The 576716-nt window shown below is 39.4% G+C and overlaps 3 protein-coding genes, 3 non-coding genes and 3 pseudogenes across 7 annotated transcripts; 4 read left to right on the top strand and 5 right to left on the bottom strand.

The window, feature by feature from the left end:
* Window positions 1–5149: 5149 nt before the first annotated feature.
* On the bottom strand, window positions 5150–39785 carry Tm2d1 (TM2 domain containing 1). Of its 2 annotated transcripts, XM_077791331.1 has the most exons (7): window positions 39600–39785; window positions 37572–37641; window positions 32624–32732; window positions 28276–28367; window positions 17130–17203; window positions 7283–7410; window positions 5150–5458 (listed from the first exon to the last, which is right to left on the bottom strand). In XM_077791331.1, the coding sequence occupies exons 1-6, from the start codon at window positions 39768–39770 to the stop codon at window positions 7300–7302; spliced, it is 627 nt and encodes a 208-aa protein (XP_077647457.1). In that variant the 5' UTR covers window positions 39771–39785; the 3' UTR covers window positions 5150–5458; window positions 7283–7299. The 2 variants fall into 2 exon arrangements, with proteins under 2 accessions (XP_077647457.1, XP_077647458.1); XM_077791332.1 differs by lacking the exons at window positions 5150–5458; window positions 7283–7410 and adding an exon at window positions 15431–15810.
* A 23317-nt stretch (window positions 39786–63102) lies between these two features.
* On the top strand, window positions 63103–394517 carry Patj (PATJ crumbs cell polarity complex component). The gene is made up of 45 exons (XM_026407227.2): window positions 63103–63177; window positions 76841–76897; window positions 77000–77166; window positions 78686–78880; window positions 80283–80422; window positions 89718–89913; window positions 92573–92701; window positions 103592–103813; window positions 106027–106129; window positions 108499–108590; window positions 109858–109999; window positions 114469–114615; window positions 117776–117852; window positions 120147–120203; window positions 130859–130993; window positions 136047–136208; window positions 140008–140139; window positions 159763–159972; window positions 163378–163494; window positions 165272–165679; window positions 175074–175197; window positions 181306–181480; window positions 192962–193033; window positions 194321–194498; window positions 196307–196417; window positions 200811–200888; window positions 210847–210946; window positions 253621–253817; window positions 271350–271441; window positions 288755–288827; window positions 306861–306953; window positions 323680–323754; window positions 327976–328093; window positions 332587–332720; window positions 351780–351863; window positions 357452–357645; window positions 360720–360867; window positions 361205–361291; window positions 364903–365017; window positions 366020–366057; window positions 369388–369510; window positions 370263–370367; window positions 384365–384471; window positions 388465–388588; window positions 392247–394517. The coding sequence occupies exons 2-45, from the start codon at window positions 76876–76878 to the stop codon at window positions 392391–392393; spliced, it is 5745 nt and encodes a 1914-aa protein (XP_026263012.2). The 5' UTR covers window positions 63103–63177; window positions 76841–76875; the 3' UTR covers window positions 392394–394517.
* Window positions 75471–75576, top strand: LOC113195628 (U6 spliceosomal RNA). The gene has a single exon (XR_003302429.1). It is a non-coding gene; the product is annotated as a U6 spliceosomal RNA (small nuclear RNA).
* Window positions 152804–152876, bottom strand: Trnav-cac (transfer RNA valine (anticodon CAC)). Its single transcript has one exon. It is a non-coding gene; the product is annotated as a tRNA-Val (tRNA).
* Window positions 167329–167601, bottom strand: LOC113195623 (protein AF1q-like). The gene has a single exon (XM_026407228.2). The coding sequence runs from the start codon at window positions 167599–167601 to the stop codon at window positions 167329–167331; it is 273 nt and encodes a 90-aa protein (XP_026263013.2).
* LOC113195622 (nucleophosmin pseudogene) lies at window positions 290723–291788 on the top strand (annotated as a pseudogene).
* Trnaa-agc (transfer RNA alanine (anticodon AGC)) lies at window positions 392015–392087 on the bottom strand. Its single transcript has one exon. It is a non-coding gene; the product is annotated as a tRNA-Ala (tRNA).
* Window positions 394518–441408: 46891 nt separating the features above from the next.
* Window positions 441409–443389, bottom strand: LOC144249257 (tumor suppressor candidate 2 pseudogene; annotated as a pseudogene).
* A 57117-nt stretch (window positions 443390–500506) lies between these two features.
* On the top strand, window positions 500507–502486 carry LOC144249258 (tumor suppressor candidate 2 pseudogene; annotated as a pseudogene).
* The last annotated feature ends 74230 nt before the right edge of the window (window positions 502487–576716 follow it).

A 576716-nucleotide genomic window follows, 5' to 3' on the forward strand; every position in this document is an offset into this window, starting at 1 on the left:
GGTCTGTTTTATCTCAAGGCTTGGGCTATTCCCATTCTGCTTAGATGCCAAATTTTTATCTCATCTACAGGATCAAGGCAAAAATCAGGGCGAGGAGGAAATGAGAGACTGTTTAGTATTCCTTGTTCTAGTTTATTCATTATTATTTATTGTATCAAATAAATGCATGTAAATGAGGAGTCTTTAACATTAGAAAATTAAAGATAAACTAAAATGAGCAATCTGCAATCCCATCACCTGCAGATAGCTCTAGCTTTGATCTACCTTGGCAAGACTAAGCAGAGCCTAACAATATGGTCCTTCACACTTCTAATCCTCTTGTCATGCAAACATAATCCCCAAAGCTAATTTGGCCAGTTTTGGTCCAGAAAGTGTTGCAAATGTCAGGTGAAGCAGCAGAAAAATCTTTGGGTTTTTGGCAAAAATTACTGCTCTTAGTTTCATTTCGATATTCATAAAATATTTTAGCATATGATATGATAAAGTTGAGAAATTTGAATAAGATTTTTAAAAAACAGCAAAATTATCTGTTAAGCAAAAAGGCTCAGTTTAGGCATATAATTCCATTTTTACCAAAAATATTAAACAATGTATTTTTTAGAATCTTGGGCTGCAGGTACTTAAGGACCTAAGTTCAATTTGGGGCGAGGGGGACTTAACTGAAACTATTCTTCATTTTTAATTGGTAATTTCCCCCATTTTCCAAATTTACCCAACCTCCCTTTCCCTCTCTGCTGAAGGGAATAATGAATAAGCTTCTTATTCCTCAAAATTCTCCTACTCCCTTGACTCAAAGCTTTCTGGAGGACAATTTGATAAGTCAACATTGCCAAACAGATTCGCTCCTGTCCTCCAATATTCATAACACCATTTCTTCAGCCCTATTCTGGTATCAAAGTCTTGCTTTTTTCCTGCGGTCCCTAGAATGTAAAGAACAGCAATCAGCACTAATAAGTAGTGGCATCATTACAGAGCAAGGGATTGACTCAGGAACTTGAGTTTGGGCTATTTAACTTCATTCCTTTTCTGTTACCCTAGCTAACTGAGAATGCACATATGTATTTAAAAAAAAAAAACTACTATATGATTACTCTTTGACTATGATTGACAAATCTAGAGGGGAAAAAAATCAGAAAAGTTGATTGATTGCTGGAATAACAAATTCCAAACAATAAGGGATTGCATAAATAAATTGGCATAGACATGGAAAACATTGTAGTCATTAAAAGAATTTTGCAGAGTTATTTATTGAAATAGAAAAATCTTTACAATGTGAAGAAACAGGCTACAAAATAGTACACATAATATATAATTTTTATGAAGAAAATATACTTAATATGCATGAAAAATTGCCTTTAGGACATACATAAAAATACTTTTATCTGTGAACTGTGGAAGATGCTTTATTTTCTTTGCACTTTTTGGTGTTTTCCCAACATTCTGAATCAAGCTTGTATCAATTTTGTAAAGAGGAAAAAACGCACAAGAGATGCTGATTTAAGGAGAGAAAGGAAAAGGAAAGCAGCCAGAACCCTGGGGAAAACCTACATGTTTGAAAGAGAAGAAGAGCCAACATCTTAGACTTGTTCTTTTTCAAAACCAATTTTGTTCCTTGCCAGCTTCTTGCTCTTAGATCTATTTTAGCTTCTTAGATACCTATCAATATTATACTATTTAACTTAGCCTTATGTATCAAGGTTAAAGTAAGTGAAAACAACATAAAACTGTTTTGTGAAATAAAACATACCCCGAATTAGCATTTCTTATAGTTTTAATGGCCCCATGAACAAAACCTGGCTATACTCGCGAAAAGACTTTTTGATATCTGTATTGGAAATGTAATCCTCAAATACCTATAGTGATAGTATTTAAACGAGGGGCCTCTGGGGTTCAAGTAGGGTTACATGAGATCATGAGGGTGGGGTTCCAATGACAGGATTATCAATAAATGGGATGGATTCAAACTACAAAGCTTCTTCTTAGCAAAAGAAAACAAACATGTGAAGAGAGAGCCTACAGACTGGGAGAAAATCTTTACATATATATCTCAGATAAAGCATTAATCTCAAGGATATATAAAGAACTCAAAAAACATAACACCAAAAATAATAATAATAATAACCCAATCAATAAATGGGCTAAGAAACTGAACAGATACTTCACAGAATACAATCAATCAACAAAAATATGAAAAAATGTTCAACATCTCTAGCAATTAGAGAAATGCAAATCAAAACTACTCTTTAAGATTTCATCTTACTGCAGTCATAATGGCAATTATCAAGAATCCAAGCAACAATAATGTTTGTGAAGGGGAAAACATATACTCATACATTGCTGGTGGGAATGCAAATTGATGCAAACATTATAGAAAGCAGTATGGAGGTTCCTCAGAAAACTTGGAATGGAACCACCATTTGACTCAGCTATCCCACACCTCATTTTATACCCAAAGGACTTAAAATCAACATATAACAGTGACATGACCACATCAATGTTTACAGTAGCTCAATTCAAAATAGCTAAACTATGGAACCAACCTAGGTGCCCTTCAACAAATTAATGGATAAAGAAATTGTGGTATGTATATATACACACTCATATATATGGAATATTACTCAACTTTACAAAAGAATGAAATTATGGCATTTGCCATTAAATGAATGGAACTGGAGAATACCATGCTAAGCAAAATAAGCCAATCCCCCCAAACCCAAGGCTGAATGTTTTCTGATATGTGGATACCAATTCACCATGGGGGGGGGGTCGTGGGGAATAGTTACTGGCATGCACCACTGTGCCCATCCTGAGCTCACATTCTTATTCTCCTTGCCATGTCATCATGCAGCAAGAAGGCCCTCCTCACCAGCTAGGCATGGTGGCACACACCTGTAATCCCAGCAACTCAGGAGGATGAGGCAGGAGATGTGGGCAACAAGCTATTGAATTTCCTACTGTTAACTATTAAAGAAAAAAAAATCTACCTCTGTTCTTTACAAATTACCCAGTCTCAAGTAACTCTGTTACAGAAGCAGAAAATGGATTAAGCATAGATAAGAAATCTACCTGGGTAAAGAGGTACTTCTGGAAATTCTATCAGTCCTTTCAGGTTGAAGTAGTACCATTTATAAATTACTGCTACTGGGCATTAAATGTTCCTGTAAGACTGAAAGAATCAACTCCATTCATCCTACACAGTTTGGGAGCAGCATATTTAATGACTGAGCTAATCCATCTCATAATTCTCAAAAAGCAGGGTTATCAAAAAACATCTGATAGAAAGGCCTTAACATAGAATTCAGATTCGGTTGCACTAATGAAACAGTACTCATGAAAGGGGAAAAAAATGAAAAACTTATATGGAATTTAAATGCAGTACCAGGCCCAGTGGTGCATGTCTGTAACACCAAAACACATAAGGCTGAGGCAGGAGGATTGCAAGACCAAGGCCAGTCTCAACAACTCAGTGAGACTCTGACTCAAAATTTTTTAAAAGGGCTGGGCATGAAGTACAGTTATAAAGTACCCCTGGGGGATGACGGGGGAGCACTCCAGATCAAAAAAAAATGTATACACACACATGCATTCATGGGGACTTATATGTTTATTATATCATTACCTATATCAAGCATCAGAGAATTAGACAAACTGGAAGTGATCTTGTCATGTAAACTTAGGAAACTCTGGTGAAAGTCTAAAGGTATAATGTTTTGTTGTTTTTGTTTTCTGGGTTTTTTTTTGGGGGGGGGTACCAGGGATTGAACTCAGGGGCACTCGACCACTGGGCCACATCCCTAGCCCTATTTTGTATTTAACTTAGATATATGGTCTCACTGAGTTGCTTAGCAAGCACCTCACAGTTGCTGAGGCTGGCTCTGAACTCACAATCCTCCCGTCTCGGCCATACAATGTATTTTGAAGGAACTTTTTTTCTAGATTTTGTCAACAACTCATCTGGAGTACAGCTTATATGAATAGACACTTTGAGAAGGATATGCTAAGTTAACAACTTTAACAACAATGGAGAATCAGAGATTTCTTATTTAATTGAACATATGTGACTAAAGAGATGAAGCTTTTAAAATCTGGGCTTTTATACTCCTGAAGGAAACTTCAAAGAATTAAGTGCAATCTAAAATAACCAGGGAGGACTAGAACATGGGCTTAACTCTGTGCAAAAACACTGTCACTGTGAAAAGTGGATCACAAGAGACCATGGACTCCCAAAGCTAGGGATTTTTGTGTCTAGTTCACTGCCTTTTAAAGTGCCCCTTTACAAAATAAAATACAAATAGGGAGTTTTGTGTCTAGTTCATCCCCACTTAGAACAGTCCCTTCCACCTTGCAGACATTTAGTATTTAATGAATGAATCAAAGAAGTGCTCCTGGTGCATGGTAGAAGTCAACTGAAATTCACTTCATATAACAATATTTAATAATCTCCCACCAACTGGAGAAGCCATTACTGAATGACTAATATGTTACAAAGCTAACTATACCATACTGTACACTTTTTAAGGGAAATTATGGTTTTAACTTTTAAGAAGCTGGACCTAGTAATTTTGAAATTGATATTATCTGCTACTAAGGAAAGAGTGGAGTAGTATTATGGGCACACAGCATTCCATGCATTTTCATCTTCTTAAAGCCCTCTGCACACAGAAAGAGAACATACAGGTGCTGCTTCCTTCAGACCCTGGCACATCACTTGAGGCTCCTATGCTAGCATCTGCCTAGCAGTGCTCACAGATGGAAGCCATCAGTCACCTGTTTAGTGTTCCCACCTTGTCCATCCACCTTCAAATGTAACTACAGTGAGCTGGAGGAGTCAACATCTAGTCTTCCACAGCTAGTGCATCACTCCTCAAGCAAAAAAGGGAAAAGTTTACACTTCAGAGGATGGAAGTATCCAGGCTGCTTCAAGGTTTCACAGACTTCTTAATGATCATTAGCTCCAACGATACCAAGACAAAGACAGCAAAAAGCTGCAGAATCACAGGTGGGCTGTCACACAGGAGACTACAGCCCTGGGCACTATAAATTATATTTGTTCACACCAGATTAATTGCTTAGAAGGATCAAAATGCAGTTGACAGCTACATATTGATTTTCTTAATAATAAAGCACAAAAAAATGTGAATAAATTATACTTTTATTTTTCACAAGCAAAAAAAGATAAATGGCAACTTGCCTTTGTAAAAGACATTAAAGAATATCAGAGTAATAAGCTACCCATCTCATAGAGACAGTAGCCTCAGAAAGCCTATTATACAGCTTTTAAAGAAAGTCTTATTAAATAAATCTAAGAATAATATACTTTTAACTAAATGAACAAATCAAAAATGACCACACACACATACCACACAAACAAAATCATATAGAACCCACAAAGTGGTAATGTTTAGAAGGAAAAAGGAAAAACGGGAAGTTCTTTATTAAATTCAAGGAGGCTCAAATCCTAAAACAGAAAAAAAGAAATATATTAAAACACAATATTTTAAAGAGTATATTATAGTTTGTTTCTTTCTCTCTCCTTCGTGGTCTCCAGTCTCGGATATACATTTTAATGCTTCATTTACTCAAGATATTTTTTCTTACTCTTGGAGCAATTTTATATACCATAAAGAGATCACAAGACTGACAATGTAGGTATCTGCCTTCTTAATGGGCTCTTCAAGTTTTATATTTCAAATCTGATTCTCGAATCCCAATTAAATGTTTATATAATAGGCTTCTGAAAATGGAATTACATTTTAAATTGCATTTGCTTAATTTTTACACATTATAGTTTAAACACCATCTATATACTTTTGAAAGAGATACAATTTATGGTATGAATAAGGCACATGAAAATACATAACCCTTCCCATAAAGTATGAAGATGCCCAATACAAAATGATATGGTTGGGGGGGAGTGGGTAGAGTGGGAGGTAAAAAACCACCATGTTACAGTATATTAAAGAAGGCCTAGAGTCTAGATTCTGTTCTTCACTAGCTATGTCTCAACTTCCTTAGGTTTTCTTTCTGATAAGAAGCAGCAGATGCATCTCTCAGAATTGGAAAACCTTTTTTGGGCAGTTGAGTAAATGTCTCAAATTTTGCAAAGCCCATCACTATTCAATCAGATGGCAATAAAAAAATATTCTATAATCTCACTACAAGAAAAAAATCTACCTAACATTCAAAATTATACTTCATATCTGATTTATACATTATGACATAAAATACAAATGTCTGTTTCCTTCCTGGCCTCCAGAGCATTCTCTGAGATAAGAGACCACTGAGAACTCTAGTGCTATGATGATGGATAAGACATCTAACCTGCTTTTCTTTTGGTTTACCTGTCTCTCTAAAAGCACCTATTAGAGAGTCAACTATTACATAACAAATTCCCTGTACCCTATCTGTTATATAAAACTTCTTCATTATAGAGAATGATTCTACCAGGAAATTTTTCCTGACATTCTACCAAAATCTTGCTGAAAAAAATCTTGCATTGTTGGAAAACTATTTATTAGAATAAACTGATGCAAGGCAACTGAAATAAAAACTTTGTAGTAGAAGAGTCCTAAAGAACAAAAAAGAGTTGAATCCCTAGGACTAACAGTATCTCTCACTTATAAAGGTCTAATAGCTACTTAAACCTTAAGTTAATAAATAATTCTCACGGGCAAGTTCAAACATTGAGTTAGAATAAGTGCTTTCAGGTAGTTGAGGGTTTGGATTATATCAACTTTCAAGTTTAGGAAAGAGAAAGACAAAAATAGGTTAAAGATCCTATTGAGGGCTGGGATTATGGCTCAGTGGTAGAGTGTTTGCCTCGTACGTGTGAGGTACTGGGTTTTCAGCACTGCATATAAATAAATGAAAAAAATAAAGGTTCAGCAACATCTAAAATTTTTTTTTTTTTTAAAAAAAGATCATATTGACCCTCAGATGGACAGCAGAAAACATCTGCCACATTGAACTAGCCAAAGCACATATTTTCATTATAACATCATATAATAAGTATTTCCTTGGTTTAATTTTATTTCCTCATGAATTTTTCCCTTTTGCCACATTCACTACAAAGAATTTGAACTAGAAACTGTAAGAGCAATGAACATATATAAAAATACTTTTCAAAGGATTAGAGACATTCAGACATATGTAGTTTTCTAAGAAGCAAAATGAGAGGTTTACAACACTAGATCATCTCTTGAAATTTCCTATGGCTCTACAATTCTCACAAATTTATATTAATAATATACTATAATGAAGATTAGATATGCATATCACTTACTGTTTCTCTTTAAATATTTATGGATATAACTGTGTTTTTCTAAATGTTTCATTAGTAATACTAAGTCTTGTAAGTCTGGTTCCATAATAATCTATAATGTAACTACTTCCATCTGAAGGTCCAACAATCTAGAAGAGATAAATTTTCAAAAATTACTCATTTTGAAAAATACATTTCATAATGCTTTAAATTTATTCAGTAATTAATAAAATTGTTTCAGTAGCCATAAAATTTCAACTCTAAGCAAAACAAAGGTTAACCGAGTGGCTCATGTAGCTCACAGATTCAAAAGAAGAGCTACAAAGTCTTCAAGGACTGAATTCGGTGTCCCACAAAGCCCCTGGGTTTAGCCTCCCTGCCTGTTTCCTTTGCTCTGCTTGTCTTCATTCTGCAGGCAGGCATTCTCAACTGATAGTTACAAGCTAGAGATTCACATATTCCCACATTAGCTCCTCAAAAAAAGTAAAATATTCTTCCCCAGTGTTTATATACCAAATCCAGAGAAAGACTTTCATTGATCTGCATGTTTTTTATTATCGATTACTAGACAAATTGCTATATCCAAGGAAATAGAATTAATAAGATTAATGTTAATCAGATTCCCTGTAGGAGATGATGCAATGTGATTCAAAGTCCTGCCAGAACCACCTGGAATGGAAAATGAAGAGAGAGAAAAAAAACAACACATGTTCACTACAATCATCTTGTCCATTTAACCATATTTGTGACAATTCAATTAACATAATAACTATAAATTATCCATTAAGGTAGCAATCTTCAAAGTGAGCCTTAAGGTAGATAAAGAGTTACCACAGTGTATGTAGACCCAGTGAGTTCTATTGGTATCCATTTTGAGATACTTGATTACGAACAGATCTGCCTGACATTATGTTACAGTGGAATATTTAGCTAGTTTTCTTTCCCACTTCTCCTCTCTCTATGATCCTCTTTCCATCTTGGTCAGAGTAAAGCATCTCTGATGAGAGCTCACCTGAGTCTCATGATAGCACACTGCTCTGATGTGCAAAACCTCTAAAGGGCCAAATCAAGGGATAATTCAAAATACCAGGCTTAGGAAAATTTCCTCTAATTAGAGATCCAAACATATGTTCTGCTACATCTTGTTCCAAAATTGCATTCCCAATAACATTTAGCTCTTTCTTCTTAAAAATAATCTGTTGAATTTGTAACACATTAATGCTGTTTTCAACCATAACAATTATAATAACTCAATCCAGATAGCTCAGAAAAATTTTTAATTTAATTTTAATAAAAGATTAACAGAAAGTTTTTAAGCATAAAAATACATTAGGTTAAATTTTGTGCAAGAAGGAAAATAGAAATCAAATTCAAAGAGAAAAAGAAGCAATGTGAAATTATAATGATTTCTGAAGGGTTCATTCATGTCTTTTTTAAGAGGATGATATTTTAAATCCTATGGCATTTATAGTCTGTTGGATACATTTAAAAATTGATGTAACAGTTTTATTTAAATATGTCAATATTTGAAATGACATTCTTTGCAACTATTTAAATTTATGATAAACTTAAATGTCAATTTAAAAATATGTAGAGGGCACAGACTTAAAAAAAATTCTTCTAGGGGTTATTCAACTAGAGTTTAAAGAAAACGACTATAAAGCACTTCCCAGCCGGGCATGGAGGCTGAGACAGGAGGATCCTGGGTTCAAAGCCAGCCTCAGCAACTTAGCAAGACCCTGTCTCAAAATAAAACATAAAAAGGGTTGGGAATGTGGCTCAGTGGTTAAGCACTCCTGGTTTCAACCCACAGTAACAAAAAAAAAAAAAAAAGAAGAAGTGTATGTGTTGAGGGAGGACTTTTTCTGTCTTTGAAAGTGACAACATAAGGAAATGATGCTAACCAAAAAATATGATGATAGCAAAGAAGATAGGAAAGAGGGAGGGAAGAAGATGAAATAGAAGGGGGAAAATTGAATGAAATCCATACTATATCATTTTGCTCTGAATTAAGAAATCTCAGAATTGTCTAACCTCCAGATTGTTGTATGATACAATAAACTCTAATGTTACTTGTACAGTCAACAATCCTAATAATGCATTTGTCTTCAATGTCTCCTACAGATAACTGCCAGATACCCAAAGCACAACACTAGTGGTATTTATGCTAAAACAGTTTAAAGAACTGCTCAAAGACAACCAAATTAAGTCAGTGTGTAAAGCACTGGTCCAAAAGAAAAATTTTGACAAAGCTTATAGCTAACTAGCTCTAGGATCAGATAATTTAATCCTCTCTGGTTCTCAGTTTTTCTTATCCATATACAGGAAAACTTGAAGAACAGATCAAGCTGATCTGTACAGCACTCTTTAAGTTCTAATGTCTTCCAAGACTACAACATTAAAGTACAAAAATCTCAGTTCAGGCATCTAAAAGCTATCATTAATATGGTTTTCTATGAACTAGCCCATTTAAGAAGAAATCACCAGGCGCAGTGGTGTTCACCAGTAATCCCAGAGACTGAGGCAGCAAAAGATAGCAAGTTCAAGGCCAGCCTCAGCAATTTGGCAAGATCCTGTCTCAAAATAAATAAATAAATAAATAAAAAGGTCTGGGGATGTAGCTAAGTGGTAGAACACCCCTGGGTTCAATCCCCAGCACTAAAAGGGGGAAAAATATGATTCTTCTCTCCTTACTTAATTGTAAAGAAAACTATCTGCTGTAAAGGTTCCAACTATTCAAATCCATATTCCCTTACCAAAATTTTAAAAAATACTTAAATATAATAAATGTTTCAATTATAAAATCTCTTATTATGAAGTTGGTATTACATTGTTAATAATAAAACTACAAATCTTTAAAAATATTCCATACTGGGAAATTTTTCACTTAGTAAATATAACCTATTAGTACATTGATAAGAGAATATGAAAACTAAAATTATTAATTTAGATTTTAATTATACCCCCAGCCACAGGAAACTGGAGCTGGGGGTATAATTCACTAGTACAGTGCTTAGCATAATCAAGGTCCTGGGTTCAATCTCCATTACCAAACAACCCAGCCCGAAGCCAAGTTCCATAGTATGCAGCATTTCCAATCAATATTCCTCTCTTCCAGCAGAGACAGACTTTTGAAATCTATAGGGTGAATAAATACCACCTCCATGCTTCATTGCAGTTAATGAGCCAAGAAGTTGCTACAGAGGTTTTCGTCTTAATAAAAGAGGGAAAGAAGAGGGCCACTACACTACGAGGGGCAATTTTCCAAAATATGTATCAATGTCTCTCCGTAAGAAGCCTTAATACCACAAGTAAGCAACTGCACATCCTTCTTTACGTTTCCTTAAAAATTACCACAATGTTGTGAACTAACACAGTAGACATGAACAGTTCTGGAGGTCAGAAGATCTAAATCAACATAACTGTTATGTCCTACAGAGACTCTAGGGAAGAATCTTTTACAGTTCTAAGCTTCCACTGATAACTGGCATTCTTTGGAATACTTTGTTTGTAGCCAATTATCAGTTTAATCACATTTGAAATTGGACTTAGGATCTACCAAAATAATCCAAGATTATCTCTTCATCTCAAGATCCTTAACTTTTTCTTTCTTTGTTTTTTGGGGGGTGGGGGGTGACACTGGAGCTTTCCCCAGGGCCTTGCACATGCTAGGCAAGTAATCTACAACTAAGTCTGTGATCCTTAAATTAATCACATCAGCAAATACCTTTTTTTCCTAAATAAAATAACATTTGCAGGTTCCAAGGTTTGATATGAACATGTTTTAGCTTATCATATCCTCCTTCTATGAGATGTTGTGGTAGTTTGGAGAGGTTAAGTAAAACTCCCTCTTTTGTGTTATTTCTGATTTTCAACAAGAAATTTTACTGGCATAGTAAATGTTAAAAAAAAAAACCCTCATTGTTTATATAAAAGGATAGGCTTTTCTATAGATGCAATGTCTATGGCAAGAAAAGTAAATTTAAAAAAAATTAAAGAACATATTAAAATCGAGACTATTGTGAAGCGGTCACCAAATTTCCTATTTTTCTGTTCTTTATCCTTTGTGTGTGTGTGTATGTGGTGCTAGAGATTAAACCCAGGGCCTTGTGCGTGCAAGGCAAGCACTCTACCAACTGAGCTATATCCCCAGCCCTGTTCTTTATCCTTGATGCCCAATGTCATTCTCAATAATCTCCTCCGAACTACTCATAGGCAGCTACATAAACAATGGGAATTTCATTAATTTGGCATTTGACTTGGATATACTCTTATGCTTAAAAATGTGATGTCCTTTGAAAAGTACACTTAACTTATCTGAATAGTTTAAAACTATGCTCTGATTTTAAGACATTTCCATGTAACTGTCAGGTACATCTAGGTAAGTACTTCTATGATGAGTCTAATGTTACAGAGGATGCGTCCATTCTCCTATTGGTGAATCCATCTAGATTGATTCCAACTTCTTGCTACTACAAAGAATGCTACAGTAGACATCATTATACATGTCCAAATGTGAACAGGAAGAAACTTTTTTGGATAAATACTAAGAAGTAACTCTTGATTTACTTATTAATTATGTGGGTATCCTTTGCTATGAATTGCCTAATTGTTTATTATGTTCATTTAACTATTAGGCTCCCTATCATTTTATTGATTTGCAGAAATTACTTGAATATTAAGGACAACAATTCTTCTTGCTAGTATGTTTTTTACTTAATCTGTGAACTTAACTTGGTCTAAGGACTGGAGATGAAGCTCAATGGTAGAGTGCACAAAAGGCCCTGGGTTCAATCCCCAGTCCCACAGGAAAAAGAAAAAAAAAAAACTTAACCTGGCCTATTGCCTTTAAAAACAGAATTGCTTAATTCAAATTTGATTTTGAGTAGTCAAATTAATTGATTCCTGCCCCCCCCTTCATGTTTTATTTTTTTGGGATCTTGTTCCAGACTCAATCCATTCAAGGCCATGAAGGTATTCTCTTCACTTAGTTTAATATAAAATTTAACTACAAAGCTCAGTGTCTACACCAAACCCAAATCTGCTGGCATTTTGACCTTAGGCTTCCTGGGCTCTAGATTTCTAAGTAATGAATTTCTGTTGCTTATAAATTTACCTATCTAAGGTATTTTGTCATAGCAGTCCAATGCTCTAAGACGGTCCTAAAGGAAAGCATTCACTTTTTTTTAAAAGTACCATTTTTAGCTTTTCATAATGCTAGTACTTGGCACAAAACCCATACTTTTTCACAGATATATTGTATTCATTTAAATCAGCAAAAAAAAAAATTTTTTTTCAGGGCATATTCTATGTTTAGCATACTACTAAAGAAATTTTCCTCGAGAAATTAATGTGTGAAAAGTCAAACCTGGTGTTTAAAAGCTCAGAAGAGTAATAATACAAAGCAGTATATAAGCCAGTGCTAAAATGAGTGGCATATAGTAAATGCCAAAACAATAAGACACATTTTTCAAACCTGATAAATTTATTTACAAAATTCATAAATGTTTTGGAAAGTATGTGAATTACTACTACTTCTTATCCAGTTGAGCCCTTTAAAAAAATACAATGAGTAACATTAATAGGAATAAAAATGAAAGTAATTTCTTCCACAATACACAAAATTTTTAAAAACTGAAACAAACAAAAAAACAACATACTTTCTTCTAACTACTTTCTACATCCCAACACATATTTTCATTTTCCCCCTTATGCATACTTATCTTCCTGATTTGTGGTTATCTTCCCTCTACTTAACAAAACTTTGATAGAGTAGACATCAGTGATTATATAATTTAAAATGTTAGACTATGTGAGTGAAAAAGGAGGTTTAAGCATAAATAAAATATTCCATTTTTTATAATAAGAAAGCTTATACCATCTAATCTATTCTTTATGGTGTGTATATATATGCATCATTTAATAATGACATGTTCCCAGAAAAGCATAAGTAGGCCATTTTATCATTTTGCAAACTTCAGAGTGTAGTTACACAAATCTAGGTATATACCAGTCACCTGACCTTGCCTATTGATGCAGTAAACACAAGATGAGGCAGCTGCTAAAATAATACAGCATGCTATTTCACAGTAAACTTTTTTAAATAAGTGGAAGTATACTAAATAATGATAATAGTATAATAAACACTTAAATGACCAGTAATGAAGTCATTTATTATCACACATTATATATTGTACATAACTGTTTGTGCTATATTTTTATATAACTGCCACTAAAAACAGTGATAGAACTAAAAGGTTCGTTTCCATGAGCATCAGCAAACATGTCAATAATGCATCACACTACAATGTCAGGGATAATTATGATGTCACTAGGTGATAGGAATTTTTCAGCTCTACTACAATCTTATGGGACCACCATGATATATGTGGTTTATTTCAGTTGGCCAAAATGTCTTTATACAGGACATAATTATATGCAAAAATCCATAGATACAACAGAATGACTGTTTTTAAATCTACAAACCTACCTTAAGAATAACTATATATAATATATATATGATTACTTACAGCTGAAAAATTGTATACTCTAGATATCACTGATTTACATTTTTGTTGACTGCATTCTATTTACTATTTCATCTTATTCATGATTTATATTGTTTCCTTATAATACAAATATAAAAATATAAAAACTTCCAAATTTTATTAACAGATAAAGGCTAGGTGAGCTAGACCTGCTGGTACAGGCCTATAATCCCAGAGACTCAGGAGGCTGAGGCAGAAGGATTGAAAGTTTGAGGCCAGCCTCAGCAACCTAGCAAGATGCTATTTCAAACGAAAACTAAAAAAGGCTGGGGATGTGACCCAGCCATCAAGCACTCCTGGATTTAATCCTTGGTACCAAGAAGAAGGAAAAAAAAAAAAAAACTAAGTATTTTCAGTGAACACAGCAACATATAAACCTTCTTTACTGTAGCAATATTTTATTTTCTTATTTTATTGGTACTAGGGATTGAACCCAGGAGCACTTTACCACTGAGTCACATCCCTAGCCCTTTTTATTTTTTTATTTAAGACAGGGTCTTATTAAGTTGCTGAAGGCCTTGATAAGTTGCTGAGGCTGGCCTCAAACTTGGAATCCTCCTGCTTCAGCCTCCCAAGTCACTGGGATTACATGTGTGTAACACTGCAACCAGCTGTGCATTATACTTTATGTTGTTTTGGTTCTAACATGAAATAACTGTATTCCTATATTTTTGTAATAAAGATTGTGAAACAATGTTTTTATAGGTCCAAATCCACGTATATATTTCTGAAATCACAGTCCAATAGAAAAACACTCCTATTCACTGGGAAATAATATTTAATGGCAAAAGAAAAAGAAGTTAAAAAAAAAACAGGCATGGAGAAAGAAAAATAAACAAAATGATAATAAACAAAAGGTCTATTAAGAAATTTAAAAATACAATCAGGACATAAATATTATAGTTGATGATATTTAAAGTAAAAATTATTTGATTTGCTGAAAAAAACTCTAATAAAACTGATGTAGTCATCATTGCTTTGAGTATATTAAATGACAGATAAATAGGCTACACATCTTACTTGGTTACGTTTGAAAATTGATTTTATTACCCCAATCTGAAACAGTCTAAAGTGGCCAAATGTATTAAAATATTTTATTCAGAGAAATTAACTGCAGAAATTCAAACACTAATTCTATTTCAATAATTTCTTAGCTCAGCATGGTGGCCCATGCATGTAATCCCAGTGACTCAGGAGGCTGAAGCAAGAGGATCTCAAGTTCAAGGCCAGCCTCAGCACGTGAGACCCTGCCTCAAAATGAAAAATAAAGGGCTAGGGATGTATGGTAGAGGACCAGTAGGTTCAATCCTCAGCAAACCTTTCCACCATCTGCCAAAAAAGGAAGCTCAATACTGTAGAGTCCTAGACCCAGAAGTTCTTTAAAAAAAATAACGTACCTATTTCAGGTATACATATGTAAATCAGAAAACAGTAGCTGATCAAATCAACTGTAGAATTTGATATAACTAAAGCTGCAAAGCAAAGATAATATCACCAAAGAAAGAATCTAGCCTGGTTGGGATACAAAGACACTTTGAATTCTGGATATCTTAACTTGAAGAATCCCAATAATTGGGCTGGGGATACTGCTCAGTTAGTAGAGTGCTTGCCTCGCATGCACAATGCCCTGAATTCAGTCCCCAGAACCACCAAAAAAAAAAAAAAAAAAAAAGAATACCAATAATCATTCAATTCCTTGGATCCTCATTTAAAATGAGAAACCCATTTCTAGGCATATGTGTACAAGTACTTTAGCCTCTTCATGCCTGCTTGCCTGTCCCACAGTTAAAGAAGGCAGGATATTTGGTTAGGCATATGTTTACGAGCAAAGGCAGGAAAATTCCAACTTTAAAACCAAATATTTTCCTTGTTTAATTCTGGTATCTTATTGGTCCATATGCTGCCTCCTCCTCACAGTATGGTACCAAAATCTCTTAGATCTTGACTTTCTTTTAGCATGTAATGGTAACATCAAGCAGACAGAATTGAAGAATAGAAATACTGGAAGAGAAAGCAGAGCAAAACAGATGATGAACTAAATGTATACTGATACCCTTGCTAAAGACATTAGGTATTCCATAAATGCTTGTTGAAGATAAATTCATCTTTTTCTCTTAATTTAAGAATTCTTGAGTTAATTATAACTCCTTTTTTGTGTATGTGTACAAAGGATTGGACCCAGGACTTTGTATGCTGAGCTGTATCCCCCGAAGCTGACAGATCCAGTCATCTTGTCAATTAATATAACAGGACACTGATGAGACTCTGATATATACAAACATTATGAAAGCAGAAATAAAATTGTCTTTTGCACTAGACAAGGATTCTATACTAATATTCTGCTCATTGTGTGTTACAAAAGTTGCAGCTAACTGGCTTATGCCTCCCCGCCGCCCCCCCCCACCCCCGCAAAAGGATTGTATGAATGCTCCATAAAATGTCTAGGAGGGGGACCTGGGGTTGTGGCTCAGCAGTAGAGCGCTCACCTAGCATGAGCGAGGCCCTGGGTTCAATCCCCAGCACCACATAAAAATAAATAAATATATTGTGCTAAACTACAACTAAAAAATAAATAAATAAATATTTTGAAAATGTCTAGGAGGGGGGCTACCTTCAAGGAAGACCAAATCCATGCAAAAAAATGATATATTTCAAACTCTCCTGATATTCATCTCTGTTTCTCTGTATTGGCCTCACTTTCTCCTGCTTCAATTAGGGAAGGAAGCAGGCAGTTTGTGAGATGTTATTCTTTAAGCACTTAAAAGATGTTTTTTATGCCCAAATGTCCAGAAATAGTGACACCTGCTTGTAATCCCAGCTACTCTGGAAGTTGAGGCAGGAGAATTGTAAGCTTGAGGCCAGCCTCAACAACTCAGTGAGACCCTAATTCAAAATAAAAAAGAAAAAGGGTTGGGAATGTAGCTCAGAGTATCCCTGGCTCCATCCCCATCACTGAAAATGAAAATAAAAATAAAAAGTAAGTTTGAGAAATAACTACAATACCCTCCCTCTTAAAGACTCAATTTGTATTATAAACATTCTGAAAAGTTATTCAATAAAGAAACCTATTTAACCGTTGAACTCACATCTACAAATCACATTTAAATATGGAATCCTTTTTTAAGAATATCTTATATCTTTAGAACCACAGTTGGGAAAATAATAAGTTGAAAAATGATGACAATCCAGTATTTGATGAAAAATTGAAACAAATATTCTATCTGCTTACTAATGTATTTTAAATTTAAAATATACCAGAAGACCACCAAATTCAATTTTGAATATAAGAAAGTTTACATTCCAGATTAAAATGAACTTACCTGCATTGAAATAAGAATGAAATCAATTAGGCTCCCAATTCCACAAAATCCTACAGTGCAAAATTTTAACAGACCTAGAAAAGAAGATAGTCATTTACAATCTAAAAAGTCTTACAAATATTAGTGAACTTTTCCATTTTTCTAATAAGCCCTGACATAGACTGTAAACTCTTTGTAGTATTATAATAAAATCAATATTTTTTAAAAATCACATCATCTAAAAATATTTAATGGATTCTCATATACAGAAAAGTCATAAAATAATTTATTTTTGCTTTATTAACAAATAAACATTAGTACCTGAAAGAAAAACTCAATGTAATCTTGCAAAACTTCTCAAGGGAAAATACCTAAGGAAATAAATTTTTAAATCTTTTAGTCCTAAAATCCTCACTAACTTACTTAAACTTAACACATCAGTGATCCAAATTTTGCTATACATTTAGAATAGAAAGTTCAAATATATAGGGATTGGGGACTTATCTCAATGGCAGAGTACTTGCAAAGCATGCACAAGACCATAGGTTCTATCCTCAATACAAAAAAAAAAAAAAAAGTGAGCAAAGAAAGTTCAAATATATAATTGTCATATATCTCTCTCATAAACACACACACAAAAAAAATCAGAAAGCAACACTAATTATTTAAAATTGCACAATTTTATTAGTACCCAATTACCTCTAATTTATCTACACTTTTTTCCCTAAGCATCTTCTGTTTACTAGCACTAGTCAAAATCAATAATCCCACACTAAGTATTTTATATATACCATTGGTCCTTGGTCCTAACCCAAGAATTAGGATACTAAAATAGGTGATAAAAGAGCATTGACTGACTGTAGGATATATATGGGGATATAACCCCAAAACATGATGATTACTAGGAGATAAGTGATCCTTCCTCAGTATTTGAATTTCTTACAAGTCATCACAGTTGAGATTTTAAAATGGCATGAAAAAATGACTCTTTGTGAAAAGGAAGTTGCAAATATCAACTAAAAATAGGTAACAGCTAAAACTAAGTGTAAAAAAAGATCAATCCTCGCATACAACCTGGAAACACACACACACAAAAAGATTGAAATGCATAGGTACATGAGTTGATTTTCCCGTCTTCTTAGTGTAAGACACACTATAGCATAATGTCGTAAGTACTGGCTAACAAGTTATAAATAATTTAACAAGTATTAAAAGTATTATAGAAGCTGGGCTCAGTGGTGCACACCTGTAATCCCAGCAGCTGGGAAGGCTGAGGCAGGAAGATCACAAATTCAAAGCCAGCCTCAGCAAAAAGTGAGGCACTAAGCAACTCAGTGAGACCCTGTCTTTAAATACAATACAAAATAGGGCTGGGAATGAGGCTTGGTGTCAAGTGCCCCTGAGTTCAATCCCCCGTACCAATAAATAAACAAACAAACAAATAAATAAATATTGGGCTGGGGATGTGGCTCAAACAGTAACGTGCTTGCCTGGCATGCATGCGGCCCGGGTTCGATCCTCAGCACCACATACAAACAAAGATGTTGTGTCGGCCGAAAACTAAAAAATAAATATTAAAATTCTCTCTCTCTCTCTTTTTAAAAGAAAAAATAAATAAATAAATAAATATTATAGAAAATTTCACTGTTTTCTTCAAAACATTTATTATCTACACAACATTTGAGTCATCTTTTTGAGATATGGTCTTACCAGATTGCCAGACTGGCCTCTATACTGCGATCTTCCTGCCTTAGCTTTCCAAGCCAGACTATAGTTATGTGCTGCTGCTATATCAGGCTACAAGTATACTTAGTTTATATCTAACTACGCTTTTAGTTATACATAAAATAGTTTTATTTATAACTCAAGTTATGTATTTTAAAAACACAAATTTGGACATATCCCTTATTACTCCATTCATTTTATTTATTTATTTTGAGGCAGGTTCTCACTAAATTGCCTTGGCTGGCCCTGAATCTGCAATTCTCCTGCCTCAGCCTCCTGAGCTGCTGGGATTAAAGGTGTGTGCAGCACACATATACTGTATTCAGCAGTATACGTTGCTCCATTAATATGTACAGTTATTTTTTAATGTACCAGAGAAGAAATAAATTTTTTTAAAATGTTATTTTGAAACATTCGACAAGTAATTACTACATTATCATTAATACATTTAAGGATTATAAAGTTAATTTTTATAACATTAAATTAAATAAATAAAAATTTAAAATTAAAATAAAAATGGAAATTTAGTAATAAGATTTATTTAGGTATAAAGTAAAAAGATAGCTGGGGATACAGCTCAGTAGTATAGCATTTGCTTAATGATATAAGGCCCTGGGTTCAATCCCCAGAACTTCCAGAAATTAACTTGATATTCACAAAAAATCTGTGGTAATTTTTTGCTTTAGAAGTTGGGTCTTGCAAATACTATTCTGTTTGCAACAGTTTTGTTTTTCTTTTATTATTATTATTTCTTTTTTTTTCTTCTTTTTTTAATGTTTGCAGTACTAGGGATAACACCCAAGGGCACTTTACCACTGAGCTACACTTCCAGTCTTTCAGGCTTGAAAAAAGGTCTTGCTAAATTGCCAAGACTGGCCTCCAAATCACAATCCTGCTTCAGCCTCCTGAGTAGCTGGGATTAGAGGCTTGAGTCATCATGCCTGGCTGGCTCGCGCGCGCTCTCTCTCTCTCTCTCTCTCTCTCTCTCTCTCTCTCTCTCTCTCTCTGTGACTGTTTTAAAAATGCAGATTATTTCACATTGAGGTTGCTGTCAAATCACAAGTGTTTTACAATGATTTGATAATTAGGTATTCTTATCCTTTTTGTGTATACATCTATAAAAGAGAGCTTTCAAATCTTAGAATAAAAGTTTAACCCATGAATCATTTTATTTGTCCTAGTATCAGTGGTTTTACATACCAGTTCGAACTTATAGTTTCAAAATTAACCCATTAAGTCCCAAGTTTTTAATTCTGTAAATATTTCTGTAAAACTGACACAGGAGGGGCTGGGGTTGTAGCTGAGTGGTAGAGCATTTGCCTTGTGAGGCACTGGGTTCAATCCTCAGCAAAAGAAAGAAAGGAAAGAAAGAAAGAAAAAATTGTGTCCATCTACAACTAAAAAATATATACTTTTTAAAAAAAAAATGAAGCAGGAATAATAGCCAAAGATGTTTAAGATTTGAGTTTTAAAACACACCTTGTTATTTTCATAATAAAAAAAACTTACATTTTAAATTCAATATCACTATGAAGAGTCTTTTCTGTTATTGCTTCCAAAACACCTATTAAGAATCCATAATCTTTTAATGTTGCAGATGGGCAAAATATGCCAGTTACTGCATATTTTTTTAAAGTCACAGATGTTAACATAGAGTTAAAAACACAAATAATACTATTAGAAAAATAAGGCTTCATGGTGAAAAAAGGCCTCCAGCTAAAGCAAATACTGAGGAATAAATCAATTAAAGGAAATAAAGCTTTACATAAAGTCACAGAAAAGAACCAAACTACAGCCCTAAATATTTTTTTAATTTTCTTAAATAAATTTTTATATCTTGCAAGAAAGTTCATCTTCCACAACAAGTTCCCCATTTAATTCTGATACATCACACTTAAAACTAAATTACTTAGAAAATTTCACACTATCATGATTATAGTTATTTATTCTAATAAAATTCTAGTCATTCATTAATGGACATTATTATGAATAATGATAAAAAACACAGGAATGCAAATATCTTATCAAGACACTGATTTCATTTCCTTTGAACACAAACCCAGAAATGGGATTGCTGGATCATATGGTGGTTCTATTTTTTTTTTTTTTTAAATATTATTTATTTTTTAGCGGACACAACATCTTTGTTTGTATGTGGTGCTGAGGATCGAACTTGGGCCGCACGCATGCCAGGCGAGCACGCTGCCACTTGAGCCACATCCCCAGCCCTGGTGGTTCTATTTTTAATTTTGGAAGGTTTTTTCATATTGTCTTAAATAATGGCTATATCAATTTACATTCCCCAACACTATACAAGGATTCCCTTTTCTCCACATCCTTACTAACATTTGTTATTATTTCTTTTTAACAGATGATCTAAGAAGTGTAAGGATGATGATTAGTGATGCTCAACACCTTATCATATACCTATGGGACATCTGTTTGTCTTCTTTGGCAAGATATCAATTCAAGTCGGTGGCCTGTTTTTAAATCAGGTTATTTGTTTTTCTGCTATTGAGTTGTAGAAGTTCTTTATATGGTCCCTTCTCAGATATATGGTTTATAAATATTTCAGAATACATATACAGTGGACTCAACCTTTCAAAAGAAGGAAATCTTTCCATCTGTAATTATGAAGATGAACTTGGAGGACTTTATGAATAGAGAGATGCTGGCCAGGAAGAATCAACTTTCAAAACAAGATGTATCGCCTGCGTCCCGCAGTGATAGAGTCAGGGTCACTCAGCATGAATTGGGCTGGCAACAAAAAGACTACACAAACACAGAAATACCTTTTGTGGGGATCAGGGACAGCTCTGAGACCTTAGTTCCCACATTGGAGGGCAAGAGGAACAAGGGAAGCGAGAGAGAAAGAAAGTACCCCAAACCCCTGTATGTATCAGAGGAAAGAATATTCCACCAAATAAGACAAGGGATTGTGTTACAACAAAAGGGGGTGTAGCCCAGTCCCATGGATGATGCCCAATCCCAGAGCTGCACTTCCTTGCCGAGCGAAGGTAAGATCTACTTGCTTTGCACTGCATGCAATGCCAGTTCAATATCCCCATTACTCAAGGCTGAGGAGGTGTGCTCAGCTCCAGCTCAGGTGCCACCCCCCAACAAAGATGGATAAACTTCTAAGTATCTATAATACCATATGCTAAATACAGTAAATAATATTGTAATATATACCTAAAATTTGCTATGGGAGATTAAATTTTTTGATACAAAGAAAGTATATATATTTATGCATTACCATGTGACATTTCATTATCTATATATATCATGTAAGGGGAAAGATTTTGTATACTCAGTACACAAACTGAAAAAAGAGCGGGGTGGGGTAGGGGGAGGTTGGAGTTGTAGCTCAGTGGTAGAGTACTTGCCTAGCACACTTGAGGCCCTGGGTTCAATCCCCAACACCACAAAAAAGAACAACATAAGGCATATTTATACAAATATATTGTTGGGGCTGGGAGTATAGCTCAGTTGAACATTACTTGTCTAGCATGTACAAGGCCCTGTGTTTGATCACTAGCACTGCTAAAACAAATCCTTGCCAGTGCAGTGGCACATGCCTGTAACCCCATCAATTCAAGAGGTCGAGGCAGGATGATTACAATTTCGAGGCCAGATTTAGCAGCTTAGCAAGTCCCTGTTCCAAATAAATAATAAAAAGGTCAAGGGACATAGCTCAGTGGTAAAGAACCCCTGGTTTCAATTCCCCATAGCACAAAAAGTTTTTTAAAAAAAGAAAACAAATCCTTATTGTCACCTTAAATATACACAATTTTTAATTGTTAATCATACCTCAAGGGCTGGGATTGTGGCTCAGCAGTAGAGCGCTCACTCGCCTAGTTCCTAGTTCCTAGGCCCTGGGTTCAATCCTCAGCACCACATAAAAATAAATAAATAAAATTGTGTCCAACTAAAAAATAAATGCTTTTTAAAAGTCATTCCTCAAAAAAAAATCTAAAAAAAAAAATTTCAATGACCATAAACAGTATTAAGAAAGTATTTTTAAAAGCTTTATATAAAGAAAGTCAATGCTTGGGGTATAGTTCAGGGTAGAGTATGTGCATATCATGTGCAAGGTCCTGAGTTTGATCCCCAGGATTGCAAAAACAAAATAGCCAACACTGTATTACCCAGTTAAGAATGTTTTCTATCCTGGTATAGTGCTAAGAGCCACAGCCAAGTAATATGATGCATGGCATTTTTGGTTGAAAGGTGACACCAGCTAGCCATTGAGTTGATATGATTATGTTAAGATTTACATTCATATGGATATTGGACTCCTGCTGTCCACCTCGGCCTGCTACGGGACTCTTGGAGAGTTCCCATTGGTTGGGGAAGTGCGGTAGGAGGGATTTCCGGAGGAGGAACTTCCTCTTGGGATGGGGAGAACGCCGCATGCGTCTTTCCTGGAGCGAATGGGGCATTGGCGGCAGTTTCAAAAATAAAGTTTGTTCCTGCTTGAGTGGCTCGTGATTTTGTGCCTAGCCAGACTGCGGCAGTATAGAAGGCATACCTGGAGTCCTAGCACTCAATAGACTGAGGAGGGAGAATCACTTAAGCCTAAGAGTTTGAGATCAGACTGGGGAACACAGAGAGACCACAACTCAAATAGGAGGGGAGAGGGGGAGAATGTTTTTAATAACAACAATCATTTTAACTCAAATTAGTGTTGCTTAGTAGTAGAGTGCTTGTTTAGCATGTATGAGGTTCCTGTTTCAATCCCCAGTACCACACACACACACACAAAAACACTAAAATTCCTTCACTTTGGATTTGTAATAAAAATTAAAATTTCAGCCAGGAGTAGAGGTACAGGTCTGCAATCTGAATTAGTTGGGAAGCTGAGGCAGGAGGATTGAAAGTTGGAGGCCAGCTCATCACCTCAGCAAAACCCTGACTCAACATAAAAGAATAAAAAGGGCTGGGGTGTAGCTGAGTGGTAGAATGCTTGCCTTGCATGAGCTCAATTCAAGCATTAAAAATAAAATAAACTTTAAAACATTTAAAATTTTTATATTAACACTAATTTTTACATATTAGATTTGATCAGCTGATAAAACATACCAAGAACCTTAGTATTAATATACCTCTTAAATCCAGGTTAATTCAGTAGCATGTGCCTGTAATCCCAACTACTTGGGAGGGAGACTTAGGGGATTCTGTCCACTAAAGGTTGGTCTCAAACTCTTAGGCTTAAGTGGTTCTCCCTCCTCAGCCTACTGAGTGCTAGGACTACAGGTATGCCTTCTATACCAGATGAGCGATGTAGTTCAGTGATAGAGCATTCCTGGGTTCAATCCCCAATACAGCTAGTACAGCAAAGAAAAAAAGAAGCTTAAATGCAAGTTAAGTTAGGGATACGCGCGCACGCGCGCGCGCGTGTGTGTGTGTGTGTGTGTGTGTGTGTGTGTGTGAATTTGAATGCTGAAAGAGATAAGAAGATTTTCAGTTAAAGATAACAAATTTGACATACTCACTTACTCTTCTCATTCCAAGATCCTAAGAATGGAAAGATTTAAAAAAACACAAAGCCAATGGAAAATAGGACAATAGCAACAAGCTATGAAGCAGATGAGAGATTGTTTCCTTTCTCAAGTTAGCACTAAAAATATTTGTTGAATTAAACAACATCCAAATGTTATTGATATAGTTATGTTAATCAGAGTTTTAAAAAACATTCACACTGAAGTTTAAAGTTAATATAAAAAAAGTAAATCTGTGCTAGGCGTGGTTACACACGCCTGTAATCCCAGTGACTGGGAAAGGTGAGGCAGGAGGATTGCATAAGGTCAGCCTCAGCAACTTAGCGAGATTCTGCCTCAAAAAAAAAGGACTGGGGACTTAGCTCAGTGGTAAAGCGCCTCTGGGTTCAATCCTCAGTACCAAAAATAAATAAATAAATAAATTTGCAAATTTGTGAAACATCAGCCTCAAAATCAAAGGTTCTCTTTGGCTTATATTGATAATAGACTAGAAGTGACAATTGCCACAGAAAAACAGCTCCTGCTTAAAAAAAAACTAGTAACCACTAACCAGAGCCACTATATGTATACAGATTTCTACTACCTAGAGTTTTACTTTGCAAGAAAAAAAAAATATGCACTGCACTGTCTAAAACATTAACTTACACTATATGTCCGACAGCCCATCTGACGTAACAAAAAGCTAAAACAAGTCACTCATTGAGCCAAATATTTTAAATATATTTATTATTTTGTATCATCATTTCAGAGTAGGTTGGGAGTATAGCTCCATAGTAAGAGTACTTGGTTAGCACACACGAGGCCTTGGGTTTGATTCCCAGCACCATGAAAGGAAAAAGAAATAGAAAAGTATAACCTTCACCACAGAATAAACTGTTCTAAAGAATATTGTTTCTTTTTCCCTCACAACCTTTCATGAACATTTTAAAAGTTAGAAATCCTTCCAAAAACTATATATGGTCTAGTCTTCTTAAAGAGGACAGAGGAAAATGCAAGAACTATTAGAAGTCAGGAGCAGTAGTGCACAGCTGTAATCTCAGCTACTAGTGAGACCTAAGGCCACAGGATCATGGATTCAAGCCCAGCTTGGCCAACAAAGCAAGACCTCATTTCAAAACAAAACAGAAAATACTTGGACACACTGCAACTACCAGATCATATCACTTTCTCTTTATGAACTTAGTTTCTCCATCCCTCTCATCTAAAAATAGTTAGACTAAATGATTTTATTTGGCAAATCAGAGGCTTTCCTGTATACTATATGGTTTCAGCTGTGTTACTAAAAGGTATTGTTGCTCTAAGGAATGGACAAAGTATAATTATACTATCATTCAAGCCAAGACTATTCCATCAACCTTTTTTTAGCTTGTTCTGCTATATAAGCCTTTCCCCAATCAAGCCATACCCCACAATTCCTCCAATATTAATCTTTCTGAAAGGTAACTATGACCATGACACTTTTATGTAAAAACCTTTATTATTTTTGATGTCTAAAAGGTAAAATCCAAGTTCCAAAGGAAGACACTCAAAGCCTTTTTACGATCTGACTACAAGCTACCTCTACAGTCAATTTCATATTCTGTGAGCATTTTTCCTACATCCCAGGCTAAATTATCCCCCTTTTTCTCAAGGCACATTCACATACTTCAATACCCTGTGAGTTTGCAAATGCCATTCTCTACAACGCCTAAATCTCTTTAATCTCTTCATCCTTAAAACCTAGATCAAATGCCATCTCCTCTAACAGATTTTTATTTATGCCCATGGCCTCCTGAACCAATCCCTTTTCTGTGCTCTCACAGCACCTTGCTATGGCTCTATCACAGTCTAACATCATAAACTGACCTACCAACATATTAACTTTATTTCACATTTATATTCTTTAACCAATATACTCTGGGATCTTTATCATTACTTATATAATATGTATGTACATAATTACTTTTTTAAATGTTGAAGAAATGGTAACTGAATAAATTACTGTACACAGTACTTTAAGTTATGACTTTTCTTTATGAACATAAAACACTAAGTTTTAGATATAGCTATATGAAACATACCTCTGTTGTTGGGTAGCAACATGGAAGGAATAAAGTGAGTTTTGCGAGCTGGAAAGCAGAGCATTCAAAAATTTTTGTGCCCACAAGGTGAACACCTGCAATCCCAGCTATCTGGGAGATTGAGGCACAAGAATAGAAAGTTTAAAGCCAAGCCAGATATGGTGGCACACACCTATTATCCTAGGAACTCAAGATACTAACAAGAGGATCACAAGTTGGAGGCCAGCCCCAGCAACTAATAAGACTGCCTCAAAACTTAAAAAAAAAAAAAAAAAAAAAAGTGGGTCAGGGAGCTGGGGATGTAGCTCAGTAGTAGAGCGGCCCTGGGTTCAATCTCAAATATTGCAGGGGAAAAAAGAAAAAGAAACCTACAAAAAAAAAAAAAAAACCTTTATATTTGCTCAGTGATGGGCTAATACAGAAGTAGCGTACTACAGTAAATAAAGCATGATCATTGGAACAAGAAAATTTGGTTTCAAATTAAGGTCACTAGTTGAGTGTCCTTGGTAAATCTCTTAATCTCATGACAATTTCTCTACCTATAAAGATGATAATAAAAGTCACCAACTAAAGTAAGGTCTCAAATTCAGTAATCCCTTAACTCTCTGGTGAGTTTCCCTACATGTTAAAGAGGATTTAAAGAAGAGGATAAACTCAGAGCTGTATGGTTTAAATAAGGATAAAACATGAAAGAATTGTTTACTAAAAGCTGTGGTCAAAGGTAAACAATTTTCTTTTTGGAGGGGGAGGTAGTAGAGACTGAACCCAGGGGTGTTCTACTTGTTCTACCATGAAGCTACATCATTAGGCTTTTCTATTTTTTTATTTTGAGACAGGGCCTCATTTACTTGCCAACACTGGCCTCAAACTTACAATCCTTCTGCCTTAGCTTCTTCAATCACTGGGATTTACAGGTGTGATTTATACTACCATGTCCAGATACAAACTGTTTTCATAAGCATTAGTAATTAAGGAAAATGTGAATACCGCAGGCAGGAGGAAGGTATGGAGAGGGATGCTAACAGGTAATAAGTCAGCCTCCCTCTAGGCACAGTAGCACACATGATGAGCTACTGGGAAGGCTGAGGCAGAAGGACTACAACTTGCCAGTCTAGGCAACTTAGCAAAACTCATCTCAAATTTTTTTTAAACTTTTTTTTGGGGGGGAAATAGACACAATATCCTTATTTTTATTTTTATTTTTTTTTTATGTAGTGCTGAGGATAGAACCCAGAACCTCCTCATATGTGCTAGGCAAGTGCTCTACCACTGAGCTACAAGCCCAGCCACCATCTCAAAATTTTTTTAAAAGGGCTGGGACATAACTCAGTGGAAGGTACTTGCTTAGCATGTGCAAGACCCAGGTTCATTCCCTAGTACAAAGAATTTTAAAAAATCAGGTTCTCACCAGCTCATGCTGATCATCAAAATTCCAACATCAACTTATTCTGAAAAAAGTAGTTTCTATTCCCAGGATAACAGTGAAAAAATTTCAAGCAGAAAAAAAAATTTTTGAGAGGCAGAGAATATCCATGTATTCATAAAACACTGAAATCTACTGTGTGCCCAGCACTGGCACTCAGCGTTCCAAGTATTACTGTCGTAAGTAAATCCCTACACTAACTAGAGTACGTGTTTTCCTAAGGTAAATACACAGGAAAAGTCAGCATTTCTTACTTAAACGGAATTGTAGAGATAGCTCTACACTCACAGGAGAATGTTAACTATTCAACTCCAATTACATGGAACTTGTAATATTAACAGTATGCAGAGATTTAATCTAAGAATATACTTACCAATTAAAAAAAAAAAAAACATACTCTTGACTAGAATACAAAATCACGAGAATTTTTTTTTTTTCTTTTAATGAAACATACTTACCCAAGGCAGGGTATCCAAGGTAAAATCGATCTGCTCCCAACCATCCAAGAAAAAGAGATAATGCAACTGCCACTTTGTATGAATAGCCATTTCTGTACAGAATTAAAACCTGAGTGTCATATTCATGTTTCCAACATATGAAAATTTTTAAAAACCAAGCTGTAAATTACTAATTATTTTTAAATGGCTCATTCATTCATTCCATTAATGCTTTTTGAGGTGCCTTCGGTATGCTAAGCACTACTTTAAGCTACTAAGATGCATTAATGAATAAAAGCAACAAAGATCCCTGTTTCTGAGGAGCTTCCATTTTAGTTGCAGAAAGCAAAAGGCAAATATATTTTAAAAGAAATCATAGAGTTCATTAGAAAGTCATAAATATTATGGAAAAAAAAAGTAGTAGTAATAGTAGTAGAACAGCATGGTTAGGGAATCCAGAATGCCAGAGGCCACTTAAATGGGGTAAATAGGGTCATAAGGTAAGCCTCATTGAGAAGGTAATGTCTTTGTAAAGACCTGAGGGAAGTAAATGAATTAAGCCATGCTAGGCCTCTGAGAAAAGAGTGTCTGAAGCAAAAGAAACAGCTGGTACAAAGACAGCACACCTTGTAAGTTTGAGGCCAGTATAACAGGAGCAGAATGAGAAAAGCACAGACTATTACAAGATGAGGTCAGAGCGGTAATGGGGAGTAAAGGAAACCCATCATGCCCTGTACACCACTTACAAATACTCTTTTGAGTTTTACTCTGGTGGAAATAGGAAGCTACTACAGGATTTCAAGTAAAGGTGTAACATGATCTGATTTAAATTTTTATTAAAATAATCACTCTGGCTGCTATGTTGAAAACAGACTGGATGAGAATATTCATCAACTAATACCATGGTAATGTCATATACCAAAGCACTCCAAAGCTCAGTGGCTTATAACAAGCTTTTATTCTCATAGATTGAAGACTGGCTGAAGTTCAAGAGACCTAGGGTAGCTAAACTAGGATATTCTGCTTCAGGCTGCAGTTTGGTTGAGCTTGGATCCAAAGAGTAGATTCAGTTGAAATCAGTTTCACTTAACAAGGACCCAACCTGATCCTGTAGCAGCTACTTCAGGCAAGTTCTTCTCATGACATATCAAAGAACTAAAGGAAAGCTAATGCCCACAAGCACATAAACTTTTGTTTGTTTCACACCTGCTAACATTATATAGACCAAATTAAGTAACATGGCAAATTCAAAAGAGTTTGAAGGATATTTTAATAATTCAAGTGAGAATTAATAATGGCTGGATCCAAAGTAATAGCAAAAGCAGCAGTGAAAAGTAATCAGATTCTGAATATATTCTGAAATACCACCAATTAGATTTCCTGATGTATTAAATTAGGGTATGAAAAAAGAAAAAATTAAGAATAGCACTGACGATTTTATCCTAAACAACTCAGATAAAGCTAGCATTAATGAGTTGGGAAGGCTGAGGATGGATAAATATTGGAAAGAAAATTAGAATTTCAGTTTCAGATGTGAGTTTGAGGTATGTATCAGACATTCAAATGGAGTTGCCAAAAGATAACTGGATTTACAAATCTGGAGTTATGGAATGACATCTAGGCTAGAGATAAAAATTTAAAAGTTACAAACATATAAGAAGCATTTAGAGCCATAAGATTGCTGAATATAGACAGACAAAAGAGATCTGAAAATTGAGCCTGAGGGATTCCAAGAAGAAGGAATCAGAAAAGAGACTAAGGAGGTAAAGAAAAAATAGAACTGGATGAGAATGGTATCCTGGAAGTCAAGTAAAAAATGTGGCTAGTATACCATGTGAGATAATAACTGAGAATTTACTACTTAAACTTAACTAAAAGGAAATTATCAGTGATCTCACAAGAGCAATTTTGGTGATATGAAGAAGGCAAAAGACTGAATAGAAGGAGACTGAGAAAAAGTGGAAAGAGAAAAACTGAAGTATTAAGACGACTCTTCTAAGGAATTTTACTGCAAAGGGGAATAAAGAGAGAGGTATCCAGAACCAAAGTCAAATCTGATCAAGTCAGAACCTTGTAAATAATCCTGTGGGGTTTTGTTTTTTCTTTTTGCACTGCACTCACAATTACAACATTTTCTTGGAAAGTTGGGAGGAGATGGTAAATGGCCCAAAGATCCTCCTGCTCATGTGTTTCATACTACAATAATATCCATTTTTATGCACAAGGCAGTGGTGCCCCATCCACATTGTAATGAGGTACCACACTAGAAGTAGAAAAATAAGTTAGGATGCTTTCCAAAACCTCAGGTAGTAGCAGCAGCACAAAGAAGTGAACAAAACTGTTAAATACTGGGCCAGGGATGTAGTTCAGTGGGAGAATGTTTGTCTAGCAAGCATAAGTCCCTGGTATGTCCCCAGAATGACAAAAAAGAAAAAGGAAAAGGAAAAGAAACCCCCCTCCTGCCCCCCCCCCACAGGTAAATATTAAAAAAGCAGAAGTAACAGACTAAATATGAGGAATAAGGGGGGGGAAAGAGATGAAAAGAGCTGGGCCCCTGCATGGCTTCATGCAAAATGAAAACCGTCGACCTGCTCATACCCTCTTCCTCAGATTTCTAAGCCAACCTAAATTGGATCATGGTAAGAATGAGAAATAACTTTTATTGTACTAAACTACTGAAATGTTAAAGACATTTATTACAGCAGTTAGCCTGTTCCAACTAATACAAGTGGCCACTATAAAGAGGTGAATTGCTTGCTAATCAATCAGACATGGTTACCAGACTTCATTTTCTGGGGAATACTATAATACGGTTGTATCTGCAATACTAAGATGGAATTTTAATCAAGTATTCATGTAATATATACTTTGAAAAATAATATGCTAATAGGATCGAAAAATATGTAAACCAGAAGAGGGACTCCCAGTAAATAGGAATTTGTTAGTAAGTCTATTCATAGCTGAATAGCAGCTGCCCTTTGGTTATGCATGTATTAAATATCCTGAAAAAGAAAAATGATACATCAGGCCATCTTAGTTTTATAACTCTTACCACTAACTTCCATCGTTCAGATTCAATACTCATCAAATTCTATTTTAGATTTGTAGATTTTACTATGGGAGGGGAATAAATTGGTAGTAGACTTGGAGTATCTGGTTTTCTTGATGGTGATATGCCTTATCATAACAGACATCAATGTCTTGTGAACATTATTAGTGCAGCTCAGCTGCATTGAGCCTACTCTACTTTGAAGACACTGAAAGAAAAATCAGCACTCATTTCAAAACTACATAACACATCTTATAGTGTTACTATTACATGTAATGAATTTGTAAGGTTCAAATTGAGTAGGTAGCTATACTCAACAGATGATTTTCTTAGTTGTATTTTAACCTAGATATCTTGGATTAACACTTAATACACTGTTATTTGTAGTGTTTTAGGCAGAAATATTTATTTGTAGTTTAGACACTGACTACACCATACTTAAATACATTGAAAGTAATTCCTTTAAACAATTTTAACTTTGCTAATGAGAAATTCTGAAACCCAAGAAGATTAAGTGATTGGCTTAGGATTACACAGCAGGACAGAATCAAAACCTCACTAACTCAATGAACTAGGGTCGAAAGAGAAAAGAAAAAAGGATTCTAAGCTCAAAGGATTATGAAAGAAGTTGTAGAAAGAGCAAAACAGTGGTTACTTCTTGATACAATATAAACAGGTGCCATCAAATAAAATGCAACCATATACAGTTATAAGGTAAAAATAAATTCTGATTTTAGTACAAAGCAAGAATAAAAGAATAGGATGTAAGTTTTACTGTAATCAATATAAAACTCAAGCATAAAAGTCCTTTAAACAGAGAACATTAAATCCATTTGTCTTATTATTCCAAAATGAAAACTTTGAATTCTGTTTAACATTATTATTCAATATCCATATCCATTACAAAGAATTAGTCAAGTTCAAACTGCTCTTAATGTGAAAATGAATAATAACCATTTTTGTGTTTCTGATATAATAGGCATACAATACCTATCTGTATTCTAGAAATCTCCCAAATTTTGAAAACAGTATTTTTTATAATTCATTTCATAGTTCATTTGATAAACTTATTGCCCCTACTCAACAAGGCATGAGACAATTTATTGTCTTATTCTACACAGTGAATTTAGCTCTTTCTTCATTGGTGAATTACATTTATAAAAACATATGTATACTTAAAAAAACAGAGACTCTGAGACAAGTAAAAACATAAACATTACATCTGCAGGATTTCCCCATAAATTAACTCTTCATTCTGTGATATCAATATATTACATAGACAAATAATCTAAAATATTAGGTATCAGTAATGGTACTTACACATTTCGGCAAGATATAGGCTTGTGAAAACCAACTTCATTTCCAGTAAAATGTGTTTCATTGCCACTGAAATCCTTACAAGTTATATTGGGTGCTGGAAAACATGAAACTAAAGGCAGAAAAAAAAAATCCAAAAAAAAATTACTTCTTTTTATGTAGTAAAGGTATGTAATATTTCCCCCTAATATTTGCAAAGCACACAAGAAAATTCAACAAACTACCTTCCAATGTAACATCTGACAGGAGAGTTTAATTTAGATAGGAAAAACTACCAAAAAAAAAAAAAAGAAAGAAAGAAAATATATATATATGTATATATAAAATAAATAAAATGATAGAGTGGTCTCAACACAAATATGAAAACTGTCACTATGTTATACAAGGTCCATCTAGTCCAATCTCTTGCCTCTGACAAACATGACAAAGGAAGAATTGCACAGTATTATTTGCGTTTTACTTCATCTCTAGGATAAAGAATATTTCTTGGGGCTGGGGATGTGGCTCAAGCGGTAGCACACTCGCCTGGCATGCGTGCAACCAGGGTTCGATCCTCAGCACCACATACAAAACAAAGATGTTGTGTCCGCCGAAAACTAAACAATAAATATTAAAGTTTAAAAAAAAAAGAATATTTCTTAAAGTTTTGTTGGTAATTCATTTTAACATAATCTGGGTTTGAATATTCAGTTTATTTTAACTATTATAGGCATTGGCTGCCATAAATTAAAACTCTTTATTCTATGTATTGTACTGTTTCAGCATTTAGCAATTTAATCTATATACATAACCTACATGACATGAGAATTAACACAGTGTCTGCCAGGCACAACTTGATACTATCAATTGTTCAAGTTGCCATATTTTGAAATTTTAGATTTTAAAGTTATTTAATCATTCCTATTGGCTACTTTACATTGATATGAGAAAAAAATGAAAGAAAAATGGCTAACAATCCAAGCTTAGAATCTCAGAAATGGTGGTAAGAAGTATAAGAATGAAGAGAAAACCATATTGCTACAATGATTCTACAGCAGTTTTTCTCAGAAGTATTTCAAGGGATGAAAACTTTACACACTGGGCATGTTAACTGTTGAGCATTCAGATTTTTCTAATGTACAGTTAATGTTTTTGTGGGCAGACTCATTGAGATCATGCAGCTGCTATAATCCTAGTTACTTGGGAGGTTGAGGTAGGAGGACTACAAGTTGGAAGGCAGCCTGGACTTAGTGATACCCCATCTAAAACTAAAAAGGACTGGGGATGTAGCTCATTGGTAGAGCTTTTACCTAGCATGCACGAGAACCTGGATTCAATCCCTAGTACTGGGGAAAAAACTTGCAAACAGCCTATTCTTCATCAAAAATTTTCCCTACAGACTGGGCATAGTGGCGCATGCTTGTAATCCCAGAGACTTGGGAGGCTGAGACAGAAGGATCATGAGTTCAAAGCCAGCCTCAGCAATGGGGAAGTTCGAAGCAACTCAGTGAGACTCTGTCTCTAAATAAAATACAAAATAGGGCTGGGGAGGGCTGGGGTTGTGGCTCAAGTGGTAGACGCTTGCCTAGCACGTGTGAGGCACTGGGTTTGATCCTCAGCACCATACAAAAATAAAATAAAGATATTGTATCCACCTGAAACTAAAAAATAAATATTTTTTAAAAAATGGGATGTTCACTCAATCATTGAGTGCCCCTGAGTTCAATGTCCAGATTAAAAAAAAAAATTTCCCCTACATTCACCATCTATTGATGATTCTAATCCCAACTGTTCTTTACTATGATAATAGCAAAATAGTGGCTTTTCCAACTTAAGCATTCCTCAAGGAGAACTGTGTTTCAATGCTGGAAATATGGAGATGTTTTGGCTCTTGTCACCTTTATCTCTAGCTTTTGTTTTGACATGTATTTTAGATTGGCACATTTCATTATAACTGGTCATTATACAATATAACTTGTTACAGAAATCACATCCAGTAGCTGGGTGTAGTGGTGCAAATCTGTAATTCCAGTGGCTTGGAAGGCTGAGACGGGAGGATCACAAGTTCAAAGCCAGCCTCAGCAATTCAGCAAGGCCCTAGCAACTAAGTGAGATCCCATTTCAAAATCAAACATAAAAAGGGCTGGGAATGTGGGTGGTATTTAAGCATTTCTGGGTTCAATCCTCAGTACCAAAAAAGAAAAAGAAAGAAAGAAATCATATCCAGTCTGACTTTTTTAAAGATACTATTGGACTGGGGTGCACAATATGTTGAAAATTCACTCACATGTTAAAATGCCAATAAAAATCCAGCTTCAAAATAAACCCTGCATTGCAACTAAATTACAACACTGAGTTATTAAACTCCAGAAGACCAATGGAAAATCACAATGTAAATGCTGTGACCCATCAGTGCCCAGCACCACTTCTGTTCCTACAATAGCTGTGGGCACTACGGCACCTCAGAGCAGAAGTCAGAGGATGCAAAGGCAGCACTGCTTGGCCTAAAGTCTGAGGACCAGAAACATGCCTTTTTCCAAGCCATGATGCAGGAAAGGGACTCACATTCTACCACAGGGAAACAGGCTTCCAGGGTGATTTGACATCCTCTCTGATCAGGATTTAGATCAGATTTACCATGGCTACCCCACTAGCTTTTACGTTTGAAAAAGGACAATTAGGGAAAAGGGAAAAAAAAAAAAAAACCTCTTGTGGATTGGCACAGACTCAAGCATCAGACTGGGTTGGAAGAACCTACCCCAGCTCTTGGTTCAACACCTTTATACCACGCATAAATTACCCATTAATATGAAGAAGCCTCATGGTTCACATTTGTCTCAAAACTTTTGTTTTCTTTTTAAAATCATGGTAATGATTTAAAGTTCTTTTATTAATGGGGTGGGGAGATTACTGGGGATTGACCTAGGGGTAGTTAACCACTGAGCCCCATCCCCAGCCCTTTTTATTTTGAGACAGGGTCTGACTCAGTTGCTGAGGTTGGCCTCTAATTTGCAATCCTCCTGCCTTAGCCTCCTGAATCACTGGGATTACATGTGCACCTTCCACTGCACATGGCTAAAGTCTTTTATTAATCTTTAAGGTCATTTATTTTTAAATCTAGAACATTTTATATGTTTCCAGATTTAGTTGGGCAAACAGACTTTTACACGTTTTATTCCCTTCAAATTTTATTTGAAAAGCATTTCTTTTATTTTCCTGCACCTCTCCACTTTCATCCTATAAGCACTTCCTGATACCATGACTAATTCCATAATACCTCTAAATTTTTCTAGCAACTTCATTTGCATGTGGTTATAACTTTACTTATCAATAATCCTTGAGAGAATTCAAACTTACTTAATCCAAAATAGACACTTAACTGGAGAGCAGAGCTCTTTTGGGGCAGAAACTATTCTTTATAGTTGTGTATTTTCCTTTAAAATCTCCATACAAAAAATCCCAAATGCTAGAAGAAACTTTTCTGAGAGTGTCTGCCAGTTACATATTTGTCACAATAGTATGCACAGATTTCCAACATCTTTCATATGAATGATTATAAATAACTATATTTGAGAGCTTTCTCTTCTTTATGCATGTTAACTCTATACTACATTCTAAAACCGATAACATTAAAGACTTCTAACTGTAAACAGGCAAATCACAGCATACTTACAAGCTAACCAAAGAGGGATAATTTACAATATTCTTTTAAATTAATGTATACATAATAAGCAATATCTACTATGAAAATCATATATTTATACGTATACATACATCTATTATCCTATGACTGTTTATATAATAAAATTTCACTATTTCAGCATAGTAGCAAAAAGTCAATAATAAAGGTTTACACAACTTACCTTATATTTTTTTTGGTACTGGATTGAACCCAGGGTACTTAATCTACGTCCTGGAACTTTTTTATTTTTTGAGACAGGTTCTCACTAAGTTGCTTAGTGCCTCGCTAAGTTGCTGAAGCTGGTCTCAAACTTGTAATTCTCCTGCCTCAGCCTCCCAAGTTGCTGAGATTACAGGCATGCTCCACAGCTACCACTTACTTTCAAGTATCTCTTCTAACTAGAATTGGGCTAATAATGTGACAAAATATAAAGACATAAAAATCTTTAGAAGGAAAGACTTAACAGGGAGTAAACTATTATATTTTATCAGGCATTGTACATAATTTAGAATAGAAGCTACCCACAATCATTAGACCGAAAGTCTAATAATTTCTTTTGACCCATTATCAAAACACCTCTCTGAGAAAATATTAATGCATACTGTTAGGATATATCTAAGTGCTTGTAGAAACATATATAATGTAGGTGACATAGTTTGTCACTATATTTTACTAAGCCAACAGTCTCATTTCACTTTTTTTGAGTAATTAAAAACTCTAACTAAGGAAGTATCTTTGCACACATCTCTTAAGAAATAAAAGGCTATAATTGCTTAAGGAAATACATGTTTACCCTGATTTAAACACTACACAATGTATACATATATTAAAACATAACATGATACCCCATAGATATACACAATTTTTATGTTTTTACATATAAATTAAAATTAAACTTAAATAAGAAGAAAATGAGGGAGCTATATAAACTGATGCAAAAATTTTAAATATATAATGAAAATACAAAACTTACAATTTATATAATTAAGGAAATAAGATTCTTTTTTAATTTAAATATTGGGGCTGGGAGTATAGCTTAGTGGTACAACACATGCTTAGCATATGTGCGGTCCTGGGTTCAATCTCCAGCATCAAAATAAATAATTAATCAATTAATTAAATGTTGACAACACCTAGCCAGTTCTTCAAATTTAAATTCTTCTGAAAACTGAATAAAATGTATAGCTTAAGAAAAAAATATATTTATTAATTAAATTTAGTAGTCACATACTGGTCTATGAAATAGTGTTTTAAAAATTATTTTTAAAGACATAATTCTTGAAGTCTTACCATGAGCTGTGTAGTTTGTACAGTTAACTGGTTCTTGTGTAGCATCGTTTATTTTGGGATCTTTACAAATATATGTTAAAAAAAAAAGTTAAGGAAATAAGAACTATCTAACATAACACCACATGTAAAAAAGAAGCTGCTGGTTTATCTAAGTCAACAAGCACAGATATAAACATTCTTCTAGTATAATACCTAAATAATACCTGAATGTTAACTTATTATAAGCAAAGTATATAAATTAAATGTATGTATTTAAAGCTCTAGAGAGGGCTGGGGGTTGTGGCTCAGTGGCAGAGTACCTGCCTAGCACATGTGAGGCACTGGGTTCGATTCTCAGCACCACATATAAATAAATAAATAAATAAATGAAAATTCACCCACAATTTAAAAAAAAAAAAAAAAAAAGCTCTAGCAGAGAATTTCATCATTAAAGAACATCAGTCAGGATATAAACACAAAGCAAAAATCAAAATAAACATTGTACTAAGTTATTATTAAGTAGGCTTCAGGTTAACAAATCAGTTTCCAAAGATTTGTACTGAACTAATTTGCAGAGCCCTAGAATTACCATACACTGAATTTCATTTAACACAAACCTGTGAGGTAGATGCTATTAGCCCCACATCACAGAAGCAAAAACTGAAGCTCAAAGTTTGAATGGCTAATGCAGCCATATAAATGATAGGTGATAAATCAGGTTTCCTTATTTAAAGTCCATCAGATTGCAGAAAGATGGGTGTATTCTATATGGACACTCTAGCAGGATTTTAAGTTTTTGAAAAGAGTATAAGAACCAAAAATGTCCAAAAGAGAAACTTGAAGTTTTATCTCCTAAATGTTTTATTACTGACACTATAATAGGGATGAGTATGGTATTCACAAAATGTCTCTAGAGTCCATTTAAGATTTTTGAATCTCTATTGGAAACTTCATACTAGGAATAAAAGTGATTATCCAGTTGTCATCACCTCACAGTTCTACAGGCTCATTCTCTCCAGGGTTCAACTTTGATACTGCCCAATTATTTTCTTAGAATCACTCCCATATTTCTTCCAAGAATAAAATTCAACTTATTAGGTCCATGATTCTCAAAGTCAAAACATAATGATATTCAACAAATTAGAGCTATTCCGTGAAAATCTTTAATAGTAATAGTGTCGCTCTTCAAAGCACACAAAATCACTAGAATTTTCTTCATATCAAGAGTTCCTCTTACAGAATCTTTCTTATACAGGCTGAGGATCCCTTGCTTGAAGTGTCACATCGGTGCTCAAAAAATTTTGGATTTTGAAGCACTTAGTAATTTTGGTTTTTTGGTTTAGAGATAGTCAACCTATATCTCTAGCTTCCATTATTAGTTTTCCTGTTCCAAAGTAGCTATTTTAAGCACAACTCATCCCCTTAACCCTGATTTGGCCTGTTTCCTCGCCTGTAAATAAATAGCTAATACATACATTGCCTACTATACCAGGCACTGTTCATACCTGTACTAATTAAATATCACAACAGCCCCTTAAATTGGCACACTTGTCATTCACATTTTTACATGAGAAAATGTAATGTTCAAATAATTTGCCCAAGGATACAAAGTGGAGCAGGAATTCATCTGGCAGTTTAGCATCTCAGGATAACATGAAGTATTATATGTAAAATTAATTGTAAAAGAATAATACACTTTGATTGGAGGGAGCACTAGTAATTACTTGTCTCCCTCGACGTTGGCAAACTTTTCCAGGGTAGAGTCTGTCAATATTTATATTTCTAAGTGCCTAGAACAGGGCCTGGTATACCTCAGGATCTATGTTTAACAAGCACACCGGTTACAAAAAGAAATGGATGAGGTTAAGAAGCACCAACCATTAGTTAAGTCCTACGGAAAGCACACGGGCTGGCCTCTGCCACTCCGATCCCCAAATCCCCCCTCGTCCCCAGGGGGCCCTCGTCCTTAGAGGTCACGGGTCATCGTTCCTTCAGTAGAGCCTAGCCAGTACAGAGAACCGCGACCCGGAATCTACCTCACCATAGAGGATATTGCCCCACTTTGAGATCCTCGCACTTAAGCGTCTCGTCGCCCCCGGCGGCAGCGGTAGCGACAGCCCCCCAAGGTCCCGTGGTGGCTGCCACGAGCCACAAGACTCCAAGAAGGTGGGTGGCCACGGCCTCCGGAGAAACAGGACCGGAGGGCCAGGCGGCCGCCATGTTGGGGACCGGCTCTTCCCCCACACTTCCGGTTCCGCCCGCGTCAGGCGCGGGCGGCAGAGGGCGGAGTCAGGGCCAGAGGCTCTTAAAGGGACCGCGCAGAGGTTGGAGCAGGTTGTCACCTAGGGATTCTCTTATTCTAGGATTCCGCAGGATCACCCGAGAGAGTGTTTTTTAAAGTGAGACCCAGAGTTCTTCATTCAGAGTCCATCTTCTCCCTCTCCGACCCGAACCCTGGGATGAAGGGAGAGGTTCACGAGGGCGGAGGAGGGGGTGGGAGTTGGGGGGGGGGTGTCTTAGGCCAGCTCCTCCTTCGAATTCACCCTGCTCTGGCACTTCAGTGCCCCCAAACTGCGAGTCCCATACATCGTCTTCAGGAGTCATAATAAGATTTAGATTTACCAACTAAAGAGCTAAGTTCGAAGACGCTGAAAGCTCGTTTACCTTAGTTACTTAATTACCGAGTTGGACTGGGGTGAGAGGGGCGTTGATGTTTGCAGGATTTCAGAGTCTACGCTCTTACTTATAAGATATCATGGGCTCCCTGCTACCTTAGAGAAAGATTTGTGGAAGCCTGCCAAGGACTCTGTGTCACAAGAGAGGTATTACAGGTTTGTTTCTGTTTTCTTTCTTTTCTTTTTTCTTTTTTTTTTTTTTTTGTGTATGGGGGGGTACCCGGGATTGAACTCAGGGGCACTTCACCACTGAGCCACATCCCCAGCCCTGGGTTTTTTTTTTTTTTTTTTTTTTTTTTTTTTTTAATTTAGAGATAGGGCCTCCCTGAGTTGTCTAATGCCTCCATAAATTGCTGAGGCTGGCTTTGAACTTGCGATCCTTCTGTCTCAGCCTCCCAAGCCACTGGGATTATAGGCTTGTGCCACCCCAACAGCTAGGCTTTTTTAATAGTGGGAAATAAAGGGAAATTTTAAGAGGGTAGGGACCCATAACAAAAGGAGAACAAGACATTTAAGACTAAATCAAGTAGAAAATGGAATGGTTTTTCCCTTCATCTCTTCTAAGTTTCTTTTTCTAAAATTCTGTATTGGGGAAATTTCATAATAAAAAATTTATTTTAATGAAAATTTAATCCTTCTTGTCTAAACATCTAAGAATATTTGCTTTTGAGTGGTGCTTCTTCATCCACATCAGCAAGTTTGGAAGAAAAACTGTGCACTGGTTCTCCAACTTTAGCCTCAGAAGATGAACCCTGCCTGCAGTTTCTGATCCAAAAGTTCTAGGGCGGGGTTTTGCATTTCTAAGGAGTTCCCAAGGGATGCTGATATAGCTGTCCCAGGGACTAAACTTTGAAAACACTGGTAGAATGTATTTATTTATGAGAAGTATCATTTTGGATTATGGGCTGGAAGACATGAAACAATTTCAAGTAATAGTGTTGTAAATACATTTTTCTCGGTAAACAAGTTTGTTAGCTTTAATGGCCTGCTTTTAATTTAAAACATTCATGCATAATTAACTTATGAATAATTAACTTATGCTTTTTTAAGCCCAGTGCAGTGGAGCAAGCCTGTAATCCCAGCAACTATGGAGGCTGAAACAAGAGGATTGCAAGCTTGAGGCCAGCCCCCAATTTAAGGAGTCCCTAAGCAACCTAGCGAGACCCTGTCTCAAAATAAAAAATATAAAGGGCTGTGGATGTGGCTCAGTGTAAAGCATCAATAGGTTCAATCCCATGTTTAAAAAAAAATCAGGTTTAAATGATAAGAAATTTGAAATTTACTATTCTAGTTCAATTTTAAGCTTCCTATTTTAAGTGAACTTTTTCTCCCTTTTCTTCACTTTTTCTCTCTTTCCTTCACTTTTTCTTTCCCCTTTCTTTCTTTCTATTTCTACCCCAAAAATAAAATGTTTACTAATCATTTCCTATATACCCAGCCCTATGCTAAGCTATCCCCTATCAACTCTAAAAAGCACTTATGTGTAGTAGGAAAACGATAACCAAAATACTGTTTAAGGGTTGGGATTGGGGCCCAGTGGTAGAGCATTTGTCTAAGATATGTAAGGCACTGGGTTCAATTCTCAGCATTACATATAAATAAGTAAAATATAGGTCCATTGACAACTAAAAAAAATTTTCAACCTCAGCAAAAAAGCAAGGTGCTAAACAACTCAGTGAGATCCTGTCTCTAAATAAAATACAAAATTGGGCTAAGTGTCTCTAAATTCAATCCCTGATACCAAAAATTTTAAATACTGTCTGTAAATGTTACAGTAGAAACACCTGAATGGGCACAGTGGCACATGCCTATAATCCCTGTAATCCCAGGTAGTCAAAAGTTTTAGGTAGGAGGATCACCAATTCAAACCCAGTTAGGACAAAAGAGCAAGACCCCATGTCAAAATAAAATGAAAAGGAATAGGGATATAGCTCAGTGGGATAGTGCTTGTCAACATGCAGGAGGCCTTGGGTTTAATCCTTAGTACTGTAAGGAGACAAACAGATGAGGATGATAGGAACACGAGGGATTATCACCCAGAGTACTAATGGGCTTGCCCCCTACTTCAGATTGAGAAGCTTGATATGAAATCCTGGTCCTGTGAGTATGAGGACCCAAAAGGACAAAGAGAACATGTAAGACAGATTTTAAAGGCAAATGTCCTCCCTTAAATTAAATAGTTATCAAAAAGTTAGTATCCTTTATTCTGAGTGAGACCCAGTTCTCTCTATCCTGAAAGTTTATTAAGTGATGGTAGACTCAGCACAGACAGAGCAGGATTTATTATAGAAGTCATTTAAGGGCTTCATAGTCTCCCAGAGTAACAAGTCACCCAGTAAGAGTAGATAGTCCAGAGGCTTGCACCCTTTTCATGACCACCCATGAAGAAAGAGAGAAGTTATGACTATGCTGGTAAGGTTAAGTCCAGGGGTCATGGAAGGAGAGGTGGGAACTGCTGGCCTCTAGAAGGTACAGAATGGGGAGATGTCCCCTAGCCAAAGAAACAGTTTCCTCAGGGCAGATGCTCATGTTCTGGTCTCATTAATTCATACTTTCAGAGGGAAACTTCAGCCTCAAAAGTAATACCAGGGGATGACCTAATCACAGTAGAAAACAGGAGATGCCTGAGAACTTTCCACATCCAAACCTGGACTGATTACCAATTGAGGGAACAGAAAAATGGTCTCCAGAGGGAAACATTTTAACACCAGACCTTAAGAGACTGGTGTTACAAAAAAGGAAGAATTTTTTTTTAAATGGTCAAAAAAGTGCTTTATGGAGCTGGGGTTGTGGCTCGGTGGTGGAGTGCTTGCCTAGCACGCGTGAGGCTCTGGGTTTGATCCTCAAAACACATAAAAATAAATAAATAAAATAAAGGTATTGTGTCCATCTACAATTAAAATAATTATTTAAAAAATTGCTCTGTCAAGATAATTCAAATGGAAGAAGTGATTTACAGTAGAAGGGGTAGAGAGAGAAAAGGGGAGGGGAGGGGAGGGGAGGGGGGATAGTAGAGAATAATACAGACAGCAGAATACATCAGACACTAGAAAGGCAATATGTCAATCAATGGAAGGGTAACTGATGTGATACAGCAATCTGTATACGGGATAAAATTGGGAGTTCATAACTCATTTGAATCAAACTGTGAAATATGATGTGTGAGGAACTATGTAATGTTTTGAATGACCAACAATAAAAAAAAAAAAAAAAAAAAAAAAAAAAAAAAATTGCTCTGTGTATGAGTTTTTACCTCCTATGCTCTAAATGACAGCTTTCTCTACTCTTTACCTGCCTGATACCCATCTAAAATGTAAGCTATGTGAGCAGGTACCCAAATCAGTTTGAGGGTAGGGTGTCACTTTTAAATCCAAGCTGCTGTGGAGATAAATGGTTGTTTTGTCTGTTCTTTATTCTGGGATTCTGTAAAGTTCCTCCCTAATGCTAAAAAACAGGAGAGACAGGGGATCTGGAAAGTCAGGCTAGACCAGGTCCTGGACCCTTTAGGCACCCTTAAGAGGTATGCATTCTGCCTTAGACAATACATTGCCCCAGGATGCAGGGATCACCTCCACAATAAGGGGATGCACTAAGGGAGTTTGATGGACCAAGGAAGTAGGGAGATACCCTGCTTCCTGGGGTATTTTTAATTCTCTACATTTGGGCACAAGGAAGGAAAATGGAGAGATCCCATAATACAAGTCTTCTTTAACTTAAGATCCTTTGCCTGAGGAATGTGACATAGCCTATCCATTTAGGCCAGGCAAGGCTGCCTGTGAATTTCCTCTTGGAAAAGAAAGCATGTGGGGGTCAGCACAGTGGGCCCAGTGTATGGAATTATTCTCTTAACCTTGTATTCCCACCATCCTCATCTGTCTGCCCCAACAGTACCACATATATACAAAATAAATAAAAATAAAAAATACCTCCTAATTATGGTAACATGGAGGGGTTTTTTGTTGTTGTTTTGAGACAGAGTCTCACTTGTTTCCCAGGCTGGCCTTGAACTCCTGAGCTCATGAAATCTTGCCTCAACCTCCCTGTAGCTGGGACTATAGGCATAGTGCAAGTGCTTACTCTATCACCAAGCTACACCCTCAGCCTTAGGACATGGGGCTTGATTAAGATATTTAAAAACAAAAAAAACAGTATTTGAAAGCTGAGGTTGTAGCTCAGTGGTAGAGTGCTTGTCTAGCATGCTTGAGGTCCTGGGTCTGAACCCCCAGCACCAAGGAAAATCCAGAAAAACTTCAAATACCATATTTTGTCATTAGAAATATTCCAATTTTAGTGTATATGCTGCCAAAGGAATATACGTGATGCCAAAGGAAGCACAGTCATTCACCTCAGAAGTCCAGACCAAACTGAATTATCAGAGATGTATCTTTTTTTTTTTTTTTTAAGTACTGGCTATTGAATCCAAGGGTGCTTAACCACTGAGCTACACCCTAATCCCTTTATTTTTTTTATTTTGAGACAGGATCTCGGTAAGTTGCTTTGGATCTTCTACATTGCTGAGGCTGGTCTCAAACTTGTGATCCTCCCACCCCAGATTCCCTAGTCCCTGAGATTACAGGTGTGCATCATAGAACTCAGACAGAGATATGTCTTCACACAATTAATGACCACCTGAAAATGTACAGCCTAGAAAACTAATCATTAACTGTGAGTTAAAAAAAAAAAAAAAAAAAAAAAAAAGCTAGGCACAGTGGCGCATGCCTATAATCCCAGCAGCTCAGGAGGCTAAAGCAGGAAGATTGCAAGTTGAAAGCCAGCCTCAGCAAAAGCAAGGCACTAAGCAACTCAGTGAGACCTTGTCTCTAAATAAAATACAAAATAGGGCTGGGGATGATGGCTCAGTGGTTGAGTGCCCCTGAGTTCAATCCCCAGTACCTCCCCCTAAAAAATACACGCACACACACAAAAGCCCCCAGTAATATGTGCATTATACAGCTTAATACCATCCTACAACCTCATCCTGAGATAAAAGTTAGGGAAGGAATAGTGGTTGAGGATTAAATCAAACTCAAGAATAAAGATCAGAATAGGTTACTGTATATCATAAGTCATGTAATATCTATTATAGCAACTTTGCATTTTGATTACTATTTTGACTCTTTTGGCATAGTCTGGTTTGATTTTTAAAATACCTTAAGAAAATCAAGAGTTTAAAGAAAGCAAGTATATGCTTTCAGTTTATTGAAATTATGATAAAATTAGATGTTTCCCTACTGACTACAAGAATATTGCTGATCTTTGTATTTGTGTCAATTTTTTCATAGATTTTGAACAATTAACTTTGAAAATGCTTATGCTTTGCTGATTAATCCCATTACAAAATCTATTTTTATGGTCTTAGTGATTATTTTCTTCTACAAGATATAAATTAAATACAATGAGAAGATTTCCCGTGAAAATAAAGAAATGCAAATTTTTTGACTCTTGAACTGATGATGTATTAAAAAATTATTTCATATTGCCCCTTAATCCATTTTCTCATGACTCAGTAAAATATACTTACTCTGTTTCTTTACAAGCAGTTTCAGGTCCCAAAATTACTAACATTGTTTAAATTTAATAAGAACTTAATGGTAAGTTTTATTTTCACACAAAGCACTACAGAAAGTCTATAGAATTCTGTAAAAAGTGAAGACTATGAATAAAGCAACTCACAGTGGAAACTGTAGAGAAACATGAGGAAAGAGGATTACCAGTGAAGGCGGAAGCAAGGCTTCCTCTGGACTCAGAGGCTCTGCTGGTTGGACTTTTCATTTCATGCACAACTAATTACATTAGCAGATGGTTCTGCCCATAGCAAAGCGTTCTGAGGAAACTAATCTAACTCCTGTAGCCATGGGTAAGACAGAAACGTAAGAGATAAAAGATTGTCACTCTGAAACTTCCTTTTTATTTGACTACCATGGGCATCCCACCCCAGCCCCTGTGATAAATTCATAACATCAGGCCTCTGCCAGATCTTCGTTACACACCTCTACACCACATTTAGAATTCTATAACCATACTGTTGGCCCCCAACTATTTCTGATCATCTTCTCTTTGGTGCACTGATATAACTAGCAGCATGCTCTCTGACTAAATTAACTTTGATTCACCACTTAATAAGGTCCACTCTTATATGCCAAATATATTTTATCTTGAATGTCAAATAGAAGATCTAAAATGGATTTTATCAGAATTCTGCCTGTCATGAAATAAATAAATAAATAAATCGAATTTTCTCAAATTTATGACCAATACCTCTTTTTTTTTTTTTGTACCAAGGGCACTTAACCACTGAGCCACATCCCCAGCCGCACATCTATCTATCTATCTATCTATCCTCCATCCACATATACAAAATATGTATATATATATATATATTTATATATATATACATATATATTTATATATATATTTTTTTTAGTTTAGAGACAAGGTCTTGCTAAGTTTCTGAGGCTGGCCTTCAACTTGTGATCCTTCTGCCTCAACCTCTCAAGCTTCTGAGATTATAGGCATGCACCACCACACCCAGCTCCTCAATCCATTTTTTGTACATTGCTTCCAAACAAATCTCTCATATAAAATAAGAAGTCTATTTATTCAAAATCCTATTCAAAACAATTTTAACGCTAGAAAGAGAGATGCTATAAAATACCGGGAAACAGAAGAATTAGGAAAATTAATAAATGGAGAAACATTAAACAAAATTTCAGAGCTGGGCATGGTGGTGCATGTCTAATCTCAACAATTTGGAAGCCTGAAGCAAAAGGACCGTAAGTATGAGGCCAGCCTGTGCAACTTAGCAAGACTCTGTCTCAAAATAAAAAAATAAGAAGGGATGTAGATGTGGTCAGTGGTAGAGCACCCCTGGGTTCAGAGTCCAGTATTAAAAAAAAGAAAGAGAGAAAAGAAAACACACAAAAAAATTCAGTAGTTCTTTTATTTCTTAGAAGTGAAAGGAAATTTTTATAACCTAAAGTTCTCTGTATTAGTCTCAGGTCCTCCATCACCTGCTGTGACGTCAGTTTATTTACTGCTACTCGAGGCTTTCCCCTTGCCTTTACCAGTTTCTTCCATGGCACTCCCATCTATGTGCTGCTTCATTTATTGAATACGTTCTATGTGCCAGGTATATGCAATATACATATGCATTCATTTAGCCCTCAAAACCACCATATGGAGTGAGCACTGTTACCAGTTTCACTAATGATAATTAGAAGGGCTGACTTGCAGAGAGCACATGTTTTAGGAAATGGTAAAGTCAGGATTCAAGCTTATATCTAACTTTAGAGCTCATGCTCTTAAAAATTAAATTCATCTTCATCATTCTGTGAATAAGACACTCTTGAGGATTCTCAGAAGTAAACATCTTCTAACACAGTGTAAGCTCCTTTAAAAATATATTGAGTAAATTAAAAAAAAACTTTAATTCCAAGTAAAAGTCAAAGGAAACCCTCCATTAAATGAACAACACAAAAATATGGAGAGAATTAGGTTAAATCTGATGGAGATGGACACTTGCTGGGGTGGTCAGAGGGGGAATTTCCCTTAAGACTTGAGCCTAAGCCCTGAAGGAAGGGTAGGACTACAGGACTTTCCAGGCAGGGGAACAAGGATGAGTAATCAATGGGAAAGCCACCGAGTGGTGATTCCATTGGCATAGAGTAGAACATTTGGCCAGGGTACAATAAAGGAGCAGTGAAATACAAGATTAGGTTGAAGAGTGAGTAAGGAGAAGAGAGTTTGGAGGGACTTGAATATTGAGAAAGAAAATTTGAACTTGATTTTATGGTCAATTCAAAGATGCATTTTTTTTTATTTGAGAAAGGAGGAATAATGTTCCTAACATCAAAATCTGAAGTGGAAAGACACCCATGAGCTGGAACGTAGATCAGTGGTAGAGAACCTTACTAGACTGTGCCAGATGTTGGGTTCAATCTCCAGCACATCAAGAAAAGAAACAAAAAACAACCCAACATTTGTTAAGATGATGCTTAGAAATAATTGGTCCCCGTCTTTCTTTATGATACCCCTTGATTTGGGAAGTATTGTCTTCTTCATTTATTTAAGTAAATCCTGCTTTAGTCAGCTTTTTCATCTCTGTTCAAACTACTCAATGAGAACAACATAAAGGAGGAAAAGTTTATTTGGGGATCATGGTTTCATAGGTCTCAGTCTCCATTGCTCTGGGCCCAAGGTAAGGCAGCACATCATGAGGGAAGGGCCCAGCAGAGGAAAGCTGCTCAGCACATGGCGGAATCAGGAAGCAGTGTGAGGAAGGGGTTTTATGGAAAATGCACCCTTCCAGGGCACACCACCAGTGGCCCATACACTCCAACCATGCCCTACCTATTTACAGTTACCACCCAGCCATTCAAATCAGGGTGCATTGATTATGTTACACTTCTCACAATCCAGTAATTTCAACTCTGAACGTTCCTGTATGAACACAGGAGCTTTGGGGAGAACACCTCTTATTCAAACCATAACATTCTACCCCTGGCCCCCAAAAGCTCATGTTTGTCTCATAATGCAAAATTAATTTAGCCCATCTACAGGAGACCCATAATCTTAACAGTTTCAGCATTACCCAAAAGTCCAAGTTCAAATTTTCCTCTGAGAATAAAAGCAAACTCTTGATGTTGAGCCCCTGTACAAATCAAAAGCAAATTACATATATTCAATATACAATGGCACAGAGTAAACATTCCCATTTTAAAAGAGAGGAATAGGGCATAGAAAGAAGGAATGGAGTCAAAGCAAAACTGAAAAATGGCAGGGCAAACAGGTTCAATAATTCTGTGTACAGCATCTAGGACATATGGTGGTAAGAAGACACCTCCAAAGAGCTTGGGAAGCCCTGCCCTTTGCTGTTTGCAATGAACATGAGCTCTTTTTTAGCCTGGTTCTCTCTATAGCCAGCAGCTTTTCTCAACACAATCCACATTACTGGCACCCCTTAATTCCTAGGGTCTCCATTCCAGTTTTGAATTCACCTGTACAATGTCATACATTGCCCTCTTGGGAGCAACCAGCAGGGATACGAACCCTGCTCCAATTTGCCGGCCTCCCAGGCCTTCCTTTAAAATCTCAGTACAAACTTTCAAAATCTCTTAACTTTAGCATCCTGAATTTCTGTAGAACCAGTACCATGTGAATGATGCCAAGATCCGCTGCCAGTTCATGTAATACTTGGGCCCCCTAGGATCATAGTTGCAGTGTTGACCAAATGCCTGCATGGCTGGATAAGATGAAGCAACTTCTTAGCCCCTGCTGTTGAAATGGGGCACCCCAGGATCTCTTCTCAAAGGAATTTTTCCCTTCTACATCCTTGAGTTTGCAATGGGAATGATCTTGCAAATTCCTGAGATGCCCTCCACGCAACTTTCCCATTGTCTTTGTGCAAAGTACTTGTATCTCTTTCAGAGCTGTAATCTCTTCAACAACCACACCTTCTTTCACCCCAGCTTTACATGCATTTTTCTGGTCAAGCTGTAAGTTTTTAAAATCTTTAACTCTGTTTTCTGCCCCAAATTCTCACAGTCAACCTGGCAAAGATGCCAGCAATATCTATGCCACTGACTGAATGAAGTGCTACCTTGAAAATTTCTCTACCATACAAATTAGTCCATAACTTTTAAAATTCAACTTCATAAAAGTCTGAGGACATAGGACATTCTTTATTAGAATATGACACCAGAAGCTTCTATTTTGATTACCAATAGATTCTTCATTTCCTTCTGAAACTTCAAGAGCACAGTTCACATCACTATTGATATTCTCATCTTCTGACTTTCCACCAGAATCACACATTAAGCTCTGCTTAAAATATTCTAAAGCTTTCCAGCTTACATTTCTAAACTTTTCAAAATCCCTCCTGAAAAGCAGCTCCAAAGTCTTCTGAATCCAATGGTCAGGTTAATCACAGCAACATCAATTTCACATCTCAGTACCAATTTCTGTTTTATTTAGCTTTTTCACCACTGTGACAAAAATACTGAACAAGAGGAAAAGTTTAATTGCTCATGAGTTCAGAGGTCTCAGCCCATAGATGACCAACTCCATTGATCTGGGTCCAAGGTGAGGCAGTACATCATGAGGGAGGGGTCTAGTGTAGAAAAATTGCTCTGTTTATACCAAAAATTGCTCTGTTTATATCAGGAAGTGGGGGAAGGGGTGGTGGTGGTGGGAAGAAGCCATGAGGAAAATTCACCCTTCAAGTGCATGCCCCAGTTACCTACCTACTCCAGTCTTGTCCCTCCTGTCTATGCTTGGCACACAGTCATTCAAACTAGGATGTACTGACTAGATCTTCCACTATCCAGATTTAATGCAATTCCAATCAAAATTCCAATGATGTCCTCATAGAAATAGAAAAAAGCAGTCATGAAATTCATCTGGAAAAATAAGAGACCCAGAATAGCCAAAGCAATCCTTAGGAAGAAGAGTGTAGCAGGTGGCATCACTATACCAGACCTTAAACTATACTATAGAGCAATAGTAACAAAAACAGAATGGTATTGGCACCAAAATAGACATGTAGACCAATGGTACAGAATAGAGTACACAGAGACAAACCCATACAAATACAGTTTTCTCATATTAGACAAAGACACCAAAAACATATATTGGAGAAAGGATAGTCTTTTTAACAAATAGTGCTGGAAAAATTGGAAATCCATATGCAATGAAATGAAATTAAGTCCCTATGTCTCACCACAAAACTCAAAGTGGATCAAGGACATGGGGATTAAACCAGAGATCCTGCACCTAATAGAAGAAAAAGTAGGCCCAAATCTTCATCATGTTGGATTAGGCCCTGATTTCCTTAATAAGACTCCTGTAGTGCAAGAAATAAAAACAAGAATCAATATATGGGATGGATTCAAACTAAAAAGCTTTTTCTCAGCAAAAGAAACAATCAGTGAGGTGAAAATAGAGCCTACAGAATGGGAGCAAATTTTTAACACAGGCACATCAGACAGAGCAATTATCTCAGGGATATATAAAGAACTCAAAAATCTTAACACCAAAACCAAATAACCCAATTAATAAATGGGCCAAGGAACTGAACAGACACTTCTCAGAAGATGATATACAATCAGTCAACAAATACATGAAAAAATGTTCAATATATCTAGCAATTAGAGAAATGTAAATGTATTTTAGTACCTGTTATTCACCCCCCTTCTGTCCTATGAAGTCAACTTTCATAGCTTCAACATGAATGAGACATAGCATTTGTCTTTATGTGTCTGGCTTATTTCTTTTAACATAAGGTCTTCCAGTTTTATCCATGTTACTGCAAATGAAGGATTTCATTCTTCTTAAAGGTTGAATAATATTTCATCATGTGTATATACACCACATTTTCTTTATACATTCATCTCTTGGTAGACATCTTAGCTGATTCCATAGCTTCATTATCATCAAAAGTGCTGCAATAAACACATGAGTGCTGGGGTTCTCTTTGTTTTATTTTTGTGTGCTGTGAATTTGAACCCAAGGGTGGTCTGTTACTGAGTTACATCCCCAATCATTTTCCTTTTTTGAAAGAGGGTCTTGTTACATTGCTTAAGCTGGTCTCAAACTTGAGATTTTCCTGTCTCAACCTCCTGAGTGGCTTGGATTCCAATCATGAACCACCACACCTAGTGCAGCTCCCTTTTGGTGAGTTGGTTTCATTTCCTTTGGATATACATCCAGTAGATAGCTAGATCATATGGAAGTTCTCTATTTATAGTTTTTGAGGAACCTCTGTACTGTTTTCCATAGTCCTAAACTAATTTATATTCTCAGCAACAGTGTATAGGAGTTCCATTTTCTCCACATGTCCTCCAGCATTTGACATTTTTTGTCTTTTTGATTATAATTATTCTAACTAGCATTAAATGATTGAATGATGATATTTCCTGGTGGTGGTGTGTGTGTGTGTGTGTGTGTGTGTGTGTGTGTGTGTATGCATGACAGAAATTTAGCAGGGCCTAGTGATACATGCCTATAAATCTCAGAGACCTCAGGGGCTGAGGCAGGAGGATCAGAAATTCAATTCAAGGCCAACATTGATAACTTTGAGGGACCCTCCCAACAATTTAATGAAACCTTGTCTCGAAAAAAAAAAAAAAAAGAACTATAGACATAGCTCAGTGGTCAAGAAGATACAACTTACACCTCCTGGGTCCAACACCCAGTGTGAGTTTGGTCAGCCAGCCATTGATATGGGAAAGAGAGTAAAGAGTGATGGAGTGATAATTTATAGAGAGGAAAGCAGACATATTCATCAAAGAGAACCCATAGGTCATAGAACATAGAACTGGGGATAATAGAGAACTTCATCAGGGCAGCTGTAATACTGTCCTGGGAAGAAGGAAGCTAAACCATAACACTCTGCTCCAGAGATATTCAAATTGGTGAGAAAGTAGATTTTATTCAAAGCCATTTTGGGAGAATATGGGGAAAAATTGATTGTTTCAAAAGTTCCATCTCCAAAAGCTCTGGGTGGAAGAAGACTTTTAAAAGGAGTAAGGGATGTGTTGGACAAGAGATGAAATTTTATAGGTTTCAAAGAGGTTTTCACTTGGGTTTTAACTCCTGACTTATCATGTCAAAAGGAACAAGATTTTGGCATCTATACTTTTTAGTTTCAGAGAGGAAGGTTTTCTAATCTTGACTCTTGGGCTGGGGTTGTGGCTCAGAGGTAGAGTGCTCACCTAGCATGAACAAGACCCTGGTTTTGATCATCAGCAACAATAAAAATAAATAAATGAATAAATAAATAAAATTAAGGTATGTGTCCAAGTACAACTAAAAATTTTTAAAAAATCTTCATTCCGTACAATCCATGTGGACCTCTCTGAAGTAATCGATTTAATTCTTCCTGAATGTCCATATTTTCCATCTTTCTAATAAACTCCTCCCTGTTCCTATGTGTGATTAACTTGAAACTCTTCCTGTGAGAATGCAAGAACTAGTGGCTGAGAATCCCCTCTTGGCAACTTTGGCTCCAAGGGTGGGGCCACCATGCAGCACCCAATACCAATATGAACAAATTTATTTCCTTGAAGTTCCAGAGGTTGTCACTGGGATTTTTTTATTGACACATCTTGCCATTTATTGCTCTTTCCACTTTAGAGAAGCAGTTCTTTTTAAATTTTTTTTTATTTGTTCTGATTAGTTATACATGACAGTAGAATGCACTTTGACACATCATACATAAATGGAATATAACTTCTCATTCTTCTGGTTGTACATGATGCAGAATCACACAATTCTTGTAGTCATATATGTACATAGGGTAATAATATCCAATTCATTCTACTATTCTTACTATCCCCAAACCCCCTCCCCTCCCTTCACTTCCCTCTGGCTAATCCAAAGTACCTCTAGTGTTTCTCAGCCACCCCCCTTACTGTGAATTAGCATTTACATATCAGAGAAAACATTCAGGCTTTGGTTTTTTGAGTTTGTCTTATTTCATGTAGCTTGATATTCTCCACCTCCATCCATTTACCTGCAAATGCCATCATTTCATTCTTCTTTAAGGCTGAGTAATATTCCATATATGTATCACATTTTCTTTATCCATTCATCTGTTGAAGGGCATCTAGGTTGGTTCCATAGTTTAGCTATTGTGAATACAGCTGCTATAAATATTGATGTGGCTGCATCACTATAGTATGGTGATTTTTAAGTCCTTTGATTATAAACTGAGGAGTGGAATAACTGGGTCAAATGATGGTTCCATTCCAAATTTTCTAAGGAAACTCCATACTCCTTTCCAGAGTGGTTACCCCAATTGCAAATTCGTCCCACCAGCAATGTATGAGTGTAACTTTCCCCCCACATCCTCACCGACACTTATTATTGTTTGTATTTCTGATGATTGCCATTATGGCTAGAATGAGATGAAATCTTATTCTAGAGATTATGAACATTTTTTTCATATGTTTGTTGATCAGTTGTCTGTCTTTTTCTGTGAAGTGTCTGTTCGGTTCCTTAGCCCATTTATTGATTGGGTTATTTGTTCTTTTGGTGTTGAGTTATTTGAGAGCTTTATATATCCTGGAGGTTAATGCTGTATCTAAGGTGCATGTTGTAAAGATTTTCTCCCATTCTGTAGGCTCTCTCTCTTCATGTTATTGTTTCCTTTGCTGAGAAGAAGCTTTTTAGTTTGAATCCATCCCATTTATTGATTCTTGATTTTAATTTTTGCACTTTAGGAGTCTTGTAAGGAAGTCAGTTCCTAAGGTGACATGGTGAAGACTTGGGCCTATTTTTCTTCTATTAGGCACAGGGTCTATATTCTAGTGCCTGAGTCTTTGATCCCCTTTGAGTTGAGTTTTATGCAGGGTGAGAGATCATGGTTTAATTTCATTTGGTTACATATGGATTTCCAGTGTTCCCAGCACCATTTGTTGAAGAGGCTATCTTTCCTTTAATGAATGTTTTTGGTGACTTTGTTTAGTATGAGACGTTTAGTTTTTGTTTGGAAGATCTATCCAGTAGTGAGAGAGGTGTGTTAAAGTCACCCAGTATTATTGTGTTGTGGTCTGTTGATTCTTGAAGTTGAGGAGAATTTATTTGATGTATATAGATGCTCCATTGTTTGGGGCATAAATATTTATTATTGTATGTCCTGTTGGTATATAATTTCCTTAAGCAGTATGAAATGTCCTTCTTTGTCCTTTCTAACTAACTTTGGATGGAAACTTCTGTGTGTTTACACAGTCCATGTGAGTTATGCGTTTTTTCCCATCCTTTCAGTGTCAGTCTGTGGATGTCTTTGCCTGTGAGGTAAGTCTCTTGAAGAGAGCATATTGTTGGGTCTTGTTTTTTAATCCAACCTGCCAGTCTATGTCAGTTTTTTAAATCTTTATCACATGCACCAATACTTTTTTATAACTTTATTTTATTTAGTTAGTTTTTATGTGGTGCTAAGGATTGAACCCTGTTCCTCACATGTGTGAGGCAAGCGCTCTACCACTGTGCTACAACCACAACCCCAGTCTCTGTCTTTTGATTGATGAGTTTAGGTCATTAACACTCCAGTGTTATTATTGAGATATAAATTGTATTCCTGTTCATTTTGATTTTTCTCTGGTTTTTAATTTGACTTCGTTTCCTCTTTGATTGCCTTTTCCTTTAGTGTAGTTCCTCCCTTTGCTGGTTTTCATTTTCTTTTTCTACTCATGGAATATTTTTCTTTTTTTTTTTTTAATATTTATTTATTTTTTAGTTATTGGCGGACACAACATCTTTGTTGGTATGTGGTGCTGAGGATTGAACCCGGGCCGCACGCATGCCAGGCGAGCGCGCTACCGCTTGAGCCACATCCCCAGCCCCCATGGAATATTTTTCTGAGAATGTTCTGTAGTGCAGGATTTCTAGTTGTGAATTCCTTTAACTTTGTTTATCATGGAAGGCTTTTATTTCATTTTCAAATATGAAGCTTAAGTTTTCTGGATATAAGATTCTTGGTTGGCATCCATTTTCTTTCAGAGCTTGGTATAGGTTTTTCCAGGACCTCCTAGCATTGAGGGTCTGGGTTGAGAAATAAGCTGAGATCCAAATTGGTTTTCCCCTCTATGTAATCTGATACTTTTCTTTTGTGACCTTTAAAATTCTATCCTTATTCTGTATGTTAGGCATTTTTATTATAATGTGGCTTGGTGTGGGTCTGTTGTAATTTTGGTTTTTTTTTTTTTTTTTTTAAATATTTACTTATTTATTAGCTATTGGCGGACACAACATCTTTGTTGGTATGTGGTGCTGAGGATCGAACCCGGGCCGCACGCATGCCAGGCGAGCGCGCTACCGCTTGAGCCACATCCCCAGCCCTCTGTTGTAATTTTGTATACTTGGGGTTCTGTAAACCTTGTGTATTGGATTTTCAATTTCATTCTTCAGGTTTGGGAAATTTTAGAATATTATTTCATTGAAAAGATTGTGCATTTCTTTGATTTGTATCTCTACACCTTCCTCTATCCTGATAAATCTTAAATTTGGTCGTTCCATGTTATTCTGTAGTTTTTGGAAGTTCTGTTCATTGTTTATTTTTATAAAATTCTTTATTTTGTGGGGAGGGTACCGGGGATGGAACTTAGGGGCATTTTGCCACTGAGGCACATCTCCAGCCCTATTTTGTATTTTATTTAGAGACAGGATCTCACTAAGTTGCTTAGTGCCTTGCTTTTGCTGAGGCTGGCTTTGAACTTTTGATCTTCCTGTCTCAGCCTCTCCAGCTGCTGGGATTATAGGCGTGAGCCACCACACCCAGTTTTGTTCATTGTTTCTTAACATCTTTCTGTGGTCAAATTTATTTTCAAGATTATATATTTTGTCTTCATTGCCTGAAATTCTGTCTTCCAAGTGGTCTTCACTGTTGGTGATACATTCCATTGAATTTTTAATTTGGTTTATTGATTCCTTCATTTCAAGGATTTCTGCTTGATTTCTTTTCATAATCCCCGTCTTAATGGAAATGATCTTTTACCTCCTGAAATTTATCTCTGATTTCACTCCTTACATCATCCTTTAAGTTGTGAATCAGTTTAACTTATGTACATTCTGAACACTTGCTCTGACATTTCTTGTACTGCGTTGTCAATGGATTCTGTTATAGAGCATCTTGTTTTGTTTAGGGTGCTTTGATCCATAGTTTTTTCATGTTATTCTTGTGTTTTCCCATCTAGCAGTGTAGATCTAAGGTAGTACAGTTTCTACCCTGTAGGCTTATAATGTTCCTGAAGGTTTTCAATTCCTTGACTTTATAGGGGAGTCCATATTAACAGCACCCAATGCAAACAATATACAGCTTTAAACCAAATAGCTCCCTGGGGCTGTAGCTCAGTGGCAGAGTGCTTGCTTTGCACATGTGAAGCACTGGGTTTGATCCTCAGCTCCACATAAAAATAAGTAAACAAAATCAAGATATTTTTGTCCATGTAAAACTAAAAAAAAAGAAAGAAAGAAAGAAAGATGTCAGGCACTTCTCTCCCAGGTGGTCCTGAAGGCTGAGTGCTTGACCTGTGCACCTGTCATGAGAGCGGTTCTCCATTGGGTGGATCAGGACTAGGCTTTGAGAGGTCCAGGCCTACCACGAAGCTGTGAGTACTGGAGTGGGCTGGTGGCTAGGGAAGGATTGGCAGATTGGGAATTGGGGACAGTCCTGTCGGGTGCTGGACTGATGAAGGACCTGGTGAGAACAGGGTATCAGTGAATACTCAACTGGGGAGGGAGTTGGAGACCAGGCTTGTACCAGGGTCCAGCAAGTGCCAGCCCAAATGGGCTCTGGGGAACCAGTGCATGCCAGACTGGCTGGCTTGGTGAACTGACAGCAAGATAACCTCACACCCTCTTCCAACCTTCCCACCTACTATAGCCATACCCAACTGTCCCTGAGCACTTCAAGACTCAAGGAGCTGGGGAGAGACTGCCTCCCTCCTGTCTCTGCTCCAAGTTGGTGGCCAACAGCACATCAGCAAGAAGACTTCAGGTGCCACCAAACCCACAGGCACCTGGACAATGGACCTCTAGGCCCTGGCTGGTGTTCCCAAATGGTGGCTTCCTTGTCCTGAGATGGTGGCGGCTGTGGCAAACCTGCAGGCACCTTGATATTGGGCTTCCAGGTCCTGGCTGGTGTCCCAAGATCAAGACTGCCAAGTCTTAAGATGGTGATGGCAGTGGCAGTGTTCAAAGATGGAGGTGGCTGTGTTCAGAGATGAGGCAGTGGTGGCAGGCCGTGCGGAGGTGGAGGGCCTTGTGGTGGCCTGTCATTGGGATTTTGATTTGCATTTCCCTGATGATTATGAATATTGAGCATTTACAAATATATATATTTTGGCTATTAGTGTATGCTCTTGTGAGAAATGTCTTTCAAATCCTTTGTGCATTTTTATTTTGCTTTGTTTTTCTGTTGAGTTTTGAGTTCCTTGAATATTCTGTATTTTTTCCTCCAATACTAGGGATTTAACCCAAGGGGGTGCTTTACTACTAAACTACATTTCTAACCCTTTTAAAATTTAAGTTTTTTTTTTATGGATCTATAACTTTTTTTTTTTTTAATTTTGAGACAGGGGTCCACTAAGTTGCTGAAGCTGGCTGGAATTTTGATCCTACTGCCCCAGTTTCCCAAGTAGCTGGGATTGCAAATTTGTTCCAACATGCCCAGCTATATTCTGACTATTAATTATTTGGTGGATGAATAGTTTATGAGTATTTTCTCCCATACTGAAGTTTGTCTCTACATCTTATTAATTATTTAACTTGCTATGCAAAAGTTTCTTGGTTTGATATGATCCCATTTGTCTATTTTTGGTTTTATTGCCTGTGCTTTTGGGGTTTTATCCAAAGAAATTATTGCCTATGCCAATATTCTGAAATGTTTCTCCTATGCTTTCTTCTGGTAGTTTTAGGTCCTACATTTAGTTATTTGATCCATTTTAAGTCAATTTTTGTCTATGGTGAGAGATAGGGATCTAGTTTCATTCTTTTGCATATGAATATACAGTTTTCATAGTACCATGAATTGAAGAGACAATATGTTTTTCCAATTCATTTTTGGCATCTTTATTGAAGACCAGTTGACTATAAGTATGTAGATTTATTCCTGGGTTCTCTCTGTGTTCCATTGGTTCATGTCTTGATTTTTATGCCTGTACCATGCTGTTTTGGTTACTTTGGTTTTGTAGAATGTTTTGAAATCAGGTTTTGTGATACCTCTGGCTTTATTGTTTTTTTTTTTTTTTATGAGTGCACTGTTATACATAATAGTTGGGTTTGTGTTGACAAAATCATACATGAATGGAATTTGATTTACTCTATTTCAGTACCTCAACCTCTACCCACTACCCTTCCCTCCTCTGCTCCCGCTCCCTATTCTTCTGTCTCTACTGGTCCTCCTTTTACTCATTCATTTATTTATTTTTGATTGATGCTTTATAGATATACATAAAGGTGGAATTCACACATGCACATAGCATCATTTTGTCAAATTCATTTCCCATTTTGTCCTCTTTCCCATCCTTCCTTCCTCTCTCTTGATCTCCTTCTTTTATTCCACTGATCTTCCCTATACCTTTATGATATTAGACCTCTCCCCCTTTTCCCTAATTTTGTTCTAGCTTTTGCATATGAGAGAAAACTTTTTGAGCCTTGATTCTCTGAGCCTAGCTTATTTCACTTAGCATCATGTTCTCTACTTCCATCCATTTGCCTGGAAATTCCATGATTTCATTATTCTTTATGCTGAGTAAAACTTTATTGTGTATATATACTTTATTTTCTTTATCAATTCATCTATTGACATGCATTTGGACTGGTTCATAATTTGGCTATCGTGACATGCCCTGCTATAAACATTGATATGGCTGTTATCACTATAGTATGCTGATTTTAGTTCTTTTGGGCAAATACTGGGGAATGGGATAGGTGCATCATATGTGTCTTAGTATTTTGAGGAGTCTTCAGACTGCTTTCCAGAGTAGGTATACTGATTTGCACTTTCACCAACAGTGGATGTGCAATATCACCCATATCCTTGTCACCATTTATTACTATTTATATTATCAATAATTGCCATTCTGACTGAAGATAAAATGTTAGTGTAGTTTTAATTTGCATTTCCCTGTTGGGTCCTGGACTGATGAGGGACATGGTGAGACCAGGGTATCAGTAGATGCTAGAAGTATTGAACATTTTTTTTCATATATTTTTTTGGTCATTTTGAGAAATGTCTGTCTAGTTTTTCTTTCCATTTATTGATTGACTTGTTTGTGGCTTTGTGTGTATAAGTTTTTTGAATTCTTTATGTATTCTGGATTTTAATCTCCTGTCTGAGGAGTAGCTGGCAAAGATTTTCTCCCATTCTGTAAATTCTCTCTTCATTCTCTTAATCATTTTCTTTGTGGTACAGAAGCTTTTTCATTTGATAGCATCCCACTTATTGATTTTTGGTTTTATTTCTTGAGCAATAGGGGTCTTGTAAGGAAGTCTGCCTATACCGATATGTTGTTATTGAGTCTATGTTTTCTTCTGACAGATGCAAAGTTTCTGGTTTAATTTAAGTTGCTGAACCACTTGATTTGACTTTTGTGCAGGGTGAGAGATAGGGATCTAGTTTCATTCTTCCACATATGGATATCTAGTTTTGCCAGCTATCTTTTTAAAAAAGGCTATCTTTTTTTCAACATCATTATCAGATGACCATAAGTATATATGATGGTCTGTGTGTCTTCTATTCCATTGGTCTTCATGTCTATTTTGATGCCAATACTATGCTTTTTTTAAAATTATATAGCTCTATAGCATAATTTGAGGGCAAGTATCATGATGCCTCCTGCATTGGTCTTCTTGCTCAGAATTGCCTTGGCAATTCTGCCTCCATCTTTAATTTTCTTTTTTGCTTTAGATTGCTTTGAGTTCTCTTGTTTTTTTTTTTGTTTCATATGAATATGAGGATTTTTTTTCCTATTTCTGTAAAGATGACCATTGACATTTTGATAAAAATTTCGTTTAACTTATATACTACCTTTAGGTAGCGTGAACATTTTAACAACATTAGTTCTTCAAATTCATGTACATGGGTTGTCTTTCCTTTTGCCTATTAAGTGTGTGTTCTTTTCAATTTCTTTCATCAGTATTTAATTTTTTTTTTTTTGCAGAGATAATTCACTTTGATGCTTAGAATTATCCCTAGGTGTTTTAAAGTGTTTTAAACTACTGTGAATGGGATACATTTCTTAATTTTTTTCTTGCTGAGTTCATTATTTGGTATAAAATACTACTGATGGGGCTGGGGATGTGGCTCAAGCGGTAGCGCATGCGTGCGGCCCGGGTTCGATCCTCAGCACCACATACCAACAAAGATGTTGTGTCCGCCGAAAACTAAAAAATAAATATTAAAAATTCTCTCTCTCACTCTCTCTCCTCTCTCACTCTCTCTTTAAAAAAAAAATATTACTGATTATTATTATTGGTGGCATGACTCAGATGCAAACTGAGGTTGCTAGTGGCAAAACACATAGTACTAGCCACTATATGATGATAGTTGCTACTGATTTCTGTATTCAGCAACTTTACTACTTTTTTTAAGACTAAAAGTTGTTTTATGTGAAGTCTTCATGTTTTCCTATATATAAAGTCAAATATCTGCAAACAGGGATGATTTGACATCTCCTTTCCTTGTTGGCTGCCCTTTATTTTTTTCTCTTGTCTTATTACTCTGGCTAAAGCTTCCAATAATATATGGAATAAGATTAATGATGTAGGGCATAGGCCTGCTATGAAGCTGAGGCATCCACAGAGGCCCCCTGCTAGAACCCAATTTTTGAAATCATGCCCCCCAAATTTGAGACATTTTGCTCAGAGTTGCAGGCTTAAAGGGCTTATTGAAGGACTAGGAAAAGGGAAAAGGGATCATTCTTTAAGCAGAGTGGGTACTCTCAGAGCAAAGAAGGACAGCATGACCCTCTACCTCCAGTTCAATGGGGGGGCCCCAGGGAAGTTTCCAAAGAGTCCTGCTCAGGTCTATCTCTTGACTTTTGACTGACAGCAAGATAACATCAGACTTTCAAGCTACCACTGTGCATGAGAGCTTTAGATTACTTTGGCCCAATCTGACTGGTTTTAACTGGAACCTGTTTTTAGGGATTTTATGGTGAGGGGGAATAATCTGGGAGATAGGTCTGTGTAAGGGTCAAGGAAGTAGCCTCCAACCCCTTTAAGAGTAATTTGTGCTTTTATAGCATGTGGGCCTGTAGGCCTCCAGTAGATAATAGGTTGTTTGCTGAGGAGTGTAACATATCCTGTTGATTCAAGCCAGGCAAGGCTGCAGGTAAATTGCTTTTTTTTTTTTTTTTTTAAGGAAAGTATATGGAGGTCAGCACAGTGGGTCCTTTTTTGTGGTGAGGGGGGATTGTACCTAGGGACTTATGCAAGGCACGCACTCTACCAACTTGAGCTATATCCCCAGCTCACAGTGGGTCCCTTTTATAGATATTCTTTTAGCCTCTGTGTTCCTACTGCTCAGGGCTGTGTGTTCCCTATCACTGAAAGTGAACATCCTTATCTTGTTCCAGATCTTGGAAGAAAAAAACGGTCTATCTTCCTATCAGACCTAGAGAGACTCTTGTCTCAAAAACAAAGAAAAACAAAAACCCACAAAAGCAAAACAAAACAAGGGAAATGTTAAAATGTATTGTAAAATCAATACTGTATTTAGAGTCGAAAGACTTTGGCTGGTGCTAAATTTGAGGTACTAAATCTACCAGGTGCCTAGTTTTTTCAATAAATGTGATGATGTTTAAGTTAGCATCTTGCATAGATAGCTAGCCAATACTGCTCGATTAATTTTTTAAAAAAACTAAATAATAATAAAAAAACTCCTACAATTGTATTCTTCTCTGCCTGAAGAAGGTTGCGGATTGACACTTAGTAAATTTTATGTTGTGTCATCAGATATAGAAAACACAAGGTGGATAAGAAAATGTGGGAAAGAAAGGGGTCAAAGGACAACGTGCTAGGTGGATTTGACTCCGTGGTTTCAGCAATATCCACCTTCGATTTTCTTGGTTTGGGGTCTCGCTGTCAGCCCCCCCCCCCCCCACCACACCTGTCTGGCATCTTCCTACTCGGTCAGCGCCAGGTGCCCCCACCACGAGGAGTTTCATCTGACCTCTTGGTCCCCACATTCCACCCCTCAGGCTCTTTAACATCTTTTGCCAGTGGAACCACACCTGGACAAAACAGTGAAGCCAGCTGGCCTCCCCGCGGGGAAGCGGCCTCCCCACTCCCAGACTCTCTCTCCCGCCGCCCCGCCCCGGTCGGGGAGGGTCCGGCTGGGGGAGGGACTGCAGGTGAGGCGCCCTCACCCTGGGCCTCTCACTTCCGCCCAGGTGAGAGAAAGCGGCCGCCGAGCCCGCCAAGGGCTCCCACCCGCGCATCCGGAGGAACAGGTAAAGCGTGGGGTCCCAGCACTGTGGGCGCGCTCTGCTCCCCGGGGATCCCGGTTCCCCGAGGCCGGCGGGGACGGCGCCTCGCCCGCTTCCCGAACCTGCCTTCCCGGCTCCCAGCGCGCCTGCCCGGAGGTGGGTGGGCCCGAGGCTGCAGACACCGCGGGGCGCTCGGAGGGGCCGCGGCGCGTGCGGGAACCCGCTGGGGTCCCGCAGTCCTCTTGCGTTGGTCCGGCGTCACCCCACCGCGGACCCCGCCCCGCCGCGCAGGCTCGCGGCAGGGCCGGGGCAAGGGAGCCGCCCCGTCTCCGCAGGCCTCCCCGGCCTCAATTCCGGCCGGCTGCGCTCCGGGACGCAGGGGTTGGATTGTGCACCCAGATCGGTGCCTTCCGCTGCGCCCCCAGAGCTGGGCGGAGTCTTTTCCTCCACGAGTGACTGTGGAGGGGGTGCACAAGTGGTGCCCCGACTCGGGAGCCCGAGAAGAAGCCGGGCCCAGCTGCGGGCCGACTGGGCGACTTGGCTCCGGCCAGGTCTCGGCCAGGATCTGCCAGCCCCACTGCGCAGATCCGCAGGACTCGGCGGAAAGGGCTCTGGCCTTTGGGAAAATTACAGGATTCCTGCTTCAAGTCAAGCTCAGGAAAACATTCCCAACAGATCCTTCCCACCCTTCAAAGCACCAGCCCTCGGGGTACACGCGGCGGGTCAAATTAACCTCCCCCTGGTGTGTTCAATTGGCACTTTTATCCCTCCCTAGAAGGCCCTTATCACTTCGGATTCGCATTTCTAGTTCACTGGTTTGTCTCTGTGATTGAGGTGCGCTTTACACGGCCTGATTTCTCTAGGTTGCTTCTCACCTGCGTTTGGGGTCTGCTCATTGGTAGGTGCGCAACCCCTCAGTCTTTTCCTGAATGAAGAAGCCTTCTGGAGACCTAGAAGGGAAATCTCAGTAGACCACATTGAAGGCGGACGAACCCCCTATTGGCTGCCGGTTCTTTTGCATGCGTCTGGTTTAAAGGGAAGCTCTAATAGAGGAGGGAGTTAAAAACAAGTGTAGTTATTTTGCAGAATCAGAAAATGTCAGGTGAGGTGGTGACCTGTAGTTAAAATGAGATTTATGTTTCCAGGACCCTAATGGCCTTTATAAGGATCATAAAAAATTTAAAGTAATTAGAAAGTTAATAAATGTGGACACGAAAGGTAATTAATGGGTAGAATTTATAAAATGAGTTTCAAAGAGATTTACCCTGTCTAGATGCTTTTAGCGGTCACAGAAAATGGGGCTTATCACCAGAAAAATAGTTTTGTTTAAAATTGAGAAGCCATAGTATTGAGCTCTTGTCTGTGTTTAACAATGCCTTAATGAGGCATTGTTATGTATTTAAAATCATGTCATGTTTTTATCATTAGTCTTTTTATGATGGTTGTGCTAGGAATTAAACCCAGGGCCTCCTGGATGCTGAGCAAGTGGTCTACACTGAACTGCAACCCCAGACCCTTAATATTTTTGTAACTATGAAGTTAGCATATTCATCGCAGGAAAATTGTAGAGAATTGTCAGAAGAGCAACTACAGGCACCCAGAAGCCCACTCTCTATTGAAAGAAAATCACTAATAACATTTTTTTTCCATTTGCATTTTGAAGTTAGAAATATCTGTGTATTGTCTTGTAGTCAGTTCACTTTTAAATACACTTGAGACTTTGAGTGGCTCAGAATTTCCTAGTCCTTAAAATTGTGTTTAAGCATTTAATAATAATTTTTTTTTTACACAAAGGAGTTCAGTTTGTTTACTTAATACTTGCTCACTTTGATAGTAGAGGAAGTTCTTTTGAGAAAACAGGACTATTCTGCTCTCATATTGAGATTGTAAGACTAGGGCTACATCTTTCTGTCTGTCTTCTTCTTTTTTACTTAGAGGTTTTTGTGTAGATTTAGATGACTTTTTAAAAGCTCCCATTTTAGGTTCTGGTGAAAATGGAGAGAAATTTAGTGCCTCTCAGTTCCCTTTCTTTTATTTTCATCTATTTTTGTGGTGCTGGGGATCAAACCCAGTGCCATGGGCATGCTAGGTATACACTCTACCACTGAGCTATAACCCCAACCAATATCATTTCTTTTTGTAGGTGGGATGTATCAATGCTGAAGAGATAGAGCTCACTTTTTGTTGTTGTTGTTTATACAGCTGTGAAGCCTGCATAGTTTGAAGACATGGAATTAGGTCCTCTTACCCTATGATTTTTGGCAAGTTGTTTGATTCTGGTCCTCTATTTTCCCATTTGTAGTTGATCTTCTGAGATTTGGGGTAGGTAGAAATAAAATAATGTGCCTTGTAATTGGTAAGCTATTATTCTCCCACTTTTTGCTCCTCTATTCTGAGGTTTAATTCTGATAGAATTATGGAGATGCAATCTTTTTATGCATAAAGCTCAATTCTGTTCTCCCAGTTGCTTTGACCATATGACCTGACAAACAAAAGTCTTTTCTGAAAACACTGTGCAGGGATTTTTGTGAAAAGGTCTAGGTTAATACTCCTGTCAACACAGTAAACCACTCGCACATGTGACTACTGGGCTCTTGAATGGGACTATTTGGTTTTTGACAGAGTGTAAATGTAAAATACACATTAGATGTTGAAGAGATTTAGTATAGAAACAATTTAAAATACCTTCACAAATTTTTATATTATTTAATATTGAGATGATTATCTGTACTGGGTTAAATGAAGTGTATTTGAAGTTAATTTTACCTGTTTCTTTTTACCTTTTTCATGAGTCTACTAGAAAATTTAAATGTGTGTCACATTACATTTTTGTTGAGTAACACTGGGTGAGAATTCAGTATGTTTTTATCCTTAAAAGTCCTTAAGATGGTTTAGTTTACTGAAGCACTTACCCTCTTACCCTTTGTTAATTTAACAAAGCTCATAGATTACATATAAACTGATTTTTTAACTCTAACTTATAGGATGTCTCTGTATAATCTCCTCTCTTGTATTCATTGCAACGGTGAAGAATTTTATTGTTCAGTCTTCTCAGAAATGACTGTTATTAAGTACACAGCAAAACCTCAGCTACAATTTATTAGCTTCCTTGAGGCCCCCAAAATATCTTATATCATTTTGATTGAAAAGAGCTGTTCATTTGTTGAATGTGTACCAGTTGAATATTCTGCTGTATCTCATTTAGCCCTTTTTACTACAAATGTATTAATTTCTATTAACTTTTTAAAAACTATCTAATTTTTATTGAGTCTGTGTTATGAGAGGAAGTTGAAATAAGTGAATATTGAGGGTCAGGTTGACAACCCTCCCCCCATGTTAATTCCCTCCAGTTGCAAATTTTTTACTATTTATTTTTGAAATGGTATCTTCTGTGTTGCCCAGGCTGACCTCAAAATCCTGGGCTTAGTTGATCCTCCTGCCTCAACCTCTTTTGAATGATGGGGTTATAGATGTGAATGATCATGCCTGGTTGTACTTTTTTTTTTTTTTTTTAATTTAACAAAGCTCATAGATTACAGAAACTCCTTAGTTCAAGAATTAGTTATCAAAACAGATATTTAGTTCTTTCTTTCTTTCTTTTTTTTTTTTTTTTTTGTGCCAGGGATTGAATTCTGGGGCACTTAACCACTGAGCCATATTCCCAGCCCATTTTTAAAAATATATATTTTATTTAGAGAGAGGGTCTCACTGTGTTGCTTAGGGCCTCCCTAAGTTGCTGAGACTCAGCCTCCTGAGTCACCGGGTTTTATAGCGGCTGGATAGTTAGTTCTAATCCTGTTTTTGTGTTAGTGACCAATAGGAAACAATCTAAAATGCTTGTTAATAGATTGGGTGTGTATTCCTATGGTGGAATGTTATTTAGTTGTTACAATGACTAAGAAAGAACTACATTTATCATCATGAATACATTTTAAAGACTGGAAATTGAGGAAATTGTCAAAGAATAAATACATAGCAAGCCATTTATAAAGTTTTAAAAACCTGACAATATTATTGCAAATAGAGATACTATTTTAAGAATTTCAGATTTAAAACCTGTGAATATTAAGTGCATGTATTTGGGAAACTCTCTTAAGGTTTTTTTTTTATTTTTAAATTTTTTTCTCTTAAGGTTAAAAGAAATTAGTAAGTTCTCTGTGAGATGAGCACTCTTTAACGTAGGTCTTGCCCTTAAAAGTCTTGCCATTCGCTTTGATGCTTCTTGCCTGGTTTTCTAGATAGCTTTTGGTCCGTAGCCTTTCAGGGATAGGTCAGGTTTTTTTTTTTTTTTTTTTTTTTTTTTATTGCTTGTTCAAAACATTACAAAGCTCTTGACATATCATATTTCATACATTTGATTCAAGTGGGTTATGAACTCCCATTTTTACCCCGTATACAGATTGCAGAATCACATCGGTTACACATCCACGTTTTTACATAATGCCATACTAGTGACTGTTGTATTCTGCTACCTTTCCTATCCTCTGCTTTCCCCCCTCCTCCCCTCCCCTCCCCTCCCCTCCCCTCCCCTCCCATCTTCTCTCCCTACCCCATCTGCTGTAATTCAATTCTCTCCCTTGTTTTTTTCCCTCCCCCCTCACATCCTCTTATATGTAATTTTGTATAACAATGAGGGTTTCCTTCCATTTCCATGCAATTTCCCTTCTCTCTCCCTTTCCCTCCCACCTCTTGTCCCTGTTTAATGTTAATCTTTTCTTCATGCTCTTCCTCCCTGCTCTGTTCTTAGTTGCTCTCCTTATATCAAAGAAGACATTTGGCATTTGTATTTTAGGGATTGGCTAGCTTCACTTAGCATAATCTGCTCTAATGCCATCCATTTCCCTGCAAATGCCATGATTTTGTCATTTTTTAGTGCTGTGTAATACTCCATTGTGTATAAATGCCACATTTTTTTATCCATTTATCTATTGAAGGGCATCTAGGTTGGTTCCACAGTCTAGCTATTGTGAATTGTGCTGCTATGAACATCGATGTGGCAGTATCCCTATAGTAGGCTCTTTTTTTTCTTTTCTTTCTTTTTTTTTTTAATACTTATTTATTTATTTTTTAGTTTTCGGTGGACACAACATCTTTGTTTGTATGTGGTGCTGAGGCTCGAACCCGGGCCGCACGCATGCCAGGCGAGCGTGCTACCGCTTGAGCCACATCCCCAGCCCAATATAGTATGCTCTTTTAAGGTCTTCAGGGAATAGTCTGAGAAGGGCAATGGCTGGGTCAAATGGTGGTTCCATTCCCAGCTTTCCCAGGAATCTCCATACTACTTTCCAAATTGGCTGCACCAATTTGCAGTCCCACCAGCAATGTACAAGTGTACCCTTTTCCCCACATCCTCGCCAGCACTTGTTATTTGACTTCATAATGGCTGCCAATCTTACTGGAGTGAGATGGTATCTTAGGGTGGTTTTGATTTGCATTTCTCTGACTGCTAGAGATGGTGAGCATTTTTTCATGTACTTGTTGATTGATTCTATGTCCTCCTCTGAGAAGTGTCTGTTCAGGTCCTTGGCCCATTTGTTGATTGTGTAATTTGTTATCTTATTGTCTAATTTTTTGAGTTCTTTATATACTCTGGATATTAGGGCTCTATCTGAAGTGCGAGGAGTGAAAATTTGTTCCCAGGATGTAGGCTCCCTATTTACGTCTCTTATTGTTTCTCTCGATGAGAAAAAACTTTTTAGTTTAAGTAAGTCCCATTTGTTGATTCTTGTTATTAACTCTTGTGCTATGGGTGTCCTATTAAGGAATTTGGAGCCCGACCCCACAGTATGTAGATCGGAGCCAACTTTTTCTTCTATCAGATGCAGAGTCTCTGATTTGATATCAAGCTCTTTGATCCATTTTGAGTTAACTTTTGTGCATGGCGAGAGAAAGGGATTCAGTTTCATTTTATTGCATATGGATTTCCAGTTTTTATTTCCCTTAATGCACACGGCTTTGATGATAGGAACTGTGAAGGACTTCTGGCCCATGCTACTTTGGAGTAATTTTCTGAAACTTCTTATGAAGATCCAAGACAGAGTGTGTTAGGAGAAGGAGGTGAGATAAGTGAATGTTGAGGGACAATGTTGTTGACAAATGTTCCTGCTGTTTATAATTCGAATAGTCTCTCCCCGCCCCTTTTGGTACTAGGGGTGCTTTACCATTGAGCTGTATCTCCAGCCTTTTTTTTGTAGTTGTAGATGGACAGTATTTGGAGATGGGGTCTTGCCTCATTTAGTTGTTGAGGCTGGCTGTGAATTCATGATCTTCCTTCCTCAGCCACTAGAGCTGCTGGGGTTACAAGGCATTCACCACTACTTCTCATGCTGCCTCTTCTCACATTTAATGTAGCTGTTTGTTGAAAAGGTCATTAACATTGGCTACTGAACCCCACCCCCCAACTTAACACCCCCCATTGTCCTCTGTTTCCTCTATTTTAACTTTTTTTTCATAGCATTTCCCTCTTTTTTTTTTAATTGTAAGGAGTTTCTGTATTTACAAATGGAAATGATAATACATTGTTAAGAATATAAATGGGAAAATTTTATACAGAGTGACATTGTATTGTATTAGACATAGTAGGTATTAAAAAAATTAATGCAGGAGAATGATTTTGGGGGAAAGGCAGGAGAAAAACGGGGGGTGAAGGCTGGTGGATAGGACATCTAAAACCTAGAGTGGCCTATTCCATAGTTTGCTAGGATTATTTTGAATAGTAGAAACATTCCAAAAACTGTATGACCAGAATTTCTGGAGAAAAGTTAGGGCACACATTTGTAGTGTGCTGGAAACGGAACAGAATTTTTGGAAACTAATCATTAATCACTGACCATTAGTGAAGAGTCTGAATGCCCAAGGTCCTTTTGTGGGGGACTGGCTGCATCATCAGAGAACCATAAGTGTGAAATTTGCCCAGTTTTTTTTTTTTAAATTGTTGCTTGTGGGAGAAAACTGTCACCAAGAGGAATGTGGAAGTATACCATAGAGCAGTTTAACTTTATTCAAAATTGGCCAAGTTACAGGGAGTGTATGGATTGAAGAGATTCATAAAATTAGTATCTGGCTAATTGAAATATTCCGAAGAACTGACTCAATTTTTAGTTCTGAGTTTGAATTAACATGATGTCTTTCAATTTTGATTCCAACATTTCCTGAATGTTCAGTGTTAAATGAACTTCAGCATTGCATATGGCTTAAGCATTTAGCCCCAAATGTCAGTATTATTCTGGAATTTATGTCTGTTTCCAAAATTCTAGGGATATAGTGTTTTGACAGTGTTTAAAAAAAAAAACACATTATTTTTGTATCTAAAGGGTTTAGAAAGACCTTGATCATTTGGTAGGAAGCCAAGGCAAGGACACCTGAATCTGTGTGTGTATGGCAGCAGATGTATGTATGTGGAGTCTTGGTGGGCAAACACATTGCTGTTTGACTAGGAGTTCTTTTTCCATTTAATCAGTACTTCATAAATGCTGAACTTTGAGGACAGGGAATGACAATTAGACGCATCCTGAGCTTCACTCTCCAAGGGAAGTGATAGGAACTTAAAGCTGTTCATGGACTTCCATTTTTGAGTGACTTCTGAAATCATGACTTTATACTTAATGGCTCATCGATTCTTTGAACTGCCTAATTCATTGAGCTCTGGGAAATTTCCATTTAGGAGTCATGTGTAGTCTAATTGTGATCTGTCCAATTCACACATGCATTAGAGACTGAATACCTGTACTTTCCCCAAGGAAGTAGCCAGGATCTTTTTTCTCCTAAAATTTCAAGATAGCAAATCGGATGTCTTGTTAAATCAGTGGGGAGTTACATTCTTGTGAGTAACTGGGGGTCAGAAAAGTGTGTTTCTTGGGGTCCTTAATTTGCCTAAATTCTTGATCTAAGGAGATTAATAAATCTTTCCAAAGAGTTTTCAAGCAGAAATTTAAATTAAATTTCTATCTGTCAGCTTTCCCCCCCGGCAAATGATTCCATTAATTGGTATTGGCTAAAAACATGGATTTTTCATAAAGCCACAATATTATAAGAATTTCCTTCAATCAAATCCTTCGGTGAATCAGATATGAAAAATTCATGGCCTGAACTCTCTTGATCAATGATGGAGTGGAAACTGCTGAGCATGATAAACTTCTCATTCTTTTAAGGCTGTTATGACTATGGGGACAGTGGTACGCTGTGGCGTTTTAATGTCTAACTCCTGCCAATTGTAGGTAACTGATGACCTGCTGGACTCTCCTTTACAATGTTTAAACAAACTTTAAATTCCCTTCCATAAGCCCTGCTAGTTTCTTATTAAGAATATTAAATTTGGCCAAAGATTTTCTATGATAATACCATGATTTTCTATGATAATACCATTTAACCCAAGTGCTACCTTCTGGGTGTTTAGCTGTGGAGATTACTTGCATTTCTTTCATATATTCTTAGAGCTTTAGTCCTCTCCCCTAGTTGTTACCTAAAACCATGGAATTATAGTAGTTTTCCAGGCGCGCGCGCTCGCGTGTATGTGTGTGTGTGTGTGTGTGTGTGTGTGTGTGTGTGTGTGTGTGTATAATAATATACCCCCCCACTTTCTGGAGATGAAACCAGCACTTTGTGCATGCTAGGCAAGCACTTTGTCACTGAGCTATATACACTTTTAGCCCAGCATGTTTTCAATGTTCTGGAAATGTGTGTTTAAAAAAGTTAGAAGACTACACTGATCAATACTATTATCAGAATTACTTTTTAAAAATAGAAATCTGAACTGAATACTTCCTTACTTAAAAGCCTTTAATTACTTCCTGTTGCCTCCAGGATAAAGACCAGTCGGCTTAGCATTATTTAGAAGGACTCTCTCAAAGCTGTCCATCTAAATCAGTGCATCTCAAACTATCAGTGGTGAAAGGTCATGATCTCTTCTCCTCAATCTTTCAAAGACTGATTTTTAAGAAATCATTTTAAAAATGAAATATAAAAAGATACACAAAATACAATGCCATTTAAAAAATTACTAAATATAATGGACATCTTTTACTGTGCCATTTTGCAGGAAGGTTTCTAAATGCTTATTTACAATTTTGGTACTTATTTGTGGGCCAAGCATCAATTTGCAGTTTGTATTTGGAACGCTGGTCTAAATTACTTTTTCCAGGCTTTCTGCTACATCTAGAGACTTTACACTGGATTATTTATAGCCATGTATGTGAATGTGTGTATATACATACACACACCACTGAAATTGTAAAGTAATATATTTTGGTATAGTTGTCATCACCTGCTGACCAAACATGACCTATTATCACATGACTATGGCTTTTTAAAGAAATCTGATGGATTAGTTGGGGGGGATTTGTCTCCTTCCAACCAATTTTTTTTTTAAAAATTTTGGATCACCCAGAGACATCTTTTTTGTGGGGTGGGATTAACAGACAAATTCTGAGCGATCTGTACAGAAATATTTTTTTCCTAAGAAGCCTTTTCTGTCTTGGGACTCTAATTCTATACTCCTTTAGTTACACAAATAGAAAATGTTTGAGTATCCCATTTCCCAGCCAGCCATGCCCCATAAATTCTCAGATTATTTACAAAAAGCAGATATAGCCTGACATTTTAGAATAAGGGACTTTGTTATCTATCAGCAACCTTAAGTGTGTTTGTTGGGAGGTCTGTTTTGAGGGGAATCTCTCAAGTTGAAAGAGTGGGCCACAGGCAGGCTATAAATGTTTCCTCTTCACTCCCTTTTGGTATACTCGGACCTACTTTATTATTGTAATGACTGATAGTTTAAATTTTTCAAAAGTTTTGCTGTTAACAGTGCAGGGGCTGGGGTTGTAGCTCAGTGGTAGAGTGCTCGCCTCTCATGTGGAGGACACTGGGTTTGATCCTCAGCACCACACACACACACACACACACACACACACACACACACACAGAGAGAGAAAATAAAGGTAGTGTGTCCATCTACAACTAAAAAAAAATATTAAAAACAAAAAGCAAGCAAACAAAAAAAATCCTTAAACCAAAAAAAAAAAAAAAAACAAAAAACAAAAAACAAAAAACCCAGTGCAGTAGCTGGTGCCACATGCCTGTCATCACAGCAACTCTGGAGGCTAAGGGAGGAGAACACCAAGTTCAAGGCCTGCCTGGGCAATTTAGACCCTGTCTCAAAAAAAGGACTGGGAATGTAGCTCAGGGATAAAGCTCCCGGGTTCCATCCATAGTACCAAAAAAATAAAAGCAATAAATATGCTTGCCATACAGAGTGTCTGTTTGCAATTATTTCTTTAGGAGAGACACTCAGAAGTAGACATTCTGGGTAAAAGAAATGAAAATCAAATATATGTTAATACATTTATTGACATTGCTAAATCTTTTTCCTAAAAAATTATGCTGATTTATACTCCAGTCTCTTTTTTCCATGATATCTGGAGCATAGGGTATTGTTGATCTTTAATAAATTAATAAATGTCAAGCTTATGGCATCTTAACTGTTTTATGTTTTAGTTTTTTTTCTTTGCTTTAGAGAGGTTGATATGTTAATTACCACCAAGCTGCTCTTGTCACTGTTTTTGGGCTGTATACTGTTATAGAAAAGTATAGTGCCATCCTGGCTGCCTCTGTTATTCAGTCACCTATCAAGGGGTCGTTGTAAGGGTTGCTGGAGTGAGTCAGCACATCAGAAGCAACTTGAGATGCCCTGTTTAGCATTTCTTTTGGAGGTTCCCATTGAATCCAGTGAGCATTTGGATGGACTGCTTGGACCTTTTATCAATGCTGATGACATCCCTTCTGTTTTTTTTTTTTTTTTTTTTTTAATATTTTTTTTAGTTGTAGATGGACACAATACTTTTTATTTATTTAGTTTGTTTATTTTTACGTTGTGCCAGGGATCAAACCCAGTGCTTCATGCGTGCTAGGCAAGCACTCTACCATTGATCCATAACCCCGGGCCCCCTTATGGTTTTTAGTATGATTTCTTGCTTAATGAGTTTAATTTAGAAGATAAGATCTCATTCAACCATTGTATCCAGGTTGATGTAAGAAAATTTTGATTGTATAATACTCATTCTTTGGTTCATTTCAGCAGTGTATCGCTAATAAAAAGGATTTGCGACAAAATGTCATTTTGGTTATAGCAAAGGGAATTGTTAGCCTTTTGAGCCTTGATTACATTACATTTTAGGCTAATTTGAGCAAATGACTGGAATTAAAAATCATCATCCATAAAGTGCTGTTTTGGGTGGCTTCCTTCTGGAAATTCTGATGACTAGTAAGAGTCTAGGATACTTTTTTTAATCTCTAAAATTTTACACTTTATTATTATTGTACTGGGATTTATTTATTGTTGTTGTTATTATTATGTATTAGGGATTGAACCTAGTGGTGCTTAATCACTAAGCCACATCCCACATCCTTTTTATTTTTTATTTTGAGACATGGTCTTACTAAGTTGCTCAGGGCTTCACTAACTTGTAGAGCTGGCCTCAAACTTGTGATCCTCCCACCTCAGCCTCCCAAGTCACTGGGATTACAGGTGTGTACCACCATACCCAGCTGATACTGGGAATTGAACCCAGGACCTTGCACATGCTACTTTTTTTTTTTTTTTTTCGTACTGGGAATTGAATCCAAGGGCACTTAATCACTGAGCCACATCCCCAGCCCTATTTTGTATTTTATGTAGTGACAGGGTCTCACTGAGTTGCTTAGTGTTTCGCTGTTGCTGAGGCTGGCTTTGAATTTGAAATCTTCCTGCCTCAGCCTCCTGAGCCTCTGGGTTTACAAGCATGTGCCACTGTGCCTGGCAAGTGGTCTACTATTTAGCTACATCCTCAACGTTTTTTTTTTTTTTTAATTTTTAAAATTTTGGGACAACATGTTGCCAAATTACTTAGGATGGCTTTGAACTTGTGATCATCCTGACTTAGCCTCCTGTGTAGCTGGATTGCAGATGTGTGCCACTGTGCCTTATTTCAAATGTTCTTTTCCAACTCAGCTTCCTTTAAAAAAAAAAGTAAAATTTACATACAATAATGTATACCCTTTAATGAATTTTTATAAATGTATACATCTGTATAAAAAGTATCCCAATCAAACCATAGAGCATTTCCTTTTTACCTAAAACCTTCCTTGAATCCCATCCCAATGTAGGGGAGGAAACATATCTTTCCTTCTACCCTTCTATGTTCTCAGGTCGGGCCGCTGTAAAAATGAATTAGAAATAAACCAGGTGTGGTGCACAGCTGTGGTCCCAGCTACTTGGGAGTCTGAGGCAGATCCCTTAAGCCCAGGATCAACCTGGGCAATAGAGACCTTGTCCCCCAACCCCAGTACCTCTTTTCAGCAGCACATATACTGGAGTCAGAACAATACAGAGAGGATTGGCATGGCCCCTGTGCAAAGATGACACAAATTTGTGAAGTGTTCCATGTTAAAAAAAAAAAAATAAAAAAATCACATTTGTTTAATATAAGTTTTATGTGAAACAGGAGTCTTCATGAGGAAATGAAACCCAAAGAAGCAGTTAAACCTCAACATTTTAATACTAGTTTTGATGAAGAGTAGAGTTGTAGAAAAATATATAATAAGTTTGAATCCCAAAAATAGTATGCTGGGGAATTAGGATTATAGCTGTGTGGCCAGCACATGCTTGGCATGCACAAGGGCCTGGGTCCTATTCCCAGCCCTGTAGGGGGAGGGAAGAAAACTGACAAAAACCAGACAAACTGTGATGACTCCATTCATGAGAAGCTGGATAACTCACAGACTAACCATAACTATAAATTTGTTTACTGGAGCAGTGTGGAAGAGTGTTGACTAGTAATGGGGTTCAGAACATGCTACCCCTAAATACCATGCTTTGGTGTGTTGATGATCATCAGCTGAAGCAATATGAGAAATAACAGATGCAGGAAAGACTTCCTCGGAAGCAGGTCGAAAGCTCCTCACCTGAAAGGTGGTGGTGTCCTTCCTCTGCCCAGAGGACAAAAGCATCTTTATCTCCAAAGATGGGCACATCGAGAAAGCTCAGTACACAGGCCTAAGTCTTCCCTAGTTTCCTCTGAGCTCAGACTCCTGTTGCCCTATCACATTTTTCTGAAATTCTCTTTATCAAAACTAGTATTAAAATGCTCAGGGTTAACTGCTTCTTTGGGTTTTTATTTCCTTATGAAGACTCCTGTTTTCTATTTTTCCTTTTTGTTTCTGAATTATTTATATACTCTTATTTATTTATCCATTTGTTATTAGAAATTTGGGTATTCTAGTTTGGGGCCTTTATAAAGAAAACTGCTATGAACTTTGTACAAATCTTTTTGTGGACATATATTTTATTTGGGTAGATATTTATGAATGGGAGTACCAGTGTATTTTTAACTTTATAAGAAATTATTTTTCTGTACATTTAAAGAAAAAACTACCAAATAATTTTCCAAAGTGATTGTGCCATTTTACATCCCTTAATTAGCAAAATATAATTTTAGTTGCTTTGCAGTTTTGTCAACACTTGGTATTGTGTCTTTTTTTGGTTTTTAAAATTAAGCCATTTGAGTGGATAGGTAGTGGTACCTCACTATGGTTTTAATTTAAATTTCACAGGGACTTTTGGTGAATGTTTTTAAAGTTTTCTTTAATTTTTCTGCAGGACTATAGACATATTTACTAATGGAATTCATCTTTGTATTTAATTTTTTTTTTTTAGGTTTCTTTAAAGGTGATTGAAACAATTAATCCAAAATGCCTGAAAATCCTGCCACAGGTATACTAGATATATAGTTTTGTTATGAAATTAATGACTGATTCATAAATGGAATATGAGATAGTATTTAACCTGTCTTCTGTTTATTCTTCTTCAACCAAGATAAACTGCAGGTCCTGCAGGTCCTTGATCGCCTGAAAATGAAATTGCAGGATAAGGGTGACACTTCACAGAATGAGAAACTGAGTATGTTTTATGAGACACTAAGGAGTCCTCTCTTCAACCAGATACTCACACTGCAGCAGTCCATCAAGCAACTGAAGGGGCAAGTAAGTTAGCATGGAAGAGCTCTGTTGATGTGTAAAACCAGTGAGAAAAGACAGGAGGAGACGATCAAGGACAAGCTGTCTGTGACAATCTTGTCTCAGCAAAGACCAGATATGGGCCTGCAGCCTGTGGGTAGCATTAGCATAGTTAGTTTTAAAATGTTGATAATCAAGCGGGTGTGGTGGCTCATGGCCTGTAATCCCAGCATCCTGGGAGGCTGAGGCAGGAAAATCGCAAGTTCAAAGCCAGTCTCAGCAACTTAGCAAGACCCATCTCAAAAATATAAAAAGGGCTGGGAATGTGCTTAGTTATCAAGTGCCCCTGGGTTTAATCCTCAGTACCAATCAATCAATCAATCAATAAATAAGATAAAAACTAAAAACGGTATTGATAATAAATTTTATGTTGAGCTTTGGAATATGGGTTTTGTAAACATATAAAGGTTAGATTTGAGAATTCTGAACATTTTCTTCAAAATTATAAAATGGTGGTTAACTTAATTTTTTTTCTTTTGGAGTTGGTGATTGAACCCAGGACCTTGCAAATGCTAAGCATGTGCTCTACCACTGAGCTATATATCCCAAGCCTCTTGACATTTCTTCTTCTTTTTTTTTTTTCCTATTTAGTAGTGGGGATGAACCCAGGGGCAATTTACCAATGAGCTATATCCCCAGTCCTTTGAATTCTTTATTTTAAGGCAGAGTCTCATGAGTTGCTAAGACTGGTCTTGAACTTGGCACCTTCTTGCCTCAGCTTCTTGAGTAGCTGGGATTATAGGGGTGCACCACTGCTCTGGGCTTGATACAGCTGTCAACATAATGGAATAAAGGTTCTTTATTCCATTATGTTGACAGCTGTATCAGCCAGTGATATTTTTAAAATCCTGTTTTTTTTGTCATTATAGGATTCTTTTCTATTAATGTTTAAGTGGCTCTGTGACTCACTCGCTATTAATCTTGTGTCAGTTTCTTAACCCCTGAGTGCCTCATTTTTCATGTTCATGAAAATGAGATAATGATATTTCATAGAACTATTTTCAGGATTAAATGAGGTTATAACATGCCAGAGTCTCAGTACAATACTTAGCCCTTAGTAAGTATTCAGAAAGTACTGTTGTTGTTATTGATGTATACTATCTATGGATTTTTTTTTTGTGGCATTGCATGTGGAAATGTACAGATAAATGCCATAGGGCTTAGTGTCTTGCACTTATACTACGGGTTGCATCTGTGTGTGTGAAGGGTAATGAGATGTTAGTGTACATTCTATGAACTTGGGGTAGTCATAGAAGGCAGGAAACAAGAACAGATTTTAATGTATTTGACATTTTTGTGTAATATTAAATTTAGAAATTTTAGCCTTATGAGCACACAGATTCGTTTGATGCACCTTATTTCTTTCATACGTGTTTTTTAACATACAAATTATACCCATAATGAGCAAAAGAGAATATGTAATAAATAGAAATGATTTATTTTTTGAAGGTTTCTTTGATGGTTCTCTTGTTTTTCTCTCCACCAGCTCAGCCATATACCCTCAGATTGTTCAGCCAACTTTGATTTTTCTAGAAAAGGTTTGTTAGTGTTCACGGATAGTTCTATTACAAGTGGGAATGCCCACAGGCCCTGTAATAATTTAACTGCATCTGGGTTGTTTCCGTGGACCGCAAAGTTGGGAAATGAAGACTTTAACTCAATCATTCAACAGATGGCTCAGGTAAAGTTATACCTTGTCATGGGAATATTTAGCTTTATCTTTTCTGTTTCAGGTTTAAAAAGAAACCCACTCTTTTTGTCTTAACATGTGTTATGTATTTGCTTTTGTTTTTATGTTGAAAGGAGGAATTGGCACCCTTTTCTAACCTGTGTGTTGGAATTTTATTATCTTAAAATCACACAAGAAAATGTCCATGTGTGAGGGAGGAGAACTTTTAGGAAAAGACTTCAATTGAACACATCTCTATTCTTGTAAGGAAGGAGACGTATTTATTTTTTGATACTGGGGATTGAACCCAGGGGTACTTTTACTACTGAGCTCCATCCCCAGCCTTTTTTACTTTTATATTGTCTTGCAAAGTGGCCCAGGTTGGCCTTGAGCTTGTGATCCTCCTGTCTCTGCCTTCTGAGTCTCTGGTATTATAGGCGTGTGCCACTGTATCCAGCAGGAAGAAGATTCTTACTGGTTTTGATCACAAGATGAAACATTGAAACAGTTTTAAGTTTTATATCAAAACAGAATTAGTGGGAGTTGGAACAAATACAATTTAGAAAATTGGGGGGAAAATTGACAGTTGTAGCTTCTGCTACCTTAAAAATTAAATAATAGTCGAACTTTTGAATATGTTTTGTGTTTGTTCAGCAGTCTTTAAAAATGAAACTTGTGTTTGAAAATTAAAAAGAATCTGTTTAAGATGTGATATTTAACTAGTGTACTGGACTACTTTTTTTTGCTTAATACTTCTGGTCCCTTCATGCGATGATCTTGTTAGTTGATTACATTTATAAATTCACATAAAAGCGATTATTAACTAAAGTAATAAAATACCTACATGTCACAGGTAGAACCAATTTGAATGGTGGCCTTTCCATAGTCTTTTGAATTGATTGAATAAATGGAATAGTAATTCATCACTATAGAATTAAAACCAGAACCCTAAAGAGTTGCTGGTTCTGTGTAGGCTTAATACTAGTGTATTTTTGATATATCCAATACACTTTTCCTCATTAAAAAATTGTATTTTGCATCAAGAGAATTTAGGGAAATTCAATATAAAAAAGTAATTGAGAATTTACTGTGGGAAAGAGCATTTTTCTTAGGCATTCTCATCCAGCTTGGGATTCATCCCGAAATGTGAATGAAGTGTGAAAATACCTCTTCAATTCCCAAAGGTTACAGTGCTGCACACTCTCTTTTGTGTTCTACTGAAAATAATCAAGTTAGAGAGTTCCTGGAATAATGTATTACTGAAATGCTGAGTTATTTTGAGTTTATTTGGTTTTGTAGAGATGTCTTAGAGAAGCTATTTTTCTGCTAAGCAATTTCAGTTCTGTGGAAAGGGTGCATTGGTTAAATATAGATTCATTGACATTTATATTTTTCTTTTATCCCCCTTCATTAGGGCCGGGAAATTGAATATATCGATATAGAATGGCCTTCAACTGGAGGCCTTGGATTCAGCGTGGTGGCCCTTAAAAGTCAAAATCAGGGAGAAGTTGATATCTTTGTGAAGGAAGTACACCCAGGGAGTGTAGCAGACAGGTAAGGGTGGTGTTTATTTTATACTCTGCTAGTTTTTTTCTGATGATTCTAAAATCATTATTATACAAGAGTATAAGAAACTAGTGCTAAAAGCAGTAACATAGCAGCTAACAATTCCTTTAGCACTTCCTGTGCGTTCGTCAGGCCTTTTGTAGATGCTCTTTCATTCACTTGTGGCTGCGGTCCAGCAGTGTAGGTGTTACTACTCTATTTTATAGATGAGACAGGTGAGGTTCAGAGAGGGTCAGTGGTTTTCCTGTAGTCACAGAGCTGTTAATGCTGGGACCATGATATGATTCTAACAGTAACTGCAAAGCAGTTAGTGCTCTTTCCACTGTATCACTCTCACCCAATTGGTGATCACTAGGATGGTAATCTTTTTCTTTTTTTGTATTGGGGATTGAACTGAGGGGTGCTTAAGCACCCCAGCCCTTTTAAATGTTTTTATTTAGAGACAGGGTCTCACTTAAGTTGCTTAGGGCCTCGCTAAGTTGCTGAGACTGGCTTTGAACTTGTGATCCTCCTGCCTCAGCCTCCTGAGCTGCTGGGATTATGGGTGTGCATCACTCAATGTATGGGAATCATCATTCTCATTCTGCATACTACATTGTTTATTAAATTGATAGTTATAACACATTATTGATTATTATGCTTATTGTTAAGAGGCCCCTCAATCTATGTTATCCTTCATGGATTGCACTTCTTTAGGTTTTTAAGAGTGATATGCAGGCCTTATATTTTATCTCTATTTGATTTCCAGTCTTTGGTTTATTATTCATTTAATAAATAATACTATTCACATGTGCCTGTTAAATAAAAGCAATGTCACAGTGTATGATTATAAAAATTCTCAGCCAATAATATAATTTCGAACTCACATTCTCTGTTTATGGTGATTACTTCTAGTTTCCCCAATTAAAATTGGATATAATGGATTTTCATGATTTTCCATCTTTATTCTGCCATCTAATGTTGCATTTCAAATGTTTTGTGGGTCCATAGCTGTGGTCAGATATATTTTAGAAACTCTATCCTGTCTGTTCTTCAATACTGGGTGTACATAGTTAGGGTGATCTTATGATTTATTGTTCAAGTTAGGATGGTTTTGGGTTGAAGTGGCATGCTGTTAATAATGAAACAGATAGTAGGTATAAACTTGAACTCTTCTTAGGCAATACAGAATATATCTAGACTTATAATTGCTTAACATTAAGCTCATTTAATATTGGTTAGCCAACTTTTTTTTTAATTCAAATTTTTTTCCTTTTAAATATTAGGATATAATTAATATAAACTTAATTTTAAAGTGTACAAGGTCATGGGTATTGTTATATTCACAATGTTCTTCAGCCATTCCCACTCTTTAATTCCGGTACGTTTCAACCACCCAAAAAAAGGACCTTTTAATATACCTAGTTCCTTCTTCCTCCATCCCCTGGCAAGCACCAATCTACTTTCTTTCTTTTTTTATCTTTATTTTTTATTTGCTTTTTATGTGGTGCTGAGGATCGACGTGCTAGGCAAGCGCTCTACTAGTGAGCTACAGCCACAGCCCCACCAATCTACTTTCTTTAAACAACATGTATTAAGTTCTTTGTAACACCTTGGAAAGTACTGATCTAATGTATTATTGTCCTTCCTGACTGTGTTATTATATACTTGGTGTTTAGATGCATGAATGCTCTTGATGAAACGTTGAGCAGCATTCCATGGCATGGGGGTTGAGTCTTCACTACAAATTAACCTTCTAGTCCCATAATCTTCAGGCATGTCTGCCAGTGATCCATACAGTTGTCCTGTTTTTCAGCATCAGCATCTCCATTCCTTTATAAGATAATTGTAAGAAGCTGTCTTAGTATGTTTTGTGCAGTGATAACAGAATACCTAGGACTATACACATTTATAAATAACACATTTATTGGCTCATAGTTCTGGTGGCTGAGAAGTGCATTGTCAAGGTGTTCACATCTGGTGAAGGTCTTTTTGCTGTATAATTATGTGGTGGAAGCCAGAGGGGGAGAGGAGACAGAAGGAAGGGACAAGCTGGCTTGTCCTTTTGTAAAGAATCAGTCCCACCATGAGGGTGAATCCTTAATGGCCTGATTGCCTCTTAAAGGTCCCACCTGTTAATCCTGTTACCATGATAGCTAAATTTCAACATAAGTTTTGGAGGGGACAGACATTCAAACAGCAGCAAGCTTGTCAAATACCTTATCGACATGTTACTATTCAATATCCCTATCATATTTCCCTGATCTACCACATAGGAAATTGAATACATGTAGCCTTTGACCCCGAGGGCACAGAAATAGAGCCAGTAGCTATGAGGCAAGGTTATTTATGGTAGAGAATCTTTCATTAGAAAAGGATGACTTAGCCAATGTGCACATTGGTGCATGCCTCTCATCCTAGCAACTTGGGAGACTGAGGTAGGAGATTTGTAAGTTCAAGTCCAGTCTGGGCAACTTAGGGAAATCCTGACTCAAAATGAAAAATAAAAAGAACTGGACATGTAGCTCAGTGTTAAAGTACCTCTGAGTTCAGTACTGGCTTTCAGTATTGTTAAAAAAAAAAAAAAAGGAACTTATAGTTTCATTAGGCAAAGAAGTCTTGTAGTATTAATCTGAATGTTGGTTTTCTATCTAGCTGTGTGACCTTGGTCAAGTTACTTATTTTGCTAAAAATTTTAGTAGTTGTGTGTTTTTTTTTTTTTTGGGTGGGGGAGGAGGGGTAACTGCAGATTGAATCCAAGGGTGCTTCACCACTGAGCCATATCCCCAGGCCTTTTTATTATTTTATCTTGAGACAGTCTTGTTAAATTGCTGGGGCTGGCCTCAGACTTGAGATCCTCCTGCTTCTGCCTCCTAAGGCTTTTGGATCACAGGCGTTGACACTATGCCTAGCTTAAAATTTTGTTTCTTTGATATGTAAAATGGCAATGTTATGGTAAGATACAGATGAAATAACATTAATAAAGCTGGTTGAGTAGTGCTCAACACATAGTAAAGGCTTCTGTATTCACATGTTCCTTATTCATGGATCTAATCAACCATGATTGAAAATATTTGAAAATCATGTTTGTATTGTCATTTTCCCGTAAACAATACATCATAACAATTTTTCATATACCATTCATACTGTATTAGGTATTATAAACAATTTAGTGATGACTTAAAGTATACGGGAGAGTATGCATAGGTTATTTGCAAATACTGTGTCATTTATATAAAAGATTTAAGGATCATGGGCTTTTTGGTATGAAGTAGTCCTAGAACCCATCACCCCCATGGATTTTGAGGGATGAATAATAGTATTTGCTCCTCTTCTGGCAACATACAAAGTAGCATGATTTACTTAATACAGTTTTTTTTCTTTCCTCATATTGGGATTGAATGCAGGAGTGTTGTACTGCTGTGCCACATTATGAAATTTTATTATGAGACAGGGTCTCACCACGTTCCTGAGACTGGCCTTGAACTTGCAGTCCTTCTGCCTTGGCCTCCTGAGCACCACTGCCTGGCTTAATAAGTTTTTAAGACACTATATACATCTTCCTATTTTCCTCCCATTAATAGGGTACTGATTCGTTGTGGGATGCCTGATGATTTATATACATCATTATTTCTGTGGCTCCCAACATACTAAATAGCATATAGTAGTGGCTTAGTATCTATTTGTTTAATGAATGATAAGTAAGTGAGCTCTCATTTATTTCTGTTATTGGGATTTTGAATAATCAAAGAACAAAGTTTGTGTGCCTGTATGTTTGAACTTTTGCTTTCACTACATTAATAGAGGGAAAAAAACAAAACAAAACAAAAAGTAATGCAGTAGGCTAATAACCTGAGAAAATACTGTAGATGGTGACTTTAATATTCTTTGCCAAAATACATTAAAAAATATATAACAAATTGAATAACAAATGATATGGCTAATGTTCCCACAGATGATAGGGAAGATATGGAAACGTGTAATATATAGGAATACAGAAAACATTTACAAAGAACTTCTCAAATTTTTACCAACTCATCTTGCTGACTAGAAGATAATGAGGAAAGAACTGATGTTTAATGCTTTCAAATGAAAGCCTAGCAGGCATGGTGGTACATACCTCTAATCCCAGCAACTTGAGAGGTTGAGGCAAGAGAATTTAAGTTTGAGGCCAGCCTCAGCAACTTATTAAGACCCTATCTCAAAACAAAACAAAACAAAAAAGAGGGCTGGGGATGTGGCTCTGTGGTTATATACCCCTGGGTTCAATCCAAATAAATAAATAAATAAATAAATTTTTCTAAATAAACATAGAAAATTTTCCAAGTAGAAACAAATTTTTGCCATATTTTTGTTCAGTGGACAAAGAAAAATCCCCAGATATATATTTATTTTTTCCATGATAAATTAAAGTAACTTATAAAGATGGTTTACCAAATTTAAGAAAAACAAATATTTTAAGTATGTTATTTTGCTGCTGCTTTAGTAACTACTTTTTGTTTTACACTCCATAGTACTCTCCCTGCAAGCTGTTTTTTTTTTTTTTTGTTGCTTAATTTTGAACCCAAGGCCTTGCATGTGCTGGGTATGCTCTCTATCATTGAGTCACACTTCTAGGCTTCCCTTAAGCTTTATTTTCATTTTCTTTTTTATTTTGGTACCAGGGATTGAATTCAGGGGCACTCAACCACTGAGCCACATCCCCAGCTGAAAATCATGTTTGTACTGAATGGGTACAGACATTTTTTGTGTGTGTCTTTTTTTTTTTTTTTTTTTTTGGTCATTTTGCATTTTATTTAGATACAGGGTCTCACTGAGTTGCTTAGCATTTTGCTGTTGCTAAGGCTAGCTTTGAACTTATGATCCTCCTACCTCAGCCTCCCAGGCCACTGGGATTATAGGTGTGCACCGCTGCACCTGGCTCCTCTAAGTTTTCTTGAAGAAACAAAATGGAAGCTTTTCTGTGAGGAGCAGCTTGTATTTTTAATAGACATTGTTCCATATGGCACTGTTACACACCTGCTGGAAAAAGTTGGGAATTAGAAGTAGTAATAAAAGGTCGCAGTGAATGTATGCATAGGAGGAAGAAGCCTTGAGCAAAATAGTTAGAGAGGTGCCGGGAAGCTTTCCCTGCACAGGGGCAGTATATCTTCAACCGCCTATTCATTATTTAACTTTTTAAAATTTTTGCCCAGGATGGTCTTGAACTTGTGGGCTCTTGTGATCCTTTTCCTTCAGCCTGCAGAGTATCCTGAATTGTAGATGCCATCATGCCTGGCTTTTAACAGATATTGAATTTTGATTGTATGCTATGTTTTGGGTATAAAATGTTAAACAAAAGAGACATTATTCCAGCCTGCTTGTAGTCAATTATTATGTCTCAGTACTTTGTAGTAATAGGTCTGTGATTACAAATTGAATGTTTCCAAAAAGAGGAGCTTGATGATTTGAGTGGATAAGAACCTTGACCAATGGCAAGGAGTAAGGTGGCTTCTCAGAGGCAATGGGAGACTTAGACAGCAGGGTCTGCAGAGAGCAGAATGTGTTGGGGAATGGAATAGCGAGACTATGGGCCATTACCCCCATGAAGAGATGGAACACAGGTCCTGTGCTTGGAGCATGACTGGTTATTTATTTGGAGGAGAATAATACAAGATGATGCAGAAGGGGCAGAGGGAGAGGTAGGTACCAGCCATATAGTGTCGCGACCCCTTGCCCGCAAGGAGGACGCGACTCAGGAATCTTCTTTCAGCAGTTTATTCAGGTCCTTGATACTTTTTCTTCTAACTCTCGGATGCCCCTCCCAGCCTTAATAAAGCACCTCAAGCCCCAATGCGAAGCTGCCACGATGCAACTTTCTCATAGGGTGCTGAAAAACCATGTGCCAACTCTCCCAAATTAGGAGTTGTTTGTCACAAACCACAGCGGAGCCAGCGCCATCTTGTAATGGCAACCATAGTCTGCAAAAGCGGCAGAAGCGGCTCACCACAATATAGGACCTTCTAGATATGCTAAAGGGTCTTCATGATCTTGATCAGCACTTCCTTTCTTCTGAGGACTTTCCACACAGAAACTTGACTAACCTGCTGGCTGTCAAAGTCATGGAAATCCACTATTTCTGAATGTTGTGTGATGGAGACACAGAACTTGTTTCCTCTTGAATGGAAAGTGTGAATTAAATATGTGTGTGTGTATAAAAATTAGTATGAGGGAGCTAAATTGCATATATGTTTATATGGTATAATTATGTATAATTATATAAAATACAAATTAGTGTGGGGAATTTAATTGTATATGTAGTATAATTATGTATTAATATATATGTATAGGTAATTGCATGGAGGAATTAAGTGGAATGTGTCAAAAAAAATCCAAATTTTCCTCTGTAGCTTATTTATCCTGGATTGAGTTTATGTTCCCAGAGCAGATTTTATCTTGGAAAGGATGGATTCTAACTTGGAGAGAAAGGAAGTGTCCTTGAAGATTATTGGGTAGGGGAAAAGGTAGATTAAAATAGATTGATTTCTAGAAAATAGAAAATCCATGGGTGAATTAAGGACTTATGAAAAATTAGTTAGATCAGGGCTAAACAGATTTAAATGTATCTCACTCATTTAGAATTAATTAAGAGATTCCCTAGATGAACATGCTGTGAATAGAAATTTAGTTGAAGAAGTTAGAGAAAGGGGGACATGGAGATGGAAGAATGGAAATGATTCCTGGGTATTGTCCTGTAGTATTTACATTTAAGAAGAAGTTTCTTTAGTACTGGGGAGATGCTTCACAAGCAGCATTCTCAAAAAATATTCTAAAATTATAAAAATCTAAAATTATAAAAATCTAAAATTAAAAATAATAAAAAACTATAAAGTATGGAAATATAGTTAGTAAAAATAGTAAGTAAAAATAAAAGTCTCAAGGTACTTGAAACTTTCTTTGGAGATGTGCTGAGATTGAACCCAGGGCCTTGTGCATGCTAAATATGTGCTGTACGATTGAGCTTATACCCTAGTGCTGAAACATTTGAATTTTGAGCATCCCGATACAACTGAGAAATATCTTAGAATGCTTTCTTTTCTTTTTTCCCAATACTGGGGATCAAACCCAGATTCTCACACTGTATGCTCTCTACTACTGCACTATACCCCCAGTCCATAATGTTTTCTTTTTTGTAAAGACAAGGTCATAGAATATATACACTTTTACATCTTATTCTCACCTTAATATGTCATTCCTAATATTAATGAAAAGATTTTTAAACAACATTTTTAATGTTACATGATTTATTGTGAAAGACTATTTTAGTATCAAAAATTGGAATATTAACTGGGCATAGTGGTACCCACCTGTAATTCCAGATACTTGGGAGGGCTGAGACAGGCTTGAAAGTTCAAGTCCAACCTTGGCAACTTGATTCTATCTCAAAATTTAACAAAAGGACTAGGGATGTAGCTCAGTTGTAGAGTGCCAGTATGTTCAATCCCCACTACTGCCTCAAAATAAATAAATAAATAAATAAATAAATAGATAGGTAGGTAGGTAGGTAGGTAGATAGATAGATAGATAGATATATTGAACTTGCTCTTTCCAAGGAAGACTCTAAAACATGAGTACCTGTCTCCAGGAAACTTAAAATCCAACAGGGAAGGACTTAGCTAACTCTGTAGGCAGCATGCTTAACATACCTGAGTATTTAGTGGTGAACGAGTGGTTCAGAACATTGTGGACTGAGATATGAGACTCAACTGAATGGTGACGGATGGAATTGAATTTGGCTGAGTAGAGTAGAAAGGTATTAGATGTGGGGGGAACAGTTTATACCAGAGCAGGAAATGCCAGACATATTTGAGAGAGAAGTCATAAGTCAGAGTAGTTGAAGAAATAGTTTGTGTGGACAGAATCCAAGTAGGAAGAGTACTTAGGGGCAGAACATTGAGGCCTTCAAGACCAGCCAAGTTTACCCTCTGTCCTAGAGGTCAGTATTCTTGATATTCTGGTCCATGACAAGGTTTTCCTGACCTGCTATGAAATGAGAGAAAAAAGGAGGCAGGGGGCAATATAATGGACCCTTCATAATTCAAAATTGTATTTGTGAAAAGGATTACTTTATTCTGAAATAAATCCCTTGCTGTATTTTAAGAGGTAAAAATGTTCCTTTTATGAAACAGGCATGACAGGAGTTTGTTTTCATTTCTTTTATTGGTTAGAAATAGCTGATCATTACACATTTTTGAACTGGAAAAGATACCAGCATGAAGAGAGCCTAGAAATGTAAATCTGATGGAATTTTGCAAATTAGATTTTAGATGTAGGAATGGAAAGGAGGAGATGGGTGGATCCAAAAGAGACAAAGAAGGACAAGGAAGTGTTAGGGTACTGTTGCTCCGCCAGCAGGAATACTATTTCAATGGTACTTGGAAGATAACAGTCAAATGCAGTAAACCAGGACAGTAAATTGTAGACTATCCTTAGAATGCATGTTATCATAGCAGGTGATGACTATGCTTCAGAGTCAGACTCTTCAGATAAGGTGTTAAGGTAGTCTGAGCTTTAAGTTTTTGTATGTAAAACTTAACTATTTTAAAAGGTGATTGTGAGGATTATACGAGATAATAATTCATGTAAAGCACTTAACACAGTACCTGACTCCTAAGGGCTCAGTCAATTTTAATTATAGTAGTGCTTTTTTTTTCTTTAGAGATTGTTACTTTTTTTTTTTTTTTTTTTTTTTAGTTGTCCTTTTAACCTTTGTTAGTAGTTGGGAGATTGGTTTGGGAGAGAGAAAAGGGATTAGATATAGGTTTGGAAGTAATCGCCATGGATTTTCAAGGAGTATTTGGCCTCTACTGACAAATGATAAAGAAGTAAAGAAAATGGAGAAGGGGTGAATCTGCTAGCGAGGAGGCTCTTGGTGAAGTTCAGAAAATGGTTATCCTAGTATAGTATGGATAGAAATCAGATTGGAAAGCTTCCGACAGTGCAGGGTTCATGCAGTATTCACACTTGCTAACCCTTGGCAGTAGGGCTTTCTAAAGTGTTTTCGTTTATTTTTCTAGCCAACTGACTTTTAAAATGTGTGTGTGTAAGTGTGTATAGAGGGATGCACTAGCTAATTAGTACATTAGTTATTAAGTGTTATGAAAAGGCACTCTGAGCTCTGTTATGTATCTACATAATTATTCAGGTAAATGTATTGAGTGAAATAGTAACATAAGCAATAAATTGCTGAACTTAAATAACAGATATTTAAAAGTCAAATTATTAGATCACTTTAAACATAACCTTCTTTTCTTATATGATTAAGGGATCAAAGATTAAAGGAAAATGACCAGATTTTGGCCATTAATCACACACCACTGGATCACAATATTTCTCACCAGCAAGCAATTGCATTATTACAACAAACAGGTGGATCTTTGCATCTGGTTGTAGCCAGGGAACCAGTCCACACAAAAAGCAGGACTTCTACCAGCTCAGCTGATACAACTCTGCCTGAAACAGTGAGTTGCAAACTTGGGAAAATAATTTTGAGTTATGCTATTGGTGATAAGAAGTATATATTCAGGTGTCATTTACTTGTCACGGGTCAAGAGGGATGATCATATCTCCAAGTGCATCATATTTAAACAAGATGTTTCATGAAGGGCTATTTAGTCTTTTCAATGTCCTGTGGGACTTTTAATTTAAGATTATTATTTAATATAGGGGTCAAATTGAGTGTTAGGTGTAGTTTATTTGGTGGTGGTGTCTTGTGTTCCTTTAAAGAAAGTTAACTTTATAGAAAGTTAACATTTCAAAAACATTACTTTTATGAATTATAATGGGAGTTTATGGGTAGGTTATTGATGCTACAAAATTATAGTAGGTTTTTTTTTTTTTTTCATGTAAGGATATATACTTCACAATTTAGAAGAAAAAAAGTATGTCTGTTTTAGGAATTCTTAAAGCTGCTTTGTAACATTTACCAGATTTTGGCCAGCATCTTCAGAATGCCTGCTAATAAATCTTATTTTCTTATAACACTAAGTGCTAGCTGATTTATATAATTTTCATTCCTCGGGACAAAAGAAAAAAACTGTCTGGTACATTACAAGGTCACAACACAAATTAAAGTATAGGCATTTTTCCTGTTACACTCTGTAATATTTATACAGCACAATTTACATAATAACTACAACGGGCAAAGTGGGACATTGTCTAACATATAAAGAATAAGGGTGTTGGAGTCATGCATTGGTGGGTTCAAGTCCATTTCTTCCTCTCCTAGTTGTGTGATACCAGCAGGTCCTTGACTTCTCCACACCTCAGTCTCTCTGTTACTTAAAACTAGTAATGGTCGTAAAGATTGAAAGAGGTGTGTGAAGAGCCAAGCGTAGGGCTGGTGCCAGTTAACACTCTGTGAGCAGTAGCTGCTGTCATTGATTCAGGCTTCTTTTTTGGGGGGTGGGGGAGCACCAGGGATTGAACAGGGGTGCTTAACCACTGAACCACAAACCCAGCCCTTTTTGTATTTTATTTAGAGACAGGGTCTCACTGAGTTGCTTAGGGCCTCACTAAATTGCTAAGGCTGGCTTTGAACTCATGATCCTCCTGCCTCAGCTTCCAGAGCTGCTGAGATTACAGGTGGGTGCCACTGTGCCCAGCAAGGTTTCTTCTACTTGTTTTTTTTTTTTTTTTTAATTCTTTTAGTTGTTGATGAACCTTTATTTTATCCATTTATTTATAGGTGGTGCTAAGAATTGAACCCAGTGCCTCAAACATGTGAGGCAAGCACTCTACCACAGAACCAGAACCCTAGCCCCCAGCCAGGGTTCTTATTTTAACAAACATGCTTCCTAGTTACTAGGTATTGTTCCAGACATGAGCTTATTAAATATTCCCTATATTCCTGTTTATTTTTACATTGCATAGTAGTTTTCCAATTTTATGTAATAGAAGAACTAAATAGGGCTGGGGATGTGGCTCAAGTGGTAGCGTGGTCGCCTGGTGTGCGTGCGGCCTGGGTTCGATCCTCAGCACCATGTACAAACAAAGATGTTGTGTCCGCCAATAACTGAAAAATAAAATGTTAAAGTTCTCTCTCTCCCTCTCAAAAAAAAAAAAAAAAAAGAACTAAATAATGATTATGCCCTCATGATCTTGAGAGGGAGACATTGTTCTGCTGTTGGATTATATGAATTTAATGCACATTTCTCATGGAAACCTGCTAATTGGAGGAAAAGTGCTTATTTCTTCTTGTCTGATTTGTATGATTATATTAACAATATCTTCAGTTGGGTCTGCCTTTCTTTTCCCTCATTAATGCCTCCTAAATTTGTCTCTTTACCTCATCATGTTCTTGTCATTCCATCTTCTAAAACCTTGAATTCCCATTTGTCTTCCCAGTTAACTCAATCTATTGACTGTATCTTTGACCCATTCTACTATCTGGTCCAACTTTGTTCTTGATTGTCTTCCTTCTTTGTAGTGCAGTTTATGTTTTTTTTTTTTAAATATTTATTTTTCAGTTGTAGGTGGACACAATACCTTTATTTTATTTTATGTGGTGCTGAGGATCGAACCCAGTGCCTTACACATGCTAGAACGCTCTACCACTGAGCCATACCCCAGCCCCTATAGTACGACTTAAATGCTCCCTCCTCTCATTGGATTTTATTTCTTATGGCTTTTCTCTCCCGCAAACCTCTGAAGTCTTCCTAACATTTTGTGACTTCCAGTTCAAGTTAAGGGTTTTTTTTCTTCCCTGATGCTCTTTGTGCCTGCTAGGTGAACACACTACTACTAATACACTACTATGGAGCCACATTCCCAGCCCTGTGACTTTCAACTGAAGCAATCACATATTTATTGGTTCCTATACAAGTCAGGCCTTCTGCTAGATATTGGTCATAGACTGGGGAATGTTTCTTGTCCTCTTAGAGCTACAATGTTTTGTCTGATATTCTGCCTTGCATTTTAATTGTGTTTTAGCTTTTTTTCTCCTGGATATAAGATCCTTAGGTCAGGGCCTATCAATTTTAGCTTCTGGATTGCTGCCTTAATTAAGTGTATGAATATTCATTTTCTTGTAAATCTGCCACTTTAGTAGTGACTGTATTGGAAAGTTAAGATCTGTGTGTTGTACCACTATTGTGGTTCTTACTTGCCTTTAATCCATAGGTTTGTTGGGGCCATATTGAGGATGTTGAACTCATTAACGATGGCTCTGGATTAGGATTTGGAATAGTTGGAGGAAAGTCAAGTGGCGTAGTTGTGAGGACCATAGTTCCTGGAGGATTAGCTGATCGAGTAAGTTGATCTCCTTTTATCATTTTGGTTTTATAAAATTTAAATTGTATGACTTGAGTTGTAATTTTATAACATGAGTTACTAAGACATGACTCAATAAGTAGAATTTAATTATAGCTTAAAAATGGCTTATTCCATAAATACTAATGTGTATTCTGCTTTATTTTACATGGGCAACGTTTTTTTTGGTGGGTGTGGGGAACCTGTAGTTGACAACCTTCTTAAATTTATCAAAGGATAATATCTCTTGTTGAAAATAGTTGTTAGTACATTTTGAACATCTGTATTATTCTCCTCCAGAGTATAATTCAAAGGCATAATGATAAAATCAGAAGGTCTAATGATTATAATAAACATTTCTCCTAATATTGTACATGTAAGATGTCGCTTGAATTAAAATTTTCTGCTATTATAAATCAAATTTCTGTCCTTTATTATTTAGCAGTGCTGAAACTGAAAGTGGACCATTTAAAAATTTAGCCACTGTTTTTACTTAGTTTTAGAGGAAAGAAAATGTTAAATACCACATTTTTTTTTTTTTTTTTTTTTTTTTTGCTTGCTTGTTTTATGGGGTGCTCTACTTCTAAGCTACACATCCAGCCCTTTTAAGTTTTTATCTGGGACAAGGTCTCACTAAGTTGCTGAGGTGGGCCTCCAACTTGCAATCTTCCTGTCTCAGCTTCCCAAGGTGCTGGTTTTATAGGCATGGGTTACTACACCCAGCCATATTCAGTTTTTCGAAATTTGATTGTAAACACACTGAATAAAGAGCTCCTATTATATAGAACATCCATGATAAATCATAAATAACTTTAATTATTTCCATAATCCAAATAATACATAAAATTTCACTGATTATTGTCCAGGTAGATATAAACTTATCTCTTCTAAGAGACATATAAGTAAAAATAAACTTGACAGGGCTCTGGGTATAGCTCGGTGGTAAATTGCTTGCCTAGCATGCAAGAGGCTCTGGGTTTCAAAAGCTGCAACACCACATAAAATGAAAAACAACAAAACTCAGAAACTTTTTTTAAAAAATTTTTTTGGATTTCTTTTTTTTTAGTTGTCAATAGACCTTTATTTAATTTATTTATATATGCAGTGCTGAGATTTGAATCCAGGTCCCCACACATGCCAGGCAAGTGCTCTACCACTGAGTCACAACCTCAGCCTCTAAAACTCAGAAACTTGCTGTGCAAATGTAGCTTTGAGATAAGTTCCTTAGCCCTTTGTTTCTGATCAAAATTATTTTACTATATACAAACTGTGGAATTGTTGATATTTCCATTGTGAGGTTCTTTATGATGCAGTAGAAACAATAAAATTTAGTAAGAAATTTGACTTTTTGGTACATGTCTATTTATAATCGAAGGACAAAATGGGAGGTATGCATACACTCCTGTGTACCAAAGCGTGATGGTCATCTTGAGAAAAAGCATCTTGTGAAGTGAAGAAGTCATTTTTAAAAAACATCCAAATGGGATTTATTTTGAAATCTTTATAAAAGGTTAATATACATAATAAAAATTTCTTATAAAGATGATAAAAAATGGGCACATGTAGACTCTCTACAGATAAGTAACAGTATCAGTATGCATAGAAACATTCACTTTGTAATAATGATATTTTTCTTTTTAAGAAGCCAATTTTCATATGTAACAGCATTTTTTATTTTTGAACTAATAACTGACAGAAAAATTGTGGTTATTCAGACTTAGGTATTTGATGGATATTTCCTTGACAATTAATGAAGTGAACCTATTTTAGGAGAAACTCTTGGCAGTGTTGGCAATGACAAAATTTTTTTTTGTACTGGGGATTGAACTCAAGGTCGCTGAGCCACACCCCCAGCCATTTAAAAAATATTTTTATTTAGAAACAGGTTCTTGCTGAGTTGCTTAGCGCATTGCTAAGTTGCTGAGGCTGGCTTTGAAGTCGTGATCCTCTTGCCTCAGCCTCCCAAGTCGCTGGGATTACAGGCGTGTGCCACTGTACTGAAGGCAATGACAAAGTTTCAGCTTTTGAGAAAAATTAAAATTTTGAAAAATTTTGTTCATAAGCTTAAATTTGCCATTATTTAAAGAGTGTTGTTGAGTAGGTTATTAATGATAGTCACCAATGTGATTTTTTATATGTATAATGAAATATGTCAGTATTTGGAAGATCTGTATACTCTGTGAATCAATATTTTTTGAAGATCAATATGTGATATGACAAAGTAATTTATGTGTAAAAGATCAAAGGGTTTAATGAAACAGTGTCTAAAAGTTTTTTGATGTGGCTTTAGATTCCACATTACAGCTGATCTTAAGAAACTGCAACTTGTCAGGTTTGGGTGTGTTATCAAAGAAGAATTGGCTGAAAGGACTATTAAAATACAACTCCCTTTTCCAAGTGTATATCTGATTGAGGCCAGATTCTCTTCATATATTTCAACCCAAACATCTCACAACATATTGAATACTGAATGAGATAAGAGAATCTAGCTGTCTTCTTTTAAGCCAGATATTAAAGAGTTTTGCACAAATGTGAAAAGTAACACTCTTCTCGCTATTTTTTTTTGGGAAATAGAACTCTTTTTAAAATTAAAAATATATACACTAATTATTTTAATTCATGTTACTATATTATTTATTATATATTTACATATTATATATATATTATATATATTATATATATATTATATATATATTATATATATTATATATATTATATATATTATATATATTTAATAATTTCTTGGAGCTAATTTCTAATTCAGTAGCTATTGACAGATAATTCATAAATGAAAACTCTGAAATTTTCAGTGTTAGTTTTTAGAGCTTTGCTAATGTAAAACTGACATACAATAAATTACACATATATAAAGCCTGCAATTTAATAACTTTTGACATAGGTATATACTTGTGAATTCATTTTTGTCAGAGTTTTTCAGAGAAATAGAACCAATAGGATATATGTATGTATTAAGAGATTATCTTAAGGATTAGCTCATAGCATTGTAAGACTTGAAATTTATAGGGCAGGCCAGCAGGTTAGAAACTCAGACAGGAATTAATGTAGTTCTGAGTTTGAAATCTCTAAGGTAAACTGGCAAGATATTTAGGAGACCAGGGCAGGATGCTATCCAGCTGTGAGATGTTACCAGGCATGAGGCAGTTTCGTTTCTTCTTTAGGAAACCTCAGTTTTTGTTCTTAAAGTTGTAAACTGATTGGATGAGGTTCATTCACATTATCAGTGGTTATTACCCTGAAATCATCTGAGCTATCAGGCTCAGACCCTAGGGTTTATTGGTTGTTCATCACATAGCACACACTAGGCACAAACAAGTCACATCTAGTTTGTAGATGGGACTCACATTTACAAAATACCTTTGTAGCAATATCTAGGCTAGCATTTTGCCAAGCAGCTCTATGCTGCACTCTAACCAAGTGACATGTAAAATTTTAACTGTCATGATGTTCATCACCACTAAGATGATGAACACATCTGTCACTCCAGTATTTTCTTGTGCCATTTCATAATCCCCATCTTTGTGGCCTCAATAATTTTAAACAATGTAAAAGTGTCTGATAACAAAATATTCATTTTATGGGTCTTTAAAACACATCTGTGGCACAAAACATAATATTCTTAAAGGTGTGTGTGTATATGTATGTATGTATGTGCTGGGAATTGAACCCAGGCTTCTTGCATGTTAACCATGTACTCTACCACTGAGCTACAACTCAGCCCTGAGGGTTTTTTTTTTAAAGGATTTTTTTTTGTAACTAGCAAAGGGATGAAACATTTTGGAGTATTTCGATTCCCATCCACCCCATCAGAAATTTTAATAGGCTTGTTTGCTGGAGTAGTGTTTTTCAAAGTGCAAAGTAGAGTAGTTATTTTGAAAAACAAAGGGTCAAATAAATTTAAATGAAATCAAATATTTTTTTAATATAAGAATTTTCTGGCTTTTTAATATACTAATGTGCATTATGAATTTCACAAGAACAATATGATGTGCAGAGTTTCCCAGATTAATTCCATTGACACACTATTGGGAAAAGCCCAAGTCTGATTTTTGCCCTTTACTGGAAGGGATCTTCACTATTTCAGATCATCAAGGAGGGGGTAGGGTTATGCCCATCACAGAGTTGTAATGGAGAAGCAAATGCTTATGGCAGATGTTGTCATCTGCCTAATATACATTATTCTAATGTAATCCTCAGAGCAGTCTTATGAGTTTTATTTCCAAGTTATTGACATGGGGGAACTGTTAAGAAATTGCCCAAGGTTGCATGGCTGGGAAGTGACAAAGTCAGGATAGAGCCCATATCTGTTCAACTATGCTTTGCTGTTTAAGTCTATTTATCAAAAGTTGATCCTAATGCTTTCCTTTTCTTGATGAACACTGTGCAGTCTTGGTCAAATCTATCAACAGAGAATAGCCAGCTCTAAGAAGAGCAGAACTTTTGACTTTTTCTAGATGGAATAAGGTGAGGTATACACATGAGGACAGTTTTGTGTTTGCTTCTTTATCTCATCTCAGCTGATGGCAGGTAAAATTCCTTCAACGTTATGGCTATAACCCATTTATTTCATGCCTGGCCTCAATTTTTTTTTTTTTTTTCTGTTAGGCTTGTTATAAGTCATGAACTCATTTTGGCTGTAGTCCTTCAATACACCAGTCTATGGCACAAGATGTGGTTTATACACTTTCTGTTAGCTTTCTCTGGGCAGATTCTTCTCAACTGATCTACATCTTGAGTAAGCATCTCTGAAAGGAAAGAGCATAGCATCATAGCATGGGAGCATTAGACTCAGATAAAGGCTTGAGTCGTGGGTTCACCACTAACTCTGGTCAAATTACTTCTTAGTGTAATTTCATGATTCTGAAATAGTCTCCCAGACTACCTCCTGGGATTTGCTAGGAGGACACATAGGACTCAACATAGAGTTGGATTCATGGCTGTGATCTGTTATAATGACAGAATACAAAGCCAAAACAATAGCAGAAAAGGGGCATGAGCTGGGCATGGTGGCACACGTCTGTAATCCCAGTGTCTTGGGAGACTGAGACAAGAAGATCGTGAGTTCAAAGCCAGCCTCATCAATGGTGAGGTGCTAAGCAACTCGGACACCTGTCCCTAAATAAAATACAAATAGGGGTGGGGATGTAGCTCAGTGTTTGAGTGCCCTTGAGTTCAATCCCTGGTATGGGGGTGTGGTGGTACATGAAGTGAAGTATCAGAAATGTCTGCGTGGAAGCCATCGAAGACTCCGAGCCCCAGGTGCTGGTCACGTAGGCACACACTGTCCAGGACATACCAAAGTCCCAGACTTGCAGACAAAAGCAGGTATTCAGGAGAAAGCATGTTGAACAAATCATTCAAGCACAGTGAGCCATTCTTAACAATGTAGTGGGAATGTCCATAGAATCTGAGCTCCCGGATGTCAGCCAGTGCCATCCTTATAAGATAGCCTTTCCAAGGTTAGCAGTTTTAGGCCTGTGGTGATTTCCCTAGTAGGGGAATATGGCTGTCTTAGGTCATTAATGTGAAGGCATGATCGAGGTTACTTGTGATCATAGAGTGATCCTTTTAAAGGCGTTAACTAATACTGCTTTTTTCAAAGAATATTGTTGTATTATGAAATTAGAAAAGAAATTCAGTATTTCTTCTTTAAAGGGGTTTAATAAAATAGCTCTTTGAGTTGAGAAGGTGTGACAACATTGAGATCACTGCAGCTTAAAATATCATCAGAAATGGGTGCATCTGGTGACTTGATATAAACAAGGCACTAGGCTAGACATTTTACATGTACTGTTGAATTTAATGACCACAGTCTTATGAGAAAGGAATTTATTCATATATTGCTTAAGGTTTAGATTAGGATAAGTAACTGACCTTTGACTATACAGCTTGGCCAAAGTAGCTAGCTTTTGAATTTGGGTGTGTCTGACTCCAAAGCTCTTCCTGTCTTTCCCTGTGTATTACCTTGAATGTTAGGAAGTTAGGTAGAAAATAGGCTTCATTGTTGTTTTTTTTGTTTGTTTTTATTGTTTTTTTGGTACCAGGGATTGAACTTGGGGTGCTTAACCACTGAGCCACATCCCCCCCCCCTTTAATGTTATGTTTAGAGATAGGGTCCTGCCGTATTGCTCAGTGCCTCACTAAATTGCTGAAGATGGCTTTGAACTCACAATCCTTCTGCCTCAGCCTCATGAGCTGCTGAAATTACAGGCATATGCCACCTTGCCTGGCATGCAGTCATTGTTTTTAAAAAGTTGATGTATACGAAGCTTTTTGAAAGCATTTGTTGAGATCTAGTTAGTTATAATGACTGGTCAGTTAATATAATTAGGGCCAATTTAGTGGGTAGGAAAATACATGATATTGTGCAATGGGAACTGAAAGGCCTTTCTATTAGTAATCCTCAGATACTCTCAGATACTGGAGAGTATTTGAGTATCCATAGTGCCTGAGAGACATGTCTTAGAGCACTCCATTATGGCAAAAGTATAAAAATTTTTCAGAAACTAGTTTTCAATTTTGTTTTGAAATTGATAACAGGTGGTGTAAAACTTCTTTGTTTTGTAGAAACCTCTTTCACATGGTCTGGAGGAATTCTGGGGAAGTAAGATCCATTGGTCATCCCATTGTGTTCAGAAGGTGACTGTGATAACACAGCCTATTTAAAAGTTGTCATAAATCATTGACATCTTGGCATGAGACGTTTGTAGTATGAGTCATAGCAATTATCTAGTAACCTTTACTATTAAGAAGGAATGGAACCAAGGAAGGGTTGGACAGGGGTGTGGACTATGGAGGACTTTTAGTCAAGAGTAAGCAAGGTTTAGCCACTAAACTGGTGGTTTTCCCGAAGCAGTTTTATTTTGAGTGATTCTGAAGACAGATATTTTCCTTATCCTTAAAAACCAGTTGATGCGTGCTCTGGGGATTTCAGTAGGATAGGAAACGAAGACTTGGGTTTAGTACTTTAATCTGTTGATAGAAAGCGTGTGTATTTTATAAAGTCACTGTTTTCTGTTAATGACATGTTGCCTTTTGACCCATAATAGAACCGGCCTGTAAGCAAAGATAATAATGATTTCATTTTCTGAGTTATGGAAATATTTGGTCCCTTTTTAAGTTTTTGGAGTAATAAATTTGATCTCTTGACTGTTTTTGTAGCTCAGCTCTGAATTCCTATAGTCTTCCAAATAATTTTTATTTTTAATTTGAATTTTTTTGATACCAGGGATGGAACCCAGAGGTGTGAAACAGTAAGCCACATCTCTAGCTCATATTCTTTTTTAAATTTTGAGGTCTCCCTGAGTTGCTTACAGCCTCTCAAAGTTGCTGAGGTTGGCTTTGAACTTGAGATTCTCCTGCCGCAGCCTCTTGAGCTGCTGGAATTACAGGCATGAACTGTTGTGCCTGTTTTAAATATTTTTTTTTTTTTTAAAGAGAGAGTGAGAGAGAGGGAGAGAGAGAATTTTTAATATTTATTTATTTTTAGTATTTGGCTGACACAACATCTTTGTATGTGGTGGTGAGGATCGAACCCGGGCCGCACGCATGAGCGCGCTACTGCTTGAGCCACATCCCCAGCCCTGTTTTAAATAATTTTTAATTGAAATTATCTGCAGCAATGTATCAGAGAACTTAACATAGAATTTTTTTTTTTAAGCAAAAAGATGTTAACTTGGACTAAAGAATTTTTTCTTTTTAGGTTATAAGTGATATTATTAGTATTTTTACTATGATTGTGTGATATACTGTTGCATCAAACATTTTAATTTTTTGCCTTTCACGTTATCTTTGGCAATATGCATCATTTTTCCTTTTAGAAGAATCTTTGGGTTAAAATGAACTTTTATAATTGAATATTTGATTAGCATCCTATGCTTGAATGTTGGCATAGCTGTTTATTAGCTTTAATTAATTCATGATTTCTGTTAAAGAACAAGATATAATTATGCATCTTGGTTCCCTCACTCAGTCGACAGGTTATGGAAGGAGAATGTTGATCAGAATATATCAATAAAGTGCAGTGCTTGGGGCTGCTGGACTTAGACGAGGTAGCTGTCATTTTGGTGTCTTTCCTATCAATCTAATGACTATTTTTGCACTTATGAATTCCTCCAGAACACCTGTTTTTCTGTAAGAAGAAAATGTTTGACTTTTAGTGACAGATGCAAATGATCTACATCGTTTTAAAGTAAGAGATGAGGTAAAATAGGAAAAAAGAGTGCCTATGAAGTGACTAAATATATACTTTATTGTGAAATGCCCCTCTTTTACCAAATCAAGTATAAAAACATTTATTAGCTATTCTTTACTCTTTTAGTCAGCTCATAATTCTGTTCAAGAGTAGTTTGATTCACAGGACACTGACTCTCTTGAGCAGTTGTTTATTTTACTTCAACTTTGTTGAATGGGTGAGAACAGAATATCAAATTATCATTATTAAAGTATGATTTTTTACTAGGGAAAATGGAATAAGGCAATTCTTAGTTCCTTTTTCTCTAATAATTTCTCCTTGCATCTGTTTCCTTTCTCAGATCTTTCCAAATGTGTCTGAATTCAACTGTATATGTGCAATCTTGCTTATCTTCACTTGCAGTTACTTCTAGCACCTTCTGCAGTATTTATACTAAAGCCCGGAGTTTTGTACTCATTATTTTGATCTGAAGACCTCCTTCATTCAGGATCCTGCAAAATTGGAGAAAAGGAAGGATGGTGAATGGACTTCAGTTTAAGGCTTTTAAAAACTTCCTTCAGAATTTCATCTGTAGCCTATAGAAGGTGCCACCTGGAAGCAGGATTATGAAGCTTAAAATCAAATTAACCCAACGGTTATGCTCTATTCTAAGCTGTCTTGCTCTCCCAGTTGCAAAATAACTTTTTCATCTTCATTCCATTTGAACTTTTTGGCAATTACAATTTCTTGAGAAACAGTAAATATTCTGTCTAATAATAGCCTTCATGTATGAGAGATCACTTTGCTACAACAATGTTACTCTGGAGATATCAAAATACAGGGCAAATATAACTAAAAGAGGAGAAACATCAGTGGTCTATTGGATTGAATTTTGGTTCTTCCACTTAGTTGCTTCGTGAGCTTGGTCAAGTCAGTCACCCTTTTTGAATCTCAATTTCTGATTGTTCTCTGAAGGAGATAATATGAGAAAGTGATTTTTAACCCTGCATAATTTTTTTTTGAAAACAACTATGTTGACATTTTATTATCTTTCATATACTGTAAAAATGGTAATTAAAGAGAAGTCAAAATTTCAGATGAAACAAATTGGTAAAACTGCAGATGAATCAGCTATTTCACAAACTCCACAAACAAATTATAAATACTTTGAACTGACATACATTTTCATAAGCTGTATCAAATTTTTCTATGATATACATACACATAAAAGAATATATACAATGTCTGTGCATATTAATGTCATAATCACAATAATAACCACCAATATACTTATCATCCAGCTTAAGAAAGAGATCACGTTGCTGGGCCTGGTGGCTCACACCTCTAGTCCTAGTGATTCAGGAGCCTGAAGCAGGTGGATTGCAAATTTGAGGCCAGCCTCAACAATTTAGTAAGGCCCTAAGCAACTTAGCAAGGCCCTGTCTCAAAAATATAAAGAGTCTGAGTGATGTAACTCAGTGGTTAAATGCCCCTGGGTTCAATCCCCACTACCAAAAAAACCCCAAAAAACAAAAAAACAAAACAAAAAACAACCAAAACCCAGAAAAGTCTGTGATCAGGACTCTAAATGTCTCCTATGTGCTTTGACTCCCAAAGTCAAATGTGCAGTTTAGATTTATCCCCTGAACTGCAGCCCTGTAAATCCAGCTGTATAACTTGTAATTCCACCTGGATGTCTGACGGGCATTCAGGCTGTGTAACTCTGGCTTGGAACTCCAGACTTGTTCCCATTCATCTGTTCCTCTGTAGTTTTATCTCATTTCATGGCAACTCTATCTTTTCTAGGCTTACATCTTGGGATTCTGATTCCTTTTTCTCTTTTCATACCCCATGTAGAAACTATCAGCAGATTTGGTTGACAGTTCATTAAAAATAAATCTAGAATCTGCCATTTCAACATTTCAACTACTAACCAAGTCCAAGCTGTGACCTCTTCCCAGAGTTTTGCTAAAGCTTCCCAATTGGTATCTCTGCTTTGATTGTTTCTCCTATAATCTATTTTAAGCACAGAATCTTGGTGGATCTTGTAAAAAGTCAATCAGATAATGTCATTCCTTCATTTAAAACACTCCAATGACTACCGGTCCCAGTCACACTGACAATATGCCCATCATGAGAGAAATACCTGCTGTTAAGTAGTTCATGTCTTCATCTACTCTCCTCTTTCCTCATTCTCTTCTGCTCACTCTGGCAACTTCCTGTTGCAGATGTGGGCTGAGCTAGTTTTTCTTTCCTGTTCCTTAGCTTTGTGTTAGAGGCTTCTGTTCTGACCCTCCTCCCTTGAGGTCAAGGCTTTTTGATCTCTTCCTTGAATACATTGACATTAACACCATGACTCTAGTTTTGCCAAGTCAGCCATTCATTAAAAAATACTGTGTTTTGGGGCTGGGGATGTGGCTCAAGCGGTAGCGCGCTCGCCTAGTGTGCGTGCGGCCCGGGTTCCATCCTCAGCACCACATACAAACGAAGATGTTGTGTCCGCCGAGAACTAAGAAAAAATAAATATTAAAATTCTCTCTCTGTCTCCCTCTCTCTCTCACTCTCTCTTTAGAAAAAAAAAATACTGTGTTTTGCTCAACATTTTAGATGCTTCTTTTTGTCAGAATTGAAAGTCTGGTGAATTGTTATCAATTAGTGAATTAGATTGATTTCTCTAAATAATTTTGTTTTTCTTAAAGGATGGAAGACTTCAGACAGGGGACCACATCTTGAAGATTGGTGGCACGAATGTGCAGGGAATGACGAGTGAGCAAGTTGCCCAAGTGCTGAGGAACTGTGGGAATTCAGTCAGGATGCTTGTGGCTAGAGACCCAACTGGCGAAATTTCAGAAACGCCTCCTACTCCTGCAGCCTTGCCGGTTGCCCTGCCTGCTGCTGTTGCCAACACTAGCCCTTCCTCTGTGAGTGCTCTAATCCTTCTTAAATCAGGCATGAGGTATGAGACAATGAAAGATAAGAAATCCTTTCTACTCACAGTGCCACATGGGCAGAGTAGCAGCATCTCATTGTTCAGAGTGAAGCAGAGGAGACCCCAATTTGGAGACAACCATATATACCTGATTTTCTTTTTTGCTGTTTTTAGGGCCAAGTCATTTAGTCTCCTTGAGCCTCAGCTACTGATTTGTAAATTGGAAAATTTTAAATTTTCCAAATTTCGATTTTATTAGATCGGTGGGTAGACATCTAGATGATGGAAGGGAAGCTATAAATACTGATCATTGTATGTGTGAGAAGTATCACTAATAGAAACACACTGGCCACAGGGAATTAGATACTAATAAGAATGCTTATTATATTTGTTAACAAGTAGTTTTTATAGTTATAAAATAATAATGATAATTATTAGTCAATGTCTAGGTGCTTCATGATGAAATCTTCACAGTACTTCTACAAGTTAGGTCTTATTCATTAATAGATGAGAAAACTAAAGAACTTATTGAAGGCATTATAGAGAGTAAATCTGCAAAAGCTGGAATTATTTGAATACAGATCCTTTTATTCCATTCCAAGGTTTTCCTTACTCTCTATCTCACGGACTCTGAATGAATAAGGCAAAAGCAAAGAAATAACTTTAAAAAGGAGGTGCGAAGAGGAGGAGGAGAGAAAAGAGAAGTGACCCTGAGGATGGAAGGCCACTGTGAGGTGTCACTCAGGGTCTTCTGGGAAGTTGTTTGTCTTTTCCTACTTGGAACCATAGGAATGAAACTTTTAAAATCTATAATATTAGAGCTTTAATTTTTAAAAAATTTCTCCAAATTGTGGTTATAACCATGTCTTTTCTCCCTATTACTCTAGCTACCTAGTCTTTTTCTTTAGTGAAGGACCAGTGAAGTTGTGTGATAAATGAGAACTCGAGCCAATCAATTATTTACTCCCCCTCCTTTTCTGGTGCTGGGACTTGAACCCAGGACCTCACATGTGCTAGGTAGGCAGTCTACCACTAAGTTATATCTTCAGCCCTCAGCACTTTACTTTTTAATATTCTTATTTTGAATTGAAAGCAAAGTGTTATATGTTTAGATACCTTACTTCTTTACAGAAATGTTTTTATTAATGAGAAGTATTAAAAACAAATTTGCTGGTGACACATGCCTGTAATCCCAGTCACACAGGAAGCTGAAGCAGGAGAATCAAAAGTTCAAAGCCAGCCTCAGCAACTTAGTGAGGCCTTAATCAAGTTGGTGAGACACTGTCTCAGAATTTAAAAAATAAAGTAAAAAGTCCTGGATATGTGGCTCAGTGGTTAAGTGCCCCTGGGTTAAATTCCTGCTTCCCCTACCTCCCCACAAGAATGTTTAGGGTCAGTATTTTCAGTATTACTGAGGTTTTTCTAAGTGAATGTTAGTTTTCTAGTGTATAACAGATTACTACACATTTAGCAGCTTAAAACAATACCCTTTGTTTGTTCACATTTCTGTAGATCAGAATTCAGGGTGGGCTTGGCTAGGCTGTCTGCTTAGATTCTTTTCTTACAAGGCCAAGACCAAGGTGTTGACCTGGCTGGGCTCTTTCCTGGACATCCTTGGAACAATCCACTTTTAAGTGCATTCAGATTGTTGGCAGAATACAGCTCCTTGCAGCTGGGGGACTGAGGTCTCCTTTTCTTAGGTAGCTATCAGCCAGAACATCTTTCAGCTCCTTAAGCTCCCCACCCCCAGTTCCTTCTTATATGACCCCTTCCATCTTCAAACCACAAGTTGAGTTCTTATGTTTCAAATCTTTTTTTTTAATATTTATTTTTTAGTTTTTGGTGGACACAGCATTTTATTTTATTTTTACGTGGTGCTGAGGATCTAACCCAGTGCCCCGCGCATGCCAGGCGAGCACACTACCGCTTGAGCCACATCCCCAAACCTCAAATCTTTTTCTCTTTCTGCTACCAGTGGAAGAAAGTACTTCTTTTAAAGGGCTTTTGTGATTAGATTAGGCCCATTTGGTAATCTCCCTTTTGCCATGTAATGTAACATAAACATGGGGGTACCTCCAGGGACTGAATGTCACAGGAACCATCTTACAAAGCAGCTTGTCACAGAAGAAACTTGGCAAATCTTGCACAAATTGAGTGTGTCCACACAGTCATATAACTAAACATATATAATTTATTTCCTCTTAGGACAATTCTTCTCTTTTTGAAACTTACAATGTTGAACTCATTAAAAAAGATGGACAGAGTCTTGGTATTAGAATTGTTGGCTATGTTGGAACATCTCATACAGGTAAATGAATCATTTCTATTTTATATTTGGAAATAATTGTGAAGGAAGTAAAGGTTTCCAGACACTAAAATTAAGTGCCTGCACATTTTAATTTAAACCTTGAACAATAAAACCATGAATCTGTAATAGCAGGCAGTTACTTTTCAGTGATCAGAGAATCACATTTTTATCTCAGTAGTTTAATAACTGGTTTGATAGTCATCAACAAAAAATTTAATTGTCCAATTCAGTGTATAACAGTTGAAGTGAACCTCCTGTGTTCTAAAATAGATATATTTTAAATATTGTAATATTTAACAATATCTTAAGATATTATGTCTGATAAATACTGCATATATTGCATATTGTGAAAAATATTACTTATGTTTAATTGCTAAAGAAACACAAAAGAAGTATTTCGTTAGAATTATTTTCCTTTACATAAAGGAAATACATTTATGCATTGTGAGGATAAATACATGGCTCAAGTATCTCTGAATAACGACGTTCTCTCAACTTTGACCTATAAAGTTAACTTTGGTAACTTTCACTGTAAGAGTTTTTCTTTTATTACAAGAGAATTATTAAAGTAAAAAAAAAAGTAAATATTTCAACAATATCTATGGGTTACATGAGAATTTAGTTCAAATTTTTTTGTTTTTCTGAAAAAATAGCAAGATTAGAGTGTTAATTTCTTTTTAAAAAAATTGTTATTTTGCATACTTACAGCAGGTGAGAAAGATTAAGTGTGCTAATGTATTCAAAGTCCTGAATGAAATTCATGTCAGACCACCTTGTGCTATTTCAGCCTAATGAAATGCCTTTTTTTTCAAACCTTTAGGTTTTTCTAAATGCCACCTTTTTAGATTCAGAATTTAAATAAGTTCTAAAAGAGCCAAGTCTGGGTTTTATAATAATGTTGCAAAAATACCATATTGAGTAGTTGTCAATATGATAAGCCTGGTTAAGAAATCATAGTTTAGTTTCTAAACTTATGGCTTAGATTGTAAATAAAAGTGAGTGAGTGATAGAAATTGAGGAAATCTGATGTTTATGTTATTGAATAAGGAAAATAATCATTTCACTACTTTACCATCAAAAGAAGTTTTTGAAATTGTATGGTTTGGGGAAGGTGGACAGGTGAATCAAAAGAACTAGACCATTTAAAACTCATCATGCTTTTTATGCAGGTAATCTTAAAAAATAAGTTTTCCTGTATTCTATTTATTGGACTTTTTAGGCAACCCTTGTTTAGTTCTATAGGGTAGTCCTGAAGTCCCAGCCACTTCAGAGGTGGAAGCAGTAAGATCACTTGAACCAGGAGTTTGAGAACAACCTAGGCAAGGTAGTGAGACTCTGTCTCAAATAAAAAAATAAAATAAAACTTTAAATGTTTGAGGATAACTGAAATGTATGTTTTAGTAGAGATATGAGCAAATTGTCATGGTATAGCAGATGAAAGATTCAGTTTGATGAAGGGAAATAGAGAATTCACAAAGAAAGAGGTATTTGAGCTAGGAGTTAAAAAGGAAGATTTTGATGAAAGGGATGAGGTTAACAGGATGGAAAAATTAAATGAGAGAAAATATAAAATCATGACAGTACTTAGTTTTTGATGGAATGTCAGAATCTGGTGTGTGTAGACATTTTTTTTTAAAGGGATATAGTAGAAGATGACATCGAAAAATAAGTTTATCAGGAGGGCCTTGAATGTAATTCTGTGAAATTCATATATTAGTAGGCAGTGGGAATCCACAGATGTGTATTTTTCTTCAATAAGCAATGTTTTGAGTTCATTTGAAAATTAATAAATAAATACAAAATTAGTCCAAGCCATGTTTTTTTCCCCTAGTTTCCCTTCTTTTTATCTAGCCTTTGTTTTATTTTATGGTATAAGGATTATTTCATGTTCTGAGCTCATTCTGGTTTGGTTTTGTAAAGAGCATGAGTACTTTTCTTTCTTCTGTGTTTGGATAGCTTACATGAGCAATGAACCAACTAAGCATAGGCAGGAAGACCTGTTAGGAGACCATTGTCACAGTGTTGGTGAAAAATGATGATGCCTCATGCCAAGTCAGCAGTGAGAATGGAGATGGACCAAGACTACCCTGGGCTCTCCTGTATTCCAGCTTAGACTCGAGCGCATTTCATCAAGGTTCCATTACTGATTATTTTTCCAGAAGAGTAGTCATCAGTCAAATCATTTTGAATTCGGGTCACTTGTGATGGTGACAGTTTGAAATAATCCATCAATTTCTCTGCTTGTGTTCAAAATAGTATTTATCAAACCTCCAGTCAGCCTCTTCAGCTAATTAACCTCTTGATGTGAATTTTGCAATCAAGGCCTAATTAGAGCTTTCTTCTTTTTCCATATGGCTGTGTACCTTCAGGGGAAGCTTCAGGGATTTATGTGAAAAGTATAATACCTGGCAGTGCTGCATACTACAATGGCCAAATCCAAGAGAATGACAAAATAGTTGCTGTAAGTAACTGACCTCTTATTTAGATTCGAATCAAGTTGAAAAAAATGTTGATCTTTATATCTTTGAGAGAATGACTTAATCTAGTTTGCTAAGGTTTTGAAAAAATGAAGTTTACTAGTACAGTGAAGTCTTATTAACTTGACCTCTTATGGCCTTAAAGTTAACTTTTTTTCCCACAGCCAGTAAAAACACAATTCACTAACCATATAGAGAAGGGGGAATCACACAAATGTTTGGATGTATGCTTGTGAGTAGTCAGAATATGTTTTAGCATTATCCTAGAAAATGCTTTTGAAGTATTTCTGTTTTTTAAAATTACTCATTTTATATACAATTAATAGGCCACTAGCCAGCTCTTTTCATCTTTTTGTGAAAATAGTTTTGCTACTAACAGTAATTTTGAGTACACCCAAAATTGAAATTTTTATATATTTGAGAATATAACCTTTTACTAAAATTTCTTTCTCCATTTAATAGGAAATAAATTGTCAATATATATTTTTCGTATTTGTACACATACACACACCCGCGCGCACACACACAGTGATTTACATGGAAACAAATGCTGGAAGGTATGATTTGAATTTTTGTCTTCAGTCCATCTAAGGAAGCACCTTTTCTGGCTCTTGGCTTTTACATTAATGGGCTTTGGAAGTGTCTTGGTGATTTCCAGAGTCTGGAGGCCCGCAGTAGCAGATGCTTTGAGAAAATAAGTAAAGGTTTGGCCAAGGTGCAGAACATTGAAAGAGAAGGCCTCATGGTCCTGATGAACTTCAGAATTGTGGAGTTGGGCTTGACTTTGATGAAGAATACCTTTTTTGCATATACTTTTTCAGAACATTAGAAGACCTAATGGAGGGACATCAGTGTGTTTCTTTGGGAAATATTACAGTGCTAACATAGAAAGATGAAGTATTAGATAATGTCTTTGATTTTGATAATAATGACTTTTATTAACACATCTTGAGCCTTGTGTAACAACTGACCATCCTTTATGGAATTTTGAATTTTGAATAGTGTCAGAGAATAAAACCCTCTACCTCTCAGGCTATTAGTTAAAATGTGTAATTTAGGAGTACAAATTTGAATTTGCTTTTTAGTGTGTGTAAAAGTTTGTCAGCCTGTTTTACTTCTTTATTCAAAAGTACTTTTAAGGTTTAGTATAAATTAGGATAACATGAATTGCTTTGTATTATTCAACTTTGCCAGGATTAAAAATAGCAGCTAATTTGAAACCTCTGTTTAATCAGTCTATTAATATTTTAGGTTGATGGTGTAAATATTCAGGGTTTTGCAAATCACGACGTTGTTGAAGTGTTACGAAATGCAGGGCAGTTGGTCCACCTAACCCTAGTTCGCAGGAAAGCGCCATCATCTGCTTCTCTCCTGGAACAGCCTACAGACAGAGGTAAATAATGTTGGCATCCCTCATTCCTCATGGAGTCTAGGTTTGAAGAATAGCAAAGTTATGGAAATTTTTCTGTGAGTTTGAGTAGGAAAAATTGTCCACTTTGAGTAATGCAGTGATGGAGAAATGAATCAGCTTGTTTGTACCTTGAAGAAGTGTTTTATGTGCTTATTATAATGTGTCAATCCAAATATTAGGACACAAATCTTGATATGCACTAAGCTTTTTGAGCTTCTTTAAAATAGAGATGGGAATCCAAAGAGCTTCTAAATTTCGTTAACTGTTTGTATTTGAAAAATAAAGCTTTGACACTCTTTATCAAAATTAAACAGGGAGCCACTCAACTTGTCTAATACTTTGACATTTTACAAACTTCAGGTTTTTTTATTATTTTTATTTTTCCTTTCTCCTCCTCCTCCTCCTCCTGCTTTTCCTCCCTCCCTCTCTTCCTTCCTTCCTTCCTTCCTTTCCTTTTTCCTTTCCTCTTTTTTCCCTTCCTCCCCACCTCCATTACTGGGAATTGAACCCAAGGGGACTTTAACCACTGAATCACATCTCCAGCCCTTTTTATTTTTTATTTTGACTCCAGGTTTTGCTGAATTACTCAGGCTGCCCTAGAATTCCTGATCCTCCTGACAGCCTCTGAGTCCCTGGGATTATAAGCATGTATTACTGTGCCTGGTCACCACCGTTTTCCTCTAAATTGCTATGCTTCATATACTTTCAATATGCATTCCTGTACCTATTTGTGTACTCCTGGAGGCATACAGTCATACTACTTTGTATTGTAAAATTGGGTGGTGTATAACACTTTTCCCCAGCTATACTAGCAGCTCTGATTAGCATTTTTTAAGAAAAATTGTGGTAACAAACACTTAACATTAAATTCACCCTCCGAACAAATTTTTAAGTATACAGGACAGTATTGTTAACTCTATTGCACATTGTGTGCAGGAGATCTTCAGAACTTTTCTGTCACATAATCAAAACTGCATACCCATTAAATAAATCCCTGTTTCTCCCTCTTCAGTCCTTGGCAACCACCATTCTGTTTTCCATTTCTATGACTTTGCTTAGCTACCTCACATAAGCAAGAAGAATCCTGTGGCATTTGTTCTTCTACCATGGGCTCATTTCACCATTTCACTTTGTGTAATGTCATCAAGTTTCACCATGCTATATATAGCATGTGACAGAATTGCTTTTAATTTTTAAAAAAAAAATTTTTTTTTTTTTGTAGTTGTAGATGGACAGAATGCCTTTATTTTATTTGTGGTGCTGAGGATCGAATCCAGTGCCTCACACATGCTAGGCGAGCACTCTGCCACTGAGCTACAGCCCCAGCCCAATTACTTTTTTAAGACCAATAATGTTCCACTGTTTGTACTACATTTTTAAATGTATTTATTCTTTTTTTAAATAGTCATTTAAAATTTTTTTTTTAATTTGTTATATATGACAGCAGAATGCATTACAATTCATATTACACATATAGAGCACAATTTTTCATACCTATGTATTTATTTTTAATGTACACTTATGTTATTTATACCTGGTGGTTACTGTGAATAATGTTGCAATGAATGGTTGGCATTTTTTTTTTTTTTTTGTACCAGGAATTGAACCCAGGTGCACTCAACAACTGAGTCACATCCCCAACCCTTTTTTGTATTTAATTGAGAGACAGGGTCTCCCTGAGTTGCTTAGGGCCTTGCTAAATTGCTAGGCAGGCTTTGAACTCCTTCCCGGCCTCCAGAGCCACTGGGATTACGGGCGTGTGCCACCGTACCCGGCTGGCATTTCTTATTCTAGTAGTTGGCTGTGCATTTGTGGATATGAATGGATTCATTATCTAAAAAATATAATATAGTGCTTAAAGTTTCATGTTAAGATCATAGAAACTTTTTTTTAAGAGGAGAGAGAGAGATTTTTAATATTTATTTTTCAGTTTTCAGTGGACACATCATTATTTTATTTTTATGTGGTGCTGAGGATCGAACCCAGCGCCTTGGCTCATGCCAGGTGAGCGTGCTACCGATTGAGCCACATCCCCAGCCCCTCATAGGAACTTTTAACTGGCTATATTTTTTAACTTTTTATTGTTAAAAAAATTTTAAACAAACAGAAAAATAATAATATAATGAGTTTCAAAAAACACACTGTTTAGATCCAATGGTTACTGTTTTGTCGTATTTCTTTAGCTAGTTACCTTTTTTACGCTGAACCATATCAGAGTGAGTTGTAGACATGATGACACTTTATAAACTTTAGTCTGTCTTATAAAAATAAGGACATTTTCTTATACAATTATATTTTTATCACACCAAAGGAAATTAATAGTAATTCCTAATGTTAAATACTCAATATGTGCTTGAAATTCCAAATTTCCTGAAACTGTCTTTTACACTTTCATTTTCTACTCCTTCCCAACTCCAGTGCCCCCCAAAACTGCCACAAACCATGGCCCAGTCATGCATTGTATTCATTGCATTTGTCATTTTTTTTGGGGGGGAGTAATTAATCTAGAAGAATTCACCTCCACCCCCATAGCCTAACCTTTTATTAAAATTTAAAAAAATAGTGCATTAGTTATGCATAATAGTGGGGTTTGTTTTGACATTTAGAAATGCATATAATAGTTTTCTCCATTTCAGTCTCCAGTACTATTTCCTTCCCTCCCTTCTTCTCTGGCATAGACCTGTTGAAGGGATTAGTCCATATGTCACTAGAATGCCACATTCTGAATTTGTTTCCTTGTGGTGTTATTTAATTTGTTCTTCCTATGTTTCCTTTGAGTTAGGAGTTACATAGTTAAGGAACTACGACTCCAGTTAGAATGGCAAGCCATCAAGATTACAAACAACAATAAGGGCTGGAAAGGATGTGGGAGGGAAAAAACACTTTCTTTAAACTCTTGTGGGGATTTATAAATTACTGTAACCACTATGGAAAATCAGCATGGTGGCTTCTCAAAAGATTAAGCATGGAACCACACATGACCTAGCTATACCACTCCTTTGTATTTATCCTGAAGAAGTGTAGAGATACATGCATACCCAAGCTAATAGCACAATTCACAATAGCCAAAGCATGAAACCAGTCTTGGTGTCCATCAGTGGGTGAATGGATGAAGAAAATGTGATATATAAACACATGGAATTTTATTAGCCACAAAGAAGAATAAATTTATGTCATTTGAAGGAAAATGGAACTTGAGACTGTTATGTTAAATGAAATAAGCTAAGCTCAGAAAGTCAAGGGTTGTATTTTCTCTCATGGAAGTTAGAGAAAATGAAAAAAAAATGGAGCAGGGGTGATTCTCATGAAAATAGAAGGGAGACCACCAGGAGAGTAGAGGAGAGAGACCAGGGGAAGGAAAAGGGGAGATATTAGGGACTATATTGACCAAATTATATTTTGTATTGTATTATTTATAAATATGTAATAATGAATCTGTTACATATAATTTTATTACACCAGTAAAATACTTGGAAGAAAAGAAGAGCTAGCTTTGTGCAGTAGCAGTATCATAGCCAATGAGGTTTACCCTCAGCAAGATTATTGCAAACTGAAATCAAAACTACTCTGAGATTGCCTCTCACTCCAGTTAGAATGGCAAGCCATCAAGATTACAAACAATACTAAGTGCTAGAGAAGATGTGGGAGAAAAAAAACCACTTTTTTACTCTTGGTGGGATTTGTAAATTAGTACAACCACTATGGAAAAAAAATATATTTTTCCCAATATCCCACCATGACAATTTGAAATATAGTCAGCATTGGCAATTTTTGACAGCTCTATGGAACAAATGAAGAAGAAGTTAGGTCAGAATGATATTCAGGCTAAACATTTTAATGAGAATACTTTATAAATTATGTACAGTTATTTTCAAAATAAACTATTATGAAACTTGTTCAACTTTTCTTATATTTGAGAGACATAGTGACTTTCTGATGACTTTGGATTGCTCTAGTACTTTACTTATCTCAGCTGAGTGAAGAGAGAGGAATGGTCTGCACCCAGGGGAATTCCCTCCCAGTCCCTTGCAGTTAATAAATCTGTTATACATATGGTGGTTACATGCTAGAACCTAGAGAAGCCCAGAGTAATTGGTTTAGCTTATTATGCATATCTTTTTTCCTACCCACCACAACAGCAAGAGCATCAAGCCTTGACATTTCTCCTATTCTAAAGCTGTGTTGAAGGTCATCTGCCCTTGCTTTGTCATGGACTTCCCCCTTTTTTTTCTTTTACGTTGCTTCATTCCTTTTTCTTTTAATACTATCAACAAGTTTACTTTTGGAATCTCTTGATTCTTACACATGGCATTTTAGGTTAAAGAAATTAAAGGTATAAGTTACCTGAGATGGCCTTAATGAAGTTTTGAAAAGGGAGAATAGGAGTGACCTATGTTTACTTAAATACGCATCTTGGCTACTGGCGATTCAAGTCTCTGTTCTTGTTTTAGGAACTGTTGTAGAACCACCCAAATCACCAGCTCTCTTTATAACTGGAGCAGTGGAAACAGAAACTAATTTGGATGCAGAAGATGAGGATATTGAAGAAAGAATGGATAATCAAAAAAAGGACAGTATACAAGCCTTAGAAAAATTGGGTAGGCCCAAAGCATTTATTTCAGAGCACTTTGACTTTTTCATTTGTTAACCACTTCCTCTCTTTATAGTTCATCTGAGTAATCATAGACATTTTGAAGATTTAAAATGGAGTATTCATAATATCAAAATCTTAATGTTTGTGGCAGTTGGGGACCAAGCATGTTCTTGTTTAATCTGTTAATTCCATTAATTTTGAGTGCGTATTTGTTAGTATGTAATGACTGTGTTTTATCTTGTTCTTAGCATTTTTAATTATTGCATACTTTAGCTTGTATATTAGCATTGATGAATATTCCTAGATTATAGCTACCTATACATGTAGCAGTGTTTCCCTTTCACCATAAAAATTAATAATGTGTAAATGTATATATATTTTAATATTTTTTTAGTTGTCAGCGGAACTGTATTTTATTTATTTATATGCAGTGCTGAGAATCGAACCCAGTGCTTCACATGTGCTAGGCAAGTCCTCTACCATTGAGCCACAATCCCAGTCAATAATGTATATATTTTTATATTGCATCAAAGTTCCAGGATGCTATATATTTACTTGTTGATTTTCCTTTTAATTGCTCTGCACTTCTTCCTTTGACTTTGTACTTTGATATGTCAGCTATGACAGTCGACAATATTCTGCATAGATATGGAGTCACAGCTTCATCCAGTTCCCACACACAGATGCTCAGGAAAGGCCTTGTCAACTGAGTGAAGCACCTTGGAACACTTATCACTATTTATTTTCCAGAGACATTTTAGCTTTGTCTTGCCTCATGAAAGAATGGCCTCAAGGAAGTAGTTAGCCCCTCACTTAAGTTAAAAAAAAAATTCCTGATTTGAAAACCTACCTTTCTTATTTTTGACCTAGGTAAATAGTAGTTAATCCTTGCTATTTTAATTCAGTTGAGTTCAGATTAATTTTAGTGAGATGTCTGGTGAAAGTAAAATACATTCTGAAGTTAGAAATAAATAGACAAATAAACAAACAGATTTACATATTTTGGTATTGGGTCTGAACCCAGGGATGCTTTACCATTAAGTTATACTCATAGTTCATTTTATTTTCTATTTTAAGACAGGGTCTCATTAAGTTGCTGAGGTTGGCCTTGAACTTGTGATCATTCTACCTCAGGCTCCTGAGTCTCTTGAATTTCCAGCATAGGCCATCACACTGGCTAGATGTATTTTATACGTGCTTTTTGTTTTGTTTTTGTTTGGTTTGGTACTAGGGATTGAACTCAGGGTGTGGGTGCTTAACCACTGAACCACATCACCAACCCTATTTAGTTTTTTTTTTGTTTTTTTTTTTTTTTGAGACAGTCTTGCTAAGTTGCTTAAGGCCTCTCTAAGTTGCTGAGGCTGGCTTTGAATTTGCGATTTTCCTACTTTGACCTTTTAAGTTGCTAGAATTACAGGTGTGAGCCACTGTTCCAGGCTATTCATGCTTTTTGGATCAACTTCACTACATTTTTTTCTTCATGCATATGAACAATTTTAACTCAGTAGTAAAACTCAGATCTTCTAACTATTATAAAGTTAATTTTCTTTTTTGCTTTTGGAATAATTGTTTAAGATAGTCATGTTAATCATTTGTTTGATCATTTTGTGTAGAATTTATTCAGCTCTGAAAGTAAATTAATCTCTTTCCTCTGACATGTAGTCCTTCGTGCTGTGCCTTATAAAGCATAACTGTGTTTTTATTATATAATTGAAAGGTGGAAAGTCAAAAGAATTATTGGTAAAATATCAACATTATTTTATATATGTGTATGAACTGTCATCTAACTATCATGTTTTTAGGCTTAGAATTCAGACAGTACATTGCAGATTTTTATTCAGATTCATTTACACATAAGAAATTAATGCCTAGAGGTAACTTATCAGGCAAGATGCTAGAACTCCCTTAAAAATTTCTAAAGAACTCCTAGAATTTCTTAAGGAAATGTTAACAGGCACACACAGACACAAATGTGCAAAGCCCAAGTGAATTTGATATCTTGTTTTTAATAGGATCTTTGGTTATTGCCTAAATGTAATCTAGCAAATCAGTCAGTTAATATAGTTATTTCATGGATGTTCTTTTGTATGTCTGTTAATCAAGTTCTCTAGTGTTCATTAGTCTTAGACCCTGGTTTCTGAGGTTAGCCTGTTTTACTTAATGATTTGTGTTATGTGATCAAGCATCACATGCACCTGAGATGAGCTGTCTGTGCTGAAGACTGAAAGAGCTGATGCTGCATATGACGTCTGATTTTAGGCAGATGGTCATGTCAGTTGTGATAAGTGTTCTGTAACTGGTCCAAGCTTATGACCAAATTGAGAGTTTAACTTAAAGAAAGAAGGTGGAAGTTTTTTCGTTATGTGAATATAAGTTAAAATTGTAGTTTTTCCACTTGGGCTTTTTTCTGGTCAACGTTATTCAGACTACAAACTGTGCTCTGAGCATCTGGCTAAGACCACATGGAGGACAGGCAAGGCACTTAAAATCTGTCTTAGCACTTTCAAATGATCTTCCCGAGGCAAGAAAGGCAATATTACATCAAGCAAATCATAAAGATACACAGATCCTAATAACAGGGACAGAAGACTGGTGTCAGACCAAAGGTTGTGTTCTGTTAAAACTCATACAGCTTGGAGTCAGACCAGACAAGCCTGTGTATCCATCTGCAGAGGTGGAAGCCTGCTCGTATCGTGTCGGTACACTGGATTGTAAAGATGTCTCAATGAGCTTTTATTTTTCCAGTGGGTAGGAGGAATGGCACTATTTTGGAACGATAAACCTTTAAATTAAATCCTTGTATGCCATAAACAAATAAAACAAAGCCAGATGCATTTTACTATTAAACTATAGAATGTTTACATAAAAACTCTGTATAATTCAAATTTCACTTATAACTCATCATTTCCTCTTTCCTTCAAGATATTCCTTAACAACAAAAGCCCCATCACAATTTTGTCACAGCTGGTCTTTATATTAACATTAGTCTTATAAGTTATCTCTGATTTACTTTTCCTAGAGGACCTAAGTTAATGCATTTTCCTTTTTATTCATTTCCCCTTTACTTACTGAAACTGTGCTGTTGTTGAAGAATTTAGTAGTTAAGTGTGTTTGGCTCACAGTAGCTTTAACGTTCTTTTTTTTTTTTTTTTTTAAATGTCCAGAAAGAATCCCAAACACTCCAGAAAATGAGCTGAAATCCAAATGGGAAAACCTACTGGGCCCTGATTATGAAGTAATGGTATGTTAAAATCCTCTAATAAAAAACATTCAATGTCTCATTTCATGTCAAGCTCCTAACAATACAATTGAAAGAAATGGGAGAGCCAAATAATAACTAGCCTGCCTTAATTGTTTTTTTATCCTGCCTTGTTCTCTATTGGATCAATTGATTTTTTTTCCCTTTTCCTTCGTTTTTAATTTTATCGTTTTAAGCTATATGAAATAGTTAAGGATTGTATATAAGCTTCAGTTATAATTAGTAAACACTTAGTTCATGTTGAAATCATTTAAGTTGACAATAGGCAGAAAAATATTAGGGGAGAGAGGGCTCGCCTTTAAATTTATAACCTGTATCAGCTGCTTAAAATTGTTGGCATTTTTATGATTGCTTTTATGATCTGTTTGTTTTACTGTACACCGAAAGGACTGTGGATATTAGTCCTATGTTTCACAAAGAATCTTAGAGTTTTATGAGAAAAATGAAAGAATAATTATCAAATGTATTTAGAAGAACAGGAAGTAATTTAGGTGAGGTATAAGTTTATAGTGCCAGTGGTCCATTAGGCTTCCTTTCACCTGTTATTAGGTTCATCCAGTAAGGGATTGGTTACATTTCCCCATGTGAATCCACATGAAAGCAGAAAGTGGTGTTAGAAAAGCCCAGGCAAGGTTCACAAATGCAGTAGTAATCAAATATTCTTTTAAATTTCTATTGTCATTCACATTTTCTTACATATGTTTATCATTAATACTTCCTGGAGACTCTTTTTCTCTTGGTTTTGAATATCCGCTCTCTATTTTCAGGAAATTTCCAGTGTCCTTAAGATGAGTCCAAATGGTTCACACTTAAACTGCCTTTGCTAATTTTGTGCTTGTGTGTCAGTTCTCACAACTGTTGCTTCTCTACTCCACAGACTGAGAATCCTGTCATTAGCCTACCATCTAGCAAATGGCCTTTCCCCCCCTATCCTTAGTAGTTTGTTATTCAAAAGAATGTGGTTTACCAGTATTCACCAATGGCCAGTATTGTGATAGGCTTTTGTTTGTTAAAATTTTATCCTCCTCATAACTACCTTTCCAGATTTTATTGATTCTATGGTGAAGTCATAACCGAGGGATTAAAAAGAGGAGATGGAAATTAAAGTTGGAACTTTAAAGTGACAGCTTATTCATTGAAACTTGTTGGCTTCTTGTTCTGAGAAATGAGGGGCAAAAAGAGGAAGCCAGGCAAGACGGATGAATGAATGCACATATTCTACTACTTCTTATTTTCTTCAAGGGTCTACTTATCTGAAATGTACTTTTAGAAGCTTTAGTTGGATCATTGTTTAACTTATCCCCTCCCTCCAGATGCAGCATATTTTATTAACAACTTACAGATGCAAATCGTCTATGAAGTACTTTTGCTTGCAAGGAATTTGCTTCTCTGGATGTCCACCACTGAAGCTCAGAACAATAGTTTTAGGCCAGGGTTTAAAGCTTTAAGTATTCCCCACATTTCCCACAAGGGACCTGATCTTTCTGTTTGTGCCTTTGCCAGCTATTTCTCCTGGGGAAGTGAGCTTGTTATAAAAAGTCAGATGCTCTATTTTACCAAATTTGCCAGACTTTACTGACCTTGCAAATTTTAAGAACCAACTTTGAAAGTAAAAATGGCCATGCTCTTGCTTTTGTCAAAAGAGTATAATTTTTATGGATTCAATATAATGAAGGATTATATTAACATTTTAGGGATCGAGGATTTTTAAAAATGGTAGAGTCGGCTCTCTGTATCTGTTGATTACATGTTTGTAGATTCCACATTCTTTTCAACCAACTGTGGATCAAAAATATTGAAAACAATTTGCATCTGTACTTTGTTTTCTTGTCATTTCCTAAACACATAAGAACCATTTATACAACAGTTACATTATATTATGTATTATGATTAATCTAGAGATGACTTAAAGGGTGTATATGAGTATATTCCTAGATTATATGCAAATACTATACCATTTTATGTAAGGGACTTTGGATTTTGGTATTCTTGGAAGTCCTGGAACTAATCCCCAGCAGATAAGTGAGAGACAATTATATTTATTTGCCTCTACCCTTCCTTTAACTTTTGGATAATTTAGGAAAAAAGATTAATATTGAGCAAAAATATAACAATTTTATATTAAGTTCTATACATATGTGATTCGGAAATACAGGACAGAGGTTTTCAGATGGAGTGGTCAACATATTATAGGTTTTGCAGATGTTTTCAGAAAACCTAGGAAGAAATAAAATTGTGCTTTGACAAATATGAAAATATTTTTCTTTGAAATTTAGGTTGCTACTTTGGACACACAGATTGCCGATGATGCTGAGTTACAGAAGTATTCAAAGGTAAGCACTATATTTTGAACGTTACCAGTCTCTTATAGTCGTGAAGAACCTTCTCTAAATTCTTGCTGAATCAAGTGGGTTATGAACTCCCATTTTAACCCACTTGAATCCAATGTATGAAATATGATATGTTAAGAACTATGTAATGTTTTGAACAACCAATAATAAAAATTAAAAAAAAAAATTCTTGCTGAAGAAACTGTGTGACCTGCAGTTTCCAAAACTTAGTCATAGATGTTTTCTGGAATTGTCATGGGTTCTCATTGCTATGAAAGGTGATGGTTGGATATGCCTGGGAGAGTGAGATCCCTCAGCCACTTTTAGAAGCCACACACCCAGGTGTGACTCACTGGCCCACCTGAGAGGTAGTACAAGTAACAGAGAATGTTAGCTTTTCAAGTATCATAAGAAGTGTTTTGAATAATGTTTCATGAGAATCAAGTCCAGGAACATAGACTTTAAAAAAGCCTCAGGTCCAGATGTTCATCTTCTGAGTACAGGCAGTGGTTGTTCTTGAACTCAAAAACATTTTTTGTTATCTTTATTTTTAATGGCAAAATGTGGGAAGGTAACTTTGACAGATTTTTTTGACATTGTTTTTTTTAGTATTCTCTCACTATAAATTAATTTTATAGTTTTCAGATGTAGATAGTCAAGGGCCAGGGCAATTAAACCTGGAGAAAACTTCCTGGTGGCTTTCTCAGCAAATGATATGCAAGGCAAGATTTTCCTGCCAGAATAGTTTCAAAAAACATTTTGTAATTCCACATGAGAGATAAAAGCTGAGTCCACCTTAAACTCTGCAGTCAGATGCAGTACTCAGCATGGATTTTTCAGGGCCCCATCTGGGTTTTGTAAGAAGTGGAGTATCTCTTTAGATAGTTCTACTTTTTCTGCCTTTGTGTATTTGTGATGAATATTTTTCTTTCATAATTTTGTTACATGTGCTCTTATCTCTTTGGTTTGTATTCTCAAGGCTGACACTGGAGGTTATTTCTTTCCTTCTAAGCTTTCCTATATTTTGAGCCACTTGTTATGACTGTTTTGACCAACTGACCAAGCTTTCCTTAGATGCACAATGTAAAAGCAACATGGCTCACGTTGTAGTTAGTTTTAAATTATTTGCCAAGTCAGCTTTATATTAGATAAGTCATTGATTAAATAATTCCATCTAAAGATGTTTAGGGAGATTTAATTCAAAATAACAGGAAGAAATTGAATACCTCTTCAAACTTCAATTGCTCTTAATTACTATAATATGGTTGAACATTTACTTGAGTCCTAAAACCAAACTGCCTGAGTTCAAATCCTACCTTACCCAGAATTTGATAGCTGGGTGATTTTGGAAAATTATTTAAATTATGTATCTCAGTTGTGCATGTAAAATAGGACTATCAATAGGTTATTAATGTTATTAGTTGCTTTATGATTTGCATAAGAATGCATCTAGAATATTTGTAAGCACATAGTAGGCTGTTATTTATTTTTATGACTCTGGGGATCAAACCCAGGGCCATGTGCACACTGCAATGTTTTACCACTTGCCCCTTGTTGGTTTTATTTTTATTCTTGTCTTTACCATACAGATCAATTGATGTTTAGCCCTAAAATTAGTTTTTAATTTATACTAAACTCAGATATTAGAAAGTTTCTATATAACTGTCTTCTGATTTATGGGGTTTCCTGTGCCTATTCTACTTGTAACACCCATCTACAGAATGCTTAATTTTAGTTATTTTTCTATTTTGGATTTTCCATTTTAGAGTAAAATTTTGAAGTGAAATTCTCAATGCAAAAACAACAACAGCAACTATATTTGCCATTTTCTAGTTCTTGAACATATTAATCATAGATTATAAGGACTTTAATTCAAATATCCAGGTGAATTTTTTATCTGTTTTCTACTGTTTGGTGTTTTCTCTTATTATTGGTTTTTGGTTGTCTTTCCATAATGCCATAATTTGAATGTCCAACATTATGAATGACAACTACAGAGGGGTTCAGGGCTTCCGCTGATGTTAGCTTTCTCTGTCCAGAGCTGTCTCACTCTATCTGTTGATAAATGGGGGGTTATTTATGCTGGTGGGCCACCCCCTCAGTGAGGAGGCAGGGGAAGTTCTGGGAGGGTTCAGACTCTTTCTGGTTTTCTCTCGTTTTTACGATATTGCCTTCCAGGAATTCCAGGTCAGTGCACGGAGTGTTACTGTCCCCTCAACCCAGTAGGACCATCTCTTCAGCACTGTGGGGCTGCTGGAAACTTTATATTGCTTTTCAGAGGTTTCCAGATTTGCCTTTCAACGTCCTGTGCCATATGGCTGTAGACTTTGGGGAGTTGTCCTTGGCCAGAAAACGTGTCCTGGATTAGGCTCAGTTCATCATATGGTACAGGTTTTGTTATCTGTCCTTTTATGCATGTTCAATGCCATGGTGACCAGTATCATCATATTTCATGATATGTGAGAAAGGACAGTAAGCACACTGACTTGGTGTTCACTTCTCAAGAACGTGATTCTCTCTCTGTCCCGGCAGAAGGTATTCTTCTGTCTTGTCCTCCCTGATTGCCTACTGCTAGCCTTACTCACTGTGTCTTCTCTCCTGAGCAGCCTCTATGCAGTATACATATTTGTATTCAGTAGTGCTGGTGTACAGGGTGGGGAGGAGTGAACAGAGCTTCAGAACTCCCTTGTGAAGTGTTCCAGTACATTCAGCTGTTCATTCATTCATTAATTCACCCACTCATCAAATAGTCTACTTGGTGTCCAAGTCTTCTGCGCATTTGGGATTCCAGAAGAGAACAAAGCAACGTGTGTGTGTGTGTGTGTGTGTGTGTGTGTGTGTGTGTGTAAATCCCTGCTTTGTGGAATCTATTTCATTGGGGGAGACCAAAAATAAATAAGTTGCTTAGTGTTGGTGATATGTGTCGTGGAGACAGGGAATTCAGGAGAGGGGTAAATTTGCAAGGCCTCATTAAGATGACATTTGAGGAAACACTAGGTGAAATACTTGCCTAATTTTTCTTCTGAATAGTATGAACAATAATACCTGTGTTGCAGAAGATTAAATATAAATACATGTAATAATCCAAAGTACACGTATGAAGACACAAATTGGTGTGAATATACTTTGTATACAACCAGAGATATGAAAAATTGTGCTCTATATGTGTAGTAAGAATTGTAATGCATTCTGCTGTCATATATAAATTTAAAAAATTAAATAAAAAAATAAATAAACACATGTGATATGTGCCTTAGTTAATATAGGGCAGGGACAGCACATCAGAAATGGCCAATAAATGCAGATTTTGTTTCCTAGAGGTATACCTCTAGTCCTTTTTAGACTTTTCAAAGCCCCTTTTCTTTCTTTGTTTCTTTCTTTATAAATATTTATTTACTTGTAGTTGAACACACAGTATCTTTATTTCTTTTTATGTGGTGCTGAGGATTGAACCCAGTGCCTCACACATGCAAGGCAAGCACTTTACCACTGAGCTATAGCCTCAGCCCCCCAACCCCCCACTTCTTTTAATGTGCTATTTTAAAACATCTGATTATTGAATTGAAATTTTGTTTTGTAAAAAGCTTCCCCCCCACACCCTGGAAGAGAATCACCCATAATTTTATTTTCTTCCTTTCATATTTCATTATTACTTGTATATATGTTTGTAGCCAATATACTCTTACTTTGTTTAACAGGCATATGAGAGAGAAGGGGTGTATAATGTTTTCATACATTTTCCTACATTGATTTCTGAATTGAAAATGTCCATAGAATAATTCTTCATTTTGATAAGCCATACACACACACACACACACACACCTACACACATTTAATTTGGTGGTGCTAGGGCTTGCACTCAGGGTCTTCCACATGCTAGGCAGTTGCTCTACCACTAAGCTACATCCTCAACCCTATAATTTTTCAAATCCCCTTGTAATTGGAAGTTTAGGTCATAAGTCAGTAACTTCTTATTTTCTCCCCAAGTGTAGCCAATCACAACCATTTCACAGAAGAGAATGCTAAAAGTTGCACAGTTTGAATGACTAGCCCAAAATTATACAACTGTATAGCAGCAGAGAGTGGACTATTAGTGTTTTCATTTACTCTTGAAATAGTTACGGAGCTCCTACTATTTGCCAAACATTGTGCTGCTATCTCTGAGGAGCGAAATGTAGTAAGACCTTGCTTGGATTCTGGGTTTGGGTAGAGACATAGTAATAGACAACTGAAAGATAACTGCATAATAAACTTATTAATGCCTTGTAGATTGGGAGATGTTCTATAAATGAATTAATAGGGTGAACAGAACATAACTGGAGAAGACCACTTTATTATTATTATTTAATTTTTCAAAAATTTATTCTAATTTTAATTCAATTTTCTCCATGAACAGGGGGCATGAGGAACATTGAAAATAGCTCTTAAAATTCTCTGTAATTTTTCTGTTTTACTTAAGGGAGCAATTCTCTTCTTTTTGCATGTATGATGTTTATTCATTTTTATTAGTGAATAGTATTTTTATATTTAATTTTTAATTGACATTTGTGCTTATTTATGATGCACAGTATTAAAACTTGATAAGTGTACATAATATGAAATGATCAAATCAGAATACTCAGTATTTCCATCTGAAATATTATCATTTCTAGAATTGAGACCATTTAAACTCTTCTCTGTTTATTTGAAATGTATAATAAACTGTAGGTACCCTATTGTGTAATAGTACATTGGACCTACTTCTGTCCCTCTAACTGTACCCATTATCCACCCTGTCACTGTCCTCTCCCCTTCCATGCCTCTAGTGACCTCTATCCTACCTTCTCCTGTGTAGCTATCTTTTTTAGGGGAGGATACTTTGGAGACGAGTCAGGGAAAGCTGCTTGGAAAATAAGAAAACCTTGTCTATGAAGGCAAGCCCATCACAAGTGAAGATGCTCCTTGAATCTTTAAGAGTCGAGGCTGCAGGGTAGCAATGATCTAAAGATAATCACCCTGAGCAGCACCAGCTACAGCCATGAAACATGAACCTCCTCACAGGGGAGTGGCAGCCTCTTGGAACATAGGCTTGAAAGGTCAGAATGTGAAAAGCTGGGGACAGGTGAGCATCAGGTGCAGCCACCCTGTTGTGGGGAAGGGCTGGCATGTGGGAGGAATGAAAGTTGTTAGCTTCAGAGTGTCTGGGCCCGACTCAGGACACTCTGTTGTTAAATGAGGCTGGTGGGGAAGACCAGGTGCCACAGGGCCCTGAGAGCCCTGGTGATCTGTACCAGGTAACAGCAGTGGCTGTTTTGATGTGGTGTCATGGCATGATCTGATGCCAAGGATCTGCCTCTGCCACTCCTTTGTGAAGGAGGTTCATGTTTCATGGTGCTGCTGAGGGTCTGGTTGTCTTTAGATCATTGCCACCCTGTAGCCTCCACTCTTAAAGATTCAAGGAGCATCTTCATGTGCGATGGGCTTGCCTTCATAGATAAGGTTTTCTTGTGGGTGGAGTTGTGGGAAAAAAGGGAGGCAAAAGCCATTTGCAGTGGCTTGAGCATTAGCTGCACGATTTCTAGGAAGCTGTTAATCATGACACAAGAACAGTTTTCCCGCATCTGGGGAGACTTGCACTTTTAGGGATGCTTTCTTGGCAAGTGTTTACTATTAAGATAATCACAGTGCTGTGAGAGAAGAGCATTAAGCTCATTCTGTGACCTTTCTGCTGGCCATCAATTGTAATACAAATGAGCATTAGTAATATGCACAGTATGGGAAGCAGAAATAGCAGGCAAGTCTGTCCTCTGGTTTTGACAGAACAAATTGACAGATTTCACTTCATTTCTCCCCTGAATTATGTTGCCTGAGCCAGGGAACTTTAAAATGTGATTTCCTCTTTCCTTCTGTAATGAGAAAATGAAATTTTAAGGTTGTGGGATGTGCAGGGCTCTCCAGGGGCTGCAGTAGTGTTGCCATTACACCATCACCAGGGTTTGGTCTTTGCTTTAAATATATGTTCTTCGTTTTTCATGATGATTCTGTTAGTCTGCAGCATTTCCTCCTTCGTATTTTTCATATGAGAAAAATTAAGCATCAGGCAGGTAAAAAAAAACTTGCCCCAAATAAGATGCAACTTGTAAGTGGAAGAATTGGATAAGAAATCAAGGATTATACAACTTCTAGACCTGCACTCTTTTTCCCTCCCCCCTCTTGTTAATTTTTAATCGATAATGTGTGGACAAGAAACAAAATCATAAGATACAGGTGCAGAAAATTAAGTTTCTCTCCCATCCCAGTTGCTGCTTTCTCTTCCCTAGAGGCAACCACTGTGAACCAGTTCTCTAGCACTTAATTTTATACTCTGCTGCTCTCTTTTAAGTAGAGAACAACACACAGAGTCAAAAGTGGCAGTAGCAGCAGTTTCCCACTTGGGCAGGGTCTCTATCAGGAGCATCAAAGGCGCTTTTTCAAAGTGCACATTCATTTTGCTCTTGTGGTTTTGGGTAAGACCCCCTAAGGGAATTTCGGTCTCTTCCTTGCCCCATTTCATTGAGAGTACTGTGCCTGTATTGCTAAAATGCATAATGCACTTTCACCGACATAGACGCTACTTCTTTAAGACAGATGAAGGAGGCATATTGGGAGGATGGCATTTGAACTATATTCAAGAACAGATTTGGAGAAACAAGTACAGTGATATTCCAGGTGGAAGAAATACCATGAGCAGAGGTGGGAGAGTGTCAAGTACAGTGTTAGATCAGGTGTAAAAAACTCCCATATCCTGTGGGCCAAGAAGATAACATAAACAATATCTAAAATGATAACTGCCAACTGACCTGTGACCTTGGGTTTAGGATTCTGAGAGAACTCTCATTATCCTGTACCACAGAGTACATACTACATATTTTTTGAACATTCAGAATTAACATTTTAGAAGGAGTGAGAAAAACAAATACTGTATAAATGAAGCTCTAATGGCTTAGTTGATTGTCTTGCATAACCTCTGAGTGAGCACAATTAGCTTTGTGGCCATTATGCTTGTGGCTCATCATTACTTTAAACATTTAGCTTCATTCTTGGGAAGTTGCTTTTTGTTTATGGTAAATTTAGTAACCGCCTAGTCTTTAAACATTAGTTACTCCCTAATCATTAAACACAAATGGCTATTTAATATTTTTACTCTGGGAGTATGTGTGTGGCAAGAACCCGCCATGGGGTGTGTTCTTATTTTGAGTTCAACTTTTTTGGAAGTCCTCCCCCATCCAACTGACACATCTTTGGAGCATTTCTTTCCAGAAGTTTTTCCTCCCCCTGAAGCCATAGCACTTATATTCCCACATGAGCATTTTGATATCTTATTTTAGGATCCTAAAAGCAGAGCTTTTAGAGAAATGAATGGGATGCCATTTGTTTCATGACAGGTCTCTCTACTCCTGGGTTGAAGGCCTGTAGCTTTCTTGATCTTGGTTGACCTTCCTCATCTCAACAGTGACAGTAAATCACACAATGGTCACACTTTTTGGATGCATTTCCTTCCATCCTTTACCTGTCATATCAGGATCATGAAAATCCTGCTGCTCATTAGCTTTGTCAGTTTCCATAGGACCCCTCACGAAGCACATTGAATAAACATCAAGAAGCATGACATGGGTGTGTGTGAAGGTATCAATCATCTGTTGCACCCACTCCTGTCATTTCAGCACTTTCCCCTCTCAAAGAACTCAGAATACCAAAGGGGTGGACAACTGAAAGAGACAGATGAAATGGTTGATTTGTTTAGTTGCTAAGTGCAGCTGGGACAGGTAATTAAACAGTCCTGCTCCCGCGGAGAAGCCTGCAGCAATGTAACATGATGTCTCAGAAACCCAGCTGCACTCAAATTTAGATTCAGAACTAATATTAGGTAGGCCTCCTTCAGATTGACAGATCTCATAAACATCATTTCTGGTTTATTTGTTCAGCATGGTTGAAGATGAAGCCTTTGTGTTTTGTTTGTGGTTTAAGTTTTCTAGGGAGCATGTGGTATTCACAGATATCTGCAGGAGCGGCCTAGAAGGGCACAGCCCCATATCCAGAGGGTAAGGGATGCCAGGAGTGAGCCTCTGCCAGTCCTCAGTGCCCCAGCTCGTTCCTGACTTCATGTGTTCTATTGGAGGTGTAGATGGGGTTAGCCATATGACTAGATGAGGATGAGTTGGAGGGGTAGGTTGGGTGGGGAATACTGGAAGGGGAGACTGGAACCACTTCCCTCCTTATCTTTTTAAATTTCGATGTAGCATATTGTTCTGTAGTAGCCAAGGTGTCTCTATAACTACAGCATGTCTTTGTCGTAATTTGGGCACTTATTTCCATGGAGAGATTGTCACCACCATCTGTTCATTTATTCACATAAAAAATTTAGTAATTATCTTTTTCACTCACCTCCTATAAGCAGTCCCCCAGATGGCTTTTTGTAGGGCAGACTCATTTTATCCTTTTGAGTCTCACCTCAAATGTCTCTTTCTTTTTAGAGCCTATACTGGCCACCTTTCCAGACTAACCTTCACTGTTGTGTTCTTATGCCATGACCCTCAGTGGTTATGTCAATGAGGTGCTGGTAAATGTCTAGCTCTCAAGAAAAGAAGGGCAGCCCCAGTTGTAGCACTTACCAATATCTGTGGTGTGAGTGCCCTGACATGGCCATTTCCAGCTATCAGGTGACATCATTTATTGCTGAGTTGGGAAGCCATGCAGAGTAGCACTTCATTGTTAGGCTCCTCTGCAGAAGCAGGACTGTTTAATTACCTGCATTTAGCAACTACACAAATCAACTATTTCTAATCTGTTTTTCAGTTGTACACAGCTTTGGTATCTCTGATGTCTTAGAGAATATGTCTACCATATGGATATAAATCACTTTGAGAAAATAGTGGGAAAACATAGAAAGAAATAATGAATTGATGGATTTTGAGTTCTTATTTTATTCATTTTAGTATTAATTATAATTTTATAAACTTAATTTTAAATAATGGCCAGGTTTAATAACCTGACTCACAACTTTGCTAGAAATTGAATGATCTGCTTTCACATGCCAGTGTGAGCCAGCTCCAGCAGCCCACTGGAGGTGATCTCTGGGTGAACACTGACAACTAACTCTCTGCCCTGTAGTGTTTGGCTTATAAACAAAGGAAGGAAGACAGTCGGCAGAGATGGGTGGATTTCTCTGAGAGTTCTTACTTCCATTAAATATACTATCAAAGAAAATGGCCTGAGTGTCTCCTATCTTGATATATGTGACTTGGTTCAGTGACTGGACAAGAGAATGAGGTGGCAGCAGTGAGAAATAACGAAATCACAGAGAGGGAAGAACAGTGGAAATAACTTTAACCTTCCACTTAGGGTAGTGGAACATCTTATTGCCAGAGTTGGTTTTACATCCCAGAGTGCTTGGTGGTCAAGGGCACTTCATTTTCAGAAAATTAGCCCAGGGCCAGAAGTCCCTCATGCCTATTTTAAGTCACTCAGGTCGTAGTCAGCTAGACCACTTGCCACTTCACATTTGTCTGCATGTCTGTTGTGGGATGTAAATGAGCCCCCAGATGGTGTCTGAACCAAGCCCATGGAACTCTGGGGACTCAGAGCAGATGACTGAGGGGAGGTGACAACTCAGGGGTGAGGAATCTGATTGTAGGGAGAATGAGGGAAGAAGCCACACTGGAGATGGGTAGATAGAGGCATCCCTGCTAGTTTAGATAAATAGGTGATTGATATAGAAAATATATTATTATTAGTACTTACCATTTTTTAGTTTATATAGCCACAATGAGAAATCATGAGCTCCATCTTTCAAATTTTGGGGATATGGTGAATGTCTTGTCCTTTGCAACCAACAAAGATGAGAGCAACAAAGTAAGTCAGCTCTTTTCTCTAACATTGGCTAGAGTTTCTAGATCCTTCACTCATATCATACCCCATACAAATCCTTATAAATCAACAGAATCAATCCTAGAATGGTTAATGTTGTCCACAAATCAGAAATGGTGTCACTTAAATTAGCAAGATGGAAAAGGACATCTTTTACAGATTAGGTCAAATAACCTTCACTGTGCCCACATTCAGTGCCTGAAACTGTTCTAGGCCCCAGGCTATAGGGATTAAAGGTACAGACTTGACATTCAGGTGGGTAGGGGAGAAACAAAGAAAATAGAATTCTAAGCAGTACTTGTGAGTCATGATAGAGTGGTCTCGAACTCCCGATGGAAGCAGGTTAACTAAGAGCTTCCTGAAAATGACATTGCTTTTATATTGAAGTGTGAATGGAAGTTATTTATGAAACAGGGGAGTTAAAGATATTCTGGGGCTGGTGAGCCCTGTAAAAAAAGAGAAACACAGTGTACATACTAGGAACTGTAGAAATCGTGGGGTACCTGGAGCTTAAAATTGAAGACAGAACTTTGTAAGTCTGTCTCTTCATTTCCAGGGAATCTGTAAGGAAAATAGGAGTAAAGACAAGAACTTCAAGAACAAGAACTTCTTAATTTTACTTGAGGCTGCTTTTCCCATTGTCTTCTTTTGGGAGTTTGGTGATCTAATTCAGGTGGTGGTGTTTTCATGTCAACATTGATACTTGTTAGAGGATTGACACTCATCTGTGACCTCTCATGTGTAATAATATGTCACTCTGTGTCTTGCTATAGCTGCTGCCTATCCATACTCTGAGGCTTGGTGTGGAAGTGGATTCCTTTGATGGGCACCATTACATTTCTTCAATTGTTCCTGGTGGTCCTGTTGATATGCTGAACCTTCTACAGCTAGAGGATGAGCTTCTTGAGGTAAAGTTTATGTGAGGAAGAAAGATACCAAGCACGAAATTTTTAAATTCTAGGCAAATGTGTCCACTGAGTTATAGTGTCACCAATGCAAATGTAATGTGAACCCCTTAGATTGGAAAACAGAGTAAATTGGATGACAAAAGGAAACCAATTTCACTCCATCAGTTCATTTTTGCCATATGCTAAGGCTCCTAAGAGGTCCTTTTTTAAAAAAATTAATTTTTAAAAATTCTTTTTAGTTATACATGATAGTAGAATGTATTTTGATATTATACATTATATATGGAGTACAGCTTCCCATTCTTGTGGTTATACATGATGTAGAGTTACACTGGTCATGTATTTATAAATGAATGCAGGAAAGTTATGTCCATTTTATTCTACTGTCTCTCCCATCCCCCTTAGCTTCCCCTCATTTCCCTCTGTTCCAATCTGGTGAACCTCCACTTATCTCTCCCCTCCACCTATTTTTGAGTCAGCATCCACATTTCAGAACATTCGTCCCTTTTTTGGGGGGATTGGTTTATTTCACTTAGCCTGATAGCCTTCAGTTCCATCCATTTACTGGTAAATGCCATAATTTCATTCTTTATGGGAGTGTAGTCCATTGTGTATATGTACTACATTTTCTGTATCCATTCACTGAGATATCCTTTTTAATGTGTATCAAAATGATGTACTAAGAAAGGAGTTTGACAGCTTAATTTGTCTTTTTCTAAGCAAAATGTTAAGAATCCAATCCCTGACCCTAGGTGTTTGCAACATGTAGTCACATTTATACATTGATAATTTCTAATAAGGATTAGAGCTGAACAACTTCAGGCACATGTACAGTTGACTTACATGTAGATGCTTTTGGGATAGTCTGCTTAAAACTCCCTGTCCACAGGGTTGGCCTCCAGTGGGCTTGCTCAGGCTCCTGAGCCTCTCCTCAAAGAAGTTCTATAGTAGCTTTGAAATTATTTTCCCTAGAGATTTAAATAATTGGAAAATTCAGTGTTAACAAACAAAATAATCACGAAACCCCATCTTTTACAGATAAGAAAACAAGATGCTAACTCCTCAACTTTATACACAAAATTAGTGGTAGAATGTTAACTTTAGCTCATGTTTCCTCATTGTTGTTGTTTTTTTTTTTCAAATACAACATACTATCTCCTGAGCTCCTGAAAGAGATATAGGAACAGCCAAGCAAGAAGACTACAGAGAAGAGGGTTATTTCAAGAGTTAGGATTTACAACAGCCAGGCACGGTGGTACACTCCTATAATCCTAGCAGCTTAGGAAGCTGAGGCAGGAGGTTCGCGAGTTCAAAGACCAGCTTCAGCAACTTAGTGAAACCCTGTCTCAAAACAAAACATAAAAAGGGGTTGGGATATGGCTCAGTGGTTAAGCGCCCCAGGTTCAATCCCTTATTTAAAAACAACAACAAAAAAAAAACCCAAAAAACAAAATCAACCTAATAGCCTTAGCCAAGATCAGACTCTCATGGACCCTGACTTCTATTAAAAATTTATGTTTGCTCAAAGCAAAATGACAAGGATGGTACATAGTTTTCATGTTGGGTGCAATTACAGTTTGTTTATAGTGTCTTCCCACCTAAGGGAGTATATTGAGAATTCTGGGTTGAATTTCAAGGTCAAAGGGAAGAGTGCTTTGACTGGTTATCAACTTCTGACATAGTGTTGGAGGACAGGGTGTTGGAGTCCTTTTTTTGAGATGTGGAAAGTTGCTTATTTTTTGAATTTAAATTTTTTACTGTTTCAAAACATTAACATGTTTTGAAACAGTAAAAAATTAATATAAAAGCATGTGGGCATGGTGGTACACATCTGTAATCTCAGTGGTTTGGGAGGCTGAATCAGGAGGATCTCATGTTCAAAGCCAGCCTCAGCAATTTAGCAAGACCTTGTGTCAAAAAAAAAAAAAAAAAAGTTAATGGGGCAATAAGTGATGTTTTGATAGATGTATATTATACAATGTATAATGTTTGTCAGGTTCAACATATTTATCTCCTCAAGAGTTGGTCATCTTAGAGGTGTTGACAAGTGATCTTGGGCTACTTATTATAGATTCATGCCCTCAATTTTACTAGATGATTTAGCTTTCTTTCTGATGCTGGGATTGGGTCTTCCTCTGCTAGTTGGCAGGATATAGGCAATGAGGATTCCGCAATCTGTGGATTGAAGGCTATTGCTATCATATGTAGTTGTTAGGTGGTGAGAAATGAGATATGTTTGGGAGGTGTGAGGCATGAGTTAAACCAACTTAGTTCATTTTATTATTTTAGGTAATAAAGTTTATGTTACAGAAAATTTACCATTTTAACTTTTAACTTTTTAAATGTAAAATTTAGTGACACAAAGTATTAATCACTACTAGTAAGTGATCTGGGCTAAAGAAACCTTGGCTGGATTGGGATCGAGCAGGTATAGGTGATCCCAGCCATCAACTGAAGGTTCCATGCTTCAGCTGAGATTAGAATGCATGGGCCTTCCACCCCAAAATGTTGTGTTTTGAATTCTGAAATACAGATTTCCGATGAAGGAACTTAGGGTAGGGAAGGAAACCCAGGTTTGAAAGTCAGAATAGCTCCTTTGGGTTCTGAATTTGCCACAACTTGCCCTGTGTCTCTTGGTATGTAAGTTAACTTTTTAAAAAAATGTATTTTTTAGCTGTTGATGGACCTTTATTTAATTTATTATTTATATGCAGTACTGATAATAGGACCCAGTGCCTCCCACATGCTAGGCAAGTGCTCTACCCCTGAGCCATGACCCCAGCCCATCACTTAACATTTTGAGGAGTCCATTTCTTCATTAAATGTCATTTCACTGTGTGTTTGTAATGATCTAACAAAATGCCATCTGTGTACCTTACTGTGAAGAGCTGGCCTCGGTATCCCCATGACGAAGTCATGTTAACAAGCTTGGGGGCTGAGATGAGGATTGAAGGTGGTAGTATAGTGTGACAGCACTTGGGCAGAATTCTGTGTTCTGGAAGTGTGTATACACATGTGCATTTTTCTGATGAAAAGAGTTGGATAATTGAGACTTTACAGCTTTTAAGAAGGTCTCAAGTTGAGGGACCTTGAGAAATATTGTGAATTTTAAAATAATAATTGGCTGCTTCTGAGTAACTGAATATAGACATAAAAGGCCTCTGTAAAATTAGCCAAATAAAGTCCTTGACTTGTGTGTGTGTGTGTGTGTGTGTGTGTGTGTGTGTAACGTACTCCTTAGAGCTTAAAACCAGAAACACAAATATGCTTTGGGGTTAGAACACTGTGCCAAGTCTCAGCCCAGAGCAGCCGTTTACAACAGCCATAAATCCCCTTAGATAGGAGTTGGTAATGGGAAATGTGACCAATCCCTTTAGCAAGAGAAAGTAGTGAGGAGGACTACCAGGCACTGCTGTAATAATTGGAGACAATTCAAATTAATAAATAATGAGCTAAATAAATATTTAAAGGTACTCCAAGATAAAAACCCAAGAAGTGACTTTCTAATTTGTTGAAGTGAAACACAAAATAATACTTGTGTATGGGTAGAATTCCTGCTTTGATCATATCTACTTGCTATTTTTAATATGGGTTGCTATCCATTTAAGTGCCTTAAGCCTTTCTGTGCTTATATCATCAATTGGTACTATGGATATGGTGGGTACCTCCGAGCCCTTTCTTGCATAAAGGTTGACTTACAGTTCTTCCAAGGAAAAACCTTTTGTCTTCTGACAAACCTGCTGTCCCCTGGACCCCTTCATTGTCATAAAAACTGGGGAGGTGATATTTACTTTTCCAGTAGAGACAGCTCCCTAAAGTGCATGTGGGTCCCTCTACCATGTGGTGCTTTCTTTGTAAATAATTAAGTGGCAGGGAGATGTCTGGCCTGATGGCTAAGTGCTGGGTAAGTTACAGGCTTGAGAGTGGTTCCCAGGGATGATGTCTCCAGACTCCTCCCGCTGCTGATGAGATGCTTCCAGCAACCCAATGTACTTAAATTCTCTGGTGCAATGACAGGTCTGTGGAAAGGCTGTTCCCAGTAAAGTTGGCCCAGTCAGTTATCTGAACATTAGCACTATACCTGTCAGAAATTAAATTTCATTAAAACTAATAATGTGGCTAACCCCTCCCAGGAAGGTAGAAGTCAGATATGAAAAGATTATTGTGCCTGAATTTTGTCCATGCCTCAGCTTTTGGGGAGGAACAGACAGGTTAGCTTTTAGTGACCAATAGTCAGAAGTGAGAGAACTCTTTAAAGTAATAAATGTAATCTTTCCAAAATCATCTTTGGTGCAAAGTATTATTATCATTATATACCAAAATGATATAAAATGTGGATAATTTTTCATGAGGAAGATTAATCATTAGTAGGGAATAGTTCTCTTTTTTAAACATGAAACACTTGAATGAAATAACTTGAAATTGACACTTCCTACATAACTTGATGGCTGCATCAGCAAAACTAACAAGAATGGAGCAAGTTATGCATATTGCTTTTCTATAGAAGCGATTTTTCTAGGATGGTATTAAGAGTGAAAGGATGTTGAACCGATGTTAAATTTTGATAGCCATGCATCTAAGATTTTATCACCTACACATTGTAAGGTGAGCAGTTTTTAACAATCTTAAGTTTAGTGTTAACATCTATAGTGATATTATTATTCTTGTGAAAGGAAATGGTCTTGATAAGGCTGTAAGTGATATTTAGTGCATTTTAGGAGAGGTAGGTAGAAGTAGATGAGAGAACACAATACTGGTGCATCCGTAGGAGAAGCCGTGGAGCTGTGAAGAATCAGATCACTCATCTAGTAACTGTTGTACTCTGCACACATTTTACAATTCATTCATTCAAGTTCAGTAAAGATTCAGTCTTAATTTTGATAAATAGGATTTCTAACATTTTTAGGGACTGTTGAGATAATATGACTAGGTCCTTTGTTTAAAGAGAGCATAAATGATATCCCATTCAAATTCTGGTAGATTGATAACAAGAGATTGTTTTGTCTCTTCATTTGGGGCTTCCTCAGTGATCACTTACCCCTTGTCCTTCTAGGTCAATGGTGTGCAGCTTTATGGAAAATCTCGTCGAGAAGCAGTTTCCTTTCTTAAAGAAGTGCCACCCCCTTTTACCTTGGTTTGCTGTCGGCGGCTATTTGACGATGAAGCCTCTGTAGATGAACCAATGACTACTGAAACCCCTCTTCCTGAGATGGAGGTACTGAATGCATATATTACACTTCCCATAGGCATGCACAGTCAATAAGGATACCCCAAAGAAGGTACTACAGGGTTAAGAGAGGAGGACCAACCCTGCTCTACTCCTTTATATTTAACTGAGGCAAACAGTGCATCACTTTTTCAGGTTGTTATTTTCACTTACCATCCTAAAACTCTTTTCCTCAAAGTGTTGGTGACATTGATGTGCATGCATTTTGATTTTAGTAATTGCCTGCACTCATTGCTTTTGCTCCTGGTTCAATTCAATTCATCTTAATAAGGTTAAGATTTTGGTGGATGTTGAATATCTAATGATCTTTTCTTTCTCAGAGCCTTAAAAATAAGAAGATGTGTGATCAGTTTTGAAGTGAGTCTAAAAGTTGCCATAAAAACTTTTAGAAGACCAGAGAATGAAATAACTTTATCTGCTGTTGGAACTCTTTCTAAGAGCATTGTAATTTCAAAAAGAGTTTTGAGCACATATTTTGCCATCATGAGCCCTTGGTAATTGCATGTTTGTGCCACTTCTCCTCTTTCCAGACGCTTAGGTTATAATTCCATTCATACCAGCTTAGGTGCACGGGCTTCCTTTCTACCTGCCTTTGGTCAGGATTTCAAATTACATGGACTCTAATCCTGCCTTTAGCACTTAATATTCATGAATCTTGGGAAAATAACCTTGTTTTCTCTTCATATTCTTCTGAAAAATGGTGCCCTGATTAGAACTTACACATCTCATGCGTTTATGTAAGAAGCAATAAATGTGCAAAATAAATAATATGTGCAAAGACCTTCCTGTGATGGCTTGAGTGTGGAAAGTACGCCACAAAAGTTAGTGATCACTTTTCTTGACTGCTGCAGTCCACCAATCTTTGTTTTCTGATTTTCTAAAGTACATTGGAATCTAGTACTAACTTACAGTCACAGATCCGTCAGTATGTATCCATCTTGTTTTTCCAAGAAGACTGTCAGGTCAGAGGCCAACTCTTAAAATTATTATTATTTTTTATTATCTCAATGCTTTTATTCTGTACTGGGCAAATAAAAAGGAAAATTTTTGATAATTGATTGACAATCTTTTTTTTTTTAAATGTTTATCTTTTGCAAAAAGAAAAAAAAATCAAGTATGGAACTCAAATGCCAAACTTTTGTGACTTGCTATCCTTAATGAAATGAAATATGGGTGGTGGCTTCCCTTTGAGGGCTGATAAAAATGCCTTTAATCTAATCCTATAAGGTGTGTAAATCACCAACCCAGCTTGCTGACTCTGTGCTCCCATCTGTCATGCTTTACCACAATGGGTGAACAACAGCTTGAATTATGCCAAACGTCAACCTGGCTGCCCATTAGTTGATTGCTTTCCATTTTGTAAATATAAGAATTATGCAAAATTGATTATATCAAAGTGATATATTTCCGGTTGTTGCATGATATCTTATGCACCTGGGATGCCTTGAAATTTCTACAAACTTGTGTTAATTGTATGTGGTTTCCTAAAGTCCTGACTTTCTTTTCCATCTATCTCTTTTTTCACTTATACTGATACCATCTTATTTTATTAAACTATCTGGTTAGGTGGCTCAGCCAAAATTCAAACACTCATTAATCAGTGAGGGTATTAAGTTCCCAGTAAGACATTAATCATATTGTATTAGCCATTGGAACTGTGCATTTTATTGGAAGATATGAGTGTTTTCTTTTTAACTATATCACTTCATCATATCAGGCTGAAATATGCAGAGGTTATTGATCTAGAACATTTCTACTTATTTCAGGTTATATAATCTAAGAACAAGGAAATTGTTCCTACGTTCAGATTCCATCTTCCATGGACTGGGTGTTGATCTTCCATGTCCTACCAGCAACTTGCATCTGGACCAGACCTAATTTTGGGGGGTTGGAAACTGGGGATTAATTCAGGGGTTCTTTACCACTGAGTCACATCTCCAGTCCTTTTTATTTTTAGTTTGAGACAGGGTCTTACTAAGTTGCTGAGGCTGGCCTTGAACTTGTAATTCTCCTGCCCTTCTGCCTCAACCTCCTTAGTCACTGGTATTATAGGCATGGGCGGCCAGGCCCTGCATAAGAATGTTTTTGTACTAACTGTGGTGACTTCCTCTTCAAATTATAGACTCTGCCTCCCTTCCTTTAATTCAATTAAATGAGTTTTCTTATATGGGTCACTCAAAATTATGTTAGTAGAAATGATACATTTTCATTTTATATTCTGAGAACAAACCCAAAATTTCAAGAAATCTGCTTTTAAAACTTGTTATTTAGTATATAACTTTACTAAGAAGGAATTTTAAGAGAAACACACTCAAAAGTAGATGATTAAATAATGCATTGGGCAGATATTTATCCAGTGCAGGCAGGCAGTAGGAGTCAAGTGGCAGTCTGCAGGAGCCCTCGCAGAGCCTCCATTCTAGTCCAGGAGCCAGCCTTTTTGTTATGTGAGGGCCATAAAGCAAAAGAAGGTATTTCTTGAGTGTTATGCACAAGGTTATGTTGGGGAAGATAAACTGGATGACAACAATATAATGCTATAAATAAAAACACAAGGGTTATGAAGTAGGCATTGTCCTCCTGCATAGTGGACTCATTGATCTTTTTGTTTAGCTTCCTGGAATTCCACATAGCTGTGGCTATTCTTCCTGAAAGGACAGGAAGTCTGGAATAAAAGACTTTGGGTTGTCAAGTCAAGAAAAGTATGCTAGACACTTGGGCTGGCCTTTCCTCTAAGATCAGATTTTCATTATTTCAACTCGGTGATTGTAATAGCTTTCAGTCACTGTGTCAAAATACCTAAGCAGAAGAGTTTAAAGGAGGAGCTGGTCTGCCAGCTCCAAGAAGGGCATTGGAGAAAAGCTGCTCAGTTTATGATGGCCAGAAAGTGAGATAGCAAGCAAGGGGCCAGGGGCAAGATACACCCCTGAAGGGCATGTCCCCAGTGGTCTACTGCCTCTAACTTGGCCCTACCTCTTACATTCTCCACCACCTCTAATAATGCCATTAAATTATGAAGCTAGTGGTGGATCAATTCACTGATGAGGTCAGAGCCCTTGGAATTCAGTCACTTCCCCTAAGCCCCACATCTGACCATTGCTGCATTGGGGACCAAGCCTTCAACATGTGAATCTTTGGGACATTGCAGATCCAAATGATAATGTTGATTTTTACATATTTTTAGAATCACACAATGCTTAAGGACTTGGATTTCTTTTTTCTAACTTTATTTTTCTAGTGAAATCCCCCCTGTGAATTGTAAAACTGTGACATTTATTAGCTAGCAAAGTTTTTATTGAAAGGACTCAACAGAAGTGATTTCTCTGTGTCCTGCTCTGGCTTCTCTCTGTGTTGACATTGTTTTCTGTCTTTCATTATAATTATGAATCTAGGTATTGCTTTTTAAATATCTTGTATGTTTCTTAGTTTATGTGATGTTTTTGTTTTTACTTAAATTGCATATTTTTCCTTTTATGCTTCTAATGGGATGACAGAACTCATTGAAGTATAAGAGGTTAGTGTTAATACTTTCAATGAAAAATATATTTTACATTAAAAAAACACTTTATGGACAATCTGCATTTTTAAATGCTTGAAATTTTAAGAACATCTATCTCATCCTAAATTGTGTATGCCTGGTGCATGCCCCTTTTTAAAAGAACAAGAAGGAAAACTACTCATGTCAAAGAGAATTCCCAATTTGAAAATAAGCTGTGAGATTTCTAATATTTTCATTCTTTTCAGGAAAGAAAGGACTGTTTGAAAGCAATTATCTTCTTTGGTTTTTCAGGTTGAAAACAGGATAGATGTCAGTCCTGAAGATGAGGATGATGGGGAATTAGCTTTGTGGGCTTCTGAAGTCAAGATTGTTGAGCTAGTGAAAGACCATAAAGGCTTGGGGTTCAGCATTCTGGATTACCAGGTAAAAGAGCCTGTATAGAGGTTGAATTGATTTGCTGGTGGTTGTTTCTGTTTCTGTTTTGGTTTGGTTTATATTAAAGTTATATGAAGTAGCAATTGTTTAAGGTACCTATTTTGACTTAAGCAAAACTGAATCCCAAAGAAGGGATATGATACTTCCAATTGTTACTTTTAAAATCAGTTGCTCTCATAGAGCTCACCTATTAATCTCAATAAGTAGAAATATTCTTGGTGAGATCACATGTTTTTATTAATATATATATAACATCTATGCATTTACATACTTACAATCTCTCTGGTTCTAACTAAAGTTACTGCTCCCTTTTGGAAGGGAGGTGAAAGATCATGATTGAACATCTATCTATATGTTATACAGTTTACCAGTTACTGCTGTGTTTTTCGACTTCTGATTGTTTGGGAGAATTAAAACTGTTAGCAAAAAGTCTTTTACCTCTTTAGATGCATATTTTAATACTTTAGTGCTTCCTAAACACAGTGTGGTTTGATAAAGCAAAATGTCCTCTGTTGAGACACATAGAATGCCAGTGTTATAAAAATCATTTTTTAAAAAATACAATAAGGCAATTGGGAACAAATTAAAAGAAAGATACTTTGAGCATTATGTCAGAACATTAATTTTTTTTTTTGTAAGTGTGAGTTAAAGGTACTGAAATAGATTATATGTATTTCATTTTTGCTGGCATATTTCTGTGCCAGATAACCCTCTATGTTGTTAGAATTACTTTTTGGAATATTATTGGAGTATTATTGAATTGTGAGTTGGTGATTCCAAATGAATATTTTGGAAATATTTTTATCAAGAAATATCAATATGGTAGAATTCTGGAAGTTTACGTATTGGTTAATATTAGGGCACATAAAGCAAGTAGCAGGGGCTATCTCTTTTCTCCCCTTCCCATTGTAGCCCTATTATCTAGCATCTAGTAAGTGGGTTATAAATATTTGTACAATAATAAAGTTTAGATTAGCCAAAATTAATTGAATTTGGATGCACAAATTTAATGGGCATTTGTTAACCATTCTGATAACTAGGATTTAACTTAGAAAGCATCTTTCAGATATGGTCTCAGATGTTCAGCTACTTTTCCATTATCATAGGATTCTATGTATTTGCCTTCTTTTATACAGTAAGTATTTACATCCTAATGGTTGCTTTTACTTTCTCATGGACATTTTCTGCAAGTTTTATAGTTTGAATATCATAGATATTAAAACAAATGTTTCAAAATTTAAAAAATAAAATTTCAATGAAGGATGAAAAAACAAAAATCCCTTGATAGTGCTTATTACTTTGATCCCTAGTCGACAGGAACATCCCTTTATCAGCTCTGTGCTTTATACTTTAAAAAAAAAGTGTAGTCTTTTTTAACTGGAATTTTTTTTCTTCACTGCATCTGTATAGGTATGCATTCTAACTTCTATTGCTTTATTTATAAAAGTTTAGGTTTGTTTTTTCTCCTCAGATTCCTCATAATCATTGGCACACATACATTTATTTCTACACAAATTATATAAAATAACTTCTATGCAAAATAATATTAAATATTCTGCTTGCCTTTGTGTTTCTTGGAAAACTGATAGAAAAAAATACATAATCTCTTAAATCCGTGTGTGTGTATGTGTGTGTGTGTGTGTTGCTGAGGACTGGAACCGGGTTTCTTGGATACTAGCTGAGTATTCTACCAGTGAGCTGAGCTACAACTCCATATCCCCTGAATGTTATTTTGATTCAAGTGAAAGGGTTCACCTTATTTATTTCTGAAGCTAAACCTTGTAAGAAAGAACAGTCAGTTTTAAATTTTAAATTGAATGTTTTTCTTAAATTTAATCTTAAGTATACTCACAGATGGGCTTAGCACCTTTTTACCATTTGTCAATGGTATGTAAAACTGTTATCCGTTATGACATTCAGATGACAGGTAAACACAATTTAAAATTTGGTTTTGTGCAAGTTAATTAATCGATTATGCCATCTCTTGTTGTAATTAGGTAATAAATTCCAAAGTTCAAGAATATTTTTTGCAAGGCCAGACAGAGGTTTGGCAGAAGCCATGAAAGGCCGCGTTCCCTGCTATTACCGTATTCAATGTGTCCTGAATGAATTTATTAGGTTGCAGATTCCTGCCCTGCCAGGCTTAGCATATTTAGTGTAAGAAGTAAGGTAGGAAACTTTTAGTCACAAGGAGAAAGTATTAGCGTGGTAAAGCATCCAGGTTGTTCATTCTCAGCAGTAAAGAAATTGTGCTTTTATCTTGGAATATTAATTTCAGTTAACCACTTTCCTCACTATGGGTTTTTCTCAAGAATAACAACTTACTGAAGAGCCTGGCAATATTATGTTCATCTGTTCCATTGATGCTTATGTAGTTTCTCATCTATAAAATGGGGATTATAACATCTAGCTAGAAGAATTGTGTAGATTAAGTGAATTAATGTGTAAGAAGTAGGAAATATTATATTATTGTGGAAATGTATTATTTACCATCATCTGATTTAGAAAATGAACACAAAGTTTTAAAAACTATCCTCAAAGATTATGCCATAAAACAATGTCTGAACTCTATCTGTTTTTAACTACCTAGTTATTTTAAGAAAAAAGGCTTTGTTTAGTGGAGTCTAAATTTAATTGTAAAATTGCATTCTAAAATGCAGCCAACTCTTGATGAGCCATATGTCAATTACCCAGTTGTGGATTATTGGGCAGAAGTTTGCTTTTTACATAAATGAGAGGAACTTTAGGAAAATATGAGTGAGCAAGATAAAGGATCTTGAATCTGTCCATGGAATGATGGGGTGGCTGACTGCACAGGTCAGTGATTCAGAATATTGATAGAAGTTGCGTAGCTGATCAAAGAAAAAAAGCATGCCTTTGTTTTAGTAGCTTTTTCCATTGCTGCAACGAAAGACCTGACAAGAACAATTAGAAGACAAAAAATTTATTTTGGTGCTCTTGGTTTCAGAGGTTTTAGGCATTAGGTGGCTGACTCCATTTCTTGGGGCCTGAGGTGAGGCAGAACATCTTGGTGGAACGGTGTGGTGAAGGAAAGAGGCTCAGGACATAACACCAGGAAGTAGATAAAGAGTTCTCTTCACACCAAGGGTAAAATATAAACTCCAAAGGCAGGATCCAAAGACCCACCTCCTCCATTTGCACCCTACTTGCCTCCAGTTACCACCCCATTAATCCCTATCAGGTGATTAATTCACTGGTTAATTTAAGGCTCTCATAACCCAGTCATTTCACCTCTAACCTTTTTTTTTCATTGTCTCACTCATGAACTTTTGGGGGACAATTCACATTCCAAACCACAGCAGTTTTTCTACCTGAAATGAAGAAGCTGAGTTCTACAAGTCAGTGCTATGGCCAAAGAGCAAAGTGGAAATTCTTCTCCATGAAAGGCATTTTAAATTAGATTGGGGCAAAGGGAAAAGAGAAAATAGCAGGGAAGACAATAAATATGCACATTGTAAGTTTTTCCTTAGATTTTAGTGTAGTAGCCTTTGTGGCTTTGATTTGAATAGAGGTAGAGTATTCATTTGTCTCAAATATACCTAGGCATTACTCTGTGTAGTAATTCATTAAAATCCTGCCTGGTATGTGTACCATACTGGAAAATTCACTGGTTCCTGTGTAACTAACTTCATGCCTTATAGGATTAGGTCATGGAAAACAATGAAGCATGTAATCTGTCAAGAGCATTAATATTATGGCGTGACTACTCTGTTTTTGCACAACTTAACTCATCAGAACTTGGTTTTAAGTTTTTATAGCTTAATTCTCACCAGGTTTAAGATGAGATTTCTACATCATGCCTTCGTTATATTTTGGTTTTCAGTTTCCTAGTGTGATATTATGTGTGATGTTTTTATTCCTCAGAATATTGTCTTCATGGAATATTATTAATATATTAATACTAACATTAATATAAATATAATAATAGGTAACATTTATTGAGTGTTATGTGCTAGTAAACCCTAATAGGCCCTGTTCTAATTGCTTTATATTTATTAGCTCCTGCATTCCTCATAAGAACAATATGAAGTAGGTAGAATTATGACCCTCATTTTAGAAGTGAGGAAACAGGCACAGAGAGGTCAAGTAACTAGTCCAAGTTCACACTACTAGTATATGGTAAAATGGAATTTGAATTTTTTTTTGAGAGGGGGGAGGGGGAGAATTTTTTTAAATATTTATTTTTTTAGTTTTCGGTGGACACAACATCTTTATTTTTTACGTGGTGCTGAGGATCGAACCCAGCGCCCCGCGCATGCCAGGTGAGCGTGCTACCGCTTGAGCCACATCCCCAGCCCAAGCCCCAGATCTTAATGCTTTTAATCATAATGCCCTGTTATTCCTTTGTGAATAGTATTTTCATATGCCTTTTATTATAGGGCATCACTACAGTCAACTTACTACAGCAGATCTTCCTGTTTTTCCAGCTTGTAAAATTTTCATATTTTAAAGACTAAGCTGCTAAATCGTATTCTCATTTTTAGTGTTTATATGAAAGTTTAGTAAGTATTAAAAATTAATTAATGTAGTGTGCTCATATGCATTGTGTAAGAGCTAGTATTTATTGTTTCAGAAAAAAAATAATTGCAAATTTAAGAATCCTAAATTAGTGCAAGTAATTTGTTGTGGGTTAATGTTCAATAATGAAGCAATTATTAGGTAGTCTGAGAGTGTAATTTTTAATTTCTACCAAAAAGCTTGAAAAAAATGTTAAGCTATATGGATTTTACCTTCAGTTGACCTTATAAATTAAACATGGCAAGTGGATATTTTCTAGTGTTTTGATTTATGCTGAACTTTGAATAACCCCTTATGATTATAATTCACTGGAAATGTTTGACATTAGCCAATTTTTGAACATTAGCCATGATATTGCCATCCTTGGTACTTTTGAATTTCAGTGATTTAGAAGGTAAAATTTATTAACTAATAATTCTCCTTCCTCCCACATCCTGTTCTTCTTATCTCTCCTCTCCTGACTGACTCAGTTTTTACCCAAGCAGATATTTTTGAAAGACTTTGGGTTTGTCTCAGACATTGGAAGAGATAAAAATAAAAAGCATCATACATAGTACAGCAATTTAGAGGAGATTCATATTTAAATACTGTTAGTAATGCTTTAAAGATTTGTTTGAAAGTCCAAAGACAAATGATGACTCATTAAGAATAATAGTGAAAGTCTCCCTTTCTATAAAAATTAAGTTATCAATTTTTCTTAACAGAAGAAGTGGGTTAGAAAACCAAAATAGTATGAAGGTAAAATATTGGAGTATTGCTAAGTCTTTTTTTTTTTTTTTAAACCAGGCTTGAACCCACTGGCCACATCCCCAGCCCTTTTTATTTTCATTTTGAGACAGGGTCTCACTAAGTTGCTTAGGGCCTCACTAAGTTTCTGAGGTTAGCTTTGATCCTCCTGCCTTGGCCTCCTGAGCCTGTAGGATTACAGGCTTGTGCCATCAGGCCCGATTCCCTAGAAATTTCTTTACAAAAGATTTTTGAAAGTCGTATGCAGGGATCATGTAAATTCCACAAATGTGTCTTAAAGATGGCTTTATTTGTGTAACACACTGACTTTCTGAGCACACTAAATGTTCTGTCCAACATGAGTATGGCTAAATTAAAATATGTATTCATGTGGGAAGGAAAATGTAAAATATGAAAACACTCATGTTATTGTGATGTGATTAATGAATCTTTACTTTTTTCAATAAAGTAATTTCCCTTTTGTCTTTTCTAAGCACTTAAAAAATAAATTCAAATTTACAGAAAAAAAAAAAAACAGGTAATACATGCACAAAGATTCAAAGGTACATAAAGAGATTCTGCGACAAATAAATCTTCCTTTGACTATAAACCTTCACTTCTGTTCCAGGTAAAAATGACTGTTTTTTACGTCTGTCCTTGCACAAATATATTATATGTATATGGTTATAGAAGTAATAGTTTTGTTATTGTTTTGTAATGGTTTTTATTTTTTGACACATAAATGGACCCTTTTTTTTTTCTCAGTTATATCTTCTTTCATTTTGGTGTTTTTGGAGCTACCTAATTACTTTAAATGACTGCGTAGTATTTTAGTGTTGATTTACAATAATTTATTTAACCAGTCTTGATATACAATAATTTATTTAACCAGTCTTCTATGCCCAATTGGTGTTTTGTTTTGTTGTGGTACTGGAGATTGAACCTGAACACTTTAATCACTTAACTACATCCCCAGTCCTCTTTTATATTTGTTTGAGACAGGGTTTCACCCTGAGTTGCTGAGGCTGGCCTGGACTTGTGATTCTCCGGGCTCAGCCTCCAGATTTGCTGGGATTACAGGCCTGTGGCACCTTGTCCAGCTAGCTTAGTTTGTATTTTAAAAGAGGCTGAGGTAGATATCTTTGTCATGCTCTTTTGTTAAAAAAGTGACAGTGTCTTATGGTAAAGTCCCCAAAGTAGAATTACTCATCAAAGGAACATATATCTTTTAAAATTTGGTACAAATTATTTGAACATAACTATGAGACATATATCTTCAGATCACTTAAAGTTGATACTTCTTATGTAGAATCATTTCTTTCTTTAAATAACTCTCTTGGAAAATAGTGTGAGCAGGTGTGTAATTCATGAATTTGCTAATGGTTTTCTATAATATAGACAGATTAAGTGATAGCAATATATAGCTATCAATTTTGTTTCAGCTTTATATATAGTGGTAATTAATTTATTTGCCTTTGTAGCTAGGAAGCTATAAAGTATTTATATTCACACCATGATATTAGTGCCTCAAAGTCTATTCCTATTTCCTCCAACTTTAACCTTGTTTATCAGAAATTTGAGTTTTAAAATGTTGTGGGGGGAATTAGGACTTGAATTTTTGCCAAGAGACTTGAGGTTTTGAAGGAGTCCTGGTGTTGGCTGGTAGCATTCGGTAGCTTGTGGAAGCCCAATGTCTTTATGATCATCTTAGATGATTAGCATACAGAATCCAGGGTATGGAATTAGAGATACTGACATAATTTTAACATACAGCAGAACACAAAGTAGTGCCATTGAGAAGTCTGATAAGAAGCAATACTTTCTCCAGAATCTAAATATAGAGGATAGTCATGTGCTGCAAGTCAGACAGTTTCACTTCAGTGCTCAAGTGGTCTTGTAATGTGGTCATTGGCGTCTGGTTTGTGGGTTTTGTTTGTTTTTGTCTCACCCACCCCTAGATTTCTCTGGCTTCATTTCACTCATGTAAGAGATTGGTATAAGCAAAAGGCGGTCAATCTGCTACCAATGGCAGCATTCATATTCTTACACATGTATTATATAGCATGGTGTTGAAAAATCACACAGCTGCGTTTAAAGGTCACTTTTTGCTTAACAGAACTTAGGGGAACTGATAAAGGCTACTTCTTGCCCATCCCTGATTCCTGTCCACATTTATTTTTATTAACATCAAAGTACTGTAAGCTCCAGTGCCAACTGGGCTGAAGATTTCTTTTCACAGAGGATTTGCTTCCTTTCCCTCTATGGGAAAGTTCTGTATCCTTTAAATCATTTTAAGCTGCTTCATTTGAAAAATAATTCTTCGTAGTGTGTTCATGGAGTGGATTGATTGTGGCTACTGGGGAAATTCTCTCATGGCTTAAATATTGCTTTTCAAGCCTGCGAAGTGGGTGAATGAAGGGAGTCCACTCCTGGTGTGTGGAGTTTGTAGTGTGCTCAGGATGACGACTGACTTCCAAAACCCTCAGTGCAGCAAGACTAAAGGCATCAGGAGACCAGAAGCCACTTAATAAGAGATCAAAGAGGCTGTGTGTATATCAGCTTGAAATCCAGATAGTACAGATCAAAAGCTTGCCTTAGTGAGGCAGCTGCAGGGGGATGAAGTTAGCAGGAGGCCTCAAAGATCTTAAGTCAGGCCTGATGTTGAACTTTGCGGGAATTTCATGGCTCTGGAATACAAATTTGGGAAAAAATCTCATTGTGTGTAATGGGAGTGAAAGAGAATAGCAGGCAAGCAGCAAAATGCCTGTCAGCTGGACGGTGCGTGCTCATAGGGTAGCTTTCCATTTAATGTGTCTCCACAATCGTTTCTGCTTCACCCTAGAAGGCATTGCTGAGGAGAGAAGCCTGAACGTGATATATTGGCTGTATTACCTTTAGTGAGTATTTCAGAAGTGGACAACTATAAATATTAGTGTTGATGAAATGACCGTGGAGAGCCAAAACATGGGCATAAAGATGCTCAGATTTACTGTAATACCTGGTAATCACAACTCTCCTATGTAGTGCTCAAGATATTCCAGGAAGTTAGTGGATATGTCTTCTTGCAATGCATCTGTGTCTCCCATGTAATAAAACAAAAACAAAAACAGAACAACTATTAAAAAAAAAAAAAGACTGGATCTAAAGGAGAAACTTGGTCTCCAGAGGTGTCTCATCGCCATCCTTCTCCTGCCTCCAGGCATGGCTTTATTTTGGAATTCCCACTTGATTTTTATGTCAGTGTTGAGGCCCACAGTAGATGAAAGCCAGCCTTTCCAAGACTGTGGCTGAATGATTGAAGCAAATCAACAAGCAGGTACTGGGAATCTCTTTTTTCCAAGGCAGGATGGTCAGTACTGCTCTTTTTGCTTGTGGATGTCATTTGGACCCAGGTGGTGATCTAGGAAGGCTAAGCTTTCCAAGTGAAACCAGGAAGTGGTGCTACCTCCTCCTAGTACCAGAGGTTCACTCTGTTAATGATTCATGAGAGGGGATTGGCTGCTTGATTCCTACATGCCATTTCTAGGGCTCAAGTTCACCTTTCAGCCCTAATCAGGTACTACACTTAGCACTATACCATGGTGAACATGTAGTATATTAAGAGCACTGGCTTCCCAGTTAGGAATGACCCAGAGGACATAGGACTTTGGACGAGTCTTTTCTTATTCTCAGTGTACTAAAACAATACTCTCCAAAATAAAACAATATTTTCTTTACAAAAGTTATAAGAACTAAATAAAGGAGCACTTATAAATACCCATATTTTTCTCTGCGCAAAATGACAACACTTTGGTAAATGTTATCATTTACTAAAAAACAATGGTGATGATGGTGGTGGTGGTGATGAAAATTTTTAAAATATAAACTCAGCACAGAACTGCTTTGCCTGTCATTCATTCTTAGCTTTCAAAGAAATTGTTGTTTTCATAATGCAAGCTGGTATGGAGGATATATAGATGGAAAAAGTATGCTCCCTTTAAATATCTTATGTACAAATGTTTATTGAGCATCTCCAGTGCATCGGGGAGCTAGCAGTGAAAAAAACAAAGTTCTGTCTTCATGGAGTTGGAATTCAGTTAGGAGAAGGAGGTAGACAAATAGCCACATGTTGCACTGTAATAAAGGAAATAGTCTTAGGTGCCATTCTGTAGGATACACTATGGTTTTAGCAATGATGGAAGTAAGATCTGATTCTGAGGATTATTTCTTAGCAGCCAAAGTGGCTTCACAAGGCATTGAGGCTGGCTGTGTAGACAAGTGGGTAGTGGATATTCCAGGCACAGAGAATGACTGGAATTGCTGTTAGTCCTGATTTCATGTCTTTGTTTTCTTTGGTATCTGTGAAGTGCTTAAGTCTTTCAAATTTTATTCTGTTTAATGAAAAATCCTCTTAGAAACTTTATGTCCTAATTTTTTACTTGGAAAACATGACCATATGATGATAATGGCAATAATTATGTACTGCTCTCTCTGTCCAATGATGTTTACAGCACTTTATATATATTAGCTAATTTAACCTTTTCTACAGCCCCAGGAGGTAGGCCCTGTAATTATCCTCGTGTGATGGATGAGGAAACACACTGAGAAGTCAAGGAATTTGCTCAGGACCACCTGAGTAGGAAGTGATGGAGCTGAGCTCCTGAGTCTGTGGTATGGAACCATGAAAGTATAGTCCTCAGGCCAGAAACCACACCGATTCTTCCTAATGATGGCTAAACTGAAAAATGGTAGAGATTTCCATTTTATTTTCCTGGAGAGACAAAACAGTTCTGAAAGCTTTGTTTCACATTATCCTTGAAGTTTATGATACCGTTCTTTTACTCCTCCCACCTGGGGCAAAGCTCTGCAGAGATTTGATGATTTTTGCTGCCAGAGTATAAACTGTGTGTGCTTTGAGTTTCCCTGTAGGACTCCTTGGCCTTTTTCCTATATAGTTTCAAAGTTAGCAAAGTATTCTATGCATTGTGTGCCATATATCACAGAGTATTGGTTGACCTTTCAATGATTAAAAAAAAAAAAAAACACTATAGAATCTTTCTAAGAATGAAGGGCATCCTATGACCTTGATGTGGCAGCTGTGGTTGTCAGCCTCCCAGCCTGAAGATGGCTCCTGTCCTTCACTTCTGCTAAAGGAGAATGAGGACTGAGGGTGCCTTGCTGTTGTGAGCCACTTTTTTCGTACAATCTGGAGGTTAGAGGTCACAAATCTGGAGAATATAGGTTCAGCTCTGTATTAACATATATTATATATAGGTTATATATTATATATATTATATCATATATTAACATTTAAGTGTGACATCACAAATGATAGTACTGTTGGTCTCAGTCACGCATGGTCAGTTGAATTTAGCATGCAATAAATGAGATGGAAACTGATAACTCCTCAAACCCATATATCCTGCTAACTTTTTTTTTTTTTCCCTCCCTGCATTCTGTTCCTCCTGCCTCAGCCTCCTGAGTTGGTGTGCACCATCCTGCCTGGCTTACTAGCTTCTTTTCTATCCTTCACAGTGATAATAATAGCAGTGTTTATGAATTGATTACTGTGGACTTACTAGAAACTTTGCATGCTTTATCTAATTTAATACCTTTATCAACTCAAAAATCTACGCTATTGTTATTTCCATTTACAGATGAGAAAGTCAAGTCTCATCTAATCAACAACTTGACCAATATCACTCAACGAGTATTTGTTTGGGTGAAGTTGAGTGATTTGTGTAGAAAATTAAAATAAATTCCAAAATTAATATTTGAAAAATTTTAAGTCTCACATGTCTATAATTTCCCTGAATCTTAATAACTTTCTTTTTTCTACATTTTGTTGGTGCATTATAGTTGGGATGGGATTTTTTGTTACGTATTCATACATGAACACAAATAGCCATATAATTTGGTCAGTACCGTGCCCCAGCACTCTCCCCCCCCCCCCCGTTTCATAGCAACTTTCAATCGATTTTTTTCCCTCTGAATATGCAAAGCTATTTTTAATATATCAGTTCATTTTCTACATTTAAAAATATTGTGGTTAAATGTATATAACTTAAAACCTACCATTTTAATCACTTTTAAATACAGACCAGTAATGTTAAGTATATTCACATTTCAACTGATGTCATTTGATTATACTGCTGTTAACTGTCTGCTTGGTGGTGCCTCGGGCATTTCAGCCAGATGATAGGGCTTTCAAATGAAAGGTACTTCTGACTTGTTTTGTTTCATTTTGTTTTCCATAGAACCAAGCAAAAGTCCTGTACCAGGAGTAACTGATAAACAGACAAACTATTACAGTATAGTGTAAAATTTTCAAGAAATGAAACACTCAAAGAACATATCTAATGACCAAGGAAAATATCTAATGGGAGTATAGAAGGGGATAAGAGCAATAACCCCTTCAAGAAGTGATTTCTTTGGGACATCTGCTGAAACCAATTTAATTATTATGTTGAAAATAGATTTTTAAAGTCCCAAGTTATACAGAATAAAATGAGGTACAAGCTTATGTGATTTTTATTTTCTCCTTAGGATATATTTTGATCTGCAAGTTTCTCTGCCCACTTGTCTTCCATTGTACTTTAATTGCCTTATATGCTGTGCTTACTGTGCTGCTCAGGGACCATTTAGTTCTATGTATGATGCGTGGAAAAAATCTATCCTTAATGTCTAATAGTGTTTAGGAAGCAATAATACACAAGAAGCCAGAAACCATATCTGTTTAATCTATCTTGAGTGGACTGAATGTATTTTGTGGGCACACACTTTGAACATGATGGTGTTGTGGTAATTGGTATGATTAGTTTAATACTTTGCTATATTGTAGAATAGTTAAGAATACAGTTGGAGTCTAGATTAAGAGAGCTTGCCCATTATTTAGTACAATCATTTAGTTATTACCTTACTTCACTATAAATACAGAAGAAGCTTTTTGAAATAATTAATTACATCCCACTCTCTTAAACCAGAACTATTCTAGTAATTTTCATTTCAACTAATGGTCCCTGACATGTTTTTTGTTGCTATCTTAAAATAGCAAGCAGGGAAAAATGTGTTTTACGTTTTGTCTAATAGAAAAGGAGGGTACTTGTTTTCATAGATATTTTGTTGTTTGCTTGTTTTGTTTTGATTGACAATACCCAGGAAGTTAGTCTTATAGTTATGGTCTTTTTATGAATTCCTAAGCATTGGCATTAACTAAAATTATACCATATTTGTTACCATATTGTTAATGCATTGTCAATGCAGTGTTTTGAATTAACATCTTTATCTACTTTTTTCTTCTTCTTTTCTTTGAGCCAGGACTTCTCTATGCTGCTCAGGCTGGCTTTGAACTCTTGGGCCCAAATGATCCTCCTCCAAGTGATCCTTCAGCCTCTTTTTATTTTATTTTTGGTGGTAATGGGGATTGAACCCAGGGCCTTGTGCATGTGAGGCAAGCACTCTACCAACTGAGCTATATCCCCAGCCCCTCTACTTCAGCCTCTTGAGTAGGTAGAAATATGTGTACACAACACAGTACCTGCCCATTATCCCTAGTTTTATTTTGTTTTTCCAGTAGTTTTGTGACTGTTTGGTAGAAATTAAGGACAAAATTGACTCAAGATATTCTGTTAAATTTAGTTAATAGGATCATAGAGCTGGGGGGGGGATCATAACACTTGTATCCACTTTCCTCATTTTACACTCGGAGCAACAGACTTAGAGAAATGAAGACACTTATGAAACTGTATACAACCTGTTGGGGACAATCCTGCAGCTTAAAACTTGCTCCCCACCACCTTCCTTCTTTTTTCTTTTGTGGTGCTGGGGATTAAACCCAGGGCCTTGTGTATGCTAGGCAAATGCTCTACCACTGAGCCACATTCCCCAGTCCTTAGAACTTGTCTCTTGAATTCAGTCCACCTTCATCCTGTAATTCGTAGGTTGAATATCTGTGTTCTTTGTCTCTTTCTCTCATTTTTCTCCTTTTTAAAAATCTCTTAGTTCCTGTTTTCTGACTGGCGTTGTTGCTCACAGTGGAAATTTTAATTCATGTCAGCTGTGCACCAGAGCCTTTCCAGAAGACTCTTACTTCTTAAGATGTACGCCTCTGTGTGTGTGTGAAAAAACGTTGCCTTCGCTGCTGCTCTTACTCCATTCCTTCTTTTGCCTCCCTCCAGAATGAGTTAGCTCCTTCCTTTTAATCTGTAATCTCCATTTTAGCAACTTCCATGAGATATTATTTTGAAAATTTATTTAGCTATTAATTGTTTTGTATCATAACTTAATACTACTTAGCTCAGGTGATCACGGCCACACTTGCCTCCTAAAGAAACTCATACCTGGTTGCTGGCTGTTCCATAGCTTCTTCTCGGTTGACTATTGCTTATTTGGAATACTCTTTCAATTTAATATTACATAGCCAAATATTCAGAAACTATGTAGATCCTTTAGAATTATTTCTGAAACATAACTTCCTCACAAACACATACTTGTGACAGGAAGCTTGAAGCCTACTTCTGCAATAGTGTGTACCCATCCCGACTTCCCTGGTTGGGAGGTTTCTTTTGTGGAGCTAGCTGATGTTTCAGAGCTAGCTGATGTTTTTCTGGTCCTTCCCTGGAATTGTTTCATTCTTGGTGAGGGACTCTGAAATACAGCTGCAGAGCAGGTGTTTGGTACAATGAGCTGCTCTACAACACAGTACAGAACTTTGATGACATACAAGTAAGGCCTTGGGAATGAACCATATTACCCCTCTTGAGTTTATATTTTAATACACTTCAGTTGACAGTGTCAAAATTATCAAAGGCAAACAAATTTGCAGCCAAATTTTTGTCTGAAATAATCTGGGGTCCATCTCTTAGCTATCTTGCTGTATCATCTCTGAATCCCTGTCCTTTCTTAATATCTTAAGTTTGGGTGTTAAATGCGGAGTAGATTTAAAATTAAAAAAACAAAACTGAAAATTATTATTTATTTTGATTGTGGTTAAATCATTATTACACCTTGATTTTTTAAAAAAATTTCTTCATTGGGGCAGTACTGCAAAGCATAGAGATGTTAAATGTTAGAATAGGCCTCTGTGTGTATGTCACATTTCTCTTATTTAAGAAAATCCGTCTTAATTATACTTTTGCCAGTTTGTTAAAAATGGAAAAAGTGTAACTACTTTTCTTGTTCGTTCCTCTGTGCCCTCTTTATATGGAGTCCCCTACTTCATGCTTTTCCAGGGAGTATGTCTGAGCTGCTTGCTTATATTTGTAGTTAGGTTGTGGAGAACTAGTTAGGTTGTGGAGAACTTCGCAGGTATAGCCCTCCACATCTTCCAGGCGCTGTCTTGACAGCCCACATTTCAGTGGAACCACTCCCCACCCCAGGTGACGCCCCTGCACTCTGCTTTAGTTTATGTGAGATCTGGTCCCTTTGATCTCTGGGAGTGTACACAAATATTCACATAATACATTTTATAGACACTTCAGAAACTTCGACTCCCATCCGTTTGGGCATAATGATTGTCACATGTTTGCCTTCACCCGGGAAAAGGTGTTCTTATGCTCCCCAAATGAGTAGCTTCTCAAGAAAGTAAACAAATTGAACTTAAGGAAGTGGGTGACTTACCTGGATGTGTAGCATGTTGTGCATTCTTTGCTTTCCTCTGCTACGTAATGAAATATAAACCTCTAGTGGCCAAGTGTGATATTTGAAGGACTCAGTTTTACACACTTGGAAAGGGTGATAAATGTTCTTTCCTAACATGTTTGTCTTCTTTCAGTCTTCATTTAGCAGAAACTAACTTTCAGGTAGAGAAGCTGCATTGTTTAGTGGCTAAAAGCATAAAGACTGGGATTTAATCAGCTGGTTTGAATTCTTACTATCATGTGCTTTGGTTAAATCATTTAATTTCTCTCTTACTTTGTTTCCTTGAGTGGCAGTGGTTGAAGGAGAGCATTCCTAGCAGAAGTGATGGCTTGCACCATGTCAGAGCGGAAACCAAAGCGTGTCACAGTTCCCAAGTTTCAGTAGTACTGTATTGTTGGGACAGGGGGTGGGGTGCATGGGAGCAGGCAGTGGTACATGAGGGGAGAGTGAGCAGAGATGGGACAGAATGTAGATCTGAAGGAACTCTTTCCATAAAGGATAAATAAGTTAGGACATAGTGGGTGTCACTAAAGTATTTTAAGTATTTTAATTCCTACCTTAAGGAGAAGTTATGTTCATTTGTTTTAAAAAAGAGGATTCCATTATCTCTGAGGAAAGTGGACTGATGGTCAGATTAATGATGGTAGACCAATCAGCAAACCGTAACATTTGCCCAGGCAAGGAATAATGAGAAGCTGAACCAAGGTAGCGATGCTGGAAATAGAGAGTAAAGATCAGATAGAAAAGGGAGAAGATCCAATGGATCCGGCTCAGCGAGCATCTCAGCGGAAGAGGAGGGAAAGTGAGTGCTTGGGTACGCTGATGCCACTTGGGAATGATGCAGATGAGGAGTCTGTCAATTTCCTGAACACTGAAGCACCCTATGTTTATAATAAATATCAAATGTTAGCATCCCTTCGAGACACTGAGAAAAAGCCCTGTTGTGCAGGTTTATTGAGGTAGGTGTGGTGGTTTCATTCACATGTGAGACAAGTAAGTGGTCCTCAAATTTCCTTGTGGAGTGGAAAGGTGTGGAATGCAGGTCTGTTCTCTTCTCCTGTCCCCTGGTGCTATATTCTGATGAAACTTTGTTATTCTTAACTGGGTAAAGGAGTTTGGTAACATTTTTAAGAGCTATCAGGAGCAACTTTCATAAATGGTTGAGTTGAAGCAAACATATGGGACACTGTTAGGAGCATGTGTAATAATATAAAGCTTTTGAATAAAGAGGAAAAATCTCCTCTGGAAGAAAATAGCTTGCACAGATAGTCCTTACATACTATGATTGGTCTTTAGTGCCCTCTATTGGCTATTTAGTCTAAAGCAACATCTTGATTCTTGAACACAAAAGTGTTTCTTGCCAAAAAAGAAAAATTAGAGATTTAAAAATTATGACAAAATATGCTGAACTCTGATGGTGGCTTTAAAATATGTTTGAGGGGCCTTGGGATTGAGTAGGGGTCTTGAGAAATGTCTTTATGACACTTTCTTTGCTATAGCATGCCTGTGACAGCCTGGGCTGTATTTTCAGGAAATGGACGTTTCCGAAGAGCAGCAGCCTGAGTCAGGCTGGTGTTCCAGCACTTTTCACGCAGCAAAGCCTCAAGAATAGCATCCGCCCCGTACTCAGTGACAGCTGCTGTTTTTCCAGAGGGTGGCTGCCATGTGATGGCCATGAAAGGAGATGACTGTTCCTCATTAAAGGACTCTATTCAGCTCTGTGGTTACATGGTCAGAAAAGTCATCCCAGAAAATGCAGCAGTGATTGCACAAAGTGGGGCATCTTCAGAGGTGGTAGTTCCTCTTTTTTTTTTGTTTTTCACTCCCTTCCCTCCCAGGGACAAAGAAGCTGTCTTTGGGTTCAATGGGAGTGGGGGTAGTTTAGACCCAGTGTTTAGACTGACTAGCCGTCTAACCTGAATCAACTTTAGTAAGCAAGTCCACCTGGCTCTGGTTTAGGGTTTGAAGAAGACTGCTGTGTAAATGGGTGATCGGCTGCCCTTGCTACATTAAATGAAGTTGATTACTCTTTCTAGAGTACTGTTTCCAGCATGTCCTGGTGAATCTTCCTAATTATACAATTAGAATCTTTCTAATTCTTTCAGCCTGTAGTATTTTGAAAATGTATTCATTCACCTATTCAGGTTAAAAATAGTCCTTTTTGATTCAATGCTATATGTAACTACGGAGGTTGCTTGCAGCCAACTTAGGGAAATCATTTATTTGCTTTTGGTCTATGTTACTGTTGCAATTTTCTCTAAGAAAGTTTAGTCATTGTATGAAGTATTGCTAGCTGCTTTCTGTGTTTCATGAGAGGAATAAGCTATTATGTAGTTTCCCTTCCCCCCCAATAAAAAAGCCTTTCATCAAAAACTGACATCCTAAATGAAGGACATAATTGTACAGCTTATTTATTAGTGTGTCAAACTTAAAATGTAATGGTTTCATATTTCAGAATGAAAAGTGTGTTGTGATTCATGGTTGCTGGTGACAAAATAGACAGTTCTTTTTATATTACTGTACTGATTGCTTGCTGATATGCCACCACACTCTTTTTTCCTTCTGTTCTCTTCCTGTGCAATAGCTCCCTCTGCTTGAAAATATTGGTGTAATTATAGTTTAACACTGTGTACTTTATTAGTGCATTCCCTTGACTATTTTTTTACTTTTAATTCTGTTCATAAATTGTGGCACTAAATATTAGAGCATGTAGAGAATTACCAAGGGTCTCTTAGCTGGGGATGGAAAGGCAAGGTTAGTTGAGAAAAGCAAAATAAACTGAAGACATTATTTTTTCCCCAAGGAGTTAGCTCTGTAGTCTTTGTTGATTTAAATATGGTAGATTTGTTTAAAATTAAGTGCAGTGCATTAGAAATGAACCTTATATGTCTAAAACATAGAGGTATAGAAAACTAGATCAGAAAAGTTCAAAAAAGCCACCAGCCCCTTCAAAAAGAGCCGGGAATGTGACAGATCTTCACTTTGTTAATTCCAAAATCTTATAATTCTACATAAAACCTGTCAGTTTTCCTCTAGTCACTCAGGAAGTATTTAACAAAAGCTGGCAGAAGTAGAGTCTCTTCCCTATATGGGACAATACGTGCATGCAGAGACAATAGAGACAGACCAAAGCAAACCAGAGCAAATGCTTTGTATCTATTTGTTGGATAAAGTAAACATTAAAGGAGTTATGAATTGTTTTTTTAAAATTAACCAAATGTATTGATAACATCAGTGGTTTTTTTCAGTGCTTAATGAAAAGAAATATGGGATTCTCTCACTGGATAAAAAAGATCCATACATTTGTTTTGTTCATGAGTTCATTTCTGTGTATTAGAAAAGTTCTGATGCAGGGCCAGATAACCATGTCATAACTTTGCATGTTATTTTTCAGTATACTTTGTGTTTGTATGTTGCTGGAGATTTAATGCAGGGCTTTGTTCATGCTAGGAAAGTACTCTATAATTGACCTACAACCCTAACCCTAAACAAATATTTTTATTTTTTATTTTTTTATTTTATTTTATTTTTTTTGTATATATATATATATATATATATATATATATATATATATATATTTTTTTTTTTTTGGTACTGGGGAATAATCCAGGGATATTTACCACTGAGCCACATCCCTAGCCCTATTTTGTATTTTATTTAGAGACAGGGTCTCACTGACTTGCTTAGCACCTCATTTTTGCTGAGGCTGGCTTTGAACTCATGATCTTCCTGCCCAAGCCTTCCGAGCCCACTGGGATTGCAGGCATTCACCACCATGCCTGACATATATATTAAGACAGTGAAATATGCTATTGTTTCCATGCCTTTTCTGAATTTAAGTGGTTTCATGGGAGGATGCTCTACTGATAAGTATTTAAGAATGGAGTGCCATTTCCCATAATGCTTCTCTTAGAGCCTACTTATGGCCTAAGAGGAGTCATAGTTGGAAGTCATAGATGGGTTTGTCTTTGATCCACAGTGTGACAGTGCTTGAGAATATCAGATAGTCTTGCCCAACTCTTTGCTGATCTCTCATGGTCCAACAAAATGTCAGTCACCAAAAGTTTTAAAAAGACTTTGATATGTGACTGAGCATGCAGAAATTAAATTGAAACTGTTTAGGTACATCTTTACTTTGATATAAGCTAATATTTTTGTGGATGTATAGAGAGATTAAGAAAAATGTTACCAGAATAAATATATGGAATAAATATATGAGATTCACTAAAATACACTGTCCTAAGTCCTGTTTTAGACAGCTCTTTCACTGCTATGACCAAAAGATTTGACAAAAACAATTTTAGAGGAGGAAAAGTTTATTTTGGGGCTCATGGTTTCAGAGGTCTTAGTCGAAAGACAGGCAGCTCCATTCCTCAGGGCCTGAGATGAGGCAGAATATCATGGCGAAAGGGTGTGGCAGAGAAAAGCAATTGGGAACATGGCACTAGGAAGCAGAGAGACTCCACTCATCAAATACAAAGGCATGCCTCCAATGACCCACCTCCTCCAGTCATACACCACCTGCCTATAGTTACCACTCAGTTAATTCCTATTAGGGGGTTAATTCACTGATCGGGTTAAGACTGTCATAACCCAGTTATTTTGCCTCTAAGCTTTCTTGCATTGTCTCACACATGAACTTTTGAGTGACACCTTACATCTAAACCATAGCAAACCTGCATATTTGTTTACAGGGAATCAGCTCATTGTTCTTTGCTTGACTCACAGGACCCTTTAGATCCCACAAGATCAGTGATTGTGATCCGATCCCTGGTAGCAGATGGTGTAGCAGAAAGAAGTGGAGAACTTTTACCTGGAGACCGCCTGGTCTCAGTCAATGAATACTGTTTGGACAATACCACACTTGCTGAAGCTGTGGAGGTACTGAAGGCTGTGCCTCCAGGCACTGTACACCTTGGCATCTGTAAGCCTTTGGTGGTAAGTGTTGAATTTTGTTAATATAAGAAGAAATGATAATGTAGTAGTTCTGGATTTTGGAGATAAATATGTCTGGCCTCTAAGTGTTGAAATTTGTTAACATAGGAAATAATATTGCAGCAGTTAAGAACATGAACTTTGGGGGCAAATACACCTGACCTTGAATTCCTGTTCCACTGCTTAATGCATCTTTGATCATAGTCAAGTTTCTTAATGTCCTTGACTTATAGCATCAGAAAAAATAATGTCTATCTCATAAGGTTTGAGGGTTTAAAGAATATTATATTCAGTAGGTGCTTACTGAGCACATTACTATATATCTGCTAGCTGTTAGCATTTCTAGTCTTACTAGTACCACTTTTACTATTTTCATCTTCATGTTTTGCACACAGAATCTGTTTCCATCATATTCCTTAATGCAAATTAAAGTATGTTTACATGTTAACTTTTATTAAGGAATTATGTTAAGATAGTACAATAAGTTGAAGTCCAGTCAACCACATCATTTTAACATTATGACAATGAGACATTAATGCTTTTCCAACTATCATCAGAGTACCCAATGACTCCTAGCACCCAGAACCTCTATATGATCAAGCCGTCTTATTGCTTAATGTACTATGTCTGGTCAGTCTTCCTGACAGAAGGGTACCTCAGTTATGGTGCTGTTAAGGTCCCCTGTACAAAAAACAAAACAAAACAAAACAAAACAAAAAAAAACCCACAACAAAAAAACAAAAAACAACTTGATAATTTCAGTCGATGTTAAAATATTAAAGAGTGCTTACTAATGACAATATTTAAAGTCTACTACATGTAGAAGCCACATGTAGTAGTACCTGAAGCAACTTTAAAGGTCACTCTTTTGTACTCACATTACAAATGAGTCAGTGGAGGCACAGAGAGTCAAGTAGCTGACCCAAGGTCATATGCTAGCAGGAAGCAGAGCTGGAATATGAACTCGGCCAGGCTGCTTCAGACCTTGTGTTCCTGGCTACAGGAACACGTGCTGCTGTTTGATTGTATTGTTCCTTTTTTAATTTGTAGGTAGCATGTCTGAAACAGCTTGGTTGTGATAGGTTGTTGGACTGGATTTTAGGAAACAAGAACTCTGTTTCTAGCTTTGCTCAGAGTTATAATGCCCAGTGGGTTTCAAACTCAAAGATATGTAATTTTACATAAAAATTACCTGGGAGATGTTTAAAATGCAATTTTCTGAGTCCTGCCCTCAAGAGATTCTGAGAAATTCTGATGTACTATTCACAAATCTCCCTCTTCAGTGGGTCACCTCTGTAATTTGATCAACTTCTTTTCTTCTAGTAACCTAAGTTTTTCATTTCTTAGAAGAATGAATAAGACTAGAGAACTTCTAAGGTCTTTCTGAACTCTAAATTTTTTAATCTATGAAATACTTTAATATACTGCCCAAATAACATAAGTACTCTGCTAACTAATTATATTTATATATAGATAAAGGTTGATGTATTACACCTATTTTTGCTCCGAGAAACCTCAGTATATTACTTTTTAAAATTTTTGCTGCTGAGGATTGAATTCAAGGCCTTACTCATGCTAAGTACATGTTCTACCACTGAGCTGCTCCCGTAGCCCCAGTAAGTTTTTTTATTTTTCATGTAATACACATAAAAAGGCCTGTATATTACACTTAACAGAAACTTTAAATGTTTCAAAATATAATCTAACACCTAACTAAATCAGGTTCTTGACTTTTTGTGTATTTGGTGTGTTATCCTAACCCATAAGTAACACACCATGAAGTGCTTGGTTTGATTTTTGGACAAATTAAGGAAGGGAAAACCAAGAATATGTTCATGGGACCTCATCTCATTGTTATTTTCGGTGGTAGCAGGAACTTTGTCTAGATTACCCGGGTGATTATTTGCTAGAATTTTGTCACCACATGGGAAAAAAATTCCAAGATAGTTAGTCCTATAGGACTTAAGCAGCCCAGCCTATATCATTAAGCCGTTTTAGGAATTCTGAAGCAGTGTCAATAATGGGACTTAGTACCAAAAGGGTGTGGATTCTTGGGTGATTTCTGGCAGTCAGAGCTGCAGAAACCTCAGACTCCAGGGCCTTGCTCTAAGAGTGTTTTGGAACATAATAATTGTGGAGTGGAACTTTGCCCAGGACTCCCTTAGTGGATCCAAGGCTGCCAGCAGACTTAGGAGTGGGAGGCCAGTAAAGGGATGGAGAGAAAGGTCAATTTCAAGACTTTTTTCGTTTTTAAACCATTAAGTAATTCCTTCTTTAGCATCTGGGTTCTTTTAGCAAAACTACTCAGGAGCTGTAGATTCAAGAAACCAGAAACGGATCTCCTCTGAGGTCTGTGTCCCTGTCCCTTTCTTATTGTACCTGGTGGCTGCGTAGCTAATGTTAACTGAGGATTTACTCAATCCATAGAAGAAACAGAGATAGAGAATGTAAATAAGAAGATAAACATATAATAGTTATGAGAACAAAATTATTTTTATTAAGGTATATGACATATAATACTTAGACCTGTATAGTTTCAGTTATACATTTTCATCTTAACCACAAATGTGATTTGTCTCCTCTTTTCTGCAAACTTACCTTGAATATACCAGATCAAAAAAAAAAAAAAAAAAAGGAAAAAAAGTGAATAAGCTGACTTTAAAAATTGCATCATTCTCAGAATGAAGAGGACAGAACAGGCAATGGAACTCTGAGCTAGACAGCTGTGGGCTTTGCTCAGTTCTTTGTGGTTTGCAAGGCCCTGTGTTCTTGGGCCAATCATTTTGTCTCACTAGCACCCACCTTGCTCATCTGTAAGTTGGAGACTGCATGGTGACTGGGAGCACAAAGCTCAGTGACAGGCAGCTTGAGTTCACATTCTGGATATGTAACTGACCAGCTGTGGGATATGGGGCAAATGGCTGTGCTCCCTTTTCCACATCAGTAAAATAGAGTTAGTATGAGTTACCACTTTTTAGAGCATATATCAATACATTAATTAGTGTCTTAAGTATGTTTAAAGTACTTAAACATATACCTGGTGTATAGCTATATATATAAATTACCAAGTAATTTTTCTTTAAGGGATACTTAAAGTTGAGAAGCCCTGACCTAAATATTTCTTTCCTTTTTTTATTTTTTAAATTAATTTTTTATTTGTAGTTTGACACAATACCTTTATTTTATTTATTTTTATGTGGTGCTGGGGATTGAACCCAGGGCCTTGCACATGCCAGGCAAGCGCTGTGCCACTGAGCCACAACTCCAGCCCATCTTTCTTTTTAATTACGAAAGTAAATTTGTTCTAATGAAACAATTTGCATAAATTTTGTTGTGTACTTGTACAATATGAGCATTAATCTGAAGAATGTTTGAAGCTAAATTCATGAAAGTGGTTTATATTTTCAGGAAGATGAGAAAGAAGAAAGTTGTTACATTTTACATTCAAATAGTAATGAAGACAAGACTGAACCTCCAGGAACAATTCTTGATATGAATTCATCTTTAATACTTGAAGCACCCAAGGTATGTAGTGAATTTCCCATCTGAATGATTTGCTGTGAGCTAAGGTTTTTCTAAAGAAGACAAAGCTTGTCCCACTCCCTTGGTTAAGTAGATACAAATTAAAGAATCCCCATTCACTTGTTACTATTATTATTTTTAAAGTGAAATCTTTTTCTTCCTGTATTACTTTGACTCTTTAAAATGATATAAGGAATATGTAAGGCATTTCCAAAGAATGAACATTTTATTTTGTATCACTAATATAATCCTCAAATTTGGGGAGGAGAACATATTGTTGAAAATAGACGTGTATTTTAAATGCGGTAGAAAATGGAACTATACAAAAAAATTTCATTTTGAATACTTTCTTTAGTCAAACCCCACTTTAGGCTATAATTGTAGAAAGTGATTTTGGAAGTTTTCCTCTTGATTTTTAAAATAAATTGTGTTTTATTCTTTGCAATTAAAGTATGGCTTGCTTTGCTTGATAACTCATGTCTGGTGACATTCTTGGCAACCATGTTGACAGTGTCTCACACTGATGGGTGTTCCTGTAATGTCCATTACATTTTTTTTTTTTTAAAGACTAGACTTTTCTGGTTAAAATTTCATATCTATGTGATATGTTCAAATATACCCTCTAATTAAAGTTTATTTTTTCACATAACCAGGTTGCATTATTTGATATTAAATTTATATTAATTTAAAAGCTTCACCATGATGATGTTGAGGTGTGTGAAGAAAGCAATGGGAAAGAGTAGAATTATCCCAGGCATTTATATCTCGTAATACTTAGGATAGGAATTATCATTGATGTCTTAGAAGGAATTGGGCCTCACTGGACTCAGCACTGACAGGTTCCCCAGGGTTAAGTTAGGGGCTCTGCAAATCCATATATACATTAGGCATTAGCCAGAAACTCAATAAAATTTCTGCACATGTAGAACTATTTACTTTCAGTGGTATGTATTGGCTTCTAATTAGTGAAATTATAAGTTAATTGAAAAGCATATTGTACTCATTTGTTTTTCTTATGCATTTGCAGCATAGATGAAAAATATATTTATATGATATAAATGAATCATACTTAAAAGTAGTGGAAATATATACTGCAGTATATACTGCCCATTTATTTTATTATTTTTGTTTTGTTTTACGTAGTTACACATGACAGTACAATGATCTTGACATATCATACATTTGAATCAGATGGGATATAATTTCTCATTTTTCTGAGTATACAGGTTGCAGAATCACATTGGTCATGCATTCACATACATATACATAGTAATAATAATGTCTGTTTCATTCTACTATCCTTCCTATTTTTTGAACATTGAATAGCTGTGATTTCTTTTAAGTTACTTAAGCTTGATGATCCTGATTTTTTTAGTCTTTGCTTTCTTAAGTATTAGTTTTTGTATTTATGTACTACTTTTTATATTGAGTACATGGATCAAATGTTTACTGTGGCAGTTGACAAAGTTCCCAGTTCCAGTGGAGAATTTTCAGGTGGTTAATGTATAATGAACCTTTTAGAGTAGTCATTCACCTTGCCAAGGGCAGATTTCTACCTCTTATTTTACTGTTTGTCCTTTTTCTGGGTTGCGGGTTGTTTGGAAGTGAGCTTCTGTTTCTTCTTTTTGATGGAGAAATATAGCTCCTGATCATGTCCGCCATGCAGTGCTTATGAGGTGATGTACTGAAGCTATGGCACCATTTTAATGTTCCAGTTAAGGTACATGCTGCAGCTCTAAGACGGGTGGAGTTTAACATTTTTTGCAACCTTTCCTTACAGGGATTTAGAGATGAACCCTATTTTAAAGAAGAACTTGTGGACGAGCCATTTCTAGATTTGGGAAATTCTTACCAATCTCAACAAAAAGAAGTAGACAGTAGCCAAGAAGCCTGGGAAATGCACGAATTTCTGACTCCTCAATTGCAGGAAATGGGTGGAGAAAGAGAAATGCTTGTTGATGAAGAATATGAACTATATCAAGATCAATTTCAGTCTATGGAGTTATATACCTCTTCTAATGTTCAAGAGGCCACTCCTGTGCCCTCCAGGCAGGAACTCCACTTTGGTACACAGTGGTTACATGATAGCCACTCAGCTGGTGAACCACCGGAGGCTCAGAATGCAGGACCCATGATGAGCATGTACTCCCAGGGGACACAGCAGTACAGCTACAGCCCTGACCACACGGTGAGGCATTGTGACTTTGCTCCCACATCCTCCCCTCTGCACCCCCCGCCTATCCCTAACTCTCATAGCTGTTAAAAAAAAAAAATCAACTGATCTTTTTATGATGGATGATTGCTGTAAGATGTACCACATTGTGTGTGGCCATGAGCATAAGTGTCTCTTGGGAATCTGTGAGCTTTACTTGCTTTGGTGTCACAGTGGGTTTCTTTCTGCTTTGCTTTTTAGTGATGTTTTTCTCTTGGTTTCTTGTTTCAAAGAAGAATTCTTTTAACATTTGTGATTTTCTTTTAAATTCCAATTATGGGAGAAAGTGGCTGTGTGTTTCTTACATGGTATATTTGTCAGGGAAAAATCAAGGCAAAATTAATGAAAAACACATTGTATCTTTTTTTAGGGGGGATTGAATGTCTTTATTAAATAAATGAGTAAACAGCAGCACAAATCAGCAGCAGTAATTTTGGAAGGAGTGGGAACAAGGTGTAGGGGCAGAATGTCATTATTTATTTCATGGTCTTAACGTAGCTTTAGAATTGTGCCTGAGGCCCACTGATTAGTGGTATCCTATATTGCAAATGAGGAGGAGGCAAGACTAAATACTCAGGACCAAACCTTATGCCTTTTAGAAGGCTAAATCAGAACCTTACAAATTATTTTAATAGCAAGGTTTCTTCTTAAGATTTGAAATCTGATTTTCCTAAGCTAGAATTATCATCCCACAATTAGAGGCAAATTTGTAAGTGAATAAGCTGAAGAACATCCTTTTGGACTATGGAGGCTGAAAAAAGGATCACAAGTTCAAGTCCAGTATGGACAACTTAGACCCTATCTCAAAATTAAAAAAAAATAAAATAAAATGGGCCAGGATATAGTTCAGTTGTGGAACACCCCTGAGTTGAATCCTCAATACTGTAGAAAACAAAGAACACTTTTTGGAAGGAAAAAGTTTCAACTATTTTGAAATGATTTAGTGCTTTCCCATATTTGCATTTTTTATAATGTATTATTTCCTCTTGTTTTATACCTTTGCCCCCAATTTCTCTGGGGAAAATAATGTATTATAAGAAGGAACAGAATTTAAAAAGAAGATAATCACCTTAGCATTTTGGAAACCATTCTGTTGTGGCAAATCATCTTAAAAATTAGAAGGTTTTCATTAACTCTGGGAAAAATACTTAATTTACTGGTAACCATAGGAAACTACAAAGGTTTGAGCAATCTTTTTCTTTTGTGTGGTGCTAGGAATCAAACCCAAGTTCTCACATGTGCCAAGCTAGTGCTTTACCCTCTGATTTGAGCAATCTTTGAAGCTGATTAAAACTGGAATCAAAACTGTCTTCCATTTTGTACTTCTCTACTACTCCCTGATGCCTCCACAAAGCCTGTTTTCTGGGGTTAATAATCCAGGGAGTGGGTATGGGATTTCTATGATCCAATACTCAATTGCTTGAACCCTTTACTTTAGTTTAAGGGCTTTTGAAAGAAATGGAATAGATAGATAAATAAATAAATAAAAATCAACTGGCAGATTCATCAGCATCACCACATAATAGAGGCTAGAGAATAAGATTAATTTGGGAAAGGAATGAGAAGGAAGAGGTTTGAAAGAGAAGACAATAAGGGCAAGGTGGTGGGAGAGATAAGTATTGGCCTTAGAGCAAATTCAATTCCAAGAAGTGGATGCTGGCAACGGGAGCTCTCCAGAAGTTGAAGGTTCTATACTCTAGGAGGGTACCACCTCCTGGGTTTTTCTCTTGCTCTGCTTCTGTTGCTTGCCCAGTCATTTTGCCAGTGCTGCTGTCCTTGATCTTGTAGGTGCATATATTTGACAGCCCCAGGCCTTCCAGCTCCAACAGATCCAGTTCTGATATAGGCATCCTCCAGAAAAGAGAGGAGCTGTACTGGCTACTCACAAGATCCCTCATACTTTCCTGTTATCAATGAATTACTAGCGTGTTCCAAAGGTGGAGGGAGGGCCTCAGAGGCTCCTGGGTCAAGGTGTCCACATCCTCCTGTATACCTGGAAGGAGTAGCAGCCTTTAGGGGCTGCTGAGGCCCCTCCCATGTTTCTCTAAATTGCAGTGCCTCAGCAGTCCTTGGGGAACCTGTGTGCTCAGCTTGGAGCCGGCCAGGTTTCATCTACATTTTCTGTATCTTGGCCATTCAGTGTCCTCTGTGTTCTATGTGACTCAAAAGCAGTGTACACTAGAAAATCATCTTTGCGTTTGAGATACTGTCTATGTATAACCTGTCAGGAGAGTGTTATATTTTAATAGGTTTGTCCTTGCTATTAAGTCACCAGTGAACTTTACTTTTTATAAAATTATAGTTAACCAGACTCAAGTTGAAATCTTTTATTAGGGACTTTTATTAATGTGTTATTTTTATTTCCCACCCTGAATTAATTTTTAGGAAAATGAAAAGAAAGTTATGAACAGGGATGCGTTTAGAAAACCAGCTTAGCAGTGCACTCAGATGCAGTGGGCTGCGCTGCCTGCAGAGGCTGGCATCTTTCCCAGGGCCATGTGCAGAAGGGCTTTTCTTTTCTCTCCCACAGGGCCAATGGAGGTGGTTTCTTCCCCTCCTGCCCTCAGATAAAAAAGATTTCCTCCTTTTCTCCTCCTGCTAATCTTCTGGGCAAGATTGTTTGCTAGCTGCATCAATGGGACTCCTGAAGTAGAGGGCCCTGGGCACTCTACCAGGGAACAGATGTTTTTGGAATTTGTGTTGGTCCTGGAGAGGGAAGAGGTGATGCACAATGGACCAGTGTGTGCCGTTGACCCTGCTTGCCGCCTTCTGTCTTCGCCAGCTCCTCTCCTACATCCTAAGTGCTCAGCTCCAGATGAATTATGCAGTTATATTAGCAAGTCAGAATTAGAGATCACTGAAAATTCATAAATATCTACTTGTTATGGTTGTTTTTTCCCTCTGTAAAAGAAAATGTTCTTTTCATTTAAATAAAAGGCAACTTGAAATATCATTGCTTTTTAACATATAAACTTTTAAGGTTATAGATGAAATAGTTGAATATATATTCATAATATTTACTTAATAAATTTAGTTAAACATTTGTATTTTAAAACATGTTAATTTTTTTCTTATTCTCACATTTAATATTATTTTATTCAAATTCTTTCAAAGTCATACATTTACTACAATCACCTTTTTGATAATTTAACACAGTTTTACAAATATATCATCTTTCTAGGTATTTGAGACAGCATTTTTGAATACATACTGTCACTCAAAATTTTATCCTTATCTAAAGTACTCATTTGCATAACATTACTGTTTTAAAAAAATCCTTATCAGGTAATATAAATGCTTTTCCCAATGTAACCACTTACTGCATTGTTTGTGTTCTTTAAAACCTTATTCAACAGTTAGCACTTGCAATTGAAGGACTTGCATCCTAATTACTAAATCTGTGTTAAACTTCCTTTGCCCCCTTTACCAGTTCAGCCATATTTGTTTGTTACAGCTGTTTTCTTCTACAAAAAGGAAATTTTCTATTTCCCCAAATAAGAGGCAATCTGAAACATCAGTCCCACTTAATATATAAACTTTTATAGATAAATTGTGTAGTGATAATTTTTTTATGTTTAAATGTATAGCCATATTTTTTATGTTTAAACATTCATATTTTTAAATCTGTAAAATGTTCATTTCTTGGCCTATTTTAAATTAATGATATTATTTAAGGTTATAGAACATTGATTATTTCAGCCCTAATGTGTCCTGAGCAGTTTTATTTTCTTTAAATAATTCTGGATTCTTGCTTGGGGTACTGATTCTTTTCCTCCCTTCCACAGTGATGACAGTTTATACCCACATTATCAGGGTGGGCTTGGGTTTTCATTTGTCCACCTTTCATTATTGATGAACCCTGTAATATAATTTAATCTAATTTATCATTGGGTACAGTTTGAACATCCAAAATGCTTGACACTAGTAGTGTTTTGGATTTCGGAATATTTGGATATAGATATGGATATGTTGGGGATGAAACACAAGTCAAAATCAAATCCATTTACATTTTGGGTACTAGGGATTGAACCCAGGAGTGCTTGTTTACCACTGAGCTACCTCCCCACTTCTTTTTATTTATTTTAAAAATTTTAATACAGAGTCTTGCTAAGTTGCCGAAGGCCAAAAGGTAATTTTGCCTATTATTTTTAGTATACCTGCATTTTGATTGAGACTGTCATATGAGGTCAGATGTGGGTTTTTCCACTTGTTGTACCATATTCATGCTCAAAAATTTTCAAATTTTGGAGCATTTCGGATTTTGGATTCTCAGATTAGGGATACACCACCATGTCATGGCAGGTGTCAGAACTACTTTCTTGGGGCTGAATCATGTTCCCTTTATGTATATGTCAAGGAGAAAGAAAATTTTCCTCTATGCTAGTGATTAAGACTTACGAGCATTAACAAGAGAAAAAGAAAGAGTTTCTATGGGGGTAACAAAGGGGTTTGCTTAGGAAGGGCAAATGTGGTGTTAGAACAAAAAAGAAATAAGGAGGTTAGTGAGCATGTTGATTTCTGCGGGTATGAGTCCTGGAGTAGGCCCAGTCCAAGGGAGTTGATGACAGCCTCCTATTCCAGAAGTTGCTACTTTAAATCCTGTTAGGGAAGCTGTAAGAAGCCTTGTTTTGCTTTTTTGCTGCATCTGCCAAATTACAAATGTCTTTAGCTTAAAATAATCTTTTTAAAAAATATTTTTAGTTGTAGATGGACACAATACCTTTATTTTATGTATTTAGTTTTTTTATGTGGTGCTGGGGACTGAACCCAGTGCCTCACGTGTGCTAGGCAAGTGCTCTACCACTGAGCCACAACCTCAAGCCCAGCTTAAAATAATCTTTATATCCAAGAAGTTCCTCATGTATACACCACGTTTTGTTCTTTCTTTGATCTGTTGATGGATGTTGGGTTGTTTCCATCTTTGTTCCTTGTGAATAATGCTGCTTTGGACATTGGGGAATAAATATCTGTTCAAGTTTCTGCTGCTCTTCTGGGTTGTCAAACTAAATGATCAGAGTGCCTCTCCAAAGAACAGTGTTATTTATTTGGGAATGACAGAGCATTGCAATGGGAATACATTTGTCCTAGTAAACTGTTAGTGAGTGCAAGGAGTTTGAGGCAAGGGGAAGCTTTAAAAAGGGAGAAATTGTTTGGCACATACCTGCAATCCCAGCGGCTTGGGAGGCTGAAGCAGGAGGATCACAAGTTCAAAGCCAGCCTCAGCAACAGGGAGGCACTAAGCAACTCGGTGAAACCCTGTCTCTAAATAAAATACAAAATAGGACTGGGGATATGGCTCAGTGGTCAAGTTTCCCCTTAGTTCAATCCCTAATACTTCCCCCTGCCCCTTTACCCCCACCAAAAGGGGGGACAAATTGACACAGTCTACTTGAATGCAAAGTTCAGTGACTGGTCTTGGAGACCCAAAGCAGGAGTTGGTCAGCTCAGTAGTGGAGATGCCCATTGATAGAGGCAAACATTCTGTTAACAGCATGTTATTTATCTAAATTGTTGCCGTCTTAAAGAATGTTCAAGATAAACTCTGTAACTGAAATTCGTGTCTCCTTGTAAGGTATGTAAAGCATGGGGTGCACTTAGAATGAAGGGGAAATATCTTTGGGGTTTTTAGAAAGTCTTTGAAAAAGCCCTTCTCTCAGACTGGGAAGAGCCCTCCTCCTTCTTAACTTCTCAGCTCCACATTGTCTGAGTCTTGACAAGAAGGCTTTGGTCTAGGTGTTGGACGTTCACCAGTATACAGGAGAGGTGGAATTGTGCAGTCGAATGATGATCCCATATTTGTTTTGAAGAAACACCATTCTGTCTTTCATATTCCCACCAGCAGTGCAGATTTCTGATTTCCCACATCTTGGCCAATACTTGTCTGCTAGGTGTGTGTGTGTGTGTGTGTATGTGTGTATGTGTGTGTGTTTATGAGTGTGAAATACCATCTCATTGTGGTTTGGGTTTGTATTTCTCTAACTATTAATGATGTTGAAAATCTTTCATGTATTTAGAGGCCATTTTTATTTAATCTTTGGAAAAATATTTATTATAGTCCTTTGCCAATTTTAAAATATCTGGTTCTCATTTTCTGTGTATCTGAGTAATAACTCATAATGTAATTTTCATCTAAAAATATCTTTTTAGCCTCAGGATTATTTACTTGAAAGAATAATTGTTATTTTTGTCGTGATTTAGAAGGAAAATACTGAATTTGTTTACTTAAAGATTGAGCCTCTCAAATGTACCATATTGAAACCTAGGTTTGGGTATCAATCCTTTATTTATCAGTTACATTGCTATTAACTTTTTATTTTATTTCTTTTGTACTAGGGATTGAATTCAGGGATGTTTTACCCCTGAGCTACACATCTAGTTCTTTTCATTTTTAATTTTGAGACAGGATCTCATCAATTTGGCTGAGGCTGGCCTTGAATTTGAGGTCCGCCTTTCTCAGCCTCCTAAGTTCCTGGGCATGCACCACTATGCCTGGACTGCCATTAATTTTTCAAAAAAAAAAAAAGCCAGTTTTGATAAAATCCCTGATTATTTACTTAGGTCTGCAGGTGCCCAGTGAGTAGCTGAAAGCAGGATGAAGCTTGGCATCTCTGCCTCCATCTTGAATCTGTTTCCTCCTTTACTTTAAAATTTGGATCAGGTCCCTGTTCAGCTCTGCACATAGGCTTGTTAATCATTTAATGGGTATTCACCTAAACAGCAGGCTACAGAGTTTATTAGCTCTAACTTTACCTAACCTATCTCATTCCCTTTCAATGTCGAGGCAGGATTTGCTGCATCCTGTTTTAGACCCCTGGAGTGGCACATGGAAGACTTCATTCCTTGTCCTACCCCTTCCAGAAAATCACCCCATCACCCTATGATGATATGCAGCCCCCCGAAACAGGAGTGATCAAATCATGGGAACCAAATCGCCCCTCCCCCACCCAGGGTCCTAGGTCCCAAGGATCAGCATCCCAAGCTTCAGGGCTTCTCTGGAGCCACCTCTCAGAACCAAAACCAAAACCTCCGTTTGACCAAGACTGCTTGACCCTTGTCCCCTGCCCCAATTCTTCTCTGTTTAAACCTGAAACTCCTGTCAGCACCCCAAGACAGGGCCAAGATGTTGGCTCTTTCTTTGCCTTCCCAGCATGGCCATGTTGACTGAAGTTTTTTACTGCTTTTCACCATTACCTTTTCTGTTTTTTTTTTTTTTTTGGGGGGGGGGCAAGTGGGTCCCCCAGAGTCAGGCCTTTGGCCTAGGTCTCTGCTAATAGCTTATTCTTATTTATTTTATTCAAGACAACTAAGTAGTTAATCTCCTTTCTTACCCCTACATAATATTTGGGTTGAATTCTATGTTCTTTAGGCTCCTTTGGGTATCTGAAGTGATTATGTCCATATTTATATTCAAAATTTATTTGGAAAAAGCCTGTAGTATTTAGTATACCATTTCACAAGAAAACCTTCTCTTACCATTAAAGGGAAAGAAGGTTCAGTGAAGTCTGGTTATGATTTTGTAAAAAAAAATTTTAGAAAGGACCATTGAAAAAAATATAATTCATATTTTTGTTTTGCATAAGCAAGATTTCTAACAATGAAGAAGTATTATTTGGCCAGGAGTAGTGGTGCATGCCCTATAATCCTAGTAGTTCAGGAGGCTAAGGCAGGAGGATCATAAGTTCAAAGTCAGCCTCAGCAACTTAGTAAAGCCTTAAATTCCTTAGCAAGACCCTGTCTCTAAAGATCCAAAAAAGGACTGGAGATGTGGCTCAGTGGTTAAGCGCCCCTGGGTTCAATTCCTGGTAATCCTCCCCACCCCCCAAATAAATAAATAAATAATAATAGTGTTATTCATCTTAAGTGAATTAAGATAGATCTCTATGGTGACCATAGAATTTAAATTCATGCTTACAAATTTTTAAAAATATATAATAAAGTATGTATGAAAATTTTATGTTCTGTATCTTAGTCGGTGTGTACTGCTATAACAAAATACCGTTAATTACCTGTGTAACTTACAAATAACAGAAATTTGTTTTTTCACACACTTCTGGAGACTGTAAAGTACCACATCAAGGGGCTGGAAGATTCTGTATTTGGGAGGGCCTGATTTCTGGTTCATAAATGCCATTTTCTAACTGCTTCATAACATGATAGAAGGGGCGAGGGCCCTCCCTCTGAAGTCTCTTTTATGAGGGTACTGATCTCCTTCATGAAACTTCCACCTTCATGACCTAGTCACCTCACCAAAGGCCCCGCCCTGTGACACCTTCACCTGGAGGCTACAGGGGCAGAAAACCTCCATTATCATCCTAGCAGGGTCATAGAATTAAATCAACATAGGCTAGGTTAACAGAAGGAATGAAAGCCAATTTATTTCACAAATTTCATGTGGCACAGGAGCCCTCATAAAGAAATGAAGACTCATAGAAGCAGTTAGAATCTATTATTTGTGTCCTGGATTGGTAAAAGGTAATAAATTGTGAAAATGTGACCAGATCATGGGAGGAGGCTTAAAACATAAGTTCTTCTAATGAGGTCTGTAAGGGATTCTGTCTCAATGTCTCATCTTTGAAGATACAGATGTTGACTTTCCTTCTGATTTAGGGAGAATGGCATCTTTCACACTGAAATATCTGTTTTTGTCTTCTGCTGCCACGAAACAGCATGAAGGACACGGTGATCTTCTGTGTCTCAAGTCCTTTTGATTTAAATAGTCAATGTATGAGAAGAGCATATTTTAATCCCTTCCTAAGTTAGGACTTCAATGTATGAGTTTTAGGGGGTCACAAACAGTTTTAGCTTTCTGGCAGATTGTAACTTCAGAGAACCAAGAAAGCGTTCGTATATAAAAGGAAAGTGCTGTGAGTTAGGTTTATATCCAGGTTTTAGGTTTTGGTAACTAGATGTTCACTAGGCAGATAAGAATGCTAGGAGAGGCAGAGCAAAGGCTTAGAAATATGAAAATTTGCAGTTGTCTTTTGGGATCAACAGTGAAGCTATTTAAGTTGTGGGCATCTGAGCAGCATGATCAGGAGATTGTGTGCTTCCATACGATTGATAGTGCTTGTGATGGTAGATGGATTTTTTATTCCTCCATCTTGGTATATGTTTATTTAAACCTACTTATTAATGTTTACAAAACAAAATTTTTGTTGGAAATCTAGTGTTTGGAAAGAATAAGTTTTACTAGCCTTACAGACACTAAGTAACCAGGATTTGTCACTGCTTAGCACAGCATACAGTATCCTATGAGCAAAACTGTTTTTAGGTCCAGTTCTCCACTCTTATTATTTGGTTTGAATAGCATTATGATGTTCCGCATTTATTCATAAAGTACTAATGCATTTCTACTTTTCTTCCTCTCAAGATGAAAGAACATTTTGGCATTGATTCCCTCCCATCCATACCCTCAACTGATGGAGATTGTCAACATAGCAGATTTGATGACATGGAAAATCTTAATTCATTAGCAAAAAGCAGTCTGGATTTAGGTATGTGAGTTTTGCTTCTTATAAACACAAATTACATTATTTGCAATCTTTATTTTGTATACAAAATGGATTTCACTGACATACTTTGATTCATTTTGATGTTTTAAATTTAAATCTGTTTATTAATCTGCTTCAGAATATGCAAAAGAATAACCATGACTCAGATTTCGACTTAGAATTTTCAGATTCAGTTTTCTGGGAGGGCTACATTTTCTGAACCTCATTTTTCTTTTTATTAGAAGTATGGATTAAAACTAAAACTAGTTCCTTACACTGAAATAAGTTTCTACTAATATATTTTAAAATCTCTAATGCTATTAAGTGGTATTGTTAGATCACTGAATGGGGTGGTTAAATATTAATAAAGAGAGGCATATTTTAAACATTTATGATACATTTTATAGCCATATATTACAGTCAATTTTAGTACATTAATAACTTAGTTTCCATTAAAGATTTCTAAAAGTATTGTGCCTCTCCTTGCCTCTCTTTAATATCAGCTCTCAGCTACTTTTGAAAACTTGATTTTAAAACATAATTGTTCTTCATTCAACACTGAAATATTGAATGTCATTATAATATTAACATCCCTAGGTGAACTGTATAGTTCCTCCATGCACTGGGATTTACAGAACTACTGTTCAGGATTTATGCTATCTTTTACCTGTTACAGCTCTATGTAAGGAAAATTCTTCCTCTACGGGCATTTCTCCTATTAAGAGATGGAGGGGGGAGAGCTGTAGAAAGTGATGTAACTGTTTTATATGAGATCAGAATTCTGTTATGTAATATCTGCAGAGTGGAGTTCTCATGAGCTGGTAATACCTGTCAGTTCCCTGTGGGTCAAGACAGTGCATGGGTGGTTACTCTTGAGTGTCTGTGACTAGATGTGTCTATCCAATTTTTCAAGATCATATATACTTGGATGAAAAAAGTGCCTTTTGTTTTTTGGCTCTCAAACTCTCCAGGCATACTACATTGTGAATTCACATTTCTATGATTCTCTGACTACTGAATCCTTGGACATGAGACATAAAATAACATCAATGAATAGGCTATCTGTTTGACTTCCATTGGTTCTCTGTGGCAGTCTTGTCACTTTTAGGACCGGATCTTCTTGTGTGGGGGTGGGCGGGGGCTCCCCTGTGCATTGCAGCATGAGTAGTCACTTCCCTGGCCTCCACCACGGAGGGCAGTGACAGTTCCTCTCCCAGTCTTGATCAAAATAAAAATGTCTCCAGACATTGCCAGATGTCTCCTGGAGGGAAAACTGCCTCTGTGGTTGTAACCACTGCTTTATACCCTCAGGACTGAGAGGAGGAGACTGGATATATGGGTGGGTGTCTGGGGAGTGATGCAAGGGGTAGTTGGGAAGAAGATAGGGGATGATCCAGTTAATTGGATAATCCAGTCTCATTGATCTGAGTCCTGCTTTGTATATCTTCTGAGTGAGTCCAGAGTTCCTTTATGTGCCTTCTGCTGCCTGTGTTAGTCTCTTATCATGCTGTAACAATCTACTACAAACCTGATGGCTTTAAACAGTAGGCCTACTTTCTCACTGTACTGGAGGCTAGAAGTCCTGCTTCAAGGTGCCATCAATACCTGTGAGTGCTCTGGAGAAGAACCTGTTCTTGGCCTCTTTCAGATGCTGGTGGCTTCTGTGTTCTTTGGCTCACAGCTGCATCAGTGCAGTTGCTGCCCCTGTCTTCATGTAGCCTTTTTAGCCTCATCTGGCTCTTCTCTTCTGTCTCAAAAGGATGTCAGTCATTGGATTTAGGGCCCATTTGTGTAATCGAGATGATCTCACCTCAAGATCTAACATCATCTGCTAAGACCCTGTTTGCAAATCAGGGTTGTTAACCTGCCATGTCACCAGGCAAGCCCCTGGCCTCTCCACACCTTTCCATTTCCTCAGTTGTGAACTGAAGGATTTGGTCTAAGTGTTCTCTGAGGCCCCTTTCAAATCCATAGCTTGTTATCTATTCTCTTAGTAACAGGCAATCTTAGATTTATCTATAGGACAATCTAAAAACCATTTTTGAGAACCTGTGTGTTAAGGGCTATTCTTGACCCTGAGATTAATCCAAAATGATGTATAACTATGGGCTGGTTATGTAGCTCAGTGGCAAAATGCATGCTGGGTTTAAGCCTTAGTACCACTAAAACAACAATAAAAAAACCCAAACCAATATTGTGTTATCTTTAAGGTTCTTATACTCTTCATGAGCTATGAAACTACACCTACAAAATCACATGGCTAATAATATAAGGCATACAAGCTAAATTCCAAAGAGTAATACACTTGGTGTAGCAGGATTTCAAACAGAAAGTAATTCCATTTTCCTGTCTCCTACTGCCCTGTCCTGGATTGTACCTACAGTGGCCTTGGACGAATTTCCATCATTGGCCCCAAGAGCCTGTGCATGTACTCATCTGCAGGCCTGTCTTATGCTGTATACTAAGCTTCTGAAGGACAGGATGTATCTGATTCTGTTACCATAGTATGCACTCAAGAAACGTTTGTTCAATGAGAAAGTGATATACTGCTCTTGGAGTTATTCCACAGCATGCCAGCCCTCTAATTTTTTTTCTTTCATTTGCTCAGTTAGGCAGTCACCCAAACCCCCCTCTACTTGGATTCTTCTTGCCTTTTTTTGGTACCATTCTGACCAAGTAATAAACCTTTTGAAAATTACCCCCTTCCTCTCCTGTAAGCATTAACTTGCATTTATCCAGAAGTTTTTTTTTTTTTTTTTAAGCTTCCCTGTTTTTCTAACCTCTGTGCCCCTGTTTTGGCCATTACCTAACAACTGGAGAGGCCCTCCAGGACGTGATTTGTTTTATGGGCTCCTGGGTCCTGTGGTGCACTTGGAGAACAGCTCTGTAAAGTGTGTGTCAAGCACTGTGAGAGGTGAGAAATGTGTGCCTGAGCACCCACAAGGGTCCATCGAGGAGGCAGTAGAGCAAAGGGCACGGGCAGCCTTTGCATGCAGTGGGTAATGAAAAGTTTAAACAAACTGCAGAACCTGTGCAGCCCAACTGTGTAATTTAACAGACTGCTTTTTACCAACAAAGCTACATGGGAAATAACTCTGCAAATAGAACTAGATCCCTGGTCTTAGGCCTGGTCTCTGATTTTAGGCCATCCTGCCTGAGTCTTGCCCCCACTTCCAGGCCCTCTTCAGTGTTTGTGCTTTCTCAAAATAAAATAAAGTATAGAAGCTACATTAGACCTTTTATCTTTATCACATTTTCTAGCTTAAGTTCTGTAAGAAATTTTTAAAAACCCACAAGAAGCATCAAATCAAATAATAGATGTCTATAATCTTAATAAGGATTACAATTTACTTATTATCATTTCGATCCAAGCCATGCTATTTACTATTATCCAAGGGTTATGGTTTGAACCTGGAATATCCCAGAAAAGCTCATGTGTTGAAGACTTGGTCCCCAGACTGTGATAGAGACAGCTCAGAGGTGGAGCTCTTAGGAAGTAATTGGATCATGAGAACTCTGACCTCACTGATGGATTAATCTACTGATGGATTCATTGCTGAATGGACTATTGGTAGGAGATGTGACCAAGTTGAAAGGCATGGGTCCTTGGCGGGTGTGCCTTTGGACTTGTCCCCAGACTCATTCTGTCTCTGTTTCCTAGATACCATGAGGTGAGCAACTTCACCAGCCAGGATTCTCTGCCTCATGACAGGCCCACAGCACTGGACCCTGTCAACCATGGATTGAAACCATGAGCCCAAATAAATCTTTCCTCCTTTAATTGATTTTCTCAGGTATTTTGTCGCAGTGACAAAAAGCTGACTAACATATCAATCCTGTAAAAAAGTATTTCATCATCTTCCTTATATTTGAGCTTTCATTCTACACTTTAATCACATAATTGGTGATGTTTTAAAATTTCTTCAGAGAACAAAAATTTCAAAGAAATATTTTGCAGGGAAAACTGTTTTTACCTATGCATCCTGTGAAGCTGTGCCATAAACTCCATGGTAAGACTCCTGAGGGTCCTCCCTAGGCACCAAGGCTGCCTGCCGCTGGGCCCTCCCGGGTTCTCCATTGCTCATCTTGTACTTCACTCTGCCCTGAGTTGTGCACACTCACCTTTTCAACAGCACTGCTTTTCTATCTGTAATTATCGTATTTTCTAGAAGAAAATGGAGAACAACAAATAATTCCTTAGGTTTCTGTAAGATTTGCCAATACCTTACAAAGCACTTTGTATGTAGATTTTAGTCTCTCTCTGCATTGTTTGACTAAACAGAGCTATTTTAGGCTCCCTATTAATGTTGTTTGAATAAATACCATTCCCAGATCACAGAAGGTGTTTAATCAGAAGTCTTAAACCACTTTTCAAGGTTATAAAAGATATACATGTTCTTTAAATGGGCAGAGTGATGCAAATAACTGTTATCTGTGCTAATAATAACATTAGCTGTGAACTTTTTTGATTTGCTTTCTACTTACGAAAACAATATATTCATCTTTTTTTTTAACTTAAAAACTCAGTTTTCGTTCATTAAACCAGTGTCATATTTACTCATATACAAGATGCTTGCTGGGTGGTTTCTGTATAGGAATCCTGAGGGTAGAATTGTGAACAAAGTCAAGTCTGTTCCTAGAGCTTACGCTCTGGTGCGGGCAGAACATAACACATCTGTGTGTGCCATGGTATGGGTGGTGAGGGAAATCAAGCGATGTAAGTGGATACAGAGTGGAGAGGGGTGCAGAGTGACATTTGATGGGGAAGTGAATAAATAAGTGAGGCTTCTGTGAAGATATTTGGGTAAGACGAGAAAAACAATAAAACTGCAGATCAGCACAAAGTAGATACAAAAATTATCTGCAAAGGCATTTGTGATTTGGTTTATATCCCTCCATTTTTTTCTAGTCCACATGAAAAAATTTTGGTGTACCTCTTCTTTGGCTTCTGTCAGCTTCCTCCCTCCAAATCCCAGATCTGTGGTTTTTTTTTTTTTTTTTTTTTTTTTTGTAAATACAATAAAACCATTAAATTGCAGCCTGATTTCCTATTCATGGAAAATTGTTGTGTGGAATCCCATGTATGTTTTGTACCTTGTGCATTATGTTATGTTCATATAGTTGCATGTGAGGATGTTTGTAGACAATCTATGCAGACTTACATATACACTTGTGCTTCACAGTATGCTGACCTTAACCTGCTACATCAGCACATGTTCTGTTTTGTTGTGGTGAGACAAAAGGAGCTCCCTCTAGTTTATTACAGCAAATGTAAAGAGAAAAGCATGACTTATAAAAAATTTCTTTATTAATATGGAAATTCTACAATATAATGCCTAGACCTAGGGAAGAATGTAAGAACTAAGCTGCAAAGCTGTTCCCCTTTTCCCAGCAGCACATCCCAAGCTTATTATGCCAACCATCCTAAGAAGAAAACAAAATTAATAAGAATTTTGCAAAAATGTTTTGTGGTAAACGTTTAAATAAATTATGGTCACCTACATACCATACAATTTTAATCACCAGGCAAAAATTTCCAAACCTGAGTTTCTTCCTATAAGACAGTTGATGGTGACTTTTCTTCCTTTTAGTTCAATGTGAGAACTAAGTAAGGTAACTTTTAAAAAATGTAATGTTTAAAAATATAAATGTTTTAATTTGGTTATTTGTTATTCCATTGACTGATTTTTTTTTTTTTAAGTGTCAGAGTACCTATAATTGGGACAGCCTACATTGATAAAGGGAAAATTTGCAGTAAGATTAGAAAACAATCATAGGAAATTATTTTGATAAAATAATACTATTACATATATATCATATATGTATATATATCATATATGTATATTTGTATATATACATAAAATATATGTATATATAATATATTTAGGTATACATGTTTTTGAGTGAAACCACATTTAAATTGTAACCTTTTTCTACTCTACAGTCCTTTCACTTTTCACCTTAGTCCTTACCTCCACCTGACTTTGCATCTTTGTTTAATATTTCCTAGCTGAAATCGTGCCTACCCATAGTGGCTGCCCTAACTTATTGAACGCCCAAAGGATAAGTGACTATGTCTTATGTTTCCTATTGTCTGGATTTGCTCTTCAGATATGATGATTCCAAATGATGTCCAAGGTCCTAGTATGCTCACTGATCTTCCTGCTGTGGCTCCCAGAAGGGAACAAGAAGATTTACCTTTATACCAACTGCCCAGGACCCGAGATGTTTCAAAGGCCTCTGTCTATCCAGGAATGCTGTCTTCTAGATATGCCACCGATGCATGGTACAGTATAATTTCTCCTTGTTTTTATGTTACAAAATAGGGTTTCTCCGGATTTTTATTTTTGGATTTTTTTGTTTGTGAGCGTGTGATTTCTAGAAAATGCATGATTTTGGTGTATGGAAAATAAAACACTTGGAAAATAAAATGAAAATTATGACTAAGTCTATTATATTAGACAATTACTAGGAGATTTCACATAGTAACCAAAATTGGACCATGCACATAATTTTATGTTTTTGTGCACACAATGGATTATAAAGAATATTTTCTTATAGAATGAAGATTAATTCATAGTTCATGTTAATAGCATAGGCAAATACATTGAGGACAAATTGAGAGGGTGGACTTAAAGAATCTCTAGGAGGTGGCAACTTGGTAAGCATAGAACAGTTTTAGTAGGGTTTACATCAGTGAGTAAGTGAGTAACTACTACTTCCTACTCATACACGTTATGAGTAGAAGGAAGTAGTGAGTATGGCTTTTGTTTCTAGAGTAAGAAACTGGATGGACAGTGGGACATTAATTCTGTGATCAAGATCATAGGAGCTCATGGTTGGAAGGAAAAATGATGACTTCCCTGTGGGACATGTCACATGTAGAAATATCCATAGGAGTACAAAGTGAAATGAAGTCCATTAGACACATTAGTCTGGGGACTATTATTGACAACTGTCCTGATACATATAATTGGCAGCAAGGTCAAATGTATGTGAAACTCCAGCATTTGAATGGTCATCAAGGGGAAGCTCAGACAGTAAGAACATAGGGCCCAGATCAAAGTCCAACAAAACAGTAGGATTTAAGACATGATTGGAGGAAGGAAAGAATAAGGGAGAGTGAATAAAAGGTAGAAGAAATTGGTGAACTTTTGGTGGAATTTGAAACCAGGAGCACTTTAACAAAAGGATCACCACAGAATATGGTCACAAAGTACAGACAGGTCAAGGTAGATAGAGAAGTTTTCAGGGTCACATGGATGCCCTTGGTAAGCATAGAACAGTTTCAGTAGAGTTTACATCAGTGAGTAATGGGTTGAGATTGGAACAGAATATTAGAAATTGGAAATTGTAAGGGTAGACTATTTTAAGAATCCTTGTCATGAGAAAATACTGATAGAATGCTGTTACCTAGGTAACTTTAGGGCAAGTGGTAGGTTTTACATATCTATAACTACATTCATATGTAAGTACATGTTCATTAAGTATTACTAATTCATATATAAATGAATAGATAAATGAAACTTGAGAGCATTTTATTTGTGGGAAGGTCTAGCAAATGAATATCTAGATGCTAGAAAGGGGTGATTAAACAGTCTTTGAAGATGGTGCTAGGAGGGGATGATATTACATACCTATAGAAATTCACCTGTTAGAATTTGATGAAGGGAAGCTTACCTTCTCCACTGAGAAAGGGGCCAGGCTTGAAATGAAGGTACACATATGGGTACTTAAAATAACTTGGGACAGGAATCTAAGATTCTTTTCCAATGAGTTTTTTTTTTTTTTTCTGTCATTTGAGAGGCTATTTACTAAGAATGGTGGGGTGCTACTAAAGTGGGTGTTAAAAGGAGAGATATGGGGCTGGGGATATAGCTCAGTTGGGAGAGTGCTTGCCTTCCATTCACAAGTCCCTGGGTTCAATCCCCAGCATCACAGGGGGGTGGGGGGAAGAGAGAGACAGTTATGGTGATGGAGACAAGCTTTTGAAACAAAGATAGAAGTTAGAAAAATATTGACCCTCTTTTCTGGCTCCCAGGGAGTGGGAGAATGAGCATCAGCCACTTGAGTGTAGAATCTCTGACAAGAACCAGCACTGTTGAAGAGGGCTACAAATTACACGCAGCAAGATGGCAGGGGATAGGAGTTTTGTTTACAGACTGAAGAGACGCCATGGTTTGATGGCCCAGTGGGGCAGGCCTTGGGATGTCATATGGCAAGGGAGAGCATCTGAGGACAAGCCTCAGGAGTTGTTTTGGTATTGGCATAGGAGGAGGCATCCTAGACTTCAATGATGTGCATTTCACTGTTCTGCAACAGAGTTTTAGATAGAAGATTCATAACAAATTGTTTTCTATGCATAACTCATCTCTGAAGGGAATGAAGGTTGTAGAAAGGCCCAGCTACTTAGAGGGATCTGTTGGCTTTTTCACTCAGTAGAAACAGGCCAGAGTCACAGGAAAAGAACTGTCAGGTCCAGTGTCCTAAAGTGAAAAGTCCTGACAGTCCTCAGAGGAATACATGGTGACAAATAATGGATTTCATTCCTTAAGAGACATGCCTGAAGAAAAGTTAGGAGCATAGTTCATAAATTTCTGTGTAGCCCAATTACTCTTCAAATGTCATACACTTGATTCTTTGATTTCTCTTGTACTTAGTGTAAATAGTTGAATCTCAAAGAAGAACTCAAGAAATGAAACTACTTCTCTAAACTGTAGAAATTGGAAAATATCTAAACACACGTCCAAGCCCACCCACCTTCCTTGCACAGAGAAAAAAATTGAGGCTGTCAATTCTCCCAGCCTCAGGAAGGAAGCTGTGCTTTTTCTCCTGTCCCGTTGCTTTTTCTCCTCAAATGAATACTTTGACAAACTGATTTCATATGCAGGCACAGAGGCACAGGCATTTAAGGACTTCAGAGTGACCTTTGTCTTAGGAAATCAGTCTTGCATTTGAAAGTGTTTTTTTTTTTTTTTTTTTGGCTTGCTGTCAGAGATGTAGGATATATTTAAATCTCAGCACGTTCTAGAAGAGTTCCCGTAAATCATACTCCCCCTTCTTAATATTTCAGGGTATGCCTCATGGAGTTAGGTTCACAGGTGAATATTTATTGCCACTCAGAATCCCATAGATTCTTTAGGAGGATGGTCTTTAAGATAATCAAGGTATTATGTAGCACTGAATGGCATTTTTAGAGTTTCTTCTTTGCCTTAATATTATGTAGGACTCTGCAGAGGTGTGTGTGTGTGTGTGTGTGTACACCTGTGCTTGTGTGTTTGCTAAAAGTAAGGATTCAGTGACTGATATTTAGTGTGTACTGTGCTTTTGATCAAGCCAACTTCTTACCTTTAGAGGCAGAAATAGGATTAAGAGTCCCAAAGTACCTCGAAGCTTAGTGACTTCTACAGTGGGCACTGTGGGAGGGAATCTAGATGAACTTGCTCCAAGTATTCTTTTCCTTAGGCTATTTGAGAACATGTCTTCAGAACTCCTAAGTTTCAGTTTCTCTTCCTCATCTCTGCCATCACCTGCTGCCTAAAGGCATATGGGTGCCCATAGTGGGGGACAAGGGTGTTTCTCAGACTAATAGGTCTATAGTATGAATATATCATAGATACCATTCAAACCTTTCTTCTGTTATTTGCGTGACTCTGAGAGATTTTCCTGTGTGCCTGTATTTCCTTACCTGTAAAGTAAGCCATTCTATAGGTTAAATAAGAATATAAATACATGACTTACATTATTTACTTGCTAACTGTATGTCAGTAAAGCTGGGAAAAATGTATATAACAGGTTAATGCAATGCCTTGCCCATAGTAAACTTTCAATAAAAGGCTGGCGGTAATAGTGGTGGCAATAACAATGATTGGTTCATGGGCCTTGATGTGTTCTCTGGGTAGTGTCGATTGCTGCTGAATGTATTAAAGGGAGATTGAAGATTTCTTTTTTAAATTGAAGATCAAACCATAGTAAAGGAAAGTGTCAAAGACATGGGGAAGGATAATGAACTTAAGATGAAAAACTTGTATTTAAAATTGAAAATTATTGGGCTGGGGATTAAGACTTTATTATGCATAGAAGGTGGAGCAGGAGGCAGGATGTCATAGTTGGGGAAAGAATTAAATAAATTAATGTTATATTTTACGTCCCCAATACAGTACCTGGCATTTAGTGCCTTTTAAATGAGTGGTGGCTATCTAATAGGTTTATCTTTGAATTCAACTTCCCAAAATTATGTGTAAATCCAGAACATTGGTAAGAAATCTAAGGATAAATATGTATATTTGAGAGAGGGCTACCCTTAAATGTCAAAGTTGGAAGGAAAAGGGAAAGTGAAGCACAGGAGTGTAGCACAGTGGTAGAGTGAGTGCTTAGCATGCATGAGGCCCTGGGTTTAATTCTCAGTACTCCCAAAAAAGGGGGTTACCAGGCAGTTTATAGCCTCATGTATGTGATACTTGCAGTTCTTTCTTGCTGATTTTTTTTTTTTGGTACCATTGTTGAACCTACAAGCACTCAACCACTGAGCCCCTTCCCCAATCTTTTTTATATTTTATTTTGAGACAGGGTCTTGCTAAGATGCTTAGGGTTAAGATGCTGAGTTTCTGGGACAGGCTATGAACTTGTAAACCTCCTGTCTCAGCCTCCTGAGCTGCTGGGATTTAGGCACGATCTGCTGTGTCACGTGACACATTGTAGTTCTTAAAATGCTACTGCAGGCCAAGATGAGAGTGAAAATTTAAGATGAAGATTTATATAGAAATAATACACTAATGCCATTGACAATAGAAATTAGATGTCTGATTACAAATCCAGGTTCTACAGAACATTGGAAGAAAAGTAAGGTTGACCCGAGGAAGCAGTTTGCCATGTATGACTTCAACTTTGTTTCTTAACACTCAAGCACAGTTTTGCATATTAATAAAAATATACATATTTTAGGATATAGTTTGAGAGAGCTGTATAATCATGTTACCCACACCCCAGGGAAGCCACAGAACATTTCCATCACCCTGAAAGTTCCCTCCTCCTCCTTTGTCCTACACCAGACAAACACTAATCTGATTTCAAACACTGTAATTTAGTTTTTCCTGTTCTAGAACAAATGTAAATTGGTCATACAGTAGATATTTTTTTGTGTCTGACTTCTTTCACACAGTATAATGTCAGTGTCATTCTAAATATGAGTGTAAGGGAATACCTAATTCCTTATGTACTGGTCTCAGGTAATAATTTGCTTTGCAACTTGAAAAGCATAGTGCAGCATCAGTAAAAATAAACCTATATAAGTTTGGAAAACACCAGTGCTCATTCTCCCAGCTTCCAAACATTCATATTCCCTGTGATATATCACAGAAAGCTGCCATATAGAATCTAGATTTAAAGAGAAAAAAATAAATCTTTAGATTGCTTAGTCACAACCAGAGCTCTATCTGCTTCTGCCGTTTTGGAATGCTGAGTTTTTTGGACCCTCATAAGGCTTAGTATGTAGACTATGAAGTACTTAACTATCTTGAATCTTGTATGATGATGAAAATTTTATCATGATCAAATCTTGCCATTAATGTCTGCTTGTTCACTAAGTGAGTACTCCATCTTTCCTCCCCAATCTGTAAAGAATAATAACCGTGGGCGTATGTTATATATGGAATGAAAGCCTAGAATGAAAGGCTAATTGGATGTCTGACTCCTTTAGGGGGAAAATTCTGGTTGAATGTGAGAGGCAAAAGTTTAGTGTTTTTTTTTTTTAAGACTTTAATTTCTAGAGCAGTTTTAGGTTCACAACAAAATTGAGAGGCAGGCGCAGAGATTTCCCATATACCCCTGACCTACACGTGTGTCACTTTCCCCATTATCAGTATTGCCTGCTAGGGCGGTACATTTGTTGTGACTGATGAACTTATTATCACCCAGAGTACATAGGGTTCACTCTTGCTGTTTTATGTTATATGAGTTTGAAAAGTTCCATTATTTTTTTAATATTTATTTTTTAGCTTTAGGTGGACGCAATATCTTTATTTTTATGTGGTGCTGAGGGATCAAACCCGGGCCCCGCCCAGGCTAGGCGAGTGCTCTACCACTGAGCCACAATCCCAGCCCAGTTCCATTATTTTAGGATGTGAGATTTTTAACTGATAGGACTATTTATCATCTTTAATTACAGTACAGTTTATAAAAATTGAGGTTAGAAATCTCTTGTTAATGTTTCAAATGTTTGTGTAGATTTGCATCTGAATGGGTACAGTGTAAGTATTTTCCCTTCTCAGTTAAATGTTAATTCAGGTTGAAAGGTAGTTGAGTTCACTAATGTAAACTAACTCCTTTAGTGTGTATAGTTGCTCATCTGTTATGACTGCACTTGTAGAATAAATTGTACTGTATGGATAAATTTTCACAAGCTTCATCCTTCCTTAGGTATGAAATAATCTGAATAAAATATGTGTAGACACACTCCCTGAAGAAGGGCAGTAAACTGTGGAAAAAAATTAGTGAGTCTCTTTGAGCAGAATAATCCTTTTGTTACATACTTTATCAAAACTCAATTTTTCATGTTTGAGACAGAGTGGTTCCTGTACTCCCTTATGTTGTGTATGAGAGCCAGATGTTCAGAAACTTTTTGGTTTTCACTATTGAAATTAGAAAAACAAATAACCTGTAATATTTATTAAAGCTTAGTTTCCCTTTTATTTTATATTTTTTAATTGATGAAATTAATTTTTATGATAGTATAAATGTGCCATAGTAAAAATGTTTACTTTATTTTCCTTTCCCCGTGTAAAAGAAAAGTGGAAAATGGAGAAGATTTTTAAGATTGTTTTAGTTTTCATTCCCACTTCAATTAACATTTATTTAAAGGAGACTTCAATTCTAGAATACAGCAGAACATGAAGATATTCTTTACAGTAATGTCCATATTCCAAAAAACAGGACATAATCTAAGTGTATTATATATTGAAATGACATATACATTAAATTATACCAATACCTTGAACTAAGATGGTACTAAATTAAAAAAAAATCATGTATTTATGGTAAGGTGGAAATATTTTATATGAATTCAAGTGAAAAAAATTATAATGAGAATGAATATTGGTTGAGAGTCGGTTAAATGTTAATCATACCTCATTTATTCTTTGTTACTGTTAGAGAAGATCATCAAAATATGAAAGTTTATGCCAGGATTAAGACTGTCCAATGAATATATACACGTACACGTGTAAAGAACAATCGTGATAGGACAAGTTACAATTCACATACGTTTGTGGAATTGTGAGTGTGTTGTTTAGGAATTGCAGACAGCTGCTCATAAAGAGAAACCCACATAGTGTGGCTTGAGCAAACAGGACCTTCTTTTTTTTTTTTTTTTTTCCATGTAAAAAGGGCCACAGAAGGTGTTCTTAGGTGATATGGTGCTACTGCCATCAGGGTCTTCAACTCTTTTTTTTTTCCCCTCTTCCCCGTTGCTCCACATGAAATCAGTCCTCTTTGTTTCAGGATCTGAAGATGGTCACTTCCCCACTAGGACCTCTACATTCTACACAAGAGGAAGAGGAGGCTCTGAGCTGAAGGCTCTTGCGGGCCAATCCTCTCTCTAGTGAGCTTCTCCTGGAAACCTCGTCCAGAGACTTCCATTTTCACATGCTTAACCAGGACATGGCACACTGTTCCCTTAGCTGAAGGGATTCAGAAATTGTATTCTTTTCCCAAGGTGGGCATGGTGTCCCCTGAAATAAAGGAGAGGTTATGTTGGTAATGAAAAAGGGAGAAAAAGATACTAGATAAGTAACTGGCAAATGTCTCTCAAGGTGTTTCCCCATCCTAATATTATGATCCTTTAATTCATGAAAATTAGACTGGCTAAGGTAAGAAATAACCAGGAGTGTCTGCGGCATGATGATCCCACAACTGATGTTTGAATGATCTATATCACCCAGCTTCTTTCCATGTGGGCTTATGGCTATTATTTCCTAAAAAGTCTGTGTAGCAGCAGGTAGATAGTGTGTTGCCATTTTTTAATCGGACTTGAAAGTTCAGAGAAAATTGGAGCATTGACAGTATGTGCTGAAACAAAGATTTGGATACTTGTCCAAAGATTGTGAGATTATGTGGTGTTCCTGAACGTTTTCTGAGTCTCAGTTCCTCATGTGTAAAATAACACAATCCACCCAGCTGTGCTTCCTTCAGGGTTTTTTATGAAAACAAAATAAAAGAGGTAGTGCCTATATTTTTTTGTGTAGGCTAACACTATTTATGGTATCTGGCATTATTTTATTTTATAGTGTAAAGTCCACACCCATTTCATGAAACAGGTTAGACTCCCAACTCTTCTTCAGATAATATTTATAGCCTGTTAGATCGCATTTCTGTTATAACCAATTACTCTGTAATTCAGCATTTTTTGTTACCCAGTTCAGCGGTTCAGTACTGACCTAACTTGACAGATGAAAATATAAGAGTGGTAGCTGGGAGTATGTGCGTATCAAATAGATAAATTTAACTATGTGATTTTTAATTACAAAATTTCTCTGTAAACTACACAATATTCATGGAATACAAAAATGGGAATTATTTAAGGTTAGAATGATTTACAAAGGGACGTGATTATGAAAGAGGTATGTTTACCTGTTTACGTCCATTTATATTGATTGGACTATCCACTTGGCTTTTCATCGTAAAGGTATATAGGGTAATAATGTCTGTCTCAATCTTCTGTCTTTCCCATCCCCACCGTCCCACCCCTCTCCTCAACTCAAAGTTCTTCCAACTGAGCTATATCCCCAGCCCTCAAAGTTCTTTCATTCTTCCCTACCTCCCCACAACCCTCCCATGGATCAACATCTGTTTATCAGAGAAAACATTCAGCCTTTGGGTTTTTGGGATTGGCTTTTTTCACTGAGCATTGTATTCTCTAGTTCCATCCATTTACCTGCAAATAACATAATTTCTTTTTTTAAAATTTTTTTATTTTTTATTTTTTTATTCATTTTTTATATATATATTTTTTCATTGGTTGTTGACAACATTACAAAGCTCTTGACATATCATATTTCATACATTAGATTGAAGTGGGTTATGAATTTTACCCCAAATGCAGATTGCAGAATCACGTCGGTTATACATCCACAATTTTACATAATGCCCTATTAGTAATTGTTGTATTCTGCTACCTTTCCTATCCCCTACTATCCCCCCTCCCCTTCCCTTACATCTTCTCTCTCTACCCCATCTACTGTAATTCATTTCTCTCCTTGTTTATTTTCCCATTCCCCTCACAACCTCTTATATGTAATTTTGTATAGCAATGAGGGTCTCCCTTCATTTCCATGCAATTTCCCTTTTCTCTCCCTTTCCCTCCCATCTCATGTCTCTGTTTAATGTTAATCTTTTCTTCCTGCTCTTGCTCCCTGCTCTGTTCATAGTTGCTCTCATTATATCTAAGAAGACATTTGGTATTTGTTTTTTAGGGATTGGCTAGCTTCACTAAGCATAATCTGCTCTAGTGCCATCCATTTCCCTGCAAATTCCATGATTTTGTCATTATTTAGTGCTGTGTAATATTCCATGGTGTATAAATGCCACAGTTTTTTTATCCATTCATCTGTTGAAGGGCATAACATAATTTCATTCTTCTTTAAAACTGAGTAATATTCCATGTGTATATGTACCACATTTTCTTTATCCATTCATCTGTTGAAGGGCATCTAGGTTGGTTCCATAGTTCAGCTATTGTGAATGGAGCTGCTCTAAACTCTGATGTGGCTGTGTCACTGTAGTATGCTGATTTTAAGTCCTTTGGGTATAAACCGAGGAGTGAGGTAGCTGGGTCAAATGGTGGTTCTTTTCCAAGTTTTCTGAGGAATCTCCACACCACTTTTCATAACGGTTGCACCAATTTGCAGTCCCACCAGCAATGTATGAGAATACCTTTCCCCCTACATTCTTGCCAACACTTATTATTGCTTATATTCTTAATAATTGCCATTCTGACTAGAATGAGGCGAAATCTTTGTATGCTTTTTAGTTGTAGATAGACGCATACTTTTATTTTATCCATTCATTTTTATGTGGTGCTGAGGATCAAACCCCAGTGCCTCACACATGTGAGATAAGCACTCCGCCACTGAGCCACAACCACAGTCCCTCTTAGAGTAGTTTTGATTTGCATTTCTCTAGTTGTTGGAGATGATGAACATTTTTTCATATATTTGTTGATCGATTGTATTTCTTCTGTGAAGTGTCTATTCAGTTCCTTAGCCCATTTATTGATTGGGTTTTTTTTTTTTTAAATTTTAGATGGACACAATATCTTTATTTTACATTTAAGTGGTTCTGAGGTTCGAATCCAGTGCCTTGTGTGTGCTAGGCGAGCACTCTACCACTAAGCCACAACCCCAGCCCTGATTGGGTTATTTTTCTAAATATTTATTTTTTAGTTGGTTGGAAACAGTACCTTTATTTATTTATTTTTATGTGGTGCTGAGGATTGAACCCAGGTCCTCACATGTGCTAGTTGAGCGTTCTGCTGCTGACCCATACCCCAGCCCCAGGTTATTTATTTTTTTGATGGTAAGTTTTTTTAGTTCTTTATATATCCTGGAGATTAGTGCTCTATCTTAAATATGTGTTTTAAAGTATGAAATGCATACTGAAAAAATGTATAAATAATAAATATTTTAGTTAAGTGAACATCTGTATCACCAGCTTCCAGATTAAGAAATAGGACTTTACCAGCACCCTAGTAGCCCCCTATATACCGCTTTTCCATTAATAACCCATAGCCCTTGCAAAGTAATACTAAGTTTTAAGAAACATTTTACCTATTGATAAACAAATGTGAGATTGTACAAATCGAACAGCTTTTTTTTTTTAAAGAAAAATCACATGTAGAGTGTCACCAATAATCATTCTATGGTTTTCTTATATGTGAGGATTTGTTGTGTTGAATGTTAAAACAATATGTTTCTTTTGTATATTTATTGATGGAAATATTCTGAAAGCATAAAAATGACTGAGCATTGTGGTACATGCCTGTAATCCTGCCTACATGGGAGGCTGAGGCAGGAGGATCACAAGTTTGAGGTCAGCCTGGGCAACTTAGCAAGACCCTATCTCAATAAAACTGGAGGTGGTGGTAGAGAACTTCCCTACCATGTGTGAGGGCTTGTGTTCAATCCCCCGTAGCACACATACACATACAGCTTCAAATTAAGAACCATTTAGCAGTAATTATGGTTTAGATGTGAGGTATCCCCCAAAAGTTCATGTGTAAGACAATGCAAGGAGGTTCAGAGGAGATATGTTTGGGTTGTGAGAGTCTTAACCCAATCAGTGAATTAATCCCCGATAGGGATTAACTGAATGGTAACTGAAAGTGGATAGTATATGGCTGGAGGAGGTAGACATTGGGAGCGTGCCTCTGGGGTATATATTTTGTATCTCGTGAGTGGGGTCTGTCTCTGCCTTCTGATCATCATGTGAGCTGCTTCCCTCTGCCACACTTCTCTGGCACGATGTTCTCCCTCACCTAGAGCCTTAAGGAATGGAGCCAGTCTCCTATGGACAGAGACCTCTGAAACTGTGAGCCCCCAGATGAGCTTTTCCTGCTCTACAATTGATTTGGTCAGGTGTTTTAGTCACAGCAGTGAAAAAGCAGACTAAAACAGCACTGTATAGATTGTGCAATTTCAAAACTTTCCACAAACCTTTCAGAATAAGAATACGTCTTAAAAGTTGTGTTTTTTTTTTCCCTTTCTCTCCCCCTCAGTGAGTTACCTGAGAGAGAAGAAGGTGAAGGAGAAGAAACACCAACCTTCAGCCACTGGGGTCCACCAAGAATGTACGTGGGTGATATTATTGGCGTTCTATGTAGAAGCACATTCTCTGCATGCTCCTCTGTCTTAATGGAGCATTATTTAGTCACACTCTAATGATTGCACAATTGTGGTAATTTACATGTAAGATGGCCTAAATTTTAGTTTCATTTTGTCTTATTTAGTGATTTTTAGCCAGAGTAAAAGACCAATATTAGGAAAATCTTTGATATTTTTTCAGAGGAAATAGTTTAATATCCATTTATGGTAGAAACTAATGGACTAAATGTACTTTATTCTGCCTCTGTCAGTGGGTTGGGTGGCACTGTTTAGACATGGTGACGCTGCCCTCGTGTAAACAGCAGTGCCCATGGCTGTAGGTTTCTCTTCCTTCCTCCCCTGGTGGGGACTTCAAGTCTGTGCCTTGTTTGAACTAACAATGTGTAAACTGATCTTCCCTTGATTATGGTTATTGTTTTAAGTACTCACCAGGGCCGAGTTTTAAGAAAGTAAAAGTCTTCCTTTAGCTGCTTTCTCCATTCTTTATGCATTATTAATTCTTCCAGTACCACCCAGCCCGTCTGTTCTTTTCTTGCAATTGAATTCTGAGTTTTGTCTTAAAAACTCTTAGGAGCTGTTTTCTGAGTTCCGTTTTTATATGAGTTAATTACTGGTCATATCTCTATGGCTTAAGCAAAATCCATAATATTTACAAAGGCAAATTTTATTCCATATGTTCTTTTTAAAATGACATGGTGGTGGAAAGAAAAGAAAACTTTCTGGCCTTAGGAGCAGATAACATCTGTGCTATGTTTGAAGAACCACAAGGTTAACCTTCTGATTTGGGGTAGCACCTTGTGCTGTGGACCTCTCAGTGATAAGTTTATTTTATTCTAGAAGTCTGAGCTTTTTACTAAAATGGCATATGTGACTTTCTTGATGTTTTAACCCATCTCATTTTCTCAGTCCATTCTCTGCTAATGTAATGGATATAAAGGAGATGGACTAATCACAGAAAACATATTGTAATAGGAGATGGAAGCTTTGAGTCCTAGCTAAACCTTCTCTAAACTTCAAGAGCTGTTTTTATGTTTTAGCGATCTATCTGTTTTAGAACATAAACTTTCACTTGTCATAAATTGATAGCATCTTGTAATTTTGGAACTAGGTACAATTCCTATAACATTTGTAAAAATATATTTAGAAAATTTATTTTTATAAAACAAGTCACAAGAATATGGCATACATTGGATGTTTTCAGTGCAAAAAATTAACTCGTTCACGAGTGGATTTTATTTTTCTCTTTGTTGTAGTGTTGAGATTTTTAGAGAACCCAACGTGTCTCTTGGTATCAGTATTGTTGGTGGACAAACGGTTATAAAACGCCTGAAGAATGGAGAGGAAATTAAAGGTATATTCATCAAACAAGTGCTAGAAGATAGTCCAGCAGGAAAAACAAATGCACTTAAAACTGGAGATAAAATCCTTGAGGTAAATGATGCTAAAATATTGTTTTTGTTTGAAACATATTTGAGACAGTAAAAGAATCGTAGCCAGAAGCCCTTTCCTCACGTGTCGGTGCATGTATATATAATTGGTCTGTTCTATTTATGTGCCTTAGTTCAGATGTTGTATTACAATTTGTGAGTTTCTCAAGTGTAGAGAAGAACAAATAAAATGATAAAACAAAAACCCTCAGCTGATTGAAAATGACAATTTAAAAAGGGCCTCTATATAGAATTGGGCAGATGGTGAGCATTATGCTTCTCCCAAGTCTTTAATGAGCTCTAAAGTTTATAATTGTGTTTCAGCGGAATATGTGTGCTTGCCTGGAGAAAGGAGTCCACCCTTCAAAGTTGAAGCCTCCATCAAGGGAAGGGGGGATCCATGGTCTACGTGTGGTGGGCTTTGGAGGGGCCAAATTTTAAAGGCATATCAAAGCAAAGAGAATGTCATAGGATTGGAATGTGATTTTCCTTGTGCTAGATTTATTAGATGACATTATAGTTGGTATCTCTCATCCAAGAATCTGCTTGTCCTTGATTTATGGTTTCTGGTAGAATGCAAAGGGCCCTGGAGGTCATGGGTCAAAGTCCAATAAATTATTAGTCCCGCCTTATTCTTATTCTTAGTTTCCAAATAAATTGGAATTGAGAATTCAAACCTACTGACATCATCATGAAGATTAAATCAAAGAACTACATCGACTTGCTCTGTGTGGACAAATCTGGGGTTATGGAGATTGAGTGTTCCTTATCTGAAATGCTTGAGACCAGAAGTATTTTGGAGTTTGGATTTTTTCAGGTTTTGGAGTAGTTGCATATACATACTATCTTGGGGATGGGACTCTAGCCTAAACACAAAAATCATTTGTTTCATTTATACCTTACACACAAAACCTGAAGGTAATTTTATGTAATATTTTTAGTGCACTTCTAATTGTAACCTGCTGCATGAGCTTAGTTAGGTATGGAGTTTTCTAATTGCGGTAACCCATCGGTGCTTTACAGAGTTTCAGATTTTGAATTTTTTGAACGAGGAGTGTTCGACTTGTATTTGTGCTTGTGAAATACATTTCTTAAACACAATAATAATGTGGTAGTGAAGAAAATGACCAAAACTTCCTCCCCTTACAGCATTAACATTGATGGTGTTAACTATGTTTGCTTAATATAGTGTTCTTGGAGGTACGTAGACCGTGTTAACAAGTTAAGTTTCCCCACTTTCTATATTAAGGAACCCTTTAGAGTTACCCAAATTTATTGAACACAGGCTCTTTTACTAAAAGTCTTCTATGTTGTTAGGGTACTTCTATTTTAACACAATTTGAAAAATATTCAACTTCTCAATTGTGATAATAGGCAGTTGGTTTAAAATATTCCTGTCAGTTTAATGGAGAGAGAGCAAAAGTCCAGAAAGAGATTCCCCATCATCGCCACACCCCCAGAATTGTGTGCTATGCTAATGACAGAGTGAGAACTTAAAGTTCTATCATACACAATAACTTATTTCACAATTGCCATACAAAGGGAATTAATTATGTACCATGATCTACCAATTTTGGATCCTTATATTTAACGAGGGCCGTTGTTAATAATGTATTTGTCATATTAATTTTCCTGAAGTTGAAGTGTTATTTTTCTAAAAAAGGCAAAGCATTTTATGGGCCAATCTTATTTTTTTTCGTGGCTGTGGTGTAATCAATAGACTCTGGCTGTTCTCAACTTACACGAACTTTGAATTAACCTACCAACAATATCTAATGCCTTTCCAGTCAGACTAAATCACTTGTGTTTCAGGTGTCTGGAGTAGATTTGCAGAACGCCTCGCACAATGAAGCAGTTGAGGCCATTAAGAACTCTGGGAACCCTGTGGTGTTCGTGGTTCAGAGCTTGTCACCTACTCCGAGAGTAAGTTTTAGTTTCTGTTTCCAAAAGGTTAATAATATTCTTTCTTTCTCTAATCAAGCTTTACCTCCAAATATTTTATAAGTGTTTTCTTTGTTACTTAGCTACATTATTTTTGAGAAAAAGGTATTTGCTTTATACAAATTTAGTCATTAATTTCAATTTTCATTTTTCATCCCAATTTTGATCTCTTGGTCAAATTTGATTTTTTTACAGTGTGCATTGAGCTTAGTCACAGGCTTTGGTGGCAAACAGACCTGTTTTTAGTTTCTCAATTCCTTATTTACCAGCTTTGCTAACTTGAAGGCAAGTTATTTCACTTTTCTAAGTCTGTCACTCTGTTTATGAAATGCTTTGAACATTGAGAAGGTCAGGTGTAAACACATTCTAAAGATACCACCAAATATATATATTTGGTTCTATATATTTATTAAAGCATATAAAAATGCAGACATGTTGACAATGTTGCATGTTCTAGTATTGGAAATTTGAATTAGAAAATGACAGTACTGCTGGACACAGTGGCACATGTGACTCGGGAGGCTGAGATATGAAGATCACAAGTTCAAGGCCAGTCTGGGCAACTTAGTTTGACCTTGTCTCAAAATAAATATTAAAAAAGGACAGAGATGTAGTTTGGTGGTAGAACATGGGTGAGACCCCTGGGTTCAATCCCCAGTACCACTACCGCCCCCCCACCCCCCAAAAAAGAAAGAAAGACAGTATTTGATTCTAAAAATTTTCTTCTGTAATTAGTTATCTGGTATGGAATTGGAACTCTGACATGAAAGTGTCAATGGCAGGTTGTATCATATTATATTGCAATGTGCCGCAGATGTGTTATCCTTAAATCCTATAACTGAAGAACAGTTGTTCAAAATTTGGCACTTCTGAACAGTAGAAAATTTTGCATATTTAACAAAAATTATTTGCTTTTCAATATAGTCTCATGCTTTTGACCCTTTTGAACTGGCAGGTAGATGGTTGGTTGCCCCAGCAGAGGCTTTGATGGGGTAGGTCAGCATTCTTGTAACCTGTTGGTATGAAGGGGCCTCGGCCTTCTCCCATCAGCGGCTCTGTGCTGCGCCACAGTACACAGCCTTCCATTCTTAGTGCTGTTCTTACACCATCCAAACTGAGAGGGTGAACTGAATAAAGTCCTCTCATTTTCATAAAATCTGAAATTTAATTAGGTTTTTTGGAATTCAGTTTTTAACTCTTATACTATTGAGAATGTAGTTGAGGCCATCACTTTTATTTCTGGAAACTGAATTCAATAGGAAAATTGGCCAGATTATTCTTTGCCAAATGTCATTTCCCAAGAAATAAATTCTGAGTAAAAAACGAGTCAATCAAATTGTACATTTATGTGGCCAACTGTGTGAATACTCTGCTGAAAAATATTCAAAGCATTTAAACAGGTTATAGAGTCAGCCAAAAAGGCCGTGTTTTCAATCCAGCCTTTGCTAGTGAGCTGAAGTGGAAATTTTTTGCTTGGAGGACATGAACAGTGCTATTTCTTTCAATTGTTAAAAAAAAGAAAGAAAAGAAAAGAAAAAAAAAACCTCTTAATCATCATGCCACACTCACATCACTCCCCCCTCCCCCCTTGCGCTGTAATAGGCTGCCACACTGTGCACTCCCATCCTCAAGCATTGAACCGTAGTCTGTGGTCCCAGCCAAGGGAGTACATCCTGTGGATGGTGTTAAAACTATGTCTATGACTTGTTCTATTTTTAACTCGGTTTTAGCACAAAAGGATTCCTGTTGAATGAGGCAAGGAAACAAGTCAAGTTTAATACTTCGCAAAATGATTCTTTTGGCTTAATTATTGGTGCAAGTCATATAGATCATCCAGGAATAAAAAATATAGGCAACGCCTTAGTTTTTTTTTTGTGTGTGTGTGTGTTTAATTTTTGGGATTGGTTCTCACAATGTTGTTGCCCAGGCCGTCCCTAATCTCCTTGGCCCAAGTGATGCTTGTGCCTCAGCCTTCTGAGTAGTTGGCTCTGCAGGCATATTCCACTGTGCCTGGCTACCTTAATCATTTTGACCCGTTTGCATTAAATTTTGAACAATTCCCTCAAAACCTAAAAATTCATTTCCTAATGTTATGCCCATCAAAGGCCCAATATCTAAAAGTGCCATAGTAACATAAAAATTCTCACGATACTATGAATTGAGTGGTGATCATCTTATGTGTACATTCTCAGGTGCTTTTCAGGAGCATCGCCAACACATTCCCTTTTAATTCTCAACTGTATTTTCAGTATGCTGGAAAAATTTCTGTACGTGTTTAGAATTTACTTGGCAAATGCTTATTTGAGAGCAGAACCCATGACTTATATTGTACTCCTCTATAGGAAGTTTATATGCCAAGACATTATTTTTTTACTTAATAACATAACTGCATCACATTTTTTATTTCCAAAACAAATTTTTTGAATTGGGTTTAACTTCAGCTCATTAAGTTTATCATCACATATTTTATTCTTTCTTCTTATAGTCTAGTTGTACTTCCTTAATACAATAATGGCACTTGTTTTTTTTGGCACATGCATGTTTTGCATTATCAATCTCATACAAATATATATATTTTTTTACTTTTACAAGAAATATGCTGTCTTCTATTTTCTCAAAAGTTGTAGTCTTTTTGTGAGCATTTTGTCAATTTAATTGTAATAATAAGCATACAGAATATTTCTCTTCTATTCAAAAAACAAAACTAGACTAGCATGTTTTATTTTAAGATTTTTCGGGATAAGAAATGAATTTCTATAGACCTGCCAATCTCTGATTTAGGTTGTTGTGTACATTGAATAGAGAAATAAATACTAAGCACTTTTATAGTGTCTGTTCAGATAGGAAACACTGACTTATATGCTAATAAGTCATTACTATTATATTCTTCTTAAATATTCCTGAGACTTTCTCATTCTCATTCTGAATTGATTTATTTCTTTAGCATAGTAAAAGTGAAGAAAATTTGATCTTAAATTGCATTTAGAGGGCTGGGGTTGTGACTCATGGTAGAGTGTTTGCCTGGCACATGTGAAGCACTGGGTTCTATCTTCAGCACCATATAAAAATAAATAATAATAATAAGGTATTGTATCTATCTACAAATATATATATTAAAATTGCAATTAGAAGTGGATTATTTTGTTTTAAATTTTGTCTAGATTGGCATTTAGGCAGTTCTTAATTTTCCAAGAAAGCAGAGTGATTTTTTTTTTTTTAATTTTCATGTCTGTCATCAGGGTGACTATTGGTATTAACCATTTGAAGAGCTTTAAAAGAATAACCAAAAATAATATATTTTTCTAAGATTTTTCATAGTTTTACAAAAAGAAATGAGTCAAAAAGTAGTCTGTGTTGGCATCATTAAGAATTAAAATCTTTTTATAAAATTGAACTTCATTTATTTGTAAACATTTAATGAATGCAACTGTATATTAGGTCCTTTTAGAACACCTAGGTCAGCACTCAGATTTTACTTTGGAAAATGAAATGAAGTCTTCTTTATTTTCATCTTCTGGATCCATGCACACAAACCTTATTTCTATTTCTGATCTCTATCTATCTACATTTTACAGTATTTTGAGGTCATTTATCTTGACAATTTCCAAACTTTTATTGTTTGCTTAGAATTGCACTTCTCATATCTTTACATTTTAGATGAAGTCATGAAGTTAATTAAGTATTTGTTGTTTTAAGAAGTAGAGTAAGAAGGACTGGGGTTGTGGCTCTGTGATAGTGCACTTGCCTTCCTTGCATAAGACCCTGAGTTATATCCTCAACACCACAAAACAACAGCAACAGCTGGTAAATGGATGGAACTGGAGACTATAATGCTAAGTGAAATAAGCCAGACTCAGAAAGTGAAGGGACATATATTTTTACTGATATGTGGAAGGTAGTCTAAAATTAGGGGGAAAAAATAAAGAGAAGATAAAGAAGATGGAGTTAGGAAATTCCATCAAAATAAAAGAAAGATCAGGGGAGTAGAAGGAGATTTGAGGGAGAGGTAGAAAGGACAGAACAAGGTACAAATAGTGGAATGAATCTGATTAACTTTCCAATGTACATATATGAATATACCACAGTGAATCTCATCATTATGTATATGCACAAGACACTAATTAAAAAAAAATACATGGATCAGTAGAGTAGAGGAAAGGGAACAGAGGCAAGGAGGAGGGGAGGGTAAGGGTAAGTACTAGAGACTAATTAATGCAAATTATATTTCATGCATTTATAATTATGTCAAAATGAATCCTAATGTTATAGAATCAATAAAATTGAAAAACAGTAACAGCACAGTAAGAACTGTAATGATGCTGGCATTTGAACTTATTCTTTTTCCTCCCTCTTTTTTTTTTTTTTGTGATCATAGGTCATTCCTAACATACATAATAAGGGCAACAAAATCGCCAAAAACCAGAGCCAAGACACTCCAGAAAAAAAGGAAAAGGTAACTTGAACCTTTCAAGCTTCTAAAAATATTTATGGTTTCTTCTTGCATATTTGAGCTGTTTGTTTTTTGATAAGTGTCAGTGTAGACGTATTGTGTAAGTATTTGTTCCCTGTGCACATAGCTGGTTCTCACCAGGACGAAGGCCAGAAACCTGGGGAAACATAGGTAGAAAAATACTGTAAGTGACCAGTCAGCCATCCTTGTCTGTATCTCTCTTTCCCATTCAGCTGGACCAGTGTTTGGTCCATTCCTAGAACATGCTGCTCACACTTGGGAGTTTCTATGACTTGGTTCTCTCAGCCTGGAAACTTATTCTCACATTAATTTTCCTAAAGAATCCTTTTTATACTTTAAGGAACAGACCAAAGGTCATCTCTGTTATGAAACACTTGACTCTTGATCAGAGTTAATCACCCATTCCTGTTTTCCAACCTGTAGTCAAATAGAATTTGTTAACCTAAAAATTATTTTAGGATATGGTATCAGGTAGGGTAAATTTTCACTTTTTCCCCATAAAGATAACTAGTTGTCCCACTGTTTAAAATAGGACCTCCATTACCCACTGATTTACATTGCAACTCTGTCAATACTTGGGTTACAAGGGGAGACTCTTTTTGAGTTTCATCTTTGTTTCATTTGGTCACTTTTCTATCCCTGCACATATGCTGTCCTACCTAAATTATAAATATAATAAATATACAATAAAAGATGTACCACTTAACATTTATATTAACATTAAAGTATATTATATAAAAATATATATGCTTTTTCAATTTGTAATAAAATTTTGTCCAAAATGGTATTACAAATCTTTTGATTTATTCCTTTCATTTCATGTTGCTATTAAATTGTGTCTTCAAAATCTTTTAAACATTTTATGTATGGCCCTCTAGTATCTTTGTTTATGTACTCCATATAATATTTTTAATAAGAAATCTCAAATTCTACCACTGTTTCTGAAGATTTTTTTTTTTTTTTTGGATTTACTATACAGATGATATGTTCTTTGGAAAAAAGACAGTGTTTAAAAGATTTTTTTTCATTGTTTTTCTTTTTGAATCTGCTAAAATTTTTGGTGTGTTGATAGAAGTAATGTTAGTATTGTCACTTTCCTCTTAATATTTAAGTAGATGTTTTTAATATTTCACTATTGAATATCATGTGCAGTAGGTATTTGTAGATAATCTTTCATGTTAAGGAAGAATTTCTTTACTGTTTTGCTAAGAGTTTTCTTCATGAATGATATTGACATTGAATTTTATCAAACGTATTATCTGCATTCACTGAAATAATTATGTGTGTGTATAAGTTTTTCTTCTTGAATCCTGTAATGTGGTAAATTCCATTTATAAATTTTGGATTGTTGAACTACCCTTGAATTCTTGAATTATATTTAATTTGATCATGATCTTTTTTTTGACCATTGCTAGTATTAATTCTTTCAAGATTTTTGCATCTATGGTCATGAATGAGATTGGCCTTGAAATTTTCATTTTTATGGCTTTGGTATGCTAAACTACTAAAAGGAATAGTTGAAATATTTGCCTCTTTCACTTTTCTGAGAATTTGTATAACATCTTAAGTACCGGTTCCTTTATTGTTTGGTCAAACTAAACTATGAAGCCATTGTGGGCCTGTGTCTTCTATATGAGAAAAATTTAAAGTAGTAATTCAGTTCTTGAATAGTTGTTGAACCATTCCAGATTTTCTATTTTTTTCAGAGTCAGCTTTGGTTATTAACTTTTTCCTAGGAATTTTGATATCCTCCGCATTTTGAAATATTTGTTGGCATAAAGTTATTCATATGTATTCATAAGTTTCATCATCTTTGCTCCAGCTATCGTTCTTTTTTACTCTGAATATAATGATTTGCCTTATCTTTTTCTCAATCTCAGACATAATATTTCATGTAATTCTTCTTTTTTAAGAAGTACCTTTGAACTGTGTTGATTTTCTCTGTTTTGTCAATTTTCCACTTAATCAATTTTGCTCTCATTTTTATATTGCCCTTTTTGTTTGGGCTCCATCCATTTACCCAACCCCCACCAAATTGCAGAGTTTAATTAATTTTTACCCTTTCTCTTTTCTGAAATACTAATTTAAGATCATAATTTTTTTCTAAGTCCCACATTTTCTACATTTTGAGATTTTAAGAATTTCTGTTGTTCAGTAGTTTTTTGTAATAGTATTTACTTTTTTAATAGTTATTTTATTTATTTATATGTGGTGCTGAGAATCAAACCTAGTGCCTTACACATGCTAGCAAGCACTCTGCCACTGAGCCACAACCCCAGCCCCAGTACTAAATCTTTTTTAGGCTTCCAGCATGATTTCTCTTTACTATAGGTTTATTTACAAATGTATTTTACCTGTCTATATGAATATTTTAAAGGACTTTATTTCTAACATTTCAGTTATAATCAGAGATTGTTGTTCATGAAATATTAGTCCTTTGACATTGGTTGAGACCTTTTTGTGGCCTAGTACGTAGTTGGTTATTGTAAATGTCCTTCTATTTTTGATTAAGAAGAATGGCTATAATATGTTATTTAGATTCAGATTTTTATCAAAAGTTGTTGGGTCAAACTGAGTTATTCAGATATATACTTTAACTAAGTTTTTGTTGTTGGTAGCATAACTTAATGCTCATTCATCTTGATGTTAAAATTAGCCTATTTTTATGTAGCCTTTAAAATTTTTATTTTACACATTTTCAAATAAGTTTATTAGGTCCCTATAAGTTTAAAATTGTTATACATTCCTAAGGAATAGATGTGTGTATTAATATGTAGATATGGTATATAGTGATGTCCCAGCAGCTATTTCATCTAATATTAGTAAAAGCATGATGGCTTTCTTTTTTGTGTCTACCTGATATTTTGGCTTGGAATTTTTTGAGCTGAACATACAAAATGAATTCAAGTCTCCCAACCTGGGTGAATCTGGACTTGAATGAAATTGATAAGGAACATCTTTCTTCTCCTTTTCTCTTCTACCTTGAGCAAGGCCAAAGCCAGTAAATATCCCTACAATCTTGTGTGATCAGATGTTTTGATTTGTTAGATCTGTTTTTATCTTTATCCATGGGAGATTTTTTTAAAGCCATAATTAAATTGTACACATAGGAAAACTTTATAGATGTGTACATGGGGGCAGTGAAGATGCTAACTTTGAGGACTTTCGGAAAGGGTTCTTGAAAAGAATAACAGACAGCTGACTCTTGTCTTGAGTTCAGATTGTAATCACAAAGATTATATTTGGGTTGGCAGTAGCACATATTGTGTGATCAAGATTCTGTGGTTTTCCACAAATAATATGTAGATTCTAAAAGACTGTTGTTATTGTTTGTGAAAGTATTTGGTACAGATTGCAGGTAATCATTGGCAGAATATTTCCTCAACCTTTTAGAAGTTACAGGCTTTATTTTCAGGGATAGGGTTGGGGAAGATATTTTTAGTCCAACTTTCCATCTTTCTTGACCTCACAGGGACATTTGGAACTCAATAAATTCTTAGCTCTCATTAGATAAAAATGAGTAGATATATATAATTGTGTTTCTCTGATGGTCTAGAAAATATAATCTATAATAACAAAACAGATCAGTGGTTCCTAGGAATGGGGTGCCAGATGAAGGTCTGGAAAGGACTTAAAAAGAGACATAAATAAACTTTTGGGGGTGACATTTATGTTCATTATTTTGATTGTACTGAGGTTTAAAATTGTGCTCTTTAAAATGTGTACAGTTTTTCATATGTCAGTCATGCCTCAGTATAGTATAGTAAAGCTGTTGAAGATAAACAAAAATCATCCGCCTTCCTAGAGCTTACGTTCCAGCAAGGCAAGACAGACAAGATAGAATTCAGTGACTGTTACTTGACAGGCCCATGTAAGGCAAGGCAGACAAGATAGAATTCAGTGACTGCTACTTAACAGGCCCATGTATGAGAGGGTTTGGGTTTGGAATGTGAGCTGTATGAGGGCAAGGACATCATGGTCTCATTCAATTGCCTGGCATCTAATAGGCATGAAGTACAAGTTTACTGAATGAATACAGAATCCGAAATACAAAAATCTCTGGTCTTAGGTCACCAGGGACAGACACATATCCTCCAGGCAGGTGTCATCTTCCTGTACTCCACTAAATCTCCCCATTTAAGATTTATGGTTGTTTTGGGCCTGGAAAAGTTACCAAATCACTTTTTAGAAATTTTATCCATTATTATGTGATAAGAAGAGTTTCTCAGAATATTTAGTCTACCTTATTCCTGGAATCTTAGTGATTAATAATGTTGTCTTGAAGGTCTGACTATTCATCAAATATTTGTTGAAACCTCAGCCAGTTACTGTGTAGCAGTCCAGGGATATAGCTAAAATGAAACCGACATGGTGTCTCTGGGCACCACAGAGTTAAATAAATTGGCTACTAATTTAATTACTTCTGGCAGGTAATTTAGTTAATTCAGGAAGCTCCCACATAAGATCCCAGGAAGAAAAAGGTTAAGTGTTTGATGTCAACTTTGGCCAGCTCCATTAAGCCAAATACATAGTAAGGCTGTCTGTGTTCAGTGAGAATCCAGTAGGAGTCCAGAACTACTAGCAGTCAGTCTTCAGCTAAGTTGCTCATTACAAAGAAAAACAACTGACCACTAAGCTGAGGCTGTATGAAATCGTATCCCAGTCTACATCTCCATTACAGAATGGTGTTTACTGGCTGCAGAATGCTCTTTGCTATTTTCCTTTTCTCTGAAATCACATCTCATGTGCCAAGCCACTTATTTCATTCTGGAATGATGAAGCACCTGCATTCCAAGAGGCACACGGATGAGGGCAGAGTGCAGAAAAAATGAACAGAAATAAAATTAGTAATTAATAAAAGTATGCCCAGGGCACCATGGGAGCACACCCGTTACCAAAGTCAGTATGCTCAAGTAGTGACTGATCCATCTCTTCAAAAGTTATCACCATCAGAAGAAATTCTTTTATGCATCATTCTCTCCTTAAGATGAAAGCAATATATATTCTCTAGAATTATGGACAAACCAAAGAAGGCAATAAAGAAATCACCCAGAACTCATTCCTAATAGCTGTAGGTTAGAAATAGAAATTTTAGCTTGAGATTATTTCCATTAATTTTTTTTTAAATAAGAAAGTTACTAAAAAACTAAAAAAGAATCAATTAGCAGGTCTCAAATTCCTTGTCTTTCATTTATGCCTCATTTCAGTATTTTCTGACCTGTTTTGCATTATGTAGAGCCTGGAAGAAGAGGCAATCAAGATTATAGATCTTGGCTATAATTCCAGCTACTCTAGAGGCTGAGGCACAAATTTGAAGCCAGCCTCAGCAACTTAGTGAGACCCTGTTGCAAAGTAAATAAAAAGGACTGGGGATGTGACTCAGTGGTAAAGCACCCTTGGGTTCAATCTTGCTACCAAAAAAAAAAAAAGTAAAATTACTAAAAGTTTATAACAACCGTTTTATATTTTCTTCCCATTTTTTTTTCAGTTTTATTTTGTGTATTCTGTGAATGGATTTCACAGCTGGGAGATTTGTTACCGGAGAAGTAGTCCTTGACAATTAGTTAACTTCATTTTTTCCCCCTGAATATTATCAAATGATAATATTCAGTCTCTGGCAGTCTCTCTAAAAATGAAGATTTTTAAACTTATAAAAATGTTAGACTTATAAAAGAGATGCATTGTAAATTGCTGCTCAGTTTACAATTGGGTCATGTCGCAGTAAGCCCATAATAAATTGAAAATATTGGAAGTTGAAAGTGCATTTAACACACCTAAGCAAACATGATAGCCCAGCCACACCACGTACTGTATAGTTGCGGCTTCTTGTGGTCCCATGGTTGAGAGCTGTGCTCACTGCAGCTTCTGCTGCCTGGCTTCTGAAGAGAGTGCTGTACCATGTCACTTACCCCATGAAAACATCAAAATTCAAAGTACTGCTTCTCCTGTTGGTATATTGCTTTTGTACGACTGTAAAGTCAAACCATCATATTTTGTACTGAAAATGAGAACATTTTCTTTTATGTGTTATAACTCAGTAAGATTGATGTTATAATATTCATCTAGTCCCAGTAAAGATCTAGACTCCAGGTCTAAGGGGGACCTTGTGAAAGTACTTTACAAAGAACAAAATGATTTCTTGTGAACCTCCTGATGATACCTAGAATATTCAGTATATACATATGCTCTGATTATTCTTAACAGCAACAAATAATCCAGTGTTCAGTCAGTGATATTTCACTTTGTGCTAGGCCATCAAATTGGCTGGTTGTATTAGCTTTGTGTCACTGTGATCAAAATACCTGACAAGGATATCTAAAAGAGGGAAAAGTTTCTTTGGGTTCACAGTTTTAGATGTTCAGTACATGGTTGTCTGACTCCATCACTCAGAATCCAAGATGAGGTAGAACATAATGTTGAAAGGACACAGAGGAAGAAAGCTGCTTACCTCATGGCAGCCAGGAAGCAGAAGATTGAGGGGCCAGGGACAAAACATAAACCCCAAGGCATGCTCCCAGTGACCTATTTTCTTCCAGCCATGCCCCACCTGCCAACAGTTACCTCCTAGTTCAGTACTCCTTTCAAATTAGTAATCCATCAATAGATCAATCCACTAATTAGTTGACAGTTCACACTCTAATCATTTCACCTTTGAACACTGCTTCATTGCCTAACATGAGCTTTTGGTGGTGGTGGTAGGAGACATCTCATATTCAATTCATAACACTGAAAATATTCAGGTTGATATGTAAATATTTGTGAATTCGGATATATATTCGAACATATACATGTGAGTACAGACCTAGCACATGGTCATGTAACATTATAACCTATATATAAGGTTGTTTTATAATCTGCACTGAGATCAAGGAGATCAGGAAGAAGTATAGCTGTTTCTAAATTCTCAAATCACTTTGACCATGTGAATCTGGATTGTTACATAGAAATGCTTTTGAGTTGGTTTCTGTGAAGATAGGATTTTTTTTTAAGGCTGGCACATCTAAAGTCATATAGTTTATTTTTATTATTTTCTGGAAACTGTGGGAATATGAGATTCCATAATGTTTATTGCTCTCTATAAGCCAATCAGATTTTTTTTTTGTTTTAAGAGATGTACATGTACTCTATTAATATACTGAAGGTAGGAAAATATTATATATTGAACATGAGAAGCGAGGACATTTGTTACCTACAGGCACTCAGACAGCTTTCAATGTCTGTCCTACAATGCAGACCCAGAAATGCAAAAACATAGCTGGGTGTGGTGGCACATGCCTGCAATTTCAGAAACTTGGGAGGCAGAGGCAGGAGAACTGCAGGTTTAAGGTCAGACCCAGCATCTTAGAGAGGCCCTATACAATGTTGTGAGTCCCTGTCTCGAAAATAAGAAGGGGTAGGGATATGGCTCAGTGATTAAGCTCCCCTGGGTTTAATCCCCAGCATCCTCCTCTCTAAAAAAATGCAAAAACCCACCATCTGTCTGCCAAAGCACTGTTGTTTCCAGTAGACACAAGACAATTTTTTAGTTCAAAACCACAACAAGCAAAGAAAAGAGAATAACAAGCATGCTCTCTGTTACTTCCTAGCTCATGGAGAGTAGATTCTTACAGAAACAATCTCCTCCTTCCAACAAATGCCACTAAGTGGGCAGACCATAAAACCAAATCCATTTATTGCTGCTACTAATGGGAAATAAGTTATAGCCCAAATACAAAGAATCAGCTTTTATCTACTATCAGAAATTAAAACATAAATGGAAATATTTTTTTTTAGTAAAAAAGGAAAAATTCTTTTATTACTTTGAATTTACTATGGGAGCCTAGAAATCATGTAAGTGGATTTAAACAGCTCATGAATTGCATATATGAGGCATCATAGTTTAAATTGGTTCTGGAAGGTGAGTCTATTTGAGCATCTCAGTGGGACTTCCAAAATTGTCAAAGTATAATTTAAGAAAAAAATGTGCAGGTGTCAGGTATTTATTTAACTCAATCAATGAGAGAAAGAGATCGTAAGCCTGGTGCAGAGAAAATTGAAGAGTGAAATACTTATAACTACTGAAAGAACAAATGCTTCAGACTCCCATTTAGGTATAAAATTGGTTAATGTTATATATGGCGAGAAAACTGCAATCTTCAGAGTTATCTTTTCTATTGGACTAAAATCATTTGTATCTCTATCAGATAAAATTAATATGCAGTACTAAGAATCATTTGTATTTCTAAAAGTTTATCAGGGAGCCTGGGCAGCATCAATGACAAGCAGTTATTTAGTCATTCAGAAAATACTTAAGGGAGGCCTACTATGTGCCTTGAAAGATGCCACTGAGTCTGTCTTGTTCTCTGCCCTCGTGGGGATGGTCATCACCTGGCCAAGCTGGATAGACCTTGCTCCAGCCTTCATTACTGCAGGGAGAGCTGGGTGCTATCCACACCTTTCTCCCATGTGCAGCAGAAGGATGCCCAGGTATTTGGCAACCCACATTTAGACTGTAGGCAGATCTCGATATGCTTATTCTATATTATTTTATTCTATATTCTTTTATTCTTATTCTATATTCTATATTCTTTTCAAGTTGGTAGAAGCCAATCAAATAATGTATAATTTCCCCTTAAATATATTTTAAATGTTATTAATAAAAATTCATACTCCTTAACATTATTTTCAAATCCAACTATCCTTGTTCTAGATGTTGTCTTTGACAAAGAATAACCTTATTCTGAGAAAAAGGTTTCTTGAAAAGAATTCATTTGCCCTTACTCTCCATTTCACTCACATGCATTTTTGCACTCAAAAAAATTAAAGACACAACCATCACCCTTCTGGATTCTCTTGTTATTTAATAAGCATTTTGTACTTGGCATCTTTTCTTCCTTTATTGCTCTTGTATTTTATTCATTTCTGAATTTTCTACAAATGTGGATAATGGCTGCTGTGGTTAGACATTGTTTTAAATAAAAATGGGTTTGTGTTTTCTTTCATGAGTCTCAAATAAGTGTTTTCTATTTTGGAGGAATTTATCGTGTGCCTGCTCTCTGTAATGGAGCAGGCATTGTCCACTTACTGAAGTATATCCTGCCATTAGTGCTTTTGTCCTATAAAGGATAATTGAATGTACTTTATTGAGGTCCTGTAGCAAAGCAAATCTTAATCCAGTTATTTTGGTATTCGTGGAGGGCTCGGGTATGTTGGCTCCTATTCTTCTGAACAGCTTGGTTCTCTATAAAGTTTGGCATGTTTTATTTTTCTCCACGTTTAAGAAAATGTCTCCGTCCTGTGAAGGTAATCTGATCATAGAGTTTTATTCTACTTCAGTTATCTATATAAGTCAAACGGTGATGTGCTCTATCATTGGAATATAAACTGAAAGCATACTTATACAGAAATACTTATGCATCACAGAGATTTCTTTTTTAAAATATTAAAATGTGTCTTGGCCATCTACATACAGATGAATACCTTTTAAGTTGATGTTTCATTATTTTTTTAAAGAATGAAATCTGTAGATTCTATAATGAAAAAAAATCAAATAATTATAGAATTAACACATTGGGCAGTTTTTATTTTAGGTTTATTTTAGAAATGTTTTTCATTTGAATTATTTTGTTTATAACAAAGAAGATTCAGCTCCCCACAATGTAAAGAAAATGTACATACTTGCCTTTTCACTGGGAAAGAATGCTTTCTTTTAGGTGGGTCAGCAGCCTTCATAGGTGTGCTTCTGAATTTCTGTTCTGCCTTCCTATGTTTACATCCCAAGAGGCACCTTTATAAAATAACATAAGCATAAGAGAATAAATTATTTGTTTTTGAATCCTTGAATTATAACTGAAGTTGGCTACAGTCAAATATTTCCAGACTCTCTTTTTATGGTTTGTGTCAGCAAAGAAAAGGATTGTACAAAAGCAATTAACCCTTCTCTCAAATTTTGCATCTTCAGAGGCAAGGAACAGCTCCACCTCCTATGAAGCTGCCTCCTCCTTACAAAGCACCGTCTGTAGACAGTGATGAAAATGAAGAAGAAAATGCATTTACTGACAGTGAGTTCCTTTTTGTTTAATAAATGCAGGATTTATTAAATTATGCTTTAATGACTTCTGTACATTTTTCAATAAAGGGCAGGAGGAAACTTCAAAAATGTGTGCATGAATATATGCCAAAAAAGAAAATTTATATTTGAAAGTTTTGTGGCTAATTTCCTAGGCTTTTCTCTTTGACATTGACAGAGGGAATATTGAAGAAAGCTTTGTTATATGCTATTTTACCTGTATTCCCTTCCAGTTTTGCTGTTTGGTTGTGAATACAAAACTGTTAAAAAGTCCTTTTAACTCAAGTTTGACCAGTAATCTGAATTGGGCATTGATGCCAGCTCTTGATTATTTACCTTACTCAAAGTAATGTTGATATTGCTAATGCAAAATTATTGGTGGCCCACCAAGTCTTATTTAATCCTTTAGAACTCATAATTTTTTATACTAATTGCATCAAATACACATTCATACATTATTTAGCTGAGACTTTATTTGAAAGAATTTGCATTTCTTTTATGAATGTATAGTATCTGGAGTTAGACCCGATTGCTAATGTATACAGAACTTCTTTGGGAAGTGAAGAAAATGTTTTAAAATTAGACAGTGATGATAGTTGTACAATTTATAGATATATTAAAAATCACTGACTTGATTATTTTAAATGGGTGAATTTTATGGTATGTGAAACACCATAAAATATATGAAAACATTTTTCTAAAATATATGAAAGATTTTTATATAGAAATTAAAAGTTAAAAATTCTGGCTGCAGCATTTAAGATTGACCTGTTTTATAAAAAGGATATAATAATGGTTCCTAGTTCATAGGGTTGTGAGGAGGATTGAAATAAAGCAATACAGTCTTTAGCTTGCCACTTAATATTCAAAGAATACTATATTACATATTTTATTATTGTTAGTAATAATTATTATTAAGTTAACTTTATATTTTTCTAAATATAATAGTAAATATATAAATAAATAGAAATAAAATATGAAAAGTAATGAAACTGCTAGGCTCAGTGGCACGCGCCTGTAATTCCAGTAGCTTGGAGGCTGAGGCAGGAAGCTGGCAGGTTCAAAGCCAGCCTCAGCAGTTTAGCAAGGCTCTCAGCAACTTAGCAAAACCCTTCTCAAAATAAAGAATAAAAAGGGCTGGGGATGTGGCTCTGTGGCTATGTATCCCTAAGTTCAATCCCTGACACAAAAGTAAATAAATAAATATATAGATAGATAAATCTATAACTGAGTTAACTTTATAAAAATTTGATCTTTCAGTTTTACAGAACCTGTTTTCATGCATTATTTTCTTCATTTAGTCACATCTTAATTGAATACCATTTTGTCTTTTAGTGATAGTGTTAAGTGAGTCTGCTGTTAAATGGGTAAAATACAGCTAGCTCCCTTTATGTAGTAGAAGCACCAGCCATAAAGGGAAGGCACAAAGGCATGAGGATAAAGTTAGATGTGGACTCTGGTGATGTGATTCTCAACCTGTTTGAGGAGTATATCTGAGCTTGTCCTGACGTCCTCCCTTATTCTGATAGAGAGGAGAAGGCAGCTGCACAGAGCGGCAATAGATTATTAACTCTCCATAATTCCTGACTGCTAGAAGTCAGTAATACCTAATTACTGGGAAACCTGACATAAGTGTGCAACTAAGACTGTTCCCATATTGGTTCTACCACGCAGTAGCTGTGTGTTCTTGGATAAGTCATTTAAACTTCTTCAAGGCACACACTAGTTATCAATGAGGGAACAAGGGTCTGTCATAGAATAACCTGTCTCATAGGATTGTTGTGAACAGTGAGAAAACTCAGCATAAGAACTGGGTTACTTGGTAAGTGCTCTGGGTGACTAGGTGTGGCCTTTACATATATTATTAACACAGTTGACATTTTGTGAGGACTCTAATTAGAAAACATGTTTAGAAAAATTAAGAAATGGGTCACAAACAGCTAATAAATAGTGGGAATTGGGGTTCAAACCCAGGCACTGTGACTCCAGAGCCAATATTATTATCTACACTTGCTGTTGCTTAAAACACATTACTATAGCAGAGATAGGTACAAAGTGATGTGGGGTTCTTCTGTGAATGGCACTCTCGGGCCGGGAGAAAGGTCAAGCATCCTCTCCTCCTCCTTACTATGGCACCCTCAGGTATGTGTAACATGCACAGGCACAAATGCATGGCATCCTGAGGCTCAGAAAAGATAGTTCTTTACACTAAATGCATAAAAAGACTCCTGATACCTTCTGACTTTAAACTTGTGACATCTCACATATTCTCCAACAAACCTATTTGGGTTGTATAGGTGACTCTTCTCTTCATTTATTTTGGTCTCTGATGTTTTCCTTCTCAATGTATATTCCCTTCCTGTTTAAATCCCTTTGATTTCACTGTTAACCTCTAAAAATGTTTGAATTTTATTGAGTATTTCTTGGATGGTTCATATTTATAATACAGGCAAGCCTAATGTCTCTGGCCACTGTATATTTCCTTTGGGATGATCTCGTGGGTTTTTCTTAGTTTCTTAACTCTTGCTAAATTAATACTCTGCTCCTCTATCCAAAACTGAAAGTAAACCAGGTCACTGTTTTATCAGATTTTTACTGTCCAGTCTAAATATTTCTTTTAATAGTGGTGAAATATGATTATATAACTTTCCTGAGGTCCACAACTCTGAAGTGAACAGCTTGACTTCAAGGGTTAGGCCCATGACCCTAACCTTTCTTAGCAAGATCACCAACATGAAGCACACCTCACTTTAAAGGTATTAAAAGGTCGTTAATTAAAAAGTTCGTCCAGTCAAGAAGTGTTTGTCAAGTAGATGTCACAAGTGGGCAGACACTGCTCTAGGAGTTTGGAATGTCGCAGGGAACATGGGCATTCTTTCATTAGCTGATATTCCAGTAGAGGAAGAAGATTATAAATAAGATAGTTTAAATAGTGATAAACATTGTGAATAAAATAACTAGATTTAAATAAATAAAATTTAAGATAAAATACAAAAAAGTTGTATGAGAAAATAAATGCCTTGGATGTGGCAATGTTAAGTAGAATGGTTAAGAAAGGCCAAGATAAGATCTAACTGACCAAGGTCTGGCTCTTACAGTCATCATATAAATCAAGTTTTTTTTTTTTTTTCTTTTGGACTGTACTCATGGTAACTTAAAATTTTACGTAACAAATCAGATGTTCTCAAATATTCTGTCACATGATGGAAATCTAACAACTGTGTGAGTTAGATTTCCATCATGTGACAGAATATTTGAGAACATCTGCTTAATTGAAAAATTTTATTTTGGCTTACAGTTTTAGTCCTCAGTTACTTGTTTGGGGCCTTTGATGACTCAGTGCATCATGGCCAAGGAGCTGCTCACCTCTTGGGGGCAGAGAGAGAAGGAGAATTAGGGGGAGGTCGTCATCCCCATATCCTTTCAGTGGCATGGCCTCGATGACCTTAACTTCCTTTCACTAGGCCCTGGCTCCTAATGGTTCTACCGGTTCCAATAGGACCTTTGAAGGACACAAAACCCAAACTATAACAACTAATGTAGATGCATATATGTAGGAATATGCGTATATATTGATACAAAAGTTTCACAAACTATTGCTTATTTTTATAATGTGAATTTTATTTTTTAAAATGCTGGTAGCAATTCATTTTATTTCATAACAGATAACTGCAAACTATATTATAAAAAACACTAATCTAGATCCTTGGTTTTGAATCTTAGTGCATAAGAAACACCATTAAAGCTTGTTAAAATAGTAATCGCTAAGTCCTATCCCCAATTTCTGATTCCTTAGATCTGTGAGGACCCAATAATTTGCATTCCTAATTTGTTTCCGGTTGGTGCCATTGCTTCTGCTACCCAAGAATCACACTCTGAAAACAATCAGGATGCTAAAGTCATGCTGATGAATTTATTTAGGATTACTGTGTAGACAGCAAGGATACCTGAACACAGCACCTACCCTGCGAGTCAGTAGAGGAGCATTCTAGCATAAGAACACTTCTAGATTATGAGATTACATAGTTTGAGAAGGAGGTGTTTCAGGAAAGCTTCCATCACTTAATCTCGAGGATCAACCATGGAGTGTTACTGAGAAATTGAGAAGACTGGAGACATAAATGTAATCATTGGATTTAGCACTAAGGAATTTATAAGGAAGGAGGGAAAGGTAATACTTGAAAAAGTAACCATAGTAATTACCTTTTAAATTGTTGTGGAAATTAAATGTTCCAGCCAGCATACAAAGCGTGGTATGCAGTAGGTGTTTATATTTTAAATCTTTTATTTTGTCTTGTTTAACATGTTTCATGACACAACAGTTTCTATATCATAAGAAATCTTATAATTGTTAGTTGAGCCAAAATTTCATGAATTTGAATTAAGAATTGTGGAACAATTGGGCTAAGGATGTAGCTCGGTGGTAGAGCACTTTACCTAGCAGGCACAAGGTCTTGTGTTCAATCCCCAGCACTGAATTTGGGGGAGAACAATTATGAAACGATTAAGAATTAAGCATGTACCATGACAATGCTTAGCAATTGACAAAATTACCATTATCAAAGGTTGCAGGGTTTGCCAAAGGTATGTATTGATGTTGCAGAATCTTTTTGCTAACTTCATGGGAATAGCCTTAAATCCAAAGTTAAAAATGATTGCCTTGGCAAGGATTCAGGATCACTAAGGACATGAAGAGATCCTTAACCCTCTCTGGTTTCCTACCCACATTTTCAGTTGGCTCTTGGAAACATTTAAAGTGTTTTTTCCACTAGCCCTTTACATCCTTTCACCAGGATAAGAAATTGTTTTCCCCAAGGCTGGCCTTTTACTTTCTATCTTCAGTTTTAGGTAAAGTCATTACTGAGGTTCTCATCTCCCACCCCAGGATGAATCTTTTTTTTTTTTTTTTTTTTTTAAAGAGAGAGTGAGAAAGGAGAGAGAGAGAGAGAGAGAGAGAGAGAGAGAGAGAGAGAGAGAATTTTTTTTTTAATATTTATTTTCTAGTTCTCGGCGGACACAACATCTTTGTTGGTATGTGGTGCTGAGGATCGAACCCAGGCCGCACGCATGCCAGGCGAGCGCGCTACCGCTTGAGCCACATCCCCAGCCCCCCAGAATGAATCTTAATAAACTCCATCACTATTTATTTCCTGTCTCTCTCACATTTGTACTTTCCTTTACATGTTTATTGCCAAAATTTTAGTAACTATATGATAAGAGTCAGAATTTTCTGAGTACCTACCATATGCCATATATTCTAAGTCTTCAAATGCATTCTCAATACTTAGAAGACTCTTTGAAGGAGATATTAAACCTTCTGCCAGTTTCAGCTCAATGACTCCTCTAGAAAGCTTTGCCTGACTCCTTAATCCTGTACAAATTTCTTTATTTTTCTTTATACCACTTAAAAAAAATGTTGCTTTTCATGTGATTATTCGATTTATGTCTGTCTTCCCCACTAAACCCTCTAAGTTCCATGAGGCTACTGACCCTCTCTGTGTTTTGGCCTGACACATTACAAAAGTTCAGATTTGGGGACAGATGGGCGGCAGGGGTATGTGGCTTGCATGGTCAACAGTGGGGATGAAAGTGAGAATGAGGTTTGGTGGCGGTGCTTCAGAGAGACCTTTTCTGCTGCTGTCCAGCGCCACCCTTCAGAGTTTTGTGTGCAGAACAGCTTGGCTTTTTCTTTCTCAGCAGGCAGTCCTCCAGTTTATCTAAGCATTTCAATCCCATGGGAACAAAGTCTAGAGAAGACTTTCTCCATAAAGCCCAACTTTGATCTCAGAGGTTAAGTTAATACTTTTACACCAGCCACGTGTTTCTGACTTCTGGGCATTCATTCTTTCAACTACATTTTCAAACCACAGGGAGCAGCAGGTTTTGGAATGACTTTTGGTAAGATATAAGAGGGAGATCAAAAGAAGCAATGAGAATGACATGGTAGGCTTGTTTCTCGACTCAGATGAAGCCCTAGAAACTCTGAATGCAGTTGGCCTATTTGTTGTCCCTGGGCTTTTAAGTGGAGAGCACAGGTATGAATGGAACCCTATACCAAAAGAATCCTGAAGCCCCTTTTTTCTACCTTAATTCCTGAATGGAAGCCTCTCCTAAGTGTTTTGCTTTTCTACCTTATTTTTTTTTTCTCTGAAAGAACCTGGCTTAATTGGTGACTGAAATACATCTTTATGGGTTTTGTCACAGACTCTCCTCCTCCATTATGTTATAAAGGAATATTTATATTAAGGGTATATTTGAGTTATGAAACAATGATAAAATTAGCCTGCCATTTGGCCCATGCAAATAAAAATTAAATTGCCAATACCTTGCATAATCTTGATTTACTTTAATTCTTTTTGTTTTATTTCAGTTATTTTAAAAGATAAAATACTAGCTAAGGCCTTCTGCAATATGGTTTATTCCCAAATCTGTTACTTGGAGTCATAATATCTGTAAGTTAGGTAAGATGACTTTTTAAAGAAAACTTTATTGAGATATAGTTTATATGCTATACAATTTACCCACTTAAAGTATGCAGTTCAGTAGTTCTTAGTATATTCACAGAGTTGTTCAGCCATTACTGCTATTAATTTTAGAACATTCAGCACATTTTTTTTTTTTTAAAGAGAGAGTGAGAGAGAATTTTTTTAATATTTATTTTTTAGTTCTCGGCGGACACAACATCTTTGTTGGTATGTGGTGCTGAGGATCGAACCCGGGCCGCACGCATGCCAGGCGAGCGCGCTACCGCTGAGCCACATCTTCAGCCCCATTCAGCACATTTTTATCATAATCTTCTCTATAGGCCTACGTATTCGCAGTCACTTCACATCATTGTATTTATTTAAAATTCTTTATATGCATATATAAAATATATATCTAAATTTAAAAGAAATAGTCTTTCTAGATAATTCTCACGTGTTCCCATGGAATGGAGTGAATTGGGAAACCTGTGTTAAACCTCCTCCTAAAAACAAAACAACAAAGAACTATATTCAGGTATGGAATAAGAGGATAGTTGCTAGCCCAATAGTCTTTAGGAATTCTGCAATTAGAAAGGTAAAACTCAAGCTGGGGACATAGCTCAGTGGTAGAGGCCCTGGATTCCATCCCCAGCACCAGAAAAAAGAAATGTAAAATTTGTAGAAGTGGGCCATAACACCTTGAATCACTTATTAATAGACACTGTCATGAAAGCTACAAAACCACTCTCCAGAAAAATGTGTGCTGATACAAAAACATCATCACCCATGTGTACACACACACAATTTTGAGCATCATTTTGACTGTTTAGTGGAAATCTTGAACCTCATTTAAGACTTCCTAGATCACAGGTTGTTAACCCCTATAGTTTCTTTTTTTAAAACAAAACGTTGGAACTTAATAAAAGAATAGTTGGGGAAAAGATGAACATACTATTTTCACAACTGGAAAACTAAGACTGTGGATTTTAATGGCAGTCTATAAGTTTAATGTAATTTGAATTAAAATCTTTATTGTAATTTTTTTAAAAAAATATAACTTGATTGACAATTTACTTGGAAATTAAATGCTAGACAAATTTGGAAAACAAAAATAATGAACAGGGAACTTAGCTTCTCCTAGTATCTGAATTTGTTCTAAACTGATGGCTTTCAAAATCAGTCTAGAGCTTGTAAGTGTGAATGGCAGTGTTTTCTCAACCCTGACACTGTCGCCAGCTTGGTTCATTTTTTTTTGTGGTGGGAATGGCTGTCCTTTGCATTGTAGAATGTTAAGCAACATCCCTGGTCTCTGCCCACTAGATTCCTGTTCTGGTTCTGACAGGTCAAAACATCTCTACTTATTACCATCTTCCCTGGTTTAAATGGAAATGGAGATTCTACTTTCATTTACTGTTTGGAGTATTAAGGGATAATCCCGTACAATGAAGGATTATCCTGTCCAGGAGCCAGTAGCACACCTGATTAAAAACATCCAAACTGTGGTAATTAAATCATTACATTGTTTACGTTAAAAGTAATCAACAAATAGACCCAAGTATCTATATAGAATTAAGAAAATAGAAAATGCTTTTTTGAGGGCTGGGATGTAGTTCAGTGGCAAAGTGTCTATCTTGCATTCACAAAGCTCTGGATTTGACCCCTAGTTCCAAAAGAGATGAAAAAAAGAAACCCACCAAATAATAATAATAATAATTATTTAAAATGCTTTTTTGAAATAGTGAAAATAAATTATTAATAAGGGATGAAGTATGTAATCATTTGGAGAGAAAATGTAGAGATGTCATTTCTCAACAAAATTACAAATTAATTCCAAAAGAATTACTCTATCTAAAAACTGAAACCATAAACATACTATTAAAAAAATCTATATAATATTTTTTAAAATATGGGGCTGGGGTTGTGGCTCAGTGGCAGAGCACTTGCCTAGGCACTGGGTTTGATTCTCAGTACTGCATATAAATAAATAAAATAAAGGACCATTGAGAGCTAAAAAAAAAAAAAAAAAAAAAAAGATTTAAAAATTACCTGTAATCTCAGCGGCTCAAAAGGCTGAGACAGGAGGATCACAGCCAGCTTCAGCCATTGCGAGGCACTAGGCAACTTGGTAAGACCCTGTCTCTAAATAAAATACAAAATAGAACTGGGGATGTGGCTCAGTGGTTGAGTGCCCTGAGTTTAAAATACGTGTGTGTGTGTGTGTGTGTGTGTGTGTGTGTGTACTATCTATCTATCTATCTATCTATCTATCTATCTATCTATCTATCTATCTATCTAGAGAGGTAGAAAACAGCCCAGGCTGGGACTACAATCAGGCTTGATGGAATTTTGGTAGGTCTCACAACTCTGAAAGTTCACTCAAAACAATTTCACACCTTAAAAAGCTATTCAAAGTATTTCACAGTTAAAGAATCATTGGTAAGGTATTTTTAAAACTTATGAAAAGTCTACATTAAGAGAAGGGGAGTTGTCAAGTGGTAAATTACCTTAGGAAAGGAGTTATGGTGTATAGATCAATATCTTCCTCATTTATATTGGGACTTGAAAGCCTTCAAGCTCAGTCTGTCTCATTTTATAGTTGAGAATAAGGCCAAGAGTCTAGAACTACAAAATTAGGTATTGATGAGGCCTGGCCTAAAAGCCAGGTCACTGGGTGTGCAGGGACACAAGTAGGTTCCTCTGTGTGCCAGGCCAGTTTTTAGCATGACATAAACTCATGAGAAATAAAGATTTATTGAGCAACTAGTAGCTTTTTCTTGACAATTTTTGTCTATTTTTTTTTTTTTTAATCCATGTGTCTCTGTGGTTGATCTCTGCCTTGCCAATAGATGTCACTACAATCAACGGCAATTTACCAAGCATTTAAAGAATGTGCACTTTAAATTGACAATCAGCATTAATGACTTCTAGCAGCATTTACCTGTTCATTTTTATGAAATAAGTTATGTGCTCTTTATTATTATTTTTGGACAGTGCAAAACAGAGGGGAAATTATAAGAAATAAAGGTTAAAATATAATTTTTTAGTTTTATGTAAATTCTTTTCCTCATTTCCTGCACAGTTAATCATCTTTTTATGGACTCTTCATATTTATAAGTTAAATAAGTAGAATTTTTACACTAGCCCTATAATGCGAGATCCCTGGTGAAGTTGGGCTATTTTTAACATTTTTTTTCATTCTGAAAACTTTCTAAGCTACAAACCTTGATATAATTTGAATGCATTTATTGTAAATAAATAAAATGTTCAGTTCCGTTGAGTAGCATTTAAATTATGTTCTGGTGTTCTTGACTTTTTAAATATTACTCCTCATACAGTAATCACCTCATACAGTGATCACAGATATTTTTATTCTACATTTTACAGAGAAAGGTTAGAAGATCCTGCAGTAATTGATAGGTAATTCTGAAGTAATTGCTGTTGGTGATAAGCTTATTCAGGTGTGCTGAAGTAGGTCTGGGTATGGGATGCAAGGAAGCATTTTGAAATTTAAGATTATTTTTGTAGTGATTTCTCCAAAGTTATACATTTTTTTTTCATATTCTTACCTCCCAAAAGCTAACTTGAAGACTTGACTGCCTAAATGGAATCTTTACTGCGCATTTAAAATGTTACTGAGACATAAATGCATCTCACTCCAGGAGATGGCATGCACCAGTTTCTTTGTTACAGACAGGATTCAATGCTGGGATCTGTAAGGAAGAGAGAAGTTGATGACTGTTCCCCCTCACTTCGGACAGGCTGAAATCAACTGCTGGCTCCTTTTAATTTTCATTAGAAAGATGCCACTAATGTAATGCACTGTTTCTCAGCAGGAAACTAGGTCATTAAAATGATATTAATTGAAGCTGGCCACAAAATAAATGGTCGCGTTTATATTGCCTCCTGTTCTGGAATGGAGCTATCATCCTGATGTGAGCAGGGTAACTGAGTGTCACAGTCGGCAGCGGGAGGCATCCAGGGTCAGATGTTGGAAACCAGGAATTTTGCTTCTCCGGGCAGACTTTTCCAGGCAGCTTTCACCTGCTGACAGATGTGGCTTTAGCTTGAGGGCTAGCTTGAAATTAGCTTAATTGATTGCTTCTCCGGATGGAAAGACTGACAGGTTGCCCTTAAAGAGAATAATATCTGAGGGGGAAAAAAATAGGCCCAAGGTCGTCAGAAGAGAGAGGACAGAGTCTGTGTTGAGGATCTGAGCTGCTTCCAGCACTGAATGTTTCTCAGGAATGCAGATACCCTGAAGGGAGCACAGGTTCAGCAATGGTCCAGGGGGGTTTCCCAGGTAAGATTCTGTTGTCTGCATGATCTGTGGGGCTTTCTGAATGCAACCCTGGGCTGTTTTCCTGCTGGTGCAGAGTATTGTTTAAACAATAGTAAGCTAAGGCATTTATCTTAAGTAAGAAAGGGAGGGTACATATGCATGTGCAAGGTGAATGTATGTTAGAAGCAAACCTCTCATGTTTCCTTTCATATGTATAGTGGCTTGTATCATCCTTTTGATGTTTTTGAAAAGTGGAGCAGTTTGTCACACTGTCAAGAATATACTGATAGTTTCGGTGCCAGAATTCTTAACACTCTGTTCATGCAGTATCCTCTCCTTTCAGAATTGTAATTGAGAAGTAGTTCTCCTGGACATTTATTATCATCTTTCTTGCTGTTTGTGTCTTCATCATTAAAAAAAATGATTTGCATTGGAACAAAGTTATTCTGATTAATTTAAAAAACTGACTATTCAGCATTCTGTTGTAAATGAAAGCAGAATATTATTAAGAAGTCATTACAGTAAGCACAAATTTTTACAATTTTTCTAAATTGTAAAATAACACCCTAACTATTATTTGCTGATTGTGGTTGAAGTTCCATTAATCTAAGCCTACAAATTAAAATTCATTAAGGATGGGGACTCTGCATTGGGAAATTTTACCATTGACTTCCTTTTTAACATATGTTCTTGAAATTATTTCTAGATTGACAATGTAATTTTATGTAATAGGGCACACTCTTTAGTGTATGCTTCTGCTATGAAAAATTATTAGAACCAGAGCTGCTTTTTATCACAGTAAGATATAGAATATTTATACATAATAGAGGTCTTCTTGTTTAAGTATTTTTGCCCAGGGGAGTCAATTGTAAGCTCACTGAGTTAGACATCACATTATAGCCTTTCTTTTTATTTTCAGCAGTGCACATGCAAATTAGGTTATTTCTACTGCAACACAGAATATATGCTGCATTCCTGATTTAAGGTAGTAAACCTTATTTTTGGCTATGCTGTCAAAAAAAATCAAGCAAGAACTTTTTTGTTTGCCTAACATATAATTTCTGAAGATCTTAAGTTGAGGGTCCTAAGCAGTATCTAGTATCCAGTGCTATGAATTTGGTTTAGAGAAAAGATTATAGCTCTTAAGTGGAATGCGTCACAGATTCCCTGTAGTGACAACTGTCCGTATTGTGTCTGCTGCTGTTCTATAGTTGGAGTTGCTTGAAGTTGTCATCTTTTCAGTACTACTTCTCAAACTCACATTGACAAAGCAACCATGGAAATGATCCTGAGTATTCACGGACCTTACCTGATCCTCAGACCCCTGGAGCAATGGGTTCATTTTCCTTTTATTTTTGGCAGTTTCTTGATTTTTTTTTTTTTAAAGATCTGTTTCTCCAGATTTTAAGTACATGTGTGCTCGAGTTTTCTCAGGATAACTTGCCATCCATGACCACTTCCATGATCTCTACCTCACCATTTTGAAGTTGCCATTGTCCCTGTTTTAGAAACCACAGTAGAACCCTCAGGAACCCCCACAGCAATTTCCCAGAAATTATATTAATTATGTGTGGTCTTTAGGAATTACTGTGTCCTCTGCATTTTGTCAAAATCATATATGAACTCAGTTTTGAAACCGTTATTAGCTAGGCACAGTGGTGTGCCCCTGTAATCCCAGCAGCTCAGGAGGCTGAGACAGGATGATTGTTGAGTTCCAAGCCCGCCACAGCTATGGCTAGACACTAAGAAACTCAGTGAGCCCTGTCTTTAAATAAAATACAAAATAGGGCTGGGAATGTGGCTCAGTGGTCAGGTGCCCCTAAGTTCAATCCCTGGTACCCCCCCAAAACAACAGCAAAAACCTATTATTAACCCTATATACATGTCCCACAGTTGACACACTTTATGTATTGTATATGTCACTTTTTCAGTGCTTCTGCTCAGGATTAAAGTTTATAATTTCATATAATTATCTTCACTTGTTAAATCTTCTGTTTTTAATTCCAAATAGTTCATACATGATTATATTTTTATGTCTTAATCTAATATTATGTTTACTGCTTCTTCATTCAGTTAATTTTAAAAGCATCTTCCTATTTTGTATCTTTTTGACACATCTTGCAAATATTAGTTAACATGTAGTAGACTCAAGGATGAGGTCTTATCTGCAGAGGATTTACTTTTTTTTGTTTTTTTTGTACTTACATGGAAACATGCTATTTGAATGGGCTTATATTGCTTTTGATTTTAGAAGTTTTATGCCACTTTAGAATATTTCAATTTTATCTTTATGAGTTTAGGTTAAGTAGTCATCATTTTAATTGATATAATTCAGAACAAAGGACATTATAATTTGAATTAATCAGATAATGTAACAAAAGCTAAGTAGCATTGAAAGTTACTTCCTTGTAGAAACATTTGGTATAAAGTAAGAAATACTACTCCTAGTATGTTTTCTTATTTAGATAATTATGAAGTTTAAAAAATATTCTCTCATTTTTCTTTATGTTTATGATATGCCTAGATTCTGAGATAATTGCAGAGGGTGAAGAATTCATGTTGTATATTTTGAATGTATCTCCCAAGTCAGTCAATAGTGTTATTCCCATTGTGTAGCTACTAAGTCTTCTAAGGAAAGCTTCCAGTGGTTTACCCAGAGGTTGGTGAAAATTTGACATAGCTTCAGTTCCAATGGTGATATATCATCAAGGAGTTCCTAAAAAAGTTCATCTTGAAGATCCCAAAGCCTAAGGAGGAGAAATACACCATGTAACTGGTTTTTGCCCTCAAGAAGTTTATAGTCTTTTCTAGAATGAGGAAACATGTAGGCACAGGAACAAATGCACCTGTGGGCCTTTTGGAGGAGGCTAAGTGAGCAGAGTTGATAGGGTTGGTGTCAAAATGGTAACTCTGCCCATGGCGTCCACAGAGAGCCCAGCGCTACAAGCAAGGGCTGGAGGGAGAGGAAAGAAATTCAACCAAGAGGAGATGCGGTGAGATGGAGTTTCAAAACTTTTTAAGTTTAATAATGTATTTTCTGAAATTCAAATCATAGTGGTGGCTAGGTTAAGGAGACAACATTTTAGGCCAACGAAATAAAATTTATAATTTCATTTCTTTACTTTTTTGAATATTTATCTTTCAGGCACTGTGCTAAATGCTTTACACACATTATTTTCTTCAATGAATATAATTTTATAAGGTTTTTTTTTCTGTCTTAATTTTTTAGGTAAAATCTAGATAACTTTTACCAAGTTTTAACTTTGCATGTTTTCAAGTATCTGCTCACATAATCTAATTCCATTTGCAAAAAGCCAGATTGATTATTATTCTGTTTTTATCTTTTATTTTTTATCTCCACTCTTTGGACAGATAGATATATAATTAAGAAACCCACCCCTAAAAAAAGCATTTTGAAGTTCAAAATTCTAAAAAATGTTTATTGTATTTTTTGGCAAAGCACATTTTAATACTGAAAATTTCCATTTAAAAGGGGGGGAAAGTCAGAAGCTAAATGAGGCTAAATTGAGGAAAAATACAGTCATGTAGGTGTGCCACGGGGCTTACCGGCTTAAGGAGACACTTCACCAGGGCAGCACCCAGCACAGTGTGAACTCGGCTTCTTGGCATAAACAAATTTCTTCTCCATCATTGAAAAATTTCTACATTCAGAGAAGAAATAGCAAGTCTCTTGATGCTTACCAGATGGGGATAGGTGAGTTTCGAAGGTATAAGAGACAGGTGAAATTTTGCAAAATTGTATTTTAAGTCACTCAGTGTTTTTAGGCTTGTCCTAGGTGAGATGGAAATGTATTCAAATTTTGTGAAATGTTTTGAATCACATTTGGGTTTTGGCTCAGCATTGCCTGTACCTGCTTCAAGGTAGTCAATATCTGCTGTCTTAAATCTTTAAAAAAAAGCCAATGCAGACATAAGAACATGCTGGGGGGTGAGAAGGCAGCACGAGGCAAAAGATCATGGGGTGTACACGGTTTAAAAGAGAGAGACGTTTATATCTAATGGGTGGCTTGCTAGCTGCCCAGCCCAGTGTTCTGGTGAATATACCCCATACTTCCTGGAAATGTTTTGCTTGTATCTGCAGGGATAAAACATGCCTCCACAGTGATGGTCTAAAAACAAAATTATGTTTGTTATGGCTGCTTATCTATGCTGGTGAAGCCTCTGAAAACATCTCTCTCTTTTGTGTAAAATTAAATATTTTGGTTCTTTAACTGGGAGACATTGGGTTTGATTTATTGCTAAGTCACTTTCATAATAATTTGCAAGTTGTTTAGTTGCCCATTTTGCTTGCTCTTTAAGAAGAACCAGTATGGCAGATAGATAACCTGGGTTTTCACAGATTACAGACCTACAAAATCAAACTTTCCCGTCTTCATTCCCCAGGAAACTGAGACTTCCACCTTGTCTGTGCTGTTCTTTCCTTTTGTGTTTATTAATCACTTCCCCTTGTGAATATGGCTATTAATGTCCTTACAGTGCTATGTTGAGATTAGGAGTATAAGTTTTGGTGTCTTCTATATAGCAAGAGTTTTAGATCATTTTAGATGTTCAGTAAATGGTTTGTTTTGTTTTGGGTACTATGATTGAACTTGGGGCCTTGCACACGCTAGGCAAGTGCTCTACCCAAAATTATATTCCCAGCTTCCAATAAATATTTTGAATTGATAAGAAAAAGCCATTCTTGCATGTAACCTAGTAAATATTCATGAAGGCATGGCCAAATCTATTCAGTTTATAAATGGGCATTATCTTGGAACTGTAGCTCAATAAGAACAATGAAATCATTCTAGCATCTACATGTATTGCTAAGAAGGTTGTTTTGGGGAAAGAGAGTTAAAAAAGGGTATTGGGGAAAGTAGATAAGATCAAAGTATTATATATATACATGAAAATATCATACAGAAACCCATTGTTTAATATGTGCTAATAATTATAATTTTAAAAACATGAATTGGAAAAAAAATTATCTTTTTATGGGCCACAGAGTACAAATATAGTATATAAGAAAAGGACATCTCTTCCCAGCGGACCAGTTGTTTTCCTTGGAAAAAAGATTTTTCCCCCATAATCATAAAGGATTATGCATTTGGGGAAAGTGAGTAGTAGAATGAGAAGCAGATGAGGTTATTTTCCTGCTCTCAATCTCTAATATGATTTATGTATTGCAACATGCTTGGCAAGAAACAGGAGAGTTTCTTAACCAGTTAGGAAAGAGTGAATATTTGGTGCAGGGTATGGCCCATAATGTGTTTTTGTTTTTTCTTTTTTGATACCAGGGATTGAACCTAGGAGCACTTAACCACTGAGCCACTGTTTGTTCCTCAGACTTTTTTTGAGACAGGGTCTTGTTAAGCTGCTTAGAGCCTCACTAAGTTTCTGAGGATGGCTTTGAACCTATGATTCTCCTGCCTCAGCCTCCCAAGCCACTGGGATTATAGGTGTATGCCACCATGCCTGGTGTGTTTTTGTATAATTATATGTTATTATAATTATATGTTATTATAATTATATTATAACACTGCCACAGCCATTCTTTCAGGCTACAAAACAAAAAAGTTAAATAGTTGTGACAGAGACTATATAACCTACAAAGCCCAAACTATCTACTGTCTTCTTATTATAAAATTCTCTGAATGGTGATTTCCATTTCTTTAAACCACCTATTTAATAAAGTTTTCCTGGTGATTAAATGACATAAAATATATAAAGTATTTAATATATTGCTTTTTACCTTCTGAAAAGATGAGTTTGATAACATGTGCATGCACACACTTACATGGATATATCAATTGAGAAATTTGTTTTCCTTTGTGCAAGATGGGAAGTTGTTACCTTTGTTATGGTATGTTCTTAACTATGAAATAATTTGTTTACATGGTTATTGTGACAATTGGTGACATACTCATTATTTCTAATTCTGTATTTGGATGCCATACATTTTGTCAACCTGGTTAATTATTTAGGTTTCTCTATGTCAGCTGTACCAGCCCTAAGTTAATTTGTAGTTAAAACATGGCACTCCTCTGGCAAGCAATAGTACCGAATACTAAGTTATCAGACCAGAATATTTTAATGTAAAATACATGTCATTATGTCCTTCTCTACATGATTATTTAATATTTAGGAAACACCCAAGACCTAAAGTCTCTCTGGTTAAAGTCCCTATGATTTGAGAGCCAGAAAGATTCACCTTGAACAGTTTTTCAAGATTTAAGCAGTGCCTTCTGGTTCATTTGCCAGATTATTCTGCCCTTGGGAATACCCATTGGGAATAAGGCCCAGAGTGTCACCAAGTAGAGGGAGGGTGGGGTGAGGCCCAGAGCTCAACACTTGGGGTTAGTTTGTGACCAAGTGTTCAAGCCACTGACCTTCTCTAGACCTGTGCTTTCTTATTCTCTGAAACAAGTATTAGACTAAGTCATTAAGATTCCTTCTAGACCAGTGATTTTTAGAGGTAGGGAATGTTTTCTTTGGTTAGGGCAGACAAAACTTTGAAGATAACTATTTTCAGTTAATAAGCACCAAGAGCCTAAATTGGGATTTATAGCTTGGAGGCCATCAGTTCAGGAACATTTCTAGTATCTGGACTTCTGTGTACACTTGGAATACATGGGTTTTCTTGGGGGAGGGGACATTCTTGTCTTTATTATATTATCCATGAAACCCATATCTCAAGGCAGGTAAAATACCATTGTTCTATAAAATCAGTGAGGGAAGGATAAATAGACGACACTTCAAACCAGCATAGGCCAGCTAGACCGCTACATTGCAATGTGGCATTTTTGAAAGGAATGAATGGGGCCAGGAATTACATAGCAAATAATAAGTACATACAATATTTTATCTCCTCAAATTAGTCAAAACTGCAATAAAACTTAAAAAAAACTAAGTGAATGAATTTTCAAACTTTAGGAAAGTGACAATTTCCACTTCTCTAAAGAACTTGGCCACTGCTTACAAAATGTATTTGTCACATGGGTTTCCACATAGTCCTTTGTACTATGTTGCTTGACAATAATTGGTTAAGGTTGGATGAAAGACTAAATAATGTGTATTTATTGTAGTTGTTTGTTCAATAGCTATATTAGTTGGATTTTTGCTCTAATGAAAGTCTAATCATCCTTGACTATGTAAGTTCATATCATCCATAACTTAGTGGTTCAGGGATTGTGATCTGGAGCCATTTAATTTTAGTCCCAGATCATCTCTTCATTCAGTTTCTCTGAACCTCCTTCCTGAACTGAGAAGCTGAGGAAAGCATCTCCCTCACTGAAGTGTGGTCGGGACCATATGTCTTGTCCATATAGTGGGGACCAAGTGTCTTGTTTATATATAACGCAGGACCTCCTGCCCCCGTGACCATCCTTTCCCTGTACCTTCCATTGCACAGATCTGAACTCAGCACAACATTTTTAACCTTTTCATAAAGTACGATTTTTATAGAGAAGCTTTTGAATTCCTCTTAATCTTTTAGAAATTTCCGAAAATCTTGATGCCAATTAGAAAGAGATCATTTTAGTGAGCTCTCTCTTTTTTTTTTTTTTTTTAAGCATTCTTAGTTTCATTCAGTTTCAGATAAGGAGGGGAACACTGATTTCTGATATTTTAATTTTAGCATGTTGCATCTTCATCAAAAGAGTTAAAAACTGATACCATGTAACAGTACCTAAACATTGAGATGAGAAAGAAAGGGCTGCCTGTTTTAAAGATGGAGAGACAGAGACTGTCCAAGGTTATGAGCAAGCTGTCAAACGAGTCTGAAGTCTCTTGAGTCATCTCTTTACTACCATTAATTCTATGAACTATCCAGATCTGTTTCTTTGTATGAACTAGAGAAAGCCCATCCCCTCAGAAAGACACTGAATAAGGACACAGGTAAGGTAAAAGGTATTTGCTCAAAGGAAAAAGGACCCAGTATATCCTTTGGATGGATGTAGTACATCACAAACCAGAGGTCCATGAGTGGCACATGGAATAGATACTAACCACCACTCGCTGTGCAGTGCACTTGCTGCAAAACCAAACATGGTTGGCTATATTACCAGACCCTCTGAATCTTGGTCCTCTGATGTCTTCTCTATTCCTAGCTGTTTTAGTCAGTTTTTTTGCTGCTGTGGCTGGAAGGTCTGACTGGAACAATTTTAGGAGGAAAAGTTTATTTGAGGGCTCACAGTTTCAGAGGTCTTAGTCCACAGAAGGCTGGCTCCATTCCTCAGGACTCCAGGTGAGGAAGGATATCATGGTGGAACATTGTGGCAGAGGGAAGCAGCTCACATGATGATCAGAAAACAGAGATGAGAGTGAGTCTTGTGAATGCATTTTGAATGCCCTTTCTAGAGTTGATTTTCAAGTTACTTGTATAAAGCTTTTCATGGCTGACAAAGCAAACATAAGGCAAACTAACCTAGAGATGTGGATTAATCAGAGTTTGTGGGGTGAGGCGGCAGTGTTCTGAATGAAGTAAGGCTTGTTCTTATGGTTAGTAGCAGACTAACCTGTGATCTGAAAGGAGACTTAACTTCCTGACAAGTTGCAACAGATACATGAAGATACATTCAGTCCATAAGTGAAGAAACCTGGAAATAAGTTATTTTAGAGATCAGGCTTGTGTTTTTATGTCTGGGAGTGGTCACTGCACGGTACCCAGACCTGGGCTCTTCTCTGACTCTTGCTGTCCTGAGCACTGCCTGCTTTCCCTACCTCACCTCAGTGCCAGGAGCACACTAACTCCCCTCCCAGCCTGCCTTCCATCCACCAGGGAGGGAGCCAGAAAAGGGCAAGGGCAGCCTTCCTTCGTTTTAGGATGCTCCTGGAAAGTTGCACATAACTTATATATAAAGTTTATATGCCATTGTCAAGAGTTTGATTCTATAATTAGCTACAAAGTCTATAACTAGGCTGAAAAATGTCATTTTCTTTGGTGCAGACACATGCTTACTTTAACTTATATAGTTCTATTACTCCAGAAAAAAAGCTAAAATGGATATCAGAGAACAAATTAGCAAACTTTCCACTGATGGTTTTTTAATATTCCAGGAAAGATAGAAAGAGGGCCATAAGCTAATGTAAGTAGAATGTTTCTTAGAAAGCAAGGTGTGCAGGCTTTCATTAACAGGCACTTATTTAGAGCTGTCATAGAGCCAGTGTAGTGTAAATGTAGAACCAGGAATAAAAGTGAGAGCAGAAGTGATTGACAGGGAGAGTGGAGAAGGCTTAGCACCCAGCCCCAAGGAATATCTGCGGAACCTCCAGCACAGCTAAGCCAGTGTGGGAGGGGTGATGCGTTGACCTTCCTAAGATGGAGGGCTTCATTTTCCCAAGGGGGACCAGAGACCTTGGGCCTGGTGCTCATCAGAGTGAGCCTACCACCCTCGCCCTTCTGCCCTATCACCTTATCATTTAGTAACTTCTTTTCTTTTTGATGCTGGCCCTAATCATTACTTCATATTCACTTTATAGGTTTGAAATTTTGCAAATAAGAGTTGGGAGAAACCTATGATGTGTAAGCTGCACTTTTTAAATTTATGGAATGAGACCAAAATATACTTTTTCATATAGTACTTCAAGCATTTTATTTTTGAAGTATAGAATAAAAAGTAACATGCATCATCCCTTTTAAAACTTCATTTACTTGTTTGCTTGTAGTTAACTATTTAAAGCAGGAAAGAGTGAAAATTTTGGCCTACATAATCTTTTGATTCTCTTGGTGCTATTTTTAAAGGTTTATGATTTTGAATATTATTTGTTCTAATGTAATGATTTCTAGAAGGTAGTGCATATCTTATTATTGTTTATTATGGCTCACACTTAGGCATGTTAAAAAGCAATATAGTATCTTATGTGTTCTTGGCTATTCTTAAAATAACTAATTAACTGAAAACATGGTAGGTGGGCAGATTAAAGCAGAAGAGATTTCTTTAACATATGGAAAAGGTATTAATATTTAGCCCAAATTCTAATTTGAAAAGAAAGGAAGACAGTTTGTTCTCTTAATGGAATTTGTAAGCTAGAGGTAAAAGTCAATAATTTATAAGTATCATGTACTCTACTACCTGATTTTTTGTATGTGCTTGGAGTAGTATAAAATTGCCATAGGATATTAGAAGTTAATTTACAAAAAAAAAAACTGAACACTCATGTTTCCATGTTTGAATAGGACTTTATATCTGTGCCTGAAATATTAAAATATTCTTTGCTTTTTATTATTTCAACTACTATAAAATCTTAACTTTTTTGGAAATTATTAATGTAGTAGTTTTAATTAAATTTTATATATAATGATCAAGCTAAGAAAACATTTGGATACCTTTGTAGGTAAGTCATTTATCCTTTTTTGCTGACAGTTTCAGGGGCTTCCTGTTACGCTAAGTGTCTTCGTGGTCTGGCCTCAGGATCTCTGCCAGACCCTCCAGAGCCTGCCATGCCCTCTTTGTTCCATGCACAGTGGCAGGTCCTCCAACATGCCTCCTTCCTCCTGGGCTCACAGTCCTGGTATACAATTTTCTGCTGCCTAATACTGTTCATCTTCCATCTGTCTTAACTCAAACCCTGCTTCCTTTGTGTCCAGTTCAGACACTTGATTCTTGTCCTGTACACTCTCCATGCTCATGCTGCTCTCTCTTTATACCTTTAACCTGAGTTCCTTGTCTGATCACTGCATCCTGTCTCTTTCACTAAGTAGTAGGCATGGGGCCAGGTCTCCATTGCCCATCAGCACCTAGCACCATGCCTGCTACATGATGAGTGGCACTGAAAACTTGTTTTGAGTGAATGAATGTGTGAGCCTTTTTATTTTTATTTATTTATTTATTTACTTATTTACTTATTTATTTATATATATTTTTTGAGACCTGTGGCTTCCTACTGGAGAGCTAAGCAAAGCTCACTTTCACCTTACTGCTCCTGGTCAAGAAAAGTACATGATTTTTACTCGCCTTTTGTCTTTGGAGTTAAAAATCCCATGTAGTATAGTCAAAAGAGCCTTTGTGAGTCGGGCCAGAAGAACTGGATTCCAGTTTCTGCACACCCAGTTTATATCTGTACTCTGCCAGTCAACCCTCTTGAGTTTCTGGGCTTCAGTTCATTCATATTTATTAAACGTGGCAAATGCCTGCCTCGCATGTTGGAGTGAGGAGTAAATAAGGAAGGGACATGGAAGAGGACAGTGCCTAATACAAAACTTGTTCTTAAGAGAGATTATGTGTAGTCAAATACAGTAACGATTTTCTTTACTTCTGCATCCATCTTGCAACTGTTTTCAATATCTGGAAGCCAACAGTTGCATAATCATTTAGTTGTTCTGGCTTTTTGTTTTTAGTATTGGGGATCGAACCCAGGGTGCCTCATACATGCTAGATAAGGACTCTACCACTAAGCTACATCCCCAGCCCTACATAATTATTTAGTGAACAAAATGGTTCTCAAAGTTTAGTCCCTTCTCCCCCCTGTGGAGGGAGATGGGGATCAGGAAGTGATCAGTTAAGTTGGCCAGAGTCAGAATAACCTAGTGACAGGAAGAGAAGGCAAGAAGTAGAGAGGGCATAGTGGCCTGTGGGTTGTAATTATCACACTGAAAGCTCCCAGATGTGGGGAGTTCAGGGATTCTGCAAAGTCAAGAGGAAAGAGTAGGAAGTATTAGGACCAGGTGTTTGTTAAACTTCAGGTGCATTTCCGCATATATTTGTCCAACAAACCAAACACATAGTCATTTTGATTATTTTTATCCTTTACATGATGTGAACGAGGAAGGATCACCCCAGGCAGCCCAGGGTTTCCCAGCTGCAAAAGGCAGAAGGATTTGAACCCACATTAGCACTCCAGAGCCCACTGTTAGTCACTAGGTTTTACTGCCTGATCTAATTGAGGAGGCCATGCTTTGGCTGATGTGTATACCAGGAGCATGGCAGGAGAGTTTAAGAAGGTGAGATAGGATGATCCAGGCTTCCCAGAAGCATCCACCTGGAAATTCATCCTGAAAATTGCTGTACAGGCTGGTAGACTTTGGGTGTCCTTTGTACTGGGTTGCTTAGACTTTAATCTGCTGTTCCTCCATGTCCTTGTTTTTGAATGGTAGTCTGCTAGGTCCATGGAAAATTCTGTCAAAATTTAAGCAAAAAGCATTAAAAATATTCAGTTTCTCATCCTTAACTTCTTGAGGCTACAAAACACATATTAATTGGTTAATTAATTGGCTCACTGTGGCAAACACCCTTACTGGCCTTAGGGATACAAAGTGAATAGAGCCCAGTTCTGGTTCTTTGTGAGCCCTGTCCTCCTGGGAAGGCTAAGTCAGGGAGGAGGAGCCATGAGAGAGGAAGGCTCAGAGCACCCTGTGAATAAGAGGACTCCTGGTCCTTCTGAGGGATGCTTCAAGGTTTCTGTGGGCCATTGAGATGGGGAGCAGCACATCACACACTGTCACTAAGGCATGGAAAATAGAAGCTTTGACACGATAGTGTGGCCACAGTGCATTGTGTAGGGGAGTGGCAGAAACTAGAGCTACAGAAGAAATATTTACTGAACATTTTTATGCATCTGTATGGAGCTAGGAGTGTTATGGGCTCATAAGTCTATTGAAAATATGTCTATTTTATTTTAATTTGTCTATGCTAAATTAATGATCTTTTATTCCTAAAATAATAATTTTAAAAAACTTGCTTTTGATAGTTATAATGTAGTTTTACCAATTTAACCTTATATCTTCTCTAAGAAGTATATTTGTGTGTGTGTGTATGTGTGTGCGTGCACGCACACATGTGCTCAGGCTCATGTGTGCTTCTCAGGATTGAAACCAGGGCCTCACATATGCTGGGCAAGCACTCTACCACTGAGCTACACCCCAAGCCCCTTAAATTGTCCTCTTAAAAGAGACGAACTTTTTATTCACAGAAAGAAAGATACCTTTAACAAATATTCACACCTGCTCTTCATAAGATTGACTTGACAGGCGTTAGAAAAAAGATAAGAAGAGTGCTATGTACAGTTTTGTATTACCTCTCTAAAAAAAAGAATGTTATTTATAATTTGTAAAAAGAGAAATGTATTGATGTTAAAATATTGATTCTGACTTTTCCTGCCTAATGTTCTTGGGCAGTTCACTTGACCCATCCCAGCCTCAGTGTTGCTTATTTCTAGATGAGACTGTTGAGGCATTAAGTGAGATAATTTATTTGAAGGTAACTGTCACTCAAAAGGCAGTATCTGCTACCATTGTAAGTGTGCGTTCAGAATGGCCCCTCAGAGACTTGGGCTTAGCCTCAAATGCATGTTTCCTTGCCTACTTACCTCCTGTACCGATCCTCTTATCTATTTTGCTTGCTTTTTCCTGTCAGGCCCATCCCCTCTCATTTATCTTTCCCTTTATCTTGTGAGAAAAGCAGATATTCATTGAAGTGCAAGATCCTGTCCAGGTTCCAGCTGTCAGCTGGTTTCAGAGCTGTGGTCAATTTAAAGACAAGGTACAAATGAGAGCCGGCTGCCCTGATGCCTGAAATAATTTCTTTTCCTTGTTATCATCTCAACTGTGCCTGAAAAAGAGCCAAAAAGATACGAAAGCCCAAGGGGTAAAGTTCTGAACGATGCAGAAGCACCACCCCACAGAGGAAACCAGTCTGCACTCCTCTGTGGGAACATGCGAATGATGTCACTGTCGGGTAGTTTTGACAGCCTTTGGCATCTTCTTTATCTCTTTATTAAAAGCATCCTCACTGTCAGCCTTTCAGAATCCTTTTTGCCTTCTCTTGTTAGGTTCTTCACTTGGGTACATGCTTCCTCTCATCCAGCAGCTTTTTCAAAGAACACAAACAGGACCTCTCTTGACTCAGTTGTCCTGTTGGCAAATGCAGATGTAGGTCACAGCATAACCTGAAGTGAATTTTCAGGGGCTAACTTTTTTTTTTTTTAATAGATGCTGTCTTGTTTTATTTACTGTATTGTGGTAAAAAATTATAAAATTTGGCATTAAAATGGTTAAAACCATTTTTAAGTGTATAGTAGTGGTAAATCTGTTATTGCCTGTACTTTTGGTGTCATATTCATATTTGTATCTGTTTGATATAAAACAGATCTCCAGAACTTTTTCATCTTCACCAACTGAAATTCTGTACCCATCAACTCCTTGACTTTTACAAGTTTTATAACAACTCTTTTTTCCCATCCCTTCCTTGCCCATTGGCCTCTGGTAACCACCATTGTATTTCCTATTTCTATGACTTTGACTACTTAAGATACCTCATATAAGGGGAAGGACATAGTATTTGGCTTTCTGTGACTGGCTTATTTCAGCATAACATCCTCAAGGTTCATTTATAGTGTAATATGTGACAGGATTTTCTTATTTTAAAGGCTGTACAGTATTCCATTATCTGTATATACCATGTTGTATTTGTCCATTCATTCATTGGTGGGCACTTGGGTTGTGTTCACCTCTTGACTGCTGTGAATATGGATCCTGATTTGGATATATATTCAATATGAGATTGCTAGATCATATGGTAGTTTGCTTTTTAATTTTTTTGAGGAAGTGCTGTACTGTTTCCCACAGCAGTTGCCTCATTTTGCAATCCAGCCAACCATGCACAAGGATTCTCACCAATGCTTGTTTACTTTTTTTTCTTAAATAGCCATCCTAATGGGTATGCAATGATAATTCATTGTGTTTTGGTATGTATTTCTCTAATCATAGTAATACTGAGCACCCTTTCATGCGCTTTTTTGTTTGTTTGTTTTTTGGTACCAGGGATCTATCCCAGAGGCGCTTAACCACTGAGCCACATACCCAGCCCTTTTTACCTTTCATTTTGAGAAAGGGTCCTACTAAGTTGCTTAGGATCTAAGTTGCTGAGGCTAACTTTGATGGTATTCTTTTTTTTTGGTGGTGGGGACGGGCAGGTACTGGGGATTGAACTCAGGGGCACTGGACCACTGAGCACATCCCCAGCCCTTGAGGCTGGCTTTGAATTTTCCATCCTCCTACCTCAGCCTCCCAAGCTGCTAGGATTACAGGTGTTTGCTACCACACCTGGCTCTATACCCTCCATAACAATGTATATTATTCATTTTGATCTGTGCCAGTTTGTTAGTTGAAAGTGATATCCTATTGATATTTTAATTTGTATTTTTTGATTAATATTAAGGTCAAACATTTTCCTGTTTCTAAACATTACCATCATTAACTAGAGACTGTACCACCTGTACCACCCCTTACTTTCAGGTTTTTCAAGGGCATCTAAAGCTGGTTTTAAACCAGTGATTCTCCAACTTCATCATTCATCAGCATCATTTTTAAAAAATATATTTTTTAATGTAGTTGGACACAATACCTTTATTTTATTTTTATGTGGTGCTGAGGATTGAACCCAGTGCCCTGCACATGCTAGATGAGCGCTCTACCGCTGAGCCACAACCCTAGCCCCGCTTTCATGTGCTTGCTAGACATTTATATATATCATCTTGGAACAATGTCTATTCAGGTCCTTTGCACGTTTTGAAATTAGAGTATTTGATTTTTTGTTGTTGAATGGCAAAATTACTCTGTTGATTGTATTCTTTGATAAATGAAAGTGTTCTATTCTGATAGTGTCAGTCTCATTTGTCTATTTTTGCTTTTATTGCCTGTACTTTAGGTGTCATATTAAAAAAAAATCATTGCCAAATCCAATGTCACCAAGCCTTCCTCCAGTGTTTTCTTCTTGAAATGTCATAAAAATGTATAATACACTGTTTACTTATTTGACTCTGTTTTAGAATAGTTTTAGGGTCGTAGCAAAATTGAGCAAAAAAAAAAAAAATACATAGAATTCCCATTGTCCTTTTTCTACATTTTCTCCCCCACTATCAACATCCTGTGTCAGAGTATGTTCATTCCAGTCAGTGAACCTGCATTGATATATGATTATTACCCAAAGTCTATGTCGTTTATGTTAGAACCACTGTTAGTGTTGTACATTCTATAGGTTTTGACAAATATGTAATGACCTGTAAAAACCATTATGGTATCATGCAGAATACTTTCATCACTCTAAAAATCATCAATGTTCTGCCTATTTTTCTCTCCCGTGCTCCCTGTGAAGGGATTTTTTTTTTTTTTTTGATGGGGGTTGGTACTGGCAATCATTCCAGGGTCTTGGAAACACTAGGCAAGCTCTCCCCATTCCTTCTGAAACAGGCTTTCACCAAGTTGCCCAAATTTGTGATCCTCCTGCCTCAGCGTCTATAGTATTTAGGATTACAGGCATGTGCCACCATCCCTGGCTATTTTTTTTCTTTTAATGTGTTTACTTTTGGTGGTTCGAGGACTTGAACTCATGGCCTGTAAGCAGTTAATTTTTAATTAAGAAAATTTATACTGTGCAGATAATACCACTATCAAATCACTTGATACCCAAATTGCAGAACTGTAAGTTACCTCTAAGGTTTTGGGTCACCTGGTTTAATAGTTATTGAAGTAGAAATTTAATCATGATTATGTTCCCTTTCTTACAATCAATCTTTGTGAACAAAAGCTTCAAAACCACAAAACATTGTAAGAAATTGCCAGCTTCTTTGCATCCTTTTTGAGCCTGACAGGTAAGATTCTTTTACATGTGTTCTTTGCTTTTATTTTTTATAAATTTTGTCAAATAGTTAAAAAGTTGGATTCAAGTGAGTGATTTGCCCAGGATTTCTTGTCTAGAAAGTAGAGTCTAGAATCTTAATCCCAGATCTGCTGTCTTTCTAGTGCACCACGTTGCCTCTTCTTTTGGCCAAAGAAATATGTGAAAATGGAAATAGTCTTTGCTATGGTGAATGAGATCTTGCTAGTGACTGGTTTCTTGCCTAAGCTTTGTCTGTCTATTTATTTCTGCAGTACTACAGTTGAACCCAGGGCCTAGTACATGCTAAGCAAGCATTTTACCACTGAGCTACACCCCTAGCCCTCTGTTCATCATTGAATCTGACATGATGTGGGGTGAAATTGTTCAACAGAAGTACTTGTTGCTGTTTAAAATTATTTGAGGGCTGGAGATGTGGCTCAAGCGGTAGCACGCTCACCTGGCATGCGTGCAGCCTGGGTTCGATCCTCAGCACCACATACAAACAAAGATGTTGTGTGCGCCGAAAACTAAAAAATAAATATTAAAATTCTCTCTCTCTCTCTTTAAAAAAAATTATTTGAACATGTGAATTACGTTTAAGTCTTCTAACAAATGATTTTTTTTTGGCCATAAAACTGTTTTCAAAAGTCTCATAGGATATTTTCTTGCCATTGTTTAAAAATTAAATATTGAAATAATATTGTGTGCTGTGCAACTGTGGGCTTATGACTTAAACCCTCATAGCCCATTTCCTCATGTGTAAGATAAAGACAATAATAGTTATAATTTAACACATCCTGTGTAATCAAAGCTGATTTACATGGTACTTTGGGGAATAAAGTATCAGAGATAAAGAAGGAGAGTTGTGGCCTGTGAGGGAACAACCCTCATGCCACACAACTGTGGGTGCTGGACTTTAAGCAAAACACTTCACCTTCTTTAATTCTATGTGCTCAAGCTCCATAGGCTGGAAAAATGATTGTTCTAGATTTTAAAGGTGGGAATGTGAAGTTAAATAATTTTCAGGTCAACAGGTACAATAATATGGAACCAATGAAATTTGGGAACCATTCTTTTTTGACGTCGACATGCCTTTTGGTGAAGATCTTTGACTCTAAAGCTTCTGTACCTTTTTCCCATTTGACTCTGGTTCAATATATCTAAAACATAGTATTTCTAATAATAAGGAAACATCCACATTACCCAGAAAAGACATGTTGTCAGGTTAATCTCAGAGTCTTTTTTTTAAAATAATTTCATTATTAGGGAAAATAAAAATATTAATTGAACAAACAAATTTTTACTCAGTGTGATTTCGTTGTTGTAGTTTTGCCATACTGGGGATCAAACTCAGGGCCTCACATATGATGGGCCAGTGTTCTACCTGCCCATCCCCAATTAGAAATTTTGATTCAAACTAGAAAACCTGTTTCTTGATAGTGAAGAAAACCTGTTTTTTGATAGTGAAGAATTTTGAAGTTTGTGATTGTTTAGCTTATTTATATATTTTGTTGTACCTGCTTGGAGCCAGGAACTCTTCCTACATTAGCAAACGTAGTTTGTTCTCTCATAAAGCTAAAAGATACTGAGGAACATGAGCAATAAACATCTAAACACAGCTCAACAAATTGTTGCCCAATCTCAACTGGAGTTCTACTTCCTTTTTCTCTGAACCTTATTCTGATGGTTATTAGAAGTAATGCCTATGTTCAGAGCCCTGGCCAATCAGCCTGAGAGCTTTCCAAACTGGTATATGGTTGGCTCTCATAATATCTGTCACTATGGGTTCAGGTCACCCTTCAGTTACAATCCCTTTTCTACATTTTCTATAATCCCTTTTCTATATTCTTCTGTAGTTTCCTTTAACTATTTGAAATCATTTTTTCCCTTCTACAAAATATAATTAACACCTAAAGCTGTCGGTGCCATTGATGATTACTATGATGTGTTGCCAGTTTGAAGCTTTGGTTGAACATTTTTGCATGGCTGGGTAGTGATCAGCGAGCAAAATCTGCCCACACCTTCATTTCTACCATGCTGCAACCACAGTCAGCTTGCCGCTCAATACAGGAGTCATGATTAAAGGACCACATTCTGTGTTCTCCTGCTACTTAAAAATACATTTGGCTTTTCTGAACGCTTTTTCAAAATTAAAATATTTTTACTGGTTTTTCTCAAGACTTGTTAAAAATTCTGAGATAATAGCCAGACCTTTTTCACTCCTTGTTTTCAGGCATCTCCAAGGGTCATAAAGGCATCCTGAGCTGCCATAGGGACTTGCCTTCAGTTTTTTGACAAGTCTTTGTTCCTATTTTGGTTTTTATTTATTTGTTTGTTTGTTTGTGGTGCTGGGTACAAACCCAGAGTTTCAAGCATGCTAGGGAAAATTTTCTACCCCTGATCTACACCCTTATCCTGACAGTATTCTTTAGTATGCGTATGAAGTACACAGAGGTCTGTTTTAGAAAAGGTGTTTTAGTCAGCTTTTTCGCTGCTGCAACTGAAGGGCCTAACTGGCACAATTGTGGAGGAGAAAGGTTTATTTAAGGGCTCACAGTTTCAGATGTCATAGTCGATAGAAGACCGGCTTCATTCCCTGGGCCTCAAGGGAGGCAGAACATCATGGCAGAACATCCAACCTGGAAATTGCAAAATGAATGAGGCAAAGTTCGGACTTCGTTTTGTTCCCCTAGCAGGTGCAAATACAACATGCATCTTTATCTTTCTTTTGCTGAGGGGTGATAGGGTGTGGATCTGAACCCCAATTATGAACTTAAAGTTGAGGCTCAACTTCCCTGGCCTGTTTTCATCACTGTAAGAAAGGATGGTTGTATCTCACAGGATTGTTGAGGACTTTTGTTTTGTTTTCTTTAGTTAAGAAAAATTTCTAACATTTGCAAACATAAAAAGTTAATGAATTTACACGTATTATTATTCCTCCAGGTTAAATAATTGCCAAGATTTTACTATGTTTGTTTCATCCATGTCTTATTTTTCTTCTTTTTCTCTTCTAGACATTTTGTCATTCTATCCACACATATGCATCACTTAAAAACACAACTATAATACCATTAATATGCTCAGCACAATAATACTTTTTTTCCTAATATATAATTCATAACAAAATTTCTTTATTACTTCAAAATACAGTAGAGGTTCAAATCTGAACTCAGACCAGGTTTTTATATTACATTATTTTCTAGCTATTTTTTTAAAAATAAAGTCATTGAAATATATATGAGCAGAACTGTGTACTACATTTGCTGAATTTTCACAAAGAACATTTAACCACCATCCAGGTCATTAAATGGAATACTGTTAGCACCTAAAAGTCACTTTGTGTCTCATCTGATTCGTTATTTCTTCCCTGTTTCCCAAAGGTCATCACTATCTGGACTTCTAAAACCATAGTTTAGTTTTGCCTGGTTTTGAGCTCCACAAAAATCATGTGACAGTGCACACTCTTCTGTATTGGTTTCTTTAGGTCAATAGTGTATTTCTAACATTTACCCAAGTCGTTAACTGTGGAAGTAGTTTATTTTCATTGTTATATGATGCCCATTGTATGAATATGCAGTAGTTTGTTTCTCCTTTCTACTCTAAATGGATATCTTGAAGATTATATTTTATAATTAGGATTATTACTAAGAGGTCAAAATAATGTCTAACAGAGGAAGTTCACTTTATTACCATTAAGATTGTGCCTCGTGTTAAAGATTGCTCATTCGTTTGAATGTTGGTTCATTTAATGAGAAAAGTTTAAATTTGTTATTGATTTTTCTTTTTAATTTTTATATCTAATATGGATTGAAATTTTTATTTTTTATTTGGTTTAGTTAGTATACATGACAGTAGAATGCATTTTTGCACTTTGATATATCATACATACATGGGATATAATTTCTCTGGATCGAATTTTTATGAGAGAGAAAGGAAGGAAATGATTTAACATCTTTGTGATTGTCTGAGATTCTCATATGATATTTTTTGTTTAATTCCAACCCTGATTCTCATGTAAGGTAGTGGGTTCCAGAGCCAAACTTTCTGGGGTGAGCCCAGCTTCCCCACTCATCCCCACCACTGCACTACTTGTGTTACTGTGTGCCATGCCAGACCTCTCTGTGCTGGGTTTCTTCATCTTTAAAATTGGGGATAATAATACTACCTACTAGTTTTCATGAAGATTAAGTGAGTTAAGCTATGAAAGCATTTAGAAAAATGTCTAGCAGGTAAGAATTATATAAATGTTAGACATTATTATACTTTATTTTAGTTCCATGATTTTATTTTAATTGTTAATCTCTCTGTCAGTTCATGATATTATCAAGTTTGTATACTGACAAAAATAACTACTAGAGGGAAAAGTTTGCTGTGTTGTAATATCAAATGTAGCTTCATTATTTTTTCTATTTGATCTGAATATTCACTTAAGATTTGCTCCTTCTTGTTTGAGTTCATATGTTCTTTCCTCTGATTTGCTATGGTTTTGCTTCACATATTTTTACTTCTCAAATTTGCATGTACTATCAGAGAATTAAAAGTTGGTTAATGCATAAGAAAAATTAGTTTGAGATGTTTGTCATACCTGATTTTTTATGTGGCATTATTGTACCCACTGTATGGGAAAAATGGTTCAAAATATTTTCTCTGTACCAAATTTTTCTTGTTATTTGGAAATAGACTGAGTAACTAAATGCTTCTGAAATTGTACTGAGTCATTATTCCAGTGTGTTGAGCATTTGCTATTATAATACTGGGCAATGACTTGAATTAAGCTTCTTTCATGGGAGAAAGGCTCTGTTACTTAGCAACACATAATATCCTATGATGAGAGGAAACACTCTGAGACCTACTGGAGAAATCTTATTGGCTTTCTCCAACAAGGAAAAGGCACTGATGCTTTGATTGAGAATTATGAGCAACTTGGGATTCCTTTCTTCAGATAACATTGTCACGAGACTAGAAAATCCATGTTTAAAACAAGCATATTTTCAAAGGATTCAAAAGAGAAGAATGGTCAAAAGTCTCTATTTATTCTAGTCCACTGTTCATTCTCTTTTCTGTCCATTTATTCTAGTCCACTGTTCATTCAGGGATACCTGATGTAGAAAGAAGTAGGTTGCTTATCTGCTTCTCTCAGATTTTCAAGTTTTTTTTTTTAAAAGAAATGGGAAACTGATGGGGTTATTTGAAATATTAACTACTGCCATTTGACTTGCACACTGTAGAAGTGTAGGGGAAATTAAATGTCTTTGCTTTCCATCTTAGGTTCATGTCTGAGGCCCTATAATAGAAGACACGTTAAAAAGAGAAAAACACAGTTTAATACATGTTTGATGTGACATGGGAGTCTTCATAAGGAAATAAAGTCCCAAAGGAAGAAGTAAACTTGTGTATTGTTTATGATAGGTTAGATGTAGAAATGCCCAAGTGTGATGGACAGAAGGGTCATGATCTAATGATAATAACCGAGGGGTTATTTGGCAGGCCTGTTTGTTCGGATCCTTTTCTGTGTCTCTTGAAAGAAAGGTGTTCTGCCCACTATGTGAGAATCTTATAACATGCTATAGGGGAAGATCAGAAAAATCTTTTCTAGTTTTTAAGGCCTGTTTCAGGGAAGAAGAGAAGGAGGTAAGAGTGACCTCCTGCTTCTGCTCTTTCTCAGTTGCTAAGGTGCCATCTTTGGATGTGGAGTGTTGTGAAGCCCATGGAAAGTCAACAGAAGTCAGTGTAAAGATTGGCTATTAGAAACGTTTCCCAGGAAAACAAAAACAGCTGTGGTAAAACTCTGAATCATTATAACACTTATAATATTTTGTTGCTAAAAGCTAGTATTTATATATTTATAGATGGACATGTGTGGTGTTTGCATGTGTTTTTGTGTATGGAAAACAAAATATAGGTCCTTTGGATTTGTTTGTTTGTTTGTATCTTAATTCTAGGGGAAAATCCTATTGGCTTTAAGTAAAAGAATACTCTTTACCCCTTGTGTAGGTCAACTTTTGTCATGTGACCAAAATACCCAACAGGAACAATTTAAAGGAGGAAAAGTTTAATTTGGGGCTCACAAGTTTCAGAGATGTCATCCATAGTGGGCTGATTCCATTGCTCTGGGCCTGAACTGAGCAAGAGCATCATGGTGGAAGGCATGCAGAGGAAAGCTACTCAGTTCACAGCTGTTGTGACCCAGAGCACAAGGAGCTGGGGATAAGATATATAATTAATTCCCAACGGCATGCCCCCAGTGACCTGTTTCCTCCAGCCACACCCTACCTGCCTACAGTTACAACCTGGTATGGTAGTCCTTTCAAACCAGTAATTCATCAAATGAATGATCCACTGATTAGGTTCCAGCTTTCATCATCAAATCATTTCACCTCCTTATGTTCCTTCATTGTCTGTCTCATGAGCTGGCAGGGGCGGGGAGGCACCTCATATCCAAACCAGAACACCCCACCTCTTTAAAATAGTTTTAATTAATTTTAAGAAAACTCTTCTTCATACATTTTCTTCCCTCCCCATCCCATTGGTTGCCATGGAAACGATGGCCTGCAGCCCCTAGAGCAAAGGCCCTGCAGTGTGGGACTCCCTATGGTGGAGCCCCGCCCTGATGCTGCAGAGCAGTCTGTGCTGACTCAGCCGAGCACAGGTGCAGTGCTGCTGCTTTTCTCTCTTCCGTTTTGAATCAGAAAATAAACTGATGGTGTTCTCTTAATTTTTCAATGATGAGGATTGGAGTTTGTTTTTCATACACATACTAACTTTATTTTTCTTTTGCCCTTTGAAATTCTAGTTAGCCTTTTGTTATACCTACCAAAGAGAAGCAACTGTGATGAAAATAACAGGAAACCCTTTAGATTTGGGAAGCTGTGGAGGAGGAGAGAGAATGACAGGTTCTACAATACTCTGCTGTACAGGCAAAACAAACCTCTTGTTAATCCCGAGTCATGATTATGGAGACTCAGAGAACCTCCAGATGAGATTAGTCTTGTGGAAAGCACATTTATAGGCTCTCTTAAATTTGAACTTTATGGTTGACTGTCATGGTCTCTGTAGAAAAAAAAAATTAGTTCCTTGAATGAGAATTATTCTATAGTTACAAAGATGGTGACCCACAAGAATCACCTGAACACTTTGTCACAAAGAAACTCACTGGCTCAGAATCTCAGTTGCCTGGAACAGCCATGATTTCTATCTTACAAGCTCCAGGGGTGATAAATAATGGGTGTGTGTGGTGTCATAAGGTTCATGACTGAGACCCCTATAACTGAAGACATAAGAGAAAAGTGTAACAAATTTACTTAAGCAACATTTTATGTGACACAAGAGCCTACAGAAACGAAGACCCAGAGGTTGAAGGTGTAGTTCGTCGGAAAGCATGTGCTTATTTAGCACACCTGAAGCCCTGGGTTCAACCTCTAGCACCAAAAAAAAAAAAAAAAAAATTAAAAAAAGAAATGAAATGAATGCCTAAAAACCCAAGGAAAACTGTATTTTTATGTACTATAATGCAGAAGTATGGTAGACCAAAGCATATGATCTGATGGTATTTCACTGAGGGAAACTTGGCACAAGCTGTTGGTTCAGATTTTTAAGGGCTTCCTGTTCACTTGTTCCCTGATGGTATAGGTCGAGATACCTGCCACAGGAAGGTATTCAGGGAGGAGAGGAGGGAAACGGAGTTTCCTTCACTTTATGGCCTGCTTTAGTGAAGAAATGAGAGGAATTCTAGTTTCTGTGGCCCACAACCCACATCCGGAGAGAGTGGATGATAGAAGGTCAGAAGAGACCTTTCTGCTTCTGAGATTTCAGTCTCCTTCAGCATAATTATCAGTAGGTCAAAGGGCCATATTTGGAGTCTTCTGAGACTTCAGGGTAGCCATTCTTGCAATAAATCTAGGCCTGACAAATAATCAATGGGAATTAGACCCTGGAACCATGGTTTCAGCTCCCTTAAGAGAATCTCTTACCATTCAAGATTTACTGGTCTAAGAGAAAGCTGTGGGGTGCTGAGCAGGTCACAGCCCTGGAATTCAGCACACTTGACTTGACCTTGGCTGGATGGCTCAACTTCCTGAGCATCAGTTATCTCATCTGCAAAGTGGAGGCATTTGCAGAGGTGTGAGAATATTTGACAACATAGTGGGCTGAGACTATCTAGCTGTGTAAGGAGGTATTATGGTCCAACAAGGGCCATTGAACATAGCTTCTTAAACTGAAGAAAAAATTTGAAGTCTTTTTTTTTTCCTTTAAAATGTTATAGGAGCCAGTTATGGTGGCATACACCTATAATCCTAGTGGCTTGGGAGGCTGAGGCAGGAAGTTCACAAGTTCAAAGCCACCCTCAACAAAAGCAACTCAGTGAGACCCTGTCTCTAAATAAAATATAGAATAGGGCTGGGGATATGGCTCATTGGTGTAATGCCCCTAAATTCAATCCCAGGTACCAAAAAATAGATGTTATTGGATTATGTGTGTTGTATCAAAATGCATTCTATTGTCATGTATGACTAATTAGAACAAATAAAAAATCCTTTAAAAAATGTTATTGTAGGGGCTGGGCATGGTGGTGCACGCCTGTAATCCCAGCAGCTCAGGAAGCTGAGGAAGGAGGATCACAAGTTCAAAGCCAGCCTCAGCAATTTAGCAAGGCCCTAAGAAATTTAGTGAGACCCTATTTCAAAATAAAAAGGGCTGGGCTGGGGATGTGGCTCAAGCGGTAGCGCGCTCGCCTGGCATGCGTGCGGCCCGGGTTCGATCCTCAGCACCACATACCAACAAAGATGTTGTGTCTGCCGAGAACTAGAAAATAAATATTAAAAATTCTCTCTCTCTCTCTCTCTCTCTCTCTCTCTCTCTCTCTCCCTCTCTCTCTCTCTCCCCTCTCTCCCTCTCTCCCCTCTCTCACTCTCTCTTTAAAAAAAAAAATAAAAAGGGCTGAGGATATGGTTCAGTGGTTAAGCCCCTCTGGCTTCAATCCCTGGTTACCCCCCTATCCCCTCCAAAAAAAAAAAAAAAATGTTATTGGAGGCGATGAGGATGTAGTTCAGATAGGCCCAGTAGGCCTGAGGTCTTTAGGATCCATCCCCAGCACCACACACACACACACACGTATACACACAACAAACAAACAAAAACACATAAAAATGTGACATGATTTGATGGAAAAATCATTGAGGTACATACTAGGAGACTTAATTTCTGGCTATAAATTGCCTATATAACCTTATAAGAGATCTTCATTGTTCAGTCATTTCTTTATCTATAAAGTAGAATGCATAAGTAGGTGTGGGACTGTAAGAGATTGTAACATTACATGATGTCTTAGTTCATTTTGCCTGAATTAAAAGTCTCTGATTTCATGAGATCAGGAAAATATAGCAATCAATTTGAGGAGTGGAACTTATTTTAAACCTCTTCCAGCTATGAGTCTAAATAAAATAATAGGATAGCCCAAATTCTGAGGCCTGAAAGCATTAATAATACAAATTCAACTGAAGCATGTGTTACAGAGCATGTGGTATTTGTACTGTCTTGTTGTTCTTTGTGTTTTATGTTTCACTGAAAAATGAGAAATTGTAAGCCTTATTTGCGTTTTGAGTCTCTTCAGTTCAAGAGTCTATTTTAGTGTATTTATTTCTTTATTTTCAGAGGTTGCTGGGGATTGAAAACCTAGGGCTTTGCACATGCTAAGCATGTCTTTACCACTGAGCTGTATGCTCCAGCCCCAATAGAGTGGATTTTTAAAGAAAATGTACACATAGTAATTTGTTTTCTAATAGCACTAATGGGCTTTATTAACTGTGAAATCTAGAGAAGAAATTTCTTCTACCTTTAATTGAAGGAATGCATTGTCTTTGGAAAAAATGTATGTATTTTGTGATTCTAGGTCTCAAACAGGTTTTCTGAATTACTGGAAGGAGTTGGAACAGCATGGCCTAGCAATGAATGGACATCATTTATTTATGCTTTCAACAGTTTTAGACTGAACTTGATGTGTGCCAGGCACTGTTGTAGATGCTCAAGACAGCTGTGAGGTAGACCCTCATGGGGTTTATATTCAAGGAGAGAAAAGTAGAAGGAAGTAAAAAATCTAGAAAGATACTTTCAGATAATACTGTGAAAACAAATGCAAAGAACTGGGTTTGCATCATTATTGTATCAATGACTATGTAGGGACTTTTGGCAAGTGATTCAACATCAGCCTTATGTCCCACATCTGGAATGCAGATTGGATTGATCTTACCTGGTAAGATGGTTTTTAAAGGAAAGAAAATTAATTGAAAGATATTGGCATAGTTTCTGCAACTTAGCAAGTCTTCCATATATTGTTAGTAAAATTTCATAACTATGCAAATATGCTCATCTTTAATGTTCCAGGGTTTGCTTTTTTTTTTTTTCCTGAGTTTCTATTCATTTAGCTTACCTCATTTCCTGCAGAAGATGAGGGGAAAAAAACAATAAAATGAAGTTAAGGAAAGCCAAACAACTCATTTGTTAGCATTTAGGAAAATGACACTGGAACAAGCCAGATGCAGAATTGTGGAAATGTTAATGAGGCTTTGACGTTGTGCAGCACAAGATATAGCTGACCAACAGATTGCAATTTGGCCACAGTATCTAATATTCAGGCAGTTTGCAGACATCAGTTGGTTTTCCTGATGATTCACTGAAATGGATGGGTGTCTTCAACTATTGGCATTTTTCTCATTGCTCTCATCTCTACAAATTAGAGTTAGTCCTATGTACACTTGTCCCTGCTGATAGATTTTGAGGTCCTAGAAAACAAATTTAGTTATTAGTCCCTGTGTTTCACAAGCCTGCCATGAATTTGAATTCAGCAAATAACCGTTCATTGAATAAATAGGATCATAATAATGTCATTAAAAACATTGACCAGAAAAATAAAGCTGGTGGTTTCAAAGTGAGGATAAATCTCTAATTCTATCCATTGAAGAGATATAAATAAAGGTACCAAGTTTTTGAGGGTATTTTAATGACAGGCTTCCCCCAACCCCTGTTATGGTAAAATACACATTTAAAAATTTTCATTTTAACTGTATCTTTCAGTGCCGTTGAGTTCATTCACATGGTGCAACCACCCCTGCCATCCAGCCCCAGAACTTTTTCATCTTCCCTAACTGAGCTACTGAAAGAATTTTGATTTCACACTTGACTATCACATGGTTTTAAAGCTGCCTCTCTGGCTTACTTCCCTTGGGACAGCACTCAATCCGGTGGTGTTTCTTTGCACTTTTTGCAGAAGTGTGGGGGACTCCTCAGCATGCGTCACTTAGAGAAGAGAACCTATGGGAGAATGGTCCTCCTGCTTCCCAAGGGGCTGTGTAGCTTTTTTCAAATCAACATGGAGGAAGCTTTACTCACTTTCCTAAGTCTCAATTTTCCACAAGATAGACAAATTTAAGAAGAAGAGGGAGCTTTGTCATCGACTTAGGATGTTTAAAACCTCGACATAACTGAAGCATAGACACTAAATCATCACTCCCAGCCACCGTGCATATCTTTCTGCCTCCTCTAAGTCTTAATAATCCAGTTTTCATATTTGCCAGTCTGACATGTCTCATTTTAATATCTCATTTACTTACTGTCTCACTTAATATTTTGATATTTCATTTTAATCTGCACTTCTGAACTTACTAATCTGAGCATTTCTTCACATATCTATGAAACTTTTGAGTATGAATGCTTTGGCCAGATTTCTGTTGAGTTTGCATCTTTTTAAGCTTTATCTGTAGAACTTCCCTGCATATTAATTTTGTTGGTTTAAATTACTGAAAGTATCTTGCTGTGTTTTATTTCCTATCTGTAAATTTAAATGCAAAAAGTACCTTTCTGTACTGTTTTATGAAAAGTTTCATTTTGAATCTTAAATAGGAGTAGTAATCCAATGGTTTTCTGCATTTGTTGGTATAATCTTTGAACTTTCTCCTTTAGTTTACTAATATGGTAATTTTTCTTGAAAAAGTGTCCCGATTTTTTAACTCTTTGAATTCCTGGGATACCATTCTTCACGTTATGTTCCAAAGTTAGATTACAAAAAAATTGATAATTGCTATTATGATTAATAGATTCTCTTTGCTGTTTTCTTCTTTTTTCTTTGTAATTCCTCTATTGTTCTTTTTCCAACTTCTTGGGTATAATGCTGAACTTATCATTTCTTACATTTTTCTTGTTTTGTGATGAATAATTCAAAATTGTGAATAGCCTTCTGTGTTGTGTATTGTCTCTCTCAAAGGTTTGATATCTACAATTATTTTTTTTTCAATTGTAAATACTGTATTTCTCAATTTCCTTCTTATATCTTGGACTTTTTACTAATATTAATTTATTTCTAAACTTATCTTTTTTATTACTAACTTGTAGTGTTTGGGTTTTATTGTCCCATATTCCAAGAACAGAAATCTGTCTGATACTGATTCTTTGAGAGTTACTGAAATTTCTTTTATGGCCAAATAACACAGTCCATTTCTTTTTTTTTTTTTTTTTTTTTAGAGAGAGAGGGGATAGAGAGAGAGGTAGAGAGAGAATTTTTAATATTTATTTCTTAGTTCTCGGCGGACACAACATCTTTGTTGGTATGTGGTGCTGAGGATCGAACCCGGGCCGCACGCATGCCAGGCGAGCGCGCTACCGCTTGAGCCACATCCCCAGCCCCAGAAACACAGTCCATTTCTATAATTGTTCTTTGTGTGATTTTCCAAAATGCATTTTGTGTGTCTAAATTGTAGAATTCTTTTATCTGTTACCTTGAGCTTATTGTCTTATTAAAGTCTTCAGTATCTTTCTTAGAAACATTTTCTACCTTATTATTTTCCGAAAGAGGTGTGTTAAAATGCTTGTCTCATGGTCTTTTCTTAGCTTTGATATTATTCCTTAACCAGTTTGCCCTTTAAGTCCAATAAACAAAGCAGCCAAGTGTAAGTGCTCTGGGGAAATGGTCTTTAATCAAATCTCTCTCAAGGCCCCATCTCTACCCCAAAGCACCTGTGCACAACCCCTAAACTGCAGTATTATTGCTGGACACAATCTATCGATTAACCTTTTTACCTTTCAGTCTTATTTCTTATCACCCACCACTAACCCAAAGAGATTCCAATTTGTAGCCCACCAGAGCCGCCTCATTCCCTCCTCACCCCACCTGCTCATGTGCTTTTTCTCTTCCCTTCTCACCCACCAGGAGTCTTCTCGTGATCAAATTCTGAGTCTTCCAAGAAATCTTTTAAAGCCATATTAGTCTTTGAATTCTAAAAGCAATTATCACTACCACAATTGATGTAGTACTTATTCACTAACTTCATTCACTAATAAATTAATTTTTCTCGGTGCCCAGGAATTGTGGTAGTCAGACCTTTCATTTAAGTAATTGAAGTTGTTTAATATCTGTTGTGTTATTGGCGCTGTGCAAAGATCTTGAGGATAATGTAGATCTTTGTTTACTAAAGTTCCCAGCTAGCATCTTGTTCTTGGTAGCTGAAAAACAAAAATGTGTTGGGGTAATTTACCTCACTGTGAATACAACTTAATGTTTTTCCTATGTAGAGGACAGTTTTATGACATTACAAGTCCTTTGTTTTACTGTATTTTGCTACATGTTTCTTATTAACAAGCTGTCCTTGCAAGTTCTTTCTCTTCAAAATCCTTCTAAAGCAGACGGATATAATCTCTATCTTAAATAAGCAGCCTCTTATGCTAGTTCTTGTAATATAAATCTATGCATGGAATTGTTTTTACAGATTTAAGTTTATCTACTTGCTCATAAAACCATGTTTGTTAAGGTTGATAAAGTGATACAATGGAGGAGGCTGTCTTCCTTTCTCCTCTACCTTAAGACTAATTATTTGATTTAAGCTTTTAATTAGCAAGGTCCCCTCTTTAGAGGGTCACCATAATATAAGTGAAGTATTAGACTGAACATGGAAAGTTCCAGGAAGGTTGGAATCTAGCAATTTGTTATGCAGCAGATGAGACCATGGCTGCAAACCTCAGTATTCACGTAGTCTCGAGGCTCGGGGACACACCCAGCCTGAGCCTCATGGGCCGAAAGACCTGCCTTAAGCAGGTCCTGTAGTGTGGCTTGTTGCACTGAACCAGCACAGGGGAGATGTAGCAGGCCAAATCCTAAAATGTAGGTTAGACCATAAAGGAGAGAGAGGTAGGAGGGTAAGACACGAGATGAGAAAAAGGAACACTTGCCAACTGTGGACAGTTAAGTCCTTCAGTGTGTACTTTATTTAATTTTCCCCAACATCCCGGAAACGAATAGTATCATGCCCATTTTAGAGTCAGAGAAGTAAAGATAAAACATTGTATAGACTTGTGGATACTGAGTAAGTGTGAGATTTGTGGATTGCGTTTAGATCCAACAGCAAAACCAACATCCCTAATTTCCTTGTTTTTGTTCACCTAACCCAATGTTATTTTGTACCCTTTGTATAAAGAATGTATGTATTTTTTATTTTTATTGTTTTGTCATGATATATAATAGTGGGATTCATTATGCCAAGAATATATTTTAGGGTAAATATGTTTTCAGTGTATTTTAGAATAAATTGTTGACTTTCTTTCCTGCTGGACCATGAATGCATGAAGTAGAAGCCATGACTGAGGAAGCATTGTGTCTTCAAGATCCAACATTTTATTTGCTTGCTCAGGAAATAGCCTTTGTTTCCCCCTATCTGGAGGCAATGAGGAGGCTAGAATTCCCAGTGTATTGACCATCTTAAATAAGAAATCCATCCATGGAAAGTCTAGGCCAGTACGAACCAGAACAACATGAGGATTTTATGGTTGAGCTGAACTTCTTAGGCCATGCTGACTATATATACCCAAGGTAATCAACTTATAAGGAGGAAATTTTTATTTTGGCTCAAAGCTTCAGAGGTTTCAGTCCATGGTCACTTGGCCCCTTACTTTAAGGCCTGTAGCAGCACAATGTATCATGATGGGAACACATAGTGGAGGTTTTGCTCACCTAATGGTGACCAGGAAATAAAAGAGAGAGAGGCAGGGACTTGGGTCCCAATTTCCCCTTCCAGGGGCTGTCCCCGATGACCTAACTTCCACAAACAAGGCCCTGCCTCTCAAAGATTCCACCACCTATAGGTAGTGCTACTAGTGGGGAACCGAGCCTTTAACCTATGGGCCTCTGAGGGTCATTTCAGATCCAAACTAAGCACTACCCTGAATTACTTCATTCTGAAAGAGTAACCCTTGGAGAGGAGAACGCCAGGGAAATGCTGGTGTCTCCATAATACAGATTCAACTGCTCTATTTAATTTTTTAACTTACTTTTTCTCTCCCCTCACAGAAAAAATCAGGCAAAGGTATGCAGACCTACCTGGAGAACTGCACATTATTGAACTTGAAAAGGATAAGAATGGGCTGGGACTCAGCCTTGCCGGCAATAAAGACAGGACACGGATGAGTATATTTGTAGTAGGAATTAACCCAGAAGGACCCGCTGCAATGGACGGACGAATGCGAATTGGAGATGAACTGTTAGAGGTGAGAGGCTTATGTGTTGAATTCTCTTTTGGTTATGTGGAGAGGTTCGGAAAATGAAGTAAAGGGGAAGTATGTTGACAAATTATATTTTCTTCAAATATTTAAAACAATTTTTCAAAACAAGAATAGAAAATACTGTTTCGAATACTATTTGCTGCTTGAAGAGAGACTAATCTCAGAAACTATTTTAAGACTCCTTAAGTAAAAATTTCATGGAAACATGAAAAGCACAGGACTGGGGCTGAGAGAATAGCTCAAGGGTAAAATCTTACTTAGCATGTGCAAGACCCAGTTATCTTTGGGGTTGGAATAAACCATAAGCATAACTGTTTGTTACTTAGGGGGAAGTTTTTAGAGCCAACAGAAGCCTGTGAATTTGTCAGAAGTAGTTAATGCCTGTCAGGTTGGTGATGTGGGTTAAGACCGTGAAGGTTCATTATATAGGAATAGAATAGAACTCAAAGAAGCTAAGGAGAAGACTAATCTTCTGATATTACTCTTTAGATGATTTCATCAATAACCTGAAAAGATTATTCTTATTTTCTTAAATTTAAAGTCAGGTCTTCTGAGTTTCTCTTAGTTTGATATTCATTTGCTTGCTGGGTCACTCATTCTTTTGGCTACCAGTTTTTGATTGTCAGGACCAGACATAAAAAAGAAATGAATAGGGTTGGAGATGTAGCTCAGCCTACTATGGGTTAAGTCCTCGGGTCATTCCCCAGCGCTGCCAAATAGAAAAAGACAAATACATCAAGTTCCTTCATTCAGATAGTTGAAGAGGTCTTTGCACTCCAGAATTTAAAATATAATAATAATAAAAGTTAACAGCCAATATATACTTACTGCCAGACACAGGAATCTCTTTCACCACTGAAGTCACAAAGTATTAAATAATTGTGCTGGGATTCAATATCTGGCAGTTAGACTTTTTAGCTCTTTTTTAGTCACTCTGCTTTAAGGTTTCTTAGAAAAAATGCCCCCATATTTGGACATTTAGGAGAGGCTAGTCACAGGGACACTGAGTTTCAGACTGCTTACTTGAAATAAAGGATTTCCTCCCCAGATTCCAACTCAGAATTTACAGTACAACTCAGAGTAGAATTTACAGTAAATCCATAATTTGCCTAATCATATCTGGAGGGAAAGCTGGTCAGATGCAACTGTGAGACAATCGGCCTCACCTGTCAAATGTCAGCAGCTTCTCCCCACTTAAAATCTGTTTCTACAAAGACGTCACTTGTGGGATGGCTTTGCTGTTCCTGTTCTTTTGTAACATAGCATCATGAAGGAGACCCACACTGGTAGACACACTAACTAGAAGAATTATTTAATAAATAAGTCAAAGGTGACTTGTTCATTAGTGAATATAATTAGTATAATTATAGTTAATACAATTCATTGCTTTAAGTTTTTCCTTTGGCAACTTTTTAGAGAATTTCTTAGAGATGAGGCTAAACTGATAATCATGATAAAAGTGAGAGCTAATTTACTGAGTTATTGTTAACACTGTACCTATATATCCTACACATTTGTATTCAATGTTCTTTAGAGCCCTCTATGGTCAGTACTATTACTATTCCCATTTTATGAGTAAGTAATATGCCTAATATTATAGAACCAAGTGTCTTAAGTTTGAATAATAACCCAGAATTAACAGACCCCAAGACTCATACTATAACCATTGACATGTACTGTGTTCCCTATGGTGTTCCGTTGACAAACATGTCATGTTTTAGTCTGTTTTCTGTTGCAAATAACACAATACCACAGACTGAGTTATAAAGAAATGAGATTTATTTGGACTCATGGTTCTGGTCCAAGGTTGAAGGGCCACATCTAGTGATAGCCTTGCTGGCAGAGTCCTGAGATGGCACAGCATTCTAGAAATGAAGCCAAGCTAGCTTTCATAACAGACTCACTTTTTTTTTTTTTTCTTTTGGCACTGGAGATTAAACTTGGGGGCACTCGATCACTGAACCACATCCCAACCCTATTTTATATTTTATTTAGAGACAGGGTCTCGCTGATTTGCTTAGAACCTCACTTCTGCTGAGATTGGCTTTGAACTCAAGATCCCCCTGCCTCAGCCTCCCAAGCTACTGGGATTACAGGCATGCGCCACCAGTCCCAGCCAGACACACTGTTAAGATAACCTATTCATCTACCAGTAGCATGAATGGATTAACCAGTGCATGAGGGCAGAGCCCTAATCACCCTTAAAGGTCTTATCTAATCCTATCTCCTAATATTGAGATTAAGTATCAGCATGAGTTTTGGATAGGACGAACCACAGTCAAACCATTGTGCTCCATTTGTTTAGATCCACGAAATTCCCAATGCATGATGTTCTAGTCTTTAGGGAATCATGTCTATTAAGCCTCTCTACTTGTTATTCATATCTAGACACAGACTTCCTGGCATCATACATGGAAACACTCCAGAGGTGATAATTTGGAACATGAAGATTCTACCTTATTAAGACTCAAGATGGAATTTCCTGTAGAATCTAGACTAACAGGAGCACTGATGTTTTATCTCTCCATCTGGCATTTGATTAGATGATAACAAACAATACCTGCAGAGTAATGAGTATCTTACAGGCCAAGCGTAAAGATCAACACGATACAAGGGGATGAGCACTAGACCTGAAAAACCCAGTTCTTTGGGTGGTAATTGTGTTTTAGAAGAGGTATAGCACAATGCTTCTCTTAACACCGTCACCACAACACCAACAGATGCCAGATGTATTGAAAGAAGAAAAACACAAACAGTTCCCCAGTGAACACAAATGCACATCCTAGAATTAATTTCAGTTCTGACACTGTCTACCTGGAGACAGTGGAAATTCCACAGGTCACACTCCCACAAGACTGGGTCCTGCCACTGCAGATGTTATTCACAAGTCCCAGGTTATGCCCTATACTCCTCATTCACCAGCCATAAATTAGGGGCTCCCATGCTCTCCTTTTCTTTGATTTGATTAATTTGCCAGAGCATCTCACAGAAATCAGAGATACACTTAATGCCTACCCATTTATTATAAATGATATTACAAAGGACACTAATGAATAGCCCCATAGAAAAGATGCATAGAGCAGAGTGTGGCAAGTGGGGCAGAGCTTCCATGCCCTTTCTGGGCACAGTATCCTCCAGGTACCTCCCTGTGTTCAACAACCCCAAAGCTTTCCAAACCCTGTAGTCCAGGGATTTTGTTTTTGTTTCTGTTTTTGAGAAAATATCTTACTATGTTGTCCAGGCTGGTCTCAAACTTTGGGCTCAAGTGATCTTTCCTCTTTAGCCTCCCAAGTGCGAGGACTGTAGGCACACATCACCAGGCCTGTCTTAGTTCAAGAATGTTTGAATTGGTTTTTACCACATAGGCATGATCCATCATTAACTCCATCTCTAGCTTTCTACCCATCAGAAAGGCTGAAAATTTAAAGCTTTTAATCGTGGCTTGGTCTTTCTGTTGACCAGCCTCCCTCTATCTAGGAACCTACCAAGCATTGCCTGGGGCTGGGAGTGTAGCTCTTTAGTAGAATACTTGCCTAGCACTCAAGACCCTGTGTTCAATCCCCTGAACCAAAAACCAAGAAAAATATGCCGCCTTAGAACAAAACATGTTCCCAGGAAATCCCAAGATAGCTGCTCCGTGTCAGGGACAGGGTCAGAGACTAAACATTAGAACAATAGATGGATGTAGGGAATTGGGAATTGCAAGTATGTTAGCTCTGTTTTAAGAATTGATGATAGAGACCAAATTTATCTTTTTAATGATATCACAATGATGCAGCATGGCAAATAGTTAACTGTTAATTCAATCACATTTCCTACCTTGTGGACAGAAACTTCAGGTATCTTTCTATCAGGTTGGGGGCTGGAGGAGCTCTCCTAAATAATAAACAAAGACGCAAATAAATAAATAAATAAATAAATAAATAAATAAATAAATAAATATTAGCCTGTCTTTTTGGATCCTTCCTATTCCTTCCTTTAATGCCCTGAATTTGGTCCTTTCATTGCAACTCAGCAATTTTATCTTCATTCAGAGAGGAAAAAGCAAGAAGATTAAATTTGTCAATTAACTTAATTCCCCTTCACCATCTCCCCAAAGATTCTCTAGTTTCTAAAAGGTGAAAACAAATAAAAATATGTTGGAACACAGATTTTAGCATTCTGTCTCATCATCCCTAAGCCTCAGCCGTCTGCTTTTTCAAATTCATTCAGAAAATATCTTATTGTGCACCTGCCATGTAGCAGGCACTGTGTTAACAGGGTTGATTGATTCTGTGGTGCTGATACTGGTTCTTACAGAGCTCACAACCCAGTGATTGGATAGCATCAACCTCAGGAGCTGTCTTGGGGAGGAATGAGAGAAAATATATCACAATCTCGGGCACACAGTAATACCTGAATTCATTTTAGCTAATAGTATTCATAAAATATTTTTGTGTGAATTTGTGTACATCAGTTTTAGTTTGTTATACTAATACTTTTATCTCTGAAAGTATGTCCTAGAAGAAAGTTATCTTCTTATTCTTTAATAGCTTCATGCACTATTCTGAAGATTGAAAAAATAAATATACCAGATTCTTAAGCAGTTATAACCCATCTTTTTTGACCTTAGGTCAAGGATGACAGGGGAATAAATGTGGAAAAACAGTTCCTTGGTTTCTTGTCATTTCTCTTTGATAAGTAAGAAACTGGTTTATAGTACAATATCAAATCCAATGTGCTTGTTAGCTGAGAATAGGAAATTGATTTAATGATGAGAGCCCGGAAAGTTAAAAGCCAGTATTACTGTAGCTGTTTTTTTTTTTTTTTTTGATATTGCAGTATAGTAGATTGTTGAAGAACACTGCATTCTGTAGGAAGCATTTGCAAATGGGCTTTTAGATCATACTTACTGGATTTCTAGGATAGGGCAAATCTTGTATTTCCTGACCCACCCCAAATGCATTTATTTTTGTGGTCTCTCCCTCAAATTCAAGTTTTCAAGTAAAATTCTACCAACCACTTGTATTATTTCTCATTATTACTTTTTTTTGACATTTTTATATTATTGCTTTGTTCACTGCCTGCTTTTACTTTATAGTTGATCCTATTTGCTTAAGACCCTAAATGAGGTTAAGATGTAGAAGGGGAAAAAATGTTCAGACACTCCGTGGCTTCTTTTAAGTCAGACACTGCCTCTCTGCCAGTCCCTGCGTGTGACTGATTCTTGTCAGGACACTTGCCAGCAGTTTTGTCGCAGTGGGATTGCATTGTTACAATGGAAGAGCATCGCTGAGTTTCGTCGATCAATGGCCCAGTTTATGTATAAAAGAAATTTTACATTAAGCCTCCAGAAGACGCTGTGATTAAATCTCAGCTTCTTTACCCTTTACTTCCATGCTAGTGTGGGGTTAGTGAATTAATTTCAAAAGGCATTAGCATATAATTACCGTGTAGACGGGAATGAGACCTACCCTAGAGTATTGGCTTTCCCTGAGCAATTAGTCCCCTAAAAGACACAGGCCTGGGCATGGAGCTGTCACGTGAATATCAGATTTATTTATAGTCTGCCCTACAGTGCAAGTGTGGGAAGAGAGAGCTGATAGTGCTGTGCAGGGAATTGGAGTGATTTGTCAGGTTACAGCAGCAGCCCGGAGGAACAGAGTGGGTGGCCCGAGAAGTGTGCAGTTGATGAGGCTGGCGTGTGGAGCTGGGCCCCTCTGGCTCCTGAGACCTCCAAGACAAGAGGAAGCACAAGGATTGCTCCCTTTGTAACTGTACCTGCAGTAGAGCCTAAACTGAGTCTCATCATTCTGTATGTGTATAATATGGTATTAAGAACCTTGGAAGGGCTGGGGTTGTGGCTCAGTGGTAGAGCGCTTGCCTCGCTTGTGTAAGGCACTGGGTTCAATTCTTAGCATCTCATAAAAATAAATAAATGAAGATATTGTGTCCATCTAAACAAAAGAACCTTGGAAAAGCATGGATGCTTGCTATGCTTACCAGGGGATAAAGACAGAACCACAGGTAAATTCAGATCGTAATTGTCTCAGGATATTAATTTGATAAGAGAAAAAGCTAAAATCATAAAAGTTAAAGGACTGACCCAGGTATTTGCCACTGTTTCAAGGCGGAACTCCTACCTCAGTGCCAACAGCTTGTCCTTCATTCTCTAATGCCAGTGAGTTAATTCTGAAATATCTTGAAAGACTTAGATGTGATTTGGAAGTATGGTACAATAGTAAATAAGTCACTAGATTTTGTGCATCCATGGATACAGTTACTTGGAATTTACAATCAAAAGCTTGTCATTTAGATTGACTCTTTTAGGGCAGGGGATGTAGCTCAGAGGTAGAGCACTTGTCTAACATGCATATGGCCATAGGGTTCCATTCCCAGCAAGCGGGTGAATTAGGTTTTATTAGTATACCTGGATGTAAGTTTATAAAGTATGATTTTTTTTTTTTTTGCATGTGTATGTGTGTGTGCAGTACCAGGGATTGAACCTACGGTGTTCTACAACTGAACCACATTCCTTAGTCCTTTTTATTTTTTCATATAGGTGTCCTGTAAGTTGCCCAGGCTATCCTTGAACTTGTGATCCTCCTGCCTCAGCCTCCTAAGTCACTGGGATTACTGGCTCATCTTAAAATTTAATGCCACTTTAATTTTATTAAAAGAATAGTGCAGCTGGTGAAATTATACCTATTTCTTAAGAACCAAAGGGAAAAATGATCATTTTTTTTAACTTGCCCTTGTACAGTACAAGAAATTCTGTGAACTTAATGATCAAAGCACTTTCCCCTTCATTTCCATGCTGGAGTTGGGCAGGACTTTGTTTTCAGGCTACAGAAGCTGTTATGTAAAACCTAATTCATATTGGGCAGCCTCCATCTCTTCTGTTTCCTGCTGTGAAGTTTTTTAGCTCTATTTTTGCTTTTTTTGTTTCTGGCCCTGGCTTGTTAGGGCAAGACGTAGTTAAACTTCATGTGTTTATGTCACTGAAATACTTAAGCCAAAAATCTGTATTCTTACTGTTCTTTTGAAGGAATGACAATCATTTAATTTTTATTTCTGCCATCTTTATTATTGCTCTCACAAAAGCTTTATTTGGGGGCTGGGGATGTGGCTCAGTGGTAGAGCACTTGCTAGCATGTGTGAGTCCTGAGTTCAAGACCCTATACAAAAAAAAAAAAAAGCTTTATGTGGGATCTCTCCAGTGAGCCAAGTTATTTTTAAATCCCAGAAAGAAAGTGAAAATGAAGGTTATTGAAGAAAATGAGATTACAGGGGGAAACGGAAAGGTAGGGGTGAGGTGAGCTGGGAAGAAATGTGCCATTGGAAGGACTGGTTTTAGCAATGTGTCTCTGAAGAACTGGTGCCTGCAGTTCTTCCTCACCTCTTGCATGGTAGCTTAGGACGGTTCTCCAGGCAACTATCCCCATTCTGTCCAGCATCTTTCCTTCTGTCTCCCAGTCCTTCTCATTGCTATTGTAATGACTGTATGGAAATGTAGGCTGGAAAACTATGCATTATTTCAAAGAGTGTTCTTAATGTCAGCTGCAACATGTAATTTATTTCTGTATTTTGCTTTATTTGCACAAAAGAAATTTCCACTTCACTAACAGTGCTGTGGTCCACCCTTGTCCAAATGAGATATATTCCAAGACCCCCAATGCCTGAAACTGTAGATAGTGTTGAACCTCATATAGACTGTTTTTCCCCTGTATGTGCATACATATGGTAATTTGGAACACTGAGAGATTAACAACAACAATAATAAAATATAACAATTATAACAATATACTATAATACTCTATTCTATATTTTCTTAAGAAAAATTCTTCATATCTTCTGTTGTGCATGTCTTATGCTTTGGGGTCACTATTAAGTAAGATAAGGTTGCTTGAACACAAGAACAGTTGATCTGGCAACTGAGACAGCTACCAGTTGAGCAACAGGCAGGAGGATAGACACACTGCATTTGATTCCCCTTCTGGGAGAGATGGAGTGAGATGGTGTGATACTACTCATCATGCTACTCAGAATGGTGCACAATTTAAAACTTATGAACTGTTTATTTCTGGAATTTTTCAACACATGTTTTCAAACTGCACTTGGCCACAGGCAACTTGAAACCCATGAATATGAAACTGTGGCTATGAGGAGCTGCTGTATATGAGAGTCTGTTTTCCCCACCAGATCTAGCAAACCCTGGATAACATTAGACCCCATCCAACCTGATAGGTGCTGTTTTTTTTTTTTAATTGAAGAAAGTTATTCATACATATGCCATACATATTCACTTGAGAAAGTATGAAAATAGTATTATTCTCTGGTCAGACAGTTTTTAGTATTGGTACTTGTATTGAGGTTTTCTCTGCTAACAGTTACAACACATGAAATGAGAATTGCTGTGTGCTAGTGAACATGGGAAGTCCACATGAGTGTCCTTGGCTGTTCCAGGAGGCAGGTCAGGTGTGCCCCTGATCAGTTATTCTGATCTGAAGATTTGGGTATTTAAGGTGTTAAGATAATTGCCTAGGTTGTTCATGGAGTTTTTCATCAGTATATCTGAAACCATTAAATATAATGATAATGATCATAAAGCACTGTTTCTGAAAACACCAAATGAATAATGCCTGGAAGGAGAATTTTGTGATATTGCTATTGTGGTTGAAGATGTGAAATTCAGAGCACACAGATGTGTTCTCACTGCCTGCTGTGCCTCCTTTAAAAAGCTCAAGATGTTTGAAGTACATAACTCTTCAGTAATACAAATTTTCTTTGCTCTGATAAATTTGAAGAGGTCCTGAGCTACATGCACACAGCAGAGATTTCTGTGAAAAAGGAAGATGTTAATGATGTTATTGGATCAGATTCTTGCTATCCAATTTTTGGCTAAATCCTGTTCTAAGAAGCAAGTTGTGTCTAGTCCCAATTAAAATAATGGCCAAAGAGTATTACCTCAAAATAAACCTCCCCATTGGAGCTACTGCTGACACCCATTATCTCCAATGATGCTATGGAAGAAATTGGGGATTAGGATGACAGTTTTTCCAATGATACAGTAGAAGGCACCCCCTCCCCACCCCAGGTCAGGAGGACAGGTCATCTACAACTATGCTTAGGGTTCAGGAAGTGGTTTTGAAAGAGCTGGGAAGTGAGGATGTTCAAAAAGTAAATTGCTGCCGGGCATGGTGGTGCTTGACCAAGGACATTGGGCAAATATGAAACCCAGTTCTGAAAATGCAGAATGATGTCAGATTTGTATTTGGTTTGTTAATTTTTTATGGCACTGTTTTTCACTGTATTGTGATAGTTGCTTTGCTGAGGTGCCTTTTCATCCGTTCTCTTTACCCTGTATCTATCCCAAAGTCTGCAATCACATGTACCAAAGCTGAGTGAACCCACCAGGATACTGGTGGTCCTGGTACTGAGTTTATAGGTCCCTCTTTGGGGGACATTAGTCACTTTGCACCAATAGGGATTTGTAAAGTAGACCTGTGGTAGGAGGAATAAAACCACTCCCAAAGATAAGATTTTTACGTGTGCACTGATGCTAAGATTTGCTAGATCAAAATAATTCTTAATTGGTTTTGAAGTTGGATTTGTATTTAGCATTCTTCCTTACTCCCTCCTTTCTTTTCTTCCTTCTGTTTCTAAGGATTGAACCCAGGGACTCACCCATGCTAAGCACTTGCTCTACCACTGAACTACATACCATAACCCCAAGGCAATAGGAAATTAACAGTAGGCAACTACATTATTTGTTCAAGTGAACCAACCTGTAGTAATTCAGGCAAATTCTACAGAAACACTAAAAATCAAAGCAATATATAAACCTATTTCTCCATTCACTTTTTTAAAGTTAATATTTTTCTACTAATGGCAGTGGTCTAGGATTCAAAAGAGTATCTTACTATTTTCCCAGTGCACCAAATACATCTTTAGAAAGAAATGAGTTACATATTACTATTAATCTGCCATTAGAAAATATTTCAATTTAGAGCCAAGCATGATGGTACATGCCTGTAATCCCAGTGGCTCAGGAGGCTGAGGCAGAAAGATCACAAACTCAAAGCCAGCCTCAGCAACTTAGCAAGGCCCTAAGCAACTTAGTGAGACCCTGTCTCAAAGTAAAACATTAAAAAGGGCTAGGGATGTAACTCAGTGGTAAAGTGCCCTGGGTTCAACTCCTAGTACAAAAAAAAAAAAAAAAAAGAAGAAGAAGAAGAGAAAATAGAAAATATTTCAATTTAATTGTATTTGAATGTTTGAGAAAAAAGAAATCTCTCATGCTTAAGCCTTTTAAATGAATATGATCCTTTGGGAACGTTGTCCTGAACAAGTAATAGATTAAATCAAAGTTGTGGCAAATCTCATTTTAGCACTATATCTGTTATATTTAGTCCTTAAAGCCTGCTATTTTGTCCAAAGTACTAAGAACTTTCTCCTTGATGTATATTAATTTTTTCTTTTTTGAGAAAAAAAATGTGATAAATTCTCCAAAATTCTTTGCTCATTATTGTGGAACTATGTTTTTCTGTGAGTGTTGGTCACCTTCCCTGTTCCACCCCTTGCCTTAGTAACCCTTTCCTCCTCCCAAAACTGAAGCAGTGGTTTGGAAAGAGAGTCTTCATCATGGGACTCCTAGCCCAGCTTTTGGGGAAGAAAAAATATTCTGAAAGTCTGCGAAGTCTTTATTTATACATTAGTCTACTTCTCTGTGCCTGCCCAAAAAGCTGCACTGAGGTATCTGTGTTTCCTGGAAAGAGACAAGTTTCACACCTGCATTCGTCTCACCTGCTTATCCCCAACCTAGTGGCACTCACCTCCTTCCACGCCTGCTAACCCACTGTCCTGCTGTCTGCTCTGAGAAGAGATGGGTGCTGCTTGCTTTATGCCCACATCCACCATATGGCAATGCAATTATTTGTTTCCAGGGCGATGCAATTATTTGTTTCCAGGATTTGTGTCACTTGTTAAAGTACCAGGTGCTTGAGGGCTGGGACCATATCTGACTCAATAAAGTCATTATTACAAAGTAGCTTTCAGAAAATCTGTTATCTGTTCAGTATATGGCAGCTATCATGATGACAGCAACAGAAATTCCTGTGTTTTTATCAAGTGTGCAGTGACTGTTGAATAAGGGAGCAAATACAAGGTACACAACATGACTATTACACTTTTTTGGAATATTTCTTGATCTGGGGTTTCTATTTTGTGAGCCTTCTAAGTTGGGATTAATATTTCATAGGATTATAAATGAGTTACTTAACCTATGGCTTCTTTTTTTCACCCCAGATAAATACCCTCAAGGAATGTTTTCTATTATTAACAAGCTAGGCTTCTAGACTCAAAGAGAACTGGCTATAAATTCTGGCTCAATATGTGTTACATTGGTCAAATTCCTTGAAATTACTAAGCCCCAACTTCTCCATGTATAAAGATGTAATAAAGCACTCCTCTGCTGATTAGTGAGATAAATGAAGTAGTATATTTAAGGTGTACATGTACATGTGCAGGTGTGTAGTATGTGTGCCTTGTATATTGCTTATTAAATGGTGTAATTATAATTGTAAGAAATTGGTATTGAACTGTGGAAATTCCACCGTCAGAGATACTGGCTTTGACCTAGTAAAGGCAGTCACAAGCTTCCTTTACATCCACACAGGAACTTTTATGACAATCATGTGACTAATAAGTAGGTCACATGATATTCATTACTTTTTTCACCCAAAAGTCTTGTTTTTGCAGCAACCCATCCAGAGATATAGCACCCCCCCTCACTTCCTTTTAATGGAATGATGTTCCATTTGTTGACATTTGACCATGAATACAACAAGCTTTTTGTTGAAGAAATGTAAGTTTTTTCCCCTATTAAAAGTATAGCTATGATAGACATTTTGATGTCTTGAATTTTTAATATTTTAGGATAATTCTTTAGAAGTAGAATTAATTAGATTAAAAGTTAATATGTGAGATTATTCTTCATCTTAAGCACTTAGGATTTGTTTGGGTTTTCCTGCATGTGTGTTTTATTTAATAAAAGAGACAAAGACAAAATTAAACTATATATTTTAATGTCTTAAATTGTGAAATTTAGGATATTTGAAAGTAGGGAAAAGGACTCAACATCATTATCAGCAATTTAAGTAATGTGAATTTCAACTCAGCTTCTAATAATTATCACTTTTCATAGTAAAGCCTTTTGCTTTGAAAAAAAGCATCAGGGTTATTATTGAGTGTAATAAATTATGACATGATGTTCAAACCTCAGGCAGATCTGTTACTTGAACTAAATTTTAATTTTTGTATAATTAATATTTTCAACCCCAGCTCAATTAACTTTTACTTCCAACTTGATATGTCTTTTGAATAGATTTAATTGAGCTGCTTTTCAGCATAAATTTATATTCATGTTCAGTTGAACTATGGAAAATTAAGAGTATTTTAAAACTATCTCTTCGTAATATTTTTTGAATAATTAATTTTATTGAAACAAATCTCATTAAAGACCTTTAAAGTGAAAATTTATGTAGTATTAGAAAAGGATTTTCAGCATTTACTTTGCTGAATCTTTGCTGGATTAGCCCTCATTCTACTTCCAACACAAACTGTGAAATATTTCAGTTAAGTCTCCCATATTTGATATATAGGGACTTACCTTATAACAGGCCTTTGCTGTCTTTCCCTCCACAGTAGCAGAAACCAAGCCACAAGGGCAAAAATTAAGTGCAATGAAAACCTGTTTTATACAAGTTTTGCAAATATAGGTGTATCTCGTTTTGGGTTGTGGACCTCATTATCCAAAGCTGTTATAATTTACTCACTGAATTGAAAATTTAGAACCTGGAAAAAAGTGAACTAACTTACCCATAAGATGAAAGCTTATCACCTTTCTGGGACCAGGGATCATGGAGCTGAGACAGAAGTTACTATACATCTGGAAGTCTCAGAAAGCCCTCTTTGACAGTAATCAGGAGAGAAAGTCCAAGAGAAAAGAAATCCAGTATCTAGGTGAAAAGCACAGAAAGCCCCTTTGGACAGAGAGCCTTTTTCCTTTTTCTTCTTCTTTCATCTTAAGGATGCTAAGGATAATTTCTGAATATCTGAGAGATAAGTTATGTCACTTAGATGTATAAATTAATTTTCAGAATTAGAAAGGGCCTCAAGAGCTGTATCAGTGGGGACTTTTCAATTGCAAGGAACAGAAATTAGTTCAAATGGCTGTGTAAGTCAACTTGGGCTTCTGTAACAAATGTCAGGCACTGGACAGCTTAAACAACAGATATTTATTTCTTACAGTTTTGGAGGCTAGAAGCCCAAGAACAAGGTGCTGGTCAGTTTGTTTCCTGGTGAAGCCCCTTCCTAGTTTGCAAATGGGCTCCTTGCTGTATTCTTGTGTCTCCTCTTATAAGGATCCTATTCCAATTCATTAAGGTTCCAATTTGATTAGAGAATAATATTAAAGATAAGGACACCTCTCAACAATGCTTTTATTCTTCCCTTATATCATTGACTCACCTTTAAAAGGAAAATACTTTGGGAAAGGCACTTAGCTTCTCTTTCTCTGTTTACTTGAAATAAATGGAACTTAGTGATGTTTGCTCATTGTCTAGATAATCTGAATTGTCACTAAGATTATGAAGGGACAGGGGCAGTATTTGCCCCCAAATGAAATATTTTAATTGTTTTCCTTTGGCTTGGGTCAGAAAAAGCCATAAGGATGCTCAATCTGTATATATACATGTAGTGGGAAAAAAATGTCAAGAGGTTTAATAATTGTTCAGGGGGTAGTCTGTTCATCATAAGAGAAAAACACAGCCCGAAAGACTCCATGCTACATTTGGGCCTTTAGAAAGCCTCCTAGTCAGCCACTGGACATTTCCTCGACTGGTATTGACCTCTTCATCTCAGAAGCCCAGGGCCTAAAATGGGACCTGTCTGGCACCTTCTGTTACTGATCAAAGTTTATAGGCATGTTATGAAGATGGCCTCAAAAAATCATCTGATTTTTTTTTCTTTTGAAGTGTGCTTTACAGCCATGTGACCTTGGTGTGCCCTAGGATTACAATCTTTTAAGCTCATCACTAAATTACCTTGGCAAATTGCTCAGCTTTTCTGTTTCAATTTCATAATTTAGTTAAAGTAAATAATACCCTGGCTGGTCTGAGATTTAAAATGAGATACTACACATTGAAGAGTCTGGCAGTGTTGTGCCCCAGTAAGCCCTCAGTAAGGGGTAGTCATTGATTATCTTTAACCTGAAAGACTATGGGGGGAGGTGTAGAGGATTTTGTTTTTTGCCTATGCTGTGCTTAGAAGATCACCGACATCTGTTGTTTAAATAGTGCCCTCAGAAAACAGCAGTTTCTTAGTGATCAGAGGCAGTCTAAAGTTAATTGTGCACAAAATGAATCATTCTTTCTAATTGCTTACTGAATTTTCTCTGGAGTACTTTCATTTAGGAAGGAGGAAATATAAAAACTGCTTATGTAGTTGGAAGCCATCTACCTTTAATTTCAATACAAAAACAAAAAGGAAAGCTGCCTCTCCTAAAACTCAGAGTTGCTCATGTGTCATTTTTAAGGCCAGAATGAGGCTTTGTCTTGGATGTTCTTTACCCAGAGATTTAATCCATAAGGGCACGTTTCTCTCTGTCTTGAGTTTCTTGCTCTGTTCCCAGTTTCCCACTGCACAGCAGCTTCCCAGAGCCTCTGAGCACTGGCAGGGAGCAGCCCCCTTCACAGTAGCTGGCACCGGAAGAAACAGCAGCAGCGAAGGCCTTCCTCCTGCCAGAGCCTCTGAGCATTTGCAAATAACACCATGAAAGGCAGAACTGTGCGTTCACTCTTAAGTAAATTAAAATTAACGAACTGCTTTCTTCACTTGGGATATTATTTTTCCCTCTTAAGATTATAGTACCATATAGTCTATTCTGTCAAAATGGAGGTTCATGGCTAAAAAGTAGGAATGGCTGTGAACCTGAAACAGTGTGAGATATATATAAAATGCTCAAGCTTTTTGCTGATCAAAACCAATTTTTTTAAACTTCAATCATTTTGAAGGCTGGAGCCCATGTCAAAGGAAGCATACTGGCAGTTGATTAAGCGCCACTTTCACGCAGGGCTCTGCAGTTCGTCATATCCTCACTGAGCACCACTGTGTACAAGCTGTGCACGCCAATCTAGGAAATACCAAGAGGTACATGCCAGTTTCTGCCCTCAGGAGCTTAGCTCAACTCAATAAATGTTGTGTACCTGCACTGATGCTTTTCCATGTTCTGCCGGCATTTAAGCACAATAAGAAATTGTCTAAAGCCTAGTGTCATGGAGTTCAAAAGCAGGCTTAAATAGGTTTGGTTTAGAAAAGGCTCACTGGATGCAGAGGCCAGGCACAAGGGAGAAAACATTCGCAAACAGTTATCTGAGTGCAGGCTTTGAATCAGGTTTGTTCGACATATCATCTCATTTACAAATATGATTTAACGACTCTTGTTTGTAGTTCTTTGTAAGTTAATGACGTTGGAAAATATGATTAGCAAAAAACATGATCAGACTAGACATACTATCCTGGAACCTGGTTTTGCTGCTTAATACATTTTGGACGTTTCTTATGTCGTTAAGTATGCTTTTTCACATTACTTTTAATGACTACATTATTTCTCCAGCCATTTCCCTTAGTTAAATAACTAAGTTAGGTAAGAAGATATATATAAATTGGGTGTGTAGCACAATGGTAGAGTACATGCTTAGCATGTGCAAGGCCCAGGGCTCAATCTCCAGCATCCCTTATAAAAAGATATAGATTGATATAAAGATATCTGTCTGCATATATATATATATGTGTGTGTGTGTATGTGTGTGTGTGTGTGTATAATGCATATACATATAATTTATATAAAATTAGGTTTTACATATAACATGCTATTTTGGGACCTGGTTTGCACACCACACACATGCACACACACAAACTAATTATATAAAAATTACACCATGAAAATGGAAAATATTTGTAGAAAATATGTAATCTGGAGAGTGGACACATTTCTAAATGCATGATATTATAACTAAAAACAGATGAATGGTTTTGAACACAAAAAAGAATTATTGGGTATTAAGAGCACTATAAATAAAATGCAAAAGCATTGCCCCTTCTAATTCTCAAAACAGTTCTGTGAAGTAGGTACTTAAATTCCTTTTAGAGGGGAGAAAACTGAGTCCCAAAGAAATGACATTGTGAAAAAACAGATTCCTGTGAGATCGAGAGCTTGGTGAAGCAGGAGGCCTGATAGATAGCATGTAGAATGAAGAGGTAACTCAAGCTGGTTACCACAACAGCCCTGGGTGTGAAGCCTGGCTCAGCCTCTTTGGGCAAGGTGATGGAAAATCTTCTTTCAAGACAGTTACAAACATTATACTTTCATTCCAGCTTTTGAAGTGCTCACTTATATCTGCTCTCTCATTTTAACTGTTGTGACAAAAAAGATACTTTTGTGTCTTCAAAGGTTTGTCAGGTGTATTTTCAAATGCAAAATTTCAGAGACATCAAGGGCAGACAAAGTAGGTTCTGATTACTAAAGTCTTCGATACCTTTTTATTAGCCCTTGTAGAGTATATTTTACTATGTTTTAAAAACTAGAAATTATCAAGGTCACAGTTAATAAGGTTACTATAATAGTATACTATTATTAATTGCTCATTAGAGAGAGATAAAGCCAAAATGTAAGAGCAGTTATTAATTCAATGAAATAAAATAAGAGAATGATTATAGCTATCCTCACAGTCTATCAGTGGGAGCATCTAGAATGGAAAACTTTATATCTCATGATTTTAGATCATATGTAGGTGAAAGCAATCAAGTTTAAAAATTCCTCATCTTGGACATGAACAGATGGCTCATTGATTGTCTACTGTAAAATATTTCTATGTATTTGATCTACAATTTGACTTAAAACAGGAATACATATTTATCTCCTTGGGGGTAACAACATTTATTCTGTGTAATAACCTTGACACATTTACAGAATCACGTTTAATGGGTCCTCCAGAGCTCTGGTGAATACTACAGTTTAGTCTGTTTTCTGCATTTTTTAGGAATCTGGAAAAGCTGTAGGAAATGAAATATCTATCATAAAGTTTTTGCATTTTGCATGAGTGAAACAATCAAGAACTTATGTTCTTTTTAACTTTAGTCAAAATTGAACTTATGAGACTCTTATGGCTGCTTAGAATTAGTGTTTGTACTACAAAGAATAAAGATTTTTAGCCTTATTCAGACCTACATATAATCCTTGAAAACTAATAGTCTTGGGATGGGAGTGTGGCTTAGTGGTAAAGCACTTGCAAAGCATGCATAAGGCCCTGGGTTTAATCCCTAGCACTGAAGGAAATAATAAAGAAAAAAAAAAAGGAAAACTTTATTACTTAGTTCCAAATACATACATATAGACTTGTATATGTATATAAACATATTTTACATAAAATATACAGGTGGTGTTTGTACAAGTACATTTTTTTTTCTCTCAAACAGATAAATAATCAGATCCTCTATGGAAGAAGTCACCAAAATGCATCTGCCATTATTAAGACTGCCCCATCCAAGGTCAAACTTGTTTTCATCAGGTAAGATATAGATAGGTCTGGTTTTCTAAAATGTATAGTCTCTTCTAAAGATATTTTTATTGGTGTAATATTATTTTAATTTTTGGTTTGTATAAGAAAATTGCTGTCTTTTCTAAAAATATCTTTTCCTTTTCTGTCACATTATGAAAAGTACAGTTGTTTTTAACTATGGGGTTTTTCTTGTTTGTTTTGTTTTGTTTTGTTTTATTTTGTTTTACCTGATAGAATTGGGAGTTGAGGTTAGTATTTATGTTTCCATTATTAAAAATTCTTACCTTGCTGGATTTGGTTACTGTGTATATAAATATAATGGAGCCCTCTAATTTCTCCTGGCACCATCTATAGACTCACTAACGTCTTCATCAGAGAATCAGCAGGAAACAACCCAGGAAAGTTTGGGGAGCTTATTAAGAGTGCTGGTGAGAGATCCAGAGTGAGGAGATGTCAACTCTGCCGTTGAGAATGGTGTGTGTTTGGGGGTTCACAATTATCCAATCTGACCTCCTACCTGACTGAGCCCTTGTGGTGTAAATGAATCAGAGTAGCCATTATTGCCACATCAGCAGTAGAATGAGGTTCTTTAATTCTCTGTTATTTGGATGAAATGATAAGTAAATCTGAATTGTTTTTAGGTGATGTAACTAGCCCTATTCATTAATGTCGCCCTCTAGACCTTGGTTATCATCTGTAAAGTGGGGAATAGCAAAGCCCTACCTCTTTCAAAAAGTTTAAATGTCAACACAATGTTGAACATATAGTAATATTAGCTGCTATTTTACAATTTGTCTTGTTCTTCCCTTTCTCATTAGTTGCCAGTGATAAGATCTGTCCAATCATAGGGAACCCTGGGATTAGAGGGTACTTTCGTTCCCAGGATTGAAATATTCCTTCCCATGTCGATTTTCAGCCTTACCTGGACTTGCTACTTTTCTCCTGAAGCAGTCCTGCTCTGGAGCCCTTGTCTCCTACCTGGTGGTCCTTCCTAATTTTCTACCTACTAACGAGGGAGGAAACATTGCCAAGCATGGTGGTACACGCCTGTAATCCCAGCAGCTTGAGAAGCTGAGGCAGGAAGATCAAGAGTTCAAAGCCAGCCTCAGCATCTTAGTGAGGCCTTAAGAAACTCAGCAAAACCCTGTTTCTAAATAATTTTTTTTTTTAAAGGAGGGGTGGGGGCCGGGGAAGTTGCTCAGTGGTTAAGTGCCCTTGGGTTTAAATCCCTGTTTAAAAAAAAAAAAAAAAAGCGGGAGAGCTTTCTTCCTTCTCATGTGCCCTTGTATGTTCAGGCTACCCCTTCAGGCTTGCTCACCTTGATGTGCTCTATTGGCACCTTCTCCATTTTTGGTTCCCTTGTTTCTCTTGTCAGGGGTTGAATGAGAATTAGATGATGAAAGCCTAAACAGTTTTGAAGAAAATTCAGCCATACTAGATGTCGTCTGCAAGAGAGGTCCCCACAAGTAATGGGTCTAGGTGTGAGGACGTCATCTAAAGCTGTGTGAGGACTGCTTGAGAAGGTGTGTGAGGCACTGCTGTGGTCTGGATGTGGTTTGAGTGTGTCCCTCAGGGATCGTGGTTGGAAGCTTGGACCCCAGTGTGGATATGTTAAAAGGAAGGGGGACCTGGAAAAGGTGAGGCCTAGTGGAAATTGATAGGTCACTGGGGACCCCACCCTCAGGAGGAATTAAGGTGGTTCTCAAGGGACTCTGTGGTAATTCTCTTGAGAGCAAATCATAGAATAAGCCTGGGCTGGGGGTGTAGCTCAGTGGTACATTACGTGCCAGGCATACATAAGGTCTGGTTTCAACCCTGAGAGCACTGCAAAAGGAAAAAGGAAAAATGAAAAAAATGAAGGAAGAAGGTGCATCCTGCCTCCCCATGTGATCTCTCCCTCTCTTACACACTCCCACTGTGATACAATCTGTCAGGAGGCTTTTGTCAGAGCTGCCAGTACAATGCTGTTTGGACTTTCAGCCTCCAAAACTGAGAGCTAAACAAGCCTCTTTTCTTTATGAGTTTCCCATTCTTAGATATTTTATTGTAGCAATGGAAAATGGACTAAGATACGTTTCTAACAATGTCACTCTATAGGGTTTAATATTGAGTGGTGGCTGCTGCTGCAAGTGTTGCTGTTGACATTACTTCTACCTCTTCAGCATCTGTGAGGTCTTTATTCCCAGTTCTGGGCTATCCTATTTTAATAGAGAGAGAAAAAAAATTGAATCAGATCCAGAGGAAATAATGTAATAAAATGCAGTATTTAGGAAAGAGAACCCTTTTCCTTCCATGAAGAAAGCTTAAATGATTTGAAATTATATAGAATACAGAAGAGAAAGCTGAGTAGAATTTTAATCAACACAATAAAGCCCCATTGATTTAGTGTCAGATTTCAATTTCAGTTGTTCAGAACAGAGCAGAATCAGTCAAGAAAATAATTTGCTGAGTAAATTGACTGACGGTGCCTGTAAGATTGAGGGTGCTGCTAAATACTTATTTATTGAAGTGATTTTCAGCGATTTAGAAATATCCATGTTCATTCAAAATACTTAATTATGAAATATATTAGTCCATTCTGGCTGCAATGACAAATGCCATAAACTGTGTCTTTTAAACAACAGAAATTTATTTCTCAAAGTTAGGAATGCTGGGAAGTCTGAGATCAAGGTGCTGGCAGACCTGGTTTCTGCTGAGGGCCCCGCTTCCTGTCTTATTGAAGGTGTCTTCTGCTGGGTCTTCTTCATGTGGCAGGTGGGGTTCCCTGAGGCCCCTTTTACAAGGGAACTAATCCCTTTCCTGAGGGCTGCACCTCTTTCCTCATATTTTCATGTTGGGGATTAGGTGTCAACATATGAACTTTGAGGAAAACACAAGCATTCAGACCATAGCATGTACATTTCTTACAAAGTCATTCAATTATAATGCCTAACAAATAATGAGCATTCAGAAAACTATTGAAAAAATTTCCTTTTTAGCTCCAACAAAACAATTGTAGATTGTCTATTTCCAAAAGCAACAATCATAGTTTAGTTACTGTTATTATAATTGTACAGATTTAAATATATACATTTATTTACTTATTTATTGAATTCAGTATTCAACAAAATTCTTCAGGACTCAGTCCCTCTTCCTATTATTGTACCAAATTCACTAAGTTTGGAAGATCTTTATGTATTCTTTTATAGAAAGAAAAAAGACATAGGAGTGATTCTGAGTAATCAATTGTCATATCCACTTTGTGACCATGAGTTTAAATTGAACCAGGAGAGACGTACACACAATTGATAGCTTTTTGTTGAATAGATGTGTATCTGATAATTTGTGTGCCAAAATTTAATTAAGGCTTAAGTTGCCATAAAGGAGGAACTGTTCTTCTGACAACTCTTTTTTCCTTAAAGACACAGCTTTCTTTCCTAAAGCCTGGCTGAATTAAAAGACTTCGTGATTGAAAGAAGAAACCCTGGATTCATTCTGTCTGGACTTGAATCCCAGCTCTATAGAACCCCAGCTAAGGAAGCGTGGTCAATTTCCTGACTCCTTAGTATGGGTCTGATATAGCCATCTCATAAACTCTCTAATGTATTAGTTCATATAAATTACTAGTCCACATGGACTCACAATGTTTGCCACTATGATGATGATTATGATTATGGCAACAAAAGGTGAGAAAAGAAAGAGGAAGGAAGGAAGAGAAACCAGAAAAAAAGGAAGGAGGATAAGGGAAAAAAAAAAAAGAATCATTTTCTCTTATATACTTTTCCCCTCTGTTTACTTTTGTAACTCCATAGTGTTGAATATTTTTTAAGTGAATCACATTCATAAAGAAAAACCTAATTAACACAAAGGAATCCCCATATCTATTATAAAATATAATCTATTATAAAATATAATAGATTTTACCTGGGTGAGTAATATCAAATAGTGTCAGAATTTGAGGCACTTAATGCAAAGAATAAAATATTTTATTGCTCCTCAAGTCTGCATATAACTAATGGAGTAATAATAGTAGATTTGCATCATCTTTATATGTAGTGACCTTTATGGATACTCTGGGGACACATGGTAGATTTCTGTCCTATTTATACATTGGGACCTGTATTAACCAATAGGGTTAAAATGGTGAATTTGCATCCTGTTATACTTGGTGGCCTGCATATTCAGATTGTTTGTCTAGCTCATTATGTACCTAGATACATACCTTTTCACCTCTGCCTTATATGTTACCACTTTCCAACTATTGTTATAAAAAAACCAATTTTGCCTATTTTGAAATCAAATCCAGAAACAAGTAAAAATTGGTTTTTTAACAAGTTTCAGGAGCTAGACACTTGAATCATCTCAGCACCACAAATGGGATTATAATTATGAACTCTGTGTCACTTGTACTGTGTTACAAGGTTACTTTGAAAACTAGTCTCTAAAGCTGTTAGTGTTTCTACTGGCAAAATTTCCTTCCTTAGTTGAAATTATTATTCACTGTGCCTTTCCATTATACAGAAAATCTTGCCTTTTATATCGTGGCAGCTCTTTTTCAAGTTTTTTGACAACTGAAATAAAAACAGACACTGGCCACAGGTTTTGAAGTGAGATTAGCAGTAATCTCAAAAAGCTGTTAAACTCTGCTGTGGACAACACTTTAATTAACTAAAGGCCGTCTATAGTGATGTACACTTGTGTGATCATGTCCTTGTCATATTCTCTTAACACATGTATTTATTCATACACTAATTGATTTGTCATTTGCAAGGGATCTATGGGTCATTAGTGAAAATTAACAAGTTATATATACATAGCTTACATCGTCATTTTTCCCCTTTCTTTTTACATCATTAGATTTCCACAGTCCTGTAGATTGTATCCTAAACATGTCAATTCTCATATACTAAAGTGTTTAACTTTGCATCATCCAGATGTGTATCACAGTCTGTGTTCTTACAGTGTACCACACATTCAATTCTATGGGTTTTCCTGTTTGGCATTATCCCTCTACATGAGCAAACCAATTTAAGTACAGAAGGAGACCTCTATCAGTACGATGAAGAAGGAATTGCTGCATCTGGCAGTGCAGGGATCCAAGGAGATTAATGATCTTGCCTGCAGCTCTTTTCATACCTTCCCCCACTATCGAAAATTAAATGTCATGTATAACAACTCACTCTCCATTACTTAATTACATGTGGAAAATGTGTACTGTGTAAAAACTCCTGGGGCTAAAGGAGGCCAAATGAAACTGAAACCCTCGGAAAGATTTAGTGCTGGCTGTCAAGCCCTCCTGAGTAAAAGTGAACTCACCAGGGGGTCCACCTTACTGTATCGATTGAACATATGTCTTGTTTGTAATTAAAAACACAGTGTGGCCCGTTGTCCTCTGGCCATATCCCTGAAAGAGGATATTGAGTTGAAATTAATGTGACTGTCAGAGTCATCACTAGGATGATGACCCTCTGAAGATGGAACTTGAATGCTGGATTTTAAAACCTGTATTATACTCTTGATTCATGAAATCTAGCTTTGATAAATAGGGGGAAAAGACTGTTTGCACAGCACGAGTTTCACTTTCATGAAGAAAGTCGTTCATTTATTCAGCAGGTATCCCCCGAGTGCCTGCTTGTGCTGATTGTGTGAAGTCAGTGAGGCGGAGAACATAGTCTCTGCTAAAAATGGAGACCGAAGGGCTGGGGTTGTGGCTCAGCAGCAGAGCGCTTGTCTAGCCATGTGAGGCACTGGGTTCGATCCTCAGCACCACATAAAAATAAATAAATGTCCAACTACAACTAAAAATATATATATTTTTAAAAAATGGAGACAGAGAACAAGCCACAATCTAGTGCCTTATCCAGTGAGGTAGGTCCTGCTGTGCTGTAGGAATGCACAGAAGACGCAGCTAACCTTGTCTTTGGGGCCTATGGGAAGAAGTCACAGAGACAGATGCTTAACACATTAAGTCCCAAGTGTTTGATTCTGTGAACATGTCAGTGAAATTAACACAGGAGGCTTAAAATAGGGTGGAAATCATAATCTTACATATCCTTTATATATCTTTTCATATAATATGCCTACCTTATATGTAATTCAAACAGTGTAATCATTCACCTATTTCTTTTCTCAAAAGAACAGAACTCTAAATGCATAATATTCACTTCAAAAGTTATGCTATCAGTGATGTATTTATTCAGTTTAAGTTTTTATTCATGTCCCACATCTGTGGTGATAGAACTCAACAGGTTAACTAAGACCTGAAGGATAAAAGCAAAGTCACAGCACGTATAGAAACCCAAAGTTTCCAGAACTAGGTGTTATGTCCAGTGCATCTGAACATGTACTTGTAGGAGAAAAGCAGTCCTTCCTTAGGAGAGAACCATTAAATGGTCCAGCTGTGTAAGTTCATTATTTGGAATCTGGGAAGGAAACATCTTCTTGACTTTCGTGCACCATTAAAGAATGCAGTGCCATTTTTCAAATGCACAATAAAGTAACACTCGTGGTATGTTTGACCAGAAGCATTGAGGAGGTGGCCTGTCATTAGCCCTGCACCCTTCCAGGAGTTGCAAGGGGGAAGGAAGCAGAGACACTCTGGCAGCTTCAAGGATCTTCTGTTTCTGGTTAGTGACATCATGTGGGAGACCCCCAGAGTCTCTCGGAGTGCTCTGAAATGCCCATTCTCACCTCAGTTCTTGCAGTACTTGTTTCCTGTATAGCACTATCCATGTTAAATAATAACAAACTATCAACTGTTGTAACTAGAAGTTATAGGCATGTCATCAAGGATAAGGTAGAGTTAGAATGTTTTGTATTTCCATATTTTGTCAGACATTGAAATGTATACATCCAAGTGAGAAGCATTGTTCCCTTTGAATACTATAACCTGGGAAACTTGTACATTTAATATAGTTACGATTCCACTGGTCATACTTTTCTGGAATCATCTTAAGCCTATGGCATATTCTTTCTAATATCCATAATAGCTATTTTCTTTTTTCTTTTGAGGGTGATTTAAGCCAATCTGGACTGAACAAATATTTTATAGGGCCATTTATGAGTTAGGTGAATTCAGTGAATTAGATAAAGTACTAAAACCAAAAAGAAGTCTCAGTCTCTCTCTCTCTCTCTCTCTCTCTCTCTCTCTCTCTCTCTCTCTCTCTCTTGATGTTCTCTTATACAGTGCTGGTGATTGAACCCAGGACCTTATACCTCTAGGCAATCACTCTATCTCTTATCTTTCTTAGATAACTCATAAAGTATTTTTGAAAATCAGTTTTGTTATTTCATAAAGAGAATTTTTATTTGATATGCCCATTCCTTAACAGTACCAGCATATAGCTTATGGGAATTATGACTATTTGTTTCATTCCTTTTGGCACTCAGAAACACCTATGGTCATCAGGGATGATATGGGCATTTTTTCTTGTTTGCTGGTCAATGTTTATGCCTATGAGGATGGAGTTACAGTTAAGTGGCAGAGCACTTGCCTAGCATGTGCAAGGCCCTGGGATCAGTTCCCAGCACCACACACTATCTCTCTGTCCATCCACATAGACATACACACACATGCATACATATGCAAATATACATATCTCTGAGTGTATATCTGTATATGTTCTTTGTCCTGGAAATTGCCTGTTTCCTTTAGTGCACCTTCCACATGCAGACATGTGTATACACACGTGTTCACAGCATAAGCACACATGTGCGTGCACGTACACATGGTGGGACAGTAAAAATAGCAAATCCAGATGCCTATCTCCCAGTGGAAGCTGAAAGAGCCCGCTCCTTCTTTCACTGCTGAGTTGCAGCCAGTAAGTGTTCATGTGACCTCAGCTTGGACAATGGGAGACCTTAGGCTTAGAATTGGAAGCTAATAATGTGAATGATTTGTATATGAATGGTGTTTATTCCCATTGACCACAGTGTCCTGATCAAATGTTCCTGCAATGACGTCACTTTGCTTCCTGCTTCCTTGTCCTCTGGAGGTCTCTTAGTTCAAAACTATTCCCAGCCTGGTCCTATAGCCCTTCTTTATTTTGAGATCCCAGTATTGGGATCTTACATTGGCCCAAATTCATTTCTCTTGCTTGCTGACAAAGAATCCTATTGAATAGGAAGGATTGTAAAAGTAGAGCTTTCTGAACAGGACATGAGTAACCAGAGTGAGAAATTTAGTTTCCTCTGTGCATTTCTTGTCACAGGCAGGCGTTTAGCCTCCATTCTCAGAAGTTTTTGTCTTTGAAACACCTTTAGCAGAGCATAGGACCTCTGAATAAGTCTCCACAGCATGCCTCCTGTTGCCAAACCGTTTATTGGCTCTGGAAACGGGATCACCATGGTTATGGCAGAGGAATCAAAACTTATCCTGAGCTCATCTCTGTGGGGAGGGTCACCTTCCCAGCACATGGCCTGTATCAAGGGTTGGATATCTGAACATTTGGGCTTTTCCAGCCAGGCATAAGAGGGGAATGGCTAAGGGCATCTACTATACTATCTTTTAGAAAGAATGTCTCTGAGAAGCTTATTTGGCTAACTCCTCCACCCCATCCAGTCCTAGACTCCCTACCTGAACCTTCCTGCCAATTTGTACTGCCAAACATTTTTTAAGCCACCTTTTCCTCTGTGCAACTGTAACAATTAATTTAGAACTTGCCTGAGGGCACCTTTTAAAATGTGGGTCTGGATGCTGAGTTACTCTCAGCAGCTCTTGTTAGTGATTGACATTGGCATGCCAAGAAAATAGAATTCATAATTCCACTGTCATTGAACTTTGTCTCTGATCAGCACATCCAGCTTTTTGATTGCTTCTTCCATTTGTGAGTTGGAAGCTACTCATTCTGTTCATATAGTTAGGGATAGCTCCTGGCATCTTTTCAGAAAGGAATTTAGTTCCCATTGAGCTGTAATGATTTGCTTTGTCTTATATGTTACTTTCAGGTCATTTGTATGAGGTTTTTCTGGCTGAATGTTAATTCAATGTCATGTTCCAGTTGTAAAGTTGTTTTTGCTTTTTTTTTGTTTTCCCAAGTGTCTCGAATCACTCAAGTTAGTAGTCAGAAAATAATATTTGTGCCTGTTGGGTTCCTCTGTCCTTGTTTATTCAACATTTTTGTAGTGTGTGCATCTAGATTTAGATTGTAGTTGGAATTGTTTTAGAAGAGGTTGGAGGGAAAAAAAAAGTCACCTAAACCAACCTAATTAGCATTTCATGATAAATGCAGGCCCCAAACTTCTGCTTTTGGTGTAATAGTATTTTTAGCACAGAATAAAATCCTCTAGGTTTGGTGAGAGTACATTTTGAAGAGGTAGGACCAGAATAGTCCTAAAGAAAATAGTGATTTTAAATAGTAATCTCAATAAGTCCAACATTATTCCCATCACCATTTACTTTCTTTTTCTTTTTGTTAATTTTTTTGTAGTTGTAAATGGACACGATACCTTTATTTTTATTTATTTATTTTTTATGTGTTGCTGAGGACCGAACCCAGTGCCTCACAAATACTGGTTGAGTGCTTTACCACTGAGCCACAACCCCAACCCCTACTTTCTTTTTCTTTATTAGTTCATTTTAAAAAATTATGAAATTTATCATCTTGGCCATTTAAAGTTTATAGTTGAGGGGAATTAAATACATACACATTGTTATTCAACCTTCAGTACCATCCATCTGCAGAACATTTTCATCTTCCAAAACTGTAATTCCTTATCCATGACAAAACCTCCCATTCCTCTCTTCACCCTTGGCAATCACTGTTCCACTGTGTGTCTCTGAATGTGTCTGTACTAGGTACCTCCACACAGCAGAATCATGCCATATGTGTTTTTTGCCTAACCAAAACTTATTTCATTAGTGTGTTTATAAGATTCATTCATGTTGTAGAATCTATCAGAATTTCCCTCCTTTTTAAGTCTCAATAATATTCCATTGTATGTATATTCCATCCTGTGTATATGCCACTTTTTTTAAAAATCCTTTCATCCGTTAATGAATACTTGAGTTGATTTCACCTTTTGGCTGTTGGAAATGATGCTGCTGTGAACATTCATTTGTAATATTTCCTTTGAAATGCTGCTTTGAATTCCTCTGGCTATAGACCCACAAGTAAAATTGCTAGGTTGTATGAGTATTCATTTTTTAATATTCTGAGAAGCCTCCATCCTGTTTTTCCTGGGAGCTGCACCATTTTTATTTTTCCCACCAACAATGTACAAGGTTCCCGTTTCCTCACATCCTTGCAAGTACTTGTTTTCTGCCTTTTTTTGCCATCCTAATGAGTGAACAGGGGTTTCTCATCATGATCTGGATTTGCATTTCCCTGATGATTAGAGATATTGAACATCTTTTCATGTGCTTATTGGTTGTTTGTATATTTTCTTTGAAGAAATGTCTGTTCATATCCTTTCCCTGTTTTTTTAATCAAATTGCTAATTTTGCTATGATTGTTATTGAGTTGTAGAAGTATTTTTATATTCTGATACATGATTTGCAAATATTTTCTCTTATTCCATAGGTTGCCTTTTCACTCTGTTGGTTGTGTTTGATGAAGGAAAGTTTCAAATTTTGATGTAATTCTATTTGTCTATTTTTTGCTTTTGTTGCCTATGCTTTTGGTGTCATTTAGAATAAATCATTATTAAAATCCAATGTCAAAGGCTTTTTTCTCCATGTGTTTCTTCTAAGAATTTTCTGTTTTTTTAGGTCTTTGATCCCCCTTTTTTGTATACCAGGAATTGAACCCAGGAGTACTTAACCTTTGAGCCACATCCCCAGCCTTTTATGTGTGTGTATGTATTTTTTTTTTTTTAAATCTAGAGACAGGGTCTCACTGAGTTGCTGAGGCTGACTTTGAATTCACTATCCTCCTACCTCAGTCTCCTGAACTGCTGGGATTACAGGCATGTGCTACTACACCTAGCATTTTGATCCATTTTAACTAATTTTTATATATAGTATAAAGGAAGGATCTACCTTATTTTTTTGCATGTGATTATCCAGTTTTTCCAGCACTAATTGTTGAAAAGATCTTCATTTCCCTTGTTGAATGTCTTGCTATTCTCCTTGAGAATCATTTAATCATATAAATGTTAATTTCTGGGCTGTCTGTTCTATGGCATCCATATATCTTTATGCCAGTACCACGTGGCTCTGATTACTGTAGCTTTGTATCAAGTTTTGAAGCCAGGAAGTGTGAGACCTCCTCCAAATTAGTTCTTTTTCAAAATTGTTTTGGCTGTTTGGCTCTACGAATTTTTGAATGGGATACACTTTCCCTTTTAAAAGTAGAAATACCCATTGGAGAAATCTCAGACCTTGATAAATGAAAAGTATGGCATTCTATAAACACACAAACACGCCTCATTTACTTTGGTAGCATCTTTTATTTTTCTTCATTCAGAAATTGCTCACTGAGCTTCCAGAAACATAAATTTGTTGTGTTTATAGCCCATTAATTCTTCTTTTGACCACAATTTGTCATGTTCCTCTAGAGTTTATCTTAGAGCATCTTTTGTATTTCTCTTTGGGAATTAGTCAAGGGTTGTTGAAGTAATGCTTTAAAGACATGTTAATAAACCCCTTTTGTTACAGTTTGAATTGTGGTTATAATTTTAATGGATAAAAAATTTACAATTGAGTCAACAAATCTCTGTATATGACATGTATGCGCCTCTAAAAATGTAAAGTATCCTTAAAAAACAGCAGTTGCTGAGAAACCATATAAGTAGTTTAGAAATTCAGTAGGTAGTGGCTGCTGTTAGAGAAGTAGGTGCAGCAAGAAGCTGCTGATGCTACCCAGGCAGAGTAACTTGGGCAGGAACTGAGTCCAAACTTCCTGAACAAATGCAAATATTTACTGAGGACCTACTGTATGGTAGATGCTATGCAGAGCCACAAGTTACGAAGTTCTCCAAGAACTGTAAGATGTGCAAATAAGTAATTACAAAAAAAGAACCAATAAAGGGAGCTCTTGGACATGGGTTCTTCAGGTTCCATCTTCAGGCTTGTTTCTAGGGGATAGTTTTCACAGTTGAGAAGGGAATGATTTCAATTGATTTAGATGCAAAAAAAAAAAAAAAAAAGCAGAACAAGGAAACCAGTAGGGATGCTCTTTTTATGATCCAGGCAACTCAAAAGGTACAAGAATTAGGCTGGGGACTAAGGAACTAGGAGAAAGAATAAAGCCTTTAGAATGAAACCATTAGTTTTGGTGCCTTTAGTTGATGGCTGAATGAATTCACTGTGACTGAAGACATGGAGCCTGGAAGTTTAAGCATTTAAGGCTCCATATCATGAACCATAAAACATAAAATTTTAACTGTTATTGCACTTTACCCTTTGCATTAGCTCACAACAACTCAACTAGTAGATATTATCCCAATTTTATAGGTTAAGAAACCAAGATTGTTAAAGCTGTTCTGTATCTTATCTACAAGTTATCAGTGATGTAATCTGTATTTTTTCTCAATCTCTCTGTACTTTTGCCTAGGTTTCTTTCTGGGATAGCCTAGTTGTTTTCCTTTACTACATATATTCACAGGTCTATTTTTCAGTTGTAGCATAATTTATACTCAGCACAACAGATTTTAAGTGTTTAGTTTGTTGAGTTTTGATAATTGCATAACCTGTGTAATCTTCACCCAAAGCAAATATACAGAGTATTTAGTCACACCCAAAGTCTGTGGGTGCCACCGTCTAATCACTCCCTCCTTCCCCCAGAATAAAGAGCTTCCTGATTTCTGTCACTCTGGGTTTGTTGTGACAGTTTTTGAACTTAATACAAATAGAATCAAATAGTATTTATTCTTTCGTGTCTGATTTCTTTCAATCAACATGGTGGTTTTGAGATTTATCCATGTTGTATTTAGTAAAAGTTTGTTCCTAAAATTACTTCTTAAAGTAATTTTGTATTTTACTGTAATATACAAAATGTGTAGATCTGTTCTTCTGTGGATCCTGTGTAGAGCCATTCTCATATGTAGGTCCATGGGCATTTTGGGTTGTTTCTAGGTTTTAGCTATTATGAATAAGGTATAAATATAGCTTTTTAAAAATTATTGTAAACTTGTGTAGCTTGACTCAGAATAGACTCAGTTATGCTTCAGTAACAAACAGCCCTAATTCTCAGTGACTTAAAACAAAAAAAGATTTATTTCTTTCTCATGTTACATACACATTGAGATTTGGCAAAAGGTCCACTCTGCTATGTTCCTCACTAACTGCTAATACCATCAGTGGCAGGAAATGTGTTTTAATCGTTTTTGTATCCACCGTACAAATATTTGTTAAATAACTGTATGTGTTCAAAATAAAATGAGAGCTATATTGTTGAGTTTCAAGCAATTAAAGTAAGCTGTAGCCAGCCTAACTCAAAAGGAGAATGTGTCATAAGAATACAAGGATGTCGCACAGACTCTTATGAAAGGAGTCATACAACTAAGACTGAAGGGAAGGCACCCAGGCATCCCCAGAGCTGCCAGCAGAAGGGAGTTCTGAACCACTTAGCCTTGAGCTTTTCCTTTGGTAGTGTCTTGACACCACAGTACTGAGCTCTGTGTGTCTCCTCTAGAGTTAAGAGTCCTGGAGAGAGAGAATTTGGCCCCAAACTAAAACTGTTTCTGCCCCCTCCATCCACTCAGATTGAGGCAGGGTTATTTGAGTTAGCTGGTGTAGACATGATGACCCATCCAGGGACTGACTGTGAGCTGAGCAGAAACTCCAAAGAATGGCCTTCACATGTGGTACTTCTGAGAGCTGCTCTACCACTAGCAGCACATTGTTATTAACTTATTGAAGCAGCATGGAAAGCACAGGGCGTAGTTTGATGGCTCTGCTCTCCTTTTCCTGCCTTGTTCAGGCCCCTCTGACTCAATGGACATGTGCAGCATGCCTTGTCTCTGGCTCAGTACCCTGCTACAAGCTGGGATTCAAAGAAATAAGATCCCACCCTTGTTCTTGGAGAAGGAGAAAGAATAGCATGGCAAGTATAGAGAGAAAGTCACACAGCAGTCACCTACTCCTGTGGTCTCAGTTACCCTTCTGAAAATATCTGTGTTTGTCTTGACTCTCAAGATAGACCATTGTCATGTAACTTCACTACATTATATTGTTATAATTATTCTATTAGTTTTAGTCTCCCACTGTGCTTAGTTTATAAAATTAAACTTTATCTTAGCTATGTGTATGTAGAGAAAAGTAGAATAAATGTCAAGTTTAATACTATCCGTGGTTTCCAACATCCCCTGGGGGCCTTGGAATGTTTTCCTCAAGGACTGGGAGGACTTCATACACACACAGAGTTCTGCACCCTGGAAAACAGTTCTCTTATCTGCTGTCCAATTCCATTGTCTCTCCAGCATCTGTGAAAGATAATTATAAGAACACTACCAAACAATGGTGATCAAGGATTGCATTCTGTATGGGCACCACTGTCTAAGAAACTTTATGGAAAGAACGATTATTTATAAAGCAAACAGATTTCATTCCTTATATGACTCTTAGGGGGTCAAAGATTCCCTACAAGTCATTCAGGCTAACTGCTCAGTTACAATATAAGTGCCTTCTGTCCTTTGGCTTCCCTTTTCTTTATTTTCTCTTGAAATTGCTAGTATGTCAGCTTTCCACAGCTTGATGCTGAGGTGTGTGAAAATTCACTATTAAACAGATTATAAAGAATTATGAACTGTAACTTCTTATAGCAGCTTTCCTGTCTCCATTGGGACTAAGTGTAGGTTTCCTATTACTTGAGATTTTTAAAAATTTAAATGGACTTTAAAGGGCACTGAAGTCATACTAATTTGAGGAAAATCATTAAATTATGAAGGGATAACTTGGCTGATTTGAGCTAACTTGGTCTCATTAATCAGGATTTCTTAATAAGAATTTATGTGTAGTCATTTTCACTGCTGGTAACCTTTGAAAGAGATATAAAAGCATCTACTTAATTACTGCCAAATGCACTCTGCTGTGTGAGTTCCAAATCTGGAGCAGATATGTCCCATTGGTATTAGGCTCTTAGCTGAGCTGAGCTCTATTGTGTTATTCTATGGAAGAAACTGGGAGGAGTATTACCACTGGGGAAATGGAATTATTCACCCCAGGGTAACTGACTACTTTTTCTATGTATGAGCAAACTGCTGAGGAAAGGATTATAACCCCTGAAAACCAGTAGCCATCTTTTACATGATAGTGCATGCTCAAGGCATCTGTAATGCTGTCAGGAAAGAATAGATACATTTTTCATCCTCTCTGGCACTTCATAGTTTTAGTTTTTCTTCCAATTGCTTTGGTTTGGCTCACTAACTAGATAATCCATGAATCCAAGAAGCGATACCTAGACTTCATTTCTTTATATGCTTCCTCATTCCACAAGGAATTTACGCCAGAATTCTTATAGTTGAACCTACCTACATCAACACTCTGGAAACGGAGGCTATAAGAAGCGATTTTCCCAAAGCTCAACTCTAATGAGTGAGTTTCTCTCATAAAATAACACAATACACTTGATCCTAAGTGCAATGGGAGGATGTTAAGCAAGGGATAGAAATATAATCAGATTTGTATGCTAGGACCACAACAGCTCTGCTGGGTGAGGGATGGATTGGGGAGGATTGCTGAAAGGATGGAAGTGTGGAGATGAGTAGAAAGCTCTCCATTAATTCGGATGAGAAATGATAATGACTTACAATAGGGTAGGATGGAAAGAAGTGGAAAGATGAAAGATAACATTTTAAAGACAGAATAAACATTTCTAGTTGATGGCTTGAAGGTACAGTTGAGGAATGAGGTCTTAATGCTTAATTCCTGGTTGAATGACAGGTACAGATATTGTTGATGGGTACTCAGGTGAGGAGACTTGGCCTTGGAACCATCTGGGAACTGAGAGGAATAAAAAGCTCTATGTTATTTGTGATGCTCGTAAGACATCTAGTGGAAAAGACATAAAGGAGGAGTTGAATATATTGCTCTTCAGCTCTGAAATTGATGTAGAGTAAATATGTGAATGTGGAGGATGTCAATATATAAATAGTCTCTGATTTTGAGGGAATGATTCACCTATTTGTGGTTTATTGAACTGACACTAAAGGAGAAAGATGGGTTTGAGGTATAAATTGAATAAATACTGGCAGTTCATGTATGGCAATATGATTAAAGCACCAAAACAGGAATGACATGGACCAATGGACTTGTTATCCCATCAGAGAGAAATCAGAAGTAAAATGGGGTTGGTCACTGAGTGTTCTACTGAGTCAGGCCATGGCTTCCCTTACGTACATTGGTTATATGAGCAGAGATCTATATGAACTCTTAGACCTTTACATATCAACAAGACTCATTTTTGAAAGCTTTATTGATTTATATTATGAAAGATAAATCAAAGCCCAGCACAGTGGTGTATACCTTTAACCCCAGCAACTCAAGAGTCTAAGGCAGGAGGATCACAAGTTTGAGGCCAATCTCAACAACTTATTGAGACCCTGTCTCAAAATTTAAAAGAAAAAAAAAAAAGAAAAAAGCTGGGGTTGTAGCTCAGTGGTAGAGTGCCCATGAGTTCAATCCCCCATACAGAAAAAAGAAAAAGAAAAAATGATAAAGCTGGCATAATTTGAGATAATTATGTTGGTCCTACATCATGAATGGTGAAGGACAGCCATCTCCCACATAACCACTTACTTCTACATTTGCTAGTAATATGTTAGAAATAGGCCCAGATAATCAGTACTGCTGCTCTAGGAGTTGTGTGCCTATTGCCCTGGTGACAAGGTTGTAGTTCCCACTTCCTCTGCTCCATTAGGATAATGAGGAGAATTCACAAGTCATTGTCTGCAGGAAGCTCCACACTCCCATCCATCACTCTTCACAGTCCGCTATGCAGGGCCTCTTGTAGACATCCACCATCCTTCTTTTGGCAGAAGGAAGTTAGAAACTGAGAGAGGAGGCTGGGAACCTTTCCAGCTCAAAGAACAAAATGCTCTAGACGTTAATGGGGCCTAGAGGTCATATACGCCCATTTGAAAAATTTCTATTCCACCTCGCTAAGCAAGTTGACGCCTTTCCAAAATTATCTTCCACAGCACCTGACTTTCCAAGCAAGATTTGGCGAACTCCTAGCATCATCATTCTTTGTCACTAATAATTGTATCTGAGAATCCCTTGAGTAATACATCTCTTTTTGTGTCTAATTGCTCCATGTGCTTGGAAGCTATATATTTAAATATGTATTTAATTCTGTGCGATGCATGTGCATTTTCAATTGAGAAGTGAGGAAGCACTTGTAATTTGAGCCAGGAGCTCAGGATTTACTCTGTACTGATTCTGCCTATTTTAACATTTTGCAGAAATGAAGACGCAGTCAATCAGATGGCTGTTCCTCCCTTCCCATTACCATCAAGCTCCCCATCTTCTGTTGAGGTAAGGCTGCTCCTGATGAGCTCTGAGTGCATTATGTGGTTTTGCCATGAGCACTTTCCCAAATCTGACATTTGGGATTTTCAGCATTTAGTATTACAAACACATCATATGTGTATTAACTTAGCAAATTTCCCTAATATAGAAAACATTTGAGGTATTATTAAAAAGTAATGTAATGGCCAGGTGCAATGGCACATGCCTGTAATCCCAGCGGTTCTGGAGGCTGAGACAGGAGGATCATGAGTTCAAAGCCACTCTCAGTAAAAACGAGACACTAAGCAACTCAGTGAGACCCTGTCTCTAAATAAAATACAAAATAGGGCTGGGGATGTGGCTCAGTGGTCAAGTGCAATCCCCAGAACTCTCCCCTCCCCACAATAGGAAAAAAAAGAGTAATGTATCAATATATAGTCTACTGTCATGTGTAACTAATTGAACAAAAAAGTAATATAAACTATGTTAAACAAGCATATCAGAACTTAACCATATGAATATTATCATCTTCAAAGTTGCTTAAGATTTCCTCAAGTTCTATAATTTTATTCTGATTAGATATTTCAGAATTTATTAGAAGATCATTTTATGGCTGAACTGTTCCCTTTCTTTATGGTTTCAAAGCACTTCAACACCTGCAATAACAAATGTCTTCAAACAGTTACTTCATCTATTAATGGAGAAATTATTAGAACAAGATTGTTATAATACTGGCATGCTTCTAGAGTTGGAGAGAAAGAGATAACTATTGTTATAAAGGTTGAGTATCCCTTATCTGAAATGCTTGGGACCAGAAGTGTTTCAGATTTTGAATATTTGTATATACATAATGAAATGGCTTAAGAATGGGACCCAAACCTAAACACAAAATTCATTTGCGAGGGGCTGGATTGTAGCTCGGTGGTAGCATGCTTGCCTAGCATGCGTGAGGCACTGGGTTTGATTCTCAGCACCACATACAAGTAAATAAAATAAAGGTCCATCAACCACTAAAAAATATTTTTTTAAAAAATTCATTTATGTTTCATATATATCTTGTACACATAGCCTAAATATAATTTTAGGCAGTATTTTTAGCATGCCAATATTTTGATTATGACCTTTCACATGAGATCAGATGTGAAATTGTCCACTTATGGCCTTATGTACATGCTCAAACAAACACAAAAAGATTTAGGGGCATTGTAGATTTGGGGATATTTGAATTAGGGATGCTCAACCTGCATAATCAATTCGTCTCTTGAGATGAGAGAATATTCATTACTTTCACATTTTTTAAAATTTTTTACTTATTAAATTACTTTTTTTCATTCCAAGAAGAAATACATACTTATTTGTAATTATAGATGTGAAATTATTAGGAAAAAAAGGTTAATTTTCCTTTCACTACCAATTAATGTTTATTATTAAGTATCTTTCCATACTTTTTTCTTTGCTTCTACAACAAAAATATGTAACTATATATAAGTAATGTTCTTTTTAATAAAAATTTAATAATACAATAACACATTCTTCTCATTCATTCAATAAGTATCTCATAAGTTCATACTATGGTATTAGGCACCATTTTGGATATTAGAGATATTTGTGTGAATAAAATAAGGCTCACTGCCATGGATCAGCTTACATTCTAATGAGGAAAGAAATATAAATTAACTAACAAATAAATACACCAAAACAATTACCAGATAGTGGTCAGTGCTTGGCAGACAACTAAAATAGAGAACATGGCCCAGTAACCACTTTTATTGATCATAGAGAAGACCTCTTGGATAGGTGAAATTCAAACAAGATTGGAATGATAAGGAGCCAGGCTGGCATGATTGTGTCCTGCAGGTCTCTTCTCTGCAGCAGTCATTTATCTCTGCCTTCTCTTCCTACTAAGTGCGTGCCACCACCCCATGGAAGATTTAATGCACATAGATGTGAACCCTCCTAAACTGCTCTTTGGTTGTGAATTAAAGGTTGATAAGTATTTTAGGGTGGATGGTGTAAAAAGCACCTGTTATCATTAAGAACAGTTTAGAGCCAACCACAATGTCATGTGCTTGTAATCCAAGCAACCAGGGAGGCTCAAGCAGGAGCATAGCACGTTTTTGGCCAGGCTGGGCAACTTAGTGAATTAGTGAGATCCTGTCTTAAAATAAAAAAGAAAAAAGGATGGGGCTGTAGCTCAGAGGTAGAGTACCCCTGGGTTCCATACCCAGTACCACCACCACCAAAAAAAAAAAAAAAAGAGTCTGCTTAGGAGCTGTTGTACAAAGGATAAACTGCACATTTTTGAAAAAGAGGCAATAAATTGTGAAGTCAGTCCAATTTAAAAAATACTGGCAACTGTGACAATGTCTGTACAATCAACAGTTTCACTTGGGGACTTTGAAATTACACCACCTGTAGTCTTAAGGGTGAAATGTGATTTAGGGACTGATCATTACTGGACAGCACTTAGTAGTTCTGGAGGAAGATGCAGAGTCTGAAGATGAAGAGGAGGAGAATGGAAAACTCTTGAGTCTCTGGAAAGCCAGCTGCCCCTGGAAGTGGTAATACAGTTCCACAGAGGAAAGTACAACGGTTCTGACATTGAGGAGGAGGAGGGCAGTGATGAAGATGAAGACCACAAGATGATGGTTTTGATGATGAGGAAACTGAAGAAAAAGCTCCAGTGAAGAAATCTATACAAGATACTCCAGCCAAAATTGCACAAAAAACCAAACCAGAAGGGAAAAGATGCAAAGCCATCAATACTAAAATGAAGGTCAAGAATCCAAAATGCAGGATAAATTCCCCAACACACCCAAAGGATGCAGTGCAGTAGAAGATATTAAAGTGAAAATGCAACCAAGTGGAGGAAAAGGCAGTTTTCCTTCCAAAGTGGAAGCCAAGTTTAATGATTTTGTGAAGAATTGCTTCCAGACGACTGCCCAGGAGGCTATTTGAGCTCTCCAGCCGTGGAGGAAGTCTCTCTAAGAAAATGAACACTTCTTCAAAACGTTCTGTCTTGTTCCATGTCTGCAACCGTTGATATCTGGCTTTTTTTTTTTAATGCAAAGTGAAAACTTCCTCCACCGTGTTTGATAAATTATGTCCACGTTCCATTGCCAAGAACATGTTGTTCAAAATCCCTGTTTAGTTTTAAAAGATGCAACTCCACCATTTGCTGGGCTCAAGTATGTAGGGAATGTTATGATAAGACATAGTAACAGTGGTGGTCGGCTGCGGTAATGGTAGGGAGACAAAAATATACCTGTGAAGTCAACTCAGCATTGAAAAAGAAGGAGCCAGACACAGAAAAGCTAGGAGGAAGAGCGTGCCCTGGAGAGGGGACCGAAATAGCTCTCAAGTGAGAATGAGCCTGAGGGAGAAGGAGGAAGGAGGCGGAGAGGCCTCAAGTCAGAGCAAGAAGCTGGGGTTGTATTTTGTGTGGCGTGGAAGCCAGCGAAAAGTTATAAACAGAAGAGTGAAGTGGCCTGATACACAGTTTTTAGAGATCCATCTGGTCATTTGAGGGATGGAAAATAATTTTTTTTCTTTGGCCCCCTTAGGTTTCTAGTTAGAACAGACTGCTATAACAAAAGACAGATTACCAAGACAAAAACAGAATTTTATGAGTATATTATTTCACATATAATGAGAGACACCCAGGAATGAGTAGTTTTCAAAGAGATGCTTTTGAATTCCAGTTTTTATAGCATCTTCACCAAAAAAGAGTAATTTTTGTTTGTACTGGGATTGAATCCAGAGTTGATATACTCTGAGCAACATCCCTAATCCCATTTATTTATTTGTTTGTTTAATTTTCTTGAGACAGGGTCTCAGTCAGTTGCTGAGGCTGGCCTCAAATGTCCTGCCTTGGCCTTCCAAGTTACCAAGAAAAAATTAGTGAATTTTCAGAGAAGTGACAAGACAATGGCAAAAGACTTTGACTCTAGGGTTGGTAACTTAGAAGAAGGCAAATATCTAGTAAATAAAGGCTAATTAGTAAGGCTTGTTGCTGCAAGATTCCTCTGGTGCCATCTCCAGACCAGTAAGGATCCAAAATTGTCTTCAGTGGCTAACTTTTGTTCTCCCTGGTGATTGGGGGGGATGACATTTTGCTGTTTATCTTTGTAAATCTAAGTCCTGCTTTTAGACCCATATAGGAAAGGCAGGGAGTTCTCCTGCATCTGCTTTTTAATTGCCTTCAGCTCAAAAGCCCTTCTTATTTTCTGTGGGGATATGGGGGTATATATTACAGTCTCCTACAACTTCTAGGTAAGGAATGGATGGTAGGAAAGTAAACATAATATGCTGGAAGGCAAAAGCCCAGGCGAGACCTGAATATGGCTTGGATGAGGTACAGGTTATTAGAAGCAAAGTGAGCAGAATCCATCTGTTTCAGTTTTGAGTCAGACCTGATGGGTTAAAAGTGAGAGCTGAGGGGAAATAGAGAATCACAGATTCCATTTTCTGGGTGGATTATGGTGCCATTTACTATAGTCTGTAGAAAAATTGCTTTTCCTCAATAAGGAGATAGAAATTAAGACGTTTATTTTAGGAGATTAAATTTGATATATGTCGTACACATCATTCTGAATAGAGTCTATGCATTAAAAAAATATATTACTCTCTTTGCCCAAGTATATTCTCACTTTAAAAATGTTTCAATATGCTCTATCAGCGTTTTTTTCCTGGCTTATAGATATTCAGATGGTCTTCAAAATCTTGGCATTAAAAGAGCACCAAAATGTACGTGCATGTGTATGAGAGAAGGGCATTAAGAACCAGTGCTTTTATTTTTATAGCACATATATCTCTAATGTACCATTTCTGTAAATTTGTAAAGGGTATACAAATTCAAATTTTTAATCTATATTGACCACCAAGAGCCATTTTGCCACAGTTTTGCCAGCACTGAAGATTTTTTATTTCAATGAAGACCCAAGAGAGATAGGCAGGTAGCATGGCAGTGGGTAGCACCCACATTTCCCTTCTCTAAAGGAACATTGCAATAATTTCAGCCTCATGAGGTTATTAAGATTAAAATATACAGTAGTCCCCTTATCTGCAAATACATTCTGAGACCCCCAATGGATGCCTAAAGCCACAAATGTTGCTAAACTCTATATACAGGCATTATGATAGTGTGAGTTCACTCTGATAACTCAGATAGCTGCTGTGCGATTCACAGGCTGGTAGTGTGCACAGCTCAGGTATGCTGCACAAAAAGATGGCTCACATCCAAGGCAGAACGACAGCACAAGAGTTCATCATGCTACTCAAAACAGTGCACAATTTAAAACTTATGAATTGTTTAGTTCTAGAATTTTCCATCTAGTGTGTTTAGACCACCATTGACTGTGGATAACCAAAGCCACAGAAAGCAAAACCACAGATAAGGAGGGACTACTGCCTGTGTTTATATAGATCTTGTGTCTGGTACATGATTGCTGCTCAATAAATATTAAGCTAGGCTTGGTGGCACACACCTGTAGGAACAGCTACTGCAGTGGGGCTGAGGCAGGTCCAGGCATTCAGGGCCAGCCTGGGCGACATAGGTAGACCCCATCTTGGAAAATAGAAGTGACTGCTTGTTAATTCTTCTCTCATATTTACAGAAAGTCACATCAATCTTTTTAGGGCGGGAAGTATTTTAGAAAAATTGTTGACCATATATGTTTCCACTAAAATATCCTATAGAAAGTAAATTTGTCTTTTACTATAAATATTGTTTTCTGCATGCAAAATGAAAGTACTTTTATAAAGCCAAGAGAAGTTGGCTGTATTTAAATCATGGAGTTTCTGAGATATCTAGTCTTTGAGCAGAGAAATGTATACTGTTGGTGTCAGTGTTGAAACTAAAGAGGACCATTTTTGGGGTTTCTGTTTAGTTCTGTTGGTTTTCTCTGTCAGGAATGACTTTGGATACCAGCTGCATGTCTTCTTAGGCTGTTCCCAGCCAGCTGGTTTCTGCGGCCTTCCTGCTCATAGACCAGCACTTAAAGAGAATGGTTCAGCGTGTGCTGTGTCGAGCACAGTCTTAGATGCTTTCCATTCCTAGTTTCATGTCTCACTTGTATGCAGACTGGGAGACATGATGATTTTCATTCCACAGAAGAGACTGGGGCTAAAAGAGGTAAATAACCTTCCCGTGTGTCCACGTGCAGGTACACAGTACAGCATCAGTTCCTCGTCTGTACCTGGGCGTGTTACCACCAAACTTTTAGAGACTTGTTATAAAGACCCAAGGGGAGGCTGAGGCAGGAGGATTACATGTTCCAGGCTAGTCTCAGCAACTTAGCAAGACCCTGTCTCAAAATAAAAAGTAGTAGTAGAACACCCCTGAGTTAGATCTCCAATACCACAAAAAATGTAAAATATAAAATAATGAGTAAAGGGAGCACTGCATATAAAGCCTTTGGTATAGTTTATGGCACAAAAAAATTACTAAGTGTAAACTATTTATCAAAATATTGAAGTGTACTTAACTTTCATTATGTTGTATAACATTAGCTATTGTTTTCACTTTTAAATGTACTAACCACAGAAATGGTTCTAATCATTCTGTCACCTATAAAAAATTTTACTTATACCTTAACCTAGCAGCATCAGTGATCATCCAGAAGAATAACTTGTTCTCATTCAAAATAACATCATTGTAATCTGAAAAATTAAAACTGATTTTATCTTTAAATAAAGCATGATGGTAATATATGAAAAGTATAAATAATGCCAGTCTTAAGCATTAGGAACCTTATAATAACTGAATCAAGCCAAGTGGGTTGGTGTACCCCTGTAATTCCAGCTACTCAGGGGGCTGAGGCATGAGGATTATAAGTTCAAGGCCAGCCTCAGCAATTTATCCAGACCCTACGCAACTTAGCAAGACCCTGTCTCAAAATAAAAGGGGGGGGGGGCTGGGGATGTGACTCCATGGTAAAGAACCCCTGGGTTCAACCCCCGTACTGAAAAACAAAAATTAAAAAAATCAAGAGTTAATAAATGGGATGGTATCAAATTAAAAAGCTTCTGCACAGCAGAAAAACAATTAGGAATGTGAAGAGAGAACCTACAGAATGGGAGAAAATCTTTGCTCACTATTCTTCTGACAAAGGATTAATATCTAGAATATATAAAGAACTCAAAAAATTTTACACCAAAAACTCAAATAACACCATTAAATCAATCGGCAAATAAATTAAACAGACACATCAAAAGAAGAAATACAAATGGCCAACAAATACATGACAATTTTCAACATCATTAGCAATCAGGGAAATGCAAATCAAATTGAGATTTCATCTCATACTAATCAGAATGGCAGTCATCAAGAATCCAAATAATAAATGCTGGAGAAGATGTGGAGAAAAAGGAACACATTTACAATGTTGGTGGGATTGCAAATTAGCACAGCAACTATGGAAATCAGCAAGGAGGCTCCTCAAAAGATAGGCATGGGGGCGCTGGGGTTATGGCTCAGTGGCAGAGCACTTGCCTCGCATGTGTGAGGCACTGAGTTTGATCCTCAGCACCACATATAAATAAATAAAAAATAAGGGACCATCAAAAACTAGAAAACATTTTTTAATTGTTTAAAAAAATGGAACCATCCTATGATCCAGCTATACCACTCCTCAGTATTTATCCTGAAGAATTAAAGTCAGCATACGACAGTGATGCATGCATACCCATGTAAGTAGCAGCCCAATTCACAGTAGCCAAACTATGGAACTAACCTAGGTGTCCATCAACAGATGAATGGATAAAGAAATATATATATAATGGAGTTTTATTCAACCATAAAGAAAAATGAAATTATGTCATTTGCAGGAAAATGGATGGAACTAAAGACCATTATGTTAAGCAAAATTAATCAAACTCAGGAGGTTAAGGGTAAGGATCATAAGTTTTCTCTCATATGTGGAAGCTACAGAGGAAAAAGGAAAGGTAGGAGGGGCAGGGATCTCATGAAATTCAAAGGGAGATCAGTAGAGGAAAGGAACCAAAAAGTAAGAGATGGGGGAGAAGGGAAAAAGTGCTGGGGAGTAATAGTGGCCACATTATATTGTTATGTGTTATGTGCTGTGTGAATATATAACAACAAGTCTCACCATTATGTACAACTATAATGCATCAATTTAAAAATGTGGAAAAAATAAAAGGAGGTATAGTAGGGTATAGTAGGGTCAGATCTCAGTACTGCCAAGAAAAAAGTAAAATAGCTGAATCTTACTGTAGGGTGCCATCCTTTACATTTCATTTTCAAAAATTATTAACCACAGTTGGGCATTTATATAAGTATAATAAATCCTTTTTTCTAAAAGGTTATGCTCTGTTTCTGTTGCACCACTACAATTTGAATTACATTCTCAAGAGGACTCTTGAGTTCCCCTCTGGATTTTTGGCTCCTGTAGAAGCCACCAAATATCAAAGCCACCCCTCCTAGGGTGTGTGTCTGAAGTGTATAGATGTGACCTGGTCCCCCCCCCACAGCCTCCTCCCTTCCACTCTGCCTGTGTGGCCCTTCTCATTCTGCCCCATGCCCCTCAACTGTTTCTCATAAGTGTTTAAGCATAACTCACATCTGGCATAAGACTGAAAGCACCCATTTTAATCATAACCAAACAATAAAATGTTGCCATATCATTATTAAGTTGTACCTAATAATAATAACTCACTATGATTGAATAGCACTTTTATTGTGTACTAATCATACCTCATATTTACCCTATTATATAGCGGATGTTTATTGAATTTTTAGTATGAGTCAGGCAGTGTTCTAGACACCAAGGGTTTAGCAGAGAACAAAATTGCTTCATGCGGTTGTGTGCTGGTAGAGTGAAAAAGAAAGCTATCAACTAAACAAGAAGCTTGCCAGTGTGTTCTCATTCTGTCTCTGCCACTTAGTTATGGGGCATATGACCTTGGGAAGGGCAGTTAACCTTCCAAAGTTTGTATTTCTATGAAGCCGGGTAGTAGCCTCCCGGATGGGTGTCCAATGAGACTTATGAGGATCAGTACTAAATATAGGTAAAAGTGTTTGATAATCCACACATTAAATGTATTTATAAGGGATTATTAGCATTTCTACTGTGCTACTGTTGGTAATTTTTAATACCATCAGAAGTCAGACAGGTCCAAGTCCTAATCTTTATCCCATCATTTACTAGCAGAGTGAGCTTTAGCCAGTTAAGCTCTGTATCAGTTTCTTCACATTTAAAGTGGGTTCGGTAAAAATAATTAATTCTGTGGATTTGTTGGAAGAATTAAATAATGTTTATAAATCCCTAACACTTTTTCCTGACACACAGTAAGAATTTATTTTGATTGTGATTATATTTTTAACAACCTTCTAGCAGAATTGCCAGGCTCCGGAACCTGGATTTAGATACAACATTTAGATACAAACAGAGTCTCTTTCCTTTTTAAATTAGTCAATTTTTAAAATTGATATATAGAAATTATAAGTATTTACCAGGTACAACATAATGTTTTGAAATATGTATGCATTCTGGGATGGCTAAATCAAAGCTTTAACATGCATTACCTCACACACTGATCTTTTGTGTATGTGTGTGTGAGGAGAACACTTAAAATCTATTAGAGGAAAAAAGTCTCAAATTGTTTTCAAGAATACAATATAATGCTTTTTCCTCTTTTTTGGAAGTTCTGTGCCTTACACATGCTTCACAAGTACTCATCCTGTGAGATACAGCCCCAGCCCACAATACATCCCATACCATTGTTACTATAACTATAGTTATCGTGCTGTACAGTAGTCTCTTGAACTATTCCTCATCTCTAACTGAAATATTGCATCATCTGACCAACATCACCTCAGTGCCCACCAGCAGCCCTTAGTAACCACCATTCTGTTATCTCTTCTGTGAATTCAACTTTTTTATATGCCACATATAAGTGAGTTCACTTGATTTTGACTTTCTGTGACTGACATGTTCATTCATGTTATAAATAATAGGATTTCCTTCTTTATAAGGCTGAACAGTATCCCATCATGTATATGTACACCACATTTTCTTTATCCATTCATTCATTGATAGACATGTATTTTGATTCCATACTTGGCTATTGTGATTAATGCTCAATGAACCTAGGAGTATAGATAGGTCTTCAACATACTGATTTCAATTCCTTTGAAGGTATACCAAGTGGTACAGTTGATGGGTCTTGTGATAGTTCTATTTTATTCTTTGAGGTTCCTCCATACCATTTTCCATCATAACTGTACTAAATTTCATTACTGCCAAAAATGTGCATGCGTTCCCTTTTCTCTTCATTCTTACCAACACATATATTTTGTCTTTTTAATGATACCTGAACAAACAGGTATGAGGTAATATCTCATGGTGGCTTTAATTTGCATTTCCCTGATGATTAGTGACATTAAGCAGTTTTTTCATAGTCACTTGTGAAAAATGTCCATCCAGGTCCTTGCCTGTTTTGTAATCATATTATTCATTTCCTTGCTATTGAGTTGTTTGGCTTCCTTATATATTTTTAATATTAACCCTTAACTGTTGTGTAGTTTGCAAATATTTTTTCACATTCTCTAGATTGTCAGGATTTCTTTCTTACACCATTTGAGCACTTATCCTCGTGCTCAAAACTCTTTTAATACCTCCTTCTTGCCTATAAGAGCAAACCGTTACTTCAAGGTTAAAGTTATACTTACCTTCACAATTTGCCAACTTTATTTTCCTACTAATGTATAATAAAGCACTAGCTACTTCACATGCATCTCTATATCTCCCCACCCCACCCCCTCCACACACACACACCTTGGTCTCTGTAACCCATATATCTTTGCTTCTTTTGTTTCTTCCCCTTGGGTCACCTTCCCACTTCCTCTTTATTAATTCACATCCTGGTTCTTTGAAGGATTGTCTTTTGGAAGATTATCCTTCACATTTTCAGTGACTCAACTTGATAAAAAATAATGTGCAGAAAGTAATGTCCTTGGTGTCTAGAATATAAGAGGTGCTCAAGTGTGTTATCCTATTATGGTGACTGGCTTTATTCCATACGATTCCCTTCAGTAATCTTCACACCCTTTGTGGTTGTGTGATACTCATGACTTATTTAGCAAGTTAAAATTATCCCTTGTCCATGGTGTGATGTCACATGGGCCTCATGGAAAAAGTGGAACCCATTTCCAAATGGTTTTCTCAGCTAGGGCTCTGCTCCTAATATTTACCTCATTATCGCAGTGTTTTAAGGATGTGTACTAGAAGCACCACACTAAATTGTATTCTTCTATAGGTCTGGGCTTCTTGTCTTCATCACCACAGAATCACCAATGCCTAGCACATAGTACTGATTTCATAAATATTTGTTGAAAGGGTGAATGACAGGAACAGTATTGTTGCTTTTCTATACCTTTACTGTGCAGGCTTTTCTGTTTCCTTAATGCTTTATTTCATTATTGAATGATTAATTCTTATTGATTCAGTTCATTCTGCTGCCGTTTACCAAATGTCTACTTTGTGTAGAACATAGATTAATCACACAGTCTCCACTCTCAAAGAACTTTGGAGTCTTATTGGGAGAATAAGACACACATGTACATTACTAAAATGCAGCATGCCCTAAGAGGTAAAATAAAGCTTTAGGAGCAGCTCAGAGAAGATTAATATTCTTTCCTGATGGGGGAATCAGCTATTTATGGTGGATAGACTGGACATTGAAATATGTGTGTGCTTAGGTGGAGTCCCACAAACAGAATCACCAAAGCAAAAGAAAAAGCGTGGAATAGGGAGAACATGAGGGGTGTGAAAGGTATAATAGTAATAGAAGATGAAATTCAAAAAGATAATCTAAGTGAAACAGAGAGACTTGATTTTAAATGTCAGAGGTTTGAATTTCACAGATTAGGTGCTTGGAGCTCTGGAGGCATTTTCAACCCTCAAATGGTCTCCTTAAGTTCCACTTCAGGCAGTTGAGTGCACAATGACTGGTAAAGATGTCCTGAGGGAGAAACTATGTTGAGAAGCCACTGCAGAGGTCTCCTAAGAGATGCTAAGGGCTCAAGTAGAACTGGGGTTTAGTAAGGTGTATATACTCCATTCCTCCACCAGAAGATATTCTTTTAGAATATTTTCATATAAGCAAGAACTTTCATTTCCCTTTTGCTCAGAACTTGTGCTCTTTTGAATCCTAAGTGAGATAGAACTGGCCTCATGAAGAATGAGGAGGTGGATTACACAGGGAATGCTGTCAGCATGAGTTCCATTTTATTTTCAATTGTGCACTGCCTTTCTAAAATTTTGAGTAGCCTAATAAATATGCTCATGATTGGGGGTAGAAGAAAGAATTTCAGTTTGTTACATATTTTAAACATGGTTTTTCAGAAAGAAATATTTGTGGATTTAGGCTGGCAATGAGAGTAATAAATCATGTTATAGTGTTTTTGAAAACAGAATTGGACTTAGGAAATATGGGGATGAAGAAATTTAAACCAAAATAAGATTTATTTTTAAGGTAAAGAACTTTGTAAAAAAAAAACTTTTAATTGTATCAAGAGGTATGGTTGCATTTTTTTTTTTAATTTACTTTGCTTAGTAACATCTCAAATCAAAGGGAAAAACAGTTGTGTATACTGATATACTGTTTGTCGTGTTAAATGAGGGGACAAGGTAGCAACAAACACTGAACACCTGTCTAATCAGAAATGCTTTTCCAATCCACAATACCATCTTTAATGAATTTAACTTGTATTGAGGGTTGACTCTAAAACATCATTCCTGCTAAGGTTCTCATTTCCCAGTTGTAGGAAACTGTTGGTGAATAGTAGGCATGAAGACTATACAGTAGCATAAAATAAAATAATAACCATCATTGCTTTATTTGGGAGATTTTGGAAGGAGAGTAGAACATCCTGAAGGTTTCAGCAACACTGGCCTCAATGGGGACTGGCCCTGTGGCTTACCAGTCTGTCTTTGGGTGAAGGCCCTTAAAAGTCCAACCATGAGCCCTGCCTCTTGCATGGGTTCATCTGTGGAAGGCAATTCCCCATGCAGTCTGCTGACTGTGGTCTTCCTGGGGAAGGTCGTTCTCCTTGAGCAGGCTTGGCTGAGCCAGCAGCTTTAGACAGGTGGCTTTGACGATGAGCAAGCAGGAGGGGGACGCCAGCCATCCGGATTAGCTGAGTCATCTTGGGTGTCAGTGGCCACCATCCATCAGCCAGATGGTCCTCAGGCCCCTGAGATCCATCGTGCCTTAGGATCCATGATGCTGACCTATTTCTTCTTCCTGTCTCTGACTGCTTGCTGTTTTCTGAGCTCCTGGTGAGTGGGGTGTGTCGATGGCATCTCACCCCATGAACCATTGTGTTAACAGAACAGAATGCACAGTGCAGTCACTCTAGCACAAACACGCTTACCGACTTTAGCCCCCCAAAAGTAATGCTTCAATGCTGTCCTCTCTCAACTCCACCTTCCTATTTGCTGAGTCTCCTCTCCTTCTGGATTTGGACTTCGCAACCTCCTCAGTGGAATCATATCAAGCTAAAATCAGAAGAGAACATTTAATTGTAAAGTAGGAAAGAGCATGGACGTGGAGGTGAGACAGACCTAGGAAGAATGTCAGAATGGCCTAGACAAAGGAAACCGATAAAGCACAGCTGTTAGATTCAGAGGGCTTTGATTCTCATCGGAGAGATGAGAATTAATATACTAGTTAGGATGTAAAAGAGATGATGACAAGTGACACAAGAGGACCAGGTAAGATATTAGGTGACCTTAGAGAAAAGAGAATTTTTCCTAGCTGAGGGGAAGGAATGGGTTTATGGAATAAGTAGAATTTGAGACCTGGCTGGTATGACAGACTGCTTCATTTGAGCCTCTAGTTCCAAAGTGTAGCTTTGGATGTAGGTGTAGTGGGTGTTGTTTTTGTTTCTATTTACGTCTTAAAGGATGCCTTGACCTTTTGGAATTTATGTTGCTTTGCCCATGTTCTCCTAAGTCTTCCAAGATGAAGCATCAACTAAATAGCTGTTTCTTTTCCACTTTAGTATTCTTTTTATGAAGTTCAAGAAAATCTCATCTTCTATACTCACATTGCTGATAAATGTAAAAGTAAAGATTCCTGTAGTTTAAGGAACACTTTCCTCTCCCCAAGGAAGAGAAAAGAGAGATTAGATGAACAGCATCAATTGGTGACCATCCTATTGAAAATCTGTTTCTCATCTCCGACCAGAACAGAGGCCATTTTGCAGGGCTTCTAGAAGAGCTGCCTGTGGGTCTGTTGTATCTTTCTAATGTGCTGTGTTTGGATACCACAGCCTCCTCAGGGGCACACAGTCCACAGAACCAGACTCACTAAGAAATTTGGACATTAAATGTTTTCCATAGATTAAGTCCTGAGTTTTTGAAATGGTAATCTATTTGTTCGGAAATTTTTTTGTCTTTAAAACTTAACCTACTGTCTAACATGTTGAAAATCTAAACATTTTTAAGATTTCTTAACTTGGGCAAGCTTTACACAAAATTTACTGAAAGAAGAATGTTGTAGCTAATGAAATTTTCTAGTTAACATACTAAAATGCTTTAAAAAAATCCACAGTCTCGTGGTCTAATGACAATCATTTTATTATTATTTTGGTGTGTTGTGTGCCAAGAATGGAAAAGGACTTCACACATACTAGCACTTTACAACTAAGCTACATCTCTGGTCTGACAGTAATTGTTTAAAAGACTGGATCTTGTCTTCTGTAAGATTGTTAACAATACTGATGGAGGAACAAGGGAGCTTATTTAGGTCTAGCACTGGTGCCAAGAGCCTTGCCCTTAGTGGCAGTATTTTTGAGCTTTGAATCCTGGGTCTATCTCTTGCTAGCTGGGTCTATCTCTTGCTAGCTCGAGTCCTTTAGTATCATTGTCCTGATCCATGGTTGGGGATCACAGTGGTGTAAGTCTGTATAGGGTTGTTAGGAAGGCCACATCAGACATGGATAAAGAAGCTGCCTCAATAAAAAGCCAGAAACAGAAGTTAACTGTAGCTGGTGCTGTGCCCACTGATGTTTCATGTCAGCTCCATAACCTGATAGGGTAGGAGTTTTTTTTTTTTTGGTGTGGGGTATGGGGGCAGAGTTGTGTGGTATCAGATATCCAACCCAGGGCCTCATGAATGCTAGGCAAGCAATCTACCATGAACTACATCCCCAACCCTTTTTAAATTTTTTATTATGAGACAAGGCCTTGCTGAATTGCCCAGGCTACCCTTGGACTTGAGAACCTTCTGCCTCAGCTTCCTGTGAAGCTGGGATTATAGATGTGTGCCATCTGCCCAGCAAAGTCAGTATTTTTAATCTGACATTTTTATGGGCGCCTTGTGTGTGTGTGTGTGTGTGTGTGTGTTAGGAATTGAACCTAAAGGTGTTTTACCACTGAGTCACATCCCTAGCACTTTTCATTTTTTTAATTTTGGACAGGATCTTACTAAGTTGCCTAGGGTCTTGCCAAATTACTGAGCCTGGTCTCTAACTTTCAGTCCTCCTGCTTCATTCAGCCTCCTGAGTCACTGGGATTACAGGCTTATCTGTACTTAAATACAAGTACAGCCATGTGTCATTTAACAACAGAAATGCATTATTGGGTGATTTTATCATTGTGCAAAAGTCTTGGAATATAAACCTAAACCTAGATGGCATAATTTACTACATACCTGGGCTATATGGTGTGTATATGTATTTAGTATAGCCTTTTGTTCCTAAGGCCGTGATGAGCAAAATAACATGAAATTAAATCTATCATAAGATGATGTAGTCATAATCAGGAGACACAGTAAACATGAGATGTATAAGGAAATTGCTAGCATAACAGCATATTGTTTAACAGTAAACTTTTTTATAATGTTTTATAATGTCAGAAATTACAGTATAATTAACACAAATGATAGACATAGCAATAGAAAGCGTAGTACAGTAAATATGTAAGTCAATAACAGTTGTTTACTACCATTATCAAATATCACATGCTGTGCATATACTTTCCTGCAGCTGGCAGTGCAGCAGGTTTGCCCACACCAGCATCGTCATAGACATTAACGCCCTGTGCTGCATCATGACAGCTGTGACATCAGGAGGCAACAGGAATTTTTCAGCTCCATTATTGTTATATGAGACCACATCATATACGTGGCCTGTCATTGACTGAAACAATGTCATGCAGCCCACGACTATACTCAGATTTAGAAAGCTCCTCGCCCCAAGACATATAATTCTAAGTGGCAGAGTTGAGATGTGTACCACAATGTGACCAATTCCAAAGTCCATACTACTTTTTTTTTTCCCCCTTAGATGACCTTTTCTTTTAGGTACTCAAAGCCCTCTTTTCATTCTTTTTCCTTTATTTTTACACATGCTAATTTATTTTTATACATGGTAATTCTTCTCTAATCCAATAGTACAGAAATAACTAACATAAAAATTCCCCATTCTGGGAGATCCTTAGAGTAGAGGAAAGAAATCAGGGGAAGGGAGAAGGAGAAGGAAAGGGGAAAAACTGGGGGATGATATTGGCCAAATTATATTGTTATATTGTGTGCATGTGTAAACACGTGACACCGATTTCCCACCATTATGTACAACGATAATGCACCGATTAAAAAATGAAAAATAACCCATTTCTTAATCCCGTTCCTTATAAGTGATTTTAAAAATGTGTTCTCTATGCTTATAGATAATTTCATTGTCATTTCATACTTTCTATGAAAATTTTGTCATAATTTACATTCTCTCAATGCTGTAAAAGTTCCCGTTTCCCTGCAATATTATCAAGGCTGAATGTTCTTTTTCTGTTATGTTGTCCATTCTGTATCTGAAAGAATACTGTATCTTTGCTTTAATTTGCATTTATTAAATTACAAATGAGATTGAATGTCCCAAAACCCAAACTACTTTCTCTACAAACTATCGCACCCGAATTTGTAGTAGTCCCAGGATGGTGCAGTAGTTAATTAACTATAACAATTAGTATGTCATAATTCAATTGAATATGCCTAATGTGTTTTAGAATTTTAATGGGGCTTATTATTACCTGATGTTTTATTTATGCTAAATACATATTTTTAGAATTTTGCAGGAAAAAAATCATCAAGGAGATAAGCAATGTATTTATTGGTCTAACGAGTGCTTGCTAAGCACAGTGCTAAGTATTTGATTCAGAAAAATAAACAAGATAGTGCTGGTTGTGTAGCTCAGAGGTAGAGTGCTTGCATAACATGTGTAGACCATGAGTTCAATCCCCAGCTCTGCGAAAATAAAATAAGCAAAATAAACACATTTTCAAGAGTTTTAGTCTTGTATATAAGATAAACAACTGCCTCACCGAGAAAGCTTTGGTTGGAGGTAACAGAATAGCTAACCCAAACTGGCTAAAGCAATGAGGAAATTTATTAGTTATCATTCTAGAAGGTGGCTAAGGATAGGGCTGGCCTCTAAGTTTGCCCTCCCTTAGAGGACCAGTTCCTTCCATCTCTGTCTTTACTCTGTCACCCACTATTTCAGCTTCTTCCTAAGGCTGGTTCCTGCATCCTCATATGATGGCTGCCTGTGGCAATTTGGGCTCCCTGTGTTCTTTCTGAGAGATAGGTGGGCATCTTACAGCTCTATTAAGATTAAGGAAGAACTTTCCACAAGTTTCTACAAACAAACCTCTCTTTTTGTCTCATTGGCCTGGGAAGTGGGGCAGGGGGTGGGGGGAGGTGAGACCCATGCCTGAGGTCCCCATTCCTGACAAAATTGTTGGAAAAAGGAATGAGATTGACCTTAGGCAATCAGGACTTTGCCTGGAACAGAAAGGAGGGCCCAGCTTTCCCTAAGGCATGTTTGTACGCAGCAGGATAGATACCTACCAAAAAGTAAACAAATAAAAGTAAGCAACCAAACACCAAATGGCCTTCTGCTAGAAATACAACAGGAATGACTTCTGCAGAAGCCAAATGATAATAAACGCAGCAACTGTGCACAGTTGGGGGCAAGGTGAGTGTACTCACACCACAATGTGAGTGAAGAATGACTTCCGTTTTCTTCTGAATGTCCCACAGGATCAGAGTGGCACAGAACCTGTTAGTAGTGAGGAAGATGGCAACCTGGAAGTTGGTGTTAAACAATTGCCTGGAAGTGATAGCTCCAACCTGGTGAGAATCCTGGGTGTCTTTCATTCGATGTTCTTTTGGGGGATTGTATTATTTGAATTTTGTACCACCTCGGAAAGGACCATCTGTTGTGTTTGCTTTCCTTGGAATTTTAATCTCTGAGACAGAAGAAGCTTTCCACATAGCAGATCACCCTTTCACACTGAATAGCACCATATCCTGCCATCTTCACACTTGAGTTGTGCTGTCTGGCACTGGAGAAGCAATTGCCCCCTTTAAATCTAGCTTAGTGTTGTTTTTTACAGGGCTAGGCCTGTGCTGAGTAAATCCTGGAGACACAGAAAGAGACATTAAATGTTTTCCATTGATTCATGGTAAAAGATACCTATTCACCAGAGGCTCAAGCCTTCCAGGCAAGTTTAGAGAACTCTCCCTCCTTACATAGTTTAATGCTTGATATTATATTTGATCGTTGTTGAATGCTTGCTGTGTATCTGGTACTGTTTTGCAGCCAAGAACTTCCAGGGTTGGACTATAAGTTCTAGAAAGAAATATTGAGGCTTTTTTCTTTGTGATTCAAAATTCTCCAATATCAAGAGGTGTCATATGCCCACAATCCCTGCAACTCAAGAGGCTGAAGCAGGAGAATTGCAGGTTCACTGTCTCAAAATTAAAAATAAAAATAAAAAGGTGTGGGGTATGGCTCAATGGTAAAGCACCCCTGGGTTCAATTCCCAATACAAAAAAAAAAAAAAAACAACAACACAAAAACCCTCAAAGAATTCATCACTTAGAAGTCACTCTGATTTTAAGACAGCTTAAAGTTTTATTTTGCTTCAGGGAATTTGAGAAATCACCCATTTGTCTTCTTTCACCATTTAGAAAATATATTTTGAAGCTGGGCATGGTAGCATGTGCCACAGTCCCAGTTACATAGGAGCTGAGGCAAGAAGGTCATTTAAGACTAGCCCATGAGATAAACAAAAGAAAGAAAAATAGAAAGATCGATAGGTTGATTACTGGCTTAAATTCCATATCCTAGAACTGATTCTTTCAGGTCAAAAGGAAAAGACACATCAGCAAGAGTAGAAATTGTAATGGGCCACTCCTGAACAAAGCTACCTGGGACCTAAGACCCCCCCAGCATTGAGAATAGGACCATTGTTCATGGAAAAGGCATCCACAGGCTAAACCGTTCCTTTTCCCACATAGACCACACATTGGCCCCAAAGAGGGCTGTGTGACATCAGCAAATTTCACACTGAAAGCCCTTCACTTAAAAATATTGCAGCCTGTTCTTTTGGGTACCATATCTCCAGATAGGTTAAGGAAAAGTCTTTTAAAGCAGCATGTTTCTGTAAGTAGGGGTCCCCCTGTTTCATCTCATAGGAAATGTAGAAGGTGGAGCACTCTCTTGCTTCCTGGAAGACTCTGGTAGTCCCAGTGACATTCCCAGGTAGCCTGCAGGCCAAAGCCTCCTCCATTCACTCCCTTCCCAAGCAGGCAACAACAGTGATGAGCTCAAGTGTCATACAGTTGAAGAGCCCGAAGGACTGAGGCTCAGCTCTAGGTATCGCTTCATATTGCTTTTCACCAAGGGTAACAGGCTCCCCCAAGCCATTTGCTATTTCTCTTTATCCCCATTGTTTCTTTCCTTTTCCCCTCCTTAACTTTTGGAAGCCTCAAATTTCTTTGTCACTATTTCCAAAGGAATCGTGCACGATCTAGTTGAGGAGAAGAAAGATAGCTTGACTTTGACAGCTTTTATAGTGTAAACATAAATGGCTAGCAAAAAGCATTAGTTAAGAATATGACATGGGGCAAGTTACTTGACCTCACTAAGCCTCAGTTTCCCCCTCTGACAAATGGCAGTTATCAGGATGTTGTGAAGGAAACAAATGGACTGACACTTCAGAATAAATCCATAGAAAAATATAAGGCAGAGTGTCAGAACTTAGTTTATTCATTCAACAAATATTTTCCAAATGTCACTACACTCCAAAGACTGGAAAGTGTACAAAAAAAATGTCTCCCTCATAAACTAATTCCAGGGTGATGATTAGAAGAGAGATGGGTAACACATAAACTGGCAAAATATTAGATTTAATCATGAAATTGCCCTTTTATGGGGAAAATAATTTTGTATATTATAAATATAAACCTAATATACACATTTCTTATAATAGGATATTGATAACTGTTAATCATCTGCTACGATATTCTTAAGGGGGAAGTAACTTGTTTGTGAATAACTAGTTGTTATTTGACTATTTCTCGTATAATATTGCTGCACCATCCTAAGATTGTTACTGAATATTCCTTGTCCAAGGACAACATCTGATCTGTACAGGCCTTGACTATTCTCACCCTTAGTTGGAAACAGTAAGCTTTAACTCCTCAAAGTTTCTCCCTTGTTTTCCGACAGGCAAATGTCTCCTCGGGCACAGTACAGGATGCCACAGTTGTCTCTAAGAGTAGAACTTAGGCCTTGATCTTATTCTTTACATCATCAGTCAGAATAATAGAATTTGTATCTGAAAAATTATACCAGGCTGAAATGCATGGAGTAGGGGATATGTTATGGGAATTTAAAGGAGGAAGGAAAACCATTTCATTCAGGAATTAGGGACAGTTTCTTAGAATAAGGGCCTTTAAAGTGAACCTTTGAAGATTAGGCAGTGGAATGATGAGGCTAGCATGAAGTCGAGAAGGGTTACCAGATAAATCAAATAGTCTGGGTGGGCTGGGGTGCAGCTCCGTGGTAGTAGAGCACATGCTTAGCATGCTCGAGGCCCTGAATTTGATCCCTACCACCAAACCAGAAAACCAATCTGGATTATGGAATAGCTGGTAAGGAGTAGGCTTTTGTAGAACAGCAACGGACAATAGCTTTGAACAGTGGAATCACAGAATTGAAGAGACCATATGCTGCAAATTATAGAATAATTCATTTAATTTATTAAATTAAAAGATTATTTATCTCTTTATATTCAGTGCTTGTTAAATGTGTGAGGATAGCTGGGATGATTATGTGTGTACACAAGCTGCTACCTGAGAGAAACTGCACTCCAGAGAGCTATCGCCCACCTCTGCAGGGCTACTCACTGTTTTCAGAGCTAAGAGGATTCCCTGGGCCTGTGCGTTCTCCAGTGCTATTCCACCATTCAGTGGAGGCTGGCTGTGGTCCATCTCAGTGATTCCTTAGCATACAGCCAAGGCGTTTGTCATATCTGCAGAAGGTATTCCATCTCTCTACGATATTCTTAAGGGGGATGTAACTTCTTGGTGAATCACGAGATGGTTGTGAAGCATGGATTCCAATTGTGAGAGACGGGAGGCAGGCAGGGAAGCATCTGGAATCCATTTCAGAATTCTAGGTGAGAGCCTGTTAAGATTTTTTTTAAGCCTTTGGAAAGAACATTTTAAAAAAAAAGGTTTACACAGAACTTTGCAATTTATGAAACAAAATTTCATCTATCTTATTAGCTTGATTTTTAAATATCTCAATTTTTTCTAAAATGGTATTAAGTGGGTTCATGAGCTATTCAATATTATTCCCAAAATAACTGCATATAAAAGTAGGGCAGAAATTATTTATCCAAAATTTATAGATGAGACCTTGTCTGCTCAGTGAAGTATAATAAAACTAGGAACTGAGGAAGCCAAGGCTCACTCTGAAGGGCCCTATGCTCCTTGAAGCTTGCTGGCATAGAAGCTAATAGATTCCTAAAATAATTATTTTAATCTATGGTTAAACTCAGTGTTTTTCAAATGTATAGGATATGCGTATTCATATGATTCTTTTTTAGTAGTACAAACACTAGAGCCAGACTTCTTGAATTCATACCCTGGTTCCATTATTCCTAGGGAAATGACTCAACCTCTCTATGCCTCCACTTCTGAATTTATAAAACGAGGGAAAGAAACACGGGATGTTGTAAGAGTTAAAGGAGTTAATGTTAAGTATACTTAGAACATGCCAGTGTACAATGTAATCACTGTTTAAGAGTGAGTTGTTGTTAACGATGATTTTGTAATTCTGATTAAAGGAATAAGGTTTAGCCATAAAAGGATTAGCTATTCTAAGTGAAGCATTAAGGTATAATATGAAAATTGAAGTAAACTTTTTAACCCCCAACATGTATTTTTAATGTATTAGTTAGGGTTCTCCAGAAAGACAAAACCAACAGGATATATAGAAACATGAGAGGAGACTTATTAGGGGAACAGATCATGGGGACCTGTGGGCAAAGGCGAGAGCTAGGGAAACCAGTTTCGTGTCTCAGTCCAGGTTTAGAGGCTGGAGAACCTAGAGTTCTGATGTCCAAGGAGAGAAGATGGTGTCCCGACACCAGAGGAGACAGACTTTGCCTTTCCTCTGCCGTTTTGTTCTATCCAGGGCCTCAACCAGTTGGATGGTGCCTCACTGAGGGCAGATGTTACTTACTCCCTTGATTCAAAGGCCAGTCTTTTCTTGACCCATGGTCACAGACATACCCAGAAACAATGCTGTACCAGGGTTTCCCTTCATGCAGCCACATTGATACCTAAAATTAACAGTTCCTGCTAATAATAGTAGACAGCATCAGTTGAATGCCTGTGTGCCAGGTTGTTCTGATCTTTTCATACATTCACATAACAGCCCTATGAAGTTATCAGTAGTATTATCACCGTGTAAGAGATGAAGAAACCGAGGCACTGAAACATTAAATTAGTGCCTGAAATCACTCTCGCTCTGGACTAGGGGCTGAGCTCTGAACCACCTGGTAGTGCCACCTGTCAGCCAGACACACAAAGAATAGCAACACAGTTACACTGGCACTCAACTTTGTGATTTTCATTTCCCTTTGTCTTCATCTTGATCTCTTAATGTAGGAGACTGGCATATAAACTGGTAAAGAGTCTGAAGTTTGCCTGTCAGACCTTTTACACTGAGAATTAAAGCTATGTATAGATCTCAAACAGATGTTTCATAAAAGGAAGGAAACTGTTTCAAGAAGCAAACCTGTGCCAGATGTTCTCCTAACAGCTATCCCCACTGCACACGTTATTAGCCCTACTTGACTATAAGAACTGACTCTTGAACATAGCACGTCCATTGTGGAGATCCCACAGCTGCTGGGTGGCATGGTTAGGACTAACCCCAGTTCTCTTTGCCTCTCCAGCCCATCTGCTCTCCCCTACATAGTTCATGTAGGCAGCCTTTCGTAAAATAGAAGAAATACCATTGTGTGATCCATTTGTTTAAACAATACATACTAACCAGTTAACTCTTGTGTGTCAGACATGGTGTGTGTGCTGGGGACTCAGCAATGAGCAGCCCTGTCAGAGCTTCTGACAGGGCTTGAAGTGGAGGAGGACTGGAGCTCAACATCAGCCTGATGTCCTTAGAAACTTAGTAGTTACTTCAGAATACAGGAGAGGGAAGGGAAGGAAGAGACAGTACTGCTTTCTTACCTCTGCCTTTGTATCACTGACCCTGTGTGAGTCCATAATTTTCTGCTTTGATGTAAAGCCAATTTGCCTCTTCTTTTATTCTTGGCCATTCTTCTCCATGCTGTGATAATTACTAATAGTCAGCAAAGTAATTGAAAAGCAACCAGTTTACAACAAAATAATAAAAACAAAAATAACCCAAGTGAAAAGTGGGTACAGGTCTGAATATGCATTTCTCCGAAGATATGCAAGCAGCCAGTGAACAGATGAAAAAATGCTCAACAGCTTCACCATTAGAGAAATGCCAATTGGAACTACAATAAGATGCTACTTACACCCAGTAGGATGGCTGTAATCAAAAAGACAGATAATAACAGTTGCTGACAGGATGAGGAGAAATTGGAGCTCTCATACATTGCTGATAGGAATGGAAAGTGGTATCTGTGGTTGGGAAAACTGTGGTTCTTCAAAATATTAAACATAGTTACCATATGACTCACTTTCACTCCTAGCTTTATACTCAAGAGAAATGAAACATACAAAACTTATACATGAATTTCAGAGCAGTATTTTTCATGGCAGCTCCTTAAATAGAAGGAACTCAAATATCCATTAACTGAATAGATAAAATGTGGCGTATGCATACAATGTAATATTTAACAATGAAAAAGAAAAAGGTACATGATGTTACAGCCACATAATTGTATAACTCTATTTATATGCAGTGTCTAGAAGAGGCTTATCTATAGGAACAGAGATTGGATTAGTTGCTGTGTATGACAGGGGACAGAGGAATAGAATGGGGTTTCTTTTCAAGGTTATTAAAATATTCTAAACTTAGATTGTGATGATGTTTGCACAACCTTGTGAATATACTGTAGCTAGTCGTATTGGATTGCATATTATAGAGCGGTGAATTATGTAATGTTAATTATGTCTTGATAAAGATTTAAAAAAAAGAAGCTACAACCAGAAGGAAGAGGAAAGGGGAATAAAAAAAGTAATCCACAAACTGAATCAGAAATGCTGAAACAACCTTAAAAAAAAGTCTCCACCTTCCGGAATATTTTGCAAGTGTTCAATAATCTATATCTTAGTAGAAAAGGTTCAGTGTCTTCGTCCACCAGAATTAAAGGCTATAAGTTCTTTCATTCTGCTGTTGTTATACCTGTGTTAGATCCTGGGAAGATGCTACTGAAGGTAAACAAACATAGTCTCTTACATTGCTTACAGTCTTCACAGAGAGAGATGTTACTCAGATGGTGTCACAAATAGATTGACACTTCAACTTGCATCAAACCTGAGAACTAGAGATACTTACTGCAGAGGGTATATGATAGGATTTGATCTTGTCATGGGAGATTCACCCAAGGATAATTGACTTGAGATTTGAAGGAGAGGTTGACAATACAGTCATTCCTCAGTACCTTCAGAGAATTGGTTTGAGGACCCCTTTGAAATACCAAAATCCTTGGATGCTCAAGTCCCTTATATTACAATGGCATACTGTTTGCATATAGCCTATGTGCATCATCTCATTCTCTCTAAATCATCTGTGGATAATAATACCTAATATAATGTAAGTGCTATGTAAATAGTTGTAATATTGTTTAGGTAATAACAACAAGGAAAAATCTGTACATATTTAATATGGATGTAATTTTATTTTTAATATTTTCATCCATGGTTGGTTGGATCCCTGGGGGCAGAACCTATACACAACAAGGACCCACTGTAATTGAGAATGTGGCCAAAAATAATCAAAGGAAATTTCTAGGTGCTCTTAGAGACTCAGGGAGTCCATGAACTGTAAGTCCATGGGTGACAGAACTAGTGAGATGGAAGCCAAATTAGAGGGGTCTGCAGGAGCCAGGTCACATCAAGGAGGAGGCTTCAAGGCTGACAGCAAGGGGAAGCCATGTAGGACTGTAGGAGGTGGGGCTTCAGTGAGGTGATCAGACTGCACAGGCCAGAGTGGAAGCCAACAGACTAGATGGGAGTTTATGGCAGAAATGGTAGTCAGACGGTGATGGCAGCTGTATTATTCTCAGATTTTATTTTTGCAAAGACCACATACAATGAATATGCTTTCCTCTCCAGCAAGGAAATGTTTGTGTTTACCAGTTAAGTACCAGAAAAGTTGCCTGTAAAAGGATTTGCTTTTCTTGCTCCCAGTGTACAAACCCACTTCTGCATGTGTTCGGTAAACCTGCCTGTGACTGCAGGTTTAGAGCTATTTAAATGGCAATAGTTTCACTCTCTGGGTCTTCAGAATAAGCAGTATCCCAGGGCTTGGCAGGCAGCCCACTATTACCCTGCCCCAACAGATGTGCCCTGCATTCTTTCACCATTTTGTGTAACTGCTCAGTAGTAGTACAGTCTGTGGGTCAAGGACAGTTGTCATTACACACCTGGTTCGTATATAGCAGCCTCAATAACATTTCAATTTTCTACAATTTTTCAAAGCTGTTTGAATTTTCAAACTGTTGATGGTGTCTGCCTTTACTGTTATCTTTTCATTGAAAAATATAATTCTGACCCTTTGTGCAGGACTAGAAAAATGAACATATTCATGTCAACTCAAGATAGCATCCAATCTGCAGTCTCTGTGGATATTTTAGAATTTACAGGGTAGCAAGATACTTGGGGAAGCATGAAGTGTTTCTGGAATTAACTTAAGTGGGCTGTGACATGGAAACTCACACCACAGCTGACAGCACATTTCACCATGTCAGAGTCCCCACCAGCTAGAATACCAACATCATAAGAGCATTCTTGACCTTCTCTCTACCTGATATACTTGATCCACGTACAGTTTTCAAATATACTAATGAAAGATCAGGGTTGTACATTATAAGTAATACTTGGATCTCTAAATGAACTGGCAGTACTTGCCTTCCCAGGTGAAAAAGGCATCAGAAACAACCGATGCCACTCCTAAGCTCCTACCTGGGAAAGTGGCCTGTGCTGTCTGTCTACATTTCTTTATCCTAAAGTGGAAAAGGATGATGCCCACCTTTATGTTGTGAAGAGCAAGAATGATTTTTAAACGTGAAACTCTTAGCACAACACTTTGCATGCAGCAAGACTCCATAAATGACAACTAGCATTATACCAAATGTTGACTATAGAAAATCTAGGTGTGCCAGGGCTCTTGTTATTCAGTACACACCTCTAGGGAGAGGCTGTGATGGGACAAGCTCTACAAATATAAAGATAAATAAGATACTTTCATGTATAGGAATACACTGTATCCCGTCTAATGCAGAGGTGGTAAACCAGCTGTGAGGACTCAGAATCAGCCCACAGACATGTTTCCCTAAGCCTATGCAATATTCTTAAGATGTTTGAGCTAAATTTATAGAGAGGAGCTTCTACATAAAAATCCTTGTTTCCATTTTCTACTAAAAATGGACCAGCCTTCTAAGCCTACCCTTCAATTATGTGCCACCAGTTTATTTCAGTCCCACTTTTCTGCCATGCTCTTACTGCCCACCCCCAGCCTGCCTTCCCTAACCCCATCTCTGGTAGGTAACCAAGTCTGCATCCCTGGGCTAGTACTCAAGACCACCTTGGACACTCAGGAGCTGGATGGTGGAGGGCCTTGTGGGCCAGGAGAAAGGTCTTTATACCCAGGGGAACCTTTCAGTGGAATCTGATAGGATTTTAATGAGATTAGCTTTCTGAAGGGCTTCTGAGTGCCCTGTGAAGAATCATTTAGAAGATATTAAATCTGAAGTCAAGGAGAAAGTTAAAAAGCTATTAGAACAATCAAAATGAAAGTTGATAGTGACCCAAACCAGGGATCTAGTAGTGAGGCCAGAGAAATATGGACAGTATTTTCAGTATATACAAGTGTTAGAATTAATAGGAGTTAACAATCATGTGGGTATCAAAGTTAAAACAGGAGAAGTCAGGAATGATTCTCAGGTACATCAAGGGCAGCTAACTGGCAGTTTAGTTGATACTGTTTACTAAGAAAAGAAACAGGAGGAAGAAGAGATTTGTGTGGACAGATGATAAATTCACTCCTGACTGTTGGTAGATGTCTCTGTAATACAGGGAACAATAACTGAATGCCTTCTTAGTAGTTACCTGTCACTCACCATTCTTTATCTCTTCTGTTTCTGAAAAATACTTTACATATTATCTCATTTATCCTGCAGAAATAGTACAGTCCACCATAAGCACTTGTTTTGTTCTTTTTTTAAGGAACTGAACAGAGTGTTATCTCCATCTCCGTCTTATTATCCACCTGCATTTTGCAGATGAGAGACCTAAGCATGCTAGAAGTGAATTTACTTGCCCAAAGGCTAAGAGCCTGTAAATGCCATGATAAAGGACTCAAAGCCTTCAGTGTTGGACTCACTGACTTTCAAAGACTGAAAGGCAGCATAGCCACAATGCTTTACAAAGAGATAGTTGCTATTAACCCATAAAGAAGCTGAAGTCCGCTGGGGGCCATGGTGCATGCCAATAGTCCCAGTGACGGGAGACTGAGGCAGGAGGATCATAAGTTTGAGGCCAGCCTTAGTGAGACCCTGTCTCAAAATTAAAACAAAATAGAAGGTCTGGGGGTTGTAGCTCAGTGGTAGATAAAGCTTAAAGAAGTCAATTTTTCAGAGAGTACATAACCTAACATAGGAAAACCAGGATATGAACCACCCTCAGACTCCAACACCTAACCTCTTTCTTCTGTCCAAATACTACTAAAGTTATTAGACCCATGTGTGGCTTAGAATGAAAAGTAATAACCATATAGCATTCTTCATAAAGCTTTATCTATTCAATTTGAAGGACTTTTTTTTTAATTTGTGTCCTACCTAAATTTTCAGTGTTAAAATGACTCTTCCTATATGACATTTTTCTAATAATGTGTGGTGATAGCTTGCACAATTATAGTTAATGTGTTGAATCCTTTGACATTGCTGATATTTAACCATTTCCTGACTTGCAAAGTAGCAAATTATGAATTATGCTGGAACAATAGTAGTTTGCTCCAACTTAATATTTCTTTGGTCTTAGTTACTTGTTCCCCTTAAGAGGTAATTCTGCATCCCCAAAGTTTACTCCAAAGGTTTCTGACCTATGAAATTGCAGTCAGAGAAGAAACTACTTTGCTTCATGTTGTGTCCCTAGAATTAAGAGTACTTGGAAATGATTCAATGAAAGCAGGCATGAGAGAAGTCAGCAAGATCAGGCTGTGATTTTAAACCTGGAGGGGCAAGAGGTTGATATTGTCACAATTAAAAAAAAAAAAAAAAGGTAAAACCAGATTTGTGGGAGACCATAATGAGTTCAGTTTTGAATTTTAACTTTTAAGGGAATAATATAGCATGTGATTTTTGATAAAGGCTTAATTTATCAATTTTGATTCCCATGTTTAATTTAAAATATTCCTTTTTTGAAAATGCTGGCATTCAAGTTTAAAATGTGTTTCTAATGCTTATAGCTCCTTGTTAGGTTTTACTTCAAGGCTGGAATTCCCAAATGTAATATCCTGTTCATTTTTAAAACAAGGTCCTGAACTGTATATTTAAAATCCATTTTGACCCCCAATTTGCAGTCCATCAAGAACTGCTGGATTTCTGCTTTGGCTATTGGGAGCAGATGTCACTGGGAATCTTATTTTCTGTTTCAACCTACTATGAAAATGGAATCTATAGCAAGGGTCTGAGAGTTAGTTCCCTGTGAGGGCAGGAGAATGTGCCTGAGTCAGCAGGAGCCTCTCTTTTGTGACAGTATGCAAATTGGCAATGGCAGAGTTCAAGTGCATTCAAATATGTGACATTTTTCACAGCTCATCATTCTTTATCTTTTCTGTTTCTGAAAAACACTTTGAGATTTGCGTGTAGGATAAGTTCTGTTTTCCTGGTCAGAAAAAATTCGGTAGATTCACGGTCAAATTTACTTCCTTCATGAAAATCACAAGAGAAAAGCTTTGGCAGGGGTGTAGCTCAGTGGCAGAGCACAACTTGCATGTGAGGCCCTGAGTCCAATCCCCCGCACTGAATAAAAAAAGGAAAGAAAAGCTTTTGTTTTTTTTCTTCCATTCTGTTCCCTTCTTTGTGACAAATGAAGATAATTTGGAGACATGAGGATGACAACAAGGAAAGTAACCTCATGAACTCAAAGACAGTAGAAATACAGGTGCCCATCTGTAACAGAGTCACACCTCTGACATCTGCTCACCTTTACTCCCATTCCCTTTAACTGGGGCTGTGGAGACTTGTTATTCAACTTGAAATTTAGCTTGCCTGGATGGAATTACTTACTATCAGATTTTTTTTCTAAATTGGGAAAGTAATCTTATAATCGTAATTCTTAGCACTAAGACGCCAAAGAAGTGAAATGATGTGACACTCAGTGCAGAGCTCATCGTTTCTCCCCCCTAGCTGAGGGCCCATCTTCTGAGTCCCAGACCCCATGGAAGCCAGCACTGCTCAGGCATGATCTTATGGCACTCTGTTTTCTGGAGAATTTGTATGGAGGGCCCGTTATGTCCTGGGCATGGTGCTAGCTAGCCACAGTGCCTGTGGAGTGGACAATACCCGGGTGCTGCCTTCAGAACTACTGAGAATAAAGTAGCCGACTTTCTTGGCATGTACCGTGCACTGCAGTGGGCACCATTCTAATTCATATGTTATAGGAGATTGATCTGCTCCTATCCCTATAGTGTAGATAAGGAAACTGAGGGGCAGAGATATTCAACTATTGAATGTTGCAGCTAGGATTTGCATCCAACTTTAAATAAGTTTTACATACACATACACATATATATTTCGGGGTGGATGTGGTACTGAGGATGGGACTTTAAACCATTGAGCTATGTCCCTGCTTTTTTGTTTTTTTTTATTTTGAAATGGGATTTTGCTAAATTTATGAGGCTGGTCTATAACTTGAAATCCTCCTGCCTCAGCCTCCTAAGGCACTGGGATTACCACCCCACCCAGCTGCTAAATAAGTAATTCTTACCTGGACACAACAGCCTACACCTGTAGTCCTAGGTACCAGGAAACTGGGACAGGAGGGTTACTTGATCCCAGGAATTCCAGGCTAGCCTGGGCAACATAGCAAGACCCCATCTCAAAATAAATAAGTAAATAAATATGTAAGTAAGTAATTCTTGTTGTTAACAAGTATTTTTGAAAGGCAAAGAAAGGTGTTGTGCTAAGGCAATTTCACCTAATCTAGGTGGTTGGATGAATCAGAATTAGGCTGAGACTGATCCAGGCAAAGGTTATTTTTTTCTAGTCTATTCAAGGGCTACAAAGTGGAAGCCCAAAACTCAACAGCAGACATTTGTGTTTGTTGTTTGTCTAATGGGCGTGTTTAAAACTTGTTGAATATGAATTGTTTGGTCTGATCACTCCCTCACTAGTGTGCTGCTTATACTCATTTCACCTCATTCATTGCCATTTGAATGCATCTGAGTTTGTTGTCCCAAGTCCCTTCTGGGAGAGATGGTCTTCACCCCAATTTAATCAGGAATCTCTTGGCTACAAATGACAGAACTTCAATTTGACCTTATTTAAGCAAAAGGGGAAATTTTTCACATTTTTTATTGGTGCATTATAGTTATACATAATGATTGGATTTGTTGTTACATATTCATATGTGCACACAATATAATAATATAATTTGGTTGATATCATTCCCTAGTATTTCCTCCTTCCCTTCCCTTTTCCCTGGTCCCATTCCTCTGGTCTACTGATATCCCTTCGATTTTCATAAAATCACCCACTTTTCTTTTCCTGCAAAAAGGGAAATTTGCTGAAAAGCTACAGGTTGCCCTCCTTACACCCCCACACAGGAAGGGCAGGATTGTCCCACTGAGCCTCAGGGACAGTTGGAACCAGGGATCTGCAAGGGGGATTCTCTGCTTTTTTGTCGATTCCTTTCTGCTGCAGACATGTTTCTTCAGCATGGTGTGACTGTGGCTACCAGAAGCCTGTCCAATGCAAAGGAGCTGACTCTTCCCTTGGGTCCACTTTGGAAAATCTGTAGGATGTTCTTGTTTGGTTCAGATGTCTACCCTTAGACCAATTAGATGAGGTGTTTTGATCACCCAGATTTGGGACTGAAGTCAACCAGCTGTAGGCATTGCTGCAAGACACTTCTGTCATTACCATCTATCACATATATTCCCTGTTGCCTTTTATGTCTATCCCTCAGAAATTCAGAAGTGTCTTCCTTTTTTTTTTTTTTTTTTTTTTGATGATACTAGGAATTGAACCATTGAACTATGTCCTCAGCCCTTTTTATTTTTTATCTTGAGACAGGACCACACTATGTTGCTCAGATGGGCCTTGAACTTGCAATCCTCCTGCCTCAGCCTCCTGAGTTGCTGGGATTGTAGGCATGCCCAGCTCAGATGTGCCTTCTATTGATCAAAATAATTTCCCTGACCCACAAAGCATCATCTTTTAAGAGCTACAGTACTGTCCTGAGGGTTATAACATAATACCAAAGAATGTGTCATATCAGTCTGTTTCATGAAACAACATGATCTTTCCATATGCTTCCTCAGTCTTCTTATTTAGGGGCTCTCTGTGCAAAGTTAACATCTTGGATTGTCCCCAGACTCAGCTTTTAGGGCACTAGGAGTCCACTGGTGCATAATATTGAGTACTGACTCAGTAATCTCCTATAGTTGGGAGATTGACATATAGGAGATTAGCAAATTCTAAATAGATATTTAAACACAAAAGAAAGTGACCCAAGGTCACTGTAGTGGCCATGGTTTTTCTCTTTCTTTCTTTTCTTTTTTATGGTTCCTTATCTTTTTTTTATTTTTTTTACTTATATATGACAGAGGAATGCATTATAAATCATATTGCACATCTAGAGCAACATTTTTCATATCTCTAGTTGTATACAAAGTATATTCACACCAATTCATGTCTTCATACATGTACTTTGGATAATAATGTCCATCATATTCCACCATCATTTCTAACCCAGTGCCTCCTCCTTTCCCCTCCCACCCCTCTGCCCTATCTAGAGGTCATCTATTCCTCCCATGCTCCCTCTCCCTGCCCCACTCTGATGGTTTTTATTTTTCTTCCCCCATCCCAAGTTCAAAACAGGCAGGCATGACTTGTTCTGACCCAGCATTGAACCTAATAATGGAATCGCTGACTAAGAGCCTCCTGTGTTGTTGGAGGTCAGCAGTGCTTTCCCTTCTCCTTGCCATTTGCTCTTGGTTGGGAGCAAGTTGTGTCTGGGTTAACTTCTGGCTTAGCAAATAATTAGCTTCTCTGTGCCTCAGTTGCTGCTACTCTAAAAAGAAATTATAATAGTACATTATCGTGTACATCAGTAAATGTGTAATGAGCCTAGCTCAGAAGCAGGGACAGAGTCAGTGCTCAGTAGAAACCAGCTGTCGTTATTATCATCCTCAGTACTACCAACCCCTTCCCTGGGTTCAGAGGGCTGAGGGTAGCCAGCCTGAGAAATGAGATTGGCCCAGACATTGTGATAAATAGAAAGATAGTCCATTTTCAGAATATAACATTTAGCCTTAGTTGTATTCAATTTTAGCCATTTTAATTATAGCCCTTTGTCCACCCCAGGTTTAAAATGAGCTAATCATGTTGACGGTACCCTTAAGCTCCTCTAGTTGGGGTGAAGGGCAGTGCTGCATTAGGGATGTAGCCTGCTTGCTAACCAGGTCCCTGTAGCACATCCTTCTGGCAGGAGTAAATGCCTTGCCCACCGGCTTTCAAGTACAGTCAGACCTAGGTTTGATTTCCTGCAGCACCTGAGCACCTTGGTTATTTCTAACACCTTTTCAGAAGTTCAGTTCCTCACTCACTCCTTCTACATTTTTGTAGGAGACTCTTACTTTTGCTCCCTCTGTTTGATTCACACGAGAAGGAAAAATATCAGTGGTTTCTATTTATAGGACAATTTGGAGTTTTTACTCTAAAAAAAGCACCTGTTAGTCTTGTCAACCTTTCCATGTTTTTTTTCTCTGTTCTTAACTATGATCCTTTATAAAATAGAGGACAGAGAGTTACATTCACTGTTAATCCTTTCTTTCCTGTCTGGCTCAGAGTCTACCTGAGGGAGCAAAGATGTTCATTTTGTGCGTGGGAGATGTACCTAAAAGGAAACAGTACAATATTGCATAAATAATGATAAATGATCATGAAGGGCTACCTCCCAAGGGCTCAGGGAAGAATTATGGGATGTGATGTTCATTTTATGTCATTTTATGTCTTATGATCTATTCAGGAACAAAGTTTAAGGGAGGGAAACATGGATTCTAAGATTTTTGCCCCATAAGAAAGAAATTAAAAGAATTTAGATGAGTGAGAAGAGTCCAGCCCTATAAAATAAGTCAGCTAAGGTAGTCACAACCATCGAGGGGACCTAGGTTTCAGTCTCAGGATTGTGTGCTGGGGTTAAATTTCTCAGGGTGTAAACCAATAGAGAACCAGTGAGGCAGGATGCCTTGTTACCTAATCTCATAAGGAGCAGCTGGGCATAACCCAATTGTTATCTGTGTGTTGTTACAAATCTGGCGGGAGCCTATTGAGAAATGGGTATGTGAATAAGCCCAGAAAAGGAAGTCACAGAAGGGAACATCAGATAGTTATTCCAACGTTCCCCAAAGGAGAAAGTGTCCTGTCCAGGTCATTGTTTTGTTCTGACCAATTCACCCTGCATTCAGGAACATAGCTCAATTCCATTTACTGTCATAACAAGCATCGTCATCAAATGCTGATATTTGCCAGATGTTATGCCAAGTGCTTTCATATATTGCTTCATTTAATCCTCTTAGTAGCCCTAAAGTCTGACTACTGTTTTTCTTTTTTTTCCCCCCAATTTTGTAAATGAGGAAATTGAGGCTTAAAGAGGTCAAGTAATCTGCTTAGGTGTGCAGAGTCAAGGAACTTCTTTTTATTTCCAGATCAGTTTCCCTTCCCACATTCTGAGTGCTAGACCCCAGCCAGTGGTCTCTCAGATTTTCCAAGCACCAGAGCAGACTAATGCTTTCTCTTGTCCAAATCAGTGTCTCTCCATGTTTCCTGTCTTGCCCCCACCCAAATGCAAAAATTCATGCCTTAAACTAAGTAATCAGATGATACTTTCCCCTACAAATTTGCCTATAATAAAAGGGTAAGATGTGGTGGGAGGCAGACTTTAACATTCTGGCCAATTTATAAAGTATCACTTCAGTTAATAAGCTGTCCTTTGGCTATGCATTGGATTCTGACATGTCTTGGTAATTTTCTTCTCTGTTAAATGGTAACTAACTGCCAAAGTTGGAAAATGCCACTGAGCCCTACTATGTCACTAACTGATCTCATCTTTCATGATTCAGGAAGACCTGTCCCAGATGATTGGTCAAGGTGTGGTGGCAGACTATCAGAAGACACTGGAGTACCCAACTGATGATGTATGTAACTTGTACTTAGGTTTTGTTCTACTGGTGTGGTGTGCAATATAAACTATATTCTAGAAGAAGTGGAGGTGATTACCATAAGATAAAATCCTTTCTCACTTAATAAATAAATAAATAAAAATAAAATTTCCATTATTCACTATTTGTATGTTTCAGAAACTGTAGGTAACTAGAGCTCACCAGGAGTGTATGATATTTCAAACACTGCCAAAGAAAATCCCTTTGAAAATTCTCTGAAATTCTATGCTAAAAGCCTAAATTTAAAAAAAAAAAAAAAAAGATGTAGGTAGGCTCAGGAGTGACATAGCTCCATGGTTATATACTTGCCTAGCATGTATAAGGCCCTGGGTTTGATCCCTAGCACCTTAAAAACCCAACCAATCAACAAACATAAAAAGAACCTTGCAAAATAATCAAATTAAGTTCAATGGAAACTCATAAGCAATTTTTTTTTCATTTAAAACCAGATTTTTGTGTTACGTGATGTGTTTACAAATCCTGTTAATGTGTTAGCATTTTATATATTATTGTTCATCTCAAGTCATGTATAAAGCATCTCTAAAATTTCATAACCATTGAATTTTTGAGCTGAGGTAAATCCTAACATGATCTGGCTTTTCTTCTCCCTTCTTAAAAATGTGCGCTGAGATGTCTAAAGCATTTTCCTCTGGGAAAATGATAAGCCTTTTCTGTGGCTGCAGAAGAGAAATGATCAGAGATCAGTGGGACAGCATCTGCAGCAAGGCCAGGTTAGCTCATTATAGAGATCTTCCCAACTGTTCAAGCTGCTCCAAATGGCATGAGCTTCTTCATGGAAATGGAATTTTCCATCCCTGAAGATTATCAGTGAGAAGCTCCTGACAGCTTATTAGCATGTCAAAAGAGGACCAAAAAAAAAAAGAAAGAAAGAAAGAAAGCATTAATAGGGTTGAGTTATAGCATGTATGTAGCCCTGGGTTCCATCTCCACCCAGCTCAGGTCAGGAAGACCTGTCCCTTCAGAAAAAAATAAAAATTAAAATTAATAGTTATTCTTAATTGGGTTCCTAGGTTATTCCTGGCATAGTACTATATTTATTTATTTATCCCTGACCTTCATGATAACCTTGCAAAATACAGATGCATCACTCTCAATTTACAGATGAGGAGGTTAAGTTAGTGGTAGCAAATTTAGCAATTCATGTCTTCTTTTAAGTAGTGATTTTTTTTTCTTATCATGGGGACCTGAAAAAGTGGAACACTTTTCTTCAAAAAATTCTAATAAGTATAATTTTGATATAACCACAGAGGTTTTACAACTCCCAGAATTCTGTCTATGAACCTCTCAGAAGCTCTGAGTTAATCCATGATTCTTAGCGACAGTGGCACACACCTATAATCCCAGCTACTCAGGAGGCTGAAGCAGGAGAATCACACATTCCAGGCCAGCCTTGGAAACTTAGCAAGACCCTGTCCCCAAATCAAAAATAAAAAGAGTTGGTGATATAGCTCAGTGTTAAGAGTGCCCCTGGGTTCAATCTGTAGTGCCAAAAAGGAAAACAACAACAACAACAGCAAAACATCATTTTTAACTTTAAACAATAAGTCTCAATTTTTAAAAAGAAAGAAAGGAAGAGGGAGGAACACTTTCCCTGGATTCCATACCCTTTGCTATTTATTTGGTCTGGAATGGAGGGAAGGGTCCAGATCCATATATTTTTTTTTTTAACTTCCTAGGTATTCCTGTTGTGAGACAGGGTTGAGAATCACTGGTTTAATTGGGTTGGATGACGTGCAAAATCCACTCCAGCTTTATAATCTATTATAGTGATACACGATAGCAAATCCATTCTCTTCTCCTCCATACTTAGTAGTTTGATTTTGTGCTAATGGATGAGCCACAGGAGACCAAGTTTACCTGTCACCACACCTACCAGCAGTTGTTCTGCCTATGCATCTATGGTTAGATGTTCCATTTGATCTCCATAGACTGTATCCTTATTTTTATTGTTTTTTGGTTTGGTTTTTTGCAGTGCAGGGGATTAAACCCAGGGCCTTATACAAGCTAGACAAGTGCTTTACCACTGAGCTACATCCTTAGCCCCTATTTTCTTATTTTTAAATTGAATTCAATTCTACCTGTATGTATTTTTTAAAATATTTTTTAGTTGTAGATGGACATAAAACCTTTATTTTATTTATATATTTTATGTGGTACTGAATATCAAACCCAGTGCCTCACACGTACCAGACAGGCACTCTACCACCGAGCCACAACCCCAACCCTTATTGGTCATTTATTAAGCACCAGAGGCTACATGGAACTGGGTTACAGAGAAGAGCTACAACCATTCTCTGCTTTTATAAAAGTTCTAATCTAGTAACTGTTTACTCTGTACTTTTCTGTTATAAAATTCATATGTTTTTTTAGAAAACAACAACAAAACTTGTAGCTTGCCTTTAGGTTTGTTGGGAATGCGTGTTCTTTCTTGAGAGGATACAAAGTGAAAGCTGGATGTAAAGTACTATATGAATTAAAATACAGACTCAATTGCTGCAAGAAGCTTCTATTTCACAAGGCAATCTGGGTGTAATCAATTTCAGCATGATGTTGTGTCTCCACAGTGTCATGGAACCTCTTATCTGATAACCATTCTTACTGGATTACATCCATCCAATCATGACATCTATTTTCTGGTCTAAGATGGCTGCTGTATTTATTAACAGTACAGCTGCATTTCAGCCAGGCTGGAGGGAAAGGCAGAATCTTTCTCTTTAAGAGAATGACCTGGAAACTACACACCCACTGACCAGGACTTCTGGGCACACCTGCCTTAAGGAGGCTGGTAGATGTGATCCTCTATGCAGCTGGCTATCTCAGTTATTTCAGTGCTCAGTTTTCTGGTACTAACCCCTTTGTTGTCTTTTTTCCACTTTTCTCTCTTTAAAATCACTGTTCAGTATACAACTGAGTCTTTTAAAATATATGTATAGTCACTATTAAATGATCATGATAGAAAAACTGCAAGGAAAAAACTAAACCCCCATAGAATTATGGCCTAGCAGCTCTTTGGTAAATGCTTGAAACTTGTAGTGTTCTTCACCTACTGACTTTCAGTCTACCTCTTACTGAAATTAGCTATGTGATTTGAGGGTTGTCACTTGACATTTGTGTCTTGATTTATCAAAACAAAATATTATCGACTAATTCTCAGGGCTGTACATTGATTGATGGGTTCACAGATATACAAGTGTTTTGAAAACTAGAAGCATGATGCCCTGTGCTGAGAAACAGCCCTTCCATGGCAGAATCTCGAAATGTTCTGGAGCAGTTCTTGGTCCTATTTCTAGACTCCAGGATCAGCCTGGTGCTTCACTACGTCCACCAGAATCCTCCAGCTGGGGATGGGTTCCCTGACTAACTACAAATCCAGAAGGCAGGTCAGGTCACTGCCTCTTTCTTAACTGCCTGTTAAGCAAGCAGTTAAGAAAGTCCTTTTGTCTTCTCTCAGTGTTTTAATATTCATTGGGGGTATCATCAGCAAAATCCAGAGTTACAAGTTAATTTTCCAAAGCTCACACAGAAGTCCCCATAGGTCACTCAATTGCACGTTAACTTCCAACCCTGAGTTTCCCATGTCTTTAGTTTTGATCTTCTGTACCTGTTCATTCATTCACTCACTCACTCATTCATTTATCAAACATTTATTGAGTACCTGCTATTTTCCAGGCACTGGTATCAAAGGAGAATAAGGGACAGTTCCTTTTAGATGAATTAAATGTAATTGATGTACCTGACATTTAGTAGGCGTTCTCTGGATATTTCTTTCCCCTTCCTTCCCCTGGTGTTGCTTATTAACCTACCTAATGTATCTTTGACTATTGTTTGTGTATCCTGCAGAGACAGACAGTGTTCAGAAAATCTGCAGCATAGATTGTTTTTCACTGAGCTCAGACAGACATGTGGACTTGATATTGGTTTTCTCCAGCCCAGCTTCATATACAGACCACAATGATAGAGTACCTTCAGCTTTCTTCCTTCCTTTCTTCCTTCACTAAAGCATCTTACCTACAAAGTTTAACAGGGAAGCATGGGGCAAAAATCAACCTAATTACTCTTTCCACTTTCCCCATCCTTAAGTCTCAAAAGACAGTATTGGAATGTACCTTTATCTCGGTATCTTGTTACCACTCCTGTCAGTCTTTGATGTTCATCTAATTTTCCTTCCTTTCGTAGGCTGCCAGCCAGATGAAAGAGCAAAAATATTCAACAAAAGCCTCCTTCAGTTCACAAGAGATACCATTAGCACCAACTCCATCATATCATTCATCGGATACCGACTTCACCAGCTGTGGTATGATTCTTTTCCCTGAGCTGCATTGACTCATGAAATATTAGAGAAGGAAGGGATCATGGTATCCTAAAAAGAGAACTGGACCAGAGACAGGGAGCTCTGCACCCCTACTCCATTCTTCAGCTTTGGAACTTAGATAGATCACTGTACTTCCTAAACCATTTCTCCATCTGTGACGTTGGTGTTACCTACTGCTGGTGGAATATAAAAGGACTGGAACAGACAAGACCCGTAGTAAATGCTGTTTGTTTTTCTGTTTGTTGGTTTGTTTTGGCTTTGGTGGTGGTGATCACCCAGAGCCTTGTGCATGCAAGGCACATACTGTACCACTGAGTCACATCCCCAGCCCAGTAATTGCTATTTGAGTCTGGCCTGATAGATTAGTCTCTAGTCACTGCAAAAGATTATATTTAGGTCATGATTAATATCTTAAAAAATCATATTGAACCCAAATTTTAGCACTACATGTTGATGTAAGCCATTTGAAGATTTATTTTCAGTGCTTAAAGAAATTGATATGTACTTTCTTTCTTTAACTTCCTGGCTTGAATTATTCTGACTAAGGGTTGAACACAGAACTTTGAAATGAACAGCAGATATTTCCACTTTGGTTTTATGCAATACTAATCAGTGAAAAATGGACGCTTTGAAACACTACTCTCACCATTGGCAAAACATAACCCTGTGTTAATTCAGCAGGCCTGATACCTTTTGGTATTATTTGTCTTTAATGTTTATGTGTATGTAGAGCTGGAAATTGAACCAAAGGCCCTTGTATATGCTAGAAAGCATTCTATCACTAAAGTACATAATCAATCCTTTTCTTAAAAAAATTTATTTTGAGAGAGGGCTTTGCTAAGTTGCCCAGTGCTGCCTCAAACTTGCCATCCTCCTGCCTTAGCCACCTAAGTAGTTGGGATTACAGGTGTGCATCACATGTCCAGCTTGTCTTTAGTATATTTTTTTCATAAATATTAACTTTTTTATAAAAAGTTTAACAATTAGGTTTTATTTTAAAGCACTGTGTTTATAGTAAAATAATTAATGAACATGATCAAGAAACTATGGCCTGTGAGTCAAATGTAGCGTGCTATCTCTTCCTGTTTAGTTTATGAACTTAAAATGGTTTTTACTTTTTTAAAATAGGCATAATACATTTATTTATTTATTTTTCCATATAATTTTTTAGTTGGTGATGGACCCTTATTTTATTTATTTATATGTGGTGCTGAGAATCGAAACCAGTGCCTCACACATGCTAGGCAAGTGCTCTACCACTGAGCTACAACCCCAGCCAGGTTTTCACATTATTATTTTTTAGTTTTCACATTTTTAAAGGTTGGGGAAAAAGCCTATTTTATGAAAATATGAAATTCATATTTCCATGTTCACTAATAGTTTTATTGAGACTCTCATGTATTTACACAAATGAGTAAGCAGCATGCTGCTTTCATACTATAAAGATGGAGTTAAGTAGTTGCAGCTGAGCCTGTATGGCCAGCAATCCGCAAAATATGTATACCTGGACTTTGACCAAGAAAAATTGCTGACTCGATGTGTAGACAGTTGAATTTTGGTAATATATATCAGTATCTATACCAAATAAGAGAAATTTATGACTCTACATTTTAATTTATGGGAATTTTATTCATTTCTCACCCACTTTCCAAACATTTATTGAAGAATTGATATGATCCTGATTTGGACTGAATTCTATTAAGAGAAATAAATTCAAAGACTGACTCAGGACTCTCTAGGGTGAGGAAGGAGCAGAGGAGGAAAGAAATGCCATCTCCCATATCTCTTACTGTATTCTCTCCTCATTCGGGAGAGTAAGCTGGTCATTTACAAAAGCAACATAAACTTTTAAAAGCATCTGTGAAATTGTGCCAGTATTGTCCATCATTTTTATTGTAAATTAACAGGAGTGGCAATGTGAACTATATATGCTGCACAAAGATCTAGAAACAGATTAGGTTTACAATTTAATATTCTTCTAATAGGGCACTTTTTATTGTTACTGAGGTTGTATCACTAAATTTCTTGCTTTTAACTGGGAGACCATTAGATTAATAAATTCCATGTGGACAGGACAGCCAATTTAAAGAACCAAGTAGTTAATATTTTAGCCTCACAGGCCAGATGTTCTCTGTTACAGCTACTCAACTGCCCTCGTAGTATGACAGCAGTCATAGACTATACATATGTGGGCTAGTAGACTGTATCCAATACAGGTTTATTTATGGAAACCAAAACTTGGGTTCCATATACCTTTTACATGAATGGAAATATTATTTTTTTAACTTTTTTTGCATTTTGAAAATGTAAAAACCAGTTTTGGCCAAAGGGCTTTGTATGCAGTTCCCTGCTTATTATATAATCTAATGAAGCATTGTGGATTTCATCTTGGTTTCTGTGCACTACTACAGCTCACCAGCAGATGGGGCCCTCTTTTCTCGGCCTTTTAAATTATATCACAATGTAGGAATCAGTCCTCAAGATGATCAGTCCTAGTTATTAACAGAAAAGTTGGCATTGTCTAGAAATTTCTGTCTACTAAGAGTCTCTTGAAACTAATGTTTTGAATGTTTTGACTTTCTCTGTGTGTGTGTGTGTGTGTGTGTGTGTGTGAGTGAGTGAGAGAGAGAATGTGTGTATGTACTGGGGATTTAACCCAGGGATGCTCTACTACTGAGCTACATCTTTGTTCTTTTTATTTTTTATTTGAGTCAGTGTCTGGTTAAGTTGTCCAGGCTAGCCTTGAACCCACAATCCTCCTGTCTCAGTCTGAGTCACTGGGATTACAGGTTTGTGCTACCATGTCTGGAAAAGTGTTTTTTGTTTGTTTGTTTGTTTGTTTAATAGACTAGGTTTATTTGTCTGGTAAATGCACATATATATAGAAGTGGATCAAGGGGTATTATTAAACCTCTTCTCTTGCATATAATATATATTTTTTTAGTTTTTAGAAAAATCCATTCTTAAACAATGATTTTTTTCCTTTATTTCTTTTTGTTTTGTTTTGTTTTGTTTTTGGTATTGTGTATTTAACTTGAGGATGCTTAACTACTGAGCCACATGCCCAGCCCTTTTTTTTTTTCATTTTGAGATAGGGTCTCACTAAGTTGCTTAAGCCTTGCTATTTGCTGAGGGTGGCTTCAAACTTGGAAATTTTCCAGCCTCAACCTCCTGAATTGCTGGGATTACAAGTGTGCATACTATACCTGGCACTAACACAATGATTTTTTTTTTAAAGTGAAACTTATAGATCAGCAGTAACTCCTTAAAAGACTCTCACTAGGGGCTGGAGTTGTGGCTCAGCAGTAGAGTTCTCACCTACTGGAGGTCCTGGGTTCAATCCTTAGCACCACATAAAAGTAAATTAATAAAAAATAGGTATTGTGTCCAACTACAACAAAAAAAACTAAATATTTTTTAAAATTCTCACTAATGGACCCAGCAAGTATTCTTGAGTGTATTTTTATAATAGTTTTTTAAAAATTATTTTTACTATTATATTTACAGGTTGAGTATCCCTTGCCTAAAATGCTTAGGACTAGAAGTATTTCAGATTTTGGATTTTAGAATATTTGCATATACTTAATCTGATAGCTTGGGATGAGACCCAAGTCTAAACATAAAATTCATTTACATTTCATATCTACCTTATATATGCAGCTGGAGAATAGCTTTATACAGTGTTTTTAGTGTACCTGCATTTTAACTGGACTACTACCCATCCTATGAAGAGAGGTATGGAATTTTCTTTTTTCTTTTAATTTATTGACAAGACTGGGGGTCAACCCATGACCCCATGCATTCGAGATGGAACTTTCCACTTGTGCCAGCATCCTGTCAATGTTCAGAAATTTTTGGATTTCAGATTTTTGGGTTAATGATGCTCAACCTGTAATATATTTGAAGATAAATTTTAAATAATTATTGGATTCAGTTAAAACATACTTTATTGATTAAATATTTTATATATTATAATCCATATATTGTGTCTAACTGAAAGTACTTAAGCACTTTTAGTGTTTTATAACTCAGGATCTTCTGGCATACCAAACTTTTTTTTACTCATTATAACATATGACTTTATGTACCCAATGGCTTAATTATGTTAAATTTTCCCCTGATGGTTCTCATGATGTGTTTTGAGGTTTAAACAGCTTTAAGCAGATCTAAGATCCATCTGGGGTCTCTGGTTTGCTTCAAGAGGGCTGGGGATGTAACTCAGTGGTGAAGCGCTGGCCTGGCATGTGTGAGGCCCTGGTGCAAGCCCAGCATCACTAAAAAAAAAAAAAAAAAAAAAAAAAAAGTCATAGGAATGTCGCATTTCATCCCTCAGTGAATGACCAAGGTTTTTCCTTCATGATTCTTGGCAGGAGGAGAGTGAAATGATAAACACATACAAACTCTGTGCTCTGCCAGTAATGAAGCATGCAGGCCAGACTGCCTCTCATTATTCTGTCTTTCTTTCCTTCCCCCAGGTAGCTTCCAGGCTCCTCTGTCAGTGGATCCTGCAACGTGTCCCATTGTCCCTGGCCAGGAAATGATTATAGAAATATCCAAGGGACGCTCAGGCCTTGGTCTCAGCATTGTGGGAGGAAGAGATACACCCTTGGTAAGTTTCTATGTAAAATATATCGATTATCCCAGAATTAACTGTTGGGGCTCTTTATGGCCCTGGAACACATCTATGGAAGACTCAGCATTTTAATATTATGGGAAATATCATGTGCTTCCATATAATTGCCAGTTTTCAAGTGTTTCTTTTCTTTTTCTTTTTTTTTTTAAGTTGTAGATGGACACAATATTTTTATTTATTTATTTGTATGTGGTGCTGAGGATTAAACCCAAGGCCTCACACATGCTAGGCAAGTGCTCTACCACTGAGCCACAACTCCAGCCCCTCAAGTTTTTCTGAACATGTAATTTTCACCAGGAGTTTCTCCATCTAGGATGTTGAGGGTTTTTGTAAAGACTAATTAGACCTATAGGAGCACAGCATTTAGAAGTACTAAAACAATATTTAGAGCAGTGCTTGGCACATGGTAAGTGTTCAGTAAATAGGAACTATTATTATCGTCCTCCATCACCATTATTATTTAATGGGATGATAGATAAAAAGTAAACAAGCCAGGTACAGTGGCACATGCTTTAATCCCAGGAACTCAAGAGACTGAGGCAGGAGGATTGTAAGTTCAAGGCCAGACTCAGCAACTTAGCAAAATGCTAAGTAACTGAGTAAAATGTAGTGGTGAAGCACTTTGGGGTTCAAAAAAATAAAAACCATAAATATCAGAGGCTACAGGTGTAGGCATTGCAGAGCATTTTCCTAGCATGCACAGGGTCCTAGATTTCATCCCCAGTACCAATTAAAAATATATATATAAGTTATTCGAGCCAAAAAAATAGAGTTCGTATGAACTGATAATTTTTTTTTTGAAAAACTAGTCTAGATTCTTAGCTTTTCCTAGGATGATTTTTTTAATTGTTCAGTACCTTTTATATGTCACTATTCAATAATGCATTGAAATATAAAACTTTCTGTGTGTGTGCTTTTTTTTAAAACTTTGCTCAAACTGTGATTAATCAGTGCATACGTATTAGAATCAGGTAATACATGCACATTGAACCAAGTTAGATTGGCATGAAAGGCTGTAAAATGAAAAACAAATCTCCCTCCCACTCTTCAGCCTGCTTTTTACCACCCACCCAACCCCCAAAAAATAGGGAATCGCTTTTATCATGAATGTATATTTAAGTGAATATTTATTTTTAATGTTTATTCTTAAATTTTAGGTGGACACAATATCTTTATTTTACATTTATGTGGTGCTGAGGATCGAAAACAGTGCCTCGTGCATGCTAGGCGAGCACTCTACCACTGAGCCACAACCCCTACCCCTTAAATGAATATTTTGATATTTCCTTTGCCCATTTATCCAGTAAGGCATGAAGTATATGGGCCTGGTTTACAGATAAAACAAATGCATGATCCACGAACTATTTGTTTTCCATTTTGGGCAGGAGTATAATGTTTCTGTGCTGTGCTTTTGGGAGGGGGAGATTCTGTTGTTCTTCTGTAATAAATACTAATCCCCTAAAGCAACAGAAGAGTCCAAGAACTGCAGGTATTGCAGAAACCCACTCTTACTGTCTCTTCCCTGTTCACTGGCATGATCTAGAGAATCCTGGCATGTGGCCACATACCAGTCATTTAGTCATCTATGCACATAGGATAATAATGTCAGATTCATCCTACTATTCTTCTTTCCCCCATACTCCCTTCCCTCCCCTCTAGCTATTTATGTAGGTTTGTCTTTGTGTCTTCTATTCTGTACCATTGGTCTTCATGTCACTTTTGGTGCCAATGCCATGCCATTTTTATTACTATAGCTCTGTAATATAACTTAAGGTCTGGTATTGTGATGCCTCCTGCTTCACTTTTCTAACTGAGGATTGCTTTGGCTATTCTGGGTCTCTTATTTTTCCAAATGAATTTCATGACTTGTTTTCTATTTCTATAAAGAATATCATCAGAACCTTAATAATTGCATTAAATCTGCATAATGCTTGTTAGTATGGCCATTTTTGACAGTATTCTGCCTATACAAGATATTTCCATCTTCTATGGTCTTCTTCAATTTTTTTTCTTTAGAATTCTGTAGTTTTCACTGTAGAGGTCTTTTACCTCTTTTGTTATATTGTTTCCAAATATTCTCTTTTTTTAAGGCTATTGTGAATAGAATAGTTTTTCTACTTTCTCTTTCAGTTGATTCATCACTGGTGTATAGGAATGCAAATGATTTATGGGTAGTTTATCTCTTTTTACTTTGCTGAGTTTATTTATGAGTTCTAAAAGTTTTCTAGTGGAGTTTTTTTTTTGGGGGGGTCTTCTAAATATAGAATCATGTCATTGGCAAATAGAGATAGTTCTTTTCCTATTTGTAGCCCTTTAATTTCTTTCTTCTAATTGCTCTGACTAGAATTTCAAGGACTATGTTAACTAAAAGTGGTGAAAGAGGTCAACCCTGTCTTGTTCCAGTTTTTAGAGGGAATGCCTTCAATTTTTCTTCATTTAGAATGATGTAGCTTAGGTATGGTTCTACTATCCATAGTTGTTCTAGTGTTTGAATGTGAAGGGGTTCTATATTTTGTCAAGTGCTTTTTCTGCATCTATTGAGATAATCATGTGATTCTTGTTTTTAAGTCTATTGATATGATGAATTACATTTATTGATTTCCATGTTGAACCAACCTTGCATTCCTGGGAGGAACCCCAGTTGATCATGGTACACTAGCTTTTTAATGTATTTTTGTAGGTGTTTTGCCAGTATTTTATTAATAATTTTTACATCTATTTTCATCAGGGATATTGGTCTGAAATTTTCTTTCCTTGATATGTCTTTGTCTCTGATTTAATTTTTGTAAATATGACTTCTTATATTGTTTAATGTAGGCACAACTAGATTTGCCATAGGAATCAGAGTTCATTCAGCATGGCTGGCCTGGCTGAATAAGTTGTGGCTTTTGTTTCGGTCTTTGTTGGTACAGTTTTGCTCTTGTGGATTACTCAGATTTGTGGACAAGATGTGCCCATGCTGTTCTTGGGTCTGTAATATCTAATCTGCTTGGACTCCAGGTATCAACCTGTGGACATTCGCTGAGCCATGTCACCTCCTGCAACTTGGGTGTGAAGCCTTTGTTGAATGCTTCTTTTATCACCATGAGGCAGCCAAAAAGAAAATTCTTTAAAGCATCATGAGGTTCATAATATATAGTTCTGCCTTTTGAGACCATAAATCCCATTGTCCTTAGAAGGATAAGCACCACTTAAAAATGAGGGATGGGACATAGTTTTTATTTCCTAACCTCATGTACCTCATCAAAACCTATAAGTTAGACTCACAAGAAGATAGATTGGCCTGTCATTTTAAAGATAGAAAAGCAGGGGGATGGAAGGTACTTTAACAAATAAATCCACTGTTCCCACAATGAAGATCTTTGTTTTTTTCTTTTTCTATTCCCCCTTAAATTTCAGTATGGAACATGCAACCCAATTGACTCTCTGGGTCACATTTTTCAGTCAGGTCTTGGGTTTGCATCCAGCCAGCAAGAAGTTCACAAACAAAAATGAAAGCTTATGAAAGGGACTTGTACAAAGTGTTGAGGCCCAGCATCAAAAGTACTTTGCACATGAGTTTATGGGATACACACTCCCTGCAGCTCTGTAGCAGGGAAAAGTACATTCTGAATTTTACCCCTCCCTCCCGGTTAGGGTTTCCATGTCCTCTTTGTTGTGTGGCCAGCAGATATCTGGGGCATCTTTAGAGGAATTAAGTCTCTGGGACCTAGTCTTGATACCACATCAGTCGTCTCTTCTATAAATAGTTTCTCTCGGGCCAAGACAGATGGCTCCAGAGATCACAGGGGAGATCGCACTCACTGTCCCATTGTATCTGCAGCTGGGTGTCCAGGCCAGCCTTTTAAGTACCAAGATAATGATGAGGGTGAGCATTTCAGGGTCGTTTATAAGCACACCTGGACCCAGTCCTCAGTGACAGCCTTCCAGCTCAGATGCTTTCATCTAAGATGCCGCTCCCAGGTCTGCCTCTGGGGAGCATGGCTCTTCTGCGATAGTGCAATAGGTTGCATATGATTGTTCAAAGTCTGTCCTTTGCTTAGTGCTGAGGATGCAAAATTGAGTGAGATAACTGTTCTCAAAGAGTGCACACATTCATTCATGTTTAATTCTACTGCCTTTAATGTTTATGCTCTCTCTCTCTCTCCACGCCCCCCCACCCCCCGCCTTATGTGATGCTGAAGATTGAACCCAGGGGCACTTTACCACTGAGCTACATTCCTAGCTCTTTTCATTTCAAGGTCTTGCTAAGGTGCTGAGGTTGGCCTCGAACTTGTGATCTTCCTGTCTCAGCCCCCTGAGTCACTGGGATTACGGGTGTGCAACACTTTGCCCCGTTGTTTATGATCTAATATTGGAAATCAACCAGTGAAAAATCATAATAGGGACTATTAAAATCTCTGGAAAGCATAAAAAAAAGTAGTAAGAACATTCCGGATTTAATCAATATAGGCTGTTTGTTATGTTTTATGTCAACTCAGGAGCCAGAATAAGTCATGCTGTAGAGCAGAGGTAATATTTTTTGTTTCCTTCCATCCATCTGTGCAGCAGTCCATCCTTTCATTCTGTCTTTCCTCACCCTTACCATTTCACTCTCCCCTTGGCCTTGTTTGGGTATTAATTTACATGAAATCCTACATCTCAGAGGACTCAATCTGCCAGATGAAAGACCAAGAGCTCTTATCTCTTCTGACTTTTGTGCCATATTCTTAAGCCTCTCCTGGTCCCCCCTGTGTCCCCTTCTCAGAAAGATTTCCTGATGAGGATTTATTACCAATGTCCTCAGAAGAATTAAGATATAGCCCCCTTGATTCATTGAGGCTATTATGTTACGGACCTTGGGAATTCTAGAGAAGAAAAAGAAAAATGTAGGAAGTAAATCTTTTATCTTGGAATACCCACAGACTTGAACAGTTCTTAGGATTGAACAAAGGAAGTGGATAAAGAATGAAGATAATATCTCAAGGACCCTCTCCCTATGTATTTTCCTCTTTCTGCTGAGCATTGCCAGACGTTCCAGGCTTTGGGCAGTGTGTTCTGTGAAATGCAGCAGGCAGCACTGCAATTTTTTGGCATCAGAAATCTCAGATCGTTAACTGTGTGGCTCTGGACAGGCAATGTCTTTTTCAATTTAAATCTGCTGTGTTTACCACTTAAGGTTGTTATGTGGATTGATTAAGATAATGAATATAATGGACTTTGCTTAGTATGCATCATAGTAAGCCCAGCTGTTGCTGATCACCAGTGAGCATTGCATTAAAGCAGATCCTCGCTCTCCTCATCTGAGCTTCTCAGTGTGTTATCTGCACATTGCAACATGACTGTTCCTAGACAGTTAGGTATTTGTTTTTCCGCATCATGTTCTTTTTTTGAGAGATAGAGGTACTAGGGAGTGAACCCAGGGTGTTCTTTTTTTTTTTTTTTTTTTTAAAGAGAGAGAGAGAGAGAGGAAGAGAGAGAGAGAATTTTTTTTTAAATATTTATTTTTTTAGTTCTCGGCGGACACAACATCTTTGTTGGTATGTGGTGCTGAGGATCGAACCCGGGCCGCACGCATGCCAGGCGAGCGCGCTACCGCTTGAGCCACATCCCCAGCCCCCCAGGGTGTTCTTACAATGAGCTACATCTCCAGTCCTTTTATATTTTATTCTAAGATAGGTTGCTGTGGCTGGCTTTGAACTTGCAATCCTCCTGCCTCAGCCTCCTGACCAGCTGGGATAGTGCACCACTATGTCCGGCAGCATCAAACTTTTTGACATCTGATTTGAGTTCTGTTCTGGATATGTAATTGACATGTATGTGTCCTCTCAGGTAATCCTCAATCCACCCTAGAGGACAAGTAGTAGTCTTTTCCCCACTTACAAATGAGGAAACAGATGCAGGATAAGTTGGACTCAAGAGACGCCAGCTGTTGGCCTGTTGGGGTTCAGACAGTCCACCTGATGTGAAAGCCACCCTACTTGCCCCTTTTCCCAGGGGTACCACCATGTGTCCCCTGTGCTCTGTGTCCTGCCCACCAAGCCTGTGTATCTGCAGTACCCCGAGCAATGCCTTGCACACTTAGAAACACAGCTGCTCCGGCCTCATTGCGCCTCTGAATTCCTGTCTGCTGGCCACCTTGACCTCCAGCCAGTCCTGCTCCCACCTGCTGCTAGGCTTTAGCCTGCTTGAGCTCAGTCAGGGGGTCCTCCAGTCACTGTTGCTGGAGTGTCCTGTCCATTTCTAAAAAAAACAGCACTGAAGCCACGTCCTTTGAAGAAGAATTGACTAGACTGAAAAGGGGAAGACCAGAAAGTGAAAGTTTATAAATCCCTATTTTCTAGACTTGTGTTACCTTGAAATCTCTTTGCAAGAGGAAAAATGAGACAAGGGCCTTGTCTTCATGTTTTTGTCCTATTCCGTGGTGAATGAAGTCCATGGATTCCCAGGTTCAATTGTAAAACTTGGATATTCTCAATTTTAAAAAGGCCTAGGAATGTCAAATTTAGAATCTGATCATTTCTCTCGAAGTTTCAGGTCTGCATTGTTTTCACCACTGGACTTAATGCCAGTTTGTTCATTTTGGTGCTGGGAATTGAACCCAAGGCTTCATGAATGCTAAGATTGTGCTCCACCACTAAGCTGTACCCCTGCCCTGGGACCCGTTTAATTTGTTCTTATTACACGGAAGTTCTACAGAGCAATACCAATGTATTTCATTCTTGTGAAACAAAAGTTCTAGGGACAGATACATTAGTAAGTCCCCTCGAGGTAGAAGGACTCTCCCATTTGGATGTCACATGACAGAGTTCATCTGTCTAGAAATTGAGGTGAAGAATGCCTGTCCTTCCACTGCAACCATCTGTCATGTTCTGAAGTGACCTCACTTAACCCCTCATCACATTGCATGCTATCGTGTCCTTATTACTGCTTTTGACGATTTAAAAGTGGACTGCGGCAATTTAAACCACTACATATTTTTAAAGTAAGCAGAGTGGAAAGCTATTATACATTTGATTAAGTGTTTTATTTTGCTATTCCCCTTCATGTGAACTTTGTACAGTCTACTTCATGAGGAGTGTGGTTTGCTTTGGCATGTAATCCCCAAAGCCAAGCTCCTTTTATCGTTATTGCTTAAGTCATATATTTTTATAGAAAACATCTTATTACCTTAGTTTTACTTTCAAATCAAAGCAGAGTTTGCAAAGTCTATGAATCACACTGAAAGAATGTTAACGAATAGTACCTCTGAATTTCCAGATTTGGACATTTCTGGTCCTAAAGAATATGACTGTAAGCAAAAATATTATGCAAGCTGAGTAAAATTTAAATAAATAAGGACCAGATGGAACTATAGGGACTTATAAAATACAATGCAAATATTATCCCATTTCCTTAAATAAATCTATATTTCAGTATGAAAAATTATATTCATATTGATGAGTATCAACTTTTTGTTAAATCACACTTGGCCAGGGAACTCCACCTTAAGTAAATATGAAAGGGTTTCATTTTTTGAGCTTGGGAAAGTTACTCACAATCTTGAAGTGCAAAACATTTTATGTATTCATAGCAATTCTTATATTAGCTCTTTTATTGCTATGATTTTCATTTTAAATTTTAGTTACCTGTAAATGTATGCAAGAGTTTGCAATTCCTGAGTTTACATTTTAGAATTGCTTACATAGTCAATTGCATTAAAACACATGCACCTGCACACATGGGTGTGTTATTTCTTCCAGAGTAACTGAGTATTTAATTCTTTTATGTCAAAAGAGCCACTCTACCTATTGCTGGCTTACTGCTTTTTTGTTATCTATAGCTTCTTGCCTAAGAATGTTACAGTATTCCAAATTAATAGGGAACATTTTGATCCATTTTCTTCCTCTTCTGTAGTGCGTATTAGAATACAGACTCTATTTGTTCCTTTTATGTCAGTTTTGTATGGGTTAATTGAAGCCTATGTTCCAAGGTTCTCAAAATCTGTGTAAGTGGGGCTGGGGATGTGGCTCAAGTGGTAGCGCGCTCGCCTGGCATGCGTGCGGCCCGGGTTCGATCCTCAGCACCACATACCAACAAAGATGTTGTGTCCGCCGAAAACTAAAAAAAAAAAAATAAATATTAAAAAATTCTCTCTCTCTCTCTCTCTCTCTCCTCTCTCACTCTCTCTTTAAAAAAAAAAAAAAATCTGTGTAAGTGAACTCAAATTATTAGCAGAAAAGAGTATCCTGACTTTTTTTTTTTTAATCAGGGATTGAACCCAGGGCACTTAACGCTGACCTGTATCCCCAGCCCTAAACACACACACACACACACACACACACACACACACGTTGTTATCTATATTATATAATATTATATATTACAATATATAATATTATATATACTATATATACTATATTTTATATATTTTAATACATATTTCGCATCTCATGAACCAATAAGATGCTATCAAATACTCTGCATCCACAAATATATATTATATTATAATATAAAAACATTATATATTATAATATAAAATTATATATATATATATATATATATATATATATATATATTTTAGTTGTAGATGGACCCAATACCTTTATTTTATTTGTTCATATGTGGTGCTAAGGATTGAACCCAGGGCCTCACACATGCGAGGCAAGCACTCTACTACTGAGCCACAACCACAGTCCCCCCAGCCCTTTTTATTTTTATTTTGAGACAGGGTATTGCTAAGTTGCTTAGGATCTCACTTAATTGCTGAGGCTGGCCTCAAACTTGCTATCCTCCTGCCTTAGCCTCCAAGTCATTGGGATTATAGGCATGTGCCACCATGTCCATTGAGTATCCTGATTATTAAAACTTATCATTTCAAGTGTGATAGATAAGTTCCTTTCCCTCTTTCTGGCTTCCTTTGTATAATTTATCTGGTTTTTGTGAATAGAAACAATATATATTCAACCTATGAGGTTAGCAAGTAAAAAATGACAACAATTTGACAAATACCATATTTCTTCTGAAGTAATAGTCTTTTATTGTGATGATAGGAAAGCAGTACATTAAATAAACACTTGACCGTGAGATTCGTCATGTTATCTTAGAGTAAGGAAAGCATGGTGCTTCCTCAAGTCCTGTGTGCTTTTAAAATTAAGTAGCCTCTTAATCTTTCACATCTCGTGAATCAATAAGATGCTGTCAAATTCTCTGCATCCACAAAGGAAAAAACCCTTGTTCTACGGGTAGGGAAGATCAGCAGCTTGCCACTCCTTGAATCATTTCTGAACTTTACCTTTGTACCCAGCTTTCTTTTCCTTCCTTATTTGCAGTGCTGGAGATCAAACCCAGGGCCTTGAACATTCTAGGCAATGTTCTACCACTGAGCTCTACCACTGAGCTCTGCCTCCAGCTCCTGAATCTTACTTTTGTAATTGGTTCAAAGAATGGAAAGCCATTGGGAGGCTGAGGCAGTAGGTTCACAAGTACAAGGCCAGCCTTGGCAACTTAGCAAAACCCTGTCTCAACATAAAAATTAGAAAAGATCTGGGAATGTAGCTCAGTGGCAAAGTACTCCTGGGTTGGATCCCCAGTATCACCCACAAAAAATTTTTTTTCATTAAATTCATGTAGGTATCAGTGTAACAACACAAACACAACATGTTTTTAAATTTCCCATCCCTGCCCTATGGTGGCAAGTACAATGGAGAACTGCCTTTGTCAAGGGGACCTGTCATCTCTATCACAGATAGTATGTGTCTGCTTTCTACCTTAACCAGCTCTCACCTGAGGCTTCCCAGTTTCTTGTCGTGAAGGATCACCAGGAAACAGCAGTGGTGGGCAGGAGAGGCAGTTCTCATGATTTGTTCTATCAAGTCCAGGCAAACACTCAGTTACGGAAGACTGAACCAGGGCTTCTAGGGAAGCACAGAGAGAGGTTCCTCCAAGCCTCTGATCACAGCATTTTCAACAGTCAATCAATACACAACCTTGTTTTTTGTGTACTTCTATTTAAAGAGATCTTATTTACTGTTTATTGTTGACTCATTTATGTTGAGCCAGCAACACTAACTGGTGCCCGGACAAAGCCTAGCCCACACACAGGCTTTCTCTTTAAGGAATATCACAGCCTCTCTCACTTAGGAGCACTAAATGGCATTTCAGCCCTATGCCTGGGGAGCTTTTTTTCTTTTTTACTTTTTAATTTTTTTTTCCTAGTACTAGCGTTTAAGCCCGGGGCCTCGCACATGCCAGGCTAGTGTTCACCACTCAGCTACACCCCCAGCCCTTTCTCTTCTTTTGAGACAGGGTCTCGCTAAATTGCCTAGGCTGTCTTCAAACTTGCAATCTTCTTCCTCAACCTACCAGGACTGCTTTAAACAGCAATATCACAACTAAAACCCACAAAAATGCAAGAAAAAGCACTAAGTAGACCACAAAATGGTTACTTGTTTACAAGATAAGAACTAGGGATCAAGGAATTAGAAAACTCAATATTTTCAACACTGCATGTGTCTGTAAATGACAGTGAAAGTACTAAGCACTGATTTAGGGTTACAAATGCATTTTAGCAAATAGGAAAATTAATAAATATGGACTTGATGAACAATAAAGATTATACTTAATAAAAAAAATCAAAATGTCTGGGATCAGGATTCCTATAGACTAACTTAGAGCTGGTTGGCATTCAAAGGATGCTTTGAGCTTAGTTCTGACTTGAGAAAGGATAAACTAAAATATTCCTATAACACAATCTTTCTTAAAAAGGAAAAATCAGTTATATTTTGGAATCTTCGTGATAACAGGAAAATTAGAAATGAAAATATGGACCAAAATTGTTGTTATTCCTCAAAATCATCAATTTTGACCACTCAAGTGTATATATATATATATTCTCCTCCCTTTATTTGCTAGATATGCCCCTTAAAACCTAGATATCTTCATCATCTTGGGGACCCTTGTTAGCAATTGTTCGGCACTTACTATGGTTCACAATTTACACGTGACATTTCAAATGTATAAAACCTTATTTTATACCCAAACTCTGAAATGTAGGATTTATTAGTTCTTTTTACAGAGGCAGAAATACTAACTCAGAGATTTTTAATAACTCAATGAGAGCATTGATCATAATGTTCTAATGAACTAGACACAATGGTGTACACCTATAATCCCAGCTACTCGTGAGGCTGACCCAGGAGGATTGCAAGTTGGAGGTCAGCCTCAGCAACATAGCAAGACCCTGGTCTCAAAATGAAATAAAAAGGGCTAGGGATATAGATGAGTGCTTGCTCAGCATGTGTAAAGCCTTAGGTTCAATCACTGTACCACAAACAAAAAAATAAATAAAGTTGTGATAAGTGGCAGATTTCAAATCTGAATGCAGGTTTCCCTGGCCAAACCAGGGCTCATCCCATCTGGCATTGTGGCTTTTCACTATTTACAGAGTGGAAAATTCCCCCTGGCAACTTGACAGAGGCTGTGAAAAGTTAAAATTGACCTCAATTTTTATGCAATTTCTTCTAACATTCTGTGAGTCTGACCTGGTCCATTGACTTGCACTGACCAATAGTGTGAAACGGCATTGAGTGACTTCTAATCCTTGGCTCCAGTAGGCCTGTGGCTGTAGCCCTGACCCTCCTAAAGCTCCACCATTCTGTGAACAGGCTTAGACTGCACCCCTTGAGGGTGGGATGCCTCAGGGAGGGACCACACGGAGGGAGAGAGGCCAGCCTCAGCAACTTAGCAAGACCACTTTGCACACTGCTTAGCCTCGCACAGGCCTAGAATTTTAGAGCTGGAATGATGTTCAATGTCATATAGGTCTGCTCAGCGCTTCGCAGATAATTTTAGGTGTCTTGAACAACGTGAACCAGTTGGTTACCTCCAGAACTGTCAGAAAATTTAACTCCTCTGACCCCCATTTCTCCACACACTACTGTACGAATTTCATCCTAACTGAAAGTTGAGTTTGGGGGTTTTGTTTTTCTCCTGCGGTGCTGGGATTGCACCCAGGGCCTTGTGCATGTACTAAGCATTCTACTTCTGAGCTATGTAGCTTCATCTTCAGCCCTTTCCTTAAAAAAATAAAATAAAATAAAAAGATACAGGATCACACTAAGTTGCCCAGACTGCCCTCAAACTTGCAATCCTCCCACTTCTACCTCCCAAGTAGCTGGGATTACAGGGATATACCATCATGCCCAGAGAAAGTACTTTTAGTACTTAAAGAATTTAGTCACAAGGTTGAGGGTGTAGCTTAATGATATAGTACTTGCCTAGCATGCTTGAGTTTTATATCTACCATTAAAAAAAAATCCCTAAAAATTTAGTCACAAAGGATTTGGGATGGATAAGAATCATGTTACGAGAATCATGATCTTTTCATTTATATAAATACAGTTTACTCTTACAACATTGCTCAGAATGAGGTATACCTTAAGTGTTAGCCCAACATTTTTTTAAACTCTGTAACTGCAGTAGACATCACAAATCGGATACTTAGTCCATAACCATGTGCTTTTCAATATAGATTTGAGCATAGCTTTGGTCTGGGTTTCACTCTCCGTTCTGTGTTATTGCCCCTTATTGGTGTGGCCTTCCAGCTGAAAAGGCATCCAAAGCATAGAGGGCACATCTGTCTCATCTCTCTGACCTTCCAGTGACAGCCACAGAGAACTCCATTAATTGGTGCTTGAAAGTAGCATCCCTCCACTAAAGCACAAATCTGAACTGTGGTTTCTTTCAGAAGAAAAGAAAAATGCCCATTTTACAATACAACATCTTCAATATTCTTTTGGTCTTTGAAGGTCTTTTTTATTAGGAGGGGTTTTTCCCTAAAAGCAAGGTAATAAGACAGAACACTTTTTTGGGATCATCGATAAATAGGTTTTCCATCTTAAACATGAAATTTAATGCGAAACTTTTCTGTAGTTAAAAAAATAATGTCCGTTGGGATTTTTTTTATGAGGAGTGTGGATGGGGGCTTTTATGAGTGTGGCAAAGATTGGGCTTAATCCCAGAGCGATCCAAATTAAGTCAACGTGCCTAGAAGCAGTAAAATTAAGCCATGTGTACATAGTCTTCTGTAATTATCTACCATATAATTCTTGGTCAAAGTTTTCTCTTACATTGCTTGATAAAGCAATCTACTGAATATCTAAAATTGTGAAAAGCATAAACTCATTCTAAAATAGTTCAGTGACTAAAGGGTCTTTATGGATATCTTCAACCCACAGTTGAATTTTTAGTTAATTTTTCTAACACATGGGTTCTTTAAGTGTTATGGGCCTTTTGCCGAATGATTGGTGTGGTGATGAGTTACTTTATCTACTTGTTGGCAGCTTGAACAATAAAGAAAATGTTGATTGATGGGCTGAAATGCCTGATGACTCTGCCTCTGTCTAAGCATACACTACTACATGCTAAGAAATTCTTTTCCTGCAGTTCAGAGTTTAAATCCCCTTGGAAGAGTTTGGGATTTCTGTGGGGCTCAATGATAATTAAGTCTCTTGTACTTGGCTCCTTTAAATTGCTCTCTGAGTGAAAGTAAATTCTCTGGGAGTTCAGAAGGATTTAAGATCCATTTGTGATGAGCATTTTGATTGTGTATCACTAATCCTTTACCATCAGAAGATTGCTTGGGTTGGGACAAATGATGGCATACAAACCCCTCCTACCTCCCCCTTTATTTTTTATTTTTATTTTTTGGGGGGGACAGGTACCGGGGATTGAACTCAGGGGCTCTTGACCCTTGAGCCCCATCCCCAGCCCTATTTTGTATTTAGAGACAGAGTCTCACTGAGTTGCTTAGCACCTCACTTTTATGGAGGCTAGCTTTGAACTTAAGATCCTCCTGAGCCGCTGGGATTACAGGCATGCACTACCACACCCAGCATCCTTTCTTCCCCTTTCTGAGTCATTTTGATCCCTATTTCTGTCTCCAACCAATTCTTCATAATCACCTAGTGAAAATTTATTTAGTGCCTATGCTTGGCTTAGTACCAGGATATAGGGATGAGTCAGAAGCAGCCCTGGTCCTGAAGAGTTTCCCTGAGGTGGGTGGTATAGGAGGACACATATCCATAAACAGGCAATTGTACTGTTAGGGATAAGTTCAATACTGGGCAAGGCATTGGTGACCCACAAGAAGGATGGATCAATTTGGCCAGGGCAGGGAGTCAGAGAAGATTTCATAGAAGAGGTAGCGCTTGGTTGACTCAGATAGAATTCCATGAAACAGGAGGCAACAGATAAAAGAGGACATGACCTTCAAGCACTTGGGGCCCTCAGACTTTCCAAATATAGAGGGTGTAGAATATCTCTGTCAAAGTGTCTGAGCAGCTTGATGCTGTGTGTTTCTAGACCAGAAGGTTAAGTGGGGGAGGAGCAGGACTGAAGAGAAGCTTTTCCATGCATGAGTTTTAGTTTACTTCCCTGTGCCTGTGTTATCTTTATTTTAAAATAAATAAATACTTACTCTTTTAGGAGTAGAAACATTAAGACACTAATCCCTTAAACAATGTGATGAATTTGTTAGCCAGCCACTGCTTCCTGGGTATCTATTTTTAAGTCGTCTCTAACTGTGAAATAAAGGAGTGTTCCTCAGTTAAAGGTGTTTCAGAAATATGTTTGTAAGCAGAAGACTCTTCCCACATCTCTGAAATCTGACCTGACCCTAAGAGACTCCAACTCCAAGATCAATTTCTTCTCTGACTGGAGTTATTAAGTCAAAAAACAAGTTAAGGTGTCCAGGGGAGGCTGTCCATCTTGTGTCAATCAGTGGGCAAACAGGTGGTCTTACCTGTCATCCCAATGACTATTACAACTACCAGGCGGAAGTTAGGTCTGGGCCCTGCCTCTCTTGGTTTTCTAGAAACAAACCTCAGGTCTGTGCCACTAAGAAACAGAAATTAATCTACTTTCTTGGGCTGAATAGCTCTTTATTTTGAACATAAGCTTGTCACTTATATCTATGCTAAAGTTGGTTTATATCTTCTCCTATAGGGATCAAAAAACACACCATCTGATGATTGATATAAGTGCATAGAAACAGAACTCAAAGATGACGATACTGTTTTGAGGTGGGGAGGGGGCCTACCAGTCGTGCCCATGCACTGCAGGCCATGGCTCATGTGCCAGCGTAGCTCGGGAGACCCATCGATCTTCACCACCTCATTAGGCCAAGGGCTTCGATTTCCACTTCCGTGCATTGTTCCTTTGCTGGCTCTATAAAATGATCAACTCATGGCCTCAAGGTTTTTGCTGTAGAGTTGAGGTGACACTATTTCAACAGAATTGATGCCATATGGAAAATCTCGAGTTAGCTTTTGTACAAGTACACAGTAAACTATTCAAACCAGATGTGACACTTGCTGTCCTGGTGAAACCATTGTGAGTTGGAATGTAACTTCTTCCTGCTCAGAAGCTACAAAGACTTGTTGAAGTCTGGATCTTTATAGCCTCTATTTACTCACCTGAGAATGGGACTAATTGTGCTGAACTTGCTTGGTTGTTACGAGTTGTAAGTGTATAGCATCCTTGGCACATAGATATTAAATAAATAAGTACTAATAAAATTAGTACCATGTACTGGCATTGTACACAAACCCTTATCTATAGACACTATTTTTAAAACCATTAAAAACAAAAACAAAAATGGTATCCCAGAGAGGTCACCAGTCTTCCCAAGGCCCATGGCCAGCAGTAGCAGGGCAGGATTTGGACCGAGGAAGTCTGACGCCCAGGAGCTGGCTCATCATTACTACCTCTAGGGCCTCTGCCCAGAACAAGCCAGCAGCCACCCATGGGGTGATTCACAGTTGAAGACAGATTCTGGAATAAAGAATTTTAGAAACCTTGGGACTGGTAGACGGAGAGTCACTGCAGTATTTTGGGTAGAGCAATGTTATACGCATGGAGCAGAGATAGGAAGTATGCAGGAGAAACACCCAGAGCCGCAGTTTTGCTCAGAGAGCTTAGGAGCATTCCAGTTTAGGAGGATGGGCTGGGGATTTAGCTCAGTTGGTAGAGTGCTTGCCTCGCATGCACAAGACCCTGGGTTTGATCCCCAGCACCAGAAAAAAAAAGGGGGGGTGGGATTTAGGAGGATATCCAGTGGAGATAAGCATATGCATGATCAACTCCACATTTTTAATTTAAATTAATGTCATTCTTTCATTAATGACCCATGAGTTCATCTGATCAGATTTTTTTCAGAGCCAGAGAGAAGTAAAATTTTAATATTGCTTTATTAAATTGATGCCTAAAATATCCCAACTTAGTATCCTTTTTTCTAAGCTGACCTACCCTGTTAAGTACATAAGTTTTAAAAAATAATCAAATCCATGTTTCTTTTCAACTCATCAGCTTACATTTCTAATTAGCTCTTGGGCCCCCAACGCCTCACCTCTGCCACTCCTGTTCAACGCAACTGTCCACAGTGATGGCTTCATAGAACGCTTTTGCAACACAAGGGCACAGAATAAGAAAGGAAGCCTTTTCAATCAACAGGTCACAGTGTCTCGTGTTTTATTGCATTTTTACTGATTCCGACAAATTATAGCAGTAGTCAAGCAAAAGGAAAGAAATGAATGGGGAGTTTTTCATGGAGCAAGATTTATGGACTGAAAAGGGATCCTTAGCAATGAACTCAGCATGTATTTGAGACTATTAACAGTGTCTTTCCTTTATGTATGGTAGTTCATGAGCACCAGAAAGTATGGAAGGGTTTTAGATTTGGACCACTTTATGGAATAAAAACTCCATGGGATCCCTTTCTTCCTTTTGACTATGAATGAACAGAAATTTCCCATTTGACTTTTATAATTTTACAATATCAAAGGGTTTTATACTGAAAAGCAAGCTCTGAAAAACCCACTTGTGGTCTGGGTTCATTGTGTGATTCTTCCAGCCCAGGAAAGATGGGGCATTTGGGCACAAACCTTGCAGGCCTGCCTTGCAACACAGGTGCTCCTAGGAGCCCTCTTTAACTTCTTCCTGCCCTGCCTCAAACTAGACCCCGGGGTGGGATCTTGGTAGAGTTGGGATCATCTCAAACCACTGACCCAGCAAGATTCTGAGTCTCCCTGGAGAAGGTGCAAAAAAAACAAACTCTTGGTAGTTAAATGCTCCCTAGATCTGCAAAATTCATGTCAGAATTAAAACAAAGAATAATCTAAAACAATCTGTTGCTGGTACAGAATCTGAAAGATATATTACCTGGATCAAGGTAACTTTTCCTGGCTCTTGAGAGCTGACTACCTCGATAATTGTTATAATGCAAAATGTCTTCTGAATTGTGTAGTGATAAATGAAAGTATTGTAAAGATATTTGGAATCCAGATGAGTTATTTGGTTATAAACTTTTTATTTTATTTTGTTGCTTCTCTACTCCAGAATGTGTATAAGAACCGTTTGTGTATGTGTTTGTTTTTAAGAATATAGTTTAGTGTGTTTTTGTTTTTTCTGTCTTGTTATATTTTTACAAGAAATATTTTAATTTTTTTCTTCATTTCATGTGAGCTTAAATGAAAACACTCCATACTTCTCAGCTAATGTAAAATCCAGCCTCAGCCATTTGGCTGGCTCATTAGCTCTCAGGGTTGTTAACAAAGCACCCTAACATTGGTCAGACCTTTGGGATCATTACTGTCAGTCCACCCTGGTAACCAACAAGCCCTTACTAACCCAAGCCTATAAGATCTCTGTACATCCAGAAGTCCTATTGCTTGCAGGGCTGTGCTTGAGACACTTTATGCCTGGAGTCTGCCATAAAGGCTTCAACCTTGATCATTGCCTGTAGGATCTTTAGCCTATGTGTGCTGCAGGAAGGGAATGGGAAACCCTTGGCAGGGCAGGTCCCAGATCATTATTGTGGGACCCCTCTGTTTCCATCTCCACACAAAAGCTCTTTCCCTCTTCCAGAGCCCTCCAGACACCCAGCATAATCCATTCAACATAATCCTTTCGGTGCCTTTGACTCTCTCAAACCCAGAAAGAGTCCAGGACTTCAGTTGCTTCAGTTTTCAGCACCACAAGATCCCACAGGCAGAGAATTTCAAACCTTGACTACTTGTTAAACAGGAGGGAGAAGAGGCAAAGATAATGTGAACAACTCAATATTTTTAGAATCGTCCCACCTGAATACATAACTCTTCGTTGTGTACATATGTAAATTGTCTGCAGAGGTCCTTAGGAAACTTCCAGTGGTGATGGCCTCTGGAGAGTGGGACTGGGAGGTCAGGATGAGAGGCACCGTGTGATGATATTTGTATCCAGATTCATGTCATTTTGGTGGTGTTTAAAAAATATAAGGTTATTAATTTGAAGAGTTGCACATTATTTTTAATTCATTAACCACGAAATATGTTCTTTAACCAGAGCTTCTACTGTAGATAATTTTGTCCTAATGTGGATAAAGTTCAGAGGAGTAAATTTGCCCAAGATCACATAGTGGCAGGATTCAAACTCACAGCTGTGTTACACTTCAGTCCATGAATGCTCTTTCTTCTCCTCTAGGCTTTATCCTCCAGCAAGGGAGGACATTGGTTCATTCCACTAAGGCCTTTTCTTTCATTGCCAAGTCACACGACCTGGCAAACCCCCTTCATCAGGCCACACATTTATGCCAAATCCTTGAATACCAATAAATACCTGAAACTGTGTTTCAAAATACACCATAAAATATAAATAAGAATGACACATAGTTCACCCTAAGTTCCTACATGGCAGCAGTGTTTAAAGTTAACAGTGAAACACAAGCAGGAAGTTTAACATGAAATACCAGGCAAAGGCAGTGCTTAAGAACTAAAATAATCGAAAGAAAGCTTAATTATTCGTCCAAATATATGTTAACTATGTATCTTATTTATCCTTATGTCAAATAGATAGAATGTGGCATTATGAACAAATCATGAGTTGCTGCCTGTGGTTTGGTTGCTTACTTAAGGAAGCATTTATGCTTATTGAAAATTAATTAGAAGGTGAAAGTGAAGATTTGTGTCCACCGAAAACTAAAAAATAAATAAATATTTTTTAATAAAAGAAAGAAAATTAATAAGAGTTTGCTTTTTGCAGGATGCTATAGTCATACATGAAGTCTATGAAGAAGGAGCAGCAGCCAGAGATGGAAGACTTTGGGCTGGTGACCAGATATTAGAGGTATATAATTTTGAGTTTCATTTTATACCAGTAAATATGGTTCCTTGCTGGGTGGGGTGGCACACACCTGTAATTCCAGCAGCTTAAGAGGCTGAGGCAGGAAGATCACAATTTCTAAACCAGCCTCAGCACTTAGGAGGTCCTATGCAACTTAGCAAGACCCTGGCTCAAAATAAAATACAAAAAAGGACTGGGGATGTGGCCAATGATTAGGCACCCTGGATTCGATCCTGGTACCCAAAAAAAAAAAAAAAAAAAACCAACAAATTTAGTTCCTTTCCTGACTTTGATCTACAAAGTCAGTTTATCCATATTCTACTCAACTCTACCCTTTCTGATTTCTCACACATTTAACAAAATATATATCATGTTCTCTTTTTTTAATGTACATTGAACAACTCACAGGTTTAGAATCATGACAGATTACCAACCTAATTAAAAGGGAAGTACATCTTATTGTTCTATCATTTTAATATCCATGGCCCTATATAATATGGCAACCAGATTTTTTTGTTTCTCCATTGTACCTTAACTAAATTCCCTCCTGAAAACACATATAGACGCACGTACACATAAGCATATATGCTTGAAATGTTGAAAACTTTAATTGCAGCTTAAATATTATTTTCTTAATCTTAATAAACCTTTATGCCTAACAGAAGCCCAGGCCTTGCCATCAGCATTTTCAAGTTGATGAAAAAGTAGAATCTTCTCCTGTATATAGTCCTTATTAAAAATTGAAATTCTAGGGCTGGGGATGTGTGTAGCAGCAGAACACTTGCCTAGCATATGCCAGGCTGTTGGTTTCATCCCCAGCACCACCAAAAAAAAAAAAAAAAAAAAGAAGAAGTGCTGAACTTGACTCTTTCAAATTGCCTTTCATTTAGCAAAGTTGTTAAAGCCTTAAAACTGCCAACATAGGCAGTGTCTGCACTGGGGATTGAATAGGAAGCCAATGCCAGGTGTTCTGGTAGGTGGAACTAAAGAGCTTTTCCAGGGATGTGAAACCTTAAGGTATCATTTATTTCTTTCATTGGATGGATTTAATGAAATAGTTAGCATTTTATGGTGGGCATGTGCATTTTTGCTTTGCAACTTTAATATAGCACATTACAAATGACATCATAGAGTTTTATTTTCCCCCTTGGTGGTTTATTCCTGCCTCCCAAGATGAAAACAGACATATAATTAAGGGCAGAAAATGTAGACAAGAAGGGGTTAAAGGAAAGGCCAACCTAACTACAAATTAAACTGAAGCCAAGTTATTGGGTTTCTCTGCAGACTTTGTTGTGCTTCAGAGTTGGATCAAGACATAGTCCCAGTACATTCATTAAGGCACAAGTGTGTGGGGTTACAAAAATAAGCAAGGCCTCTTTGGGAAATGGCCTGACAACTTTAGCATAAAATACAGTTTTGTTTTGTTTCGTTTTTTGGCTTTGGTACTGGGGATCAAACCCAGGGGCACTTAACCACTGAGCCACATCCCCAGCCCTTTCTTGTATTTTATTTAGAGACAGGGTCTCACTGAGTTTCTTAGGGCCTCACTAAGTTGCTGAGGCTGACTTTGAACTCGTGACCCTCTTGCCTCAGGCTCCCAAATTGCTGGGATTACAGGCATGTGCCATCACACCCAGCTATAACACAATATTTTTGTGAACAGAGGTTGTGGGGTTTTGGGGGTTTTATTTTTTCCTCCCTAGTTTTTCTGATCATTTGGTATTTTTATAATTGGCTTTTGAGAATGAGGAGGTTAACTGTTTAAAAATAAGCAGATGTAAATATGCCTTTATATTTATATGGATTGTACATTCATCAATGTCCTATAATGGTCACTTGAAACAAAGTCTGATATGCTCATTTTCTTTGAGTATGGCAATAGCTGCACAGCATAAATACACATGTCAAAATTCATCAAGCTAGCCATAGTGGCACATGCCTTTAATCCCAGCAATTTGGGAGACTAAGATGGGAGGATCACAAATCCAGAGCCAACCTCAACAATTTGGTGAGACCTTTGTCTCAAAATGAAAGTTAAAAGGACTGAGACTAGAGCTCAGTGTTAGAGTACTGGCAAGCTTGCAGACCAGGGTTCAGTACTGCATAAAATAAAACTATTAACTGTACACATTACAGCCATGTGCAAGGATACCCACATAGAATCCCAGCACTCAGGAGGCTGAAGTGGAAAGATCAATTAGTCCAGGAGTTTGAGACCAACATGGACAACATAGCAACATCCTCTATCTCCCTCCCTTCCTCTCCCTCCCCCCCCAACACACACACACACACACACACACAAACACAATTGACCATTAAGTACCTGTAATCCCAGCTATTCACGAAGTTGATACAGGTTTATCCCAAATTTAAGGCCAGACTGGGTGATTTAGCAAGACCCTATCTCAAAACAAACAAACAAACAACAACAAAAAGTTGGGAATGAATAATTAGAACAAATTAAAAAAAAAATTAAAGTTGGAGATGTAGCTCTTAGATAGAATGTTCCTGGTTTCAGTTCTCAGAACCAAAAAATAAATTGTATTTTAAATTTGTATAGAGTTTTCAGCAATTATACCTCAACAGAAAAGAAAATATTAACCATCTCTATTTGTATTGGATAGACCTTCGGCTAGAGGTGCTCTCTTCCATATAGTATATTCACATACAGGTGAACATTCAGTAACGATTAACATGCAGCCATGTGCGGTGGCGCCTATAATCCCAGCTACTCAGGAGGCTGAGGCAGAAGGATCACAAATTCAAGGCTAGTATAGTTCAGGGATAGAATGCTCCTGGGTTCAATTCCCAGTACCAGGGGAAAAAAAAAAAACAGCATGAAGAAGGCAAATTTGTTTTAGATAGAAGAAGAATTTGAAGGTGAAGTTACCATTTCTGGCATTTTACAGAATTATATTGTCTGATCTGGATGGATTCTGTACTTCTCATTAAAGATGGGAAGTGTAGGATCTAATTCATCATAGTATATCATAGGTATAGTTGGGAAATTGAGTTTGCATGTTCCTTTCCAAGCAGCCTTAGCCCCCACACTTGGATGGGTTCCAGTTGGCCGTATGCACACATGCAGAATACACAGCTACTGGCCAGCTTGGGTGGGACATTTTAAGACCAGGAAATAAGTTCCCCTCATCAAGCACTGATGTGAGGACCTTCCCGTGGCCTTCTGCTCATGGGATTCCATTCTGCAGGCTGGTTTTATGGTTTTAGTACTATCCTCAGGTTAAAGTTAGGACAAGGCAGATTTCGCCTCCAAGGATATTGTCAAATAATGTTTTAGCATGGTGAGATTAATGAATTGATGAGGGTGCACTGTCTTCTTTCTGATTCTCCTTTTGGGTCCATCTTTCCTCTTATCCCACCCCTACTACCATTATCTCTTCTATGCTGGTGTAAGTGGGAAAAGAAAGAGAGTTGATGCCTAATTTTCCCTGTGGAATAAAATAATGGGGAACTACATTCCTGCTTTGGCTATCTTTTTCTTCTCAAGTAGTGGCTCACCCACTTTTCCCATCCTGCTCAGGACGTGATGTCCTCTTCTTGACATCCGGGACTTTTGAGGATCCTTCTCAAATAGGGAGCCGCCTATTACCTCCGCTCCTCTTCTGTGATCAGTGTTCTAAACAGTGCAGTACTTGTGTGAGGCACTCAGGGGCGTTCATCACGCCACAGCACTCTGGCTGCACTGCGGCATTTCTGTTGTGATTATTACATTTAGTGGCCTCCTGATAAGCAGAGGAGCAAATGAAAACTGTGAACCGAGATCCCTTTGATCTGAGCAGACACCTTATGAGGAAATTTAGTAATTGCTTTTGTAATATTAGAAAGTAATGGTAATGCTTTTAATTAAAAGTATATTTGTTAGAGCCTTTCAAAAGGAATTTAGAGGCTTAGAAAGTTCACCTTCCATCCGTGAGGATCCCCTCCTCCCCCTCTTTTTTTAATTGAGTAACAGGAGTGATCTTGTGTGCCATCTATTGGAATACAGGAAAATAACCAGCTCAGAGCCCATTTTCTAGTGACATTGTTTCCCCTTTGTTCCCTGCGTGTATCTTGCAAACAATGAGAATGCATTCATTGGTCTAAAATAAAATGGAATTATCATGCAGAGAATAGCTCTGGCTGAGCTTTCTTCAATACCTTGCAAACATCAACTTCTAACTTACATTAAACATAACTATGTGCCAAACCCTGTGCCAAATGCTTCATAGGACTTTTTTTTTTTTTTTTTTTAAACCAGGGATTGAGGGCTGGGGTTGTAGCTCAGTGGTAGAGTGCTTACCTTGCATGTGTGACCCTATCTCAAAACAAACAAACAAACAAACAAAAAAATTCCATCCTCAGCACCACATAAAAATAAATAAATGAAATAAAGATGTATTTTACTTAGAGACAGGGTCTCACTGAGTTGCTTAAGGCTAAATTGCTGAGATCTAGCTTTGAGCTGTCGATCCTCCTGCCTCAGCCTCCTGAGCTGCTGGGATTACATGCATGTGCCACCGTGCCCAGCCATTATAGGGCTTATGTAATTTAGTCATCACAACACTAAATAGGTATTACTATGGTGTCCAAATCCATCTATATTCAATACCCAGGTCCTTAGCCACTGTTATCCTGGTTGTATTTAGTCTAAGTGAGTAGAGAGGCCACTGAGATACACCAGAGAAGAAAAGACAGCTTGAAAATTGTGCTTTTTAAGCCAGGAACAGTGTCACGTGCCCATAAACCCAGCTACTCAGAAGGCTGAGGCAAGAGAATTGCAAGTTCAGCAACTTAGCAAGGCCCTGCATCAAAATAAAAAGGGCTAAGGTTGTAGCCCATTGGTAGCGCACTTGCCAACCTGACAGGAGGCCTGTGCTCCTTCCTCAGTACTGTGAAAACAAAGTCAGCTTTAAAACAATTTCTTGGCTCATAGAATCAGCTTTAAACAACAGCCCAATATCACCTTCTTTAGGAACAGTCTATTCTCTTTTCTCCCTTCAGGGTTGTTTTTTTTTTTTTTTTTTTTTTTTTTGATGTTGGGTCTTTGATACTATTGGAGATACCAGTCCCTCATTTCTTCCAGGACTATTCTAAAGTAGTTGTGATGACAGCAATTAAGAGTAACGGGGGTGGAGGGGGGGGGCTGGGATTATGGCTCAGTGGTAGAGCACTCACCCAGCATGGATAAGGCACTGGGTTCGATTCTCAGCACCACATAAAGATAAATAAATAAAGATATTGTGTCCATCTACAACTAAAACATTTTTATAAAAATAGTAATGATGTCAATCAGGAGTGAACTGAGTCTAAAACTGCTGACACTGTTTATTTCCCTTTAACCGAATTCAAATGATTCAGTCCTCTCCCCCTCTCCCCAGTCAAGTTCACAGCTATGTGAATTGCGTGATCATGTGCACTCACCCACCACCCCTCCTTCATATTTCAAGCAGCTCGTGCTGCTAATGGTCACACCTGTGTGTTTTGGGAAAGACTGGAAATTCCTAGAGGTTTTTCACTGGTTGGATCAGGGAGCTTCCGCAGGCAGAGGGGGCTCTGTGTCAGCAGCCACCACAGGATGCCCATTGTTGCAGGTTAATGGGGTTGACCTGAGGACCTCCAGCCACGAGGAAGCCATCACAGCCCTGAGGCAGACCCCGCAGAAGGTGCGACTGGTGGTGTACCGCGATGAGGCACACTACAGGGATGAGGAGAACTTGGAGATCTTCCCTGTGGATCTGCAGAAGAAGGCTGGCCGAGGACTGGGCCTGAGCATTGTTGGGAAACGGTAAGGACTACTGTGCAGGTCAGCACTGACCTTTCCCTTCACACCTCTAGAACTAATGCCTGTGGACACTGAAGGGTAAAGCCCGACGTAAAGTAATTATGGGATTTCTTTTTTTTTTTTTTTTTTAAGAGAGAGGAGAGAGAGAGAGAGAGAGAGAGAGAGAGAGAGAGAGAGAGAATTTTCAATATTTATTTTTTAGTTCTCGGTGGACACAACATCTTTGTTGGTATGTGGTGCTGAGGATCGAACCCGGGCCGCACGCATGCCAGGCGAGCGCGCTACCGCTTGAGCCACATCCCCAGCCCTAATTATGGGATTTCTAAACTAAGATGCTTGTAGCCAGGCACGATGGCTCATGCCTGTAATCCCAGTGACTCAGGAGGCTGAGGCAGGAGGATCACAAGTTCTAGGCCGGAGTGAACAATGTAACAAGACCTTGTATCAAAATAAAAAATGAAAAAGGAGTGGGGATATAGCTCAATAGTAGAGCTTCCCTGGTTCAATCCCCAATACCAAAAAATCAAAATAAAACTAAAATAATTATGAATATGTAAACTTCATAGGTCATACCTCCAAACATCTTACCAAAAAAGAAAAACTTACCATATCATGATAGAACTCCAAACCCAAACAACCCAATCTATTTTATTTCCTTCTAGAGTAAAAACAGCTAGCAAGGTCTTTTCTACTTGGAATACCTAGGGAGGAGGCTTGTAGAGAGTAGTTAATACAACTATATCCAGGAAACAGATCATGTTAAGAGGTTGATTCATACAATGTTAGATTAAGAAAATTGATCTGGCATGGAGCATCATGATAATTTCATACTGTGTTAAACTAGTTGGTAGAGATAGTTGAGTGGCAAACATGATAGTAGTTTTCTTTTCAGAAAGAAGTCCCCAAATGTGATGGCTTACACATATAACCCTAGCTACTTGTGAGGCTGTGGGAAAAAAATTCCAAATTGGAGGCCAACCTCAGCAAATTGACCATGTCTCAAAATAAAAAGGGCTAGGGATATAGCTGGATGGTAGAGAGCAATCCCTAATGCCATTAGAAAAGATAAGACGGCAGGGAGGGAGGAAGGGAAAAGAAAGGAAAGATGTCCCCAAAATAATAGTTTGCACCAAAAATACAGATGGATCCTGGTGGCTAGGTTGCTCCAAGTCTGTACTGCTTAACAATGTGATAGGAATTAAAGTAATTGTTCCAGGATGAAATTAGGAAGTTTCTCTTACACTGAATTGGAAAGGAAAGTAATATCACAAAACTGTCGTCCTAGCTTCCATGGTTTACTGGTTTGGGTATCTAGCCTGCAAAACTTCTAGGTAATATGCCTGTATGGCCTTAGATTGCCTTGAACATCGTCCTGGGGAGAATTTAAGTCCATGTTATAGATGTCATGGAATGTGCCCTCAAAGACCTCCGGTGACTCTCATGCCTTTATGCAGCAGTCCAATACACAGCAATATTAGCTGTCCCCACAACCTTTTTTTTTTTTTTTTGGTACTGGGATTGAACCCAGGGGCAGAGGGGCAGTTAAGCACTGAGCCACATCCCCAGCCCTTTTTATGTTGTATTTTTATTTTGTTTTGGAAGCAGTGTCTTGCTAAGTCGCCAAGGCTGGCTTTTGACCTCATGAGCCTCCTTTCTCAGTCTCCTGAGTTGCTGGGGTTACAGATGTGCACCACCACACCCAGCTAGTCCCCATTTTTTAGTTCTGTGCTGTCATGATACCATGACATTTTTACTTCAGCACAATAAAACCATCACTCTGAAAATGCATTTCAAAACAAAAATGCTCAATCTCTTACATTTCTAAACAAAAAGCAATGCACATGTGGGTGCAAAGCAACTGACAGAGAAATATTGAAGTTTGCTTTCTTGTCCTGAGACATACACATACCTGGGGAGTTTCCATTTAGAGTAATGACTTTGCTTTATTATCATGTGGTAGATTGATGAAATAATTATATTCATACAGCATCACCATTTCAGGTTGAATTTGTAAGGAGATTTATATTTCTTAGCACAAAAACTTGAGCTGTAAAGGATCAGGTGTATCTCTCTAAGAATTCAGTTCCCTTTCACTAACAATTTCATGTCTTGGAGTTTATCTTAACAATATGCTTGCAGGTATTTATTGCACATTGTTTGCAGTAGCTAAAGAATGGAAATAACCCATTTGTCCATTATGGAACGCCTACAGAATAGTATGTAGCCACAGAACAATGAGGAAGCTCCAAGTGCTAATAAAGATCAGTTGGAGCTGGGGTTGTAGCTCAGTGGTAAAGCAGATGCTTAACAGGTATGAGGTCCTGGGTTTAATCTTTAAAACAAACACATACACACACCACACACCACACACACATACACACAAAAAAAAAAAATCAATTGCCAACCTGTATTAAGTGAAAGAAGAAAAAGAAATCTGTATATGGTCACTCATATACACTTATGTACTTTGCATGGGCATTTTGCTTATGTGTAAACAAAATATTCCTTTTACCTACCCAAGAAACAGGTAATGTGGGTTGCCTCTGAGAAAGGAACTTGGTAATAGAGGTGAGAGGAAAACTTTTCAAGATGTATACTTTTTAACCTGTCTAATTTTCAGATATAAATTTGTGTATTCATCAAATACATGTTATTAGGTCTTTAAAAATAAAGGCAAGAAAAACGTGAAAAGACTAGAATTCGATCAAATAGAATACATCAAATGTTAGCTTATCTTCTCTAGAGAAATAACCTGTTGATTTTAAGAGTACTTATCTGCATCTTTTAAAGTAAATTTCCATTTCACTCCACTAAAATTTTCACCTTGCGAAAAAGTATGTCCTTGGACCAATAAAAATTAATATGCAGTAGGCAGAATAAATAAGCATAAACTAAAGAGTGGTGTGCTGCAGTTTATTATTTGGGAAGTAAGTGGAAGCATTGGCTTTGATCGTTTGATAGGGCCCTTCTGCCAAGTTTTAGGATTTAGTGCATCTATATAGAAAGTTAACCATCTCAGATTTTAACTAAGAAGTATGAGGTTTGCCTGTAACCCCACCACTTAATGGTATTAACAGAAATGGAAGCGGAGTGTTTATTTCTGACATCGTGAAAGGCGGAGCTGCAGACCTGGATGGGAGGTTGATTCAGGGAGATCAGATCTTATCTGTGAATGGAGAGGACATGAGAAATGCCTCTCAGGAGACGGTGGCCACCGTCCTCAAGGTGAGTCCCCGGGCTGCCATGCCTGATTTTTCTGTCCTCTTCACCTCATTTTCTGAATGATTTCTCTGTCCATGAGTACTTTCATCAGAAGGGAGAAAGAAAAGAGGTGAATTAGAATCTGGTCCTTTCTGTGCATGTGGGGAGCCATGACGTGAATGCCACTGTGTCTAGAGCCGTCACTCCGCTAGGCTTTTGGGTGATGGTGTCTCGGTTGTGCCTTTTGCCTTCGCAACTCTTTCATGACTCTGGCTGCCGAGATGAGTAGAGGTTCCGCTCTGGTGATTGACAACCTGAATGCTACTGCTTTTCATTTCTGTTCCGTTCTTGTCTTCCCAAGTGTGCACAGGGGCTTGTGCAGCTCGAGATTGGAAGACTCCGAGCCGGTTCCTGGGCCTCCTCGAGGAAGACATCGCCAAACAGTCAGGTGGTCCATGGCTTCACAGCACACTGCCTCCCTCTCCTGCTCCCGCTGGGGGAAAGTTCCTCATTTCATAAGCAATTGTTAGAATAATGTCTAATATTCAGCGTGTTCACAACGCCAAGTGCAGTGTGTTTTCATGTGTTTGAAATAAAAATGAAAGGTGGGATGGAAATTCATTAATCCCTAGATTTTTCTCTCCTTAATTGCCTGCAAATGTTTCTTAGAACCCTTCCTCTCCCTCTGTTAGTCCTATATTGCCTAGGCACACAGCTGTGTTTACTTAAAAAAAAAAAAAAGGCAACATCTGGTAGCAATTTGACCCTCATTAGCACAACATTGTTCTCTTCATTCAATTAAATATTGCTATAAAGTTAACTTGTGAATAGCCCCTCACACATGCTGAGGGCAATTAATGGCATAGTCCTAGGAGAATGAAGTGTGGGGGTTTTTCCCCGGGGAGGGAGGCCTTAGTGGGTGATATTTTGTGGGTTAGCAAACATCTTATGTTTATGTACAAGGCTGATGTAAGTGCCACTTTCTTTAAACAAAGTATATTTCACTGTATTTTTTTCTGTATAATGGCTGATACAATCAAGATTGCAAACTGTATGTTTAGTCCCATTGATACAAAGTGCAGCCATACAAACTTGCATGTGTGCCCTTGGTCTACTTGTGGACAGGCCTTTGTTTTGAAGTTAAAAGCATGGCTTTTAGTCCCTCCCTGGTCACCTTTGACACAGAGCTTCTCCCAGACCTTTGTTCAGAAGATGCTCTAATTTTGTTAGCACAGTAGGTGCTTCCCGAAGGATATTAGCTAAGTTCATTGCTGTCCCAAAATGGACATGGAAAAATATTGTTCAGATGAGCTCACAGACAGGCTGGCCTGTCATTTCTGGCATACATAATGGGCAGCAAATATAGGAAGAAAGATGTGGTGCTGCTGTGGAATCCCATGGGTGACTAGTTGGTGATGGTTCTGACCATACCTGTATAGACAGTGGGCACTGAGGGTGCAAGTTGTTGTCTCAGGCCTCTCCCTGAATGGAAGACTCATGTTTGTTGAATTATTTCATTAAAGCCTCATTGTACACAGGAGACTAGAACGAAGACTAAACCACTCTGGAAATGAGATTTTTCTTCTTGCCAGATTATGAGAGAGCTATAGAGGAGGTTCCACTGGGTATCACTTCTAAAGGAGTTTGAGGGGGAAAAGATTGCAACCTAGACAGAGTAGTATGCAAAGGCCCACTGAGGTAAGGGGAGGTTGTGTGTTTTAAGAGAAATTTGGAATGACAACTGGGATGGAAGGAAGAGCTAGATTTCTGACTTTCTTGAGGAAAATATGTGAGCATCATCATAATTGATATATAAGTTATCAGATTTGAAAACCTGGAACAAAGTGTCAAATACATTTCTTTTCTTTTCTTTTTTTTTTTGGAAGGGAGGCGGGCAGTAGTCCTGGGGATTGAACTCAAGGTCTTGCGTTTGCTAGACAAGCGCTCTACCACTGAGCTACATCCCAGCCCTCAAATGCTTCTCCCTAACTTTCTTGCACAGAATTTTTAGTTTAGAGGATAGAAATTTAATTCAGTGTTTTTAAAAGTGTATTTTGTCATCACCTTGTCCTTATAATTATGGGTGAAATATATGAGAATCCACCCTATTTGTAGGACTGTAGTTGACTATGAAAAGGAACTGTTTTCCATTATCATGAGCCAAAGCCCATGACCCTGATGGAAAAAAAAGAGGATTCCATTCCCAAACGTGTTCACTTCCAGACCTATTGAGAGCAGTCAGGACCTTCCAGGGGCACAGCTTTCCTTCTGAGCAATTATAAGGTAGAGAGAAAGATGCCACCTGTTGGGGATTAAGGAGAATTGTAACTCCATAACTCGTGATTTGATCCGTAGAAAGTGGGTTTCTCAGGAGAGAGCTTGTAGCCTTGGGGCCACTGACACTCTTTAAAAATGGGTTTTTCTGCCAAGCAGGAGGAAGTATCTCAACTCTGAAGAGGAAAGTATGTATTAAGAAAAATCTTGAGAAATCCTTTCCTCATGTACCTGAGGGAACACAGCCAGACAAGTCCAAATTAATAAAGGCCTTGGCAAATACATTATTCTGAGATTGTTTGGGGGCAGAAGTTACAATGTGCTGTACTTCCTTAATGGAGCCATCCTCAAGTGTGATAATATCTACAACTTACATTGAAATAAATTTTTAAAAACGAAGGAGTCATCTGGGTAAAGTGGCACATGCCTGTAATCCCAGCGGCTAGGGAGGATGAGACAGGAGGATAACAAGTTCAAAGCCAGCCTCAGCAACAACGAGGTACTAAGCAACTCAGTGAGACCCTCTCTCTAAATAAAATACAAAATAGGGCCAGGTTTGTGGCTCAGTGGATGAATGCCCTTGAGTTCAATCTCTGGTACAAACAAACAAAAAATAGATGACTCAATTGATGAATAGATGATGTGAAATAAAGAAAATATAGCTAGTGCAATAGCCTGGATGCCTGGACAACTTAGCAAGACCTTGTCTCAAAAGTAAAAAATGAAAAGGGCTAGAGATGTTAGCTCAGAGGCAGACTGTCCTTGGGTTCAATCCCAGTACCACCACCACAAAAAAAAAAAAAAAAAAGAGGGGCTTGGGGAGAGAAAATATAGCAAATTTTCAATTATGGAATCTAGGTAATATCGATATGGATATCTGTAATTCTTTCAATCTTTAGGTGTATTTGAAATTTTTCATACTTAAGAAATGTTAAGATATTAAACATCTTATACAATAGAGCTAAAGAAATGAATCAGATTATAATGTATCAATCGATAATAGTTATTTTAGGCTTATCTTAAAATTTCAATGCAGTTAAACATGGTTTTCGATAATTTGGTACGGAAAATATTCATTATTAATGAAATAGTTTATGTTAGAGAGGGTCTTCACTATGTTTTGAATTTTTATTAAGAGTCATTAGCCATAAATGACTATGCATTATAGACCTCAAATATTCATTTAAATGACTAAAAGTTCAAGTAACATAGTTACAGCAGATTAGATTAAATTACTGTTGACTCTAGGAAATTTTTTGAGAAAAAAGTAATATATACCTAAAATAAACCTTTTTCCCTTTGTATTTGCTGCTTTCTCCTACAATCAAGGGCTCCATGTGGTCAAATGGTTGTTAATTGAGATTTTTATCATAGTTGTTTTAGCAAAATACATAAGACAGTTTGGGTAATCTGAGAATACATGCTGATTGTAGCCACAAATGACACATTAGTTGGCCATTATAAACACTATGTGGCAACCAAGGAAAATGTTTTTGATTTTATGTGGAATAAGGGGAGCTCAAATGATTGCAGTTTTTCTCCCCTGATTGAAATCACATATAAAAGTACATATAATGGAGGAAACAGTAGAGGAAAGGTTTAGATGGGACTGGGTTTTAGTGGTGAAAGATTGGGTATGAATATTTTAGTTGTCTGTCTTGGCTTCTTCAGAATTCTATGTTTCATGGCTCTGATGACTTCAGCAACAGGCTCACTAACGATAAGCATGAATTGTCAGGGTCAAATCAGCGTCTGCCCTCAGTGACCACTGGTTCTCCTTTTCAGGGAGATCCGCACAGCACACACAGCAGCTGTCGGCCTTCCTTGGCCCCTGTCATCGCTGGCCTACAGAACCTGGTTGGCACCAAAAGAACTCCAGAACCTTCCCAGAGAAGTTCAGGTATCATGTGGACAGACTACCAGCCACAATTTCCTGTTACCCAGTTTTTAAAAAAATATTAGGGTTTAAAAAAAAAAAATCTTGTCTTTAAATGTTGAATCTGAGTTTGGCCACATATGCCACCTTTTCAGAAAGGTCTATCCTAGCCGGAGAAGAGCCCTAAAGGTTCTTGTTTGGAGTGTGCCCTTAAGAGTACACAAATCACATGAACAACAGAAGCAGAACTAAAGTGCATCAAAAAGCACAGCTATTGGGCTAGGGGGTGTAGCTGAATGGTGGGGCACTTACCTAACATGCACAAGACACTGGGTTCAATCCTTAGTACTATAATAATGAGGAAAGTGTGTGCAGCTCTTTACAAAGTGAATAATAAATTGCAGGTCACTAGGGGGAGGTCAGAAGTGCACATGGCCAACTGGGCACAGTGGCACATGCCCCAAGCCCTGCAACTTGGAAAGCTAAAGCAGGAGGGTCACAAGTTCAAGGCCAGCCTCAACAATTTAGTGAGACCCTGTGTCAATAAGTAAAAAACGGCAGGGGATGTGGCCCAATGGTAGCATGCCCCAGGGTTCAATCCCCAGTACTTGGGGAGGGGCAAAGGAGGGTGCATATTCCATTGGGGACATAGCAGACACAAGGGTCTTGGTGAGTCTTTCCTTGGGTGGAGGGCTAGCTTTGATTAGGGCAGAAAAGTATACAACAAAGCATTCCTGGGGCTCACCTCTCAGCCCTGATCTCCGAGCTTCAGGCAGCTCTGCTGCAGTCCAAATGATGATGGCCGCATCTATCTCAAACTGAGAGCACTTCCTTAAAATAAAGGACAGAGCCCTGTGGGCTTGCTTCGAGGCTGAAGTGGAGAGCAGGGAAAGCCTGCAGGCTCCAGCATCCTCTCTTGAAAGGACTAGAAAACAGTGCCATTTTTTGTGAAAGAGTATTATATATCCTAAATGTATTGTCTCTGAATTTTACAAAGTTAATGGTCTTGCTTCTTTATTTATATAGGCACAGATATGGGACCAAGGACTGTTGAGATAATCAGAGTAAGTCATTTATTTCGCTGTTTTTAATAATCTCAAGATTAATTCCTCTACGTGAACCTCTTGGATCAAAAGCCGTGCCTAGGAGTTGGGGGCATGGCTCAGTGTTAGAGCACTTTCCTAGCAAGCACTAGGTCCTGGATTCAATCCCTAGCATCACCAAAAGAAATGCCATGCTTGTTAATTAGGGTTTTTATGTGTTGCTAAATTGCCCTTTTGAGAAGATTGCATAAGATGCATCTCAGTTTATAAACTTGTTACACTAGGAAATAATTAAAAATTTTTGACTGTTGTAATCATAGTAATCAACCACAGTAAGGTGATGTCCAGCATGACTGTTTTCTGGACTCTCTCATATCTCTGTTGAGGAGTGCTATGTTTATTCATTTGTCTGTATTTGTTTGTGGGGGCTGCTATAACATAATGCCACAGACTGAGTGTCTTCAACAACAGAAATCTATTTTCTCATGGTTCCAGAGGCTAAAGTCCAAGGTCAAGATGCCAGCAGTTTTGGTCCCCCCCCCAGCCTTCTCAGTGACCTCTCTGTCTCATCATCCACCCCCATTTCTCTCCTATGTCCTAACTTCTTCTTTCACAAAGAGACCATGGAGTCAGCATCCTCATAAAGACAAGGGCCCACCCAACCCCCTCATTTTAAAGACCTCTCCAAATACACTCATATTTGGGGGCACTGGTACTTGGGCCTTCAAAATATGAGTCTTAAGGGGAATACAATTTAATCCATAACATTAGCTTTATGATCAACCTCAACTCTCTCATCTATAGAATGGGGGTGATAACACTGACTTCCCTTGAATGCCCATATAGTTGTGTGGACTAAGTGAGGAAATGCGCATGGTATGGTATACCGTGAATGCCCACAAAGTGGCATGGGTTATTATGGTCACTGTTGGACTAAGTCAGTCTTATTTGCTCCCAGTATCTTTTCACCAGAGCAGCGACTCAGATGATCCTATGATGGGGAAGTTAAATGTACCAACAAGCACATAATTATGGATCAGTTAAGGACACATTACAATGGAGTTAGACCCAAATTATTTCATAAATTTCTCATCATTCCAAGATTTTAAAAACATATTTCAGTCTTTTGTTTTTACAGGCTTCTCTAATAAGTCCTGCTTACACCACCCCTATTCTCCCACACAGTGTCCAAGCACACATCATAATAAAATGTGTCTTACCATTTGGTACACAAGACTTGACTATGGGCACAATCAGGAAGTATATGTAACACACAGATGCTGTGACAACAGGATGTAAGCTACCTGTGATGAGAGGGCAGCATTGCCGTCATCCTGAATTACAGGTGTGACATGGCAGCACTGATATTAATAACAAAGTATAGGGGGCTGGGGTTGTGGCTCAGTGGCAGTACCCTTGCCTAGCATGTGTGAGGCACTGGGTTCAATTCTTAGCACCACATATAAATAAACAAAATAAATATCTTTTAAAGTAAATACTATTTTTTAAAATTTATAATACATATGATGTAAGGTTTGGTTTGGTGAATTTTTGTTTTTTTGTGCTGAGGATTGAACCCAGGGCCTCATGCACGCTAGGCAAGCACTCTGCCACTGAGCCACTCCCCCAGCCCTTTTTATATTTTATTTTGAGATAGCATCTCACCAAATTGAAGAGGTTAGAACTGGAAGTTCTCCTATCTCAACCTCCCAAGTCACTGGATTATAGGTGTGTGCCTCTGTACCCAGCTTAATCTGTGTATATATTTAAATGATTAATTTAAACTACAGAAGCCTTGCAGTCATCCAGTCCCTTTTATCACACCACCACTGACATTTAGACCAAATTTGTCATATGTTCACATCTTTATAAATTGTTTTGTTTGTATTTTTGTTTTATAGTGCTAGGGATCAAACCCAAGGCCTCATGCATGCTAAATGCATCTAAATAAACAGAGTTATAAATTTTGCTTTCAGCTGTCCTTTATATTCTAAAGGACATCAAAAGAAAATTGGTCACATTTTTCTGGGTTTTTGCAGGTTGACTAATTTAGTATTTTACCCTGAACCTTATGAGTATTACATTGTATGGATGCTAAAGAATGCTGATGTTTTACTATCATAATATAAGTTCCACCTGGGGATGTGGCCCAGTGATAGAACATTTGCCTAACATGTGCAAGGCCTTGAATTCAGTCCCCAGCATGGCAAAACAAAACCCCACAAAAATGCAGAATGCAAGTTCCATCTCATCTTTTGTAGGTGGCGGTTCAAATCCTAGTTATGTTCTAGAAACCATGCTATGCCTGTTTGTGACCGTCCCACACATATGTAGCTTAGAATTGAGCCTGAGAATTTTGTGAGTTTATTTGCAGAATTGGGAATCCCAGCTTTCCATCTCTTTCCATGCTGGTTTTCCTGCCTTATTCTCCAGCCACCTAGAGATCCTTTTCCTTGTTCCTCTAGCCAGAACTTCAGCCATTCACCCCACCTTTTGCACTCCTTGACAGGGAACTACCCTCTGGGCAGAGCTTCCAGGAGAATGTTCTCATTCCCCCAAGTTCTCATTCACCACCACAATTTAATTGGTTTCTTTACATTTCAGAGGCTTCAGGTAGTTGTTCTTTATACTTTTGACAAGACTTCATTGTAATGAGCAGAAGAGACGTGTATGCCACCTCGCCAGAACAGGGGCTTGTCATTTGTTCTTCTAGTGATTTGGAAAATATTAATCCTGTGGTACAAATAAGTCTAGAAGCCAAGTCTCTTCCCCAGAGTCCATCTTAGGGAGCACTTTCTGTAACATTTTGCTTCCCTCTCCAAACTGTTGTCACAGCAGTGGGTGTCCCCTAAGATCCTTTGTTTTAATGCAACTGCACAGCTCTTCTGGAGCCAAGTGTGTTTGTTCACACCCAGAAGAGCATATGTGTGGCAGTTTAATCATAAACACCATATGAGAGCACACTTGCCAAGGCTGCCTCAGAATTGGCCACTGTACTGAGCAGTAGCTTAGGTTTTTGTTTGTTTTTAAATTTACTCCCACCATTGCCTTTTCTTGAGCCTTTTCTGTAGGCCAGAACCGCACTCCATTTAACCCTCAGCCATCACTGCAGTCTTCTTCCCATTTTGTACAGAGAGGTGGGAATCCTAAGAGAGTGACTTCTCCAAGACCCTGAAGCTAAGCACTAGAATTAAAATCTCGGTACCTCTGACTCCAAAGGCCCCGTGCTTAACTCACATGTTCTCCTGGCCTCCTGTGTCACGGAGGGGTTTTGTTCAACAGCATTTGGGGGACAATCAGGTTGTGGCTTTTTATTGAACATTCAAGTGTTCTGTTTTCTTTCTTTTTTAGGAGCTCAGCGATGCCCTTGGAATCAGTATTGCAGGAGGAAAAGGGAGCCCCTTGGGAGATATCCCTATATTTATTGCCATGATTCAGGCCAGTGGAGTGGCTGCACGTACACAGAAGCTTAAAGTAAGCAAGAGGCGAACTGTATTAAGGGCTGACGGCACGGCACATGATGGGGTGGGGGGAGGAAGGTACAGCCATGGGGACCTCGTTGAAACTTGGAATCCAAAAGCCATCAGAGACCTGTGCTAAGGGCAAAATGCATTAGAGAAACTTTATACCTGAGATCATTAGGTCCCTGGGCATATAAAAATGTTATTGTTTGTATCAAAGCTTCTCCATAAAAGAAGAAATTACAGCCCCTTTGCAAACCTCCCCAAACCCATTTTAGCACTCCATTCTACTCAAAATTGGTTTTTAGCTCAGAGAGACTTGACCTTAGAATCTTCCCCCAACCAAAAGAATCAACATTTTTATGATTTTTTTTTCCTTTTCCACCTTAATCTTAACTGAAGTAGAAAAATAAAGCAGAAAATATTTGGCTCCCTCATTAGAGCTTTATTGAACAGTTAATTTGTGCACCCCTCTATTACCGGCAAGTGGAGGTATGAAACACCACAATTCCCAAAACACAAAAGTGACCTACTGTGCCTTTCAGCAATCAAATCTGACCCCCTTCTTGTTTCTCCAATTCGTCTATATTTGGGGAGAGCCATAAAAATTCCTCGTGCTTCTCTAACAGGCACACACACAGTCGAAACACAGAGTCGTCACAATAGCCACAAATGGGAAATATGACTTACAAAGAATTTTCAGCATTCTTCTCAAATTTAATTTTTTTTAATGATAGTGATTTTCCACCACTTTTATATTTCCAGGTTGGAGATCGGATTGTCAGCATTAATGGGCAACCTCTGGATGGGCTGTCTCATGCCGATGTGGTTAATCTGCTGAAGAACGCCTACGGGCGCATTATCCTGCAGGTACTGTGATCAATGGGACGTGCAGCTGCGCGAGGCAGATAAGTGGCGGGCAGAAAAGATTGAGCGTCACTGGCAGTAGGCATCACCGCCCAGCGGGGTGCCTGCTGATGTGAATTATGAAGGTTGAAAGCAAGAAAGTATTATTTTTATTCAGAAATTCTGTAATGCCACCCGTACAGGCAGTGAGCATGATTATATGAAAGCATAACAAGGGGAGAGAAATTACTCTTTGCTTCACATGATAAATCAACAAGGCTTTTAATTTCCAGCGTTCTTTTGTAAATCCAAGTTTGCAAGAAATAGGAAATGATTTCCTTTTTTATATCCAAAGACTGTACTAGACTGTCCAAATGCTGTTTCTTCCTGTCCTTCTAAAGGAGAAGAAGGATACAATACTGCTTTTCCAGTAGCGTACATGATTGCCAACATGGTTAAGCTCTTGGTGCATGGTGGTCATCAATTAAGGCGGACAGTTATTGATCAGCTGTGGTCCCCACGAGTATTGTCCAGAGGCACAGAGAAATGTACCAGGAAGTCAAAGCAAAGTGTACCATTAATTACCTCCACTTATGTTTCAGCTGTCTAGAGGCAGCATACTGTCAGCGAGTTTCATTAGTGAGCATCCCCAAATATATAGGATTGTAATCACCACTTTTCTGCAGAGGTAGTGTAAAATGGTTTATAGGTAAAAAAAAAAAAAAGATCAAAACCCACCACCAGCCATTCAGATAAGTCTAGCCTTAAAATAAGAAGCTTGGATTGAAAACCCATTCCATTTGGGAGAAACAGTTTGTGGTGCTTAAGTTTGACGTCTGAGTGATGCAGGCCCAAAGTGCTAAGGCAGATGTTAAAAACCGCAAATGGCTTTAGCGTGTATGAGGGAAATCACGAAAATACTGTCACTGGTTTCAAGGGAGTTTATGTGATAGACCCAATATTAGTTCAAGGGAATTTATGTGGTAGGCCCTGTCTATTATTTGGGTCTCCAAGTTTCTGTTGAATGCAAAGCAAAACACTGTGTGGACAGGCCTGGTTCTGTTTCTCCTCAACTCCTTGTTGCTGTTCTCACTTCCTGTGGGAACTTAGGTGTGTAGCTGCCTCATAGTCCTCCCTCCACTCCTAGAGAACCCTTTGCTGGTTTCCTGTACTCCCTTGTCCTTCGAGTTCTACTGACCTCTAGAGGCACGCATCACAAGTGCAGTGCCTGAGCTTCAGAGCTGTCAGTCACAGGGAATGTAAGAGAACATCACCTCCTGTGGGAACCACGACAAGAAAAGTCTCTTGGCAAAATCTGGCATTGTGGGTATTTTCACATGCTGCTATAATTTGTTCAGCTCTACCTTGTTCACAAAGAATTAGGAAAACACAATTTGAGTCTGAGGTGTAGTTGAGTGGTAAAGCACATGCTAGGCCCTGGGGGTCTAATCCCAGTACCCCCACACACATACCCCCCAAAACACATAGTTTAAAAGTAAAATATTAGCTAAATTTTAAAAGTACCTGAAATGAAAATGAGCTCATGCTAGACATTTTGGCTTATGCCTGTAATCCCAGCTATTCGGGAGGCTGAGACCCAGGTAGAATCACAAGTTCAAGGCCCCCCTGGGCAATTTAGTGAGTCTCTGTCCCAAAATAAAAACTTAAAAATAAAGGACTTGCATCCAGGCACAGTGCTGCATGTCTGTAATCTCAGAGGCTCATGAGTCTGAGGCAGGAGGATTGCAATTTCAAAGCCAGCCTCAGCAATTAGCAAAGCTCTAAGCAACTTAGCAAGAACCTGTCTCAAAGTAAAAAAATAAAAAGGTCTGGGGAGGGGCTGGGGATGTGGCTCAAGCGGTAGCGTGCTCGCCTGGCATGCGTGCAGCCTGGGTTCGATTTTCAGCACCACATACAAACAAAGATGTTGTGTCCGCCAAAAACTGAAAAATAAATATTAAAAAAAAAAAAAGGTCTGGGGATGTTGTTCAGTGGTTAAGCACCCCTGGGTTCAATCCTTGGTTCCAAAAATATAAATTAAAATTAAAAATAAAGGGCTTGGGATATAACTCAGTAATAGAATGTGCACGCGCGCGCGCGCGCACACACACACACACACACTTTCCCATGTAGATTTAACACTTCATTTCAACCAAATTGCCACTATTAACATACTTTTGAAAGAGTTCCTTCTTTTTTCTATTTCTGTATTTTAAGAAGATGATGAAGTGTGATTTCAGAATGTTCTCTTGTTAATCTTGTGAGTTGTTTTTATTTTGTAACATGTGCTATTAAAAAATTATGGAATCCTTTGAGATTTTGACAGTTGTAATCTTCACACTTACGGGTACAAAGCATATGTGCTCCCCAAGGCTTTAGACACAAACCCAGGAAACTCGTGTCCCGCATCCAGTGCCTTCCAATTGCTCCGTGTGTTTGTTTTAATTAAAACTGTGCATGGAGCAATTCCAACAATACAGTTATCACAGCTGACTTGTCATTGGGCAGTTACTTTTATCCTTAGGTGGGCCAGTAAACTGGCAGAGCAGCAGGAAAGGTCAGATAATTGTGTCTTGCAAAGCAGTCAGCAAATGCTCGTGGCAACAGGGAAGACTAAGGACTGGGTCAAAAGGCTGCAGGGTGGAAGAGATGAGTGGGAGAGATAGCCATCATGTCTGAAAGCTTCTCCCCAGAGTTTAAATTGCTAATGCTAAGCCAGGCATGGTTGCATATGGGAGGCTAAGGCAGGAATATTGCAAGATGGAGGCCAGCCTAAGCAGTTTAGCAAGACTGTCTCAAAAAAAATAAAAAGTATTATGGATGTAGCTTAGTGGTAAGGATCTCCAGGGTTCAATCCTCAGCATGTAAATGAATGAATCAGTCAATCAATAAACAGTAGATAATTCTGCCCTTGAAGTCTGATGATTTCTTCTTGCCAATTATATATTGATCAGTGACATTGATTTGGCCTTTTTAAATGTTCCCAATTTTATTTGCTTCTGTAGTTTGATAATTTTGTCTATGAAATTACTGTAAAAACTTTGGATAGACTCAAATACTCTGCTAGAAAATTGTTTCTGTTTCTGTTTTTACATCTTTCTTTAGGACATGGGAAAGAAAAGAACATATTAGGTATTTTTTTGTTTTTGTTTTCATGGAATCAGGGATTGAATCCAGGAGTGCTCCACCACTGAGATACACCCCAGCCTCATTAAGTTGCCCAGGCTGGCCTCCAACTTGTGATCCTCCTGTCTAAGCCTACCAACTGTCTAGGATTACAGAGGTGCACCACCACACCCAGTGGCATCTGACTTTTTTCTTTTTTTTAATCAGCAATATTTTACTTAGAAAATTCCTTTAGGATATACTTCAACAAATGAGCAAAACAGGAATGAAGGAAGCCAGTAGCTGCAGTGCTGGAGTGCATTAAAATTTCTGGATGACAGCTGTGTGGAAGGCAAAGAGAAAACATAGGCAACCGGAACAGGAGGAAAGGGGGGCTTCAGGAAGGGTTACAAAGGAAAAAGAGGGACAGATTGTCTAATATGTGTAATGGGATTGGAAGTCCAAGAACAGTTGGAAAGTGTAAGCCTAAAGATAAATATATAAAAATAAAGCATGAGGGCTGGGGTTGTGGCTCAGTGGTAGAGTGCTCGCCTAGTACGTGCAGGGCCCTGGGTTCGATCCTCAGCACTACATATAAATAAATAAAATAGAGATATTGTTTCCAACTACAACTAAAAAAATAAATAAATATTTAAAAAATAAAATAAAGTGTGAGCTAACCATTAACCTTGGGGAAAATAAGTTTATACCAAAAAAGGAAACATATTTATAGTATAGTAGTTGGTGCAGTGTGAATCACATTTACATAAACATTTATAAGTCGTCATGTCACTGAATTCCTAGGCTAAGGGATACTGACCCTGGGGGTCCCACAGGTCAGACTCAGCCACCGCCCCTGTCACAGACAGGTGCTGGCGAACACAGGAAAGGAGCTTATTCTCAATGTGGCCACACTCTGACAAAGACCCAGGATCGAGCCCAAGGGTACTTAACCATTGAGCCACATCCCCAGCCCTTTTTATATTTTGCTTAGAGACTTTATCCATTCATCTGTTTCTCAGGGCCTTGCTAAATTGCTGAGGCTGGCTTTGAACTCATAATCCTACAGCCTCAGCCTCCCAAGCTGCTAGGATTACAGGTGTGGCCCATGCTTTTAGCAAAAGCAGCCTCTGAATCCCTATTACAATAATAAAACCAATGGAAGTAAATATTTTGATGCATGAGATAATAAAAACATAGGAATTTGTGATGTTTTAGTGGAAGGAAAATATAAGTTAGGAAACAGGTAAAGCTTAAAAATATATAAATTATAGGTGGAGGATGTAGCTCAGCAGCAGACTGCTTGCTTAATGTGTGCAAGACCCTGGTTTCGATACACAGACACATAAAGATACATAACTATAGATAGTGATATATGTTAAGTAGAATCCCATTCGTATAGTTCTACATGTTGTGGAGTTACACTGGTCGTGTATTCATATATGAACATAGGAAAGTTATATCTGATCCTTTCTATTGTCTTTCCTATTCCCATCTCTCTCGCTTCCCTTCACTCCCCTTTGTCTAATTCAATGCCCACCCCCATTGTGTGTTAACATCCACATACCAGAGAGAACATTTGGCCTTTGATTTGGGGGAGATTGGCTTATTTTACTTAGCATGATAGTCTCCACATCCATCCATTTACTAGAAGAAGTCATAAATTCATTCTTTCTTATGGCTGAGTAATATTCCATTGTGTATACATACCACATTTTCTTTATCCATTCATCTGTTGAAGCGCATATAAGTTGGTTCCCTAGCTAAGCTATTATGAATTGAGCTGCTATAAACATTGATGTGGCTGCATCACTATAATATGCTGATTTAAAGTCCTTTGGGTATAAACCAAGGAGTGGGATAACTGGGTCGAATGGTGGTTCCATTCCAAGTTTTCTAAGGAATCTCCATACTGCTTTCTAAAGTGGTTGCACCAATTTGCAGCAGCGATGTATGAGTGTAATTTTTCTCCACATCTTCACGAGCACACTAAATTTTCATCTGGTGGAGTAAGGAGTCATCATGAAGGTGATACATTTTCAAAATAGCCATGTAAGCATATTATTTATTTTATTCCTCCAGGATTAAAAAGAGAAAATTTCTGTGTCTCTAGAGAGTAAAAGTGTCTAATTTTTTTTATCATGTAGTATCATTTTTGTTTTAATTTTCTATCATGTGCACACAAAAATAGAAAAGAATCAAGAGTACAAGTCCTTTTGACAGCAGCTAAAATGAGTTACCTATAGAAGTGCTTCTCAAATCTGTAGCTCCAAAAAACATCTGGAGGGCTTCTTAACCAGGATTTGCTGGGTCCCCCCAGAGATTCAGATGCTGAAGAACAGGTGTAGATGCAGGAAGTTTTATTTCTTCTCTAATAGCTCCCAGGTGTTGCTGATGCTGCTAGTTCTGGACCACCCCTGAGATCAGCTGGAGTAGAGCATTATGTAGGGATGAAGAGAAGTTTCTGCATTATTCTCTATGTATAAAACATCCACCTCTCAGGGCACAGTAGCACATGCTTGTAATCCCAGCAAAAGGAGGCAGAGGCAAGAAGGACTGAATTTTGAAGCCAGCCTCAGCAACTTAACATAGGGAGATCCTGTCTCAAAAAATAAAAGGGGCTCTGGGCTGGGGATGTGGCTCAAGCGGTAGCGCGCTCGTCTGGCATGCGTGCAGCCCGGGTTCGATCCTCAGCACCACATACCAACAAAGATGTTGTGTCCGCCGAAAACTAAAAAATAAATGAATAAATAAATATTTTAAAAAATAAAAGGAGCTCGATATGTAGCTTAGTGGTAGAGCACCCCTGGGTTCAGTCCCCACTATCTCAAAAAAAATTTTTTTAATAATAATAACATCAGCTTGAAGTCCAAGGATGCTAAAATTTCTTTTAAATTTCTGGAGTTGGAGTGGTTTTCCACTTGACATTTGGGGTGCATGCCATTAGGTGGCAGTGTGTCTAGCAATCAGTTGGCCCTTCCATTTTCCTCCAAGCTTTTTACACTTCAAATCATTCAATTCTTAAGAAACATAAAAGTCGATGTCACTGAAATTCATGTCACTAGATTCTAAATAAAAACTTTAGGCAGCTGTGCTTCTTACTTCATTAAGTCACACCAAAGGCCAGGCCTAGGGTTTTCCTGGTAGTTCTAGAGTATCCCCCTCTGAAGATGCCAGCTTTCCTGTCTGTTTACAGCTCGTCTGCACCTCCCAGTCTAGGATCCACTCTGGGTGTGAATGCTGAGTTTTATGCTTTATTCCAAAAGATTCAGGCCTTGACAAATCTAAGGGCCAGCCTTGTTTCTTTATAGGTTTAGAAGCCCAGAAAAGCTCTGTACACAGAGCCCAGGTTTTGTACATTGCAATATCTCACTCATCTACAAATTATTTCGACTTCTCCATTCTCAAACCTGTTTGCAAGGAGAGGTTCTCATCCTTGGATCCATGCAACAAAGACATGTGCTTCATCACTCAGATGATGAATGCACAGTGTTCCCTTACAGAACAAAGTCTAATTGAGCTTAGTTTTGCTTTTAACCTAAGTTATTAAATGTCATCATAGCCAAGGCACCAAAGAGTATATCAGATTAAATACATTCTTAAGGGAAATGGGTTGAGAGGCAGGCACAGTTGAAGGACTGTTTGGAGGGTAAGCCTCTTACAGGGGCTCATTTGGAGGAGGAAGCTCCCTGGGGTGTGAGTGTGGTGGTGGTGGTAGGGGAAACCTGACTGAGGGGAAGAGCCTGGGGGTGGGGGGAGACATGCTTACTGGTTCTCCCACTGATGCAAATACCTCCCACCATTCTTAGGCCCTGGGACAAGGTTTCATGTCACACATCTGATGTTTGTTGGGTAGAGGGATTGCCCCCTCTTTTTCCTTTGTGTTGGTGGCCCCCCCCAGGCGCCTCCTCAGGAGGGCAGGTCACAGCTTCCCCCGCCCTTCCTGTTGGTAGTCTACCCTTTTTTGGGTGAATGAAGATCTCCTTTCAAAACCCAATCTGATCTGCCAATCGACTCTTTTTTTTTTTAATTCAGTCTGACTTTATCTTTTTATTTATTTGTTTATTTATTTTAATTAGGTATATAAGATAGCAGAATGTGTTTTGATTCATTGTACACAATTGCAGCACAACTTTTCATTTCTCTGATTGTACACGATGTGGAATCACCTATGTGCAGTCATACATGTACCTAGGGTATCGATGTCCATCTCATTCCACCGTCTTTCCTGCCCCCAATACTCCCTCCCTCCCCTTTGCCCAATCAAAGTTCCTTCATTTTCCCATGCCCCTTGCCCCCATTATGGATCATATATCCTTTCATCTGTTAAAGGGCATCTAAGTTATATCCACAGTTTAGCTATTGTGAATTGAGCTGCTATGAACATTGATATGGGATTGCCAATGGATGTAGAGAGTCAAAGCCAGGCACGGTGGTGCATGCCTGTAATCCCAGCAGCTTGGGAGGCTGAGACATGGAGGACTGTGAGTTCAAAGCCAGCCTCAGCAAAAGCAAGGCACTGAGCAACTCAGTGAGACGCTGACTCTAAATAAAATACAAAATAGAGCTGGGATGTGGCTTAGTGGCTGAGTGCCCTGAGTTCAACCCCTGGTAACCCACCTCCACCACAAAAAAAAAAAAAAAAAAAAAAAAACATCTAGAGAGTTGGTGCAGGCATCTTAGGGATGTAAAGAGGGTGACAGATTTGTGTTGTCCTGGTCTTCCTACAAAATACCAAGTGTCCTTCATGTTTCCCATTCAGCCACTTGGATTCCACTCCTACTAAATCGGCAGTGCTTGTACAGCTCCCAGTCCTGAGGGCAGAGAGGTCTCCAGGATTTAATGTTATCAGTGGGTGTTATTTCCTAGCTAAGAGGTGAGCAATAAAACTGCAATTTGAGGCAGGAAGTGAGTTTTTCCATATATTTGTGTTAAGAGATGTTTTTCTGCCATGGATGTACATGCATACCTGTAGTCCCATCTACAAGGGGGGGCTGAGGCAGGTCAAGTTCTAGGCCAACCTGGGTGACTTAGGTAAACCCTGTCTCAAAGTAAAAAAGGCCTGGGGCTGAACACCAGGAATGTAGCTTAGTGGTGGAGCACACCTGAATTCAATCTGCAGTACCGAAAAAACAACAACAACAACAACAAAAGACAACAGAATTCATAGTCTCTCCATGTTAACTCCATCAGTCCTACTCTGCTCTGGAATTTCCGAAAGTGAATTGCAGAATACTTATTCCTGGTCAAGGTTTTATATTGAGTCATTCACTCACAAGTGCTTACTGAGCAATCTTTATTCACTAGGCACATTAACCTTATGCAAATAAGCAATCCTTGTGTTCATGGGTCCTGTGATTCGGTGGGAGAGACAGATAATAGTCAAACAGATGTGTATCGACACCATCTGTGAGAAATACACTAAAAACACTATGGAGAAATTAAACAGGGGTGATCGGCTGGGTGTGGTAACACACGCCTGTCATCCCAGTGATTTAAGAGGCTGAGACAGGAAGATTGCAAGTTCCAGGCCAGCTTCAGCAACTTAGCAAGATCCTGTCTCAAAAAAATAAAAAGGGCTGGGGATGTAGTTCATTGGTAAAGTGCCCCTTTGGTTTAATCCCCAGTAACAAGGGTTGTCAAAGAGGGTTGTATGGGGAGGGGGTGGGGGGAAGTGATGTTTTAACTGCTTCCAGGCTGACTGGTTATGGGGTAGGTTGGATTCTAGGAGAGAACTGCAAAGGCAGAGAGGAGAGGAAAGAGAGAGAAGGGATTAGAGGGGCAGGCTAGGAAGGGACTTTCATGTGCTTGGAATTTATTGCAAGTAAAAGGAGAAACCACTGAAAGGTTTCAAGCAGAGGGCTGCCATTATCCATTTTATATTTGAAAAGACGGCTGAGTACTATGGAAAGAGATTAGAAGAGGCCGAGTCAGGATTCCAGATACAAGGCACTTGATGGTAGATCAAATTAGAATGGTTGCCTGTAGATAAGAAATAAACATTGAAATGTATTGTGCGTGTGTGTGTGTGTGTGTGTGTGTGTGTGTGGTGCTGAGGATTGAACCCATGTCCTCTTGCATGCAAGGCACAAGGCACACTGAGCTATATCCTCTGCCCCTTATTTTTGTTTTTACTCGTAGTGGGGATTGAACCCAGGGGTGCTCTACCACTGATCTACATCCCCAGTCCTTTTTTTTTTTTTTTTGAAACAGGGTCTCAATAAGTTGCTGAGGGTCTTACTAAATTGCTGAGACTGGCTTCAAACTTGTGATCCCTCTGCCTCAGCCTCCTGAGTCACTGGGATTACAGGTGTGTGTCATTGCACCCGGCTTGGAGAAGGGTTTTAGAGGTAGAATCTGGAGGATTTGGTGGTGAATTACTATGGCAGATGTGAAGGGAAAGTGCCAAACAAGAGACTGGTAAGCGAGAAATGAAAGAAACCAGGCAGAGATACACCTGAGAGTTTATTAGTTCATCTCTCTAGGAGAGAGAGGCAAAATAGGCTTGAGTTCTGGGACTCTTACAGGGAAGGCTCCGGAATCAGAGCTGGCAGGTCCTAATTCGGGCAGTCAAGGGTTGGGTTGGTATGAGAAGAGTGGTGAGCCCTTCTCAGAAAGGCCTTTGGGTGGAAAGCGAAACTTTTTTCCTTAAAATGGCAGCTGTCACTTAAGATGGCCATTCAGATGCTAAACAAGGACTTTATAAGATGAGCACTGAAGGTGCCAGGTGGATGGATATTCAGAGTGAGCACCAATGTGACTAGAGCCTGGCTTCCTTTCCAATTGAACATGCACCAGCCACACCAAGTTTTTATGCCTAGTAAATTTCTAATGGAGTAGCTGAATGAAAAAAAAGCTAGCAGAAAAGTAAAATGAAGGGGATGGGCTGATGGATCAAGAGTTTGGATTTTGGCTGGGCACAATGGCACAGGCCTGGAATCCTAGCCACTCAGGAGGCTGAGGCAGAAGGATCACAAGTTTGAAGCCAGCCTGGGCAACTTAGACAGACCTTGGAGGAGCTGGGGCTGTGGCTCAGCGGTAGAGTGCTCACCTAGCATGTGTGAGGCTCTGGGTTCTATCCTCAGCACCACATATAAAATAAAGGTATTGTGTCCAACTACAACTAAAAAATAAATATTAAAAAAAATTAAAAATGGAAAAGACTGAGGATGTAGCCCAGTGGTAGAACACCCCTGGGTTTAAGCCCAGTAGTGCTAAAGAATTTTTAAAAATTTGGATTTTATGGTGTTAATTATTTTTTGGCGGGGGAGGGGGTAGGATGGGATGGGTACCTAGGATTGAACTCAGGGGCACTCAACCACTGAGCCACATCCCCAGCCCTGTTTTGTATTTTATTTAGAGACAGGGTGTCTCTGAGTTGTTTAGCACCTCACCATTGCTGAGGCTGGCTTTGAACTCATGATGTCCTATCTCGGCCTCCCAGCTGCTGGGATTACAGGCGTGTGCCACCATGACTGGCTTATGGTGTTAATTTTGTTATCCTTTTGAGATAGTAAAATACAGATCTCAAATTGTCAATCGGGTGTAGCAGACTAAGCAGGTGTCTTCAGTATACTGCTGGCATTTAAAGGCATGGGAATGCATGTGCTGTCCCTTGACCCTGAGTGTGCAGATGGGAAGTGGGCCCATAATTGAGCCAGGAGATGAATAGAGAACAACAAAGAGATGGAGAAGCAAACCTCGGCGGCAGGAGGAAAGCCAGAGGGAAGGGGTCATGGACATCTGGGCCAAGTAAAGGGGCTGGAAGCTGGAATAGAGCAGGTTTATGAAGACAGTGTACAATAAGAATAGATAGAGTGTCAGAGATCATGGGCCAAGATGACACTGCCAGTAAACTTGCTGTGGAAGACGACAGAAAATGCTGATGGTGAGGTGAGACTTGTGGTCAGGGAGGATCTGACATTTCCTCCTCAAGCCTGTTGTCTTGAGTTCCTGCTGTCATTCTTCATATGTGGTATTTCTGGAGGATCCTCTAACTTGTGTAGCAGTTTCCCCCAAGATAGGATGCTCCACCCAACAACATGTGTTGAGCCAGCTGAGGCAGACCTGTTACCTTTTTTTATTAATTTTATTTTTTTAGTTGTAGATGGACCCAATACCTTTATTTTGTTTGTTTTTATGTGGTGCTGAGCCCCCCCCCCTACCTTTCTTGTGCTCTTCTACTCAATAAATGCAGCTGTAAGGATTAGGCAGCTCTGCCCTCTGTTGACCAATTCTGAAACTGCTACCAAATCCAGCTCATAGTCAGCAAAGGTCCCCTCAGTACTCACAATGAGCCCTGCAGTCAGCCCTCCGTGTCCTTGGGTTCAACCACCCTCAGATTGAAAATGTATTTACTCCTAGGACAGTTGCTTCTGCACTGCACATGTGCAGACTGTTTTTTGTCCTTATGCCCTTAACAATGTAGTATAACTATTCACACAGTGTTAGGATTATAAGTAATCTTATAAAGTATTACAAATAATTATAAGGAATCTTAAAAAGGGCTGGAGATGTGGCCCTGGTCAGTAGAAGCATATACAGGAAGATGTTCATAAGTTATACACATACATTATACTATTTTTTTTTCACTTGAGCATCTGCAGATTTTGCTATCCTGGCAGGTCCTAGACGTAATCTACAGATGGCAAGGTACTTAGAAGCAGGACCACTGGTCAGAAACATGTAACCAAGGAGCTCCTGAGAATGAAGGTGTGGCCCTAGTTGAGGTAGAAGACAACTCCAGGAGAAGGAGACAAGGCGGACTTTTACGATTCCCAGTTAATAGATGAGGAAGCCCAGCTTCATTAAGTGGCAGAAACTCAGTGCTGAAACTCCATCCTGAGCCCCAGTACAGGCTCTTGGAGCTTTATTTCTTCTCAATGCCTTAGAATGTTATTTGCAGAATACAAACACAATGTAAATAATCTAAATGTCATTATCCTATTATACCTTTGGTTAGGACCATCTAAAATGCAAATCTCAGGAAGTCAGAGACATCCATTCTGTCACTCACCAGCTATTTATCGAACACCTCCTTATGCCAGGCCCTGTTTTAGTGATATGAAGACAGCAGTGAACAAAGCAGACAACTGTCCCACCCTCACATTCTCATATGCATTTATAGATAATAAATAAGATGAATGAAGTAAAACCTACAACATTTATCGGGTAACAGTGGTGGTAAGAAGTAAACAAGAAGCAGGGAAAAGGAGACATGAAAAGCTGGACCAGGATGTTGGTGTGGAAATTTTAGAGTGCTCAGAGAAGGTGACTTTGAAGACCTGAGGGTGCAGCCAGGTACAGTGGTACACACCTGTAATCGCAGTGGCTTGGAAGGCAGGAGGATCACAAATTCAACGCTGGCCTCAACAAAGTAGTGAGGCCCAAAGCAACTTAGTGAGATCCTTTCTCAAAACAAAAAATGAAAAGGACTGGGGATGCAGCTCACTGATAAAGCAGCCCTGGGTTTGATCCCTGGTACCCAGAGGGAAGTGAAGGAGCTGGACATGCAGATGCCCCATGCAGAGCATTTCAGGGGTAGGGCAGAGTAGCTTGTGCCGAGGCAGGAAGGGGTCTGGCCTGTGAGAAGCAGCAAGCAGGCCAGCTACTGGGGCAGAGTGAATGCAGAGGAGATCATTAGGAGAAAGGGTAGAGGTGTCACAGAAGATCACTCACAGATGAGCTTGTCAGTCATAGTAAGGACTTCAGCTTGTGATCTAAGAGAGTCTGGTTTCCTTTAGATGGTTTTAAGCAGAGGAGTGAAATAATCTGCTGTGTTTTAACAGGACCATTCTAGCTGCAGTGGACTGGGGCCAAGGCAGAGAGACAACCTTCTCTATTTTGTCTGGAGTTTTACAACTCCAGACAAAAGATATTTTTGAGGGCTGGAGTTGTGGCTCTGGGGTAGAGCCTAGCATGTGTGAGGCACTGGGTTCGATCCTCAGCACCACATAAAAAATAAACAAATAAAGTAAAAAAAAAAAAAAAAAAAAAAAAGGTTTTTGACCAGGTGCCTTGGTGAACACCTGTAATCCCATCAACTTAGGAGTCTGAGGCAGGAAAATCAGAAGTTTGAAGCCAGCCTCAGCAACTTACCAAGGCTCTAAGCAACTTCGTGAGACCTATCTCAAAATAAAAAGAACTGGGGATGTAACACAGTGGTAAAGTGACCCTGGGTTCGATCCCCAGTACCAAAAAAAGTGGGGGGATGCTTTTGCAGATTAGGCCTATAGAGTCTTCTGAGGGTTGAATGTGGGTTGTGAACACCAAGGTGCTCATGAAACTGGAATCAAGCAGCAGGCACTTGAGAGGAGGAAGAAGGCTGCAGGCCCTAACAGCCCAAGAATCAGGCTTGGGCTACCTGAGAGACACCCACTAGAGATGTCAGGTTGGTGCTTGACTATGTGGGTTTGGAAGTAGGTAAAAGGAGGATCCAGGGATTATCATCACTTAAGTGGTACTTAAATTTGTGAAACGAGACAGATGTCTGAAGGAACATATTAAGATGGGAAAGATAAGACTAGATGCTTGAGGACTGAGCCTTGTGACACTTGGATAGTTCAAGGTTGGAAAGATATGAAGGAATGGCCAGAAAGGTGGATGGGAAATTAGGAAGGTGTGAGTCCTGAGAATTATTAAGAGAGGATGATGTGATCCCTTCGAATTGGTGTGAGTATACTATATAAACCACCAGAGATATGAAAAATTGAGCTCTATATATGTAATAAGAGTTGTAATGCATTCCACTGTTATATATAAAAGAGAGAGAGAGAGAGAGAGAGAGATATCCCTTGTGGATATCTAGGTGCTATAGGTTGGATGAGATGAGGACTGAGGACTGCCCAAGTTGCAGCCTGGTCTCCCTAATTCTCTTCTGCCAATGATGACATATCTTGTTCTAACTTCCCCTCCAGGTCGTAGCAGATACCAATATAAGTGCCATTGCCACTCAGCTTGAAAACATGTCTACAGGCCACCACTGTGGCTCACCCACTGCTGACCACCCTTCAGAAGACACGGAGTAAGTATTCTAGATGCAGAGGGCTTCTTCTGTGTGTGGGCCAAGCTCCTGAGGACTCTCCCCAATGCCAAAATATGCCCTCAACAGGAGAGGAGAGGAAGTGCACGGTCCTTTTTCCAGCTCCTAGAGAAGGCATTAGGGTTCCCTTGATTCCCACAAAGCTCTGTTTCACCATATAAGCTCTTAAAAGAGCATCTTTGCAGGGCCTGCCCACACTGCTCTGGCCACTTCGACATGGTCCCTGTGTCTCCCTCCCTCCCTAAGAAACCACAGACCTACATTCCCAGTGTACCAGATTTCTTGTGCAAGGAACCATGTTCCCTCAACTTTCTAAGCTAAAATTTTATTCTGAGATTAAATCTTGTCATATTTGCTGCCATATTTCATTAAGATTCATCATTGCAGTTATAATTGTTTATTAAAGAGGTGTTTAAAGAAATGTGTTTGCAGACACTATTTCTCCAGGCCTTATTTGTAAAGATCTGATTAGGTAGTCTACAGAAGAATCAGAAACCTGCTTTAACAACTTCCCCAGGGTGATTCTGAAGCAGTGCAAGAAGATGCATGCTTTGAGAAATCCACCTAATGTTATTCCTTAGTACTACCAGTGCCTGGTCACTAGGAGGTGCTCAATAAATGTTTGTTGACTGATCTCAGTAGTTCTTTGAAGCATCTCATGAACACAGCCATTTGCAACTTTTGAGGGGTAGTTTCATCAACTGAAATAATCTTTGAGGTTTTTTTTTTTTTTTTGGAAAGACTGTTAAATTAAGTTCATTCTACTTTCTTCTAACTATAAGAGTAACATATACCATTGCCTGACATGGTGACATGTGCCGGTAATCCTAGTCACTTGGGAAGCTGAGGCAGGATAATACTAAATTTAAGGCCAGCCTCAGCAATTTAACAAGACCCTCAGCAACTTAGCAAGATCCTCTCTCAAAATCAAAAAAATGAAAAGGTCTGGAGATGTAGCTCAATGGTAAAGCTCTCTGGATTCAAGCCCCAGTACCAATTTTTTGAAAAAAGCAATATATGCCATTAAAGTGTGACAAGAAAAATGCATTTTCAAGGTACAACAGCCCTTTAAAAGAAAATCAGGATGGTTATAGAAGAATAGTGTGTCTTAATATCCTTTGATGTGGCTATGGAAATAGAGGTACCCTTGTACTCTTGATTCCTGGAAAGTCAGAAACCACTAGCACAAAAGAATTTAAAAATCATTCCTAATCCCCCACTGCTAACATTTGGAGATTTTTAAAAAAGGAAAACTAATTGATTGGAAATATTAGGATACAGTGAGATAAATGAAGACAGACTCCATGTGATGTTACCAGTTAAAGAATAGAGCCTGGCTCCTCCCCTCCCCCTGCAAACACAATCCTCATTGTAAATGGGCACAATTATGAAGGCTTTAATGATTCGGTGCCCCCAGGGTGTCAAACACTGGCTTTGGGCACCTAGGTTCCCATTCCAATATCCTTGGAAATGGGGACTGTGTTTGAAAGAGGAAACATGAATCAAATACGTGTCTAGCCAGTGGGCCGTTACTGAGAGTACTCACAAGGCCACAAAGTGGAGACAGGTGGAGCCTTATTCATGACGTCATTACCGTTCAGCCAAGGGGACAATTCATCCTTATTTCAACAGACATTTACTGAGCGCCTAAGGCCAGGCACTTTACAAATGCTAGGTCCCAAGGATTCCAACATGGATGTAGGTAAAGATATTGCCCTACTCCTTAAGGAGCTGCCAGAGAATTAGAAAAATAGGCCATAAATCTACAGTTATGAAAGAGGGGGTCAGTGTAGGAGACCTGAGTGCAGTGAGGGAGGGCCCTGTGACCATGGATATGGGTATAACTCAATTAGGGAGTTAACTTGGGGAAGCTAATACCTAGGCTGAGTTTTGAAAGAACTGGAATAAGCAGGGCGACATTCAAAACAGTTAACAGTTTATATGGCAATTACTGCGGATGCCTGCTTCAGACCATGACTACATCAATAACTGGCAGCAGAGGGAACTAGCTGAAAGTCAGCCCCAAAACAAGCCACGCAGAACTGAGGAGGAAGAGAGGGAAGAATATTCTAAATCAGACAGAACCGAATATTCTAAGGTCACTTATATTCCATTTTTACAAGTTTCTCTGAATACATGAATGGCTGAGTTTACATCAAATGACTCTGCCTCTCAGACATTCATGCTGCCACAAAACAAATGATGCTGCCCCTATCAATTGTGAACCTCCAAGCCAGGTGTAGTGGTACATACCTGTAATCTCAGCTACTCGGGAGGCTGAGGCAAGAGGATCAAAGTTTAAGGCTCGCCTCAGCACTTAGTGAGACACTGTCTCAAAATAAAAAAGTGGAAAGGGCCAAGGATGTAGCTCAGTGATGCAATCCTGGGTTCAATCTCTAGTACAAAAAAAAAGTGAACCATCCACCATCAATAAGATCATAGTGGGTCTGGGGCTTATGGCAGAGTGCTTGCCTCGATAGCACATGTGAGGCACTGGGTTTGATCCTCAGCACCACATAAAAATAAACTAATAAAATAAAGGTATGTTGTCCATCTACAACTACAAAAATTAAGAAAAAAAAAAATCATAGGGCCTGAAATACCAGAATTCTTCAGGTTCTTACTCTTTGAACAATAGCATTTGGGAATAAGAAATTAGTATCACCTAAGTTTAGATTAAATTATTGGAGCCTACAAAGATAATTTAATTGTTAGCTGTGTTGTTTCTGAGAGAAAAGACTTCCACACTGGTCGAAGCTTTGAAAACCTAAATTGTGCATTTGAAACAGATTCTTTATCCATTTTGCTTCATTTGGGTTTCTCTCTTCTGTCCTGGACATTAGTTCTCATCTACATGGTCATGATCCTGAGTTTGTGACAAGCAAAATATAGCATATTGGTGTACTCAGGTGACTGAGATGAAGAGTTGACACCAGGTAGAGGAGAAAGATGGCCACATAAGGCACACACCTGTCATCCCAGCAACTCAGGAGGCCGAGGCAGGAGGACTGCAAGTTTGAGACCAGCCTCAGCAACTTAGAGAGACCCTTAGCAACTTAGTGAGACCTTGTCTCAAAATTAAATAAAAAGCCATGGGAATGTGGTTCTGTGGTAAAGTACTCCTGGGTTCAATCACCAGTACGAAAACAAACAAGATGGATACGTAGTTGCAATATGGCACAATGAGGACCATCCTGGAAATTTGAACCAAAAGCAAAGGGAGCAGATGGAACTCATCCCCCTTGAGGCAGTAGGAGGGCCTTCCATTGAAGGTGTGTTTTGAGAAGAAAGTTCCCATCCTAGGCAGAAGTAGTGGGACAGGTGTGCCCAGGGCATGCAGGCAGGAAGGGGCAGTAGTTTCCTGAGCTGCCATTACCTGTTATGGACAGCAGTCTCCCACCTCGCTAATGAGACACTCTCCCTCTCTGTGCCATGCACAATCAAGATAGTTCCCTTCAGCTCTAAAAAGTGCATTTAAGAGTTTAAAACCAAGAATGGGGAGAGAGGGTGCTTGTGCTTGGACAATTTCAGCATCATGACTTTGTTTCTAATTAGAAAACAGTGGATTTTATGCAAGAGAAACCCTAAACCATCAAGAATATTGTTACATGCCTGTAATCCCAGCAACTTGAGAGGAGGATCTGAGTTCAAAGCCAGCCTCAGCAATTGGCAAGGCATTAAGCAACCCTGTCTCTAAATAAAATATAAAATAGGACTGGGGATGTGGCTCAGTGGCCTAGTGCCCCTAAATTAATCCCTTGTATCAAAAAAAAAAAAAAAAGAATATTATTGATGAGTTGGCATGTCATGGGAAATTTAAAAATTAGTTTCTAGATTGCTAATATTGTGATATGGTAAACTTACCTTCGTAGCTTCACAGTATGAAAGTCTCTCTCAAATCTGTGCTCTTCCATTAAAATGAAATTCCCTCTCCGTACCTATTCTCGAATTAAACAGCATGCATTGTGCTTTCAGAACACCTCCACCTAAGATTATTACTTTGGAGAAAGGCTCTGAAGGATTGGGGTTTAGTATTGTAGGGGGTTATGGAAGTCCCCATGGAGACCTGCCAATTTATGTCAAGACTATATTTGCAAAGGTATTTTTTTCCTTTTTACTGTACTTTTTTTTTTTTAATCAAAACTAGGTGAGAATTTTTTTAAAGTGCTTTGTGTTGCTTTACTTTGGGTTACCCCTGATGTGTGCATGTCTGCCTAGTTCATGTGAGTTTTATAAGAAATCTCTACACCAGTGAGAGAAAAGATATTTTACAATAATAGAGTCAAGAGAATTGTCTTCGGATTCTCTACAGGATTTGCTCACAGACTTTAAGGAGTGTCTTCTTTCAGCAACAGTTTAGGGAGCAGCACCACATTCTTTAGAAGCTGGCCCTAGAGTATTGGTCTAGGGGTCTAGATTAGAAAAAAGATTTGGCATTGTCTTTAAAGAAAAGATACCATGGCCAGCTCAGTACTAGAAAGACCCCGAGTTCCATCCCCAGTGCTGGAGAACGAAAGAGAGAGAGAGGAGAAGAAGAAAGAAAGAGAAATGTGTCAGCCACCAAAGGTCTAAGGCAGAAAGCTCTCTACAAGCCTCAGATCAGTATAAGAATATAAATGGCTGCACATCACAGAAAACCTCAGGATGCTTTAGATCTGCGTGGTTTCTTTGGTCCACAACTCTGCCAAAGAAGTAACATGTTAGACTAATTCTGGGGAACACCATGTTTTTCAGGCATTAAACTACTTCCAAAAATCCTAGTTAGTTAGTAAGAGGCTGAGATGTCCACTTCTACTGCTGCTTCTAGAAGGCTCTTAGAGTCACTATTTTTAACTTAGAGTTTTTACACTAGAATTTGTTAAGTTTGAAGATCTCTGAAAAGTGTTTGGTGTTGATATTGCAACCTTTGTCTCGTGAGTTTTATCACAATCATTTGTTTATGAATTGATCCAGTTGTCTGACTGCTTTATTTTCAGTGGTAGAGCTTCCCTGGGTTCAGTCCCCATAACACACGCACGCGCGCACACACACACACACACACATAAAAAAAGGTGTTCAAAAGTAGAAATCTTTATCTTAAGTTCGATCTGATCTCTTTCTAGAAAGTTGTATTATGCATTAAATATGAACTTGTTTTATATGTGCAGAGCATCACCTTTTAATTAGGCCTGCCTGAGGCCTAATATAAACCCTTAAGTCATTTAGCATTTGCTTCTGAACCACACTGGGCAGCTGCAGATATCCCCATCTGTTTCATCCTGCTGGGGTGCCTGTTAAGAAGGCATATTATTATTATTCCCAAACACACACTGTTGAACTGCAGGTGGGTGAAAGTGGAGAGAGAAGGCAGCTCAGAAACATTGTGGATAACAGTGACACTCCACCTGCTGACACCTACAGTAGTTAAATCACACACTGACCATCCTACCCCTAAGACATGCTTAACACTGCAGGAGGCATGACCATTCTTCTTATGTGGTCATTGTGAAACTTTGCTTTTGAAAGAGTCAGCTGTAAAGGTGGTGGGTTGGCTACAGAGTGAGCTCGGCCCCCCAAGATTTGGCAAGTCCTGCCACCCACCTTCTCCTCCATGGAGGCCCTCCAGGGTGTTCCTCATCACCGGCTCACTGTGGCCACATCAGCCATGGTCCAGAGACAGGGCTAGTTAGTCCAAAGTGAGTGCATCAGACTGTTCCCACTGTACCTATCTGCATGTTCACAGAGGCCAGTGGGACAGGAAGCCAGATCACCATGAAATGAAATAGCTGTGTGTTGCTGGTATGCTTTTAAAAGCAACCGCCATCGATAGGACAAGACTAGTGGGTTTAATGAATGGATTGAAGCTCACACAGGATGACCTTTTCAGAGAGCCCCACAGGCAGTGGCACATCTGTAATCCCAGCAACTCAGGAGGCTGAGGCAGGAGGAGCACAAGTTCCAGGTCAGCATGGGCAACTTAGCAAGGCCCTGTCTCAAAATAAAAAATAAAAAGGACTGGGGATGTAGGTCAGTGGTGGAGCGCCCTGGGTACCGCCCCCCCCCCCCCCAAAAAAAAAAATGAGGCCTAGGGATAACTCAGTGGTGGAGCACTTGCCTAGCATGCAAGAGGGCCTGGGTTTGATCTCTTGTGCCAAAAAAAAAAAATTTTTTCTTTCCTTTTTTTGTTACACTAAACCAATATGTCTGAATTTTAAAGTTTTCTATAGAGAATTAAACCAAAAACTAGCAAAAGAAAAAATTTTTCCCCATGGTCACCCAGGCTGACATTGGGTTTATGATCATCCTGCCTCAGCTTCTTTAGTTCTCGGCAGACACAACATCTTTGTTGGTATGTGGTGCTGAGGATCGAACCCGGGCCGCACGCATGCCAGGCATGGGCGCACTACCGCTGAGCCACATCTCCAGCCCCTCAGCTTCTTAAATAGCTAGAATTATGGGTTCATCTGGCTCCCCCAAAGTAATTTTGAATTGTCTAGTAATTCTGATTTTATTCCCTGAAGTCACGCACGTATGGGATCCTGTCTTTACTTTAATGCCACTGACACTTTACTTTCTTAAAGAATTTGAATAAATCTGCAAATTATTTAATTTTGGTATTCCTCTACCCTAGTGTAGACCTGGTTTGAATATTCTTTATTGTACAATTCATACAAGAATTTTCTACCCTTTTTGTTGTTTAGAAGTTCTAGGAAATTGCCTGAGCACCACTGGCCCTCCATGCAGCCGTGGAGCACAAGAGCCTCCTGGCTCAGTTTCTGATGGACTCTGGCCAGGGCTCGGTGCCTGTGGCCCTTGTTTCCCCAGCACTTTGGCCTCCAGTAGAGGACTTTTGGCCCTGATTTTCAAGGAACTTTAACAGTTATCCCAACAGATAGAGAAAGCGTCCTATAAATTATTTTCTAGGTCGTTTATTCCCTTACTCTAATGCAGAACATTTCTAGTAATATCACAGCATTTTCAGATACTCAGTTTTAGAATGAAAAAAAAAAAATCCATGTTTCACTTTCTTTGTTCTTTGTTCCATTTTGAAGAGCCAAGCATGACTGATATGTAATAAAAGTAGTCATTTGAAAACCTATTTAGATGATCAAATATGAAGTTGAAGCTTTTGAATAGATTACAAAGTTTTACAGATGCCACACTTTTATATCTATAACAGCTTTATTGAGGTATAATTCACATACCATGCAATTCACCCATTTAAAGGCTACACTTGCTTTTGACAGATGACAGTTCTGATGGCTTAATAATGCAATGGGAACCTTACATGAAGATGGTATTGGCAATAAGACTAACACCAGACTCAATTTTATCTGCCTTCTCTTGTATATTACGTTTCCATGAATATGACATGATATGACATCCAATCACATTTAATGCTGAGTATTGAAATAAGGTTCTACCTCTATTAAAGGGAATGTAAGTGTCAGTACATTTCTATTGGTATGTTATTTAGATGATTCATAGCTACAGTTTCTATACACCCACTATTATTCAAACAATATATCCTACATTTCTCTTTTTCTGGTGGTACTGGGGATTGAACCCAGGGCCTTGTGCATGCTAGGCAAGCACTCTACCAATTGAGCTATATTCCCAGCCCCCATTTTTCTTAATTTAAAATATTGCCTAGAAAAAAACCAAAACTTTAGTTTTTTAAGTTACTCCTTCACACAGACACAAGTTAGAGGTTTTAATATTAATGTAATATTAAACCATTTCACTCTGGATTAAACTGGAATGTTTCTTGTTTGTAGGGAGCAGCTGCAGATGACGGCCGATTAAAGCGAGGTGATCAGATTTTAGCTGTTAATGGTGAGACCCTGGAAGGTGTCACTCATGAGCAAGCTGTCGCCATTCTAAAACACCAGAGAGGGACTGTAACCTTAACTGTGCTGTCGTGAGCCACAGGCCCTGATCACAAGACAGACCCTGTTGTTTAGAATATCCATAGGAAGACGAAGTTCAGGGTGAAGATAAAAGGCCACCTCAAGTAAAATTTACAATGTTCTTACCATCTCGTTCTCTCTGCTCAGGAGACAGGCTGAGGTTCCAAGTGATTTTTCCCAAACCAACAGTCATCTGCCTGATTTTTCCCAGCTTCTGTCACCTCTGGTTAAGTTAATTTCACCTCTGGTGAAGTTAATTTCTAAAGTCTGAATGAACAAGTCTTTTCTGTTTTGCCTGTAACATCAATGTTTGCCAATTAGAAGTAACTGGTTCTGATTATATTTGCTGAAATTGGAGTTAACAGCCTCCTGTTCCTTACCCCTTCTCTCCCCCCGCCCTGTTCAGACAGATGCCTAATAGCAGCTCAGATCTCATGTGATGAACAGAAGCAAATGCTAAGCCACTTGTCATCTCACTCATGATTTACTTGTGCCAATTGTCTCTTCAAGTAAGCCAGCAAACATTAGCAGTGAAATTAATTCCCCCATGACAAAAGACCCATATTCTCCAAAGGGAAATTACTGTACTCTCTTCTGGATGACTTATAGTCAACTAAGTCTCAAATTCATTTCTCTGGGTGAAACTTTACATGTTAGTCATTGGTGATTTTGATGAGTCAATTTGCAGACTGTAATCTCCTAAAGATTCTGAAAGGCTTTCTAATTGCTTTCTGAGCTACAAAAGTGCACACCACTGAGCAAGTGCTCCTTCTTGACAAGAACAATTAACCTCCATGTTCTGAGTTCTAACAATGCTAACAGGTTCTAGTCTGTGAAGTTCGTCTGGAGTTAATGGTGTCTCAGGAAGCATCATCCACACCCCTCAGTCTTCACATGAGGAGGTAGAAGCCCCAGAGGTCACCAAGCTTTGCCTCAAGTCAGATGAGCTCTGGGCGGCCTTGGCCTTGTGCAAAGGACAATGACTAGTTGGATTATCCTCCCTTTACCTCCATACCAGCCCACACAACAGCACAGACTGTAGGAACTAGGTGGAACTACATGCTTCGTCATTAATAACTGAGCAAACAAAGTGAGCCTAGGAACCAGCAGGAGAAAACGCCTGGCTGATGTTTCCCGGCCCCCAGGGTGCCTCTCTTTTGTTGAAGTTTGATATGCAAAGAAAGCAACTACAGCAGAAAATATAATCCCTATAATGTTGATTATGGGCCTTCTTGTTGACATATTAGCAGGAAAAGGGCGAAGATGCTTCTTAATGAATGTTCTAAGGTCTTCTATAAAAACTTACCATGAAGGATAAGTATCAGAGTCAATAATAGAAGTAGTTCAGCACTATTTAACTATAAGACAATGCTGCAAATTGTTCACAGTAATTACCAAAATTTAGTGGGCTTTAATTTAAAATCTTATTTAATAAAATATAGATTTTGCTGGGTGCCATGGTGCATACCTGTAATCCCAGCCACTTGGGGGGCTGAGGCAGGAGGATGGCAAGTTTGAGGCCAGCCTCACCAACTTAGTGAGACCCTATCTCAAAATTAAAAAAAAAAAAAAAGGATTGGGATGTAGCTCAGTGGTAGAGCACCCTGGGTTCAATTCCCAATACCACAAAAATAAGTATAGATTTTAATTGAAAATTATCTTTGAGTAGGTGTAATCACAAAGTGCATTAACTCTTGTTGGAATACTTTGTGGCTATTCCAAAGTATAGAGTGCCTAAATTTTCTGTTGAAAATGTATTTCATGACTGGTATTGAGTTTTTCAAGATGATACACAGCTTTTCAAATTTCTCATATATCCAGGATCTCACCTTCCAATGCATGAGAAGCCATCAGCCTCAGAATGTTCTGTTTTAACCATGTCTGTAAGAACACCTCAGGCAGCCAAAGTGAAGTGAAGCCCAATGACACTTGAAAATGCACCTTAGATAGATACATATGCACATGATTCTTTTTAAATGTAATTCTGCTTAATTTTGATGGAATAGCCATTAAATAAACATTTTTAAATAATCCGTGGTTGTTGTGTTTCTTTACATGTTATCCTTTGGGGTCACACTATTGAAAGCCTCTTCAAGGAATTGTGATACTTGTTGCTGTTGTAACTTGGCGGAACTAGTCCTTCTCATACCTGGTTATGCCTCTGTTTGCATCACTAATAAATAATTGCCTTCCCAAAAAGTTTTACTTGTATTGTTCTGTTTTGGTTTGGTTTTGTATCAGAACCTGCTGACAAGGTGAGAGGATAGGAAGATGAAATTTATAAAAGTATTGGTCTTAGAGCCACATATGTTGTTCCAGCCTCATCATTTGGATCATTTAACTATAGTGATGATATCACTGATTGGAGTTAGAAAATAAAACTGCTAAATTCATGTGTGAGATGTTTCTAAAGATTCTAAATAAATGTAGTTGACTAAGGAGCAGAATCTTTTTATAGGTGAAAAACTTTGTGCATCTGATTTTGTGTTTTCTTCAGTTTTTTGTTTCCTAAAAGAAAAAAAAAAAGAACTTAAATTTCCACAGGGTTTTTCAGTGCCCTATTAAAATCTAGAATCCACTAATAGTGTCCCATGTATTTCCTGCTTTAGAATAGGTGCTTTACGAAGGAGCCCGTGCAGGAGTTCAGAGGTCAGGTCTTGGCCTCACACTGCCTGAGTTTGAATCCCCACATACTAGGTATATGACCTTGTCCGTGTCATTTCATCACCTTGTGCTTCAGTTTCTTCAATTAGAAGCAGGTGGGGGCAAGCACTGTAATGATTAAAATCCATGTGGAACCTTAGTGCTATACCTGGCTCATAGTAAATGTCATGTAAGTATTAGCAAAAGCGTATCATTAATGAAGGTGACCTGAAAATAGTCACTTAGTTGGCAATTGGTGGTTTTAATCAGTGATTACCCTTTCTTTCGTTCTTTCTTTCTTTTTTCTTTTTCTTTCTTTTTTTTTTGTTTGTTTTGTTTTTTCATAGTACTAAGGGCTGAACCCAGGGCCTTTCTCATGCTAGACAAACACTCTACCACTGAGCTATATCCCCAGCCCTGGTATTGACCATTTAAATTTATGTATGTTTTGCTAGTGAGAATGTGAAGAAAGGGGAACTCTTCTACATTTTTGGTGGGAATGTAAATTAATACAACCATTATGACTAATTCTGACAATCTTTGGTCTGCTTCTATTGTTTGATTTCTGTTGGTTTTATTTTCTGATTATGGATTGACCTTACTTTTCTTCTTTGCATGCCTGGTATTTTCCTGCTGAGTGCCAGGCATTGCAAAATGTATATTGTAGGCTGCTATAATTATATTGTATTCCTTTAAATAGCATCAGACTCTTCTTACATGCAGTTAAGTTACTTGCAATCAGTTTGGTCCTTTCAAGTTTTTGCTTTAAAGCTTTCTTATGTTGGCTCTAGTGTAGCCTTTAATTTAGGGTAAAGTTTGGGCTGGGATGTTATCTCAGTGGTAAAGCACTTCCTAGCAGGTGCCAGGTCCTGGGTTCAATCCCTAGCACTGCAAAAATAAAATATAAAAATTAATGATTTAGGGCTAGTCTTGCTCCACTATTAAGGCACTATCCTGAGACTTTTCCCCAATCCAGGCATAGTATGAGGTCTTTCCAGGAGGAATAGGCTGATAGCTATCCAGGACTTGTTTCTTGGTGGTTTTTTACTGGCCTTGAGGAATTTCTTCTCATACATGTTCAGATGAGTATCCAACAAAGAGCAGATCTCCACAGCTCCTCTCTGTGGGTAGCTTCCTCCTGTCTAGTACTCTTGCCTTAGAAAATCAAGCCACTGTCAAGATTCGTGATATTTATGTGAGATAGCAGGGATTACAATGATAATACACATGCTATAGTAAAGCATGAGCATTTTCAAAGATGTTGAGGCATGAGGAAGTTTTTAGAGGTCAAAGGGGAGAAATTTGCAACAACTACTAGATACAAATTTCATTATTGGTCATGGAGACCTGAGCTGGAATTGGCATCAGCTCATTGATGGAGGTTACTGGGCAAGTGTTCTATCAAGAGCATCTTATCTGAATGTTAAACTTCGTTACAGAAATCTGTGTATACGCGCAAGGGGTGTGAAGCACGGAGTGTGTATAGAACAGAAAGGAATTTTCTGTGGATCTTCAGAAAGTGTTTATCTCAGAAAGGCAAGCTAGAATTGTCCCGCTTCACAATTTAACAACGCTAGTTTTGTTTGAGAGTCCCAAGAAAAATTTCATCTTGGTAGCTGGGTGCAGTAGCACATGCCTGTAATCCCAGCACCTAGGGAGTCTGAGACAGGAGAATCATGAGTTTGAAGCCAGCCTCAGCAACAGCAAGGTGCTAAGCAGCTCAGTGAGACCCTGTCTCTAAATAAACTACAAAATAGGGCTGGGGATGTGCCTCAGTGGTGGAGTACCCCTGACTTCAATCCATGTCACCTCCCCTGCCCACCCCCAAAAAAAAGATGAATGTAGGGCTTTTTTACCATCCAACTTCAATTTTCTTTTGAGTTGCTAGCCTACATACCCCATGTTTACTGTAATCATGCTAATGTGAATGGAAGTTTGAGTGATTAAATATATGAAAAGTCCATTCACTGCAAAGAATCATTTTGCAAGGCAGTTACATTGGGTCTAGAGAACAAAATTATTCAAGAAATTCTCCAACTGGTGGTGACAGCACATGCCTGTAAGTCCAGTGGCTCTGGAGGTAGGAGGATCCTGAGTTTAAAACCAGCCTCAGCATCTAACCAACTTACAGAGACCCTGTGTCGAAATAAAATACAAGGGCTGGGGATGTGGCTCCAGCGGTAGTGCGCTCGCCTGGCATGCGTGCGGCCCGGGTTCGATCCCCAGCACCACATACCAACAAAGATGTTGTGTCCGCCGAGAACTAAAAAAAAAATAAAAAATAAATAAATAAATAAAATAAAATACAAAAAAAAAAGGCTGGGGATGTGGCTCAGTGCATAAGCAACTTGGGTTCAATCTCTGGTAAGAAGAAGGAGGAGGAGGAGGAGGAAAGAAGAAGAAGAAATTTTCCACATATTTAGGTGTTTAGGTTCAAGGAGGAGGAGGAATTCTCCACATATTTAGGTATTTAGTTTCATTTTAGAATCCATGAGCCTTAAGCTGCTCTTTCTTGAAAACACCAACCTTCGAAAGACACTGGCAAATGGTTTCTTTTTGCCCTACTCACCTGCCATGCCCTTCCTGCTGCAGGTTGCTGGATTCCAATAAGAAAGTCATCCTCAGTCCCTGCCTGGAGTAAGTCAGTTGCATCAGCAAAGGCGTGGAAAGACTGGAGGTTCTGGAGAGTGGACATGGGATACTCCTGTAAGGCCAGCGAGAGGATAAAATCTCTTCTAGGTCCCCCTGGATAGCCGTGTGTGGAAGCTGCTGTGGCCAGAAGACCCAGAGAAAAGAGCGCATCTCTCAGCGGGATCCAGCCGCCATCACTAGGATGCAGGGAGACACTGGGACATGGGAGAGTGGTTCTCCAAACACCTCCTTTTCTTATACCATTGTTTTTTAAACTTTCTAAACAACTGAAACTTTTTGCACCGTTTTTCTCCACCAATTTTATAGCTTATTTATACTTAGATATTAAAGTCAACCAGAATAGTAAGACTATGTGTAGGGGGAGGAGAGCGAATTTGATATAGGGTCTTACTAAGTGGACTAAGTTGCTTAGTTCCTCACTAAGTTGCTGAGGCCGCAATTGAACTTGCGATCCTCATGTCTCTGCCTCCCAAATCACTGGTATTACAGATATGGGCCACTGCAACTGGCCAAACTACTCTTTTTGTTCTATTGAGGCCTTAAACTGGTTGGAGAAGGACCATCTACATTATGGAAGGCAATAGAAATCCATTGATTTAAAGGAAAATCTCATCCAAAAACACCCTCCAAGTTGACACATCAAATTAACTCTCCCACAACATCATGGAACCTTGAGCAGACCCCCTTAGGAATGGTCTTGCCTTAGGTAAGCATGGAAGTCTTGTATATTCTTATATTCAACACCCATTCAATCCCTGCCCCCTCTAGTATCCACAGCTGTTGGGCAGCCCTGATCACTGCTTCTACCTCCCCAGAAGCCCAGAGCAGATAGCTGAAGACCTGTCCCTCCACCCAGGGATCCTATATACCCTTAGATACTAATCAGGTGGCTTCTCAGGCACTTGGGGCAATGTCCAAACACAGCATAGTTGTGGGGCCCTCCATGATTTCATTTCCATGGAAATCTCCAGCAGTAGATTAACTCTTATCTCACAAAATACATGCCAGGACAAGCTGAGCTCTCTCACCACAGGCCTTTTTGAGCACTATCCCTGAGCACTGACAACAGTTCTCCAGGCATAGCATGGACCACCATCATAGTGTCATTGGGAGACAGGTACATGTATGCCCTACTTTGGAACAACTGGGTCAGAACCTCTAGAATGGGAACTGGAAAGGAGAGGGAGAGGGAGGCAGCATACACATGTAATAAAAGTACACTGAGAGGAGAAAGGAATAGCCCGGATCCCTGGCTGTAAAGAGAGGCTTCTCGACAGCCCCTGCCACCAAGCCTCATGATGTTGGCGACCCCCCCCAACCAGGTCGTTAACAGACAAGTGTCAACAGGTGTTCTGATGATCACCTAAGTTTGAGGACATTAGGCCCTCATTGCCCTTTCTACTTCCAGTCTGTGGCCTTTCACAATTTCCAGGTTCTTTTTGAGAAATGCCAGTGGACATCAATTATAGAAGCAGATAGGAACACAGGTAAACCCTAGTCATGGCCTTCCTAGCGGAGGTATGTTACCCTGGAGAGCAAGCATCACATTGAGTCTGCAACTATATCAACATTTATTAGCAGCAGGAACAACATACAGCCCCCACCTATCCAGAAAGCCCAGCAAGCTACCCACACTGTTTGTTTAAGGCAGATGGTTTTTGATATTTTTTTCCTCCAGTACTGGGTATTGAACCCAGGAGCCCATGTATGCTAAGCAAGATCTCTACCACTGAGCTAAACCCCCAGACCTTTTTTTTTCTTTTCTTTCTTTTTTTTTTTTTTTTGAGATAGGGTGTCACTAAGTTGTTTAGGTTGACCTTGAACTTGTGATCCTCTTGCTTCAGCTTTCAAGTAGCTGGTGCCTGGCAGGACAGTGATTCATAGCCTCTGCTATGCATTAAAATCACCTGGGGTATTTTAAATTCCCATGCCCAGACTACAACCCAGACTACTCAAATGGGATCTAGAGAGAGGAAGAGATACAGAATTTTTGTTTTGTTTTCTTTGAAGCTCCTCAGAGGATTCTCAGGTGCAGCCAGAGTTGGAAATAACTGTTTTAGAGCCTCCCACAAACATTTGGCTTAAAGGCTTCAGTCCCAGGCAATTACAATAATATTTTCTATCCAATCAGGTATGGGGAGGGGGCTTTTGAGAGAAGACATGCAGAACTGAGGGTGCCAGTTCAAGCATCTTCACAGGGTAGAGTGGAGTCCAGACAGGGGCCACAAATCCCCACAAACTTCTTCAAGGACCTCCAGCTGGGGTGTCATCTCCAGCTGAAACCAGAGTGACTTCATATGGCCGCGCGGGGTCGCAGGAGAGGCGCTGTGATTCTGGGTCTCTGGAATCTAACCCTCCAGCTGGAGAACAAAAGTGCTTTTAGCCCAGTCCTCAAAAGGGGGGGGAGAGGGAGGGCAGCACACACGTGTAGTAAAAGAACTCAGAGAAGAGAAAGGAATGGCCCTGGAGCCCTGGCTGTAAAGAGAGCCTTCTCCTCCGCCCCTGCCGCCAAGCCTCCTCCTCCCCCAGCCAGGCCATTAACAGACAGTACAGGAAGGTGGACATGGAAAGGAAAGTGATCACAACACTCAAGTGACCAAGAGGTCTTTATTGCAGCAGTGCAAAAGAGGAGAAAGAGAGAGAAGCGAAGCGAGAGAAGAAAGAGCAAGGGAGAGCTAAAGCAAGAGAGGGAGACAGAGCAAGAGAGAGAGAGAGAGAGCAAGAGCAAGAGAGAGAGAGAGAGCAAGAGAGAGGGGCCCTGCAGGAGGGAGTTTTTATAGCCCAAATCTAATGGGGTCTCTGGGTCTGCAAGCTGCATTGTTGGCACAAGGGGGGTTAAGTGTTCAGCCTTGAGCGGGGGCTTGAGCATTTGGACTTGAAGCAAACAGGTGATAAAGAACTAGACAGAGGGGGTTTGAGTGGCCCGGTCACCCTGCAGCTAACTTTGTTTGGCATGCCCTGCAGACAACTTAGTTCAGCCTGTCCTGCACCTAACAGACATGATCTTCATACTTGTGGGACTTTGTTCCTGCCTCGGACCGAGATCCATTGCTTTCCAGTCTGCATTTTTTCCATTAGCCATTTGGGTCTGTTTGGCCCTTGACACTGAGCAGTAAGGTATAAACGTGAGGCTTCAGGGCTTGGGCATGGATTTCAGTCCTCAGGTGTCCCCAACCCCACGCTTCTCCTGTCCCCTTCCAAGACCTGAAAGAACTTTTTATTTTATTGTGTATTTAAAGCACTAAGTGCAGTTGTAGGTGGACTGAGGAGGAGGAGGAGGAGGAGAGGGAGAGAAGGAAGAGGAGGAGGAGAGGAGGAGAGGGAGAAAGAGAAGAAGACTGGGATGTAGCTCATTGGTAAAATGCCCCAGAATACGATCCCCAATATTAACAATTGAACAGTAATTAAAAGTAATCTTTAAAATCAAGAGACTCCTGTGGGGCGCGGTGGGGCATGGCTGTAATCCCAGAGACTCCACAGGTTGAGAAAGGAGAATCAGGAGTTCAAAGCCAGTCTTAGCAACAGCCAGGCACCAAACAGCTCTGTGAGACCCTGCCTCTAAAACACAAAATAGGGCTGGGGACTTGGCTCAGTGGCCGTGTGCCCCTGAGTTCAATCCCCAGTACCACCACCACCCAACCCACCCCACCCCACCAAAAAAAAAAAAAGTAGAGACTTAATTCCCGGTTTGATGGCCCATGCCTATAATCTCACAGTTTGGGAGACTGAGGAGGTAGGATCACAACTTCTAGGCCAGCCTCAGCAACTTAGTGAGGCCATGAGCAACTTGGCAAAAGACCCTGTCTCAGAATAAAAAGGTCTGGGGATGTGGTTCAGTGGTAAAGTGTCCCTGGGTTCAATTCCCAGTACTCCCCGCTACAAAAACTAAAAACATATAGGAGGTACAACACAATTTTTTCATGCCTTAAGTAATTTATTAAAGGTTGACTGTGTCAACTTCAAGAGATATAAGATCATTTCCTGGGCTCAACTTGCTGAGTCATCTGTGGAGGCAGATGGGAAACAGGGATTGCAGGAGAGGAAGACAGTGCTATTAGAGAGGAGGCTGGAATACAAAGAAGTAGGGCTAGGGAGCAATACAAATGGAGCAAGGGTCAGGGGAGCCACCTGCAGAGGCTGCAGAGCAGTAGGAGTTAACCAGGTGGCCAGAGAAGTGATGGGGGTGTGCTTCCACATGGTGTCCCTGGAAAAGAGCAGCATTGGAGAAGAGCAGGTTCCACAAACCACCCAAAGTCATATGTGCCTCCAGCATGAGATGTGAGAAGTGGGTCCTCATGAGGAGCCTGCAGTTCACCCCTGCAGCATGACGGGGTCACTGAGGTGTCTTCATGTGAGGAGTTTCAGTAAGATTTTTCCTTTAAAGCAATAAAGGTTTGGCCTTCATAGCATTGTTTTGTTGTTGTTTTGGGATGGTTATTCATGGATTGATTTTGGTGCTAGGAGTTAAACCCAAGGTCATGGGCATGATAGGCGAGCCTTCTACCACTCTACCTCTGATCTAAACCCTCAGCCTTTGTGGTATCATTTTTTTCTCAGAGTGTGTTCCATAAGCAGTTCCCATTAGGATCCTGGATAGGGGCAGGTGCACATTTAGACATCAGAACCTCGCCTGGTGTGATGGCCCACTCCTGTAATTCCAGCAACTCAGGAAGCAAAGGCAGGAGGATTGCAGGTTCAGGCCAGGCTCAGCAAATTATAGGGAACTTGTCTCAAAATAAATAAATTAAAAGGGAGGTGCAGCTCAGTGGTAGAGTTCCCTGGGTTTTATCCAGAACCAACACGTAGAATCTGCATTTTAACCTACTTCCTCAGGTGATTCTTCATTGACAATGCACGCACACGTGCGCGCGCACACACACACACACACACACACACACACACACACACACACCAAATTACAAAGAACCTCAAATTTAGTAACTGGAAAAGCAGAGGAAATCCTGCATCTAATAATTGAAGAACCTGAAGTCTACAGAAAATGTCACATCATCATGACCAGAAGATGGCGTAGATTTTCCATTTACCTGATTTCATGTATGGCTATAAAGATGGAAATCTTGTTCAAAAGACATTGCTTGATGGCTGGGGATGTGGCTCAAGCGGTAGCGCGCTCGCCTGGCATGCGTGCGGCCCGGGTTCCATCCTCAGCACCACATACAAACAAAGATGTTGTGTCCGCCGAGAACTAAAAAATAAATATTAAGAATTCTCTCTCTCTCTCTCTCTCTCTCTCTCTCTCTCTCTCTCTCTCTCTCTCCTCTCTCATTAAAAAAAAAAAAAAAGACATTGCTTGATCTCCCTGCCTAAATCCAGCAGAGGGCCCCCCCAGAAATTGTGATGACAGAGAAGAAACCGGAAAGACTGTGCCTGTTTGGGTGGGATGTGCTGGGGATTCAACTCAGGTCTACCTGAGTGCTAAACACATATCCTGCCCCTGAGCTGCACCCCAGCCCCAGAAACATTTTTCGTAACAGGTGGGAACAGCCATTCATCTCCACAGAAGCCTCTTGTTTAGAGAAAGATTACCTCTAAGGACCTGTCCTCTAGGCTAGAATAGTACCAAGCCCCCAAAGGAAATCTCTGATCTCGTTCTATTTGGGCTGCAGAGTCAGGGTGAGAAGAGGTGGGCTCTGTAGAATTCCTGGCCTCCAGCTCTGGAAAAAGAAGAGGCTTCTAGACCCAGGACAAGTGCAGATGGCTCCACAGGGTCCCCAGTGATCCACCCCACCAGTTTTTCCTAGTTCCTAATTGAGTCCTGGCATCCATAGGGCTGCAAGCAGAGCCACCACCTTGGCACCAATGCTGAGGAAGAGGTTAGTAGTTGTGGGTGTGCAGCAGCCATATCTGTGCAAAATGCCTTGTTCCTCTACACTCAGCACCCTCTTTTGTGTGTGTGTGTGTGTGTGTGTGTGTGTGTGTGTAGCTAGAAATCAAACCCATGGCCTTGTTCATGTGAGGCAAGCACTTGACCAGCTGAGCTATATCCCCAGAACTTTTTGTTTTGTTTGTTTGTTTATTTGGTACTAGGGATTGAAGCCAGGGGCACTTAACCAATGAGCTACATCCCCAGCCCTTTTCTTTATATTTCATTTTGAGACAGGATCTGGCTAAATTGCTGAGGCTGACCTTGAATTCACAATCCTCCCACTTCAGGCTTCTGAACTGCTGGGATTACAGGTGTGGACCAGTGCACCTGGCTCAGAGCCCTCTGATGAATTCCCAAAACTCTTATCCGGATTTCCCTGCAAACTGGGCCAATAGCCTCCTCTGCCGTTCCGTGTTGCTGTTGCAGTTGCTCACCTTTATCTTTCCTTTGCTTTCTTCCTTTAAGTACTGGGGATTGAGCCCAGAATGTTCTACCACTGAACTACATCTTCAGCCTTTCTTATTTTTTATTTTGAGACAGTCTAGTCTCACTAAGTTGCCAAGGGTTTTCAGAGGTTGCCCACACTGGCCTTGAACTTGTGATCTTTCTGCCTCTGCCTCCTCAGTTGCTAGGATTATAGGTATATGGCACCAAACTCAGTTTCAAAAATATTCTTTATCATAACTTTTAGTTTCAAAGGATATAATTTTCTAGTGTTTTTGTCATGAACACACTTTAATGTATTTTTTTTTAGTCAAAGACAGATTTAGTCCAGTGGATTTCTGGGAAATTTTCATCATATAACCCACCCAGTGGACGGACATATCAGAAAAACCCTACTTTCTGTGGGGAAAGGCTGGGCTTCATATTTCAGTGAAATAATAATGTATGTACATCCTGGGCACATCTATCTCACTTCTGATTCTAAGTCCAGGGGAAATGTGAGAGTCCAGAATATGCCACCCCAAATTAGGAAAGACTCTTAAACTGAAGGCAATTAAGAAAAACTGGGGTTGTGGCTCAGTGGTAGAGCACTCGCCTAGCATGTGCAAGGCCCTGGGTTCCATCCTCAGCACCACATAAAAATAAATAAATAAAATAAAGGTATTGTGTCCAACTACAACTCAAAAATAAATATTAAAATAAAAGAAAAGAAAAAAGCAGAAGTGGGAGGCTCCTCACTTATCTGCTTACAAACAGAACATAGATTTAAAAAGACAAATATATCTACCCCACCTGGCTGCCCCCACCTGTTTGCACCAGGCAGAACAAAGGTTAACTTGCTGTGCACAATTTAGGACTCTTGCTGGCCTGGAGACAGTACCCAGGACTAGGTTAATAAGCTTTATTAACTAGCTGTTATCTACCAGTCATCCGCTGTCACCTGCACAGACATACAGAGTTGCTGCCTCTCTAGACTGAAAGCCTTTTTGTTGTTGTCTTCTCATGGTTAAAAATGTACTGTTCTTGGGGCTGGAGTTGTGGCTCAGTGGCAGAATGCCTAGCATGACCAAGGCCCTGGGTTCCATCCTCAGCTCCACATATAAATACAGGTATTGTGTGCAACTACAACTAAAAAATAAATAAACATTTAAAAAAATAAGTAAAATGTACTTTTCTTTGTGGAACATACTTTGTAAGCTAGAACTGGCCACCACATCTGGTTTATGGCTCAGTACTCTAACTCCCAGTTTGCTTCATGCTATAAATCTCTTGAGGGCTTTTAATCCTAAATCTTGGCTAAAATCTTCAGGTTTAAACTGTTGGCCTCAAAAATCCTGAGCAGTGGTTTACCTGTGTGTGTATTTATTGCTACAGTGATCAGTTATGTGCTTTCCTTAAAATTGAAGTGAGAGGCACCTCTCCATGCAACTTCAGTTATAAAATCCCAGGCAACTCTGCTACAAACAACGGCAAAAGAAATGCAAGAACCATGCCAGCACAAACAGACATTCCATGTGTGAAGCAAATCAAATGCCATTTCTTTATGCCAAATATTCGGTTGTGGGCTGGGGATGTAACTCAGCAATGGAGCACTTACTGTCTAGCCTATGTGAAGCCCAGGATTAAATTTCAGTCCTGCAAAAATTTTAAATTAAATTTTAAAAGGGTTAGGGGTATGGCTCAGAGGCATAGCGTTTGTCGACCATGCCATGAGGTCTTGGATTCAATGCTCAGCACTACAAAAAAAGAAAAAAGAAAAAATATATAAATATTTGGAGTTTGTATGTCTACAGACAATGGAGGTTGATTTGTCTGCTCGGTTGGGTGCTACGGTTGTAACCAGGCACATCTTCATCCATGCTAGATGAGGTTTTTACCACTGGGCACCAGTCCTAGGGGGTAGTTTTGTTTTAGAGACAGAATCTAAATAAGCTGCATAAGTTTTGTTTTGTTTAGAGACAGGATCTGAATAAATTGCTTAAGGCCTAGCTAAGTTGTTGAGACTGGCTTTGAAGTCACGATCTTCCTGCCTCAGCCTCCCCAGTTGCTGAGATCACAGGTAGCTTCCCCCATCTCACCTGAGAATCTTATTTATTTATTTTTTTTTGCGGGGACCAGGGGACTACCAGAATTGAACTCATGGGCACTCGATCACTAAGCCACATCCTCAGCCCTATTTTGTATTTTATTTAGAGACAGGGTCTTACTGAGTTGCTTAGCACTTTTCCTGAGGCTACCTTTGACCTCTGGTCCCTCCTGCCTCAGCCTCCCCAGCCTCTGGAATTACAGGCATGCCACCAAGACCAGTCCAGTCTTATGTTTTTGATATTTTAATTTTGACCTGAATAATTTTGATGCTTTCCTATTGAGATGCAACACAAAACTGTAAATGGAATTGCTCTGATTAAGTTTCCTGAATATTGTAAATGTTCTCAAATGTAGATAATTTTAAAATATTGTCTTACCATTAAAAAGTAACAACTTGGGTTGGCATTGTGTTTCAAATGTAGAGTGCTTGCCTAGCATGGGTGGGGCACTGGGATCCATTCTCAGCACCACATATAAATAAATAAAATAAAGGCCCATTAACAACAAAAAATTTAAAAAAAAAGTAACAACTTTTCATCTTCTAAGCTTCCATAATGATTCTCATGAATGTCCCAGCTGATGGTCTTTTCTTTTTTTTAGTAGTACTGGGGATGAAATTCAAGGTGCTTTGCCACTGAGTTCCATACCAGGGGTGCTTAATCACTGAGTCACATCCCCAGTCCTTTTTATTTTGATATAGGTTCTCATTTAATGGCATGGAGCCTTGGTAAATTGCTGAGACTGGCCTTGAACTTACAATCCTCCTGCCTCAGCTTCCCAAGCCTTATTGGGATGATATGTGCACCTCCACGCCCTGCTCAGGCTGATGGCTTTAAGATGATCAATGAGCCAGTGTGTAACTCACACCTGTAATCCCAGTGTAACAGTGGTCCATTGATGGTTTGGTTACAGCCTTGCTGCTTTGCCACTGTGACTGGTTTTTATTTATTGATTTAGTTTTAAAAGGACATACATGTTTTCTTTCTCTCCCTACTCCTCCCTAATCTCATCCCCCTCCCTATTCTCAGGGAAACAGGATTCCTGGACAGTTTTCTGTCCCTGAGCACACACCCACCACAGAAACAAAGTAATCCAGACTTTGGGGATGGCACCAGAAGATCTCAGAAATTACTGTCTCCCAAGTTTTAGTGGATTACAATTCGAGACAGAAGACTTGGAATGTAGACTTTGAATCACCTCTTTTCTTTTTTTAATCTTTTGTTCAGTTGTAGATGGACACTGTGACATCAGGCAAGGTGAGCAGCTACCAAAGTTGGCAGATTTAAAAAGGCCGCTGAACGAGGCTTTATTCAAGATATCACTCCCAGGCAGAACTCATCAGACCCACAGATTGGACAGGAGAAGGGTCTGAGGAGAAACAGCCTGGGAGCTTGACAGGACTGGACTTTTATGAGGCTTACAGCAGTAAGGGAAGGGCTTGGGACAGGAAAAGGTGTTTTTACTGTCCCTTGAACCTCTGGAGTTGGTTGGGGGAGCTGGCTGAGCTCCATGATTGGCCAGGGCATCCCGCTAATTGACAGGAGTTTCCCTGGTCACCTGATTATTTCTTTCCTGAGCCTGCTACTTTGTTCTAAGTCATGGCCACCGACCTGACAGACACAAGTTCTTTATTTTATTTATTCATTCTTTTGCAGTGCTGAGGATGGAACCCAGTGCCTCAGGCATGCTAGGTGAGCACTCCACCACTGAGCCCCAACCCCAGCTCCTGAATCACCTCTTTAAAAGCCCCCTGCTCCCTTGATGGGCAGAATCCTCTGGGACAGGAGTACCCTGTGCTTCTCTTTTGCTACCAAAGCAACAAAACTTCTTTTTCCTTTTTCTCAAAAGTGTATCCTCTTCGGGGATTTGGGCAAAACTTTCAGTCACATCAGTATCTCAGAAGGCTGACACAGCCCCAAGTTTGAGGTCAGCCTGAGAAATTTGGGAAGACCCTGTGTCAAAAGAAAAAGTAAAATTAAAAAAGACTGAGGATATAGCTCAGTAGTAAAGTACTCTTGGGTTCAACCCCTAGTACAAAACAAACAAACAAACAAACAAACAAACAAAATCAATGATGCTAAGATGAAAAGCAAACACCAGTTTTTTTTTTCTTAGTTGTAGTTGGACACAATACATTTATTTTATTTATGTATTTTTATGTGTTGCTGAGGATCGAACCCAGGGCCTTGCATGTGATAGGCAAGCACTCTCCCTCTGAGCCACAACCGCTGCCCTGTTTTTAATTATTTTTAAATTTTATTTATTTAGTTATTTATTCCCATTTTGGTGCTTGGGTGAATTCAGGGCCTTGAACATGCTAAGCATATGCTCTAGCATTGAGCTGCACCTCCAGGTCCCAACATCAGGTTCTTTTTGGGCTTGATCATAGGTTGTTGCCTGGTTTCTGTGATGATGAGGTATAGCATCAAGGAATTTGAAATCACTGATGATCACAGAGCTGGGAAAATTGTGAATTCACAAGCAGGTTAAACAGTTGGGGAGTCCTCAGCTCCAGACTTGATGTGCAATTCAAAGACCTAGAGAAACAGAATAATGTGTTCCCATCCTGTCAGGTTGACTTCACTGTACTGATAATTTCAGGGGAAACATGAAGAAGCAAAAGGAAAACATAAGAGGGGAAAACCCTGGACTCTTTCTAGGGATGCAATATATACCAAACCAAAACATTTCCTCTGTTTTTTTTTTTTTTTTTTTTTTTTATATACTGAGATTGGACCTAGGGGCACTCAACCACTGAGCTTCATCTGCAGAACTTTTTCAAATTTTATTTAGAGATAGGGTCTCGCTAATTTGTTAGGGCCTCGCTATTGCTGAGGCTGGCTTTGAGCTCTTGATCCTCCTGTGTCAGCCTTCTTAGCCTCCAGGATTACAGGCATGTGGGAGACCAGGCCCAGCTGGCCTAGAACTCTTGATCCTCCTGAGCCATTGGAATTACAGGCCTCTGTCACTGTGCCTGGCAAAACAAAGGTTTCAATGGACAAACTATTAAAAAAAAAAAAAAAAAAAAACCTATTGCCAAAAGCTCAATCCTTGTCCCCATTGATGCCAATCCAATAACAAAGACACAGTTTGAGAAAAAGGAAAAAGAAGGTTGATTGTTTTACTAGCAAAGGAGAAACACAGGGGACTGCTGTCCCAAAGGCTGTGCTTCTGCCCATCAGCAGGAACAGGAGGCTTTTACAGAGGAGATTCAGAGAAAATGAAATTAGGGAGGAGAGATCAGAAAGGAGGTGAGGGGTTAGGAAAGAGAAGAGAAGATCAGAGAAGCTCAAGGAAAAGAAGATCGGGGGTGAGAACATCAGGAAGAAGTTTAGGGAAAAGAGTTCAGAGAGGAGAAGGTTGGGGAAAAGAAAAAAAAAAGTAAGTTTCAAAGCCACAAGGGATATAGTCAAAGCACCAATTTACAAAACTATTCAGGTCCTTTCCTTCTGGAGGGGTCAGTGTGCCCCACAGACAGCACACTCTAATTTGAAGACCTGCTCTAAGGAGACATCACCCCAATTGCAATTGCAGCCTACCCCCCAGCCAGTTGGCTGTATGGTAGGTGCACCATAAACAGGCTGATCCTCTATTAAACCAGAAAGGTTGCCTTAATGTTTATAGAGGGGCTGAGGGGAAGCCAGACCAGTTGGGGGTTATTTCAGTGATCAGAGGGAAGATGGGCTTGGACATGGTTGGTGCATAGAAGCTGGATGGAAGTGGATTTAGAAATGGATGAACTCTGGGATTAAAGAAAACAGAAATCTTGAGTGGGCTGAGCATTAGGCACAGGAGGTGCTTTTTTAAATTATTGTTTTTATTTTATTGGTTCCAGAGATTGACCCAAGGGGCGCTTTACCACTGAGCTCCATCCTGTGGCCTTTTTATTTATTTATTTATTTATTTATTTATTTATTTATTTTGACGCAGGGTCTCACTGAATCCCTAGACTGGCCTAAAACTCGTCATCTTTCTGCCTTGGCCTCCAGAGTCGCTGGGACTACAGGTGTGTGGCCACGGGAACAGGTGCCTTTGCCAAGACACCTGTCTGGAGTCAGGATAGGTGGGGTGGAGATGCTCAGTGGCAGGTTTAGGGAGAGACTCTAGGGAGGGGCCTTGGCTGGCATGGGATTTGGGGGAGGGGAGGAATGCAGATGGAGAGGGGGTTGGACCTAAAAATTTCAGAATCCTCAGGAGGGGAGGAGCCAAGGAAGAGGTGAGCAGTGAAATAGCCTTGGCTGAGACAGTCTCCCACCTTTGTTCCCTGCTCACCACTGTGCTAGGGATCTCCTCCCAGGTAAGCCTGGCCCAGGAGCAGGCCCCACAGTGGGGCCCTCTCGCTTCTTGCCCTGCTTCATTCCCTATGGGTTGTAGGGTGCTAGGAAACAGCTTTTGTTAAATCTCCTCCATTTCCAAAGTGGGGGTAGTAAACTAGCAGGGCCTTGAGAAGAAAGTGAAGCACGTGAAGAGGTCTATACAGGTCCTATCTGTAAAAAGTTGGTGCGGTGGGGGTTGAGAACTTAATAGTGTCTTTTTCAGGAGCAGTGTAATAGCTAGAGCTGGTTTTCCATCTTCTCCATTGCCCACAGGGGAACTTGAACTTTTCTTTTTTTGCACTGGGGATTGAACCTTTGGGTACCCAACTATCCCCAACCCAATTATATATATATATATAAAGAGAGAGAGAGAGAGAGACAGGAGAGAGAATTTTTTAATATTTATTTTCCATTTCTCGGCGGATACAACATCATTGTTTGTATGTGGTGCTGAGGATCGAACCGGGCCACACGCATGCCAGGCGAGCGCGCTACCGCTTGAGCCACATCCCCAGCCCCCAATTTTATATTTTGAGACAGGGTTTCCCTGAGCTGCTTAGCACCTCGCTATTGCTGAGGCTGGCTTTGAACTCTCTAACCTCCTGCCCCAGCCTTCTGTGCCTCTGGGATTACAGGCATGCGCCACCACACCTGGCTCCTGTCATTTTAAGGAAACATAAGTAGACAAGTAACTGCTCTTTTCCTTGTTGATAAGATGGTGATTTCCTGCACAAACTTAAATCTTGACTTCAATATCATGGACTTGACTTCTAGGTAGAGACTGCTGCACAGTAGACCACATCGTCCTCTGTGAAACTGGTCTGTTCCTGGCAGAGGGACGCAAGTGGGTGAGTTTCTGAGGCTTGGCCAAGTGTTTGGGGACTGGACAGTGGCGGGCAGGTCTGCAGGGTGGGGGAGTCTGCGGTGGGGGAAGAGTATCTTAGAGTGAATCAGGTGAAGTGACCCTTTACAATCTCTGGAGTTCTAGATTAGATCTTTAGTGCTGAGCATGGTGGCACACACTTGTAATCCCTGGGATATGGAAGGCTGATGCAAGGGAATCAAAAGTTGAGGCCAGCCTCAAGCATTTAGTGAGATCCTGTCTCAAAAAATGAAAGGGGGGCCTGCGGTGGTGCATGCCTGTAATCCCAGCATCTGGGGAGGCTGAGAGAGGAGGCTCCCGAGTTCAAAGCCAGGCTCAGCAAACTTGAGGCACTAAGCAACTCAGTGAGACCCTGTCTATAAATTAAATACAAAGTAATGCTGAGGATGTGGCTCAGTGTTCGAGTGCCCCTGAGTTTAATCCCTTGGTTTCCTCACCCTAAAAAAAGGCAGGCCGAGGGAGCTGAGGATGTGTGTCAGTAATGGAGCACTCCAAGCTCCTTGCCAAAATAATATATAAAAGGAGTTTAGCTTGGGGCTGGGATTGTGGCTAAGAGGGAGAGCATGAGGCACTGGGCTTTGATCATCAGCACCACATAAATATATTCTGTCCACTTATAAAAACTCAGTCTAGATACCAAATTTATAACTATTAAATGTAAATTCCAGATCAATTAATGAAAATAAACATGATCAGTGATCATTTTCCCACCCAAGATCCTAGGTACTCTGAATTCTACCCACAGGTACTCTGGGTGGAGAGTCCCTAGAAAGCAAGGTAAAATAGGCTGAAGCAAAATCGTTTGTCAGGTCCCAATGATAGCCTTTAAAGGGGGTTAGCATTATAGACCTAAGTGACTGAAAAACTAAGCTTTATTTTTAAGCTCATTTTCTTAGTACTATGCAATAGGAGGCAGTATGCTTAGGAAGAACACAGACCATTTAGCAATTCACAGGCCTGGGCCTTAGGGCTGGGTGGGTTGGTGAATTCTCCCTAGTCTCTTTTTAGATGTTGATGAACCTTTATTTTCATGTATGCAGTGCTGAGAATCAAACCCAGTGTCCAAGGCCACACACCTGCTAGGCAAGAGCTCTACCAGTGAGCCACAAGCCCCACCCCTCCCCCTAGTTTTAGGATTAGGAAAAGGAAATGTTGATGATTTGCATTTCCTTGGCTTGTGGCCTCCCTCTTTTCATATGTTTATCAGCTATTTGCTTGTCATTAAGGTAAAAGACTTCAAAATAGGCCCCCCCTTTTTTTTTTCCCCCTGACACTTCAATGAAATTCCTTTAGGCTCTGGCCTCAGTAGTCACTCAATTTGGTGGGCTATTATTTATGGGGTGCAGGGTAAGAGAATAAGGTAGGGTGCCAACTTCAGTTCTAGTTAATGAGTGTCCTTCCTTGGGTCAGGGGCCTTTGACATTTTTAAATGACTTCATATGTTTCTTATGTTTTTCTCCTTTCTTGCTAGTTGGGGTTTTGTTCTGTTTCTGAGGCCAGGTGGTTGAAAACCTTTTAGTCTCTATAGATCTCTGCTCCTTGCTGTGCACTCTTCCAAGTTTGGACATTTTGGTGCCTTTTTTCCAAGTCAGCAGTGGGTATGTGGGTGATTTCCAGTTTTTCTCTCATGGTACTTGTTGCTTTTGCAGGACACATGACCCTAAAAAGTGAGTGTTGGGTGACAAGGGCCTCTGTGAGGTTATTTACCCCAAGATCTAACAATGCCTGGGGTCCTTTTAAATGCAGCAAGGGCTGGCTTTTGCCCCAGTACTGGCTGCAGGGGCTTTTAAATACAGAGATTGGGTTTTTCTGTGTTATTTAGGGGAGTAAGTTTAGGGGATTGAACCCAGGGCCTTGGACATGCTAAGCAAGTACTCTACCACTGAACCCTGGTTCCAGGAAACTTTTTTTTTGGTACCAGAGATTGAACCCAAACCCAGAGGTGCTTAAGCACAGAACCACATCCCTACCCCTTTGTATTTTTTACTCTGAGACAGCCTGGGTAAGTTCTGAGTCTGGCTTTGAACTCCAGAATCCCCAGAATGACAGCCAGGGGCCCTGCACCCAGCTCCAAGAAACGTTTGATTTGCCTTCCCCGAATAATAAAATTGAGCATCTTTTCATATTTACGCTCTGTGGCTTTTGTGTATATGCTTACAAAGAACATGACTGCAGTATGTATTTTTTTCTGCCACTTTTTTTTTTTTTTAAGCTTGGAATTGAACCCAGGTGACTTTTACCACCAAGCTACATCTCCAGCACTTTTGAGAACAGGTCTCACTGAGTTGCTGAGGGTCTCCCTGAGTTACTGAGGCTGGCCTTGAACCTTCAGCACTCCTGTCTCAGCTTCAGCTGGGATTACAGGCATGACGCTCTGGCATAGTCATCTGTTTGTGTGTAAATCTATGTATATATACACACAGATTTCGTATTATTTATCTTAAATTTGGAGGGGAGCAGAAGTGTTTCAGTTTTTTTTTTTTCAGATTTTAGAATAAATCGTGTGTGTATGTGTGTATAAAATGAGATACAAAATGTAATGATGTGAAGGTTTTCACTGGCTTCTGGTTGGTGCTCAATAACCTCTGCATTTTGGAGCATCTCAGATTTAGGATTTTGATTATGGAATGCTCAAACTACATATGCAGAAAATAATGTGCAAGTTTTAGGTATATAATTGGTGTGTCAGATATTTTATAGAATTACATGATGTGTACTAACTGTCATTGGATTAAGCTTTGTCTTATCAGAGGACATTGTTTTCTAGTCACAACAACCTCAGTATTCAAAACCTTGTTTCTGGGTTTGAGTACTGGGGATTGAACCTAGGAGTGCTTAATCACTAAATTACTGAGTCTGGCCTTTAACTTGGGAGCCTGCTATACCTTGGTGACTCTGGCGTAGTAGGTGCATGCCACTAGGCCCTACAAGACATTCTTTTGTTGTTGTTGTACATGGACACAATGCTTTTTATTTCTATGTGATGCTGAGGAAGAACCCAGTGCCTCACAAGTGCTAGCTAAGCGCTCTGCCATTGAGCTACATATTCCTAAACAATTCTATTCTCCAGCTAGAGAAATTAATATTCCTTGATATCAGTTAATACTCTGTCCATCGAAAATCTCTGCAGCTTTATAATTTTTCTATTCTGAAGAATAAACAAATATTACAATACATTTGGAACATTCTGATAAGTCCACAAATGTATGGCTGTCACAAGCCACATGTAAAAACTATTGTTCTTTTTCAACAGATTTTTGGATAAGTTTTTTAGGCCTGGGAGTTTATCAAAATGAAGACAATTTTTAAAAAGTAAGCGACACACACAAAAAATTGGTCTATTCCAATTAATATCCAAATAAGGCATACACGTTGCATATAGTGAGTTCTGTTATTGTGAGCTAGAGAAGGCCCTCTCTAGCCTGGGTATGAATTTTCAAGTCCTGTACAAGGCTCTGTGTTGTGGGTTGTTGTGGCTGCTTCCTCATTCATGCACCACTCCTGGTGCTGGGTTGTCCTTAGTTTTTTTTTTTTTTTTTTAATTTTTAATATTTATTTTTTAGTTCTCGGCGGACACAACATCTTTGTTGGTATGTGGTGCTGAGGATGGAACCCGGGCCGCACGCATGCCAGGCGAGCGCGCTACCGCTTGAGCCACATCCCCAGCCCCTGTCCTTAGTTTATTTCATTAAGAAGGTGATTTGTTTTGCAACCAGTTTGTCTGTTTTAGGTTGTCCTACAACTCCACATTCCCTTTGTCCTCCAGCTCCTAGCAATCACCTGTGTGTCTATGAATTTGACTACTATGAAGCCTAGCTCAAATGGACTATTTCTTAGATTGGACCTACTTTACTTAGCTTCTATTCAGGTTTCTCTATGTTGTATTCTGTGTCTGAATTTCCTTTAAGGCTGGGTGATGTTCCACAGCATGTATATGCCGAGTCTTATTCACCTATTCACCCATGGTTACCTATTTAGGTTATTTACCTCTAGCTGCTATAAGTAATGATGTTATGCTGTGGACTGGGAGCCAGGAACAGGAACCTTCCCTATCCTCCCGTCTCCATCCTCTTGCTTGTTCTACTGATCTCCCTTCTTCTATTACTGATTAGTTTATGATAATTTATAGGAAAGTGGGGTTTATTGTGACATATTTGCACATGGCCATGGCATAATTTGGTCAGTTTTGCTCCCTGGTACTTACTTATGCCTCCCTCTTCTCCTCCTGATTCCCTTCCTCTATTGATGGCCTGCCTTCTAATTTAGTGAGATCTTTTAATTCTTCTTTCTTTCTCTCCAGCTTCCACCTGAGGGAAACCATACAGGCATATGTACCATGCCCAATTTCCCTGGCCTTTTTGTTTTATTTTGAGGCAGGGTCTTGCTAAATTTCCCAGACTGGCCTCAGACTTGAGATCCTCTTGCCTCAGCCTCCCACATAGCTAGGAATATAGGGGTGTGTCATGGCACCCAACTATTTTTTTTGAGATGGCAGGTCTCTGTTGCCCAGGTTTGTCTGGAACCTGTGGGCACAAATATTCATACCACCTCAACTTCCCTAGCAGCTGGGGTCACAGGCATGAAGGGCTACATACCTAGTTACTTGCTACACTTTTGATAATTAACTCTGTTCTCCATTCCATAAACTACTGAATCCCTGCAAGGCAGTGGGTTGAACCAGGGCAGTGTGCATGCTAGGCAAGCACTCTACCAATTGAGCTATTTCCCCACCCCAAGGACATGATTCTTAAACAGCTTGGGGATTGTTGGCAGTGGTGAACTGGACTGATAAGACCTGAGTACCCACCAGGCCACAGAGAGGAAGAGGGTGGGACACATGTCTGCTGTCAATGGAGCCAGCTGTTGTACTGTGCTTTTCCTCCCTTGTGTCTGTTAGCTCCTGATTCAGGAATGGAGTGGCTTCTTGCTCAGTCAGGCACTTGTATGATATGGTGTATACAATGGTTAAAACCAGAAAGGTGGGCTGGGGTATAGCTCAGTGGGGGAGTGGTTGCCTAGCATATGTGAGGCACTGGGTTTGATTCTGAGCACCATATATGAATAAATAAAGTTCTATCCACAACTATATATATATATATATATATATATATATATATATATATATACACACACACACACACACACACGCACATATACACAACCTAACTGAGGCTCCTTAAGCAAAGATATGTCCTGCAGGAGGTAGGAAGAGGGGTGTGGTTTACTTTTGCATTAATATATTAATATTTGTACTCTGAAAAAAATAATACTCTTCATTGATGCTGGGGGTGAACCCAGGGGCATTGAACCACTAAGCCATATCCCTATCCTTTTTTCTTTTTGACATTTATTTTTTAGTGGTAGGTGGACACAATACCTTTATCTTAACGAGGTGCTGAGGATGGAACTCAGTGCCTGAGGCATGCTAATCTAGTGCTCTACCTCTGAGCCACAACCCCAACCCCCTATCCCTTTATCATGGCTATGATGTTATGAGCCTCTTGCCTCATCTTTCTAAGTAGCTGAGATTTGAGGTTGACACCACCACATACAGTTTGTCAGTTGATTTTTGAGGAATGGTCCTAATGTTATCCATCTCTGCAATTAAAAAGACTTCTCTTCCTTGGTTTTGTGCAAGATTCCACTCAGGTTGGTATAGTACATTGTTAAAAATGTTTGTTTTGGTTAATTTGTTTGATGCTAGTTATACAGAATGTAAACTGAAAAATTAATACTATGGGAAATCAACTAGTTCCATTATTTTTAGTTATCAGCTGTCAGGCTCATCTGTTTTTCTTCCTGTGCTGGGTAATGAACACAGGGCCTTGCATATGCTACACATGTATGGTGCCACTGAGCTACATCCCCTACACTGTCTATATACATATTTTTTGGGAGAGGATCTTGTGAAACTGCTCGGGCTGACCTTAAACTTGTGATCTTCAAGTTCTTGAGGAGCCTCAAGTTCCCCAGCTTTCTGAGTAACTGAAATTATAGTATATGCTACCACACCCAAAGTGTAAATGGGTTTTAATGATTATACACAAATTGTGAATACTGATTTTCCTCATTTTATTGTTCATATGCCCATCTCATTAGTCGTCCTCTTCTAATTTTTATGGAGTACTCATACTTCATCTAATTCACATTACTGAGTTTCTCAGGGAAATTCATTGGTAAATAATTTTTCATTTGTGCCGCAGGCCAGCTGGCAGCAAAATAACTGGGAGGTGACTAGCAACTTGTATAGATTGATACAGCAGGAGTAGGACGGGGTGGGGTGGGGGGTATGTGTACATTCCACACAGTTTATCTTAATTAACATAAACTAGATACAGCAGTCAACCAATAAGGAATCTCCACACTTAATGGCTCCCTGGCGTTACTTCACAAACCACTCCCTCTGCAAAATGCCAGGTGCCATCTTGACTTGTTCACAGACTCTAACACATTTCTTTATATTTCAGATGAGAGTTTTTTGAGGAATCTAGATTTCTGGAGCCTAGCCAGTGTGCAAGAACCAAAATTACTCTTCAAAAAGGAAAACAATCTATCTGAACAACATAGGCACAATGTCGACTGTACAGTCAAAAATGTCTAGACTTGCAAAGGAACAGGAAAAATCCACCTGTGTCAAAAGAAATCAGCTAAGAGGAACTGATGAGGAGCTACCTCGGATGTTAGATTTCAAGTACAAAGATCTTTTATCAACAACTATTGTGGAGAAATTTAAGGTCTTGTTGGAAATGCAGAACGTGATGTTTTTGGAGATGAGGGAAACCCTGAGAGAAGAACTAAAGGAAATGCTAGTAAAAAGTAAGATATCTGAAACAAAAGACACAGAGCATGATGGTAGCAGGGAAGAGTGGCAGGAAGCGAAAGTTTTAGCTTCACAAAAAACAGAGTTTGGGAAACAAGAAGAAAAAAATTCTAAATTCGCTGAGTGTACTGAAAACTTGACTTTTAGAAAGGGGGAAATATATGGGCCGACTTGTGAATGGGACAAAGCCAAGATGTCCACTAGCAATCAAGGGAAGGAATTATCCCAGAATGAGCCCCAAAGTTACCAAGCCATTGGAGGGATGGCAGAAGCCTCAGATATGAACGATGACACATGTAGAAATGGCAGTCACCACATACGACTGCCCGACAAAGAGAAGCCAGAGCACAGGGAGGGTGGAGCAGTAAGAGCAATGGAGAAAGAAAACCACCAGAGCTTCAGTAACAAAGAGAAGACCGTCAAAGCATCAAGAGAAGAAGAAACTCTGATGGAGGAAGGAGCCATGCTCACCCTGGCTGCAGACCCTCTGGCATCAGCTACCTTGGAAGTCAGTAAGCAGTGGGGCGACATCTTCAACATTTTAAGAGAAAATGGCTTTGGACCAGAGTTTCAGTGTGAGGTCAAATTAGCATTTAAATGTGATGGTGAGATGAAGACATTTTCAGATCTGCAAAGCTTAGGACAATTTACCAGCCAAAAACCTGTCTTAGGAGAATTACTGAACCCTGTTCTCCGACAGAAGGAAAAACCAAATCAAGGAGGAGGATGTGGGATCCCCAAGAAAGGGGTAAGCATATTAATATGTGAAGTTATGTGCAAAGTGGAAGTAGTAGTTGGTGCAGTTATTCTGGAGAAAATCAGTGTTGTGGGGTTTTTTTGTTTTGTTTTTGTGGTACTGGGCAGTGAACCCAGGGCCTTGCACAGACGAGGTAAGCACTCTACCAACTGAGCTATATTCCCCAGCATGGAAAATCAGTTTTTATGAGACAATTCCATTAAAGAAAGCATGACATTAAAAATAATGACCTAGTCAGTTTCTTTACAAATTTTATTTCTTTTTTAAGAGAGATTTTTTTTTAATAATTTTTTTTTTTTTTTTTAGTTTTCAGTGGACACAACATCTTTATTTATTTTTTATTATTTTTATGTGGTGCTGAGGATCTAACTCAGCGCCTCACGCATGCCAGGTGAGCACAGTACTGCTTGAGCCACATCCCCAGCCCCCACCATTTTTTGTTCTTTTAAGTTTTTAATTTTTTTTTTTTAATGTGGTGCTGAGGCTCAAACCCAGTGCCTCACACTTGCTAGACAAGCGCTCCACAACTGAGCCACATCCCCAGCCCTTTTATTTTTTAATATTTGTATTTTTTTTAGTTTTAGGTGGAAATATTATTTTGTTTTTATGTGATGCTGAGGATTGTACCCAGTGCCTCATGCGTGCTAGGTGAGTGCTCTTCCATTGAGCCCCAGCCGGAGCTCTCCCAGCCCTTTTTGTATTTTCTTTAGAGGCAGATTCTCCATGAGTTGCTTAGGCCTCAGCTTTTGCTGATGCTGGCTTTGAACTCACATCCTCCTGTGTCAGTCTCCTGAGTTGCTATGACTATGGTTACAAGATCTTATTACAATAACAGACAAGTGATGAAATTTATGAAAATAAATTGTCAATTAGTGTCCTTTATATACAAATCATCAAGGGATAGGGATGTAGAAGGTCGAAGGTATACATAAAGACATCATGAAAATTTGTTGCCAGTACTACTAAAGAATGTATGAATGTTGGAATAATCATAGAGAAACTTGCCTTGCTTGGGAACTACCTTCACAAACATGTAATTACTACAAGACCCTGGGTTTGATTCTCAGCACCATTAAAAAAAAAAAAAAAAAAGAAGAAGAATAAGAAAAAGAAATATTGAAGCAGTTCTCCCAGTACTTGCTCATTTTCAAAGTGGTAGTCATTAAATTTAGAGAGTGAAGTGAAAATCTTAATTCTGTAAGAGACATACATTTTACAAAACTTTTCTTTTGACTTTCAGGGTAAAGCTCTAGTAAATTCAAAACATGAAGCTGGAGGAACAGCAAGTGATGGCTTGCATTCCTTACTCATCAAAGAGGTAAAAGTGACTAGGCCAGAAGTGAAGAACTTAGAGACTCGACAGGAAGAGTTTTCCCAGTGGAAGGATAAAGGAATCCTTATATTTGAGGTGACAGGAGAAGACTCAGAGACTGAAGAGGACGACATCTCTTATGTGAGGGCAGAAGAGGAAAAAGGGGCCTGTGCCATGGAAGAGGAGGAGGAATGGTGGGAGGAGGAGGAGGAGTGGTGGGAGGAGGAGGAGGAATGGTGGGAGGAGGAAGAGGAGGAGGGCAAAGATGACTCAACATTATGTGAGAAACGGGACTCAACCTGTCACCTTGTTCCTGTGACAAGTGTGATGGGAAAGATGGGAGCTGATGCAGAGATTGATGTATTCCGTAAGGTACGGAATTCTGAGAATGAGGAGGAAGAGGAAGTAGGAGGGTTTTTTATGGGGAAGACTATTCAAACACAAACATCCAAAGAGGCAGACCTAATCCAGGAAACGGAAACAAACTACAGAACAACTGGGATCAGAATCTTCAGAGAGATGGAAGAAGAGATTGGAAAAATGAAAAAATGCCTTCCAGATATCTTGGAAACTAACAATTCAATAGATGATCTGAGGAGTAGAATAGACATCCTTGAAGAAAGACTTTGCAATCTAGATGATGAGATGAAAAAATTATCTAAGAATACCATACAGATGGCCAAGCAGATAATTAATAAAGAAACTCTAAGGGAGAGGGAGGATCAATTCAGAAGTGCCAACCTCCGTTTGATTGGAATCCCAGAAAGAGAGAGTGAAGAAAATGAAGCAGAGGACATAGTACAGGAAATAATTGAAGAAAATTTTCCAGAGCTTTGGGATTCTAGTTTGGGGATAGTAAGGGCACACCGGATCCCCAGCGTGATTGACAAAAGCAGACTCACTCCTAGGCACATCTTAGTGAAGTTTTTGAATTGTAGTGATAAAGAGAAAATCCTAAAGGCTTCTAGAGAGAAAAAAGAAATCACCTACAGAGGCACAAGAATCCGACTGACAGCCGATTTATCACTGGGCACCCTGGATGCAAGAAGTCAGTGGAGCAATATCATAAAAGTGCTTCAGGAGAAAGGCTTTCACCCTAGAATCCTGTATCCAGCCAAATTGGCATTTGATTTCCAGGGTCAAACAAAGGTATTTTTTGATATGGAAGAATTTAGGAAGTTCATTTCTTGTGTACCCACTTTGAAAGAATTATTGGAGAAAACAACATAGGTAGCTGCAACTTAACACTCTCATCACCCCAACATAGATCTAGAAAGTTGATGAATACAACATCATGTCTGTCCAGAAGAGTGGGAGTTAACTGGGGATGAGGGGAAAGGTGTGGTATTACCCAGATGTTAGGAAGGTTAAAGGGCATATTTAAAAAAATTAATGATAGTCATTGTAGTTTTCCTAGGGAAGTTTCTGTATTACTTAGGGGGGAGGGGAGGAAGGAATCTGTGCATGGAACAGATGGGGAAAGTAATAGAAATGTATAGGAGAAAGGTGGCAGGGTGTATTAGAAAGAAAAATTGCAAATGCTGATTGAATGGGAAAGAATATTTCATAATTTTATCATTCTGTAGCGAATGTGCTTTTTCTATTTGAATATACTCAATTTGCTATTAAAAGTTTTACCTTTTCCAACGTACTTTGTCCTTACTGTATGTAGTTGAATAGTTTTTGAATTTTACTGCTTAACTCCATACAGATCAACTCTCTTCCCTGTCTTTTCAATAGTTGTGTTTTTGTTGTTTTCAGTACTGGTGGTTGAAGCCTGGATCTTGCCCATGCGAGAAAATCCCTCTACCGTTGAAGTTGCAGCCCCACTCCTGATGCAGATCTTAGAAAATGAGAAACCACCAAGGGTTAAGGCATTTGGTCCTGGTAAACAGTTGGGAAGATGAGACCCTTAGTCAGAGTTGCCCCATTATCTTTCCACTTTGCCTTGACAGTTTTACAGAATTCCCACACACTTCTAAAAAACTTCTTATGGGAAGTTTTAAAAAACAAATGTCCTGCACACTACTCAGCCTGCTTCTCATAGTAACATCTTCAATATCGAGTGTGACATTGTTAACTAGATGATTAGGTTTCTAAGGCCACTATAAGAAATTAATAAAATTGAAAATAGAAATTGACTCTCAGGTTTGAGGGCCAGAAGGGCAGCATCACTATCATGTGACTGAAATCACTATTACAGGCTTCAGGGAGAATGTGTTCTTACTCTTCCAGCTTCAGGTGGCTGCTGGCATCCCTTGGATTTTGGACAGGTGCCAAGTTACTGCTGTTTACCCTTGTCACCCCAAGGCTATTCTTCCCAGAGGCAGGAACTCTGTCCCTCTCATAAGGATACTTGCAATTGCATTTAGAACCTATGCAGATGATTCAGTATCATCTCATGTCCAAAAGATAATTTGGTCAAGTTTGCAAAGTCCCTTTTGCCACAGAGGTAGTAAGTCCAGGGTCTCAAAATGGGGGCTGGATTCCTCCCCCTCCAATACTATGGATTGAACTATGGGATTCTCTGACTGAGCTACACCTCCAGTTTGTTTTTATTTAAGTTGCTGAAACTGGCCTCAGTTTGTGAGCCTCCTGCCTCAGTCTCCCCGCTGGGTATTTTGAAGAAGAATATGGCTTGGGGACCTACAGGCTGTGGGAGGTGACAAAATGCTGACAAAGCCACTCTTCACACATCTCTAGTCATCCTCTGTGAAAGCTGAAGGGGTGGGTGGTTATAGATAAAATAGTATCCCTCCTCCCAACTCTTAAGTCCCTTGGAATCTCAAGGAAACATTGAAAGTTGGTGTGATTCAGTTAATTGAGATGAGGTCATCCTAGATTAATTGTCCTTAAGCCAATCACTGGTGTCCTTGAAAGATACACAAGAGTATGTCAAGGTGGGGTTGCTTGGAGTGATAGCTCCACAAGCCAAGGGACACCCTGTATGCCCAGCAACCAGCAAATCTAAAGGGCAAGGAAGGATTCTTGTGTTACTCTGTGAGCATGATCTATAAGCAAGTATCCTGACCTCCCTCCAGGCTGAACATTGAGGCAACTGGGTATCCCAACCTCTCTGTGAAGTTGTGGGGTGAAGTGTGTGGAGACTCAAACTTACTGTTACCTTCAGAGCTTAGCAAATTATGGTTTAATTACAATGCCCTTCTTAAAAAAAAAAAAAAAAAGAAAAGGTATACACAGTGGCTGGGGGAATAACAATGGTAGAACATCCACTTAGCCTGCACACATTTAAATGGCTCCACCCTGGGACATAAGATAAAAGCCAAACTTACCATTTCTCATCCATAATTTATTTGGGGGGTTGAGTTACTGGGAACTGAACCTAGGGGTGCTTTACCACTGAGCAACACCCAGCACTTTTTACTTTTATTTTGAAACAGTCTCACTAAGATGCTTAGGGTCTTGCTAAGTCACTGAGGCTGGCCTGTGATCCTCCTGCCTCAGCCTTCCAAGCTGCTGGGATTACAGGTGTGCACCCATGAGCCCAGCCACACATAATTTTTGCTTACTGGACGTGCAGACTAAAATATTTCCCTTCTCCTTCGTGGAGGTCCATATGCTGCTGCTGGAGCCCTCTGAGGCTCTAGCTTCTGGCTCAGACTGCAACCAGGCCTGGCCATCTGGCCTGCCCATGTCATTTGCAACCAGCACCACTGCTGCACCTGTGCACACACCTTGACATCATGTGCGCCCCACAAGTTAGGGCCAGAAGGACTGGGGTATCTGGACAGTGCCTTTCTGTGCCTGGAAACAGCTGCTTCGACCTCCTTATTTTTCATCCTGTCCCAAGGAGGCTAACTTAGTGAACTGCCAACAGTTCCTTCCATCAAAAGCAAGCAAGTTTCATATGAAAGTATGTTCTGGTTGGAAAGCTCACTGCTCTACCAAATAAAAAGACCTGAATACCTGCCTCCAAGTAATCTGCGTGCATCTTCTTTGGATAGTGCAGTGCAAGAGGGAATATCACTGCTGATCACATTTTCTCTCCACAATATTTTTCCTTCCTTCCTCCCTCCCTCCTTTCTCTCTCTCTCTCTCTCTCTCTCTCTCTCTCTCTCTCTCTCTCTCTCTCTCTCTCTCTTTCTCCCTCTCTCTCTCTCTCCCTCTCTCCCTCTCTCCCTCTCTCCTCTCTCTCTCTCTCTGTGCTGGGGATTAGATCCAGGCCTCATATGCAGGATATGTACCACTGAGCAATATCCCCAGACCTGCTGATTTACCACTGAGCAATACTCCCAGACCTGCTGATTGAATTACTAACTCCTGATGGGATCCTCTGGTGTTTACCAAGCTTGATGTAAATTTACACTCCTTGGGCTTAAAACTCTTATAAAACAACTGTAAAACAGACAGACTCAACACTGAACCACAAAGGAAGCTATTAATATAATCTTATCCATGATGAAGTCTTTGCTGGAATTTAGTAGCTGCTCACAGTGTGATTATTCCGAACCACTGCAGAACATGCGCTTTTTAATTTTGCATACCTTTTTGAAATCAGAGTTTGGTAGGGATTTCTCTCTTGAAACCAATAGAAACATTCCTTTCCCCAGTGTCAACAGAAGCTGCTGGTATTGTCATTGCTGAGACAATGACCTAGATGGTGGTGACAGGGAGCTCCTTTCTCCGCCCTCCAAGTTGAAACACAAATCAGTTGTTCCTGAGAACATGAGAACTCAATCTATTGAAACATTTTGGGTTTTGCTAGCAAACTGTTGAGAAATTAACATGCAATTACCTGATGTAAAACTCCCCCAACAGATGTGCTAGGTCCCTTAAGATGAAGAGGGTTGGAATATGCCTCAACAAATCCTCTTCTTTATTCCTACACTCTATGCCCAGGCCAAGAGCTCATAAGGGGAGGCCTCTGGGTTGAGTGCAGTGGTACATGCCTGTAGTCCCACTTGAGACACATCCCCAGCCCGAGAATCCTAAAATTTTCTTTCATAATCTTTATGCTTTATATCTTTTTCTAATCTAATTTTACTAATACACGTGCTTATAGAAGATCATCCATACGTAGGGTTTCAAATTTATTTAAGTAATACGTAACACTCTCAAGTCTATTTATATTTCCTCTACATATGGAGAAAGTTTCCGTTTATTATTCCTAATTTTGTGTTTTTGCTCTCTCCTTTTTCTTCTTCCACCCTTTCTTTCTTAGGCTAGTTACCAATCCTCACCTTGTTCAGTGATGCAGATTTTATATTTACAAATTAAATTTTCAAATTTTCTTAATCATTAAACTTCTGACTTATAACACTTTTATCTTCTTTCTTCTATTCTTGGGGGGATTTATTTATTTTGTGGAACTAGGGATTGATTGAACCCAGAAGCACTTAACCCCTGAAGCATTTCCCCAGTCCTTTAAAAAAATTTTTTGAGACAGGGTGTTGCTAAATTGTTTAGTATCTCACTCAGTTGCTGAGACTGGCCTCCACTGGCAATTGTCCTGCCGAAGCCTGGAGAATTACTGGGATTACAGGAATTCACCACCAAGCACGGCTCATAATGTATTGTGGTTTTTTTGTTTGTTTCATTCTGTTTTGGTACTAGGGATAGAACTTCAGGGAACTTCACCACCGAGCCATATCTCTAGCCCTTTTTAATATTTTATTTAGAGACAGAGTCCCTTAGGGCCTCCCTAAATTGTTGAGGCTGACTTTGAACTCATGATCCTTGTTCCTCAGACTCCTGAGCCACTGGGATAACAGATGTGCACAAGTTTGCCCAGCTGTGTTTTTTTTTTTTAACTTCTTCAAATAGGTGATTTTTTTTTGGGGGGGGGGAAAGGGTGAAATTGTTGTTTTGGGTTTTTTTTTTTATACTTTTTTGATTTTTTTTCTAGTGGCAGTTAATGACTTTCTCTGGGTTCAACTGCGCCGTATGTTGACCTTCTGGGACAGCATGCCCACTGGAGAAGTCCTTTTGAAACCTGACAACTTTTCAAGGTATTTTGGAACCTATGTTCAAAAGACTAGAGAATCCTGGGCAAGATGGGAACATGCAGATACTGGGCATGGAGAACTCAAAGAGGCAGAAGACACTATATGGGAAATTTTTAGAGGAGGGGAAAAGGAGTCTAGCAGGAGGGAGTGACCCACTTGGGAGTGGTGGGTGTTTGGAAGTGGTGAAGCTGGGCCAGACCACACTGGAGTGTGAATCTGGAGTTCAGAATTTCTGTAGGCAGCGGGGAGCTATTGATGGGTCTATTGAGGGCAGGATGCCATGAGCTGAGAGGGGTTCACCAGATGCAGTGGACAGCTGGGTGGTGGGCACTCCTGCCAGGTCAGTTCTCAAAGTCAGGGTGTGCTGGAACTCAGGAGCACTTTGGAAGAGTCCTAGGTACAGATGTCCTTGGGATGAAAGTATTTGGAGAGGCTCTGGGTCCCTAAGGGAAAGGAGGGAAGAGAAGAAAAGAGAATGAAAACTTTTCAATGGGTAGGAGGAGAGAGGATCTGAGATGGAGCCCTGGGGAGGAGAGCCAGGGAGAGCAGCATGGCAGAAGCCCAGGACAGAGTAGCACTAAGCTCAGGAAGTCACTGCATTAGCACTGCACATGGTGGAGGAGTGACAAAACAGAGGAAGAGAGAATGGGAGAGACTGTTCCTGGTAGAGGGCTCCCTCATTCTGGCAGAAAACCTGCAAAGGAGTGTTAAGGAGCCAAATGGAAACACTGATGGGAAGTAGATTCTAGAAAAAGGGGGTTCTTACTGTTGTTGGGAGGTCAGAATTTTCCTTGTCTGGCTGGGTAGCACACACTTGGTGAAAATATTGACTGCTTTCTTTTCTTTTCTTTTCTTTCTTTCTTTTTTTTTTTTTTTTTTTTTTTTTTTGAGGTGTTGGGATTGAACCCAGGGCCTTGTGCGTGCTAAGCAAGCACTGTACCAACTGAGCTATAGCCCCATCCCCTGGTGCTTTCTTTTAGATAATTAATTTTGTCAAAGAGAAGTCAAGTAGTTGAAAAAATCAAAACCAAGGAGTATTTCCTTCATGTTAGAGATTTGCTACAAGTTTCCTATAAATAGAGGTCTCTCTAATGGTATTGGGAATATTTGATTTATAAAGATTGTGGATATGTTGAACTTTTCCATGCAACTGAGGTCTAACAAATACCTGTGGACTCTCAATAAATGTTACTCACCCCACCTTTCACTCCAAGTACTTTCTAGGTAAATCAGGCTCAGTGTTCCACCCTAAAGAGGTAGGTTATTCCTGATTAGGAAGGAGATCAAGTGTGCTCCTGGGGGCCAGATGTGTTTGCTTCTCTTCCAGTTCCAGGCTGTGTGCTTGCCAGCCTGGGTTGACCTTTCCAGGCACATCAGCATTTACCTCTGCTAAGCCTGCTCTCTTCTTTGTGTCCTTTTTTTTTTTTTTTTTTTGGTATCAGGGATTGAACCCGTGGGCACTTGTCCACTGAGCCATACTTTATTATATTTTATTGAGAGACAGGGTCTCATCGAGTTGCTTAGGGTCTCACTAAGTTGCTGAGGCTGGTTTTGAACTTGTGATCCTTCTGCCTCAGCTTCCAGGATTCCAGGTGTGCTCCAGGGTGCCTGGCTCACTTTGCCTGTCTGCAACAGTCCTCTTGCTTCCAGACTGCACATAGACCAGGAGGCATGTGGAAAGGTCATTGTGTCATCAATTGTGACTTGTCCTTCAACGAACACTCATCCAAACCATGGTTGATTCTAGTAGATAAAAGTCTGTCCAGGTCTTGAACAACTCTCCTAGCCCTTGATGGAACATGAATTCAAAGGCATCAGCATGTTGTGTGGTGTGAGGGATCAGTTTCTGGTTTTCAGGATTATTTTTACTGTGTTGATAAATGACTGAAAGGTGTTCAGGTTGAGTACCCTGAATAGACATGGTACTTGGCTATTCTGATGCTTACCTGAAATGCCTAGGACTAAAAATATTTGGGATTCTTTCAGATTTTGGAATAATAACATACACATGATGTCTTTGGAATGGGAACCAAGTCTAAACATGAAATTTTAATTTGTGTATATGTGTTGCAGCGGGGGGCGGGGGGGTCCTGGAGATTGAACCCAGGGATGCTTTAACACTGAGCTCCATTCCCAGCTATTTTTATTCTGAGATATGCTCTCATTAAATTGCCAAGTTTGGCCTTGAACTTGTGATCCTCCTTCCTCAAACTTCTGAGTACCTGGGATTACAAAAGTGTGCCATGATGCCTGGCAAAATTCATTAATGTTCCATAAACACCTTATACCCATAGATCAAAGGGAATTTTACATAATATTTTAAATGATTTCTTGCATGAATCCAAGTTTCATGTTATGGAATTTTCTACTTGTAGCATCATGTCAGAATTCAAAATGTTTCCGACTTTGGAGCAATTAGGGCTTTAGATTTTTAGCTTCAGGATGCTCAGTTTGTGTTATTTCAGGAAACTTTTCCCATGGAAGATAAAAATTGCAAATAACTATAATTTATTTTAGGAATTTTCCAAAAAAAAAAAGTAAGCAAATTTCAATTTATTTGATTCTTCAACAGAATGCATCTAAAAATCGTTTACTTCTTTATACTCTTGTTATCTCTCACCTCAAAAATGCTCCCCTTGCTGTTCACCAGTTGTAAACTATTATATCATATTTTTTTCTTTTTGTCGTCTTCACTGTACCTGGACATTGAACTGGGCACACCCATAGGCACTGTATGACTGAAAGACACCCCCAGACCTTTTAATATTTTATTTAGAGACAGGGTCTCTTTAAGTTGCCCAGCCTGGCTTCAACCTGTGATCCTCCTGCCTCAGCTTCCCAAGTAGTCGGGGTCACCGGCATGCTCCATGTCTCACTATTAGACTTTCTTAATCCTAATCATGCCCAATCCTCATGAGATCAGATGCCAAAGCCTTTTGTATATCACAACTTTCCCCCAGTAAGAAGCAACTAGCTATCTCATTGAGACAAAAATGAACTCAACTGTGTCTTATCAATATATTTTTCTGGTAGCACTTTTGAGAGGTCATCATTCAACAGTTTCATCTGTCACCTCAGCCTCTCTCCAGGTTCTGGAACCCATTCTAACTCAGACAGATGGGGTCTAGGTTAGAGGAACTCTGGTCACAGGGGAAGGTTTTAGTCATATGTTCAATATAAGTTTAGGAAATCTAGCCTGGACCTACAGGTTAATGAGGTTTATTCCTGTCTGCTCTGTATGAGGTCAAGAGCTAGGTAATGGGAGTTAAGAGGGGAAAAAACATGAAATCTCCATGTCTGCTCTCCCTCCAGAGTTTAGTGATGGAGACACATCTATGTCCATAAAATATGATTCATCACACCCAAGGAAACTATGTAGAGTACAGCTTCTCAAATTGCATTAAGAACAAATCTAGCCAGTTACCATGGCACATAGCTGTAGTCCCAGAGAATGGGAGGCTGAGGCACGAGGATCACAAATTCAAAGTCAATCATCAATCTCAGAAATTTAGCAAGGCCCTGAGCAACTTAGGGAGACCCTGTCTCAAAAAATAAAAAGGGCGGGGGATGTGGGGCTGGAGATATAGCTCAATTGGTAGAGTGCTTACTTTGCATGCACAGGCCCTGGGTTCAATCCTCAGCACCGCAAAAAAAAAAAAAAAAAAAAAAAAAAAAAAAAAAAGCGAGGGGGATATGATTAAGCACCCCTGGGTTCAATTACTGGCACAATAATAAATACATAAATAAATAAATAAATAAATAAATAAATAAGACTAATGCTGTCAGGCAAAATGGCACAAACCTTAATCCCAGCAACTTGGGAGTCTGAAGCAGGATGATTGTAAGTTTGAGACCAGTCTGGGTAATTTAGCAAGAACTCATCTCAAAATTTAACATAAAATGGGCTGGGAACTTAGTTCATTCCTGAAGCACCCCGGGTTCAATCTCTACTACCACATATGCAAAGAAAAAAAAATGCTTCCCCTCAAAATATGTGGCCAATCAATACTTTCATAAATACCATTTTATGAGCTCTCTTGGACAGCGATGTCAAATTATCACACACCTTTGGGCTTTAAGCCACACAATTTACTCTCATAGTTCTAGGTCTCTGTCTACACTAGCTCCTGGCTCCAGGTTTCCCATGCAATGTGGCTGCTTTGTTTCAATTCTGCCTCTATCCTCAGATGGCCTCCAAGTATCTCTCCTTTGAAAGTCTTTCATATGAATTTGTCATTGGACTTAAGCTTCATCTGGATAATCTAGGGTCATTCATTCTGAGATCCTTTATTACATCTGCAAAGACCGTTTTTCAAATGAGATCCTATTTACAGTGAATTTGAAATAAGATGTGAACACATCTTTTTAAAGGCCACCATTCAACCCACTGTCCCAATAAAAATGAGTTAATAGGAAAATAAAATGAAAATCAGACACCAGAGAAGCACACAGATTGTAGGCCTTTGGAACTGAGCCCTTACCTGTGGGATCTGACTCGACTCCAGGTAGATGGTGCACTATTGGTATCTCCTAGAGAATTGCTTGGTGGGCGGGGGAATGACTTCTACACATCAGAGTGCTCTATGTTGACTGTGCAGGTTTTGAATAGGCTCTTGGGAGAGAAAATACTAGAGGAGGGGTTGGTTTCAGGGGGTCCCCTGAATTGAGCTCTTGATGTTGGTTTGGGACATGCTGCATTTGACTTTCCAGTGGGCTAGTCAGAGGGAAGTGAGGCTGAACAGGGGTGGTGTGGTAGATTCATGGCCTTTCATCCAGGTGTGAATGTCAATCTCTGTCAATCCTGGTTCCAGCATGTATTGGCCGTGTGGCTTTGAGCCCTGTAGGGTTATGGGGAGAATTAATACAGGGGGAACGGCATTGGGTGAGGCTTTTCTTATACCTTGGAACTGGCGAGAGCCCTCAATCTGAGGACCTAGCACAAAACTGGCGCATGCTTTGGAGAGCCAACTGACACTTTTCTGGACTTCCTATGAAGGTGGGTGCCATCCCCATGGACCTCCCTCCCTTCTCCCTGGCCTACCTTCAGGAGCCTGGAGGCATTCAAGGAGAATGGAGTGATTTTGGGGGGTGAGTGGGTAGTGGGGATTGAACCAGGTGCTACACCACTGAGCTACATCCTCAGTCCTTCTTTACATTCTTTATTTTCATATAGGATCTTGTGAGACTGACCTTGAATCACTCTCCTCCTGCCTCAGCCTCCTGCATCACTGAGATCAAGGTATACACCACTGCCCTGGCCAGGGCTGAAGGGATTCTGATGCTGTGAGTCTCACAGGTTATGTGGTGCTGCTCAGTCACCCCCTACCCAACAAGATAGTGGACTTCCCTGGATCAGAGGCCTAGGACCTGTTTTCAGCTTTCCCCAAACATGGAAGTTGGATGGAGGCCAAAGGTAGAGACAGAGAGGATGTCAGGGACCCCCCAGAACACCAGCTGGGTTCCCTGTATCTCCAGGTCCATCTCTCTCCAGGATGGGGGTGGTGGTAAAAAAAAAAAAAAAAAAAAAAAAAAAACTGATCTAAACTACTAAACTACTGTATTGGGAATTTCTTCCTTAGGAGCGATTGAGGAAATGTGGGTTCAAACATTTGTGCTCTGGATAGAGGCCCCTTTCTTTCTAGAAACACTGAACATACTGGGCTTTCAACATCTCAACAGTTCCAGTCTTAAGCACTCTCCCTCTTTGTCCTCTCTGTCCAGTGGCCACCCACTTGAGCTGCAAAGTAACTTACTCAATGTTGGGTCCCTGAAGCAGCTTTGTTCTTTCAGCAGTGTTCACCCCCTGCTTCCAGGCACACTTTCCCCAGCCCACGGCACTGAGAAGGAGCAAGAAGTGCTCTGGTGCATGACTGTGGGGTGTAGTCTCCAAGCCTGATCAGCTGGCTTGAAATCCCAGACCTGCTCTTTACTAGGCAGGTGGCCTCAGATGAGTTACTCAACCTCTCTGTGCTTGAGTTTCTTCATATAGAAAACAGAAATAATATCAGTACTTACTTTGTAAGGTTATTGTGAGAAGTACTTGGCTGTGTGTGAAGTCATTAGAATCAATGCCTGAGCAGTTCTAAGTACAGTTGCCCTTGGTGTTGGAGGGGTCTTGGTTCTAAGAATCCCTGAGGAAACCAAAATCTGTGGATGCTCAAGTGCCTAATTTAAAATGGCAGGTTGGCACCTCACTGTTTACAGCAGCTCAATTCACAAGAGCTAAACTGTGGAAATAGCCTAGATGCCCTTCAGTAGATGATGAAACTGTGGCATATATACACAATGAATTATTGCTTGGCTTTAAAGAAGACTGAAATTATGGCATTTACAGGTAAATGGATGGAAATAGAGAATATCATGCGAAGTGAAGTAAGCCAATCCCCAAAAAACAAAGGTGAAATGTTTTCTCTAAGTGGATGCTGATCCATAATGGTCAGGGGGCAAGGGAAGAAGGGAGGAACTCTGGATTGAGCAGAGGGGAAGGAAGGGAGGGAGGGAAGAGGAGGGTGAGTTGGGGGGAGATGGTAGAACGATATGGACATTATTACCCCTATGTATGGGTATGAATGCACAAATTATTTAACTCTACATCATGTACAACCAGAGAAATGAAAAGTTGTGTTTTTGTAAAAAAAAAAAAAAAAGAATAAATAAATAAATATTAGTTTTTAAAAATGTCAGTGCTGGGTGCTGGGGATGTGGCTCAAGCGGTATCACACTCGCCTGGCATGCGTGTGGCCAGGGTTCGATCCTCAGTACCACATACAAACAAAGATGTTGTGTCCGCTGAAAACTAAAATATATATATATATATTTATATATTAAAATTCTCTCTCTCTCTCTCTCTCTCTCTCTAAAAAAAATGTCAAGGCTGGGATGTGGCTCAGTAGTGGTACAGCATTTGTCTCACATGTTTGAAGCCCTAGGATAAACTCCCAACACCAGAAAAGAAAGACAAATGAACAAACAAAAAGGTATAGTATTTGCAAATAACCTCTCCCCCCCCCCCACTCTCCTGGACACTTTCTTAATTTATTTATTTTGAAGTGCTAGGGATTGAACTTCCCGTATTCATTCATTCTCTCTTTCTCTCTCTCTCTCTCTTTCTTTCTTTCACCAGTGATTGAACCCAGGGGTTCTTAACCACTGGGAGACAAGATTTGCTTAGTTGCTTAAGTGGCTTAGTACCTCGCTGAGTTGCTGAGGCTGACTTTGAACTCATGATCTTCTTGCCTCAGCTTCCTGGGCCTCTGGGATTATAGGCATACACCACCACACCAGGCTCTCGTATATTTTAAATTGTCTCTACATTACTTATACCTAATGCAATGTAAGTGCTATGTAAGTAGTTGTTCTACTATATTGTAGAGGGATTCATGAGAAGAAAAATAGCCTGTATGTGTTTAGTACACATGAAATACATCTTTCAATTCACAGTTGGTTGAATCCACAGATGTGAAGCCCTCAGATGTGGAGGGCTGGTGGACCCGGGGAAGTCAAGCTGCTAAGCACATGGCCAGGTCTAGGGGAAGGGAAATCACTCTGCGGAGGTCTAGCTAATTAAATGCTTGCAAGAACAGAGGAGTGTGGGAGGCCAACCTTAAATGTGACTGAGTTACACTCCCCAGCTGGGTGCTGAGGCGCTCAGTCACAGAAATGGGTGTGTCTTGCTACAGCCCCATGGGTGGAGCTATGCTCACCTGTTCCTTTGTAATATAACCCCTTGCCCTGTTTAGGAAAGAATCTTCCATGGAAGTGCCTTGTGTGTGTCCCCTCCTCTTACTGTGCCCTTCGATGTGGCCTACCCAGGTTTCAGTCAACCTGCTGACAGTGGACATCATGAAGATAGACTCAGCCCCCTGAAACCTGACCCCTTGCCTCCTTTGAATAGCTTTTCCTCAATAAAAGGGGTCAGCGCATGTTCTCGCTCTCTCTCTCTCTTTCTGCAGACCCTTAAGGTCAGAGGAGCCGTCACAGCAACCCGAAAGTAAAAGGTAGGAGGAACTGTCATCCCAGTTTTTAGATCAAGAGCCTGAATGGCCAAGTGGCCCACTCGGATCCAAACCCTGAGACGTCTGAATAGACACCAGGCCTTGGTTGGCTTCCGCAGGCTGCATACCCAGAGGAGGCATGTTACTGAAGGCAAGGGTGGTATGCATTGCAGCCTTCATGGAGCAAGGGTTGCCCTGGTCACATCAGGAAGTAGTCTCTCACCACTGCTCTGCCCTGAGCATCTGCTCCATTCTTTCCATCTGAAGAGTTCCTTTTGGTCCTCAGCCCACATGGCTGACCCTGACACCAGTAGCTTCTGAGATCCACATGTTACAACCTGGACACCAGAAGGGGGTTGAAGCCCTCTTCTAAATCCCAGCTCCTAAGTTCCTGGTTGGCACAGGTAGTGTGTGGTACCTGTTGTTTGGGGGCCAGAGGCCAAGTTAGTTCTCTTACAGGAATATGGTAGCTTACTGGTGCACTCCTTGGATGAGTGATGGGTCTAGGAAGGGAGGTTTCCAGGCCAGGGGAACTTGGTAGGTAGTCCAGGAGGCAGCTACTCCATAAGCTTATTCTTTGCTCTTGATCTGGGGCCCACTCCTAGTTCCTTCTTACTCCTACCTTCAATTTGTCTTGACTTCTACTCATACAAATTCAGCTTGTGTCCTCATGTCTCTTGCACTCTGTGGAGGCACTCTCTGACAATAATCCACCGCTATTGTCTGAAACTCCACATGTTTTTATATTTGAAATGCTCAGATTATTCAATGACTTTGCATTGATTTCTACACCAGGTCATTTCAAATTCACTGATTGGTTTAAGAACTGGCTGCCTTAGGGATCCCGGTTTCTATTTAGACATCTGCCAAGTGACCCCTTTCTGCAGGTCTTTGGGCTCAGTGCTTCCACATTGAGCATGAACAAGGGCTGGTACCAGGAGGAGACATCCACCGTACTTAGCTTTGCCATTATGCTCCTTCCAAAAGGCTTTCCTAAGCTTTTCAATGATGAAGTCCACTTATGGTATAACATTAGACCCTTGAGATTGCCACAGGGTGCTGAGGACATTTGTCCAACTCAACAGAGTTCCAAATGTATAGTGTCTTAAACAAGTTAGAATATTATTCCTTGCTCAAATATCAAATAGAGAATGAGTAGTCCAGAGCAGATTGGATGGGGACGAGGCTGCTTCTGACTCACTGTTCCATCATCCCTCAGGTGTGGGCCTCATCTTCAAGGATCAAACTCTTTGATTACCACATTCCAGCCAGTGAGAGGGGGAAAATGCATCCCCTTCACTTTCAATGCAGGAGACAGAGTTTGCATCCTTTGCCTTGCTAATAGCTCATTAGCCAGAACTTAGTTGCTTGGCCACACCAGACTGCAAGGGGGGCTAGGAAATGGAGTCTGACCCTGGGTGGTTAGGTGCCCAGCTAAAATTTGGGAGTTGTATTACTAAGGAGGAAGAGAACATAGATATGGGGACAATGGTACCACCATTCTCCTGTCACCCATTTCTGATGCCTCTCCACCATTCAGTATGTCACCCCATCTTGGCATGCCCCAGTTTCTGATTCCTTTCCTGCTGGGCTCTGTCTTCACCCCACCCAAATTGCTCTATATCCAGTGTCTCATAAGAACCTTCTAACTGATCCCTTTTCTTCTAGTCTCCCCCTGTGATCATCAGAAGAAGCAAATCTGATCAAATGGCCCCACTATTCAGAAATTTTTCATTGGCTCCCACTGCCCAAAGCAATTTGCTTTTTTTTTTCCCCTGTACAGGGCTTGAGCTCAAGGCTACTGAACCTCCAACCTACACTACCTATAGTTTCTGATGATTGGTCTCCAAACTTAGGGGTTCACTTATTCAATTGCTGATTAATTTGCTGAAAAGCAGTAGGTTCTCTGAAAAGTGCAAAGATTCATCTGAGACCTAGAGACACGCTGCTTCCGTGGGACAACAACGAGGATGATGGGAGAGCTGGATGTTGGGCTCAGGAGTTCAAGGGAGGTGGGTTCCACCAGCTGTGTGATCTTGGGTACCTTACCCTATGCACCTTACCATTTGGGACCTCAGTTTCCTCTAGCAAAATGGCAGCAGCTCTATCAACCTTAGAACGTCATCGTGGGGTTTAAATGATTTTGGCACAGGTTAGTTATCATCATCATCATCTCATCATCATCATCATAGTCGTCTTCGTTGTCGATGTCCTCACCTTACCGAGACCTTTGTTTAAGAAGCCTGGGTCTGGCAGGGCTACTTTGCAGGCTGGCTTGGTGGAATGGGCAGAGTGGATCAATATCAGAGAGGTATTTCCAGTTTCACAACTAGAGATGACTCTGTCAAGTTTGCTCCTTCATCCAGTTGTCTATAGCCATGGGTTTCCCAACCGTCAGGCTTCAAGCACTATATTGCCTCATTAAATCTACAATAGCCTTGTGAGGTTGATTTTTTCTTGCTACCACCATATGGCTCCTCGGATTCTGCTGGCCATCAAGGCACTTTTCAGGACCAGAAGTTAAACACTAACCTACTTGTTAACTGCCCATAAGTCTCACCTTATCAGTCAGGCTGCTGTCACAGGCCGGGTGGGCCAGGAGCAGATGCACCAGGTCGGTGTTGCCATGGTGACAGGCCAGCATGAGAGCTCACAATCCATCATGGTCCTGCAGGTTGACCTCTGCCTGGCAGCTCAGTAGCGCTTGGACTGTGTCCTCCCTGTTGTGGGTGACCCCCAGCATCGGGGCAGTCTGGCCTCCCTGCACACGGGGCAACAGGGATATGGTGAAGCTGCAGTTGGTGCCAGGGTGCTTGGCAGGGACTCCTCAAGAAAATGACCATTCCTTCCATCGTGGCTTTCCTTCTCTGGCAGAATTCTCCTTCCCCAGGGTGCTAGTCAGGTACTCCATCTGCTCTAAAGGCTTTCCAACCCGCCACCACCACACAGGTGGGGTACACTGGACATCACAGCTTGTCAATCTCTCCTGTTTTCAAGGACTGTACAGTTGTTGGCAGGGACTGTCATCTTTGCCTCTGTCTCCACAGGACCTAGCACCCAGCACTGATATATATGTGGAGCCATGGGGGCGATGAAGGTTGCCTGCCTTCCTACCACCACTCTGGCCCAGCCTTCCCCGGGAAGCCTTGGTCTGCTCCACGCCTCTGGTCTTTTTATATTAATGATACCCAGAAGCCTTTGTTTCAGTAATCTCTCGTGTCCCTGTGGCTTTTCTAATCTGTAGCCCTTGACATCCCTGTGATCATGGGTGGACACAGCAAGAGAATCAGAATGAGAGTCCCATCTCCAGCTCTGCCAGCCACCAACATGGGACCCTGGCTGCCTCGATGCCTTCCCTGAATCCTAACTTGGTTTACAAATGAATGGCCTTTCTGTGTGTATCTCACAGGACTTTTGTGGGAATCACATAAGATAAAGGTTGTAAATATAGTAATGTGTGGTGGTATTTTTTCTGATAAAAATGAACAATATTTATTTCCCATAGATTTTCTTGTATACACTATTTAAATTTTTTTATTTGTTCTTTTTAGTTTCTCATGACAGTAAAGTGTATTTTGACATCTTATAAGGAGTATAACTTCCCATTCTTGTGGTTGTACATGATGTGGAGTTACACTGGTTGTGTATTCATATGTGAATGTAGAAAGTTATGTCTGATTCATTCTACTCTTTCCCATTCCCATCTCCCTTATATACGCTAATTATGTCGATATTTTCTTATAGTTATCTTATAGGAATTTATTATATATATATAGGTATTTTAATATTTTATTTTTTAGATATTGGTGGACACAATATTTTATTTCTATGGGGTGCTGAGGATTGAACTCAGTGCCTCACGCATGCTAGGTGAGTGCTCTACCACTGAGCCACAACCCCAGCCTGAATTGATTATATTTTGTCCCTGTGGTTCTCCTGAGCTCCAGGCAGGTCAGTGCTTTCTCTCTGATGGGATTCTGGGCTTTGTAACTCATGGCAAAAATCAGGCAAAGACTGTGTTTTCTTTCCTTTCAGATTCCTTGTGGCTCTGAACACCATGTCTAAAAAGTGCTGAGGACGTATTTGCTGCTGTGCTGGCTGATTACAACTCCAATCTGCAGTCCCTGTGGATTGTGCTACCTGTTCAGCACCCTGGGGCTTTGAAAAAAGAAAGGGGGCTTGGAATCAGAAAAATCCAGGCTCTGCCAGTTAGGACCCAGATGAATGTGTGCAAGATATCCTCCATACCTCTCCCTGATCAGGGAAGACAGGAATGACCAGCATTCTTGGTCTGGTGGACTTGTGGTGAGAGTGGGGTCCTCAGCAAGCCCTGGGCATGTGTTACCTGTCAGGGTCTTTATGTGGGTTGGAGATGGTGTATGGTAATTGCCCAGTTTGTGGTGTGCATTGCTAGTTGTCCTGGTCCTCCACTTCTCTGAAACCCAGACACATCTTTCCAGAGAAGCCTGTGTGCATTTTTGGTGTGTTTTACTCAGCCCCAAGGTACTGGTTGTTCACTGGATGAACCCAACTGTGAGTCTCCATCCAGACCCCTCTCTGCAACTGTTAGTTAATTCAAATGGCATTTGCAGCTTGCCCTCCCATCTGCCCCTCTGCTTGACTCAGGGTCCTTTCTTCCCTCACTGTCTTTCTGGTCCAGCTCAAAACACTCAACACACAATTCAGTGGTCATTTACAGAGTCCTACTGGTCGCTGGGCTCTGCACTGACCATGGAGATACAAATACAAAAAAGTAGCTTATTCCTTAGGAGACTCTGAACTCCATTCCATTTTACCTGGCCTCTCCACCTGTCCTCATATGTAGAGGCCCCAGGGTAGCCGCGGGGGACAGCTGGCAGCTATGAATTCCCATCCCTTGTTGGGGGAGCTGGGGCAACTCCCTTTCTCTCCTAGAGCACAGGTGTTTCCTCTGAAAAAAGAATAGGTTGGCCTGATCTCTGCTGAGCATCGGTCTTGCAAGAGGCCAAGTTAGAGAAAAATTCACGTTTATGGGAAGAATATTATTTAAAATGAGAATAGCTATAGGGAGTCTTCTGGAATCGGAATTGTAGGTGAGTGAAAATACTTTGAAAACCAGAAAGTGATCTACAAATATCTGTGTGTGTCTATCAGGAGGATAGCTATTGATGGATGAAGTGTCCAAAGTGGCTTTGCCATCAGTTTAGGTCCCTGTGTGCAGTTGTGTTGGGGGAGTGTGGAACAGTGGATCTGAGAATATTGTTGGGAGAATTACTTCCAGGCCCCCTGGATCACTGCTTGTGGAAGCTCCTGTGGCCAGAAGATCCCGAGAAAAGAGCACATCCCTCAGCAGGATCCAGCTGCGAACACTGGGACCCAGAAACACCCTGCGACGCAGAAGTGCAGTTCCCCAAACATCTCCTTTTTTTATACTATTGTTTTTCAAACTTTCTAAACAACTGAAACTTTTTGCACCCATTTTCCCCTCCAATTTTAGAGCTTCTTTATATTTAACTACTAAAGTCAACCAGAATAGTGAGACTATGTTTACGAGGAGGAGAGCAAATTTGATTCAGGGTTTTACTAAGTGGAGTAAGTTGCTCAGGTCCTCACTAAGTTGCTGAGGCTGTACTTGAACTTGCAATCCTCATGCCTCTGCCCCCCAAATCACTAGGATTACAGATGTGGCCCACTGCAACTGGCCAAACTACTCTTTTTGTACTATTCAGGCCTTCAACTGGTTGGAGAAGCACCATCCACATTATGGAAGGCAATAGAAGTCCATTGATTTAAAGGAAAATCTCATCCAAAAACACCCTCCAAGTTGACACATCAAACTAACTTATCCCACAACATCATAGAACCTTGAGCAGACCCCCTGAGGAATGGCCTTGCCTTAGGTAAGCATGGAAGTATTGTGTATTCTTATATCCAACCCCCATTCAATCCCTGCCCCTCTAGTATGCAAAGCTGTAGGGCAGCTCTGATTGCTGCTTCTACCTCCCCAGAACCCCAGAGCAGAGAGCTGGAGACCTGGCCTCTGCCATCCCTCCACCCAGGGATCCTAAATACCCTTAGATACTAATCAGGTGGCTTCTCAGGCACTTGGGGCAATGTCCAAACACAGCATAGTTGTGGGGCCCTCCATGATTTCATTTCCATGGAAGTCTCCAGCAATAGGTTAACTCTTGTCTCACAAAATACATGCCAGGACAAGCTGAGCTCTCTCACCATAGGCCTTTTTGAGCACTATCCCTGAGCACTGACAACAGTTCTCCAGGCATAGCATGGACCACCATCATAGTATCATTGGGAGACAGGTACATGTATGTTCTACTTTGGAACAACTAGGTCAGAACCTCTAGAATGGGACCCAGAAATCTGCATTCTGGGCTGGGGATGTGGCTCAAGCAGTAGCGAGCTCGCCTGGCATGCGTGCGGCCCGGGGTTCGATCCTCAGCACCACATACAAACAAAAGATGTTGTGTCCACCGAAAACTTAAAAAAAAAAAAATTATTGGGCTGGGGATGTGGCTCAAGCGGTAGAGCACTCGCCTGGCATGTGTGCGGCCCGGGGTTCGATCCTCAGCACCACATACAAAACAAAGATGTTGTGTCTGCCGAAAACTAAAAAATAAATATCAAAATTCTCTCTCTCTCTCTCTCTCTCTCTCTCTCTCTCTCTCTCTCTCTCTCTCTTTCTCTCTCTCTCTCTCTCCTCTTTAAAAAAAAATTATTAAATAAAATACAAAATAGGGCTGTGGATTGGCACAGTGGTCGAGTGCCCCTGAGTTCAATCTCCAGTACCAAAAAAACACAAACAAACAGAAATCTGTTTTCTGATGATCACTGAAGTTTGAGTATATTACGCCCCCATTGCCCTTTCAGTCTGTGGCCTTTCACAATTGCCAGGTTCTTTTTGAGAAGTGCCAGTGGACATCAATTATAGAAGCAGATAGGAACACAGGTAAACCCTAGTCATGGCCTTCCTAGATAAGGTATGTCACACTGGTGAGCAAGCTTCACATTGAGTCTGCCAACTATATCAACATTTATTAGCAGCAGGAACAACATATGGCCCCCACCTATCCAGAAAGCCCAACAAGCTAGCCACTCTGTTTAAGGCAGGTGGATTTTTTTTTCCCCCAGTACTGGGCATTGAACCCAGGGGCTCATGTATGCTAAACAGTATTTTCTATCCAATCAGATATGAGGAGGTGGGCCTTTGGGAGAAGAAATGCAGAACTGAGGGTGTCAGAACTCAAGGTCTTTGGTTCCTTTGTGCCAGTTCAAGCATCTTCACAGGGTAGAGGAGAGGCCAGACAGGGGCCACAAATCTCCACAAACTTCTCCAAGACCTCCAGCTGCAGCCAGAGACGCTTCATTCGGCCGCGTGGGGGCGCTGCGATTCTGGGTCTCTGGAGTATAACCCTCCAGCTGGAGAACAAAAAGTGCTTTTAGCTGAGTCCTCAAAGGGAACTGGAAAGGAGGGGAGAGGGAGGGCAGCAACCCGGGCAATAAAAGTACACGGAGAGGAGAAAGGAATGCCCCGGAGCCCCGCGCCCGGCCACCAAGCCTCATGATGTTGGGGACCCACGACCCCCAGGCAGGTGGTTAACAGACCATACAGGAAGGTGGACATGATCTTCATATGTGTGGGGTTCCATTGCCTTCCAGTCTCCATTTCTCCTTTAGCCATTTGGATCCGTTTGTTGGGCCCTTGACACTGAGCACTAGGATACAAACGTGAGACTTCAGGTCTTTTTTTTTTTTTTTTTTTGCAGGATCTACAAATAATTTTATTGAAATTGAACAAGTAACACAACAGTCTTCCTATGCTGGGGACCACCCTCCCCAAGCCATTTTCCACACTCTAGAAGCACAGATTTTGCACAATAAGAATTAAAAAAAAGTAATTTCTATATAGAAATCAGACTCTGTCCCAACATCATCATAGACTAGACTATTTACAAACCTTCACATTTTAAGTATTCCTTTTATGTAAAACATAAACCCTTCCTTTTTGTATCTACCAAGGGGATCCAGTACTTTCCCTTAAATGATACTGAAGGGGTGAGGATACTGTAGGGGAAGAGTGTTGGGCTCCTTATAGCTATTCACACCAGCCCTAGTGTGTTGTTCCTTTCCACAGGGTAGTAGACAGTTCCCTCCCAAGTGGTGTGGGGAGCTGACACAAAGAATGGGTGGCTTGGGGCAACTCCCCATATGCACAGGCATCCACAGCCCATCCTGACCGTGGCCTGCACTCTCTCAAATAGGGGAAGGATAAACAATTAATTGCAGTGGGTAAGGATCATTCCAGCCCTGGGTGAAGGGAGAAGCCTCTCACAACAGTCCCCATTTCTATTAACTGCCAGCAAACTGTCCATCTGAAAGTGGGAATAAATGGCAGGTAGGTGGGAAGAATCAGGCTGGTGCTGCCCCCAGCCTCTGTCCAATACAGGAGGAATCGAGGTAGCAAATGGCTGAAATGCTCCAAGTAGGGGGTACGGAAAGTGAGGGGACAGGAAGTTCTCTTTTGTGTAAAGCACCCCTAGCCCAGGGGCTGGAAGAAGGCAGACTTTATTTGTAAAGTGCTGTAGCATCTAGCAGGGCTTGGCCCTGGGAAAGCTTGGAAGGAAGCAGGCCAGGCAAGGAACCAGGAACCAGGCATTCCTGCCTGGCATATGCCCTGCCATGTTTCTTGCAGGGGTGGCTGGGGAGGGTGGGCTGGTAAATCTGCCATTAGCCTTCACCAGTCACTAACCACCTCCTGTCCACACACAAACCAATATACAGTTAAACCGAGGGACTGCCCTGCTCACAGGCAAAGGTTCTGGGCCAGTGGAGTTTATTCAGGTTTATTCTGGGCTCCTCAATGGAAACCTCACCTCAAGTCTGGGAGTTTCTTGCTGAGGCAGACAGTGTTTGTGTATGCCATCTCCCAGGCCCACACCTCGTAGAGAATCACAGGGAAATCCACATGGGGGGGCGGGAATAGCTTCACGAAGCCCTGAGGAATCAGATTCTTATGCACCCGCCTCAGTTTGGCCCGCTTCTGCCCATTCTTGGTGACGATTGTCTCTTCATGAGCCAGATCCCCGTCCTCGTCATGGAACAGGGAGCCGCGGCGCGGGAATACGAAGGGGGCACCGGGCGGCCTCGAGGCCCCACCAAAGCTTGTTCACTGCCCGCTGCCTCCGGGCCGCCGCCCCCTGTCGTAGAGGTGAAGGGCCAAAGGCCCCGAGCTTTGGAGCCGCTGGCGACCATGTGAGTGCCGCCAGGGCATGGCCGACCCGCGGCCCCTGCGCTCTCACAGTGCAGTAGGCTCCATCATGCCCTGCCCCAGCCTCCGCCGCCGCCTTCCGCCGAGACTTCAGGGCTTGGGCATGGATTTCAGAACTCAGGTGTCCCCATCCCCACCCTTCTCCTGTCCTCTTCCAAGATCTGAAAGAACTTTTTATTTTATGGTGAATTTATAGCACTAAGTGCAATTGTAGGTGCACTGAGGAGGAGGAGGGAGAGGTAGAGAAGGATGAGGAGGGGGAGGGGAGGAGAGGGAGAAAGAGAAGAGACTGGGGATGTAGCTCATTGGTAAAGTGCCCCCCCTCCGCAATACTAACAATTGAACAGTAGTTAAAAATAATCTTTAAAATCAAGAGACTCATGTGGGGCACCATGGGGCATGGCTCTAATCCCTGGGAGGTTGAGACAGGAGAATTACAAGTTCAAAGCCCAGTCTCAGCAAGAGCCAAGCATGAAGCAGCTCTGTGAAATCCTGTCTCTAAAACACAAAATAGGGCTGGGGACTTGGCTCTGTGGCCTAGTGCCCCTGAGTTTAATCCCCAGTACTACCATCCTCCTCCACACCCCCCCCCCAAAAAAAAAAAAACAAAAACAAAATAGAGACTCAATTCCGGGTTTGGTGGCCCATGCCTGTAACCTTCACATTTGGGGAGGCTGAGGAGGTAGAATCACAACTTCCAGGCCAGCCTCAGCAACTTACTGAGGCCATGAGCAACTTGGCAAAAGACCCTGTCTCAGAATAAAAAGGCCTGGGGAGGTGGCTCAGTGGTAAAGTTTCCCTGGATTCAATCCTCAGTGCTCCCCCCTAAAAAAACTAAAAACATATAGGAGGTACAACGCAATTTTTTCCTGCCTTAAGTAATTTATTACAGGTTGACGATGTGTCAATTTCAAAAGATACAAAACTGAGTAAGACCATTTCCTGGGCTCAGCTTGCTGAGTCATCTGGGGAGGCAGATGGGAAACAGGGATTGCAGGAGAGGAAGACAGTGCTATTAGAGAGGAGGCTGGAATACAAAGAAGCAGGGCCAGGGAGCATGCCTATGGAGCAAGGGTCAGGGGAGTCACCTGCAGAGGCTGCAGAGCAGTAGGAGTTAACCAGGTGGCCAGAGAAGTGATGGGGGTGTGCATCCACATGGTGTCCCTGGAAAAGAGCAGCATTGGAGAAGAGCAGGTTCCACAAACCACCCAAAGTCATATGTGCCTCCAGCATGAGATGTGAGAAGCGGGTCCTCATGAGGAGCCTGCAGTTCACCCCTGGCATGACGGGGTCACTGAGGTGTCTTCATGTGGGGAGTTTTCGTCAGATTTGCCCTTTTAAGCAATGAAGGTTTGGCCTCCATACCATTGTTTTGTGGTTGTTGTTTTGGGATGGTTATTTGTTTATTGATTGATTTTGTTGCTGGGAATTAAACCCAGGATCTTGGGCAGGATAGGCAAGCCTTCTACCACTCTACCAGTGATCTACACCCTCAGCCCTAATGGTATCTTTTTTTTTTTTCTCAAAGTGTGTTCCATATACAGTTCCTTTTAGCATCCTGGATAGGGGCAGGTGCACATTTAGACATCAGAATCTTGCCTAGCGTGAAGGCCCACACCTGTAATTCCAGCAACTCAGGAAGCTAAGGCAGGAGGATTGCAGGTTCAAGGCCAGGCTCAGCAATGTATAGGGACCTTTTCTCAAAATAAATAAATTAAAAGGGGGTTGCAGCTCAGTGGTAGAGTTCCCCTGGGCTTAACCTACTTCCTCAGGTGATTCTTCATTGACAGTGCTCGTACACACACACGCACACGCACACACACAGACATAGACACACACACACACACAGATACAGACACACACACACACACCAAATTATAAAGAACCTCAGATTTAGCAACTAGAAAAGCAGAGGAAACCCTGCAACCAATAATTGAAGAACCTGAAGTCTACAGAAAATGTCACATCATCCTGACCAGAAGATGGTGCAGATTTTCCATTTACCTGATTTTACATATGGCTGTAAAGATGGAAATCTTGTTCAAAAGACATTGCTTGATCTCCCTTCCTAAATCCAGAAGAGGGACCCCCAGAAATTGTGATGACAGACAAGAAACTGGAAAGACTGTGGGTGTCTGGGTGGGGTGTGCTGGGGATTCAACTCAGGTCTACCTGAGCGCTAAACACATATCCTGCCCCTGAGCTGCACTCCAGCCCCAGAAAGACAGGAGGGAACAGCCATTCATCTCGACAGAAGCCTCTTGTTTAGAGAAAGATTTCCTCATAAGGACCTGTCCTCTAGGCTGGAATAGTACCAAGCCCCCAAAGGAAATCTCTAATCTTGTTCTATTTGGGCTGCAGAGTCAGGGTGAGAAGAGGTGGGTCTCTGTAGAATTTCTGGCCTCAAGCACTGGAAAAAGAGGAGGCTTCTAGACCCAAGACAAGTGCAGATGGTGCCACAGGGTCCTTAGTGATCCACCCCACCAGTTTTTCCTAGTTCCTAATTGAGTCCTGGCATCCATAGGGCTGCAAGCAGAGCCACCACCTTGGCACCAATGCTGAGGAAGAGGTTAGTAGTTGTGGGTGTGCAGCAGCCGTATCTGTGCAAAACGCTTGTTCCTCTACACTCAGCACCCTCTTTTTTTTTTTTTTTTTCTGTGGAGCTAGGGATTAAACCCATGGCCTTGTTCATGTGAGGCAAGCACTGAAGCAGCTGAGCTATATCCGCAGCCCTTTTTGTTTTATTTGTTTGTTTGGTACTGGGGATTGAAGCCGGGAGCATTTAACCAATGAGCTACATCTCCAGCCCTTTTCTTTATATTTTATTTTGAGACAGGGCTTCACGAAATTGAACACACAATCCTCCTAATGCAGGCTTTTGAACTGCTGGGATTACAGGTGTGGACCTAGGCACCTGGCTCTGAACCCTCTTATGAATTCCAAAAACTCTTATTCAGATTTCCCTCCCATGTTCCCTCTCCCTATCCCACTATGAATCAGCCTCCTTATATCAAAGAAAATATTCGGCATTTGGTTTCGGATGATTGGCTAACTTCACTTAGCATTATCTTCTCTAATTTCACCCTTTTACCTGAAAATGCCATGATTTTATTCTCTTTTATTGCTGAGTAATATTCCATTGTGTATATATGCCACATGTTTTTTATCCATTCATCTATTGAAGGGCATTTAGGTTGGTTCTACAATTTAGCTATTGTGAATTGTGCTGCTATACACATTGATGTGGCTGTGTCCCTGTAGTATGGTGTTTTCAAGTCTTTTGGGTGTAGACCAAGGAGAAGGATAGCTGAGTCATATGGTGGTTCCATTCCAAGTTTTCCAAGGAATCTCCATACTGCTTTCCATATTGGCTGCACCATTTGCAGTCCCACCAGCAGTGTAGGAGTGTGCTTTTCCCCCACACCCTCGTCAACACTTATTATTGTTTGTATGCATAATAGCTGCCATTCTGACTGGAGAGAGGTGAAGTCTTAGAGTGGTTTTGATTTGCATTTCTCTAATTGCTATTGATGATGAACATTTTTTCATGTGTTTCTTGATTGATTGAACATTGCCGCAGTCTGGCTCGGCAAAGTAACCAGGAGGTGACAAGCAACTTGAAGGTTGAAACGGGAACTGCTTTATTACGGAACAACAGCGGTATATATACCTAACTGATTACACACAGCTTGACTCAATTAGCATCATCCAGATACAGCAATCAGCCAATAAGGAATCTCCACCATCTTAATGGCTCTCTGGTGTTGCCTCACAAACCATTCCTCCTGGCAAACTGCCAGGTGCCACCTTGACTTGATTCGCGGCCCTCAACAGAACATCATCTTCTGAGAAGTCTCCCTCTGGTCCTTGGCCCATTTATTGATTGGGTTATTTATTTATTTATTTATTTATTTATTTATTTATTTATTTATCTTTGGTGTCTAGCTTTTTGAGTTCTTTATATACCCCAGTGATTAGTGCTCTATCTGATGTGTGAGGGGTAAAGATTTGCTCCCAAGATGTAGGCTGTCTATTCCCCTCACAGATTGTTTCTTTTGCTGAGAAGAAACTTTTTAGTTTGAGTCCATTGTGGGAGACCAACCTTGAACGTGACTGAGTCACACTCCCAAGCTGGGTGCTGTGGTGCTCAGTCACAGAAATGTGGCAGAGCTTTCCCCACCCTTCTTGGGTTTGGGGGATGGTGTCTAGTGCATGGGTGTGTCTTGCTACAGCCCCATGAATGAAGCTACACTCACCTGTTCCTTTGTAATATAATCCCTTGCCTGTTTAGGATAGAATCTTCCATGGAAGTGCCTTGTGTGTGTCCCCTTCTCTTACTGGCCCTTGGGTGTGGCCTACCCAGATGTCAGTCAACCTGCTGACAGTGGACATCAAGAAGATAGACTCAGCCTCCTGAATCCTGACCCCTTGCCTCACTTGAATAGCTTCTCCTCAATGAAAGGGGTCAGTGCGTGCTCTCTCTCTCTCTTCCTGTGGACCTTTAAGGTCTGAGGAGGCATCACAGGGACCCCAAAGAAAAAGGTATTTGTGTCTCCTGTGTGGGTTATTTTGCAAAGCCCAGTTAGTCCAGTTTACCTGGAGTGACCCCTGAGCCTTTTAGTCCTGAGAACAAAACCCAGCAGTCCATCCCATTTATTGCTTCTTGATTTTCATTCTTGTGCCACAGGAGTCTTATTAAGGAAGTTGGGGCCTAATACCACATGAAGGAGATTAGGGCCTACTTTTTCTTCTATTAGACTTAGGGACTCTGGTTGTATTCCTAAGTCATCAATCTATTATGAGTTGAGCTTTGTGCATGGTGAGAGATAGGGCTTTAATTTCATTTTGTTGCATATGGATTTCCAGTTTTCCAAGCACCATTTGTAGAAGAGCCTATCTTTTTCTCCAATGCATGTTCTTGGCACCCTTGTCTACTAATATAATTGTAGTTTTGTGGGTTAGTTTCTGTGTCCTCTATTCTGTACCATTGGTCTACCAGTCCGTTTTGGTGCCAATACCATGATGTTCTTGTTACTATTGCTCTGAAATATCATAGTATAAGTATGTAGTATCTGTAGTAAAAGTATATGTAGTATCTGTAGTATAAATTCTGGGATAGTGATGCCACGTGCTTCACTCTGGGGATGGAGGCCTGTTTGCCTGTGTACCTGATGGAAATGGCAGGGATCAGTGGATTGGGGCTTCTGTAGTGGATGATGTGCAGAAATTTCCAACTTATTTTTTTCTCTGTTAACACATGATTGCAATCATATAAACAAAAAGTATGCATCCAATAAAATAAAATAAAATGTACTGTTCTTGGGGCTGGAGTTGTGGCTCAATGGTAGAGAGCTTGCCTAGTATGTGCGAGGGCCTGGATTCCATCCTCAGCTCCACATATAAATAAAGGTATTGTGTGCAACTACAACTAAAAGATAAATAAATATTACAAATAAATAAATAAAATGTACTATTCTTTGGTGAAGATACTATGTAAGCTAGAACTAACCACCACATCCGGTTTATGGCTCAGTTCTCCAACTCCCAGTTCACTTCATGCTATAAATCTCTTGAGGTCTTTTAATCCTAAATCTTGGATAAACTCTTCAGGTTTATCCTGTTGGCCTCAGAAATCCTGAGCAGTGGTTTATCTCTGTGTGTGTTCATTACTATAGTAATCAGTTATGTGCTTTCCTTGAAATTGAAGTGAGAGGCAACTCTCCGTGCAACCCCAGTTATAAAACCACAGGCAACTATATGCTACATGGTTCTTGCAAAAGAAATTCGAGAACCATGCCAACACAAACAGACATTTCCACATGTGAAGCAAATCAAATGCCATTTCTTGCAGCCAAAGATCTTTATGCCAAATATTCTGCTGTGGGCTGGGGATGTAACTCCGCAGTAGAGCACTTACTTGTTTAGCATATGTGAGGCCCAGGGTTAAATTTCCAGTCCTGCAAAAATTTTAAATTAAATTTTAAAAGGGTTAGGCTCAGTGGCAGAGCTTTTGTCTACCATGCCATGAGGTCCTGGATTCAAAGCTCAGCACATTAACAACAACAAAGCAATCAAACAAACAAACAAACAGAAAAAGAAAAGAACAGATAAATAATTGGTGTTTGTATGTCGACAGATAATTGAGGTTGGCTTTCCTGCTTGTTTGGGTGCTAGGGATGAAACCAGGGGCATCTTCCCCCATGGTAGATGAGGTTTTTACCACTGGGCACCTAGGGGGTAGTTTTGTTTTGTTTTAAAGACAGGATCTGAATAAGTTGCTTAAGGCCTAGCTAAATTGCTCAGGCTGACTTTGAACTCATAATCTACCTGCCTCAGCCTCCCCAGTTGCTGAGATCACAGGCAGCCTCCACTATCTTACCTGAGAGTCTTATGGAGTATTTTTGCAGGAGTCCGGGGATACTGGGGATTGAACTCAGGGGCACTGGACCGCTAGGCCAAATCCCCAGCCCTATTTTGTATTTTATTTAGACACAGGGTCTCACTGAGTTGCTTAGTGCCTCATTTTTGCTGAGGCTGCCTTTGAACTCAGGATCCTTCTGCCTCAGCCTCCCAACTGCTGGGATTACAGGTGTGTACCTCCAAGACCAGTCCAGTCTTATATTTTTGATAATTTCATTTTGACCTGAATAATTTTGATTCTTTCCTATTAAGATGTAAAACAAAACTGTAAATGGAATAGCTCTGATTAAGTTTGATGAATATTGTAAATGTTCTCAAATGTAGTTAATTTTAAAATATTGTCTTACCATTAAAAAGTAACAACTTGGGGCTGGCATTGTGGCTCAATAACAGAGTGCTTGCCTAGTATGTGTGGGACACTGGGATCGATTCTCAGCCCCGCATATACATAAATAAAATAAAGGTCCATTAACAACTAAAAGTAAAAAAATAAAAAAAGTAACAACTCTTCATCTTCCAAGCCTAAATAATGGTTTTCATGAATGTCCCAGCTGATGTTCTTTTCTTTTCTTTCTTTCTTTCTTTTTTTTCTTTCTTTTTTTTTTTTTTTTTTTTGGTGGTACTGGGGATGGAATTCAAGGTGCTTTACCCCTGTGGTCTATACCCAGGGGTGCTTAACCACTGGGCCACATCCCCAATCCTTTTTTCTTTTCTCATTAAATGGCTTAGAGCCTTGCTAAATTGCTGAGACTGGCCTTGAATTTGCAATCCTTCTGCCTCAGCTTCCCAAGCCTTATTGGGATGATAGGTGTGCACCTCCACGCCCTGCTCAGGCTGATGGTTGTAAGATTATCAATGAGCCAGTGTGTAACTCACCACTGTAATCCTAGTGTAACAGTGGTCCATTGATGGTTTGGTTACAGCCTTGCTGCTTTGCCACTGTGACTGGTTTTTATTGCTTGATTTATTTTTAAATGGACATACATGTTTTCTTTCTCTCCCTGCTCCTCCCTAATCTCATCATCCTCCCTAATCTCAGGGGAAACAGGATTCCTGGACAGTTTTCTGTCCCTGAGCACACACCCACCACAGGAACAAAGTAATCCAGACTTTGGGGATGGCACCAGAAGATCTCAGAAATTACTGTCTCCCAAATTTTAGTGGATTACAATTCCAGACAGAAGACTTGGAATGTAGACTTTGAATCACCTCTTTTCTTTTTTTTTAATCTTTTTTTTTCAGTTATAGATGGACACTGTGACATCAGGCAAGGCGAGCAGCTACTAAAGTTGGCAGATTTTAAAAGGCCACTGAATGAGAATTTATTCAAGATATCACTCCCAGGTGGAACTCATCAGACCCACAGAGTGGACAGGAGAAGGGTCTGAGGAGAAACCGCGTGGGAGATTGACAGGACTGGACATTTTTGGGCTTACAGCAGGAAGGGAAGGGCTTGGGACAGGAAAAGATGTTTTCAGTGTCCCTTGTTCCACTGGAGTTGGTTGGGGGAGCTGGCTGAGCTCCTGGATTGGCCAGGGGTCCCACTGATTGACAGGAGTTTCCCTGGTCTCCTGATTGTTTCTTTCCTGAGCCTGCTGCTTTGTTCTAAGTCACTGCCTCCAACCTGACAGACACAACATCTTTATTTTATTTATTTATTCTTATGCTGTGCTGAGGATGGAACCCAGTGCCTCAGGCATGCTAGGTAAGCACTCTACCACTGAGCCCCAGCCCCAGAGCCTGAATCACCTCTTTAAAAGCCCCTGCTCCCCTTGATGGGCAGAATCCTCTGGGACAAGAGTCCCCTGGGTTTGTCTTTTGCTTCCAAAGCAACCAAACTTCTTTTTCCTTTTTCTCAAAAGTGTATCATCTTTGGGGACATGGGCCGAACCTTCTGTCACATCAGGATCTCAAAGGCGAGGCAAGAGAGCCCCAAGTTTGAGGTCAGCCTGGGGAATTTGGAAAGACCCTGTGTCAAAAGAAAAAGTAAAAATAAAAAAGACTGAGGATATAGCTCAGTAGTAAAGTACACTTGGTATCAACCCCTAGTACCAAAAAAAAAAAAAAAAAAAATCAATGATGCTAAGTTGAAAAGCAAACACCACGTTTTTTTTCCTTTCCTGTTGTAGTTGGACACATTTCCTTTATTTTATTTATTTATTTTTATGTGTTGCTGAAGATCGAACCCAAGGCCTTTCATGTGATAGGAAGCACTTTCCCTCTGAGCCACAACTCCCGTCCTGTTTTTAATTTAAAAAAAAAAAATCATTTATTTATTTATTTAGTTAGTTATATCCATTTTGGTGCTTGGGTGAATTCAGGGCCTTACACATGCTAAGCATATGCTCTAGCAGTGAGCTGCACCTCCAGGTCCCAACATCAGGTTCTTTTTGGGCTTGATCAGAGGTTTTTGCCTGGTTTCTGTGATGATGAGGTATAGCATCAAGGAATTTGAAATCACTGATGATCACAGAGCTGGGAAAATTGTGGATTCACAAGCAGGTTAAATGGTTGGGGAGTCCTCCAGACTTGATGTGCAACTCAATGATCTAGAAAAACAGAATAATGTGTCCCATCCTGTCAGGTTGGATTCACTGTACTGATAATTTCATGGGAAACATGAAGAAGCAATCGGAAAACATAAGAGGGGAAAACCCTGGACTCTTTCTAGGGTTGCAATATACACCAAACCAAAATATTTCTTCTGTTTTTTCTTTCTTTCTTTTTTTTTTTTTCTTTTGTTTCTGGGAATTGGACCTAGGGGCACTCAAACACTGAGCCCCATCTGCAGAACGTTTTTAAAATTTTATTTAGACATAGGTCTCGTTAAATTGTTTAGGGCCTCGCTATTGCTGACACTGGCTTGGAACTCTTGATGCTCCTGTGTCAGCCTTCTTAGCCTCCAGGATGACAGGCATGTGGGAGACCAGGCCCAGCTGGCCTAGAACTCTTGATCCTCCTGAGCCATTGGAATTACAAGCCTCTGTCACTGTGCCTGGCAAAACAAAGGTTTTAATGGACAAACTATTCAAAAAACTGTTGCCAAAAGCTCAGTCCTTGTCCCTGTTGATGCCAATCCAATAACAAAGATTCAGTTCTGAGAAAAAGGAAGAAGGTTGATTGCTTTACCAGCAAAGGAGAAACATAGGGGGCTGCTGTCCCAAAGGCTATGCTTCTGCCCATCAGCAGGAACAGGAGGCTTTTACAGAGGGGATTCAGAGAAAAGGAGATTAGGGAGGAGAGATCAGGAAGGAGGTGGGGGATTAGGGAAGAGAAGATAAGAGAATTTCAAGGAAAAGAAGATCAGGGGTGAGAAAATAAGGAAGAAATTAGGAAAAAGAGATCAGGGAGGAGAAGATCAGGGAGATGAAGACTGGGGAAAAGAAAAAAAAAAGTTTCAAAGCCACCAGGGATATAGTCAAAGCACCAATTTACAAAGCTATTCAGGTCCTTTCTTCTGGAGGGGTCAGTGTGCCCCACAGACAGCACACTGCAATTCGAAGATCTCTGCTCTAAGGAGCCATCACCCCAAAGGCAGCCTACCCACCAGCCAGCTGGCTGTATGGGAGGTGCACCATAAACTGGCTGATTAAACCTGAGAGCTGCCTTAATCTTTGTAGAGGGGCTGAGGGGAAGCTAGACTGGTTGGCGGTTATTTCAGTGGCAGAGGAAAGATGAACTCGGACAGAGTTGGTGCATAGGAGAGGGATGGAAGTGGATTTAGGAATGGATGAACTGTGGGATTAAAGAAGACAGAAATCCTGAGGGTGTGAGCATTAGGCACTGGGAGGTGCTTTTTAAAATTTTTTTATTTTATTGGTACCAGAGATTGAACCAAGGGGCACTTTACCACTGAGCTCCATCCCCTGGCCTATTTATTTATTTATTGACAGGGTCTCACTGAATCCCTAGGCTGGCCTAAAACTCACCATCTTCCTACCTTGGCCTCCGGAGTCGCTGGGACTACAGGTGTGCAGCCACGGGAACAGGTGCCTTTGCCAAGACACAAGTCTGCAGGCAGGATAGGTGGGGTGGAGATCTCAGTGGCAGGCTTAGGGAGAGACTCTAGGGAGGGGCCTTGGCTGGGATGGGATCCAGGGGAGGGAATGAAGATTCCGAGGGGGTTGGGCCTAAAATCTCAAAATCCTCAGGAGGGGAGGAGCCAAGGAAGAGGTGAGCAGTGAAATAGCCTTGGCTGAGACAGTCTCTCACCTTTGTTCACTGCACAGCGCTGAGGTAGCAATCTCCTCTCAGGTAAGCCTGGCCCTGGAGCAGGCCCCACAGCTGTTGGGCTCCCTCGCCTCTTGCCCTGCTTCTTTCCATTTGGGTTGTGGGGTGTTAGGAAACAGCATTTTAAAAATCTCTATTTTCAAAGTGGGGGTAGTAAACTAGCAGGACCCTGAGAAGAAAATGCAGCATGTCTATACAGGTCCTATCTGTAAAAAGTTGGTGCGGTGGGGGGTGAGAACTTAATAGTGTCTTTTTCAGGAGCAGTGTAATAGCCAGAGCTGTGGAGCAGGTGCCTGGTTTTCCATCTTCTCCATTGCCCACAGGGGAACTTGAATTCTTTTTTTTTTTTTTGCACTGGGGATTGAACCAGGGGGCACCCAACTATCCCCAACCCAATTTTATACTTTGAGACAAGGTTTCCCTGAGCTGCTTAGCCCTCGCTATTGCTGAGGCTGGCTTTGAACTCTCCATCCTCCTGCCTCAGCCTTCTGTGCCTCTGGGATTACAGGCATGCTCCACTGCTCCTGGCTCCTATCTTTTTAAGGAAACAGAACTAGACAAGTCACTGCTCTTTTCCCTGTTGATAAGATGGTGATTTCCTTCGTAGTCAACCTTGAATCTTGACTTCAATATCATGGACTTGACTTCTAGGTAGAGACTGCTGACAGTAGACCACATCGTGCTCTGAAACTGGTCTGTTCCTGGCAGAGGCACGCAAGTGGGTGAGTTTCTGAGGCTTGGCCAAGGGTTTGGGGAGTGGACAGTGGTGGGCAGGTCTGCAGGGTGGGGGAGGCGGCTGTGGAGAAGGGTATCTTAAAGTGAATCAGGTGAAGTGACCCTTTACAATCTCAGGAGTTCTAGATTAGAACTTCAGCGCCCAGCTCAGCGGCACACACTATAATCCTTGGGATTTGGAAGGCTGATGCAAGGGAATCAAAAGTTTGAGGCCAGCCTCAGACATTTAGTGAGATCCTGTCTCAAAAAATGAAAAGGGGCAGGGCACAGTGGAGCACACCAGTAATCCCAGCATCTGGGGAGGCTGAGAGAGGAGGCTCCTGAGTTCAAAGCCAGCCTCAGCAAAGGTGAAGCACTAAGCAACTTGGTGACACCCTGTCTCTAAAACACAAAATAGTGCTGGGAATGTAGCTCAGTGGTTGAGTGCCCCTGAGTTCAATCCCTTGGGTCCCCCTCACCCCTTAAAAAAAGGTGGGCAGTGGGAGCTGAGGATGTGACTCAGTAAAGGAGCCCTCCCCCAGGGGTCAATGCCAAGCTGTTTGCCAAAATAATGTGAAAGGAGTTTTCCTTGGGTCTGGGATTGTGACTCCAAGGGAGAGCAGGAAGCACTGGGCTTCCATCCTCAGCACCACATAAAGATATTCTAACCACCTATAAAAACTCAGTCAAGATACCAAATTTACAACTATTAAATATAAATTCCACTTGAATTAATGAAAGTAAACGTGACCAGTGATCATTTTCCCTCCCAAGATTCTAGCTACTCTGAATTCTACCTATAGGCACTCTGGGTGGAGAGTCCCTAGAAAGCAAGGTAAAACAGGCTGAAGCAAAATTTCTGGTCAGGTCCTGATGATAGCCTTTAAAAGGGGTTAGCTTTATACACCTAAGTGACTGAAAATTGAGCTTTATTTTTAAGCTCATTTTCTTAATACTATGAAATAGGAGGCAGTATGCTTAGGAAGAACTGAGACAGTTAACAATTCTCAGGCCTGGGGCCTTAGGGCTGGGTGGGTAGGTGAATTCTCCCTAGATTTTTTTTAGATGTTGATGGACCTTTATTTTCATATATGCAGTGCTGAGAATGGAACCCAAGGCCCAAAGCCACACACAAGTGCTCTAGCACAGAGCCACAAGCCCAGCCTGTCCCCCTAGTTTTAAGGAAGGGAAAAGTAAATGTTGTTGATTTTCATTTCTTTGGCTTAGTGCCTCCCTCTTTTCATATGTTTATTGCTATTTGCATTGTCATTAAAGTAAAAGACTTCAAAGTAGGCCTTTTTTTCCCTGACAATTTCATGAACTTCATTTAATATAGGCTCTGGCCTTGATAGGCACTCAGTTTGGTGGGCTATTACTTATGGGGTGCAGGGTTAGAGAATAAGGTAGGGTGCCAACTTCAGTTCTAGTTAATGAGTCTCCTTCCTTGGGTCAGGGGCCTTTGACATTTTTTGATGACTTCATATTTTTCTTATGATTTTCTCCTTTCTTGCTACTTGGGTTTTTGTTCTGTTTCTGAGGCCAGGTCCTTGAGAACCTTTTAGTCTCTACAGATCTCTTCTCCTTGCTGTGCACTCTTCCATAGTTTGGACATTTTGGTGCCTTTGTTCCAAGTCAGCAGTGGGTATGTGGGTAATTTCCAGTTTTTTTCTCATGGTACCTGTGGCTTTTGCAGGACACATGACCCTAAAAACTGAGTCTTGGGTGACAGGGCCTTTGCCAGGTTATTGACCCCAAGATCTAACAATGCCTGGGGTCCCTCTAAATGCAGCAAGGGCGAGCTTTTGCCCCAGTAAGGGCTGTAGGGGCTTTCAAATACAGGGATGTGGGGTTTTATGTGTTATTTGGGGGAGTGAGTTTAGAGGATTGAACTCAGGGCCTTAGGAACCCTAGAGGCTTGGTACCAAAAAAATGAGGTTTTTGGACAAAAACCTGGCTCCAGGAAACTTATTTTTGGTACCAGAAATTGAACCCAAACCCAGAGGTGCTTAACCACTGAACCACATCCCTACCCCTTTATATTTTGTGTGCCACTTTTTTTATCTGAGAATTGAACCCAGGTGCCTTTTAGCACCAAACTACATCCCCAGCCCCCACCCCCCTTTTATTTTATTTTTTTTAGAACTGGTCTCACTGAGTTGCTGAGGCTGAGCTAATGAGGCTGGCCTTGAACCTTCAGCCCTCCTGCCTGAGCTTCAACTGGGATTACAGGCATGCCCCACTGCCATAGTCATTTGTTTGTATATAAATATATATACACAGATTTCATATTATTTATCTTAAATTTGGAGGGGAGCAGAATGTCAGAATTTTTTCAGAGTTTGGAATAAAACGTGCGTGTCTATGTATGTATAAAATGAGATGACAAAATTTAATAATGTGAATGTTTTTACTGGTTTAAAGTTGATGCTCAATAAACTCTGCATTTTGGAGCATCTCAGATTTAGGATTTTTTTATGGAGTGCTCAAACTACGTGTATAGAAAATAATGTGCAAGTTTTATCTATATATTTGGTGTATCATAGATATTATATAGGAAGATATTCTATAGAATTACATGATGTATACAAACAGTCATTGTATCAACCATTGTCTTATCAAAGGGCATTGTTTTCTAGTCACAACAACCTCAGTATTCAAAACCCTGTTTGGGTTTTCTTTTTTGAGTGCTGGGGATTGAACCCAGGAGTGCTTGATCACTAAATTACTGAGACCTGCCTGGAACTTGGAACTTGCTGACTCTGGAGTAGTAGGTTCATGTCACTGGGCCCTACAAGATATTCTTTTGTTGTTGTTGTTGTAGATGGACACAATGCTTTTTATTTTTATGTGGTGCTGAGGATTGACCCCAGGGCCTCTCAGGAGCTGGGCAAGCCCTCTGCCATTGAGCTAAATATTCCTAAACAATTCTATTCTCCAGCTAGTGAAATTAATATTCCTTGATATCAGTTAATATTCTGTCCATCCAAAATCTCTGCTGCTTTATAATTAATCTATTCTGAAGAATAAACAATATTATGAAGCATGTAGAACATTCTGATAAGTCCAGAAGTGTATGGCTGTCACAAGCCACACCTACAGACTGTTGTTTTTTTTCAATTGATTTTTTTAAATAAGTTTTTTAAGCCTGACACTTTATCAAAATGAAGACAATTTTTAAAAACTGAGCCTCACATAAAAAAATTGATCTATTCCTTTTAGTGTCCACACAAGGCACACATGTTGCATATAGTGAGTTCTGTTAGTCTAAGCTAGAGAAGGCCCCTCTCTGGCCTGTGTGTTGAGGATTCAAGTCCTGTACAAGGCTCCGAATTGTGGATTGTTAGGGCTGCTTCTATTTGTGTACCACTCCTGGTGCTGGGTTGTCCTTATTTTATTTCATTAAAAAGGTGATTTTTTTCAACTAGTTTGTCTTTTTTAGGTTTGTCCAGCAACTCCACATTCCCTTTGTCCCCTAGCCCCTAGCAATCACTTGATGTCTACGGCTAAAATGAGAGCCTAGGTCAAAATGACTATTTCTTAGGTCTGGTCTGCGTAACTTAGCTTGTATTCAGGGTTTCTCTATGTTGTATTGGATGTCAGAATTTCCTTTAAGGCAGGGTGATGTTCCACTGCATGTATGTGCCATGCCTAACTTACATTATCAATCTGTGTAATCAAAGAGACTTCTCTTCCTTGGTTTTGTGTAGGATTCCAGGTTACCTTAGACTTTCATAAATTGCTGTTGCAAATTGTTTAAAAATGTTTGTTTTATCAGCTGTCAGGCTCATCTGTTTTCTTCCTGTGCTGGGGAATGAACCTAGGGCCTTATGTATGCTACACATGTACTGTGCCACTGAGCTACATCCCCTACACTTTTTATATTTTTATTTTTGAGACAGGATCTTGCAAAACTGCTCAGGCTGACCTTAAACTTATGATCTTCAAGTTCCTGAGGAGCCTCAAGTTACCCAGCTTCCTGAGTAACTGTATTTATAGTACATCCACCACACACAGCATGTCAATGGGTTTTACTGATCATGCACAAATTGTGATTACTGACTTTTCTCATTCTAGTGTTCTTATGCCGATCTCATTAGTTGTCCTCTACTAATTTTTGTGGAGTACACATACTTCATCAAGTTCACATTACTGAGTTTCTTAGTGAAATTCATTGGTAAATAATGTTTTCATTTCCTTATATTTCAGATGAGAGTTTTTTGAGGATTCTAGATTCCTGGAGCCTAGCCAGAGTGCAAGAACCAAAATTACTCTTTAAAAGGGAAAACAATACGATCTGGACAATATAGGCACAATGTCGACTGTACAGTCAAAAATGTCTAGACTTGAAAAGGAACTAGAACAAACCACCTGTGTCAAAAGAAATCGGCTAAGAGGAACTGATGAGGTGTTAGATTTCAAGTACAAAGATCAGTTATCAAGAAATATTGTGGAGAAATTTACGTTCTTGTTGGGAATGCAGAACGTGATGTTTTTTGAGATGAGGGAAGCCCTGAGAAAAGAACTAAATGAAATCCTGGTAAAAAGTAAGATATCTGAAACAAAAGATACAGAGCATGATGGTAGCAGGGAAGAGTGGCCCCAAAGTTACCAAGCCATTGGAGGGATGGCAGAAGCCTCAGATATGAACAATGACACATGTAGAAATGGCAGTCACCACATACGACTGCCCAACAAAGAGAAGAGAAAGCACAGGGAGGGTGGAGCAGTAAAAGCAATGGAGAAAGAAAACCACCAGAGCCTCAGTAACAAAGAGAAGACCGTCAAAGCATCAAAAGAAGGAACTCTGATGGATGAAGGAGCCGTGCTCACCCTGGCTGCAGACCCTCTGGCATCAGCCACCTTGGAAGTCAGTAAGCAGTGGGGCGACATCTTCAACATTTTGAGAGAAAATGGCTTTGGACCCCAGTTTCTGTGTGGGGTCCAATTAGCATTTAAATGTGATGGTGAGATGAATAGATTTTCAGACCTGCATAGTTTACGACAATTTACCAGCCAAAAACCTGTCTTAGGAGAATTACTGAACCCTGCGCTCCGACAGAAGGAAAAACCAAATCTAGGAGGAGGATATGGGGTAAGCATATTAATGTATAAGGTTATGTCTAAAGCATATGTAGGGTCTCGATGAGTTGCTTAGCCCTCGGCTTTTGCTGAGGCTGGCACTGAACTCACATCCTCTTGCCTCAGTCTCCTGAGCTACTAGGATTTTAGGCATGTGCCACTGTGCTTGGTTACAATGCAATAAACAGACATGTAAGTGGTTATTTAAAATATGTTCAGGGATAGGGATATAGAAGGACCAAGGTAGGCATAAAGACATCATGAATATTTGTTGCCAATACTACTAAAGCAGGTATGAATTTTGGAATAATCATAGACAAACTTGCCTTGCTTGGGGATTAGGCCTTCACAAACATGTCATTTCTACAAGGCCCTGGGTTTGATCCTCAGCACCACAATAAAGGAAGAAAGGTTGAAGCAGTTCTCCCAGTACTTGCTCATTGTCAAAGTGGTAGTCATAGTAAATTTAGAGAGCGAAGTGGAAATTTTAATTCTGTAAGAGCCATACAATTTACAAAACTTTTCTTTTGACTTTCAGGGTAACTCTGTAGTAAATTCAAAACAGGAAGCTGGAGGAACAGCAAATGATAGCTTCCATTGCTTATTCATCAAAGAGGTGAAAGTCTCTAGGCCAGAAGTGAAGAGCTTAGAGACCCCAGAGGAAGAGTTTTCAGAGTGGAAGGATAAAGGAATCCCTACCTTTGAGGTGACAGGAGAGACCCACAAGGATGACATCTTTTGCATGAGGGCAGAAGAGGAAGAAGGGGCCTGTGCCATCGAAGAGGAGGGAGAAGAGGCCTTGCACGTGAATTTTGATAGCTCTGGGGAAGAAGAGTGGTGGGAGGATGAGTGGTGGGAGGATGAGGAGGAGAGCAGATATTTCCCAATATTATGTGAGAAAGGCCATGTTCCTGAGACAACGGTAATGGAAATGGAGGGAGATTATGAAAAGATTATTACTTTCAATTGGGAATATGATTCCCACTGAGGAGAAGGATGGTTTTTTACATGGAAGACTGTTCCAACACACACATCCAAAGTCGCAGACCTAATCCAGGAACCAAAGAAACTGTAGAACAACTGTGATCAGAATCTTCAGAGAGATGGAAGAAGAGATTGAAAAAAAAAATGCCTTCCACATATCTTGGAAACTAACAATTCAACAGATGACCTTGAGGAGTAGAATAGACATCCTTGAAGAAAGACTTTGCAATCTAGATGATGAAATGGAAGAATTGTCTAAGGATACCATACAGATGGCCAAGCAGATAATAAAGAAATGCTAAGGGAGAGGGAGGACAGATGCAGAAGTGCCAACATTTGTTTGATAGGAATCCCAGAAAAAGAGAGTGAAGAGAATGAAGCAGAGGACATACTGCAGGAAATAATTGAAAAAAATTTTCCAGGAATTGCAATTCTAGTCTTGGGATAGTGAGTGCTCACCGAATCCCCAGCGTGATTAACAAAAACAGACTCACTCCTAGGCACAGCTTGGTGAAGTTTTTGACCTAAGTTTTGCTTAGGTCTTGCTAAGTCACTGAGGCCTGCCTGTGATCCTCCTGCCTCAGCCTTCCAAGCTGCTGGGATTACAGGTGTGCACCCATGAGCCCAGCCACTCATAATTTTTGCTTACTGGACGTGTAGACTAAAATTTTTTCCTTCTCCTTTGTGGAAGTTCATATGCTGCTGCTGGAGCCCCCTGAGGCTCTAGCTTTTGGCTCAGACTGCAACCAGGCCTGGCCATCTGGCCTGCCCATGTCATTTGCAACCAGCACCACTGCTGCACCTGTGCACACACCTTGACTTCATGTGCGCCCCACAAGTTAGGGCTAGAAGGACTGGGGTATCTGGCCAGTGCCTTTCTGTGCCTGGAGACAGCTGCTTCGACCTCCTTATTTTTCATCCTGTCCCAAGGAGGCTAACTTAGTGAACTGCCAACAGTTCCTTCCATCAAAAGCAAGCAAGTTTCATATGAAAGTATGTTCTGGTTGGAAAGCCCACTGCTCTACCAAATAAAAAGACCTGAATACCTGCCTCCAAGTAATCTGCGTGCATCTTCTTTGGATAGTGCAGTGCAAGAGGGGAATATCACTGCTGATCACATTTTCTCTCCACAACATTTTTCCTCCCTCCCTCCTTCCTCCTCCTCCTCCTCCTCCTCCTCCTCCTCCTCCTCCTCCTCCTCCTCCTCCTCCTCCTCCTTCTTCTTCTTCTTCTTCTTTCTCTCTCTCTCTCTCTCTCTCTCTCTGTGCTGGGGATTAGGTCCAGGCCTCATATGCAGGATATGTACCACTGAGCAATACCCCCAGAACTGCTGATTGAATTACTAACTCCTGATGGGATCCTCTGGTGTTTACCAAGCTTGATGCAAATTTACACTCCTTGGGCATAAAACTTTTATAAAACAACTGTAAAACAGACAGACTCAACACTGAATCACAAAGGAAGCTATGATGGAATGAAATCAAAAGCATTAATATAATCTTATCCATGATGCTGTCTTTGCTGGAATTTAGTAGCTGGTCACAGTGTGATTATTCCGAACCACTGCAGAACATGCACTTTTGAATTTTGCATACCTTTTTGAAATCAGAGTTTGGTAGGGATTTCTCTCTTGAAACCAATAGAAACATTCCTTTCCCCAGTGTCAACAGAAGCTGCTGGTATTGGCATTGCTGAGACAATGACCTAGATGGTGGTGACAGGGAGCTCCTTTCTCCGCCCTCCAAGTTGAAACACAAATCAGTTGTTCCTGAGAACATGAGAACTCAATCTATTGAAACATTTTGGGTTTTGCTAGCAAACTGTTGAGAAATTAACATGCAATTACCTGATGCAAAACTCCTAAGTCCCCCAACATATGTGCTAGGTCCCTTAAGATGAAGAGGGTTGGAATATGCCTCAACAAATCCTCTTCTTTATTCCTACACTCTATAAACTCTCTTCCCTGTTTTTTCAATAGTTGTGCTTTTGTTGTTTGCAGTTCTGGTGGTTGAAGCCAGGATCTTGCCCATGCGAGAAAAGCCCTCTACCATTGAGTTGCACCCCACTCCTGATGCAGATCTTAGAAAATGAGAAACCACCAATGGTTAAGGCATTTGGTCCTGGTAAACAATTGGGAAGATGGGACCCTTAGTCAGAGTTGCCCCATTAAGTGAGCCAGGCACCCTGGAGCACACCTGGAATCCTAGAAGCTGAGGCAGGAGGATCACAAGTTCAAAACCAGCCTCAGCAACTTAGCGAGGCCCTAAGCAACTCGGTGAGACCCTGTCTCAATGAAATATAAAAAAAATAAGGTTGGAAATATGGCTCAGTGAACAAGTGTTTGTGGATTCAAACCCTGGTACCAAAAAAAAAAAAAAAAAAAAAAAAAGACACAAAGAAGAGAGCAGGCTTATTGAGGTAAATGCTGATGTGCCTGGAAAGGTCAACCCAGGCTCGAGGTGGAAGAGAAGCAGACACGTCTGGCCCCCAGGAGCAGACTTGATCTCCTTCTGAACCAGGAATTACCTACCTCCCTAAGGTGGCACACTGAGCCTGATTTACCTCGAAAGTACTTAGAGTGGAAGGTGGGGTGACTAACATTTATTGAAAGCCCAGAAAGTATTTTTTAAACATCATTTGCATGGAAAAGTTCAACATACCCACAATCTTTGTAAATCAAAGATTCCCAATACCTTTAGAGAGAAATTTGAAGCACATTTCTAACATGAAGGAAATACTCCTTGGTTTTGATTTTTTTTCATCTAGTTGACATCTCTTTGACAAAATTAATTATTTAAAAGACAGCACCAGGGGATGGGGCTATAGCTCAGTATATATATAGTATATATAGTGCTTGCTTAGCATGTACAATTCCCTGCTTTTAATCCCCAGCACAATTAAAAAAAAAAAAAGAAAGAAAGCACCAGTCAATATTTTCAACAAGTGTGTGCTACCCAGTCAGACAAGGAAAAATATGACCTCCCAACAACAGTAAGAATCCCTTCTTTCTAGAATCTACTTCCCATCAGTACTTCCATTTTGCTCCTTAACAGGTTTGGTGCCAGAATGAGGAAACCCTCTACTGGGAACAGTGTCTCCAATTCTCTCTTCCTCTGTTTTGTCATTCCTCCATCTTGTGCAGATCTAATGCAGTGACTTCCTGAGGTTAGAGTTGCTCTGTCTTGGGCTTCTGCCATGCTGCTCTCCCTGGCTCTCCTCCCCAGGGCTCCATCTCAGATCCTCTCTCCTCCTACCCATTGAAAACTTTTTATTCTCTTTTCTTCTCTTCCCTCCTTTCCGGTAGGGCCCAGAGCCTCTCAAAATACTTTCATCCCAAGGACATCTGTTCCTAAAATTCTTCTGAACTGCTCCTGAGTTTCAGCAAACCCTGACTTTGAGAACTGACCTGGCAGGAGTGCCCACCACCCAGATGTCCACTGCATCTGGTGAACCCCTCTCAGCTCATGGCATCCTGCCCTCAATAGACCCATCAATAGCTCCCTGCTGCCTACAGAAGTTCTCTGAACTCCAGCCTTGGATTCACACTCCATTGTGGTCTGGCCCAGCTTCCCCACTTCCAAACACCCGCCACACCCATGTGGTCACACCTTCCTACTAGACTGAGTCTCCTTTTTCCCTCCTCTCAAAATTGTCAGTATAGTGTCTTCTGCCTCCTTGATGTCTCCAAGCCCAGTATCTGCATGTTCCCATCTTGCTCAGGATTTTCTAGTCTTTTGAACATAGGTTCCAAAATACCTTGAAAAGTAGTCAAGTTTCAAAAGGTCATCTCCAGTGGTCATGCTGTCCTACAAGGTCAACAGATGGCGCAGATGAGCCCATAGCGACTACCCCAAAGAAAGTCACTAACTGCCACTAGAAAATAACAAAAGTGGGGGAAAAAAATCCCCATCCAAACCCTTACCAAAAGAAAAGAAAATTCTCTTATTTGAAGAAGTTCAAAAAAAAAGAAGCTGCTGGGGGAGGTAGTGCACATCTGTAAACCCATCAGATCAGGACTCTGAGGAGCAAGGATCATGAGTTCAAGATCAGCCTCAGCAACTTAGGCCCTAAGGGACCCTGGCTTTAAATAAAATATTAAAAAGGGCTGGAGATGTTGCTCGGTGGTCAAGAGCCCCTAAGTTCTATCCCCAGTACCACAACAGGACAAAACAAAGAAACATACAAACAAAAACACACAATAAATAATGAGGCATGCTTGGTGGTGAATGCCTGTAATCCCAGCAACTCCAAAGGCTTAGGCAGGAGGATCACCAGTGTAGGCCAGTCTCAGCAAGTGAGTAAGACCCTAAGCAATTTAGCAACACCCTGTCTCAAAAAATTTCTTTCGAAGGGCTAGGGATATGCTTCAGGGGTTATGTGCCTCTGGGTTCAATCAATCCCTGGTACCACAAAATAAATAAATAGATAAATAAATAAGGAAATTCTCCCAATAGCAGAAGAAAGAGTGCAGTAGTGTTATAGGTCAGAAGTTAATGATTAAGAAAATATGAAAAATTAATTTGTAAATATAAAATCTGCATCACTGAACAAGATAGGAATTGTTAACTAGCCTAAGAAAGAAAGCAGGGAAGAAAAGTAGAGAGCAAAAACACAAAATTTGGAATAATAAAGGGAAAATTTCTTCATATGTAGAAGAAATACAAATAGACTCGAGACTATTACATATTACTTTAATAAATTTGACAGCCCACACATGCATGATCTTGTGTAAATACATGTATTAATAAAATTAGATTAGAAAAAAATATAAAGTCTGAAAAATATGAAAGAAAATGTTAAAATTCTCCTCAAAAACCCTAGTCTGCCGCAGTCTGGCTGGGCAATATAACCAGGGGGTGACAAGTAACTTGTGAATGTTGAAACAGTGGGAGCCACTTTATTATGGGACAGCAGAGGTATATATACTTAACTAATTACACACAGATTAACTTAACATCATCTAGATACAGCAGTCAGTTATTAAGAAATCCTCATCATCTTAATGATTTGCTGGCGGTTCTTCACAAACCACTCCTCCTGGCAAAGTGCCAGGCACCATCTTAACTTGGTTGTGGCCCTCAACATCTCCCCCTTTTGTTTAATTTAAACAACAAGTATGTGGCTTAGGGACCATGCCTGTTTTAGGTTGTCCAGTACTACATATGGTCATTGGATGGTCTGACCTCAAATCGTCAGCCTCCTGTCTTAGGTTGGTACCATTGTGATTGGATCTTACCCATCTTTGACTACCAGCCCAACACACTCAGCCATACTTATGGATAACCTGGTAGAAGCAGATGGGGGAGGATACAAAATTCCACGATACCAAGCCCATTGACGGCCTGTTTTGGAAAAATTGTACCACCGATGACACCATCAGCAAAGATACCCCGGTACTACACACAATTCGTTGCATCAACAGATAGTTCACAGGGCATATAAATGACATAGTCCAGGCAAGTTCTGCAAGCAGTTCAAAGCAGAAGAATCCATTAATATGTCCATTTCCTCCCAAAGTAAATCAACTCCTTGACTGAGCATCACCTGCTGAGCCATACCATTCATTGATGCATCTGTTTATACAGTTTGTGTGATAGCCATCGCAGAAGCCGTTGCAGCAGCAGCAGAAACAGCAACAGCTGTGATGATGGTAACTGTAATTCCAAAGTATCATTTAGTTTTCAAGCAACACTGGAAATCCCTCCACCCTCATCCTCACGGGCACTGGGATGAAGGCAGGAACTCTGGCAATGATGGCTAAAGAAAATTGTGTAGCATTCCAGCAAGCACTAAGAAAACAACATTCTGAACAATTTAGTACATTATCTCAAGGTTTTTTACATTTGAAATAGGCTTCAATGGTGCTCATTATTCATTAGCCTCCAGGTGTGGGAGAACCATTGGAGTTCTGGATATCAGCTGCCATGGTTTTAAGATATTGCTAACCCTGCATTTATCCACAGGAATAGCGAGGAGTCCCATGGCAGCACCTGCAGCAAATAGGGAAAAAACTGACAACTCATTAGTTATTGGCATTGGAAATGACCAAACTTCAGGGATGCCGGGCACGTCTTCTGCCCCCAGCTGTAGCGTCCCTGGGCAGCCCCAGATGGCCCTGGGGAGTGTCCCGGACTCAAACTGCCACCAGGCACAGGGAGCAAGAGCCTGCGAGACTGTGACTCCATGTCAGGTCTGGGTGTGAGCTCGAGGCAGTGGCATCCTGCACCCCAGGCAGGGGGCAGGGAAGGGCCGGTGGCTGCCGTCACCGCCACTTGGAAAGTCCCTGCTGCGCTGTGACAGGGCTGGCTTGCACATGAGGCAGCTGCCACGCCACAGCCGCCATACCACTTCACGCACCCTCCGTATTTAGTAGTAGCTTTTTGTTGCAACTTCTTTCTTGATAGTCCTTCCTCCTCTGAACTTTCTTCCTTTTTCTGACTAGAGTTCCTGGGCTTTTTATCAACATATGTCCTAACTGTTCTTGGTTTTACTGGGGTGCCTCCTTTCTTCAGCAATTTACTTAACAGCCTTTTGGTTTGGTTCCACCCAACTTCTGATCCCATATTTCAGTAACAAAGACAATACAACACTCTAAGACAGAACAAGACAAAAACACACTATATCAATCTTCTCCATTTTCTTGAAATGGCCATCCTTCCTCTCACCCTATCTGCTTCTAGGGACGAGCAGCTTTTCTCCAGTCCTATCTATTTCTAGGGATGGGCAGCCTACCTTGTTACTTGCCCCCGAGCATCCCGGGGCTCCCCATATGGGCCACCATCTGCTGCAGTCTGGCTGGGCAAAATAACCGGGGGTGGGGGGGTGACAAGCAACTTGTGAATGTTGAAACAGCGGGAGCCGCTTTATTATGGGACAGCAGAGGTATATATACTTAACTAATTACACACAACTTAACTTAATTAATATCATCTAGATACAGCAGTCAGTCATTAAGGAATCCTCATCATCTTGGTGACTCGCTGGCGTTACTTCAAAAACTACTCTTCCTGGCAAAGTGCCAGGCGCCATCTTAACTTGGTTGTGGCTCTCAACACTAGTCTGATGTCTTTTCACATGCTTCTCTTTAATTAGTCAAAGAATAGATATTTTGCTGCATTTTAAACTGCCGCATCTGGCTGGGCAAAATAACCAGGAGGTGACAAGGAACTTGAAGTTTGAATTGGGAAATGCTTTATTGTGGAACAGCAGAGGTATATATACCTAACTGATTACACACAGCTTGACTCAATTAGCATCATCTAGATACAGCTGTCAGCCAATAAGGAATCCCCACCATCTTAATGGCTCGGTGGCCTTGCCTCACAAACAACTCCTCCTGGCAAACTGCCAGACTCCATCTTGACTTGATTTCAGCCCCCAACATTAAACAACTCAAAACAACAGAGCAATAAAGGAACTATCTGAATGCATTTTAAAAAATCAGCATTTCACTCCTCTGGGAACCTAATAAAGACAACTACAGACCAATTTTACTTGTAATTAGATATGAAAATATTTTAAAGTAAAAAAAAAAAAAAACTGGGTGTGATACACATCTGACCTGCACAGACACAGCTGCCTTCCTACCTCCGGCTCCCCTGGGCTCTCTTCAGTGTGTCCTCTCTTCCTCTTCTATCTAAGGACTCTAATCACATCATGAGGGTCCACACTCATGACCTGATCTAAACCTAATTACCTCCCAAACCCAGCCTCCAAATATGACCATATTACAGCTTCAACACATGAATTTTGAGTAAACACATTCTGTTCACAACAACATATTATTAAATAACAAAATATTTTAAATGAAAAATTATCCCTATGAATTCCAAAAGGCCATCTTTGGTGAGTGTGATACCATTGAAGATCAACAGGTGGAGTGGATGAGCCCCACAGGAAATAATTCTCTAAATCCAAGGCAGGATGAGTTTAATACTAAAGTGCAGCATTTCTGATAATATCAGGTGTAAGATAATGCCTGACATTACAAAAATTATTGAACATTGTTCTAGAAATTCTTCCAAGGCATTCTTGGCAAGGACTAAATGAAAATTATAATTAGTAGGTGGTTGCAAAACTGTCATTACTAGCCAGGTGTGGCAGTGCAGGCCTGAAAAATATATTGAAATATATTTAAGATATTCAGCTAAATAAAGGAAAACAGAAGGAAGAGGTGACTCTGCCAGCCTGTCCTGGGCCAATGAGGCACACAGCTTTAGCCACATATGGTGTTTGAGGTTCCCTCCATAGCCCCAACACTCACCTACTCAATGTGATTTCCCCTTTGGGATCTTTGGGTGTCAAGGCACCATAACCCACTCCTACAGCATTCCCTGAATATGAATGTCTAATAGGAGGGGTTGTGCAGGCCTCAATCCATTCCTACTAAGAAGGTACCGTGTCCCATTAGGCTGTTCTGCCACTTCATCCAGAGCTCAATATAGCAAGGTATGTGGGAAGCAGTAGTGACCTTGACAGAAACAGAAAACATCCTCTTTTCTTCCTCAAGTGGCTTAGGGCCACTACCATGGTATCTTGCTTCTTGCTTTCTTTTTTCTTTTTCTAATTTTTTTTTTAGTTGTAGATGGACATGATACATTTGTTTACTTATTTATTTATTTTTATGTGGTGCTGAGGATTGAACCCACTCTGCCACTGAGCCACAATCCCTGCCCTCTTTTTTTTTCCTTTTTAAATTTTTCATCATTTTGGTGGTACTGGGGATTGAACCCAGTGGGCCTATACCACTGAGCTACATCCCCAGCCCGTTTTTATTTTTTATCTTGACACAGCATCTCTCCAAGTTGCTTAGGGCCTCTCTAATTTGCTGAGGCTGGCCTCTAACTTGCTGTCTTTCTGCCTTAGCCTCCTGCATCTCTGGGATTACATGGATGCACCACTGTGCCCAGCACTTGTATATTTCTTGTTAAGTCCAACTCATGGTCATCCCTTACATTTTGTACATGAATACAAACATCACTCAGTACGGAATAATTTGCATACATGGTGAGCTGAGCTCTCTCCAAAACACCCTATACATTTAGTTGTTGTTTTTTTTTTTCCCTGTGGAATGTAGAGAAATCAGATTGGAAGTACAGGTAAGAGTTTGGACTTTCCAATTTCAAAGATCAACTTTTTTAATTGCTTGTCAAGAAAACTGAAAAAGCTCCATCCAGTTTTCTGCTGTCCCTAAGAGACTGTCAATCTTCTCACCTCATCAATGTGACTCTACAGTGTAGCTAATTTATTTATTTATTTATTTTGGTGGGGAGGGAAGTATCAGAAATTGACTCAGCCATTGACCCACATCCCAGCCCTATTTTGTATTTATTTAAATAAAGGGTCTCACTGAGTTGCTTAGAACCTCACTTTTGCTGAGACTGGCTTTGAACTCGCGATACTCCAATCTCAGCCTCCGAGCCTCAGCCTCTCAATCTCCTGGCCAATGTAGCTGATTTTAAAAAGAATGAAAAGGGCTGTTTTATCTTAACCTTGGGGGCCCAGAGACGACTTCCTGGTGGAGGCAACAGCTGAGAAGTGGAAAGAATTCCCAGATGAGGATGGGAAGAAGGGCTTTGCAAATGTGGGACCCAAGGAGAATCAGGAATTGGGAAGGGCCCAGTTTAGTAGAACTGCTAGTCCAGAGTGATCAGCAGGGGACGTGGAAAGAAAGATGGGAGATATCTTAGTCTCTTTAGAAATCTCTCTTGCCGTGCAGCACAAACCTGCAATGCCAACTACTCAGGGGAGGTGGAGGTAGGAGGATTGCAAGTCAGAACCCAGCCTGGGCAATTCAGGGAGACCTTGTCCCAAATAAAAAAGGGCTGGAGATGTAGCTCAGGGATAGAGTGCCCCTGGCTCCACTCCTTGCCTAGACTTAATTTTGAAACTTGCTTTAACTGTCTCTTGAACATATACACCTTCTAAAATTCAAATTCCCTGAATTAGAACACAAATTCTAGAATAACAGATATGACATTTGCCTTCCTTTCCAGCAGAGTCTTTGATAGTAGAAGCAAATGTGACTCCATTTTGTTTTATAACTTCATCCTATAAAACAACCAGGCCAAGTAGAAGGGTCAGAACTGGGGCAAGATTTATTTTCCTTTTGCCATAGAAACCTTTAGGAACACAGAAATACCTAATGGGGCATTGTTTCTGTAACTAGCGTAACGGGGCTCTGTTTCTCTAACTGGGGTGACTGGGCTAACTGATTGTTTAGGCTTCCCACTTGACTTCACTCTCCCACTTCTGTAACCTGGCTTGCTTGCATTGGCTGGACCCCTGAACAGGGTGGTTTTCGGGCTTATAAGGAGTGCCCTTGCAATTGTTTGGGGCTGATTAGGGGAACAGCTTTATATTCTGGTCAGCTACCACTAGTGTGCTTCAATAAAGGCTTGATTTGATTATATGTGAGTGGTCTGGAAGTCAGTTTATGAAACCCGGGGACGAAGCTTTAACTATAACATTTGGGGGCTCATCCAGGATCCATTTCTTCCCTACCCTTATGCCAAATTTGCCTCCAATGACGGGCCTTTGGACCTTGGCCCCGGAGTAGAGGGGAGCTCCTGAGAGATGTTCCTCAGTCTCACTCCAAGAATGACTCCAGTCCTTCCTAGGACACTCTGAAAAGCCTCCTGCCAGCCTGTCAGTTCTGGTGAGTGGACTCTTCTGGGGAAAAAGGTCAGATTGGACACAGTCACTTACACCTTTCCTGGGACAGGATGAGACATTATCACTGTCTCCCTGGAGGTCTCCCTGTGAGACCTCATCTGTCTGGGGGCAGGATGAGACATGGTCTCTGCCCCATTAGAGGTCTCCCTGTGTGAGCTCAGTGACTGTTGCTTGTCCTGGGTCTGTATTGCTGTTGTCATTTCTCCAGTGTCTTCTTGGTGTTTGTCATTTGTCCAGTGTTAGTTCACCAGCCATTTGTCCTGTTTATCTATTCATGTATGGTCCAATGTCTGCCTTGCTGTTTGTCATTTGTCAGTGTCTGTTCGCTGACCATTTGTCTTGTTTTTATCTGTCCGTGTGTTGTGCGTGGGCCCTTTTGTTGTTCTCATAACTGCTCTTCTATCATCAGGACTCCTTCTCTCCACCAATATTATGGGACAAGAAAGAGCCACAGAGGTCTCTACCTGTGCCCCTTTAACTTGTTTTCTTAACACTTTTCAGGACTTTGTTGGTTTGTTTTTGTTTGTTCCCTTTGTGTTCTGTGTTAATTTCTACCTCAGTTTGTTTCTATTGGAAAAAAAAAAATTGTTAAAACGGTTTTACCTGTTCTCTCTACAGCTTGCATTAAAATGTAAAGTGCTGCCAAGAGGACTAAAAGAATTGTCAAAAGTAAAGGCTAAAGGTAAAAAGAAAAAGGCATTCTAGAGATTGCCTTCATTTAGGAACTGGGCCAGGTGTCCAACTGAGTAAATCATGTTATTTCTTATAGAGGACAGATTAAAACTAAAGTGTTTTATAAAATTATTATTCCTAAATTGTATAACAAAAAATACATAATTTTGTCTAGAAAATTTGGCTTTTGTCTCTCAGTATTTGCAAGCATGAAAAACTTCCAACTATTAAAAAATGGTCTAAAGATTTTTCAATGTCAGGCTAAAATTTGGTGGCCACTATCCAAGAAACCAGAAAAACACAGTTTAGAATGGGACCCCAACCTAGGGGACTCTCCCAAAGAGACCAATGGAGGTGTATCTTTGGGAAGTTCCTCCAAGGAGAAATAAGCCCCCTTCAACTGTCTATGTTCCCTCAATTCTTTTCAGCTTTCATGAACAGGACCACCTCAGGAAAAAGTTTAGAAAGTTTTTAAAATTCTATATTTGTTAAATTCATAATTTTGATCCAATATGCCTTGATTAATATGTTTTTCTGATTAAACTCAGCTTTATTCTAAGGCCAATTTACAAGGGTTAACTCTCAATCTGATAGTTTAAAAAAAAAATAAGCTACAAGGCTTTGTCTGTCTACATGTATTGCCATGTCTACATATATTTGCTATAAAAAATTGACATATGAGCTCATAAATTAAAATTTTTAAAAATGGATCCAAATACATTTGGTTAATATGATTTAAAAGGTTCAATTCAAACTGGGAAAATAGATAAAATTACAAATGTCTTTAAAGTTACTAATACACAGTTTTGTTCTAGATGGTTAAACGGCTTTTAATGTCTATAAAGTGTCTGACTTCCATTGTCCCTAGGATTTTTCTTACACAGTAAAAAAAAAAAAAAAAAAAAGATTACTAATACTATTCAAAACACTTGTCAAATACCTTGTGTTTCAAAAAGATATGTAGAGTACATCTAAACGTATATAAAATTAATCATGGATGTGTTTGTTAGAGACATCTAATTGGTTTACAAAGTTAAAATGCTGACTGTTAAATATAATATCAAGTATTTTTAACTCCTTAAATTCCATAAGGTAAAATACTTTAACAATGTTGGTGTTTTCATAAATTGGTAAACTAAAAAGGAAATTTAAAATTATTTTGTGTTATCATAAAAACAAGGTTACTATAAATTAAAAGTCCCAATAAGTATAATTCTACATACAAGAAGTCAAGAGGTTTCAACTATATTTCAATTAAAGTACTGTAAGTCACAAATATTTCATCTTATTAAAATAAGTTAACTTATCTAAATTCAGAAATTTATAAGGTTATTTCAAGGTATAAACACAAAAAGGATCAATGGATTAAAAATTATTAAAAAGTTCTAAATATAAAAATATATTTAATAAAAAATCGTTTCCAGGTAAAAAGTCTTTATGTGGTAAAGTATAATTATAATACATCTAAGTAAACAACAAAAGGGTCTAGTTAAGTAATATAAAGGTCTATAAATAAAAGACAAATATTAAATTGTTTATATGTAACTAAGTTGGTTATATATGCAATACAAATAGTTAAAACTATTCAAGCTGTTCCCTAAGAACAAATAATAATGTACTGATATATTTATATGTTAAAATGACAAAAACTTCTAAAAATATTAATTACATTGTGTCTATTAAATTTTATCCCCTAAAACAAGTAATCTTTAAAAAAATTAAGATTTTTACATCTGTGGTTAAACAGCAACTGTTATTTTAAAGTATTGTCCTACATTACAGAGTCTAGAATTTCCTTTGAAAGCTAACCTTGGTTAATATAAAAAATCAATAAAAATGTAGTACATTACTTTTCTTTGCAGATTAAATGTGTTCATATCTTTCAGGTATAAAAATCTTTTAAGATAAAAGTTTTAAAGAAACATCTTATCAAGCTGGTATTCTCCAAACTTCTGTAATGGTAATTTAAACTTATAAAGATAATAGATTTTATTGGGGATTTATTTATATTATTTGATGTTTTATAACCAAAACTTATATTGCCTTTTACACTAAAATATAAAAATTTTAAAATATTTTAAAAAGTAATGAGAGCCTAATCTATTTAAAGATTAATATTATAAAATATTTTGCCACTTAACACGTGAAAAAAAATGTTAAGGGCTCTCAGCCTTTTTAAATTAATGTTTCAAATATATGTCATATTGTGCTACTCACATTCATAGAGTCAGAAAACAGTATATGTAAACTTTATAAAATGATATCTAAAAAGAGAGACAAAGATCAGCTTTAGAACTAAAACACTTTACCTAGGTTTTATAAAGAGCCTTGCCTTACCTGAGATAAGGCTCTGCCTCATAACTTACAACATGTCAGAATAACTTCAAAGTAGGCCAGAAGTTATAATATAATAAACTTATATTCAAAGATTGATTTTATTGGAAAGATTACTGTGATCTCAAGTAGAAAAATATATTATATAACTCAGCCAAGGTTCAAAATTATATACAAGCTAAATATGTTTTTACTACTGTTAATTTCACTTTGTATTTTCATTATAACTAAAAAAAAAAGTGACCACTACACTAAGAGCAACCAGGAGACCTTTATTGTGGCAGTGTCTGATTAACACAAAGAGAGAGAGAGAGAGAGAGAGAGAGAGAGAATATGAGAGACAGGGAAAGTGAGAGAAAAGGAGAGAGCAAGAGAGGAGGACCAGGCAAGAGCGAGTTTTTATAGCCAAAACCTAATATGGTCTCTGGGTCTGCAAGCTGCCTTGTTGGCGTACAGTGATTGGATCATACAGTAGATGCTAAGGTGTCCTATTCTGCCTTCAGGCAGATCTTCAGCATTACATAAATTAATAAATAAAATAAGGATATTGTGTTATGTAAAAATTAACTGTAAAGTTATAAATATTAATGTTAAAGCCCAGCATTCTTACTTTAAAACTGGCAAAACTATCTTGCTAGATGTTTAAGGCCAAATTTAAATATTAAGCTTAACATAAAGGGGCCAAAGAAACCAATATTTGGTTCTGGCCCTCTGAGTCAGCCTGAAACCAGGACAGGGGAAAAAGCTTTGCAACTCCAGGCCACATACCCTCCTGATTAGGGAGATTAATGAGACCACTGGAGAGCAGAAAGCCAATGAGTGTCTATGCTGAAAAAAAGGGGGGTCATTGAAAAGGGGAGACATGCCTGATGCTTCCAAGGGAGGCCATATAGTCAGCAAGACCTTGACCCATCCTAATGCAGATGACACTAACAGAACTAAAATGCTGCTCACAAGTTCCCCAAGAATGTCCTCCAAGAAAACTCAGCTGACTCTTACCAACAGATAGGAACAAGGTCAGTTTGACTAGCTTGGTCTTAAGCACCTAGCAAAAACAGTTAAAACCAAAGCACAGCCATTCCTGGACATTGAAAAAGAAACAACTGTGGGAAGCCGTTCTCACACGTGATTGGTCTACCTCCCTGACTGGGTGTGAGGCACTCAGGCCAGCTGTGTCAGAGCTTTAACCCCACCCTTTCCAGGTGTGAGGGCCGGTCCATGTGGGGATGTGACTGACCATTGACCTGGAAACCAATCACTAACCCTTACCTTGGAATGCTGTCCCCCTCAACCTTCATTGGATAGAATTTTCCCCTGAATTTTTTGTTCCCCAATAAAAGCCCACTCTCTGGCTTGCTTCCTCCTCTCTCCTGCTGGTCTCCTGTGTAAACCTCTCTACCACGTCAGGTGGCTGGAGGCAAGAACTGTGAATGGCCATCTCTTAGCTGGGCAAGAAAAAGGTAAATTGAGTTTTCGGTGTCTTTATTTTGATCTCACTAGTTAACTTCTATGTTTAGAACCTCTAGTATGAAGCTAGCGTGCTGATCGTGCAGCAGAAACAACAATTATTTTAATGTAACTTAAAGTGTACATTAGTGTTAGCTCCCCCCAAAATAAGTAAGATTAGAGGCAACAAAAGAGAAATTCTTAGGCAAAAATGCCTGATAACTATCAATAAAAAACTGCCAGAAGTTTTAGTCAGATTAAGGCCTACAGATCTTCCTAACTTCCTACACAGGTAGATGCAATCAATGTTTATTAATATAATTATCTAACCCAAATAACAAAGAGATCTTTAATGAACATAGAGATCATGCCAAAAGGTATTTTTACAAAAATCAGATGACATTATGTAATTTAACTAAATGTTGGGTCTACATTCCTGATAATTCTGACTGTTAAAGATTTATGTTCCCCCCCCCAAAAAAGTACCTTATTAGGCTTTTGTAGGACTTGTTATGGGAACAATTTCTCAGATCTTCTTCCTCTTGATAAAGAATTATTAATTTCTATCATTTTCATGATATTCAGGGACAGGTTCCAGATGCTACAACTGCTATTTTGTATTAACCTTACTTCAGCACTCATGTCTTTTTGTTTCTCTCTCATAGAAGTGCCCACCCCAGGTGAATTTACATCCTGTTCTTCCTGAACCAATTTTTTATCATGGCCTCCTTGACCCACTCAGTTTCTAAAAAGGGACTCCAAACTGCTTGCCCACTGCACATTGAACCCCGCTCAGCTCAAAGCAGCAACAATGGTCATCACCCTTTTCCCTTACAACAGTAGGAGGTCCCTAATATTAGAGGAGAAATATGGTCAGTATAGATATTCACCAATATGTCTAGCTCAGGAAGATGTACCTGGGGAACTACTCCCCAAACCTCCCTGGGTGATCTCCCAGAAAGAGACATTTGCTTCCACAACCCAAATAATAAGTGGGACAACTCCCCATTTGCCAAAAATTGTGCTTCCTGGGTCCCACTTCGAACTCCTTGCCTAAATCTCTAAACTGTCAATAACTCTAAACTATGTAACTTACTATTTGGATGGAGTAAAAGAAAAAAAAAAAACACCTGGACTTATTAAAAGGCCAGGGCCCACTGATTTATCAACATAGACTGGCTGCCCCCATTTTAGTTCCCCTCCTGACTGGTTTGGGAATAGCTGGATCTACTGCTTTAGGAACTACAGGTCTTATCACAGGCTCTAAAAAAATTTAAGTCCTCAGCCGTCAAATAGATATAGATTTAGGAAAACTAAAAAGGTCAGTCTCCAAACTAGAGATTTCACTAGACTCTCTGAAAACAGATAGGGTCTCGATCTTCTCTTTCTAAAACAAGGAGGACTTTGTATGGCTCCAGAAGAAACTTGTTTCTATGCAAAACATTCTGTGATAATAAAGGACATCTTGGCTCCAGTGAGAAACAGGTTAAAGGAAAGAGAAAGCGTGCCTATTCTGCAGTGGTTAGGAATAATCCCACTGTGAGCAGCTACTAAACTCCATCATGGATAATATTATAATCATGCTTTTGATTTCATTCCCTCATAGCTTCCTTTGTGGTTCAGTGTTGAGTCTCTCTGTTTTATGGTTGTTTTACAAGAGTTTTAAGTCCAAGGAGTGTAAATTTGCAACAAGCTTGGTAAACACTGGAGGAACCCATCAGCAGCTAGTAATTCAATCAGCAGGTCTGAGGGGTGTAGATCAGTGGTAGAGTATCTGCCTGCATATATGAGGCCCAGATCTAAACCCCAGCAGAGAGAGAGAGAGAGAGAGAGAGAGAGAGAGAGAGAAGGGAGGGAGGGAGGGAGGGAGGAAAAAGGTTATGGGGAGAAAATGTGATCAGCAGTAAAATACCCCTCTTACAATGCTCTATCCAAAGAAGATGCACGCAGATTACTTGGAGGCAGATATTCAGGTCTTTTTATTTGGTAGAGCAGTGGGCTTTCCAACCACAACCTGCTTTCATATGAAATTTGCTTGCTTTTGATGGAGGTGACTCTTGGAGGCCCACTAACTTAGCCTCCTTGGGACAGGATGAAAAAGAAGGAGGTCAAAGCAGAAGTCTCTAGGCTCAGGAATGCATGGTCCAGATACCCCAGTCCTGTTGGCCCCAACTTTTGAGGCACACGAGAAGTCAAGGTGTGTGTGCACAGGTGCAGTAGTGGTGCTGGTTGCAAATGACATGAGCAGGCCAGGTGGCCAGGCTGGTTTGCAGTCTGAGCCAGAAGCTAGAGCCTCAGGGGGCTCCAGCAGCAGCAAGTGAACCTCCACAAAGGAGGAGAAGGAAAAAATTATGCATCAAAATCTTTAAGCCAGACATAGTGGTGCATGCCTGTAATTCCAGTGACTCTGGTGGCTGAGACAGGAGGCTCTCCAGTTGGAGGCCAGCCTGAGCAACTTAGCAATACCCTGTGTCAAAATAAAAACCCAGATGCAGTTGCAAACGTAAAAAAATACAACTACTATGGAAAATGATAAGGAAATTTCTCAAAAAAAAAAAAACTAAAACTAAAAGCTGAATTATCTTATGACCCAACAACTCTACTTCTAGATATATATCCAGAGCAGGACTTCAAGGGTATTTTTACACACTCATAATGACTGCAGCATTATTCACCATAGCCAAGATGTGAAAGAAACAGAAAAGCCCATCTATGGATGGATGAATGAAGATGTGGTACATCTGTACAAAGGAATATTCCACAGCCTTTTCCAAGGAGATGCTGATACCTGCTACATCACAGATGAGCCCCAGGGATATTATGGAAGTGAAATGTCAGTCACAAGAAAACTAATATTCTATGATTCCACTCACATGGGATATCTAGAATAGTCTGAATAATAAAAACAGGAAGTTGGCATTACTGGAGAGTGGGGCATAGTTGTGTTTAACAGGCAGAGTTTCAATTTGGCAAAATAAAAATTCGGTGGCTCCAGATATCATGGTGCATGCCTGTAATCCCACCAACTCAGGAGGCTGAGCCAAGTTTGAGGCCAGCTTCAGTAATGTAGCAAAGCTCTAGGCAATTAAAGAGACTATCTTAAAAAAGAAAAAAAAAAAAAAGGCAGCGTCTGTGCTAGCTCAGTAGTATAGCACTGACCTTTCATGCAGAATCTTATATTCCATCTCCAGCCCACAAAAATAAATAAAATCATCAGTACTTGGAGGAATTACACAAAAATATAAATAGCATAAGTGTAGAAAGGATGGACCATTTAGAATTTTAGATAATATTACTATCTACTTCTGTAAATTTGGGCAAGTAATTTTCATGATTTTTTTATTTCTTCACCTATAACATGGCAGATAATGGCACAGGAGACTTTAGTGAGGGTGAAATGATGTGTGTATAAAAAGCACCCCAGTGTTTACCATGAAGGGAAGGCTCAGCTGACAGCACCTTCTGACTTCCTGGGTCCTCCCCAGGCTGTCTCCAATGAAGAAACAGCCCACGGGTTCAATAGTAGCAGATTGGCTTACAAATAATATTCAATGGCATTCAAGGTCTTGCTTTTTAGTCTACAAGGCCAGTAAGCAAAAATTATGTGTGGCTGGGCTCAGGGGTGCACACCTGTAATCCCAGCAGCTTGGAAGGCTGAGGCAGGAGGATCACAGGCAGGCCTCAGTGACTTAGCAAGACCTAAGCATCTTAGTGAGAATGTCTCAAAATAAAAGTAAAAAGTGCTGGGTGTTGCTCAGTGGTAAAGCACCCCTAGGTTCAATTCCCAGTAACTCAACCCCCTAAATAAATTATGGATGAGAAATGGAAAGTTTGGCTTTTATCTTATGTCCCAGGGTGGAGCCATTTGCATGTGTGCAGGCTAAGTGGATGTTCTACCACTGTAACTCTCCCAGCCACTGTGTATACCTTTTTTTTAAAAAAAAAAAAAAAAAAAAAAAAAGAAGGGCATTGTAATTAAACCATAATTTGCTAAGCTCTGAAGGTAACAGTAAGTATGAGTCTCCACACACTTCACCCCACAACTTCACAGAGAGGTTGGCATACCCAGTTGCCTCAATGTTCAGCCTGGAGGGAGATCAGGATACTTGCTTATAGATCATGCTCACAGAGTAACACAAGAATCCTTCCTTGCCCTTTAGATTTGCTGGTTGCTGGGCATACAGGGTGTCCCTTGGCTTGTGGAGCTATCACTCCAAGCAACCCCACCTTGACATACTCTTGTGTATCTTTCAAGGACACCAGTGATTGGCTTAAGGACAATTAATCTAGGATGACCTCATCTCAATTAACTGAATCACACCAACTTTCAATGTTTCCTTGAGATTCCAAGGGACTTAAGAGTTGGGAGGAGGGATACTATTTTATCTATAACCACCCACCCCTTTAACTTTCACAGAGGATGACTAGAGATGTGTGAAGAGTGGCTTTGTCAGCATTTTGTCACCTCCCACAGCCTGTAGGTCCCTAAGCCATATTATTCTTCAGAATACCCAGCGGGGAGACTGAGGCAGGAGGCTCACAAACTGAGGCCAGTTTCAGCAACTTAAATAAAATAAAAAAGAACTGGAGGTGTAGCTCAGTCAGAGAATCCCATAGTTCAATCCATAGTATTGGAGGGGGAGGAATCCAGCCCCCATTTTGAGACCCTGGACTTACTACCTATGTGGCAAAAGGGACTTTGCAAACTTGACCAAATTATCTTTTGGACATGAGAAGATGATACTGAATCATCTGCATAGGTTCTAAATGCAATTGCAAGTATCCTTATGAGAGGGACAGAGTTCCTGCCTCTGGGAAGAATAGCCTTGGGGTGACAAGGGTAAACAGCAGTTACTTGGCACCTGACCAAAATCCAAGGGATGCCAGCAGCCACCTGAAGCTGGAAGAGTAAGAACACATTCTCCCTGAAGCCTGTAATAGTGATTTCAGTCACATGATAGTGATGCTGCACTTCTGGCCCTCAAACCTGAGAGTCAATTTCTATCTTCAATTTTATTAATTTCTTATAGTGGCCTTAGAAACCTAATCATCTACTTAACAATGTCACACTCGATATTGAAGATGTTACTATGAGAAGCAGGCTGAGCAGTATGCAGGACATTTGTTTTTTAAAACTTCCCATAAGAAGTTTTTTACAAGTGTGTGGGAATTCTGTAAAACTGTCAAGGCAAAGTGGAAAGATAATGGGGCAACTCTGACTAAGGGTCTCATCTTCCCAACTGTTTACCAGGACCAAATGCCTTAACCCTTGGTGGTTTCTCATCAGGAGTGGGGCTGCAACTTCAACGGTAGAGGGATTTTCTCGCATGGGCAAGATCCAGGCTTCAACCACCAGTACTGCAAACAACAAAATCACAACTATTGAAAAGACAGGGAAGAGAGTTGATCTGTATGGAGTTAAGCAGTAAAATTCAAAAACTATTCAACTACATACAGTAAGGACAAAGTACGTTGGAAAAGGTAAAACTTTTAATAGCAAATTGAGTATATTCAAATGGAAAAAGCACATTCGCTACAGAATGATAAAATTATGAAATATTCTTCCCCATTCAATCAGCATTTGCAATTTTTCTTTCTAATACACCCTGCCACCTTTCTCCTATACATTTCTATTACTTTCCCCATCTGTTCCATGCACAGATTCCTTCCTCCCTGCTCAATAATACAGAATCTTCACCCTAGGTAAACTACAATGACCATCATTAAATGTTTAAAATATGCCCTTTAACCTTCCTAACATCTGGGTAATACCACTCCTTTCCCTTCAACCCCAAATGAAGACGTTATCTCCCACTCTTCTAGTCATGTTGTATTCCTCGATTTTCTGTATCTGCTGGGGTGAGGAGAGTGTAAGTTGCAGCTACCTATGTTGTTTTCTCCAATAATTCTTTCAAAGTGGGTACACAAGAAATAAACTTCCTAAATTCTTCCATATCAAAAAATATCTTTGTTTGACCCTGGAAATCAAATGCCAATTTGGCTGGATACAGGATTCAAGGGTGAAAGCCTTTCTCCTGAGGCACTTTTATGATGTTGCTCCATTGACTTCTTGTATCCAGGGTGCCCAGTGATAAATCGGCTGTCAGTCGGATTCTTGTGCCTCTGTAGGTGATTTCTTTTTTCTCTCTAGAAGCCTTTAGGATTTTCTCTTTTTCACTGCAATTCAAAAACTTCACCAAGTTGTGCCTAGGAGTGAGTCTGTTTTTGTCAATCACGCTGGGGATTCGGTGAGCACTCACTATTGCAATTCCTGGAAAATTTTATTCAATTATTTCCTGCAGTATGTCCTCTGCTTCATTCTCTTCACTGTCTTTTTCTGGGATTCCTATCAAACAAATGTTGGCACTTCTGCATCTGTCCTCCCTCTCCCTTAGCATTTCTTTATTATCTGCTTGGCCATCTGTATGGTATCCTTAGACAATTCTTCCATTTCATCATCTAGATTGCAAAGTCTTTCTTCAAGGATGTCTATTCTACTCCTCAAGGTCATCTGTTGAATTGTTAGTTTCCAAGATATGTGGAAGGCATTTTTTTTTTCAATCTCTTCTTCCATCTCTCTGAAGATTCTGATCACAGTTTTTCTACAGTTTCTTTGGTTCCTGGATTAGGTCTGCGACTTTGGATGTGTGTGTTGGAACAGTCTTCCATGTAAAAAACCATCCTTCTCCTCAGTCGGAATCATATTCCCAATTGAAAGTGATAATCTTTTCATAATCTCCCTCCATTTCCATTACAGTTGTCTCAGGAACATGGCCTTTCTCACATAATTTTGGGAAATATCTGCTCTCCTCCTCATCCTCCCACCACTCATCCTCCCACCACTCTTCTTCCTCAGAGGTATCAAAATTCACCTGCAAGGCCTCTTCTCCCTCCTCTTCGATGGCACAGGCCCCTTCTTCCTCTTCTGCCCTCATGCAAAAGATGTCAGCCTTGTGGGTCTCTCCTGTCACCTCAAAGGTAGGGATTCCTTTATCCTTCCACTCTGAAAACTCTTCCTCTGGGGTCTCTAAGCTCTTCACTTCTGGCCTAGAGACTTTCACCTCTTTGATGAATAAGCAATGGAAGCTATCACTTGCTGTTCCTCTAGCTTCCTGTTTTGAATTTACTACAGAGTTACCCTGAAAGTCAAAAGAAAAGTTTTGTAAGTTGTATGGCTCTTACAGAATTAAAATTTTCACTTCGCTCTCTAAATTTACTATGACTACCACTTTGACAATGAGCAAGTACTGGGAGAACTGCTTCAACCTTTCTTCCTTTATTGTGGTGCTGAGGATCAAACCCAGGGCCTTGTAGAAATGACATGTTTGTGAAGGCCTAATCCCCAAGCAAGGCAAGTTTGTCTCTGATTATTCCAAAATTCATACCTGCTTTAGTAGTATTGGCAACAAATATTCATGATGTCTTTATGCCTACCTTGGTCCTTCTATATCCCTATCCCTGAACATATTTTAAATAACCACTTACATGTCTGTTTATTGCATTGTAACCAAGCACAGTGGCACATGCCTAAAATCCTAGTAGCTCAGGAGACTGAGGCAAGAGGATGTGAGTTCAGTGCCAGCCTCAGCAAAAGCTGAGGGCTAAGCAACTCATCGAGACCCTACATACGCTTTAGACATAACCTTATACATTAATATGCTTACCCCATATCCTCCTCCTAGATTTGGTTTTTCCTTCTGTCGGAGCGCAGGGTTCAGTAATTCTCCTAAGACAGGTTTTTGGCTGGTAAATTGTCGTAAACTATGCAGGTCTGAAAATCTATTCATCTCACCATCACATTTAAATGCTAATTGGACCCCACACAGAAACTGGGGTCCAAAGCCATTTTCTCTCAAAATGTTGAAGATGTCGCCCCACTGCTTACTGACTTCCAAGGTGGCTGATGCCAGAGGGTCTGCAGCCAGGGTGAGCACGGCTCCTTCATCCATCAGAGTTCCTTCTTTTGATGCTTTGACGGTCTTCCCTTTGTTACTGAGGCCCTGGTGGTTTTCTTTCTCCATTGCTTTTACTGCTCCACCCTCCCTATGCTTTCTCTTCTCTTTGTCGGGCAGTCTTATGTGGTGACTGCCATTTCTACATGTGTCGTCGTACATATCTGAGGCTTCTGCCATCCCCCCAATGGCTTGGTAACTTTGGGGCTCATTCTGGGATAATTCCTTCCCTTGATTGCTAGTGGACATCTTGGCTTTGTCCCATTTACAACTCGGCCCCGGCCCATATATTTCCCCCTTTCTAAAAGTTAAGTTTTCAGTACACTCAGTGTATTTAGAATTACTTTCTTCTTGTTCCTCAAACGCTGTTTTTTGTGAAGCTAAATCTTTCGCTTCCTGCCACTCTTCCCTGCTACCATCATGCTCTGTATCTTTTGTTTCAGATATCTTACTTTTTACCAGGATTTCATTTAGTTCTTTTCTCAGGGCTTCCCTCATCTCAAAAAACATCACATTCTGCATTCCCAATAAGAACGTAAATTTCTCCACAATATTTCTTGATAAATGATCTTTGTACTTGAAATCTAACATCCGAGGTAGCTCCTCATCAGTTCCTCTTAGCTGATTTCTTTTGACACACGTGGTTTGTTCTAGTTCCTTTTCAAGTCTAGACATTTTTGACTGTACAGTCGACATTGTGCCTATATTGTCCAGATTGTTTTCCCTTTTAAAGAGTAATTTTGGTTCTTGCACTCTGGCTAGGCTCCAGGAATCTAGAATCCTCAAAAAACTCTCATCTGAAATATAAGGAAATGAAAACATTATTTACCAATGAATTTCACTAAGAAACTCAGTAATATGAACTTGATGAAGTATGTGTACTCCACAAAAATTAGTAGAGGACAACTAATGAGATCGGCATAAGAACACTAGAATGAGAAAAGTCAGTAATCACAATTTGTGCATGATCATTAAAACCCATTGACATGCTGTGTGTGGTGGATGTACTATAAATACAGTTACTCAGGAAGCTGGGTAACTTGAGGCTCCTCAGGAACTTGAAGATCATAAGTTTAAGGTCAGCCTGAGCAGTTTTGCAAGAACCTGTCTCAAAAATATAAAAAGTGTAGGGGATGTAGCTCAGTGGCACAGTACATGTGTAGCATACATAAGGCCCTAGGTTCATTCCCCAGCACAGGAAGAAAACAGATGAGCCTGACAGCTGATAAAACAAACATTTTTAAACAATTTGCAACAGCAATTTATGAAAGTCTAAGGTAACCTGGAATCCTACACAAAACCAAGGAAGAGAAGTCTCTTTGATTACACAGATTGATAATGTAAGTTAGGCATGGCACATACATGCAGTGGAACATCACCCTGCCTTAAAGGAAATTCTGACATCCAATACAACATAGAGAAACCTTGAATACAATCTAAGTTACGCAGACCAGACCTAAGAAATAGTCATTTTGACCTAGGCTCTCATTTTAGTCGTAGACATCAAGTGATTGCTAGGGGCTAGGGGACAAAGGGAATGTGGAGTTGCTGGACAAACCTAAAAAAGACAAACTAGTTGAAAAAAATCACCTTTTTAATGAAATAAAATAAGGACAACCCAGCACCAAGAGTGGTACACAAATAGAAGCAGCCCTAACAATCCACAATGTGGAGCCTTGTACAGGACTTGAATCCTCAACACACAGGCCAGAGAGGGGCCTTCTCTAGCTTAGACTAACAGAACTCACTATATGCAACATGTGTGCCTTGTGTGGACACTAAAAGGAATAGATCAATTTTTTTATGTGAGGCTCAGTTTTTAAAAATTGTCTTCATTTTGATAAAGTGTCAGGCTTAAAAAACTTATTTAAAAAATCAATTGAAAAAAAACAACAGTCTGTAGGTGTGGCTTGTGACAGCCATACACTTCTGGACTTATCAGAATGTTCTACATGCTTCATAATATTGTTTATTCTTCAGAATAGATTAATTATAAAGCAGCAGAGATTTTGGATGGACAGAGTATTAACTGATATCAAGGAATATTAATTTCACTAGCTGGAGAATAGAATTGTTTAGGAATATTTAGCTCAATGGCAGAGGGCTTGCCCAGCTCCTGAGAGGCCCTGGGGTCAATCCTCAGCACCACATAAAAATTAAAAGCATTGTGTCCATCTACAACAACAACAACAAAAGAATATCTTGTAGGGCCCAGTGACATGAACCTACTACTCCAGAGTCAGCAAGTTCCAAGTTCCAGGCAGGTCTCAGTAATTTAGTGATCAAGCACTCCTGGGTTCAATCCCCAGCACTCAAAAAAGAAAACCCAAACAGGGTTTTGAATACTGAGGTTGTTGTGACTAGAAAACAATGCCCTTTGATAAGACAATGGTTGATACAATGACTGTTTGTATACATCATGTAATTCTATAGAATATCTTCCTATATAATATCTATGATACACCAAATATATAGATAAAACTTGCACATTATTTTCTATACACGTAGTTTGAGCACTCCATAAAAAAATCCTAAATCTGAGATGCTCCAAAATGCAGAGTTTATTGAGCATCAACTTTAAACCAGTAAAAACATTCACATTATTAAATTTTGTCATCTCATTTTATACATACATAGACACGCACGTTTTATTCCAAACTCTGAAAAAATTCTGACATTCTGCTCCCCTCCAAATTTAAGATAAATAATATGAAATCTGTGTATATATTTATATACAAACAAATGACTATGGCAGTGGGGCATGCCTGTAATCCCAGTTGAAGCTCAGGCAGGAGGGCTGAAGGTTCAAGGCCAGCCTCATTAGCTCAGCCTCAGCAACTCAGTGAGACCAGTTCTAAAAAAAAAAAAATAAAAGGGGGGTGGGGGCTGGGGATGTAGTTTGGTGCTAAAAGGCACCTGGGTTCAATTCTCAGATAAAAAAAGTGGCAGACAAAATACAAAGTGGTAGGGATGTGGTTCAGTGGTTAAGCACCTCTGGGTTTGGGTTCAATTTCTGGTACCAAAAATAAGTTTCCTGGAGCCAGGTTTTTGTCAAAAACCTCATTTTTTTGGTACCAAGCCTCTAGGGTTCCTAAGGCCCTGAGTTCAATCCTCTAAACTCACTCCCCCAAATAACACACAAAACCCCACATCCCTGTATTTGAAAGCCCCTACAGCCCTTACTGGGGCAAAAGCTCGCCCTTGCTGCATTTAGAGGGACCCCAGGCATTGTTAGATCTTGGGGTCAATAACCTGGCAAAGGCCCTGTCACCCAAGACTCAGTTTTTAGGGTCATGTGTCCTGCAAAAGCCACAGGTACCATGAGAAAAAAACTGGAAATTACCCACATACCCACTGCTGACTTGGAACAAAGGCACCAAAATGTCCATGGAAGAGTGCACAGCAAGGAGAAGAGATCTGTAGAGACTAAAAGGTTCTCAAGGACCTGGCCTCAGAAACAGAACAAAAACCCAAGTAGCAAGAAAGGAGAAAATCATAAGAAAAATATGAAGTCATCAAAATATGTCAAAGGTCCCTGACCCAAGGAAGGAGACTCATTAACTAGAACTGAAGTTGGCACCCTACCTTATTCTCTAACCCTGCACCCCATAAGTAATAGCCCACCAAACTGAGTGCCTACTGAGGCCAGAGCCTATATTAAATGAAGTTCATGAAATTGTCAGGAAAAAAAGGCCTACTTTGAAGTCTTTTACTTTAATGACAATGCAAATAGCAATAAACATATGAAAAGAGGGAGGCCCTAAGCCAAAGAAATGAAAATCAACAACATTTACTTTTCCCTTCCTTAAAACTAGGGGGACAGGCTGGGCTTGTGGCTCTGTGCTAGAGCACTTGTGTGTGGCTTTGGGCCTTGGGTTCCATTCTCAGCACTGCATATATGAAAATAAAGGTCCATCAACATCTAAAAAAAATCTAGGGAGAATTCACCTACCCACCAGCCCTAAGGCCCCAGGCCTGAGAATTGTTAACTGTCTCAGTTCTTCCTAAGCATACTGCCTCCTATTTCATAGTATTAAGAAAATGAGCTTAAAAATAAAGCTCAATTTTCAGTCACTTAGGTCTATAAAGCTAACCCCTTTTAAAGGCTATCATCAGGACCTGACCAGAAATTTTGCTTCAGCCTGTTTTACCTTGCTTTCTAGGGACTCTCCACCCAGAGTGCCTATAGGTAGAATTCAGAGTAGCTAGAATCTTGGGAGGGAAAATGATCACTGGTCACGTTTACTTTCATTAATTCAAGTGGAATTTATATTTAATAGTTGTAAATTTGGTATCTTGACTGAGTTTTTATAGGTGGTTAGAATATCTTTATGTGGTGCTGAGGATGGAAGCCCAGTGCTTCCTGCTCTCCCTTGGAGTCACAATCCCAGACCCAAGGAAAACTCCTTTCACATTATTTTGGCAAACAGCTTGGCATTGACCCCTGGGGGAGGGCTCCTTTACTGAGTCACATCCTCAGCTCCCACTGCCCACCTTTTTTTAAGGGGTGAGGGGGACCCAAGGGATTGAACTCAGGGGCACTCAACCACTGAGCTACATTCCCAGCACTATTTTGTGTTTTAGAGACAGGGTGTCACCAAGTTGCTTAGTGCTTCACCTTTGCTGAGGCTGGCTTTGAACTCAGGAGCCTCCTCTCTCAGCCTCCCCAGATGCTGGGATTACTGGTGTGCTCCACTGTGCCCTGCCCCTTTCATTTTTTGAGACAGGATCTCACTAAATGTCTGAGGCTGGCCTCAAACTTTTGATTCCCTTGCATCAGCCTTCCAAATCCCAAGGATTACAGTGTGCCGCTGAGCTGGGCACTGAATTTCTAGTCTAGAACTCCTGAGATTGTAAAGGGTCACTTCACTTGATTCACTCTAAGATACCCTTCTCCACAGCTGCCTCCCCCACCCTGCAGACCTGCCCACCACTGTCCACTCCCCAAACCCTTGGCCAAGCCTCAGAAACTCACCCACTTGCGTGCCTCTGCCAGGAACAGACCAGTTTCAGAGCACGATGTGGTCTACTGTCAGCAGTCTCTATCTAGAAGTCAAGTCCATGATATTCAAGTCAAGATTCAAGGTTGACTACGAAGGAAATCACCATCTTATCAACAGGGAAAAGAGCAGTGACTTGTCTAGTTCTGTTTCCTTAAAAAGATAGGAGCCAGGAGTGGTGGAGCATGCCTGTAATCCCAGAGGCACAGAAGGCTGAGGCAGGAGGATGGAGAGTTCAAAGCCAGCCTCAGCAATAGCGAGGGCTAAGCAGCTCAGGGAAACCTTGTCTCAAAATATAAAATTGGGTTGGGGATAGTCGGGTGCCCCCGGGTTCAATCCCCAGTGCAAAAAAAAAAAAACAAAAAACAAAAAGTACACGTTCCCCTGTGGGCAAAGGAGAAGATGGTAAACCAGGCGCCTGCTCCACAGCTCTGACTGTTACACTGCTCCTGAAAAAGACACTATTAAGTTCTCACCTCCCACCGCATCATCTTTTTACAGATAGAACCTGTATAGACCTCTTCACATGCTGCATTTTCTTCTCAGGGTCCTGCTAGTTTACTACCCCCACTTTGAAAATAGAGATTTTTAAAATGCTGTTTCCTAGCACCCCACAACCCAAATGGAAAGAAGCAGGGCAAGAGGCGAGGGAGCCCAACAGCTGTGGGGCCTGCTCCAGGGCCAGGCTTACCTGAGAGGAGATTGCTACCTCAGTGCTATGCAGTGAACAAAGGTGAGAGACTGTCTCAGCCAAGGCTATTTCACTGCTCACCTCTTCCTTGGCTCCTCCCCTCCTGAGGATTTTGAGATTTTAGGCCCAACCCCCTCGGAATCTTCATTCCCTCCCCTGGATCCCATCCCACCCAAAGCCCCTCCCTAGAGTCTCTCCCTAAGCCTGCCACTGAGCTCTCCACCCCACCTATCCTGCCTGCAGACATGTGTCTTGGCAAAGGCACCTGTTCCCGTGGCTGCACACCTGTAGTCCCAGCGACTCCGGAGGCCAAGGTAGGAAGATGGTGAGTTTTAGGCCAGCTTAGGGATTCAGTGAGACCCTGTCAATAAATAAATAAATAGGCCAGGGGATGGAGCTCAGTGGTAAAGTGCCCCTTGGTTCAATCTCTGGTACCAATAAAATAAAAAAAAATTTAAAAAGCACCTCCCAGTGCCTAATGCTCACACCCTCAGGATTTCTGTCTTCTTTAATCCCACAGTTCATCCATTCCTAAATCCACTTCCATCCCTCTCCTTTGCACCAACTCTGAGCAAGCCCATCTTCCCTCTGATCACTGAAATAACCCCCAACCCCCAACTGGTCTGGCTTCCCCTCAGCCCCTCTACAAAGACTAAGGCAGCCTCTCAGGTTTAATCAGCCTGTTTATGGTGCACCTCCCATACAGCCAGCTGGCTGGTGGGTAGGCTGCCTTTGGGGTGATGGCTCCTTAGAGCAGAGATCTTCGAATTGCAGTGTGCTGTCTGTGGGGCACACTGACCCCTCCAGAAGAAAGGACCTGAATAGCTTTGTAAATTGGTGCTTTGACTATATCCCTGGTGGCTTTGAAACTTTTTTTTTTCTTTTCCCCAGTCTTCATCTCCCTGATCTTCTCCTCCCTGATCTCTTTTTCCTAATTTCTTCCTTATTTTCTCACCCCTGATCTTCTTTTCCTTGAAATTCTCTTATCTTCTCTTCCCTAATCCCCCACCTCCTTCCTGATCTCTCCTCCCTAATCTCCTTTTCTCTGAATCCCCTCTGTAAAAGCCTCCTGTTCCTGCTGATGGGCAGAAGCATAGCCTTTGGGACAGCAGCCCCCTATGTTTCTCCTTTGCTGGTAAAGCAATCAACCTTCTTCCTTTTTCTCAGAACTGAATCTTTGTTATTGGATTGGCATCAACAGGGACAAGGACTGAGCTTTTGGCAACAGTTTTTTGAATAGTTTGTCCATTAAAACCTTTGTTTTGCCAGGCACAGTGACAGAGGCTTGTAATTCCAATGGCTCAGGAGGATCAAGAGTTCTAGGCCAGCTGGGCCTGGTCTCCCACATGCCTGTCATCCTGGAGGCTAAGAAGGCTGACACAGGAGCATCAAGAGTTCCAAGCCAGTGTCAGCAATAGCGAGGCCCTAAACAATTTAACGAGACCTATGTCTAAATAAAATTTTAAAAACGTTCTGCAGATGGGGCTCAGTGTTTGAGTGCCCCTAGGTCCAATTCCCAGAAACAAAAGAAAAAAAAAAAAAAGAAAGAAAGAAAAAACAGAAGAAATATTTTGGTTTGGTGTATATTGCAACCCTAGAAAGAGTCCAGGGTTTTCCCCTCTTATGTTTTCCGATTGCTTCTTCATGTTTCCCATGAAATTATCAGTACAGTGAATCCAACCTGACAGGATGGGACACATTATTCTGTTTTTCTAGATCATTGAGTTGCACATCAAGTCTGGAGGACTCCCCAACCATTTAACCTGCTTGTGAATCCACAATTTTCCCAGCTCTGTGATCATCAGTGATTTCAAATTCCTTGATGCTATACCTCATCATCACAGAAACCAGGCAAAAACCTCTGATCAAGCCCAAAAAGAACCTGATGTTGGGACCTGGAGGTGCAGCTCAGTGCTAGAGCATATGCTTAGCATGTGTAAGGCCCTGAATTCACCCAAGCACCAAAATGGATATAACTAACTAAATAAATAAATAAATGATTTTTTTTTTTAAATTAAAAACAGGACGGGAGTTGTGGCTCAGAGGGAAAGTGCTTCCTATCACATGAAAGGCCTTGGGTTCGATCTTCAGCAACACATAAAAATAAATAAATAAAATAAAGGAAATGTGTCCAACTACAACAGGAAAGGAAAAAAAACGTAGTGTTTGCTTTTCAACTTAGCATCATTGATTTTTTTTTTTTTTTTTTTTTTGGTACTAGGGGTTGATACCAAGTGTACTTTACTACTGAGCTATATCCTCAGTCTTTTTTATTTTTACTTTTTCTTTTGACACAGGGTCTTTCCAAATTCCCCAGGCTGACCTCAAACTTGGGGCTCTCTTGCCTCGCCTTTGAGATCCTGATGTGACAGAAGGTTCGGCCCATGTCCCCAAAGATGATACACTTTTGAGAAAAAGGAAAAAGAAGTTTGGTTGCTTTGGAAGCAAAAGACAAACCCAGGGGACTCTTGTCCCAGAGGATTCTGCCCATCAAGGGGAGCAGGGGCTTTTAAAGAGGTGATTCAGGCTCTGGGGCTGGGGCTCAGTGGTAGAGTGCTTACCTAGCATGCCTGAGGCACTGGGTTCCATCCTCAGCACAGCATAAGAATAAATAAATAAAATAAAGATGTTGTGTCTGTCAGGTTGGAGGCAGTGACTTAGAACAAAGCAGCAGGCTCAGGAAAGAAACAATCAGGAGACCAGGGAAACTCCTGTCAATCAGTGGGACCCCTGGCCAATCCTGGAGCATAGCCAGCTCCCCCAACCAACTCCAGTGGGACAAGGGACACTGAAAACATCATTTCCTGTCCCAAGCCCTTCCCTTCCTGCTATAAGCCCAAAAATGTCCAGTCCTGTCAAGCTCCCAGGCTGTTTCTCCTCAGACCCTTCTCCTGTCCACTCTGTGGGTCTGATGAGTTCCACCTGGGAGTGATATCTTGAATAAATTCTCATTCAGTGGCCTTTTAAAATCTGCCAACTTTAGTAGCTGCTCGCCTTGCCTGATGTCACAGTGTCCATCTATAACTGAAAAAAAAAGATTAAAAAAAAAGAAAAGAGGTGATTCAAAGTCTACATTCCAAGTCTTCTGTCTGGAATTGTAATCCACTAAAACTTGGGAGACAGTAATTTCTGAGATCTTCTGGTGCCATCCCCAAAGTCTGGATTACTTTGTTCCTGTGGTGGGTGTGTGCTCAGGGACAGAAAACTGTCCAGGAATCCTGTTTCCCCTGAGATTAGGGAGGATGATGAGATTAGGGAGGAGCAGGGAGAGAAAGAAAACATGTATGTCCATTTAAAAATAAATCAAGTTGGGCTGGGGATGTGGCTCAAGCGGTAGCGCGCTCGCCTGGCATGCCTGCAGCCCGGGTTCGATCCTCAGCACCACATACCAACAAAGATGTTGTGTCCACCGAGAACTAAAAAATAAATATTAAAAATTCTCTCTCTCTCTCTCTCCTCTCTCACTCTCTCTTTAAAAAAATAAAAAAATAAATAAAAATAAAAAAAAAATAACCAAACCATCAATGGACCACTGTTACACTAGGATTACAGTTGTGAGTTACACACTGGCTGATTGATAATCTTATAACCATCAGCCTGAGCAGGGCGTGGAGTGCACACCTATCATCCCAATAAGGCTTGGGAAGCTGAGGCAGAAGGATTGCAAATTCAAGGCCAGTCTCAGCAATTTAGCAAGGCTCTAAGCCATTTAATGAGAACCTATCTCAAAAGAAAAAAGGATTGGGGATGTGGCTCAGTGCTTAAGCACCCCTGGGTATAGACCACAGGGGTAAAGCACCTTGAATTCCATCCCCAGTACCAAAAAAAAAAAAAAAAAAAAAAAAGAAAGAAAGAAAGAAAGAAAGAAAGAAAGAAAGAAAGAAAGAAAGAAAGAAAGAAAGAAAAGAAAAGAACATCAGCTGGGACATTCATGAAAACCATTATTTAGGCTTGGAAGATGAAGAGTTGTTACTTTTTTTATGTTTTTACTTTTAGTTGTTAATGGACCTTTATTTTATTTATTTATATGCGGGGCTGAGAATCGATCCCAGTGTCCCACACATGCTAGGCAAGCACTCTGTTATTGAGCCACAATGCCAGCCCCAAGTTGTTACTTTTTAATGGTAAGACAATATTTTAAAATTAACTACATTTGAGAACATTTACAATATTCATCAAACTTAATCAGAGCTATTCCATTTACAGTTTTGTTTTACATCTTAATAGGAAAGAATCAAAATTATTCAGGTCAAAATGAAATTATCAAAAATATAAGACTGGACTGGTCTTGGAGGTACACACCTGTAATCCCAGCAGTTGGGAGGCTGAGGCAGAAGGATCCTGAGTTCAAAGGCAGCCTCAGCAAAAATGAGGCACTAAGCAACTCAGTGAGACCCTGTGTCTAAATGAAATACAAAATAGGGCTGGGGATTTGGCCTAGTGGTCCAGTGCCCCTGAGTTCAATCCCCAGTATCCCCGGACTCCTGCAAAAATACTCCATAAGATTCTCAGGTAAGATAGTGGAGGCTGCCTGTGATCTCAGCAACTGGGGAGGCTGAGGCAGGTAGATTATGAGTTCAAAGTCAGCCTGAGCAATTTAGCTAGGCCTTAAGCAACTTATTCAGATCCTGTCTTTAAAACAAAACAAAACTACCCCCTAGGTGCCCAGTGGTAAAAACCTCATCTACCATGGGGGAAGATGCCCCTGGTTTCATCCCTAGCACCCAAACAAGCAGGAAAGCCAACCTCAATTATCTGTCGACATACAAACACCAATTATTTATCTGTTCTTTTCTTTTTCTGTTTGTTTGTTTGTTTGATTGCTTTGTTGTTGTTAATGTGCTGAGCTTTGAATCCAGGACCTCATGGCATGGTAGACAAAAGCTCTGACACTGAGCCTAACCCTTTTAAAATTTAATTTAAAATTTTTGCAGGACTGGAAATTTAACCCTGGGCCTCACATATGCTAAACAAGTAAGTGCTCTACTGTGGAGTTACATCCCCAGCCCACAGCAGAATATTTGGCATAAAGATCTTTGGCTGCAAGAAATGGCATTTGATTTGCTTCACATGTGGAAATGTCTGTTTGTGTTGGCATGGTTCTCGAATTTCTTTTGCAAGAACCATGTAGCATATAGTTGCCTGTGGTTTTATAACTGGGGTTGCACGGAGAGTTGCCTCTCACTTCAATTTCAAAGAAAGCACATAACTGATTACTATAGTAATGAACACACACAGAGATAAACCACTGCTCAGGATTTCTGAGGCCAACAGGATAAACCTGAAGAGTTTAGCCAAGATTTAGGATTAAAAGACCTCAAGAGATTTATAGCATGAAGTGAACTGGGAGTTGGAGAACTGAGCCATAAACCGGATGTGGTGGTTAGTTCTAGCTTACATAGTATCTTCACCAAAGAATAGTACATTTTATTTATTTATTTGTAATATTTATTTATCTTTTAGTTGTAGTTGCACACAATACCTTTATTTATATGTGGAGCTGAGGATGGAATCCAGGCCCTCGCACATACTAGGCAAGCTCTCTACCATTGAGCCACAACTCCAGCCCCAAGAACAGTACATTTTATTTTATTTTATTGGATGCATACTTTTTGTTTATATGATTGCAATCATGTGTTAACAGAGAAAAAAATAAGTTGGAAATTTCTGCACATCATCCACTACAGAAGCCCCAATCCACTGATCCCTGCCATTTCCATCAGGTACACAGGCAAACAGGCCTCCATCCCCAGAGTGAAGCACGTGGCATCACTATCCCAGAATTTATACTACAGATAACACATATACTTTTACTACAGATACTACATACTTATACTATGATACTACAGAGCAATAGTAACAAGAACATCATGGTATTGGCACCAAAACGGACTGGTAGACCAATGGTACAGAATAGAGGACACAGAAACTACCCCACAAAACTACAATTATATTAGTAGACAAGGGTGCCAAGAACATGCATTGGAGAAAAAGATAGGCTCTTCTACAAATGGTGCTTGGAAAACTGAAAATCCATATGCAACAAAATGAAATTAAAGCCCTATCTCTCACCATGCACAAAACCCAACTCATAATAGATTGATGACTTAGGAATACAAACAGAGTCCCTAAGTCTAATAGAAGAAAAAGTAGGCCCTAATCTCCTTCATGTGGGATTAGGCCCCAACTTCCTTAATAAGACTCCTGTGGCACAAGAATGAAAATCAAGAAGCAATAAATGGGATGGACTTCTGGGTTTTGTTCTCAGGACTAAAAGGCTCAGGGGTCACTCCAGGTAAACTGGACTAACTGGGCTTTGCAAAATAACCACACAGGAGACACAAATACCTTTTTCTTTGGGGTCGCTGTGATGCCTCCTCAGACCTTAAAGGTCCACAGGAAGAGAGAGAGAGAGCACGCACTGACCCCTTTCATTGAGGAGAAGCTATTCAAGTGAGGCAAGGGGTCAGGATTCAGGAGGCTGAGTCTATCTTCTTGATGTCCACTGTCAGCAGGTTGACTGACATCTGGGTAGGCCACACCCAAGGGCCAGTAAGAGAAGGGGACACACACAAGGCACTTCCATGGAAGATTCTATCCTAAACAGGGCAAGGGATTATATTACAAAGGAACAGGTGAGTGTAGCTTCATTCATGGGGCTGTAGCAAGACACACCCATGCACAAGACACCATCCCCCAAACCCAAGAAGGGTGGGGAAAGCTCTGCCACATTTCTGTGACTGAGCACCACAGCACCCAGCTTGGGAGTGTGACTCAGTCACGTTCAAGGTTGGTCTCCCACAATGGACTCAAACTAAAAAGTTTCTTCTCAGCAAAAGAAACAATCTGTGAGGGGAATAGACAGCCTACATCTTGGGAGCAAATCTTTACCCCTCACACATCAGATAGAGCACTAATCACTGGGGTATATAAAGAACTCAAAAAGCTAGACACCAAAGATAAATAAATAAATAAATAAATAAATAAATAAATAAATAACCCAATCAATAAATGGGCCAAGGACCAGAGGGAGACTTCTCAGAAGATGATGTTCTGTTGAGGGCCGCGAATCAAGTCAAGGTGGCACCTGGCAGTTTGCCAGGAGGAATGGTTTGTGAGGCAACACCAGAGAGCCATTAAGATGGTGGAGATTCCTTATTGGCTGATTGCTGTATCTGGATGATGCTAATTGAGTCAAGCTGTGTGTAATCAGTTAGGTATATATACCGCTGTTGTTCCGTAATAAAGCAGTTCCCGTTTCAACCTTCAAGTTGCTTGTCACCTCCTGGTTACTTTGCCGAGCCAGACTGCGGCAATGTTCAATCAATCAAGAAACACATGAAAAAATGTTCATCATCAATAGCAATTAGAGAAATGCAAATCAAAACCACTCTAAGACTTCACCTCTCTCCAGTCAGAATGGCAGCTATTATGCATACAAACAATAATAAGTGTTGACGAGGGTGTGGGGGAAAAGCACACTCCTACACTGCTGGTGGGACTGCAAATGGTGCAGCCAATATGGAAAGCAGTATGGAGATTCCTTGGAAAACTTGGAATGGAACCACCATATGACTCAGCTATCCTTCTCCTTGGTCTACACCCAAAAGACTTGAAAACAGTATACTACAGGGACACAGCCACATCAATGTGTATAGCAGCACAATTCACAATAGCTAAATTGTAGAACCAACCTAGATGCCCTTCTATAGATGAATGGATAAAAAACATGTGGCATATATACACAATGGAATATTACTCAGCAATAAAAGAGAATAAAATCATGGCATTTTCAGGTAAAAGGGTGAAATTAGAGAAGATAATGCTAAGTGAAGTTAGCCAATCCCAAGAAACCAAATGTGGAATGTTTTCTTTGATATAAGGAGGCTGATTCATAGTGGGATAGGGAGAGGGAACATGGGAGGGAAATCTGAATAAGAGTTTTTGGAATTCATAAGAGGGTTCAGAGCCAGGTGCCTAGGTCCACACCTGTAATCCCAGCAGTTCAAAAGCCTGCATTAGGAGGATTGTGTGTTCAATTTCGTGAAGCCCTGTCTCAAAATAAAATATAAAGAAAAGGGCTGGATATGTAGCTCATTGGTTAAATGCTCCCGGCTTCAATCCCCAGTACCAAACAAACAAATAAAACAAAAAGGGCTGCGGATATAGCTCAGCTGCTTCAGTGCTTGCCTCACATGAACAAGGCCATGGGTTTAATCCCTAGCTCCACAGAAAAAAAAAAAAAAAAAAAGAGGGTGCTGAGTGTAGAGGAACATGGCATTTTGCACAGATACGGCTGCTGCACACCCACAACTACTTACCTCTTCCTCAGCATTGGTGCCAAGGTGGTGGCTCTGCTTGCAGCCCTATGGATGCCAGGACTCAAGTAGGAACTAGGAAAAACTGGTGGGGTGGATCACTAAGGACCCTGTGGCACCATCTGCACTTGTCTTGGGTCTAGAAGCCTCCTCTTTTTCCAGTGCTTGAGGCCAGAAATTCTACAGAGACCCACCTCTTCTCACCCTGACTCTGCAGCCCAAATAGAACAAGATTAGAGATTTCCTTTGGGGGCTTGGTACTATTCCAGCCTAGAGGACAGGTCCTTATGAGGAAATCTTTCTCTAAACAAGAGGCTTCTGTCGAGATGAATGGCTGTTCCCTCCTGTCTTTCTGGGGCTGGAGTCAGCTCAGGGGCAGGATATGTGTTTAGCACTCAGGTAGACCTGAGTTGAATCCCCAGCACACCCCACCCAGACACCCACAGTCTTTCCAGTTTCTTGTCTGTCATCACAATTTCTGGGGGTCCCTCTTCTGGATTTAGGAAGGGAGATCAAGCAATGTCTTTTGAACAAGATTTCCATCTTTACAGCCATATGTAAAATCAGGTAAATGGAAAATCTGCACCATCTTCTGGTCAGGATGATGTGACATTTTCTGTAGACTTCAGGTTCTTCAATTATTGGTTGCAGGGTTTCCTCTGCTTTTCTAGTTGCTAAATCTGAGGTTCTTTATAATTTGGTGTGTGTGTGTGTGTCTGTATCTGTGTGTGTGTGTGTGTCTATGTCTGTGTGTGTGCGTGTGCGTGTGTGTGTACGAGCACTGTCAATGAAGAATCACCTGAGGAAGTAGGTTAAGCCCAGGGGAACTCTACCACTGAGCTGCAACCCACTTTTAATTTATTTATTTTGAGAAAAGGTCCCTATACATTGCTGAGCCTGGCCTTGAACCTGCAATCCTCCTGCCTTAGCTTCCTGAGTTGCTGGAATTACAGGTGTGGGCCTTCACGCTAGGCAAGATTCTGATGTCTAAATGTGCACCTGCCCCTATCCAGGATGCTAAAAGGAACTGTATATGGAACACACTTTGAGAAAAAAAAAAAGATACCATTAGGGCTGAGGGTGTAGATCACTGGTAGAGTGGTAGAAGGCTTGCCTATCCTGCCCAAGATCCTGGGTTTAATTCCCAGCAACAAAATCAATCAATAAACAAATAACCATCCCAAAACAACAACCACAAAACAATGCTATGGAGGCCAAACCTTCATTGCTTAAAAGGGCAAATCTGACTGAAACTCCCCACATGAAGACACCTCAGTGACCCCGTCATGCTGCAGGGGTGAACTGCAGGCTCCTCATGAGGACCCGCTTCTCACATCTCATGCTGGAGGCACATATGACTTTGGGTGGTTTGTGGAACCTGCTCTTCTCCAATGCTGCTCTTTTCCAGGGACACCATGTGGAAGCACACCCCCATCACTTCTCTGGCCACCTGGTTAACTCCTACTGCTCTGCAGCCTCTGCAGGTGACTCCCCTGACCCTTGCTCCATAGGCATGCTCCCTGGCCCTGCTTCTTTGTATTCCAGCCTCCTCTCTAATAGCACTGTCTTCCTCTCCTGCAATCCCTGTTTCCCATCTGCCTCCCCAGATGACTCAGCAAGCTGAGCCCAGGAAATGGTCTTACTCAGTTTTGTATCTTTTGAAATTGACACATCGTCAACCTGTAATAAATTACTTAAGGCAGGAAAAAATTGCGTTGTACCTCCTATATGTTTTTAGTTTTTTTAGGGGGGAGCACTGAGGATTGAATCCAGGGAAACTTTACCACTGAGCCACCTCCCCAGGCCTTTTTATTCTGAGACAGGGTCTTTTGCCAAGTTGCTCATGGCCTCAGTAAGTTGCTGAGGCTGGCCTGGAAGTTGTGATTCTACCTCCTCAGCCTCCCCAAATGTGAAGGTTACAGGCATGGGCCACCAAACCCGGAATTGAGTCTCTATTTTGTTTTTGTTTTTTTTTTTTGGGGGGGGGGTGTGGAGGAGGATGGTAGTACTGGGGATTAAACTCAGGGGCACTAGGCCACAGAGCCAAGTCCCCAGCCCTATTTTGTGTTTTAGAGACAGGATTTCACAGAGCTGCTTCATGCTTGGCTCTTGCTGAGACTGGGCTTTGAACTTGTAATTCTCCTGTCTCAACCTCCCAGGGATTAGAGCCATGCCCCATGGTGCCCCACATGAGTCTCTTGATTTTAAAGATTATTTTTAACTACTGTTCAATTGTTAGTATTGCGGAGGGGGGGCACTTTACCAATGAGCTACATCCCCAGTCTCTTCTCTTTCTCCCTCTCCTCCTCTCCCCCTCCTCATCCTTCTCTACCTCTCCCTCCTCCTCCTCAGTGCACCTACAATTGCACTTAGTGCTATAAATTCACCATAAAATAAAAAGTTCTTTCAGATCTTGGAAGAGGACAGGAGAAGGGTGGGGATGGGGACACCTGAGTTCTGAAATCCATGCCCAAGCCCTGAAGTCTCGGCGGAAGGCGGCGGCGGAGGCTGGGGCAGGGCATGATGGAGCCTACTGCACTGTGAGAGCGCAGGGGCCGCGGGTCGGCCATGCCCTGGCGGCACTCACATGGTCGCCAGCGGCTCCAAAGCTCGGGGCCTTTGGCCCTTCACCTCTACGACAGGGGGCGGCGGCCCGGAGGCAGCGGGCAGTGAACAAGCTTTGGTGGGGCCTCGAGGCCGCCCGGTGCCCCCTTCGTATTCCCGCGCCGCGGCTCCCTGTTCCATGACGAGGACGGGGATCTGGCTCATGAAGAGACAATCGTCACCAAGAATGGGCAGAAGCGGGCCAAACTGAGGCGGGTGCATAAGAATCTGATTCCTCAGGGCTTCGTGAAGCTATTCCCGCCCCCCCATGTGGATTTCCCTGTGATTCTCTACGAGGTGTGGGCCTGGGAGATGGCATACACAAACACTGTCTGCCTCAGCAAGAAACTCCCAGACTTGAGGTGAGGTTTCCATTGAGGAGCCCAGAATAAACCTGAATAAACTCCACTGGCCCAGAACCTTTGCCTGTGAGCAGGGCAGTCCCTCGGTTTAACTGTATATTGGTTTGTGTGTGGACAGGAGGTGGTTAGTGACTGGTGAAGGCTAATGGCAGATTTAACAGCCCACCCTCCCCAGCCACCCCTGCAAGAAACATGGCAGGGCATATGCCAGGCAGGAATGCCTGGTTCCTGGTTCCTTGCCTGGCCTGCTTCCTTCCAAGCTTTCCCAGGGCCAAGCCCTGCTAGATGCTACAGCACTTTACAAATAAAGTCTGCCTTCTTCCAGCCCCTGGGCTAGGGGTGCTTTACACAAAAGAGAACTTCCTGTCCCCTCACTTTCCGTACCCCCTACTTGGAGCATTTCAGCCATTTGCTACCTCGATTCCTCCTGTATTGGACAGAGGCTGGGGGCAGCACCAGCCTGATTCTTCCCACCTACCTGCCATTTATTCCCACTTTCAGATGGACAGTTTGCTGGCAGTTAATAGAAATGGGGACTGTTGTGAGAGGCTTCTCCCTTCACCCAGGGCTGGAATGATCCTTACCCACTGCAATTAATTGTTTATCCTTCCCCTATTTGAGAGAGTGCAGGCCACGGTCAGGATGGGCTGTGGATGCCTGTGCATATGGGGAGTTGCCCCAAGCCACCCATTCTTTGTGTCAGCTCCCCACACCACTTGGGAGGGAACTGTCTACTACCCTGTGGAAAGGAACAACACACTAGGGCTGGTGTGAATAGCTATAAGGAGCCCACCACCCTTCCCCTACAGTATCCTCACCCCTTCAGTATCATTTAAGGGAAAGTACTGGATCCCCTTGGTAGACACAAAAAGGAAGGGTTTATGTTTTACATAAAAGGAATACTTAAAATGTGAAGGTTTGTAAATAGTCTAGTCTATGATGATGTTGGGACAGAATCTGATTTCTATATAGAAATTACTTTTTTTAAAATTCTTATTGTGCAAAAATCTGTGCTTCTAGAGTGTGGAAAATGGCTTGGGGAGGGTGGTCCCCAGCATAGGAAGACTGTTGTGTTACTTGTTCAATTTCAATAAAATTATTTGTAGATCCTGCAAAAAAAAAAAAAAAGGACCTGAAGTCTCACGTTTGTATCCTAGTGCTCAGTGTCAAGGGCCCAACAAACGGATCCAAATGGCTAAAGGAGAAATGGAGACTGGAAGGCAATGGAACCCCACACATATGAAGATCATGTCCACCTTCCTGTATGGTCTGTTAACCACCTGCCTGGGGGTCGTGGGTCCCCAACATCATGAGGCTTGGTGGCCGGGCGCGGGGCTCCGGGGCATTCCTTTCTCCTCTCCGTGTACTTTTATTGCCCGGGTTGCTGCCCTCCCTCTCCCCTCCTTTCCAGTTCCCTTTGAGGACTCAGCTAAAAGCACTTTTTGTTCTCCAGCTGGAGGGTTATACTCCAGAGACCCAGAATCGCAGCGCCCCCACGCGGCCGAATGAAGCGTCTCTGGCTGCAGCTGGAGGTCTTGGAGAAGTTTGTGGAGATTTGTGGCCCCTGTCTGGCCTCTCCTCTACCCTGTGAAGATGCTTGAACTGGCACAAAGGAACCAAAGACCTTGAGTTCTGACACCCTCAGTTCTGCATTTCTTCTCCCAAAGGCCCACCTCCTCATATCTGATTGGATAGAAAATACTGTTTAGCATACATGAGCCCCTGGGTTCAATGCCCAGTACTGGGGGAAAAAAAAATCCATCTGCCTTAAACAGAGTGGCTAGCTTGTTGGGCTTTCTGGATAGGTGGGGGCCATATGTTGTTCCTGCTGCTAATAAATGTTGATATAGTTGGCAGACTCAATGTGAAGCTTGCTCACCAGTGTGACATACCTTATCTAGGAAGGCCATGACTAGGGTTTACCTGTGTTCCTATCTGCTTCTATAATTGATGTCCACTGGCACTTCTCAAAAAGAACCTGGCAATTGTGAAAGGCCACAGACTGAAAGGGCAATGGGGGCGTAATATACTCAAACTTCAGTGATCATCAGAAAACAGATTTCTGTTTGTTTGTGTTTTTTTGGTACTGGAGATTGAACTCAGGGGCACTCGACCACTGTGCCAATCCACAGCCCTATTTTGTATTTTATTTAATAATTTTTTTTTAAAGAGGAGAGAGAGAGAGAGAGAAAGAGAGAGAGAGAGAGAGAGAGAGAGAGAGAGAGAGAGAGAGAGAGAGAGAATTTTGATATTTATTTTTTAGTTTTCGGCAGACACAACATCTTTGTTTTGTATGTGGTGCTGAGGATCGAACCCCGGGCCGCACACATGCCAGGCGAGTGCTCTACCGCTTGAGCCACATCCCCAGCCCAATAATTTTTTTTTTTTTAAGTTTTCGGTGGACACAACATCTTTTGTTTGTATGTGGTGCTGAGGATCGAACCCCGGGCCGCACGCATGCCAGGCGAGCTCGCTACTGCTTGAGCCACATCCCCAGCCCAGAATGCAGATTTCTGGGTCCCATTCTAGAGGTTCTGACCTAGTTGTTCCAAAGTAGAACATACATGTACCTGTCTCCCAATGATACTATGATGGTGGTCCATGCTATGCCTGGAGAACTGTTGTCAGTGCTCAGGGATAGTGCTCAAAAAGGCCTATGGTGAGAGAGCTCAGCTTGTCCTGGCATGTATTTTGTGAGACAAGAGTTAACCTATTGCTGGAGACTTCCATGGAAATGAAATCATGGAGGGCCCCACAACTATGCTGTGTTTGGACATTGCCCCAAGTGCCTGAGAAGCCACCTGATTAGTATCTAAGGGTATTTAGGATCCCTGGGTGGAGGGATGGCAGAGGCCAGGTCTCCAGCTCTCTGCTCTGGGGTTCTGGGGAGGTAGAAGCAGCAATCAGAGCTGCCCTACAGCTTTGCATACTAGAGGGGCAGGGATTGAATGGGGGTTGGATATAAGAATACACAATACTTCCATGCTTACCTAAGGCAAGGCCATTCCTCAGGGGGTCTGCTCAAGGTTCTATGATGTTGTGGGATCAGTTAGTTTGATGTGTCAACTTGGAGGGTGTTTTTGGATGAGATTTTCCTTTAAATCAATGGACTTCTATTGCCTTCCATAATGTGGATGGTGCTTCTCCAACCAGTTGAAGGCCTGAATAGTACAAAAAGAGTAGTTTGGCCAGTTGCAGTGGGCCACATCTGTAATCCTAGTGATTTGGGGGGCAGAGGCATGAGGATTGCAAGTTCAAGTACAGCCTCAGCAACTTAGTGAGGACCTGAGCAACTTACTCCACTTAGTAAAACCCTGAATCAAATTTGCTCTCCTCCTCGTAAACATAGTCTCACTATTCTGGTTGACTTTAGTAGTTAAATATAAAGAAGCTCTAAAATTGGAGGGGAAAATGGGTGCAAAAAGTTTCAGTTGTTTAGAAAGTTTGAAAAACAATAGTATAAAAAAAGGAGATGTTTGGGGAACTGCACTTCTGCGTCGCAGGGTGTTTCTGGGTCCCAGTGTTCGCAGCTGGATCCTGCTGAGGGATGTGCTCTTTTCTCGGGATCTTCTGGCCACAGGAGCTTCCACAAGCAGTGATCCAGGGGGCCTGGAAGTAATTCTCCCAACAATATTCTCAGATCCACTGTTCCACACTCCCCCAACACAACTGCACACAGGGACCTAAACTGATGGCAAAGCCACTTTGGACACTTCATCCATCAATAGCTATCCTCCTGATAGACACACACAGATATTTGTAGATCACTTTCTGGTTTTCAAAGTATTTTCACTCACCTACAATTCCGATTCCAGAAGACTCCCTATAGCTATTCTCATTTTAAATAATATTCTTCCCATAAACGTGAATTTTTCTCTAACTTGGCCTCTTGCAAGACCGATGCTCAGCAGAGATCAGGCCAACCTATTCTTTTTTCAGAGGAAACACCTGTGCTCTAGGAGAGAAAGGGAGTTGCCCCAGCTCCCCCAACAAGGGATGGGAATTCATAGCTGCCAGCTGTCCCCCGCGGCTACCCTGGGGCCTCTACATATGAGGACAGGTGGAGAGGCCAGGTAAAATGGAATGGAGTTCAGAGTCTCCTAAGGAATAAGCTACTTTTTTGTATTTGTATCTCCATGGTCAGTGCAGAGCCCAGCGACCAGTAGGACTCTGTAAATGACCACTGAATTGTGTGTTGAGTGTTTTGAGCTGGACCAGAAAGACGGTGAGGGAAGAAAGGACCCTGAGTCAAGCAGAGGGGCAGATGGGAGGGCAAGCTGCAAATGCCATTTGAATTAACTAACAGTTGCAGAGAGGGGTCTGGATGGAGACTCACAGTTGGGTTCATCCAGTGAACAACCAGTACCTTGGGGCTGAGTAAAACACACCAAAAATGCACACAGGCTTCTCTGGAAAGATGTGTCTGGGTTTCAGAGAAGTGGAGGACCAGGACAACTAGCAATGCACACCACAAACTGGGCAATTACCATACACCATCTCCAACCCACATAAAGACCCTGACAGGTAACACATGCCCAGGGCTTGCTGAGGACCCCACTCTCACCACAAGTCCACCAGACCAAGAATGCTGGTCATTCCTGTCTTCCCTGATCAGGGAGAGGTATGGAGGATATCTTGCACACATTCATCTGGGTCCTAACTGGCAGAGCCTGGATTTTTCTGATTCCAAGCCCCCTTTCTTTTTTCAAAGCCCCAGGGTGCTGAACAGGTAGCACAATCCACAGGGACTGCAGATTGGAGTTGTAATCAGCCAGCACAGCAGCAAATACGTCCTCAGCACTTTTTAGACATGGTGTTCAGAGCCACAAGGAATCTGAAATGAAAGAAAACACAGTCTTTGCCTGATTTTTGCCATGAGTTACAAAGCCCAGAATCCCATCAGAGAGAAAGCACTGACCTGCCTGGAGCTCAGGAGAACCACAGGGGCAAAATATAATCAATTCAGGCTGGGGTTGTGGCTCAGTGGTAGAGCACTCACCTAGCATGCGTGAGGCACTGAGTTCAATCCTCAGCACCCCATAGAAATAAAATATTGTGTCCACCAATATCTAAAAAATAAAATATTAAAATACCTATATATATATAATAAATTCCTATAAGATAACTATAAGAAAATATCGACATAATTAGCGTATATAAGGGAGATGGGAATGGGAAAGAGTAGAATGAATCAGACATAACTTTCTACATTCACATATGAATACACAACCAGTGTAACTCCACATCATGTACAACCACAAGAATGGGAAGTTATACTCCTTATAAGATGTCAAAATACACTTTACTGTCATGAGAAACTAAAAAGAACAAATAAAAAAATTTAAATAGTGTATACAAGAAAATCTATGGGAAATAAATATTGTTCATTTTTATCAGAAAAAATACCACCACACATTACTATATTTACAACCTTTATCTTATGTGATTCCCACAAAAGTCCTGTGAGATACACACAGAAAGGCCATTCATTTGTAAACCAAGTTAGGATTCAGGGAAGGCATCGAGGCAGCCAGGGTCCCATGTTGGTGGCTGGCAGAGCTGGAGATGGGACTCTCATTCTGATTCTCTTGCTGTGTCCACCCATGATCACAGGGATGTCAAGGGCTACAGATTAGAAAAGCCACAGGGACACGAGAGATTACTGAAACAAAGGCTTCTGGGTATCATTAATATAAAAAGACCAGAGGCGTGGAGCAGACCAAGGCTTCCCGGGGAAGGCTGGGCCAGAGTGGTGGTAGGAAGGCAGGCAACCTTCATCGCCCCCATGGCTCCACATATATATCAGTGCTGGGTGCTAGGTCCTGTGGAGACAGAGGCAAAGATGACAGTCCCTGCCAACAACTGTACAGTCCTTGAAAACAGGAGAGATTGACAAGCTGTGATGTCCAGTGTACCCCACCTGTGTGGTGGTGGCGGGTTGGAAAGCCTTTAGAGCAGATGGAGTACCTGACTAGCACCCTGGGGAAGGAGAATTCTGCCAGAGAAGGAAAGCCACGATGGAAGGAATGGTCATTTTCTTGAGGAGTCCCTGCCAAGCACCCTGGCACCAACTGCAGCTTCACCATATCCCTGTTGCCCCGTGTGCAGGGAGGCCAGACTGCCCCGATGCTGGGGGTCACCCACAACAGGGAGGACACAGTCCAAGCGCTACTGAGCTGCCAGGCAGAGGTCAACCTGCAGGACCATGATGGATTGTGAGCTCTCATGCTGGCCTGTCACCATGGCAACACCGACCTGGTGCATCTGCTCCTGGCCCACCCGGCCTGTGACAGCAGCCTGACTGATAAGGTGAGACTTATGGGCAGTTAACAAGTAGGTTAGTGTTTAACTTCTGGTCCTGAAAAGTGCCTTGATGGCCAGCAGAATCCGAGGAGCCATATGGTGGTAGCAAGAAAAAATCAACCTCACAAGGCTATTGTAGATTTAATGAGGCAATATAGTGCTTGAAGCCTGACGGTTGGGAAACCCATGGCTATAGACAACTGGATGAAGGAGCAAACTTGACAGAGTCATCTCTAGTTGTGAAACTGGAAATACCTCTCTGATATTGATCCACTCTGCCCATTCCACCAAGCCAGCCTGCAAAGTAGCCCTGCCAGACCCAGGCTTCTTAAACAAAGGTCTCGGTAAGGTGAGGACATCGACAACGAAGACGATTATGATGATGATGATGAGATGATGATGATGATAACTAACCTGTGCCAAAATCATTTAAACCCCACGATGACGTTCTAAGGTTGATAGAGCTGCTGCCATTTTGCTAGAGGAAACTGAGGTCCCAAATGGTAAGGTGCATAGGGTAAGGTACCCAAGATCACACAGCTGGTGGAACCCACCTCCCTTGAACTCCTGAGCCCAACATCCAGCTCTCCCATCATCCTCGTTGTTGTCCCACGGAAGCAGCGTGTCTCTAGGTCTCAGATGAATCTTTGCACTTTTCAGAGAACCTACTGCTTTTCAGCAAATTAATCAGCAATTGAATAAGTGAACCCCTAAGTTTGGAGACCAATCATCAGAAACTATAGGTAGTGTAGGTTGGAGGTTCAGTAGCCTTGAGCTCAAGCCCTGTACAGGGGAAAAAAAAAGCAAATTGCTTTGGGCAGTGGGAGCCAATGAAAAATTTCTGAATAGTGGGGCCATTTGATCAGATTTGCTTCTTCTGATGATCACAGGGGGAGACTAGAAGAAAAGGGATCAGTTAGAAGGTTCTTATGAGACACTGGATATAGAGCAATTTGGGTGGGGTGAAGACAGAGCCCAGCAGGAAAGGAATCAGAAACTGGGGCATGCCAAGATGGGGTGACATACTGAATGGTGGAGAGGCATCAGAAATGGGTGACAGGAGAATGGTGGTACCATTGTCCCCATATCTATGTTCTCTTCCTCCTTAGTAATACAACTCCCAAATTTTAGCTGGGCACCTAACCACCCAGGGTCAGACTCCATTTCCTAGCCCCCCTTGCAGTCTGGTGTGGCCAAGCAACTAAGTTCTGGCTAATGAGCTATTAGCAAGGCAAAGGATGCAAACTCTGTCTCCTGCATTGAAAGTGAAGGGGATGCATTTTCCCCCTCTCACTGGCTGGAATGTGGTAATCAAAGAGTTTGATCCTTGAAGATGAGGCCCACACCTGAGGGATGATGGAACAGTGAGTCAGAAGCAGCCTCGTCCCCATCCAATCTGCTCTGGACTACTCATTCTCTATTTGATATTTGAGCAAGGAATAATATTCTAACTTGTTTAAGACACTATACATTTGGAACTCTGTTGAGTTGGACAAATGTCCTCAGCACCCTGTGGCAATCTCAAGGGTCTAATGTTATACCATAAGTGGACTTCATCATTGAAAAGCTTAGGAAAGCCTTTTGGAAGGAGCATAATGGCAAAGCTAAGTACGGTGGATGTCTCCTCCTGGTACCAGCCCTTGTTCATGCTCAATGTGGAAGCACTGAGCCCAAAGACCTGCAGAAAGGGGTCACTTGGCAGATGTCTAAATAGAAACCGGGATCCCTAAGGCAGCCAGTTCTTAAACCAATCAGTGAATTTGAAATGACCTGGTGTAGAAATCAATGCAAAGTCATTGAATAATCTGAGCATTTCAAATATAAAAACATGTGGAGTTTCAGACAATAGCGGTGGATTATTGTCAGAGAGTGCCTCCACAGAGTGCAAGAGACATGAGGACACAAGCTGAATTTGTATGAGTAGAAGTCAAGACAAATTGAAGGTAGGAGTAAGAAGGAACTAGGAGTGGGCCCCAGATCAAGAGCAAAGAATAAGCTTATGGAGTAGCTGCCTCCTGGACTACCTACCAAGTTCCCCTGGCCTGGAAACCTCCCTTCCTAGACCCATCACTCATCCAAGGAGTGCACCAGTAAGCTACCATATTCCTGTAAGAGAACTAACTTGGCCTCTGCCCCCAAACAACAGGTACCACACACTACCTGTGCCAACCAGGAACTTAGGAGCTGGGATTTAGAAGAGGGCTTCAACCCCCTTCTGGTGTCCAGGTTGTAACATGTGGATCTCAGAAGCTACTGGTGTCAGGGTCAGCCATGTGGGCTGAGGACCAAAAGGAACTCTTCAGATGGAAAGAATGGAGCAGATGCTCAGGGCAGAGCAGTGGTGAGAGACTACTTCCTGATGTGACCAGGGCAACCCTTGCTCCATGAAGGCTGCAATGCATACCACCCTTGCCTTCAGTAACATGCCTCCTCTGGGTATGCAGCCTTCGGAAGCCAACCAAGGCCTGGTGTCTATTCAGACGTCTCAGGGTTTGGATCCGAGTGGGCCACTTGGCCATTCAGGCTCTTGATCTAAAAACTGGGATGACAGTTCCTCCTACCTTTTACTTTCGGGTTGCTGTGACGGCTCCTCTGACCTTAAGGGTCTGCAGAAAGAGAGAGAGAGAGCGAGAACATGCGCTGACCCCTTTTATTGAGGAAAAGCTATTCAAAGGAGGCAAGGGGTCAGGTTTCAGGGGGCTGAGTCTATCTTCATGATGTCCACTGTCAGCAGGTTGACTGAAACCTGGGTAGGCCACATCGAAGGGCACAGTAAGAGGAGGGGACACACACAAGGCACTTCCATGGAAGATTCTTTCCTAAACAGGGCAAGGGGTTATATTACAAAGGAACAGGTGAGCATAGCTCCACCCATGGGGCTGTAGCAAGACACACCCATTTCTGTGACTGAGCGCCTCAGCACCCAGCTGGGGAGTGTAACTCAGTCACCCTTAAGGTTGGCCTCCCACACTCCTCTGTTCTTGCAAGCATTTAATTAGCTAGACCTCCGCAGAGTGATTTCCCTTCCCCTAGACCTGGCCATGTGCTTAGCAGCTTGACTTCCCCAGGTCCACCAGCCCTCCACATCTGAGGGCTTCACATCTGTGGATTCAACCAACTGTGAATTGAAAGATGTATTTCATGTGTACTAAACACATACAGGCTATTTTTCTTCTCATGAATCCCTCTACAATATAGTAGAACAACTACTTACATAGCACTTACATGGCATTAGGTATAAGTAATGTAGAGACAATTTAAAATATACGAGAGCCTGGTGTGGTGGTGTATGCCTATAATCCCAGAGGCCCAGGAAGCTGAGGCAAGAAGATCATGAGTTCAAAGTCAGCCTCAGCAACTCAGCGAGGTACTAAGCCACTTAAGCAACTAAGCAAATCTTGTCTCCCAGTGGTTAAGAACCCCTGGGTTCAATCACTGGTGAAAGAAAGAAAGAGAGAGAGAGAGAGAAAGAGAGAATGAATGAATACGGGAAGTTCAATCCCTAGCACTTCAAAATAAATAAATTAAGAAAGTGTCCAGGAGAGTGGGGGGGGGGGGAGAGGTTATTTGCAAATACTATACCTTTTTGTTTGTTCATTTGTCTTTCTTTTCTGGTGTTGGGAGTTTATCCTAGGGCTTCAAACATGTGAGACAAATGCTGTACCACTACTGAGCCACATCCCAGCCTTGACATTTTTTTTAGAGAGAGAGAGAGAGAGAGAGAGAGAGAATTTTAATATATAAATATATATATATATATATATATATATATATATATATATATATATATTTTAGTTTTCAGCGGACACAACATCTTTGTTTGTATGTGGTACTGAGGATCGAACCCTGGCCACACGCATGCCAGGCGAGTGTGATACCGCTTGAGCCACATCCCCAGCACCCAGCACTGACATTTTTAAAAACTAATATTTATTTATTTATTCTTTTTTTTTTTTTTTTACAAAAACACAACTTTTCATTTCTCTGGTTGTACATGATGTAGAGTTAAATAATTTGTGCATTCATACCCATACATAGGGGTAATAATGTCCATATCGTTCTACCATCTCCCCCCAACTCACCCTCCTCTTCCCTCCCTCCCTTCCTTCCCCTCTGCTCAATCCAGAGTTCCTCCCTTCTTCCCTTGCCCCCTGACCATTATGGATCAGCATCCACTTAGAGAAAACATTTCACCTTTGTTTTTTGGGGATTGGCTTACTTCACTTCGCATGATATTCTCTATTTCCATCCATTTACCTGTAAATGCCATAATTTCAGTCTTCTTTAAAGCCAAGCAATAATTCATTGTGTATATATGCCACAGTTTCATCATCTACTGAAGGGCATCTAGGCTATTTCCACAGTTTAGCTCTTGTGAATTGAGCTGCTGTAAACAGTGAGGTGCCAACCTGCCATTTTAAATTAGGCACTTGAGCATCCACAGATTTTGGTTTCCTCAGGGATTCTTAGAACCAAGACCCCTCCAACACCAAGGGCAACTGTACTTAGAACTGCTCAGGCATTGATTCTAATGACTTCATACACAGCCATGTACTTCTCACAATAACCTTATAAAGTAAGTACTGATGTTATTTCTGTTTTCTATATGAAGAAACTCAAGCACAGAGAGGTTGAGTAACTCATCTGAGGCCACCTGCCTAGTAAAGAGCAGGTCTGGGATTTCAAGCCAGCTGATCAGGCTTGGAGACTACACCCCACAGTCATGCACCAGAGCACTTCTTGCTCCTTCTCAGTGCCCTGGGCTGGGGAAAGTGTGCCTGGAAGCAGGGGGTGAACACTGCTGAAAGAACAAAGCTGCTTCAGGGACCCAACATTGAGTAAGTTACTGACCTGCAGGTCAAGTGGGTGGCCACTTGACAGAGAGGACAAAGAGGGAGAGTGCTTAAGACTGGAACTGTTGAGATGTTGAAAGCCCCGTATGCTCAGTGTTTCTAGAAAGAAAGGGGCCTCTATCCAGAGCACAAATGTTTGAACCCACATTTCCTCAATCGCTCCTAAGGAAGAAATTCCCAATACAGTAGATTAGATCAGTTTTTTTTTTTTCCACCACCCCCATCCTGGAGAGAGATGGACCTGGAGATCCAGGGAGCCCAGCTGGTGTTCTGGGGGGTCCCTGACATCCTCTCTGTCTCTACCTTTGGCCTCCATCCCACTTCTATGCTTGGGGAAGGCTGAAAATAGGTCCTAGGCCTCTGATCCAGGGAAGTCCACTATCTTGTTGGGTAGGGGGTGACTGAGCAGCACCACATAACCTGTGAGACTCACAGCATCAGAATCCCTTCAGCCCTGGCCAGGGCAGTGGTGTATACCTTGATCCCAGTGATGCAGGAGGCTGAGGCAGGAGGAGAGTGATTCAAGGTCAGTCTCACAAGATCTTATCTCAAAATAAAGAATGTAAAAAAGGACTGAGGATGTAGCTCAGTGGTGTAGCACCTGGTTCAATCCCCACTACCCACTCACCCCCCAAAATCACTCCAGTCTCCTTGAATGCCTCCAGGCTCCTGAAGGTAGGCCAGGGAGAAGGGAGGGAGGTCCATGGGGATGGCACCCACCTTCATAGGAAGTCCAGAAAAGTGTCAGTTGGCTCTCCAAAGCATGGGCCAGTTTTGTGCTAGGTCCTCAGATTGAGGGCTCTCGCCAATTCCAAGGTATAAGAAAAGCCTCACCCAATGCCGTTCCCCCGTATTAATTCTCCCCGTAACCCTACAGGGCTCAAAGCCACACGGCCAATACATGCTGGAACCAGGATTGACAGAGATTGACATTCACACCTGGATGAAAGGCCATGAATCTACCACACCACCCCTGTTCAGCCTCATTTCCCACTGACTAGCCCACTGGAAAGTCAAATGCAGCATGTCCCAAACCAACATCAAGAGCTCAACACAGGGGACCCCCTGAAACCAACCCCTCCTCTAGTATTTTCTCTCCCAAGAGCCTATTCAAAACCTGCACAGTCAACATAGAGCACTCTGATGTGTAGAAGTCATTCCCCCGCCCACCAAGCAATTCTCTAGGAGATACCAATAGTGCACCATCTACCTGGAGTCGAGTCAGATCCCACAGGTAAGGGCTCAGTTCCAAAGGCCTACAATCTGTGTGCTTCTCTGGTGTCTGATTTTCATTTTATTTTCCTATTAACTCATTTTTATTGGGACAGTGGGTTGAATGGTGGCCTTTAAAAAGATGTGTTCACATCTTATTTCAAATTCACTGTAAATAGGATCTCATTTGAAAAACGGTCTTTGCAGATGTAATAAAGGATCTCAGAATGAATGACCCTAGATTATCCAGATGAAGCTTAAGTCCAATGACAAATTCATATGAAAGACTTTCAAAGGAGAGATACTTGGAGGCCATCTGAGGATAGAGGCAGAATTGAAACAAAGCAGCCACATTGCATGGGAAACCTGGAGCCAGGAGCTAGTGTAGACAGAGACCTAGAACTATGAGAGTAAATTGTGTGGCTTAAAGCCCAAAGGTGTGTGATAATTTGACATCGCTGTCCAAGAGAGCTCATAAAATGGTATTTATGAAAGTATTGATTGGCCACATATTTTGAGGGGAAGCATTTTTTTTTCTTTGCATATGTGGTAGTAGAGATTGAACCCGGGGTGCTTCAGGAATGAACTAAGTTCCCAGCCCATTTTATGTTAAATTTTGAGATGAGTTCTTGCTAAATTGCCCAGACTGGTCAAAAACTTACAATCATCCTGCTTCAGACTCCCAAGTTGCTGGGATTAAGGTTTGTGCCATTTTGCCTGACAGCATTAGTCTTATTTATTTATTTATTTATTTATTAATTATTGTGCCAGTAATTGAACCCAGGGGCGCTTAATCATATCCCCCTCGCTTTTTTTTTTTTTTTTTTTTGCGGTGCTGAGGATTGAACCCAGGGCCTGTGCATGCAAAGTAAGCACTCTACCAATTGAGCTATATCCCCAGCCCCACATCCCCAGCCCTTTTTATTTTTTGAGACAGGGTCTCCCTAAGTTGCTCAGGTACTTGCTAAATTTCTGAGATTGATGATTGACTTTGAATTTGTGATCGTTGTGCCTCAGCCTCCCATTCTCTGGGACTACAGCTATGTGCCATGGTAACTGGCTAGATTTGTTCTTAATGCAATTTGAGAAGCTGTACTCTACATAGTTTCCTTGGGTGTGATGAATCATATTTTATGGACATAGATGTGTCTCCATCACTAAACTCTGGAGGGAGAGCAGACATGGAGATTTCATGTTTTTTCCCCTCTTAACTCCCATTACCTAGCTCTTGACCTCATACAGAGCAGACAGGAATAAACCTCATTAACCTGTAGGTCCAGGCTAGATTTCCTAAACTTATATTGAACATAAGACTAAAACCTTCCCCTGTGACCAGAGTTTCTCTAACCTAGACCCCATCTGTCTGAGTTAGAATGGGTTCCAGAACCTGGAGAGAGGCTGAGGTGACAGATGAAACTGTTGAATGATGACCTCTCAAAAGTGCTACCAGAAAAATATATTGATAAGACACAGTTGAGTTCATTTTTGTCTCAATGAGATAGCTAGTTGCTTCTTACTGGGGGAAAGTTGTGATATACAAAAGGCTTTGGCATCTGATCTCATGAGGATTGGGCATGATTAGGATTAAGAAAGTCTAATAGTGAGACATGGAGCATGCCGGTGACCCCGACTACTTGGGAAGCTGAGGCAGGAGGATCACAGGTTGAGGCCAGGCTGGGCAACTTAAAGAGACCCTGTCTCTAAATAAAATATTAAAAGGTCTGGGGGTGTCTTTCAGTCATACAGTGCCTATGGGTGTGCCAAGTTCAATGTCCAGGTACAGTGAAGACGACAAAAAGAAAAAAATATAATAGTTTAGAACTGGTGAACACAGCAAGGGGAGCATTTTTGAGGTGAGAGATAACAAGAGTATAAAGAAGTAAACGATTTTTAGATGCATTCTGTTGAAGAATCAAATAAATTGAAATTTGCTTACTTTTTTTTTTGGAAAATTCCTAAAATAAATTATAGTTATTTGCAATTTTCATCTTCCATGGGAAAAGTTTCCTGAAATAACACAAACTGAGCATCCTGAAGCTAAAAATCTAAAGCCCTAATTGCTCCAAAGTCGGAAACATTTTGAATTCTGACATGATGCTACAAGTAGAAAATTCCATAACATGAAACTTGGATTCATGCAAGAAATCATTTAAAATATTATGTAAAATTCCCTTTGATCTATGGGTATAAGGTGTTTATGGAACATTAATGAATTTTGCCAGGCATCATGGCACACTTTTGTAATCCCAGGTACTCAGAAGTTTGAGGAAGGAGGATCACAAGTTCAAGGCCAAACTTGGCAATTTAATGAGAGCATATCTCAGAATAAAAATAGCTGGGAATGGAGCTCAGTGTTAAAGCATCCCTGGGTTCAATCTCCAGGACCCCCCCGCCCCCCGCTGCAACACATATACACAAATTAAAATTTCATGTTTAGACTTGGTTCCCATTCCAAAGACATCATGTGTATGTTATTATTCCAAAATCTGAAAGAATCCCAAATATTTTTAGTCCTAGGCATTTCAGGTAAGCATCAGAATAGCCAAGTACCATGTCTATTCAGGGTACTCAACCTGAACACCTTTCAGTCATTTATCAACACAGTAAAAATAATCCTGAAAACCAGAAACTGATCCCTCACACCACACAACATGCTGATGCCTTTGAATTCATGTTCCATCAAGGGCTAGGAGAGTTGTTCAAGACCTGGACAGACTTTTATCTACTAGAATCAACCATGGTTTGGATGAGTGTTCGTTGAAGGACAAGTCACAATTGATGACACAATGACCTTTCCACATGCCTCCTGGTCTATGTGCAGTCTGGAAGCAAGAGGACTGTTGCAGACAGGCAAAGTGAGCCAGGCACCCTGGAGCACACCTGGAATCCTGGAAGCTGAGGCAGAAGGATCACAAGTTCAAAACCAGCCTCAGCAACTTAGTGAGGCCCTAAGCAACTCGATGAGACCCTGTCTCTCAATAAAATATAATAAAGTATGGCTCAGTGGACAAGTGCCCACGGGTTCAATCCCTGATACCAAAAAAAAAAAAAAAAAAAAAAAAAAAGGACACAAAGAAGAGAGCAGGCTTAGCAGAGGTAAATGCTGATGTGCCTGGAAAGGTCAACCCAGGCTGGCAAGCACACAGCCTGGAACTGGAAGAGAAGCAAACACATCTGGCCCCCAGGAGCACACTTGATCTCCTTCCTAATCAGGAATAACCTACCTCTTTAGGGTGGAACACTGAGCCTGATTTACCTAGAAAGTACTTGGAGTGAAAGGTGGGGTGAGTAACATTTATTGAGAGTCCACAGGTATTTGTTAGACCTCAGTTGCATGGAAAAGTTCAACATATCCACAATCTTTATAAATCAAATATTCCCAATACCATTAGAGAGACCTCTATTTATAGGAAACTTGTAGCAAATCTCTAACATGAAGGAAATACTCCTTGGTTTTGATTTTTTCAACTACTTGACTTCTCTTTGACAAAATTAATTATCTAAAAGAAAGCACCAGGGGATGGGGCTATAGCTCAGTTGGTACAGTGCTTGCTTAGCACGCACAAGGCCCTGGGTTCAATCCCAACACCTCAAAAAAAAAAAAAAAAAAAAAAAAAGAAAGAAAAGAAAGCAGTCAATATTTTCATCAAGTGTGTGCTACCCAGCCAGACAAGGAAAATTCTGACCTCCCAACAACAGTAAGAACCCCCTTTTTCTAGAATCTACTTCCAATCAGTGTTTCCATTTGGCTCCTTAACACTCCTTTGCAGGTTTTCTACCAGAATGAGGGAGCCCTCTACCAGGAACAGTGTCTCCCATTCTCTCTTCCTCTGTTTTGTCACTCCTCCACCCTGTGCAGTGCTAATGCAGTGACTTCCTGAGCTTAGTGCTGCTCTGTCCTGGGCTTCTGCCATGCTGCTCTCCCTGGCTCTCCTCCCCAGGGCTCCATCTCAGATCCTCTCTCCTCCTACCCATTGAAAAGTTTTCATTCTCTTTTCTTCTCTTCCATCCTTTCCCTTAGGGACCCAGAGCCTCTCCAAATACTTTCATCCCAAGGACATCTGTACCTAGGATTCTTCCAAAGTGCTCCTGAGTTTCAGCACACCCTGACTTTGAGAACTGACCTGGCAGGAGTGCCCACCACCCAGCTGTCCACTGCATCTGGTGAACCCCTCTCAGCTCATGGCATCCTGCCCTCAATAGACCCATCAATAGCTCCCCGCTGCCTACAGAGATTCTCTGAACTCCAGATTCACACTCCAGTGTGGTCTGGCCCAGCTTCACCACTTCCAAACACCCACCACTCCCAAGTGGGTCACTCCCTCCTGCTAGACTCCTTTTCCCCTCCTCTAAAAATTTCCCATATAGTGTCTTCTGCCTCTTTGAGTTCTCCATGCCCAGTATCTGCATGTTCCCATCTTGCCCAGGATTCTCTAGTCTTTTGAACATAGGTTCCAAAATACCTTGAAAAGTAGTCAGGTTTCAAAAGGACTTCTCCAGTGGGCATGCTGTCCCAGAAGGTCAACATACGGCGCAGTTGAGCCCAGAGAAAGTCATTAACTGCCACTAGAAAAAAAATCAAAAAAGTATATAAAAAAAAAAAAACCCCAAACAACAATTTCACCCCTCCCCCCCAAAAAAAATCACCTATTTGAAGAAGTTAAAAAAAAAAAAAAACAGCTGGGCAAACTTGTGCACATCTGTTATCCCAGTGGCTCAGGAGTCTGAGGAACAAGGATCATGAGTTCAAAGTCAGCCTCAACAATTTAGGGAGGCCCTAAGGGACTCTGTCTCTAAATAAAATATTAAAAAGGGCTAGAGATATGGCTCAGTGGTGAAGTTCCCTGAAGTTCTATCCCTAGTACCAAAACAGAATGAAACAAACAAAAAAACCACAATACATTATGAGCCGTGCTTGGTGGTGAATTCCTGTAATCCCAGTAATTCTCCAGGCTTCGGCAGGACAATTGCCAGTGGAGGCCAGTCTCAGCAACTGAGTGAGATACTAAACAATTTAGCAACACCCTGTCTCAAAAAAATTTTTTAAAGGACTGGGGAAATGCTTCAGGGGTTAAGTGCTTCTGGATTCAAGCAATCCCTAGTTCCACAAAATAAATAAATCCCCCCAAGAATAGAAGAAAGAAGATAAAAGTGTTATAAGTCAGAAGTTTAATGATTAAGAAAATTTGAAAATTTAATTTGTAAATATAAAATCTGATTCACTGAACAAGGTGAGGATTGGTAACTAGCCTAAGAAAGAAAGGGTGGAAGAAGAAAAAGGAGAGAGCAAAAACACAAAATTAGGAATAATAAACGGAAACTTTCTCCATATGTAGAGGAAATATAAATAGACTTGAGAGTGTTACGTATTACTTAAATAAATTTGAAACCCTACATAAGCACGTGTATTAGTAAAATTAGATTAGAAAAAGATATAAAGCATAAAGATTATGAAAGAAAATTTTAGAATTCTCGGGCTGGGGATGTGTCTCAAGTGGGACTACAGGCATGTACCACTGCACTCAACCCAGAGGCCTCCCCTTATGAGCTCTTGGCCTGGGCATAGAGTGTAGGAATAAAGAAGAGGATTTGTTGAGGCATATTCCAACCCTCTTCATCTTAAGGGACCTAGCACATCTGTTGAGGGAGTTTTACATCAGGTAATTGCATGTTAATTTCTCAACAGTTTGCTAGCAAAACCCAAAATGTTTCAATAGATTGAGTTCTCATGTTCTCACAACTGATTTGTGTTTCAACTTGGAGGGCGGAGAAAGGAGCTCCCTGTCACCACCATCTAGGTCATTGTCTCAGCAATGACAATACCAGCAGCTTCTGTTGACACTGGGGAAAGGAATGTTTCTATTGGTTTCAAGAGAGAAATCCCTACCAAACTCTGATTTCAAAAAGGTATGCAAAATTAAAAAGCGTATGTTCTGCAGTGGTTCGGAATAATCACACTGTGAGCAGCTACTAAATACCAGCAAAGACTTCATCATGGATAAGATTATATTAATACTTTTGGTTTCATTCCCTCATAGCTTCCTTTGTGGTTCAGTGTTGAGTCTGTCTGTTTTACAGTTGTTTTATAAGAGTTTTAAGCCCAAGGAGTATAAATTTACATCAAGCTTGGTAAACACCAGAGGATCCCATCAGGAGTTAGTAATTCAATCAGCAGGTCTGGGGGTATTGCTCAGTGGTAAATCAGCAGGTCTGGGGATATTGCTCAGTGGTACATATCCTGCATATGAGGCCTGGATCTAATCCACAGCACAGAGAGAGAGAGAGAGGAGAGAGGGAGGGAGAGAGAGAGAGAGAGAGAGAGAGAGAGAGAGAGAGAGAGAGAGAGAGAAAGGAGGGAGGGAGGAAGGAAGGAAAAATGTTGTGGAGAGAAAATGTGATCAGCAGTGATATTCCCTCTTGCACTGCACTACCCAAAGAAGATGCACGCAGATTACTTGGAGGCAGGTATTCAGGTCTTTTTATTTGGTAGAGCAGTGGGCTTTCCAACCAGAACATACTTTCATATGAAACTTGCTTGCTTTTGATGGAAGGAACTGTTGGCAGTTCACTAAGTTAGCCTCCTTGGGACAGGATGAAAAATAAGGAGGTCGAAGCAGCTGTCTCCAGGCACAGAAAGGCACTGTCCAGATACCCCAGTCCTTCTGGCCCTAACTTGTGGGGCGCACATGATGTCAAGGTGTGTGCACAGGTGCAGCAGTGGTGCTGGTTGCAAATGACATGGGCAGGCCAGATGGCCAGGCCTGGTTGCAGTCTGAGCCAGAAGCTAGAGCCTCAGAGGGCTCCAGCAGCAGCATATGGACCTCCACGAAGGAGAAGGGAAAAATTTTAGTCTACACGTCCAGTAAGCAAAAATTATGAGTGGCTGGGCTCATGGGTGCACACCTGTAATCCCAGCAGCTTGGAAGGCTGAGGCAGGAGGATCACAGGCCAGCCTCAGTGATTTAGCAAGACCCTAAGCATCTTACTGAGACTGTTTCAAAATAAAAGTAAAAAGTGCTGGGTGTTGCTCAGTGGTAAAGCACCCCTAGGTTCAATTCCCAGTAACTCAACCCCCCAAATAAATTATGGATGACAAATGGTAAGTTTGGCTTTTATCTTATGTCCCAGGGTGGAGCCATTTGCATGTGTGCAGGCTAAGTGGATGTTCTACCACTGTTACTCCCCCAGCCACTGTGTACACCCTTTTTTTTTTAAAGAAGGGTATTGTAATTAAATCCATAATTTGCTAAGCTCTGAAGGTAACCATGAGTCTCCACACACTTCACCCCACAACTTCACAGAGAGGTTGGGATACCCAGTTGCCTGAATGTTCAGCCTGGAGGGAGGTCAGAGTACTTGCTTATAGATCATGCTCACAGAGTAACACAAGAATCGTTCTTTGCCCTTTAGATTTGCTGGTTGCTGGGCATACAGGGTGTCCCTTGGCTTGTGGAGCTATCACTCCAAGCAACCCCACCTTGACATACTCTTGTGTATCTTTGAAGGACACCAGTGATTGGCTTAAGGACAATTAATCTAGGATGACCTCATCTCAATTAACTGAATCACACCAACTTTCAATGTTTGCTTGAGATTCCAAGGGACTTGGAGTTGGGAGGAGGGATACTATTTTATCTATAACCACCCACCCCTTCAGCTTTCACAGAGGATGACTAGAGATGTGTGAAGAGTGGCTTTGTCAGCATTTTGTCACCTCCCACAGCCTGTAGGTCCCCAAGCCATATTCTTCTTCAAAATACCCAGCGGGGAGACTGAGGCAGGAGGCTCACAAACTGAGGCCAGTTTCAGCAACTTAAATAAAATAAAAAGAAACTGGAGGTGTAGCTCAGTCAGAGAATCCCATAGTTCAATCCATAGTATTGGAGGGGGAGGAATCCAGCCCCCATTTTGAGACCCTGGACTTACTACTTATGTGGCAAAAGGGACTTTGCAAACTTGACCAAATTATCTTTTGGACATGAGAAGATGATACTGAATCATCTGCATAGGTTCTAAATGCAATTGCAAGTATCCTTATGAGAGGGACAGAGTTCCTGCCTCTGGGAAGAATAGCCTTGGGGTGACAAGGGTAAACAGCAGTAACTTGGCACCTGACCAAAATCCAAGGGATGCCAGCAGCCACCTGAAGCTGGAAGAGTAAGAACACATTCTCCCTGAAGCCTGTAATAGTGATTTCAGTCACATGATAGTGATGCTGCACTTCTGGCCCTCAAACCTGAGAGTCAATTTCTATCTTCAATTTTATTAATTTCTTATAGTGGCCTTAGAAACCTAATCATCTACTTAACAATGTCACACTCGATATTGAAGATGTTACTATGAGAAGCAGGCTGAGCAGTATGCAGGACATTTGTTTTTTAAAACTTCCCATAAGAAGTTTTTTACAAGTGTGTGGGAATTCTGTAAAACTGTCAAGGCAAAGTGGAAAGATAATGGGGCAACTCTGACTAAGGGTCTCATCTTCCCAACTGTTTACCAGGACCAAATGCCTTAACCCTTGGTGGTTTCTCATTTTCTAAGATCTGCATCAGGAGTGGGGCTGCAACTTCAATGGTAGAGGGATTTTCTGGCATGGGCAAGATCCTGGCTTCAACCACCAGTACTGCAAACAACAAAATCACAACTATTGAAAACACAGGAAAGAGAGTTGATCTGTATGGAGTTAAGCAGTAAAATTCAAAAACTATTCAACTACATACAGTAAGGACAAAGTACGTTGGAAAAGGTAAAACTTTTAATAGCAAATTGAGTATATTCAAATGGAAAAAGCACATTCGCTACAGAATGATAAAATTATGAAATATTCTTTCCCATTCAATCAGCATTTGCAATTTTTCTTTCTAATACACCCTGCCACCTTTCTCCTATACATTTCTATTACTTTCCCCATCTGTTCCATGCACAGATTCCTTCCTCCCCTCCCCCCTAAGTAATACAGAAACTTCCCTAGGAAAACTACAATGACTATCATTAATTTTTTTAAATATGCCCTTTAACCTTCCTAACATCTGGGTAATACCACACCTTTCCCCTCATCCCCAGTTAACTCCCACTCTTCTGGACAGACATGATGTTGTATTCATCAACTTTCTAGATCTATGTTGGGGTGATGAGAGTGTTAAGTTGCAGCTACCTATGTTGTTTTCTCCAATAATTCTTTCAAAGTGGGTACACAAGAAATGAACTTCCTAAATTCTTCCATATCAAAAAATACCTTTGTTTGACCCTGGAAATGAAATGCCAATTTGGCTGGATACAGGATTCTAGGGTGAAAGCCTTTCTCCTGAAGCACTTTTATGATATTGCTCCACTGACTTCTTGCATCCAGGGTGCCCAGTGATAAATCGGCTGTCAGTCGGATTCTTGTGCCTCTGTAGGTGATTTCTTTTTTCTCTCTAGAAGCCTTTAGGATTTTCTCTTTATCACTACAATTCAAAAACTTCACTAAGATGTGCCTAGGAGTGAGTCTGCTTTTGTCAATCACGCTGGGGATCCGGTGTGCCCTTACTATCCCCAAACTAGAATCCCAAAGCTCTGGAAAATTTTCTTCAATTATTTCCTGTACTATGTCCTCTGCTTCATTTTCTTCACTCTCTTTTTCTGGGATTCCAATCAAACGGAGGTTGGCACTTCTGAATTGATCCTCCCTCTCCCTTAGAGTTTCTTTATTAATTATCTGCTTGGTCATCTGTATGGTATTCTTAGACAATTTTTTCATCTCATCATCTAGATTGCAAAGTCTTTCTTCAAGGATGTCTATTCTACTCCTCAGATCATCTATTGAATTGTTAGTTTCCAAGATATCTGGAAGGCATTTTTTCATTTTTCCAATCTCTTCTTCCATCTCTCTGAAGATTCTGATCCCAGTTGTTCTGTAGTTTGTTTCCGTTTCCTGGATTAGGTCTGCCTCTTTGGATGTTTGTGTTTGAATAGTCTTCCCCATAAAAAACCCTCCTACTTCCTCTTCCTCCTCATTCTCAGAATTCCGTACCTTACGGAACACATCAATCTCTGCATCAGCTCCCATCTTTCCCATCACACTTGTCACAGGAACAAGGTGACAGGTTGAGTCCCGTTTCTCACATAATGTTGAGTCATCTTTGCCCTCCTCCTCTTCCTCCTCCCACCACTCCTCCTCCTCTTCCATGGCACAGGCCCCTTTTTCCTCTTCTGCCCTCACATAAGAGATGTCGTCCTCTTCAGTCTCTGAGTCTTCTCCTGTCACCTCAAATATAAGGATTCCTTTATCCTTCCACTGGGAAAACTCTTCCTGTCGAGTCTCTAAGTTCTTCACTTCTGGCCTAGTCACTTTTACCTCTTTGATGAGTAAGGAATGCAAGCCATCACTTGCTGTTCCTCCAGCTTCATGTTTTGAATTTACTAGAGCTTTACCCTGAAAGTCAAAAGAAAAGTTTTGTAAAATGTATGTCTCTTACAGAATTAAGATTTTCACTTCACTCTCTAAATTTAATGACTACCACTTTGAAAATGAGCAAGTACTGGGAGAACTGCTTCAATATTTCTTTTTCTTATTCTTCCTTCTTTTTTTTTTTTTAATGGTGCTGAGAATCAAACCCAGGGTCTTGTAGTAATTACATGTTTGTGAAGGTAGTTCCCAAGCAAGGCAAGTTTCTCTATGATTATTCCAACATTCATACATTCTTTAGTAGTACTGGCAACAAATTTTCATGATGTCTTTATGTATACCTTCGACCTTCTACATCCCTATCCCTTGATGATTTGTATATAAAGGACACTAATTGACAATTTATTTTCATAAATTTCATCACTTGTCTGTTATTGTAATAAGATCTTGTAACCATAGTCATAGCAACTCAGGAGACTGACACAGGAGGATGTGAGTTCAAAGCCAGCATCAGCAAAAGCTGAGGCCTAAGCAACTCATGGAGAATCTGCCTCTAAAGAAAATACAAAAAGGGCTGGGAGAGCTCCGGCTGGGGCTCAATGGAAGAGCACTCACCTAGCATGCATGAGGCACTGGGTACAATCCTCAGCATCACATAAAAACAAAATAATATTTCCACCTAAAACTAAAAAAAATAAAAATATTAAAAAATAAAAGGGCTGGGGATGTGGCTCAGTTGTGGAGCGCTTGTCTAGCAAGTGTGAGGCACTGGGTTTGAGCCTCAGCACCACATTAAAAAAAAATTAAAAACTTAAAAAAACAAAAAATGGTGGGGGCTGGGGATGTGGCTCAAGCAATACTGTGCTCACCTGGCATGCGTGAGGCGCTGAGTTAGATCCTCAGCACCACATAAAAATAATAAAAAATAAATAAAGATGTTGTGTCCACTGAAAACTAAAAAAAAAAAAAAAAAAAAAAAAAAAAAAAAAAATTATTTACAAAAAAATCTCTCTCTCTCTCTTAAAAAAAAAAAATTGTGGGATGTAACTCGGTGGTAAAATACTCCTGGGCTCAATTCTCAGCACTCTAAATAAGTAAATGTAAATAAAATTTGTAAAGAAACTGACTAGGTCATTATTTTTAATGTCATGCTTTCTTTAATGGAATTGTCTCATAAAAACTGATTTTCCATGCTGGGGAATATAGCTCAGTTGGTAGAGTGCTTACCTCGTCTGTGGAAGGCCCTGGGTTCACTGCCCAGTACCACAAAAACAAAACAAAAAAAACCCCACAACACTGATTTTCTCCAGAATAACTGCACCAACTACTACTTGCACTTTGCACATAACTTCACATATTAATATGCTTACCCCTTTCATGGGGATCCCACATCCTCCTCCTTGATTTGGTTTTTCCTTCTGTCGGAGAATAGGGTTCAGTAATTCTCCTAAGACAGGCTTTTGGCTGGTAAATTGTCGTAAACTCTGCAGATCTGAAAATGTCTTCATCTCACCATCACATTTAAATGCTAATTTGACCTCACAATGAAACTCAGGGCAAAAGCCATTTTCTCTCAAAATGTTGAAGATGTCTCCCCACTGCTTACTGACTTCCAAGGTGGCTGATGCCAGAGGGTCTGCAGCCAGGGTGAGCATGGCTCCTTCCTCCATCAGAGTTTCTTCTTCTCTTGATGCTTTGAGGGTCTTCTCTTTGTTACTGAGGCTCTGGTGGTTTTCTTCTTCCATTGCTCTTACTGCTCCACCCTCCCTGTGCTTTGGCTTCTCTTTGTCGGGCAGTCGTATGTGGTGACTGCCATTTCTACATGTGTCATCGTACATATCTGAGGCTTCTGCCATCCCTCCAATGGCTTGGTAACTTTGGGGCTCATTCTGGGATAATTCCTTCCCTTGATTGCTAGTGGACATCTTGGCTTTGTCCCATTCACAACTCGGCCCATATATTTCCCCCTTTCTAAAAGTCAAGTTTTCAGTACACTCAGCGAATTTAGAATTTTTTTCTTCTTGTTTCCCAAACTCTGTTTTTTGTGAAGCTAAATCTTTCGCTTCCTGCCACTCTTCCCTGCTACCATCATGCTCTGTATCTTTTGTTTCAGATATCTCACTTTTTACTAGCATTTCCTTTAGTTCTTCTCTCAGGGTTTCCCTCATCTCAAAAAACATCACGTTCTGCATTTCCAACAAGACCTTAAATTTCTCCACAATAGTTGTTGATAAAAGATCTTTGTACTTGAAATCTAACATCCGAGGTAGCTCCTCATCAGTTCCTCTTAGCTGATTTCTTTTGACACAGGTGGTTTGTTCTTGTTCCTTTGCAAGTCTAGACATTTTTGACTGTACAGTCGACATTGTGCCTATGTTGTGCAGATCGTATTGTTTTCCTTTTTGAAGAGTAATTTTGGTTCTTGCACACTGGCTAGGCTCCAGAAATCTAGATTCCTCAAAAAACTCTCATCTGAAATATAAAGAAATGTGTTAGAGTCTGTGAACAAGTCAAGATGGCACCTGGCATTTTGCAGAGGGAGTGGTTTGTGAAGTAAAGACAGGGAGCCATTAAGTGTGGAGATTCCTTATTGGTTGACTACTGTATCTAGTTTATGTTAATTAAGATAAACTGTGTGGAATGTACACATACCCCTCCGGTCCTAGAATAAACGGCTCCCACTCCTGCTGTATCAATCTACACAAGTTGCTCGTCACCTCCTAGTTATTTTGCTGCCAGCCGGACTGTGGCAAAAATGAAAAATTATTTACCAATGAATTTTGCTGAGAAAGTCAGTAATGTGAATTAGATGAAGTATGAGTACTCCATAAAAATTAGAAGAGGACTACTAATGAGATGGGCATATGAACAATAAAATGAGGAATATCAGTATTCACAATTTGTGTATAATCATTAAAACCCATTTACACTTTAGGTGTGGTAGCATATAGTATAATTTCAGTTACTCAGAAAGCTGGGGAACTTGAGGCTCCTCAGGAACTGGAAGATCACAAGTTTAAGGTCAGCCCGAGCAGTTTCACAAGATCCTGTCCCAAAAAATATGTATATAGAAAGTGTAGGGGATGTAGCTCAGTGGCACCATACATGTGTAGCATATGCAAGGCCCTGGGTTCATTCCCCAGCACAGGAAGAAAAACAGATGAGCCTGACAGCTGATAACTAAAAATAATGGAACTAGTTGATTTCCCATAGTATTAACTTTTCAATTTACATTCTGCATAACTAGCATCAAACAAATTAACCAAAACAAACATTTTTAACAATGTACTATACCAACCTGAGTGGAATCTTGCACAAAACCAAGGAAGAGAAGTCTTTTTAATTGCAGAGATGGATAACATTAGGACCATTCCTCAAAAATCAACTGACAAACTGTATGTGGTGGTGTCAACCTCAAATCTCAGCTACTTAGGAAGATGAGGCAAGAGGCTCATAACATCATAGCCATGATAAAGGGATAGGGGGTTGGGGTTGTGGCTCAGAGGTAGAGCACTAGATTAGCATGCCTCAGGCACTGAGTTCCATCCTCAGCACCTCGTTAAGATAAAGGTATTGTGTCCACCTACCACTAAAAAATAAATGTCAAAAAGAAAAAAGGATAGGGATATGGCTTAGTGGTTCAATGCCCCTGGGTTCACCCCCAGCATCAATGAAGAGTATTATTTTTTTCAGAGTACAAATATTAATATATTAATGCAAAAGTAAACCACACCCCTCTTCCTACCTCCTGCAGGACATATCTTTGCTTAAGGAGCCTCAGTTAGGTTGTGTATATGTGCGTGTGTGTGTGTGTGTGTGTGTATATATATATATATATATATATATATATATAGTTGTGGATAGAACTTTATTTATTCATATATGGTGCTCAGAATCAAACCCAGTGCCTCACATATGCTAGGCAACCACTCCCCCACTGAGCTATACCCCAGCCCACCTTTCTGGTTTTAACCATTGTATACACCATATCATACAAGTGCCTGACTGAGCAAGAAGCCACTCCATTCCTGAATCAGGAGCTAACAGACACAAGGGAGGAAAAGCACAGTACAACAGCTGGCTCCATTGACAGCAGACATGTGTCCCACCCTCTTCCTCTCTGTGGCCTGGTGGGTACTCAGGTCTTATCAGTCCAGTTCACCACTGCCAACAATCCCCAAGCTGTTTAAGAATCATGTCCTTGGGGTGGGGAAATAGCTCAATTGGTAGAGTGCTTGCCTAGCATGCACACTGCCCTGGTTCAACCCACTGCCTTGCAGGGATTCAGTAGTTTATGGAATGGAGAACAGAGTTAATTATCAAAAGTGGTAGCAAGTAACTAGGTATGTAGCCCTTCATGCCTGTGACCCCAGCTGCTAGGGAAGTTGAGGTGGTATGAATATTTGTGCCCACAGGTTCCAGACAAACCTGGGCAACAGAGACCTGCCATCTCAAAAAAAATAGTTGGGTGCCATGACACACCCCTATATTCCTAGCTATGTGGGAGGCTGAGGCAAGAGGATCTCAAGTCTGAGGCCAGTCTGGGAAATTTAGCAAGACCCTGCCTCAAAATAAAACAAAAAGGCCAGAGAAATTGGGCATGGTACATATGCCTGTATGGTTTCCCTCAGGTGGAAGCTAGAGAGAAAGAAAGAAGAATTAAAAGATCTCACTAAATTAGAAGGCAGGCCATCAAAAGAGGAAGGGAATCAGGAGGAGAAGAGGGAGGCATAAGTAAGTACCAGGGAGCAAAACTGACCAAATTATGCCATGGCCATGTGCAAATATGTCACAATAAACCCCACTTTCCTATAAATTATCATAAACTAATTAGTAATAGAAGAAGGGAGATCAGTAGAACAAGCAAGAGCATGGAGAAGGGAGGATAGGGAAGGTTCCTGTTCCTGGCTCCCAGTCCACAGCATAACATCATTATTTATAGCAGCTAGAGGTAAATAACCTAAATACGTACCATGGGTGAATAGGTGAATAAGACTCGGCATATACATGCTGTGGAACATCACCCAGCCTTAAAGGAAATTCAGACACAGAATACAACATAGAGAAACCTGAATAGAAGCTAAGTAAAGTAGGTCCAAACTAAGAAATAGTCCATTTGAGCTAGGCTTCATAGAAGTCAAATTCATAGGCACACAGGTGATTGCTAGGAGCTGGGGGACAAAGGGAATGTGGAGTTGTAGGACAACCTAAAACAGACAAACTGGTTGCAAAATAAATCACCTTCTTAATGAAATAAACTAAGGACAACCCAGCACCAGGAGTGGTGCATGAATGAGGAAGCAGCCACAACAACCCACAACACAGAGCCTTGTACAGGACTTGAAAATTCATACCCAGGCCAGAGAGGGCCTTCTCTAGCTCACAATAACAGAACTCACTATATGCAACGTGTATGCCTTATTTGGATATTAATTGGAATAGACCAATTTTTTGTGTGTGTCGCTTACTTTTTAAAAATTGTCTTCATTTTGGGCTGGGAATGTGGCTCAAGCGGTAGCGCGCTCGCCTGGCATGCGTGCGGCCCGGGTTCGATCCTCAGCACCACATACCAACAAAGATGTTGTGTCCACCGAGAACTGAAAAATAAATATTAAAAAAAAAATGGCTAATGACATTGAGCATCTTTAAAACAAAAAAAAAAAAATTGTCTTCATTTTGATAAACTCCCAGGCCTAAAAAACATCAAAAAATCTATTGAAAAAGAACAATAGTTTTTACATGTGGCTTGTGACAGCCATACATTTGTGGACTTATCAGAATGTTCCAAATGTATTGTAATATTTGTTTATTCTTCAGAATAGAAAAATTATAAAGCTGCAGAGATTTTCGATGGACAGAGTATTAACTGATATCAAGGAATATTAATTTCTCTAGCTGGAGAATAGAATTGTTTAGGAATATGTAGCTCAATGGCAGAGCGCTTAGCTAGCACTTGTGAGGCACTGGGTTCTTCCTCAGCATCACATAGAAATAAAAAGCATTGTGTCCATGTACAACAACAACAAAAGAATGTCTTGTAGGGCCTAGTGGCATGCACCTACTACGCCAGAGTCACCAAGGTATAGCAGGCTCCCAAGTTAAAGGCCAGACTCAGTAATTTAGTGATTAAGCACTCCTAGGTTCAATCCCCAGTACTCAAACCCAGAAACAAGGTTTTGAATACTGAGGTTGTTGTGACTAGAAAACAATGTCCTCTGATAAGACAAAGCTTAATCCAATGACAGTTAGTACACATCATGTAATTCTATAAAATATCTGACACACCAATTATATACCTAAAACTTGCACATTATTTTCTGCATATGTAGTTTGAGCATTCCATAATCAAAATCCTAAATCTGAGATGCTCCAAAATGCAGAGGTTATTGAGCACCAACCAGAAGCCAGTGAAAACCTTCACATCATTACATTTTGTATCTCATTTTATACACACATACACACACGATTTATTCTAAAATCTGAAAAAAAAAAAACTGAAACACTTCTGCTCCCCTCCAAATTTAAGATAAATAATACGAAATCTGTGTGTATATATACATAGATTTACACACAAACAGATGACTATGCCAGAGCGTCATGCCTGTAATCCCAGCTGAAGCTGAGACAGGAGTGCTGAAGGTTCAAGGCCAGCCTCAGTAACTCAGGGAGACCCTCAGCAACTCAGTGAGACCTGTTCTCAAAAGTGCTGGAGATGTAGCTTGGTGGTAAAAGTCACCTGGGTTCAATTCCAAGCTTAAAAAAAAAAAAAAGTGGCAGAAAAAAATACATACTGCAGTCATGTTCTTTGTAAGCATATACACAAAAGCCACAGAGCGTAAATATGAAAAGATGCTCAATTTTATTATTCGGGGAAGGCAAATCAAACGTTTCTTGGAGCTGGGTGCAGGGCCCCTGGCTGTCATTCTGGGGATTCTGGAGTTCAAAGCCAGACTCAGAACTTACCCAGGCTGTCTCAGAGTAAAAAATACAAAGGGGTAGGGATGTGGTTCTGTGCTTAAGCACCTCTGGGTTTGGGTTCAATCTCTGGTACCAAAAAAAAAGTTTCCTGGAACCAGGGTTCAGTGGTAGAGTACTTGCTTAGCATGTCCAAGGCCCTGGGTTCAATCCCCTAAACTTACTCCCCTAAATAACACAGAAAAACCCAATCTCTGTATTTAAAAGCCCCTGCAGCCAGTACTGGGGCAAAAGCCAGCCCTTGCTGCATTTAAAAGGACCCCAGGCATTGTTAGATCTTGGGGTAAATAACCTCACAGAGGCCCTTGTCACCCAACACTCACTTTTTAGGGTCATGTGTCCTGCAAAAGCAACAAGTACCATGAGAGAAAAACTGGAAATCACCCACATACCCACTGCTGACTTGGAAAAAAGGCACCAAAATGTCCAAACTTGGAAGAGTGCACAGCAAGGAGCAGAGATCTATAGAGACTAAAAGGTTTTCAACCACCTGGCCTCAGAAACAGAACAAAACCCCAACTAGCAAGAAAGGAGAAAAACATAAGAAACATATGAAGTCATTTAAAAATGTCAAAGGCCCCTGACCCAAGGAAGGACACTCATTAACTAGAACTGAAGTTGGCACCCTACCTTATTCTCTTACCCTGCACCCCATAAATAATAGCCCACCAAATTGAGTGACTACTGAGGCCAGAGCCTAAAGGAATTTCATTGAAGTGTCAGGGGGAAAAAAAAAAGGGGGGGCCTATTTTGAAGTCTTTTACCTTAATGACAAGCAAATAGCTGATAAACATATGAAAAGAGGGAGGCCACAAGCCAAGGAAATGCAAATCATCAACATTTCCTTTTCCTAATCCTAAAACTAGGGGGAGGGGTGGGGCTTGTGGCTCACTGGTAGAGCTCTTGCCTAGCAGGTGTGTGGCCTTGGACACTGGGTTTGATTCTCAGCACTGCATACATGAAAATAAAGGTTCATCAACATCTAAAAAGAGACTAGGGAGAATTCACCAACCCACCCAGCCCTAAGGCCCAGGCCTGTGAATTGCTAAATGGTCTGTGTTCTTCCTAAGCATACTGCCTCCTATTGCATAGTACTAAGAAAATGAGCTTAAAAATAAAGCTTAGTTTTTCAGTCACTTAGGTCTATAATGCTAACCCCCTTTAAAGGCTATCATTGGGACCTGACAAACGATTTTGCTTCAGCCTATTTTACCTTGCTTTCTAGGGACTCTCCACCCAGAGTACCTGTGGGTAGAATTCAGAGTACCTAGGATCTTGGGTGGGAAAATGATCACTGATCATGTTTATTTTCATTAATTGATCTGGAATTTACATTTAATAGTTATAAATTTGGTATCTAGACTGAGTTTTTATAAGTGGACAGAATATATTTATGTGGTGCTGATGATCAAAGCCCAGTGCCTCATGCTCTCCCTCTTAGCCACAATCCCAGCCCCAAGCTAAACTCCTTTTATATATTATTTTGGCAAGGAGCTTGGAGTGCTCCATTACTGACACACATCCTCAGCTCCCTCGGCCTGCCTTTTTTTAGGGTGAGGAAACCAAGGGATTAAACTCAGGGGCACTCGAACACTGAGCCACATCCTCAGCATTACTTTGTATTTAATTTATAGACAGGGTCTCACTGAGTTGCTTAGTGCCTCAAGTTTGCTGAGCCTGGCTTTGAACTCGGGAGCCTCCTCTCTCAGCCTCCCCAGATGCTGGGATTACAGGCATGCACCACCGCAGGCCCCCCTTTCATTTTTTGAGACAGGATCTCACTAAATGCTTGAGGCTGGCCTCAACTTTTGATTCCCTTGCATCAGCCTTCCATATCCCAGGGATTACAAGTGTGTGCCACCATGCTCAGCACTAAAGATCTAATCTAGAACTCCAGAGATTGTAAAGGGTCACTTCACCTGATTCACTCTAAGATACTCTTCCCCCACCGCAGACTCCCCCACCCTGCAGACCTGCCCGCCACTGTCCAGTCCCCAAACACTTGGCCAAGCCTCAGAAACTCACCCACTTGCGTCCCTCTGCCAGGAACAGACCAGTTTCACAGAGGACGATGTGGTCTACTGTGCAGCAGTCTCTACCTAGAAGTCAAGTCCATGATATTGAAGTCAAGATTTAAGTTTGTGCAGGAAATCACCATCTTATCAACAAGGAAAAGAGCAGTTACTTGTCTACTTATGTTTCCTTAAAATGACAGGAGCCAGGTGTGGTGGCGCATGCCTGTAATCCCAGAGGCACAGAAGGCTGGGGCAGGAGGTTAGAGAGTTCAAAGCCAGCCTCAGCAATAGCGAGGTGCTAAGCAGCTCAGGGAAACCCTGTCTCAAAATATAAAATTGGGGGCTGGGGATGTGGCTCAAGCGGTAGCGCGCTCGCCTGGCATGCGTGTGGCCCGGTTCGATCCTCAGCACCACATACAAACAATGATGTTGTATCCGCCGAGAAATGGAAAATAAATATTAAAAAATTCTCTCTCCTGTCTCTCTCTCTCTCTCTCTTTATATATATATATATAATTGGGTTGGGGATAGTTGGGTACCCAAAGGTTCAATCCCCAGTGCAAAAAAAGAAAAGTTCAAGTTCCCCTGTGGGCAATGGAGAAGATGGAAAACCAGCTCTAGCTATTACACTGCTCCTGAAAAAGACACTATTAAGTTCTCAACCCCCACCGCACCAACTTTTTACAGATAGGACCTGTATAGACCTCTTCACGTGCTTCACTTTCTTCTCAAGGCCCTGCTAGTTTACTACCCCCACTTTGGAAATGGAGGAGATTTAACAAAAGCTGTTTCCTAGCACCCTACAACCCATAGGGAATGAAGCAGGGCAAGAAGCGAGAGGGCCCCACTGTGGGGCCTGCTCCTGGGCCAGGCTTACCTGGGAGGAGATCCCTAGCACAGTGGTGAGCAGGGAACAAAGGTGGGAGACTGTCTCAGCCAAGGCTATTTCACTGCTCACCTCTTCCTTGGCTCCTCCCCTCCTGAGGATTCTGAAATTTTTAGGTCCAACCCCCTCTCCATCTGCATTCCTCCCCTCCCCCAAATCCCATGCCAGCCAAGGCCCCTCCCTAGAGTCTCTCCCTAAACCTGCCACTGAGCATCTCCACCCCACCTATCCTGACTCCAGACAGGTGTCTTGGCAAAGGCACCTGTTCCCGTGGCCACACACCTGTAGTCCCAGCGACTCTGGAGGCCAAGGCAGAAAGATGACGAGTTTTAGGCCAGTCTAGGGATTCAGTGAGACCCTGCGTCAAAATAAATAAATAAATAAATAAATAAATAAATAAATAAAAAGGCCACAGGATGGAGCTCAGTGGTAAAGCGCCCCTTGGGTCAATCTCTGGAACCAATAAAATAAAAACAATAATTTAAAAAAGCACCTCCTGTGCCTAATGCTCAGCCCACTCAAGATTTCTGTTTTCTTTAATCCCAGAGTTCATCCATTTCTAAATCCACTTCCATCCAGCTTCTATGCACCAACCATGTCCAAGCCCATCTTCCCTCTGATCACTGAAATAACCCCCAACTGGTCTGGCTTCCCCTCAGCCCCTCTATAAACATTAAGGCAACCTTTCTGGTTTAATAGAGGATCAGCCTGTTTATGGTGCACCTACCATACAGCCAACTGGCTGGGGGGTAGGCTGCAATTGCAATTGGGGTGATGTCTCCTTAGAGCAGGTCTTCAAATTAGAGTGTGCTGTCTGTGGGGCACACTGACCCCTCCAGAAGGAAAGGACCTGAATAGTTTTGTAAATTGGTGCTTTGACTATATCCCTTGTGGCTTTGAAACTTACTTTTTTTTTTCTTTTCCCCAACCTTCTCCTCTCTGAACTCTTTTCCCTAAACTTCTTCCTGATGTTCTCACCCCCGATCTTCTTTTCCTTGAGCTTCTCTGATCTTCTCTTCTCTTTCCTAACCCCTCACCTCCTTTCTGATCTCTCCTCCCTAATTTCATTTTCTCTGAATCTCCTCTGTAAAAGCCTCCTGTTCCTGCTGATGGGCAGAAGCACAGCCTTTGGGACAGCAGTCCCCTGTGTTTCTCCTTTGCTAGTAAAACAATCAACCTTCTTTTTCCTTTTTCTCAAACTGTGTCTTTGTTATTGGATTGGCATCAATGGGGACAAGGATTGAGCTTTTGGCAATAGGTTTTTTTTTTTTTTTTTTTTTAATAGTTTGTCCATTGAAACCTTTGTTTTGCCAGGCACAGTGACAGAGGCCTGTAATTCCAATGGCTCAGGAGGATCAAGAGTTCTAGGCCAGCTGGGCCTGGTCTCCCACATGCCTGTAATCCTGGAGGCTAAGAAGGCTGACACAGGAGGATCAAGAGCTCAAAGCCAGCCTCAGCAATAGCGAGGCCCTAACAAATTAGCGAGACCCTATCTCTAAATAAAATTTGAAAAAGTTCTGCAGATGAAGCTCAGTGGTTGAGTGCCCCTAGGTCCAATCTCAGTATATAAAAAAAAAAAAAAAAAAAAAAAACAGAGGAAATGTTTTGGTTTGGTATATATTGCATCCTTAGAAAGAGTCTAGGGTTTTCCCCTCTTATGTTTTCCTTTTGCTTCTTCATGTTTCCCCTGAAATTATCAGTAAAGTGAAGCTAACCTGACAGGATGGAACACATTATTCTGTTTTTCTCGATCATTGAATTGCACATCAAGTTTGGAGCTGAGGACTCACCAACTGTTTAACCTGCTTGTGAATTCACAATTTTCCCAGCTCTGTGATCATCAGTGATTTCAAATTCCTTGATGCTATACCTCATCATCACAGAAACCAGGCAACAACCTCTGATCAAGCCCAAAAAGAACCTGATGTTGGGACCTAGAGGTGCAACTCACTGCTAGAGCATATGCTTAGCATGTGTAAGGCCCTGAATTCACCCAAGCTCCAAAATGGGAATAAATAACTAAATAAATAAAATTTAAAAATACTTAAAAACAGGGCAGCGGTTGTGGCTCAGAGGGAGAGTGCTTGCCTATCACATGCAAGGCCCTGGGTTCGATCCTCAGGGACACATAAAAATAAATAAATAAAATAAATGTATTGTGTTCAACTACAACTAAGAAAAAAAAACTGGTGTTTGCTTTTCATCTTAGCATCATTGATTTTTTTTTGTTTGTTTGTTTTGTATTAGGGGTTGAACCCAAGGGTACTTTACTACTGAGCTATTTCCTCAGTCTTTTTTATTTTTACTTTTTCTTTTGAGACAGGGTCTTCCCAAATTTCTCAGGCTGACCTCAAACTTGGGGCTCTCTCAGCCTTCTGAGATACTGATGTGACTGAAAGTTTTGCCCAAATCCCCGAAGAGGATACACTTTTGAGAAAAAGGAAAAAGAAGTTTTGTTGCTTTGGTAGCAAAACAGAAGCACAGGGGACTCCTTTCCCAGAGGATTCTGCCCATCAAGGGGAGCAGGGGGCTTTTAAAGAGGTGATTCAGGGGCTGGGGCTGGGGCTCAGTGGTGGAGTGCTCACCTAACATGCCTGAGGCACTGGGTCCATCCTCAGCACCACATAAAAATAAATAAATAAAATAAAGATGTTGTGTGTGTCATGTTGGTGGCAGTGACTTAGAACAAAGCAGCAGGCTCAGGAAAGAAACAATCAGGAGACCAGGGAAACTCCTGTCAATCAGTGGGACCCCCTGGCCAATCCAGGAGCTCAGCCAGCTCCCCCAACCAACTCCAGTGGGACAAGGGACAGTAAAAATGATAGACCCAACCCGATCTTTTATTAAAATTGGGAGCCATCTTGCCACAAAGCCATGAAAAGCTAATTTCGGCTTTAGTATAAATTACTGCAAATTCTGAACCAGCTTGGAATGCCTGCCCGTGCCTTGAACTCACCCATGCCTGGCTCTCTGACCAGATAGCAGCCCTCTCTGAAACTTAGTGACACCTCATAAATATTGGCCTTCCCTGGCCAGACAACGACCCTCTCTGAGGCTCTAATGGTCCTCATAAATTCTGATGTTGGGGCCAGCAAAAAAAAAAAAAAAAAAAGTAAACCACCATTAGTGTAATGCTTGTCAGAGTTCTGTTATCTGTAACCCCACTGTTGTGTAACTTTCTGGGCTATAAAGCTGGGCTATAGGAAAGGTGGGTTTGCTGTTTTGTTCCTGCCATTTTGGGAGGGAAAGGCAGCCCGGCCGGTCGAAATAATAAGCTTGCTTTAATTTGATTTTAATTGGAGTCAGTGGTCTTTTCTTGTGTCCTGGTCTAACAAAAACACCTTTTCCTGTCCTAAGCCCTTCCCTTCCTGCTGTAAGACCCATAAAAGTCCAGTCTGGTCAAGCTCTCACACAGTTTCTCCTCACACCCTTCTCCCTTCCACTCTGTGGGTCTGATGAGTTCCGCCTGGGAGTGATATCTTGAATAAAGCCTCATTTAGTGGCCTTTTTAAATCTGCCAACTTTGGTCACTGCCCACCTTGCCTGATGACACAGTGTCCATCGACAACTGAACAAAGATTAAAAAAAGAAATGAGGTGATTCAAAGTCTACATTCCAAGTATTTTGTCTCGAATTGTAATCCCCTAAATTTGGGAGACAGTAATTTCTGAGATCTTCTGATGCCATCCTCAAAGTCTGGATTACTTTGTTTCTGTGGTGTGTGTGTGCTCAGGGACAGAAAACTGTCCAGGAATCCTGTTTCCCCTGAGATTAGGGAGGATGATGAGATTAGGGAGAAGCAGGAAGAGAAAGAAAACATGTATATCCATTTAAAAATAAATCAATCAATAAAAATCAGTCACAGTTCAGAGCATCAAGGCTGTATCCAAACCATCAATAGACTACTGTTACACTGGGATTACAGGTGTGAGTTACACACTGGCTCATTGATAATCTTAAAACCATCAGCCTGAGCATGGCGTGGAGGCGCACACCTATCATTCCAATAAGGTTTAGGAAGCTGAGGCAGGAGGATTGCAAGTTGAAGGCCAGTCTCAGCAATTTGGCAATGCTCCAAGCCATTTAATGAGACCTTATTTCAAAATAAAAAGAACTGGGGATGTGGCTCAGTGCTTAATCATCCCTGGGTATGGAACTCAGTGGTAAAGCACCTTGATTCCATCCCCAGTACCACCAAAAAAAAAAAAAAAAAAAAAAAAAAAAAGAAAGAAAGAAAAGGAAAGACCATGAGCTGGAACATTCATGAGAACCATTATGGAGGCTTGGAAGATGAAGAATTGTTACTTTTAAAAAAAAATTTTAATTGTTAATGGACCTTTATTTTATTTATTTATATGTGGTGTTGAGATTTGATCCCAGTGCCCCACACATGCTAGGCAAGTACTCTACAATTGACCCACAACGCCAGCCCCAACTTGTTACTTTTTAATGGTAAGACAATATTTTAATATTACTTGCATTTGAGAGCATTTCCAGTATTCATGAAACATAATCAGAGCAATTGCATTTACAGTTTTGTTTTATATCTCAATAGGAAAGAACGAAAATTATTCAGGTCAAAATTAAAATATCAAAAATATAAGACTGGACTGGTCTTGGGGCTGCACACCTGTAATCCTAGTAGCTGGGGGGCTGAGGCAGTAGGATCCCAAGTTAAAAGGCAGCATCAGCAAAAGTGAGGCCCTAAGCAACTCAGTGAGACCCTGTGTCTAAATAAAATACAAAATAGGGCTAGGAATGTGGCATAGTGGTCGAGTGCCCCTGAGTTCAATCCCCAGTATCACTGGCCTCCAACAAAAAACCCATAAGACTCTCAGGTGAGGTGGCAGAGGCTGCCTGTGGTCTCAGCAACTGGGGAGGCTGAGGCAGGAAGATCGTGAGTTCAAAGCCAACCTCAGCAACTTAGCTAGGCCTTAAGCAACTTATTCAGACACTGTCTCTAAAACAAAACAAAACTACCCTCTAGTACTGGTGCTCAGTGGTGAAAACCTCATGTAGCATAGGTGAAGACACCCCTGGTTTCATCACTAGCACCCAAACAAGCAGACAAAACAACGTCAATTGTCTGTCAACATACAAACTCCAATTATTTATCTCTCTCTCTCTTTTTTTTTTTCTGTTTTTCTTTTGTTGTACTGCTGAGCATTGAATCCAGGACCTCATGGCCTGATAGACAAACACTCTGCCACTGAGCCATACCTCTAATCCTTTTAGAATTTAATTTAAAATTTTTGCAGGACTGGAAATTTAACCCTGGGCCTCACATAAGCTGGACAAGTAAGTGCTCTAATGCTGAATTACATCCCCAGTCCACATTTGGCATAAACATCTTTGGCTGCAGAAATGGCATTTGATTTGCTTCACATGTGGAAATGTCTGTCTGTGCTGGCATGGTTCTTGGCTTTTCTTTAGCTATTGTTTGTAGCAGAGTTGCCTGGGATTTTATGCCTAGAGTTTCATGGAGAGATGCCTCTCACTTTAATTTCAAGGAAAGCACATAACTTGTAGTAATAAATACACACACAGATAAACCATTGCTCAGGATTTTTGAGGCCAACAGGTTAAACCTGACAAGTTTAGCCAAAATTTAGGATTAAAAGCCCTCAAGAGATTTATAGCATGAAGCAAACTGTGAGTTTGAGAACTGAACCATAAACCAGATGTAGTGGCCACTTCTGGCTTACATAGTGTCTTCACCAAAGACAGTCCATTTTATTTATTTTTAATACTTTTTTATTTTTAGTTGTAGTTGCACACAATAACTTTATTTATATGTGGAGCTCAGGATGGAACCTAGGCCCTTGCACATGCTAGGCAAGCCACAACTCCAGCCCCAAGAACAGTCATTTTATTTTATTTTGGATGTATGATTTTTGTTTATATGATTTCAATCATGTGTTAATAGGAAAAAAAATAAGTTGGAAATTTCTGTACATCATCCACTACAAAAGCCTCAATCCACTGATCTCTGCCATTTCCATCAGGTACACAGGCAAACAGGCCTCCATCCCCAGAGTGAAAAAGGTGGTATCACTATCCCAGACCTTAAATGATAGTGCAGAGCAGTAGTAACAGGAACAGCATGGTATTGGCACCAAAATAGACTGGTAGACCAATGGTACAGAATAGAGGACACAGAAACTAACCCACAAAACCACAATTATCTTATAGTAGACAAAGGTGCTAAGAACATGCATTGGAGAAAAAGATATGCTCTTCTACAAATGGTTCTGGGAAAACTGAAAATCCATATGCAACAAAATGAAATTAAAGCCCTATCTCTCACCATGCACAAATCTCAACTCATAATAGATTGAGAACTTAGGAATACAACCAGAAACACTATGTCTAATAGAAGAAAAAGTAGGCCCTAATCTCCTTCATGTGGGATAAGGCCCCAATTTCCTTAATAAGACTCCTGTGGCACAAGAATGAAAATCAAGAAGCAATAAATGGGATGGATTACTGGGTTTTTGTTCTCCAGATTAAAAGGCTCAGGGGTCACTCCAGGTCAACTGGGCTAACTGGGCTGCACAAAATAACCACATAGGAGCCACAAATACATTTTTCTTTGGGGTCGCTGTGACGCCTTCTCTGACCTTAAGGGTCAGCAGGAAGAGAGAGAGAGAGATCACGCACTGACCCCTTTCATTGAGGAGAAGCTATTCAAGTGAGGCAAGGGGTCAGGATTCAGGAGGCTGGGTCTATCTTCTTGATGTCCACTGTCAGCAGGTTGACTGACACCTGGGTAGGCCACACTCAAGGGCACAGTAAGAGAAGGGGACACACACAAGGCACTTCCATGGAAGATTCTATCCTAAACAGGCAAGGGATTATTTTACAAAGGAGCAAGTGAGCCTAGCTTCATTCATGGGGCTGTAGCAAGACACATCAAGAGCTAGACACTGTCCCTTGAATCCAGGAAGTGTTGAAAAAGCTCTGACACATTTCTGTGACTGAGTGCCTCAGCACCCAGCCGGGGAGTGTGACTCAGTCACGTTCAAGGTTGGTCTTCAACAATGGACTCAAACTAAAAAGTTTCTTCTCAGCAAAAGAAACAGTCTGTGAGGGGAATAGACAGCCTACATCTTGGGAGCAAATCTTTTCCCCTCACACATCAGATAGAGCACTAATCACTGGGATATATAAAGAACTCAAAAAGCTAGATACGAAAACAAACAAACAAACAAACAAACAAAAAACAATCAATAAATGGGCCAAGGACCAGAAGGGACACTTCTCAGAAGATGATGTTCAATCAATCAAGAAACACATGAAAAAAAAATGTTCATTATCACCTGCAATTAGAGAAATGCAAATGAAAACCACTCTAAGACTTCATCTCTCTCCAGTCAGAATGGCAGCTATTATGCATACAAACAATAATAAGTGTTGATGAGGGTGTGGGGAAAAAGGTACACTCCTACACTGCTGGTGGGACTGCAAAATGGTGCAGTCAATATGGAAAGCAGTATGGAGATTCCTTGGAAAACTTGGAATGGAAGCACCATATGACTCAGCTATCCTTCTCCTTGGTCTATACCCAAAAGACTTGAAAACAGCATACTACAGGGACACAGCCACATCAATGTGTATAGCAGCACAATTCACAATAGCTAAATTGTAGAACCAACCTAGATGACCTTTAATAGATGAATGGATAAAAAACATGTGGCATATATAAACAATGAAGTATTACTCAGCAATAAAAGAGAATAAAATCATGGGATTTTCAGGTAAAAGGATGGAATTAGAGAAGATAATGCTAAGTGAAGTTAGCCAATCTCCCAAAACCAAATGTCAAATATTTTCTTTGATACAAGGAGGCTGATTCATAGTGGGATAGGGAGAGGGAATATGGGAGGGAAATCTGGATAAGAGTTTTTGGAATTCATAAGAAGGCTCTCAGCCAGGTGCCTAGGTCCACACCTGTAATCCCAGCAGTTCATAAGCTTGAATTAAGAGGATTGTGAGTTCAAGGCCAGCCTCAGCAATTTAGCAATTTAGCGAAACTCTGTCTCAAAACAAAATATTAAGAAAAGGACTGGGGATATAGCTCATTGGTTAAGTGCTCCTGGCTTCAATCCCCAGTACTAAACAAACAAACAAACAAAGCAGAAAGTTCTGGGGATATAGCTCAGCTGCTTCAGTGCTTGCCTCACATGAACAAGGCCGTGAATTTGATTTATAGCAACACACACACACACACACACACACACACCCAATAAATAAATAAATAAATAAATAAATAAACAAACAAACAAACAAACAAACAGAGGGTGCTGAGTGTAAAGGAACAAGGCGTTTTGCACAGATATGGCTGCTGCACACCCACAACTACTTACCTCTTCCTCAGCATTGGTGCCAAGGTGGTGGCTCTGCTTGCAGCCCTATGGATGCCAGGACTCAATTAGGAACTAGGAAAAACTGGTGGGGTGGGATCACTAGGGACCCCAGAAATTCTACAGAGACCCACCTCTTCTCACCCTGACTCTGCAGCCCAAATAGAACGAGATTAGAGATTTCCTTTGGGGGCTTGGTACTATTCCAGCCTAGAGGACAGGTCCTTATGAGGAAATCTTTCTCTAAACAAGAGGCTTCTGTCGAGATGAATGGCTGTTCCCACCTGTTATGAAAGAGTCTTTCTGGGGCTGGAGTGCAGCTCAGGGGCAGGATATGTGTTTAGCACTCAGGTAGACCTGAGTTGAATCCCCAGCACACCCCACCCAGACACCCACAGTCTTTCCAGTTTCTTGTCTGTCATCACAATTTCTGGGGGCATTCTTCTGGATTTAGGCAGGGAGATCAAGCAATGTCTTTTGAACAAGATTTCCATCTTTATAGCCACACATGAAATCAGCAAATGGAAAATCTGTGCTATCTTCTCGTCAGGATGATGTGACATTCTGTAGACTTCTGGTTCTTTAATTATTAGAAGCAGGGTTGCCTCTGCTTTTCCAGTTGCTAAATCTGAAGTTCTTTGTAATATGGTGTTTATGTGTGTGTGTGTGTGTGTGTGTGTGTGTGTGTGTGCACGCTATCAATGATGAATCACCTGAGGAAGTAGGTTAAAATGCAGATTCTACTCTTTGGTACTGGGGATTAAACTCAGGGGAATTCTACCACTGAGCTGCAGCTTACTTTTAATTTATTTAGTTTGAGACAAGGTCCCTATAAATTTCTGATTCTGGCCTTGAATTGGCAATCCTTCTGCCTCAGCTTCCTGAGTTGCTGGAATTACAGGCGTGTGCCATCATACTAGGCGAGATTCTGATGTCTAAATGTGCACCTGCCCCTATCCAGGATTCTAATGGGAACTCTTTACGGAACACACTCTGAGAAAAAAATGATACCATTAGGGCTGAGGGTGTAGATCAGTGGTAGAGTGGTAGAAGGCTTGCCTATCATGCCCAAGACCCTGGGTTTAATTCCCAGCACCAAAATCAATCAATAAACAAATAACCATCCAAAAACAACAACCACAAAACAATGCTATGGAGGCCAAACCTTCATGGCTTTAAGGGGCAATTCTGACGGAAACTCCCCACATGAAGACACCTCAGTGACCCCGTCATGCCAGGGGTGAACTGCAGGCTCCTCATGAGGACCCGCTTCTCACATCTCATGCTGGAGGCACATATGACTTTGGGTGGTTTGTGGAACCTGCTCTTCTCCAATGCTGCTCTTTTCCAGGGACACCATGTGGAAGCACACCCCCATCACTTCTCTGGCCACTTGGTTAACTCCTATTGCTTTGCAGCCTCTGCAGGTGGCTTTCCTAGCTCCATGCTCCTTAGTCCTGCTTCTTTGTAGGACTAGCATTGTCTTCCTCTCCTACAATCTCTGTTTCCCATCTGCCTCCCCAGATGACTCAGCAAGCTGAGCCCCGGAAATGGGTCTTACTCAGTTTTGTATCTCTTGAAGTTGACACATAGTCAACCTGTAATGCATTTCTTAAGGCATTAAAACAATTGTGTTGTACCTCCTATGTGTTTTTAGTTTTTTTAGAGGGGAGTACTGGGAATTGAACCCAGGGACACTTTACCACTGAACCACATCCCCAGACCTTTTTATTCTGAGACAGGGTCTTTTGCCAAGTTGCTCATGGCCTCACTAAGTTGCTGAGGCTGGCCTGCAAGTTGTGATCCTACCTCCTCAGCCTCCTAAGATGTGAAGGTTACAACCATGGGCCACCAAACCTGGAATTGAGTCTCTTTTGGGGGGTTTTCTATCGGGGGGGGGGGGGGGATTTGTGGTGGTACTGCGGATTGAACTCAGTGGCACACACGGCCACTGCGTTAAGTCCCGAGCCCTATTTTGTGTTTTAAAGACAGGGTCTCACAGAGCTGCTTTGCTGTTGCTGAGACTGGCTTTGAACTCATGATTTTCCTGTCTCAACCTCTGGAGTCTCAGGGATTACAGCCATGCCCTACCATGCCCTGCAGGAGTCTCTGGATTTTAAAGATCAGTTTTAATTACTGTTCAGTTGTTAATATTGGGGATCGTATTCTGGGGCACTTTAACCAATGAGCTACATCCCCAGTCTTCTTCTCTTTCTCCCTCTCCTCCTCTCTCCCTCCTCATCCTTCTCTCCCTCCTCCTCCTCCTCCTTCTCAGTGCACCTACAATTGCTTTAAATACACAATAATATAAAAAAGTTCTTTCAAGTCTTGGAAGGGGACAAAAGAAGGGTAGGGATGGAGACACTTGAGGACTGAAATCCATGCCCAAGCCCTGAAGCCTCACGTTTGTATCCTAGTGCTCAGTGTCTAGGGCCAGAAAAAATGGATCCCAATGACTAATGGAAAAATGGAGACTGGAAGGCAATGGAACCCCACAAGTATGAAGATCATGGCCAACTTCCTGTAAGGTCTGTTAATGACCTGGCTGGGGGAGTAGGGTGGCCGGGCGTCGCCAACATCATGAGGCTTGGCGGAAGGTGCGGTGGAGAAGCCTCTCATTACACCCGGGCTCCAGGGCCACCATTCCTTTCTCCACTACATGTACATTTATTGCATGCTTGTGCTGCCCTCCCTCTCCCCTCCTTTCCAGTTTTTGTTCTCCAGCTGGGTTAGATTCCAGAGACCCAGAATCGCGGCACCTCTCCTGCGCCCCCGCGTGGCCATATTAAGCGTCTATGGCTGCAGCTGGCGATGACACACCAGCTGGAGGTCCTTGGAGAAGTTTGTGGGGATTTGTGGCCTCTGTCTGGACTCGACTCTACCCTGTGAAGATGCTTGAACTGGCACCCTCATGCTGAGGGCCATTACCAAGTAGGTATGACGCATCGTAATCCTTGCCAGTGTACCCCATGTTAAATGGACTTGCCTTGGAAATTTGCTGCGACCTTGCTTGTGTGTTTGAGAAAGATGACCCTGCTCAAGGTGATCGAGGGTGGATCCAGGTTTGAGGAAGTATCCTGCAGGTTTGAGGAAGTATCCCGGTCCTTGGGCTTAGGGTGTTCCCGGTTTAAGGTGTTTCCCAGTTTAAGAATATGGGTTTTAGGGAAGTTGAGGTTGAAGATTATTGCTGCTGGGATTAGGGTGTTCCTGTTGCTTGTTCCCGTTGAGTTCTCGTGAGATTCAAATGGGATTTGGAAAAAGCCTCGTGGAGTAGGATTTGGGATCAGACATTTTGGAATTGCCCCTGAACGTGTGTGGAGGCTGGTGTGAGATCGGGAATAAAGAATTGCTGTTTGAACCTACAAAGCTGTGTGGTGGCTCGTGATTCCGTGCCAAGCCGAGACATTGGCACTTGGCTTTGGCACCCTCAGTTCTGCATGTCTTCTCCCAAAAGCCCCCTTCCTCATACCTGATTGGATAGAAAATATTATTGTAATTGCCTGGGACTGAAGCCTTTAAGCCAAATGTTTGTGGGAGGCTCTAAAACAGTTATTTCCAACTCTGGCTGCACCTGAGAATCCTCTGAGGAGCTTCAAAGAAAACAAAACAAAAATTCTGTATCTCTTCCTCTCTCTAGATCCCATTTGAGTAGTCTGGGTTGTAGCCTGGGCATGGGAATTTAAAATACCCCAGGTGATTTTAATGCATAGCAGAGGCTATGAATCACTGTCCTGCCAGGCACCAGCTACTTGAAAGCTGAAGCAAGAGGATCACAAGTTCAAGGTCAACCTAAACAACTTAGTGACACCCTAAACAAAAAAACAAAAAAACAAAAGTCTTGGGGTGTAGCTCAGTGGTAGAGATATTGCTTAGCATATAGGACCCCTAGGTTCAATGCCCAGTACTGGAAATAAAAAATCAAAAACCATCTGCCTCAAACAAACAGAGTGATTAGCTTGCTGGGCTTTCTGGAAAGGTGGGGGCTGTATGTTGTTCCTGCTTCTAATAAATGTTGATATAGTTGCCAACTCAATGTGATGCTTTCTCTTCAGTGTGACGTAGCTCATCTAGGAAGGCCATGACTAGTGTTTACCTGTGTTCCTGTCTGCTTCAAAATTGATGTCCACTTGTATTTATCAACAACAACAACAACAACAACAACAAAAACCCCTGGCAATTGTGAATGGCCACAGACTGGAAGCAGAAAGGGCAATGGGGGCCTAATGTACTCAAACTTAAGTGATAATCAGAATACAGATTTCTGGGTCCCACTCTAGAGGTCCTGACCCAGTTGTTCCAAAGTAGAACAATCATGTGTTTGTCTCCCAATGACACTGATGATGGTGGTCCATGGTACAGCAGGAGAACTGCCCTCAGTGCTCAGGGATAGTGCTCACAAAGGCCTATGGTGAGAGAGCTCAGCTTGTCCTGGGTTGTGTTTTGTCGCTTTGATGGAAGTGAAATCATGGAGGGCCCCTCAACTATGCTGTGTTTGGACATTGCCCCAAGTGCCTGACAAGCCACCTGATTAGTATCTAAGGGTATATAGGATGCCTGGGTGGAGGGATGGCAGAGGCCAGGTCTCCAGCTATCTGCTCTGGGGTTCTGGGGAGGTAGAAGCAGTTATCAGGGCTGCCTTACAGCTTTGCATACTAGAGGGGCAGGGATTGAATGGGGGTTGCATATAAGAATACACAATACTTCCATGCTTACCTAAGCCAAGGCCATTCCTAAGAGGGTCTGCTCAAGGTTCCATGATGTTGTGAGAGAGTTAATATGATATGTCAACTTGGAGGGTGTTTTTGGATGAGATTATCCTTTAAAACAGTGGACTTTTGGGCTGGGGATGTGGCTCAAGCGGTAGCGCGCTCGCCTGGTATGCATGCGGCCCGGGTTCGATCCTCAGCACCACATATCAACAAAGATGTTGTGTCCGCCGAGAACTAAAAAATAAATATTAAAAAAAAAAAAAAAACAGTGGACTTTTATTGCCTTCCATAATGTGGATGAGCCTTCCTCAACCAGTTTAGGGCCTGAATAGAACAAAAAGAGTAGTTTGTCCAGTTGCAGTGGCCCACATCTGTAATTCCAGTGATTTGGGAGGCAGAGGCATGAGGATTGCAAGTTCAAGCTTGGCCTCAGCAAATTAGTGAGGACCTAAGCAACTTAATCTATTTAGTAAGCCCTTGTATCAAAATTTGCTCTCCCCCCTCTACACATAATCTTACTATTCTGGTTCACTTTAATAGATAAATATAAATAAACTCTAAAATTGGAGGGGAAATCTGGTGCAAAAAGTTTCATTTGTTTACAAAGTTTGAAAAATCATACTATCAGAAAAGGAGATTTTTGGAGAAATGCAATGCAGCCTCCCAGTGTCTCCCTGGGTCCCAGCTGAGGGGGCAGCTGGATCTCACTGAGGGGTGGTCTCTTTTCTCTGGGTCTTCTCTCCACAGGAGCTTCCAGACATGGTGATCCAGGGGGACCTGGAAGCAGTTTTATCCTCTCACCGGCCTCACAGGAGTATCCCATGTCCACTCTCCAGAACCTCCAATCTTTCCACACTTTTGCTGATGCAACTAAGGGTTCTGACCTACACCAGGCAGGGACTGAGGATGACTTTCTTATTAGAATCCAGCAACCCACAGCAGGAAGGGCATTGCAGGCGAGTAGGGCAAATAGAAACCAAATCTGCTAGGTTATTCAGCTTTAAGGTGACCAAAGGAAAAACTGCCAGGGTCTCTGGGAGGTTGGTGTTGTCAAGAAACAGTAGCTTAAGGCTCATGGATTCTAAAATAAAACTAAACACCTAAAATATGTGGAAAATTCCTCCTCCTTCTCGTTGAACCTAAATATCTAAATATGTGGAGAAATTCTTTTTCTTCTTCACCTTTCCTCCTTCTCCTCCTGCTTCTTCTTTACCAGAGATTGAAACCAGGTTGCTTAAGCACTGAGCCATATCCCCAGCCCTTTTTTGTGTTTTATTTAGAGACAGGGTCTCACCCAGTTGCTTAGGGCTTAGCTAAATTGCTGAAACTGGCTTCAAACTGCATCCTCCTGTCTCAGCCTCCTGCGCTACGGGGATTACAGGTCTGGGCCATGGTGCCAGCCTCCAGCTTGATTATAATGCTCTCTGAGCCCATGACCTCCAATGTCAGGAACCCTATGCTCTTCTCAAGCAGCCTGTCTGTTACACCAAGCAACTCTGATAAATGTGTCAAGTGACCCAGAATCGGTGTTCTGAACTTCCCATAGAGTGATTAGGTAGAAGTTGTTTGAGGTTCACAGCAAGAGAGATCTTGTGAACAGCAAAGGTATTCAAGGCAATCGGAGCCTTGGGGCCTGGAATCCTCTTCTTGAGAACACAGGGAGGGATGTGGTCTTTCCTAGTAGGGTTTGAGTTGGACGATGTTCTGCAGAGAACAGTGGAGGCCCCTGGAAATGTCACTTGCTTTTTTAGTTGTACTTGGGCACAATAGCTTTGTTTTATTTATTTATCTTTATGTTGTGCTAAGGATTGAACCCAGGGTCTTACACACACTAGGCCAGCACTCTACCACTGAGCCACAACCCGAGCCTCTTTCCTGTCCCTTTGGAGTGAGCATAGATGATGGCATAACTGTCAAGAACTGTGAAGTACCTGAGATTTTATCCTTTTTTTTTTGTATCAGGCATTGAACCCAGGGGTGCTTAACCACTAAGGCACATACCAGCCCTTTCTTCTTCTTTTTTTTATTTTTAGTTTTGCACATTCTTTATTTTATTTATGTATGTGATGCTGAGGATCAAACCCAGTGCCCCACATGTGCAAGGCAAGGGCTCTACCACTGAGCCACGACCCGAGCCTCTCTCCAGCCCTTTCTTCTTTTTCATTTTGAGACAGGGTCTTGTGGAGTTTAGGAGGTTGGCCTCAAATTTGAGATCCTCCTTCCTCAGCCTTTTATCTCTTATAATGAGCAGTGAGGAAGTCTGACCCTGTTTTAGGAGAAGATACCACCTCTATCTTCCAGGGCTCTTTGCTATACACACACCCTAAACTGGGTGCACATGCCCGTCATCCCAGTAACTCAGGAGACTGAGTGAGGCAGGGGAATGGCAATCTGAGGCCAGCCTGGATAACGTAGTGAGAGTCTCAAAATAAAATAAGGAAAAGGATTGGGGATGTAGCTCAGTGGCAGAATGCTCCTGGGCTCATGGGTTCAATCCCTAGTACCAGAAAAAGAAAAAGAAAAAAAGAGAATAAGCAGATAATATTGAGTCTAGATATTCAGAAAGGTAAGAAACCCCATGGAAAACTGACTCCCAACAATATTCTCAGCTCCACTGTTCCACACTCCCCCAACACAACTGCACACAGGGACTTAAACTGATGGCAAAGCCACTTTGGACACTTTGTCCATCCAATAGCCATCCTCCTAATAGCCACACACAGATATTTGTAGATCACTTTCTGGTTTTCAAAGTATTTTCATTCACCTACAACTCCTATTCCACAAGACTCCCTATAGCTATTTTCATTTTAAATAATATTCTTCCCATAAACTTGAATTTTTCTCTAATCTGGCCTCTTGCAAGAGGGATGCTTAGCAGTGCTCAAGGCCAACCTATTCTTTTTCCAGAGGAAACACCTGTGCTCTAGGAGAGAAAGGGAGTTGCCCCAGCTCCCCCAACAAGGGATGGGAATTCATAGCTGCAGCTGTCCCCCGCGGCTACCCTGGGGCCTCTACATATGAGGACAGGTGGAGAGGCCAGGTAAAATGGAATGGAGTGGAGAGTCTCCTAAGGAATAAGCTACTTTTTTGTCTTTGTATCTCCATGGCCAGTGCAGAGCCTGGAGACCAGTAGGACTCTGTAAATGACCACTGAATTTTGTGTTGAGTATATTGAGCTGGACCAGAAAGATGGTGAGGGAAGAAGGGACCCTGAGTCAAGCAGAGGAGCAGATGGGAGGGCAAGCTGCAAATGCCATTTGAATTAGCTAACAGTTGGGGAGAGGGGTCTGGATGGAGACTCACAGTTGGGTTCATCCAGTGAACCACCATTACCTTGGGGCTGAGTAAAACACACCAAAAATTCATACAGGCTTCTCTGGAAAGATGTGTCTGGGTTTCAGAGAAGTGGGGGACCAGGACATGTAGTAATGCACACCACAAACTGGGCAATTACTATACACCATCTCCAACCCACATGAAGACCCTGACAGGTAACACCTGCCCAGGGCTTGCTGAGGACCCCACTCTCACCACAAGTCCACCAGACCAAGAATGCTGGTCATTCCTGTCTTCCCTGATCAGGGAGAGATATGGAGGATATCTTGCACACATTCTTGTGGGTCCTTACTGGCAGAGCCTGGATTTTTCTGATTCCAAGCCCCCTTTCTTTTTTCAAAGCCCCAGGGTACTGAACAGGTAGCACAATCCACAGGGACTGCAGATTGGAGTTGTAATCAGCCAGCACAGCAGCAAACTCATCCTCAGCACTTTTTAGACATGGCGTACAGAGCCACAAGGAATCTGAAAGGAAGGAAAACCCAGCCTTTGCCTGATTCTTTCCATCTTACAAAGCCCAGTATCCTATCAGAGAGAAAGAGCTGACCTGCCCGGAATGCAGGAGAACCACAGGGACAAAATATAATCAATTCGGGCTGGGATTGTGGCTCAGTAGTAGAGCACTCACCTAGCATGCATGAGGCACTGAGTTCAATCCTCAGCACCCCATAGAAATAAAATAAAGATATTGTGTCCACCAATAGCTGAAAAAATAAAATATTTATATATATATATATATATATATATATATATATATATATATATATATATATATATATAATAAATTCTTGTAAGAGGACTATAGGAAAATATCAACACGTAAATAGTGTATACAAGGAAGATGGGAATGGAAAGAGTAAAATGAATCAGACATAACTTTCCTTCCTTCACATATGAATACACAACCAGTAAAGAGCAGGTCTGGGATTTCAAGCCAGCTGATCAGGCTTGGAGACTACACCCCACAGTCATGCACCAGAGCACTTCTTGCTCCTTCTCAGTGCCCCAGGCTGGGGAAAGTGTGCCTGGCAGCAGGGGGTGAACACTGCTGAAACAACAATGCTGCTTCAGGGACCCAACATTAAGTCAGTTACTGACCTGCAGGTCCTGCTGGGTGGCCACTGGACAGAGAGGACAAACAAACAGGCAGAGTGTTTGAGACTGGAGCTGTTGAGATGTTGGAGTGCCCATGTGCTGAAGGTTTCTAGAAAGAAAGGGGCCTCTGTCCAGAGCACAATTGTGTGAACCCCACATTTCTTCAATCACCCCTAAGGAAGAAATTCCCTATACTGTAGTTTAGATCAGTTTCTTTTCTTTTAATTTTTTTATATTGAAAATCTTTGTTTTATTCATTTATTTATATGTGCTGCTGAGTATGAACCCAGTGCTGTATACATGCTAGGCAAGTGCTCTACCACTGAGCCACAGCTCCAGCCCTGAGATCAGTTTCTTTACCACCACCCCCCATCCTGGAGAGAGATGGGTCTGGAGACCCAGGGAGCCCAGCTGGTGTTCCAGGGGGTCCCTGACATCCTCTCTGTCTCTACCTTTGGCCTACATCCCACTTCCATGCTTGGGGAAAGCTGAAAACAGGTCCTGGGTCTCTGCTCCAGGGAAGTCCACTGTCTTGTTGGGTAGAGGGGTGACTGGGCAGCACCACATACCCTGTGAGACCCACACCATCAGAATCCCTTCAGCCCTAGCCAGGGGAGTGGTGTATGCCTTTATCCCAATGATGCAGAAGGCTGAGGCAGGAGGATAGTGATTCAAGGTCAGTCTCACAAGATCCTGTCTCAAAATACAGAATGTAAAAAGGACTGAGGATGTAGCTCAGTGGTGTAGCACCTGGTTCAATCCCCACTACCCACCCCCTCTCAAAATCACTCCAGTCTCCTTGAATGCCTCCAGGCTCCTGAAGGTAGGCCAGGGAGAAGGGAGGGAGGTCCATGGGGATGGCACCCACCTTCATAGGAAGTCCAGAAAAGTGTCAGTTGGCTCTCCAAAGCATGGGCCAGTTTTGTGCTAGGTCCTCAGATTGAGGGCTCTCGCCAATTCCAAGGTATATGAAAACCCCTACCCAATGCTGTTCTCCCGTATTAATTCTCCCCGTAACCCTATAGGGCTCAAAGCCACACGGCCAATACATGCTGGAACCAGGATTGACAGAGATTGACATTCACACCTGGATGAAAGGCCATGAATATACCACACCACCCCTGTTCAGCCTCATTTCCCACTGACTAGCCCACTGGAAAGTCATAGGCAGCATGTCCCAAACCAACATCAAGAGCTCAACACAGGGGACCCTTGAAACCAACCCCTCCTCCAGTATTTCCTCTCCCAGGAGCCTATTCAAAACCTGCACAATCAACATAGAACACTCTGATGTTTAGAAATCATTCCCCGCCCACCAAGCAATTCTCTAGGAGCTACCAATTGTGCCCATCTACCTGGAGTTGAGTCAGATCCCACAGGTTAAGGGCTCAGTGCCAAAGGCCTACAATCTGTGGGCTTCTCTGGTGTCTGATTTTCATTTTATTTCCCTATTAATTCAATTTTACTGGGACAGTGGGTTGAATGGTGGCCTTTAAAAAGATGTGTTCACATCTTATTTCACATTCACCGTGAATGTGATCTCATTTGAAAAAGGGTCTTTGCAGATGTAATTAAGGATCTCAGAATGAATGATCCTAGATTATCCAGATGAAGTTAAGACCAATGACAAATTCATATGAAAGACTTTCAGAGGAGAGACACTTGGAGGCCATCTGAGGATAGAGGCAGAATTGGAATGAAGCACCCACAATGAGGGGAAACCTGTAGCCAGAAGCTGGTGGAGACAAAGACCTAGAACTATGAGAGTAAATTGTATGGCTTTAAGCCACACAGTATGTGGTAATTTGACATGGCTGTCCAAGAAAACTCATAAAATGGTATTGATGAAAGTGTTGGTCAGCCACAGATTTTGAGGGGAAAAATTTTTTTTCTTTACATATGTGGTAGAAGAGATTGAACCCAGGGATGCTTCACGAATGAACTAAGTTCCCAGCCCACTTTATTTTTAATTTTGAGATGGGTTGTTGCTAAGTTGCCCAGACTGGCCTGAAATGTACAATTCTCCTGCCTCAGACTCCCAGGTTGCTAGGATTACAGGTTTGTGCCATTATACATGGCAGCATTTCTTTCTTTCTTTCTTTCTTTCTTTCTTTCTTTCTTTCTTTCTTCCTTCCTTCCTTCCTTCCTTCCTTCCTTCCTTCCTTCCTTCCTTCCTTCCTTCCTTCCTTCCTTCCTTCCTTTCTTTCTTTCTTTCTTTCTTTCTTTCTTTCTTTCTCTTTCTTTCTTTCTTTGCCAGGAATTGAACCCATGAGCACTTAATCATATCCCCAGCCCTCTTTTTTTTTTTTTTTGGTGGTAGTGCTGAGGATTGAACCCAGGGCCTTGTGCACGCAAGGCAAGTACTCTACCAACTGAGTTATATCCTCAGCCCCACATTCCCAGCCCTTTTTACTTTTTATTTTAAGACAAGGTCTCCCTAAGTTGCTCAGGGGCTTGCTAAATTCCTGAGATTGATGATTGACTTTGAATTTGTGATCCTCCTGCCTCAGCCTCCCTTGTGCTGGAACTACAGGCATGTGCCATGGTACCTGCTAGCATTTGTTCTTAATACAATATAAGAAGCTGTTCTCACACCCTCCTGCTAGACTGTGCGGCTCATTTACCCCTCCTCTAGGAATTTCCCGTATGGTGTCTTCTGCCACTTTGATGTCTCCATGCCCAGTATCTGCATGTTCCCATCTTGCTCAGGATTCTCTAGTCTTTTGAACATAGGTTCCAAAATACCTTGAAAAGTAGTCAAGTTTTAAAAGGTCATCTCCAGTGGGCATGCTGTCCCAGAAGGTCAACAGATGGAGCAGTTGAGCCCATAGCTGCTAGCCCAGAGAAAGTCATGAACTGCACTAGAAAAAAGCAAAAGTGGAAAAACAAAAACCCCAAACAATTTGCCCCCTCCCCCACCAAAACATGAAAAAAATCCAACTCATCTATTTGAAGAAGTAATAAATAAATAAACAAACAAACAAACAAATAAATAAATAACCCAGCCTGGTGAGGTGGTACACATCTGTAATACCAGAGCTCAGGACTCTGAGGACCAGAATCATGAGTTCAAGGTCATCCTCAGCAATTTAGGGAGGCACTCAGCAACTCTGTCTCTAAATATAATATTAAAAAGGACTGGAGATGTGGCTCAGTGGTCAGCGCCTCTGAGTTTTATCCCCAGTACCAAACAAACAAACAAACAAACAAAAAAACACAATAAATTATGAATCATTCTTGGTGGTGAATGCCTATAATCCCAGCATCTCCAGAGGCTTAGACAAGAGGATCATCACTGGAGGCCAGTCTCAACAACTGAGTGAGACCCTAAGCAATTTAGCAACACCATATCTCAATTTTTTTTTTAAAGGGCTGGAGATATGCTTCAGGGGTTAAGTGCCTCTGGTTCCATCAGTCCCTGGTACCACAAAATAAATAAATAAATAAATCCCCCAAGAGTAGAAGAAAGAATGCAATAGTGTTATAGCTCAGAAGATAATGATTAAGAAACTATGAAAATTTAATTAGTAAATATAAAATCTGCATCATTGAACAAGATGGGGATTTGTAACTAGCTTAAGAAAGAAAGGGGGGAAGAAGAACAAGGAGAGAACAAAACCACAAAATTAGAAATAATAAAGGGAAAATTTCTCCATATGTCGAGGAAATATAAATAGACTTGTGTTGGAATAAGTTTCAGTCTCAGCTAGTAGCTACTAGCAGTTTGGAAGTGCCTGAAATATCCACCTTCCTTCAGGCCTGACAAGAGCGCCTGCAGGAGGGGTGAAACCACATCCTCATTGTTTGGCAGCATTGCCAAACTGCCCAGCCAAGAAACTGAGAGTCAGGGGCTTCAGGGCATGAAACCCTGACTAGTAAGGGCTAAGACCCTTCCAGATTGCTTTCTGCCAGGACAGCAATATTTAGAGTTTCCTCACAGTGCGGTTACATTAGGCAGAAGGTGAATGGCTTATGGATATTGTCTTGCTTATGTATGATTGATAGGCATGCCCCATTCAAACCCTATAACCATTGTGTGCATTCCAAAAATAAAGTGAGCTACTGGACAACAACCTAAGGCATCTCTCCAGCCAGTTCTCTCACCAGCTCCCAGAGTCTGTGTGTGGTGATTCTGAAACTCTACCTGCCTTGACAAGGTAGCTGAGTGACCATCCATCACGAAGGGACTAGGAACACATTCAGTTGTTGTTGTTTTTCACTTCTGTTATTTTCTAGTGGCAGTTAGTGACTTTCTTTGGGGTAGCAGCTATGGGCTCAACTGCGCCATCTGTTGACCTATGGGGACAGCATGCCCACTGGAGATGACCTTTTGAAACCTGACTACTTTTCAAGGTATTTTGGAACCTATGTTCAAAAGACTAGAGAATCCTGAGCAAGATGGGAACATGCAGATACTGGGCATGGAGACATCAAGGAGGCAGAAGGCACCATACAGGAAATTCTTAAAGGAGGGGAAAAGGAGCCTCACAGTCTAGCAGGAGGGAGTGACCTACTTGGGCTTGGTGGGTGTTTGGAAGTGGGGAAGCTGGGCTAGACCACATTGGAGTGTGAATCCAAGGCTTTAGTTCAGAGAACTTCTGTAGGCAGCGGGGAGCTTTTGATGGGTCTATTGAGGGCAGGATGCCATGAGCTGAGAGGGATTTGCCAGGTGCAGTGGACAGCTGGGTGGTGGGCACACCTGCCAGGTCGATTCTCAAAGTCAGGGTGTGCTGGAACTCAGGAGCACTTTGGAACAGATGTCCTAGGTACAGATGTCCTTGGGATGAAAGTATTTGGAGAGGCTCTGGGTCCCTAAGGGAAAGGAGGGAAGAGAAGAAAAGAGAATGAAAACTTTTCAATGGGTAGGAGGAGAGAGGATCTGAGATGGAGCCCTGGGTGGGGGGAGAGCCAGGGAGAGCAGCATGGCAGAAGCCCAGGACAGAGCAGCACTAAGCTCAGGAAGTCACTGCATTAGCACTGCACATGGTGGAGGAGTGACAAAACAGAGGAAGAGAGAATGGGAGACACTGTTCCCAGTAGAGGGCTCCCTGATTCTGGCACCAAACCTGCAAAGGAGTGTTAAGGAGCAAAATAGAAGCACTGATGGGAAGTAGGTTCTAGAAAGAAGGGGTTCTTACTGTTGTTGGGAGGTCAGACTTTTCCTTGTCTGGCTGGGTAGCACATTCTTGTTGAAGACATTCACTGGTGCTTTTTTTTTTTTTTTTTTTTTGGTGGTTGTGCTGGGGCTTGAACCCAGGGCCTTGCACATGGTAAGCAAGCACTGTACCAAGTGAGCTGTAGCCCCAGGCCCTGGTGCTTTCTTTAAAAAAATTCTGTCAAAAAGAAGTCCAGTAGATGAAGAAACCTAAACTATGGAGTATTTCCTTCATATTAGAGACTTGCTTCAAGTTTCCTATAAATAGATGTCTCTCTAAATATTGGGAATATTTGATTTACAAAGATTGTGGATATGTTGAACTTTTCCATGCAAATGATGTCTAACAAATGCCCGTGGGCTCTCAATAAATGTTAGTCACCCACCTTCCACTCAAAGTACTTTCTAGGTAAATCAGGCTCAGTGTTCCACCCTAGGAGGTAGGTTATTCCTGATTAGAAAGGAGATCAAGTCTGCTCCTGGGGCCACACATGTCTGCTTCCAAGTCCAGGCTGTGTGCTTGCCAGCCTGGCTTGAGCTTTCCAGGCACATCAGCATTTACCTCTGCTAAGCCTGCTCTCTTCTTTGACTCTCTCGCTCTCTCTTTTTTTTTTTTTTTGTATCAGGGATTGAACCCACGGGCACTTGTTCACTGAGCCATATTTCCGTTCCTTTTTAATATTTTATTGAGAGACAGGGTCTCACCGAGTTGCTTAGGGCCTCACTATGTTGCTGAGGCTGGTTTTGAACTTGTGATCCTCCTGCCTCAGCTTCCAGGATTCTTCGCATACTCCAGGGTGCCTGGCTCATTTTGTCTGTCTGCAACTGGGTAATCACTTTGGGAGCTACAGGACAGTCCTCTTGCTTCCAGACTGCGCATGGATCAGGAGGCATGTGGAAAAGGTCACTGTGTCGTCAAATGTGACTTGTCCTCCAACAAACACTCATACAAACCATGCTGGATTCTAGTAGATAAAAGTCTGTCCAGATCTTGAACAACTCTCCTAGCCCATGATGGAACATGAATTCAAAGAGCATCACCGTGTTGTGTGGTGTGAGGGATCAGTTTCTGGTTTTCAGGATTATTTTTACTGTCTTGATAAGTGACTGAAAGGTGTCCAGGTCGAGTACACTGAATAGACATGCTTGGCTACTCTGATGCTTATCTGAAATGCTTAGAATTAAAAATTTTGGGGATTATTTTCAGATTTTGGAATAATAACATACACATGATGTGTTTGGTATGGGAATCAAGCCTAAACATGAAATTTTAATTTATATATATGAGTGTATATGTGTGTGTGTGTGGGGGGATGGTCCTGGAGATTGAACCCAGGGATGCTTTAACTCTGAGCTCCATTCCCAGCTATTGTTATTTTGAGATATGGTCTCATTAAATTGCCAAGTTTGGCCTTGAACTTGTGATCCTCCTCCTCAACCTTCTGAGTAGCTGGGATTACAAAAGTGTGCCACGATGCCTGGCAAAATTCATTAATGTTTTATAAACACCTTATACCCATACATCCAAGAGAATTTTACCCAATATTTTTAATGATTTTATGCATGAATCCAAGTTTCATGGTATGGAATTTACTATTTGTAGCATCATGTCAGAACTCAAAATGTTTCCGACTTCGGAGCAATTAGGGCTTTTAGATTCAGGATGCTCAATTTGTGTTATTTCAGGAAACCTTTACCATGGAAGATAAAAATTGCAAATAACTATAATTTATTTTAGGAATTTTCCAAAAAAAGTAAGCAAATGTCAATTTGTTTGACTCTTCAACAGAATGCATCTAACAACAGTTTACTTCTCTACACTCTTTGAATCTCTCACCTCAAAAACATTATCCTTGCTGTATTCACCAGTTCTGAATTATTATATCATAATTTTTTCTTTTTGTCTTCTTCACTGTCCCAAGTTCAATGTCTTCACTGACATTGAACTTGGGACTTTAGGCATGCCCACAAGCACTGTATGACTGAATGACAGCCCAGACCTTTTAATATTTTATTTAGAGACAGGGACTCTTTAAGTTGCCCAGCCTGGCCTCAACCTGTGATCCTCCTGCCTCAGCTTCCCAAGTAGTCGGGGTCACCGGCATGCTCCATGTCTCACTATTAGACTTTCTTAATCCTAATCATGCCCAATCCTCAAATCCTCATGAGATCAGATGCCAAAGCCTTTTGTATATCACAACTTTCCCTCATGGAGAAGCTACTAGCTATCTCATTGAGAAAAAAATGAATTGGCCTGTGTCTTATCAATATACTGTTCTGGTGACACTTTGAGAAGCCATCATTCAACACTCTCATCTGTCACGTCAGCCTCTCTCCAGGTTCTGGAACCCATTCTAACTCAGAAAGATGGGATCTAGGTTAGAGAAACTCTGGTCACAGGGGAAGGTTTTAGTCTTATGTTCAATATAAGTGATCCTAAGAAATCCAGCCTGGACCTACAGGTTAATGAAGTTTATTCCTGTCTTCTCTGTATGAGGTCAAGAGCTAGGTAATGGGAGTTAAGAGGGGAAAAAACATGAAATCTCCATGCCTGCTTTCCCTCCAGAGTTTAGTGAAGGAGACACATCTAGGCATGTAAAATATGATCCATCACACCCAAGGAAATTATGTGGAGAACAGCTTCTCAAATTGCATTAAGAACAAATGCTAGATGGGTACCTTGGCACATGCCTGTAGTCCCAGCACATGGGAGACTGAGGCAGGAGGATCACAAATTCAAAGTCAAACATCAATCTTAGCAATTTAGCAAGACCCTGAGCAACTTAGTGAGACCCTGTCTCAAAATAAAAAATAAAAAGGGCTGGGGATGTGGGGCTGGGGTTATAGCTGAGTTGGCAGAGTGCTCACCTTACATGCACAAGGGCCTGGGTTCAATCCCAGCATGGCAAAAAAAAAAAAAAAAAAAAGAAAAAAAAGAAAAGAAAAGAAAGAAAGGAAAAGGGCTGGATATACTGGGTATATGTTTAAGTGGTCCTAGCAACCTAGAAGTCTGAGGCAGGAGAACTGCACATTTCAGGCCATCTGGGCAACTTAGCAAGAACCCATCTCAAAATAAAAAATAAAATGGGCTGGGAATGTACTTCATTTGTGAAGCACTCAGAAGAGACATCCACCATACCTAGCTTTGCCATGATGCTCCTTCCAAAAGGCTTTCTTAAGTTTTCAATGCTGAAGTCCACTAATGGTATAGCATTAGACCCTTGAGATTGCCACAGTGTGCTGAGGACATTTTCCCAACTCAACAGAGATCCAAATGTACGGTGTCTTAAACAAGTTAGAGTATTATTCCTTGCTCAAATATCAAATAGGGAATGAGTAGTCCAGAGCAGATTGGATGAGGAGGAGGCTGCTTCTAACCCACTGTTCCATCATCCCTCAGGTATGGGCCTCATCTTCATGGATCAAGCTCTTTGGTTACCACATTCCAGCCAGTGGGAGGGGGAAAATGCATCCCCTTCACTTTAAATTCAGGAGCCAGAGTTTACCTCCATTGCCTTGTTAAGAGCTCACAGGTGATTTGGCTGGGCAAGAGGTGCTTAGGCACAGCTGTGTCAGAGCTTTCCCCACCCTTCTCGAGGTCCAAGGGCTTGTCCCTGTGAAGGCGTGTCTGGCCACTACCCCAAAGACCCAATCTTCAGCTCCCAGGCATGTTCTCTCTCTCTTTTGCTAGCCTCTTCAGTAAACCTCACTACAACAATAGGTGGCTCAAGGCTTGAGCTAGGAGGACCCATCCTGGAGCTGGTTCAAAGGTAATTAGAGTGTTGTCTCTTTAATTTAAAACTCCCTAGTAGTTTCTCATGTCTGGAACCTTCATTCATGAAGCCAGCAATTTAGCAACACCCTGACTCAAATTTTTTTAAAAAGGGCTGGGGATTTTTTTCAGAGTTTAAGTGCCTCTGGGTTCAATGAATCCCCCATAGTAAAAATTAAATAAAGAAATAAATCTCCCCAAGAGTATATGAAAGAAGGCAATAATGTTATAGGTCAGAAGTTAATGATTAAGAAAATATGAAAATTTAATTAGTAAATATAAAATGTGCATCACTGAACAAGATGGGGATTGGTAATAGCCTAAGAAAGAAAAGGGGAAGAAGAAAAAGGAGAGAGCACAAACACAAAATTAGAAATAATAAAGGGAAAATTTCTCCATATGTAGAGGAAATATAAATAGACTTGAAACTGTTATGTATTACTTTAATAAATTTGAAAGCCCACACATGCATGATATTCTATAAACACATGTATTAATAATATTAGATTAGAAAAAATATAAAGCCTCAAGAATGAAAGACAATGTTAAAATTCTCCTCAAAAAACCTAGTCTGATATCATTTCACATGCAACTCTTTAAATAGTCAAAGAATAGATATTTTGCTGCATTTTAAACTATTCAAAACAATACAGCAATAAAGGAACTATCTTAATGCATTTTAGAAAATCAACATGTCACTCCTCTGGGAACCTAATAAACACAACTACAGACCAATTTTACTTGTAATTAGATACGAAAATATTTTAAAGTAAAAAAAAAAATGCTGTGGGGGCACTCACATCTGCCCTGCACACACACAGAGTCCTTCCCACTTTAGGCTCCCCTGGGCTCTCTTCAGTGTGTCATATCATCCTCTTCTATCTAAGGAATCTAATCACATCATGAGGGGCGACACTCATGACCTGATTTAAACCTAATTACCTCCCAAACCCAGCCTCCAAATATGTCAATATTGGAGCTTCAACATATGAATTTTGAGTAAACACATTCTGTTCACAACAACATATTATTAAATAACAAAATATTTTAAATTATATTTAAAATATAAGGCCATCTCTGGTAATTGTGATGATGTGGGCAAGCCCACAAGAATTAATTCTCTAAATCCAAGGCAGGATGAGTTTAATGCTAAAGTGCAACATTTCTGATAATATCAGGTGTAAGACAATGCCTGACATTACAAATATTATTGAACATTGTTCTAGAAGTTCTCACCAAGGCACTCTTGGCAAGGACTGAATGGAAATTATAATTAGTAGGTAGCTCCAAAACTGTCCTTACTAGCCAGGTGTGGCAGGACTGAATCCCAGAGACTGGACACTCAAGAGGATGGCAAGTTTGAGGCCAGCCTCAAATACTTAGTGAGACTCTGCCTCAATATAAAAAGGACTGGGGGTGTCAGTTCAGTGGTAGAGCACCCCTGAGTTTAAGTTCCAAGAACAAGAAACCAACCAACCAAACCAAACCCTCTGGCATTACTTACAGACTATATAAAACAGAAACAGCTTAATGCACTAGAAAGAAGGAGATATTGTTTTGGTGTTTTATTATTATTATTATTTTTCTCCTTTTTCTTCTTGCTTGGTATGGAGGACTGAACCTCCCTGTACTACACAAGATGCTTGAGAAACCTCTCCAGCAAGAATTAAACATACTTGAAGAAGTCCATCGCCATTTGAATACAATCTACATACCAAATGGGAGAACCTGTGCCTGGAAAAGAAATCTATTAGTGCAAGCTGAAAAATAAACTAAAATATATTTAAGATATTCAGATAAACAAAGGAAAGCAGAAAGAATAGGTGACTCTGCCAGCCTGTCCTGGGCCAATGAGGCACACAGCTTTAGCCACATGCTGTGGTTGGGGGTCCCCTCCATAGCCCCAACACCCATCTACTCAATGTTACTTCCCCTTTGGGATCCTTGGGTGTCAAGGCACCATAACCCACTCCTTCAGCATTCCCTGAATATGAATTTCTAATAGGAGAGGTTGTGAGGCCTCAATCCATTCCTACTAAGAAGGTTCCATGTTCCTTTAGGCTGTTCTGCCACTTCATCCAGAGATCAGTATAGCAAGGAATGTGGGAAGGGGTAGTGACCTTGACAGAGACAGAAAACCTCTTCTTATTTCCTTCCTCAACTGACTCAGGGCCACTCCCATGGTATCCGGCTTCTCACTTTCTTTTATCTTTTTCATTTAATATGTTTTTAGTTGTAGATGGACACAATACATTTGTTTACTTATTTATTCATTTTTATGGGATTGAACTCAGGGGCACTCAGCCACTGAGCCACATCCCCAGCCCTATTTTGTATTTATTTAAAGAGAGTTGCTTAGAGCCTCACTTTTGCTGAGGCTGGCTTTGAATTTACAATACTCTAGTCTCAGCCTCTTGAGCCACTGAGATTACAGATGTGCACCACCACGTCTGTAATCCCAGTGGCTCAGGAGGCTGAGAATGAAAAGGGCTGTTTTATCTTAAACTTGGGGGCCCAGAGACAACTTTCTGGTAGAGGCAAAAGCTGAGAAGTGGAAAGAATTCCCAGATGAGGATGGGAAGAAGGGCTTTGCAAATGTGGGACCCAAGGAGAATCAGGTAGAGGGAAGGGCCCAGTTCACTCAGAACAGCTAGTCCAGAAGGCTCAGGAGGGGACATGGAATGAAAGATGGGAGAAATTGCTTAGTGTCTTTAGAAATCTCTGTTGCCTTGCAGCACAAACTTGCAATGCCAACTACTCGGTGGGGGTTGAGGCAGGAGGATTGCTAGTCAGAGCCCAGCCTGGACAATTCAGCGAGACCTTGTCCACAAATATAAAGGGCTGGAGATGTAGCTCAGGGCTAGAGTGCTCCTGGCTTCACTCCTTGCCTGGACTTAATTTTGAAATTTGCTTTAACTGTCTCTTGAACATATACACCTTTTAAAATTCAAATTCCCTGAATTAGAACAAAAATTCTAGAATAACAGAGTATGACATTTGTCTTTCTTCCCAGCAGTGTCTATTCTTAGTCTGGAGAGACCTACTGTAGGGCAGCCATACCCAAATTTGGAATTAGATTACAAACAGATTACAATTGAAACTCATTAGCCTTTGCCCCTGGTGCTCCTGGGCTGTGCTCTGAACACAGAGGCCTCCACTTTTTTTTTTTTTTTTTTTTTTTTTTTAATACAGGGGTTGAAACCAAAGGAGCTTAAACTCTTAGCCAAGTATTTAATGAGCACATGCTCATTAAATTGACCAGATGATCCTCCCACCAATACTCTGAAGAAGCTACTATTATAATACCCATAGTATATTTTAGGAAACTGAGTTTTTAAGGTTGAAGAGACTTATAAAAATTCAAAAAGTTAGTAATTAGTCTACTTAGAAATTAAATCATGCCCTTAATGACTGTGTCACATCACTGATTGACACCACATCTAAAATAAAACATTATGGAAATAAATCATCAAATAAAAAAATTGCGGAAATAAAAAAAAAAAAACTCTGAGCCATACCACCATCCTTTTTTTAAATATTTCCTTTAGAACCACAGGCTCACTGAGTTACTTAAGGCCTCACTGAGGCTAGCTTTAAACTCACAATCCTCCTGCCTAAGCCTCTTAGCTGCTGGGAGTGTAGGCATGTACCACTGTGCCCAATCCAGAGGCCTTCATTTATAAGGTTCTGGAACTGGGGATAGAGTGTAGGAATAAAGAAGAGGATTTGTTGAGGCAGATCCCAACCCCCTTCATCTTAAGTGACCTAGCACATTTTGCTGGGGGACTTAGGAGTTTTGCCTCAGGTAATTGCATGTTAAATTCTTAACAATTTGCTAGCAAAGTCCCAAATATTTCAATAGATTGAGTCCACATGTTCTCAGGAACAACTGAATTGTGTTTCAACCTGGAGGGCGGAGAAAGGAGCTTGCTGTCAGCACCATATACGTCATTGTCTCAGCAATACCAGCAGCTTTTGTTGACACTGGGAGAAGGAAGGTTTCTATTGGTATCAAGAGAGAAATCTCTACCAAACTCCAATCTCAAAAAGGTGTGCAAAATTAAAAAGTGCCTGTTCTGCAGTGGTTAGGAATGATCACACTGTGAGCAGCTACTAAATTCCAGCAAAGACAGCATCATTGATAAGATTATATTAATGCTTTCGATTTCATTCCCTCATAGCTTCCTTTTTGATTCAGAGTTGAGTCTGTCTGTTTTACAGTAGTTTTATAAGAGTTTTAAGTCCAAGGAGTGTAAACTTGCATCAAGCTTGGTAAACACTGGAGGATCCCATCAGCAGTTCAGGGCTGGGGGTGTAGCTCAGTGATAGAGTATCTGCCTGCATGTATGAGGCCCAGATCTAATCCCCAGCACAGAGAGAGAGAGAGAGAGAGAGAGAGAGAGAGAGAGAGAGAGAGAGAAGGGAGGGAGGGAGGAAAAAGGTTAAAAAGTTATGGGGAGAAAATGTGATCAGCAGTAAAATACTCCTCTTACAATGCTCTATCCAAAGAAGATGCACGCAGATTACTTGGAGGCAGGAATTCAGGTCTTTTATTTGGTAGAGAAGTGGGCTTTCCAACCAGAACCTGCTTTCATATGAAACTTGCTTGCTTTTGATGGAGGTGACTGTTAGAGGCCCACTATGTTAGCCTCCTTGGGACAGGATGAAAAAGGAGATCAAAGAAGCAGTCTCCAGGCTCAGGAAGGCACGGACCAGGTACCCCACTCCTGCTGGCCCCAACTTGTGGGGCACATGTGAAGGTATGTGCACAGGTGCAGCAGTGGTGCTGGTTGCAAATGACATGGGCAGGCCAGGTGGCCAGGCCTGGTTGCAGTCTGAGCCAGAAGCTAGAGCCTCAGGGGGCTCCAGCAGCAGCATGTGAACCTCCATGAAGGAGAAGGAAAAAATTACGCCTCAAAATCTTGTTTAAGCCAGGCATAGTGGTGCATGCCTGTAGTTCCAGTGACTCTGGAGGCTGAGACAGGAGGCTCTCAAGTTGGAGGCCAGCTTGGGCAACATAGCCAGTCCTTCAGAAACTTATCAAGACCTCATGTCAAAATAAAAACCCAGAGGCAGTTGCAAATGTAAAAAAATACAGCTACTATGGAAAATGATAAGGAAATTCCTCAAAAAACAAAATAAACAAACAAAAGTAAAACTAAAATCTGAATTATCATATGACCCAACAACTCTACTTCTAGGTATATATAGACAGCAGGACCTCAAAGGGATTTTTACACACTCATAATGTTGGCAGCATTACTCACCATAGCCAAGATGTGAAAGAAACAGAAATGCCCATCTATGGATGGATGAATGAAGGTGCAGTACATCTGTACAATGGAATATTCCACAGCCTTTTTCAAGGAGATGCTGACACCTGCTACATCACAGATGAGCCTCAGGGATATTATGGAAGTGAAATGTCAGTCACAAGAGAACTAATATTCTATGAACCCACTCACATGGGTATCTAGAATACTCTGAATAATAAAAACAGAAAGTTGACATTTCTGGCGAGTGGGAGGGAAGTTGTGTTTAACAGGCAGAGTTTCAAATTGGCAAAATGAAAACTCTGTGGCTCTGGACATCATGGTACATGCCTGTAATCTACCCATTCAGGATGCTGAGGCAGGAGGATTGCACGTTTGAGGCCAGCTTCTTTATCAAAGAGGCAATTTAATTAGACCCTATCTTAAAAAAAAAAAAAAAAAAGCTAAGGCTGTGCTAGCTCAGTGGTATAGCACTTACCTCGCATGCAGAATCTTATATTCCATACCCAGCACCACAAAAATAAATAAAATAATAAGTACTTGGAGAAATTATACAGAAATGCAAATAGCATATGTGTGGAAAGGATGGACCATTTGGAATTTTAGATAATTCATATTGCTACCTACTTCTGTAAATTTGGGCAAGTAATTTGCATGATTTTTTATTTCCTCACCTATAACATGGCAGATAATGGCACAGGAGACTTTAGTGAGGGTGAAATGATGTGTGTCTAAAAAGCACCCCAGTGTTTACCATGAAGGGAAGGCTCAGCTGACACCACCTTCTCACTTCCTGGGTCCTCCCCAGGCTGTCTCCAATGGAGAAACAGCCCATGTGTCCAATAGTAGCAGATTGGCTTACAAATAATATGCAGTGGCATTTAAAATCATGCTTTTTAGTCTACTAGGCCAGTAAGCAAAAATTATGTGTGGCTGGGCTCAGGGGTGCATACCTGTAATCCCAGCAGCTTGGAAGGCTGAGGCAGGAGGAGCACAGGCAGGCCTCAGTGACTTAGCAAGACCTAAGCATCTTAGTGAGATTGTCTCAAAATAAAAAGTAAAAAGCGCTGGGTGTCACTCAGTGATAAAGCACCTCTAGGTTAAATTCCCAGTAACTCACCCCCCCCAAATAAATTGTGGATGAGAAAAGGAAAGTTTGGCTTTTACCTTATGTCCCAGGGTGGAGCCATTTGCATGTGTGCAGGATAAGTGGATGTTCTAACACTGTTACTCCCCCAGCAACATTTTTTTTAAAAAGAAGGGCATTGTAATTAAACCCATAATTTGCTAAGCTCTGAAGGTAACAGTAAGCATGAGTCTCCACACACTTCACCCCACACCTTCACAGAGAGGTTGGATACCCAGTTGCCTGACTGTTCAACCTGGAGGGAGGTCAAGGTACTTGCTTATAGATCATGCTCACAGAGTAACACAAGAATCCTTCCTTGCCCTTTAACTTTTCCTGGTTGCTGGGCATACAGGGTGTCCCTTGGCTTGTGGAGCTATCACTCCAAGCTATCTCACCTTGACATACTCTTGTGGATCTTTCAAGGACACCAGTGATTGGCTTAAGGACAATTAATCTAGTATGACCTCATCTCAATTAACTGAATCATACCACTTTTCAATGTCACATTGAAGTTCCAAGGGACTTAAAGGTGGGAGGAGGGATGCTATTGAATCTATAACCACCCACCCCTTGAGCTTTTACAGGATGATTAGAGATATGTGAAGGGTGGCTTTGTCAACATTTTATCACCTCCCACAGCCTGTAGGGACCCAAGCCATAATCTTCTTCAAAACACCCAGTGGGGAGACTGAGGCAGGAGGCTCACAAACTGAGGACTTAGAAGATAAACTCAGCAACTTAGAAGACCCTGTCTTAAAATAAAAAAGAGCTGGAGGTGTAGCTCAGTGCAGAGATTCCTATAGTTCAATCCATAGTATTGGAGGGAGAGGAATCCAGCCCCCATTTTGAGACCCTGGACATCAAACCTATGTAGCAAAAGGGACTTTGCAAATTTGACCAAATGGTCTTTTGGACATGAGAAGATGTTCCTGGATCATCTGCATAGATCCTAAATGCAATTGCAAGTATCCTTACTAGAGGGACAAAGTTCCTGCCTCTGAGAAAGAATAACCTTGGGTGACAAGGGCAAACAACAGTAACTTGGTACCTGACCAAAAGCCAAGGGATGCCAGCAGCCACCAGAAGCTGGAAGAGTAAGAACACATTCTCCCTGAAGCCTGTAATACTGATTTCAGTCAAATGATAGTGATGCTGCATTTCTGGTCCCCAAATCTGAGATTCAAGTTCTATTTTCAATTTTATTAATTTCTTATAGTGGTCATAGGAACCTAAACATCTAGTTAACAATGTCACACTCGTTCCATGGGAAGCAGGGTGAGTATTATGCGGGACAGTTGTTTTTTAAAACTTCCCATAAGAAGTCTTTTAAAAGTGTGGGAATTCTGTAAAGCTGTCCAGGCAAAGTTGCAAGAGTAGAAAGATAATGGGGCAACTCTGACTAAGGGGCCCATCTTCCCAACTGTCTTCCCAGAACAAAGGCTGTAACCCTCTGTGGTTTCTCAATTTCTAAGATCTGCATCATGAGTACGGTGCAACTTAATGGTAGAGGCCTTTTCTCGTATGGGCAAGATCCTGATTCAACCACCAGTACTTCAAAAAATAAAAGCACAAGTATTGAGATCACAGGGAAGAGAATTGATCTGTATGGAGTTAGGCAGTGAAATTCAAAAACTATTCAACTACACACAGTAATGACAAAGTACATTGGAATAGGTAAAACTTTTAATAGCAAAATGAGTATTTTCAAATGGAAAAAGCAGATTCACTGATACATGATAAATCATGAAACATCCTTCCCCATACATTCAGCAGTTTCATTTTTTCTTCTCTATTTTACCCTACCACCTTTCCCCTGTACATTTCTAATATTTTCCCCATCTGTTCCTTCTTCCCTGCTTAGTAATAGAGAAACTTTCCTAGGCAAACTATGACTATCATTACATTTTAAAAATATGCCCTTTGACCTACATAACAACTCGGTAACACCACTCCTTTCCCCTCATCCCCAAATAAACAGTTAGATTCCACTCTTCTGGACAGAGATGTTGTATTTTTCAATTTTCTAAATATATGTTGGGGTGAGGAAAGCGACAGTTGCAGCCACCTATGTTGTTTTCTCCAATAATTCTTTCAAAGTGGGTACACAAGAAATGAACTTCCTAAATTCTTCTATATAAAAAAAAAATCTTTGTTTGACCCTGGAAATCAAATGCCAATTTGGCTGGATACAGGATTCTAGGGTGAAAGCCTTTCTCCTGAAGCACTTTTATGATGTTGCTCCATTGACTTCTTGCATCCAGGGTGCCCAGTGAGAAGTCGGCTGTCAGTCAGATTCTTGTGCCTCTGTATGTGATTTCTTTTTCTCTCTAAAAACCTTTAGAATTTTCTCTTTATCACTACAATTCAAAATCTTCACCAACATGTGCCTAGGAGTGAGTCTGTTTTTGTCAATCACACTGGGGATCCGGTGAGCACTCACTATCCCAAGACTAGAATCGCAAAGCTCTAGAAAATTTTCTTCAATTATTTCCTGCAGTATGTCCTCTGCTTCATTCACTTCACTGTCTTTTTCTAGGATTCCTATCAAATGTATGTTGGCACTTCTGAATCTATCCTCCCTCTCCCTTAGTGTTTCTTTATTATCTGCTTGGCAATCTGTATGATATCCTTATCGAATTCTTCCATTTCATCATCTAGATTGCAAAATCTTTCTTCAAGGATGTCTATTCTACTCCTCAGATCATCTATTGAATTTTTAGTTTCCAGGATATCTGAAAAGCATTTTTTAAATTTTTCCAACCTCATCTTTCATCATTCTAAAGGAACTGATCATAGTTTTTCTAAAGCTTTTACTTGTTTCCCAGATTATGCCTCCAAATTTCCATCTGTCTGCTAAACGAAGTCTCCACGTACTAACCTCTTCTTCCTTGGACTCAGAATCCAATGCATAATTTAGAAGAATAACGTCTTCATCATCTCCCTCATTTACCACTACACTTGTCACAGGGATTCAGTGATAGGTTAAGTCATTTTCGCCCTCCTTCTCCTCCTCCCACCACTCCTCCTCCTCCCACCACTCCTCCTCCCACCACTCCTCCTCCCACCATTCCTCCTCCCACCATTCCTCCTCCCACCATTCCTCCTCCTCTTCTTCTACCTCCAAGGACTCTTCTCCCTCCTCCCACCACTCCTCCTCCTCTTCCCCAAAAGTGTCCTCTTCTTCCATCTCCAAGGACTCTTCTCCCTCCTCCCACCACTCCTCCTCCTCTTCCCCACAGGTCTCCTCTTCCTCCATCTCCTCTTCTCCCTCCTCTTCCATGTCACAGGCCCCTTCTTGCTCTTCTGCCCTCACCCCAAAAATGTCATCCTCTTCAGTCTCTGAGTCTTCTCCTGTCACCTCAAATGTAGGGATTCCTTTATCCTTCCACTCCAAAAACTCTTCCTCCCTAGTCTCTAAGCTCTTCACTTCTGGACTAGAGACTTTTACCTCTTTGATGAATAAGGATTGCAAGCCATCATTTGCTGTTTCTCTAGCTTCATGTTTTGAATTTACTAGAGCTTTACCCTGAAAGTCAAAAAAAAACTTTTGTAAATTGTATGTCTCTTACAGAATTAAGATTTTCACTTCACTCTCTAAATTTAATATGACTACTTTGACAATGAGCAAGTACTGGGAGAACTGCTTCAGCATTTCTTCCTTTTTGTGGTGCTAAGGATCAAACCCAGGGCCTTGTAGTAATTACATGTTTGTTAAGTCCTAGTCCCCATCAAGGTAAGTTTTTCTATGATTATTCCAACATTCATACCTTCTTTTGTAGTACCCGCAACAAATTTCATGATGTCTTTATGCCTACCTTGGTACTTATATGTCCCTATCCCTTGATACTTTGTACTTAACAGACTTTAAATGACTACTGATTTTCATCCCGTATCTGTTTATTGCAATAAGACCTTGTAAACAGGCAGAGGCACATTCCTAGAATCCTAGCAGCTCAGGAGACTGAGGCAGGAGGATGTACGTTCAAAACCAGCCTCAGCAAAAGTTGAGGCCTAAGCAACTCATCAAGACCCTACACCTAAATAAAATACAAAAAAGGGCTTGGGATGTGGTTTGGTTGTGGAATGCTTGCCTGGCATGTGAGAGGTACTGGGTTTGATCCTCAGCACAACATAAAAAAATAAAACTAAAGAAACTTAAAAACAATAAAAGGGGTGAGATGTAATTCAGTGGTAAAGTACCCCTGGGCTCAATTCTCAGACACCCAAATCAATAAATGTAAAAAAAAATTGTAAAGAAAATGTCTAAGTCATTATATTTAATGTCATGCTTTTCATTTAACAGAATTTTTTCAAACAAACTGATTTTCTGGGCTGGGGGTACAGTACTTACCTCGCCTATGCAAGGCCCTGGGTTCAGTGCCCAGCACCACAAAAAAACCAAAACCAAAACCAAAACCAAAAAAAAACATAAAACTGATTTTCCTCCAGAATAACTGGACCAACTTCTATTTAAGCTTTTTTGGAGCACAGGGTTCAGTAATTCTCCTATGACAGGTTTTTGGCTGGTAAATTGTTGTAAGCTTTGCAGGTCTGAAAATGTCTTCATCTCATCATCACATTTAAATGCTAATTTGACCTCACACTGAAACTCAGGTCCAAAGCCATTTTCTCTCAAAACGTTGAAGATGTCGCCCCACTGCTTACTGACTTCCAAGGTGGCTGATGCCAGAGGGTCTGCAGCCAGGGTGAGCATGGCTCCTTCCTCCATCAGAGTTTCTTCTTTTGATGCTTTGACGGTCTTCTCTTTGTTACTGAGGCTCTGGTGGTTTTCTTCTTCCATTGCTTTTACTGCTCCACCCTCCCTGTGCTTTGGCTTCTCTTTGTCGGGCAGTCGTATGTGGTGACTGCCATTTCTACATGTGTCATTGTTCATATCTGAGGCTTCTGCCATCCCTTCAATGGCATGGTAACTTTGGGGCTCATTCTGGGATAATTCCTTCCCTTGATTGCTAGTGGACATCTTGGCTTTGTCCCATTTACAACTCAGCTCATCTATTTCCTCTTTTCTAAAAGATAAGTTTTCAGTACACTCAGTGAATTTAGAATTTTTTTCTTCTTGTTCCCTCAACTCTGTTTTTTGTGAAGCTAAATCTTTCACTTCCTGCCACTCTTCCCTGCTACCACACTGCTCTGTATCTTTTGTTTCAGATATCTCACTTTTTACTAGCATTACCTTGAGGTCATTTTTCAGGGTTTCCCTCATCTCAGAAAACATCACATCCTGCATTTGCAACAAGACTTTAAATTTCTCCACAATAGTTGTTGATATATAATCTTTGTACTTGAAATCTAACATCCGAGGTAGCTCCTCATCAGTTCCTCTTAGCTGATTTCTTTTGACACAGGTGGTTTGTTCTTGTTCCTTTGCAAGTCTAGACATTTTTGACTGTACAGGCAACATTGTGTCTATATTGTCCAGATCATATTGTTTTCCCTTTTGAGGAGTAATTTTGGTTCTTGCACTCTGGCTAGGCTCCAGGAATCTAGATTCCTCAAAAACTCTCATCTGAAATATAAAGAAATGAAAACATTATTTACCAATGAATTTCACTAAGAAACTCAGTAATGTGAACTTGATGAAGTATGTGTATTCCACAAAAATTAGTAGAGGACAACTAATGAGATGGACATATGAACACTTGAATGAGAAAAGTCAGTAATCACAATTTGTGCATGACACTTTGTGTGTGGCGGATATACTATATTTTCAGTTACTCAGGGAGCTGGGGAACTTGAAGCTCCTCAAGAACTTGAAGATCAAAAATTTAAGGTCAGGGCTGGGGATGTGGCTCAAGCGGTAGAGCGCTCGCCTGGCATGTGTGAGGCCCAGGTTCGATCCTCAGCACCACATACCAACAAAGATGTTGTGTCCTCTGAGAACTAAAAATAAATATTAAAAATTCTCTCTCCTCTCTCTCTCTCTCTCTCTCTCTCTCTCTTTAAAAAAAAAAAATTAAGGTCAGCCTGAGTAGTTTCACAAGATCCTGTCTCAAAAATAGAAATATAAAAAGTGTAGGGGCACAGTACATGTGTAGCATATGCAAGATCCTGGGTTCATTCCCCAGCACAGGAAGAAAAATAGATGAGCCTGACAGCTGATAAAACAAATATTTTTTAACAATATACAATAGCAAATATGAAAGTCTAAGGTAACCTGGATGAAATCCCTCATAAAACCAAGGAAGAGAAGTCTCTTTGATTACAGAGATTGTAAATAATGTAAATAAGGCATGGCACATACATGCAGTGGAACATCACCCGGCCTTAAAGGAAATTCTGACATCCAATACAACATAAAGAAACCTTGAATACAAGTAAAGTAAAGCAGACTGTAACTTAGAAATTGTCCATTTGATCTAGACTCCCATAGTAGTCAAATTCATAGACATACAAGTAATTGCTAGGGGCTGGGGGACAAAGGGAATGTGTGGACAAACCTAAAAAAGACAAACGAGTTGAAAAAAAAATCACCTTCTTAATGAAATAAAATAAGGACAACCCAGCACCAGGAGTGGTACACAAATAGAAGTAGCCACAACAACCCACAACACAGAGCCTTGTACAGGACTTGAATCCTCAACACACAGGCCAGAGAGGGGCCTTCTCTAGCTTAGACTAACAGAACTCACTATATGCAACATGTGTGCCTTGTGTGGACACTAAATAGAATAGATCAATTTTTTTTATATGTGTGTGGCTCACTTTTTAAAAATTGTTTTCATTTTGATAAAGTCTCAGGTCTAAAAAAACTTATTTAAAAAATCAGTTGAAAAAGAACAACAGTTTTTAGGTGTGCCTTGTGACAGCCATACACTTCTGGACTTATCAGAATGTTCCACATGCATCTTAATATTGGTTTATTCTTCAGAATAGATTAATTATAAAGCAGCAGAGATTTTTGAAGGACAGAGGATTAACTGATATCAAGGAATATTAATTTCACTAGCTGGATAATATTAATTGTTTAGGTATATTTAGCTCAATGGCAGAGCACTTGCCCTGCACGTGTGAGGCACTGGGTTCAATCCTCAGCACCACATAAAAATAAAAAGCAATGTGTCCATCTACAATGACAACAAAAGAATGTCTTGTAGGACCCAGTGGCATGCACTTACTACTCCAGAGTCAGCAGGTTCCAAGTTCCAGGGAGACCTCAGTAATTGAGTGATTAAGCACTACTAGGTTCAATCCCCAGCACTCAAAAAACCCAAACAAGGTTTCAAATGCTGAGGTTTTGTGACTAGAAAACAATGCCCTCTGATAAGACAATGGTTGATCCAATGATGGTTTGTATACATCATGTAATTCTATATAATATCTTTCTATATAATATCTTTCTGTATGATATCTATGATACACCGAATATATACATAAAACTTGCACATTATTTTCTATACATGTAGTTTGAGCACTCCATAAACAAAATCCTAAATCTGAGATGCTTCAAAATACAGAGTTTATTGAACATCAACTTTAATAACCAGTAAAAACCTTCACATTATTAAATTTTGTCATCTCATTTTATATACACATAGACACACATATTTTATTCCAAAGTCTGAAAAAATTCTAACACTTCTGCTCCCCTCCAAATTTAAGATAAATAATATGAAATATTATATATATATATATATATACACACACACACCATACACACACACACACACACACACACATATATTTATATACAAACAAATGATTATGCCAGTGGGGCTTGCCTGTAATCCCAACTGAAGCTGAGGCAGGAGGGCTGCAGGTTCAAGGCCAGCCTCAGTAACTCAGGGAGACCCTCAGCAACTCAGTGAGACCTGTTCTCAAAAAAAAAAAAAAAAAAAAAAAAAAAAAAAAAAAAAAGGGCTGGGGATGTAGCTTAATGCTAAAAGGCACCTGGGTTCAATTCTCAGCTAAAAAAAAAAAAAAAGTGGCAGACAAAACATATAGTGCAATCATGTTCTTTGTAAGCATATACACAAGACACAAGAACAGTAAATATGAAAAGATGCTTGATTTTATTATTCAGGGAATGCAAATCAAAAGTTTCCTAGAGCTAGGTTCAGGGCACCTGGCTGTCATTCTGGGGATTCTGGAATTCAAATCCAGCCTCAGAACTTACCCAGGCTGTCTCAGAGTAAAAAATACAAAGTGTTAGGGATGTGGTTCAGTGGATAAGCACCTCTGGGTTTGGGTTTAGTTTCTAGTACCAAAAATTAAGTTTCCTGGAGCCAGGGTTCAGGGGTAGAGTACTCGCCTAGAGTGCCCAAGGCCCTGGGTTCAGTCCTCTAAACTCACTCCCCCAAATAACACACAAAAACCCACATCCCTGTATTTGAAAGCCACTACAGCCAGTACTGGGGCAAAAGCCCGCCCTTACTGTATTTAAAGTGACCCCAGGCATTGTTAGATCTTGGGGTCAATAACTTGGCAGAGGCCTTCTCTCCCAACACTCACTTTTTAGGGTCATGTGTCCTGCAAAAGCCACAGGTACCATGTGAAAAAAACTGGAAAAAAAACCCCACATACCCACTGCTGACTTGGAACAAAGGCACCAAAATGTCCAAACTATGGAAGAGTGCACAGCAAGGAGAAGAGATCTGTAGAGACTAAAAGGTTCTCAAGGACCTGGCCTCAGAAACAGAACAAAAACCTAAGTAGCAAGAAAGGAGAAAATCATAAGAAAAATATGAAGTCATCAAAAAATGTCAAAGGCCCCTGACCCAAGGAAGGAGACTCATTAACTAGAACTGAAGTTGGCACCATACCTTATTCTCTAACCCTGCACCCCATAAAGTAGTAGCCCACCAAACTGAGTGCCTATCAAGGCCAGAGCCTATACTAAGTGAAGTTCATTAAAGTGTCAGGAGGAAAAGGCCTATTTTGAATTCTTTTACTTTAATGACAATGCAACATATGAAAAGAGGGAGGCCCCAAGCCAAGGAAATGAAAAATCAATTAACATTTACTTTTCCCTTCCTTAAAACTAGGGGGACAGGCTAGGCATGTGACTCTGTGCTAGAGCACTTGTGTGTGGCTTTGGGTCTTGTGTTCCATTCTCAGCACTGCATATATGAAAATAAAGGTCCATCAACATCTAAAAAAAAATCTAGGGAGAATTCACCTACCCACCCAGCTCTAAGGCTCCAGGCCTGTGAATTGCTAACTGTCTCAGTTCTTCCTAAGCACACTGCCTCCTATTGCATAGTACTGAGAAAATGAGCTTAAAAATAAAGCTCAATTTTCAATCACTTAGGTCTGTAAAGCTAACTCTTTTAAAGGCTATCATCAGGACCTGACTAGAAATCTTGCTTCAGCCTGTTTTACTTTGCTTTCTAGGGACTCTCCACCCAGAGTGCCTGTGGGTAGAATTCAGAGTAGCTAGGATCTTGGGTGGGAAAATGATCACTGATCATGTTTATTTTCCTTAATTTAACTAGAATTTATATTTAATAGTTGTAAATTTGGTATCTTGACTGAATTTTTATAGGTGGTCAGAATATCTGTATGTGGTGCTGAGGATGGAAGCCCAGTGCCTCCTGCTCTCCCTTGGAGTCACAATCCCAGACCCAAGGAAAACTCCTTTTACATATTATTTTGGCAAACAGCTTGGCATTGACCCCTAGGGGAGGACTCCTTTACTGTCACATCCTCAGCTCCCATGGCCTGCCTTTTTTTTTTTTTTTTTTTTAGGAGGGGGGCGGGGAACCAAGGGATTGAACTCAGGGGCACTCAACCACTGAGCCACATCCCCAGCACTATTTTGTGTTTTATTTAGAGACAGGGTCTCACCCAGTTGCTTAGTGCCTCACCTTTGCTGAGGCTGGCTTTGAACTCAGGAGCCTCCTTTCTCAGCCTCTCCAGATGCTGGGATTATGCCCCTTTTCATTTTTTGAGACAGGATAAACTAAATGTCTGAGGCTGGCCCCAAACTTTTGATTCCCTTGCGTCAGCCTTCCAAATCACAGGGATCACAGTGTGTGCCGCCGAGCTGGGCACTGAAGTTCTGATCTAGAACTCCTGAGATTGTAAAGGGTCACTTCACCTGATTCACCCTAGGATACCCTTCTCCACAGATGCCTCCCCCACCCTACAGACCTGCCCACCACTCTCCAGTCCCCAAATCCTTGGCCAGGCCTCAGCAACTCATCCACTTGCATGCCTCTGCCAGGAACAGAGCAGTTACACAGAGCACGATGTGGTCTACTGTGCAGCAGTCTCTACCTAGAAGTCAAGTCCATGATATTGAAGTCAATATTCAAGGTTGACTATGCAGGAAATCACCACCTTATCAACAGGAAAAGAGCAGTTCCTTGTCTAGTTCTGTTTCCTTAAAAAGACAGGAGCCAGGCG

Source organism: Urocitellus parryii, chromosome 11 (assembly GCF_045843805.1).
Source record: "Urocitellus parryii isolate mUroPar1 chromosome 11, mUroPar1.hap1, whole genome shotgun sequence".
Lineage (NCBI taxonomy): Eukaryota > Metazoa > Chordata > Mammalia > Rodentia > Sciuridae > Urocitellus > Urocitellus parryii.

Excerpts from the sequence above, each read along its gene's own strand:
- Tm2d1 (XM_077791331.1), bottom strand. The coding sequence starts at position 39,770 with ATGGCGGCCGCCTGGCCCTCCGGTCCTGTTTCTCCGGAGGCCGTGGCC. Across the intron at positions 32,733-37,571 it reads TACAAACTACACAGCTCATG|TTTCATGTTTTCCAGCACCC; the intron begins GTAAGACTTCAA and ends TTCTGCCTTTAG. Across the intron at positions 17,204-28,275 it reads CCTTGGATACCCTGCCTTGG|GTCTGTTAAAATTTTGCACT; the intron begins GTAAGTATGTTT and ends CTTCTTTTCTAG.
- Patj (XM_026407227.2), top strand. The coding sequence starts at position 76,876 with ATGCCTGAAAATCCTGCCACAG. Across the intron at positions 106,130-108,498 it reads TGTTGGAACATCTCATACAG|GGGAAGCTTCAGGGATTTAT; the intron begins GTAAATGAATCA and ends GTGTACCTTCAG. Across the intron at positions 271,442-288,754 it reads GTCAAACTTGTTTTCATCAG|AAATGAAGACGCAGTCAATC; the intron begins GTAAGATATAGA and ends AACATTTTGCAG.
- LOC113195623 (XM_026407228.2), bottom strand. The coding sequence starts at position 167,601 with ATGAGGGATCTTGTGAGTAGCCAGTACAGCTCCTCTCTTTTCTGGAGG.